Source organism: Lissotriton helveticus, chromosome 3_1 (assembly GCF_964261635.1).
Source record: "Lissotriton helveticus chromosome 3_1, aLisHel1.1, whole genome shotgun sequence".
Taxonomy (NCBI): Eukaryota; Metazoa; Chordata; class Amphibia; order Caudata; family Salamandridae; genus Lissotriton; species Lissotriton helveticus.
The window spans coordinates 785,383,328-785,960,043 of record NC_136061.1 but is presented as its reverse complement, the minus strand read 5'-3'; the positions used below and the strand labels follow the sequence as shown (position 1 = coordinate 785,960,043).

Sequence of the window (576,716 nt, the reverse complement as noted above, 5' to 3'; positions counted from 1 at the left end):
GAGGGTCGACCTGCTGTCTTAGTCGCCGATACGCCTGAATATGAGATTCTTATCGATCACTTTATGTTGCAGGAATAGAAAACACAACAGCCCTTGACCATTTATCTTTACTGCGTTCCTTCGTATTATACCTTTTACCCTTCATGTAATTGGTCTTCTTTATTTCACTTGCCTTTTAATGATTCTAAAACAGTGACTATTATTACAAACTTTACCAATGTATATACTACTACCATGTTTTCTTTTAAAAACCTTTATTGTGAAAATTTCATTATACAAATACGAGCCTATAACCACGTGGGCCGGCCACGGAGCAAACTGTAATCGTATGTGATGAGTAGACATTTACACTGTAGAGGAACGTAACGGGCGGGCCATTAGGTTGCAAGAACTAAGGTGTCTAACAGTTACGGAATCGGTGGACGTACATTTTATAATTAAAATACGACAGGGCCAGTTACAATAAAATTATCTAGATATACATTTGCGGGCAAGTACCATGGGTGACGTTAATTCGAACTTTCAACAGTACAGTAATCAATAACACATCAGAACTTAATATCAATAGGGATGTCGAAATATTCAATCAATTCTCGTCCCCGCCCGCCATGTGCTTCAAAACTGCATACGTATCTCGTGATTTCAAGGTTCTGCAACCAGTACACAACAAGGAGTTACGAGTCCCATTTATTCCGGCGCCATTTTGGGCGAGGACGGGCAGGTCCAGGATATAGTCAAAATGTCTCTACCAACCAACGACTATGATGATGTTCATATGCTGTATTTATTAGAGTAACACTCATCTGTCCACATGAAATTAATTTGCCACAATCTAAACATGTCATTTTAATCTTTCCAAAGTTCTTCTAAAAATTTGGGACCGTTTCCCTTGCCTCTGAAGCTCTCAGTGCCACTTCTTTGATGAATGTACTAGCAGGTCAGGGGTTCTCCTCCAAATCTCTCTTTTATGCAGCACTATAATTAATTGGTGCCACCTCTCCATATGACGATGCATGGTATAGTTACCACAACTATATTTTTTTTCGGTTCCTCTGGAGAGTTCATCGTGGCAGATGAAGCGTGTAACGTACCGGGCATTTACCTTTTTTTGCATGTACAGGAAAGGAAAAAAAAATCGAGCGTCCGAGTTCTAAGGTGTCCCAGGGCCATTTTAGTGGAGGACATGATACAGCGATAATGCCCTGGATAAGGACACTTCCTTCGGGCACCCCACGCCGTCTTTCGGCGCAGCATTGTAGGATGGCCACACCAGTGCGGCAACTTGCTAGACACCACCTCGGTGCCATCCGGATCTCGGCGCCCCACTGCAGATGAACTGCCTCCACATGGAGAAGCGGGAGAGGCTCGTTTGCGCCGCCTCCCCCCCCCCCTTCGGGCACCCCACGCCGACTTTCGGCGCAGCATTGTAGGATGGCCACACCAGTGCGGCAACTTGCTGGACACCACCTCGGTGCCAACCGAATCTCAGCGCCTTGTGTTGTCTTCCATTCCGAAAATATTGTTGGCAGCATTTTGAAAGGAAAGACAAACAGCCGTTTGTGGCCCTCACTACACCGTTCTCCTAGTGAGTCTCACATTGTTACATTTAGGAAGAATGTTGAAGAGTAGTATGTTGAAAATCTGAAGCCATTGTTATACAAACTCTCAACCAGCCTTGGATGGAAAAATCCTGAAGAATGTACAAACTGAAAACCAGTTTTTCTCTGTATAGCATCAGCAGCAACGCTTGAGTCAGCTTTGTGTGAAGCCGCCATTTTGATTCAATCAATAGCGTCCCCCTGCACACATTCAGGGACCTGGTCGTGTCTTCAGGTCAAACGGATTGTGGGACAAGATGCACAAAGGAAAAGGAAAAAAGTTCCGCCGGACCCCGGGAGGTGGCCGCCTATGTCATGGGCGATCTTAGGCCACACCAGGGCAATAGTGAAGCTGCAGCAGGTGCAAATAAGCTTCAGACAGTGTTACAAGCGCTGCTCAGAACTCTCAACTATGACACCACCTCGGTGCCATCCGGATCTTGGCGCCTTGTGCTGGTTCCGGCCTATTCACACATCGGTCCGCTACTGACGCCACCTCACAGGCCAACGGGGCACCCCACGCCGACTTTCGGCGCAGCATTTTAGGATGGCCACACCAGTGCGGCAAATTGCTGGACACCACCTCGGTGCCATCCAGATCTCGGCGCGTTGTGCTGCCTTTGGCCCCATTCGCACATCAGTCCGCTACTGACGCCATCTCACAGGCTAATGGGGCGCCCCACGCCGACTTTCAGCATTGTAGGATGACCACACCAGTACAGCAACTTGCTAGACATCACCTCGGTGCCATCCGGATCTCGGCGCCCCACTGCAGATGAAGTGCCTCTCAACTATGAAACCACCACTGTGACATCCGGATCTTGGCGCGTTGTGCTGCCTTCGGCCTATTCGCACATCGGTCCGCTACTGACGCCATCTCACAGGCTAATGGGGCGACCCACGCCGAGTTTCAGCATTGTAGGATGACCACACCAGTGCAGCAACTTGCTAGACATCACCTCGGTGCCATCCGGATCTCGGCGCCCCACTGCAGATGAAGTGCCTCTCAACTATGAAACCACCAGAAAACGCTTGAGTCAGCTTTGTGTGAAGCCGCCATTTTGATTCAATCAATAGCGTCCCCCTGCACACATTCAGGGACCTGGTCGTGTCTTCAGGTCAAACGAATTTGGGACAAGATGCAGAAAGGAAAAGGAAAAAAGTTCCGCCGGACCCCGGGAGGTGGCCGCCTATGTCATGGGCGATCTTAGGCCACACCAGGGCAATAGTGAAGCTGCAGCAGGTGCAAATAAGCTTCAGACAGTGTTACAAGCGCTGCTCAGAACTCTCAACTATGACACCACCTCGGTGCCATCCGGATCTTGGCGCCTTGTGCTGGTTCCGGCCTATTCACACATCGGTCCGCTACTGACGCCACCTCACAGGCCAACGGGGCACCCCACGCCGACTTTCGGCGCAGCATTGTAGGATGGCCACACCAGTGCGGCAAATTGCTGGACACCACCTCGGTGCCATCCAGATCTCAGCGCGTTGTGCTGCCTTCGGCCTATTCGCCACAAGTGCGCACGCAACTCAGCTGCATAGCGAGTGAAACACCAAGGGGCGCCCCACTGCAGCCGAGGAACCTCCATCTTGGGGGCGACGCACAGCATCACATTGCTTTCCAATGCAGTCAGATCCTCAAACAGCCCCCACTGACTGACGCGAACTCACAGGCCAACGGGGCGCCCCACGCCGACTTTCGGCGCAGCATTGTAGGATGGCCACACCAGTGCGGCAAGTTGCTGGACACCACCTCGGTGCCATCCGGATCTTGGCGCGTTGTGCTGCCTTTGGCCCCATTCGCACATCAGTCCGCTACTGACGCCATCTCACAGGCTAATGGGGCGCCCCACGCCGACTTTCAGCATTGTAGGATGACCACACCAGTACAGCAACTTGCTAGACATCACCTCGGTGCCATCCGGATCTCGGCGCCCCACTGCAGATGAAGTGCCTCTCAACTATGAAACCACCACTGTGACATCCGGATCTTGGCGCGTTGTGCTGCCTTCGGCCTATTCGCACATCGGTCCGCTACTGACGCCATCTCACAGGCTAATGGGGCGACCCACGCCGAGTTTCAGCATTGTAGGATGACCACACCAGTGCAGCAACTTGCTAGACATCACCTCGGTGCCATCCGAATCTTGGCATCTCAACGCCTAGTGGTATCTTCCATACAGAAAATATTGTTACGCTACCTTTGGCCCCATTCGCACATCAGTCCGCAACTTAGACATCACCTCGGTGCCATCCGGATCTTGGCATCTCAGCGCCTTGTGGTGTCAGTCAGAAAATATTGTTGCGCTGCCTTTGGCCCCATTCGCACATCAGTCCGCTACTGACACCATCTCACAGGCCAACAGGGCGCCCCACGCCGACTTTCAGCATTGTAGGATGGCCACACCAGTGCGGCAACTTACTAGACACCACCTCGGTGCCATCCGGATCTTGGCGCGTTGTGCTGCCTTCGGCCTATTCGCACATCGGTCCGCTACTGACGCAAACTCACAGGCCAACGGGGCGCCCCACGCCGACTTTCAACATTGTAGGATGGCCACACCAGTGCTGCAACTTGCTGGACACCACCTCGGTGCCATCCGGATCTTGGCGCGCTGTGTTGCCTTCGGCCTATTCGCACATCGGTCCGCTACTGACGCCGCCTCACGTGCCAACGTATTTTCTCCGCATTTTATACCCTATGCCGCATAACAGGTCATGTGACTTGTTTATAAAACTTTTCATTGGTTCATTTTACTTTTGGTTTCCTAATGATGGAAGGCTTGATCATATGACCTAAAAACAACACTTTTCATTGGATGAAAACTTTTTTTTTTTCCAAACGATGAAAGCCCCACCTTGTTTCTGGATGTTTCAGACTGAAGCTGGCGTCAGCATGAGAGCACCACCATCTCGTAGCTCCGTCGTAGTCATTCCGCGAGCAATCATGGCAGCCGCTCCCCACCAGAAGCCTGCAGGAGTCGGGGCCCCCAAAACTTTTGATGAATTCTCAAGGCGGAGGGGACGCTTTCGAGAATGGGGTCCAAGACCTAGCAGACAAGCATCCGATTTCCATGGTGTCCCAGGGCCATTTCAGTGGACCAGGCCCAAAAAGGAAAGAGCCTGCCGCCATTTTGAGAGTCCTGTGACAGCCGCCTATCGCTGCACCGCAAGAGTGGGCGCAACTCAGCTGAATTGCGGCTTTTGACACAGTGGACCAAAAACGGACGGAATGGCAACTGAAACGGTAAAGGGGCGCCCCACTACAACAGATGACACTCCACCTGGAGAGGCCCGTTCACGCCGCCTCCCCCGGGGCGCCCCACGCCGTTATTCGGAGCAGCATTGTAGGATACCAAAACCAGTGCGGCAACTTACTGGACATCACCTTGGTGCCATCGTTCTGCTGCCTTGGAACTATTCGCACAACAGTTTGCTACTGAAGACCCACCCCCCGCGACGCCCCACGCCGTTATTTGCTGGGTGGCAACTTACTAGACATCACTTTCGTGTCATCTAGATTTCAGCGCGTTCTGCTGCCTTGGAACTATTCGCACAACAGTTTGCTACTGATGACCCGCCCCACGCCGGAAATCTGGACGTTGTGCTGCGTTGGGACTATTCGCACAGCCGACCGCTACTTCGTTGTTTTTCCCTAAAAATGTTTATATGTTATTACTATTTTTGTTTTCTTGTATATATTTATAAATTATTAAAGTTTTATAATCTTACTACTTTGTCGGAGTGCTATATATTTTTAATGTGACACATAATTGTAAAAACTTTGATGTACAAAGAGTCATCCCTGGAATCTTCCGCTTCACGCTCGGTCCCCTCCCCAATCACAATACAGGATGGTTTTCAGATAATAGCAACGCTTCTGCTGTGACGGATCTCATCGAGTGTGGGCCTTGATCTACTATAACTCCTTTGAAGAGGGGTGAATCTTTACAGCTGTGGCCATAAACTACATCTGCAGGGCTAGCTGATACCCTAGGACCAGCCTGGACAATCGGACACAGAGGAAAAGGAGTGTCAGAGGGTGCAGTAGTGAATAGAGCGAAAGGGAGGTGTCGGGCGGGCACAGGGTGTGATTCTCAGGAAAGAGCAGCGCAGATGGGGGGAGGTTTATTACCCATGCATAAGACAGAGAGCGGGGGTGACCACTGCCTGGGGGAGATGCTTGCGAGGGTGGGGAGCCATGCTAAGGATCGACAGCGTGCACAGAGTGGGTCTGGTCAAGGCATCTAAAATGGCTGCCGTGCACGACAAAAGTGTGGCATTTGAAAAAAGACAAGATGGCGCAGACAATGTTTTTCAACACTTCCTGATTTCCTTCGAATCGAACGTTAACAGACGTTGGGGCATATTACCAAAGTTAAGCGATATTTATCCCTAACGATGCATTGCAAAGATTTTTTTACCGTCAGAAATTATCGCAGATAAACCTTGCTATTATCAAAGTTTATCGCAAATACGATAAAAACCGACCGCAATGCATTAATATCGCTGAAAACTCAGCGATATTCATGCATTACCGAGCTAATCCTCTTAGCCATGTTATCCACCTCCCATAGGATAACATGGCTAAGAACTGCTCAGGGCAGCTGTTACTTTTTGGAGATATTCGCGCTTATCTCGAATATTTCCAAAAGTTGATAATAGGAGATAGCGATGTTAGCGACTGTTTCCAGTCGCTAACATCTTGGCATGCCCACTTTGCATGTCATTAGTGATAAATATCACTCACATGCAAAGTGGGGCCCAAGATGGTCGCTATCTCCTACTAGCCGTCGCTAACTGGTGTTAGCAACAGCTAGGTAATACAGATATAATTTTATCTCCGCGAAGCGGAGCGCTGTTACAGATATATATCTTGTTTTTGAACGTTAATTTCTCAAAATGCACTGAAGCACATATATTGAGACCTAGCAAAGGCACATCGGGCTACCAGTCCCTAATATTTTACCAAGTTTCGTGCAAATCCATTCAGCCGTTCGATTATTATTATTATTTATTTTTTTTGCCCCGCGGGGCCCTTTTAAAACCTCCACATCAAACCTAGGGGATCAGCGAGGATCTACTATGCCCCCTTATGGTCATTTGCCCCTTCGCTTTGGCCTCCTCTTGTCTCTCGATCCTACCGAGAGACAAGATGGCGGCCGCTACGGACTGTTTGGAATGTTTACAGACACCGGAGAGCCAATCAGCTTCGCTTCGCAAAGCTCCGTAACGCGAAAAGTACGCGAAGCGGTGCGCTGTTACAGATATATATCTTTTTTTGAACGTTAATTTCTCAAAATCCACTGAAGCACATATATTGAGACCTAGCAAAGGCACATCGGGCTACCAGTCCCTACAATTTTGCCAAGTTTCGTGCAAATCCATTCAGCCGTAAGATTATTATTATAATTTTTTTTTTTTGCCCCGCGGGGCCCTTTTAAAACCTCCACATCAAACCTAGGGGGTCAGCGAGGATCTACCATACCCCCTTATGGTCATTTGCCCCTTCGCTTTGGCCTCCTCTTGTCTCTCGATCCTACCGAGAGACAAGATGGCGGCCACTACGGACTGTTTGCGGCCACTACGGACTGTTTGGAATGTTGACAGACGCCGGAGAACCAATCAGCTTCGCTTCACAAAGCTCCGTTGCGCGAAAAGTACGCGTCCTAGGCCGCTGCCCGGTCCGCGCTTACAGATATATATCTTTTTTTAAACGTTAATTTCTCAAAATCCACTGGAGCACATATATTGAGACCTACAAAAGGCACATCGGGCTACCAGTCCCTACAATTTTGCCAAGTTTCGTGCAAATCCATTCAGCCGTTCGGGCTAAAAGTGAGGCCAACCGCCCTATGGAAATTAACATGGGAAAAACGCGTTTTGGGACCCCCCTTTTTTCTCGGCCCCCCCTTGACGAACCCCCCCCAAATTTTCAAAGGCTGCTCAGAAACAAAATGTGCCATTTTCCTGAAAATTTCAGCCAATTCCGTCCACAAACGGCAAAGTTATTAGACATAGAATTTTCAAAAATCCCATAGAGAAAAAATCCTAACTATATATACCTACTGGCGACCGCCAGTAGGTAATATATATATATATATATATATATATATATATATATATATATATATATATATATTCACTGAAAAAACCATAGGTTATAGACCATATATAGTTAGGAATTAGCATTTACAAAACCTTATTTTACTCACACAAAACCATTGAAATTCCATATATAGTTAGTTGCACTAACTATATATCGCGCGCCCGCAATACACTGCTGATGACGTCACATATTACATCATTCATGACATGGTCAGTGACATCACTGATGACATCACTGATGACATCTCAAATGACATCACTGATGACATCACTGATGACATCTCAAATGACATCACTGATGACATCACTGATGACATCTCATTTGACATTACTGATCACATCACTGATGACATCATTCATGTGATAATACGATGAACCTCTTCAGACTCTAATATATCCTTAGATACACTCAGTGTAAACAGACACTCACAGACTGTCACTCATCCATGAAGTTACACACACACCTAGTCAGTCATGCAAAGAATCAATCACACCTCCATTTTCTCAACTATACAGTTATACACACCTTATTTATTCAAACACATACTAACACATATTTACTCTCTTATACAATCCCGGATACAAGTTCACAATGATCCATACAGCCACTCACACATTCACTGGCTCTTATGCACAGTTATTTATATATATCAACTCTCACATGTACTGTGTTTTACATATGTACTTACTTTGACATGTAGCACTGAGATATTCATTCACTCACCAATACACTCATGCACACAGTCAACCGCCCATACAGCTGTTTCCACATGCACTTTTGAACCCATACATCTAGTGAATCAACTGCTCACACATCTATGCACAGAGTCATACACCTCCCAGACACCCACACACACACTCAGTCTCCCATACAAATACATGGGCAACCAATCAATAACCCATATAGTTACTCATATAGCTACTGATCAACACATGCAGCAGTTTACAGAACAACAGATATAATGATGCACAAATTAAGACAGTTTAGTCACTAACCCATGCACTCAGTGAGACACATTTAATCACTCACTCATACAGTCAGTCATGCACCTACTAAATCCTTCATCCAGACACTTATAAATCCACTCATTCTTCAATATGTAAGACATATTTTAACTTTACAGAAACATACAGTCACTGGATGTTGTCATCAGTGATGTCATCAGTGATGTCATCAGTGATGTCATCAGTGATGTCATTTGAGATGTCATCAGTGATGTCATCAGTGACGTCACTGACCATGTCATGAATGATGTAATATGTGACATCATCAGCAGTGGATTGCGGGTGCGCGATATATAGTTAGTGCAACTAACTATATATGGAATTTCAATGGTTTTGTGTGAGTAAAATAAGGTTTTGTAAATGCTAATTCCTAACTATATATGGTCTATAACCTATGGTTTTTTCAGTGAATTTTCAAGGTTTTGTAAATGCTAATTCCTAACTATATATGGTCTATAACCTATGGTTTTTTCAGTGAATTTCAATGGTTTTTTAATAGCAAATATCAAAAGCTTTAAAATGTATTCTTCTTTAAATCGAAAAATATATTTTATATGTTTTTAATACAATTATTTTATGTATTTTTTTTTATTATTTTTTTTTTGTTTCGCTCCCGGTCCGCGAACCGGGTAGCTTCCCGTTAGCTCAATTTGCTGCCGCGACCCAGTCCGCGAACCGGTAAACGTTCCGTTTGCGCAACTGCTGCGTTAGAAAACAACATCGTGACGCGTCGCGTAATCGCGAAGTATCGCGTTGTCGCGTAATGCGTCATATGACGTGTCGCGTTAGCGCACCCGGAAGTGCTCCGGTACGCGAAGCGAGGCGCGAAGCGCAGCTTCCCGGAAGCGATCCGGGATGCGGTGCGGAGCGCGTAACGTAAGCTTAACAGGTCATGTGACTTGTTAATAACACTTTTCATTGGTTCATTTCACTTTTGGTTTCCTAATGATGTAAGGCTAGGTCATGTGACCTAAAAATAACACTTTTCATTGGTTCAGAACTATTTTTTTTCCCAAATGATGAAAACCCCTCCTTGTTTCCTCACTCTGACTTTCATCTTTGTGAGAGGAAGACCTTTTTTCATCACTTAGCAATGGCAAGTGTTGTAGCTTCAGCTGGTGCACCCCCACCACCACCACCACCTCCTAGGAAGAGAGGACCACCTCCTCAGGTAATCCTCAATCAAGAGGAGGAAGAAGAGGAAGAAGAGGAAGAGGAGCAAGAGAGGAGGCAGTTTTTGGAAGAAGAGCCTAGGACGTCCCGTGTCAAAGAGAGTTTCATTTGGCAATTTTTTTAATATCCCCGGGGCCAAAAAAAAGTGAATGCCCGGTATGTAACTTGCCTTATATGCAAGAAAGATCTGTCCAGAGGGACAAATAAAAAATACAGTTATGGCAATTATACGATGCATCGCTATATGGAGAGGTGGCATCCTATCAACTACAGTGCTGCGCAGCTACGTGACATGCAGGCCAACCCCCCTCCTGTGGCCCGAAGATCAAATGTAGAGGAAGTGACGGGACCGGAGGCGAGGGACATGGTCCCAAATATACAGATGAGGTTCGGGACAATCGAACAAGTGTGCGTGCGTTGCGGTCAGTTGATTTGCTACAGAGAAAGTAGCATCAATTTAATCAACTTAGCAATTGATAATCATGATTGTCCGAAACGCCCCAGAGAATAAATTCTTTTTTTTTTGTTGCTCCTGTTGAGCCCTTTACAATGAATCGTTTTTGTTTCCCCCCCAAAAAAACAAAAAAAATATAAAACCGTTCAAAAAATACAAAAAAAGTTAAAAAATGTTCAGAAAAATAATAAAAAAATATAAAACAACAAAAATAATTTTAAAAAAAAGTTCTTTTCAGAACTACCTCCCCTTTATAAAAAAATTGCTAGAATGTTTAGCTCTCTGGCAAACTCTATTTCTTTTGGTTCGCTTCCCGGTTCGCTCGCCGGTACGCGAACCGGAAGCGAAAAAAAAAAAAAAAAAATTTAAAAAAGAAAAGTAAGTATAAGGGAAGGAAACAGAGAGTAATGTTAAAAGAAAGACAGCTATAGGGAGTAACACAGAGATACTGTTTAATAGATCTATTTACCGAAGAAAAGATGGAAGAGGGTATAATTGTGAAAAACAAAATAGATAAGGAAGTGAAAGAAAAAAAGGAGAGTAGAAGAATAATAAACAAGAGTTTCTTAGAGAATGTGAGTGAATGTTCAAAATAAGATTAAAACATGTGGAATAACAGAGAGAAAAAACAGAAAGCAGAAAAGAAGAAGTAACAGAAAATGAATGATTGAAACAGCAAAGAAATGTAAATAACATAGGGGCATATTATCAACATAGGTGATAAAATTATCGCTGCTTTTATCGGCAGAAATCTGCCGCTAAAGCCGCTTTTGCAGCAGAAAACTGTCGCTAAAGCCGCTTTTGCGGCAGAAAACTGCAGCTAAAGCCGCTTTTGCGGCAGTTTTCTGCTGATAAAAGCAGCGATAATTTTATTGCCTGTGTTGATAATATGCCCCTTAGTGTGCTTGAACTACAGGGAGAAAGCATAATGAACTATTAGTGAAAGAGTGATCAGTCAGAGACAGTGAGAGTAATAGAGACGGAGTGAGTGAACAGGAGTAAGGAACTATGAGAACAGAGGGACTGAGAAAAGGAGTGGAAGGAGTAGAGTAAGTAAGTAATAGAGAAAGAAATGAGAGAAGTAGCAAAGGCAGGAAACTGAGGGTTAAAGAAATGAAGCAGTGGAACTAATAGAAGTTAAATGTGATAGAAATGTAATGAAAAGAGTACAAAACATTTACCTTATAATTGTCATTAACTTAGTCACTTGTTATTTTTATACTTTCAATCTGTGAAAGAAAGAACAAAAATTTGAAAAATATTAAAACATGTATTTAGAAATTAGAAAAGACAAGGGAAAAGATTGAAGGACAAACAGTTTTTCAACAACTTTGACACTTACAGAAGCCTCTGCTTCTCCATGCCCCCTACACAGTCCTAAATATATACATTTTAAAACGAACAGTATCTTGTTGCAGATGAAGTGAGGCCTATCTTGCAACATGGTGCATCTTTTGCATCACTGCTGCATCACATAAGTGATGCAACAGCGGCACAAAAGAGGCGCACGGCCATCATAAATCTGCCCCTAACATTTTAAATGATTGATTCAGGATGCCGATAAGGTGTGGCCTATCCAGGGGTTTGTTTGAGGTGAGGCCTACTCAGGGTTACCGATGAAATTTAGACTTGTCGAAGAGTACAGAGGAGATAATACATGTGCATGCCTACCAATGAAGTGAGTCATGTCCACTGCACTCTTTAACAAAGGCCAGACCTCCTCTGTCTCCCTGGACAGGCCTAAACCTGATCTGCACAATGTGATTCGTAATGTTAGGAAACACAGGTGATGTAATTGAAAAACATGCAATTTCTTTTGCTCATTTCACAATCACATCACTTGTGTTTCCTTTGCTTAGGTATCTCATTGTGCAGATGTAGTCCAGCATATGAAAGAGTACGCAGAAGTTCAGCACTGCATGCAACAACTTTGACACTTACTGAAGCCTCAGCTTCTCCATGCCCCCTACACAGTCCTAATTATATACATTTTAAACTGACGGTATCTTGTTGGAGATGAAGTGAGGCCTATCTTGCAACATGGTGCATCTTTTACACTGCTGCTGCGTCACAAAAGTGACGGAACAGCGGCGCAAAAGAGGCGCACGGCCATCATAAATCTGCCCTTAACATTTTAAATGATTGTTTCTAGATGCTGATAAGGTGTGGCCTATCCACAGATTTGTTTCAGGTGAGTCCTACTCAGGGTTGCAGATGAAATTTAGGCTTGTTGAAGAGTACAGAGGAGATAATACATGTGCAGGCCTACCAACGAAGTGAGTCATGTCCACTGCACTCTTGAACAAACGTCAGACCTCCTCTGTCTCCTGGAACAGGCCTAAACCTCATCTACACAATGTGATGCGTAATGTTAGGAAACACAGGTAATGTAATTGAAAAACGTGCAATTTTTTTTGCTCATTCCACAATCACATCACCTGTGTTTCCTTTGCTTAGGTATCTCATTGTGCAGATGTAGTCTAGCATATGAAAGACTACGCAGAAGGTGAGCACTGCTTGCAACAACTTTGACACTTACAGAAGCCTCAGATTCTCCATGCCTCCTACACAGTTCTAAATGTATATCATAAATACAAAAAGTACAGAATTAATTATACATGTTAAATGTTTTTTTTTTTGCTGTTCTCAGAATATATCAAATTTCACTAAAAACAGTGACTTGAAGGTATTCATCATATAACAGCGGGGAAAAAAAACACAATCAAAATGATTGTGTTTAAAAACCCATATAACATAACCAATCAAAAATCAGAACTCCTTAAAATTAACTTACTTTCCATGACGTCGAAGGATATCCTATGAACAGCTTACACTCTGTTGTGCTGTTATTATTTTCAGCCGGCCACTTTCTGAAAGAAAAGCTCCATCGTTTTGACAAATATGTTACATACAATAAATGACTTCTCGCTCTCTACCACACTTTTCCACAAGGCCAAATCGTGTAAGAGCCATTCATAACTCTTGGAATTCTTCTAAGCAAATCCCGTCATTTTCTTTTTCCGCAACTTTCAGAAAGAAAACGTTCAAGATCACTTTCACAATCCTGTACTAGTAATATCTCACCCTTCTTGCTCACTCATGTTCCACATTTCCTATGACACTGATACTGCTTACTATGAAGCAGACTTACACTACCTCTATGACTACTACAATTATTTAATTCTCTACATCACTTTTAATCACAAAGCAATTTAAAACAGTACATAAAATTATATCAATCCCTAGAATCATTATAGGCCAGTTACCTACCCTAAATTCTTTCTTCTGAAAACAGAAAGTAAGAATATTTTTAATAAGATGTGTAATAATAGGATGTTGTCAAAGGACCATCATGTCATATAATAGCTGCAGTTAGAATTTTTTTTCTAAAATCAACGAGTGTGTAGCCACAACATTTGAAATTAAAGTTGAAAACTTATTTTCATCATGTTTATATAGTTGGAATTTTTAAATAACATTATAACCAAAAGTTTGTTCAAAATATGTCGACAGCATTGCAGACTTACATTACCTCTACTCCATGTTTTGATTCGCTGCTTGAATTAGCTTATTAAAAGAAACAGTTTTTCTGAACTCATTCAAAGTGCCGTTATTTTTCCATGACGTCAAGTGTTATGGTAAGAACACCGTTTGCTTTGGGAAATACTCTGTTGTCCTTTAACTAATCCGTGCCCACCACTTTCTGTAAGAAAACCTTCTTTTTTTTCAGGAACTACTTAAAACTGAAAAATAACTTTTGACTCTGTACTACACTTATCCTCAAGGCCAAATAGTGTAGGAGCCATTAGAACCTCTTGAAATTCCTCAGAGCAAATCCCGAGATTCTTTCCCTAAAATTTTGGTTGTAAAAACACCAGGTAAGAATTTTTAAGGTCAAAAGGCAATTTTTTTTTTAAAGTTAAAACAGAATCATTGCAGAATGACCAGCCGTTTCTAGACTTCAAATAAGCTGTGTAATGTCCTGATGTTGTTGAAGGACCGTCATGATATATAATTGCAGCAGTTACAAAAGTCCTTCCTGATATTGACAACTGCGAAGCCACAAATTTTTTTATTAAAGTTGTCAATTTTGTTCCATCAGGCCTACATTGTTGGAACATTAAAATGACATACTGGCCATATGTTCGTATAAATAATGTGGACAACATTTCAGACTTACATTGGCTACACTCCATGTTGTGATCGGCTGCTTTTACTAGCTTATTAAAGGACACTGATTTACTGTCTGGCAAAGTTAAATATATACATTTTTCTGAGTCTACACTAGTAGTACTTGATACCCTACAGTTCTCGCAGTCATGCTGCCATTGATAAGAAAGGCCAAACAGGTGATCTACATCTACACCTTCATCTTGCAATACATCAAGCATATACATTAAAAACTCCTGACAATCTTGCTGAATATTTTGAGAGAATTGCGTTTGACCTGAACATTTGTCTAACAGATTTCGAATTTCAGACACACTTTCTATTTTTGTTCTATCAGTGCTACATTTCTCTAACACAGAATTCAACAAACTGCAAAATCTTTGATCCGAATTGACCACAATCTCTTCTTTTAAATTTTCTAGAGAAAACAAAACATTAACCACCACATTAGCATAGCAGTTGACACCAGAACTGTTTTCAAATTGAAAACCAACAACATCTTCAACAAAATCCTTTTTCTTTCTGCTTATAATTTCTGGTTCATCGACTTTTCGTCTTTTTGCTACAACCTCTCTACTATTGGTCACATTTCTTCGTTTCCGGCCTACCACACGTTTCTCAAACAAAGGATATTGAGGCAAATGTGGCGCATACTCTCTTCTTAACCTATTGTATTCCTTAACACAATCTAGATCCGCACAAATGTTTGTGACATCACACTCAATCAAGTACAATCCCGATAAAGTTCTGACTCGTGACAATGCCACATATGCCATACCCTCCTTGAACACAGAACTGCCAATATTCACCAATGCACTGTCTACACTTAAACCTTGCGATTTATGGATTGTCACCGCATATGCCAAGCAAACAGGAAACTGCTTACGGCGAACATATAAGTCTTTTACAAGCAAAAACCTAGCAGAGCAACGACCAATTAGCTGTACTTCCTCAATGCCATCAAATTTAATTTTTAAAAATTCAATTCCATCTCTATTTCTGTATTTCTCAAAATCAACAACATTACCCATTGATCCATTTACCAGACCTCTTTCAACATGTAAATTCCTTCTTAAAATTATACGGCAATTTAAGCATACATTCAGAGTCTTTTCAAAACCAGCAGTTTTAGATATAGTCTTCTCTAATGAATCCAATTTTGATTTCAAATTCTCAGACAAAATAATTGTTGCTCCCATATGCTCTACTCTGTCAATAGCTTCCAGTTTCACATTCTCTTGGTTTTCTAAATGCAACATTTTGTTGTTGAAGATGGCACATTCTGCAAGAGTTGGCATCAAACATATTCCAGATTTCTTCTCAGTAATTTTCTGAAAAATATTCTCAGGCACAACGTCTTCTTCTGGATACAAATTTGACAGTAATCGTGCATGTAAAGCTTCTTTACCATGCTCGGTCACTTTTCCGATTCTAACATCTTGTAGAATATTCTTATAATCTTCATCCTTCGCTTGACGCATATTTTCACGCAGTTCAGCATAATTGAAGTTTAACCATATATTGACGTTGCCAATGCTCCCTAGGCACTTCCTGGTATCTTCATGCGTGAGCATTTTGAACACAGGTTGTCCTTTCACTGGTGTCAGCTGCAGAAGATCACCGAAAACAATGATGTGTTTGCCACCAAATAACACATCATACTCTGTTTTGAGAACTTCTTGCATTCTCAAATGCACAAAGGCAAGCATGACATTGGAAACCATGCTTACTTCGTCAATGATAAGAAGTTTCATTTTCCTCAAGATTCTTGAAACTTCACAACAAGCATCTCCAGATAACTTGTGGTATTGTAATTTGTAATCATGCTCCACTGGCAGCATCAGTAGACGATGCAAAGTAATACCTTTAATGTTATGTGCTGCCAGTCCAGTTGGAGCGGTGACAACACAAGACAGCGATGACTCAGTCCTTTTCTGCAAATAACATGAAATTGCTTTAATGAGGAAACTTTTTCCAGTTCCCGCTTCTCCACTCACGTACAGTCGGACAGGCTTCAACGACGTACATGAGCACTCTTTCTTCTCATGACTTAATCCATGATCTATTTGGTTGGTAACTTCGTCATATATTTTCCTCTGCTCAACGTTGAGTTGTCTTTCCAAGTCTTCTAAGTTAACCGCATCCTCCTGAGCATGTGCCATGGCTCTTTCCACTTCAATCATGGCAGTGGCAGCTTCATTTTCGATAACTGGTCCTCCTAGTGGATCCTGACTCAATGAAACAGAACTCTGACTGTCCTGAGAACTGTATCTAGCAATCTCGGCTGCAATCGTTGCTTCCTGCTCGATTTCCGCATTCAACATTTCTAGATATTTGGGAAAACAGGACATTCTATGGTCTCCTTGGCGGCATTGAAAGAGTCTTCATAACAGAGGAAATCTCCAAGCAGTTCCTCTTCTGCACGCCAAGGCTTGAAAAGTTGCAAAAGTGCTAAATAGAAAAACTCTTTTCTTTCAGGAGATTCGCCACTCAATTTTCGATGGTTTACCAAGTGGCATTTTCTTTGCTTGACCAGACATCCCTCACTTCCAATTACAGCATACACTCCTTTATCAATATCTTCTTTGATGTTCCTCTTGAATATGTAATTTTGTAGAACCTCATACAGACAAACATTCTCGAGGTGACTGCTTCTATTTGGATAATATGTATCCAACATGTTGGTCTTCAAAATATCTGTACTGTTTGGCTCCTTTTCCGCCAAATACTCAATTTCCCGTACAGGTTTCAGAACTCGATTACGCGTTGCAGCAAGACCAAGACTCGCCCAAATGATACTCCTGGATTTGGCATAGAGACTTGCTGAAGACAACCGGTCAGAACATTCGTAAGCTCCGATTTCTCGATGCGACAACATCTTCAGACTGAAACTGTACAACTTCTTACTGAGGCTCTTTTCATGGGAAATGTCCTCCCACATATCCTTCAATTCTGTCTTTTCTTTTTTGGTGATGTAAGATGTCACATACCGAGCCACAGCCATACAGTTATCAGCCACAAACAGTATATCCATGTTAGCATTCCACATGGACAAAATCACTGGGTTGTAGTCATTGATGTACTTGGACTCTTCGTTCCTTTTCAAATTGTACGTATTTTTGGGTGATTTCTTCATCACATTATGTCGCAGTGAAGACATCAAACTGTTCACTCTTACTTTAGAAATCACCGGTCGTGGAAAGGCGAAACGACATTTTGTGTAGAACTTGTCCTTGTTTCTGAATTTACGACGACAGTACTTTCCACAACGATGGCTTTGGAAGCGTAAAACTTGTTCTCTTAGGCTTTTGTGTTCCTTTGCCTTTGGAACAGCACATGTAGAATACTGTTCTATGAAACTCATCACTAAGTCATCCGGATCTGTTCCAAAATTGGGTGCATCTTTGATCCACAGCAGCATATGTATATGAGGAGCACCTCTTGCTTGGTACTCCTTTCTCCAGAAGAAATCCAACACCTCTCCAAGAGGTGGATTTTTCTTGTTCATGATGAAAGACATCATAGCTTCAAATCTATGATTGAAGTACCTGCATACATTCACTGGATCCAAGGAGCACAGTTCTCCGGGTGTCTTGAATTCGATATTTTCAATGTTTTCATTGGTCTCTCGTAGAAATTCAAGTAAATCTTCCCAGCCATACTCGGCACAGCTGAGAGTGAGGAACCATGTGGGAGTTCCTAAGTTCCTCAGCATACATTTTAAATCACCATGACGACGGTACCAGTACTCATTAGTACCACGCTGACACGCCATGAGATTAATCAGGTGAGAATCCAAAATACTGTCTTGCACATTGACTTTATCCATAAAGTCACTTGCCGAGATATTTTGCATCTGTACACCACTTTTCAAGATGTGGTTCACTGCATATGACAGTCCAGACAGATCGCTTTCAAACAGTAGATGAAACAAATAGGGAATGCATTGACGAAACCTAGGATCTTCTGCATACAATCGTAAAGTCCGGTATTCAGAAGCAGGAATTTGATCAGGTCGCTCATCATATCTTCCTCCTTGACCTGTTGGAAATAGCTGTGGGAAACACCGAGCTTCCAAACTTTCCTCCCAAACACTAATGGGACTTCCTTTGGCTTGTTTCATTTGAAACAACTCAATAGCATTCCCCATGACTTCCTTGGAATGCAAAGGATGAACACTATAATGTTCATATATTTCTTCATTTTTAGAGGCTTCTACTTTCTCAATTTGACCAGCACACAAATCGCTATCCTCTTCTTCACTTACTTCCTCTTCTGCAACATATACATTCTTGTAGTACTTATTGTTTTTCTTCAAATACAATGTTGCCTTTTTGACTTTCCTAACATCCACTAAATCTTGCCAGATTTTCTTACTCTTTGTCGGAACCCCATTAACTAAGATAACCAGAGGTTCCTCTTCCACTTTCTCTACTCCAATTGTATTAATGTTTTTCTTCAAATCTAGAGGCAAATAAACAACTCTTCCCTTTAATCCTCTCTGTAAATCTGATGGAGGCAATTTCCCTGTCTTTGGCTCCATTCGTACAATAGCCTGAAAGGGATGGATACTTTGAATCAAAATAGATTCATAAGTATTTAAATCCTTCAATTCAGAAGGAATCTCAACCAATTCCAGATTATTATGAACCGCTCTAGCAGGCATCCGGTTTTGATTTAATTTGTTACAACAATAAGTACATACACGTTGATCCAATCCCAAATCAAAACAATTTTCTACCATCAAGTATGTTGCAAAATCCTTCCATTCACTATTATTTTCACTTTCACTTTTCGCATATAAATCCACTAACTTAGTCTGATTCTTATAATAAGTGCGTCGACAACACACACAAGTAAAATTAGGCCTCTCACTTGATTTCACCTGAAACGTGGCAATTTCTTTCTGAAAATTATCTGTACTGGAAACCTGTACACTATCTTCCACATTACCTTCTTCTTCTGGGTCAATTCCAACATTCTCCTCTTTACTTGCAAAGTAACAAAACTCAATTTCTTCACAAATATTCTTCACATCTACTTCAGAACCATGCAAAAGAGCAGTGCATAATTGTTTAAGCATAATTGCTGGACTCTTAGCATAATACAACATTCTAACTAATTTACTCACTTTATTATGATGCACTGCTAGCATCCTGAAATGATGAAAAACACTCTGGCATACTCTCCTGGAAAGACAAGCCAGTGAATGACCATGCAAACCAGTCACTTCTCTCACTCTGCAAGGATCTAATTCTTGCAACAACTTCATTTTCTGTTTTAAAGTTTTCTTATTAAATGTCCGTACAAAATCACAAAGCAAATTGATGGAATCCTGTCGCACACTGCAAATACTACTACACTTCCAGGTATACACTGGTCCCTTAGGACGTCTTCCTAAAACCTCATTACCTAACACCTCTTCTGCCTCTGTTGTCACAAGTTTTTCTTTTTCAACTGGACAACCATCTTTCACCTCATAAGCTCGACCACTGGTGTCAACTGCATGCACCAAATCATTATCCTGGAAATAACTCTCCTCATTAAAAAATGCCTCACAACTTGAACTATGCATCCATTCTCCTGAAAAAACTTCACAAAAATTACTACGATTAACTGTTCTCTTCCATCTACTATTTCTTTTGAAATCATAAATTGCCTTGTTTAGCTTCATAATTCTATTGATTATCAAAATAAATAACTTTCGCTTCATTTCAAATGCCTGATCAATAATTTTCTCAACTTTTTTTTCTCTTATAAAAAACCACTTTCTGTTGACCTTTCTTAATATTTTTTAACAAATTGCCAATTATCCTGTTGCGGAACATTCCTCTACGAATGTCCCTAAACTGATTTTTCCTTCTACTACCATGCACAGAGTTATCTCCTGCTCTACCAGTAACATTTTTGATTGGCCTTTCCTTTCCGTTTAAATTGGTTCTCTTTTTCTGGACTAAAACATTTTCTGTAGTACTACTTTTTTTTCTACAAATGTTTCTTAGGAATGATTTCGTTGTCTTACCCGGAGCTTTCTTGGTGACTTGACGAGTTTTTATTGTAGAGGACTGCTGCAAGCATTTAGTAATCTGCTGTCTTTGACGTTTTGTAGCCGTTCGGTTTCGTTCTTTAGATGGCATTATGTACTTTTGAAATGATCTGCAGTTGAATCTGTGGTAAAATATAATAAAAAATGTTATTAACCACTATTACCAAACAGTAAATCAATAACAGTCGTCAAAAAATGAACACACTACTTGTCAATTTTACATACAATAGTTTTTAGTGCATTGGCAAATTTAGTAGTCACAAATAGTAGCAAAGAAATGGAATGCTTCTACATTTGACCTCTGCTCTTTTATATGTGAATCTGAACTAATTTTATGAGCATATTTGACTATTTTATTAAAGACACTACACACAAGCTGTTTTTGAAGTTGTGTTTAATTTTAAATGAAACGGTTTACATGTTTACTTTTCATTTCCAGTAACTTTTAAAAATAAATGTTTATAGTTCCATAGGCTCAAGCAGGTCAGCTTCCCACCCTATGTCATACAATTCTGACAAATCGGCATCCTCATCATGTTCTTCATCATCCTCAGGATTTAAATCATCCAAGGGATCTACTTCCACTGATGTTTCAATCACAATTTCAATGATAATATCGAGATCAACAGATTGCTCATTATCACTCATGCTTGATGTTGTCATTATCTTTAAAGAAAGAGAACAACAATGAGATGTTGCAGAGTAAGAGACAAATCTCAGAGACTATAATTGTAAAATTGTTTAACAAGAGTAACATTTTGCAGATATTATTTAACCATGTCCAGCGATGCTGAGGAGGTGAGGCCTATGTCCAATTTTTCAGTGAACAGGACTCATCTCTTCTTAACCTTGGATAAGCCTCACCAACACTGTGTCCCCTGCTAATACTTAAATTTAAAGGAGCAGATTTATGTTAACTGGCGCATCCCCAGGGATGCACCAGTTAACGTGCGCCACTGCTCTGCCACCCATGATGTGCCGCATTTACAATGCAGAGCACCATTGAGCAAAAACAGCACAGATGCGTCACGCATCTGTTCCACAAAAACGGCGCATTGCACGAATCACGTCGTAAGCGCGACATGTCTACTGCAATGCACAGGGGCAAGCCACACATTGCATGGTGCATCACTCCTTATGCCTGTTTCAAACAGGCGTAAGGATTTGATTCAACAATGCCATAAATGTGACTCAGTGAAATCTTCTTAATTTTACTGTGTTAGTTTTACAGGGCTTTCATGCAAATGACTGGCCACCCTACAACAAAACGCTCACATGAAATCTGACGCAGGTTTCATGTGGCACAGGACTTTACAGCATGACACATCTGCTTAGATGCATCAAGTTGTAAATATGTCGCGACATAGCAAATCTTTTGCACCGCCGCTGCGTCACAAAAGTGACGCACAGCGGCGCAAAAGAGGCACACGGCTATCATAAATCTGTCCCTAACATTTTAAATGATTGATTCAGGATGACGATAAGGTGTGGCCTATCCAGAGGTTTGTTTGAGGTGAGGCCTACTCAGGGTTGCAGATGAAATTTAGGCTTGTTGAAGAGTACAGAGGAGATAATACATGTTCAGGCCTACCAATGAAGTGAGTCATGTCCACTTCACTCTTGAACAAAGGCCAGACCTCTTCTGTGTCCGTGGACACGCCTAAACCTCATCTGCACAATGTGATTCGTAAAGTTAGGAAACACAGGTGATGTAATTGAAAAATGTGGAATTTCTTTTCCTCATTTCACAATCACATCACCTGTGTTTCCTTTGCTTAGGTATCTCATTGTGCAGATGGAGTCTAGCATATCAAAGAGTACACAGAAGTTGAGCACTGTATACAACAATTTTGACATTTACAGAAGATTCAGCTTCTCCATGCCATCTACACAGTCCTAAATGTTTACAGTTTAAACTGACGGTATCTTGTTGGAGATGAAGTGAGGCCTGTCTTGCAACATGGTGCATCTTTTGCATCACTGCTGCATCGGTTTCATGTGGCACAGGACTTTACAGCATGACACATCTGCCTAGATGCATCAAGTTGTAAATATGTCGCAACATAGCAAATTTTTTGCACCGCCGCTGCGTCACAAAAGTGACGCACAGTGGCACAAAATAGGCACACGGCCATCATAAATCTGCCCCTAACATTTTAAATGATTGATTCAGGATGACGATAAGGTGTGGCCTATCCAGAGGTTTGTTTGAGGTGAGGCCTACTCAGGGTTGCAGATGAAATTTAGGCTTGTTGAAGAGTACAGAGGAGATAATACATGTGCAGGCCTACCAATGAAGTGAGTCATGTCCACTTCACTCTTGAACAAAGGCCAGACCTCTTCTGTGTCCGTGGACAGGCCTAAACCTCATCTGCACAATGTGATTCGTAAAGTTAGGAAACACAGGTGATTTAATTGAAAAATGTGGAATTTCTTTTCCTCATTTCACAATCACATCACCTGTGTTTCCTTTGCTTAGGTATCTCATAGTGCAGATGGAGTCTAGCATATCAAAGAGTACACAGAAGTTGAGCACTGTATACAACAATTTTGACATTTACAGAAGATTCAGCTTCTCCATGCCCCCTACACAGTCTTAAATGTTTACAGTTTAAACTGACGGTATCTTGTTGGAGATGAAGTGAGGCCTGTCTTGCAACATGGTGCATCTTTTGCATCACTGCTGCATCGGTTTCATGTGGCACAGGACTTTACAGCATGACACATCTGCCTAGATGCATCAAGTTGTAAATATGTCGCAACATAGCAAATCTTTTGCACCGCCGCTGCATCACAAAAGTGACGCACAGTGGCGCAAAAGAGGCACACAGCCATCATAAATCTGCCCCTAACATTTTAAATTATTGATTCAGGATGACGATAAGGTGTGGCCTATCCAGAGGTTTGTTTGAGGTGAGGCCTACTCAGGGTTGCAGATGAAATTTAGGCTTGTTGAAGAGTACAGAGGAGATAATACATGTGCAGGCCTACCAATGAAGTGAGTCATGTCCACTTCACTCTTGAACAAAGGCCAGACCTCTTCTGTGTCCGTGGACAGGCCTAAACCTCATCTGCACAATGTGATTCGTAAAGTTAGGAAACACAGGTGATGTAATTGAAAAATGTGGAATTTCTTTTCCTCATTTCAGAATCACATAACCTGTGTTTCCTCAGCTTAGTTATCTCATTGAGCAGATTTAGTCTAGCATATCCAAGAGTACGCAGAGGATGAGGACTGTATCCAACAGAGCAATGTACATTACTCACCTCCTTTGACACTTACAGAAGCCTCAGTTTAATATTTCTCAGTTCAATATTTATTTAAAGAAGCACACAAAATATGACCTTCTCATAAATGTGAAAAGCGTTTAAAAAAAAAAAAAAACGATTTTCTGGTCATAATTTGAAAACACAACACAGGTCCTATGTAGAAGCACATCCTATCAGTACTTAAATTAGCCAAGCACACATGGGGGCGTATTTACAAGGACCTTACACCACAGGGAAATAACTTAAATTAAAATGGGGAAAATAACATCAAAGGGACTCAAAGGCCTTTTAAATATGCCCCAAGCAGCCTATGAAACTCTAGCAGTACATATCAAGAAACTTAAATGACTTCAATAAACGTTTTTAAACACATCAAGTAAAGCAGTTATTCAACTACATTCATGGGGAAGTGACTTAAAATGCCCTAACACACATGAAAGCGTATTTGAAGGCCCTTAAACCATTTTTGCATCACTTTTAACATGGCTATGTAACTCAAAGAAACAAAATCTAAATTTGCCAAGCACACATGGGGGCGTATTTACAAGGACCTTGCACCACGGGGAAATGTCTTAAATTAAAATGGGAAAAATAAAATCAAAGGGACTCAAAGAGCTTGTAAATATGCCCCAAGCAACCTATGAAACTCTAGCAGTACATATCAAGAAACTTAAATGACTTCAAAAAACGTTTTTAAACACATCAAGTAAAGCAGTTATTCAACTACATTCATGGGGAAGTGACTTAAAATGCCCTAACACACATGAAAGCGTATTTTGAAGGCCCTTAAACCATTTTTCCATCACTTTTAACATGGCTATGTAACTCAAAGAAACAAAATCTAAATTTGCCAAGCACATATGGGGGCGTATTTACAAGGACCTTGCACCACGGGGAAATGACTTAAATTAAAATGGGGAAAATAACATCAAAGGGACTCAAAGGCCTTGTAAATATGCCCATAAGCAGCCTATGAAACTTTAGCAGTACATATCAAGAAACTTAAATGACTTCAATAAACGTTTTTAAACACATCAACTAAAGCAGTCATTCAACTACATTCAAGGGGAAGTGACTTAAAATGCCCTAACACACATGAAAGCGTATTTTGAAGGCCCTTGCACCATTTTTCCATCACTTTTAACATGGCTATGTAACTCAAAGAAACAAAATCTAAATTTGCCAAGCACACATGGGGGCGTATTTACAAGGACCTTGCACCACGGGGAAATGACTTAAATTAAAATGGGGAAAATAACATCAAAGGGACTCAAAGACCTTGTAAATATGCCCCAAGCAACCTATGAAACTCTAGCAACATTTTAAATACACAAATTTCTTCATAATTTTCTCCTTAAAGCATACTATTCTCTATCTAAATTAAATGAATTTTTTCTCACCTTAGCAAATACTTTTTGTTTCAAAACAGTCTCAGACACACACCAATTTGTCTTCAGCAGAGCAAAAGGTATGCACTCCAGAGGCTGCAACCAACAATGGCACAGAAATGCTGTAATTCATCACACATATCTCTCATGTCACCCAATCAAAACTCTTCCCTCACTTTTTTCAAATCAACACCCTTCCCCCCTCTGCCCTTTCTGCTTTTTTTCCATAGCAACCACCTCCTGAAAGACCTCTCATGTTTGCAAGTTCACACAACAATGTTTCAATTGAACTCTGAACTCTCAGTACACCTGCGTATCCAGTGCAATCTTTCATAAAATGATTTTTTATTGACCATTCAAATTACATCTTTCAAAGAACTCATCCATGCACCCTAACTTTCTGTTTTCAGCAATCAAAATCCACCAATCACTGCTACTGATTAATTACCACAGAAACTCCACAGTTTTTTTCATTACATACTCCTACTGTTTCAACTGCCATTTCATTACCACACTTCATCTGACTGCAGCAGAACCTCCTCTCACCATGTTTTCTGTCTGGATTGTTGGACATAGTTATATCCACTGGGCTCAAAGGTATGCTGATAACAGAAATTTACACAACCTCAATTTACAAAATGTGGAAATCAACTGGATTGGCCACAGAGGATTAAGATGTCACCAATTGATACCATTGGTGAAAACCTTTTTGCATTTGCCAAAACCTGACCTGTTAATTGTGCACTGTGGAGGAAATTACTTGGGCACTTTGACTGGGGTAGGTCTGGAAATGCTTTTAAAGGACACCTTTGAGCAATTGATGGCACTATTTCCTCAAACTGCCTTGGTATATTCAAATATATGCCAAAGACAGAAATGGAGGTGGTCAAACCCATTTTGTCCACAAATTGAGAAATCGAGGAAGCATGTAAATAAATCTGTTTCAGCTTACATGAGAGACCATGGAATGGGCTCCATCTACAACAATAACTTGCGTTACTACATGCAAGATATCTACAGAGCAGATGGAGTTCACTTCTCAGATGAGGGGAACAGAATTTTCATCCTCAATTTAAGACTGTGCATTGGTACCTACTTGTAGGTACCTACATCAGCCACAGGACCCAAAAGCTCTTTTCAGAGCTACCCTACATCTGATCACTCACAATTATTATTTTACTCTAACTTTTTTCACTAATTTTCACCAAAGTACGCTCCCCGGCACATATGGGCCTCCTCAGCCACCCTCAGAAAACCTAGGGGGTCAGGATACGTCTACCGTGCCCCCTTCTACCCATTCTCAACATTATTTGCCCTCCATCTTGTATCTCAAATCTACCGAAACACAAAATGGAGGACTCCCGTAACGCTGCCGGTTTGCGTACCGGGGCGCGCACCGGGAAGCGCTTGCTCAAAAAAGGTGGGAAAGTAATATACAGAAAAACCACTGGAGACACTTTCACCAAATATAGATTAGCTCATACTACATACCAATCCCTACCATTTTCACAAATTTGGTTGGAATTCCATTTACCCATTTAGCCTGTAGACCTCTCTAAATACCCTGAGGTAAATTACTTCACAAAACACATCTGAAGTGTTGGAATTGACAACCAATTAAAATGTTACTTTCATTTTCTACTTTTTTTACCTGACATTTGATTGGTTATGTACCTGAATATATATAAAGAAAGAGAGAGAAACACAGCCATTTTGACTACTACTTCCTGAACTACATTGCAAGATCATTTTCACTGACAACTTAAACTTGTTTTTAAAAGGTAAGATGTTATTTTATAAATTTGAAAACATTTTCAGATAGTTATATACTATCCCTCTGTAAGAGTTAGACATTGAGAAAGGCTTGTTTATTATATTTATGGATTGATTTAGGTTTCTGTGGTATAATTATGAATTTACTTAGGCTTTTTCACAGGCACTTTTTAATAGTACTACTTCACGCCTGAAAAGTACCTGTCTGAACTTAAACCCAACAGTGCCCTATCTCTACTGATATATTTATTTTTTATGCAAATTTCAGCACAAAAATGGAAGGAGAACAGAACGTTTCCTTTGAAATTGTTGAGGAAATCATTGAACCCATTGACTTGGAATTCATGGATGAATCACGAGACCATGAACTTCTACAATGTGTAGAATCTGTGGATTTCTTACTTCAATATGAGGACGGTCAAATGTGGGAAGTTATGTTCAGTCAAAAAGAAGACATATCGGACAGTCAAATGTTAGACGTTCTATTAAATTTTGAAAAAGAATCAGAAAAATAAATTTATATTTAATAATCAAAAATTGTTCGAGTCTTTAATCATTTTTATATCTAATTCATAAACTAGTACCAAATTGATTATAATGTAAAGTCAGACTTATAGTATACTGTGCAACTTTATATTATCTCCAATGTGTATTTAACATCTCTTTATCATCTCCTGCCTCCATATTGTTTCTGCTTTCCTGACACACTATGGTATGAATTCCATATTCCACAATAACTTCTGAAACAACATGCAAGATATCTACAAAGGATATAGTGTATATTAATTTTTTGACTCTGCATTGGTACCTACATATTGCTACTTAAATAAAGAAAACGAAAAAAAACAACAAAACGAACAATCAATAAACATACAATATTTAAAAAGTCTATCATTATTTTTTCCTTATATTACGCTCCCCGGACCGCTTCCCGGTGCGCGTACCGGGCGCTCCCCATGCAAAAAAACCAGAAAAAAAAATATTTTTTTTCTTTTCCCCCGTGGGGCCCTTTTAAAGCCTCCACATCAAACCTAGGGGGTCAGGGAGGATCTGCTATGCCCCCTTATGGTCATTTACCCCTTTGTTTTGGCCTCCTCTTGTCTCTCGATCCTACCAAGAGACAAGATGGCGGCCCCTCCGGACTGTTTAGAATGTTGACAGACACCAGAGAGCCAATCAGCTTCGCTTCGCGAAGTTCCGTTACGCATCAGGTATGCGAACCGGGGCGCTGCCCGGAGCGCGCTTACAGATATATATTTTTTTTTGAACGTTAATTTCTCAAAATCCACTGGAACACATATATTGAGACCTAGCAAAGGCACATCGGGCTACCAGTCCCTACAATTTTGCCAAGTTTCGTGGAAATCCATTCAGCCGTTCGAGCTAAAAGTGAGGCCAACGGCCCTATGGAAAATTGCATGGGAAAACGCGTTTTGGGACCCCCTTTTTTCTCGGCCCCCCCTTGACAAAACCCCCCCAAATTTTCAGGGGCTGCTCAGAAACAAAATGTTCCATTTTCCTGAAAATTTCAGCCAATTCTGTCCTCAAACGCCAAAGTTATTTGAAATAGAATTTTCAAAAATCCCATTTTACCCTTTTCATCTGTAAGGGAATTAAACCATTGATCTAGTGAATCGGTCGGACAAGAGGCATCTACATGATACAGAGTAACTGTGCTTTGCGGTAGCCTTCCCAGATATATTCCACAACTCCTTACCCCACACCTCTTTTAAATGTAGCATCCAGTTATGGACATGTCATGTGGGAAGCCAGGTGGCTAAACTATTGGCAGTAGAACATGAGTCAATGTAGATGTGGCATTTGCCTGGAAATTCTTGTTTCAAGGCTTGATACACAGCGTATAGTTCTGCAGACTGGCTACTTTTCCCCTCTCCGGTAGTACTAATCAATTTCCTGGTCACATGATTGTATGACACTGCTTTCCAATACTTCTTTGCCCCCATATACCTGGCTGAGCCACCAGTAAACCATACATGCCTCTTGTCATTTGAAGACAATGCTTCAAATGGCTAACCCCACTTCACAGGGGACTAGAGTATCTCGGGCACATACTGTAACAACTCTGTATCTTGCCACTTGCTCAGGCAATACTGCAGTGCCTTTGGGACCTATTTTGGTGCTGTCTTGTATGTACCACTTCCATTGATTATGCTGGCTTCTTGCGCATGCCCTATTCTATGAGTCTTGGGGGAACCCATCATCCATTGCTTTATAGGAATCAAATGTCTCAAAACCACACTGTGCAGCAGAGCCAATTGCTTAGTATCAACTAGGACCCAATAACATGCAAGCAACTGCTTTTCAAAGGGAGTATACGCTTCTCCAGGATCAGGTAACTTCTTTGCCCAAAATCCTAAAGACGCCCTCTTCTTTCCTTGTTTCTGCCACAAACTCTTATTTGCATACTGCCCCTGGGCTGTCACATTCAGCTCAACTATCCCCTCTCATACTGGCCACAACTCCAAAGCAAGCTGTATAACCTCCTTTGCTGATTCAAAGGCATTCTGTGGCAGCTCTTCCCATTAAAACTCACTTTTCTTTTGTGTAACTTTGCACAAAGGAGCCAAGATTTGACTCAAGTAAAGAGTATGCTGACTCCCCCCCAAATAAATCCAATGAACCTCTGAGCTTCCTTCATATTTCGGGGCACAGCAAATTGTTTAATCTTTTGAATCACTTGCAGCACCACCTCCCTGTGACCCTGATGCCATTGGATACTCAAACAATTGACATTTTGGGATGGTACCTGTATCTTTGTGGGATTTTCTCCCACCTTTACACTGCAAGTATTCCACAATCCTGTCCCGTTGGATCTGCACCCGTTCTTGTGTCTCTCCCTGAATCATCACGTCATCAATGTAATGACAAAGCTGCACACCAGGAATAACTGATACCCCATCAAAGAGCTCCACCACCAGCCGGTGACAGATGGTAGAAATAAGCAAATATCCCACAGGGAGCCTTAGAAATGTAATTGCTTACTCCCTCAGGAGAAAGCAAATTGCTCTTGGTTCTCAGGGGCTATTGGTACATAGAAGAAAGCATTAGCAATATCAATAGTCGCATACCAAGTCAAAGTGTGTTTCTGAATTTTCTCAATTACGGTAATCATATCTGGGACAGCGGCAGTCAAAGGCTAGTGTGCAACTATTATCACTTTTGTACACAGGTCAGGCGTGGTTATTCCAGGCGGTAGTGATTGTAATCTCCACCCCTGCCTCTATCAAGTCTTGTATAGTCTCACTAATCTCCTCATGCTCTCATGGAAGTGGGTACTGTTTTAAATAAATTACGTTAGTAGCTTGGGGCACCTTCACTGGAGTAATCTATAAATGACCTACTCTTACGGTTCCAATTGTGATGTATCTTTTTGATCCAAATTGTTTGCACCCGTCCTCCGAATACAGAGTAATTCCCTTCTATATGTCAAATCTAATAATATATTCAGAGTGGGGCACTATCAATACAGTGTACTCTCTTCTGGGTATTCTCCCTATCTTCATTTGGACCTTGGTTTGCACAGCTGCTGTTTCTTTTCTACCAAACCTCTAATGGTGAAGTACTATCCTTTTAAACTTTTTTCGGGTTTCCCTATATCAAAGTGGCCTCTGCTTTGGTGTCTACTAGGCTCAGGCCTTCTGAACATTACGATGTTTCCAACAAATATCTATGTCAACATATGGCCTATTATCTTTGCAAGCCCATCCTTGTACCAGAGCTTGGACTACTCCCTAAATCTGCTTTCAATCTGTCCGCCTTTGTCCAAGTCAAATCCGGATACAACCTGTCATACTCTCGGGAGAACTCCTCCTCATCACCTCCACTCAATGAGCCACTCACTGTCCAAGTCTTTCTCCCCCTTCACCTTCAAATGAGTAGTTCTCTCTCTTTCCTCTTCTTCCATCCCGGGCTGTTTTTGACTCACTTGCTCCTTGTCCTGTTTATTCACCTTTCTAAATCCCTTTTTTTTTTGTTCAGCCCTGGCTTCCTGTACATCTCCCACAGACTATTGATCTCTATCCCATCTATCTGTTCTTTCTTCAGTACATCCTTCAACAAGGCCATAAACAGATATCTCCTGGACACCATATTGTTGTCAGTCCAGGTCTCAGACCCGGAGGCTCTTTCAGTCTTTATCCCGTCCACTAACTCTTCCAATTCACAAACTGCCTCAATCACCTGCGCTAAAATATTACGGGTCTGGTTAATTAGCAGGGTCACCATTATGGGTTTGTATGCTGAGGGGGTGAAAAAATTATTTTATTTTGCACTGATGCTGTAGACAGTCCATCCATTAGCTCATGTGCATTACCCAGGAAAATAGAAGTTTTCATTACTTCTTTCTTAAGCGTTTGCATAGCATCTCTCAATGTAAACCAAGGTTTATCCTTCACTGGCCAGTCTGACTCTGTAGATTACTTGTGGCTGTACCCAGCAACTGCTAATTGTAACAGGCTGATTTGACTGTGTTCTCTATAATTCCTAAACTGTCCGTGTACAGTGAGGTCAGTGCTAAGTGTACAAAACCTGACTGCATCTCCGTGATCTAATATCACAGAGAGGCTCCCATATCAAACAATAGCACCAACCACATAAGCAAGGCCTTCCCTGGTCTCTGTCAGAATCTATCTAGAATGTCATGAATCTCCTGCTGAGCCAAATCCTCCATGGAGTCCAAAGCAACCCCCTCTGGGTAATTTGGACCACCCTGTAGGTTCCACCAAAATATAGGCTGTACATGAACAACCTTCCTATCCTTTGTCTCACCCTGGCTACTAGTTTAGCCACACTCTCCCCCAGAATCTGAAAATTCTGAAAAATCCCAGATGTTACCATTGGATTTTTCTCAATCCCAGTCAATTCCTGCCTTTAAAATGGCCAAGTGAACTTTTCTCATATTAACCTTCCCCCTCCTTTTCTTATATTTTTTAGTGTGCTACAGGTACGGTGGCTCTTTCAGCCTCATTCTCGTAAGTTTCCAACTTATTTTGGAATAGCATATTCTGACAAGTTAGCATCTTGGAAGTATTTTTGGCTTCCACAAGCTGCTTTTCTTTTTGATCATGTTCCTGCTGTAACCAAACACATTTTCATGCATTTTACGAAAAGCACATAAGATGATCCTGCCTCTCCGCCCTAAAGTGCTAAGCTCTTTCACTTTCTCAATAGGCACTTTTTGCAAAAATGCCACCACATGCATGGAGAAGTGTGGCTCAATGGTTAGAGTGGCAGACCCTGATGCAGAGGTCTAGTCCGGGACCAGGGTTCAATTCCCCGCCTTGGCGGGTCTTGGGCTCAAAAATTCCACGGACCTGATCATTCTCACCTTGGTGCCTATTCTAATCATGGGTCCCACTCTGCAACTCTGGGCAATAGCTTGCTTAATCTCCACAACGGCCCCCACAACGCTAAGGATGCCTGGCCTCCACCTTGGGGGTGCCCAGGAGTGGACACCTCACAGGGCAAGCCAGGATGGGTTCCACAGCGGTATTCGTACAAGCGCCTTGAGACCCTTGCGGGTGAGTAGTGCGCTATACAAGTATCAATTTACATTTTACATTTACATTCCAGTTTTCACGGAGCCCAGCACACCCAGACCACTCGAGCACAAGCATACCGGAAAGCCCTTTGCAGTCAGTCAGAAGTCTCGATCGGGAACATCAAAGAAACTCCGTTTCAAAGGCGAGCTTCTGTCTGAGAGCCAAGATTCCCTGTTTTTAATACCCTTTACTCAACCCAAGGAGAGATTTTCAGAAACCTCTCTCCCTTCTGTTGCGAAAACAAGGCTAGCTCTACTGGTCTGTGTCGAGGTCACTCACAGAAGCTGGCCAGGCCAGACTCCCGCGTTTGCCCTCAGGCAGAGCTGTACATTACGCACATTTCTCTGACAAAAACAATCTCAACCCTGTGGACAGTACCAAGTGCACATCCCACACAATATTTTCTAGTTCATTCTGCGCAGAGAAGAGCGAAAACAGGTAAGGAGCAAAACACATCCCCTCCCCACCATGTAACTGCACGAGCGCACAGAAAATTGAGTCAATTATACAAAATGGAGTTGATGGTCAACATACTGTTTCTCATAGCATCACAGGCCCAGTTTATTCTGCAACCAAGACTCATAACACAGGGAGTAGCTCCTGTTATCAAGCATTTAATAGCGTGCTCATGCTACTCCCTTATATCGAGGCCAACATACCATAGGGGATGCAGATGCACTAGGGTAGAGCCCAGCTTTATTTTGTGTTTACAACTGGCCCCAATCTGATCAACTGGCCAATGAATTAAAGCAAGCGACTCACAAAACCACATACAAAGCCATTAGCCATATGCTATTTCTCGCCTTCCTTCGCCGGTCTTCACTAGTCTACAACTACACAATCATCAGCAACTTAGCAGCTCAGCCTCACTTACTCAGTTACCCGAGCATTGGCAAGTACAGGGCTTCTCCATGTTTTAAAACCTAAAACCTAGTGCACTTATCATTTCTCTCCGACCCCTTCTCTTGACACTCTGTGTACTCTTGTCCAGCTCAGCACAGCGTGACCCAGCGAATAAAATATCCCGGGCAGGGGTTGTGCCCTAGCTGCAGACGGTGATGGCCATTTAGGCTTGGAGCTCTGCCACTAATTGCCTCTCCTAAGCCTGCCATAGCGGCACAGATGGCGATTTTGCTCTCCTAGACAATCCGGTGCCAGCGGAACCGGATTGCCTGATGCCCGTGGTGCGGAACGTTTGACATTGTTCTGCATTCTGTCCATCAATTGTTGTTTTTGCATTTGCCACCCCGAGTGGGACGGGTATGCTCAGACGTGAGTCCCGTGCTCTCCATGCCACTGGAATCAAGCTATCCTGGCTGATGAGGGCTGAGAGCCCGAAACCGGTCATAGGATGCTTGTTTCCATTCCAGGAAGGACCTGGCATGGCAGTTCGGGCTCGACTGTTCCCATGGGGCACAGGGTCAAGACTGATTTGCTTATGGCTGGGTGCAAACTGGAATGGCATTGTGAGCAAAAACACTATGGATTTAGGACCAGATCTCTGTACTGGGTGGAATGTATACCATTGTTCTGCATTCTGTCCATCAACTGTTGTTTTTGCATTTGTCACCCGAGTCGGACAGGTATGCTCAGACGTGAGTCCCGTGCTCTCCATGACACTGGAATCAAGCTATCCTGGCTGATGAGGGCTGAAAGCCCAAAACTGGTCCTAGGATGCTTGTTTCCATTCCAGGCATGACTTGGATTGGCAGTTCAGGCTGGACTGTTCCCATGGGGCACAGGGTCAAGACTGATTTGCATATGGCTGGGTTAAAACTGGAATGGCATGGTGAGCAAAAAAACGATGGATTTAGCCCCATATCTCTGTACTGGGATGAAAGTATGACATTGTCCTGCATTCTGTCCATCAACTGTTGTTTTTGCATTTGTCACCCCGAGTGGGACGGGTATGCTCAGACGTGAGTCCTGTGCTCCCCATGCCACTGGAATCAAGCTATCCTGGCTGATGAGTGCTGAAAGCCCAAACCCGGTCCTAGGATGCTTGTTTCAAGTCCAGGGAGGACCTGGCTTGGCAGTTCGGGCTCGACTGTTCCCATGGAGCACAGGGTCAAGACTGATTTGCATATGGCTGGGTTAAAACTGGAATGGCATGGTGAGCAAAAAAACGATGGATTTAGCCCCATATCTCTGTACTGGGATGAAAGTATGACATTGTCCTGCATTCTGTCCATCAACTGTTGTTTTTGCATTTGTCACCCCGAGTGGGACGGGTATGCTCAGACGTGAGTCCTGTGCTCCCCATGCCACTGGAATCAAGCTATCCTGGCTGATGAGTGCTGAAAGCCCAAACCCGGTCCTAGGATGCTTGTTTCCATTCCAGGGAGGAACTGGCTTGGCAGTTCGGGCTGGACTGTTCCCATGGGGCACAGGGTCAAGACTGATTTGCATATGGCTGGGTGCAAACTGGAATGGCATGGTGAGCAAAAAAACAATGGATTTAGGCCCAGATATCTATACTGGGGTGAATGTATGACATTGTTCTGCATTCTGTCCATCAACTGTTGTTTTTCCATTTGTCACCTCGAGTGGGACGGGTATGCTCAGACGTGAGTCCTGTGCTCTCCATGCCACTGGAATCAAGCTATCCTAGCTGATAAGGGTTGAAAGCCCCAAACTGGTCCTAGAATGCTTGTTTCCCTTCCAGGCAGGACTTGGCTTGGCAGTTCGGGCGGGACTGTTCCAATGGGGCACAGGGTCAAGACTGATTTGCATATGCCTGGGTTCAAACTGGAATGGCATGGTGAGCAAAAAAACGATTGATTTAGGCCCAGGTCTCTGTACTGGGGTGACATTGTTCTGCATTTTGTTCATCAACTGTTGTTTTTGCTTTTGTCACCCCGAGTTGGACGGATATGCTCAGACGTGAGTCCTGTGCTCTCCATACCACTGGAATCAAGCTATCCTGGCTGGTGAGGGCTGAAAGCCCAAACCCGGTCCTAGAATGCTTGTTTGCAGTACAGGGAGGTCCTGGCTTGGCAGTTCGGGCTCGACTGTTCCCATGGGGCACAGGGTCAAGCCTGATTTGCATAAGGCTGGGTTCAAACTGGAATGGCATGGTGAGTAAAAAAACGATGGATTTAGGCCCAGATCTCTGTACTGGGGTGAATGTATGACATTGTTCTGCATTCTGTCCATCAACTGTTGTTTTTGCTGCCTGCCCTACTGGGCGCGGTGAGGCCTGATGCCGCGTGGAATCCGGGACCTCGATTTGTGCACCAGCCGGAGCTGGTGCACCTGATTATGGACTGGCCGGACGCTGGGTGTGAAGCGGCGAGCAGCAGTGGTAGGGGTAAGAGGCTCCTTAAATTCCCAGCGGGATGCAGGCATTCCCCGGAAGCCCTGCAGCGTCAGGGGCCGCGGGTGGGCTTAGGGATTGGCCACCGACCACGAACTGCATTTCCTGCGCAAGCTCTGCCCACCTCAGCTGTGACCCCACACCCCTCCCTACCTGCATGCTGGCTGGATTACTGCTCCGTAGCAGCGTGCCCCCCCTTGTTCTTTCTGGTGCATATCTATGCCGGTACATACTGCGGCCCATATGGAGGGGTATGGGCCCATGTAGACTGTGGGGAGCCGCATCACAGTGCTGCTTTGCCTGCCGGGATCAGCGTGCTACTGGGGACCACCATGGATCGTGCAGGTGTTGTGATCCTGGGTGACAGCACAGTGTGGGTACAGTGCCTGACTGCTGCGGCTACTAGCTGTGGGCCGGTTGTGTTCCCTGGCCAGTCTGGCCATCGGGTTTTTGTAAACATCTTGGTTCGCTTGCCCATCTCCTTATTGCACTTTGGATCGGCCTGCGCCCATTGGGGTCCCACTTGGACCACTCGCCTTCGGCGTCTAGCTCTCTGCACAGCCTGCACCCCTATGTACACAGATTTGGTATAGTCACTGCTTGGCCTGCATTACCTATTGCCCAGCTTGTGTCATACAGTGCCCATGGATGTGGACTCCTAAGTATTTCACTGAGTCATCACACCAAACCAGCGGTAATCCCCTGTTCTAACACAGGTCGCCTCAGTCAATAGGAACGCTTCCGATTTCTTCCAGTTTATATGAAGTCCTGGCTTAGTGCCATACCTCGTGACTTCCCGGAGCAACAGTGTAAGGTTGTCATCAGGGTGCCATACGTAAAGAATAGTATCAACATAGAGCATAAGTAACAAGGGCCCAGTGTTGAATTGCACCCCCAGTGACTATGCTTTCCAACAACTGGCATACCAGTGGGTCAAGCGCGATTACAAAAAGAAGGCGGGACAGAGTGCAGCCTTTCGCGTACCCCTAGTAAGAGGGAATACTTTGTTCAATGTACTGTTCAATCGAATGTGTGCCGTGGGCAATGTATATAAGAGCTGAACCACTGCCAGAAACCGCTCCGACACCCCCAGTCTCCCTATGATAGCATAAAGGAAAGGCCACTCGAGCGAATCGAATGCCTTTTCAGCGTCGAGCAGCACAGCCACCGCAGGAATGGACAACGAGATCCTATTCAATGTGGCGAATAGCGTGAGCATGTTTAAGGCTATGGATTTGTGGGGAATGAAGCCCGATTATGCTGGGGAGATCGGCTGCTCCACTATCAACGCAAGCCTGGTTACCAACATTTTAGCTAAGATCTTATTATCAAAATTCAGGAGCGACAGGGGCCTATAGGAACTACATTCATATTGACAGGGATCGCATCTTTCAGTTGAACTATGGCCCGGTAATCGAGAGGTTAGAGCATAACAGTGACTGCTGGTTGCAGCTTCCCTTTTTGATGGCAGGACGGATAGCCATAATCAAAATGGTGGTATTAATACAATTCTTGTACCCTTTTTTTAAATATTCCCAGACATCTATACAATAGCTTTTTCACTAATCTACACACATTCCTGCATTGGCTGGGACACCTTAGTACTGCCATGTGAGAGGGGGGGTTTCGGTGTACCAAACTTACAGATTTACTATATGGTTGCACAAGCGAGTTATGCCCGACACTGGTACAGTGCAGGCGTTCGGATCCCGTATTATAGACCTGAGACTGACCTGGTGCTTCCGGCTCCACTTAATATACTGCTGCTGTGAGATTTCCCTAGGGATCCACATGACATCTAAACAGTGTCTACCACCAGCTGGGCGTGGCACAAGTTGATGCATGTGACTGGTGCACAGGTATTATATTCCTCAGCACTGCCGCTTGCAGGAAACAACTAGATTCCCATCCTGCAGGAGGCATTGGTGAACCGCACATTGGCCAAATTTCACTTGCTCACATTCGGTGCTTTGTTCTCCGGGGGGCACATTTTTACACAAACTGAAGATTCTCATTTCTGAACCGCTACCACAATGGATCACTTTGTGCTCTTGAGAGTGCAGAAAGCACTGTGTGCTTGCCTGGATAGCTACCCCCTGGAGCCTCCTGACTTTTCCATTCTGACAGGGGTTATCCAGGGCGGGTGATGGGAGCCACTTGGTGGCACGGATGTACAAGGAAGCAGAGGCAGGGCTACCATGCCATGATATGGGTGTGCGGGTGGTGTGGGAGCAGGATTTGGGCTATCCTCTGACAGACGTACAGTGAGGTCGGTGCTACGAACAAACACGCCAGGTGTCCCCGATTCACCTACTCAAATAGCTGCATTTCAAATCTCTGTGGAGGGTGTATGTGACCCTTAGTAAACTGCATCGTATGGACCCTCTCGTCCGGATGTGTGTCCAAGATGCTGCTCTCCATTTGCTGACTTTGCACATATGACATGGACTTGCACTAGAATAGAGGATTATTGGAGGTCGATATTCAGGGAACTATCTAAGATGGTGGGGGTAGAGATTGCGCCATCTCCCTTATTGACCCTGTTTGGGTACGTTCATGACCTTCCAAAATCCCAGTGCCGATTTGTTGCTATGGCGCTTTTGATTGCTAAGCATGAAGTGGCTCATAGGTGGGCCTGCAAACCGCCTCCCACACTCAATGCATGGCTTCATAGCATGACATACTGTAATACCATGAGCAGTTGCAACCACCGGCCTCTAGACCTGTAGATATCTGGCAACCTTTTCAAACTTACCTGTTAAATGTACAAGATAGTAACAGTGCCCCAACACAGGAACCTCTTGCACCCACCGTATTTGTAGACACCTAAAGACCAATCTGTATTAACTGTGCTGTATATGTCACTGTCATTGTATTGTATAGAAATCCATATGGTCGCACACTGCTCCTCCTACCAGCGGGGTCACCCCAGGGCATTATGGTTAATGCAGTATGTTCCAGCGTGTGCGCTTCCAAAGAAATGTCGAGTATATCCACCGTTGTGCTGGCCATCCCTGGACACGTGTTTCTAGGTTGTTACCTTTCATCAGCAGGGAATAGGCGTGTGTATGGGACTGCTGCGTAGGCTGCCATAAGTATACTCAGGTCTTGACACCTCTTGCGGCGTGCAGGTGCGTAACCATGAGCTCGTCAGCTCGACAGGCGGAGCCTTAATAAACAGAAATCCATATAGTCACACACTGCTCCTCCTACCAGCGGGGTCACCCCAGGGCATTATGATTAATGCAGTATGTTCCAGCGTGTGCGCTTCCAAAGAAATGTCGAGTATATCCACCGTCGTGCTGGCCATCCCTGGACACGTGTTTCTAGGTTGTTACCTTTCATCAGCAGGGAATAGGCGTGTGTATGGGGTTGCTGCGTAGGCTGCCATAAGTGTTCTCAGGTCTTGATACCTCTCGTGGCGCGCAGGTGCGTAACCATGAGCTCGTCAGCTCGACAGGCGGAGCCTTAATAAACAGAAATCCATATGGTCGCACACTGCTCCTCCTACCAGCGGGGTCACCACAGGGCATTATGGTTAATGCAGTATGTTCCAGCGTGTGCGCTTCCAAAGAAATGTCGAGTATATCCACCATTGTGCTGGCCATCCCTGGACACGTGTTTCTAGGTCGTTACCTTTCATCAGCAGGGAATAAGCGTGTGTATGGGGCTGCTGCGTAGGCTGCCATAAGTGTTCTCAGGTCTTGATACCTCTCGCGGCGCGCAGGTGAGTAACCATGAGCTCGTCAGCTCGACAGGCGGAGCCTTAATAAACAGAAATCCATATAATCGCACACTGCTCCTCCTACCAGTGAGGTCACCCCAGGGCATTATGGTTAATGCAGTATGTTCCAGCGTGTGCGCTTCCAAAGAAATGTCGTGTATATCCACCGTTGTGCTGGCCATCCCTGGACACATGTTTCTAGGTCGTTACCTTTCATCAGCAGGGAATAGGCGTGTGTATGGGGCTGCTGCGTAGGCTGCCATAAGTGTTCTCAGGTCTTGATACCTCTCGCGGCGCGCAGGTGCGTAACCATGAGCTTGTCAGCTCGACAGGCGGAGCCTTAATAAACAGAAATCCATATGGTCGCACACTGCTCCTCCTACCAGCAGGCTCACCCCAGGGCATTATGGTTAATGCAGTATGTTCCAGCGTGTGCGCTTCCAAAGAAATGTCGAGTATATCCACCGTTGTGCTGGCCATCCCTGGACACGTGTTTCTAGGTCGTTACCTTTCATCAGCAGGGAATAGGCGTGTGTATGTGGCTGCTTCGTAGGCTGCCATAAGTGTTCTCAGGTCTTGATACCTCTCGCGGGGCTCAGATGCATAACCATGAGCTTGTCAGCTCCACAGGCGGAACCTTAATAAACAGAAATCCATATGGTCGCACACTGCTCCTCCTACCAGCGGGTCACCCCAGGGCATTATGGTTAATGCAGTATGTTCCAGCGTGTGCGCTTCCAAAGAAATGTCGAGTATATCCACCGTTGTGCTGGCCATGCCTGGACACGTGTTTCTAGGTTGTTACCTTTCATCAGCAGGGAATAGGCTTGTGTATGGGGCTGCTGCGTAGGCTGCCATAAGTGTTCTCAGGTCTTGATACCTCTCACGGCGCGCAGGTGCTTAACCATGAGCTCGTCAGCTCGACAGGCGGAGCCTTAATAAACAGAAATCCATATGGTCGCACACTGCTCCTCCTACCAGCGGGCTCACCCCAGGGCATTATGCTTAATGCAGTATGTTCCAGCATGTGCGCTTCCAAAGAAATGTCGAGTATATCCACCGTGTTGCTGGCCATCCCTGGACACGTGTTTCTAGGTCGTTACCTTTCATCAGCAGGCAATAGGCGTGTGTATGGGGCTGCTGCGTAGGCTGCCATAAGTGTTCTCAGGTCTTGATACCTCTTGCGGCACGCAGGTGCGTAACCATGAGATCGTCAGCTCCACAGGCGGAGCCTTAATAAACAGAAATCCATATGGTCGCACACTGCTCCTCCTACCAGCGGGGTCACCCCAGGGCATTATGGTTAATGCAGTATGTTCCAGCGTGTGCGCTTCCAAAGAAATGTCGAGTATATCCACCGTTGTGCTGGCCATCCCTGGACACGTGTTTCTAGGTCGTTACCTTTCATCAGCAGGGAATAGGCGTGTGTATGGGTCTGCTGCGTAGGCTGCCATAAGTGTTCTCAGGTCTTGATACCTCTCGCGGCGCGCAGGTGCGTAACCATGAGCTCGTCAGCTCGACAGGCGGAGCCTTAATAAACAGAAATCCATATGGTCGCACACTACTCCTCCTACCAGCGGGGTCACCCCAGGGCATTATGATTAATGCAGTATGTTCCAGCGTTTGCGCTTCCAAAGAAATGTCGAGTATATCCACCGTTGTGCTGGCCATCCCTGGACCCGTGTTTCTAGGTCGTTACCTTTCATCAGCAGGGAATAGGCATGTGTATGGGGCTGCTGCGTAGGCTGCCATAAGTGTTCTCAGGTCTTGATACCTTTCACGGCGTGCAGGTGTGTAACCATGAGCTGGTCAGCTCGACAGGCGGAGCCTTAATAAACAGAAATCCATATGGTCGCACACTGCTCCTCCTACCAGCGGGGTCACCTCAGGGCATTATGGTTAATGCAGTATGTTCCAGCGTGTGCGCTTCCAAAGAAATGTCGAGTATATCCACCATTGTGCTGGCCATCCCTGGACACGTGTTTCTAGGTCGTTACCTTTCATCAGCAGGGAATAGGCGTGTGTATGGGGCTGCTGCGTAGGCTGCCATAAGTGTTCTCAGGTCTTGATACCTCTCGCGGCGCGCAGGTGCGTAACCATGAGCTCGTCAGCTCGACAGGCGGAGCCTTAATAAACAGAAATCCATATGGCCGCACACTGCTCCTCCTACCAGCGGGCTCACCCCAGGGCATTATTGTTAATGCAGTATGTTCCAGCGTGTGCACTTCCAAAGAAATGTCGAGTATATCCACCGTTGTGCTGGCATCCCTGGACATGTGTTTCTAGGTCGTTACCTTTCATCAGCAGGGAATAGGCGTGTGTATGGGGCTGCTGCGTAGGCTGCCATAAGTGTTCTCAGGTCTTGATACCTCTCGCGGCGCGCAGGTGCGTAACCATGAGCTCGTCAGCTCCACAGGCGGAACCTTAATAAACAATAATCCATATGGTCGCACACTGCTCCTCCTGCCAGCGGGTCACCCCAGGGCATTATGGTTAATGCAGTATGTTCCAGCGTGTGCGCTTCCAAAGAAATGTCGAGTATATTCACCATTGTGCTGGCCATGCCTGGACACGTGTTTCTAGGTCGTTACCTTTCATCAGCAGGGAATAGGCGTGTGTATGGGGCTGCTGCGTAGGCTGCCCTAAGTGTTCTCAGGTCTTGATTCCTCTCACCGCGCGGAGGTGCTTAACCATGAGCTCGTCAGCTCGACAGGCGGAGCCTTAATAAACAGAAATCCATATGGTCGCACACTGCTCCTCCTACCAGCGGGCTCACCCCAGGGCATTATGGTTAATGCAGTATGTTCCAGCATGTGCGCTTCCAAAGAAATGTCAAGTATATCCACCGTTTTGCTGGCCATCCCTAGACACGTGTTTCTAGGTCGTTACCTTTCATCAGCAGGCAATAGGCGTGTGTATGGGGCTGCTGCGTAGGCTGCCATAAGTGTTCTCAGGTCTTGATACCTCTCGCGGCACGCAAGTGCGTAACCATGAGATCGTCAGCTCCACAGGCGGAGCCTTAATAAACAGAAATCCATATGGTCGCACACTGCTCCTCCTACCAGCGGGGTCACCCCAGGGCATTATGGTTAATGCAGTATGTTCCAGCGTGTGCGCTTCCAAAGAAATGTCGAGTATATCCACCGTTTTGCTGGCCATCCCTGGACACGTGTTTCTAGGCCGTTACCTTTCATCAGCAGGGAATAGGCATGTGTATGGGTCTGCTGCGTAGGCTGCCATAAGTGTTCTCAGGTCTTGATACCTCTCGCGGCGCGCAGGTGCGTAACCATGAGCTCGACAGGCGGAGCCTTAATAAACAGAAATCCATATGGTCGCACACTACTCCTCCTACCAGCGGGGTCACCCCAGGGCATTATGGTTAATGCAGTATGTTCCAGCGTGTGCGCTTCCAAAGAAATGTCGAGTATATCCACCGTTGTGCTGGCCATCCCTGGACCCGTGTTTCTAGGTCGTTACCTTTCATCAGCAGGGAATAGGCATGTGTACGGGGCTGCTGTGTAGGCTGCCATAAGTGTTCTCAGGTCTTGATACCTTTCACGGCGTGCAGGTGCGTAAACATGAGCTCGTCAGCTCGACAGGCGGAGCCTTAATAAACAGAAATCCATATGGTTGCACACTGCTCCTCCTACCAGCGGGGTCACCCCAGGGCATTATGGTTAATGCAGTATGTTCCAGCGTGTGCGCTTCCAAAAAAATTTCGAGTGTATCCCCTGTTGTGCTGGCCATCCCTGGACACGTGTTTCTAGGTCGTTACCTTTCATCAGCAGGGAATAGGCGTGTGTATGGGGCTGCTGCGTAGGCTGCCATAAGTGTTCTCAGGTCTTGATACCTCTCGCGGCGCGCAGGTGCGTAACCATGAGCTCGTCAGCTCGACAAGCGGAGCCTTAATAAACAGAAATACATATGGTCGCACACTGCTCCTCCTACCAGCGGGATCACCCCAGGGCATTAAGGTTAATGCAGTATGCTCCAGCGTGTGCGCTTCCAAAGAAATGTCGAGTATATCCACCGTTGTGCTGGCCATCCCTGGACACGTGTTTCTAGGTCGTTACCTTTCATCAGCAGGGAATAGGCGTGTGTATGGGGCTGCTGCGTAGGCTGCCACAAGTGTTCTCAGGTCTTGATACCTCTCGCGGCGGTCGTTGTAATGTATACTTGATAACCCAGCTTGTAACAATGGGGTATGGAGATGCCCATGAAATTGTGTGGGGGCTGTTATGTCCACCTTGAACACCTTGGCGATATGCTGCTGTTCTGTGTTTTATTTTGTGTGCCATTATCCTGTATCCTATGCTGCTAATCTTTATACCACTATTTGTTTGGAAAATTCAATATTTTTTTTTTAAAAGATACCAAAATCCCCACCCCACAATAAAATAATAAAAAATAAGTAAAAAGTATCCGGGGCAGAATGCATGTTATGGAGGACTTTGGAGGAAAGGCTGCCAGTAGGGTGGGTAGAGCAACGCTTTTTCATGCAGGGTGTCTCCACGCTCCTACCGAGTGGAGAAGTGTGGCTCAATGGTTAGAGCAGCAGACCCTGATGCAGAGGTCTAGCCCGGGACCAGGGTTCAATTCCCCGCCTCTGCGGGTCTTGGGCTCAAAAATTCCACGGACCTGATAATTCTCGCCTCGGTGCCTATTCCAATCATGGAGTCCCACTCTGCAACTCTGGGCAAAAGCTTGCTTAATCTCCACAACGGCCCCCACAACGCTAAGGATGCCTGGCCTCCACCTTGGGGGTGCCCAGGAGTGGACACCTCACAGGGAAAGCCAGGATGGGCTCCACAGCGGTATTCGTACAAGCGCCTTGAGACCCTTGCGGGTGAGTAGTGCGCTATACAAATATCAATTTTTTTTACAATTTACCGTTGCAATAAAAACTCTTGGCCACAATACCGTTGCTCAAGACCAACACAGCATATAGCCTATCCAGCTCAATGGCTATTTAGCAACTAGTGCAGTAGCAATTTGGCACCTGTAATATGCGTAAGAAGCCTGATACTTTTGAAATTTCATACAACAGACCATCAAAAGCATCAGGGGTGAGATCCTCTGGCGAAAGAAAACAGGGGGAACTTCCCTCCCACACACTTGGTAGCAAGATATCATTTTTAAAATTATTTTCCAGAGGACTCACGCAAACCATGAAGAATCAGGCATCTGCTCCTGTAGGAATAAGAGGATTTTCTGAACTACAGGACAATCCGCATCAAATCCACTCTAATCAAGATTTTTGTAGTAACCAAAACCCCGTCCAAGAGGCAAATGCCTCCCAAGCTGTTGGTGGAAATTTTATTTCACAATCAGAGTAGGAAGCCCAATGTCTACCCATGCCTCAGGAAGGGGCCTTAAGTGTTCACACAGAAGCAATCACAAGTGGTGATTCGAAAATGGGAACACCCACAAAAAGAAGTCTGTACAGGCCATATCTTCAGTCACCAGGTTACAAATCTGGCGGCAGAGAGTCAGGTTATAAAACTTCCCTGGCCCCTTTCTCCAGAAATCAAAATAGGGCCAACCATGGCACTCAAGCCTCCACAGGGTACTTCATTGGCAAAGGAAGAATTTCTCAGGAAATTTCAAAATTAATGATCCCTTGCAGCACAAACTGCGATCAAGCCGAGATCGATTGGGACACTGATACTAGTGCCCCCAGTACATCTAGCGGTGAGCCAGTTCCAGTTATAAAATTAGAAGCACTCAAGTCTCCATCACTGGAGGGGCGTGGCTAGGCGCCGGCTACGATGGCCGCCTGACCCTAGGGTTCCGCGCTATCGAGCCTTCTCCCCCATTAAATCCAGCCTGAATCCGGGGAATCCAACATCCCATTAGCGCCGCTGAGACGCCCAACGAATGTCTGTGGCGGTCTGACTCCGGTCTCTCTGCTTCCCTGTGCGGCTGAGCGGCGCCTTTGGGGCCTGCGGGGCCTTGCCGGCCTGGTCTCTGGCCAAAGTCGTTCCTGTTGTACGGTTGGCCGACTATGTGGCCGAATCCCATGACCTGCAGATAGCACTCGAGGAATTACTGCTGGTGGCCTAGGAATGCACAGGGCCAGAGGCTTAATTAGGATTGCTGAGAAAGTGGCGCCCTCACCTTCGCCGCGGCTCCGCCTGGAGATTGCGTATTGGCACGGTGAGTGTCTTGGGGGAACGCTGCCAGACCGAGGGCCCGGACGGCCGACAAAGAGGGATTGGCGCACCACTGTGGGGGATCAGCCTAGCGGAGAGGTGAAAGAACGTGGCTTTGGCTGGGGTCCCAGATATCCCCGACGTAACGGAGTAGTGCCCCAGGACGGGATTGTGTACATCACGGCACGGTGTCCTTCGGAGCACGAAACCGCTGTCATGAGGCCTAAGCAGGGTACGGCCTCCCAAACCAACAAACTTGACAAATACACAGTGCAGAAGGGTACACTGCAGGCGGAGGGGTCGGCCGGAGACCTGTCGGGCTCGAAGGAGCCGTCGTTGGCATCTATCATGGCGGCCATCCAGTCGCTCGGGGCCACCCTAGAGACTAAAATAGACAAGGTGTCCATTGAGGTCAACCTCCTCCATGCGGACCTTAACAAAACATCGGAGAAGGCCAAAGCTAATGAGGCCGGAGTCACGGAGCTGCAGATGTCGACCAATGCACTGGAACAGCGTGTGAACGGGCTGGTGCACCAACATCGTCAAATGGCCCTGCGGCTGGAGGACCAGGAAGGAAGGGCCCGAAGGAGCAACATCCGCGTGGTAGGTGTGCCGGAAGTTCTGGAGGGGCCCAGTATGGAACTCTTTGTTGAGGATCTGATCCTCAATCACCTCAAGCCCAAACGCCTCTCCAACATCTTTACGATCCAGCGGGCACATCGGGCACCCATCCCAAATTCTAAACCAGGGGCACCACCAAGAACGATCATCGCAAAAGTCCTCAACTATAGGGACAGAGACGCTATACTACAGAAAGCCAGGCAGTCTGGGGACTTACAGTACGAGAATGCCACAGTCCGGTTTTTCCCGGACTTCACTCTTCAGGTCCAGCGAGAGTGGCGATCCTTTGTGGGAGTTAAAGCGGCGCTGAGGGAGAGAGGCCTCAAATACATGATGTTTTTTCCGGCCAAGCTCAAGGTTCTAGTGGGGGACAAGTCCCTTTTCTTCACTTCGCCATCGGATGTGCAGGACTGGATTGACCGTGAGACGCTGAGACCTCGTGACGGGGCCGGAGGTGGGAACTGGCGAGACACCCAGGCGGCGTCCCCGGGTCGGTGGCTGGGAGGTCAGACATGGACGGTCAGAGCTAGCGTTCCTGGAGATCAAGGTCTGCGAGCCCCAGATGGGGGACCCAGTGCGAAGCAGCGGATCACCGAGAATGAAAGTACTGCCATGTTGGACTGGCTTATAATATACTTTCTCACGGAAGAGGCAGCCGGTAAGAGGGGTTGAGGTCCACCTTGTGGGTCTTACCCCTGGGAGAACAATAGTGCCCCCGGCAGTGACAGGGAGGGGGCTCCATCTAGTAGGAACTGTGGTGGTTCCCCCCCCTCTCCTCCGAACTCGTGACTCACTACCCGGAGGATCCCGCTGAGTACTTGTGACAATGCTAGAAGGGGCGGGCTGCAGGCCAACACTGGTCCATTTCAATTGTGCTGAGGAGTAGGATTTCATGGTTTATAATGTTGCTTTGTGGGGGGGGGAGTTTGGGCGGCGGACGGGGCCGGGGCCAGTGCACGCTCCTGGCAGAAGGTCCACTGGGAAGGGAACACAGGGTAGTTTGAGTTTTTGCTTCTTCCTCTTCCAGGTTGTGTTCTGGGCGAAAGGCGCTCTGCTAATTGGGGATGTGGGCAGTTTGGAGCCTACGGAGCAGGGCAGCAGGGAGGGGGGTGGAGAGGGGGGGTGTTGGGGTTGTGGTTGGAGAGGGGTGGGGGATGGGCGGGGGCAGGGGGGGGAGTTTGGGTTGGTCACACCAGAAATGTAATGTTATAGTTGGATTATGTACCAGTACTCACAGGACTGCTTCTTCAGTAAGGACCGGTTATGGCTAGGAAGTGGGACAAAAGCCTCAAAATACTGAGCTGGAACGTCAACGGGCTGGGCGACAAGCTTAAGCAAATCATTGTGTTACAATTTGTTAAACGACACCTCCCGGACGTCGTGTTGCTGCAGGAGACTCATCTCCTGGGTAATGCATGCCAAGCATTAAACAGGTGGGTGTACTCCTTGGCTGTCCATTCAGGCTTCATCTCTGTGTCTAGGGGGGTGGGTATCCTTCTTCGTCGTAACTTCCCCTTTGTCTTTGACCACGCGGACACCGACCCTCAGGGACGCTTTGCTGCTCTGACGGGGAGGTGGGAGGGGCACAGGCCAAATCTGGTCTCGGCATATATCCCGCCGGGCCTCCAGACTCAGTTGTTTCAAGACCTGGGCAAGCTCCTTCTTTCCCTCCCTGAGGGTCAACTCATGTTTGGGGGAGACTTTAATGCAGTGGTGTCAGGGGAGCTAGACAAACACCCACCCAGGGACATAATATTGGGTCGGCGGTGGTTAGCACACTTTATCGAGGCTTTAGGCCTGACCGATCTTTGGCGTCTCCAACACCCGGCGGACAAACAATATACATTCTTCTCTGGCCCACACCGCTCGTTCTCATGCTTAGATTACATTCTGGCACCTCTGCATCACGGCACCACAGTCCGAGAAATTACACACCTTGCGAGGGGTATTTCGGAACACTCTCCGCTATTGGCCCACCTCACAATGGGTGATCGGCGGGAAGGATGTATTGTGTACATACACAGCGAAGAAATGAGGAAGACGCTAACCCTTGCCATTGACCGGTATTTCGAGAGTAACGATGGGTCGGTGGAAACCTCGATAGTGTTGTGGGAGGCGTTCAAGACTGTCCTTAGGGGGGAGGCCCTGGCTGCGATAGCGGGCCTGTGTAAAGAACAGGAGGCACAGATGGTGACTGTCGAAACTGATCTTATAAGTCTGGAATGGGTGGCACAGTCTGGCGAAGACCCAGGGGCGCACCACCAGATGCAGCTCAAAGCGGCAGAGTACAGGGCCCTGGCCACGGACGCTGCCAAGACTTTAGTGAGGGATAGAGAGGACAGACTATACGACCCGGGAGATAAGACGGGTAAGCTTATAGCCTGGCTAGATAAGAAACAGCAGGCACAGAGAGTAGTCGCAGAGCTTCAGGCGGACTCAGGAGCTGTTATCACGGAACCCCGCGAGATAGTTCAAGAATTCACAAAATACTATCAAAAGGTCTATAGTGGAGGGTCCATCCACCCAGAGGAGGACTCTGTGGCTCTGTTGGCTGGCATTCGGATGCCGACCTTGTCAGAGGCTGAGAGACACACTTTAGGGATGCCCTTCACAATAGAGGAATTGGGGCTGGCAATTAGAGATCTTACTTCGGGTAAGGCCATCGGGCCTCATGGCCTGCCGATTGAGCTGTACAAGCTCAAACCAGACAGCCTTTGCCCATACCTCAAGCGTATGTTTGAAGAAAATAAGAGGTGGGTGTGTTGCCGCGTGACCAGCGTATAGCCACAATTGTGGCCATCCAACAGGAAGGGAAACCGCGTAACTCCTGTGCCTCCTACAGGCCCATATCTCTGCTCAATGCTGAGCCTAAGATACTCGCCAAGGTCCTCGCTAATAGGCTCAAACCAGTTTTGCAGTCATTGGTCCACCCGGGCCAATCGGGCTTTATGCCGCACCGCAGTGCTGCGCTAAACCTCCGCCACCTAAATTGAGTAATGGAGAGATGCCATACAATCCAGGAAGATGTGGTTGTGGTGTCCCTGGACGCCACAATGGCGTTCAACACACTTATTATTATTATTATTATTATTATTAGATTTTGTAAAGCGCGTAGTCACCCGTAAGTATCCCAGCGCTAAGATCCCAACCGCTAGAGGGTAACAGGGGAGAGAAGGGAAAAGGACGCTCAGGGGAATAGGTGCGTTTTCAGCCGCTTCCTAAATCGGAGATAGTCTAGTTCCGTCCTGAGATCGCGGGGGAGGGAGTTCCAGAGGCGGGCTGTGTTGACCGAGAAGCGTCGTCCACCCATGCGCACCTTCTTCACTCTGGGGATGGTGATGAGGCATTCATGATCACTTCAGTGGCCCTTCATGATGGCAGTCCATTGGAAACTGGGTTTCGGCCCTAATTTTATTGGATGGGTGCGTCTCTTATATACGGAACCCTTGGCTCAGGTCACAGTGAACAACAAATCCTCTGAGGCTTTTGTGCTAGAAAGAGGGACGCGTCAGGAATGCCCCCTGTCGCCTCTGCTATTCGCCCTCTCGCAAGCCGCTCGCCGCCTGGATTCGACAGGATTTTTCTCTGAAAGGACTCCGCTGGGCAGAGGGGTGGGAGGACAGGATATCGCTCTATGCTGACGACATCCTCCTCTATCTCTCAAGACCTCGAAGATCCCTCGTGGTGGCCCTAGACATCTTCACCAATTTCGGGAAGAACTCAGGATACAGTATCAACTGGAGTAAATCTCTACTGTATGTTCTTCATGGCGACCCCCCTATAATCCCACGAGACCTCCCAATTCAGGTGGCCGCTGATGGTTTTAAGTACTTAGGTATCTTTATCTCTAAAGAAAAAACCCTTATGTACGAAAGGAACCTCCTGCCGCTGCTATAGTGGCTCAGGCATGACTCCACCACCTGACAGAAGCTCCCGTTGTCCCTGCTGGGCAGGGCGGCCCTTTTTAAAATGATGGCGCTGCCACGATTTTTATATGTCCTACAAAATTATCCTGATTTGGTACCACAGTCGTATTTCGCGTCAGTTGAGGCCGCGCAAAGAGAACTCCTGTGGGCCGGGACACCTAGAATATCCCTAAAGACACTGACATCGGGGTGGTTCGATGGAGGCATAGCGCTCCCTGACATCCGTAAGTATTATTGGGCCGCCCATCTCTCCGCCATCAGTCAGGGCAACTACTGCGATGGGACCGACCCGGGTTACAGAATGGATCGATGGCTCCTTCCGGGCGGTAACTTTGAGGTGGCGCTTTATTCAAAACCGGGCCGTTACCAGCTCACGGGCCCTATGAAACACTCGGTCCAAATATGGCACATTGTTCAGCGAAAACTGGGGTGGGCTAATGTACTCACACAGGTTACCCCGCTATGAGTCTCTGAGAAGTTAGGCGATTTAGGCCGCACCAAAGGATTCCGCAACTGGGACCTCATTGGCATTTCCCATGTTAAAGACCTCTGGGGCCCGCAGGGGATGGTGTCGTTTGCCTCACTCCAACAAACATATGCACTCGCATATACAGAATACTTCCGCTACCTGCAGGTCAGGCATTCCCTTCAGACAAATATTCCCCCGGGGACCCAGCCCCCTAGCTCCTCCCCTATGGAGGACAGATTATTGGACGGCCATCTCCCAGAGCGGGCAATCTCCCTCACATATAAAAAACTCCCCGGACCCGTCATTAGCTCTCAGAAGGAAGTGGGAGGCAGACGGTCTAGAAATAGATGAGGAAGAATGGACAAGCGCGCTAGCCTCCCCTAAGGAAGTGGCCATATCCGCCAGGCTTAGGCTTATCCAGCTCAAGGTACTGCTCCGGGTGTATATATCCGGCACCAGGTTGAAGCTGATGGGTCGTAGCGAGGATGGACTCTGCAGGAGGGGGTGTGGGGAGGTGAGAAACTTCATCCACATAATATGGGAGTGCCGGTTGCTACAGCCCTATTGGAACTGAGTGATCAGATGCTTGCAGGAGGTGTGGGGGGCAGAACTACGAGCTGAGGTGAAGAGGTGCCTCTTCAACATATGGAAACCCACAGACTTGCCAGCGAAAGGAAGGTTGTGGGTGACGCTGGGACAAGCGGTGGCAAAGCGTAACATTGCTAGGCTGTGGGGGGCAGCGGCGCCTCCCAAATTAGTTCCTGGAAACAAGACATGGACTGGTGTATGCTCCAGGAGAAAACAGTGTACACAGCGTGAGGGTGCCCCAGGAAATGGGTGGCGGTGTGGTCAAACTGGAATGACTACAGAGGCAACATCTGTGAACCTCCCCAAACCCTGCCAAATGACGAGATGCTTACTGTTGAACCCACTTTCTGGACTATGCTGTAAATACTTTAGATGTAAAGTGTGTTGCAAGCTCTGTGTTTCTATGGTACAGATCAATGACTGTGTACGACTATTGTGATGATCGTCACTTGTTTAAAGAATTTTAATTTTTTTTTAAAAAGTCTCCTTCACTAGATGGGCGAACGCTTGCTGGGGGCATTGCCATTTCACTACTGCCTGTGAGGACCCACGGACACCCTGTTCTCCCACACCTGCTCCGCTCTCCCCCGCCGCCGCTCCTGACACCGCGGCCGCTGAGAGGGGGGAGTGTACCATAGACTACACTTCCCAGTGTCCCCTGTTCACACACGGGGACGCCGTCTGCCTGCGTCAGACTCCCGCACCCGGAGGCGCATAACATTGAGCTGCTCCTCCCGCATCGCAGGACGCGTGCGGGCGTCGCCGGGCTGAGCCCGGGCAGAGGGCGGGCCGTCTGTGGCCGTCTAGGGCCGGATGAGGCTGGGCTGGGCCATACCCCCTGTGTGATATCTGACTGAACCACAGTAAGTTTCGTGACTTTGTTATTCATCCCACTTTGAACCAGCCGGCTTTTCCACCTAGATTTATAATGTTGAAACAGTTGGCTACCCTGGATAACTACCTTGTCAAAGTAGTGAATAAAATAAACAATGAGCGGAGGAAATCCCTGGGCTTGGGAGTACACCGATACCCCCGCCGCTCCTCTCACCCACTACGGTTGACTACGCATTGACTTCTGGTACTACCTGTGTCCCTGAGGCCGTGATCGCGGTAACATTAGTACCAACTATAGAGCCGCCGGAAGTACCCATTGAGACCCCAGAACAGTTTATTGAAGTTCTACCGGATGCTCCAATTGACACCCCCGAGCGGTCTATTAAGACTAAGAGAGAAGTTAGGGCCTGCAGGAAAGTGCAGCTTAAGTACGGGGGGTCTAACAACAGGAAAAAAACTGCTCCTATGCCTAAGAACACTGTCCTTAATATGGGGACCTTAACGGAGAACTGTGCTGCTAATCTGAACTCTGAGCAACTTGATCTTTTGGTCAGCATTATAGAGGCCAAGTTTGAAACTATTGTTAAACCTCTGGTGGACAAAATAGACTTAATTAGAGCTGAAGTCTCTAGGTTGGGTAATCTTTTGATTGCCCATACCAGTAATACTGTATGTCCCAGGTTTATTGAAAGAGGTGTTTCAGCCAGCAATGTTGGGTCAGGGCACCAAGATGGCATAGTGGCCATAAGTAAGGTAGCTGTACCTATCCCCCCGGTAGATCAGCATAAAAAGGTAGCGGTGGCCCCGTTGCCGACGATTCAGAAGAAACAGGTAACGGTAGTTCCGGTATTAGCTGACAAGAGCAGGAAGGTTACAACGGCACAGGCTAGTAAGAAGGAGGTACCAGTATATAAGGGTAGCTATATAAATCTTCGCCCTGATTGTGCACCCTATGTGGTGGTTCTTACCAACGTACCACCTTTAGTCCCTAGCCCGTCCACGCCACACCATGAAACTGATGATTCCTTAAAAAACAAAACTATTTCATGGTTGCACAGACAGAGTGGGTTTCCTCTTAATTATTCCGACCAAATACTAAGTTCTAGAAGAGTAAAATGCATTGGCAATTCAAGGAAAATCCATAAGGGCGATTGTGTCATAGTCAACTTTAGACACCCACAACTTGTTGTAACCGGCTTACTTAGAGCTGCTTCTTTAACCCCAGATGAAGACAAAGTGCATGTACACCCACTGGGATACTTTTATAATCACTTGAATAAAGCACCTCAGGTTACTAACAGAGGTAGACCCTTTTCCCCCATTTTCCATCCGACCTTTGAGGTTCCAATACATAATAGATTTCAAGCCCTAAGCTCTTTGGACCTGAATGATTGACAGCCAAAGGTTAGTGGGTGTAATTCGAACACACACGGGGATATGTAAAACAAGAAGTCGTGTTGGGATAATACTGATACTGAGCCAATAATGATTGAGGCCCCGATTGTTTTTACCAACATTTGGCCAAAGTTAGTGCCTGATATTGAGAGGGATGCAGCTAATTTGATAGATACTTGCACTAGGCAAACAGACATTGACAGGGTGGCAGCCACTCCGACAGACACCTGGACCAGGAATACTACTGCAGGTTCAGCCGAAGATGGGCCGGACCTGATTGTAGATCTGGTATATGGTAACCAGACCAGTATCTCCAAAAGTTGTGTTAGGGGGGGACAACCATGGTGAGCTGGAATATAGCAGGTTGGGCATCCAAGGAAAACAATCAAGGTTGGGTGGACCTGGTTAGGTCATATGATATCCTCTGTTTGCAGGAAACGTGGTGCACCAGTAAACTTACCATTGATGGCTTTGTTTGTTACAGCTTGGAAGCTTCAGAATCTAGACACGGTAGAGCAAAGGGTGGTTTGCTTTTTTTGTTGTCTGTGCACTTATCGCTTACAGTTGTTAAACATATAACGGTAGGAACACACTCACAAATCCTGTGGGTTAAAGAAAAAAGATGGTCACGAGCTGGTGTTATTAAATTTTTATAATAACACTTTTAATAATACCCGACATCTAGTTATTGAGGAGCTAGAAAAAGCACTCGTGAAGCTTGTAGCCGAAGCAAAATGTTCTTTTAACATCATCTGGTTAGGTTTTAATCTTTCCATTTGTCCCTTGTCACTCTCTAGGGCTTGTGGAGTGTTAGATAATAGTGTCAATAACATATCACATTTTCCGCATAATGCCTATGGTGACGCTATTAATAATTTCATATTAACAACAACAAGGGGCCCCAATTCAGACAGCAGGGGACCTCGGGGAGCATACTTTGTTTAAACAACAGTGGTCCCATGCATGCAAGAGATACGTACACCAATAAATATAGACAGAGTCGATCTATATTGGGAGCGACATGTCCAGCCGGACAGAGGTCTTTCAAGTTTACTCAATAAACACTTAATCCAAACACAGAGAATACCTTCCACAATTCGCCTAGTGTGGTACACAAGCCTGTGCCCAGCACTAACAGATCTGGTACAGAAGGTAGAGAGCAAAGGAGGGCTTTTTAAGGCAAACAAACATTTTCTGTTTTAAATTCAGTTGTACAGAAATGTCAAAAGCAGCACCAATACACTACATAGTAATCAAGTTTTGCATTAGGAGCTGGACAGGTCGACGGGGTTTCGGACGCCCCTATTTAATCGTGGGGACCATCATCAGGACATTCAGTTAATGCCTTAACATTTACTAGCCTCTAATTGCCTAGAAAAGGAAGGAAATATATACATTTAGATACTGAATATACAAATTTTTTTAATTTTTTAAACTAGTGACTTATAGTGAAAAGTGCACCCATTCGCTATATTTTCAGGTGGAGGTCATCATCTGTGATGAATTCAAGCGTGCAAAAACGTGACAGGTAGGACGGGGCTGTGCGGAGTTCGGGTTATGATGACAGTGCCACATGCGCATCCAGTCAGCTACGAAGTGCCGGCAGTGTGGGTTGGAGGCAGGGAAGTGCGGGCGGTTATCGGGACTGTAGCTAGTGGGAATTGAAAGGGTTGTGCCTATGGTGAGGGGAAGCATCAATTGCTTAGCGTCGCAGGGGTACTAGCTTACCAGGGAAATTCCACTGGAGCTCGGCCGAGGGTTCCTACACTGTTTTTAGTACAACTCCTAGAGATTTGCCTCACCCAGAATTTCTTCCTCTATGATTCACAATATTATCAGCAGGTGCGAGGCACGTCTATGGGCGCTATTTTTGCCCCAACCCTGGCGATCCTCTATATGGATTGGCTGGAGACCAACACAATCCTCTCCCCCAGCAACCCATTCCATCAAGGGCTACACACCTGGAAGCGATACATAGACGACATTTTTCTCATCTGGGGTGGCACACTAGATGACCTCCATGGACTCCTACACTGGCTCAATAATAATTGTAATGGCCTGACATTCACCCTGACTCATAACAAGCATAACATTTCCTTTCTAGATCTAAATATCCAACATCAAGATGGGGGACTGTATACGTCCCTTTTCCGCAAACCGACGGAATGAAATACTCTGCTCAGTTATAACAGCTGTCACCCCAGGGCCCTGAGCGACAGTCTGCCATACTCACAATTCCTCAGGCTCAGGAAAAATTGTTTCAAAAAAGAGGATTATTTCAGTGAGGCCAACATTCTATTTGACAAACTTAGAACTAGAGGCTATCCCAGGCGGCTAATCAAAAATTCCATGAAAAGGGCCTGGTACTGTCCTCGTGAAACCCTTCTGGAGCCCAAACCTAAACAAACCTCTGACAAGATGGTATGTGTGACGACCTTCTCACCCATTTCCAATCGTGTCAAACAGAGCATAAAAAGGAACTGGCATATATTGAACTCAGGTCCACTCATTTGGGATACTCCCCTCTTTGCATTTAAGAAAAACAAAAACCTTAAAGATCAGCTAGTGAGGGCCGCATTGCCTTCGGTAAATGCAAAAAACACCACGCTTCATGATTATTGGCAATTACCGCCTCTCCGAGGTCACTTCAAATGTGGGACATGTGTTGTATGTGACTTCTCAGTAGATGGCAAAGAGTTTGTTAAGGAGGTGTGAGAAATGAATTAAGAACTTTCACCAATTGTAACAGTTGTAATATCATCTATGCCATCTTTTGCCCCTGTAATTTAATTTATGTGGGCCAGACGAAGCAGAAAATCAAGCTGAGGATATCTCAACATCGAAGCCGGGTCCGATGTAAAACACCCAATGCCCCGCTGGTTGAACATTTTGTGGATAAAGGCCACACAGAAAACGACATCCGCTGGACTGTGATCACGCAGGTGATCATCCCACCTAGGGGTGGCGACTTGACACGTTTGCTTAACAGAGAAGAGCTCAAATGGATTTTAAAGACTGATAGTCTGAATTCCGGATTGAACCTGCAGGAGGAATGGACTGCTTTAATCTAATATCCGTTCAGCTAATTTGGCCCTGAGTCATTTATGTTCTCCTTTCTGTAATCCTTGTTAATCAAATGTTTCTTATGGTTTTAAATAACTGTCACTTGCACTCCACACTATGCACTATCATCATGGTTTACTGCAACACCTTCCCCCCTAAGATGGCCGCGCAGCATGTGTCCATCCTCTATGTTTATGCCCTGGAACGCCTTATGTTCCTCGTCCCCCTAAGATGGCCGCGCAGCATGTGTCCATCCTCTATGTCTATGCCCTGGAACGCCTCATGTTCCTCGTCCAATCAGCCCCCTTTTATTATTTCCTCAGTCCTCACTTCCTCGCCGAGCACGCCAGGGAGCACACTCTCATGCCGACTAACCCGGTAAGTGACTAGCTGACCGCATCCACCTCCCTCGATTCGGGTTTGTTTTGCAACGCCCTGACGCCCTTGTTTCCCGACAGGTCCCCTTGGCTCCATCGGATACGATATTGTAACGCTATTTTGTGCGCTTGATTCCGGTAAGAAGCTGTGTTCTTCAACTCGCGCTCACTATGCCACAGCTCATTATATAATTTCAGCATGCCTTAACTTTTCTTCCTTCCTTAGGGCGTTTCCATCAAAATTAAAATTAAAATTTTCCTCGGCCGAGCTCCCTGGTAAGCTAGTTCCCCTGCGACGCTAAGCAATTGATGCTTCCCCTCACCATAGGCACAACCCTTTCAATTCCCACTAGCTACAGTCCCGATAACCGCCCGCACTTCCCTGCCTCCAACCCACACTGCCGGCACTACGTAGCTGACTGGATGCGCATGTGGCACTGTCATCATAACCCGAACTCCGCACAACCCCGTCCTACCTGTCACGTTTTTGCACGCTTGAATTCATCAGAGATGACGACCTCCACCTGCAAATATAGCGAATGGGTGCACTTTTCACTATAAGTCACTAGTTAAAAATGTTTACAAATGTTGTATATTCAGTATCTAAATGTATATATTTCCTTCCTTTTCTAGGCAATTAGAGGCTAGTAAATGTTAAGGCATTAACTGAATGTCCTGATGATGGTCCCCACGATTAAATAGGGGGTCCGAAACGCCGTTGACCTGTCCAGCGCCTAATGCAAAACTTGATTACTATGTAGTGTATTGGTGCTGCTTTTGACATTTCTGTACAACTGAATTTAAAACAGAAAACGTTTGTTTGCCTTAAAAAGCCCTCCTTTGCTCTCTACCTTCTGTACCAGATCTGTTAGTGCTGGGCACAGGCTTGTGTACCACACTAGGCGAATTGTGGAAGGTATTCTCTGTGTTTGGATTAAGTGTTTATTGAGTAAACTTGAAAGACCTCTGTCCGGCTGGACATGTCGCTCCCAATATAGATCGACTCTGTCTATATTTATTGTTGTACGTATCTCTTGCATGCATTAATAATTTCATGGCAACATATGATTTAGAGCTACTGCAACCTGGCAAGGATGCAGATGGCCAAATTATTCCCACTTATACGGGAAGGAATTTTAAATCCCTCATTGATCATGTTATGGCGTCATCTTTTATTGCGCCAAATTTTTTGACCTCAGTAATCCAGGACCCTACACTTAGTGATCACAACAGTATCGTTATGGAAACCGAGTTATGGAAGTGTAGTAGACAGCAGGTGACCAGAAGTTTGTGTAACATTGAGCCGCATAGGCGAAATGGAACACGGTTAAGATGGAAAGGGGAAAAATCGGCAATTGTCATGAGCATGATCATATCCAAATCCTTGGTTGAAATTGAAGGCATTCTGAATAAGGTAGTACATCTATTGTTATCATGGACAATTTTATTAAAATTAATAAAACTATTGAGGATGTTTTTACTAATAGCAGGAATGTCAAGTCCTCTCTGGGAAAGGGTTGGTTTGATCATGAATGTACCGCTATCTTAACTCGACTGAAACAGGCCCTAGGAGTTAGACCAAGGGACAAAATTCTGGTTGTTCACCTGAGATCTGAATATAAATTGGCATTGTCTAGAAGAAAGAAGGAGTTACAACAAGAAGCATGGGATAACCTAACGCGGGCGGCAGAAATCTCAGATAACTGCCTGTTTTGGTCTACAGTAAATTCTCTTTTCTTAGGGATGATAAAGTACCACACCTTGTATCCAATGTTGGTAGCGAGGCCTGGATCTCCCATTTTTCGGCCAAATTTCAAGGAACAGGTTTTACTGATGTCGAACCAAGAATTTGGCCCATAGTCCCTCTAGACATTACCCTCTTAGAAGTTGAAAACAGCATCAAGTCTAGCAAGGGGGGAAAAGCGCAGGGTCCAGATGGAGTACCCATCGACGTCTATAAGACAGTCCCACGGTTGTGGGGACCCATACTTACACAGGCACTGAATGCAGCTGTAACAACCCAGATTCTACCTACATGGGTGATTCCATCATTGTCCCTATATATAAGAAAGGGGACAAGGCGGCAGCTAGTAATTATCACCCGATCAGTTTGCTTGACTCCTCAGTAAAAATTATGAATAGGGTGCTGTTGTTTAGGCTGGAAGAGTGGGCAGAAGAAAATGAGATCTTGGCAAACTCCCAATATGGTTTCAGAAAGGGGCGAGGAACACTTGATCAATGCCTGAACTTAGATCTAATTATCGGAAAGTATACCAGGGCCAAGGTAGGCACTTTATATCTTTGCTTTGCCGATCTAAGCAGTGCATTTGATCTTGTGGACCATTCCATCTTATGGCCAGTCCTGTTGGACCTCGGCGCACCAGAGGCTATCATTTTCTTCCTAGCAAGATTATATGATAGAATGCAAACTTGTGTATGTTTCGGGGTAAGAGGGGAGTGTACCCCAAATTTTGAAGTAAAACGCTGGATAAGACAGGGCTGTGTCCTAGCCCCTTTTTAGTTTACTCTATTTATTAACACGGTCGATATGGTCCTGCAAACAGTCAAAGCAGATGCTCCCCAGATTGGCGGAACAGGTGTCCCAGTTCTGCTTTATGCAGATGATGCTGTGCTCCTGTCCCGGACCCCGATAGGTCTGCAGCGACTGATGGACCAGTTTTCAGATTTTATCAGCAAACGGAGGCTAGTCATTAACAAGAGTAAAACTCACACTATGGTTTGTGCTGCTAGAGTTAAGAAAAATCATGCCTTTTTCATTGATGGGGTGAAAGTTCAGGACGTGGATAAATTCTGTTATCTAGGCGTCCTCTTTTCTCATGATGGTAGTTGGTCTCATGATTTAATGAATGTTAGGTCCAAAATGAAGAAAAGTGCCTATGGTATTTTTAAATGTGCCACTAAGATCGGCGACAGAAGAATCAGTGACATGATCCAAATATATAATGCGAGGAGTGTTTCCATCGCATTATACGGAGCGGGGTTGTGGGGCTATACTAACACTGACTCCTTGCAAAGGGAGGAAAACTGTTTTGTTAAAAAATTGCTTTGTGTTCCCACATCAGCCTCCACTGATTTGATCCATAGCGAAGTTGGGGTTGCCCACTTAAGTGACCTGATTTTGTTTAGGCCACTAATGGTATGGCGTGCCATCTGGATTAAGGAAGAGAGAGCCTTTAACCAGTCTGTCATTGGGGATTGCCTTAAACTGGATAATTTTTTGAAGAAACCATGGCTCAAATATATTGTGGACAGTTTTCAAACTATATATGGACTCAATATAGTGGCAGATCCAGGTTCTGCTGGAAACTATTCAAAGTTAGACATGAAACAAATTGTCGTGATGTATAGAGCCCAAAAACGTGTAGCATCAAGTGGACGCCTCACTTCAGTTATTCAGTATAATAAATATATGCAAAGTGAGGGCTTCCAATTGTACTTGAGCCAGGTAACCAAACCAGCTCATAGGTTTGTTCTGACTAGACTTAGACTTGGGTTGGCTCATGGGTTGGTGGCTTTCCCACAATTAAAAAAAAGCATCCAGTTGGACCATGTCCATGCGATGGTCACTCGAAACAGAGCACCCTGCAATTTATGCTAATTTGTACTCTTTTTATGAACTTGAGGATTGTTTATCTAAAACCAATTTTTAAAAAATATGCTATTTTTAATGTGGAGGATGCCAATTGAATTCTCCGGACCAATGTTTTTATATTGCCATGTTTTTATGTAAGTCAATGCAGCTTAGGAAAAGCATGATTTTTTTATTTTGTTATATCTGTATAATTGTGTAATAATTTTGCTTATGTGCTTTTATGGTCATTGTTCTTTTAATGCACCGAATAAAGCTTCATGAAATGAAATGACTGTGTACGACTATTGTGATGATTGTCACTTATTTTAAGTTGCAAATAAAAAGAATGTAAAAAAAATAAAAAAAAAGTCTCCATCACTAGTGAACACAAACAGAGTGCATCACATCGGGGACAAGAAGATTTTCAATGCAATTGACCGATTTGATTTTCCATCTAGAGATCAAACTCAGTTGGATTGAACAGGAAGCAAATAAGAGCGGCCGGTCACAGGTGGGCATCCAGTCACCAGTCCTCCCACCCTCAGGGGTGCGACAAGCTCTGAAAATTGCGCACCAATCAAGAAATTCCACTCACAAAAGTCCAGCCAGGACTCAAGCAGCTACAATCAAACGAATGCAGAGGAAACCATAGGGAACAACTATTTGAGTTGGTGGTCTATCATTGACAGCACTCTGACAAGTATGAGCAAGGCAGGCATAATGCATGCAGACAAATTAGACACACAAATACTGTAGAAGCCTATTGAAATAATACAAACTATTTCAGCACATATGATAAAAGAGAAAATGTATTATAAGTCAGCAATAAAAGGCCAATAATACGTGCAGCAAGGGAACAGACAGCTAGCCGCCGAATGTTTGACAACACGTCTCCCACAATCTTTTATTCATGCAAACCACAAGGAAAAGGCATCCTTATTCGTGCAAAGCATATTAAGTAAAAACACATGATTAAGACATTTTCTCAGAAATTGAGCAAAGTAGCGGCTCCTGCCCATTAGTAGCCATGGCAAGTTACACAATCACAGAACCCTTGGCAATAACAAAAGGCCAACACTGCGTGATACCTGTAGGTGGTGGGGCTGTTGCCACCCACGTGACATTTTGGGACCGTCTGGATTAATGCACAATGTACTGGAAATGGTTTCAGCTGTTGTGATGCATTTCCCAACGGAAACATGCGAGCCTTGCTCCTTACAGAAAAGGTCTGTGCCAATGTGTTTTGCTACACTAACCTTATGTGAACAATTGATGGTGTCTTCGAGCAAGCCTTCGAGCAAGCCATTGCTTTGCAAGGCAACCTAATTTCAGCAACTGCAGAATGTTTTATCTAAGTGTTTTCTGTGCAGATTTTAGAGGCCTTTAGAAGTCATTTAGTATCAAAAAGCAGGCAGCCCAAAAATGTTTGGCGAATAATTATACATTTGCTTCCACAATACTAACTCGACAATATCTGGCTAAATGTGTCACAAATATTGATACTCGATGAGATCATTTAAACTCCCTTTTAGTGAAAGCTCAGCAATTGGCCGATAACTCCTCCGATCCATGCCAGAAAATCTTGGCTCTGCTAGGGATAATGTCAAACTTACTGACAGAGTGCAAATCAAGCATCTACAACTTCAAGTTAAGATCCAACTCCAAAACATCAGAAACTATTGGTAGGGCATTACTCTGTCCAAGCATTGATTCCTCACTGGAACGGGCACTTGATGAAAAAACCCTTGGCCACCCACTCAAGGAGAGCGTAGTAAACTCCTGAGTTACCAAATTATCTAACTCAATCAGAGGTGACCCACCCTCAAATAAGCTTTAGAAGAATAATATAAAGATCACAAAATCTATCCCATATTTGAAAACATACCAATGGGGAACAAGCCAAGAATTACAACCCCTATGAAGGAGAAATTACAGGACCAAGGCAGTACCTCAATGTGGACTGCAACTTCCTGGCAAGGGCATACAAACTTCCCCTAGCAATGGGATGGAAAACTCTATAGAAAAGTTGGACAGGGGCAATGATGCAATTTGCCACGCACTAAGAGCCCCAAAAATGTTGACGACTGTTGCGGCATGGGCAGAGGAAACCACTGTTGGCCCAAGTGTTTCGGCCTAAGGAGTGGAGACTAATCGTAAAAACACGGAAATGGGCAATCGAATGATTGGAGAGGGGAAATCTACTCCACAAGATAACAGACGGAAACACACAGAATGAACTAGCTGTCTCAATGTATTCACTCTACCAAAACAGATTGCATGACTGAAATTCAGCTCAGTCTGTCTGCATAACAAATATCCTACAAATAATGGCTACTGAATTAATTCCAACAAACACAAAGCCATCAATCAATTTTAAAAACAGTGCTAGTCTTGGCTGGAAAGACAGACAGACCTTGCCCCAATCGCTTTCCCGTAAATGAACACCAGTACTTTACCCAGCATGTAAAAAATTCTGACCACACTCAGAATATTGTGGGCGCAGGAGCATCGTCCAGAAAAGCAATTTTGGACTTTCCTCAACCAAAGTGCTGTTTTGAGACGTGGAAGCAGCAAGACAAGTGGAGGGTCACTCCAAAACATTGGCAGAATGGGGAATCAGCACAAGTAAAGTGACACAACCAAAATACTCTTGGCTTTTGACCAAAATCAACAATCAGCATCACCAGTGGCACTCAGTCCTTTGCTGCTCCAAGGGCTCACAAATCCCACGATTTATAGTATAGCTGATTTTAATCACAATGGAGCATGTCGCTAACAAAGGAATGTGCTGGTTGGCCCCCAGCTCACACTGAAAGTCAAAAAACCATGATGCGAAGCAATGAAACTTTAATTTTATAAACATAATTTCCCCCGTTCACAACTCATCTGCAACTTTGTTCATGGAACATCCGAGGCCTAAACCATCTCTTGGCCAATAATGACGTGATGAAGAAAGTCTGTAAAAAATACCTAATCTATCTACAAGAAACTTGGCAGTTGGCTGCCACAACTTGGCACAACTACCTTTAATTTTAAACAGCAGCTGAACTCTCAATTAAAGTGGGACATTCTTCAGGAGGAGTCTCCACTGATACACAAATCCTTGGAGCTCGAGGCAAAAGTGCTTGCAATTGGTCTGAAGGCGTATATACTTGTGAAAGAAACAGCTACAAAGAAAGTGCATGGTAGGAAGGCACCTCTAATCATCATTTGAAGTATCTACATAAATCCTAACAACCCAAGAAGAAAATAGCCACAGGGAGACATTTTAAAAAACATTAAAATCTTAAGGCAACAAACAATGTAGACAGACATGTGGGTATTGGCAGGAAACTTGAACATGTTTTACTAGAAACAGCAGAGCCCTCCATATGGCAACAAGAAGATATCGCTTGGCATATTCCAGAAATAGTTTTGGGGCATACAAAGAAGGACAAGGCCGGAGAAACATTTGCCACCACTCTCAACTCACTGGGCCCCAGAACCCTAAATGGAAGAGGCGTCTTGGATCAACCTCCATCCTGCACGTTCACTAGGAGCTTGAGAGCCTCGTCAATTGATTACATCTGGATATTCACGCAGAGTTTTCCTCAAGCAAGTAATCTTCATGTTCAGCACAGTCTGACCAGCGACCATGCAAGTTTAATTTGCACTCTCTCTAGGGTAATTACCAGACTCCCACAAACCCGAAACAATTGGCAAAGAGGAGGGAGTCGGTGGACTTCGATGAATAAAATGGTCAACAATAGCAACAGCCATAAAAATGGAAGAACTGATGGAAACCCAAAATATAAGGGCCAGGAAGCATTCATCATCATCATCCGTAGATTGGACCTAGTTCTTGAAAAAGTTACTCAACAAGTTCGCAGACAAGAAGAGGTCTGCACGACGCAGGCAAACAAGTAACTACACCTCAGTGCTCAGAGATCTTAGGGGAAAACAAGAAACTCCTGAGAACAGCTCGTAATAACAGAGGCACCATCCCCTCCTCCCAAGAGTGGATGAGATTCGGAAAGTAAGGAAGATCTACAGAGCAAAAGTATGGAAGGTGACTGGCAAAAACACAGAAACCCTGTGAATTAAACTCTATGAGGCCTCAAACACACAAAACACAGCAAAATGTTGTAGAGTAGTCCAAAAAATATCAAACGAAAACAACTTGAAGGATACTCCCTCAATCTTTGCCTCCAAGTAGACAGAATACCTCTGCAGTCTAAACAACATCATGAAAGAAGGGTCTGGCTTTGATCCCTCACTGACTGACAAAGTTGGCCTTCTTCATGAAAATCATGAGCTCTGGGGCAAAACACTGGCCAGCAAAGATAAGATCATATGAATACTGGCTTCTTTTCAGTCAGCAGGGGACACCGGACCAACCGGTTTTCCAACCAGAATATTCAAATTAGCATCAGCACGATTGGCCTCTCTGCTAAGCCCTCTCTTCAAGAACTGCATCTTGCTGAACGAAGTGCGGAACGGTTGGAGAGGCTCTATATTAACGCCGCTTCATTAAAAAGTTGCAAGTGATCAACCAGCCAATTGTAAGCTTTTTGCCCTCCTTGACATTGAGGGTAAATGTTTCACAAAAATCTTGAACAACAAACTGGAGTAATGGTAAATCAAGAAGGCTTTAATCCCCATTACTTAATCAGGCTTTAGGCGCCAATCACGGCACTGAGGACAATCTGATCATTTTCTCCTCTCTAATCCAGGCTACCAACATCAAAGATGCCCCTCCTCTGTATGAAGCATCTATCGATTTTACCACTGCATTTGATAAAGTGGACAGATCAAGACTTTGGCAGAAGTTGTCCAACTGGGGTATTCCAGAAAACCTATTGAGAGCCATTAGGAGCCTGTACACCAGGACTGGGGTTAAAGTGAAAATATCGGCTCACAGAGTCACAACCAATAAGACGTGGACCAATACTAACGTAAAATAAGGATGTATCTTAGCCCCACTTTTGTTTAACCTTGATCTGATGGACATAAATGACAGCTCACTGCAGTTCGTGCCTTCCCTCCCAAATCTACGGGCACACACATTCATTGCCTCCAGTATGCAGATGACACATTATTATTTGATCACACTGCAGTAGTGCTTCAATGATCCTTGGAAGCACTCACATTGTATTGCAAGGAAAACAAATTAGCAGTCAGTTATTCAAAAACTAAAATAATGGTATGTGGAGTTAGAAACAACAATACTGCCAACAAATTCAAATTTTCCATGAATGATGTGGACTTGGAGCAAGTATTGAGCCTAAAGTACTTGGGCGTGTACTTCAATCAGTGTGGCTCCCACTTAACACAGCTCAACAGCCTCAAATAGAACGCCTTGTCCGTGACCATGAGCTAAAAAAACTGGCAAAAAAGGTACGTGGACCTGACCTTACTGGCATTTGTAAAGTAATTGACGCTAGGTTTATGTCGTCTCTAACTTATGGCTGGGTTGACAGTCCAAGATGGCAGACGCGAGGGTAGCCTGAATCCAAAGTACGACCTGTCCCCACATTTATCTGCCTAAATCCAGTTCTGCGCTGGGGTCCAAGCCTGAATCTAGACCTGTGGCTCACAGGAGGCGAGGTAGCTCTTCTTCCCCAATCCCAGCAGGGCAGTATCAACCTGCAAGAACAACCTGCAACCATGGGCGTCCGCAGAAATGTTTCCGGGGGTGGCGGGGTAAACTTGTTACTTCATCACCATCCTCCAACATGATTGAGCACAAGTATTAAATACATGTTTAAAAAATCTAATAAGACAAAGAGCTTAAATAAACAAAGAAACCCACAGGGGGAAGAGAAAAATCTTGTGAGGCGCCACAGGAGACGACCTGGCAACTACAATGAAACAGAGGAAAAACTAAAAATGGCCAGAAAAAGACAAAAACATTCTACATCAGGTTGATCTGGTTCTAGAGAGATCCACATCAGCAAACCTTTCAATGATGATACAGTGGGCAATTGTGTCAAATTCAAGAGCTAGTAGGATCAGCCTCGCCAAGCCACATCGTATCAAACATTATTAATGTAGCAACTCATGAAGTACCAAAGCCATGAATGATTCCATCTATCTACTTGGACAGAAACTCACAGAGGAGTGTCCAGAGCATCGGATTCTTCAAGATGGTCGGTAAGTTGTTCAGACATCATTTGCTTTGTATTTTTTTCCAAAGTGGGTAACAGCACCACGAGATCAGAGTTATAAACATTTGGAACATCCAAACCATCTTTTGAAGGCAGAGGGCTAACAACACCGGATTTCCAAACTTTAGGGACAAGTCCAGCTGTGAACAATGCATTGATAATATTGGCAATTTCCTAGACACTGGCAGTAGAAGTTCCTTGTAATATTCACACACAGCACAAGTCATTGGGAAAGCCAGGTGTTAACATGGATAGAAGAATGTCTACCTCCTCTTTAGAGTCAGTGGAAAAGTAAGAGAGGGAGATCTCAGTGCAGAAGTAACGGCCAGGTGCAGGAAAACTGAAACAAGGAAAGCAGGGAACTGATAAATGGGTAGGATTTAGGTGTATTCCGCAAGTCATTGAACATGGAAGTGGCAGGGCTACATGTCCTCCAATGCACACCTCTTTAGAACAGAGGCAGAGACCAAAAGGCAAACAATAAGGATGGACACAATGGAGTTCATAGGTTTGGTAAGATGGAGTTCTGAGAGACTTGAGAGTTACATTCAGCTAGGAGTAGGGGGGCAAGAAAATGGAGGACGAGCTTGAGCTGTATTTTACGTTATTCAGGGGCCTTGCCCATTCGAGGGAAGCGACCGTGTTTTGAGGTCACTTAATAAAAAGGTGATGTGGTGAGAGTAAAAAAATACTGTAGATGGAGCGGGGGAGCGGGAGGGGAGCTTATGAGGTAGCCTCAGCTCTTTATAGTGTTGCTAAAGCAAGGACACAGATGCCCAGGGCTAACAGATACATTTAGGAGAAAAGTAATCTGCTAAAGAGGCAAAACAGGAAGCAATCATTCATATCAAGTAAGACTTGCTGGGGATTGATGAGGGAAGACCAAAAGGTGGAGATGGATGAATACAGTTGCTTCTAGTTTTAATAAAAAGGGGGTGGGGTAGCCAGTAACGTGAACATTCTACTTCTTAATTTGTCTAGAGTGTCCGGGTCAGACATAATACCTGTAATCACTGAGATATGGCAGTGCTGGCCTGATACCGGTAAGTTTGAGAAAGGACTAAAAGATCAGTGTGAAGAAGGTGTCTGGGAGGTCTAAGAGGAGACCAATATGCTAATGCAAACTGGACAGGGCCTAGAACCCAAAGAACTAGGTAAAGTGGTGAGAGAGATAGCTGAGAGTCACATACAGGCTAGGTTATTGCATAGTAGATGGTAATGGTATGATGTATTAGTTGTTTGTTGACCGTTCTATTAATTTGAAAACTAAAGGGGTGGGGAATTATTTTTTGTTTTTTCTTGTCTCAATAATAAAACAAACTTTATTCAACTTTAAAGTTTGTCGGTGCTGATTTCATTTCTCCTTTTCATCCTTCAATGACAAGCCAATTCGTTTGATCCCAAAGAGGTACCTCTCCAGGTGCTAGCGCAAGAGAAGTGGCTACAAATATGCACACCCCATGTTGACACCATTGAATACACACATATACGTAGTCTCCACATCCATTCCTGCCTAAAGAGCTGCACTTCACACTGACAATGCCCCTATCAAGCTGCAGGTTACATTTTGTTCAAAATAGTGACACCTCACACAGATCCCACAGAAGCATAGCGCTTTGCAGACACTTCTTCAAAAGAACAGCTTCTCTCAAATACACCAAGGAAGAGTTCTTCCTTTCTGAGATGCTGCCCATTGGTGCTTCATATATAAGGTGACAAGATGCCTGCAAGTTACGGAGAGAGTGACTTTTCCAGACCTAGGCTTTGCTTTTACATTATTAGCTAGTGTGTTCGACCAATTGGTTGAACTAAAATTAACCTATACTACAGCTCCCAGAATGCACTGGTATGGCAAAACAAACTGAAAAAGTTGTGCCCTGGTGAGAGTCCTCTGGTCACCCTATACATATAACTGACACTGCCCCGAAAATATATTTGCAGACAGTGCCCAACCACCACAACGTCACCAAATCTCTGCAGTTCACGCAAACAAAGACCCACTTAAAGGGTGAGCCTCACACCAATACTTACTTCCTCCAAACAACATTAATATTGACCCTGCCAAAAAGGTAAAATAACAATGGAGTACTTAATACCAGCACAGTACTCCCAGAGATGTAGCCAACAGAAGTGGCTTAGCTGCAACTCCCCGAAGAGGCGCTCCTCAGAAATAACCCACAAAGCACACATAGAAAATAGCTAATATTATGAGTGAAGTGTGGGCTAGGTAAAATATAGATGTAGGGTTCTGCCCCAAAAGTTCAAGAAGGGCTGAGACACGCAGCCACTTGCAGTGAAATGGCGGCAAAACACACAATATTGCAACAGATTGTATAGCCGGACCTAACGATGGGGCCCGTTCAGAAACTATTAGACGGAGAGTATGACAGCTGAAGCAGGCCCCACTTGAATGAACAGGATTTTTAAAAATAACTGTTATATTTGTCTGCATGTGAGGTATGGTGTTTGATAAAAAAAAACTAGTTTAAAAAAGAGCGGTACTGCTCAAGCACTTTTAACTTCTGACAGGCAGCTGAAAGTTTGACCACCATATCTCAGCCCTTACTGGTCTTAGCCGACTCCATTCAAATATCAAAATTAAATTAAATTAAATTCCAAAGCTCAGCACATAGCCTCACACTCATCCAAGGGTTAGTGAAGCCACTCGTTGCTACTTGATTCTGGAAGTTTCCATGTTTGGACCATGCAAGCATGATCCGTGTTTTTCAGGCGCTGTGGAAACAATGTAACTTCCTGCCTTCAAATCTTTGCACTCGCACCACGCCCTTAACAATCTAAGCAGGGAAAAGCTAAAATAAGTCTTTGATTTAAAATAAAGATAAAGTTGAACTGAAAGTGAGGTGGAGCACTGGTGACTCAGAGGATACGATGAAGCTTGGGAGACAAGGGTGATGGAGCTCAGGGTGGTGTTCGTCCCATGTGGAGGGAGGTGGGTGGCTGCCTCCCTGCTCAGAACACATGGGCATCCGCTTTAGCAATATGCACCTCTTGAGTGATAATATCACATTATGTCTGAGCCCGCACCGGACGCACCTGCGATCCAGGGGGGCAAGCGCCGCTCTTTCCCCCCCTCTCCCCTGCAGACACCCATGCCTGCAACACGCAGCTGTTGAGCCCAAGATTTGCAGCAGGGGAGGGGCCCGCCCGATCCAGGACACGGGATCCCGGCACCTCTCGCACCACACTCACTCGAGCGGTACCTCCTTTCACAGTCCCAACGGCAACTCCTGCCATTGGAATCTTCCCTGCGGCAATGCGGGTGTTGGCAGCTGACTCGACGGACTGGCTCTTGCTTGGTCCGCTTCATCACGGTGGATGCCACCTTTCAACTTGGTGCGGTGTCTTCTGCCCTGGCGGGTGGGAGATGGAGCAGAGATCCAGCAGAGCACTGCAACTCCTGAATTTCAAGTGCCTACTACATTGGGTGCTCCCATCGGCCTGGTCCACAATACAGACTCAACTGAGGACTGGACCAGGGGCGTAACACAGGCCACCGCATCCCCCACAGTGCGGGGGGGGCTGAGCTGCAGGGGGCCCCCTCAGCACTGTACTCACTCTGGAGCCCTCGAAATTAAATTCGGAGCAGGGGCCCCACTGTGCACCTTTCAGGGGGGGTCCCTTCAACTTTCATTATGCCACTGGACTGGACCCCAAGGATTGCGGCATGGGCTGGGGCTTGTGCTCGCTGTCAGTGGTACATTGGAGTAGACTGAGGAATTTGCTGACAGCTGGGTGAGCTCTGTATCCCTGTTGCCGCCCCCCTTCTTCTTCTTCAGAGCAGATCTGGTGCTGTTTCTTGAGGGGCATGCCATGAGGGGACTGAGGGCCCAGGGGACCGCTCTATTTCTTCAGTGGGCATACGTGATTTCGACCCACACTGCCTGCCATTGCCGTGCTACTGTATCACATGAACCATGCCCTGCATTATGCTGAGGAGGTGCGTCAGTGCCCCTACTGGGCTGAACAGAGAGGAAGTCATATAAGTGGGAAATGTGTGCAAGACCATCGCAAGACCTCTGCAACTCCCTCGCCTCCTACTTCCACAACAAGATCGCGGACATACACAACAGCTTCAGCAGTCAACCATCGCACACAACGACCGCAGCAACGCCACCCACCACCACCCTCCGCGCCTGGACTCCGATCAGCACCGATGACACCGTCCGCATGATGAACTCCATCCACTCCGGATCTCCGACCGACCCCTGCCCTCACCACGTCTTCAACAAGGCCGACGCTGTCATCGCACCCCACCTGCGGGACATCATCAACACCTCCTTCGACACCGCCACCTTCCCGGAGAGCTGGAAGCACGCCGAACTCAGCGCTCTACTAAAGAAACCAACAGTGGACCCCACCGAACTCAAGAACTACCGCCCCATCTCGCTCCTCCCGTTTCCAGCCAAAGTCATCGAGAAGACCCTCAACAAACAGCTGGCCACCTTCCTCGAGACGAATGGATCCCTCGACCCCTCACAGTCTGGCTTCCGAGCCAACCACAGCACCGAGACCGCCCTGATCGCTGCCACCGATGACATCCGAGCCCTGATGGACAACGGAGAAACAGCGGCCCTCATCCTCCTAGACCTCTCCGCGGCATTCGACACTGTCTGCCACCGCACCCTAGTGCAGCGCCTCAGCAACGTCGGAATTCAGGAGAAGGCACTGGAATGGATCGTCTCCTTCCTCGACGGAAGAACACAGAGAGTCCGCCTACCACCGTACAAGTCAGAGGCCACCGAAGTCATCTGCGGCGTCCCTCAAGGATCCTCGCTGAGCCCCACCCTCTTCAACGTCTACATGAGCCCCCTCGCGCCCATCGCACGCCAACACAACCTGAACATCATCTCCTACGCCGATGACACCCAGCTGATCCTCTCACTGACCAACGACCCGCCGCTTCCAGAGCCAACCTTCACGAAGGGATGAAAGATGTAGCCGAATGGATGACGACCAGCCGCCTGAAACTGAACTCAGACAAGACGGAAGTCCTCATCCTGGGCTCCTCGCCCTCCGCCTGGGACGACTCCTGGTGGCCCCCCGCCCTGGGCACCGCACCCAAACCGACAGACCACGCACGCAACCTGGGCTTCATCCTGGACTCCTCCCTCTCCATGACCAGACAAGTCAACGCCGTCTCCTCGTCATGCTTCAACATCCTGCGCATGCTACGAAAGATCTTCCGGTGGATCCCCACCGAGACCAGGAAGACGGTCACCCAGGCCCTCGTCACCAGCCGACTGGACTACGGCAACGCCCTCTACGCCGGAACCACCGCCAAGCTCCAGAAGAGACTCCAGCGGATCCAGAACGCCTCAGCCAGACTCATCCTCGACATCCCCCGACGCAGCCACATCTCCGGACATCTGAGAGACCTGCACTGGCTCCCCGTCAACAAGAGAATCACCTTCCGTCTCCTCACCCACGCACACAAAGCCCTACACGACCAAGGCCCGAGCTACCTCAACAACCGCATCAACTTCTACGCTCCCAAACGCCACCTCCGATCAGCCAGTCACGCCCTCGCCGCCGTCCCCCGCATCCGAAGATCGACAACAGGAGGAAGGTCCTTCTCCCACCTGGCCGCCAAGACCTGGAACTCCCTCCCTCCCGACCTGCGCCTGACCCAAGACCACCTCTCCTTCAGGAAGAAGCTCAAGACCTGGCTGTTCGAGCAGTAGCAGCACCCCCCCCCCCCCAAGCGCCTTGAGACCCTCCGGGTAAGTAGTGCGCTATATAAATGCCCATGATTGATTGATTGATTGTGCTGGTGCTGGTGGGTGTGGGCTGAGGAGGGGGAGTGATACACCAGCAAGGCAAGCATCAAGGTTGGGAGCATTGGTATTGATTGCTCTGGCCTACGTCCTCCTAAGGTGCCTAGGATCTTGACACCATATCCACGAGGAGGGTTTCGAGTGTGGTTTATTTAACAAGTAGAAGGAACTTGCATTGCTAAGACATTGACTACCCTGAACCTGGTAGCCACACTGTTCATCATTGCTGCCCCTTCCCCACTGTTACCTTAATGCGTAGTGCATCCTATCCTCACATCTGCATAGATCCTGCTTGAGTGCCACACACACACTGAGAATCCACCTGTCCGGGGTGTGTTGCTAAATAATAACCCACATATGCTGGAACTCTTTCCCTGCTGGAGGAACTGCTTGGAGTTGCTGGCTACCTCCCCTCTCACGAAGAAATGCACAGGCAATGGGGGGTGGGGCGTTTCTGGCTTGAAGCTTGAAGGACCTCTGCCAAGGGTGATGGCAGAGACCGTTCCAGGGTGTTAGGTTACTGCTGACACTGTTGCTTTGCCAGACATATTGATCATTGACTTTCAGGTTTGAGTGGCACTGGGCTCCCCCACCGGTACACTGCTATGTTCTTACCCTCCCCATACTCTGCAAGTATACATCTCACCTACATGTGTCAACATGTCTAAAGCAAAAACAGATAGGGGAGGAAATGGTTTTGCCGTGCGCAACGCCACAAACTCTGACCCTCCAACGCACCATTCAACTGTAGAACGTCAATTGAAGGACCATACAGAGAAACTCCCTGAACTAATAGTAGCTGTCAATAGCCTTAAGTCCTCTCTGGAGCCTAAATTGGATTCACAGCCCACCGCCAGTTCCAACTTGAAATAGGGTGTAACTTGATGAGTAGGCACACACCGAACACCAATTGGGCAGTGTATGCACTATTTGGACCACAGGATGATGTATGCAAGCTGGTATTGATATTTAGAGAAAACCAACTATGCTGGTTTATCGCACTGAACCTCCATTTTTGTACTATTGATAACGTGAATACTATGAGTGTGAGGCATCAGTGGTGTCCCTGGGGCATTATATGATACACTAGAGTAAAGACAGATTATTATGCACTAAGTTTGTAAAGTACAAGGGAGAATACTATTCCTAGCTGTCCGTTTCTGGTTGTGTTCTCCTGTTTTTTCCTTTTTTTCCCCTACAGTAATTCCACTATTATCATCGAGGAAATTCCTCGATACGGAACTTCAAGCTTTAAACTTCCTCTCTTCTCAACTTGAGGTGAGGGCTGTATAGTACTGGGACATGTAGAGTCCTGAGGAAGGCCGGAGTGACCCTACACGAGGGGCACACACACACACGGCCGAAAAATGTCGACCACCTGGTAGTAAAGGAGGGGCGTTAGGAGCACATTACATCTCCCAATCACCACCATCCTTCACATTTTTAACCCTGGCCGGAGGGTCCAGGAATAAAGTCTTAGACAATGCAACACTTCCAAGCTAGTTTTAACTCACATCACACTGCACTTTCACTACCGTTGTTCCCCGCCACTGTGAAATAATTTGTTCTTCTCTGTGTTGTATTGTCTCCACCCCGTGCGTGGCTACGCTGGGGTGTATTGTAAGCAGCCTATGATGAAGCATGTCACACATTTGTGTGAGTGAGGGCAGTATTAGCACACACAGCACATGCTAGCACGAGATATGGACATTTTATTACTTCCTACCTCTTCTGGTGTACTAATTATTGACGGGAGTTCGGGGTAGGTGAATTCATGCCCTCACCCCTTCTTTTTGTGAGTACCAGTGTGTAGAGTGGCAGTTCAGTCGCACGGGATTACTGAGCTCGAGGTGCTGGTGGAGGAGGTAGTGCAGCATTACAGCCAGATTTTTGGGAGACAGTCCCTGCAAGTAGCAGAGTCTGTCAAAAGAAACACCTGGCTGGCGATCCAGAGCAAAGTAAATGCCCTGGGGGTCACACATCGTGAAATTGAAGATATCAAAAAAAGGTGGTATGATCTGAGGATCACCATCAAAAAGAAGATTACAACCCAGAGGAAAGAATCCTCAGCCACAGGTGGATGGAAGGGCCGTGCACCAAGCATCACTGAACTGGAGCAGCTGGTGGAATCCACCATGGAGCCGGAATGCATTCAAGGGATTGGGGATGCTGACAGCTCAGCCAGAGCTGCAAGAAAAAAGGTAAGATGCATGGACATGAATCCCCACCCATTCCCTGGCCCCTTCCCCAATGTGGGTGACTGAATCACAATCTAGAACACATGTCAGTACTCACCAGCAATGCATCATGGTAGTCATAGTCATAGGAACATACATCAAAGCAGCCAACACAGAATTCAGCATGCCATGCCACACTCCCCATACACAAGCAGTTGAGGCTTAGGAAATTGTGTGATAGGAATGTGTTTAATGAAGACACACAGGTGATCATAGTCCATGTCTGCCCACAGGAGAGTCATCGCGCAGTGCAGCGCAGGGAGGGGAGGCGAGTGTACCAGCAACGGCTGCGAGGGAGAAGCCTTCAGACACATCAGGACCCAGCACTGTCCCTGAGGACATTTCCACAGCGCAGGCACCCACAGCATTGGAGGAAGACACCACAGCACAGCCACTGTCACCCCTGCTGTTTGTGAAACAGACTCCGGAGGCACCTGCAGTTGCCACAACACCAACCTCTGGGTCCTCTGTGCATGTGCGGCCAAGGAGGCAGGATGTTCCACCACTCAGGATCCTAGAAAGCTCTGATGAAGAAGAGGTGGACGTTCACACACCTAGCACTCCACCACTGGCTGGCAACGCAGGGCAACAGGGGTCATCAGGATCTGTGCGTGCAAGTGTCCGTGGTCGTAGGGCACGTGAGCGAGACAAGGGGCAGGATATACAGGGGGTCTTTGCTGGTTTGGAAACCACTATGGTGAAGATCCAGCGCACGCAGGCCAAAGGGATCATGGCAGTGCACAGACAGGTGCGCATCCTGAACAGCAGGATGTCAAACATTGATCGGGGGATATGCTCCATGGCCCTAGGAATGGAGTCCATGGCAAAAGGAACGGAGTCCATGGCAGAGGGGGTGAGGGAAATGAGTGTGCGCATGGGTTCCCTCTGTGACATGCTGGAGAGTGACTAGACAGAAAGGCGTAGGAAAATGCACGTACTTAAGCAGCAGAATAAGGCCATCAATCGGCCTGCAACTGCAACCACCCTGCTATGCCGCCGGTCAGTGAACATGCAGAGTGACATTGTGCACTGCTACAGTGACTTGTCCAGGGGATGGGGAGAGTGACCACTGCTATGGAGGTACTGCTGACACAGCAGACAGCCACTGCTGGTAACACATGTGTCGGGGACACAGAGGAGTCCACAAGCAGGAGTGGATCCAGCACGCCTGTACAGGACTCTCATCGGAGCAGCAGGCTCCATGCAGAAGACCCTGGCACCACTGCGCAAGTTGACCCCTTGCCCTGTAGCTCCCACACCATATTGCGTAAGCGCAGGAATTAACAAATAATCCTGAACACAGGACAGGTCACAGTGATGTGAACTTTGGCCACCCAGTGTGAAATGTGGATGTTGTTTGATTCATGTGGTCTGGTATATGTGAAGAGCAGTAGTGCATATTAAACTGAGTGCTTCAGGAACTAAATATGCCTGTGTCTCCTCACTCTATTAGAAATATCTGGTTGTGATTTCTGCGCGTCTCAGTCTGCCATTTGTTGCTGGTGCTGCTCCTGCTGCATTGTGATCGGCTTGTTCTGTCCCATCATCTATGTCCTCATGATATGTGATTTCTACCTCTGTGCCCTCCTTGGTGGCAAGATTGTGCAGCATGGCGCAGGTCGCAATAATTTTGCAACAGATCATTGGCGCGTACTGCCGTGCACCTCCACTGTTATGGAGGTAGCGAAATCTGCTTTTAAGCAGTCCAAAAGTGCGTTCCACCACGCAACGTGTTGTTCTGTGTGCCACGTTGTAACGCCTTTCACTCCTGGCGGATGGATTCAGGTAGGGGGTGAGGACAAATGAACGCAGGGCATATGCACTGTCACCTGGGTGGAAAAAGAAATAATGATTAGTCACATACTCATGATTGATCCTTCTGCATTGACTATCAGGGTGTCTCACAGTTATTTACCTAGCAGGTATCCATCCCCAAAATCAACAGCAACAAGGTGTGTGTATATCCCACTATTCTGGAAGATGTAGGAGTCGTGGGTACTCCCTGGAAATTTGGCAACAATGTCGGTAATGATGTTGGCAGCGTTGCAGATCACCTGCACATTGATTGAATGCGTAGACTTCCGGTTTCTATAAATGTGTTCTGTTGCTGCAGGTGGGCACAGTGGGATGTGCGTGCCATCGATACAGCCTATGATGTGCGGGAAGTGTGAAAGTTGGTAGAAATTGGTTTTGGTCTTCGCTAGTTCAGCAGGTGTGTCAGGGAACTCAATGTAGTGTCCCATCCTCTGCATCATGGCGTCAAGGAATTTCCTGAAGAAACGTGACAGGCGGCTCTGGGACACCCCACCTGCCACAGCAATCACATTCTGGTAGCTCCCAGAAGCAAGAAGGTGTAGGCAGCACAGCACCTGCACATGGGGTGAGATGGCGTGTGCTCTTGGGGTTGGGTGTTCCAGATATGGGTAGAGGGCCCTGATTAAGTCCAGGATGGTTCTGGGGTGCAGCCTGTACCTTTGCAGGATCTCTGGTTCAGTCAGTTGGAAAAGGGTGATCCTCTGCCTATACACCTGCTCCTCCCTTAGCCAGACCCTCTCTCCTGCTGCCTGTATCCGTAGCCGCCTTGTCATTATGTAGAAAGCCGCCATTGTGGTTGCACTGTTGCATTTTGGGGCCTTCGTTAAATATCCTGCACCCGGTTTCCACCTGCTTTCATTCCGTGGTAAATACCGACTCTTAAATACCGATTTTCATGGGATTCGGTATTTTTTGGGTTTTCTACATCTCGATATGCCATTTTTACCATTTCTTATTTACCGATTTGGTAAATAAGAATTCGGTATATTCCGATTCGGAAAATACCCATTTCTTATTTACCGACTCGGTAAATAGGAATTCGGTATATTCCGATTCGTGAAATACCAAATCGGTATTTTGCCGACTGGTTTTTACCGATTCGGACACTTTTTTTCCACATACATCTCGAAACTCTTATTCCGGTCGGTAAGGGCCGAAGATACCGAATTTCGGCCGTTACCGACCGGTATTTGGCTACCTACATCGGGCCCCTGGTGTTATCAATAACTATGTCCATTCATTTAACCTGGTGGTACACACGTAGGCCCTCGGGCTGGAAGGCACCATTGTTCCTATGACCAGAGAACCACAGTTAATATGCTGAAGGACGTTCCCCCATATGAGTTTGGTATAGGTTTAAACAGTGTCTACGGGTGCTACACTGGGGCTCCAGTAAATCAACAACCTATGCGCCAGTTAACCTCCTCACACCTCCATCATGTGTGATGGTGGGACAAATGGCACCCTACAATCGGGTATAGTGGCTTGGAATGCAAGGTCTATGTAGTATAGGGCATAATCGATTAGTAGGAACAACGCTATCCAAGTGTTATACATGTTGCATTGAACATCAATGCGCTTAGCATGGATCTACCGTAACTCCTCTGTATTGTGGTTCCATATACGATTATTACTCAGCTTTCCTCCATTTTATTAAGCGAAATCATGCTGTCCTTATGACAAGCGGATTCGTGGATCGCTCCGGTTTCAGCACCACGCGCACGTCGCAAGGTCCTTTTACATTTCTCCGACAAGGTCTGGTTACCATGCCTACACGAGCACGTTAGTCACATGCCACGGGACGCAGGCAATCTTGGCCTGCCGTGTGTTCCCCTACTTGTCACCACGCATTCCTTGCTGGTTTCCATGCCTACACGAGCTGGTTCCCGTGCCTATATGAGCGCGTCAGTCACATGCCTCAGAACACAGGCAGTCATTGGCCTGCCTTGCGCCACCTTATACGTAACCTGAAGTTCCTCGCACCCCACGTGACGTGGACTATCTGAAGTCCGGATACAGGCAGATAGTATATTACATGCCTCGCCCGGGACCGCCACTACACTACACGACTGAGGAAGGCAAGCAACCTATGGAGGAGCACCACCCTTGGAGTAGTAATGAGTGGGGGTAGTGATGGGGGCAGAAACGAGCCTTAATACTTGAGACTCCATTTGCCACGCCAGACGGGCAGCGTTGGGGACTTTGTTGTATTATACATTTTTAGTGCTACGCCAGTCTGCCTACTTATACATTGCCGGTACTAGCAGACCTCCTCCGATCACAGGGTTTTATCGGGGCTAGTAACCTTTTGAATCAGCGCCTAGCCCTGAGTTGGGGCGAGTAAGGCGGGTTGCGCGACTCAACTGTACCTTTAATCATTCCTGATCGGCCAATATTTCGACCATTAAATAGACGTTGATTAGGCCTGTAATACTGGCCCAACACAAACTTTTGGCTTATTGAGGGCAACTATGGCCTATACACATAGGGGGCTTTACACCTTCATACCCTCTACTTATTGTGTTACTGTATCTAATCATGCCATTTGGTGATTAATAACATGGATTGTCTTTCTCCCTGTGATTTCTCTTCCCTTGATAGAGTGTGACTAGAGGGGGTCTCTCCTTGCCCACCACCAGTTCAAACTTGAAATAGGGTGTAACTCGGTGAGTAGGCACGCACTGGACACCTATTGGGCAGTGTATGGACAATTTGGGCCATAGCATGATGTATGCAAAACTAGTGTTGTTATTTAGAGAAAAACAACTATGCTGATTGAATGCACTAAACCTCCATTTTTGTACTATTGATAAAGTGAATACTATGAGTGTGAGGCACCAGTGATGTCCCTGGGGCATTGTATGATACACTAGAGTAAATTATGTGTAGATAGATTATTATACCCTTACAGCTAGATTCATCAACCAAATTTGCGATTGCAATAGTTGCAAAACAGCTATTGCGATCGCAATTGATGTACCCGCAATTCATGAATGAAAAAACAACCAAATTGTGAATTCGCAAAAAATATCTTGCGAGTTCGCAATTAAATTTGCAGAATCAACGTGGAACCCTCTTTGCGATTCTGTAATAGCGATGTTCCACTGATTCTGCGGATTAATTAGCGAACTCGCAAATTAATCGCAAATCCAATTCATCAAAAATCGCAATTTGCGAAAAAAAACAAAATCGCTATTAGCGGGGCGCACATTAAGGAGAAGTCAAACCAGGTGGTAACCATAAAGTTCAATTGGAAAAAAAAAAAAGTAATATTGGGTGGGGCAAAACAAACACACTTAAGGAGACACAGTAGGAGCATGAGGACATTCACAATGCCAGGACTATATATCATGGCAAGGCGGCTGAGGCTCCAGCGTGCAGCCCGGAACCAACGCAGGATTCAGGAGCGCATCTTACGGCTGCGGATAACACTCCTGGGCCAGACTGATGAGGAGATCTACTCCAAATACAGGCTGAATGGGGCTATGATTAAGAAGCTCATCGATGACCTTGATGCAGCACCCAACACGGAGGACCAATGACGTGCCCACCCATGTCAAGGTCCTGTGCTGCCTGCACCTCCTGGCCTCTGGAAGCTTCCAGGGGATAGTTGCATATGCAGGGGGGATCTCTCAGAGCACACTGTCCCGCTGCCTACAGAGTTTCCTGGACGCCATGCTGACCCGGGTACACCATTACGTAACCTTAAGTAACAACCAACAGGACTTAACTCAAACAAAGCTTCAATTCTACAACATTGCGCAATTCCCCCATGTAATTGGATGCATTGACTGTACCCACATCCACATCTGTCCACCCGCTGAGACAGAGTACATGTACCGGTACCGCAAGTCCTACCACTCGTTGAACATCCAGATGGTCTGCAATGCAAAGACAATCATCACTGACATAGAGGCCCAATACCCGGGGAGCACACATGATTCCTTCATCTTCCGGCACAGTGGCATACACACCCGCTTGGCCAGGGGTGACTATGGCGAAGGACACCTCCTAGGTAAGTACACATGCCCACATACAGTACGTCAAGACCATGTTCTTCTCTGTGTTGTATTGTCTCCCCCCACCCTATTGCTTCCCCCGTGCATGGCTATGCAGTCCTATGATGAAGCATGTCACACATTTGTGTGAGTGAGGGCAGTATTAGCACACACAGCACATGCCAGCATGAGATATGGACATTTGATTACTCCCTACCCCTTCTGGTGTACTAAGTATTGAAAGGGGATTCGGGGTAGGTGAGTCCGTACCCTCACCCCTTCTTTTTGTGTGTACTAGTTCCTCCATGAGGACCATAAAAAACTGAGAGATAGCGTAAAATATGCCAAAACAGACCAGGTGACAATTCATCTGTCTGTGACAGAACACCAGCAACAAATTGAAACAGTACAGAAAGAGGTGACTCATAAAAGGGCTAGGGCTGATGATACAGATGGATGCTCTGGTCTGAATAATATTATAGTGGTGGGCCTCCCTGAGGGCATAGAAGGTCCAAGTGTGGAGCGGTGTCTGAAAACATGGCTGGTGAGCAGCTGCTGGGAGGGAAGATCTCCAAGTTCTTTTCTATAGAAAGGGCACATAGCGTACCAAGAGCATCCCATGAACCTGGGAGTCCCCCGACCCGTAGTGGCAAGATTATTTAACTTCTGGGACAGAGACAATATCATACAGATTGCCAGAACTAAGTGCCCCTGGACTGTCGAAAAAACAGGACTGTCACAATTTTTCGGGACTATACAGTTGAGGTACGATGTCTACGTGAATCATTCCATACAGTGAAACAGCACCTACACACTTTTGATATCAAATGCACAGTTATTTCCAGCAAAATGTAAGGTCAACAGAGATAATAAGACCCTGTTTTTCAAGTCACCCAAGGAGAAGTGGGCCTGTCCAGAAACACAAGGTGACTACCAACTCTCCTCCCTAATGGCCCAAGACGGGCCTCGATGACCAAACAGAACAGGAAGCGTTCTACTTGGAACAGCTGTAACAGACCATCAAAGGTACAGGTGGCACTGGGCAGGGCAGAGGCGCTGGTGACGGCAAGTCAGGCATCCTTATCCAGCCCAGAAGGCAGAACATCTGATGAGGAGGAGAGGGCATTTCACAATGGTATGCAAGCGATCGATCTGCCGGAGGAACAGTATGGTGACCCCTTGGCCTTTCCAATGACTGCAGACTTATTGCAGAGTACCTGAGGGTGATGCATATATATCCTTCTAGTGATGTATCTTTTGTGTATGGGGCTCCATGCGGGGGGTTAAGAAGGTGATATGAATTTATGGGAGAGGAAAGGTCTTTGTTCTCCTGTATTACCAAAGGGGAGTCAAATGGCATTATTGAGCGTAGACTGTCTTGGAACCCCCCACCACCGAGTAGACTTTGTACTAGTTGCCTGATCATTGTTGGCGATGTCTGGCTGTAACCAATTGAGGGTATGGGCTGAGATTTGGTGTTTGTTGGGGATTATTCTCAATGTTTGTTCTTTGTTTATTGATTGGTATTTTTCTACAAGATCCACTCTTATGTAAGAAGTTGTCACATCCAGTTCGCCTGCTTACAAGAGACCCATTTTGTTGTGTAGTTTCTACCAATCCGTTGGACCTGTGCATTGTTTTGACAACATAAACTAAGGGCTTGATGTAAAGACTTATTCAAGACACACCCGCAGGATATGTTGGCCTATAAATCAGCTAGCTCACAGTGCCACCGTAAGCCCCCCAACCTTACCAGGGAGCGAATGGTTTCTGGAAACTACTGAACATGACAACCCTGCCCCCTCAGGAATCATGGAAACAGTACAGAATTTTTTCACTCAGTCACTCATGCTCACTTATTCTAAGAGAAATCTATAGAAAATACACAGTAGGACGTTTTCCATCATATTTATTGAATCAACATAATTCTTGCAAAAAATACGTGCGCTGCAATGATTAGTAGACAGAAGCAGATAAACGTGATTACAAGCACCAAAAGCGTAAATAGTAGATATAGTTCTACCATGGAGCGAAATAATGTATATATGCACTCATATAAAACAAGGCAGTACTCAAGCGTACTCCTACTATGCAAACCCTACTCTAGGTGTACCTAGAGTGTGAGTAGGTGTAAAGCCAAGAATCCCCCCAAGGGACGATCCAAACCCATTACTTGATGGAATAGAGTGAAGGACTCAGTCTTGGTCGTGAACTGGACACCCCTCACAAGATGTCAGACTGCTGCGTGGCGATTTCGCAGCATGCAAGGACCCTCAGTGTGTACTTTACTAATCTATCGGGATGCTCATATTTTATAATAGAAAGCATAATTGCAATGTGCGCATGGATTAGAGATGTTGTTAATATGTAGATAGCCCTGTCGCCAGTGGATGAAGATAGAGGTGACATTTGTATGTAGAGAAAAACGAGACCTTGCGCATGATGTTCAGGGCATTGTGATAATGTTGTGCAAAGCTAGATGTAAATACAAGTTTAGTTTGAGAGAAACTAATCCAACATTGTCGTGCATGCAAATATGTGCAAAAATTCACGGCTGGAAATGTTAACTGTGATGACAATATAAGAAATAAGCAGCTTCGCTAAATGGGCCTAACTCAGAAATATAACAATTCAACTGCCGGGGAACTCCAAAATTGCACAAACGCTGGTGAGGCCTTGTATTAGGGACACTTACTCTGCCTATGCTAGAGGAGTTGCATTATGGGTTGCTCCAAGAGTCACGTTTGTCCCAGAACATATCTTGATTGACCCAGAGGGACGAAATTTTCTTACAGAGGGTACACTACATGGGGAACCCCTCACCCTGGTTGTACTGTATGCTCCTAAAGTGGACCAGCCCTTTTTGACCACACTAACACCAGCTCTTCTTCGTACAGCACACACATACATTCTGGTTTGGAGACTTCAACTGTGTCCCATACCTGGATTTAGATAAATCCACCCCTCCTGTTCAGGGAGCGCAATCCCACAACACCACTAAACACCTGCATCAGTGGACTCAGAATGGGCAAATATTAGATATATAGCATACATTGTACACACATAAGCATGAATACTCCCATTACTCTGCATTGCATCCCTTCCATACCAGAATTGATCTGATCAATGGTAATGGGACACTAGTGAGTACATGCAGGGGGCAGAATATTTGGGAAGGACACTGTCTGATCACTGCCCCCTGTTAGTATCCTTTCTTTGGGGGAGACCTCGTTCATCCATACCTACCTGGTGTCTACTGCCCCGGGCATTACCAGACACAGTGCTCTGGAAGAGTGTAGGGGAACTACTTTAAGGAGAATGTGTGATCTGCGTCGGATGTGAGGGTTGAATTCAAGGTGGTGGTGTGGGGTCTGTGCATGACTACACAATATGTTATACGACACACCCCACAGAGGAAATTACTAGACCTAGAGGGTAGGCTGAAATTGGTAGAAATGGAGTGTGTAGTCAACCCGACCACATACCCGGTACTGGCGGGCATTAAGGCAGATTAGATTATAGGGATTTGTCTGGATGGCTAGTCACTTTTGACTTCAAAGAATACACCAAGTGACAACAAGACTTGGGAAACTAAACCAGTGTTTTATTAGCATGGCTGCTGAAATCAGAATGCCCATATACTCTTATTGGAGCTATTCATTCCATTGCCAGGCTCATAGTGAACTCTCAGATAGACATCAATAAAGAATTTTAAATTATTAGGAGAAGTTATATTGGGATCCACTAGATGTGACACCTGAGGTGATCCTCACTTATTTACAGCCTCTTAGGACTCTCATTCTTAATCCACTATTGATACAAGAGTTTGACACACCACTGACTCTTGAAGAGATCTTTTTAGTCATAAAAACACATTGCCAGGGGCAAAACACCAATGGGCTAACTATTGAATTTTATGCCTCCTCCTGTGCCATTTTGGTGCCGCGATTGTTGACTTCATATAAGCGAGCCATGCGAGCCATGGAGTGTGGTGGGCTGTCGAAGAGTATTCAGATGGCTTTAATCACAGTTCTTTCGAAACCGGGAAGAAACCCGCTAGAGGTAGTGTCCTATTACCCACTGTCTCTCCTGAATCTTGACTATACGGTGTTGGAGAGGGTGTAGACGAACAGGCTGACTCCAGTGGTGCACCCAGTGATCCATACAGATCAGAACAGATTTATTCTGGGTAGGAATACAGTTCTCAATATCTGCCTGTTGTTTAGTGACATGGATTGGGCCTGTACAATGGACACTCACTTCTGGGTGGCCTCCTTGGATATAGAGAAGGCGTTGGACAATCTGGAATCGATCTATCGACAAGGTGTCCTGCTGAAGATAAGGTTTGGCCCAGAATTCTGCTCATGGATCTGGGTTCTCTACAGTGTCCCCATGGCCAGGGTACGCACAGGTAATATTATCTCGACCGATTTTCCCATTGAACACAGCACTAGACAGGGTTTCCCCCTGTCTCCCATGTTGTTTGCCCTGGCCATGGACCCCTTAGCTTGTCTGTAGCAGGAACTGGCGACTGCTTGCGAATACCAGACTGCAGATCACTCCCAGATAGTCTCTATGTATGGCGATGATAGCCTGATTTATCAGAGAGCAGACCCACTGCTCTTACCTTTAGTCATGTCTGCTTTGGACGACTTTGGCCGGGTATCCAGACTCCAGATCAATTGGGGGAAGTCGTGCCGTTTCCCATTATTGCAGATGCCAGTGCATATGTGTGAATTGGATGTGCATTTACCCCTGCCATGGGCTTATGACACATTTAAATAACTAGGGATTCATGTTTACCATCTAGAACGAGATCTGATAGAGGATAACCTTGGAAAAGCACTCACCTCCATCTGCCACTCACTACCCTTTTGGAGACAGTTACCGCTGTCTCCTATGGGCAAAGTGTCCATAGAGAAGTTGTTAATACTCCTGCATCTTTTTCATTTTTTTGAGGATCTACCAGTGATACTAAAGAAAGCTTTTTTTCAGGAATTGCAACATCTACTTGCCTCCCTGATTTGGGGCCATAAGAGGCATAAGGTAAAGACTGAGTTGACCCCGGTATTGTAAGTATAGGATCTGGATGTCCCCAACTATGACTTTTATTACGCTGCTGCTCAACTCCAGTGGCCGCTGCGTTGGCTTCACATGGTGTCCTCTCCTGAAAAGGACACACTAGGGTTCGATCTTGAGAATGGCTCGGTACTTGATTGGTTCTTGACGTGTCCTTCATGCTGCATGTTTCCCAAATTGGGGAGAGGATGTAGCCTAAAGGCTAGGGCGGTTGATCCCAAATCTGGGGAACCGGGTTCGAGTCTCGGCAAAGAAGCTCAACATCCTGTGAAGCTGGGCAAATCACTTAATCTCCCCTTGCCTAACAAAAATGAATGTGTCCTTGTGTAAACAATTGGTGCTCATATAAAGGGCTCTGATACCCAATTCCTTTGGGTCAAGTTTGAGCTACATAAAACTCAGAAAAAAAGAAAGTTCCTAGTAAAGGTGGCAGTGCGACGCTGGAGGGAATATTTATCCATCATGGATATAGAGGGATACCATTTACACTTAGTTTACCTTTATGGGAACCGCCGCTTTGTAGACCCCTACAAGCTTTTCATGCAGTCGACAGCACCGGGGTACACAACGTGGGGAGATACGGTAGTAGAGGGCAGACTGAGCATGTATGAGGACCTGATGGAGGTGGTGTCTTGGGAGGGGCTGTTTCTGCTGTATTAGGCCCTCCGGGACACCCAAACTTGGAGGCCCGTACGCGGTGTTCAATGTTCTTTATTTCTGACAGGCAGCTCATTAACAAGTTACAACTGCACAGTGGGGTTACCCCAAAATTCTCCCCAACGCGTTTCGGGCATCATCTCGCCCTTTTTCCCAGGTAATGGCTACAGTGGAACGGCAGCCAGCTGGGGATTTTATTCAGTTTGCAGTCTCGCCCAGTGGGCGTGCACTCAGTGCATTATGGTATTCAGACTTCTTTATGCTGTGTACCTCGGTAGGAGCTGCTGCCGAATTTCTAAAAGTTCTTGAACTCACAATGGATACTGTGCCAGTTGGTAAGTGAAAAGGAGCTCAATCTTCACCTCGCAGAAAAAACACCGCTCCGTCCGCGTTGCATTTGTGGCACGCTGGATCCGCTGTTCTGCAGTGGGGGCTCTACGCGACCCAAGCAGGCCGCTACATAATCCATACGAAAGACACCCAAACTTGGAGGCCCGCACGCAGTGTTCAATGTTCTTTATTTCTGTTAGGCAGCTCATTAACAAGTTACAACTGCACAGTGGGGTTTCTGCCAAAATTCTCCCCTACGCGTCTAGGGCGTCATCTCGCCCTTTTTCCCAGGTAATGGCTACAGAAATAAAGAACATTGAACACTGCGTGTGGGCCTCCAAGTTTGGTTGTCTTCGTATGGAATATTTATTTATATATATATAGATATATATATATATAGATATATATATATATATCTATATATATATATATCCTCACAAAGCAGCGTTCCTCTCGCACTCTTAGAAATCCTCGGACACAATCATCACAAGCTAGGTGCAATCAAAGTGGGGGTTTATTGTAATCCATAAACCCGCCGTGACGCGTTTCGCCACCGTAGTGGCTTGTTCACACAGCGTTTTTACCATAACAGTAGCCATTACATACACAGAAATGCAAAAATGATAGAAGGACTGCAAGCTAGAGTACAATGCTCATTTTCTTGAGTGCCATCTTTGTGTGTTTGTTCTAGGCAGTTTATACAATACAAGAACTGTTTCATGGACTGCTATAGGAATGTGTAGTGTCTTGGAAGCTTCCTATTTATCTTGAATTGTTCATGTCATGTGCCTCCGTGTCAATGTGTAATTTGTTATCGCGCTCGTATCCGCTAAGTGTTCTCCATTAAGTATACATTAAGGGTTCAGGTCAATTTTAGACCGACAGGTACCCACTAAGTAAGGTCTATACACAGACAGAATTTGAAAAGGCACTATGCCTAACTACTGTGGAAAAATATACACACATCAGTGGGGAACCACAACATCCAGAAGGCATAGCGCGTAGTAGGAGGCACGTGATAAAATTATCATGGAAGGATGGACATTTCCATGGAGATAATATTAGATACATGCAATTTACCAATACCACCACACATGCAATATTCTCCGGGTGAGGACACACACATTACAAAAGATATATTAGTACTTAATGGAGAACACTTAGCGGATACGAGCGCGATAACAAATTACATATTGACACGGAGGCACATGACATGAACAATTCAAGATAAATAGGACGCTTCCAAGACACCTCACATTCCAGTCCATGAAACAGTCCTTGTATTGTATAAACTGCCTAGAACAAACACGCAAAGATGGCACTCAAGAAAACAAGCATTGTACTCTAGCTTGTAGTCCTTCTATCATGTTTGCATTTCTGTGTGTGTAATGGCTACTGTTATGGTGAAAATGCTGTGTGAACAAGCCACTACAGTGGTGAAACGCGTCACGGCGGGTTTCTGAATTACAATAAACCCCCACTTTGATTGCACCCAGCTTGTGATGATTGTGTCAGAGGATTTCTAAGAGTGCGAGAGGAACAACGCTTTGTGAGGATATTGTTTATCGGCTTCTCCACCGGACTCGCACCACCCCGAAGATCGGGAGCACTGTTTGGAGTTTCTCGTACTGGATTAAAATGATGTGAGCCTTTGATCAGCCCAAGGACTAAAATTACAGGAAGAACCTGCCGCAACAATAAAGAGGACCGCACGCTATCCCAGGATCGGGATACACCGTGCAGGTAAGAGGCAGTTACCCGCGTGTTTAACAATGGAGATGCACTGCAGGGCAAGACTGTTACTGACTGTCTAACTCTGATTGTAACATTGAGGGGCAGGGAGGCGGTGTGGAAGGAATTGGTCGAACCTAACCGGGATCTGATCTTTTATAAAGCACTGATTGCTAAATAGGAAAGACATTACCATTAATCCACACACGCCCCAATCTATCAACAAATAAGAAATATCCTAAGGTCACGGGAACTCTATATTGCATAGAGGGAATATAACACTGACGCGGAACACAAGATTGGGTGCAGGAGAATCCATTGGGTTCTCGGATGAATGATGGAAGAAGAAAGGCAACGGAGAGAGGCAGCCCTGACACTCTTTGCTAGGGGCCCCAGGAGTTGGAAAGACTATACAAATACAAACATCAGCAGAGAAAACCATCATGGAGACACTAAGGAGGTTTGAGAAACTTCAAAAAAAAGAAACCTCCAAATGTTGGGAGGCAACGTCATTGCAAGACTACATAGATAAATTAATGGTACCCCCGGGGATTAAGAATTTATATCTCTCCCTCATATGACTCACCGGATCCCCAAATGTAAGAAGACTGGTCCAATAATTCCGCCACAAGCTCAAAAAACATGCTAGAAATATTGGTTAAGTACGCCTGGTCAGACAGAGAAAAAAAATCAAAATTGAAATAGAGCAAATCAAATCTATTCTAAACACACATGAAGATCAGTAAACCATTATGAAATTTCTAGATGAAATGAAGAAAAGATTAAAAATCATGGAGGATGATAATAAAATGCGCAAACAACGCAAATTACATAGAGATTGTGGAGACTATGAGTCAGGGAGGATTCTGACTTATAGTAAGAAATACGATCATCTATATGAGACGGACAAAACAGAACAGGCGACACAAGACATAAACCAACTAGACAAGAGGAAGAAGTGACCAGTGTAAGTGACACTAACACAGAGGACTCAGATGGCAACAGAACCTCGGAAAGTTTATTGTCAGACACAGAAAGAGTCACCCATCCAAAAACGAATTTTTTAGACGAATACCGGCTCATGAAGGAGAGCCGGCAAACAACAAGATCTATGTCCAGAATGAACCAAATGGAAGACTCACCGAAACCGAGGGGAAGAGGAAGGGGAAGAGGAAGAAATACAAGAGGAAGAGGAAGAAATGAATTAGACAAAGAAGAAAGAAAAGAGAAAAATACGGAGTACATGGGAAGAAAAACACGCTCTAAGAAAAACCTCTAATGGATGATGAAATGGTAAATCAAACCATTGTTTTTTTTTTGTTTTTTTTTTATTATAAACTTTTATTGTCATTCAAACGCAGATACACAGCAGTGTGCCTACAACCATATATGGCCGGCAGCGATACACATACATTGACACATTGGAGCTTCTATCAGTTATGAACATATAGATGGAGGGGTAGTCATGGGTAGTCAACAGAGACACAGTAAAGTATTGGTCCAAGCATAACAGGCCTAAGCACTGGGGAATCTGCATCTGGGTGATTGTTAACGGCAAAACGGGATTGGAGGTGATAGAGCCAATAATCAGTTCGACACTTCGGTAGGTAAGGGGGTAAAGTACCCATCCAGCACTTAATCCATTAGGATTACATAATTGAGGAAAAAATGATAATCAAAGTTTACAGCCGATAGACTAAGGAGCTGGGCAAAGGGACGTTACAGTGGACAAGACTTATTAGGCATGAACCCACATATCTGTCACAACTACATGTGCATATAATTCTCGTATTACAGAAATCAGAAACAGCATAGACATATAGCAGTCCTCCCCGTCCATCCCAGGTCAAGACATTGTATGTGAGTTTAAACTGGTTCAGCCATTAGGGTGATATCTTCAGTGGTAATGTCCTCCTCCCCTTGTGTTGTAGTGGTGAGAAGGTAAGTCTGCAGAGGGCCCCAAATGTCAGCCGGCCTAGAGTTAAGAGGCTACAATTCCGAGAATATCCTGTACTGTTCCTGACAGTATAACATGTCATGCAACCAGTCTTTGAATTTAGGAGCCCGGCCCCGGCCCAATCTACATGCCAGGTGTCTCCTTGCCAGCAATATTGCCACATTAGTATATTTCCTAACCGTCCGTGTAACCTTCGCGGTGTATCCCAGTAGGAACAACTGTGGATCTAAGGCCAAAGCATCATCTATCATAAGGGAGATACCCTCACAAACCTGTGACCAGTACTCCTGCACTCGTGGACAGCTCCACGCTAAATGAAAGAAATCCGCCCCTTCCTGACCACATCTCTCGCATCTATCCGAGTCAATCAGGCCAAATCTAAACTTCCTAGCCGGCGCATAGAACAACCTATGGAGGAACTTATAATGTATAATTTTAAAGCGACAACTTGCCATCACTGCTCCCGACAGGTCACAACAGTACTCCCATTGCTCGTCCGTGACTTCCCTGCCAAGATCCGATGACCAATGCGCCCTGGCCGCACTCTCCACAACAGGTAGGTCCTCTCGCAGGCTTCTATATATATTAGACACTAAATGCGCACCATCAGCGCTATTCAGCACTACTGTAAGTGGGGCTACACTGGGAGGTTCACGAGGGTACTCTGGCAGTAAGGCTCTTAGGCCTTCCCGTAGCCGTAGATAATAAAACAATTCCAAAGGGTTATGTGAACCTTCCCCAAAGAAGTCCTCTCGAGACCGGAATATTCCGTCGCGGAAGAGATCACCCCACGTACGAATATTTAGCCGACGACACAGTCGCTGGAATCCCACCTCCTGAAGGAGCGCTATCCGCGGATGATAAGATAGTGGCATCCGAGCTGTATACAGTAATGGGGCTTGCAACCTTCTCCCTATTCTATGCCATGCATCCATCGTACAGGTCACTGTATTAGAATGCATATCCAGTTCCGATGTAGGGGCATGAACCACGCCAACCAGCGGTAGTGGATGAGCTATCCAGTCTTTCGCCGCTACCTGCGGCATGAAGGCAGTCGGTTTCATCCAATAATATAGGTAGTGTGCCTGAGCACTCAAGTAGTATACCTCGAAGTCGGGCACGTCAAATCCTCCCACCCTATATGGTTGTGTCATGACTGCCAAGCGGAGTCGTGCCTGCCTGCTCCCCCATACAAGACGTATAAGCTCAGAGCGCAAAGTTTTGAAGAAGAATGCGCCTGGGTGGTAAGGAATGTTGAGGAACAAGTATAGGAAACGCGGCAAAACCACAATTTTTATGAGGGAGATTCTCGCCGCCATCGACAAGGGCAGTTTAATCCATCTGGTCACTGAGTCCGCTAGCTTAGTAATAGCCACTCCGTAGTTCGATCGCAAGGTATCTCCCCTGTCTCTCGATATTTGTATTCCCAGGTAGCGCAGCTCAGAGGTGCACCACTCAAGAGGGTACTCCAGCGGGAATTCCGATACAGCTGGTGTCAAAGGGAAGAGTTGGGATTTACCCCAGTTAATAGAGACGCCAGAGAGGCCTCCAAAGGCAACAAACTCCCGCAATAATGCATTCAAGTTAGAACGGGGATCTTTGACGTACAGAGTGACATCGTCAGCATATAGCGAAATGGAAAGCTGGCACTGATGGTAATTGAAGGCACTGGCTTTATGAAGCTGCCGGATTCGACAGGCCAGCGGCTCTATCGCCACAGCAAACAGTAGAGGGGAGAGGGGACACCCCTGACGGGTGCCTCTTGTTATTGCAAAAGCGTCAGATAATCGGCCGTTCGCAAGTACTCTCGCCGTTGGAGCCGTGTATAACAACCGTACCCAATTTACAAATATCGGGGGAACCCCATCTTTGCAAGACCGTGAATAGGAACCCCCATTCCACAGAATCGAAGGCTTTCGATGCATCTAAAAAAACTGCGGCAAGAGGGATCTCAGGGTGAACCGTTTGGATCAGGGAGAAAACAGTACGAAGATTGTGTGAGGTCGATCTCGTAGGGACAAATCCGGACTGATCAGGCAAGATGAGTGTGGTCATGAGCAAGGATAGTCTCGTCGCAAGCACCTTGGCCAAAATTTTGGCATCACAGTTCAAGAGCGACAGTGGGCGATACGAGTCACAGTGTGCAGCATTTTTTCCCGGTTTAAGTAGAGATGTGATGATCACCTCACGCATGGATCTCGGAAGCACACCCACCTCTAAGGCATCTTCAAACACCTCCCGCAAAACTGGTGCCATGACATCTACATAACATTTATAAAATTCTGCGGGTAGACCATCATGACCCGGTGCCTTCCCGTTGCCCAAGGACATAATGGCATCCCGCACCTCGTCCAACTCAAGTGGCACGCCCAGAAATTGTCTGTGGGCGTCGCTTATCCAGCAGAGCGCGATATCCCCCAGATAATTATCCAGGTCAAAGCCCCCAGTCGCCCGTGAAGTGTAGAGTTCTTCATAGTGTGTTTGGAGCGTATCCAGGATCCCAACAGAATCCCTGTGTACCTCCCCATCCGTTGTGGTCAGTTCTAGGATAGTATTTGAGCCTCGTGCCACCCGCACTGCCATGGAAAGCGCTCTGCCCGGTCTCCCTCCCTCGTTGTAAGCGCGGGCCCGCCAGTACTTCCCCTTGAATAGTACCTCTCTTTGCGCTTCTGCCTCGTACTCCGACAACTTAGCCCTGAACTCGCGCTGTACTTCCCCAGCAGCCCCCTGTACCATGCAGTTCTCCAGTGCCTTTAGGTCTTCCTCTAACTTACTGAGAACACATTGGATATCCCTCAGCACTCCAGAGCTCTTTGCAATGCACCATCCCCTCACCGTAACCTTGAAAGCTTCCCAGACTGTCTCTACAGTATCCATGGTATCTTTGTTCCGGGGAAAGAACTCTTCTATGTCGGCCCTAAGTTCTTCACGGAAGACAGTATCTACCAGAATGCTAGGGTGCAAGCGCCAAGGCGGGCGTGGTTTATTAAATCCGGGCATGTCTAGAGTCGTTAGAACTGGGCAATGGTCAGAATGCGTCCTGGGCAAATGTTGAGAGTGCAAAATATGTGGTGCTAGATTCATGGATACAAAAATATAATCGATTCTGGCCCATGTTCCAGTGTATGAAGTGAAGTGCGTGCCATCTAGTATATCAGGATGCAATCGTCTCCAACTATCGATCAATTCCCCCTCTTCAACTATCCCCCGAAGGGAATCCTTCGCCCTAGTATGGTATGTTGAGCAACCGTCCGCTCTGTCCAACCTCGGGTGCAGGGCAACATTAAAGTCTCCACCCCATATCAGGTACCTGGAGCCCACATCCATTATACCTCCCCAAAGCAGCGTGAAAAAGTGAGGATCATCGACATTGGGGGCATAACAATTGGCAATGGTAATCGTTTCCCCACCCAGCCTCCCCCACACAATCACATATCTTCCCTCCTTATCAATGAGCTGACCCTGCAGTGTGAACGGAAGGGTCCGGTGTATAAGAATAGCAGTACCCCTGGCATATGATGAGTAGTTTGAGAAAGCCCTCACTCCTGCCCATCTCGCGCCGAATGGGGAATCAGCTGCCGGGGGGTTGTGAGTTTCTTGTAGCATAACCACCTGCACATTATGTCTATCCCAGTATGCCAACAGTTGCCTACGTTTCCGTGCATCCTTCAGTCCACGCACATTCCATGATATGAAAGTACATTGGTTAACAATTCCTGCACCCGTTGTGACCTGCTTTAGCCTGCTTTAGGATTGTACAATGCACCACCCATAGCTGCAGTGTATCACAATCATCAGTCCCTCTCGCATCCCTCCAGTATACCGCTGTGTCAGCCTGCTTGTGTATTTCACATTCAACCAAGTCACATAACTCCCACACTTTCCCCCATTCCCCACCCACCTCCCACAGAGGCATCCCCAACTCGCCAGTGTAGTCTTCCACCCTTCCCCTCCCCGAATCCCTCAACAACCGAGGGTGATAACATACCCTGCAACAACAGTAACCGTATGGGTAATACCCGCTAGGTAGCATTCCAGGTGGCAACACAGCACCCCCTCTTCTCCTCAAGTTCCCAACGGCAGAACACACATAGCCAGCGGGGAGAGAGGGGGGTACCTGGCGACGAGGATCGAGACCAGCTTGTTTCGGGCCAACACCCCCACCCACCTTAAAGATTAAGAGAAATAGAGGTCGATGATCATATCCATCGCCATAAAGCAGTCCACATCATAGTACTCACATACAGAAACCAGGTTGATATCTGAAGTGCAGGAATCATGAGTTCACTGTTCCTCATCCTCCATATGGTCGTTTCTGCGGTCAGGTGCAGCCATCCCATCTCTATTCTGGAGCGCCGTACGTTTAAAATGTTTGATAAAATCCTCAACTTGCTGCGGTTTCGTAAAGAACTTTTGGCGTCCCTGATAAGTGATCCGTAGTCTAGCCGGATAGAGTAATGCGTAATCCACTTGAAGAGTACGAAGTTTCGCTTTAACGTCCAGGAACTTGCGCCGTTCCTCCTGGACCATAGGCGTAAAATCAGGATAGATCGTGAAATTGTTACCATCATAGTTGAGGGAGTTGGAGGTCCGAGCCGCCCATAGCGCTGTGTCTCTATCCCTATAGTTCAGCAAGCGGGCTATGATAGGTCTCGGTTTCATGCCCGGCTTGGGTACTGGTCCCAGGGATCTATGCGCCCTCTCTACGATGAACTGGGGGGAGAATGCTTCCGAGCCTACTGCAGCCAACAGGAGTTTTTCCACATAGTCCTCCATTTTGCCCACATTGGTGGATTCCGGAATTCCCACTACGCGTATGTTATTACGTCGACTCCTCGCCTCCAAATCTTCGTTCTTTGCCGCTATTGTGCACAGTAGGTCATCCATCCGCGTAAGTCGTGTCGTATGTTGTCCTGAGGTATCTTCAACATCCGAGATCCGCTGTTCCACCTCCTTCAATCTCCCCTCATGAACATCCAGCTTGTGAACTACAGCGTCCATCCGGGACGACATTCTGTCCACCTTATCCGCGATAGTCGCGAATCCCTGGCGCATCTCACGAAGGATTTCCTGGACATCTGTGGAGGTGGTCGCCTGACTACCAGTAGGATTACTAGTCTCTATCTGCTGCTGTTGTTCCGGACTGGTGCGAGTTGTCTTCTTCGTAGCATCAAATGTGAGCTTCGGCTGACGCGCATCAGGTCGGCCCATCTTCACCACCGAGCACTCACTAGCAGCACAGAGCGCAGTGTATCGGGCAGGTAGTTCACCGCTTATGTGCAAGCCCGTCGGTCAGAATCAGCCCAGTGTCTCTATCGCCCTGACGAGCGCCAGCAGGGATCGGCACCCATTTGGGGTTCAAAGCGAGATGAAGGCAGGTGTCTGTCGTCTCCCCCGGTCACTGATCGCCCCCCCAACTCAGACCTGGGAGCCCTCCAGCGATTCCACCACACAGTCGTCTCACCGTGCGCTAATTGCGTTCAGGGCGATGAGGCTGCAGTTTCACCAATGCTAGTGCCCGGGAGTCAGGCGCGCAGTGCAGCCAGTAGCATGAAGCAGCCTCCTCACTCGGGTTGTTAATAAGTAGGTGTGGGGCGTTGGATGCAGACAATAAGGACCAACAGGTTGTAAAACCCTAGTCCATGCCTCCAAGGATGGCGAACCACTGCAGCCCCCAAGCGTTCGGTACAACCAGTGTCTCTAGTCTCTACCACGCCACTGTGCGTTCTCACCTCAGGGCACAACCAGCGCCAGTGGATGGTGGGGGAAAGGGGGGCACCCTGTGCAGCAGTAGAAAAAGCGTAGTATAACCTCAACAATGGCCGTAGCCACGGACTCCTCCCAGCGCTTCCCGCTCCACGCACCCCGCAGTCAAGGGGCAGACAGCGGATCAACTGCCGAGATGACGGGCCCCCCAGACGGTAGCAGGTTCCTCAGTAGCTCCCAAGAGCTAACAGCATTCGCGCTCAGTGTAGCGTGCTCAGCGATGCCCTCCACGCTTTGAGGGTAGGTTAATGTGGATCCCCTGGAGGTCGCGCAGGTATTAGGAGGGCCGTTCCCGAGATGGCTGCCACCTCCGATAGCCTTCAGCAGGACGATGACCGCGCTCGGCGGCAAACAGAGTATCTAGGGGAGCAAGTAAGCTGCAGTGAGTACCTGAGTGGACAGGAGGGCAGGGCTGCACCACTGCAAGCTTCGAGGCACCGCTATGGGGAGAGGATCATTGATAGCGTCTTCCGCTGCCGCCGCTCCGTGATTTTCGCGCCATTCAGGGCCCTGCAGACTTCACCAGATCCTCGGTCTCGCATTGTGCAGCAAGCCGCCCGGCTGCGTCGAGTCTTCCAGCAGTCTGGGTTGCTGGAAACGGAGGAGTCTCCACCAGCCTCGGGCTACGAGCAAACGGCCCAAAAATTATACCGGAGTAGCTGTGCAGCCCCCTTAACAGGTGGTAGCAGTGTCAGCCCGATCAGTCACCGATTAAAGGATCAAATAAAGGATCGATGTCGCCAGGCTGTGAGAGCCTCACGAAAAGGCGTCCATACACAAGTGCGCCACCTAGCGCCCCCAAATCAAACCATTGTTAATCTAAGCTCTAAGACTATCAGTAACAAAGACAAACAAACTTTATGCTTAGGATTGTCATTTTGCCTAACAGTACCAATGAACTATGTGGACAGCAGATTTGATGTTTTTAAATATTGTCGTAAGTTAAAACTTAAAAAATGGCATAAACTCAAGCCATCAGCAGTGGAGAACCAAACTATACAGAGAGAGCCACACAAGAACAGGGACTAGCTATAGGGGATATTGACACCATAACAATCCTCCATGAGTTACAAAATGATCCAGATGTAACTCTGAATAGTAGAGACACTTTATTGATTCTTGATGAATTAGAAATCAGGCACAACAAGGCAGCACGTAGCAATTTCAAACCCCCATCTACCTTTGTCCCCAAAATGCCCCATGACAATATAGACACTTTCCAAGATCTAGTAAGTAATGATTTGCTAAAATTCAGACAAAAAAATTGGCCAAAGAAAATGAAAAATTTCAGACATAACCTGACCAACACACAGAAAAAAGCTATGGAAGATCTAGCCAAAGATGAGAATATAATAGTCAGACCAGCGGACAAAGGTGGCAATATTGTCATACTACCTAAAGACATGTACATCAAGGAAGCCTTAAGACAATTACATGATGACAATACTTACAGTACTTCCAGCAGGAGTGAGTATAATACTAGTATCATCATGATTTGGGAGAAGCTACAAGAATGGAAAAATAAGGGACTCCTTGAATTGGAGGAATTTAGATTTCTTAAAAAAGACCATCCCATATTGCCTGTCATGTACCTTCTCCCAAAGATCCACAAAGACAGGAATAATCCCCTGGGAAGACCCATCATCCACCTCGTGGCCTAATCCTGAACTTCGTCCCCCTATATTTATTTTATCCTACATGTTCTGTTAATTTTTCGATCTGCCCCTCATATGCTTTTTATGGTTTTACTTTTGATGTTTCTAACAAGCGCCAGTTACAATATGTCTTATATGTTTTATTTTTTTTACCCCTTTAGTTCTCTTTCACTGCCAATCTTGTGGTGATTTTTGTGTCAACCTCGATACAACCTCATATTCCTTTGCCTTCCTAGCCCCTTTTTTACACTATGGCCCATGACCTCCTTTTGTGTATTTGTGCTATGATTATTTGATTCGCTGGACTGTTTTTAACAAGGCACCCAACTTGAGAATATGTGCAGTTTGATAACCCGGTACTTTTGTTCCTGAGCCTAGCGATCCTCACTGTGTGTAGCTTTGCGGGGATTGATTGATTGCTTTGCTGGGGATATTTCAAAATTGCTTTAATTTTGATCCCCCCATATGTAGTGATTATGTGATTTGTTTGTTTTGCTGCACTTTATTCTGCTCACTTCCTTCGTACTTTATTTAACTCATATTCTCTTGACTCCGGCCCCTTTCTTTCATATCATCTCACTTTCCCTTTCTTTGTTCTTTTCCTCTGCCGAATTCTGCCTTTACCCTTTACCAACACGGCATCCTTCCACTACTCCCTTCCCAAGTCTCTCCCCCACAGCCTCAATCCACTGCCTCTCTCTTTACTACGCACGTGATTATCTGACTCTCCTCTCCCCTACTTTTTCCTTTGCCCATTATGCCTCCTCTTAATATCCCTTCCCCCTCCCAGGATCTCTCTCTATCTAAACATGGTCCCAACTCCTGGTCCATTCCGTACCCCCCCCCAATCTTTTTAAACACGCTAGAAAAAAACTCAAACACAACCTCCTCATTCGAAATCCGAAAACACTTATTGTTGACAACTACTACAGCCCTACTGCCCCCATTAAAACAAATTACATCTTCTACTCCAAACGCCCCTCTAAATGGAAAAGAATCTTCACACAACATCTCCCAGTCACTGAAACCTCCAAAATACCCCATGGCTACAAACTTTCCACCACTCCCTCTCCAACCTTTTGTGGGGAAATCAACATCTCCATTTTCAAAACTGGTAACATCCTCATCCAAGCGTCCGTACCCCATCTTAACACCTTCGAACTCCATTTCAGATCCTTGGCCATCCAACTTTCCAATTTCACCAACAGCCCCCCATAACCTCCACCTCCTCTCTCCCCACCGACCCTGCCCCGCCAGCCCACCTCTCCCGCCCCGGACCTTTCAACATCCAATGACACTATGCATACGTTGTCACCTATCCCCTCTTTCCTCACTATGACCTCCCCTCTCCCCTTGATCCTCCCCACAACCCCTCACTCCCAATTCCCCTTGCTCCCAACCAGCCCACCCATTCCCCTCCCTATTACTCCACCCTCCTGGCCCTCTTTCACAATCTCCCCTTCCATTCCTCCTCCAACCCCCCTCACTCCTCCTCTCCCAACTCATCCTCACTCACGCAGAATCACAATACTCCTCACCTAGATTCCCCTTCCATTCCTCCTCCATCCCCCCTCATGCCTCCCCTCCCAATTCAGCCTCACACCCTCTGAATCACACCACCCCTCACCCTTCTTCTCCCAACTCATCCTCTCCCTCCCTGAACTATACTCTTCCCATTAGCTCCCCCCTCACTCCTACACCAATCCGCAACTGTACCTCCTTGCTATCCCCAAACTTCTGTCCACAGAGGTATCATCTCCCCTCTACCCCGACATGCCACTCCTTCTCCCTTTTAACTACAGCCCTCCCTGCTCTCCTGCCTGCCCCGGCTCATCCCCTCCTCAGAATAGGCCTCCTGCCTGCATCTGTTCACTGCCTCCTCAGAGCAGACCCCCCTCTGCAGCTAACTCCGAACCCCATTTGTCTTTCTCCCCCTCACACTCTATTTACTCCCTCACTCTTATCTCAAACTCCATTCGCAACATCGAACTTAACATCTCCCCCCTTACCAGAAATCTCTCTCGTCTTAGGAACGATTTCCTCAACCTCAAATCCAGTGATCCCCCTCCCCGAAGAAACACCGCTAGCCCCGGTCCAATAAACCCCACCTCCTCCAAACCATGGAAAACAACTCCCTTGCTTGGCCGGGCTCAAAGACCACTCGGCACCACTTGCACCCTCTCTCACCGGGAGATCTCCGACCTTCAATATTCCTACCCTCCATACTCAACAACCATGAACACGCCTCCCCCCTTCTCAAACATCCCCGTCATATTGGGGACTAGTCGTATTCCCCGTTCACCTGTCTCACCTAGACCCCCTCCTCTTCTCACCTCCATCCATGCCCTCCCATCTCCCAAACCCACTCCCAAACCCCTCACCTGCATGCTTGTTAACTGTCGCTCCGCTGCCCGACAAGCCGTTGAAATCTCTGAAACCATCCTTAGCGAATCCATCGACATTGCGTTCCTTACAGAATACTGGCTTAATGACCACTCTACAAGCATTCTTGACATACTCTCACCCCCGGGCTACTCCATCATTAGGAAAGATAGACCCATCCGAAAAGGCGGTGGTGTAGCTATCATCTTTAAAGACGAATTACAGCTCTCCCTTATCAATAACGCCGAATATGCCTCCTTTGAATACCTCGTAGCCGAACTCAAAATACAGGGTTCCCCCCCCCATCCACCTTCACAATATATATAATCCGCCTGGAAATCACTACCCATTCATTGATGAGCTATCTAACCTTCTTACCCAATCCTCAATTTCCAAATCTAAAAACATCTTCCTGGGAGACTTTAATCTCCATTGGAATGATACTAAAGATCCCTCAATCTCCCTCCTCTCTGACCTTCTCGAAATTAATGACCTCAAACAAATCTGTCAGTCGCCAACCCATTCCAAAGGAGCCACCCTTGACGCTATCATAACCAGCAAAGATCTAGCCCTCCTATCTAACATCATTCCCATTGACTGGTCCGACCATCACCTTATCTTGTTCACCATAACCACCTCTGCCTCCCCCCCTCCTTCCAAAACTGTTAAACCCATGAAACTGATCAGAAATCTCAGTCTTATCCCTCCCGACCTACTTGAATCCAAACTTCATGCCCAGCTTCTCGCTATCCCACCCTCCCTTAACACGAATGAACTAACCGAACAATATAACAAAGCTGTCACTGCTACCCTTGACCTTCTTGCCCCTCTCAAACTCAAAAAACAAAGAAATATCCCCTCTAAATCATGGTTTAACACAGAACTAAATAATGAAAGACGTAGACTCAGACTGACTGAAAGATTATGGAGACAGCACCCCTCTCCTTCTAACCTGACCCGCCTCAGACTTGCTAGATCGTCCTATAAAAAACACATCTTTAGACAAAAAACTTCCTTCTTCAGATCACAACTAGATCGAGCTCAGAATAGGCCAAGAGAACTATTCAACATTGTGCGCAACCAAACTGCTTCCGCCCCCCCTGTCCCTTTGGCCTCGACGACTAGATGTGAAGAAATAGCTCTCTTTTTTTCAGACAAAATTAAACTTATTGAGCAATCTTTCCTCTCTACTTTTATCCCTCCCACCAATCCAAACATCTCTCTTAATATCCCACCCTCCACCATAACTCCCCCTACACCCACTACTGCCCATCAAAACTCTGATCTCCCTCACCCCCCCCTTGCCCTCCAAATTCCTTGACTCCAATCATCCTAACTCTCTTACTAAAAATAATGCCACGTGGTTTAACTTCCAGCCAGTCACTGAAAGAGACGTCTTTAACATAATTTCCAAACTCAAGCCTTCCTCCCACACCAAAGACCCTCTCCCCTCCAAACTTGTCCAAAACCTCAAACACATCATCACCCCTTCCTGGACCTTTATTATCAACAGCTCCCTTGCCACCGGCTGTGTTCCCACTTCATTGCAACTAGGCCAAATCACCCCCATTATCAAAAACCCTTTGGCAGATCCAAACTACCTCAATAACCTTCGTCCCATCTCCAACCTTCCCCTTCTTTCTAAAGCCCTGGAAAAATGTGTCCTTCTCCAACTAGATAGACACATTGAACACTTTAACTTACTAGACCCTTTCCAATCTGGCTTTAGGAAAGGATGCAGTACTGAAACCGCCATACTAAACATTATTGACGACATCCACCGCTCTCTTGACAATGGTGAATCTAGCCTGCTGATCCTCCTTGATCTCTCGGCAGCGTTTGATACTGTTAACCACTCTGCTCTACTAAATGTTCTTAGAAATCGATTCGGCCTGAATGGTACGACACACAAATGGTTTGTCTCATACCTACAACACCGTTCTCAACAAATCAAAATCCAAAATTGCCTATCTAACCCTACCTCCATCTCCTTAGGAGTTCCGCAAGGATCCATCCTCTCTCCCACTCACTTTAACCTTTTCATGGAACCCCTCACACTCATTCTTAAACAAGCCGGGATCAACTACCATCTCTATGCTGACGACACCCAACTCTATTATAAGATCAAAACTCATGCTGACATCCTTCAACTCAACAACACTCTCATCAAGATCCAATCCTGGTTCCACAGTAACCACCTCAAACTCAACACTAAAAAAACTGAAATCATTCTTTTTTCCCCTAAAAATAACCAGCTCCCCATTCAGAAGTGGATCTCTGACCTTAACACCCTCAACTGCTCCTTATCTTTGTCCTCCTCAGTCAAATCACTAGGGATCTCCCTTGACAACCTCCTAACCCTCAAGGTACACATCAATAATTCTGCCAAAGGAGCCCTCTTCACTCTCCGCCACCTTAAGAAAATTAAGCCCTTCATCCCGACCGATGATTTCAAACTAGCAGTCCAATCCCTTGTTCTTTCTCGCATCGACTATGGCAATGCCATTCTCACCGGAATTCCCAAGATCCACCTTGCACCTCTTAAATCTGTGCTTAACCTTGCAGCTAGGCTTACCTCAGACTGCAAGCGATTTGACCACATATCCCCTGCCCTTAAAACCCTTAAATGGCTCCCCATTGAAGGTAGGTCCATTTACAAAACAGCCTGCATTACACACAAAATTCTCCATCAGAATACACCTACCTACCTCGCTAGCAAACTCACTAAAGCCGGTTGCTTCCGTTCCTTGAGAAGCAGTAACACCCTCCTTCTTATCCCCCCCCTTCTAAAAAAGAAAACCACCCAGTCTCGATCCTTTTCTGGCAACGCTCCATGCATTTGGAATGCCCTTCCAACTGACCTTCGCTGCAACCCTTCCAACCCTAGTTTAAAAAAAGAACTCAAATTACATCTCCTCAATAAATACTGGGGACCCTAATCCATAATTGTTCTCTTCCACTGGCTACATCTGTCTGACCCTTGATGCATTCGCCCTCCCTTGTTTTCAGCCTCACTCGCCCTTTCTCCTCATCACTTCCCCCTCCCTGTTTACCACATTCACTCCTCCTTGCTCCCCCCTTCCCCTGTCCACCCTCAGCCCGCATCCCCTTCAACCCCCCCCTTTTCTGCTCCTCCCGCTTCTCTTCCTTACCAACCTTACGGACCACTAACCTCCCTATCCTGACCCTATGCCTTTTGATATTTTTGATTTATCACATCTTACACTATTTGTTGTGCTTATTTCCCATATTTTATCTTTTTGAAATCTGTCAGGCGGAGACTTTTTGTTGTTTATGTACATTGATGCTATATATGTCCCCTGTCTTATTGACCTTTCTTGTCTCTAAAATGTAAAGCGCTCTGATACCCCCGGGTCCAGCCAGCGCTATATAAAACCTCTAAACTAAATAAATAAATAAATAATAAATTTCATCCCGGGGATGTGCTTTAGAGAATGTATCAAGATATGTGGATCATTTCCTTAGAGAGTTTGTGTTTACCTTACCTTCTTATGTGCACGATACAAAGGACTTTTAGGGTAAAATAGCTGACCTTAAATGGGAGAATGACTACATTCTTATCACGTTAGACGTGAATTCACTCTAGACAGTCATAGACCATTTGCAGGGATTTGAAGCATGCGCTATATTTCTCAAACGAAGGGACATCAGATATCGAGAACACACCGGCATGATCTTAGATATGATCAAATATTGTCTTGAGAATAACTTCTTCTTATTCAACAGAGATATGTACAAACAAAAGCTCAGAACCGCAATGGGTAATTCCTTTGCAACGAGTTTTGCGAATTTGTTTATGGGGGCATGGGAGGAGGACATCCGCATCAATGCACGCAATCAGACTGCCCTTACCAAGGTAAGGACTTGGCTAAGATATATAGACTAGTTTATATAAAAGGGGTGACCCTGTGTCCCTCAGAACCTGGGTAAGCGTGGTTGAAAACAAAATGGTTCTGTCGGGTAGCGAGAAATTGCTTTAAAGAATGGTTAACTCAGTTCAATCTATGTATGAAGTAAACCCTCTCAAGACAATCCAATCAAAATATAAAGTCTTTATATTAACAAATATTCATGGTCCACAAGAATTGCTTCATTCTGTGATAACACAAATTTCAATAAATGGTAAAATCATTACAAAAGACACATATAGTGCGCGTGACTGACGCTCACCACCGGCCAAGATAACTCCAGGAGCGTGTACAAATCGCCCCCTGTCTCCTTGGAGGACTAATTTAACATACTGGCCCCCTTTTCCCCTTGTTTTCACTGTATATATTGTGTATATGTGTCACTGAATTGAATGCACTGATCACCTTGTTCACTGACAGTCACGCGCACTATATGTGTCTTTTGTAATGATTTTACCATTTATTGAAATTTGTGTTATCACAGAATGAAGCAATTCTTGAGTACCATGAATATTTGTTAATATAAAGACTTTATCTTTTGATTGGATTGTCTTGAGAGGGTTTACTTCATACATAGATTGAACTGAGTTAACCATTCTTTAAAGCAATTTCTCGCTACCCGACAGAACCATTTTGTTTTCAACTAAGATATATAGACGACATCTTTATGATTGGGCAGGGAGATAAAAGTGAGGCTTTACTTATTATTAAAGATCTCAATCATAACAACAGAAATCTAACACTGACCAGTACCATAAGCACCGAAGAGGTTGAGTATTTGGACACCAGAGTGATCATCAAGAATCATGCCATTGAGACGGTCCTATACCGCAAAAGCACAGCGGGAAATACACTACTCCATGCTCTGAGCAGCCACCCGGATAATCTCAAATGGAGCATACCGTATGGGGAGCTGCTCAGGGCCAAGAGAAACTGTAGCACGATATCTGATTATCACAAGGAGGAGTGTGTCATGATTGAACGTTTTTGAGCTAGGGGCTATCCCAACTGGGTCCTCAAAAAAGCAGTAAAAAGGATAACAGAGGAGGACAGAACCAACATTTTGAGGACACCAGAACAGGAAGACATGAGTGAGGTAGTTACCAAAGAAGAAAACACTTCCTGTATGATCATGACGTACAATCGGAACTCCAAACAGATTCAAAAAGTTGCCAACCGACACTGGGGAATACTTAAGAATGACCCCATAATCGGTGGAAACTTACCTGAGAGAGCAAGCATTACCTACAAGAGAGGGAGAAATCTACGTGACTTACTAGTGCACAGTAACCTGTCCAATATCGTAGAAAGGAAAGGTATTGATATACAAGGGTTCTTCCCGTGCGGCCACTGCAAGGCCTGCGGGAACAGCAAAATGGTGAAAGAATATTGGTACACAAGTACTAACATGATGAGGCCTATAACACAGTTTCTAACATGCACCAGTAACTTTGTCATCTACGTAGTTGAGTGTCCATGTAAACCCAGGTATGTTGGTAGCACGACGCACAGGGCAAAGAAGCGCGTCCTTGAACACATGAGGGCGATTACTAACAAGGACAAGCAATATCCTATCGCCCGACACTTTGCCAGCCACCATTATTCAGACTGCTCAAAACTGATGTACTATGCAAAAGAACAGGTTTTGCCCTAGGCCAGAGGAGGCAATAGAGTCCTAAGGCTGAGACAGAAAGAGTCGAGACATATTGTGGGGATGTGTACACACTTCCCAACAGGGCACAACCTTGATGATTAAATGGCTATACATCTGCAAATGGAATGACTTGGCATTAAGCATACACACGATTAGTTGTTCTATCTCTGATTCAAAATACTGGATGTTATTGATATTTGTTTATATTGTTTATATTACTTACTTCATGCATCTATGTACCTCTTCTCTACAGGAGGAAAGGAAGGGGACATGTATCCTACCTGTGACAACAGGAACCCTACCCTTTTATTCAATTCATCATTCAACCTTGTTCCAAGAAGCAGATAAGATTTAAAAAATTTAAATTGCACCTTTTTGATCATTCCAGGAACACAGGGGATAATATACAGTGGGCACATAACAGTAGACAACACCGTTCATAGACGAACATTGAGGAAGGAATAACAAATATTTTTGACTGCTATGGAATCTGTCTAACATACCCACTAACCAGGAATGCATTTACACATTTTGGACTAAGATACGATTTGGAGCCGCATTAATCTGCCTCGAAATGCTCGCCGCCAGACACACCCACTGGGAGTCTATACATTAATTAGACCGACAGGTACCCACTAAGTAAGGTCTATACACGGACAGAATTTGAAAAGGCACTATGCTTAATTACTGTGGAAAAATGTACACACATCAGAGGGGAACAACCACATCCAGAAGGCGTAGTAGGAGGCACGTGATAACATTATCATGGAAGGATGGACATTTGCATGGAGATAATATTAGATACATGCAATTTACCGATATCACCACGCATGCAATATTCTCCGGGTGAGGACACACACATTACAAAAGATATATTAGTACTTAATGGAGAATACTTAGTGGATACGAGCGCGATAACAAATTACACATTGACACGGAGGCACAAGACATGAACAATTCAAGAAAAATACGAAGCTTCCAAGACACTACACATTCCTATAGCAGTCCATGAAGCAGTCCTTGTATTGTATAAATTGCCTAGAACAAACACGCAAAGATGGCACTCAAGAAAACGAGCATTGTACTCTAGCTTGTAGTCCTTCTATCATGTTTGCATTTCTGTGTATGTAATGGCTACTGTTATGGTAAAAACGATGTGTGAACAAGCCACTACGGTGGCGAAATGCATCACAGCGGGTTTATGGATTACAATAAACCCCCACTTTGATTGCACCCAGCTTGTGATGATTGTGTCAGAGGATTTCTAAGAGTGCGAGAGGAACGCCGCTTTGTGAGGATATTGTTTACCGGCTTCTCCACCGGACTCGCGCCACCCTGAAGATTGGGAGCACTGTTTGGAGTTTCTCCTACTGGATATATATATATTACCTACTGGCGGTCGCCAGTAGGTAGTTATAGTTAGGACCTAGTTTCCATAGGAAATCCACAACATTCTATTTGGAATAACTTTGGCGCTGGTGGACGAATCTTCGTGAATTTCTCCAAGAAAATGGCCTGCTCAGTTCCGCACCTTCCCTGAAAGTTTGGGGGTGATTCGTCAAGTGGGGGCTGAGAAAAAAGGGGGGCCCCAAAACGTGTTTTCCCCATGCAATTTTCCATAGGGACCTTTAGCCAGGGCTACAGCCCGAACGGCTGAACGGAATTACATGAAATTTGGCAGAGAGGTAGAGTTCTGTTCGCAGATTGTGTTTTTCGTTAAATGGTGTAAATCCGTTCAGTAGTTTCTGAGAAAATTGCAAGTAAAATCATAGCGATATCTAGAGACAGAGTTCAGCACGCGTACTGAAATCTGTTCAATTACGAGCGCGAGCTGCATGCTGATTGGCTGTGAACTGTCTGTCAACACTCGAAACCAGGAAGTGTTGGCGGCCATCTTGTGCCTCGCTAGAACCGAGTCACAAGAAAACAGTAAAACAAAGTTCAGAAATAAGGGAAGGGGGTAGGGTAGGGACATTCTGACCCTCTAGGCTTGCTCAGGGGGTTGTACATGGATGTTTAGGCTCTATTTTTTTATTTTTCATTTTTTAAAGAAAAATCGCGGCGTACAATTACGAGCAGGAGCTGCCTACTGATTGGCTGTCAATACTCCAAACCAGGAAGTGTTGGCAGCCATGTTGTTTGTCGGGAGAGCAGAGTCACAAAAAAACAGTAAAACAAAGTTGAGAAATAAGGAAACGGGGCAGGGTAGAAACATTCTGAGCCTATAGTCTTGGTAAGGGAGTGGTATATGGATCTTTAGGCTCAATTTTTATTTTTTTTTAAATAAAAAATGGCGGGGTACTGGTGCAGTACTTGTACGTGGTGGAAAAGGTAAAAAAAAAAAGCAGAAGTCAGTTTTATTCATTAGGTCCCGGGGGCAAATTACGGGGGCAATTTTTCTGCATAATGGGGCCTTGTAAGGTGCCCCGAGCACTGGGGAACGGCACTCCTCTGGTTTTATTTTGAAGTATGCGGGGGGGGGTCACGGCCCTACTCCCCGCAGACTCGGTGAGCGGCACCCCTCTGGTCTTTTTAAAAAATATATATATATTTTGAGCTCTCTCTCTCTCTCTCTCTCTCCCCGTACACGTCGCGGGGAACACCACATTTCTGGGGCAGTGATATGTAAAATGACCTTCTAGCTCCGGGTACCTGCATTGTCTGGAGTTTTTTATTAATGTTGGGAGGGTGGGATTGATAATACGTCCTTGTAAATTCCCATAGAAGCCTATGTTCTGGTGTTAACATGGGCTTCTATGGGAAATAACAAGGCTGTATTATGAAGCTCATTATCGCCGTATTATCTGCAGTTTCCTGCCAATAAAATGGCGATAATTTTAACACCGGTCCTTGATAATATGCACCTAAGTTTACTGGTCAAAAAAAAGAGCAATGGGCCATATTATCAACAAAAGGCGATACATAATTGTTGCTTTTTTTGGCAGGAAACTGCCGATAAAGCGGCGATAATGGGCTTGATAATATGCCCTTGTGAATAACCATAGCAGCCCAGGCTAACATCAGAACTTGGGCTGCTATGGGAATTTAAAAGGGCCTATGGTTTTTTATTAATGTTGGGAGGGTGGGCTTGATAATACGTCATCGTTAATTGCCATAGAAGCCTATGTTCTGGTGTTAACATGGGCTTCTATAGGAAATAACAAGGCCGTATTATCATGGTCATTATCGCCGTTTTATCGGCAGTTTCTTGCCAATAAAACGGCGATAATTGTAACACCGGTCCTTGATAATATGCACCTAAGTTTACTGGTCAAAAAAAGAGCAATGAGCCATATTATCAACAAAAGGCGATACATTATCATCGCTTTTATCGGCAGGAAACTGCCGATAAAGCGGCGATAATGGGCTTGATAATATGCCCTTGTGAATAACCATAGGAGCCCAGGTTAACACCAGAACCTGGGCTGCTATGGGAAGTTACAAGGGCCTATTATCAAGCACATTATCGCCGCTTTATCAGCAGTTTCCTGTCAATAAAAGCGGCGATAATGTATTGCCTTTTGTTGATAACCTGCTCCTTCATTTCTATGATAGTATGTAAAGCTTTCCTTTTTCTTGGTGTAGCAGTTGTACTCTTTTCGCATGCTGGGCGTCGTTTCGAAGTCAACGTTTTCTTTTTCTTCAAGTTCAACAAGCAAACCTTTCTTTATATCAGTTAGTAAATCTGTTGCTTTCTTTTCCCGGTTCGTGTGTGTCATCCGCTGCTGTACTTTTGTACAGTATTAATAGTCATATTTTTTATATATTTATTTGAAAGGTAGTGCCGAGGCGCCAAACGTTGATTACGTACTCCGTCCACCGCCATTTTAGTAGTTTCTCACAGTTGTTTTTATTATATCTGTTAGTTAGAACTCAGTAGTTTTCAATCCTAGTCTTGAATATCTTACTATAGTATTTCAACATTATTTTTATTGTGGGCCGTGATACCCCTCCCCCACAAAATAAAAGAAGTATGTAGTTTTTTTTAATTAACTTTTATTAAACAATAAATATAAATGAAACTCAATTATAACTATGTTAGAACTGGAAAAATAACTTAAACAATGTTATAAACAAATTGTGAAATGGATTTCACAAGGTATCCGATTGGTAATCTGCAAAAGAAAAAAGGAAATTAGAGTTTAGAATTATGTAGATGTGAGTAAATGAGCTGAAGCATTACGGGGCATATTATCAAGAACGGCAATAAAATTATCGGCGTTTCAGCGGCAGGAAACTGCAGCTAAAGCGGTGATAATGGGCTTGATAATATGCTGTTGTGAATTCCCATAGCAGTCCAGGTTCTGGTGTTAACCTGGGCTACTATGGGAATTCACAAGGGCATATTATCAAGCCCATTATCGCCGCTTTAGGGGCAGTTTCCTGCCGCTGAAACGGCGATAATTTTATCGCCGTTCTTGATACTATGCCCATACAAGTTTTGGTAACTCTACGGTTTTACGTGTGCAGTGTGACTCGTACATTCCAGTTCTGTTATAGTGCCTCGTTTAAGTGGTGTCTATATGGAAGTACCTACTGCGTTACTGACGCCCGTTATGGCGACTTATTTCTAATACATTCCTATGAAGGCTTTGTAGATCTAGGCCTCTGTGCTTACCGTTGTATAAACCTTGCAGGTAAACATTTCAGGCAGTTGGTGTCACAACTTATTCTGAACAATTCTTCTACACGTCTACACATCCAAGACAGCAGTGTCTAAGTTTAAGAGAGGAAGAGAAATTATGTCACAGAGAGTGAGAGAGAGAGAAAACAACATTAAAACTGTGTAGCAGAGCCTGGAGTTGAGATTTTTTCTTGAAAAGTCAGATGTAGATTTACTAGCTCCTTGCATCACTTTACCCATGTTAAAAGTGACTCAAAAGTGGCGTAATAAGGTTGTGGATCTGTTTGTCAGACTGTTGTAACGTATCTGTTGTCACTGCTCGGAGGTAATTATAGAAGTGGTGATAATTTTGTCGCCAAGGCTTGATAATATGGCCCTCTCTCGTTTCACAAATAAAGCTAACACTACAGTTTTACGAGTGCAGTGTACCTGGTACATTTTACTTGTTATAGTGCCTTGTTCAAGTGGTGTCTATATGGAAGTGCCTACTGCGTTACTAACGCCCGTTATGTCGAATTATTTCTAATGCATTCCTATGAAGGATTTGTAGATCTAGGCCTCTGTGCTTACCGTTGTATAAACTTTGCGACCAAACACATAAGGAAGTAGACTTCACAACTACACTTCAACAATTCTTCTACACGTCCAAGCAGACAGCAGTGTCTAAGTTTAAGAGAGAAAGAGAAATGATGTCACAGAGAGTGAGAGAGAGAAAGAGAGAGAAAACAACATTCAAACTGTGTTGCAGAGTCTGGAGTTGAGATTTTTTCTTGAAAAGTTAGACGTATATTTACTAGCTCCTTGCATCACTTTACCCATGTTAAAAGTGACTCAAAAGTGGCGCAATAAGGTTGTTTATCTGTTTGTCAGACTGTTGTAAGCTATCTGTTGTCACTGCTCGAAGGTAAATATATATTTTACAGAGAAGCTGCTGTACACTATGCACTCTGGGCCATAATATCAAGCCTGGGCGAAAAAATTATCGGCAGTAAAGTGTCGCTAAAGTGGCGATAATGGGTTTAATAATATGCTCTATGGAATTCCAATCGAATCTCATGTCAGATGTCCTTCACATCCAACATGAGCTTCGATTGGAATTCAATAGAGCATATTATCAAACCTATTATGGCCACTTTAGCGGCAGTTTGCTACCGATAAAGTGGCGATAATTTTGTCGCCAAGGCTTGATAATATGGCCCTCTCTCATTTCACAAATAAAGCTAACACTACAGTTTTACGAGTGCAGTGTACCTGGTACATTTTACTTGTTATAGTGCCGCGTTCAAGTGTTGTCTATATGGAAGTGCGTACTACATTACTAACGCCCGTTATGCCGAATTATTTCTAATGCATTCCTATGAAGGATTTGTAGATCTAGGCCTCTGTGCTTACCGTTGAATAAACCTTGGGGCCAAACACATAAGGAAGTAGACTTCACAACTTCACTTCAACAATTCTTCTACACGTCCAAGCAGACAGCAGTGTCTAAGTTTAAGAGAGAAAGATAAATGATGTCACAGAGAGTGAGAGAGAGAGAAAGAGAGAGAAAACAATATTAAAACTGTGTCGCAGAGTCTGGAGTTGAGATTTTTTCTTGAAAAGTTAGACGTATATTTACTAGCTCCTTGCATCACTTTACCAATGTTAAAAGTGACTAAAAAGTGGCGTAATAAGGTTTTGGATCTGTTTGTCAGACTGTTGTAAGCTATCTGTTGTCACTGCTCAGAGGTAATTATAGATTTTACAGAGAAGCTACTGTACACTACGCACTCTGGGCCATAATATCAAGCCTGGGCGACAAAATTATTGCCACTTTATCTGCAGAAAAGTGTCGCTAAAGTGGCGATAATGGGTTTGATAATATAAATTCCAATCAAAGCTCATGTTAGATGTCCTTCACATCTAACATGAGCTTCGATTGGAATTCAATAGAGCATATTATCAAACCTATTATGGCCACTTTAGCGGCAGTTTGCTGCTGATAAAGTGGCGATAATTTTTGTTGCCAAGGTTTGATAATATGGCCCTCTCTCCTTTCATAAATAAAAGTTACACTACAGTTTTACGAGTGCAGTGTACCTGGTACATTTTACTTGTTATAGTGCCGCATTCAAGTGGTGTCTATATGGAAGTGCCTACTGCGTTACTAACGCCCGTTATGCCGAATTATTTCTAATGCATTCCTATGAAGGATTTGTAGATCTAGGCCTCTGTGCTTACCGTCGTATAAACCTTGCGGCCAAACACTTCAGCCAGTTGGATTGACAACTTCATTCCAACAATTCTTCTACACGTCCAAGCAGACAGCAGTCTCTAAGTTTAAGAGAGAAAGAGAAATGATGTCACAGAGAGTGAGAGAGAGAGAAAACAACATTAAAACTGTGTCGCAGAGTTTGGAGTTGAGATTTTTTCTTGAAAAGTGAGATGTAGATTTACTAGCTCCTTGCATCACTTTACCCATGTTAAAAGTGACTCAAAAGTGGCGTAATAAGGTTGTGGATCTGTTTGTCAGACTATTGTAACCGATCTGTTGTGACTGCTTGGAGGTAATTATAGATTTTACAGAGAAGCTGCTGTACAGTACGCACTCTGGGCCATAATATTAAGCCTGGGCGACAAAATTATCGCCACTTTATCGGCAGGAAGGTGTCGCTAAAGTGGCGATAATGGGTTTGATAATATGCTCTATGGAATTCCAATTGAAGCTCATGTCTGATGTCCTTCACATCTAACACGAGCTTCGATTGGAATTCCATAGAGCATATTATCAAACCCATTATCGTCACTTTAGCGGCACTTCACTGCCGATAAAGTGGCGATAATTTTGTCGCCCAGGCTTGATAATATGGCCCTCGCTCGTTTCACAAATAAAGCTAACACTACAGTTTTACGAGTGCAGTGTACCTGGTATATTTCAGTTGTTATAGTGTCGCGTTCAAGTGGTGTCTATATGGAAGTGCCTACTGCGTTACTGACGCCCGTTATGGCAACTTATTTCTAATGCATTGCTATGAAGGCTTTGTAGATCTAGGCTGCTGTGCTTACCTTGTATAAAGAGTGCGGCCACCGGAGTTCACCATTCGACTTGAACTCTGCTTCTATACGTCAAAGTATATTCAATAAGTTGCAGAGAATTCTATTGCTGTTGCTCGATAGGCCGTGGTTGCTTCTGAACGATGTTTGGTGAAGGAAACAAAAGGACATTTTGATTAGTCATCGTAAACTGAGTTGCGTAACTACTATCAAAAGTGAATTTTAATGTGGGTTCTTAATATTCTGTAGTTAAGACTGTTGCAGCTCCAGCAAACAAAGGAAGATCAATAAGTTAATAGAGCCCTGGGATGGCCTCGTGACGCAGAAAAAAAAATACTGTCATGGACGCACAATTTATAATAATAGAGGCCTAAGCACGTGGCGTAGTACAGAAATACGACACAGAAATTTATGCACGCACAATAAGATTAGAGGTGTATAGGACCTCGTGACTTATAAAGAAATATTTCAATTATGTAAGTACAATTTAAAACCATTGAGGGGTAAGAAAGCCATATGAAGGATAAAAAAAATAACATTATGCATATACAATTTACAGTGGAGGCTGATATTGTGACGTCTTCTCTTACCTTTGCTTCTGTCGTCTTTTGTCGTGTCTTGAAAGGCTGCGGTTTCGCTGAGTCTGGGGTGTTTGACAGTCTGTCTGTCACCGCAGCAGAGGCAGGCAAAAGAGAGCACGCTCACGTCAGTGCCCGCATTATATGGGAACCGTGGGGGCTGACCAAACCAAGCCCAGGGCCGTCATTGGTAGCGTTTTCGTGGTCTGCAAGAATGATGGCCCGAGGGACATGCCATTGGGTAATGTATTGGTTTCCAGGCTAAATGATAGATAGCATGCTAGGTGGTGGCATGTGGGTAGTGTGGGCGGGAATGCACCGTGCATGTGCAAGTATGAGTGTGTGCACTAACAATTAACAACAGAGAGAGATGGGGGAGGTGTTATAATGTGCGCAGAGGCAGGCCCAGAATCGGATCTGCAATGAGTCAGCACTTCTAATCATTCTCCTTAGCGCGCCCTGAGCTCTGATTTGTCACTGAGAGGGTGATCGCCCCATAGTTTGTACTGCTTATCATACTCAGCGTGTACCCGCGCATACGGTACGAATATGCTTTGATGTTACGCATCGCATAAAAGCTTCGGTGTGACGTCATGTACGGTGTTCTGTACGCGAAAGGGGGAAATGTTTCTACTTGGTTTAAAACATGTATGTATTTAATGTACATACTAAGGGCAGACATTTGGGATAACTATGAATTTTTTTAATACTTGTAATAATCATGTACTTCTAAAAAGAATTACACAAATCGCGGTAGAACATCATGCGTACTCTTATTGAAAAAGCTGCGCAAGCGCATCATAAGCGTACGCAAAGCCATGTGACTTTAAAAGTAGAGATTTGATTGGTTCATAACATTTCCTATTGCGGCTGTTGAAAGTTCCGTCCTATTATAATTATTCGACTTTGACTTTCTAAGAAGAAGCATTTTTTCTGAGAATCTTCTCAAATAGAAGGAAGATCACAATAATAAGAGCAATGGAGTGATCTTCCAGCAGTTCTTCAGAGGGAGATTTCATTCCTGAAGAACGTCCAAGGAAGAGGAAAGAAGCTCTAATTTGGAAGTTTTTCACTTTTCCATAAGGTCAAAAAAAGGTTAATGCTCCAAAAGTAACCTGTAAAATTTGCCAAACAACTCTTTCAAGGGGTGATCACAAGAACCCACCTGCTGCTACACCAAGCACATCCATTGCGGCAGCAGCATTTTCAGCAAGCAGTCCACACCCACATATTGATTCTGACTTTGCTAAAGTTAAAATTCTATGCATTTATTGCGATAAACCTTTGTGTTATGGGGAACAGGCTATAGACTTGATGAAACGCAGGACTACCTTCACTGGTCAAAGAAAGAACTATATTTCTATGGTAGTGTGTAAACGTTTGTCAGAATGAATGTGTAGTTCATAAATGAATGAATGAATATGTTACTAGTGTATGGGGAATGTGAAAGTGCAGAACTATAAGGAACTGCTACAGCATAAATCTATAAGGTGTTTATCTATTGTATAATGTAGTATGTCCGAAGCACTTGAATGTATAATATGTACATAAATATGTTACAAGTCTATGCTTCAATTTGCGCTGCTGGAGAAAGTGCCTGGGTGAATTTGTATGTGTTAGGGGCGGATTTACAATCCCCTTGTGCCTCTTTTACACAGCCGTTGCGTCACTTTTGTGACACAGTGGTGGTGCAAAAGATGTGCAATGGTGTGTGCTATTAACAATGTGACGCATCTGTAAAGCGCTGTGAAAGAAGAGGCTTTCTTGTGTAGAAGGGGGTGCAGCAAGGCCTCGTAAAAGTGACTGAGTGAAATGTATAACATGTTATTCAGTGACTTTTGAGCTTATGCTGCGTCAAAACCTTGCACATGCTTGAAGCAGGTGTAAGGATTGATACAGCATTGTGAGCATAGGGCCCCAAGAGAATTGCTGGAGCTGTGTTATACTTGCAACCGACATCAAGCAATAATTCATCCAAAAACAATTAGCAATTTAGTTTTGTTATTATTATATAATAACAATATGAAATATAATCTAAAAAATAAAATAAATATAAATATTTTAATTAAAAATATAAGAAATTAGTATAAAAAGAAAGACATAATAATTAATACATTTATAAATTATCATTTACAAAACCGTTGAAATTCACTGAAAAAAACCATAGGTTTCACACACGTTATAGTTAGGAATTAGCATTTAAAAAACCTTGCGAATTCATTGAAAAAACCATAGGTTTCACACACGTTATAGTTAGGAATTAGCATTTAAAAAACCATGCAAAATCATTGAAAAAACCATAGGTTTCACACGTTATAGTTAGCTGAACATTTTTCTCATATAAAACCTTAGAAATTCCTCCGTTATAGTTAGCTCAGCTAACTATAACTTGCGTGCCCGCAATGCACTGCTGATGACATCACATATTACATCACTCATGATATGGTCAGTGACATCACTCATGGCATCACTGATGACATCTCAAATGACATCCCTGATGACATCACTGATGACATCATCCTTGTGGCAGACTTCCTCTGACTGTAATATAACCTTTGATACACACGATCAAAAATAGAAACTAAAATTTTCAAAAAAATGGAGATACCAATTCCAGTTAGAACAACCTATTGAGTAATCCCAAAATCTACATACACATCCACTCATTCACCAACAGTTCTATATAGTCACTCAGACATGTACTCACTCATCATATGTACTCATACACCTATATATCCTGTTATACACCGACACTCATCTATAGAGTTACTCACACACATACTCACACATGCAAATAAACTATCAAATATCCATTTATTGCATATACAGCTATACACCCACCACTACACTAACTTCTACAGAATCGTTGACATCTCTTAAACAATCACTTATAGAAACACATACTTATTTATACAGGAAGTCTTAGAATCTCTCGCTCTCAGATATACTCACTTATATGCATCAATACTCACATATACTAGTTTAAAACATATGTAGTTACTCATAAAGATACTATTGAGACAGTCATTCACTCACTAACACACCCATACACACACTCATCCACCCATACAGTCCTGCACACATACTGTCTTCAAAACACATACAAACAGTGAGTCAGTCATTCATACATCTGTGCGCTAAGTAATACTCCCCACCGAACCGTACAAACACTCATTTTGGTTCTCAAAAAACCAACTAATAACCCATATACACACTCATGTAGCTACTCACCAACCCATGCAGCCACTTATATACAAAGTGAGACACTGATACAGATATTTAAATATTTAAAGATTACTCTCTAGTACACCTATTCACTAAGATATACTTAATAAGTCCGTTATACAATCAATTTTACAAAAATAAACATCCATTTAGACACTTATTTACCCATTTATTCTTCCAACGACCTTTAGATATACATATATAAAAAATATATATTTTTCAGAAAGACACACATTCACTGGATGATGACATCAGTGATGTCATCAGGGATGTCATTTGTGATGTCATCAGGGATGTCATGAGTGATGTCACTGACCATGTCATGAGTGATGTAATATGTGACGTCATCAGCAGTGCATTGCGGGTGCGCAAGTTATAGTTAGCTGAGCTAACTACAACAGAGGAATTTCAAAGGTTTTGTATAAGAGAAATGTTCTGCTAACTATAACGTGTGAAACCTATGGTTTTTTCAATGAATTTGCATGGTTTTTTAAATGCTAATCCCTAACTATAACGTGTGTAAAACCTATGGTTTTTTCAATGAATTTGCAAGGTTTTTTACATGCTATTTCCTAACTATAACGTGTGTGAAACCTATGGTCAAGGTCACCCCCACAGGGTCCCTCAAAGAACTGATATGACGCTGCATCCGGAATAAGAAACTCCAATGGGAACCCTATGTGAAGAATTCAATCGAACTTTTGGGAACCCAGATCATCTTTGCTCAAAACCTGCGTCCAAAATTAACTCTAAAAAGCTAGCCAAAATTGCAAGAATAAAATTAGGAGATGAAGACAGGCAAGAGCTAGCATGAAAGGTCCCTGCAGAACTTTGTGTGACATTTCACCAAGCCCAGGAAAAAGCGTTATACATATCCAGCCCTATGAAACTGGCCTTCATAAAGAACTCATGAGGTGCTTGAAAGGCTTTCCCAAACATAATTCCTAAGGAAAGTGCTTAAGTTACTGAACCTGAGCCCCTGAGGAACGAAAATTAGATTAGGCTTCGCATGGGGAGATAGATTGTAGTTTCTCCACTGTGTTCAGCGTGGTGTAGCTAATTACCATCTTGAGACGCCTCTATGACATGAGACACACTTTTAGTTGTATTCAGTAAACCTCCTTTATAATCATTGCCCTTATGCTCTCCCTGTAAATAGGCTAAGCGTCGGTCCACAGGACCGACGCCATTTTGTTTAGTCAACCCACAGCACTGTTCGCAGAAACCTCCTTAGCTCTGCATTTTCGCATCGCCCCGTTCTCATGAGAAATAGCCAAACACATGTAGCAAGCAGCTGCTTCTGCTTATGGGCCCCGTCAAGGTTGTAGGAGGGGGCCGACCAGATAAGCACATTCTTGCAAGCGCTGTGCGGACTCTCACCGAAAATACCAAAAGTGAGTCGACCAGCGTGACCTTGCTATACTGAGCTTAGATAGATGCTTTGTGTGCCATATATGGGCATATCCTTTGCCACCTCCTGTACCAGCTTGTATTTTTCCATCTTAGTTAACGGTTGCAAATTGTGATGAGATATATGTGAAGACCTGACAATGTGCCAGCAGTCTCTCTGCGGTCCTCGGGGTGTGAGGTCGTTGGGAGCTCCTCTGGCAGAGTATTATTTGTTTAATAAACGCTTGAACTTTCTGCACTGCCAATCGACTGATTATTGATGAATGATATTTGATAATTGTGAGCATAGTAAGCTGGGGTTTGTAAATTTCGGTACTTCAGTTGGCGACTCCGCCGGGACTCCGCGTTGGGGTCATCCCTCCGTATCTGGAAAGTAACGGGACATTACGAGGGGTATTCTCGGTCGGGCGGGTGGACTGACCAAAGAAAAAGGGTTGCTCCGCTTTTCCGATCGGGAAGAGCCTTGGCTGCTAGTGGCCCCACGCCGGAGTCCTACGGGTGAAACCCAGAAGAATAGATCGATTGGCAGTGGAGAAATCTGCAACCGGACCTGAGTGCACCAGGTGAGTGTTTGTCTCGTTTCATGTTGGATATCCTTCTGCATTTGGATTGGAATTTGGTGGTCATAGACCACGGAGATCGCGTTATTTTGAGAGGTGGTCTGACGAGGCAGTAGTGAGACTGCACGGGCGGACACCTCTAATTTGTATTTGATAGAGATATGACTAACACGCCTAAGTGTGAATTGTGAAACGTTCACACCTGGCCGGATCGCCCTCTGAAATGCCGATGGTCATGCTTGGGTAGCACCCGGACAGATCTGGAGCGGTGCTTGAAAAAGCGGGCTAAGCCAGCATAGTTCGGGAGGTGAACCAAGAAGGCCATTGGATGGTCGGTAGGTCGGTCTGTGGTTGTGAAAAACCTGTGTGGCTATCTCTAGGCAGCCCCTATGGTGAGGCTGTTTGGATCTTTGGTTCTTTGACTTTGGAACATACCGGTTCTCCACAGACGAGAGTCGACGGGCTCCGTCTTTTGATTTGGGCTAGCATTGGTTCATATTGGTTTGTCTTGTCTGTAGTTCTATCTGTGTTCTGTGTTCATTTATTTGTAGTCCGGATGGTTATATGATTTTAGGTTTTGAATGAGTGACTGAAACGAATAACTGAATATGGCCATGTATGCGTGAAAGTATTGTAAAATAATAACTTGCCTTTTCCTTCCCACAGCTACAGTTAGAGCCGTAGTAAAACAATGCCGTGTTTCAGTAAGCTATGTTTTGGCTGTACCAGTCCAAATAATACTAGATTAGACGAGAGCCAGCCAGCCCCTCCGGAAGGTACTCCCAGCCATGATTTATACTGTAAGCACGGGATTGGCCCCTTGATATTCAATCCTTATGGCACAAGTACACCAAGGATAATGTAGAACTGCAGTGGCCCTTGACAGGGTCATTCGATGAGAAAAAGATTCATTATTTATAGGAACGTCTGTTCGCAAAACGCAGCAGACAGTCCATGTTCGATACCTTGAGGACATGGCAGAAAGAGGCCACCCGCAGAAGAGTAAGGGCCGAGAAATTAGTAAAAATGAAGCAAGGACAGACTGTTACGCAGAAAGCAATTGCGCATGACAAAAACCAGACCGAGCAGAACATCGAGTACCTAGATAGACAATTTCGGTTGGAGGTAGATAAGAGTTATGTTGTCCGTAAGGAAGCTGACGATGAGATAGAGGATCTGCTGGATGTTCGCCCCCCTCCGCCATATGCCCCACAGCGGATATATCCAGCGGTGCCTCTAACGGCGCCCACAGCCCCTGTGGCGTTGGCTCAAGAAGGAACCCCTCACCGGGCTCCCACCAATGTGCCGGGCCCCGTTGCTTCCTCTGCTCGGAACTTAGCCACCCTGCTCCCAGACACGCGCCACCCCTTGGGGGCGGCGGGTGTCTCCCCAACGCTATTACCCTTGTCGAGACCCGTAGGAACCTCCCAGTCAGCTAGCGCGACACCCGAGTGCCGGGGTCGGGTTCCGATTGGGGATCTAGACGGTTATTTACGAGAGGGTCTGTAGGCTATGGAGAAAAGGAAGCAATAGCTGACCAATCAGTTAGATGGATGTATAAAGACATATACACCTTGACGGACATATGGAGCACTATGAAAGATTTTGAACCGGTGATGCAACAGACTGCCCTACAACACATGTCCCGATTTCTCATTGAAATCTGGGAACAAAGTTTTGGAGAAATGGGATTAGCCCCACAAATTCTGTATGACATAAAGGATCGCGCCCATAGATTCGAATTAAGCCCGGAGGAAGTTTATAAGAATGTTGACACTCTGGTGGGTTATCGAGGTAGACTTTTTCTATGGTTCCCTGAGTTAGGTTCCCAACACCCCATGAGGGAGGTGTACCCCATTTATCATCCCGAAATTCCCGAACTGCGCAATGATCAGAATGTAATAACACGAGACCGAGTAGACGCCAGGTTTCAAGAACAGTGGGTGTACACCCCATGGAAACGAAGTGAAGTGTTGGCTTTAAAAGCGCAACTTCCTGATCGCCGTAAGAACCCCACTGCCTACTATAAAGAATTACCAGAGGCAGCATCTTCCGCTGTCATGACGTTAGCAGATATTGAGTTGTTTTTCGGATTATTGGTTCCCGTAGATATATGGCGGCAAGTCCATGATACTCCCCGCGCAGCCGAGTTGGGGGTACCTGGGATGAGCTTAAGGCATTGGATAAAGACCGCAAGCCGGGAGATAAGCCGAAGGCGGAAATAATTGCCTTACCAGCAAAAATTATAGCGTATATGCACACATTGATTCCTCCCCGAAAGGTGGATTGGGATAAACTGACTGCTTGTAAACAGAAGAAGGATGAAAGTGTCTCCGATTTCTTTACCAGATTCGAGGGAACTTTCATCGACTTTAGTGGTCAGGACCTCGCCAGCGAGGGTGGAATACGATTATTTGTGAATAGATTTGTAACTAATTTGATACCTGAGATTTCGACCAGACTGCAAGCGGCTGAAAGCACCTGGACCACGTCCTCCCCTTCTATCATATTAGGCATGGCCCAGTATTATGAGCACAGAGAGAATGAGAACAAGGATAAAGATGAAAAGAAGACTAAGGATCTTAAAACTCAAGTGTTGTTGCAGCAAGTTATGAGGGGTCGAGGGACAGGGAGAGGTGCCAGAGGGCCCGGGTCCAGCGGGCCGGTCTCCAGGGGAGGACGAGGGGGCCAGCCCTCCCGATGGGGACCCAATCAGTGCGCGTATTGTAGAGAGGAAGGCCATTGGAAAGATCAGTGTCCGTGGCTGCTAGCACAGAACGGCGCAGTCCGAGGAAGGGGTAGAGGACGCGGCGGCACGGATCGTAGTGATATGCACAGAGAGGAGGCAGTGCAGGGAGAACACGAGCAAAATCATTTCGATAAAGCACGAGGCACAGGTAGGCAGTACTACAATGAAGATTATGGTTTTGAGGATCAGGATAAATTCGGAGATGTATAGGACAGCCAAGGACAGAGTGGGAGCCAAGTGTCGATACCGGTCATTCAGCAGGGACCCCATGTGACAGGGGAATTGATGGGGACCACTGATAAGTTCTTGATTGACACAGGAGCAATAAATAGTTCGGTTGCTCGCTCGTTGGTCCCAGGGGCCGCTCTGTCCGGACATAATAATGTTTCAGTGGGATTTTCAGGAGTTCCCGTAATCAGCCCCATCTCTCAGCCCCTCCCTTTCATGATTGGCCCGTACACTATGGACTCTCCATTTCTTTTAACTTCCAGTTGCGGAGAGAATCTTTTGGGTTTGGATATGTTGAAAAGATTGCATGCTAAAATATATTGCTCTCCTGATGGTGTTTATTTGACTATTCAAAATCCCGATGTAAGTACAAAACAATGTTTTGCTAAAAATGACCCATTGCCACCTGAATTTGCGGACATATCGCCCAGTTTATGGGCGACAGGAGATGCGGATGTCGGGAAGCTAGACATTCCCCCTGTCCGCATTACATTGAAACCCGGTGCCAGATTGCCTCGCATACCACAATACAAGATCTCCCCAGCGGGAGAACAAGCTTTGCTTTCTACCATACAAGACTTGATTGATAAAGGGGTGGTCGAAGAAACTGCATCGAACATCTGTAATAGTCCTATCCTGCCTATTTTGAAAAAGGCTCCTGAGATGGGGACCTCTGAAAAAGCTGATGTCTATCGTTTTGTGATCGATTTACGGGAGGTTAATAAAATAGTGGTACCCCAATTCCCAGTGGTGTCGGACATCACTACAATCCTTACTATGATACCTCCCACTGCTAAATATTTCTCTGTCATCGATTTGAAGACTGCCTTCTTCAGTATTCCTATCCATCCTGATAGCAGGCAGGTCTTCGGATTCTCATTATCTGGTCGAAGCTTCAGATTCTGTCGCGCTCCTCAAGGTTATACCGAAAGCCCTAGCATCTACAGCCAAGCCCTTAAGGCAGTCCTGGACGACCTGTCTTTGCCAGATGGTAGCGTGCTCTTGCAGTACGTTGATGATTTACTAATTGCGTCTGACACTGAAGAGGGTTGTAAAGAGGCCACGGTTAGGCTGCTGCACCATCTGGCAGACAGAGGTAATAAGGTTTCCCTATCCAAGTTCGAATATTGTCGACAGGAAGTGACCTACCTCGGCCACTTACTATCGAAGGAGGGTAGACGTTTATCACCTGAACGAATTACTAGCATTTCTAACATGCCTGTGCCTTGTACTCAACGTGAAGTCCGTGCTTTTCTTGGTATCACCTCTTATTGTCGTCAATGGATCCCTAATTTTTCTCTTCTTGCTAAACCTCTGCTACATTTAACCACTAAAGATGTGCATGAACCCCTCCCTTGGACTGATGAATGTCAGTCTGCTTTTTCTTCCTTGAAATCCGCTTTGTGTTCTGCTCCTGTCCTTGGCACTCCTGACTACCATAAACCTTTTGTACTATATGTGCACAAGGTCGGCGGTTGCTCGCTTTCAGTGTTGACACAGGGTTTTGGTGGTAAGCAAAGACCGTGTGCTTATTTCTCGGCCACATTGGATAATGTGGCCAGAGCACTTCCCAGTAGCCTGAGGGCCACGGCGGCTGTGGCGGCGGCCATCAGGCAATCAGAAGGGCTTGTTCTAAATTCTAATTTGACCGTGATGGTGCCGCATGCTGTGGACGCATTATTAAACAAAACAAAGACACAGCATCTGACAAGCGCGCGGCTCACGGGTTATGAATTGACTCTGTTTGCCCCACATGTGACCATTAAGCGTTGTGACACATTAAATCCGGCTACGCTGTTACCTCTCCCTTCGGAGGAACAGGCGAATGATGTCCATGATTGTATCTTCAGGACAGAAGAGGAAACGAAGGGAAGAATCGATCTCATAGATGTTCCCTTATATGACCCCCAAGGGGAATTGAATGTGGACGGTTCTTGTTTTAAATTAGCAGATGGCACCACGACAGCTGCATATGCAATTACCACTCTAAAAACAGTAGTCGAAACATTCCGAATACCCCATCGATCAGCCCAAGCTGCTGAGTTGATGGCTTTACTACGGGCCTGTGAGCTAAGTGAGGGATTAGAGGTCAACATACTCACGGATAGCCTCAGAAAATTTGTACCGTGAGACTTCGTTGGATGTGTACTTGGATTACAAGTCTGCCTGTGAGGCTTTGAAGGACACAGGAAGAAGAACCCTCTGGCAGGAAGGTTGTTCTGATCCCACTTAGTTACTTTGGACTTTTAGCTAGGAATGTACCCTTTTGGTCGTCTTATAATTGAGGAGGAACTCCCTTTGGCTCCTAGATACTTGCCTTTTTATGAACCAATGTTTTCTAGTTGGACCATGCGTGTAAAGATAGATTTCGTAGTTTCAATTGCAGTCATTTTAGCCATCTTTATGGGGGTTTTTATATACTTGGAATATAAGCACCCAATACAATCAATGATGATGTCGACTGTTACTCCCCCTGAGCATTTTATGCATACCCTAGCACCCCACAAAGAACGACATCGCCAGACCTATGCGAAGAATGTATTTGTAGAAATGCTTCACCAAACGCACAGCGCTACTAATGCCACTGATTGCTGGGTTTGTGGGCTTCTGCCATCTGTTGTGCACAATCATGATCTGTTTCTGTCACTACCGCTCTCTTATTTAGGGAGTTGTGAAGCCTGGTTCAAAATGTTTTCCGCCATGTACAACCATTATATAGAAAATTTCAGGCTGAATACTTACACTGAAAAGGATTACAATATGATTTTAGCGTACATTAGGGCACATCAGGGGTTTGATCCCCAAGGCAATGAGGGACGGGGATCTTTAGACCCTCAGGCTTGTATGAACAGGTACATGGAGGTTCAAAATAGTACTTGGTTGCAGGATGAACTCTATGATTTTAATCAATTTAATTCCACGCAATATTTCCAGCTTTTTGTTGATCGAAATGTTACAAGCGAACGCATTGTACCCATTCCCATCTTAATTACTTCTTCTGAATTCTGTGTCCAGGGAATGGGGCATGTACAGGTTGGTGACAGTGTTTGCAATTATACCTATCAGATGAATATACTTAGCAGTCCACCATTATTGACACCCCCCAATGTGTATTTCGTATGTGGGGAAAATGCTTACACTTGGTTACCTCGTGGATGGGCTGGGCACTGCTATTTGTCCTTTCTGTACCCGCCTGTATATATAGCACCATCTGATTATCATAGAACCCACCAGTTGCACTCCACAAGAACAGTACCCAATAGGCCACGTAGACAGTTCATAGCAACCGAAGTTGATCAGACCGATACCTCCCTGGAACAGTTCACCGACTTCAGCAAAGGCTTAGTCCCATTCTGAGGACCAATCTTTAACAGCAGAGAAATAAGACGGTTGTCTAGAATAGTAGAAAATGTGATTAACATCACTACTGATATTATGGCCAATCTAACGGTTGAGCTTCAGGCGACTAGACTCGTGGCGCTTCAGAACCGTATGGTTTTGGACGTTATCTTGGCTGATCGGGGAGGAGCATGCCGGGTGATCGGTAGCTCTTGCTGCGTTTACATTCCAGACTCCGCCCCTACTGTCCACTTAGCCATCCAGAAGCTCCATCGCATAGCTGCAGAAATGCATGTAGAAAATGGATCCTGGTCACTATCCGGGTGGCTCTGGGGCCTTCTGAGTACATGGGGTTGGAAGGTATTACTGATTCTGGGTGGAGCGGCAGGCATCCTTTTTGTCTGCTGTCTCTGTCTGCAGTGCGGTCCCGCGTGCTGTTCATATTGTGCCTCTAGATTAACGGCAGCAGTCACCCCTTCAACCACCCCCACCAAAGCCCAGATGCTCCAGCAGGAGATCCGTGAACTTATGCGAATGGACGAGGATCTCTTTGACGATTGGTGCCTCTTGTTATTAGCTTCATCACGCTAAAAGTAGGGTTTGAGAAACGAAAATTAGATTAGGCTTCGCATGGGGAGATAGATTGTAGTTTCTCCACTGTGTCCAGCGTGGTGTAGCTAATTACCATCTTGAGACGCCTCTATGACATGAGACACCCTTTTAGTTGTATTCAGTAAACCTCCTTTATAATCATTGCCCTTTTGCTCTCCCTGTAAATAGGCTAAGCGTCGGTCCACAGGACCGACGCCATTTTGTTTAGTCAACCCACAGCACTGTTCGCAGAAACCTCCTTAGCTCTGCATTTTCGCATCTCCCCGTTCTCATGAGAAATAGCCAAACACATGTAGCAAGCAGCTGCTTCTGCTTATGGGCCCCGTCAAGGTTGTAGGAGGGGGCCGACCAGATAAGCACATTCTTGCAAGCGCTGTGAGGACTCTCACCGAAACTACCAGAAGGGAGTCGACCAGCGTGACCTTGCTATACTGAGCTTAGATAGATGCTTTGTGTGCCATATATGGGCATATCCTTTGCCACCTCCTGTACCAGCTTGTATTTTTCCATCTTAGGTAACGGTTGCAAATTGTGATGAGATATATGTGAAGACCTGACAATGTGACAGCAGTCTCTCTGCGGTCTTCGGGGTGTGAGGTCGTTGGGAGCTCCTCTGGCAGAGTATTATTTGTTTAATAAACGCTTGAACTTTCTGCACTGCCAATCGACTGATTATTGATGAATGATATTTGATAATTGTGAGTATAGTAAGCTGGGGTTTGTAAATTTGGGTACTTCACCCCGAGGGCAGTTAAAAATGGTAGTCTGCCTGCTTTACCTTAATCTTAAATACTGCTTCCCAATGCAATCCCACTATGCACTCCTACCCATGGCATCCAGCCCTGCTGCTACAGCCTGGCTAAGATCAGAGGGGATCCGGCAAAGCTGGCCCATTGCAATCATAAGAATATTTTGCAAACCAAATGGGAATCATCCTGGCTCTTGAAGCCAAATGTTTTAGACATGTTAACATCTGGTTTATGAACTGGCTGCTTCAGGACTTCTAGGATTAGAGTAAACCAAACCAATAGGCCAAGTGATATGGCAAAATTCACTTTATTAACTAGATTTGCTTCACAAGTTTAATGATCTTGCAGAGTGCTTGTTAGTTATCTGGCAATTATCATCAGACTTTTTTAATCTGATGTGATTGCATTCTGCACTTTACTCATTGGTCTGTGACTCCCTACGACTCTGATGGGAAATCCCCTCGTTCCTGTCACCTAATGAATCTATTAAGAGAACGTTACTGACTACTTTACATACCAGCTCCTTTAGCCTTGGAGACTGTACTGTGCTGTCTAATGACTAGCCCTAAGCCTTTTTGCCACACCCTGGCCAGGTCTAGCGGAGACTAGGTATGGCAGGCATCTTTTACCATCAATAAAGCACTTAGGGAACTTGAAAGGAATCCTCCCAGCTCTTGAAGCCCAATGAAATTGCTGGCATAGGTCACTAATCAGCTTTTGATTCAATTCCCTCAGGCTGGCCAGGATTAGTGTGAATTAGATTCGACTCTCCACCTCACAGTGAAACACACAACTCACAAACTGTGTTAATACTACAAGCCCAAAGAATCAAACAATGCATTTTATCCTTTCGGTTGCCATCACTGTTTTGCTTATGTCTTATGTGATTGCTCCTTCCACTTCATTTACCGGCGTGCAGCCTAGTGCTACATTGAAGTTAAGTTCAGTGAGGACACCGTCCAGCCCTACATTTCTGGATGTTGGGAATAACCTGTGGTAAAGCTTACAGAATTCAACATTTACAGAGCCTTGCGATCTCATTCTGAGTCACCACCCATGCGATTCCACAGCACAGCCTACCCTGATGTCAGATCTTGCTGCTAGTGACGTCAGCCCTTACCACAATGAGCCTACCAAAGGAAACCAAATACAAATGGCTCCACGGTGCTACCTACGAAACCTACCAAACCTCTAATGTAGCAATCTTGCCAAATTTTTACTACTTATTAAAAGTATATGGAGTCAGCAGAATAGACTGTCATTTTATTGGTAGTCTATTTTATATATTCGATGTTTAGAATGGAATTGAAAGATGTGAAGTATAAGGATTTCTACGATGTACTAAATTGATAAATGAACACACAAACTGATTAATTGAGACATTATTTGACTGCTTTGTCTTGACCTGCAGGCACAATGCCTGTTAGACCCAGCATCGTTGATGTAGTTTTCCCCCTAACTTTTTGCCTTCAACCCTCCTGTTTTGCTGACTTTTTTTGCTGGTTTTAGGATTCTGCATACTTTAACACTCCTAACCAGTGCTGAAGTGCTTCTGCTCTCTCCTTAAAATATGGTAGAATTAGCTTATACCCAATTGCCATGTGTGATTTCTTCCCTGCCAAGTGGCCCCGCCTCAGTCCTGGACTCTTGGAGGTGGGCCTGAAGGTTTTCTACCAGCCCGTCCGTGGTTCCAGAGAAGCTGATGCAACTCCTTTGAGCGCTGCACAATCCCGAGCAGAACAGACACATTACCTCTGCTGTGAGGATCAGACCTAGTGCAATAACTCTGTATCAACCTCGCAGCACTCATTGGAACCACTGATGTGCAATGCCTTTCCGACACAGGGCCTCGCATTGCAAATCTCTCATCAACACAGCCTTGATGACAACACATATTTTTGCATCGTACCCTTGCAGCTCCTCAGAACCAACGCATCACCTTGGCTGCGTGATGCATCCTCGACGCCGGACATTGCATTGCAAGCCCTCCTCAACGAGGAAGCAAGACCTCACATTGCAACCTTGAAGCTCCCCGAAACAGATGCATCGCCTCAGCTGCTTCACGCATCGTCGACACTGGACCTCACAACGCTGCGCACCCAGGATTTAAGGTACTCTTGTTCAGCGGGTCTAGCTAGGTACCTGTAGCCAGTCCACGTTCCATTGCAGTCGGCCTGAACTTGTGGCTTTGTCCCAGTGTAGAATGACCAGATATCCACAGTTGGTGCTTTATGCTTTTTGGTACTATTTTCACTGAAATCTATAAACCTGCATATCTACCATTCTACTTGTCGTATTGTTGTCCCTTTCGGTCTTATTTTATGTATTATAATTTACTCTATTTTTCTAAGTGAGTGTGGGATTTTTCTTGTGTTGTGTTTTTACTTTATTACTATTTGAAGTGCTGTTAAGTTACGCTGGGCGGCTGTGTGTCAAGCTACAAGAGCACTGAGCACAGGTTAATTTGGAGTTTGCTTTTGCCTCACCCTGACAAAGATTGCAGTTGCTACTTGAGTAAGGGTCCACCTTCCTCATCCAGTAACACAATTTCTCGCAGTGCCCTTAAGCTTATCAAATGACACAAGAACAATTCTAATGAGACACCCTTCTAGTGCGAGTCCTAGTTAACCCCTGGTCTGAGGGCTATGAGGATTTAGGGACTGAGAGCTCATCTGCATATCTAAAATAGGAGTCATAATGTCCAATAATCTCATTAGGTAATTAGAAGAATCCTCCACAAAATTTCAACTGCACAAAACACAATTCTGCCATTCACTACAGTTCTGCCATGGGCTGGCACAACACAATCCTGTCCTAAAAATTGCACTGGAATTTAAACCCCTGAATCCAAGGTCACCATGGAGTGCCTAGATGAAAAAGGCATCTCCTGCATTAACCGTTCTTTAGTAGTTTTGGACCCAATTTCATCATATGTCTCGAGGTCCAATAGCACCAAAACGTTGGCCCAGTGACAGATAAAGAGTGGCAAGAAGTCACTGCCAGATGCCTAGCCATGTCGACCAGGCTCCACTTAATTCAATTCAAATACTTTCATTGTGTATATTATGACCCAAATAAACTGTGGCACAATGGACATAAGCCAGACAATCATTGTCCAAGAAACTCTATCGAGGGCGCAGACTTCTTCAACATGATCTGGAGCTGCCCCTGCATTGCCCTTTACTGGTCCAAGACACATGAAACAGTGGGTAGGATTACAAGATATTTACTAACTCCAAACACAAACATGCAATACTGGATACTTAGAAAGTCAGGGTTGACCGATTGGGCCTCTGATACCTAATAGCCATCACCATCTGTCTACTGGTGGCCAAACGAGACAGGGCAAGGCATTGGATCACACCGATCCCTCCAACAATTACAGAATGGACAGAGGGAATGGACACATGTGCAGCAGCAGAGAAATCAGTTTATGGCTCCCGTGGCAGCCCATGAAAATACCATATGAAATTGGTACAAATGGTAGGACTGCATTGTTAGACCTGGCATCTTTGGCGTGATTTTCCCCTATCTTTTTGCCTCTACCTCCTGTATTTTTGATGCTGTGCTGGATTTTGTTTTTGCTGGTTTAGATACTTTGGACACTCTGCCACTGCTGATCAGTGCCAGAGTGTAAGTGCTCCCTATGTAAATTGTTATTCTGATTGGATATACATGTTTGACATATTTGTGTCACCATGAAGTCCCTAGTAAAGTGCACTGGGTGTGCCAGGGCTGGTGATGACAAATGCTACTAGTGGGCCTGCAGCACTGATTGTGCCACCCACAGGAGTAGCTCTAAAATAGTGTCTAAGGCCTGCCACTGCAGTGCCTGGGTGCAGTTTAGAAACTGCCATGTCCTCCTGGCCAGTGTCCCCACTGACTAGGCTTAACCCTTCCTTTTTTGTGCGCATCAGTCACCCCTATGGAAGGCCCAAGGTACCCCCCCTGGGCAGGGTGCAGTGTATGTAAAAGGTAGAGCATGTACTAGTGCAGCTGACATGCTATGATAGTGAATGGCAGCCATTTTCGTTTTCACTATTGTAAGGCTATCTTGCTCCATAAATTAACATGGGGGATGCTGGCTACAGTGGTTAACAGCATTTCGTCCCATAGGAACAAGATAGGACATAAGTATCTAGTATCCCTGAACTCAGAATTTAATAACACATCTTTTAGGAAAGGCCGTTTTTTAAATCCTGTGTTTGAGAACAGCACTTTAGAAAGTTGCTGTTCTCTTGTCTGACCTTTCTTTGTGCCTTGGCCTGTTTGTGGATTGACTGTCTGGTTTCAGAGTGACAGAGGCTGGGGATGCCCCAGGAGGCTGGCTGAGTCAGCCCTAGGCTGAATGACTGCATTTGCAACTGGAGTGGTGGGAGGAGTTAGCACCTGGGCCTGACTAGGTCTGTGCCCGCCTTCCACAATGCTGGCTCCACCTCCTGATGGGAGGCTGACGACCCTGCCCCTCACTCTGAAAGGAAAGAAGAAGCCAGCAAAACAAAGTACTCAGGAGACACCCAGAACTGGTTCAGACCGGGCTCAGGGCCCACATGCACAAAGAGAACAAAGACTTTTAGGGGTATAAATACAGGACCTCTGACAACAGAAAATTAGATCATCCTGGAATCAAGAAGGAACCTCTGCCAAGGAGAAAGCTGAAACTGAAGAAGGAAGACTGCCCTGCTGTTGCTCTGCTGGACTGACCTGCTGTTGCTTTGCTGCCAAGGAGAGGGGAAGGACTTTGCTAGTGTGCTGTGTCCCCTGTCTTGAAGAAATCTCCAAGGGCCTGAGAAGAGCTGGCTCCCTGTTCTGAAGTCCCAGGAACAAAAGGACTTCACCCCCAGTTTCCCTGAACTCTGCTGAGAGAGTTTTGTCTTTCCTAGAGTGCTTGATCCAGTTGTGGGGCCTCTGGAAGTTGTACCTGTGCTGGGAAACTTGAAACTAAGCTTGAGAGACTTTTGCCATTAAAAAGTGTTGCATCGCTCGCTTGCGGAGCGCATCCCCGACAGTGCGAGAAGATTCCCGCCGCAACGAAGGCCGAGATCGTCGCAGCGCCTGACGCCGCTGCCAGAGCCGTCGCATCCTTCATTTGCGGGACGCACCAGACCGGTGCGGGAAAGTCGAACATCGCTGCGAGTGTCGTCGCAGAGCCTGTCGTCGCTGGGCGAGATCGCCGCACCACGTTGCTGCGAGCATCGTCGCAGAACCATCGCATCGAGGAGCTGCGAGAGAGAGGATCACCGCTGGACCGCGCATCGTCGCCCTGGAGATCGTCGCAGCCCCTACGAGATCGTCGCATCGTGCCTTTGCAAGAACAAACTTCCTACGGAACCTACGCACGGAATCCATACAAGTGGCCTTCCTCCCCATACAGACCGGATTCGTCGCAACACGCCCGCTGCTGCAGCGGGGTTGTCGCATCGCCTCCCCAGAGTCTCAGGAGCAACGCATCGCTTGTTTTCCACCGCACCAGCTTCTGCTTTTGGAACTTTGTTGCAACTAAAAGTTACTGTGGGTAAACGTGACGCAACTGTGAACTTTTCACGCATCTGTAGAGAATTCTATCACAATCTAGAGAATTCTATCGCAAACCTTAAGAACTCTTTTGAAATCATATTCTTGAACTGTGTATGTTGGATTTTTGTCGTTTTGGTCTTGTGTAGTTTAGATTAAAATACCTTTATTTTTCTATACTGTTGTGGAGTCAATTTGTGGTGTTTTCACTGTGTTACTGTGAGTGTTGGTACAAATACTTTACGCATTGCCTCTGGTTAGCCTAGACTGCTCGTGCCAAGCTACCTAGAGGGTGAGCAGGGGTTATCTCAGAGGGTTTCCTCCTTACCCTGACTAGAAGCAAGGGTCCCTATTTGGACAGTGGTACCTACCTCTGACAACTAAAGACCCCCAGTTCTAACATTGGTGGTCAGCGGTGCGGATTGAACTTGTATTTGTACTAGACCCACAGTAATTGGTGTACATCACTAGTGAGTGCAGACCACTACGCCACCACATACTACTGGTTTTTTATTTTTGATTCGATTTTTGAATAACTCTTCTAAAACATCATGTCTTTGAATGGGAAAACACCTAGTAAGGAAGCAGAATTAGAGTTTCGCATTGAGGATCTGTTTTCTTACAAAGTTACACAGCTTCAGGAATTCTGCAACCAGTTTGAGTGCCCCATAAAGAGCAACTACAGGAAGGACGAGCTGCAAAGAATCTTGAAGGCCCATTGGGAGGCACAAGAGGGAAATGATGATGTGGATGCAGGGAATGCTTTTCAAGTCACAGATCTGCCAGTGGGCAGAGAAGGTGCAGGAGCTGGCAGCAACAATTTCAGCAGGGGCCTCACCCCAGAAGAGTTACAAGAAAATCAGAGAGTGAGAGAATATGACTTGGAAGTCATAAAAATGGAAATGAAGCAATTAGAAGTAGAAAAGGCGGCTGAGGAGAGCAAAAATGCCCGTGCCTTAGAAGAGAAGAAATTGCTTTTGGCTCATGAGTTGAGCATGAGAGAACTGGATCTTAAAGCCAAGGAGGTGGATGCCAGTTCAAATGGTGGCAGTGCACAGCCAGTGCAGGGGGGTAAAGTATATATTCCCAAAGACATGGTACAGAATTACCATAGGAGTGAGGATATTTATGCCTGGTTCACTTCCTATGAAATTGCATTGAAGATGAATGGTGTGCCTGATAAGCATTGGGGGGCGGGCCTGTGGAAACATTTTGAGGCTTCTGGGAGGAGTGATCCAGAGCCCTCAGAGATGGCAGGTGCCATGACCTACCCCAATATGAAGGAGGCCTTATGTCTCAGGTATGGCCTTACTCCAGAGCAGTATAGACTGCAGTTTAGAAACTCCAAGAAGAGAGAATCTGAGACTTTGATGGAATGTGTGAATCAGTACTCACGTGCACTGGAAGGTTGAATGAAGGGCAGTAAACTAACTGATTTTAAGGGGTTGTTGCATTTAATCAGTTGGGAGCACTTGAGTAGTCTTTGTGTTCCAGAGCTGCGCCAGCATCTTTTAGACAGCAAGCTGACAGACCCCATTGAGCTTGCTAAGGAGGCGGACGGCTGGACCAGTACCAGGGTCCACAGAGGAATTGTGGGTACCACAGCCAAAGGTGGGCAGGGTCCCCAGCAGAAGAGTGGGGGGGACAAGGGTAACCAAAAGGAGTTCTCACAAGAGCCCCAAAATAGTTCCCAGGGAAAGGAATCCCAACCCCCCAAACCTAGACAACCATGGCCCCCTAAGGGCAGGCGGGACAATAGAGACAGAAGAGATAACCAAGGTCCCCCTACCTGCTATCACTGCAATGAGGTGGGTCACATTGCTCCAAAATGTCCCAAGAAGAAGCTAGCACCCACTGGTGCTCCCGCCCCAGCGTTAGCTAGTGTAGCTTTGGGAGGGGATTTGGTTTCTAGTGACTGGGGGGAGCTAGCAGTTATGACCCTTGTCTCTCTAAGAGACTAAGAGATGGTCCAGGAAACCTTACTGCCCTCTAACACTAAGAAGTATGGGCAGAAGGTGACCATCAATGGGAGGGAGGTTGAGGCTCTGAGAGACACAGGAGCCAGCGTGACATCTGTGAGATGTCAGTGGGTGTCTGAAGAGCAAATCATCCCTGATGTACTCCACCCTGTAGTGGCAGCTGACAGCTCAGTGCGCCTCTGCAAGCTGGCGCGTGTTCCCTTTGAATGGGGGGGGGAGTCTCTGGTCTTTTGGAAGTAGTTGTCAGTGATGCCTTGCCTGTAGACTGTCTGTTAGGTAATGACCGGGAGAGTTCTCCATGGAAGGATGTAGAACACAGAACTCATTTGGAGATGTTGGGTTTGCCTCCGTGGATCTGTGTGACCACGCGTGCTATGGCAGCCAGTAAGGGTAACTCAGCAGAACTGGAGCCTGAAACAGTGGCCCAGAGACCTGCCAGGAGAGGAAGATGCAAGGGGCGCAGGAAACCCGCTCCAGCAGTTCCCACGGTCCAGGAAGGAACAGAAACTGAGGGTGATGCCCTGGAACCTACAGGGGAACAGGTGGCCGAACTGCGAGACCTACCTGAGCTGACCCATTGGCAGCAAGAAGGTGGTCCCTCCAAGGAGGAGTTTTGCCAGGCGCAGAAGGAATGCCCTTCCCTCGATGGTCTGCGGCAACAGGCTATAGATCAGGCAGCAGGTGGAGCAGCCAGAGATCACTTTATCTACTGGAAAGATGACCTACTATATAGCGAGTCTAAGTTTGCTGAGCCCGGTGCAGCCCATGTGCTGGTGGTACCCGAGCGCTTCAGAAACTTCCTAATGGGTCTGGCTCATGACGTGCCTCTTGCAGGACATCTGGGGCAAGACAAGACCCTGAACCGGCTTGTCACCCACTTCCACTGGCCCCAGATGAGGAAGCACGTTGGTTCCTTTTGCAGATCTTGCCAAACCTGTCAAGCCGGTGGCAAGACTGGAATGAAGTTGAAGGCACCCCTTCAACCCTTCCCAGTAGTGAGCATCCCTTTCGAGCGGGTGGGCATAGACATAGTAGGGCCCCTGGACCCCAAGACAGCCTTAGGCAACAGGTTCATCCTGGTCTTGGTGGACCATGCCACCCGGTACCCGGAAGCAGTCCCTCTCAGGACAATCATAGCACCCGTGGTGGGCCGTGCATTGATGGGGATCTTTTCCCGTGTGGGGTTCCCCAGAGAGGTGGTCTCCGACCGGGGAACGAACTTCATCTCTAAGTACATGAAGTCTCTGTGGGAGGAGTGTGGGGTAACGGGTAACTTATAAGTTCACCACTCCTTACCACCCTCAAGGAAATGGGTTGGTTGAAAGGTTCAACCGGACCCTGAAAGGTATGATTATGGGCCTAGCGGAGCCCATGAGACGGAAGTGGGACGTCTTGTTACCATGCCTGTTGTTTGCCTACAGGGAGGTGCCTCAGAAGTCCTTAGGGTTCAGTCCCTTTGAACTCCCGTATGGCCACCCTGTTAGAGGACCTCTCTCACTGGTGAAGGAGGGTTGGGAAAAGTCCTGTGGGAAGACCCCCCAGGATGTGTTCAGCTACGTGCTGGCCATCCACAACCAGACACAACGCTCCAGGAAGCTCGCTCAGGCGAATCTGGAAGCAAGCCAGGAAGAAATGAAAAGATGGTATGACCAGAATACCACACTGGTCGAATTTCAACCTGGGCAGAAAGTGTGGGTGATGGCGCCAGTGGAGCCTTGCGCGCTCCAAGACAAGTGGACTGGGCCATATGAGGTGGTGGAAAGGAAAAGTGAAGTAACTTACCTGGTTAACCTGAAGACTCCCAGGCAGCCCCTGAGACTTTTGCATGTGAACCGCCTCAAACCACACTTTGAGAGGTCTGAAGTGACTATGCTCATGGCTACAGATGCAGGAATGGAAGAGGATAGTGATCCTCTCCCTGACCTCCTGGCTGTTAAGGAGCAAGATGGGTCAGTGGATGGTGTAGTCCTCTCGCCCACCCTGACCCCAGAGCAGCAGAGGGACTGTCGCCAAGTGTTGGGTCAGTTCTCCTCCCTGTTCTCCCTGACTCCAGGTGTCACCAACTGGTGCGTCCATGATGTGGACACTGGAGACAGTCTGCCTGTGAAACACAAATTTTACAGAGTAGCTCACAAGGTCAGGGCCAGCATCAAGGAAGAGGTTTCCAAGATGTTGGCGCTAGGGGTGATTGAGCCCTCCAGCAGCCCCTGGGCTAGCCCAGTGGTCTTGGTGCCCAAGAAAGCTGCTACGCCGGGTGGCTCTCCAGAACTCAGGTTTTGCGTAGACTACCGTGGGCTCAATGCGGTCACGAAGACTGACGCACACCCCATCCCCAGAGCTGCTGAGCTCGTGGATCGGTTGGGAGCTGCCCAGGACCTCAGTACATTTGATTTGACTTCCGGGTACTGGCAGATTGCCTTAACTGAGGGGGCCAAAGAGAGGTCAGCATTTTCAACGCCAGAGGGGCACTTCCAGTTCTGAGTCATGCCCTTTGGGTTGAAGAATGCCCCTTCCACGTTCCAGAGACTGGTTAACCAGGTACTGTCCGGGCTGGAGGAATTCAGCGCCGCATACCTGGATGACATTGCTGTGTTCAGCTCCATGTGGGAGGAACACTTGCAACACCTCTGCGAAGGGTTGAAGGCTCTGAAAAGGGCAGGCCTCACTATCAAGGCCATCAAGTGCCAGATAGGGCAGGGATCTGTGGTGTATTTGGGACACCAGGTGGGGAGCGGCCAGGTGGCACCCCTACAGGCAAAGATTGATACCATTCTGGCTTGGGAGCCCCCCAAGACCCAGACAGAGGTGAGAGCCTTCTTAGGACTCACCGGGTATTACAGACGGTTTGTCAAGGGATATGGCACCATTGTCGCCCCCTTGACAGAACTCACTTCTAAGAAGTTGCCCAAAAGAGTGGACTGGACTGAAGCCTGCCAGGCTGCTTTTGAAACCTTGAAAACGGCCATGTGCACAGCACCGGTGCTCAAGGCACCGGACTTTTCCAGTGAGTTCATAGTACAGACAGACGCTTCAGAGCATGGTGTGGGAACAGTACTCTCACAAATCACTGAGGAGGGAGGAGACCAGCCGGTAGCCTTCATTAGCAGGAGACTACTCCCCAGGGAACAGAGGTGGCGTGCGATTGAGAGAGAAGCATTTGCTGTAGTCTGGGCTCTGAAGAAGTTGAGGCCCTACCTGTTTGGGACTCACTTCTGTGTTCAGACCGACCACAGGCCCCTCAGATGGTTAATGCAAATGAGGGGTGAGAACCCAAAACTGTTGAGGTGGTCCATCTCCCTACAGGGAATGGACTTCACGGTGGAACACCGCCCTGGCACAGACACGCCAATGCTGATGGTCAGTCCAGGTTTTTCCGCCTTAGTGAAGAGAACTCCCAAGAGGGTGGGTAGTTCTCCCCACTTTCAGCTGGAGGGGACACGTGTTAGACCTGGCATCTTTGGCGTGATTTTCCCCTATCTTTTTGCCTCTACCTCCTGTATTTTTGATGCTGTGCTGGATTTCGTTTCTGCTGGTTTAGATGCTTTGGACACTCTGCCACTGCTGATCAGTGCCAGAGTGTAAGTGCTCCCTATGTAAATTGCTATTCTGATTGGATATACATTTTTTGGCATATTTGTGTAACCATGAAGTCCCTAGTAAAGTGCACTGGGTGTGCCAGGGCTGGTGATGACAAATGCTACTAGTGGGCCTGCAGCACTGATTGTGCCACCCGCAGGAGTAGCTCTCAAATAGTGTCTAAGGCCTGCCACTGCAGTGCCTGGGTGCAGTTTAGAAACTGCCATGTCCTCCTGGTCAGTGTCCCCACTGACTAGGCCTAACCCTTCCCTTTTTGTGCGCATCAGTCACCCCTATGGAAGGCCCAAGGTACCCCCCTGGGCAGGGTGCAGTGTATGTAAAAGGTAGAGCATGTACTAGTGCAGGTGACATGCTCTGATAGTGAATGGCAGCCATTTTCGTTTTCACTATTGTAAGGCTATCTTGCTCCAGGGATTAACATGGAGGATGCTGGCTACAGTGGTTAACAGCATTTCTTCCCATAGGAACAAGATAGGACACAAGTATCTAGTATCCCTGAACTCAGAATTTAAAAACACATCTTTTAGGAAAGGCTGTTTTTAAATCCTGTGTTTGAGAACAGCGCTTTTAGAAAGTTGCTGTTCTCTTGTCTGACCTTTCTGTGTGCCTTGGCCTGTTTGTGGATTGACTGTCTGGTTTGAGAGTGACAGAGGCTGGGGATGCCCCGGGAGGCTGGCTGAGTCAGCCCTAGGCTGAATAACTGCATTTGCAACTGGAGTGGTGGGAGGAGTTAGCACCTGGGCCTGAATAGGGCTGTGCCTGCCTTCCACAATGCTGGCTCCACCTTCTGCTGGGCGGCTGACGACCCTGCCCCTCACTCTGAAAGGAAAGAAGAAGCCAGCAAAACAAAGTACTCAGGAGACACCCAGAACTGGTTCAGATCGGGCTCAGGGCCCACATGCACAAAGAGAACAAAGACTTTTAGGGGTATAAGTACAGGGCCCCTGACAACAGAAAATTAGATCATCCTGGAATCAAGATGGAACCTCTGCCAAGGAGAAAGCTGAAACTGAAGGAAGACTGTCCTGCTGTTGCTCTGCTGGACTGACCTGCTGTTGCTTTGCTGCCAAGGAGAGGGTAAGGACTTTGCTAGGGTGCTGTGTCCCCTGTCTTGAAGGAATCTCCAAGAGCCTGAGAAGAGCTGGCTCTCTGTTCTGAAGTCCCAAGAACAAAAGGACTTCACCCCCAGCTTCCCTGAACTCTGCTGAGAGAGTTCTGTCTTTCCTAGAGTGCTTGATCCAGTTGTGGGGCCTCTGGAAGTTGTACCTGTGCTGGGAAGCTTGAAACTAAGCTTGAGAGACTTTTGCCATTGAAAAGTGTTGCACCGCTCGCTTGCGGAGCGCATCCCCGACAGTGCGAGTAGATTCCCGCCGCTACGAAGGCCGAGATCGTCGCAGCGCCTGATGCCGCTGCCAGAGCCGTTGCATCCTTCGTTTGTGGGACGCACCAGATCGGTGCGGGAAAGTCGAACATCGCTGCGAGTGTTGTCGCAGAGCCTGTCGTCGGAGGGTGAGACCGCCGCACCGTTTGCTTGCGGACCGCATCACGTCGCTGCGAGCATCGTCGCAGAACCATCGCATCGAGGAGCTGCGAGAGAGAGGATCACCGCTGGACCGCGCATCGTCGCCCCAGAGATCGTCGCAGCCCCTACGAGATCGCCGCATCGTGCCTTTGCGAGAACAAACTTCCTACGGAACCTACGCACCGGAATCCATACAAGTGGCCTTCCTCCCCATACAGAACGGATTCGTCGCAACACGCCCACTGCTGCAGCGGGGTTGTCGCATTGCCTCCCCAGGGTCTCAGGAGCAACGCATCGCTTGTTTTCCAGCGCACCAGCTTCTGCTTTTGGAACTTTGTTGCAACTAAAAGGTACTGTGAGTAAACGTGACGCAACTGTGAACTTTTCACGCATCTGTAGAGATTTCTATCACAACCTAGAGAATTCTATCGCAAACCTTAAGAACTCTTTTGAAACCATATTCTTGAACTGTGTATTTTGGATTTTTGTCGTTTTGGTCTTGTGTAGTTTAGATTAAAATACCTTTTTTTTCTAAACTGTTGTGGAGTCAATTATTGGTGTTTTCACTGTGTTACTGTGAGTGTTGGTACAAATACTTTACACATTGCCTCTGGTTAGCCTAGACTGCTCGTGCCAAGCTACCTAGAGGGTGAGCAGGGGTTATCTCAGAGGGTTTCCTCCTTACCCTGACTAGAAGCAAGGGTCCCTATTTGGACAGCGGTACCTACCTCTGCCAACTAAAGACCCCTAGTTCTAACATGCATACACTAAAAACGTGCAGGTTTGGCTGTTGACTTACCTTACTTGCATGATGCTGTGTGTAATGTGGTGTGGTGTGCTTAACTATATGTGGAAGCTTTTTATACAACTGATTGTATTGTTATAAAAACAAATTAAAATAATTGTTTTTTAAGGAATGCCACCCAAGGTCTTAGTACCAACTTGACCAAGAAAAAGGTTTTGTGTGGCAGTTGAACTTAAAGTGCCTGCAGTTCACTCAGGCAACAAGCTGACATGTTGCATTCAGGAAGGCAGTCTTCAAAGTGAGGAGACGCAGTGGCTTGAAGGGTGTCCCATGAGAAACATCAAGATCAAGTAAAGGTTCCACTGTTGCTTCTCAAAGAGCTTGGGAGGGAACATGTGTGTCAAACCTTTAAAAGATCTCATCACAACAGTTGGTTTAAACAAGAACAGTTGGTCCGGTAAATGTAGAAAGGGTGAAAGAGACAGCAAATGATCTTTAATAGTGTCCAGTGCAAGGGTTTGTTGGGCCAAGGATAAAACAAAAGGACGTCTTAAAAATGTGCTTGTATGGGATTGGACGTAAGATTCCACACCAGGCCACAAATTTGTCCTAGTACCCAGCATAAATGGATTTGGTGGAATGGAACCAGGCAGCAAGGATGATATCCACGAGCTTAGGCGTGAGATCAAACACAGTAAGTTGCTACTGCTGAAACTCCACAAATGTAGGTGCTGTTTGCACAGGTTTGTTTGGAGGGCCCTAGCCTCTTGTGGTGATAGAAGATCCTCGCGAAGTGCTAGCCAAATGGTCATGTCCAGGATTTCTGGGTAGCACACTTTCCTGACCCACTCTGGGTCCACTAAGATGACTTGAGCCCTGTTGTTCTTGATCTTGTCAAGAATTTGAGGCAGTAGTGGGAAGGCATAAAGGAGTCCTGTATTCTATTCCAGCTGGAATGCAACTCCTAACAAATGTCCTTGTGGAAACTCAAACCGCAATACCTACAACACTGCGCTTTCTCAGCAGTGGTGAAAAGTTCTAGCCAGGGTTGTTACAGCTGCTGGAAGATGCCCTGCATGGCCTTGGGGTATAGATGCCCTTCATGATCTGCCAGATGCTGATTGCTCAACTCATCTACTTTGGGTTACAAGTATCCTGCTAGGTGATTTGGGATCCGAGAAATGCCTTGGTGCTCCAACCAACCCCAGAGGCATAGAGCCTCTTAGCATAGGACTCTGAATGCCACTATGCCCTCCATGTTGCAATACCTCACTACAGTGGTGTTTCCTTAAAAACCTGTGTTAGCCTCCCTTTGATGGATGGTAGGAAGATCATCAGAGCCAAACGAATGGCAATTAGCTCCAACTGTCTGAGGCAAGAGTCCCCTGATCTCCACCTCCCCCAGGTGAATTCCCCAGCCCAGCACGGATGCATCCATCTTTAACCTCTTTATGGAACCCCTTACCTGGATACTCAAACAAGAAAAAATCAACTACCACCTATATGCTGACGATACCCAATTGTACTACAAAATAAAATCCCATGTTGATATCCTGCACCTTAACACGGCCTTAACAAAGATCCAAATCTGGTTCCACAACAATCATCTGAAACTCAACCAGAACAAAACTGAGATCATCCTCTTCTCTCCCAAAAACAACCCTCTCCCCATCCAATCTTGGATCGCCGACCGTAATGCGCTAAACTGCTCTCTCTCCCTCGCCGATTCGGTTAAATCACTCGGCATCACCATCAACAATACACTCACACTAAATTCCCATGTCAAAAACTCAGCAAAAAGTGCACTTTTCACTCTCGACTTCTCAAAATAGTCAAACCTTTTATCCCAGCTGAAGACCTTAAATTAACTATACAGTCTCTTGTTCTATCCAAAATTGACTATGGTAATGCCCTTCTCTCTGGCACCCCCAAAATCCACCTGGCCCCCATCAAATCTATTCTCAACCTCGCCGCCAGGCTAACAACAAACTGTTGACGCTTCGACCACATGTCCCCTGCCCTCAAGTGGCTCCCCATTGAAGGCAGATCCTCCTAAAAAAATGCCTGTATTCCTCACAAAGCCCTTTACCAGAAGACCCCATCCTACCTATCAACTAAACTTAAAAAAACACTGAGAAGCACCAACACTCTTCTTCTCATACCCCCCCTACTCAAAAAAAGCTGCTTCGAAATCCTGCTCTTTCTCTGGTAAGGCCCCAAACATTTGGAATGCCCTACCCAAAGACCTTTGTTGCAACCCCTCCTACTCTAACCTCTTCCATGCTCATGACGAGCTGAGCTCGTCATGAGCCACGGCGCTCCGGTGATCATGACGAGCGCTCGTCATGAGCCGTGGAACGCTCACATGCGGGGATAATTCCCCTGCTGTGCTGAGCGTTCCACGGCAGTTAATGCACCTGTGATGAGCTAAGCTCGTCATGAGCACAGGCGCGCCGTGCCTCATACCCCCCTCCCCCTCAGCACAGCGGGAAAATAACCCCCGCAGCGAAGGGGCTAGATTCAAAAAAGACCTTAAAAGTCCTTTGCTCACTAAATTTTGGGGAAATTAAATCCCAGATCTCCTTTATGACTACCTCTCCTTCTCCCTTCTTAGACTTCTCCCCCTTCCCAAATTCACCCCCCTTCTTCATCTCTTGCCACATCACTCTACCCCCTCCCCCTCTCTTCTCCCTGCAATACCTACTTTGTCCTTTGAACTCTCCTTGACATACAGTTAAATTTACTATTTTCAGTAATCATCATGGTTCCGGCAACTTGCTTCCCTTTCTCTATCTCCGTCTATATGTACCTCTAATCACTATGTTCCATAAATTACCCCCTGTATTTATTATTGGTTTGAGCACCTGTATAACCCGTTTTGGTTCAACTGCCATGATTGTTTTTATTATGTACTTTCATTGCTGATGTAAAGCGCTCTGATGCCCTCGGGTGGAGCTAGCGCTATATAAAACCTTCAAATTAAAAATAAATAAAAAATACTGGTATTCTCAAACCTCCAAAGGTGGACAGCAACCACAGCCTTCCCTTTTCTAAATATCTGAGGGGTGCTGTTGATGCCAAAAGCCTGCACAGCAAACTGAAAATGCTCCTAGCCTACCTTGAACTACAGATAATCTCTGTGGGACATATATAAAAATACAATATCAAGGAAACCAACCAGATGTCTGGGTCCAGGGCAGGCTGGATCTGAGCCAGCGCAAGCATTTTGAAGTCTTCCACAGGAAGGCAATCAGACGCGGAAGGTCCAAAATAGGCCTGAGAAGTCCCATAGTCTTTCTTCAGAACAAGGAAATAGTGAGAGTAACAACCCTTTCCTCTTTCCGACTCCGGAACCCTTGCAACATCACCTTTGAGAAGCAGCGCTCATTCCTATTGCAGTAGAATTTGAGCCTTTGCTTTCCTGTGCTGAGCACCGGCACTTAATTGGTTTCCGGTGCTCGGCACCTGCACCTAATTGTCAAACCTACACTTAGGGCAGTCTGCCACAAGGTGGCACCCCTCATGTAATTTAGAGATGAGCAGCATAAGAGTTGTTTATGAGTCCTTAAGCTTTGGGGACCTGGAATAATCTGAACTGTTGCATTTACATGCGAAAGAAATGGTTAGAACTTGTTTTGGCAGCAATAACAAGAGCGATGGGTGGTGCAAGCTGTAGTGGCCTCCTGGTCAGAGCATTGGCACTTAATATTTACAAATTAAGCACTGGAATGAACCTGAGAAACCTGCCAGCTATGCAACTCATGTGGGGCAGAGGATCAACATGTAGGATGAGCCAAAATTCCTGACTCTGTAGTGCTTCTAAAAGCTGTTTTTAGTGTGATCGAACATGCATGCCAACATTTTGTAACTGGTAAGAGGGATTTTGGGGGAAAAAATCAGGGGGGGTGTCGACTTTTTCATTGACAAGGAGTTGATTTTAGTCGGGAAACACATAAACTAAAGCCAATGGATCTTAAAACGTCTTGAGTCAGGTCTGCTGGCATGTATGATCAAATAAGGTCTGGCAACAGCCGAAAATGTTCACATAAACAAACTGAAAGCTTGGCAACTATGACATAGTATTCAATTTGGGTTAATTGCTTCCAATCGGCTGCACGCCCCTATGTCTAGAGAGATTGTGGTCTCAGGGAGAGGGCTGCAAACCTTGGAGCTAGGGAACCAGGTTCAAGCCTAAGCGTCGGCTCAACATCCTGTGATTCTGGGCAAATCACTTAATCTCACCGTGCCTACCATAAAATGAATGTAAGGTAACTGGTACTGATGTAAAGCGCTCCAATACCTTCGATTTCGCGCTATATAGATCTGGAGAAAAAGGTTTTGAAGGGTTGATTATGCGAATGTTTGAGGCAGATTGCTGCTCTTCTGTCTCAAACATGACAAGTACAGATAATGGAATTAACGGAAATCATAAGGATGCTGTTCTGAAAAAAATAGAATGTTGAGGACAAAGATGACGTCTCGGAAAGCGCTTATTTCCTCAGTTCAAGATACAACAAAATACTGCAGATACTCGCTGCTTTCTTACTACACCAGCAGTTTTCGACTGGCGCATGCGCACTAAGAAACCTGTGCTGTCGCTTTCGTTTGACGTCTCCCGGGCCGCAGCACCGGTGTGTCGGTGGCTGCAGCGGCACAATGTGGTCCTCTGGGTCCCTGTGCTGGACAACTGCCGGTCTGGTAGGCTTCCTTTTGGCCACGCTCATGGTCCGGCAACTGCTGAAGCAGCGGCGGCCGAAGGGCTTCCCTCCGGGGCCCACCGGACTGCCGCTAATCGGCAACATCCTGGCCCTGGCCACCAACCCGCACATCTACATGAAGCAGCAAAGTAAGATCCATGGCCAGGTATTTGCTCCAGCATTTCGTACAGCGGCTGGTGGGTGGGCACAGAGGAAGAACACGTGGGTAACGTGTGAAACTCTGCTCAAAGGCAGAGAGTGACACCGGGCGTCACACATTTAGCTAAAAAAAATCAGAAGCGCTGACACATTACTGTAGCTTAATTGTATCACGTGTGCAGCAAAAAATGCTGCAAGGGGTAGTACGGGTGGAGGTGGGCATGCAACAAAAAATGCTGTAGCGGGCAGTAGGGGTGGAGGTGTGAGTGAATGCGTTTTCTAGTATCTGGATTTGTCGCATATTCCTTGTCTTGTGGTGCGGTACAGTATTTGGCCAGCACTAGGGTGAACAGCTTTTTAGACAAAAAAAAAAGACCGGTACACCACCGACGTAGAAACAGGACTACATGTTTGCATTCCCATTGTTTTTGAAGAACTACAATAAGAATTAGTCAAATATTCCACGATATAAATATATATATAATTACACACTCTGCTGCATCTCTTTTAAAGATCCGCCCCATGCTGTGTTCCAAGGGCAGGCTTGTGATCCCCGCCTTGAGTAATGAAGGAGACTCTTCCAAGTTTTTGTCCCGTCTGTGATTAGTGGATCGTTGTAAACGCAAGTCCGACCCTCGCTAAAAAACCGGGACATGTACTCTTAATTTTCCAAAATGTCTCAGGACGCCTGACAGTCCTTGCAAAACTGGGGCTATCTGGGACGTCTTGTCACCTTAGCAGCGCCCCAGCTCTAAAAAAAATTCCAACAGCATTGTGGAGATGATGTGTGTGCACCGAAACAGCGTCACAGCCGTGCGCACTTGTACAGGTCTGACAAGTTCATGATGTGTAAGAGCTTTCCAACATTACAGCCAGCTCAGGTTTGTTCTGGAACAAGTTTCAGCAGCCTGAAAGAACAAACTGGCGACTGAGGTGCAATAAAGTTGCTTAACATTTAGATAGTTTGTCACCACTTTTACACGTTATGTTGACATAGTATCGGGCATGACTAGCACAGCTGCATTGATTTATTAATAAAACTGGGATACTTTGTACCCATTTTAGTTTTGATAAATGCCAACTTGATGCCGGATGCAATAATCAATGTGATCTGACCCCCTCTTTTGTTTATCTTTATGTTTTAGTGGTTGGGGATGTTAGCAAGTACCGCCTATCGCAGAGAAGCATTAAACCGAATTTATTTCCTAATTTCTGTAGTTGGAGTTACTGACAGCACTAGCGCTTGCACAGATGCGGGTGGTTGACATTCATAAAGGGAGCCAACACTGTTCCCAGCAAGTAGCTATCTTGTGTGGAAAACTATTTAATTTTCCTAAAAGAAATCTGTCAAATGTTATTTATTGTGAAAACGATGATTCCTTCTGAGACTTGCAACTAAAATAATACATCGAAAGACCGATACCACGTTAAAAAACAAGTGCACACAAAGTGAAAGGAGAACAAAACGATTAGAGCTCGTATCATCGTACTGATTATCAGTGATGTGCATTTTAGTCGTTCCATTTGTATTCATAGAATTTTCTGAGCAGTAAGTTTCAATAACGCATGCATTTATCAACAACAAACTCGTCAGAGCAGCAACAATGTTGAAGTATTTTGCTTTGGCAAGAGTGAGTGCTAGTACCACACGTGGGTTTATTTAGTGGGTAAATCATCATCATCATCCATGCCTGCTACAGTGGTGTGTAGTAGGTTCAGAGACTCTAGTGGGCCAGACAGCTCCAAAGCGATGCGTTAACCTGATTAGGCCCTGCGGACAAGATGGTGTGTGACGCGTGACACCCTGATGGCCCAATTCAGAACATATTTGTTTTCTCAATTTCAAGACTTGCCTGGTGTCGCCACCAATATTCACTTGCAGCCTCCAATTGCTTTAAAACGCACCTGAAGAACTGTTTATTTTGGATTTGGAAGTGCCCACGAGTGTGGTAACCATGTAACCTTTAGACCATTGCACATCAGGTTGTTGTAGTTCAGTGTTGTAAAAAGATATATTTTACAGGTTTGTAGAGAGGTATTGCCCTCATTAATCCGTTGTAATCTCTTGTAATCCGTTCACTCAGTACACCTAAACGTTGTACTGTGTTTACTTTAGTTCTTTGTTATGCAGATTAGAAATAACAAACGACCACGTTTTGCAGTATATGCAACAATTCTGGGTATTAGCAGAATGCCCTTCACCCTCGTCCTCCACACACAAACAAGTGAGGCTCCTGGCGACCAGGCGCCTACCTTATTTATGCACCAGTATCTGAAATGTAAGAATCCTTTCTTCTCATATGCATTTTCTAAATATCTCAAATCTCCGATCTCTTTCTGAATGTGTGTATGTGGTCTTTCTATAGTGCTAACCTAGCCAAAAGGCAGCAGAGCCCTGTGAAGGGTCAAACACGACCATAACATCATCAAGTGATAGGAGAGGTAGCTGGTTTGTGGACGCGTAATGCATTTTTATGTAGTGTTCTTTAAAGAAGTACATTTTCAACTCTTTCCTAAATTGGAACAGCATTGGGGCGGCTGTGATGGATACAGGGATCTTTTTCCGTATCCTGGATGCATAGATGATAAAGCCTGCTGCCTGTTTTATTTCATTTTTACACTTCCTAACAGTCTGATGGTGTCCTGTCCTGCTTGCGGTTGTGCTGGGAACCACCAGGGATAGTAAGCGTTTCTGCATGATAAGTGGAGGTGCTAGTAGTGATGTCTTTGTAAATGATGCATCTGGTATTAAACATGGTGAGGGTCTGCAAGGGGAGCCAATGGAGTTCCATCAACCTGGGGTTGGTGTGATCATATTTCTTCAAGCACTGTATGAGACCTCCTGCATCGTGTGGGGATTCATTTAATTGGTGTTACTGTGGAGTCTTGGAGGCTATGTAGCATTTTATTGCCTGCTACCATGGAGATATGGGATTAAGAGGGCTTGCGTAGCAGCTCTGAAGTCACTTTCTGGGGGGAAAAAGTGTGTATTTCTAAAATAATATCATGGCACAAAAATAAATGTGTATTGTCTAGCTGTGCAAAGCAAAGCGGCCTACAACATGATGAAGGCTAAAATAAGGGCAAACCAAAGTAGGTCCTAAAAGGAACTTACTGAAAAACTGTTTACCTTTCTTTAAGAGAGAGAGAACTGGTATCATACCATCTTTGGTTGAGTCCATGGTGAATGGGATAAGTGGTTCTTAACCTCTGACTTCTGCGCCCCCCCCCACTTAATCATTACTGGAAGTGAAGAACCCCACCTTAAGCAATTTAGATAATTTGAACCTCAAAACAAAACACAAAAATATAGAAACAAGCAATTATCAAACAAATACACAAATTATGAAATACTCTATTTAATTCGGAAACAAATTTATGAAGAAAGAAAAAATGTAATCGGAAGGCTGGGGCTTTTGTAAATGTCAATTTCACATTCCTTCACTTCTACGAAATGTTTTTACATTTGGAATTGTACTTTTTGCTTAATTTATATACACTTTACTAATCTGTTAATATTATTTAATTTCCTAAGCAGTCGCAGACCCACTGAGTATGCGTTGCAGCCCCCATCGTGCACAGGCTAAGAACTGCTGTTGTATATGACAGGGGACAGTATGGAACCATTCAAGACTCCCCAGATGATGGGGACCTTTTGGGTCTTGGAGGTGCCCATGTGTAAAAAGTGGTGTCAGTTGGAAAGGTGGTTGTATAATCAATGAAAGAATGAAGGGAGCTTATGAGGGTGGGATGATTTGACTGTGTCAAAGGCAGCTGAGAGGTCCTGCCATATCAGGGTTTTTCTTCATCTGTAGTCAGGAGGGAATCATCTACGATGTGTAAGATAGCAGGTTCAGTGCTGCAGTATGATCTGAAGCCAGACTTGTAGTCATTCTGGAAATGGTTAGCATTAAAGTAATCTTGGAGCTGAACCTAGACTGCCTTTTTAATAATCTGGCAGATGAATGGTAGGTGAGTGATAAACCAACAGTTAGTGAAGTCACTAGGGTTCAATGTAGGTATCTGTAGGATTGGGTGGATTTGGCCAAGTTGAGAGCTTCTGGCAGAATGCTTTGAGTGAGGGAGGCATTGACAATGGTGAGTAGGAGTTGAAAGAGCGTCCCTGTGGAGAGCTTTGATGAAAGGCAAGGGTAGAATGACATCTTCTTAAGAAGTAACTTTGAGGGAGTGTAGTATGTCAGCGAGATATGTGCTAGATAGGGCTTTGATGGCTGACCATTGCAGGATGCTACGGGAAAGGGTGGGCATAAAATATGAAGCAGGCTTGGTGTTGTTAATGTGCTGGTGGATTGCTATTATTTTGTCTTTGAAAAAGAGGTCAATGGCTTTGCAGGTTTATTTTGAGTGAGGAATGGGTGGGCCTTGCAGGGGATTGATGCTGTGCTTGATTGTTTTAAAAAGTGTTCTGCTTCTTTTGTTAGCTTTATTGACAGTGTTGGTATAGTACTTTGTAAGGAAATGCCTCATTTTGCATGATCACCCCCACACTTTGGTCTGATGCTGCTGGTTTCGACTCTGAGAGTGCACTAAGACCTGCTAACCAAACCTAAGTGCCAGTGTTCAAACCCCTTACAAAATATACAGTGAATTGGCTACCCCAACTGACATAAGTTGACTTACTTATAAGTCCCTAGTACATGGTACCATGGGTACCCAGGGCCTGTAAGTGTAATGTCCACCCAGGGCTGCAGCACTGATTGTCCACCCTGCGTGGACAAAATACAGAATGGCTCCCAGCCTGCCACTACAGCCTGGAAGAGCAGTTTTAAAACTGTTAGTTAATTTCACATCCGCTAGGCGCTCCATTCTGGTGCTTTTAAACATCTGTGAGATCTTCGGTCAAGTGTCTGGTTACACCATCAACTGGTCCAAATCGATTCTATTTATTTTGCACAGTCCTCTGCCATTGCTCCTGGAGGATTGCCCGCTGCAGGTTGCAGAGGATACCTTTAAGTACCTAGGCATTCATGTAACACCCAAGCCTGAGGAGTTTTTTCGGTGGAATCTTGGGCCGCCGATGGAGCAATTCCAACGAGACACCGCGATCTGGCACAGCTTACCGCTGACACTGTTAGAAAAGGCAGCGCTGTTTAAAATGATGGCGCTCCCACGATTTTTGTATGTTTTGGAGAATACTCCGTTTGCTGTGCCACCGAACTACTTCAAAACAATAGCAGCGGAAGTCTCCACTCTATTATGGGGAAATAAGCCAGCGCGCATGGCACAGGATAAATTGGTGAGGAGCTGGTATGACCGGGGAATAGTCCTTCCAAATATACAGTTGTACTATTGGGCAGCTCAAATGAAAGTGGTGAATAGCTGGATATATGCCCCCCCAGACGGACCCGGTGTTCCGGGCGGATAGACAAGGATTGGGTGAGGAGGGGATCATGTCAGTGCTTTATAATACATGTAAATCCAAACTGTTGCTGGGGCCAACGGCGCACACAGTGAGCATATGGTATGCGGCACATACCAAGCTGGGGTGGAGTGAGGTTATTACACAAATGACACCACTTTGGGATTCGCAGCGGCTTGGGCAACTCAGAAAGAGTAAAGGATTTAGCAAATGGGATGCAATAGGAATTTTGGTGGTAGGTGATCTCTGGAAAAAGGGCGCAATGGTCTCCTTTGAACACTTACGGGCACAATACGAGCTGGCATCCTCAGAAAGTTTCAGATATATACAGATCAACCATGCACTACAGGCAGTTGTATCCCCAGGCACCAGCTTACCAGAAGCTACTCCTCTGGAAGATAGATTGTTGACAGAGTATATGCAGAAAACGGCCACATCCCTCACCTACCGTAAACTGGTTAATAATTTGCCTGATCCCATGGAATCGTTAGGCGAAAGTGGTCCATGGATTTGGGAGACTTTAAAGACTCAGATTGGCGGGGGCACTTTCTTCCCCTTGTGAGGTAGGGATACAGTCACGGTTAAGGTTGATACAACTAAAAATAATCCACCACACATATTATACTAGAATGACCCTCTACAAAATAGGGACGGCTTCACACCAATTTTGCCTACGAGATTGTGGGGAGGAGGGCACTTTCTATCATACTATATGGGAAAGCCCGAAGGTTATGGCTTATTGGGTCAAGGTAATGAGGACGGTCTCGCAAACAGTGGGGGTGTCACTTCTTCCAGAGCCAAGGCGATGCTTACTGAATATGTGGGAGCCGAATGATTTGACTCATCCTGCGCAAGATTGGGTAAAGTTGGGGCTGATGTTTTCTAAGCGAAATATCGCAAAGAGGTGGGGTTCAGGAGAATCACCTGCACTGCAAGAATGATGTAAAGATATGGATGTAGCTATGGTAGCGGAAAGGGCGCTGTATGCACATCGGGGGTGCCCTCAGAAGTGGGGTAAAGTTTGGGGTGACTGTAACAAATTTAGAGGATATATTTGTGAACCCCCTAAAGAGCCTCCAGGTGTGGAGAATGAACAGTTGTCGGATTGAAGGGAAAGGGAGGAGGAATGTAATTGTAGCACTGTTCCTGGGAACTGCTGCCTCGGGTATAAAAACGATATAAGTACTGTTACAGCTAAATGTGCCAATGATTACTGAACACACTGTACTGTATGTGATTTCATGATGCCTTAAGTTTATAGTAAAAACATAAAAAAAAAAATGTTAGTTCAACTATGCCATTTAAATGAATGGCAAAGCCCCATCTTCCCTGAACAATATATATGTCTCCCCTAAGGAAGAGGCATTGAACCTTTGGACAGGGGCTGTATATTATGTGGGCCATATATTTCAGGCCTCAAAAAATCATAAAAATGTTAATAGACCTGCAGGACGAGTGACTTAAATAATCTACTAGACCGTATTAGAATGCTCTTGACCCATAAGCTGGTTTCAAATTATGTAATCCTAGGCAAATATTTTACTTCACTGAGACGACATTTTCTTCTTTATCACACATGGGAGCACCTTCAAATATGTGAGTTTAGCATGTCTGCTCTAAAAAATATTTTTGTTTGATTTAATAGACTCAACTTTTGTTTCATATATAATACAAATCTAGCCAGCTATAGGATACCCATGCCTGCTGACTTGCCTCTTAGTTCATTAATCGCATTGTCATCAGGGCGGGAACAGGAATGTTTCTCAAATCATGCTTAAAAACTATCACTTTTAATAAATACATACCTGAAGCATGAAGAGGTAGCACACTTATTTCCAATCAACATATTTTCCATCGAAATGTCGATATTTTCCACTGACGTGGTTTTGCTGATAAAAATATATAGTTTATCATGTTTGGAAATTGAGTTTCTGGAAATATGTCATTTGCACATCACCAAGTAAAGTGTTCTGAATTGTTTGGCTCCCATTTAAATCTTTGTTTGCATCACACTTCTGAATTCTAAACAAAACGTTCTTTCGTCATTCCGGATATATTTTGAAATACTAGTACTATTTATTTACAAGCTGTTTAAATAATGTGTGTTGCAAAAAAAAACTGACATCTTCCAGCCTTTTGTTTCACAATGATTGTCAGATAGCTCACTTGACAAAAACCTCTAACTCTAATAAGAGAAAGAAAAGCAAACACCATTTTCCAGGATAAGAAACAATTAGTAAAAAGAGAAACTGACATTACCTCTGTCCTTAAACAGACAGCAAATGTGTCATGATAAAAACAAGATTTAAAAGCATCTTCATTGCTCATTCACTTTCTGAATGAACAGAACACCTCTTCTTTTCAGTTTAAATTCACTCAACAGAACAGATGAGTAGGTGCTAAAAATAGCTTGACTTTATGTATCATAGTATAACTACTGCCAACCACTGTGTGACTTAACTAGAGCATGTTTCACAGTAAAAAGATTTTAAAAAAATCAAAATAGCTTGACCTGATAAAATCTGACTCGCCTTTTTGAGTGGGCAAGTAGACTTTTCAAGGCCTGTACTTTAATGTGTCCTAAAAATGAAACTTCCAAATTGTCGTTTTACTCTGGAAAAACTACTAGTCCCATTGGCTAGTACAGAGTTACAGGTTGAAAGTTCAGTCCTGCTAACTTCTCAATGGGACTAATGAAATTGGTACTAATCTGTATCAATATAATTATGGCATTAAAACCCGACTTAATGCCCAAATCAAATTTAATACCTCTTTTAAGGAAAAGCCACTTTTAGAAAGTTGCCACTCTGTTGCCCAGTTTATCAGGTAGTCTTTTACAAACAGCCTTCTGCCCTCCTAGAAAGTCGAGTGAACGACTCTCAGATTAAAGAACCATAGAGGCCTGTCACAGAAGATGGTGTTACCTCCCCCGTGCAGGAAGTCAAACAAGGTATTTGCCCAAAAGGTGAACTTCTAAGGGGAAGCCACCTTTGGTGAGCAAATGCTGATCACACTCGAGTAGGGCTGCCCCCTTTGTTCAGGCATTTGGGCTGGTGGCAGGAACAGAGAGGGGAAACCAGTTGCCAAACAGTTTTTTCCATGGAGATGGAGCCCACAGGTAGCCACGCGTTTAGGATGGGCTACTAACCAAGCTCCTAATATCCAATGATGGGTTAATTCGTTCTGAGAGTGGGCAGAATAGTGCACTCTGGGATTGCTAGATGTCAGACATAGCTGGAAGTCGTCATAATGCAAGAGGGATCCTGGAAGCCAATTGACTAGCGACTGCATCATCTGCCCCAGCTAACTGTCTGGGCATAAATATGGTATCCTGAATCTCAGATCCTATCTGGACTGAAGAGAGGATCGAATAAAGACTACCCTGCTAGCCCCTGGACATGGCAAAACAGGCTGCACCAGCTGCTGGAGTGCACCCCTTGCTTATTGGGCTAGCAAAGTGAGGACTGTGCCTAGGGTTCTTGGTTTGAGGGAAAGTCATTTCTGACCCCCAGACTGAAGTAGTGACTCCACAGAGAAGTCGACAGACCATTGATTCCAGCACTAGGGACATAAAAGCTGGAGTTGCTAGTCCTAGCCAGGTAGTAGCCACTAGCAAGGAATCGCTGCTGACCGCCAACTTGCAGCTAAGAATAACTCCACTCCTAACTCAAAACTTGCACCAGTGTCTGTTGAGCCTGGAAAAGTCACCAGAGTGTTGATTGGTCACCAAAGACAGACACTATCCCTCACCAAAGGATATCTCTCGGCCTGCTGCGACCAGAGCTTGTTAACCCAGCTGCTGCTGGGTTTCTACTGGTTCAAAAAGGACTTTGGGTGACCCCGACCCCAGTGGCCAAAATCTCCCCACCGTACCCTTGGATTGAGGAATAACTCCAGGAAGTCCCCCTTCAACCGCACAGCATGCAGAGCCTCTTTCAGCATCCTGCATTCCCAGCATCAGGTCACCCTTTTGAAATCTATAGCAATCTTCATGTAAAGTGTAGAACTGTAGTTGAGACTGCTTTAGTGATCAGGTAACTGTCCAAATACTCGTCACTGGCCCCCAACCTTCTCCCTGTCCGAATTGGCCACCCCAGACCGGGCTGAAGTACCTGAGCACAACTCTTTTTAACTTTTCAAAAGTTTACAAAGGCTTGTTTGCACTTTAGACTAAAAAGCAGAGATGTACGTTTTATTTAAAATCTATATCTCCCAAACCCTCTGTTTGATTTTCCTCAACTTAGATCATATTTTTATGAATTTTTAGACACTATTTCATTCCCTTCTGGACCAGAGTCACTGACTCCATGTGTGTAGTAGTGGGTGACACAGTTCTGTTTGAGCCAAAGTGGCTGTTGTTAATGATTAAAGGATACTCAGACTGGTCCAGATACGTGGAGATCTGGCTAACATTGGCAGCGGGGGGTGCAAAACGGAACATTTCCAGGTGGTGGGGGTCACAGGCACCTCTGCAATGGGAGGAGTGGAGGCAGGATCTTGATTGGTGCCAAAGGGCCGAAGAAACTATATACAGGAATTGGGGATACGCTAAGAAATGGAAGAAAGTCTGGGGGCCTTGGTTGAAATAGAGGAGGGCAGAAGAGGAATCCTGATTGATTGAACTGTCAGAATTTGATCTTTGAGATACTATAAGACTCTGAGATACTATAAGTCACTGATCCAGAACTTTGACATTCAGTCTTTAATCATCTCCTTTTGTGCTCTTCACATCTTTGTAGCATGAAATAGTAGAGGTATTAGAATGTTTTAGGTACTTTAGACTTTTTTTTATTACTTTGGAATCTTTTGTCACGATTCTTTGTACACTTCCCACTTTCTGTGTAGACTCGGTAAAGAGGGGTTTGGTAAGCTGGTACATTAAGCTTTCCAAAAACCGTAGGCACACAAGCTCACCTTCTCCTCTGTCCTGCAAGCCCCATTCTCTTTTACCTCTCTGCACCCTTCTTGGCTCTCTTGAATGTGCAGCACCTAGCTTTATTATGCAGAATGTAATCTTTCTTTCCAGCTTTCCAGTTTATAGATTTCCTAGGTGTGCTGACCAAGGTGCTTCTTTTATCTAGTATGTTCTTATGTCCGGTGCACTACAGGTTTTTAGAGTAGGGTCTTTCTTCATTTAGACATTTGAATCTACTACATGCTCACTACTAGTGGCAAAATGTTAAAACTTTTATTTGCAAATGGTTTGCTATGCTCTTCCCCTTCTGATGTTACCCTTTACACTTCGTATTGATGTAGGTCCCAAGCATAATTTTTTTTTCTTCTTTGTAGTGTAAATTGTGGAAACTTTAAGCCATGTAAATTATCAGTTATTCCCACTGGGTAGACATGGTTTGTCCTCACGTACAGCACAGACCCTCTTTTCACTTTCTGGCTTGGGAAGGCCAGGTGTTTTGGTTTTCCAGGGTCACATGGATACCATTAACTTGACAGGTAAGTGTTTGAGTAGTGCTTGTGCTTTACCTTCAGAATGTTTTCATTCTTCAGTAACATATCCTTTCTTTGCACTTTCTGCCACCTCCTGTTTGTGAATTCTCGCCTGGACACTTATGGCCTGCAGATTTGTTATTGTCTCGGTAACTTCTAGGTTTGGCAAAGAACTTGAAGACAAACCGATTTGTGCCAAACAAGAAACTGAGAATGTACATGGAGTGGGGACACCACAATGCACTTTGTAGGGGCTTGCCAGTCAGACAGTTGTTTGACTTTTCATTGGTGGATGGAAGATTGTGATGGTTGCATTTTCATCTCCGATTGGCCTACTTGACTGATTCCCAGATTGGGAGAAAGCCTGCCAGAAATCAACAGTTGCCTAAATGCTGCCAAGACCAATTGGAATGCACAAGTGACCGGACAGGCAGATTTCATTACAAGACCGGAGGCTACATTATGCATTTATCCTTTAATAGCAACTCACACAGCCGCACTACATCACAAAGGATAAAGTTCTAGAGTCATAACAAAGGATGTATCTAGGAGATGATCTGCCTCTTTTAAAAGCGGCTCGCCAGCAGATAAGTCACTACTATTACTTGCTCCTTCATTTTAAGCTTAGACTTGTATTTTGTTAAATTCTATATCTCTATGTCGCTTTGATTTTATTGTATTGTACTGCCCTTATAAGCCAAGTGCTTTTGTGCTTATTTGAGACCTATATTCAGCGTTTTCTAGTAACCTTGCGATGGTTTTCCCCTAACTCCGTGTCTCAGCACCGATTTTAATGGTGGTGGGTGGCGCAGGCTCCCCCCCTCCCATCCCACCCTCCCTCCCAATGGACTTCCAATTTATGGTTGTCCACCCCCCTTTTCCCCTATAAAACGCGCGACCGCGCTCCCCTTTATACCGTCTTTCCGACTTCCCTCTAGCCTTTCGCCGCTTGAAACGCGCGTCGGATCTCCGTTTCACTCAGCGGAGGTGCGCCTACGATTTCGCTCCACTTCCTGTTTTTGGCTTAGAGGAAAGCACGCTCGCAACACCCGCGTTGCGTGCTTCCCCTTCCAAGCGACTTTCCTTTCCTCCGGCGGCTGAGCTCGAGCACGACTGAATTAGCTTGTCAGTTGCTCTGCTTCAGCCGCCGGAGACATACGACCACTGCGCTCACTTCCCGGATTTATTTAGGAATATTTCTAAACACGCTTTTTTCATAATAAGCGTCCCTTTGTTTTATCAATATTTTGCTGAGGACTTTATGAGCCTTAACCTTACCCATTACTTATCATATAAATTATACCCCCCTTTACCCTTTGGGGTTAGGATAATTACCTACATAATTACTCACCATAATTATACCCCTTTACCCTTTCAGCCTGGGATAATTACCTATATATATAAAAAAAAAAAAAGGGAGTAGCTTGAGACTTAACCTCAAAAAAAAAAAAAAAAAAAAGAGGAGAAAAAGGGGATTTGATTATTATCTTACCTGTTAATAATCTTTCATCACCACACCATGTCTGACATGGATTCTGATGACGCCACTGCTAGCTCACCTGCCCCCATTGACGATTCGCTTAAAAAATTTCTGCAACAAGAAATTAAGTCTTGCATGATGTCCTCCCTCAGAGAAGTCATGCTCTCTAAAAGACCGTGTGACCCCCAGGATCTCCCCCTACACGGTAAGAGACCCAAAAAGACCAAACATTGCGAAAGCACTACAGGCCCTAGCGCCTTTCAAAGCACAGGAGGTCCTAGCACCTCACTTTGGATGGGAGGCCACCGCGCCCCACTTGAACCTGATGTCCCTCGGGACACTCCCTTGACCGGTGCCCATGGCGGCACAAATATGTATGGTGCCCCTCGCGGCACACTTTGGAATAGTGCTAACCAAACAAATACAAATGTTGGTCTTGACTCCTCTCCCTCCTCCTTGGATGACAACTCCTCCAAAGACCCTTCAGACGAGTTCGTCTTTGACCTGGATGAGGTTCAACATGATCTTAACTCCCAATTCGATCCAGAACCTACCCCCAAAAAATGTTATTTTAAACCCTATTGGAGAGGAGATGTTTTCCCCCCTAAACATCTCTCACCCCAACAGCTCAAAATGGTTCCCGCAAGATCATGTTTCCAAATTTGTTACACGCTGGTTGAGAAACCTTCTGGATAGAAACACCAGAAACACAATGAGGTCCGAATCCCCCAGACCTACCATTGATGAAAGAGTCTGCCAAACTCCAAACCTAGACCCTAGCCTCATTAAATTCCTATTTAAATTAGGACGTGACCCTAGAAAAGGTTTGGAGAGGGCCCTCAAGGGCTGCCAAGACCGACTTTTAGACGTCTTAGGACCCTTGGTTAGAATCCTAGATATGGCTGAACAATCCCACCTCTCCTCTACCCCCTTGAACGTTGACCTCATTCGAGGTTGGAGCCAAAGGGCCATCGTTCTCCTTGGCAACGCCAATTCTAGTTTGAACATTGAGAGGAGGAGATCTATTCTGAAAAAAATCAACCCCAAATTAGGTGACATGGCGGAGAAGGAACCCTCCCAGAACCCCAAAGGCCTTCTTTTCGGAGAGGACATAATCAAAGAGATTGGCAAATACGTATCCACCTTTACTGCCCTTGATAGAGCCCAGAATAACCTGAGACGGGTATTCAACACCAACCTTTTTGGCCAGGCCGGTAGAAGGGGTCGCTCTTCCGGCCGAGGCAACCAACGACCCTACTCATCCTTCAGAGGAACAGGAAGGGGCTTCTACCCCCCTAGACAACCCTTCTTCCCCCAAAGAGGAAGAGGCCCGAGAAACCGTGGTTCAAGAGGTCGAGGCGCTCCCAACACCTCCAACTCTACAAGTAAGTACTACTCCTCCTTCTTCTATCCCTCCCATAGTAGGGGGCAGGCTAAAACAGTTTTATCATGTTTGGGATTCAATTACCCAAGACCCATGGGTTTTAGAAACCGTCATGGGTTTCAAGATAGACTTCTTACAGATTCCCTTCCAGTCACACTTACCCCACCCCTTTGTCCTCTCAGAAGATCAAGGAAAGATCGTGGAGGAAGAAATCGCTTCCATGCTCAAAAAAGACGCAATAGTGGAGGTTCCCTGGTCCGATGCAAAATTCATAAGCACACTGTTTCTCGTTCAGAAAAAGGACAAGGGTTGGAGACCCGTAATAAACCTTCGAGAAGTCAACAAATTCCTAGTTTATCGCCATTTCAAAATGGAGGGTATCCACCTCCTGAGGGATCTCCTTCTGGAAGGGGACTGGATGGCCAAGTTAGACCTGAAGGACGCTTACTTCACGATTCCCATGTACAAGGAACATCAACCCTTCCTTCAATTTGCTTGGAAGGAACATCTCTACCAGTTCCAAGCTCTTCCCTTCGGCCTCTCTTCTGCCCCTTGGTGCTTTACCAAGATCATGAAGTGTGTCGTTACAATTCTAAGAGAGAGAGGTATCCGCCTCATCATTTACTTGGACGATATTCTTATCATGTCCCAATCCCATTCAGACCTCCTAAGAGATCTAGAAACCTCCATGAACCTGATAGAGAGCCTAGGGTTCATCATCAACAGAGACAAATCCATGCTCTCTCCCTGCAGAACTATAGAATTCCTCGGCTTCACTCTAGACACCACGAAATGTCTTCTCCTTCTTCCGGCCAAGAAGATTGCCAAGATCCGGAAGGAGATCAGGTCTGTTCTGAAACAAGAGTCTTTAACTCTCCGCGAACTAGCCAGACTTCTTGGGCTCCTTTCTTCTTCCATCCAGGCTATTTTTCCCGGCCCTCTGAACTACCGCGCACTTCAGAGAATAAAAAGGAAAGCCCTCAATTCAGGTCTGTGGTATGGGGACCTTGTCTCTCTGGATCCGGATGCGAGAACAGAGCTTTTTTGGTGGCTGGAGAACTTAGACGCCTGGAACGGCAAAGCTATCTTCGGCTCATCCCCGGATTTTGTCCTAGAATCAGACGCCAGTCTTCATGGCTGGGGTGCTCGTTTGGGGGACCAGGACACCGGTGGGGTTTGGACCCTATCGGAATCCTCCCAACACATAAATTTTCTGGAATTGACGGCTGGCTTATACGCTCTTATGAGCTTCAAACACTCCATCCAAGGGAGGTCCGTTGTTCTGAAGATGGACAACGTTTCCGCTGTGGCCTATATCAATCGCCTTGGAGGGACGAGATCTGCGGATCTCTCCAACCTTGCCAGGAGATTTTGGATGTTCTGTCTGGAACACAAAATCTCCCTCAGGGCGGAATATCTCCCCGGGAAATCGAACATTTCAGCAGACTGGAATTCGAGATTCCTTATAGACTTCTCGGACTGGAAACTCGACGTGAGCGTCTTCAATTCCCTCTCCCACTTTTGGGGTCCCATAGACGTGGATCTATTCGCCAGCAGGCTTACCTTCCAACTTCCCAACTACTTCAGTTGGATGCCAGACCCGGGCGCTCTTGCTGTGAGCGCGTTTCTACAACCCTGGTCCCACTTCCTGGGTTATGCCTTTCCTCCTTTCGCCATGATTCAGAGAGTCCTTCAGAAGGTCAGATCGGATCAATGCCCCCTGATCCTAATAACTCCCTTTTGGCCGTCCCAAGCCTGGTTCCCGACAGCCCTGGAACTAGCATGCGACATTCCCTTTCTGATCCCAGCCTCTCCAGGCCTGGTCTCAAACGCAGACGGGGAAGATCACCGTCTTATTCTCGAGGGGAATTTGAACCTTCTTGCCTGGAAAGTGTCAGGCAATCCAACGAGCTGTCTGGACTTTCGTCGACAGCTCTCTCTCTTCTCGGAGAATCTTGGGCACCTGGGACACACCTTAGATACAACAGCATTTGGAAGAAATGGTTTCATTGGTGCCTGGAAAGGAGTCTGGATCCCGTGGAGACTCCTGTCGTGAATATCGTTAATTTGCTGGTCGAACAATTTGACAGAGGCCTTTCCTATCGCTCTATTAACTGCTTTAGATCCGCAATCTCTGCTGGTCACGCTCCTATCAACGGTAAATCGGTAGGTAAAAATCCTATCATTTGTAGGGTCCTCAAGAGTATAAGACTAAGGAGACCCCCTAGACCTAAATACCAGGCCCTTTGGGATGTCAAGTGCATTTTAGACCTTTTTTGTTCCTGGCCAGATAATTCTTCCCTTAATAGAAAGTTTCTCTCCTTTAAGCTTGCTACACTTTTGTGCTTAATTTCCTGTAGGAGGGTATCTGACATCAGAAGCTTAGACATTTCAAATAGATGTTATGATATGTTTGGTGTCAAGTTCGAATTACTTTTTTTTTTTTTTTTTGGGTTATAAACTTTTATTCAGTGACAGTACAGACACACAGCTCTATGCCTACAACCCTGAGGCCGGCAGCAACGTAAATGAACTTCAAGATCATCATGGTAGGACCGGCAGATCTACGGAGCGGGAGCCCCCCAGGGAACAGTGGACGTCCTGCCCTTTCTCCGCTGCTGAACACACATACCCTAGGTTCCATGGCCTACCCATCCTAACCTCGCCCCCCCCTGTTGGTGCCCACCCAGCCCCACTATGTGATTCTGTGTGTTGGTGTGGAGTGTCTGTCTATCCCCTGAAACCCAGTTTATAACCTCACTTACAACCACCCCTCTCGAACTTACCCCCTTCCCCCCCTTAACTACCCCCGTGCTTGCCTCTGCGTGATTCCCAAACCTATGCCTCCTCCCTACCCGTCCTCCCAATCCGTGACCTACCCTCCACCCACTCCAAATCTCAGCGCCCCCTGTGTACTGTGACGACCCGCCCTGTAAGTAACACACTGGAAATAGCGGTCGAAGGACATGCTATCACACACTTCCCACCACCCCTGGAGACTCACCCAGTGACGCACCCAGGCCTCCACTAAGCACTTAATCCAAAAGAATAGAGCCCCGAGCCTCAGTGTCCTCCTCCCCGATCTGGTTCTCCTCTTCCTCATGCCCCGAATCCGTGTCGGACTTTTTGGTAGCATACGTCAGGTACTGGTCCCAGAAATTTTTCGGTCTGCTGCGAGGGGGTAGAAGCTCGCTATAGAGCTGCGACTGAGTGCACCCATATAGCATATCTCTGGACCATCCATCTTTGGTCGGGAGAGGACCTCGCATCCAACATCGCGCCACCAACCGTCGGGCCATTATGAGTCCCAGGTCTGCAAGGCGACGCATCGCCGGTGGGAGAATTCTGGAGTGTCCCAGGAGCGCCAACGCCGGGTCAAACGGTAACTCGGTCTCCAGTATGTAGCCCAGCTCCTCAAAAATGTCCGCCCAGAATCTGTTGATGCCCGGGCATGTCCACGCAAGATGCATGAAATCCGCCATTGGAGAGTGGCAGCGATCGCACTCCGCTGATTGTCGGAGGCCATACCTATGTAGGCGTTCAGGGGTGTAATACACTCTTTGCAGGAATTTAAAGTGGATGAGTCTATGTCGAGCATTAATGGAAACCCTTCTAGTATTGCGGCAGCAGTACTCCCACATAGAATCGCTTATTTCTGCCTGCAGATCCCGTTGCCATGCCGATCGAGCTTTGGAGATAGTTTGTTGGCCGCATCGCTGGCCTATCCGATACAACCGGGATATAAGGTGGCTAGGGGATGGCGTTCTGATAACGTACGTCAGTTCCGGGGTTTCAGGAGGCTCCTGCATGGTCGCGCCCAACGAGTCCCGTAACGCCGCGCGGATCCTGTGGAAATGGAAGTGCTGCATTAGTGTGGCAGACGGCCTGGATTGCGCCAGCTGTGTCCAGGTGATCGCCGTACCCTCTTTGAATAGGTCTCCCAGCTTGAGTATGCCCAATTGTCGAAGCGCACACAGGACCCCCCTCTCCCGTAGCGGTGAGAGCCACACAGCCCAGTCTATAGGGACAAGTGGGGAATACAATAGGTCATGTCCGTGTCTCCGAGCCAAAGAATGCCACGCATGATTAGTCGCCGTTATGGAGTCCAATGTACCAACCCGACGCGAGGCCGGTTCAAACACCGTGGCCGGCGGGGGGAGAGGGGCGGCGAAAAGGGTTTCAAGTATCACGTGGGGGATGTTGCGATCCCCGTGAGTCCATGTATGCAAATGTGTTGCTTGCGCAACCCTGTAGTATCTCTCTAAGTCGGGCGCCCCTAATCCTCCTTGCTCATATGGGAGCGTTAGAATTTGCCACTGTATCCTCGGTTGCTTGCCCCCCCAGGCCAACCGTGTGAGAGCCTGGGTCAGCGTCTTGAAGAAAACCTTCGGTAAAGTCACCGGGATGGTATTGAACAAAAACAGGAACCGGGGCAGGACAATCATCTTCATCAGGGCAATGCGATCTGATAGGGAGAACGGCAACCTGCACCATCTGTCAACGTCATCGGACAGTCTGGAATAGGCCACCCCATAGTTCTCCCTCACCAGAACATCTGGGTCCGGGTGCAATTGTATGCCCAGATACCGAACCGGGTCATCCGACCACTGTAGCGGATAATCCATCTCAAACTTACTCGTTGCCGGGGTCAGCGGGAATGCGACGGATTTGCTCCAGTTTACTTTCAGTCCTGATAACGCTCCAAACTGCACTACTTCCCGCAGCACAGAGGAGAGATTGAGCTCTGGGTCTCTAACATAGAGGAGGGTATCGTCAGCATACGTGGATATGCAGATCTTGTACGTAGGGAAACTGATTCCCTCGAGACTATGGTATTCTCTCAGCGCGCACGCCAGAGGTTCAGCCACGAGCGCATACAGCAGCGGCGAGAGAGGGCAGCCCTGCCTGGTGCCCCTGCGTATTGCGAAGGCGTCCGACACTCTGTTGCCCAGGCGAATTCTAGCCGATGGTTCATAATATAACGCACCTATCATCTGCAGGAAGGGTTCTCCCAGGCCCAGCTTCCGTAGCACTCTGGACATGAAGGGCCATTCGACGGAGTCGAACGCCTTTTCCATGTCCAGAAATACAGCTAGCGCCTTACACTCCGGTTTAACATGCTGCATTGTCCCCAGCACCGTGCGTATGTTGTAGGTAAGGCTCCTGGTAGGAATGAAGCCAGCCTGCTCCGGAGCGACCAGTTCCGGGGTTAAGAGAGCCAGACGTGTCGCCAGGACTTTGGCGTACAGTTTGGCATCGACGTTTATTAACGAGAGTGGCCGGTATGAACTCCGTTCTGTCGGGGGCTTTCCCGGCTTAAGGAGAGTAATAATGAGTGCCTCTCGCATGGTCGGCGGCATACAGCCTTCCTGACATATGCCGTCGAACAGAGTCGACAGGTAGGGTACCAACTGGTCCCCGAAGGCCTTGTAGAAGCCAACCGTCAGCCCGTCGGCACCCGGAGCACTGCCCGCGCTCATGCTGTTCAGGGCATCGACTATCTCTTCCCTCTGAATAGGCATCATCAGGAACTCCCTCTGTGCGTTTGATAGCTGTGGCATTTTAATAAAGTCTAAATAATCATCTATTGCCCCTTCCATGCCGGTAGATTTTGCCTCATAAAGAGTGGAGTAGAATAGTCGAAACTCATCTAGAATTCGCTCTTCGTCGGTCAGGAGTTCTCCCGTACTCGACACCAATTCGCCAACTACAATCTGTCGTCTTTCGCTGCGAACCATGTTGGCCAGTAGGGATCCAGGTCTCCCACCTTCGCCATAAGTGCGTGCTGTAGCATATTTGCCCATGTGTTGGACCTCCCTATCAGCTTCCACATTGTATTCTGTTACTAGCTGTTTAATAGTATCTAGTGTGTCCCCGTCAGGGCCAGCCTGTAGCTTCTGCTCCAGCTCCGCCAGGCGCGTCTCCAGGTGTTGAAGCCGCTGCCTAATGGACTTAAGGACGCTGGAGTGTTTGGCCATAGCAACACCGCGCACATATACCTTGAATGTCTCCCACAGCGTTTGGAAGTCATCCACAGAGCCCAAGTTGATGTCAAAGAAGTTCTGGATCTCCTCTGCGAGTTCGCCCCTAAACACTTCGTCTAGTAAAGAATATGGGGGAAAGCGCCACGTGAATGGGGGGAGACGAGGCGTCGGCAGTTCGAGAAGCATGAGGAGAGGAGAATGATCTGAAAGTGTGCGGGGCAGAATCAGACAGTCCCTTACTCTGCTAGCCAGAGGCCGCGACGCTAGCCAGTAATCAATTCTTGTGTGTATTTCGTGGTATGAGGAATAGTGTGTGTAGCCCCCTCTGGTATGGTGCCTATTCCGCCAAACGTCAAGTAAATCCAGACGCGCCATTGCAGACTGTAGCACCTCTGCCGCTGCCGACGGACTCCTATGCGGCCCCGCAGACCTGTCCAACATCGGGTCAAGAACCAGATTGAAATCCCCACCCCAGAGCATCCCTGTACATTCATACAGCTCGCATTTCTGAGCCAATGTCGTGTAAAACTCCGGGGAGTCAAAGTTTGGGCCATACACATTCACCACCATGCAATCAAGACCTCTGCCCTTACATCTGCAGAGTACATACCTGCCCTCAGTGTCAGCTTCCAGGGGAGTCAGTGTTAGTTTGGAGCCAGGGTTAACCCAAATGAGAGTTCCCCTAGAGTGTGTTGTGAACCCAGAAGCTACACTGCAATCCACCAGGCCCTTGTGAAGAAGCATTTTGCTGGTCAAAGGCAAGTGTGTTTCCTGTAACAGTGCAAGATCTATGTGATGTCTGCGCAGGTAACTGAGGACTTTACGAAGCTTCCTGAAGTCATTTAATCCCCGTACATTCCAAGTCAAGACTCTTAAGTGTGTAGGTTCCGGCTCCCTCAGTGCCGTGAGCTCGGAAGTATCAGTCCCACCCGCCATGGCAGAAGATAATAAAGTTGCGGAATAGATTTGCGGTTACTGCGGCTACACAGTCAAGCAGGAGGAACGGAAGGGGAGCAACGGCTGCTTGCATATTGGGAGGTCCCCGCACAGATTGGCAAAGCACATTTTCAATCAGTAACAAAAAGAACAATACAAGTACAAAAACAAACCCCAACATTCCACCCTCCTCCCACAGCTGACCCTCCCCAACTCGGTCACTCAGGTCCCCGTCCCACCCGCCCCTCCCCAGCAACCAGTCCAGAAACCCCATAGCCAACGGCAAGTGGGCAAAAGGTAGCCAGCCACTACAGGCTTACCTAGGAAGTCTCAACTCTGTTGTCCTGAGTCCCCACCCCCCGTCGTACACCATCAAGTATGGATCACCCCATCAAACCGCAGATACAACTTCTACATTACCCCCAGCTATGCCGGGGACAATTCCCCCCCCCCACCCCACGCCCCCAACGCCGCAACCACCACCCATCCAATAATAATGGGCAGAAAGAGCAACAGTCACAGTGGGTGCAGTCTATACACAACAGTGAGCAATAATCGTACCCGCCACCCACGCCCTCTTATCAGTGTCATCTCGGCAGTGAATAGTCCCTCCGGATCCAGATCACTCCAAGCACACACAACCTCAAAAGGATCAGTTGGTAGAACACAGTACCACAGTGCGGCCATCGCCAGGTCACTCCTGATTGTCCCCACGTTGCTGACCGTCTTCTTCCTGATTATCCGCCTGCTCTTCCGGCTTGTCTCGAGCCCATTTCTTCAATGCCTTTTGCAACTCCGCAGGGTCAGTGAAGATGTGCGAATGGCCCTGCCTATTCACACGCAGCTTGGCTGGGTACAGCATGGCGTAATCTAGGCCCATATCCCTGAGTCGTTTCTTGTGCGGCGCAAAGTGTTTGCGCGCCTCCTGTACCCGGGCCGTGAAGTCAGGGAAGATGGAAATCACTGAGCCCTCGAAGTGTAGATCACCCTTGGAACGCGCCAACCGAAGTGCCGTGTCCCTGTCTCTGTAATTCAACAGCTTCGCAATAATTGGCCGCGGAGGGAGACCCGGGTTAGGACGTGGGCCTAGCGACCGATGAGCACGTTCGACCACAAACATGGACGAGAACACTCCTTCTCCGAGCAGGTTAGTTAGCAGGGTTTCCACAAACAGCTCCATTCTCCCGGTCTGAGTGGTCTCCGGCAGGCCAAGGATGCGAAGGTTGCAGCGACGTGACCGTGCCTCTAAATCCTCCGTCTTGTCTTGCAGAGTCTTGATCAACGTCTCCGCCCGGCGTCTCGCGGTATCCAAGTCCGTCTGGGCCTCCTCCACCTCCGTGATGCGCCTTTCCGCCATGTCGTGCCTCTCTGTGTGTTTGTCGAGGCGCTCCGCCATGCGGTCCATCCTATAGGACATGGCGTCCATCTTGGTCCCCAGCGCCGTGATGTTTGTTTGGATATTCAATTCCATGGAGCGAAGCATCGATTTTATCTCCGAATTGTCCTCCGGGCGTTCACCCGCGGGCAAGACCTCATCCTGATGCGCCGGCGGACTCAGCACCTGGACCCTCCGCTGCGAAAAGGGGAGCTTGCTCTGGGTCCTGTCTCCCTTCCCCATGTCGCGTTTGTTCCTGTTATGTCCCCGCCTTTGCGTGAAGGGGAAGCTGGCCACCAAGCAAAATTCCGCCGCCTGCAAGCCTCAAGAGCAGCCCTACTGGGAGTTTCAGGAGATCGTCCGGTGCCGGATATTGGCACCTAGACCAGCGTGGAATCGCTTGGTCGGCGAAGCAGCAGGTCCGCAACCACCAGATAGTCCAACCGCCGCTGGCAATGCTGTGGGGCCCGGGCCTCGCGGTGGATAAGCAACGGGAGAGCGGGGGAGGTGCGCAGGCCCCAGGAGATGGGCCGATCTCGGGCCGTGCAAGCCGTCCAAGGCACCCCGGGTGGGTAGGAGGGGGGGAGACAACAAGTTCCTTCACTCCCCCCTCCGCAGCCAAAGTCCTCGACGGCTGCTGTGTGTGCCCCTGGCGCCCCCGGACCGCGGAAGGCCGCGCGTGCGCCCCGTCCCCACCCGACTTCTCACCGTAGGTTTAAGCGAGGGCCGGGTCCGCAGTGTAGGTGATGATGGCCGCGCTCCCCGCAACCACGCCTCTGACACCGCTCTGATCCCGGTGGAGGGTCCCGACAACTGGCGGTGCTGCCGCCCAGTCTCTGCCGCACGTCACCGCACGCAACGCGGGCACGTTGCAACTTGAGGCCGCGGATTACGGGCCTTCCAGGAGTCTCAGCGGGGCAGCCTGCCCACTCCGCCGGAGCTGAATGGATCCGTTTCAAGTCGGGCAGCCAGGCCCCCAGGTGATCCGCGACACTGCGGGGGGGAAGGGGGGTCGCGGATCGTGGGTAGATGCAGGATAGTGAAGGATAGAGAGATGGTGTCGACGGAGCTCCGGGACTATGCGGCCATTTTCCGCGGCTGCTAGCTCCGCCTCCTCAAGTTCGAATTACTTAGAAGAACCAAAACGATGTCAGATTTTATCTTCTATCCTCGTTTTGACACCTTACCTAAACTTTGTGTGGTTGCTTGCATGAAAGAATATGACGCAAGGATGTCTCTCCTGCGCCCCAATGACGCAAATCAACTCTTAGTTTCCTTTGTGAAACCTTTCAAACCTGTTTCTTCCACCTCCATTGCTAGATGGGTTAAATCTACCATGAAGCTTGCTGGTATTGACCTCTCTAAGTTCCAAGCACATTCTGTCAGAGGAGCTATGGCCAGTAAGTCCTTCTGGTCAGGTGGTAAGTTGGATGATATTCTGAAAGCTGCTGACTGGTCAAATGCTAATACCTTTGCTCGTCATTACTGTAAGCCTATCGAGCATATGTCTGAGGTGGTCCTTCGGGGCTACGAACATGCATAATGTAGCCTCCGGTCTTGTAATGAAATTGCGATTCTCCTATTAACATGACCAGAGAATCTGGAGTTCATTAGAGACACGGAGGCTGACATTATCCCTCCCTCCTCCCTTTTACAACTTGAGGGGTGTCTTTGAACTTATTACATCTACATCTTTGATATATTGTATTTGTGCATGATTTTATGAATTGCTTCAATTGGTTTTAATCTTTGCTATGCCCATGTGATGAGTTTGCTCTTCAGGCTCTTGGTTCTTACTCATTTCTTTCTTTCAGGCAACTCCGTTTAACCGGCTGGCCTTTGACTTGCTAAAGTTTCTTCCTTGATGTTTCATCCCATGAAGTTGTTTCCCGTTACCCGGATCTCTCAGTTCCTTTTGAAGTTCTTCCTGCTGCGATTCTTTTAAAAGAGGCAGATCATCTCCTAGATACATCCTTTGTTATGACTCTAGAACTTTATCCTTTGTGATGTAGTGCGGCTGTGTGAGTTGCTATTAAAGGATAAATGCATAATGTCAGCCTCCGTGTCTTTAATGAAATCCAGATTCTCTGGTCATGTTAATAGGAGAATCGCAATTCACTGCAAACCTTTCCCTTCCAACAGAAACTACGCCTGGTGCACTGTTAGTATCACCTTTGAAGGCCCCAGGCGAAATGATGGAACAGTAGAAGGGAAGAAAAGGCACTCAGTGACTGGTGCAGGATGAAGGAGTGCATTCTCCATGGCTTATGTGGAAATCGGTGCAATCTGGAGTGGATGAGGAAACTTCAGTATATGGCATAAAATGTTGATCAGACAATTTTAGGAGAGGAGTTCATTTTCCGGAATGTACTGAGGTCAGGAATTGTTGAACTCCTTGGAGAATCCTTCTAAAATCTGAGTGCTGCTAAGGCACACCTGCAATGTAGACAATAAACACAGCACAATCACAATCCACCAACAACGAAAGACAAAAGGAACAAGGAAGATGTTGGGAAAACGAGGATCTGAGGAGGGATCAAGACAATTGTAGTGCACAAACTCAGAAGCTGGTGAACAAATTACAAAAAGAAGCCATAATAACGCAAAGGCAATGTTATTAGACACAAATGTCCAGTCCTTTTTTTCTTTTACTACTACCAAGTGTGATCAAGAACTACTGTGTAGCATAAGTTTTTTTAAAGGGCTAGGTTACCTAGCACCACTCCTTACTAAAACAATAGTCTTTTTCCTTAATGGCATTGAAGAAAAAGTCTTTCCTTGGATCCCAGTCTCTTCCTCTTTGTTCTCCCAGAGGTATGCATTTGTAAGCAGCTTGTGTTGGTCTGAGCCCTTTTTTAAAAAACCATTTTGTACATGCCTCTTGCTCATTCGTTCAGTTTTCTTATTCCTGACAAATGCATGGGTTCAAACAAACACCAAATTACCACCATAACGATTATGAACGTGAGTTCTCATTGATTAAGATGTTTAGCCGGGATACAGTAAGGGTCACACGTCATTTTCCAGGAAGTATAGAAGTCTCCAAATGACACATTATGAATGTTTAGAACTCAGCCTTTCCTTAATATCCAGACTGCAGTCTCAGTGGCCTTGACTATTTTGCATAGGTTTATGGTGCGTAAAGGTTTTTGAGGTGCAATAGAATTTTAACAATCTTTCTGATCCATGCCAGAGTCCGATCAGAAGGACACGTATGTAATGGGATCACATTTCTCTAGCAAACTGGGACACTTCAGGGCAGATTTGAACATTTCTCCTCCAACAGTGGGCTTGGAAGCCAATCACCTCAGTGCCTATTCTATTCTATTCTATTCTATTCTATTCTATTAATGGACTTGATGCGACTGCACAAAGAATTGCAAAAACCTAGTTCTTAGAAAGTGTAAGGCTGTTTGGCATGGAAGGTTGCCTAGATTTTGTTTATCAGTTGGGCATCAAAATCAGTTGGCACAAAAAGTATTTATTTCAATAACCTGAATAAAAAAAGCAAAATGAATATTGCTGCATTCTTCTCTCAATTTTATCTCAATACTTCATGCTTGGATATACTGTGTAAGTATCTCAGTCACCATGCAATTTCATACTGTATTCCAGTTAGGAATGTTGGAAGTTTCCAGAGATTTGGAGCTACCAGTATGAGTTTGTCTGCTGCCATGATTGGCATTCACTCTAGGGGTTTGGTGGGTGTTCTCCAATAATGGCTTGATAGTGTTGAAGCCTGAAGATGCAAACAAAAATAAACTACTATTTCCTCTAGCTGGATCCAACCTCTTTGGTCTTTGCCTAACTAATGTGATGGAAACAAATAGGACATTTTTATTACATTGCAATAAAGTGCAGTCATTTGCGTCTCGTCCATCCCTCCATGCATCTCGTCACAGATACTTCACAAACTTTTCATGGTAGAGTTTATTGTGGCTCCTTGGTCAGTGGCTTCAGCTCTCCGAAGGTTATCCTCTCTGACCTAATTAAGGCAGGACTGAAGACTGCTCGTAGGTAGAAGTCTTTCTTTTGTAGGATGGTATCAACCTTTCTGCAGACATGGTAAACACGGCGAACGGTAACTTCTATTTTAACTCACTCCCCCCTATCCCGCCCTCCTGACTCCTCCCATCACCGCGTCATAGCCTATATAGGCCCCGCCCACTTTTCCTCGCGTGAAGTCTGAAGCCCTGTGGCAGAGGGCAGAGGGCTTGCGCGCTGAGCGCTGAAACTTTACTTTTAACTTGCCTGCTCATTGCTGCTGACTGCGAGCAGCTCCACGCCTTGCCCGTCCCGCTGAGTACGAGCGGCGAACGGTAACTTCTATTTTAACTCACTCCCCCCTATCCCGCCCTCCTGACTCCTCCCATCACCGCGTCATAGCCTATATAGACGTCCCCCATGTGTCAGCGCAGCGGACGAGCGCAGCGGGCGCGACGCAGGCGCGCCGGAGTTGCGCCAGAGTTAAGCCCGTCTGCGCCCGTCCGCGGCCGGACGGGCCCAGGGGCTAGGGATGCTGTTACCGCTATTTCCTACTCTCCTTCTGTCCTCATGCACCTACAATCCGCCGCTTGTCCCCTACCGCTGGACACCTGGACACGGATTACTTCACTCGGAATCGCTGGCGACCTTCCCCCTTATCTGGGCCCAGTCACTCCTCCCACTGCTCCTACTACCCCCGAGTCACAGATCCGTTTACTTTATTTAAACACCCGCTCTTTCGTCAGACACCAAACTGACATTTTTCACTTACTTGTGACTGAGAGGCCTGACGTCCTTCTTCTTTCCGAGACCTGGCTTACGGACGACTCCCTCCTGGACATACTGGCAGCGTTACCTCCAGATTATTATCTGCTTAACACCAACCGCCAAGGGGGCCGCCCCGGGGGGGGGGTCGCAGCGGTAATACGTAAGAACATCAAGGTTATTGCCTCCACTTCTATGTCTCTTCCGGAAGTGGATAATCTGGTTCTCAGCCTTGGGACGGAGGTAGGCGCAGTTACCCTCATGGTACTCTATCGCCCTCCCCAGCCTATGCCCTCTTTTCCTGCATCCTTCATTGAACAGCTTGCCAGTCTAGCTACTTCTTCCCCGCGCATAGCTATTGTTGGGGATTTTAACTACTGGTTCCAGCATAAGGATGCTGGTCCCCATGCCACTGAATTGTTTGAAGGTCTCTCGAGCTTGAACTTCAGCCAATTAGTCACCTCTCCCACTCACAGTGGCGGTCACATACTGGACCACATCTGGGTCCATGGGGTGAAGCCCTCCCACCCGCTTACCACACCTTGTGTGTGGTCTGATCATTTCCTTATTGACACCACCATTTCGGTGGCTGGTCAGATCAGGATTCTCCCGCGGGAGGGTGGCATGGCTCGTAAGTGGAAGGCTGTTGATTCCTCCAAATTGTTATCTCATCTGTCTCACACACGCCCTCCAATTCTTAACAATATCGACATCAACGAGCTAGATGGCCAGGTTTCCAACTGGCTCGTGTCAGCTAGCGACACCTTTGCCCCTCTAATTAAGTTCCCTCGATCTCGACACAGCAATTCTCATAAATGGTTTACTCCCCATCTAAAAGCCATACAGCTGGAACTCCGCCAATCAGAACGTAAGTGGAGAAGAGATTACTGTCTGGCAAGCAGAGATACTTATGTGGCAGTCCGTAATAAGTACAAATCTGCCATCTCTGCAGCAAAAAAAGCCTATGCCTCAGAGAGAATCTTATTAGCCCCCTGCAAGTCGAAGGAGATCTTCAGAGTCTTGGATGAATTCACTTCCGATCCTAGAACGCTCCCGACCCAGGTCCCTACACAGGAATCCTGCAATGCACTCAGCACTTTTTTTATACAGAAGATTGTTTTGATTAAGGACACCATTCCGGTCACCTCATCGGGCGCTGATTCTGTTACCCCCCCCATAATGCTTTTTCCATCACTCAGCTTCCCCCCTTAGACCCTACATCCCTAGCCACTCTGGCCGCTCGCATTAAGTCTGGTTCTCCTGACGACCGCTGTCCGCCCTTGATACTACGGGACATCTGCCACTCCTTACCTGACTGTATCCTCCCCTTGCTTAACTCTTCTCTTCTTTCCGGGACGGTACCCAGCTCCTTCAAGGAGGCCGTTCTGGTGCCTCTGTTGAAGAAGCCTGGAGCCGATCCTGCCGTCCCGGCGAACTATCGTCCTATCTCTCTTCTACCTTTCTTTTCTAAAATCTTGGAAGCCCATGTCACTGCCTGTCTCTCTAGGTTTATCGAGAGTTCTAACTTTCTCGAAGTTAACCAGGCCGGTTTTCGACCTGGTCACTCTACGGAGACTGTGATCCTGGCTGTCCTGGACACCTTGAGAGACGGAGCTGACAAGGGTACCCCCCAGGCCTTGGTATTATTAGATCTGTCGGCCGCCTTCGACACGGTGGACCATAACATCCTTCTCCACCGTGTCGAACAGGCCGGCATCCAGGGCCTGGCGCTGGCATGGGTCAAATCCTTCCTCACTGGGAGATCTCAGACCCTCAGCCTTGGTACATTCAGAGCTCCCAGGGAGCACCTGCCCTGTGGGGTCCCCCAGGGCTCCTCCCTATCCCCTCTTCTCTTTAATCTCTATCTTCGCCCCCTTCTTTTTTCTCTGAGGCAGTGGGACGTCACCGTCTTTAATTACGCGGACGACCTGCAACTCATCTTTTCTTTAAACTCCCCCTCTGCTATTCCCAATTTCCAGGCAGTTATGTCCCATATCTTTCAGTGGATGTGCCAGAACCAGCTTAAATTGAACCCAGGAAAGACGGAGCTCCTCCTGCCTGGTAAGAGCGCCGTCCATTGGGGTCCACATTTCTGGCCGGCAGAGCTCGGCTCCCCTCCTATCCCGGTGGCCTCGGTGAAAAGCCTCGGGGTCACCATTGACGCTGGGCTTTCTCTCGGGCCGCAGGTGGGGACGGTGGTCTCCTCCTGCATGTTCCAACTGCGCAGGATTAGGAAGGTGGCTTACCTCCTCACCCCCGATGCTCTGCTGCAAGTTATCATGGCCCTCGTTCTCTCCCGCCTGGATTTTTCGAATTCCATCTATCATGGTTTACCTAAATGTTCCATCTATAGGCTGCAAATCATTCAAAACCAGGCGGTGAGACTGGCCCTCGGGATACCGAAATGGCAGTCTGCCAAACCCCTCCTCATCAAATTGCACTGGCTCCCTGTCAGCCTAAGGGCTGCCTTCAAGCTTGGCTGTCTTATTTTTAAGTCTCTCTCTGGCTCCTGCCCTGCTTTTTTGAAATCCCTCATTCGGTCCTATTGTCCTTCACGTAACCTCAGATCATCTCACTTACACCTCCTGGTTGTCCCCCCTATTAAACTCTGTAGATCCGGTGGTCGGAGATTCGCCTACCTTGGCCCCAAACTTTGGAACTCCCTTCCTCCCCCAGTTAGGCTCTCTAACACTCTCATCCAATTCCGTAAATCACTAAAAACCTGGCTCTTCCCACAATCTAGCTAATAGTCTCTCTGTTCTCTTCAGCACCCAACCAGCGCCATGAAACTCACGGTGACAGTGCGCTTTATAAGCACCCCCTTAACATAACATAACATAACATAACATGGAAGACAACAAAGACTAACCATTGGGTTTGCACCAATATTTTCAGTGCCAGGCATTGCTCTTTGCATCACATCTGCTTCAAAATGTACACAACAAAGATACTGGATCTTCCTGGGAGCTCCTTTTTATCTGGACATAGATCACATAGGACTAGTTGTCTTTCACAAAAAAAAAGGTCAAACGGTCATCACTTAATTTCTCTTCTGCATGAGTATCTAGCACCAGCTTTGAGTGGGTGATAGCACTTGGCTGTTCTGCAGCCACTACCACTGTAGAAGATTGTTTGTCCTGCTTTACTTGTTTAACATTATGGGTAATATGCTCCTGTATTGGAAAAGAAGAGCTTCTGGTGACTGACCTTTAACAAGGAGAAGTTCAATGATCTGAGCCTTTATGGGATATATAAAGGAGTAGACAAGGGCGTGTGCACTGCAAAACGTTTATGTATGCCTGAAGACTACTAGCAGTGCTTTAAGAGCACACTAAGCCACTGCACTTCCTCCCTCTCATATGCATTTCTAGAACTTGTCTGAAGCTTGAGGGGGGGAACCTGAGACAGGTGGTGAGCAGTAGAGGCCAGAAGAACCCGGCAACATCAAAGGAAATCTGCACCTGCTCCTACTCTAGGCAGAAACTATGATATTTAACACACTTTAACAGCAGAAGAAAGAGGGGCATATTGAGATTAGATCGTAATTGGAAACATGAGAGTGGTTGCCTATGTTACATGGGAGTGCCAAACAACTACTGAGATTACATTTGCTTGTACTAATGGAATTTTAAGACAAATTCATTGACAACAAAAATTCCTTAGCCTGAATTTCTGACTGGAAGTACTGTGTACGACCCTGAAAGACCACCTTCAATTTGGCTGGATTCATGAGAAATGCCTGAGCCCCTTTTGCCTGAAATTCAGATATTAGCTGTCGATGAAGCCAGTACTTCTCAACTGTCTCCTGGCAAAAGTCAGGGTGAACAAAAAACTCACAACCCTGCCCAGTTCTTTTGCGGTCAGGTCTAGCAAGGTCGTATAGGTATTCCTTGGCTAAGAAATTATTTAGAGAGATCATGATGGCGCGTGGGCGGTTGTCAGTTTGTCTTGCTACTCTCCTTTGGTTAAAAGGGAAGCGATGTGCCCTTTGAATTTGCGTCTTCCAGTCCCATTGTGGTAAGTCCGAGAAGGCCTCTTCTTTCCCCTCGGGTATGCCCAGTATTCGCAGGTTGATCCATCTTGCGTGATTCTCTAAATCAGTCGGTTTCATTAAGGTATCATCCCTTAGCATTTGCATTGACTCAGTCTTCTTCTTCTCTGTGTCTAGTTCAACCTCCAGTTGGAATATAATGGTTTCTGCTTCCCTGGGGTGAATGTATGACATTGTTCTGCATTCTGCATTCTGTCCATCAATTGTTGTTTTTGCATTTGTCACCCCGAGTGGGATGGGTATGCTCAGATGTGAGTCCCATGCTCTCCACACCACTGGAGTCAAGCTATCCAGGCTGATGACGGCTGATAGCCAGAAACCGGTCCTTGGATGCTTGATTCCGGTCCAGGAAAGACATGGCTTGGCAGTTCGGGCTGGACTGTTCCCATGAGGCACAGGGTCAAGGCTGATTTGCATATGGCCAAGTCTGACCTGGGGTGGTGTGGAGTGCAAAAAAACGATGGATTTAGGCCCAGATCTCTGTACTGGGGTGAATGTATGACATTGTTCTGCATTCTGTCCATCAATTGTTGTTTTTGCATTTGTCACCCCGAGTGGGATGGGTATGCTCAGACGTGAGTCCCATGCTCTCCACACCACTGGAGCAAGCTATCCAGGCTGATGACGGCTGATAGCCAGAAACCGGTCCTTGGATGCTTGATTCCGGTCCAGGAAAGACATGGCTTGGCAGTTCGGGCTGGACTGTTCCCATGAAGCACAGGGTCAAGGCTGATTTGCATATGGCCATGTCTGACCTGGGGTGTTGTGGAGTGCAAAAAAACGATGGATTTAGGCCCAGATCTCTGTACTGGGGTGAATGTATGACATTGTTCTGCATTCTGTCCATCAATTGTTGTTTTTGCATTTGTCACCCCGAGTGGGATGGGTATGCTCAGACGTGAGTCCCATGCTCTCCACACCACTGGAGTCAAGCTATCCAGGCTGATGACGGCTGATAGCCAGAAACCGGTCCTTGGATGCTTGATTCCGGTCCAGGAAAGACATGGCTTGGCAGTTCGGGCTGGACTGTTCCCATGAGGCATAGGGTCAAGGCTGATTTGCATATGGCCATGTCTGACTTGGGGTGGTGTGGAGTGCAAAAAAACAATGGATTTAGGCCCAGATCTCTGTACTGGGGTGAATGTATGACATTGTTCTGCATTCTGTCCATCAATTGTTGTTTTTGCATTTGTCTCCCCAATTCTGACAGCAGAGTCCACACAGGTCTTAGCGATTATTCGGATTGAGTTTTGCAGCTTCCTGCAGGCCCCTTGCGTCCATGCACTCTCTGCCCTGGTCTCCTCACGATGGGCCATGATTACTTGATAAATCGTAGCTAGTGTTCTTTCTTCCGTGCATTGCGTCAAGCTGCCAGTTTCCCCCTGAATCTCTCCCTTTCTCTCAGTGTCACAATTTACTCCTAAATTTGGCGAGAAGGAGTAGTCCCATATCATGCTTCCAGTGGCCACATCAGCCACCGGAAGCACCTGAGGCAAAGGGAAGATAGAAGCTTTTTTGATCGTACCAGGAATAGACGAGTAATTATCTGCCTCTTCTTCTAGTACTAGTATCGCTTCCTTCACCCGCCCAATCCTTGCCCTGACTTTCGTCTTCTGAGGAGTCAGAGTGATCAGAAAGTGAAGAAAACGTATCAGTAAGATCCTCCTCTCGACAGTTAGTATCGTTGGCAATATCATTAGCATTTCTCTGGATAAAGAGGTCTTTCTGCATGTCTAAATCCAAGTCCTCAATATCTCCTCCCATGCCATTAATTCTTTGGACTTCATCTCTCAAGATGCCCTGGGGTTGCAGTGTTACTACCAGGTTTGGCTCATCATTAGGATTAACCGTTTTTGCCATTGACACTATCTGGGCAGGGTCCGTCCTAGGTTTCAAAACTTTAGTGCTAAGGCCCCCTGGAGCCGGTTCTTCTACCCCAGGGGGTATGGTCGCCATCACTACTCCGCCTCCTTCAGTGCCATTGACCTGGTTCCGGGAATCTTTCAGCGCCTTCTCTCGTTGTGCCTCAGGGCCCACATCCTTGGATTTTCCTGAGGGCGATCTTCCCACATTGCCAGCCACAAGATTAGCAGTTTGCTCTATTGCCTGTCGATTTACTTTTAACTATCTGAGCCTTAAACAGCGCCGGTACTGTCTGCTTACCGCGCGTTATGTCTCCATTCTTTCAATTTTTCTGTTGATCGCCTGCGTTAATCTTCTCTGCTCCAAGGCTGGGGCTAGTAACCCTGGGGTCGCCTCCAGCTGTGTTGCTCATAGTAGCGGTAACTGGTTTTGCTCTGTCTTCAGAGCCCGATGCCGCTCCGCGTCCTCTCATCCCCTTGCTGCCTGTCTTCAGTGGCATCCTTACAGCCCCATCCTTCCCGCTGAAAGACACAAACCAGGCAGCCGCGGAACAGCTAAGAGCTCGAGATACCAGCCAGCAGGGAAGCAGAGTCCTCCACACCGCGCTCCGCGTTCCCCCGAGTCTCCACAGCATCAAAAATCGACCGGCTGGGTACCGGAGGCTACAAGCGGTATAAAGCTGTGTAAAGAAAGACACAAAAACGCTTTCCCCCTAAGGTCAGTGCAGTGCTCTAATCGCCATCAGAATAGGTGTCGACGGAGGGATTAGATGGTCAGCTCACTCGGCCGAGGCTTTACAAGGGTATATATAAAATATATATATAAAATCAGGAGCACAGATTAATTGACATTTAGCATAGTCAGCGTCAAAGGGAAGCAGGATATACGTTCTTTTTGGCTCCCCATAAAAAACTTGTACACCAAGACTAGGGTCACTTGTGAGCTTTTCCCTAGACTGATCCCTGATCATAATCCTTTAGTGATTCAACTCCCGATTTAAAATTCTGTACAGGCAACAACAATGTGGACTTTTGACAGGAAGTTATTACTTGATGTAGAATACTGCCTATATATTTCAAAATGGATTGTCAATTTTATTTAGAGGAATAGGGGGACCGCCTCTGAGCTGATAGTTTGGGACACATTTAAGGCAGCAGTGAGGGGCGAGACCCTGAGTTTTTGTCTGCATCTACAGAGGAAAACAAGAGAAAAGGTTAATGGTAGGATAGATCAGCTTAGAGAAGCTGAAGAAGAGCTTATACAGGTAACTGGGGACTTACAGAGGAGCGAGGGTTGCCAAAAAAAGATAGCAATAGCCATAGCGAAAATACATCAGCACTTTGGGAAAGATCTAGCCACACAATTCAAGCAATACAAGGCTGATATATATGAATTTGGAGAAAACACCAGCAGATTGCTAGCTAAACGTATTCAGCAAAGAGCAGTTTCGAATAGAATATGTTGTATTAAAAATTCAGGGGGACAGATTCAGGATCTTTCGGATAAAGTCCTGGAGGTCTTTCATGAATTCTATCAAGGACTTTATACCACAGAAAAAGAGGGTTTAGCAGACGCAGGTGAGGATTTTTTGTCTGACTATGATCCGGCTCAGATTACTCTTGAACAGAGCGAGTCGATTTCCGCCCCGATCTCAGCGAAAGAAATTGATGCGGCCATAATATCACTGGCTGCAGGTAAGGCTGCGGGCCCGGAGCATTACCCCTAGAATTTTACCGCACTTTTAGACAAGTCCTTCTTTGGGGTACTAGAGCTGTTGTTTTTAAAGGCTCAGAGTGGCTAAACTCCTGATTCCTGGCATTATACCACTATTGTATTTTTTTTTAAAAAGGACTAGCCGGAACTCAGCCCCTCTTCATATCGTCCCATTTCCTTAATCTGTGCAGACAGTAAGATATATTCTAAAATAATAGCATTATGGCTGGGAAGAGTTATTACTCCTCTTGTCTCTATACAGCAACACAGCTTTATCCCTGGGCGTGATACATCGGACCACGTCAGGCTGGCAATAGCGCTGTTCGACTGGGCTCAGGCCTTAAGGATGCCCCTGGGGATGATCCTGTTGGATGCAGAGAAAGCATTCAACAGGGTCTCCTGGGGGTTTCTTTGGCAGATGCTAAGGATCAAAGGATTCCCACAGGAATTTGTTACAACTGTACAGGCTTTATATGTTTCACCTAAGGCCTGTGTTCGGATTTCTGGGCAGGAATCTAATGTATTATCCATCAGTAGAGGAACTCGCCAGTGGTGCCCCTGCTTACCACTATTGTTTGCCCTGTATATTGATCCGTTGCTCAGCAAGTTGGATGCTGATCAACGGATCGGAGCTGTCACGGTGAATGGAACCTCGTATAAAACACTAGCATGCGCTGACGATGCAGCCATATTTACGAGAAACATAAGATCTGCCTTGCCTGCGGTTTATGATATAGCAAAACAATTTGGTGTTACATCAGGTTATAAATTAAATGCAGATAAAACTCAGGTTATACATTCTGATGTTACTAGACCGCAGGAGATCCCAATACTAACAGTGGCAAGTTATTTGGGTATAAAGATCATGAACGTGGTTGAGCGAATCCCTGAGCTGAACATGTTACCTATAATAAAAAGCTCCGGTCAAGCATTGTCAAGATTAGATCATCTTCATCTTTTACTGCATGGGCGCTGTAAAGTTATAAAGATGTCTATCTTCCCAAAATTCTATACCTGTTCCGGACAATTCCTCTCGAATTCCCCGTTTCTTGTTTGGCGAAAGCTGAAGGAATCTGTATTAGATTCCTATGGAGTTATCATGAAGCTAGAAGGGCAGCAAAATGGCTAATCCTTCCAAAATCAAGGGGGCGATGGGGACTTCCGTCTCTCCGGTTGTACCATTGGGCAGCTTTGTTACAAAGCCCGGAAATAAGGTGGTAGTCCCTGAACCAATCAAACCTACAATATATGAGCTTTTATTAGGTGAGGAAGCACAAAACTGTTTGTTCCGAATTATTGAACCATGCTATTACAAGAAAACAAAATTCAAGATAATTCAATCAGTATTCTCAATATGGAGGAAAATGAGGCGACAGGTTGAGATTTTGAATTTAAATGCATATACCACTGTGCTTTCTTATGGCCTACTGCCGCTTTTTTTCAGGATCCAATAGCTAGGGGTTGGGGTGCCCTGGGAGTTTGGGTTTTGGGAGATTTTCTGAGGGTAAAATTATTTTCCGAACTGCAGGGAAAATACGGACTTCCCACAAGAATTTTTTTTTTAAAGTTCTTACAAATCAGAAGCTTCCTGACGAAAACTATACCACAGGAGAGGGGGAACTATGGTAAGGTTCCGTTGTTGGAAATTTTAGTATCTAAATTCAGACTTGGGAAAATCTATCAAACTTTACTTTCTACGCTTCCTGACAATTTAGCCACTCGGACTCTTAGATGGGAGAGTAAATTGTGGCAGAGTAGTATGGACATGGAAGGCTCTATTGAATTAGCGAATCAAATTTTAATAACCGGCAGCTTGAGAGCACAACATTATATGTCTATCTTTGACCTAAATTAGACCCCGGGCAAAATTGCTAAATGGTCAGGGCCGCGGGGTAAGTCATGCAGCAGATGTGGGTTCTTGGCAGCCGACACAATACACATATTCTTTAGCTGCCCTAAGTTGGTCGAATATCTACGAGATATTGAGGCTTTCCTGACCCAAGAACTGGGCAAGTCTTTGTCAATTACAGCTGGGTTAGTGATCCTGGGGATGGATCAAACCCAAAATACTATAGAACTGACCAGGTCAGATACTGGTTTAATATTCATAGCAATGGCCATTTTAGGAGCCAATATTACATCTCAATGGATCAGTCCCGATCCTCCAACGTTTATCAACTGGAGAGCAAGATTACCGGCCATATATAGTACGGACCTAGCAGTTTCAGACTTAAAGGTCGTAGGAAACGGGAATGGGGTATGAAGGCGCCACTGACCAAATGGATTGAATAATAATTGTTTTCTCTTTTCTTCATTTCTTTTGTTTGTATATTGACTCTGTATAGTTTCCCATTGGCACATGTATCTGCTGTATGTTATGTCATAACTATTGTCATCATGTATGAAAAATTACTAATAAAATAAAAAAATTAAAAAAAGGGAGTGCCAAACAACAACTCCAGAGACTGTGCACTCTCCATTTTTATCCCACCGGAGCTATGGCAGTGGGAAGGGCTGGTCACTCGTAGAGGCGTGAGGTATGACCAGAAAAGGTAGAATATGATCCTTTTACTTTTGGTTGCTTTTAATCCACACAAAGTCTCATGTACCGTACCCCTCCCCCAGGCTGACAAAACTGTACCTCTTGTAATATGAATGGTAACTCTGATGATTGGCTCTGTATAGCAGATTCTCCAATTAGAGGTCACCCTCTCATAATTGCACCTGTACGGTTACACCGATTATTATTATTATTAATATTATTATTATTATTATTATTATTATTATTATTATTATTATTCATACAGCAGGATTCTGAATTATATGAATGCCTTCCTGCTGCTGTGTGTCTCTTTTCCCATGATATCAACTTTAAAACTTTGGTCACAGTACCTATGCTTCTTCTCCCCTTTAATGCATAGGTATAGGACAGTGGTTCATGTGTGCCGCGGCACCCTGGTGCGCCGTCAAAACCAGCCAGGGGCACCGCACAGGAAGCACACAGTTTGTGAATTTGGGAACCACTGGACCGTGAAAGACGTTCATCTCCTCCGCGGACCGTGGTCGTGCGGTCCTCTTTTTATTTCTATGACCGCAAGCGTGTTGAACAAGCTCACGGTCATTTTAAACTGAAGTTTTTTGTAGTGTAGTTCCTATATTCCCAATAGGCTCTGCGCATTGGAATAATATCTTCAATAGTATAGACGTAGGACAGAGGTTAACTAGGTCTTCTACTGACGATATTAGATTTAAGTTTTGTGTGCCAGCTAGCTCAGAGTTCACTAGAAACTTTCTCGAATAGGCGAGGAGGAGTTTAACCTCCCTGGATAGACAAGAAGGGATTTAGTTTCTGACAACCATAGAACATGACAACTTTGCTCTCCCTGATCAAGATTATATCTCTAGAGTTGTGTGAAAACAAAAGACAGCTATTTTACTCAGTCAATACGTGCATACTTAGTTTCACCAGATTGTAGAGAAAAGAAGAGACAGGCGTTTTCAATAAAAGGTGTTATTTATTGATGAGTCTCTTTTCTCATACAAAAGAAATGAATTGCTACAATTGTAATACTGATGGTTAAGTAAAATGCATACAGTAAGAGCAGGATTATAAAATAATACTGTAAAAGCATTGATATGGTTTCTTAGCCATATGTTACTTTAAAATGGATAAAAGATATACATACATATATACATTGACTAATCGTACTCAACTGGTGCTTCTAACTACGCCTACCCCGGTGTACCTGACCTAAGCCTAATACATGGGAGGGAGCAAGTAAGTAGCAGTTTAAGTTAAGTTTGTTTCGCCAAGAGTCTGACTCAAGATTTCTCTGTAAGGGGTTAGTCAGTTCAGTATCTGGGATTTAGAAGGCAGGAGGGCTGGTATCTCTTTCTCAGGACTCGGTATCCCAGTCACCCGCGAAGGTGGGCTGGAAACGCTGGAGGCTGGATTTCTCGGCAAGAGAAAAGACAGCGTCTTTCATCAGCGCGTCAAAAAGGGAGGGGCAGCGTCCGTGGGCTCTCGCATCAGCTGGGCTCTCCGGCAAGTAGTCGCTGCTCCAAGCTCATCACCACCGTGTCTTTACTTAGGGCAGTGTCGGTATATTTATACCTGAGAGGTGCCGGGTTTGACGTAAGGATGGACATAAGACGTCAATTAAGAACTGGTCGTTCTTACATTCTTTGCAGGAGTTCTCGAACGAAATCAAAACAATAGCAGCGGGGATTTCCCAGGTTTGCTGGAGGCTTGGTTTGTTTAGAGAACTCAGTGTGCTTTCTAGGGGGCTGGAGGAATAGTGCTTGCTTAATGTGACAGCATGCGCTATGACTGATTTATGAAACGGGTTTCTGTGCCGTTGTATGGATATTAGTGATTTATAACCGGACAAGGGTCAGAAATTGGAGTATCGATACAGGTCCCTATATAAACACACTACACCCACTCCACGAATTCATGTCCATATTTACTAACCTAATCAATAGTAAACATAGCTAATAGTGCATGTGTATACCGAACCACCCCAAAATACATTTTTTGCATTTAAAAAATAGGCATATTCGAAATACACGAAAATGAGTATAGGTACTGTATGCATTCAAGCAGTGTAATCATTCAAAAAAAAAAGGATGCACAATTTATATCAGCATGAATGATTTGCGAAAATAACACATGAAATGGCTCTTAATACAGAAGAAAAAGTGCGAGACCACTTCATCACATATAAATACATTTACTCGTAAATGTGCTAGAGGCTGAGGTAAATTATTGTCTCTAGAGTTCTTAAAAATAGAAGCTCTGTTCTCTAGGAATAGTTTTACTTTAAGCAGAAGATAAGTGCCAAAAGGTAAATATTTTGGGTTTTGGAAAAAAAAGGAATTTTTTTTTTCAGTTTCTTTGTTTCTAAAACTGAAGGCCAAATTCAGAGTTCAGGGAACGCTGTGTGCATGTTTGTTTAAAGTCACTCTCTCTGTTCTGGTGAAAACATCATTTCAGACAGATTTACAAAAAAAACAGTTTACCACTTCAGGTGAAAGTTCGACCAAGTTGGAAAATGTCGCTACCATGCAGTCGTGCGCATGTTCGCTTTCAGTGATGTTTTGATCGGCATTGCTTACAGAAGGCCGTACCTGGTTGATGCTGCTCTCATCTTGTACTTCACTACCCTTCAATCGTAGTGGTGAAGTCTCCACGAATGCCGTCATCAGGATAGGTAGCCGCTGGGGACAGCACAATGCATGAGCCTTTACTGGACCCAACAAAGTATCTGCATCCAATGGTACTTCTGATTGTAGTGTAAGACATGTGTCCAACACGCATTCCTCGCCGCACAGCATGCATCTTAATACAGGTAAGACACAATTCTGCCATATGGGTCTGAACGAAAGAAACCAGGTCATATTCAGATCTCGTAGCCGGGCTAATCCAAGGACTTTAGTTATGCGGTCCCGGTAGCATATAGCTAGGATCGTTTCTTCCATTGTTGCTGGAGTCTTGTCTGTGACATGGCTTGCCATAATGAAGCAGGAGTAGCAAAAATAAGATGCCTGCTACGAGTCCCAACAGGAGTGGAAGTCCGCCAAAGACAGAATGGACGAATTTGGGAAATATTCCCAGGACTGCTTTGAATGGAGTTAACAGTCCAGAAAAAACGGACTTAAATACACTCGCGATACCATTTGTATCTGAAATATTTAAGATTTCGCTTAGCATTTCTGCGAAGTGTAGGGGGCAATTTGTTGATAACAATGCATGTATCTCTCCCGTTGTCCTTGCAACTTGGAGATCATACGTTTCTTTTGATTACGTCAAGTGAACTGGCGTCTGTAGGAGCACAGTCTTCATTCTGCTTAAAGTATCAATTCGAATAGAAGAGATTTTCAAACTGGGCCAAATTTTTCCCTCCCTGTCTGGAGCGTCATTCGGGAACAATACTCACTCACAGCAAGTGACCATGGAGCTCACGCTTACTAGATAAGGTTTTCTTGGCAGTAAGCCACAACATCTGTGATCTACAATTAGAATGTAACTCCCGTTAGAAAGTCTTCTAAAGAATGGTTCTATTTTCGTTGCAGGTGTGCCGAGCTGGTGACATGAAAGGTTATTTGAAGTCCCTTCACAGGCCCCATGTAAACTTATACCCTGACACAGAAGTATACCACTTAGTGATTTTTCACAATTGTTACCACTAAGAAATACACTCTGTCCTTTTTCACTATAACATGTGTGTGTATAAGGTAGGTTCCATGTTGACTTAATGTATCCTTTACCCAATCTTTCATACTGGCCTGCCTGTATATATTTCTGGCAGTATCGAAATTGGAAAGTCGTTATCGGAATAGTTATGATTCCATGTATTATCCATTCAATGACAGGTCGTTCTGACATTGTCAATGGTAATCTCTCAAGTTTTTCAATGCTCAGAATTGTATACCCTGCACCCTTTTGTGCCAAGCTGATTTGTGTATCAGTAAGGTTAAAGATACCGAATAATGACGTTGTGTTGATTAAACGCCAAGGCACGTAGCCTGAACGCAGATTTTGTAGCGTCCAGCCAAGCTGTACAATAGAACGCAATTGAGACTGACCGTGTTGTAACATCAGTAAGTCTTGCTCTATTATATCGATTGCAGATGATACAATACTGTCCAGTGAATATATTCTGGAAGACAGAGTCATTAACCCATTGTCCACAACAGAAAGTGTTTTTTCCAAATTAACACGGTCAATTTCCCTTATTTTCTCTGCTGTTTAAATTTGAGTTACTTTCCAAGCTTCGTTGTAAGCTGCATATATAGAGGCCGCTATGAAACGTTTTTGACGCTATTTGCGTGGTCCCATAATGAAATCACGCAAGTCAGCACCTTCTTTAAGTAAAGTCAAGTGTTGCTTAATTTCTGCCAGTGTGGATGTTCGTAGCCATTCGAGGCAGAGTTTTCCCACACTGTATGTAGTTACAATCCCTGGATGTTGTCGCTGGGAGTATCTAGGGTCTGGCCTTGTTAATGTGAACCCCTGTATTTTGTTCAGGAATCTATCTTGACAGTTATTTGTGTCTGTGGGCCAGATCAACCATTTTTTCCAATCAGGATGTGTTCTGTTTTGGTTAAAAATATGGGATACGTCTATCTCAACATCTGTAGTGCTATTACTGTCAGGTGTTGGCTTTGGAATAGACGGTTTGTTTAAGTCTTTAATTTTGGCTAGGCCAAAACAGGTTGTTTCTTGAATTGTGTCATTCAAGAATATAATTTGTTCTGGGATCATGCAGGCTCTAAACAATGATTCTATACCTTTGACCTGCCATTCTCTTGTACCCCAGATTGTTTTTGTTTCAATGTTATTGTTCCAGAAATCAAAACCGAATGTATCTATTTTGTCAAAAAATGTCTCTGAATAGATTAATTTTGTATTTGTGAGCATGGTTTTCATTCCTGTCTTATTTAACAGTTTGAAATAAAATGTTTCTGCATTACTTGTGTTAAACCCTGAGAAATATGGAAATTTTTCATAAAATGTTTTCGAACTGCCTTTTGGTGGAGTTGCACAATGTTCCCATTGGTTATAATTAAAAACATTTCTAGGTTGAGCAGATTTATGCAGATAATGGTTACCATAGTGGTTGTAACAGTACATCTGGTCATAATTAGATGAACCCTGTAAATAATCATGTTCTGTAAATTTAGCTGACATCACTAGATCTGACATCATATCATTAATACTTTCAAAGTCCCAATCATCAGCGAATGTGCTTGATTTTACAAAGTCACTTAATGAAATCTTGAATTGATGAGGATACTTCAGGAGCTCAACAGGGCCATAGATTTCGTAATCAGTTTTGTCCCATGCTACCCCACCGGGTATAGGATTGGCTGTGAAGTTTACTGAAGAAAGTTCTCTTTTCTCGATGTGTGAAGACTTGTGTGGTTTCAGGACCAAGTTGATTTTCTGACTTGCTGTGTCCATTGTGACATATTTTCCCTCAATGAAATGTCCCAAGTATAGTACCAGGATGAGCCAAAGTATGAGGACAAATACACCTATGCCACCCAAAATTCAATCCATGGAGAAATCAGATAGGTTTCTTGTAGTTGATGAAAGAGTTCTTTTGCTTTGTCTTTAAAAGTCTTTGATGTTGTCGGCTGTTCCTCAGGCTCGCTCGGATCCTCAGAAAAATCATCGAAGTTGATGAAGTAGCCTGATGCTGTTCTGTCAATTGTTTCAATTGCTTCTGGATTCCTTTTTGTTTTTGGAATTCTCTTTGCTTCATTAGCATAGTCTGTGGTTACATCATTGTAGACTGGTGTTTCTTGATGTAAGATTTGGATTTGGGTTTCAAGAGGTTTAAGTTCCATGGCTTTGTTGCATAGTCCTTGTTGATTTACTGTAGGTTTATCAAAAGTGATTAGTCTTTCAGTTTGAACCTCTGTGTTTGTAGCAAACTTTGGTGTTCTGCTATTTCTTGGAAGTCCACTTGGCCTACTACTTATTATCGGCCACATGATTGTGGTTTAACCAGGTCGATGGATACAACTCGGTTCTCCTTTTTACCAGCAAGTTCAAGTTCAAGTTCAAGTTCGGGCATTTGTATAGCGCACTACTCACCCAGAGGGTCTCAAGGCGCTAGGGGAAGGGGTATATTATTTGTCGAATAGCCAGGTTTTCAGTTCTTTTCTGAAGGAGATGTGGTTCTGAGTAAGGCGGAGGTGGGTGGGGAGTGAGTTCCAGGTCTTGGCAGCCAGGAAGGAGAAGGATCTGCCACCCATGGTGGATTTCCGGATGCGCGGGACTGCGGCGAGGGCTTGATTGGACGATCTTAATTGGCGGGTGGGTTTGTAGAAGGACAGTCGAGTGTTGAGGCATTCGGGTCCTAGATTGTAGAGGGCTTTGTGTGCGTGGGTGAGAAGGCGGAAAGTAATTCTATTGTTTACAGTAAGCCAGTGGAGGTCTTTAAGATGTCCGGTGATGTGATCTTGGCGCGGGATGTCTAATATGAGTCTCGCTGACGCGTTTTGGATGCGCTGGAGTTTTTTCTGTAATTTTGTTGTGATTCCGGCGTAGAGTGTGTTACCATAATCCAGTCGACTCGTGACCAGTGCGTGGGTGACAGTTTTTCTTGTCTCGAGGGGGATCCAGCGGAAGATCTTTTTGAGAATGCGAAGTACGTTGAAGCAGGAGGACGAGACGGCGTTGACTTGTCTGGACATCGAGAGAGAGGAGTCTAGGATGAAGCCAAGGTTACGTGCATGGTCTGTGGGTGTGGGTGCTGTGCTCAGAGCGGAAGGCCACCAAGAGTCGTCCCAAGCTGAGGGGGAAGATCCTAGGATGAGCACCTCCGTTTTGTCTGAGTTGAGTTTTAGACGGCTTTGTTTCATCCATTCGGCAACTTCTTTCATGCCTTCGTGAAGATTAGTTTTGGCGGTGTTGGGGTCTTTGGTAAGGGAGAGGATTAGCTGGGTGTCGTCGGCGTAAGAGATGATGTTGAGGTTGTGTTGACGCGCGATGGAGGCGAGAGGACTCATGTAGATGTTGAAGAGGGTGGGACTGAGTGATGATCCTTGAGGTACGCCGCAGATGACTTCGGTGGCCTCTGAGTAGAATGGGGGAAGTCGGACTCTCTGAGTTCTCCCGGCGAGGAACGAGATGATCCAGTCCAAGGCTTTTCCTTGTATGCCGATGTTGCTGAGGCGTTGTATAAGGGTGCTGTGGCAGACTGTGTCGAAAGCGGCGGAGAGGTCGAGTAGAATGAGGGCCACTGTTTCTCCGTTGTCCAGGAGTGTTCGGATGTCGTCTGTCGCAGCAATGAGGGCGGTTTCGGTGCTGTGTTTGGCTCGAAATCCAGATTGAGATGGATCAAGGGAGTTGTTGGATTCAAGGAAGGCGGCGAGCTGGCTGTTGACAGCTTTCTCAATGACTTTGGCAGGGAAGGGGAGGAGGGATATGGGTCGGTAGTTTTTCAGTTCTGAGGGGTCTGCTGTGGGTTTCTTCAGGAGGGCATTGAGTTCGGCGTGTTTCCAGCTTTCTGGAAAGGTGGCAGAGTTGAACGAGCAGTTGATGACATCGCGGAGTTGGGGTGCGATGATGGAGTCAGCTTTGTTGAAGATGTGGTGGGGACTGGGGTCAGAAGGCGAGCCAGAGTGGATTGAGTTCATGAGGCGAATGGTGTCTTCAGTGGAGATTGGGTTCCAGGCGCTGAGGTTGTTAGTTGGAGGAGTAGGATCTGACGGGGGAGGGGCGGGTTGATCGCTGGGAGAATTCTCGAAGCTGTTGTGGATGTCGGCAATTTTGTTGTAGAAGAAGGAGGATAGTGCATCACAGAGGTCTTGGGAGGGAGTGATGTCGTTGGATGCTGCGGTGGGGTTGGTGAATTCTTTGACGATATTGAAGAGTTCCTTGCTGTTGTGAGTGTTGTTGTCGAGACGATCCTTGAATGCTGATTTCTTGGCGGATCGAATCATTTGGTGATGTTTGCGGGTGGTTGTCTTGAGGGAGGTCATGTTGTCTGAGGTTGGGTTTTTTCTCCAATTCTTCTTCATGGTGCGGCATAGTTTCTTGGATTTTTTAAGTTCATCATTGAACCAGGGAGCCTTTTTGCTGGTTGATTTCATCTGGTGCTTTTTCAGGGGTGCTAATTCGTCTGCACTGTGGGTAATCCATTGCCTGAGGTTGGTGGCCGCTTGGTCTGGGTCCATTGAGAGGGTGGGAGGGTTTTGTTTGAGTGATGTGAGGAGTTGGTCGGTGGTGATTTTGTTCCAGTTTCTCCAAGGAAGAGGTTGTGGGCGGTTGTGAGTCAGGGTGGTTTTGTAGCTGAAGTAAACACAGCTGTGATCCGTCCAATGGAGAGCTGTAATGTGATCGAAGGAGATGTGCTTGCTGGAGGTGAAGATAGGGTCGAGCGTGTGTCCGGCTGAGTGAGTGGGGGTGTCAACAAGCTGTTTGAGTCCGAGATTGGCCAGGTTGTCCAGGAGGGTGGTGGTGTTGCTGTCGTGTTTGTTTTCAAGGTGGTAGTTGAGGTCTCCTAGCAGAATGTAGTTCTCGGAGGCGAGGGCGTGTGGGCTGACAAAGTCCGTGATGTCATCGCTGAATTGAGTGCGGGTGCCTGGAGGCCTGTAAATGAGGGTGCCTCTAAGTGTGGTCCTGGGGTCGGTGTGGATCTGAAAGTGGAGATGTTCGGCGGTTGCAAGATTGTCGTCGGAGCTGGTTGTGATTTTGATGGTGTTCCTATGTATGATGGCGAGGCCTCCTCCTGATTGATTGGTGCGGTCTTTTCGGATAATCTTGTAAGCATCCGGTATGGCTATGGCGATGTCGGGAGCGGATGATGTGTTCATCCATGTTTCAGTGAGGAAGGCGATGTCAGGCGACGCAGTGTCGATTAGGTCCCAGAGTTCTGTTGCGTGTCTGTGGACCGAGCGGGTGTTGAGCAGGATGCACTTTAGGCGGTTTGAGTCGGAGTTGTGTTTGGAGGATGTGGATTTGGTGAGGGTTCTGAAGCAGTTGAACTTGCAGGAGAGGCAGGCGAAAGGGCCGTGAGTGCGTCCTGGAATAGCATCGCAGCATTGTGGTGATCGTCCGGGGTTGAGGGCGAGGAGCGTTGCGGCATCATATTTGATTATCGTGGGCTGAGTGCAGCGGGGACCAGGGGGACTGGCGCTGGGCGCGGACCAGGCGCGGACGGGCGCAGACGGGCTTACCTTTGGCGCACCTTCGGCGCGATCGCTGCGCGTGACCGCTGCGCGCGAATGCATCTGTCAAATGTGGACAGTGGAAGGGGAGGGGTGAGGGAGGGTCAGCTGGGAGGCGGGGGGCGGGGTGTACAGACGGGCCAGGAGGCAGAACAACAAACAGCAAAATGGCCGCAAGATAAACAGGATGATTCCAGGCACAGGACGAATAAAGTTACAGCAATGGGCACTGGGAGCAGTGAAGCGCTATGATTATAAAGCGCGCTGAGGAATATGTTCTTCAAAATACAAAGCGAGGCTTACGATATGCTACAGGCACTTTGCATGCAATTATGACAATAGAACAGCTGATCTCAATGAAGCGCTGCGATAGAAATAATGCACAGAGGAAATGGGCTTCAAAGCGTCACAAGGAAATGCTACAACCAAGCAATGCGCGCTGCTATCAAAACGAAGCACAGATACTTAAGTGGCCAGGGAACGTGGTGGAGCGACCGCTTCTGAGTGAATCAGGACGGTCACAGCGCTTCACCAGGCAGGACACTCCAGAGCTACTCGTGGGAGGGAGGGTCAGCTGGGAGGCGGGGGGCGGGGTGTACAGACGGGCCAGGAGGCAGAACAACAAACAGCAAAATGGCCGCAAGATAAACAGGATGATTCCAGGCGCAGGACGAATAAAGTTACAGCAATGGGCACTGGGAGCAGTGAAGCGCTATGATTATAAAGCGCGCTGAGGAATATGTTCTTCAAAATACAAAGCGAGGCTTACGATATGCTACAGGCACTTCGCATGCAATTATGACAATAGAACAGCTGATCTCAATGAAGCGCTGCGATAGAAATAATGCACAGAGGAAATGGGCTTCAAAGCGTCACAAGGAAATGCTACAACCAAGCAATGCGCGCTGCTATCAAAACGAAGCACAGATACTTAAGTGTCCAGGGAGCGTGGTGGAGCGACCGCTTCTGAGTGAATCAGGACGGTCACAGCGCTTCACCAGGCAGGGACAGTAGTACAACTGATCTTGTTCCGTTGATAGCTAAGACAGGTACTGCTTTTCTGTAAGAAGGCCCAAATTCCTTCTTTACCGCGATCTTCTCTCTGACCAGATCCCCGATTTTTGGAATCCAGACAGGCCTTGCTGGGACAGGTGGTTTTTCTTCAGTGGCCGTTGGCTTTTGTTTCAACTTTATGTTGCTCAGGTCTTTTCTCGTTTCATTTAAGTCCTGTAACATAGCCAAACGATCTTTGATATCAAAGCATTTTTCTTTAACCACTGAAGTTTGACTATCGAGGTCCTGGATCAACATTCTAGTCCCAAACAATAGTTCGTACGGACTGAGACCTCTCAGAGAATTTCTTGGCAGATTATTAAGACTACATTGGACACTTATTAAATGTTTGACCCACCCAGCTCCCGAACCTAATACCTTTGCTGTTATAGATTGCTTTATGTCACGTTTTTTTCTTTCCACAATTCCGTTTCCCTCAGGATGAAAGGGACAAGAGTACCTCAATGCAATGCCCATGCTGGTCATGGCCTTCTTATAAGCCCGAGAGCTAAAAGCAGGACCCTGGTCAGAATGTAGCATGCCAATTGGGTATGTGCCGATAAAGACTCGCAAATATTTTTATAACAGTTCAGACGTCAGCCGAGAGCTGGGGTCTACATTTTAAGTGATGATAGTCTCTATATGTTAATTTGACGCATTAATCATACTGGGTTTTATATATTTAATGTTTAATCCCATCTTGAGCGAAATGCCATGGCAAAACACCGTCTCGGTCGCCACTGCGATCTCTGTTTCAGTTTGGACAGTTTTTTGCAAATATGTGATGTTGCAGGCTCATTCCTGGCCACCAGTATGTGGATTGCAATTCTTCCAGAGAATCCTTTAGCTTAAGGTGTCTAAGACACTCACCCATATGTGCGTCTGCTATTAACAATATTCTCCTGTTCGTGTTTGGAATTACTCTATCCCCCACTCCAGGGATTTGAGCAAAAGGAACGGAGTTTGCATCGATTATGTATGTATAATTGAGTGGATAGGTGATGGGTAGTGCTGAGCAGTCGCCTTTTGATGACGTTTTCACCGCCAGCATTGTTTTCCCGTCAATGTATTTTTCGAACGCTTTTTTGTAGCTACGGAAGCCGATTTAGTTGCTTCCGCTGTGGCTGTCTCAGCCAATAAATTCCCTGAAACGTGAACGCCATCACGTTGATGACTCAGTGTATGTATCACGTGAGTCTTTTGTAGTCCTTTTTGTAAACAAACTACTTGTTCCCAAAGCGATTTTTGCTTTATTGTGGCACCTGTGTCATCTTTGTAACCGTTTTCAACCCATTTCTGCAAGTTGTTATTGTATGATTTGACGCAGTAATATGAATCGCACACTATTAGTGTCGGGAATTCGCGATCAGCATTATCTAGCGCCATTTTTAACCCTATTATTTCAGTTTGTTGTTCTGAATTATTTCCTACTGAATGTGTTTTAGTTACCAGAGGTCTCAATTTACCTCCGCGCCACACGTATTTAATAATTTCGCATGTGGCGTTATAGGCTTGTTTTCCCCAAACCGAGGGTTGTGCATGTCCGTCTGTATATATTACACAGGCGTACTGTCGTATGGGCAGAATGTCGATTGGCAGAGGATATTCTCTTTCATATTCTAGATTTTTAAATTTTTTTATTTCCGGATCAAAGTAGTATTTCACTCTGTCTGTAGCAAGAGAATTTTCCCATTGTATCCATTTTGGATTTAATGCCATAGTAGGTAAATTACATGGGCTTGTTAATGCCTCAAAGGCTGATTCTGCTGTTCTGACTGTAATCCGTCTGCCGTCAGCTTGGTCTCTTTCTCTTGCTACAGCCGTTTGAACCGCATGAACAATGTTTTCCTTAACCCCTTCGATGCTCATGACGGAACGGTTCCGTCATGAGCGACGGTTGAGCTGTGCTCATGACGGAACCGTTCTGTCACGACCACACCCGTTTCTTAGAACGCTCAGCACAGCGCGAAAATTCGCGCCGCGCTGAAGCGGTTAATGCTGAATGTTTTTTCAGCTTCTGTGTACAAATGTGATTTGTAAGCTATTGGTACCGTTTCTCCCTCATTAGAGGTTAGGTATGTGAATCTGCATCTTCCTGGGATGACCCGAATCACAAGGTTGCGTGTGTTATCGCGTGTTTGCAATTTTGTTTTTGCTAACATGTCTGTTTGTAATGATCTCAAAATTTCTGTGTTTTTTTGAGTCCAATTGATTGTTTTAAAATCTGGTTTTATTAGGTCGTAGAGAGGTTTAACTCTCTCTGCATAATTTATAATGGACGTTCTACTGAAATTCAGGAAACCTAGAATTGATTGTAAGTTTTTCAGCGTTCTTGGTGCTTGGATTACAGCGCATTTCTCTAAGAAATTGTCTGCCAGGCTTTTGCCTTCACTTGATAATTCATATCCTAAAAACAGGACAGTCAGATGGGCAATTCTTGACTTCTTGAAGTTGAATTTGTAACCCTCTGCTGCGAACCCAAGTATTATGGTGTTCACTCTTTTCAAGTGAGTATCCAAGTCATCATCTGTTAGATAGATGTCATCGACATAAGATAATGCCTCATCATCATACATATGTAGTAACTCTGTTACTCTCGCTGAGAATAATCCTGGGCTGTTCTTGAATCCCTGTGGCAAACGACAGAAATTTTTCTGCGAGCCCTTTATTGAGAAAGCGGTCAAATATCTGCTTTCAGGTGCTATATTTTGACAAAAGAATCCATTAGAGATGTCTAATGTTGTTCTGTATTTTTTGCACACTATGCTATTCATTAGTGCTGCACTGTGTGAGTTTTGTACTGCAAAAGTTTTGCAACATGAGTTAAGGTGTCTGTAGTCCAAAACTAGACGATATGAATCATCTGGCTTAAAGACAGGAAACAAAGAATTGTTCGTTTGTGAGGTGCATGTTTCAATCACCCCCTGGATTTTCAAGTTGATCTAAGATCTCCCTGACCTGTTTTTTAGATTCTTGCTTAATTGGGTACTGCCTCTGTGCAGTTGGTTTTGATTTTAACTGGATTTTGTGAGGAAAAGAGTCCTCATCCCATCCCACATGGTTTTTATATAATGCAGGAGCTTGGGCTACTGCCCACTTTCTTGCAAGTGTATATTTTTTATGAATTGGAATGTGATTTGAGAAGGCAGGCATAATCATTTCTTCGCCATGAGGGCACTCCCTGACAAACTCCGGTGGCCAGTCTTTTTCAGCTAAAAGGATGTCATAGCCTTTGGAGGGGTTATCCCAAAATAGACCCCTTATTTTCCTAGTCTTATCTCCCTCTATACGTAATGTTATTTCGTATATTTTATGAGGTTTGCTAACTCTGGTGTCTGCAGTTTCCACCTGAATGTATTCATTCGTGTCCACTGTCTCCAGATGATTCATCAGGATCTTGCGAGCTATGCTCACTTCTGCTGCGCTGTCTAGCATTGTCTGAGCCCACTCTCCGTTTTTCAGCTGTGTCCTCAGGATCCTCGGCATGTTTGATTACTTTAATACTGGCTACCTTCTTCTTTGGAAATTGTAACTTTTTATTTTGATGAGCAGGCTCCTTGTCTTTGGACTTGAAGTGCTCTTCCCTTTGTTCTGACCGTCCTCTTCTTTCCGATTTCTGCGAGGAAGTCTGAAAACATCGAGAGGGACGTGTATCAATATCTTGATATCTATCAGGTTTCTTCAAATTATCCCTATTTCTAAGGTTGTACTTTTTCTCAGAGGGCTCCCTCTGGGGAGACTTGTGTCCTTGGTCCGGAGATCTCTCTCTCCGCCGAGGAGACCTTCCTCTGGACTGGAATCTTTTTTCTTTGGGAGTGGATTGTTTATTTCCATCCCAGCTCTTTTTTGGAGCGGTTAGATTATTTTTAATAAATACCTTTTCAGGATTTTCAGTTAGTTGGGGTTTCACTGGTTTCCCACCCAAACTATCTCTTCCTAGTTCTTCATAGGATTTTTCTATGATTCTGGCAAGTTCAAATGGTTGTTCTGCTATATCTGTTTCTTTCAACTTTTGGCGGATCGCCACAGATGCTGCTTCTCCTTTTATGTTGGATAACAATAAAGCTGAGACCTGCTTGAAGTCTTTCAGTAATTTCATACCCAGAGTTAAAGCAGGCTCTGGGCCGTATTCATTTTGAATCTGTTTTAGCACATCTGGTATTACCGCCATGGATGGAACACCATGTGTTTTTGTGTAAATGGAAGCAAAGACTCTGCCCCAAGTGTCACAGTCCTCCACATGTGGTGCGATCCCCATTGGAAGACAGATAGTCAGAATTCTGTGTTTCTCAGTAGGGGTAGTATCCGGAAATACCGCCTCTATTTGAGTGATTTTTTGTGCTAACCAGAATGGAATTTGTTCCCGTTTAATGGGTACTTTGCCTAGACAGGACTGTATGTTCTGTGGTGTGATTTTATTTGTGTTCCCCTGATGAGGGGTCAGCTGTGGAATTTTAATAGCTGGTTGGAATGTTGAAGTCAGCATTACATATTGGACTAATTGTCTATGTATTTTAATCAGTTGTTTTAGCTGTACTAAAAGTTCTGGTATTTACATTTTTTCAATGTCTGGATGTGGTGTGTAGCTGGCTAGAACCGGCCACGTTGCTCCTGGTCTACCTAGTGGACCGAGCCTGGTGATGTGATCATTATGTTTTAGAGCGCCTTTAAACCAGAGCAGGTGCTCTTGGTATTTTAATGGGATTTCCACCTCCTCGAAAGGAGTGTACTCATCCGGTGGTTCCTCTATTTTGTAATAGTGGAACTCTTTTGTGACAGCCTTTGCTGCTGGAAAGCTTATCCATGAATAGAATACCTCTGTCTGCCGATATTCGTGTGCCTCAATTACGAATATGACTGTACCACCTCTTGGTGTTAGTCAATTTTCTATAAGTTTTAGTGTTATAGTTTTTCTTATGCTGACCGGGATTAGTATTGCATCCGGGTCTTGCTGTAGGAGACTTGTGTCATCCGCTAGGAGTTGAGCTGCTAATCTAGCTGTCTCCCTATCTCCTTCACCGTCTGACATTTTACTGACAGGAAGGTTTTTTGTTGCAGATCAAGTTTTCAAGGAAACAAAGATTAGGTGCACAATATTTTGGAACACTGTATCCTTCAACGTTGAATAAACCAAAAACCATACATAGGAGTCTCCTCCTACTAAGTTTGGCGGATTTTTTAACCTTTGACCCACTCCAGACGTCTTTGGAGTATTTATGGGAGAAAGGGTCTGTGTGAAAAAGTACGACTGAGTTACTCTAATGCCTTGCGTTAGTTTTATCGCCTTACCAAACGTTGGGCGCCATGCAGTGTAGTTCCTATATTCCCAATAGGCTCTGCGCATTGGAATAATATCTTCAATAGTATAGACGTAGGACAGAGGTTAACTAGGTCTTCTACTGACGATATTAGACTTAAGTTTTGTGTGCCAGCTAGCTCAGAGTTCACTAGAAACTTTCTCGAATAGGCGAGGAGGAGTTTAACCTCCCTGGATAGACAAGAAGGGATTTAGTTTCTGACAACCATAGAACATGACAACTTTGCTCTCCCTGATCAAGAGTATATCTCTAGAGTTGTGTGAAAACAAAAGACAGCTATTTTACTCAGTCAATACGTGCATACTTAGTTTCACCAGATTGTAGAGAAAAGAAGAGACAGGCGTTTTCAATAAAAGGTGTTATTTATTGATCAGTCTCTTTTCTCATACAAGAGAAATGAATTGCTACAATTGTAATACTGATGGTTAAGTAAAATGCATACAGTAAGAGCAGGATTATAAAATAATACTGTAAAAGCATTGATATGGTTTCTTAGCCATATGTTACTTTAAAATGGATAAAAGATATACATACATATATACATTGACTAATCGTACTCAACTGGTGCTTCTAACTACGCCTACCCCGGTGTACCTGACCTAAGTCTAGTACATGGGAGGGAGCAAGTAAGTAGCAGTTTAAGTTAAGTTTGTTTCGCCAAGAGTCTGACTCAAGAATTCTCTGTAAGGGGTTAGTCAGTTCAGTACCTGGGATTTAGAAGGCAGGAGGGCTGGTATCTCTTTCTCAGGACTCGGTATCCCAGTCACCCGCGAAGGTGGGCTGGAAACGCTGGAGGCTGGATTTCTCGGCAAGAGAAAAGACAGCGTCTTTCCTCAGCGCGTCAAAAAGGGAGGGGCAGCGTCCGTGGGCTCTCGCATCAGCTGGGCTCTCCGGCAAGTAGTCGCTGCTCCAAGCTCATCACCACTGTGTCTTTACTTAGGGCAGCGTCGGTATATTTATACCTGAGAGGTGCCGGGTTTGACGTAAGGATGGACATAAGACGTCAATTAAGAACTGGTCGTTCTTACATTCTTTGCAGGAGTTCTCGAACGAAATCAAAACAATAGCAGCGGGGATTTCCCAGGTTTGCTGGAGGCTTGGTTTGTTTAGAGAACTCGGTGTGCTTTCTAGGGGGCTGGAGGAATAGTGCTTGCTTAATGTGACAGCATGCGCTATGACTGATTTATGAAACGGGTTTCTGTGCCGTTGTATGGATATTAGTGATTTATAACCGGACATGGGTCAGAAATTGGAGTATCGATACAGGTCCCTATATAAACACACTACATTTTCAGGTGTCAGAGGCCCCCGGGCTCGATGCAGAACAGGATGAGTATTCTGAGGCACAGACAAAAGTACAGAAAATAATAGTCACAAGGAGAAGCTGGAGCTGCAAGCAAATTTCTCTTTCTTTCACCAACAGAGAGGACTTGCTTTCAAAGACTTTGATTGTTTTTTAGAAAGTGTGTAGTTTTTAGACATGTGCAGAAATGCTCGCATCATGTCTGCTGATTATGTAGGCTGATATATTTTTATTTTTTTCAGTTATGGATACTGCCATAACATCATGGACTCTCGCTGTATTAGCTGAAATGTTGTTATTGCTTATGATTATAGGAGTATATAATCAATATGTGAATCCAGATGATGCATTTATCACCATGTTTTTTTAGACTTGTTGATACTTTAATGTTTGCAAGTGCTGTAAGATCGCCAATCAGATACTATAAAAACTTAGGTATCTGACCTAGGGTTCACTCTAGGACTAAGCCAGAGGTCACAAGGCTTTGCAACGGCAACCAGGCTTAGTCGGAGAAGACGCTGGGAACAGTGCACCCTTCAGCTAAGCACTGCTTTTCATTCCCGGGCAAAGCCGTGATAAAGAATTACTGAGTTGCTATTTCCTAATGGAAACAGATGTGCTGGGCGATCTATCCTAATAAACTCTGACAATAGACATGCTGTTTACCTTTGCAGCTAAAACTTAGCATAGTGCCTAGAAATAGCTTTAGACTTTTAGGATGTTTGGAACGCACTAAAATGTTAGAATTTAGTGTTTTTGCTGACTATTACATGCAATTGTGAATGCATTCTGTATTGTTACAGTTCATATTTTATGCACTCAACTAGGATTTTAAAATAAACATTATAAAGTACTTCTCGTGTTTTTATAGCTATTTTGAGTGTGTTATTCATTGACCGAAGTGGGTTTGGGGTTCCACGGCTTCCTGCCAACAAAAGTAATGAAGTCATAGGCACAATTTAAATAAACTCCAAACCACTTTAATGTCTAAATTACACTGATTTGTAGTTCACACTCTGCTACAAGTGGCAGTTAAGTGCTCCCTGGTACTTTACGCCTTCTGGGTGCAGAGGTATCGGTCTGGGCTACTGGTTGCCCCCACTCTGTCTCATTTTGAGAGTATTCTTTCTGACATTATTGCAGGTTTCTTCAGCTTGTCTCCAGTCTTGGTCAAGCTACTCCAATCCCCTTTAATTTGCTCATGGAAAGAGAGAGGTGCTGTTCTTTGTAACCCTTTAAGGACTGTTCAGTGGACCTAAATCAAAACATTGCAGTCACAATTGTGCACTTTCTGGGACTACGCACTCCTGGGACCGGGCATACATCCCACACCCTAAAAAAGATTATAACATAGTGGGGAGCCGCGGCTGAGGGCTAATACGTCAAGGGAGCCGTGGGTTGAAAAAGTTTGGGATCCACTAGTATAGGAGATCCTTACATGCATCTCCATTAATGTGCACGGTCTTATGAATATCTAGCACCCTCTATCAACCCAGCACTCATTTGTAAATCCACCTTTGCTTACAAAACACACAGAGTGCTGGTGATGTCACCCACACAGGGACCATGCCTTACACATGATATGTGTGTCTAAAAGGACTGGACAGCTCAGATTAATTTTAGTTTCACTGGCTGTTACCACATGTCCCGACAGAAGTCCCAGAGGCATTTGATGTTTGCAGAAGTGCTTTCCAGAAAGACAAAGAAAGACCACGGACTTGCGATACTTTGATGTAGTGGAAGTCACACTGGATTCAATTCTTCTGGAATTTACCTCAATTAAACTTCCAATGACAGCTGTACTGACAAGTATCCTTGCACAAATACAGAAAAAAAATGCAGGAATGCATCCAGATAATTCTTCCTTTTCTTCCTGAATGACGTTTTGTCATGACTGAGAATCAGCTGGTCCTAATAACCAGATTGCGAAACTGGTTACAAGAGCTCTGGTCCCTCCTTAGGAAAACAATAGACGTGGGGGACAGGAGTTAACACAACAACATCAGGATCTCCAGTGTCCCAGAAAGTGGTGAACAGAATGATAAGCTTCCTTTCTAGGCCATTTCTCTCAGCTCTACTTGGTATAACTTTCTCACTGCCTTTGGAGTTCCACCAGTCCCACAGAGTGCACTACAGACGTGCATCCAAAGCGGGATCCCCAAGACTCAGTCTAGCCTGTCTCTTATGCCAAAAGTTGGCTAAACAAATAACTATGTCAGCGAAACAAAAGAAAGGACCTTTCATCTAAAAAGACCACAGAATCTTCATCTCTTTGGATATCTCCCAACAGACGAACATAAAGAGAAAGAAGTTTCTGGTCCTTCAACTGCAGGTCAAAAATTGGACATTTGCTATTGACTGTTGTAGCAAGAATCATGGTAATCACATTAGGTGTGGGAGAATAGAGAATTCTGCAAACCGGAACTTTGATACGATAGCCAAGGACACAGCCAAGCTCTGTGCTGTGCAACTGCTTCTAAGATCCTGCTGTCTCGTAAACTGTTGGTCAGAGGAAGTTGGTACTAATAAACTAGCTGCAGAAAGAATCCGGCTGGAATCTGTTATAAGACTTTGAGCAGCCAAAAGCCACCTGTCGAATTGAACAATGACTAAAGACAGAGATGGAGTCCAATACTGCTAATCTCCCAAAGCATGAGGTCTCATCGGGGCTTTCCAGGTCTCCTGAAGCCCATTGGAGATTGTAGTACACAAGTGAGCCGCCTTGTCCCCCTTTTTGATCCTGTTCTAGGACTTTGTGTGGAACTGCTTTCCATTGTTGCTATTTTGTGTTCTCTGGCGAGGACAGCCATAAATATGTAAACTTCACTGTACCTGAATGATAATATGGAGATACACTGGAACTGTTAGTCTGCCTTGATTAGCAATAATGTAGCTAGAAAACAATGCTTCTTTTTTGGTGTCTTTATTTATAATCCTAAGGTTGGCAATCACACATGCCTTACTCCTCTTGTTCTTACTGCTGATGGGTCTTCTTATTTTTTAAGGTGGGAGTTAGGGTGGTGGTGATTGACGTTTAGCCTGTCTGTCTAAATTTAGATTTCAAGATTTATGTTTTTGGCTGTGTTCATAGAGACACTTGTTTTGTTGTCAGAACTAGACTTATCTTTTGCTTACTGCATATTGTTGATAATTTATTATCTGCCTTCTTGCCCTTATATCTAGCCATCTGTAACCTCACAGCTTATTTGTAGACCTATATTTCAACATCCTTGCCAGGTGCTTATACTCGCATTACACTGTGAGTTATACAACAATGCTCACCCTTCAGATTAAACATGGCTGTAATGTAAAGGGGACTTGCAGAAAATCTACCCCTTTAGGTCTGCTTACCCTCCTGAACTCTTGTAAATCCCAAAGATGTCCCATGCTGTTTATGGCATGCCACATGGCATCACAAGAGAGAACACCCAGACAGTTCATTCCACTCCTCGGACCCTCAACACACTTTCTATGAATATCAGTGAACACACCACTACATAAAACGAAAATAAATTATAATGTTGTTTGTGAACTAAATCACCTCACTTCATACTGCATATTTCCCCATATGAACCACTAACTGAAAAGTGACTGGGTGGGCACAGTACTCCCAGGGGCATAACACAGGCCCCTGCAGCTCCCGCAGTGCTGGGGGGGCCCGCACCCTCCAGAGGGCCCCGTCAGCACCGCACTTCTACTGGGGAGCTCTAGATTGAGTCCGGAGGGGGCCCCTTCACTTACCCTGCAGGGGGGCCCCCTCAAGGTTCGTTACGCCACTGAATACTCCATGTATGTAAAGAGCCAATGCCTGGGACAGAAACATCAAACTCTGCCATGTAAATAGCAAGATGACACAGCAATTTAAAAAAATACTTGTCTTGGTGCTGAAAACATAGAAGACCAATGCAGGTTGGTATATCTTTGCCACAATATCTATTCAAGGAATTGTGATGATAGTGGGTTCTGCTTATGGCCAATGGGAGCGAAATCTAATTATTCTACAAACTATCCAGAACTGTTTTAGGATTTGGTAAGTACAAGTCAGTGATAGGAGAGGACTTAAATGTGACCATTGATCCAATTTTAGACAGGTCGGGCAGACCTACAATACCTATTCTACAGACTGTGGCCTGTCAACTGACTTATTAACAGACCACGCACTTGTTGACATCTGCACCCCAGAGATACAGACTAGAATTTAGTATTGTATGCACACGGTACTTGCACCCACATTGACTTTTCCCTCGCTTTAACCTCTTTTTTACTGAATATTGCATCAAGTACTATTCTTGTGGGAGTATATCAGACCATGTGCCAATACTTTTACACTTACAGTAGCTCTGTTGGCACCATTCTCATGTCATTGGCATAAGATTGTTTATTAATAAAAATCAACCTGAAAAAAGAGGAAGTCACAGTCTCACTTTGCGGACTTTTTTTGGATAATGAGGTTCTGTGACTTCTGACCAAATACTGTAGAAGCCATCAAGGTAAGCAAAAGAGGCCTCATGGCGAGGGAATCGGCCTTCTTGAAAACGAAGAGCTAGAAAGAGCAAGAGACTCTAGAGACATTTTTTATGGACCTAGCTATGTGTTAGAATGGGTCACATAATACCCAATTCTTGCATAAGCTGACTACAGATAAATATGAGTGCTACACTGTTTTTATATCTAAAACTGAATACTCCTTGTATCAGCTGCAATTGAAGCAAACATGGGTGAAAAAGCTGGTAGACTACTGGCAATCCATCTCCGATAGAGAAAAGCGATGTCTACTGTTCTAGCCATACATCATGAACATGTAGACCAACTATCTCATCTGACAGTTATTCTTAATGAATTTTCAAAGTTCGTTACTAGCGTATATGACTCTACCCTTACACCCACCCCTCACCTGGAGGACAGATTCTTGGCCAATATCTTGCTACCTTGGTTAGACATGGACGAGGGTGCATCCTTGGACTGTGGTATCTTGAACGGCTAAATAGTGAAAGCTACTGATGACATCCTTTGGAAAGACCCTAGGGGATGATGAGTTCCTAAAGGTGTATTACAAGATTAAGAAGAATATAATCTCACAAATATTATGCAGGATGTTCAGTGACACAGAACATCTGGATCATCTATGCCCTGAATTTCATTGAGCAATTATATTGCTGATCTCAAAACCTGACAAGGACCCCTGCTCTGTACTAGGTACCGACCAATCATTGTTAAATATGGATGTGAAAATCCTTGCAAAAGTAGTTGCCAACAGGTTTAGCCCATTAATCCCAGCCACCATACAGCCCGTGTAGATCGACTTTTGTACCCAGTATGTTCTCAGGGCATAATACGAGGACATTACTGCACCTTCTTTTGTTGGTTCAGGATGACCAAGGTGAAAAGATGGTTCTCTCTCTGGATGCTGAGAATGCTTTTGTCCTGGTAGAATGTGTTTTCAAAACACCAGAAATAGCTGTAGTGTGCACTGAATGTATAAGCAAAGTATGGTAGCTATAGTCAGACCCCTTAGCTCAAATAGCCTTTAATTTGCAGTTAGCAAATGTAGTTTTTAGGGATGCCCGTTGCCACCTCTTCTGCTTACATTGAACCTGTAGTCATTAGCAGTCAAGATATGCCGAACTTCTATGAAGGAAATTACAATACTGACCATGTCCCAAAAGATCCTGCTTTATGAAGATGGCAATTTATTGACCCTACCAGAACTGACAACTTCATTACCCGGTACTCATGTCTCCAGTTGAAGAATTTTTGTTCTCCAGTTACTGAGTGAATAGCATCAAAACTGAAGAGCTGTCAGTGTCTAAATCAATGTAAAAATCCATACTAAGTGGCTAATATATATTCTAAGGTAATTAGATCAACTGAGGTCTTATGGACATGGTACGTGACAACATACAACCCCTGTTACAGAAGATGTCGACTGATTTCTGGTTGTAGGTTAATCAATCAATAGGGAGGAGGGAAAGGGGTCCATTTAAATCCCCATTATAATAGTCAGATTGATCAAAAAGGAAGAATGGACACTTGTAACTTCATAACCATTGGTTATAGTTGAAGCACCCTCATAAACGCTACGATATTCAATGCGGTGTATATCTGTTATCCGCCCATTATCAGCGTTATGGCATAGTCATCGGGTGTTCAATTTTGTGCTATATGCCAGCCTCAACCTGTGGCAACCTCTGGTCTGGGTAGCAGTGTCTAGAAATTGGAGGACTCTCCCAGAGAGAAGGTGCAGAAAAAGTGGAAAAAATAGTTTTTCTTTTCATAAAAAACAATGCCTCTCTGAACAAGATTTTTAATATAAAAGGAGAGGTAGTGTTGGTTAAAATAAGTATCGATATGATAGTCAATCAAGTTACTGGATCACCTCATATCTATTGCAAAACGGTCGACATGTTTCTGCTCTTTGGGCCCAGCCGGGTCTATAGAGCATTTGTCAGGACATACAAAACATATAAGTACTCACACCATTTGTGTAGTTTTCAAAAGTGTCAGAATTCTTAACACTCGACTGAAAGAAAATGAATTCCTAAATATAGAAAAACAAATAAACAAACATCCAAATTATGCATTTCACCATTATACCATACAGCACTGTCAAAGTACTCTGATTTCAGAGGGATGAATAAACAAATAACAATTTTAATTTTTGTTCACAGGACACAGATGAATAGGGAGTTAAGAGGGCTTATTAGGTCGAAGATTTAAGTTTTACCAGAATGGTGTTCTGTTTGGGAGGCATGGGAAAGCGACAAAAAACATGAAGTTAAGGAGAGTATCACTCTAAAGCTCTATGTCAGAGGAGCCTTAACATTCATCTTTTTGTATGCTACTTCGCAACAGAGATTAAACTAAACGTGGAAACATAGGTTTTACTCTGTTTACATAAATCACTTTGATATGTTTTGCATGAAATTTTATATATGGTGTGGTGTGTCAAAACATCGGTTAGTATTTCTTCTGTTAGAAAATACGGAGAAGGCAACCACTCTCATGTGCGCTCGACTACATCATATTGTTAAGCCCAAACGAGATGCTGTTTATAAGTAACGGCCCAAGGGGCAAATAAAGGGAGATGTTATTACCTCGTTTTTGACGATATTAATCGTCCTCGGGGTGCCTGGGTACCGTTTATGCCCGAGCTGGATGAAAACGAGAATTCAATTAGAAATTACGAGTTCGGAAAATAAGTGTTGAAGGGCATTCGTAAAGTTTGTAAAACGCTGGAAATGGGCGCCATTCTTACCCGCGTGTTTAGGAATACTCTCCTTCCTATGCTGACTCTCCCCCCGGAAGTACGAAGGACACTCCCCCTTCCTGTTGGTTAAATACAGTGTAATAGAAGTAGGACTAGGGCGGTTCGAATTTCGTGAACCGATGGTTCGAGGCTGTTATCTTTCCATTGATGTTATGTTAAAAAAGGGGGAATATAAATCCTCGTTTAGTAGAAATATGAATTTTCTTAATACCCTGATATGTTATTTCATATTTAACAGGACAAAGATCAATATGTGAATTTTGCAGATGGTATTTTGGAACAGAAGTTGTGGATCGCATAGTTTAGGGATAAGAGACCCAAATTACATGTGAATGTTTTTTTATGGGACTATATTGTCGTAATGTTCAGTGTAGTCCCAGACATATGTAAAAAGTATGAAATTATCTCAAAAAAGGGGCCACACTTACCATGGTTTTGTCCAGTAGAGATACATGATGTCTTCCAAAATGTAAATCATTTAAAATTATCTCTATGTTGTCTGGTTAAATACGACAAAAAGGAGATAATTCTCTACATTATGTGAATTGATGCCATGGTATGTTGTCATTTAAGCCTGTAAGGTGTGTCTGGAGGCGATTTACCCATCTTTGTTCCTTCTCAAACAAGATTTTTTCGGCATTTCTGGTTTTATCTGTCAGCATTTCGAGCACTGTCCATCTGAGTTCTTCACAATCATGGCCTGCTTCAATAAAATGAGAGCAAAGTTTGGTGGTATTTTTCTTCATTCTTATATTGCTCTTGTGCTCTCCAATTCTCAATTTTATTTTTCTGCAGGTCATGCCCACATATTTCAGTTGGCAAGGGCAATTCACTAGATAAACCACGTGGGTGGAATTACAATTTGTGTGTTGTCGTTGTGTCCAAAGGAAAGTTTCACTGAGTTGTAGGGTCTTAGTTGTATTTGTGAGTTTGCACACCACACAAGTTCCACACGGATAGTGTCCTGTTACGGGCATCATGTTCATGTCTCTAATTTGTGGGATGACTTTACTCCTTTTTGGACGGGTATGTACCAGCACATCTTTTAGGTTCTTGGTTCGTTTATTCGCGAACCTTGGTTTTGGCCACTTGTGTTTTCCAGATGAGATGATACTCCGATTTCTTCTAATCAGCTTTTGTACTTCATATGTTGCTGGGCAATAAGTTGTCATGCACGTGACCAGATCTTTGATTGGTTCCTTATGGATGGTTTGTAGGAAGCACTCTCTGGGTTGGTGTTTGGCCCGTTTTCGGCATTTGGAGATAGTGGAGGCTGTATAATCTCTAGCCTTTAGTTTCTGACTAAGTTCATGTGCTTGTTCAGAGTAGTCACTGTTCTTACTGCAGTTGCGCTTCAGTCTAAGAAATTGACTGTAGGGGAGATTGTCCCGCAGGGGTTTTGGCCGATAACTCTTATAAGACAAGAGGCTGTTCTTAGCAGTTGGTTTCGTGTAAGTTTTTGACTCCAGTGTGCCATTTTCACTAAAGATGGTCAGGTCCAAGAAGTCTATTTTCTTGTTGTTTGAAGTGAAAGTGAATTTTAACCAAGATCTCGGCCATTAAGCCACTCAATAAAAAGGTTCAGATCTTTCTCATAGTGATTTCTGGTTGTGTCTGCAAGATGACTGTAGCAGGTTTATTTATGTGTTTCAATGCTAAAAACACCACTTTGTTGGAAATTGACTCTATTGTAAAACAATTCATGTAGGACTCCGAAAAGCCAGCACTCAAATCCAACAAGCTACACTCAGCAGCTGTGAGTGGAGGGCCTGAGATCACCACAGATGAGGGCATACTACTTAGTGCACCAATTGGCATACATTGCCTCCCTGTCAGAACTATTCCTTAAAGGTGCTGATAGAGAAACGTATACTGTCCTTGACTCACGATCTAGACCTGGTGTATCGTAAAACAACAAAAATGGCATAGAAATGTAAGCAATTCATGCATGGCCCAGCCCTTACTTGGCACAGTGTCCATAAACTCCTGAAGACTGTTGAACCCACAGCGGATGCATTCACCTTTATGGAGCAAGGAAGGAATTAGGTTAGATGGCCAGGAACTACAAGACAGAGAATGGTCAGAGGCTGGGAACCATTCTATAGACTACCTACCGGACAGCAGGCATTGGAAATCAATGAAAGGCTTTTGCAAAGAATTTGGGCTATGCACTCTCCGAATATGGGAATACAATGAACTGTCATACTTCCCCCCTTCACTTAGTCCTTGCCCACACCGCCTATACAAACATAGTTCAGAATTGGGATCAGTTCAAGGCAATGATGTATGGTTTATAGGCAATAGGCTTATACGGGTGGATTCAGGTATTTTGTTACATGGAATCTCGCAGATTACTGTATTGTGCAAGGGGAACCCACTTGAGCAAACCATGGTGATACACAACTTGCACTTTAATAATCCTTTTTAGGCTGTATTAATAGGGATTGTATAGTGATGTGACAACTGTATTGTGTAAATATCTGCAATTGCATTATGGTATACCTGATGTGTGTCTTGTGGGAAGGCTTTATGAACCAACATAGTAGTGATGGTGACAAGCTGGTGATAAAGGTTTAAGGTCCGATTATTCAGAATAAAAAGTTACAAATTACACTCTAAGTACACGGAATAGTGAATCTCAGGAAGGATGATTGAATAGGTCCGTGGCGCTCACACTGTGATCCCACACAGTATCCAGCCAAACGTAAATATGATTGTGGTGCGGCAAGTGGTAGGGAGATTCACCCAACTCCGTAATTTATGCGATCAAAGACCACTGTATATTACACTTTCTAGTCCCCGGCACACATTCTATTCAATCTATTATTACATAGAATTATATCCAAAATTCGATGTGTATTATAATGATCCTTTTTTTCTGTTCAAAATATTTTATTTAATTTTAAATGCAGGTGAAACAGAAAGACAATACAAAAACTATTACAAAATAGCGAAAATACCATAATATATTATAAAAAAAAGTTAACAAACAGTACATTATAAGAATGCAAAAGGTAATGAGAAATCGTAATGAAAAGAAAAAGAAAAAGGGAAGGGAAAATACAAATGATTAGGATAAGAAAAAAGTGAAAGGAGCTACTGTAGTAAAGAGATAACAACCATTAAGGGCTTTATGAATGCCAGCACTAGAAGACAAAGAGGTATACCTTACTTCAAATCTAAATATATATCAACAGGTAACCAAAATGATCGAAAAGAAAGCGAATTATGAACAAGCCCCTTCAACGATAGTTGAGCACCTGTTCTTGTAAAAAGAACCCAGGACCACCATGCATGAACAGATAAAGAAGAACAGTCTTTCCAACAATAAGTAATGGATTTCAGAGCTGCTGAAATAAGAAAATTAAAAAGTTTACATTCTAAAACATTTAAATCATGTGATAAGATATGCGATTTACAAATCAACATTTTATAAGAAATATCTTCTTGAATATTAAAAATCTTAGATATAACAGCCCAAACATCAGACCAATATTTGAAAATAGAGGGGCAATCAAATAACATATGTTGCAGCGTACCCGACTCAATTGTACAATGCCAACAGTCAGGAGAAGGGATAAGGTTAGCATGAAATAAACGAAAAGGGGTCCACAGTCTATTAAGTAAAATATAAGAGTTAGTTTGAAAGAGAGAAACAGGGAGCCATCCAGATATACCATTACACCAAATTTCTCTCCAAGTGTCACTGGATAAAGAAAGTGATAGTTCATTATTCGAGAAGGATGACAGCTTATCAACATTAGTACCAAGAGTATCTGATAACTTTTTATATAAAAGAGAAACACCATGGGAAGAAAAGGAAATTGTTTGAATGTATCGAGCCAAATCAACATCAACATTAGAGGGAATAGCAACAGGAAAAGAATCTAAAATTAAGATGGGATCGAGGTAAACCAAATCGAGTTTGTAACTGTTCAAACAAAATAAAATTATTATTAGAATACACATCTTTAAGATAGAAAATACCTGCATTAATCCATGAGGACCAAAAAGTGACATTCCTATTCAATTTAATAACCTTGCTATAACAAAGGGAGATATCTCCAGTATTCTTCATGGGGGAAAGAAAAATCAGGTCCAAATCATTAAACATCATTTTAGTAGATTTAATAATGACTGATTTATGGAAAAATGCAGTGGTGTTAGACACAGTTAACAGAGACGAAAATGGGTGAGGATTTACTAACGATTTCTCAATAGATAACCAAGTAGGTGGAGTACTTAAAAACGAGGTGGAAAACCAAAGGGAACTTTGCTTCAAAATAAAAGCTTTATGATAAAGCAAGAAATCTGGAATGACAAAACCGGCATTTCATTTGGGAAATTTGAGCAATTTATAACTAATACGAGGTGATTTGTTATTCCATAAGAACTTAGACAAAACTTTATCAACATCTTTATAAAATTTTAGAGGGAATTGGAAGCATTGCAAGTGTATAACATTTTTTAGGTGCTAAAGTCATTTTTATAGAATCTAACCTACCCCACCAAGTAAGATGTAATGATGACCATTTGGAAATTTTGTCCCTAATATACGATAACAGAAATTCACAGTTCAACGTAATAGTTGACTTTATAGAGGTAGAAAATAAAATCCCAAGGTATTTCAATTTATTTTTTTGCCAAAGTAAACCAGTCAAGGGAAGCATATCAGGGGTACAATAAACATTCCAAGGAAAAAAATTAAGTTTTAGTTATATTTAAAGTATAACCAGAAATTGTAGAGTATTGTGTTATTATATGCAATAAAGGTGGGAAAGAGGACATAGGGTCATTTAAAAATAAAAGCACATCATCAGCATATGCAAGGGTTTTAACAAGAACACCTTTAATATTGATACCCTTAATCTCCTCACACTTCCGAATTGAAGAGAGAAAGGGTTCAATGCCAAATAGAAATAAAAGAGGCGAAAGTGGACATCCCTGTCTTGTACCTCTAAAAAAAGAAAATTGATGAGAAATATGTCCATTTATGAATATTCGAGCAGTCGGTGCTGAATATAAGGCAGAAACCATACGAATAAAGGAATCTCCAAAATTGAAAAAAGATAATGTATGAAATAGAAATTGCCAATGGATCTTATCAAAGGCTTTCTCAGCATCTAAGGCTAATATACCTGATGGGGATGATAGAGTAGGACTTTGTTCAATAACGTGAAGGAGAGTTCTGGTGTTATTAGCAGAAACTCTATTTTTCATAAAACCAGATTGATCGGGAGATATAACAGAGTCTGAAATAGGAGCTAATCTAGATGCGAGTATTTTAGCAATAACTTACAGTCTTGATTAATCAAAGAAATAGGGCGGTAATTAGAAACAAGAGTGGGATCTTTATCAGGTTTTGGGAGTACAAATATGAGCGCTTCAGTGAATGAACCAGAGGTTGTACCATTGGATCCAAAAAAAGTAAACAGTTGATATAAAAAGGGTAACAATATCATTTGAAATTCTTTATAAAATTCAGCTGGCAACCCATCTGGACCAGGAGACTTACGTTTCTTAAGGGACTTTATGGCAAGTAAAATTTCCTCTTTAGTGATAGGTGAATCAAGACTAAGCCTATCAGATTGGGATATCTTGGGTAAGTCACAGGAAGATAAAAAGGAGTCAATTAAAGACTCCTCATGAAAGTCAGGTTTGTTATATAATGTAGAATAAAACTTCAAAAATTCCTTAACTGTATCATTTTGAGAAAAAGCGATTTTACCATGAGAGCTATGAATAGAGTTGATTTGAGTTTTGTCTTTTTTAATGCGTAAATAATTAGCTAATAGTCGGCCAGAGCGATTAGTATTAAACTTAAATCTGGCTTTGGCATTAGAAATTTGAATGCCTGCTCTCTTACTAAGAATGGAATTAAATTCATAACACAATTTTTGAAGTGTAAACCTATATTTGGGATCATTAGAAGTTATAAAGAGTCTTTCAGTTGTCGCAATTTGTTTTTGAAAATCTAAAATGGAAGCATTGAAAGTTTTATTTTCATGTGCCATAATTGAAATTGTAGTCCCCCTAATATAAGCTTTAAAAGCATCCCATCTTGTAATTAAAGATGTAGCACTTTCATGATTAAATGAAAAGTACTCAGTTATGGCGGATACAAGTTTTGGTTTATCGTTCTCGTTCAAGACAATATCAGTATTCATACGCCACCTAGATTGTTTAGTGTATGTGGACTGCAAATTTAAAAATAAAGAAACCAAAGCATGGTCAGATATATCGATATTACCAATCTGGGGATCTGAAACAGAATTAATTAAGTGTCTAGAAATTAATAAACAATCAATTCGGGAATGGGAATTAGGAGGATTGGAGAAAAAAGTGAAACTTTTTTCAGTGGGAAAGTGTAATCTCCATATATCAACTAATTTAGTGGATTGAAGAAAGGCTTTGAACGCAAAATATACCTTAGAAGGGTGGAATTTGGCTTGAGAAATTCTATCCAATAAGGGTTCATAAATGACATTAAAATCCCCACCAACAACTAAAGGAACATTTCCAACCTTCAAGACCTCCGTAGTAAGAGTGGTCCAGAATGTAGGATCGTCAGCAGTAGGGCCATAAACATTCAATAAAAATAAGAATTTATCATGAACTTTAACTTTGGTTATTATATATCTACCCTCAGCATCAGAGTGTTTGCTTAAAATCTGGCAATGTAATCTTTTTGCAAACAAGATTGCTACTCCATTTTTCTTGCCAGACGCAGGGGAAGAGACAATGCTATCTACCCATTTCTTTTTCATATAGTTTAAAATGTGATCATCAATATGAGTCTCCTGAATAAAACAAATATCAGCATTAAGTCTTCCTAAATAATCTAATATCTTGGTACGTTTAACTGGATGTCGTAATCCTTTAACATTTAACGATACTACATTCAACTTATGAGTATTAGCCATAGTAGAAAGTGGTAGAAAAAGAGAACCAGAAGACAAGAATAAGAGAAGGAAAAGCAAAGAAAAAATCGGCCACAGAAGAAAAAGAAGAAAAGCGTGACTCCAAAACGCATATCAAAGAAAAGAAGGAGAAAAAGAAACATGGAAAAAAGACAAACAAGAGACATAAATATGAATTGTGAAAACGCACACACGGTTACAAGAATGGCCAGAACCGCTGGAGCCCTACAGAAGAAAATCTTTGCATCCTGTCAAAAGAGAAAGGCAGAATTGACATAACTCAGGTATTGGAGTCATTAGTATCCATTGAATGATGAGACTGTTGATCAAGAAAATGGCGCAGGTCATCAGGACGTTGAAAAGATTTGGAAAAATTATCCTTCCAAACACGCATCGTCGATGGATCAAAAAGTCCGTATTTGAAACCAAGGCGTCGAAGATGAGGACGGAAAGCAGAAAATTCTTTGCGTATTGCGACAGTTTCCTTGGCAAAATCTTGGTGAATAAAAATCTTATTCCCATTAACCATCAACGAAGGAATTTCTCGAGCTGCCTTTTTAATTAGGACCAAATGATGATGACGCAGAACCTTGAAGATCATCTGACGTGGTTTGGTGTGGTGAGGATTTCGATGTGAAGGGATTCTATGAGCCTTATCCATTTCAAATTTTACAGGAAATTTGAGTTGCAAAAGACCAGGGAGCAAATTTTCCAAGTATAATCTGCAATTATCCCCTTCAACATCTTCAGGTAGATTAAAAATGCAAAGATTGTATTGTCTATTGCGATTTTCCAACTCAAGCAACTGAGAGCACAAAGGAGAAGTTTTTGTCACCAGAGGAGCGAAAGAGTCAAGTCTAGCTTTATTATCCTGGATTTTAACTGAATTATCGGAACTTTTCATGGATAAACTAGCCATCTCCTTGCGAACATTTTCTGACGCAATGGAATCAGTATTCAATCGTAATGCTTGAATTTCTTCCAATATTAATGATAATGAAGGCTCTGAAGATTCCACAACCTTAGATTTTATAGGAGGAGGGGAAATTTGCTGCCTCCTTTTGTTATTAAGTACAGCTTTATTCTCCATGTTGTCAAAAAAAGAAGGCGAAAACAGGAGAAATACAAGAAATGAGCCCAAAAACTGTAAAAATGTGAAAATGCAGCAAAAATCACTGGTGCAGCAGCTAAACTAAGCTGTGGGCGTGGCTAGGCCCAAGCCAGGCCCTTTCCTAGAACTGCACTCCGCCCCTCTGACAGAAAGCCCTTCAGTACCTCAGGAGCTGGGCTGGGACCAGGAACCACACAGCCAAAAGAAGAACCTCCGGTGCCCCAAAATCAACGACAATCGCCACACAGTGCAAGTAGGCGTTTAGCAGGCTCTCCGCTTATTTTGGGGATGATTTATGGCAGGAATTGGCGTTAAAGTATCAAAACACGGGCGTAAAAACGCTAGTGTAGAGCTGTGGCGGCCATCTTGATCGCGCGCTCGCGCGTCTCCATAATGATCCTTTTTATTCAGCCTGCCAGCCTCTTCGTCCTTTTTTAGCCGACATGTGTTTTGCCATTTTGGGGGGTACCCCACGACTTCCTCTGGGCTACATATAACAGTGTAAGTCCTACGAATGCGCCTCAGTGCCGGTTGTAATTCTGTCCTGGATAAAAAACATTAGTCAAATGTTCCGAGTGGGTTACCAATTTGAATGGTCAAGCGTCTTAATCCTATGTGTTATATATCCTTATCAGAATGCAGCTTCTATTGTTGTCTCTTGAATCCAGAGATGACCTCTTTCTCATGTGTAAGTACAGATGTCTGGAATCCCAGTCTTCTCCACAGTAAGAGCGAGTACCCTTGAGACTTGGCGTTCTGTTTGACGACAAAACATTTGCTAAAATAGGAAGAAGAGGCTGGCAGGCCTAATTAAAAGATCATTATAATGCAGATTGTGTTTTTGAATATAATTCTATGTAATGCTACATTGAATAGAGTGCGTGCTGGGGCCTAGAAAGTACACTGAATAGTGACAGGAATGAGTTGGAGTCAGTGTAATGAAGATTACTGATAAGTAATCTCTAAACATCACCTTGTTCTTCACTACTAAATCCTATCCAAATATGTCCTCAAAGATGTAAGGTATTCGCAGAAAACCAGAAAACTAAAAGGCTATTTCTGTGTTAATATTGGTGAACGTGATGTCAATGTATGCCATGATATATGCAAGCATAATATCAATACCAGTAAATACAATGTCATTGTACACCATAAACTATGCAAGCATAGCAATGTCAATACTAGTAAAAACAATGTCAATGTACACTATGACAAATGTACGCATATTAATGAGAATGTTGGTAAATATGATATCAATGACCGCTGTGGTATATGTACATGTATTAACAAACTCGTATAATTTCTGTCGAATTCACCCAAGATGACCTGCCTATCGACACTGAGTCAGAGTTACGTGGTAAGGCAGGCCCTGCGACCCAAACCCAAGCCTACCTATTCATAGGTCACATGTGGGGTTACACTTACCCCATGAAAAAATGCACTAACAGGGAAAACACTGATCGATCCCACAGATGGACAGTTACACCACAAACAGGTCAGCGGAGACTTGTCCCAATAAAACATGATTGGCCACAGGCACACGTTCCCAAAATACCACAAAGTCAGATCCCACATGTAGTTGGGAACATTCTCCAATCAGAACACAACTTGCACACCACACGCAGTGACCATGCGCTCTCATTGCCGGACATCTGGACGCATATACACTGGCCCACACGAGGTCAAGAGCCACCTCGTTTTATTGTACCTCATGAACTGTATATATTTTCAGCCAAAATTTCTGTCCATTGATACGGTCTTCAACACAACTCTGTTGATGCTCTCCTGGCCGCTGGGTGTAATTAAACCAACTTGTTCCTGTTTTGCCAAACGCCTTTTGTCTTTGCATTTTTTCAAGGTAAATTTATATCCGAGCAACATCAGCAAAGGCTTCAAACCCCCCCATTCCCGCCCAAGGAAGCAGATCAACCTGTGTTCCAACTGGAATTTGACTGTATTAAGTCAAAAAGGAGAATGGTCCTAGAGTAATAATCATTCCATCTAGTAATTTGCTACTTAGTTTCAGAGAACTACCTTCTCAACCATAGTCACCTCTTAGGTTTGATAACTTGGACAATAGTCAGTGAGGGGTTTTGCATCAGACTCCGTATATTCGCTTCTGGACAGGCCAGCCACTCGAGCCCTGTAACTTAACTATGCCTACCAGGTTTGGCTCACAGTTCTGTCAGGTCAAGGAGCAGGCTCGACATTCCGGCCCTGCTATATAATACGAAAGTCCGTTAGGATTGCATCCCAGCACCCCGCAAGTGGCTGCTTACGAATGCCTATCACATCTTCCCAATGCAGCGCTATACTCTCGGCCTGTGCCCAACAGAGCAGCGATTGGAACCAGGACCTCTCTGCAGGGGGGTCAGGTGACTTCCAGCATTTCTTGATCAGCCTTTTGGCCACTATGAGACCCAGATCTATGTAGCGGGACGATACTTTATGTTTCTTAGACCTATGATAGAGTCCCAATACACATATCTCCCAGGTCCAATTCAGCTCACGGTCCGTGCACTGCGTCAGGGTCGCAGTGACCACACCCCAGTACCGCTGCAGTACCGGCCAGGACCAGACCATATGGAGCAAATTAACACCCACTTCACCACATCCCGGACTGTCAGCATCAGTACCTTTAAAGTATTTATTAATTTTGGCTGGTGTTAGGTGGGCTCTGTGTACTATGGAGTACTGCATGAGCCGAAATCTTGCAATACGGGAGCTTCGGGTGGGACCCTCAAGGATGGCCAACCACTCACGCTCAGTGCAAGGACGCTGTAGGTCTTCCTCCCAGTGAGCGCGCAATGAGTTCAGTTGTGGCACCCTATGCGCTCTCAGTGTCACTGCGAACCATTTGACAAGATGTCGGCCTGCGCGCAGCTCATGTAAGTATTTTACAACTATGTGCATAGGCGGCTCCTGTGCTATGTTGCCCCATGTGCTTTGCAGCGTGCGAGTCACTGCTACATGCAGGAAAAACTGTCGCTGCGGCAAACCCGAGTTCTCTGCTAGCGCCTTGAAAGGCAATAGCTGACCTTCATTGAATAAGTCTCCAATTGTCAAAACTCCAGTCTCCTTCCACTGCACCAGCTCTATTCCCGTAACACCACGATGCCTCCTGGGTGTGCCCGCTATCGGAAGGGACGGCGCATATGAGATCACTCTGCGTGTAAGTTGCAAGCAACGGCGATAGCAATAATGGGCCACATCAAGCCTCAGCTGGGCTGGCGGTCTGCCCCTCCTAATGGGGTGAAATAGCTCAACCACCTGTGAATGGGTGAGAACCAATGTTCCCTTTAATTTTTTTCCTACGTGTGCGGCACTGTAAGGTCTGTGTGCGCTGCAGCCAAGGCTACGTGCGCCAGTAACTCGACCGTGCATGTGGTTGCAGCAACACATATCAGTGTAGATTGTGTGAGTATTCATGTTAATCGCAGAGCCAGTCATGTGCTGCAATTACCATGAATACTTTCTCAGAGGCACACAATATGCCTCGCACAGGGCTGTCCTTAATGCTGGTGGCGTCCTGTGTGACAAAATTTGTTGGCGCACCCCAATAACCACCCCTGCCAGTGATTCCCTCACAATTACCCTTTGACAGGGCCCCTCAAGGTCTCCATTACCACTCTCTCTGAGATGTATTTAATTTGTTTTATAACGTCTCTCATACTAGTGTAGGGATTACTTTATGTTGCACACATATTAGACAGAGACAATCAATCAATCTTTTTTTTTTTGCAAACAGATTTTATTGAGTTTTCTAACAATCACTATCACATTTATCAATACAACTTTAGATTCAGTCGTCCCACAGTGGTATAACATTTATCAATGGCATCTAATAGCTTGGCTCCATCGGTTTACTACCAGGGCATCCACGGCTGACTTAACAACTCGATAATTACTCATTTGCTTAGCTGTAACTTCACAGTTCCTGTGTATCTATTCAAACTATCCCCAACTGTTCCCCCCACCCGTCCCTCCCACCCAGGCATGTCACATTAGGCCCTTCATTATGCAGCCAGTACAATGCCAGAACACCACTTTTGTCCATGATCTCAGGTATAGTCTCAATGATCAACCTTACCATCAGAGGGGACATGTTAAACATGCATTCGCTGCTTTTGCTAATGTTGCACTGTTGCAGCGAACACTTCCCAGCTGCTCAGCCATCCACTGCCTCGCTCTTCAGTTATCAGGACATGGGGGGGAGGGGGAAGCACGCTCCCAACCATCATTCATGTTGCGGCTGGGCCATCCCGCATGCCATCTCCCCAGCAAGACCTCCCAATGGCGAATCTCTGCCTCCACACCCTCCTTATCGGCTGCAGGGAGATGAAACAACAGCTGCTGTCTAATGTATCTGCACTACGGTGCACACCCAGGAGTCTCCCGTCTCAACTGGGTGCCGCCTCTGACATAGGCCTCTCCGCTACCCTGCCACGAGTGCAGTGCCCGTCTTCGCCTCGCTGTGACGGGTGTGAGGGGTCTACCAGGTCTTCCGCCAACACCTTTCAAAGTGCGGCGTCTCCACTTCCGGCCCACTCCGCTGAGTATCGTGGAAGATACTCTTGGCTTCGGTTGATCAGTGTCCAGTCAGAACGTCGTGGGCTAGCTGTTCCTCCCTTCGTCAGCCGCCATCTTATATTGCTCTGGGCCGCTCACTATCAGTTCATAGCCAGCTGGTTTTTCTCTGCCACACACGCAGCCCGCTTAGCTGCAATAATGAGAGCAACGCACTCCCAGGACAGTCCGCCGTTCAGTAGGCACAAAATATATGTGCCCGTAGCTCAGGATAATCATTTACCGGGGGTATGCCGGTCAGAGCTCCAAAGCCTGCCTCCTCTCACATCGGCAAGAAAGTTTACATATGACAGAGGACTGCAAGGTATAGGAGTGACATGTCATTCATACTGATAGGCAGTATAGTTTAAGAGTGCTTTGTCTGGAGAAGCACAAATTCAGAATTTAAAATGTAGCACCATGGTTAGGATTTCTCTTTAATAAGAAGCACTTTGTGCCCAAATGAACCCTATTTGCAACATTAGGATAATGAATGGCTGGAGAAAAGAATCATAACGCTCTAATCTATACCTTGCAGTATGCATGAAGTTCTTTGATGACAGTTAATAGTTAACTGTTCTATATTAGGAATTTAACTTCTAAATGGCAAGTAACAAAATTACCTCTCTGACATAAGTAGTAACCCGCTAACTAATCTTCATTCTATGCCCTTTGTGATCTGCATGGTACACGTTCTTTGCAGCAGGCATATTAACCCTCTGTGCTACCTTAAAACTTCCACTAGAGAAAATTCCCATCCCTCTAATACAAGAAGTAACATTACACCTACAACAAGCCAGTACTGTTGGCTTTGTCAATGGTTCTTATTTGCATATGATAAATAAGCACCAACTACGCCTTCGTTATATATAACATTGCAAATGCTTCAGTTCTAACATGATGACATTGAAAGAACTATAACGAGTCTCTTTGTAGTTACATTAAAGGCAGTGAAGGGTGGTTCTGCCTCAGAGTTAGTGAAGGAGGAAATGGGTGAGGGGGCTACGGTATATGTTTGCCTCCGTCCACACCGAGAGGTGCTTTGAAGCAGCTCCCAGGCACACTTACCACTATACAAAGGAAACAAAAGAAATTAACACATTTGTGGCTCGGCACCACAAAGCTTCCTGTGATAACTGCCTCAAACTCAACCTTGGTAGCTCCCAAGACATGCACCTCACGTAGGGCCCGAAAATTGCCCCTGTTGACACATCAGGCGTAGAAGCCATTGCCAAACTGAGGTTCTTTAATTTTGACTCCATCTTACATTTGTCGTCATTTTTGTGTTGCCTTTACACAGGCTGCTCTATTCATGAAGTGTCTCTGCCCTTTGAAATGCAACGTGTTGAAAACCCCCCTCTGTCCTTGTTTTGAAATCAATCTCAGACACCAGCTGGCCTAACTGCATACAGACATGTCCTGCCATTACTGATTGACCTATAGGTGCTGAAATTAATTTACTTGTGGGTTGGGCAGAAACACGACGTAAGGGGGACGTTCTGGTTATATGATGCTTTTTTTTAATGTTCTCCTATTGGCTAATATTTTGCAGATCTTGTATGTTCATGTTAGGTATTTTGCATGCTTGCAGAAGCTAGGACTGCCCATTTCTTTTATGCTGAGTTTGTAACCCTAAGCATATAAAAGGCCTCTGTGTTTTGTACTCTTTAGACTGCCTCATTCAGTTGCTAAAGGCTTCTGTGTGATGTAGTCTCACTTAATTAAGTTTAATAAAGATGTCTTTTCACATTTCAGCTTCTGTGCCAAGTTCTTTGTATTAGTGAGACCCCTGAGAATGAAGATTACAGTTCTTCAAATGGCGCTGCCAACGTGGGCTTCATCAGAGAAGTGACTTTCTGAAGGAGTGATCTTGTCAGGAGACTGAAATCTACTGAGGAGGACAGGATGGGACTCTACTACTCTGTGCACAAGGATTTTGGAGATTCTTTGTCTTTGCAGCCCAGTATATTTCTGATCTTCCTGATTTTGATCCTCCACATGATGTCACTCCTGACTGAGAACCTTTTTGGCGTGAGTATTCTAAAAAAGGACCGTTAGGTCATTTAGAACTTGGCAGTTAGAATTTGGACAACCCTTTGATTGGTAAGAGTAAGGTAGTTTAGTAACGCTTACTGTAGCTTTGGAACTTTGGAATTTGTGTTGGCCAACTTTTGATTTCTATGGATTTGATATACAAATTGCAATTTGTGTAGACAGGTAATGAGGAGATTTTTCTCTTTTTGGTTTTGTGAACGGTGCACGTCCGAAAAGTACATTAAGCACTACTTTGATTATAATATTGTATATTCTACAATATTTTTGGCATGCCTGTTTCAAAGCTCACATAGAGGAATGTGTTGCTTTATTTGGAAGGTACCATAGTGTGATGTGAAATTAATTAGCCGGCTCTCCTAGAAGGAATACCTAAATAGGTTTAGGTATACAAACATATTTCTTCCTTGGTGATTCTGTATCCCCAGGGAATTAAAATATGGACATAATACATACAAGGATCCTTTGTTCTGTGCAATTTTATGGATGAAGATATGCAGATCGATTTTTGGTGTTCTGCCAGCCAAAGCTAGTGAATTGAGTGTGTTTTGGCTTCTTGGATATGTAGCAGTCTGTTTTTGCAGTCTCTTGGAACACATTTGAGAAGTGTTTCTTGTAAATATGACTTCCAACTAGTGTTTACAAATGGTTTGGTTTAAGTACAGTCTGTGGGCAGTCCTAAGTATTGGTTTATGGGTTAAATGTGTGTTTAAATGTCTATGTGGTTTTCCCATTAGTGCAATTTCTGTAAGTGAATAGCGATGGCGCTATTTATGAAATGCATGGCTAAAGCGCGCCGTATTGTGTGTCCCGAGTGTTTGACCCCTTTCTGTTTATGTCTGAAATGAGCTCAAATGTATGTTTGTGTTTCTTTTTGATGTTTTCAGTCTATTAAGCAAAATGTCTAAATGCTTAAAAACTAAAATGTAAATTCACATTCACTAGGAATAAAAAAGCCCCAAAAACGAAATTGGGTGTTTTGCGAAAAATAAATAAACTTACAGCATTTTCCTTAGATATATTGTATTAGATATTAACAGGCAAACACATCATCTGAATACATTGGACCTTGCTGTATTGCACACGCATTTTGAAACTTGAAATGTCTTAGTTTTAGTTTTAAATAGACAGCCACCGTGCTTATCTTATAAACATTGAGAGACAAGCTAAATAGACAGGAATATTTACTCAAGCCAGGACTTTGCCCTAAGTTGCACGGGTGAAACTTTGCATTTCAGAATGTTGTTTTAAAAAGGTTCCAAAACTAAGGTTCATTATTTTGTATTATAGGAAGACATTTCAATTAAGGGTTTTCCACTCTTTAAGCATTTCTGTAAGCATATTCTTGGCTCTGTTGCTAAATAATAATTAACCCATGTAATGAAGAAACATTTAAAAAGAAAGAAACAGTAACAGATGCTGAAACAAGATAAGGCAAGTGCAAGGAAACTAAAAAGTTAACGATGTCTTGAACATTGATTGGCAATCTCAGATAAAGATCAATCAGGGAAATTGGTTTTGCGAGGTCAGTTTCGGGCGAAGAGGTCAGTTTCTTACAGTTTATTTCAGAGTAAATCTGGTTAATGTGTACCACCTTGTTCGCCAGGCTATCTTTGCAGGCCTACGTGGCACAGAGCAGAAAAAAAGAAAATGAAGTCAGATTCGAGGAATTACAGAACCTTAATATGTGGAATTATCAAAAATGATTGGGTTTATTACAAATAATTATTAATTAAGCAAAATAATTATTAAAAATAAGTGCTACAAAATTCGTTTTTCACTATTCATGAAGCTTAATACTTTTACTGTGACCTCCTAGCATTATAATTTAATTTAAGTTATGTTATACTGCATAATGAGGACGTTAGCATATAGAATTTCACTTGGCGCAGGCGTGAAAAACTCATTTTTCTCAGGATTTGCATGAGATATGTCTAATGTCCAATCTCTGCAATTTGTAAAGAACATTCTGAGGATGATTAATAAGTAATGCAATTGTAGGATCTTTATTTTTAAGTGCCCCAAATATCAAAGTCGAATTTGGGTAAAGTTGGGCATTTTTGCCATTTACAATAGCTTTAAAGTGCTTTAGGCTTCAGTAAATGCATACATTTAGGTATAATACAAATTTACAGGTTGTTCCCATTTGGGTTTGCTTTTAAATGGCTCAGTGAGCCAATGTGCCTGGTGCAGAGGTTTGAGTTTAATATCAGGGTGGAAGGTTTTATCTTTGGCTGGACCTAACTGAGACCTTCATCCATTTAAGGTTGATGAAATGAGTACCATTGCAAACAAACATTTTTTCTAAAAACTGGTATGTGTGTTATTATGTTCTGCGAATTATTCACAGTAACTGTTTTAATAATCTAAGTATAGAAATAAATTGTAGCCCCTAACTGGAGTAATATATATATATCATGTGTTTTTTAAATAGGGTTGGTTATTGCAGGTTAGAAAGAGTTGGGAAGGTTTTTTGTCTTTTTCAGCCTTAGAGTGAGGAAGAGATAGAGGGCTGAGGAGCCCGCAAGGCAGATTTTGACCTTAAGGTCAGTGAGGTAGAATAGGAGTAAGTGTAAACAGATGGAGAAATCATTGCTTGGAAAAGCAGGGCCTCAAAAGGTGTTGGCGCACGGGGCACGCAGAGTGTCTGTGAAAGAGTTTTTGGGACGTCACAATTAAGGTGGTTTAGCATGTTTTCAAAAGATGGTTGGTTATAGTTGATATTTTGTGTGTTATGTGCAGTGTCAGCAGTATGTTGAAAAAGATTTGTTTTTTATTTTTTTATTATGACTTCTTTTGAAAAGAAATGTTTGTGCGTTTTACATATTTTTGCATTTTATCCTTTTATGAATTGTTCCTGCTGGTTCTGTGTGTCAGAAGCGACACAGTAAGTTGTGTTTGACAGCCAAATCTCCACTAACTGGTGATCGGCTGTCAAAAGCAGGGTGAGGATTTTAAGCCTGACAAATTAAGCGGGCCTGAATATTGGGTTTTGGGCTGTAGGTTCACAGTGCATAAAGTGCATGCAATGGATTTTGTATGTTACCGCTTATTTACATATGCTATTGTACTTTGTATATGCTTTTTGTGCTTGATATACAGCGCATATATCTGATGGCTTGCCATATGTGTGTGTTTTTTATATTTTATGCATGTTTTTGTTTTATGTTGCTGCTTTAGATACTATTACAAGTTCACCTGTGTTGTGAGGGTTCTACATGACTATGTATATCGCTGCACAACAGTTGGGTGAATTTGCGCTGATACTAAATTTCACAGATATGATTTTTCGTGCTGTCAACAAGACAGACAACACTTCACCAGTGTATGTCAAATTTGGCTATATAGTATTGAAGTAAAATAAAAGAGATATACAGGATTAATGTGTGTCACCTGCTGTTAGTCACGCTACTGTCCTCTTCCCTTAAGGAACAGACAGCCCTAAATTTATGTATCCTGATTGGACGTAAGGATAAATTATAGATTTGTGACTCTTGTACATGGTGACCTATTTTCTATATTACATTAGTCAGTTTTGTTCTGTTTCCTAAGTAGTGTATGGCTTTGTACCATAAAGGAAACCTTGTTTCCTTTTTCCCTGAAGAAGGAACTGGAACATTAGCTGAGATTACCGTATATGGTTTAGCGGCCAGTGGTAGAGTTAAAATTTGTGAACTATTTTAGATTTTTGTTCACCCAAGTAATTCCTTATTCTTCCTATAGATTTTTCTTTTGTTACTTCTCCCCTGACCGATGTCGCATCATACCTAGTTATTGGGGATTTTAGCTGTGTCCTAGTTCCATTTCTCTTTTCCATATTTCTTTCACCAGCTAGCCCTTTTATTATTTTTGTATTGTTCAGGTTCACACTTCCAGATTTCAGTAATGTACCAGAGACACCCATATTATGTATAATTCCCTTTTGTATGATCAGACTGGTTTTCAAGAATTTTCTTTAGGCCTACTCTGATGTTTTCCAGTCTGACTGTCAGGGTAGTGATGGACTGGTTAACTGACTCAATACTATAATAAGATAAGTTTTCCACCTCAATAGGAGACACCTTACGTTTTTTTTAATATTACAAATTCAATGCCTATTCTAATTTGGTTTTTAGTTCCTTTTTTCTGCTGCTTTAATTTTTGGTGGATTAGATGTGTTCCAAATAATGGAAATACCAGGACTCTCTAGTTCTTGTCTTTTGTTTCCACATTTTGAACATTAGCTTTTGTATTGCACAGTCCACCTGATGCACAATTATTAAAGGGAGGTATCTACATGTCCCTGATAATATGTATTATGCGATTTCTCTTTTGAGGTGTTGTAGATAAGGAATTTAGGAACACCTAGACGTAATCATTGAGAGAAAAAAATGTGTTTGCCCCATTAGACTATGCCACCATGTGTGAGGACATCCATTCAGATAGAATTCCCATGTCGCTATCTACCCTTAGATGGTAGAGGATATGCTCTCACATGGAAACCCAATTAAAGAGGCTAGAGGCACTGTTTTGCCTACTGCCTTTGTCTTTGTATTGCCTATGAGAATTACAGTGTATTTTAGATCACAATAGTCCCATGGCGTATGGCCATTCCTTTGAAGATTGCAGGCTACTTGCTTGCAGTCCCCTTGTTATACAATGAACTGTTTTTGTACTTGATTGAAGGAAACTAACAACTGTGTCACATTTCCTACGTCACTAGGTTCTGCGGGATTAAGTCATAATAACCTGCGGAACTCACCCACAATCCCATCAGTGACAGCTAACAGATGAAAAGTCCCAGCACCCAGACTGCGATCGCCAGCGTGCCATCAGTGGTATCTCCAAAGTATTGTGCTTCCTTCATCAGAAGGCGTTGAACACCAGAAAAGAAGGAGGAGCTGCTTTTGCCACAGAACCAGAGTTTCAGTGCAAAAGAGCGAAAGAATTGAGGCTTCAGTTTTCCACCTGTCATGTGCTGGTAACCTCTGACAGTGTGCAGTCCCTTGAGCCCCTTGGCCTGAGATTTTGGCCACACACCCCCTTTTCTTTGCTCCAACGGAAGTGCAGTGCACCGGAGGATCCAGGATTGGCAAAAGGCACTACATTGTGGTACCTATGATTAAATGAAAGAGCAGCCTGAGCATCCTCTGACACCGAATAGAGAGTGTTGGAGCCTGAAAGTGTTGCTGAGTGTGACAGTCTGTTGCTCTTTCCCGATTAATAGTACTTGGGTCTGCATGAGATGATCTGTGCCCATGACTAATGAAAGAAAGCGGCGGCAGGCTGCGGACTAAAACCCACAAGTAAGCAAGCTTATGAAAATGACATCGTTCATTCATAAAGAAAACACACGAAATGTTTACCAAGGGTCCCCTACACGTCTCATTTAATACAGACCCCGCTGCAGCATCCCAGAAATACGGGAACCAAAAAGGAAGCGAAGGATAAGGATAAACAGACTCCCACCTTTAATATAAACAACGAGGCCCCAAAAAAACGTAAGTCAAATGTCGTTTTCTATCATCGTGACAACTGGTGTTATAAATGTAAATCAGGGATATAACAAGTTCCTCTTACCCCTACAGAATTACTGAATGCCCTGCAGTTCACCATGATAGACTCAACCTACAGTCTATAAAGGTAACACCATTACAAATGGTTTTAATGTACAAAACTGACGCACATGTAAGGTCCCATTGTAAATAAGATTTCCCCTCAATTTTGTAGGTACCCAACTAACAAAAGCCCTGAAGAAAAGCCTGGCGAGCAATCCACAGGCTTGGAAACGCGTCGCCTTGTTCAATACCTGATTCGTTCTCGAACTTTTTATGCGCCAAGGGCCACTAGTTGAATACTGTGAACTAAAACTGAAAGGTGCATGGAAATGACATGCCCTGGCGAAACCAGAGCCCAAATACATTAAAGTTAGATTGTAACGGCCTGGTGGTTAAAATTGTTAGTAGGGTTCAACTATAGCTGGTTGTCTACTTAATGTAAATATATGTGAATATGTATAGTAATGTATAGTTTTGTTGTTTAAATTGTTTGTGTAAATGTTGATTGTTAAATTTGTATACAAAACACCAACCTCTGGTGTTTGACAAAAAAAAGCCTCGGACTAATACATTGGCTTATCACAGTGAAGCAACTAACAAAATGTGGTTATGAATAAATAAATCACAACGCCCACGAAATTTACTCAAAAGTTGGGTGGAATCTGCCTTAAATAAAATGTAGCAGCAGAAATAAATAGCGACTGGGTTTCTTTCTCTTTTTTGATACATGACTAATGAAGAGCACAATATCTGTAGTGCCTGCAGCACAGGAAATATTGGTGCACAGCATTGAGACATTGAGCCTTTTAAGTGAGCTGTGAGTGTTTGCCAGGAGGGCACTCCAACAGATACTGAGAAACATCATTTTCATGAAAGGCCTGAATGAAGAGGCCCATGCGGAAGAAAACTACAGAAGCAGATTTGATGGACAATAGAAGCCTGCCAGAGAGGCTTCGACGGACTCTGGGTATTTCCCGTGCGATTGCATAGAATGGGTGTTTGGAGACTGATTCTTATTGTTTTACTGGCATTGTCAATAGTCGCTGAAATAACTAGGAGCCCTGAAAATGTTTGCAAAATAATTTTAGGATTTTCCTGTGTAATGGCAAAAGGAGGGTCTGAGGTTCTTTAATTTTGGCTCCATCTTACATTTGTCGTCATTTTTGTGTTGCCTTTTACACAGGCTGCTCTATTCATGAAGTGTCTCTGCCCTTTGGACTGCAACGTGTTGAAAACCCCCCCTCTGTCCTTGCCTTGAAATCAATCTCAGACACCAGCTGGCCTAACTGCATACAGACATGTCCTGCCATTACTGTTTGACTTATAGGTGCTGTGATTAATTTACTTGTGGGTTGGGCAGAAACACGACGTAAGGGGGACGTTCTGGTTATATGATGCTTTTTTTTTAATGTTCTCCTATTGGCTAATATTTTGCAGATCTTGTATGTCCATATTAGGTATTTTGCATGCTTGCAGAAGCTAGGACTGCCCCTTTCTTTTATGCTGAGTTTGTAACCCTAAGCATATAAAAGGCCTCTGTGTTTTGTACTCTTTAGACTTCCTCATTCAGTTGCTAAAGGCTTCTGTGTGATGTAGTCTCACTTAATTAAGTTTAATAAAGATGTCTTTTCATATTTCAGCTTCTGTGCCAAGTTCTTTGTATTAGTGAGACCCCTGAGAATGAAGATTACAGTTCTTCAAAACCATGAAGGCTCTCACCACTCGAGCCCGTGAGTCTCTGTTCCAGTCCAGAGGACGTTTAACCTAAAAACACAGGACAGTGTTTGTGGGCTGTTAAAATCTGTTTTTGGGTAGCATGCCAGCCAGTTTTTCTTTCACTGGTCTTAAGAAGTTTTCTTGTCAGAATATTTTACAGAAAGCCAAATGCAGCACAAGTCGGGATTGTAGACTTCTGTGCATTTTTTTAGTTGAAAGGGCGTGGCTGCGGACAGATTGTCTGCCTTTGTTAAAGTAATCCTGTTAATTGCAGCGCATGATGGGCGCTGTGATTAACATGAATACTTTCACAAAGGCTTACAATCTGCCCAGCAGCCGTGCCCTTTCAACTAAAGAAATGCAGCAAGTGCAGGAGGCACTTGCTGCTGGACTAACCTCCTGATGTGCGCGCGCCAAATGCCACACTGCGCGCTCAGGGAGAGACTTGTGCGTGCGCGCCCATGCGCTCAGGTTACTGGGAACAATGGTGAGAGCTGGTGCCTGAGTCACCAGGGCCTCCAGTTGACATGCACCCAACCATCGCACCACCCACTTGAGTTGAGCAGCAAGATAGTATTACTCCAAATGTGGCAATGAAAGACCCCTGCAAGTTGTTGAGTGATACATTTTAGTCATGGCCACTCTACTGCGTGATGCGCCCCAGATAAACTTCCTCAGGTCCGCCTCTAGGGTTTTGAACAGCGCCGGTTTGAGATAGGTCGACAAGTTCACAAAATAGTACAAGAGGCGTGGGAGCACCACCATTTTTATCAGTGCGATTCGGCCTATAACCGTTAATGGCAAGGTGCTCCAAAAAGCCATCTGCCACCCACTGACCTAGATACCGAAAGGTCGACGGTTGCCAATACACTGGTCTACCATCGATGATCTGTCCTGGGTTCGGGATGATGGCCACAAAGGAGTACAGAAATGACTTATCCCAGTTCACCTGAAGACCTGAGACAGCCGCAAACTCCAGCAGTGTTTGCTCCATGACCACGCATGGCAGTCTGACGTTCTTGAGATATATTAGTAGGACGTCTACATATAGCAACATCCCATGTAGGCCATCACCTAATGGGATTGTTCATGCTTCAAATCCATATGCATGTGAAGGATTACTTTTCGCATTTCTGTGCACTTAAAATATCTGAGAGCTTAAATCCACAGTGCATATACACAAACAGGATAAGCTCTTAATTACAGTATATTTCAGACGGCCAAGGATAATGGACTTGGATGTGCGGTACATTTGAACACTATCCTATTTTGTGGAGGAAGGAAATACCATGAAATTTTCATAGTGGTCATGTTTTCGTGAGCCTTCTATCCATGTGACTGTTGGATTCTTACTGATTTCAGATGATTTATAGGCTTCTTATGTGATCTCACCAAAACACATTTTCTGTAGTGTAATTTGTCATTATTAATTGCACCAACAATTATGACCTTGTCTATAGGTGTATCGAATGCAACAGCCTTCTTGCAAATTTGGAGACATTTTGAATACCCCCCTACACCACCCACCCCAACCCCGTGGTCAAGACGATTTTTGCCCTTTGCTGTTTTTCTTTTTTAATCTTATTTCAGACCAATTGGTGTTCCAACACTCAAAGGTCAAGGTGTAACATCTGGTTTATTATCATTCATCATCTTAACCATAAAGAATCAAGCATGTTCATTTAAAAAAATTTAGATGCAGAACATTATTGTTAAGTCTATGATGGACCCATCAGCCTGTAACTTTAAATTGGCACGTAATTGGAATCTCTGCCTGATTTGTGTGTAGAGAATTACACCAGACAGCAGTTTTTGTTTTCTAGCACCCTGACAAAACTCTTGAAAGAATTTCATAAACTATCATGATTAACATTGCCGATAGCTTTGATAACGCACCCATGTATACTTGGTTAGAATTAAAACAAACTATTCTAAACATATTTTCAGGTGATACATGATGATATCACAGTTAAGAAAGTATTCCATGCAGTGTAGAGTTCTGCTATCCGCAAACATAAGTAGAAAGACCTGTTGTTTTGGAGAGTATGAGCACCGAGATGGCATGTACACCTTAAGGAAACCAGAGGAAAGGGTTAAAGTGCCTCATTCTCCTGAAAGAGTGCGATCTCAGAGTTCATGCTACCTCTGAGGTTCCTAACCCTGCCTAAAGTATTTGAATGTTCTTTAAGTTTCACTGGCCACAAACCACATGGATGAGTGACGGACCATTTTCCACATGCCAGAATTTCTGTTGAGTTGTAGATGATTGCATGTCATTCAATTCTTGGGGAGAGGAGTTAGCTTAACGGCTATGGCGGTCGTCCTCAATCTGGGGAACTGGGTTTGAGTCTCGGCAATAATGCTGAATATCCTGTTATTCTGGGCAATTCGCTTAATCTCCCCGTTGCCCAACAAACAAGCATTTGCATAGCCAATGGATCTCGCTTGTGGGACCTCATAAGTATTTAGTTTTACAGCACAATGTCCTTGGTGCAGCAACATCAGCTGTTGTATGGCTAAACCTTGTACCTTATAAGTGTTTAGCCATGCAACAGTTGATGTTGTTGCACCAAGGATATTGTGCTGCATAAGTAAATACTTATAAGGTCCCAAAAGTGAGACCTATTGGCTCTGCCAATGCTTGTTTTTTGTTTTTGTCCAAAAACAGGCAAAGTCTGCGGTGTGAGGGGGTGGGAAGAAATCCGGCAAAACATAGTATTTCTGGTATCCGCACAACATGCTGGGAATAGTATATAAAAAGTTAGCCTTCCCCACTGGAGAAGTAGAGTCTCTTCATAAATAAACTGTGATCAGTCCAGAGTTCGGTGAATAACTTAGTAGGGGAAACTAAAGGAGGCTTAGGTCCCCCACGGTATCATAGCTTTATTATTAACAAAAGTCTATTGATTCCAACGTTGATCCCATAATGGTGGTTGAAATAAAAAATCTCTGCGATCGTGTTGCCGTAATCTTGTGCAAAAGAAAAAGATTGAAAAGAGGCGTGTTTAGGAGAATGCAAACAGGGCACAGATCGTGACAGACTGGCACCAGGGAGGAAGCCGCAGTTTGAACACTTCAGCCAAACACTCAACATCGGGCAGAACCGTGGCAGCCAGATGCAGGCATACACATACACACAAGGGGGCGCTTTCCACAGCGTAAACCAAACATTAAACCTCGACAGTAGGGCCCCTCCCAGCACGATCTGGTTAAGCGCGAGTGATTGCAGGTGCCAGATGCTGCTTGCATGAATTATTTGATTAAATACAGCCACTTGTTCTCATCACCCCTGCGCATGAGGAGATGTGGGAGAGCTGGGTAAAGCTTTGGGGCCTGACTGTCCCAGAAAGTCAAGCTTTGACACCACTGCTGCACGGGCACTCTCTGACAGTGTGCATTCACTAGTGTCCTGCAGTACATGTCACAGTTTAAAACAACCCAGCCACCGTTAGTGGCTAACCCATACCAGGACAGAGGGCAAAATAAACATTGCACGAATACTGATTAACTGTGTCCAACGAGTGAGAAAGAACACTAACAAACATGGCTCGTAGGATTACTTTAGGCTACCATATACTGCATAGTACCAAGAGCGCCATACCCTGTGACTTAATCTATAAAATATTGCATGCTGGTACTTGTAGTTCACATCAACGGATTGTAGAAGTCCTTGGCGACACTGGTAAAGCTAAATTACACATAAGCCACAGAAAGCCATATTACCCAAACTTTAAAGAGGGCATGTGAAGATTATAGTCTACAACACACTGGCGTGGTATCGTTGTGATTCATGAAGTTTGTTTATATCCATTTTCATGACGCGATGAATTGCTCATGTACTGATCACAGGCTGAGTCTCCCGGCATGAGCCGAACCAGTGATCAGTAGGTTACACGTAGATCTCTGCAAGCAGGCGCTTATCCCACTGGACTAAAGTTAAAAGAAACACATGCAAGCATTGGCCGCGCGGCAAAGCGAAAGTGATCGCAGGGACGCGCTCTGTGGTGGGGGAGGGGCAAAGGGAATGAGGGTACAAGGGCGCTAGGAAGACGTGTGATACAAGGCAGGGCAGAATAGATGACACAGTTACAAAAGGTGAAACTTATCCCCTAAGATTGCATATGTAAACTGCTTGAGAGTCTGATGATAGGTATGCCACAAAGGTTTCTACGAGTGTGCGTGTGAGGAAATGAGTGCCGCGGTAGCGAAGAGCCAGAGGTACAAGCAAGTTCCAATGGTGTTAAGTGACTTTGTGTGAAGTAGGCAACTGCATTGCACACTTGTAGTTTTGGTTTTAATATTATAAGAACCGGAACAAAGTTAAAATAAATATGTGCAAGCATGGGCCGCGAGGACGCGAGTTGTGCGTGCACCAAGTTCCAATGGTGTTAAGTGACTTTGTGTGAAGTAGGCAATTGCATTGCACACTTGTAGTTTCACTTTTAATATGATAAGAACCAGAACAAAGTTAAAAGAAATACGAGCAAGCATTGGCCGCGAGGACTCGAGTGGTGCGCGCGCCCGCATAGCGAGCATTAGAGAGGCGGAGCGAGGCACGCGCACATAGCGAGCATTGGAGAGGCGGAGTGAGGCGCAAGCTGGTGGCCTGCAAAAGCCTTTGGTAGCACTTTAAAAACCCGCTTACTAAATGTCTCACGGTGCATCGCATGCGCTGCCTCAGGCGAGACCTAAAAATGAATGTATCCTCATGTAACGCAACTGGTGCTATGTAATCGCTCTGATATCCAATTCGGGTCAAGTTTGCGCTATATAAAACTCCGTACAAAAATAAATAATAATTCTTGACTGCTAGCTGCCAAGGGACAAGAACACAGATTTTATATATATTTAGAGCTTCAGGGTGATCAGAGTGTTCCGAGCGGATGTATGACATTACAACGCATGCTTTTACCACGCATGCTTTTACATCGCAGTTTTTACAACGCATACCATTACAACGCATAGCGCTTTGGGGTGCTGGATAGTGAATAGTTTAATTTACTATTCCAACTCCAGTCCCCGTGGATAGTAGGGAAGGTGTTGGATAGTAAATTAAATCTATTACCTATCCTAGAGCGCCCCCCAGCGCAATGCGTTGTAATGGTTTGCGTTGTAAAAGTTGCGATGTAAAAGCACTCGAGGTAAAAGTTGCGTTGTAAAGGATGTTTCCCGTTCCGAGCTTAGTTGTAGCTGGAGAGATTAAAAGGTGTAATGATACACAGGAGAGCACTCTGACAAGCTTTAACTAGTAGGGGTGCAACAGCTGAGCCTTGAAGGATGCCCACTTTTACTTACGTTGAATATTGATGATTGTAAATTTAGGATTATGATCACTTTCAGTCTCAGTGCAAGGAAGGTAGATAGCCATTTCAAGGCAGTTCTTGGGATTCTATGTTCTTTTTATCTGCACAGTAGGGTAGGGAGGTGGATTGTCTCACATGCTGCTAAGAGGTCAAGAAGCAGATCCCCTTTCCTTTTTCTCATCATTCTAATTGGAGGTTGTCCTTTGTGGTGATCTGTGATGGTCCAGTACTGTGACCCTGTAGAACATGGTTTGGCATTCAGTAAGTTGCTGTTGACTTCAAAGTGTTTAGATAGTTGTTTGAAAGCTGATCTTTCGATCATTTTGTGCACAAAGTGTTTCGTCATAGTTGGTCAAAAGTCTAGAAGCACGGTCCTTGTGACTGGAGAGCCTTTTAAGCCGACTTATTTAAGCAGGATCTATTTTAGCCTATTGGAGCAGATGGATCAGTTAAAAACATTTGGGTTCAATGATGACCAATATAATAGGATTATAAATACAAGAAAAGGTAATAAACTAACGGTCATCACTAGTAAAAGTGAAAAATGGGGCACTTTATTGAACTTAAAAAAGAAACTTATTAAAACAGAGGACCACACAGATTTCCTAATAGAATATGTAAAATCAGGAGTAATACTGATTGGATTACAAATTCGGAATGAACCAGGGGTATTTATCGATCATAATTTTTTTTTCGAAACTTGGTCACAGATCTCCAAACGCTGTAGCCGCGACTGGATGCTGCTAATAATTGAAACCACGCAAGAAATAATTGTCCTGGAGAAAGAGGCGATAGAGAAATTGGAGGCTAAATTAAAAGGACAAACCGCTTTGGATGATGCAAAAGCCAAACTAGATGAGATCAATAGGGATGTAGGTGGCTACAGAGATTATTTAATTAATAAAAAGACCAACACATTTAAAAAGGATATCAATAGATTTAGTAAGGAACTGACCTATCCCTTTCTTAAGGACAATTATTATGAGCAGAAAGATGACCAATCCTGGGATAGGAACACCTTTAAGAGACCGAGATATAGTTGAGGGGGAAGAAAGGGAGTCACTTTTTCTGACACATCGGGGTCCAGTAGCGAGGAAGAACAGGGACCAAGAAATGAGCAAATGGTAGGGGGCCCATCGATGATTATGGGTTTATTTTAGAGCAGAAAAATAGGAGAGGGCGCTTCAATGGAAACCAGATGAGGCCCCAACCATACTTGCAGCCAACCTCCTCAAGAATACATAAGGACCAGGAGCCAGAAATACTGGCGTTAGATAAAATACCCATTATTAATTTATCCATTAGGACACTTAATGTTCAAGAAAGACAGGTTTTAAGTAGAGGTTTTAGCTTTGTGCCTATTACTAATATCAATAAGTTTCAGTTGGAAAAAGACTGGAGGATGTTCTTTAGAAAGATTAGATTCAAAAGATTCTTTGAAAATTGACCATCTAGGGAGTCAGATAACAGAACAGGGTTTAAACCCAAATCAACCTTCACTCCTTCAATAGCCCAGGTGGAGAGTAACATTGGATTTATGACTTAATCAAACATGAACATCCCCAACATCAAAATCTGAATAAAAATGAAAGGATAGCTATCAGAACCCTTAAGGCAGATACCTCGATCACCATCAAACCCGCCGATAAGGGCGGGGGGTGGTCATCTTTGATACCTCCGAATATGAAAATAGAGTTTTTAAATTATTTAGTGTGCCGGCACACTATGAAAAAGTGGGCCAGTCGGAACTTGTGACTCATAAAAAATCTTGCTGATTTTTTATTGGAGGCAAAAGAGCAAAATTGGATCTGCGAAAAGGGATTTAGATTCTTGAATAATCATAACCCCAAGATTTCAGCATTATATGGGCTCCCCAAAATTCACCGATTGTAGGCTGATTAGGCTCACTGCTTGAGTCGTTGGGCAAGTATGTTAATTTATTTTTTAAACCGCTGGTAAGTAATCTTAAATCCTATGTTAGGGATTTGTCACATAATATAGGAATGGTTGAGAACAAACAATTTGTGAGAGAGACTCAGTGTCTGGTCACCCTGGACATTGAGTCTCTCTACACAAATATACCACAGCGGGCAACGGTTTAAGTTATAGAAAGAATCCTTGATAATATCACACTAGAAGGAGTAAGTAAGGAGTTTATAGTGTAGTGCACGGAATTAGTCTTGTTTAACAACATCTTTTTGTTTAAAGACCAACTGTATTGCCAGCAGAAGGGGACCAGCATGGGGGCTACTTGAGCTCCCAGTCTGGCCTGCCTATATATGGGTAATTTTGAGGAACGCACCATATACAACGAACTGCCACCATTCTATGAAAACGTGGTAGAGTGGCATTGTTTCATAGACAATGTATTCTTTATTTGGGATGGTCCTATGGAATTGTCTGAATTTCTTGTCTGGTTAAATCTAGGCGACGAGAACTTAAAATTCATTGTCCACTACAGCAAAGAAAAGGTTGACTATCTGTATATTACCATAAAGACAGAGGGTGGCAGTTTGGCGGTGGAGCTATTCACCAAGCCCATGGCAAAAAACACCTTGCTCCACTATTCGAGCTACCACCCGAAATCCCAAAAGGATAATATCCCGTTTAGCCAATTCCTTCGGTTAAGGAGGAATTGTACTGATTTAAATGATTTCTATATACACTCTGAAGTACTCAAAACAAAACTGAAGGATAGAGGATATCCGAGAAAACTCATATCCCATTCTTTTAAGAGAGCGAGATTTTTTGACCGTGAGGCAATGCTCAATAAATCCAAAAAAGAAAAGGAAATGTCAAGAGTTGTGTTTGTGAGCCAATTTAGTAGTTTTAGCAACAAGATCAAAAATGTGGTGAACAAACATTGGAAAATCGTGAATGATCGAGAAGAGGTTAAATTAGATAAACCTTTGTTTAGCTTATAAGAAGAATAGGAATCAATGCAGTCAGTTAGTCCACACCTACAGGGTGGAGCAGACAATGAGGCAGAAAACGCACGATAATACCACTGCTAAGGGCAATTTATGGTGTGGTAACTGCCAGATGTGTGATCAGTGTTGGGTGGCCAAGGAATTAACACATAATGGAAAAACAACAATAGCCCACACTTCTATGGCTAATGAGGACAAAAAAAAAACAAAACAAAAAAACAATAGCCCACACTTTAAACAATTGGTGTAGCACAAATGTAATCTATTTGCTGCGCTGCCCCTGTGGTTTGGCATATATAGGTGAAACTAGCCGTGAACTCAGGGTCAGCTATCAAAATGAAGAAGCCTAATGCTCCACTGGTTTCCCACTTTTTGGAGAGTGGACATGAAGAGAACGATTTGGTTTGATTCATCTTAGAAAAGTTATGTATCAACAAAGGAAGTGGTAATATAGATGGGACACGTAAAGCGAGAGAGCAGTGGTACATATCTATTTTTAACACGATTAGACAAGGGTTTAATACTAGAGAGGAATGGGCTAGATTGTTGAATTAATCCTGTTGAAATGCCTTTGGCACAATTCTAAAGCATATGAGGACATAATAATCAGTGAATGAGAGGGCTGTCACTGACCTAGGATAGGTTATTTTTAGCACAGCTCCCTTGAAGTATCGGAGTGGCTAATATAATCTGTTATAGGACGTAGCAGAGCGCCTAAGGCAGGGTAATTTGATGTATTCGCTATATGAAGTCATAGACAGAATTACAGAGTTAAGGTACTATGCTTCATTTTTTTAATCATATGTGTGCCCAACCTGCTCTAGTATAGTGGTTTGGGAAGGACAATTATGGACATCCCATCCATAGACATCCAATTCACCGTATAAGATCAGTATGTTTATCTATACGTGTGGGTTTGCTCTGGTACATTTAATATTTAACATTGAGAAATCCTTTGAGACTCCTTTTTCCAGTAATGAACATGTTTGAATAGTGAGAAAAAAGTTGTTAAAACGCAACTTGACCATCCCTTAAAATATTCTACATAAAGGATAGCATATTTAAGCAATTTGACGTCTTATACAGAAAAAAACTGGGAAGCAACCTTAGGATTTGCACAATATACATCGGGGAATCAGTGAGATTCACCGTCCCAAAATGGTGGCTGCAATTGCTCGACCGAATGGGGTCTATGTGGCAGTCCTATTTCGCGTTCGCAACGCGGCAAGGTTGGGTACTTAAACAGTGAGAAGAATCCGCTGTATGACTGCCACGGACATACAGAAGGACGAGGAGATTGTTAAATCCCGGTAAGCGTTTTGGAGTTAGGTCTGGATAAGGGAAAGTAGCGGCGATTAGTAAGCCCCGCACATGTTAAATTAGGTATGTGATGTAGAGAATGAACCGAGCATTTTTGGGAGGTAGCCTGTTTTTAGTACTTGAACCCGTATTTAGGAGACACGTAGAAAGGTGTGGGTAGAATATATATTTGTATGTTCTTGCATCCATTGGTGGTGTAGAACAAACGTGTCTGTTTGCCTTCCCGGTTCTGCAGGGCGTCTGGGTGTCTCGTATGAGGAGGTAGAATTAAAAAAGGAAAAGCAAAAAGAACCAGCAACAAAGGCACGGCTGAATACATCCACAATATAAGGTAACCTACTAACGATTGATGTGGGTGATATACAATGGATTAGGCAGAGAGCTGGGAGAAAATAATTTTAAATGAGTATCACGAACCAGCAGAATAATAGATGCCCATTTTTTCTCTTCAATAGAAATTAGCCAAAAAGAAAAGTTTATCTATTTGCCTTGTTTGGAGGTCGCTTACCACGATGCAGTGATCTCTTGTAAAAGTATCTATCTAGGAAGGTCCTTATATCCATTTTTGGGTTGAGCATCAAGTTTGAAGGATAATTATGAGACCCAGTATGAGATGCTCTGTGTTTGTATTTATTAATAATAGGAGCTATCCTGAGTGAAGCCCCTCTCAAGATTCTAGCCGGGAGATTTCTTCTCCGTACATACTCCATTCGCCCAGATCACGGTGGGTGGTTATTTCCATGAGTGCATTCACCCGAGTATAAATGATATCACAAGTGCACTTGCCAGAGCAATAATGATATTTTAATGGATGTAGATGAGTCTGGTTGATACTAGAGATGCTCAGGTAGAAAGAGAGTGTCTGTGGAGGATGGTCCCCACATTCTTTTAAATACATCAAGTGTGTTCATATTGAATAGTCGTAATTGTGACTATCAGAAGGACTAAACAAAGGGGTCCATAAGGATGATGTTCCTTTGAATGAACAAAAAGGGAACAAATATGGAGTATCCCTTGGAGGGGTGATCCCCGGAATGGGAGTGATGTGAGTCAGGAGTAGTGTGAGGTGTATAAAGCTCACCTGGAGTTATGTTCCCCCAGAATGGAAGTGTTGTGCGTCAGGAGGAGTGTGAGTTGTATAAAGCCAACATTCTATATGTATATGTTTATTTATTTTTTTAAATAGTTTTGAAGATGTTATACATTTATTTTTGATGTGGATGACAATACATATTAATATATATACATACATACATATATATATACATACTAGCAGCCCGTCCCGACGTTGTCGGGTATGAATTGCTGCCGGCCAGTAGTATATTGTTTTGTACGATTTCGTTTTGATAGGATTTCTTATCTGTGACAGGCCTGTGAAACGCTTCGATTCACAGTGCACTGCTGATGCACTTAAGAGTGCGCGTTCAGTAGTGTGTGAACTCGAGTTACCCTACTTTATTTTTCCTTGCAATATAATATAGCGCGAACTCGACAACATGGCATGAGCACAATTTACATTACAGAAGAACACATTCATTTGTGGTAGGCACGGGGAGACAAAGCGATTTGCCTGGAATCACAGGATGTTGAGCTGATGCCGAGATTCAAACGTAGCTCCCCAGCTCTAAAGTTCGCAATTCTAGAACTTGTGGCGGGAGGTGTGTCTAAAAGCGTATGTCGGTGCTGGCCATCAATGAGAGAGACCTGTGCATTTTTCAAATCGGTGGTGAAAAAATATGAGTATGTTGCTGGAGATGTGGGCCGCCATGCCACCAATGTACTTACCGGGGGAGGGTTAACACCCATTATTCCGCAACTTTCTTTCCGCATACCATCACTCCGCATACTTTCATTACGAAAGTACCATGACTCCGCAATGCCATTATAACGTATGGCATTACATTTTATATGCTTTACCACGCATACATTTACAACAAAAATCGTTGTAAATGCATGAATGGTAAAAGCATGGTTTTTTTTAATGTTTGGATAAGGTAAGTATGGTTATAGGGGTATATGTTTTGGGGTACTGAGGTATATGTTTTGGGGTGTTTGGGTATTTTAAGGGTTCAGATATAGTTTTGGGTTATGGGGTACAGGGGTAGTTTTAGGGTTTAGGGATATGTATGGGTTTTGGGGTACAAGGGTATTTTTAGGGTTCAGGGCTAGGTCTGGGTTTTGGGGTACAGGGGTATTTTTAGGGTTCAGGGCTAGGTTTGGGTTTTGGGGTGCAGGGGTATTTTAGGGTTCAGGGGTAGGTTTGGGTTTTGGGGTACAGGGGTATTTTTAGGGTTCAGGGGTAGGTTTGGGTTTTGGGGTACAGGGGTATTTTAAAGGTTCAGGGCTAGGTTTGGGTTTTGGGGTACAGGGGTATTTTAGGGTTCAGGGGTAGGTTTGGGTTTTGAGGTACAGGGGTCTTTTTAGGGTTCAGGGCTAGGTTTGGGTTTTGGGGTACAGGGGTATTTTTAGGGTTCTGGGGTAGGTTTGGGTTTTGAGGTACAGGGGTATTTATAGGGTTCAGGGCTAGGTTTGGATTTTGGGGTACAGGGGTATTTTTAGGGTTTAGGGATAGGTTTGGGTTTTGGGGTAGAGGGTATATTTATAGGGTTAAGATGGGTTCGTGTTTAAGGGTGTTGGGGTATTTTAAGGAGTAAGGGTGGGTTATGATTATGGGGTGCAGGGGTATTTAAGGTGAGCAGGGTGGACACCCGGAGCTGGAATGTACAGAACCTGGGGAAAAAAAATGAAATATTGGGCACAACGCTCGCTTTTTTCCCCGTAATCCCGTGCCCCGCACAAGCCCATGCCCTCAGCACACGCCCACAGCACACGATAAGAGACATGGCATTAAGGGCGGAACGTACCACGCGCCCCAGCATTTGTCACGCCCCCAGCACACGCCCACAGCACAACGCAGACACGCCCACAAGGGACTACTTTGCTGGCACGGTTCTTTTACCTTTTAAATGTATATGGTGGGCGTCTGCATAGCCTATGTCCTTCTGCTGCAACTGCCCTTTCCAACGCTGTATTGGGTGTTGTGATTGGTGCTGTGGTTCCTGAGATTACCCGCCTCAAAGGTTTGGGCTCTCTCTTTATTATATTAGTATAGATATATACATATATTCCCTTTTTTATACAGATTCAAAGTGCTCGGAGTTTTATATTGTCTGTGTAAAGCCTGAAGAAGGTGGTTGGATCTGTGGATACCACTGCAACGCGTTGCTTCTTGGTCGTTTTTTATAAAAAAATATTTTTTATGTTTAATCATGGTATTAAAACGTATTGCTCTATAGGATATTATCCTCAATCTTGATCGATTGCTGATTTTCATAACCAACGTGCACTTTGTTCTTTTTAGTGGTTCATACTATCTTATGAGTATCTGGAATGTATTGTGTTAACATTGTTTTTATATGTTAGAGCAGATTGCTCTATTTTATCCATTGATGAATAGTTTTTATGATGAATTTCTGAAAAATTAATGAATAACCATTGAAATATTTGAGAGATTGGCTCCTGACGTTTGAGTGAGTTGTAAGGATTTGGTGTGCTATCATTGTTTCCCAAAGGGATCAATTTGTTTAGACAAAAGTCTATCAGACCAGACATATCTTGTACTCCATTCATGTAGGATGTCTAGAAATCCTGCAAAAAGAAGCCAAATAGAAAGAAAAGAGTTACGGTTGGGTGTAGTTGGCATGGCTGCTTTTATTTATAGGAAAACGTCATTCAAGATTGCTGATTGCAACAGGTAAGCCAAAATAGGCACAGATTTTCATAAGTTCCATAAATTCTTCCTCTCTCAATGGACTGAAGGCGCAGATAGGTGCATCAAGGTTGGGCCTGATGGCGCTGTTTGAATGTGCCTGTGCAGGTTTACTCTATGCTTTTGTGCTGTGGTAGATGTGTAGGGCAATGGCTTTAGTAGCAGAGTGGTTTATTAGATGCTGCAGACAAGTTGAGTGAGTGATATCTGCATGGGTGGTCTTGGTATCCCGGAATGCTGCAATTTTGTGGTGCTCCCTGGAATAGCAGGATACTCTTGATTTAGCTTTAGTTTGGTTTCTGTAGCAGGCTCCTGCAGGTTGCACATGGCTCGGTAGCCATGGTGTACTCACTTGCTTGAACAACAGGTGGGTCTTCTCTTGCTTCTCCCAAGATTGGCACATGTTCTTTTCATTTGTATGGTTGGTTCACCTCATGTACAGTGTTGGAGATAGCAATAAAGGGATATTTTGTCTAAGACTTAATTGTCAAGTTCTCCTGTTTTCATCTGATTTATAATTCACAAAAAATATGGAATTTCTTTTTTCTTTTTTACTATTACTGCTTTCTTCAGGTTATATTGTTCTCATCTCGCCATTCATCAGTCACTACCACGAAGTAGCTTTTCTCCATAGCTCTCAGCAAGCCTTCTTTTGATGGTCTGATGATCATACTAACTATTTTCAATATAATATGGTAGGTGTTTCGCTCTGACCCACCAAAGAGCAAAAATTAAAAGATTTGCTGGAGCCTTCTTGTAGCATTTAATTGGGATTTTGAAGCTCAGTAAATTTGAGTTTCTGAGGTTCCACCCTTGTTCCTGTTTTCATGGTTATTCCCCATTACACACAGCTGACATAACTGGTATGTTGATTATGGAACAGCATTTCTAATGTAAACTGAGCATCGTTATTCATGTATCCACGTTGAGTTTGCTCTAGACATACTGGTACCCAAACGTTATCACTTATTTTGTACTTTGGCCAAATCACAGATGTTCCTTTTAAACTTAGAAACTTGTTCACTGTATGTTAATATTATGATTCGAGTAAATACTTGCTCTTCCTCCTCATCCAACACATTTCCATCCAACACTACTAATTTGCCCCTCACAATGGTTCTAGTTTTGATTGTGCATCTCCACGGATCTCAGGACAAATACTGATGTTATAAAAGCCAAAGTTAGTGAACTTAAAAAGTATGCCAATGTCAACACAATGAGACCAGTGCTGAACATTGAACACTCTGGAGTATATGTCAATCCTGATGCAGAAAGCACCCTGCAAGCTCTCCTTAAGGTATTCGAAGGTGGCAACACAACAGATGCCCTGGATACCGCGTGAGGCAACCTATTGTTTAAGGCAATGGACCCTGTCACACTTAAAACACATGAAAGATATGTCTTTTTAGCACGTCCTATAAGAAAAGGAATTTCCCAAGCCAGTTCAACATAGATTGTTGAGAATGGAATTGGCATCAAGACAGCATAGCCAAATATTTTAGTATGAGCATCCACTCATCTGCTTTTCTGTGCCAATATAAATTGCTTAATAGTAAATATTAATGTATACATTTGCCATTCACAACCATAATAATGTACTCTCTTTGGGGTGAGAGGATACAATTCTCCGTCTTCTTACACTTTTAATCTGAAAGTATTTCAGAAATTATGGATAGACAATTTGGACATGAATTGCATGGCTCCCGTATGGTCATTGTGAAACTGATACAATTGTGTTAGCTGTATTAAAAGCTCACATCCAACTCTAGAACAAACTGGGTTGTTGCAGCACATGAACTAGAACATGCTTCAACACAGTTCATCGGAGAGAAACCTAGCTTTCCAAATCTTAAACTATACACAACTTCATGTGACTCAGGATTTCATGGAGGGCTGAAGGAGTGTCATGGATTATTTATCAGAACTGCATTTTGAATATGGAAGCAATTGTATATTTGGTGTCTTGATGGCGTCTTTTATTATTTAGCAATATCTGTAAAGGACCTAGTAAACAACTGGTTTTGTGCATTATAAATTAAACAACCTACCACTGATAAGGCTGTTTTCTCTTCTTGATGTGGAGGATAACTCCTTATTTATTACACTGAACATCATCATGATAGGGGAAGAACATGGTAAGCATCCATTTAGGAAAGCATATCTTCTATTCGGACATATTAAAATAAATAGCAAAATCGATTTATTAAACAGAAAGTTGTCGACTAATTCCTAGAGAAGCTGAAGTGAAATTTCTGTCTTTCGTTTTTTCAGAAATTCTGCCAATTTTGAACCAACGGGTGTTCTCTTAAAGCAACGAATACCCGTATTTTCTGGCGTATAAGACGACTTTTTAACGCTTGAAAATCTTTTCAAAAGTTGGGGGTCGTCTTTTACGCCGGTGTCATTTAATAAGCAAGCGAATATAGCCCAAACCCTATATTTTAAAAGGAAAACTAGGGGGTCGTCTTATACGCCAGAAAATACGGTATGTGAGGTTTAAGTAGGGTTCAGGAAGTATTTGCTGCAAATTGCGTTTATATTTGCTGTAATATGTGATGGGCGTTTTAATAATCTTACTGGTGAAATGTTTTTTGATGTGTTAATTATTTGCTTTATAAACAGGTCGCTATTCGGTTACACTAGAAATCTACTGCAGAGATCGAATTTAGGTTTTGTGACTAAGGTTATTACAAATTGTCTTGATATTGAGAGGAGCAAACATTTCATTTAAAATGCTTGTCATTAATAATGAGTTAGAAGTTAAACAAGAGACTGAGGCACGGATCACTCCTAACAGAGTCAGTAGTCGTTGAAGCAAGCAAACGATGTAATACGTAAAATTTCTTTTAAATATGCCATATGTCACAATCTCGCGTTAGGTTTTGTGCCTATATTAATTGGACTCTAGTATTAATTAGGACGTGTATTACCAGCTAACTCAATAGGATGTAATTAAAGTTTTCAATTCACAGATGAAAAGATACTGTGTTTGGGGTTAAGGTTCATACATTAACAATTGTTAATTGAGGGCCACATGCATGAAAGGTAGGAATTGTGTTTCCTAAATTGCGATTTTTAAGAATTCGCAATTTAGGAATCGCAATTCCTTATGCATGTAGGAATCACAAAAAAATTAGTGATCCCTAAACATTCCTTATTTGTGACTGGCAAATTGCGAATCGCAAATAAGGAATTGCTTCCCATTCATTTCAATGGGAATTGCATGTGCAATTTGCGAGTACCAAATACGTACTTGCAAATTGTGCATGCAATTTCAAGGGTGCCAAAAGGACACCCTGAATCACCCCTGAAATTGCAATTTAAAAACATGTGGCACACACACATGCAGATAATCAATTGTAGAGGGAGAAGGAAAGCGTGATCCATTCAGCTTCCTTGTTTATCAGAATCAAATAATCAAAATGAGGATGGATCACTTGTCCTGCTTTAACCTGGGTATGCAGGTAGCGTACTGATATGTCCCAATTAAAAAACCCTCATGCACGTGTCAGATCTAAGGTGGGAGCGGTATAATCTTGATTCTCCGCTTCTTAGGCATGTGTGTGCATAATCATCAGGTTAGTGGTTATGCATCCTCCAGCCGGAGGGTTACCCCTGGTTACCGCAGTAGTGATCAGTGAAGGGTTGGGTATGTCAAGATGATTAAAATAGGCTCGTACAACCAGATAAGTGTATTTTAATAAGTCTGGGTTCGAGTCTTGTTTTAAAAAATAGAGGCGTGTGTACTGAGATGAATAAAGTATCTCACACACTCACACAAGGGCATGTATGTGTGCAACATAGAACTTTGAAAAATGCACTTTTCTGCATTTTTCAAAGTTCTTGCACATTACCTTCAACTTTGAGTTGATGGTAATTTGCGTTTCTTAAATGCGAAATCACAATTATTTTTATTGCATTGCATTTAGGGAAACACAATTTGCGATTCCCTAAATGCAATCGCAATTTAAGTAATCGCACAATTAGCGATTACTTAAATAGCGATGTTAGCATTTGGGATGATGCATCCCAAATGCAAAAATTGGGGTCACAAAGGGGCAGATTCTGCCCCTTTGCGACCACAATTTCTAATGATGCATGTGCCCCTGAATGTGTTACATCCTCTGTGATAATTCAAATTACTCACTCAACATTTCAATTATTTTTAAACTAAATTTGTTACACGTATGTCATGCTATTTTGGTAACTATCTTATGATCTTTTTTTCCTTTCCATGTTGTTTTTCTTATAGATTTTTAGTCTTGATCTTGGAGGCATTTCAACAGTTGTTTTAAATGGCTATGATGCCGTGAAGGAGTGCCTCGTTCGCCAAAGTGATGTCTTTGCAGACAGGCCTTCCCTTCCTTTGTTCAAAAAGCTGACGAAAATGGGAGGTATGTGATTCAGTGAAGTGTACTTTTACTTTAAAGTTATCAGTAGAGTTGGCAAATAATTGTTCACCTATTTATATATTATTTGTTTATATGTATGCATATTTATTTGAGCCCAGAAAAACTTGTAACAGATGAATGCTTCTGTTCCAAAGTTGCCATATTATATTTACGAAACGTGTTAGACTAAATAGTATATATTAAACATGCATATTTAACATGTAAGTAGTTTTTAAAACCTGTTGGGTGAATAACGGAGTTAGGCACAGGGGCATAGCTTAGTCAGTAAGACCGGAGGTGAGACATTCAGATTTTCCAACAATCACGCAGGCATATGACGTTAATCACTATATGAGAAGCAACGCATGAGGGGGGTTTGAGATCCAGTAGAAAGGGAAAGAAGTTCTTAAAGCATGATATTTTGTAAAAAAAAAATTATGTTTTTAAGACCTTCAAAAAAAGCGTGAGTATATTTTTGTCTGAGTGACTATTTAAAAATCCCAGGTGAAATCTGGCAGACACCTTACCATCTCCAACTGAAAACACCTGTACCCAACTATTTATTAAATAATACATTTATTGGGGGATAACAAAGTTACGTTTTTGGACGAAAAGTAATGCACACATTAAACAGATCCTATTCAAAATGATATTCAACAGCCCCCAGTAATGTTTCCTGGAAACAAAGCAATACCTTTCCATAACACTTTGTTGTAAAAGAAAACTCAACGCTCAGGGTAGCACATAGAACCCTAAAATGTGCGTGAAAAATAGCTGGTAAACATTCAAAACTAAACAAAGCATTTGCCTGTTCAGTTTACCAGAGCTTGCCCCTTGATCTGTTGAAACATGTAATGTTAAAATCCATCCCTTTTCTGATCATTTTAATACAGATTCGGTCTGTGCAAGTAAATGGAAGCAGGAACATGTGCTTAAAATGGAAATTTGCAGTTTACTCATAATGAGCAGGTGACAAGAACTTCCCCTTAGAGGAAGATAACAGTTACGACTAAACAGGAGTTGACTCTACTACTTTCTGAAATCCTCGCTTCATTGTGCCAACTTCAGTACACGGCTATGCTCTACTAGCATGATTCAATAGAAATGTGCAACGTACAACATGGAGTATCTGAGCTATAATTCGTCATCATATAAATCTTTATTTGTTTATTAATGCAACCATAATAGAGCATAAAATCATAAAAACACATACTTATAAAACAATAAATACAAGTACGCATTCATTCATGTACCAGCTTAAAAAGTTAAAAGGGCATGATAATGGCAACAGTACAATTCATGAAATAGTTTCATGTGCCACATCAGGGTTAATCAGGTCTAGATCATCTTGATCTCAAAGCAGCAAGTAGAAAGCATAACACAGCAATGAGAACATGCTTGTTCGGCAGTTGCTGCAGATACATAAGCATCGGATGAGTTTGTAAGAAGTTTAAAACTTTCGATAACCGGAGGATAAATCGCTTCCTAAGCAAGCAATTTACACAACAGCACAAAATGTAGGGTATCCTATGGAGACATATTGTCGCAGCCACAGGGCCCAAAAGTGCCTGAACGAGACCAACCACAAGAGGTTAAATCTGAATCATGTCACCACATATCTATCCCTCTCATTGGATAGAAGTGTAAGATATGGCTCCATACCCTCAATGTTTTTAATAACACATGCCCCCGTATCCTGGGTTTTGCAAGCTCTATGTGTCAGCGTTGTAATAAGGCACATTCAAAAAAAAAATCCCTTACCCTTTTAAGCTCCAGGGGGCACAGGAAGTGACAATTGTGGAATATTTCCACCATACACATGCTGTTAAAATCAGCCTTCACATAGGCAATCCAAGGGATTTTATGCATGTGATCAAGGGATAGACAGTCCGACAAAATCGATCTGTTTAACTGAGATCCCTCCCCGGTCCATATCTAGATCCAGCACAGCAAGGCCCTTAGAGTAATAATGTCACAAATGTAGCTAACGCCAAGCTCCTCATGAACAGAGAAGGCCGGGGTACTTTGTGGAACTGGCAGAATAAGTCTTAAAAACATATTTTCTGGAAGTTGAATCTTATTAGCCATTTTGTAACCCTTTACCTCACTGCCATATAACACCTTGGAGACACTCTTGGCCTGAAAAGGCTTGGCTGGAGTATCCAGTGACCACAAGCCCAACTTCTGGGCAAAGGTAACTACTGCCCGTGATCTTGATAAATCTTGTCCTCAGCTAGGGGATTCTAACTCATGTAGCGTCAAATAGCACCCCCAGGTAAGAGAAAGCTGGGACCTTAGCCAGGGTATGACTCCCACCTTGAATGTTTTGAACTGATGGACTGAGGATCAACTAGCAACACGTAAGATTTTGTGAAGTTGAACGCCAGGTCCAAACTGTCCATAAAGGAGACAGACTTAACCAACAAGGACTACAGGCCCACAACTGTGCAAGCATTGAACATGGCATTGTCGGCATACAACAAAACCAGCAGCAATCTCGTTCCCTCCCTGGGGCAGGCAGCCTGCACCGAAGAGAGGGCTTGTTTTAGTCAATTGACATAAAGGGTAAACAAAAAAGGTCCAAATATACAACCCTGACACACTGCCCTTGTGGTGCCCAAGTGTTTAGTGAGCTCCACCCCCTGTGAATACCTCACGCAGCAGAGGTGCTAGTATGTACATTCGATAAGAGGAGTACAATTTCCGGGTCACGCCCATCAAAAGGAGCAGATCCTATAACTTCTAACGGTTGACCCTATTGAATGCAGGCATGAGGTTCTTGAACGCCAGGTGAAGAGAACCAGGCTGGGCAATAGTATACTTATTTATAATTAAGTAAAGATGTAAGCATTGGTTGGTGGTCAATTTGCCCAGTTTGAAACCATATTGCACCTTTGAAAATATGTCTTTCGCATCTGCCCACAACAATATCCTATCTAGCCAAATCCTCCGAAGATCTTTCACCACTGCATCAATGAGTGAAATTGGGCAGTAGCACTGTGGGTTGCCTTGTTTCCCTTCTTAAAGATCAGGACAATCATAGCAGAGGACTATGAATGCGGGGCTCCCTCCCTCACTGCAGCATTTGGAGCCAGAGTCACAACTGCCTCGAGACCTCATTGTTATCCCTAAATAAATCAGGAGGTGTACCATCAGGACCTAGAACATTGTTACGCGATAAAGCCTGAATGCCCTGGAAAACTTCCTCAAGGCTAAAGAGCACATTAGCTCTCCCCAACACTATGCCAACCTGATCCTCCGCTCTTTCAGCAAACCCAAAGTTGTACCCACCCTTAAAATGATCCACCCACGGCTGCCCTAATATATGGTTACATAAATTGGGCCCTGAGAACTCAGCAAAACAAGGTTTGTTTATCACCCACCAAAAGAGGGCGCTATCTCTTGTTTTACTAGCTTGAGCTAGGTCCTCCCATGCAGACTTACGTGGATTATGCTTGCGATTGTTAAGGACCCTCTTGTATTCTTTCTGGCAATGCGCCACCATACTCCCTGTCTCTGGGAGACTGTTTACGAGAAGTCTCCAGAAGACTCTTGGAGCAATCTTGATCAAATCATTTAGGGATATCTGATCTGTATTTTAACGCTGGGACTGATAACATTGACAACTCCTTCTCTGCGATACATAGAAAATGCACTCAAGATTGCCCCTCCCGAGGCACTCGTATCCAAACAGGTAGATATCTCCTGCCGACACTCTTTAATTCCTTTGGATCTACATGTGACCACCTCAGCCGTCTGCCCTGATCCAAAAGGGTGAGTCCTCCTTGTATCTCTGCCAATGGCGTAACTCCTACCCCTTACTCTACCAATGACTAGTGACAAGGGGTTGTGGTCGCTGAAAGGACTATGAATTATGTTAAAATTTGAGATGAACAAAAAAAGGGGGCTGAGACAAAAATAAAATCTATTATGGATCCACAGCCCCTCCCTTTAAATGTGGGGAAATATGAGGTTTAGTCGAATTTACCAACTTCTCTAGGGCAAAAACCAAGTTATAAGCATATAAAAAGTGTTTAACTCGCTGCCTTCTGGTGTATTTGCCATATGGAGCCCATCTGCAATCATACATCTCGGTTTGGCATTATTTGAATCTAGGGTCTGATGCACAGATGGCAGTTAAAATCTCCTGCTAGCACTAGCTTCTTCCAACCCACACCGCACCCCTCCAAAGAGTTAATAGTAAAGCATAGATTGGGGAGGTTGGATGTCCCACAAGATCTTGATTTTGGATAGTAAAAGTTAATCAAGACAATATGTGTGGAACCAGAGGCATCCTGCTTATGGGCTGGAAACAAGTGAGAATCACACTTAAGGTCATTAATGTAACCACAAAGGTATAATGTCACTAAGATAATTACGCCCCCCTTAGCCATTCCCGATGCTGACTCCACCGCAGGGGAAAAATAGATTTTATGACCTTCAAGAAAGAAAAGATTACTAACTTCCCAGGATACCTGCAGATAAATCACATGAAATATCTTAACAAACTGCACCCACTTACTGTCATTAAACTTTGCAGATAAACCCGCAATATTCCAGGATAGCAGCCTCTGATCCTCCCAGTTACCGAATGGAATATTCAAGTGGGAATTATAAACACGGGCAATGAGAGGGATGTCTCTGGGAAATCGAATCAATCACAAGACTCGAGATTTCTCAGGGCCGCAAATCTGTTACCCAATAACAGGGTTGTGGGAGCAGGCAGGACCAGGGTAGGGCGACCATAATGAGCCGATCTACCCCGTACCTGGATCCATGAGTGCTCACACAATCTCAGGTTTATAAAATAAACACAGTGGAAGCACCAGATTGTCAGTCAATTTGGGTAATTTTTGTGAGCCGAATATGGTCAGAACATGTACAGCTATGGTTGGTGTGTTAAAATGAACTACCGCACAGCCCCCTGCCCCTGGTTTGTTAAAATTAACCACTACACAGTCCCCTGCCTTAGCATCTGGGCCCAACCAGCCTACCCTCCTAACCATGATAATTGAATCATAAATTGTAATACCTAGGTTAGATTGAGACTTAAACAAGTGCATCACCTTGTTCTTTAATTCCCCAAAGGTTTCTGGTGTAGCATTATTATCTGAGGGGACATTCCCTAAAATTACAACACATAGGGTCGCTTTAGGCGGCAATTTAATCACCATCCCAGGAGGGAAGACAAGCATTTGCAATGCAATAGGTCTCGCATTACTGAAAGTTTGAGCTATTGGCATTGCTAACAATAATGCAACTATTATTAGCAACACCAATAGCTCAAACTTTTAGTAATGCGAGACCTATTACATTGCAAATGCTTCTGTGATTCCTGTGATTCTGGGCAAATCACTTAATCTCCACATGCCTACCAAAAATGAATGTGTCCTTTTGTAATGTAACTGTTCCTCATGTAAAGAACCCCAGTACTTTCAGGTCGAGTTCGCGCTATATACAACTGCAAAAAGAAATACTTTTATATACACACTCCCTGGAGCTACATTTGGACATGCCGTTGCAGAGATGCCAATGTTTCTTCGAAGTCGTCGTGAACATAAACACTGCAGAAGGTAAAAGATAGCATTCCTCAGAACATATACAAAGCAGCTCAGACATACCATTTCGTACATTATCACGGAGCTCACAAAAGTACCAACCACAATAGAAAACGTTTAAATTCATACTGAAAAGAAATGCTCCTATTTAATTACTAAGTCACATACTTGTAGCATGTAGCTGCCGTCCTTTACACATACAGCTCGACATGGCTGCTGCCATCTCATGATGCTCCAGCTGGAATTGATTTAGGGGGACAGGATGGGGAGATTAAATGAAGTTGAATTCCCCCCCCACCTTTGAACGGAGCTCCGCTGATCGTTTGGCAAAGGAAAAAAATGCAGAGTCCGAGATGATGGTTAAAAAGGAGCCACCAGAGCAGTGCTCTTATTAAATAAGTTATTTAATTAGATGTGGCTGCCGCCCTGCCTGGAAACTCTTGCAGCTATTTAAATGTAGAGTCCAGGGTGAAAAGTGCTGTGGGGGCTGGCAGCTCAGGGGGTGGTATGGCGCACTATAAAGTGAGTTTAATGCGTTTCAGTATTTGCACGCGTTTTTTTTTTCTTCGTGCGTCATTTTCTCACTTGTAATTAAATTAATTGCTGTTTAAAGGGTAGCGTGTTACCAGTCACGTCTGCCGTGCGATTGATAGTGACCTGCAGTGAAGAACCCTGTTCCTCTTAATCCGCTCGTTTTTTCTTAATCACAATTCTCTCCAGTTGCTTTTATGGGAGTTCAGTGGGCAAGATGAAGCATTAGTTGATAAACTCCTATACAAGGGACACGTCCGCAAGGTCACTTGGCTAGCTAATTACGGAGCAAGTACAGCTACATCCACAATGGCCGTCATGCCTGTTTAGCTATTTTGTAGTATGGGGTCTGGTTTGTCAATTTACCCCTCCGCCTTCTCTTCAGAGTGGCAGGTGTGAGTAAGGCAGTGGTTTACGCATGCATGAACACAGGCAAAGCGGTAGCTGAAGCGAAGAGTGGCAAAAAACACTGTACATACCAGCGCGGTGGCGGAAGCGGTAGTAGCCGAGGTGACGGCTGGCAGCTCCGGGGTGGTATCGCGCACTATGAAAGTGCTTCTGCTGCGTTTCAGTATTTGCACTAATTTTTTTTTCTCCTTCGTGCGTCATTCTCTCACTTGTAATTAAATTAATTGCAGTTTAAAGGGTAGCGTGTAGAACTAGCAGACAGGAGATGTGCACGCGTATGGTGCGAGCAGGAGTTGTGATACCACCGCGAGCCCTACACATGCACATCTCCTGTCCTCTGAGTTGTCTTGTAAGTAATGCAGCTGACGTTAGCTTGCCACGCCCAGACAGGAGATGTGCATGCGTATGGTGCGAGCAGGAGTTGTTATAATGCCGCGAGCCAGCCGTACGCATGCACATCACCTGTCTTCCACACGCGTGCACACCTCCTGTTCCCATTCGGCCAAGAAACCAACAACAATAGATCTCGCCAAGGTGAGCAGCGCATGCGCTGCATTGCTAGACAAGACCTAATAATGAATGAATTGCTTCAGGGGGGTGTGGACCCGTGGGGGGGGAGGGTGGAACTTGGGTTTGCATGTTGGAGCAGTGAGGGCCGTCTAGGTGGCTGTAGGGGTAGAGGAACCAACTTCTTTGGGTTTGCTGCAGCACATTGAGACCGTGCTGAGCCAATGGTAATAGGCCCAACTCCAGGTGAAGGCCTCAGATCCTTATGTAGAGCAACTGAGGTTATGAGCTGAACCCCTAACTGCAGGACACTAGCTTTGATTGGTTCTAACCTTGAGGTGATTGAATCTAACTTTGTGTCCCAGTGCTGTTAAGGTCCCAAGGGTAAACATCCTGCGCTTGAACAGGTTGACCGACAGATTGGGAACAATATGGAGATAGCCCTGTCTGTACCCCCACAGTGACTAAGGCAGCTTCCTGTTGTGGGGCAACCGCCCACCTTCCACGCTTAAACCTAGGGCTAGTGGTGGGGCTTAAGTCAGTGTTCGTCCCGTGGGCACCACCCTCCGTAATGACACCCCCAGGTGTTAATGAAGAAACCTCCTGAGGCACAGCCTAAACGGCCCACGTGAGCGTAATGCTGGAAGGACACAAGGATCAATGGGTGTGGTGGGGACTTCAGCAAGACTACATACACAAAGCGCAGTAGAGGGAGCGTCCTCCCTAGTGAAGGATAGCCTTCTCTAGCTAGCTCAATCTCTTTGGACACCACACACACTGCCCGAGAGAGAAACACCTCCATAGGGAGCCGAGGAGCTCACTGGTGCGACTTAGGGATAGAAGTGGCCACTTTCCTTCTCCTCATCTTTAGGAAACCGAGCAAAAATGCAAGGTATCATAATAAACAGAAGGGCGGCGCTTTGCTGTGATGTAACTGTCGTCCCAGCAGGGAAAGGATATGGCTGTTCAATGATTAGAGTCTGGTAAAAATGTCTGTTAAACAGCTTATGGTCCTTGATTAGGGAAACACCATTCCTCCTGGATATTGTACGCGCTGCCAGTCAAAAAGAGGACTGCCACAAGGACAGAAGAGAAGCTGTCCACCTGCCCCCAAGGAAGGGATCAATTCGAGTGAGAATGGCAAAAGAAAGAAAGGGCCACAGACACAAGCAGACACAGGCACATCACCATAAGGGAAGGATATCCAGGTACCTAAAAGGCACCACCAAGTTGCATAAGTTCGGAATTCCGAATAATACTGCTCCGTCAAAACAAGGGGGTGGCCCTGCCCCATCTTTTCCTGGCGCTGATGGGCATAAGATGAGCACGCCCTTTTCCAGGGCGCCGCGGAAGTACAGTCTGCGCTATGTATCGCCACACAGGGAGAACAGCTGTAGGTATGCAAGTGTCCTCCTCCTGGCCACTGGTGCTTTTGGGACACGTAGTCCCCAAACCGGCTCCTTAAAACTAATTCATTGAAAATGTGTGTAAGTTTGCAACAGTGCTAACGCTTTAGTTCACAGTAGGACACCATCATGAAAGATTCATAAAATGTAACAGTGCACACACACATTTACATTTTCAATTCAAAGCATTAAGGCGCATATGCAATTTAAATTCACTTTATCAACTATATTTTAAATCCTCACTACAGCTACATATAACGTTTTGAAAAAAAAAACCGATATTTCTCTTAAAAGACATGTAAATGTGCAGTAACTCTAAGGCTTTAGTGGTCTTTAAACTAGTGCAAAAACGAAATTACAAATGAATAATAAAATGCTATTATGCACATTAAGGCATACATGTCATATCATAAAGGCACATTTGCAAGCAAATGCACTTTCTTTGGCCCGTTTTATTTCTTCAGCAATTCAATGGTGAATAACCACATTATTTCAGTTTCAATTTCTTTATTACAACTATCTTCACCATCCTCAACTGTACTCAGTGGATAAGCATTGGCAATGCCTTTATTATGCAGCTACGCTGGACGAAGCCCATAATCAATTTGATCAACACCAATAACATCGCAAGGATCAGAATAACTGCGATCATGATTTCAAAGATCTTTATTCCCCAGGCCACAAATAATCCTGACAACCAGGACCAGATGCCACTCAAGTTACAATTAAAGCAGTTTTGAATTTCATGAAGTTTCTTCTCACTATTCTTTATGTGATAACCAAGTGAGGCATTAGAGGGGTGCGGACAACACTACTAATAGACAGACCCGCCATTTGGCTGTGATGAGGTAATCGACCAAGGGAAATGGCATAATCTGCTTCTTCCACTATTTGAGTATTGTGTTTAATCTCTCGAATGACCTGCCCTACACCATGGTTAGGAAATAAAATAGAGAAGACTGTTTGTTTCAGGGATCTCGCAGCGGCCTATCTTCTTTGCTGAGAGTGAATTGCATAATGTTTGATAGCAGGGACAATATATACAGAGTAGCCGAATCCCAGCACACGCTTGAGGCAGCCAGGAGTAAGCTTTCAATCCACAGATGAAATGAATGCTTCCTTCTTGATGGCTTTGTTTGTGTAACACCAGACTAGTTTTAGGCCTGTATTAATAAGGATATATTTTGAAAGGTTAATTCTCAGCAACACTCCCACATTCACTTGGGTCTACAAAAAGGCTCCTGCTGCCTGCTTTGCAGTGCTAAGAGACCAACTCCCATTCTGACAAGCCCAGTTGAGTCTCATTTGGTCTGTAACAGGCAAGGAGATTGTTGTACTTTTTAAGCCCTTGGTAGGAACCCGGAAAGAGGCAGGTACATCCAGGCAGTCTGTACCCTTGATAAAACAGATGTTCGTTTTGTTTCTGGCAAGGGACACTCCCTGCAAAGACACCCTACCCGCACATCATCAGGCAAATGAGAGCAGATTCAGCAGGAAGAAAAGTTAATTGTGTGGCAATAGTTATTAATCAAATGTACATAAAATGTGTTCACATACAAAGAGCAGCAGCCCTGAACAAGGACAGGTTCAATACAGTTAGGCCCGAGTTAAGGCCTCATTCCACAGCAAAGATTCATCCCACCCAGAGCCAGAGACTTAAGCGCAATGGCAAAGATGGCAGGCCAGATCCACAGAGAGGTCCAGTAAGTAAATATAGCCACTTCGGGCAGAGTTGCTAACCATGAGGAGATACGAGTGCAGCATTGCATGGCTATGGAGTAGCAGACAAAGGTGGGCACTGGAGTTCTGGCGCACTAGAAAGTGGCAAGTTAGCAACAGGATCTTCTCCAGCAGAGGGCCTCAGCCTGGGTTTTGATGCAGGTATGGAAGCAGGCGCAGCATACTTGCTGTAGGGAGAATGGATCCACATTGCCAGACCACAACACTTAATCGCTGTGTTGGTGATAAAGAGGATTTGGAAGGGGCCACACATGCGAGGTTGCAGAGAGGACTTCCTCTGATAGACACGTATGGATACCCACTTGCTGGCCTGGAGGAGGCTTGATGGGCACTCTGCTAAAGTAGCTTGGGCAGGACAATAGAAATAGTGGGTTGTGCTGCACACAACATGCCATCTCTTCCACAACTCTTTATACAACTGTGCAACGTTTAGAAATAGAAATTGCGTGCAACCGCTCACCTTTTGCTGTCTCTGCACACTCCTTCGAGATTCCTTGCTCATTTCCGCTTGATCCTTTCTGGTTTCTCTCCTTCAGAGATCGTTCCTTGAACAGAGACATATCTTTATCAATGTCAATGTCAGAGGTTCTTGTATAGCGCAGCTTTTCACCGTGAGGTCTCAAGGCGCTTGCAGCATAAGAGACCAGAAAAGAGATGACAGAAGAGAAAAGGGGCTTACACAACACAGGGGGTCCTACTTGGGAAAAGCCAGGTTTTCAGTGCTTTACGGAATTTCTGGTGCTCCACGATGGAAAGGAGGTAAGAGGGCAGTTTATTCCAAAGTGTCGGGGCAAGGTAGGAAAAAGAGCGTTGGCCGTACCTGGAGGAGCGCACGCGGGGTTGGGTCAGCAAAAGCGTACTACTAGACCTTAAGGGCCTTTTTGTAACATACCAATTACGTTTTTTTTGGAGGTAGCGAGGCCCTTTGTTGTGCAGTGCATTATGGGCCAGGCTCAAGATCATAAATTGCCTTCTTTGCAGAATGGGAAGCCAGTGCAACTTTTCCAGACACGGCGAAGAAGCAGTTCTAGGCGGCATGTCCAGCACTAGTCTGGCCGCAGCTTTGCCAGTAGGTCCCCATTCAAGCCGTGGTACAGGGCGTTACCATAATCAAGATGACTAATGATAAGGCCCTGCACCAAAGGTTTTCTGGCCTTAATGGGGAGCCACCTGAAGATCTTTCTGAGGCGGCGCATTATTCCGTTGCAGGTACCCGTCACCCTGGCTACATGATTTTTCATAGACAGAGTGCTGTCAATAATGATTCCCAGGTTGCGGACCGCCGACTTGGGGGTCGGGCATACACCCAATTCAGCGGGCCACCACTCCCGGGTCCAGCACCTCTCTGCCTTGCCAAACAGGATAATTTCTGTCTTGCCCGCGTTTAGTTGGAGCTTATTTCCTCGCATCCAGCTGCTGATCTCAACACTAGTTTTTAAAACGAGTGCAGGTGTCAGTGGGATCTACACCGCACGTGATCAGCAGCTCGGTGTCATCAGCGTATGATACAGTTTCAAAGCCAAATGGTTTGATAATTTTAGCCATGGGAGTCAGGTATAGGTTGAAGAGCAACGGACTCAAAATCGACCCTTGAGGTACATCCACAGTCACAGGGCGACTGCAGGAGACCAGGGAGTCGACTCGAACGGTGGTAAGGCGGCCAGTAAGATAGTCCTCAATCCACCCCAGGGGCCCCCCTCTGACACCTATCTCCCACAGCCGATGTTTCTAAATGCCGTGGGAAATGGTGTCAAAAGTCGCGGAGAGGTCCAGGAGGATGAGGACAGCCGAGTCGCCCCTATCCACCGCGAGTCTGATATTATCCACTATCTCTACCACAGCCATCTCAGTACTGTGGGCGGCCCGAAAGCCAGACTGAGAGGGGTCAAGAGCACCACACGCTTCTATATAGGTCTCCAGCCGGTTGTTAACAGGAAGTTCCAACACTTTCCCAAAGAAAGGTAACAGCGATATCGGCCGATAGTGGGATGGTAGAGTCGGATCGTCCGAAGGTTTCTTCAGAATCAGCTTTACTTGAGCGTGCTTCCATTTGGAAGGGACATGCGCTTGCTCAAGCGAGGCATTAAATATGGCCGTAAGGGGTTCTGCTAGCAGGGGCATGATTTTCGTACAACGGCGGAGAGGGAACGGGTCCATAGGCGATCCTGATTTTATTTTACTAAGGCCTTTCAGGGTCTCCTCAACAGTGATGGGGGCAAATTCAGTCAGATGAAAGGCTTGGCTACAGACCCCCCCCCGGGAGACGGCGTCACCAGACTGCTGCGTAGCGGGGTTGATCCGGGTCTGAGATAGGGAAAGCAGTGTATATTATTTTAATTTTATTCTCAAAAAATGTAGCCATTGACTCAACCCATTCTTGAGATGGATTAAACAAAGACTGCTCAGCGCGAGGGGACGTAAATTCCTTCAATATCTTATATAGCTCCTTACTGGAACTCGCCGAGATGTTTATACGCTGCGTCAAGTAAGTCTTCTTTGCCATTTTTATATTTTTCATATAACAAAGATGGAGCATCTTATACTTTCAGAGAAGGTACGGGAAACAGTTCAATTTGGTCAACTTACATATCAGCATCAGCAGTGTATGACAGAGCAGCCTTTCCAGAAGCTGAATCATTGAGAGCATTCCCTTTGAAAACGTCATCATGATGATATTGGTGGGCAGTGTACTTGACTACTGCGATCTGTAGGGCTAACATCAAAACGTTTAGCAAATTCTACACATATTGACCATTCTTGATCAGGTTCCAACAGACTTCAGGAATAGCTTTTGCATCCAAAGGATCCCAAAATAATTTTTCACTCCAACAGCATACTTTGAGTCTGTGTACACGATTACAATCTTTTTCCCTGCCAAGCCGAGTTCATTAAACCACTGCAGATTTAATATTAAGCAATGAGCAGATTTTAACAATTTAATCTATAGTACAAACATCATATCCTTTAACCAAGATGCCTTCATCATTTTGGAAACATGAGCCATCAATAAAATACATCCCCAACAGATTATTTGATGAGGTGGAACTGAGTAAAAAGGAGTGTTTATTGTAAATGGTTCCAAAGGATATAGAGACAGGGTTTGAGATGTGGTGGGGAACACCTTGGTTAGAAGTACTGACTGAGTCTGTGGACAAACTCAAGAGAGGTAATGAAGGAACTCGGAGGTTTTCCAAATAGTGTTGCTAGCACCGGTGTCAATAAGACAAGTGGTGCATTTATCATGCAATCTACTTAGGAACCTTTTTTATTTACTGAGATTAGGGTATTTTGGCCCTTTTGGTCTGTCCTAGAACTCGGGACAAGCATTATGCATAACTTAGTGGAACCCAGGATGGTCTACAGGACCTGGTACATTTAACACAGCATTTAGACAATCTCTTTTCAATGCTCCAATTGACCACAAGCAAAACTGAATCCCCCAGTTCCCAGGGCCTCTCCTTGGCCCCTTCTGTTCTTCCTTCACCTCATGACTTTCTGCTGGCTCCCAGATTTTTTTTCCTTTTTTCAGGTAGTCCCCATTGCCCTCCCCTTATGTTCTTCTGCATGTTTCGCAACTTCCAAGATACAAATTCACCTTCTTTTGTTCCTTGAACGCTACACAATGGTTTGCAACTGTTGATTCTGCTTTTAGTTTGCCATCCAGTACATGTAGTCATTAACTCTTCACATTTGACAACAATCCCTACACAAAAACAGAACTTATAGCTTCCTGAGTTATTGCCATCAGATGGGCAGTGCCCGAATATCTCTCAAAAACATCCTTAAGCCTCTCTAGAGAATCTGCTGATGCCTCGTCCTTATTCTGTTTACAATTCGAGATCCTAGTCCAATCAATTTTCACTGGGCACACACATCCGCTACCACATTTATCTACGCATCTATGGCTGCATTCAAAGCCCCATTTTTTCTGGGGTCATGTCTCGGCCACATCGACTTTTCTACAAATCAATTGTTTATTTCACTTGGTACCACCAACCACAACATTTGATTCACATTCTCCCAATTTGGTTTATACGCTCCGTTCAAACATGCCGGTGAAAGTCGTCACAGAACTGGGTGGGATTTTATCAAATGTTAGAGAACTGTTTCTTAATACTCCTTAGGTCAGATGAGTTCCAAGGGACGTGGACAGCAATGCTACTCCAACTGTGGGGTAGTCCCTCAATGGAAGGCGGGTGTCCGGAGCAGGTGCAGAGGGGTCTTCATCATCACCATTCTTTAAATGAGGGTATGGGATCAAAGGGTTTATCTAGTGATTGTGGAGCTGCAGTCTTGGGGGTCTCTATTGCCAGGGGAGACTGAATGCACTCACTTGGTAGACCGAACCTCAGTAGTAGAGTCTATATCTTGAATGGTTACTAACACTGATCTACCCGGTTCTTTAGCTTCCTTATGCGTTACCTCCATGTGGTGTATCTGCAGATGGTCCTACATGCTCTACTCCATTTCCAGGTGTATCATTGCTGTACCACAGGCCTTATCAACTGACATGAGAAACATGTTAAATTATCCTTACTTTGACCTTCACTGTTTCTCACTTTGTGTTGTGGTTCAGTCATCTAGAGGAATAGGTAGGAAGGAGGTAGAGCAGAAGGAACACACAACTTAACACTGTTCTTAATGTGACTTATTTGGTATTCCAATTAGTCCTCTGTGTTTTTCATCTCACGGACTAGGATTCATTGTTAATTTACTTTAGCTACTCTCCAAGGAGATAGGGAGAGGGAAGGTATTGTGCACCCACACCTCCCCTTGTGTTTGGCTGGCCTTCGGTTGTGCACCTTTAGTGAAATTCCTATATTCCCAATAGGCTCTGCGCATTGGAATAACATAAACGATAGTTTAGACGTAGGACTGAGGTCGACTAGGTCTCTATTGAATATGTTAGACTTAATTATGGAATGCCAGCTAGGTCAGAGGTCACTAGAAACTTTCTCGAGTGAACAGGAAGGTGTTAACTTTCCTGAATAGACAAGAAGGGATTAGTTTCTGACAACCGCATAAACATGACAACTTTGCTCCCTCCAGAATAAGGAGTATATCTCCAGAGTCGCGGAAACAATAGATAGCTATCTCACTCAGTCAATCGTGCATGCTTAGTTTCACCAGGAATGCAGAGAAATAGAGAGACTGGCGTTTTCAATAAAAGTGGTTATTTATTGAGCAGTCTTCTTTCTCATCCAAGAGAAGTGAATTGCCACAATTGCAATACTTGTCATAAAGTAAAGTGCGTACAGTAAAAAGAGTATTATAAAATAATACTGTAAAAGCATTTATATGGTTTCTAAGCCATAAGATACTTAAAACGGATAAAATACATACAATGATAAAAGTTGACTAAACGTACTCAACTGGTGTTTCTAGAATACGCCTACCCCGGTGTACCTAACCTAAGCCTAGTACGTGGTAAGGAGTAAATGAGTTGTACTTTTAGTTAAGATAGTTTTTGCCAAGAATCTGAATCAAGAATTCTCTAAGGTTCTAATCAGCTCCGTACCTTGGTTATAGAATGAAGGAGGTCTTGTATCTCTCTCTCAGGACTCGATCTCCCCGCAACCCGCGAGGGTTACAGGGAAACACTGGAGCTGGATTTCTCGGCAGGAGAAAAGACAGCGTCTCTCTCAGTGCGTCAATGGGAGGGTCGGCATCCTTCGGCACTCGTTTCAGCAGGGCGTCGGGTAAGTAGATAGCCGATCTGCTCCAAACCACCGTGTGTTTTGCTAAGGCAGATGCTGGTATATTTATACCTGGAAGGTGCCGAGTTTGATGTAAGGTTGGACATAAGACGCCACTAAGAAAACGCAGTTCTTTCAGGACTCCAGGAGTTCTTGGACAAATCAAAACAGAAGCAGGGGGAATTCCCGGGCTGCTGGAGGCTTGGTTTGTTTTAAGAATGCATTGTACTTTCTAGGAGTCTATGGGAGTAGCCTTGCCATATTTGGACTGCATTGGCTATGACTAAATATGGATATGATTCTTATGCCTTTATAAGGATATGATTTGTTATAACCATATAAGGGCATAAATCGGGAATATTTAAATAGGGTCCTAGATACGTTCACAACACCCACTCCACGTATAATGTCCATCATGACTAAATACTAAGAAATATTAAACATATAACGATGCATGTGTTTTCCAGCCCACCCCAAAATACATAAAAATGCATTCGAAATGGTATGTACACGAAAAATGAGTATTATACTCTACGTTTTCAAGCAGTGGTATCATTCAGATAATGCATATATAGTACGTTGAAATATTGGCTGAATGAATTGCGAAATTTACATTTATGAAATGGCTCTTAATACAGAAGAGAAGGTCGAGACCATTTCATCACATATTTATACAAGACTGTACATGTGCTAGTGGCTAAGTCCAAATATTGTCTCTAGAGATTCTAAAAATAGAAATTCTGTTCTCTAAGAATAGTTCTACTTTAAGCAGAGTATTATGTGCCAAAAAAAGTAAATATTTTGGGAAACGGAAAAAAATAATTTTGCTTTCAGGGAAGAAAAACAGTTCCAATGATTTCAGAAGTTCTGTTTATCAAAACTGAAGGCCGAATTCAGAGTTCAGGGAACGCTGTGTGCTTATGTTTTCTTTTTAAAGTTATTCTCGTTGTTAGGGGAGAACATTAATTCAGATAGGCTGGCAAAGAATTAGTCTACAACAGTAGGTGAAAGTTGGACCAAGTCCGAAAAAGTAGAAATAGTGCAAATGTGAGATTCATTGCCATCATCGATATCTAGATCAGCAATGGTCACAGAAGGTTGTACCTGTGTGCTGCTTTCATCTCATACCTCACTGCCACCTAATCGTAATGGTGAGGTCTCAACGAATGCCGTCATCAGAATAGGTAGCCGCTGGGAATAGTTGCATGAGCCATTACCGAACCAAGCAAAGTATCGATATCCATAGGTACTGCTGATGGGGGTGTGAGACAGATGTCCAACACGCATTCTTCTCCGCAAAGCAGGCATCGTAGAACAGGTAAGATGCAATCTTGCCAGATTGGTCTGAATGAAAGAAACCAGGTAGTATTCAGATCTCTTAGCCGAGCCAAGCCGAGGACTTTAGTAATCCGCTCTCGGTATCTCATTGCTAGGATCGTGTCTTCCATTGTTGCCTGAGTTTTGTCTGTGACTTGACTTGCCATATCGGAGCAGAAGGAACAAAAATAAAATTCCTGCCACGAGTCTCAAAATGAGAGGCAGGCCGCCGAACACAGAGTGCACAAAATTCGGGAAGATGCTCAGGACTGCTTCAAAGGGTGCTAATAGTCCCAAAAAAATTGTTTTAAATACATGTGCGATGCCACTGGTATCTGACAAATTTAAGATTTAACCTAACATTTCTACGAAATGCACGGGGCAATTTGTCGATAATAGTGTATGTATCTCTGCCGCTGTCCTTGCAACTTGCAGATCATACGTTTCTCTAGACGAGGTTAAAGGCACAGTTGTCTGTAAAATAATAGACTTCATTCTGCTTAAAGTATCAATTCGAATAGAAGAGATATTCAGAGAAGGCCATATTGCTGCCTCCTTGTCTGGTTTGCTGTTTGGATACAATACTTGCATACAGCAAATGACCCTGGAAGTAACGCTCACGAGATAGGCCATTCCTGGCACCATGCCACAACAGCTGTGGTCACTTATTATAACGTAGCTGCCATTGGAAAGCTGTCTGAAAAAAGGCTCTATCTGTGTAGCAGGGGTGCCGTGCAGGTGACATGAAAGGTTATTTGATGAACCTTCGCAGGCTCCATGCAAGTTAATACCTTGACACAGAAGTGTACCGCTTAGTGAATTTTTACAGTTGTTACCACTAAGAAATACCTCTTTTTTCCCTTCACTATAACATCTATGTGTATAAGGTAAATTCCAGGTTGACTTGATGTATCCTTTACCCAACCTTTCATACAGGCCTGCTGGTATATGCTTTTGGCAATATTGAAACTGAAAAGTCGTTATCGGAATTGTAATTGTACCATGTATTATCCATTCAATGACAGGTCGTTCTGACATTGTCAATGGTAATTTTTCTAGTTTTTCAATGCTCAGCACTGTATAGTCTGCTCCTTTTTTTTGCCAAAGAGAATTGCTTATCTGTAAGGTTAAAGATAGAAAATAATGACGTTGTGTTGATTAGACGCCATGGCACGTAGCCTGAACGCAGATTTTGTAACATCCAGCCTAACTGTACAATAGAACGTAATTGGGACTGTCCATGTTGTAACATTAGCATATCCTGTACTATTATATCAATAGCAGATGATACATTGCTGTCTAGTGAATAAATTCTGGAGGACAGAGTCGTTAACCCATTGTCCACTACAGACAGTGATTTTTCCAAATGAATACGATCAATTTCTCGTATTTTTTCAGCAGTTTCAATTTGCGTTACTTTCCAAGCTTCGTTGTAAGCAGCGTATATACCGGCGTATATGAAACGTTTTTGACGCTGTTTGCGAGGTCCTATTATGAAGTCTCGCAAGTCAGCACGTTCTTTAAGTAAAGTCAGGTGTTGCTTAATTTCAGGTAGTGTGGATTTCTGTAGCCACTCGAGGCATAGTTTTCCTACACTGTATGTTGTTATTATCCCTGGATGTTGTCTCTGGGAATATCTTGGGTCTGGCCTGTTCTGTTTGAACCCCTGTGTTTTGTTCAGGAATCTATCTTGACAGCTATTAGTGTCTGTGGGCCAGATCAACCATTTTTTCCAATCAGGATTTGTTCTGTTTTGGTGTAAAATATGGGATATGTCTACCTCCACATCTGTATCAGGTATGGGCTTTGGAATAGACTAGGCCAAGACAGGTTGTTTTTCCAAATTTCAAAACAAAATGTAGACATTTTTTCATAAACTTTTTCAGAATAAATCAGTTTAGTATTTGTCAATATGTTTTTCATTCCTGTCTGATTCATAATTTTAAAATAAAACTTTTCTGGATCTGAGTTATTAAACCCTGAGAAGTATGGACATTTCTCATAAAATGTTTTCGAACTGCCTTTTGGCGGTGTTGGACAATGTTCCCATTGATTATAAGTAAAAACATTTCTAGGTTTAGCAGATTTATGTAAATAGTGATGCCCATAATGATTAAAGCAATATATTTCTTCATGATTTGATTAACCTTGTAAATAATCATGTTCTGTGAATTTTGCTGACATTTCTAAATCTGACATCATATTATTAATATTTTCAAAGTCCCAATCCTCAGAGAAAGTACTAGGTGATACAAAGTCCCTTAAGGAAACCTTGAACTGATGTAGATATTTCAAGAGTTCAACCGGGCCATATATTTCGTAATCAGTTGTGTCCCAAGCTACACCACCAGGTATAGGATTGGCTGTATTGTTCACTGATGACAGTTCTCTTTTTTCGATGTGAGAAGATCTGTGAGGTTTTAGAACCAAGTTGATGTTCTGACTTGCTGTGTCCATTGTACTGTATTTTCCATCAATAAATCTTCCCAAGCTTAAAACTAAAATGAGCCACAGAAGGAGGAAAAGTACACCTAACACAATCCATAATTCAATCCATGGTGAATTCAGATATGTTTCTTCAAGTTGATGAAAGAGTTCTGTAATTTTGTCTTTGAAAGTTTTGTTTACTGGCTTGTCCTCATGTTCACTTGGATCATCAGAAAAGTCATCGAAATTGATGAAGTAGCCAGATGCAGTTCTGTCAATAGTTGGAATAGCTTCCGGATTTTCATTAATATTTGTATTTGTATGGTCAGAGGCTACATCATTGTAGACAGGTGTTTCTTGACGAACTGTTGCAATTTGGGTCTCAAGAGGCACAAGTTCCATGGCTTTGTTGCATAGTCCTTTTTTATCTACTGCAGGTTTATAAAATGTGATTAGTCACTCAGTTTGAACCTCTTGAATTGTAGCTAGGTTTGGTCTTATGCTACTTCTTGGGAGTCCACCGGGCCTACTACTTATTATTGGCCACATGATTGTGGTTTTACCAGGTCGATTGACACAACTCTGTTCTCCTTTTTACCAGCAAGAGGGGGTAGTACTACTGATCTTGTTCCGCTGATAGCAAAGACAGGTACTGCTTTTCTGTAAGAAGGCCCAAATTCCTTCTTCACCGCGATCTTTTCTCTGACCAGATCCCCAATCTTTGGAATCCAGACACTTCTTGCTGGGACAGGTGGTTTTTCTTCAGTGGCCGTTGGCTTTTGCTTTGTGTTACTTAGATTTCTTCTTGTTTCATTTAAGTCCTGTAAAACAGCCAAACGATCTTTGATATCAAAGGTTTTTTGTTTCACCACTGAAATCTGGCAATAGAGGTCTTCGATTATCATTCTTGTACCAAACAAAAGTTCATACGGAGTGATTCCACCCAGAGAATTTCTTGGCAGATTATTAAGACTACGTTGGACAATTATTAGATGTTTGACCCACCCATCAGCCGAACCTAATACCCTCGCGTTATAGATTGCTTTATGTCACGTTTTTTTCTCTCCACTACCGCATTTCCCTCGGGATGGAATGGACTAGAGTACCGCAATGCAATGCCCAAGCTGGACATGGCCTCCTTGTAAGCTCGAGAGCTAAACGCAGGACCCTGGTCAGAATGTAGCATGCCAATTGCGTATGTGCCGATAAAGACTCGCAAATCTTTCATAACAGTTCTGGCGTCAACCGAGCGCTGGGGCCACATCCAAATGAATCTCGTCTTAATATTTATGGGGTCGCATTCTTCCGTGTGGACGTCTGCGTGTAGATAGCCTAATGCTGTCTAATAGAGGTGTCTGGGCTGGTATCTGGTCCGGTTCACAACTGCGATCTGTGTTGCAGTCCTGGCAGTTCATTGCAAAATTATAAATTTGCACGCTCATCCCCGGCCACCAGTATTGTGATTGCAATTCTATTAGAGATTTCAAGATCTTTTGGTGCCTCAGACCCATTCCCATGTGTGCTTCTTGAATCAAGTAAGCCCTCCGGTTCGTGTTTGGAATTACTCTGTCCCCCACTCCAGGGATTCGAGCAAAAGGAACGGAGTTCGCATCAATTATGTATGTATTATTGAGTGGATAATTTAGAGGTGATGACGCATAGTCGCCTTTTAATGAGGCTTTTACTGCCATCATGGTTTCTACATCTATTTGTTTTTTAGAACGCTTTTTCGTAGCTTTGGAAGCCGGTTGAACAGCTACCGCTGTGGCTCTGTTAGCCAATGAATTCCCTGCAACGTGAACGCCATCACGTCGAAGACTCTGAGTATGTATCACATGAGTCTTTTGTAGTTCTTTCTGTAAAAGAACTACTTGTTCCCAAAGCATTTTATGTTTGATTGTGCCACCTTTTGCATCTTTGAAACCGTTTTGAACCCAGTTCTGCAAGTATTCATTGTAAGACTGGACGCAATAATATGAATCGCACACTATTAGTGTGGGGAATTCGCGATCGGTATTTTCAAGCGCCATCTTAAATGCTCGTAGTTCAGCTCGCTTAGCTGTACAGTCTTTGAGTGATTCAGTTTTAGTGACCATTGGTCTGAATTTACCTATGCGCCAGCGACCTTTAACAATCGCGCATGCTGCATTGTAAGCTTTTTTATCCACAACGTAGTGTTGTGCAAATCTATCTGTGTAGATTACACAGGTGTATTGTTCTAGAGGCAGAATTTCGATCGGCAGAGGATATTCATTTTCGTATTCTAGATCTTCTAGCTTCTTCATTTTGGGATCAAATGCGTGTTTCACGTCTGTTGCAGCAAGAGAATTTTCCCATTGTTTCCATTTTGGATCTAAAGCCTTAGCATTTAGAATGCCTGGTCTTGTTACTGCTTCTAAGGCAGGTATCGGTGTAACTATTATTATTCTTTTACCTTGTGCTAGCGCTCTTTCTTTTGCTACAGCAGTTTAAACCGCAGTCAGAATTTTTTCAGTAGAACTGAATTTCATTTCAGCTTGTGTGTACAAGTGTTATTTATAAGCTATTGGTACCGTTTCTCTCTCATTAGAGGTCAGGTATGTGAATCCACATCTTCCTGGGATGACTCGGATTACTAGGTTGCGTTTGTTTGCGCATGTTTGCAGTTTTGTTTTAGTTAACATGTCTGTTTGTAATGATCGTAAACTTTGTGTGTTTCTGAGTCCAATTAATTGGTTTGAAATCAGGTTTTATTAATTCGTAGAGAGGTTTAACCCTCTCTGCATAATTTAGAATGTAAGTTCTTCCGAAATTCAGGAAACCTAGAATTGATTGTAAGTTCTTCAGCGTTTTTGGAGCTTGGAGTACTGCACACTTCTCTAAGAAGTTGTCTGCTAGGCTTTTGCCTTCACTTGATAATTCATATCCTAAAAATAGGACAGTGAGGTGGGCAATTCGTGACTTTTTAAAGTTGAATTTGTACCCTTCAGATGCGAACCCAAGTATGATGGTGTTCACTCTTTTCAAGTGTGTCTCTAGGCCATCGTCTGTAAGATAGATGTCATCGACATAAGATAATGCCTCATCATCATACATTTGTAGTAACTCTATTACCCTGGCTGAAAATAATCCTGGGCTATTCTTGAATCCCTGTGGGAGACGACAAAATTGCTTTTGGCCCCCATACTGGAGAAAGCGGTCAAATACCTGCTTTCTGGTGCAATGTTTTGACAGAAGAAACCATTTGAAATATCTAACGTTTTTTATATTTTTTGCGCACAATGTTATTCATTAGTGCTGCACTGTGTGAGTTTTGTACTGCAAATGTTTTGCAACAAGAGTTTAGGTGTCTATAATCCAAAACTAGATATGAATTGTCTGGTTTGGAGACAGGAAACAAAGGATTGTTCATTTGTGAGGTGCATTTTTCAATCACCCCCTGATATTCAAGTTGATCTAAGATCTCCCTGACTTGTTTTTAGCTTCTTGCTTAGCAGGATACTGTCTCTGTGCAGTAGGTTGATTTTTTTAACTGAATTTTATGGTGGGGAGAATCCTCATCCTATCCTACAGGATTTTTATATAATGCAGGGGCTTGGGCCACTGCCCATTTTCTAGCATATGTGTATTTTTTATGAATTGGAATGTGATTTCAGAAGGCAGGCATAATCATTTCTTCGCCATGTGGGCATTCCCTGACAAACTCTGGTGGCCAGTCTTTCTCTGCTAGCAGGATATCATAGCCTTTAGATAGGTTCTCCCAAAAGAGACCTCTTATTTTTCTAGTTTTGTCCCCCTCTATACGTAATGTTATTTCATATAATTTATGGGGTACACTAACTCTGGTGTCTGCAGTTTCCACTTGAATGTATTCATTCGTGTCCACTGTCTCCAGAATATTCATCAGGATCTTGCGAGCTATGGTCACTTCTGCTGCGCTGTCTAGCATTGTCTGGGCCCATTCTCCGTTTTTGAGTTGTGTCCTCAGAATCCTCGGCATGTTTTATTTTAATACTAGCTACCTTCTTTTTGGGAAATTGTATTTTTTTTACTTTGATGAGCAGGTTCCTTGTCTTTGGACTTGACGCGCTCTTCTTTATGTTCTGACCGTCCTCTTCTTTCCGATTTCTGTGAGGAATTCTGAAAAGATCGATAGGGACGTGTATCAATATCTTGATATCTGTCAGGTTTTCTTAAATTCTCCCTATTTCCAAGGTTGTATCTTTTTTCAGAGGGCTCCCTTTGTGGAGACTTGCCCCCTCGTTCTGGAGATCTATCTCTTCGTTGAGGAGACCTTCCTCTGGACTGAAACTGTTTTTCTCTGGGAGAGGTTTGTTTATTACCCTCCCACCTCTTTTTTGGAGTATTGAGATTATTCTTGATAAAGGTTTTTTCAGGATTTTCAGTTAGTTGTGGTTTTAGTGGTTTCCCACCCAAACTATCTCTACCTAGTTCTTCATAGGATTTTTCAATTATTCTGGCAAGTTCAAAACGTTGTTCTGCTATATCTGTTTCTTTAAATTTTTGGCAGATCTTTGTACCGTCAATTGTCAATTGAACTAATTGTCTATATTCTTTTGTTAATTCTTGTAGCTGAACAAAAAGTTCTCCGCTTGACATTTTTTCAATGTCGGGATGTGGTGTGTAGCCGGCTAGAACTGGCCAGGTGGCTCCTGGACTACCTAGTGGATCGAGCCTGGTGAAGTGATTTTGATGTTTTAGGGCGCCATTAAACCAGAGCTGGTGCTCTTGGTACGTTAGTGGAATTTCAATGTCCTCAAAAGGAACGTATTCCGTTGGAGATTCATCTATTTTGTAGTAGTGAAACTCGTGTGTCACAGCATGTGCTGCTGGAAAATATATCCAGGAATAGAATACCTCTGTCTGCCGATTAGTTATGGGCCTCTACCTCAAATATGACTGTACCACCTCTTGGTGATACTTCATTATTTATAAGTTTGTAAGTTACACTCTTCCTTACATTGACTGGTATTATTATAGCCTCCGGGTCATCTTGTCGGAGACTTGTGTCTTCCGCTAAAATTTGAGCTGCTAATGCTTTTCTGTCTTTATCCTCTTCACATTCCGACATTTAACTGACTGAAAGGTTTTCTGCAGAGCAAGTTTCAAGGAAACAAAGATTAGGTGCACAATATTTTGGAACACTGTATCCTTCAACGTTGACTAAACCAAAAACTAATGCATAGGAATCTCTCCCTACTAAGTTTTGGCGGATATTAGCCTTTTACCCACTCCAGACGTCTATTGGAGTTTTTACGGGAAAAGGGGTCTGTGTGAAAAGCCCGACTGAGTTACTTTAGTATCGAGCGTTAAATTATCGCCTTACCAAATGTTGGGCGCCATGTAGTGTAGTTCCTATATTCCCAATAGGCTCTGCGTATTGGAATAACATAAACGATAGTTTAGACGTAGGACTGAGGTCGACTAGGTCTCTATTGAATATGTTAGAGTTAATTATGGAATGCCAGCTAGCTCAGAGGTCACTAGAAACTTTCTCGAGTGAACAGGAAGGTGTTAACTTTCCTGAATAGACAAGAAGGGATTTGTTTCTGACAACCGCATGAACATGACAACTTTGCTCCCTCCAGAATAAGGAGTATATCTCCAGAGTCACAGAAACAATAGATAGCTATTTCACTTAGTCAATCGTGCATGCTTAGTTTCACCAGGAATGCAGAGAAATAGAGAGTTGGGCGTTTTCAATAAAAGTGGTTATTTATTGAGCAGTCTTCTTTCTCATGCAAGAGAAGTGAATTGCCACAATTGCAATACTTGTCATAAAGTAAAGTGCGTACAGTAGAAAGAGTATTATAAAATAATACTGTAAAAGCATTTATATGGTTTCTAAGCCATAAGATACTTAAAACAGATAAAATACATACAATGATAAAAGTTGACTAAACGTACTCAACTGGTGTTTCTAGAATACGCCTACCCCGGTGTACCTAACCTAAGCCTAGTCCGTGGTAAGGAGTAAATGAGTTGTACTTTTAGTTAAGATAGTTTTTGCCAAGAATCTGAATCAAGAATTCTCTACGGTTCTAATCAGCTCCGTACCTTGGTTATAGAATGAAGGAGGTCTTGTATCTCTCTCTCAGGTCTCGATCTCCCAGCAACCCGCGAGGGTGACAGGGAAACACTGGAGCTGGATTTCTCGGCAGGAGAAAAGACAGTGTCTCTCTCAGTGCGTCAATGGGAGGGTCGGCTTCCTTCGGCACTCGTTTCAGCAGGGCGTCGGGTAAGTTAATAGCCGATCTGCTCCAAACCACAGTGTGTTTTGCTAAGGCAGATCCTGGTATATTTATACCTGGAAGGTACCGAGTTTGACGTAAGGTTGGACATAAGACGTCACTAAGAACTCACAGTTCTTTCAGGACTCCAGGAGTTCTTGGACAAATCAAAACAGAAGCAGGGGTAATTCCCTGGCTGCTGGAGGCTTGGTTTGTTTTAAGAACGCGTTGTACTTTCTAGGAGTCTATGGGAGTAGCCTTGCCGTATTTGGACTGCATTGGCTGTGACTAAATAAGGATATGATTCTTATGCCTTTATAAGGATATGATTTGTTATAACCTCATAAGGGCATAAATCGGGAATATTTAAATAGGGTCCTAGATACGTTCACAACACACCCACAAGGCCTGGCGAAGGCACCAGGGAGGCTAGATAAGGGGGCCTCTTTCTCTCACACGCCTCTTTCTCTCACACATTCATCCTTCAAGAGTCTGTGCTCCAGGTCCTGGTACTCCCTCCTTTCTTCCACAGTTCCACACTATTTCTAGAGTCGAGCCACTTTAAACAATAATTTGCATTCAAAGATTTTTTGTCTTTCCACTACCTACTCGCCCAAAACAGTGTCTTAGTGTCTGGACTATCTACCAAGTCAACCAACCTATTATCCCGTCGTCTACTATGCAGATGGCACCTCTGTTCACTTTTGAACCAAATGCAAGATGATACATGGAATGCAAGCAAAATATGGCAAGTACAGCTAAAATTTGCCGAAAGTTGGATCAACGTGCTTAAGTTGTATTGGGCTCGGCTTTGCTCAATCCCAACCCCCCTAGGAAAATCTCTCCCTTACCTCTGGCACCAAGGTTCATCATATGGAGTCTGATCCAGCGATCTCCTGTTTGCCTAGTCAAGGCAATTCGGGGGTACACAGTGCACCAGGTTCTGTAAAAGAAAATGCAACACCCTGGATAGTGCAAAGAACATTTTACATGCGTTTAATGCAAAATAGCCAGCAAACCATTCAATAATTAAGCAAGGCACTTGCAATTTCAGTGGATCATAGCTTCACACTTGATCAGTTGGGGTATGTAATGCTAAAATCTACACATTTTCAGTTATATTTTGTAACTATTTCTCAGTACAGGTGAATGGAAGAAGGCCTTTCTTGGACCTTCTCCTGCAGGTGACCTCTACCACCAACGCATTGTCCACTGGGTTGAGCGCACATCTCTACAAGATACTTAGACCTCTCACTACCATGGTCAATACATCAACTACTTAAAGCAGATGGCCATATGCCAGTCCTTCAAAGCCTTCTACAAACTTGGCTATAGCAAGGTGGGCCTCATATAAAAACGGACAACATGACAGCCTTGCATTACAGGGGAATACCTATACCTTCTTACTCCAGCTGTCTACACTAGCTCAAGAGATCTGGCACTTTGTAGGCTGCACCAAGATCCATCTTCTAGCGAACACATACTGGAGATGGACACTGTCTTTGCACACCTGTTAAGCCGAACCCATCAACAAATCCATGAGTGGGAACTTCACATGCACTTTCTCCACAGTTGCTTACAGCGGGGGTGGATCACAGCCATTGATCTCTTTTCAACCCAAAAAAGCAAATGCGCAATGCACTCTGGAGGGATTGATCTGGGATATTTGCTTATGCTCTTCTGCCTCTCCCACCCATCTCCTAAGGTGTGAGGAATATGAGGCAGGTGTCCATGACCATCATCCTGGTAATCTCAACCTTGGACTACCAGGGCAAACAGTAAGGAATAATGTCCTTCAGTCCCCAGAGGAAGGTACTAATCAGGCTGAACCTTCTAACACAATAACATGGCCAAATGAGGCACGCAGATCCCAAGAAGTTCAATTGGGTGATCTGGAACCTAAGGTCTTAAGTGTGACTACCTAAACCTCCCTGAGGTGTGGGTAGTCAGGGAAGAGGTAGGCTCTGCAGCATCTGAACAAACTTTTCTAGGTGGCAGCCGGACACCATCGAGTGAGCCGAGCTCCCCACTCCCGGCAGTTCCTTCGTGCCGGGTGTTGTGAATACCCAGCAGCTTCTAAAATAATGACCTTCAGATGTTACCTCACATATCAGGTGCTCTGACTACACAGTTTCTACAACACATCCCCATATTAAGGCAACCTTACATTTTACCAGGCCCCAAAAGGACAAGGATTACAGAGTAGTCTCTAAAAACATAGTCCTTTAGTTGAAAATCCTGAGCGCATTCAAATGTAAACAGTCCTCCCAGGAGCTGTATTTACCGATAAGTTTCTTAAAAACAGGTCTCCACAGTCTCTGGGACATTGTAATAATGAGGAGCAGCCGTTCTGAGAGCTGGGATCCATCCATCCAACATCCTCCTCCTCTCCATCCTCCTCTCCATCCATCACCTCATCTCTCATCCGTCCAACCAAAATTCGCCATACATTCATCACCTATCTCTCCTTCTCACATCCATCCAACGCCCACCTGTCCATCCATCCTCACCTTTGTCCATCTCTCATCCATCCAACATCAACCTCCTTATCCATCTATCCCTTCTGTCCTACTCTCATCCATTCAACAACCTCCTCCTCTCCATCCATTCATCCATCCATGCATCACCTCATCTCTCCTCTCATCCATCCAATGACAAACTCCCTTCCTACCTTCCATCAATCCCCTCTTTTTTCTCATTCATCCATCCATCCATACACTTCTATCGGCTCAGAACCATCCACCCATCCGATCGATTTATCTGTCTATCCATCCTCTTCAGTCTGCTCAGTACATCCACCCAACCGATCCATCCATCCTGTGTCCTTCTCTCATCTATTCAACATTCACTTCCTTTCCATCCATCCCCTCGTCTCTCCATCCAACTTCCGTTTGTCCATCTATCCATCATCGACCTCCTCTCATCCAAAATGACATTGTTCAAGCGTGCTTGTGTTTTAATGCGTGTGCCTTAAGGGTTTGTGAGTTACGGAGCTGTTGAAATCACAGCGACGATTCCCAGTGGAAAAAAACTTACACACTCAATGATAATTTGTAATATAGTAGGGATTACAAGACCATTGTTTTGTGGGCTGCGACCACGCAAACATTCCACATCACTGCCAAATAAGCGGCCATTATGGAATGTCCTAACCCCCTTCAGACCAAATTCAAGTGGTATGAACCTACACGGACCCTCCGTTCCTCATCCACCAATCTCCTTAGTATACCCAGGATCAGGAAAGCCACTCATGGTGGCAGAGCCTTTAGCATAGCGGCAGCCCACCTCTGGAATAGCCTTCCTCTGTCAATTAGGAAAACCAACGAACTGATGCTCTTCCGCAAAAGGATAAAGACCTGGCTATTTCCTAATGTCACACCTCCATAAAGCTTCTCCCCTCATTTCTGCCCTTACTGCTCAGCCCCTCAGATGCATTTTTCAGCGCCAGGATGCCCGTAGGGTTACAGCGCGCTTTAGAAATGATATAAATAAATAAAATAAATGTAAACACTGCGACCCTGGAGTGGCCCATACCCTGTTTGGACTAGTAAAGATCGTTCTTGAGTGTGTCTGCAACAGGAAAAAAAATCAAAATATAGGTTCACATGGTGATTAAGCATGGACCAAGAATTATTTTCATGGACAGTTTTTTAAATACATAAACCTTTCATTTTAGATCAAAGATTCCACAGGTAGGCTTCTAACGAGGATATTGTGTTCTTGTACAGTACGCTGTGAACTGAATCACCTTCAGAAACTCCTAAAGCTGTAACAAACAAACATTAGAACAGGCAGGAAGAAGTTGCCAGCATTGCGAGCACAAAAAAACACTAGAAGACATTTTTGTAATAAGGTCGTTCAGTTGTACTTAATGTCTGCTTGGTTAAATAAAAGGTAACAAAAATGCTTAAAACACTTTTTTATTATAACTTTTCAACATGCTGCACAACAGCCACAATGCTCTACGGCATATTTTAAAGACATTAGCAAAGCCAATAGCCACTTATAAGCTCCCAAAGGCGAGGCCTGTTGGCTATGCCAATCCTTGTTAAATGCTAGAATACACCAATGAACAGTGCAAAGGTGACAAGATGCCATTTGCAAAGTGTCAGGCATTGCCCCATGTGTGCAACTATTTTAAAGGATTGTTATCCATTCGAGCGAGATGCAACATTTTATTTTGTTAAAATCTGCAGATTATGCGAGGTAAGTGTGGGAAATACATACCTTTGCAGGAAAAGCAGCGGCTAAGTATTTATGGCCTTGCCAGATTCCAATATGTTTTGAGCTGCTAATAGTATTTCTTATTTATCTTTCTATATTCTGAATCTTAAACCACACCTCTTTTCTTCACCTAAGAGTTTGAATTTCTCCTTGAATTACGCATTGCATAATTTGCATGTGTGCAACCACAGGTATGTACAATTGCATATACATCATTTAATGCATTTTTTGTCTTAAACTACAGTAATAATCCAAACATCATAGATTGATATCTCTCCATTGGCTAAAATTCAACACCTCACCAACTCCAAACCAGTACCATTTTAACTTCTTACAAAACACTTACATGGCTCGATGCTTCGGGAAGACTGCAGCAAGAACATGCATTAAGACACATGATTCGGGGCCTTCTCTCGGGGTATCAATAACATGAACAAGAATATAAATGTTTCATAGAGCTAGCTAAACACAAACGTTATGTCTGAACTGAATAGATTTAAACCAGTGTAACTTGGTAGGGAGGTACAACTCTGTCTTCTACGTCTCTGTATTAGAGGAATACAGGAATACTCCCACTCAGCCTTCATCAACGCCAGATGAATCCTTGAATAACTCTTGTCCACTTGAAATCCAGATATTCTTCAAAGCAAAAACCTTTTCTGTTGTGTAATATTCTTGCAATTACCACTGTAAGGCTTTTCAACCATGACATCTCTGTTATCCCTGATTCCTAGTTGCTGTCTAGTTGTTTCATATCCATCCCTGGAAATATCTCTCTTTTTATGGCCATTTGTTTGTTTGTACATGAGAATCTACATCTGTCATCAAATCCAATTCCAACAGCGGCGGTCTCCCCATTGGAGTGGAGGAGCGTGCCACTACCAGCACCCCCGCCACCACCAGCAAACAATACGATAATAAAACAGGTTTTAAACCAGTCTCTGGCTGGCCATACCCTCATGCGCAGTGAAGCTCTCTCCAGCCCCAGCAACGCAGCTGGCACAGACTCTCAGTCTTCCTGGGAGCGCAAGTGCCTGCGCTCAGGCCAATCCTGATGCTGCTTTCATGCAGCGTCAGGACTGGCTACACTGCAATCTGGGAGTCTGTGTCACCCGAACTCCCCCGACCTCCCTCCTCTGGCCCGGCCTACCTCCAGGGGAAGGGTCGCTAATGAATTCCAAACGTGGCATATCCCACAATATACACTTTTGGATCATTTTTTTGATTGTCATAGATATGTCCTTCCAGCTCTGAGCTACTCAAGTTTTAAACCTAGATTCCATGAAAGTAGTTATTGTCAAAAAAACCTATATAGAAAATCTTTTTCGAGACTGAGACTTAATCAGACTCAGATTTACTTACACAATGTCTGTTTGAGGTAGACCCAGTTTCACTTCGCATTCTTCTTTTTACCTCAGAATGCTGTTTAGTAAAAAGTAGTGTTTCTTTTGCTAGTATTACTGATAAAAATACCAGATGAAATATTAAACTTATTGCATAGTTTGATAATTGCTCCTAACCAACTGGGAACCCTAATAATTTGAATCTGGGTTTGTAAATCCCCAGCACCTTCCAAATTTGTGTAACATTCTCACGAATGGACAGATATGTTGTCAGTGAAGGCCTCTTCCATGTCACCCCCATTTTGCCTCCACCGGGTTGGGAAAAAGAATGTCCGGTAACCAGAATTGTGGATGGCAGTGACATGCTAAAATAGTCTGGCACCACAACCCATTCTGTGTCTCACTTTTTTCCCTGATGTGATAAAAAGGTAATGGGGTAGGGTGGTAGTCATCTTGGCTTCGGGCCACACTTAGGGACACCAGACAGTATTTTTGCACCTGGGGAGGCACAATTTACCGTCTTACTGCCTGCTTATGTGTCAAAACTACACCCAAAGAAATCTCAATTTCCTTTCACATGCCATGCAATTTGGGCTCTGGGTCAGTCGGCAACCAGGTACCCATACGAAATATGGCTATTTTTGACACATAGAGACCAGATTATATCCAGGGCTGCGTGGCTTGTTTGAATTCCTGAATGCCCTGAATATGTCAAAGTATGGGGTCAAAAAGATTCCTTTTTCCATATTTGTGCGACCGAAAACATGAGCTCTTCCAACCAGTGGCCAAAGCCATTCCACCCTGCATTCCTATATTCTACTAATTGAAACTCTGCCTCATGTGTGGGTATCTTTGCCCATTTAAAAGAGTAATAGGCTCAATTTTTCATTAATTAGTCTTGATGGCTGGTCTGTACACAATAAAAATCCACTATAAGCTGCAGCCCAGTTGGTGGATGTGGTTATCAGTTGTTTTTGGACAACAGCAAACACTCTATATCATTGTGACCAGAAGAGTCTGATGGATGTTACATTATAATACTATTGTCAGCTAGGAGTCAGCCAGTGAGGCAAAACATTTCAGGTGAAAACTTCTCCTATTTCTTCCTGTTTATTTTTAAAGATTAATTCATTTATGAAAACCATGAGCCATCTACACAAGAGACCCTCTGTTGAATTCAGAGTTTGTCTACTTTTCAGAAATGTGTGGCTTTCCGGTTTACACCCATTGGTGTCCACCTACTTCCATCACAGAAATTGTAAAAAGAAAATTACAAATCTGTCTGTTTCTGAAAGCTGAGAGGGGTGATCGTCGAACATCAAACCTTTTAATGGTGCCCTTCTTAGAGAAAAAAAATATTTTCTTGCACATTACATTTTCCAACGTGTTTCCAAAACAGCATTACTACATTTTGACTATATTTTGGTTCTCTCCAGCGGAATATAGAAACCCTTTGTACTTCTAGAATCCCCAGCATGTGGAAACAAAAGTAAGCAAATTTCTCTGGGACACCTTTTGTAGATAAAAGTAATGAAAGCTTAAGCACGAGTTGTCCAAAACATTCAACAAAGGACACTGAGGGGCAGGAGTTTCCGGACGGAAGAGGTTAAAACTTGGTGGGGAAAGTAGAGGCGATATAAGGTTAACAAGAGTACACAACTTGAAAAGTGTTACGTTTACATGTTAATTTAGTACCTTAATTAGGCAGCATGGCTTGCAATTTAAAATGGCCTGATAAAAGTAACATAGACATAGGTGTCAGTCTGAATGGAAGAAATGCAAGACATGGCTTCTGCTTCAGATTTTAAATTAGTTAAAGAGCCATTGAAGATAAGAAAAGCGTTTTTGGAAGGCAGAAGAAAATCTTTGTTTTACTGCACATTGATAGAGTACCAGCATTCTGCATACAATTTAACATGTTTGATACATCCCCCATTTCTTTAGAAGTTGTTTCCAAATCAGTCTGGATTTGTTATCTAATGTATACAGTTGCCGCCTTTTGCTTTGGATGCTCGACTAGAAAACATTCTTCCAAGTTTTGCCCATTCAAATTACTTTTGCTGCTTGTCTCCTGATTTTTAGGTCGAGCCTGGGCAGCACGCATGCGCGGTATGCAAGACCTGCTGTAATCACTATATTGAGTGTAAACCCACCTGCTACTTACCATTTGTTGGCTCCTCATTGGTTAGTGCTCCCAAATACATCACTTCTGTTTTTTGCTCGGGATCACTGGCCAACCACAGTTTCCTTACGCTGTATGGGTTTATGTGTTCCTGTGGGCACAAGTTCAAGAAAGGGCAAGTGTGGAAGCGTGCAAACATAACGTAAGTGAATCATGAACATCCTTCTGCCGACCTGTTTATAATGGGTTGCGCTCCACTCGCTCACTTTAAACCAAGAAAGCATCTTCTAAATCAACATAACAATGCATACGTGTAGATATGACACCCCCAACACGCACTCGCCAGCCCGGTCCTTTGTCTTTTAACATACAACAGTGCGTTTGCTCAGGCGGAAGGCTTTAGATCGCTCTATGATATATTACATGCCTTAAGGGGAGTTCGAGCTGTGGTAAGGACACTATCACATGGTGCGCATGCTCTAGGTACTTAATTTTATTATGGAGTTTCACTTTTTGGGGCAGGGGGAGTTCAACTAAAGGGCTGGGATTTACCATAAATACAATCTGGTGTTGCTTAAGAATCAAGATCACAAAATTACTGAACATCCTGTCCACTTTGGTTTGCTTTCCCAAATGTGTACGGCACCTGATACTATTGGAGTGTTTTCTACTAGTACAACATGTTTAGTTTCTGTGGGAAGAGGTAATGAGTTTCCTTTTTATCTTAAATCCCCATTGATTTATTCTTATATAATTTGTGTTTTATATTAATCTTATTTCAACATTGTTCATAGCAATGTGCGGACATAACAGATGTTTTAACCAATTAATAAAACTATGGATGAATTAAATGTGTAAGCACTACAAGTTATGCATACATATTCTTCACAAAATGCTTAACTCATTAATCTTATTCGATCACATCAGAACATTACCTAAGGAGAGAGCCAATCACTCCCCTAATGATAAATATATCTATCTCTCCAAAATATACTATATGCCATAAGGAGGCAGGTATTCTTTCTGAGTGGAACAAAAATGTATCCTGCTCGGTAATAGCATTTGTCCTGGTGGAGCAGGTTTTCTTTTCTGGGAGTGAAACTGATTAGTTAAGGCTTCACTTTCCAGGTACGTATAGGAGGGGGAACACCAAATCTAAGAAATGATAGCAGTCACTACAAGTTAGACTTCCATAAATTTTATGGAATTGATTTCTGGGAGATGCCCTGCATGGGTTATTGTTCTGTTAGAAAAATTAGGGTTTCACGTGTTTCTATAGCATTCACTTCATAATTCTAAATATTTTATGTTGCTTTGAACCCTTTTCTAATACATATTTTAAGTTGTAGGTGCTGTGCACGCTTCCAGGACCGCCGTGCACTTAACTTTTATGTGCACAGGCGCCACGCTTTCTGTTTCAGCTTGGCACCCGCTTTTATGTTTACAACTCCAATAGCTCTAATTCTTGCAAATGCGAGACCTATCACATTGCAAATGCTGTTTTTTTTTTTTATACTACAGTTGGAAGGAAATGCCTAAACTCATTACACGCAAACATTATCTATTAAACACAGAGTCTTGCTGTGCTGTCCACTCACGAGGTTATGGCAGTATGTTTTCGTGAAGGAAATGTTTTTTACACAGTAGACTATAGCAATATTTTGGGATTTAAACAAATATAATACATGAACATTCTAAATCCCATGGTCTAATCTGCTCTTTGCCTACACCATGACATCAGCACTTGATCTTTCCAATGATATGTTGTTCAGCACATGATACCGCCATCATTGCAGACTTGAGATGGAATCACATCATTTTATTGTATCATTTTAAGATTAACTTTCCTTAAAAACCTCAATGGCTCCATATTTGAGTTATTTATCTCATTCAGGACATGGTGTTCCTAAATATGCAATCTTTTCATTATACCCCCTAAGAATACATCACCGTTCCTTACCACATGAGCTCTGGGGTAGCCATGTTGACTTTTTACAGGGTTCCCTTATCTAGCAGTTCAGGTTTAGTTCTCATCCTCTATGCATGATCCCATTCTCACATTCCCCCCTTCACATATACTGGGTTGCCCAAAGTTAAGTTGAGCACCAGGTTGCACATTTCCTATAAATTACCCCACCCACATCTTGAAGCTGCTGTTCAAGTTGCAGTTAAGCAGTATGAAAACGTTGGAGGTGTCTGCAATGTCATTAGATATTCTGCATTGCTGGATGGTGACCTTAATCCTCAGATGTGAACATGCAGTTGGTGACTCGTGGGCAGAGGTCAGGGTTCTTACCATGGGGGGCAATGGGCAGAAGGTGCCAGGCCGATATTAAGCATAACGTGGAATAATTTGGAATAACAGTTAGGAACAAAGAAACCAAATTGCAACAAGCTTCAAACTCTCAAAGGTCAGTTGTACTAAAGAAACCTCTATGAATATATGAACTTGCCTTTTTGGTGATGGCATCTCTGGAAACAGAACCGCTGATATTGTTTATTGAACTTAGGCATTAGTTCAACAAGTCAGTGTTTGTTTGACCCCAGTGGAACAGTGATCTGGCTTAAGCTACTTAGTGCTGTTTCAAATCCATAGGTGGCTGTACACGTGTTGCCATCCATAATAGATTAATCCTTAATAGGTCAGGATTCAAATCAAATGATGTTGCAGACTATTTTTACTGTTTTTAAAAATTTCACTTTTTTTTCAGGATTACTGAACGCAAAATATGGGCGATGCTGGCTAGAACATCGAAAGTTGGCTGTGAACAGTTTTCGCTGCTTTGGATATGGACAAAAGATCTTTGAGAACAAAATTTCAGAAGAAGCAATGTTTTTTCTTGATGCCGTTGATACATATAAAGGGAAGCCATTTGATCCTAAGCACCTGATAACCAATGCAGTGTCCAACATTTCTAACCTGATAATATTCGGTGAACGCTTTCGATATGATGACACAGATTTTCTTCATATGATAGACATATTTAGTGAAAACATTGAACTTGCCACCAGTGCCTGGGTATTTCTGTATAACTCATTTCCATTGATCGGCATACTTCCTTTTGGAAAGCACCAGCAGCTCTTCAAAAACGCTGCAGAAGTGTATGACTTTCTTTTGGGAATAATAGAGCACTTCTCTGAAAACAGAAAACCCAAGTCCCCTCGACACTTTATAGATGCGTATCTTGATGAAATGGATCAGAACGCACATGATCAGGAAGCAACGTATACAACAGAAAACCTTATTTTCTCCGTTGGAGAGCTCATTATTGCTGGAACAGAAACAACAACAAATGTTCTCAGGTGGGCTGTATTATTCATGGCACTTTATCCTAACATTCAAGGTGAGCACAATGCGTTTTTAAGTTTCATTCAGCATAACCACACAAGGGATCTTCCTTTTGAATGGTATTTTAGGTTTTGTACCAGTCACACACATGTACCTTTGTTTGCTGTCTGATCAACGAAAGGAATTGAATTGTTTTGTCAAGACTGGCTTAGATGGAAGATTCTCAATCTCAGGCTTGAGCACATTCTCCATTTCTATTAACACAATAAATGCCTGCGGTTTGTCACCTCGAGTGGGACGGGTATGACCAGATGTGGGTCCTGTGCTCTCCATGCCACTGGAGTCAAGCTATCCTGGCTGATGAGGGCTGAAAGCCCGAAACATGTCATAGGATGCTTGTTTCCTGTCCAGGGAGGACCTGGCCTTGCATTTTGGGCTGGACTGGTCCCATTGGGTGCTGGGTCAAGACTGAATGGCATAGTGAGCAAAAAAACGATGGATTTAGGCCCAGATCTCTGTACTGGGGTGAATGTATGACATTGTTCTGCATTCTGTCCATCAATTGTTCTTTTTGCATTTGTCACTCCCGAAACCGGTCCTAGGATGCTTGTTTGCAGTGGAGGGAGGACCTGGCCTCGCAGTTCAGGCTGGACTGTTCCCATTGGGCGCAGGGTCAAGACTGATTTGCATAAGGCTGGGTCCTAACTGGAATGGCATGGTGAGCAAAAAACAATGGTTTTAGGCCCAGATCTCTGTACTGGGGTGAATGTATGCCATTGTTCTGCATTCTGCCCATCAATTGTTCTTTTTTGCATTTGAGGTTACGCATAGCACATCTAGGAAGCTAATTGGTTGGCTTCTCCTAAGCTGATCCATTTTGAACAATTTTCTGAGTAAAGCATGTGGTTATTCAGTGCCCTCTGTACCTTTGGTTGCCTTGTATCATAAATGTGCGGGTCCATTCTCGTGTTTCTGAGAGCTGGTGGTGGTGATGATTGGATTCCATGATTCCTTCTTACACATGCATTGTTTTATTTCCTGCATACTATGCACATGCATGTGTAAATTTGAAGATGTTGCAGGTAGTAGCTCTGTAACACCCTTACTTGTCCAATTGCATTACACATCTGACCTAGAGATTGCAATAGTCCATAATTCCTATTCCATATTCTAAAAGTGGTTGAAGACCACTTCATGTTAATAGCCTACTAGTAAGGTGGCAGACTGTGCTATTGTCCTAGGATGATCTAGAAACAATGGCCTAAATTTTAGCATAGTAAACCAGCACGCCGGGCACTCACTGTTGCTTAATTGTAATAAAGGTTATGCTTATTGCAGCAGACACCCCCAGGTTAATGTTGCACACGTTTATGCTCCTTCCTGTTAAGTGATAACAGATTTAGTTTTTCTATGCTCATTTTACAACCCCAGTGTAGCAAGTAGAAATTGCTAAGAAGTAAAAATTATAAACACTCGGCAGGCCCTTTTATTTGGATGTCCTACCTCTGACATTCTGAACTTCCGAAGTTCACAATTGTGCAGGCTAAGTAAGGATGATCCTCCGTATGCAATTCATTTTCACGGTCCTTGTGATATGAAGGCAATTTGACCCCCTGGCTTTCTGAGGAAAACATTTAGATCAGTTGTAACCCTTGTCCTCTCTTAAATATAACAATGTACCCTCGCCCCTTATTAAACTTTTTGGTCCCTCTATCAAATCAGAAACCATTTATGGTCTAAGATACAGAACAAACAGGAGAGAATTGAGAAAAATAGGACAACTGTGGTGAGTAAGAATATTGCTTAGTACAATGAATATTATTATAAGAAATATGAATAGAAACAATTTATCTCTCACAAAATACTCCTGTTCACCATTACAAAGCATAGATTGCATGCAGCAGCCTAAATAATGCTGCACCCTGCACTAAATTGAGTCAGGAATGTGTCCATATGAATGTATATTAATATGTAGAAATACAGACCCAGATCTAGGAGAGCAAGAGCCCACTGCTTCCTGCGTGCAGCCACGGTTGAAAACACAAGGGTCTTGCAAGAAGCATCTTTGCGGATGTCATTCCGATTACTGTTTCACATGCATAAATGTTTGTGCTTCCCCACATTGTTCTTCATGGTTGCCATGTTTAAGTTTGGTCTCAGTGGCACCACACAGCCCTGCCTGGAGGCTAAACAAGAAGACATTGTCCGTCATGTTGCTATGGACGGAGATAGATGGTTGCCTTGCAGGGGAAGAAGCCACTTTCCTCTCCGTGTCAAAAGAAAGTGCCTCAGCCTCTGTTGGCAGCATGGTGATAAAAAAAACAAGAAGCATTGGCAAAGCCAATAGGTCTCACCTAAGTGAGAGCTATTATCCTTGCCAAAGACTGTTAGCCATGTAGACATTAATGTGGCTGCTGTGCAGCATGGATTAACGTTAGGAAGAAAAGTATTGGCAATGGCAATCCATCTCACTTTGTATATAAAGGGAAATGGGATAGATTGGCATTTCCAAAGTTTGTTATTAACCACTTGCCAATGCTGAAGCAACATTAATAGCATACAACAAACGATAATACACGCAGGCACCCAACGTGGCTGCACGTTATGGGACAGGCCTCTGAGCAACAATATTCATAGTGCAACAAGTCACATTATTGTGGTGATGTCTAGGTGTCCTTCATAGAGGGGCATTTCATGATAGCAGCCATAGTGTTAATCACTGAGATTAAAATAAGATTGCGAATTTGGTTAACACATGACTTGTCCAGTTTGTATTGCTTTTATAAATCCATTGAGTATTCAAGTTTCAAAGACTCGAATCGGCATCTGATGACCCCGCCAAAGGAAATGACAATTGGTCAGGAAAATTCCATGATGAAATTCTCATGAAATAGGCCCTCTTAAAACAAGTATTGTTAAAGATTAAGTGTGGCATATGTCTGAGGCTGTATTGGCCACGTAGAGCTACTGTGGGAGAGTAAAACATTAAAAAAAGAACATGAAGCGCAGCACCCTTTTCATGAACCTGCATTTTCCAACCAAATAGCCTGTGTAAACAGACTTTCTTTTATTGCACTGCACCCATCTCACAGATGGCTGGCGCTCTTCATGTTACATTTTTTTAATGTTTAATTTTCGCACAGCAGCTGTATGTGGCCGAGACAGCCTCACACATACGCCACACTTTGTTAAAGATGAAGTGCATTGCATGTGTGAGGTTGTGTTGGCCTGCACGAAACGCCAATAATAAAGAAAAAGTAGTGCAGTGAAAGCAAGTACGTGACCCAAACTGAAAGGATCCATGTAGAGGGGAGGATCGCTAGGGCTGGGACAAAAAGCCCACAAGGCGGGACACATGTACCCGGTGCACCAACCAAAACAATGGAATTCATAAAGGCACGCCAAGCAACCAATCAAAAAATGGTAGGCGTGTTTCATGCACAGAGGAATTACTAAATGACTCGCAGAGGAGCGCATGCGCGCTGCCTCTAGGCTCGACCAAAAAAGGAATCCCATTGCCTTAAGCTGCATGCAGTTCCCCCCTCATTTCGCTTACTAGGACATACAGAGCAGCAACATATACCTGACCTGCCACCCTAGGGTTGAGTTTCCTTGAGCTGCTCCTGTAGAAGCTCTAACTCCCTGCCACAACTCTCCTCTTCCACAGGGATAGGGTATTTTTTTTCTTCTGGGGTCACTGATTATCTGACAAGGGAGAGTGCTCAGAAGCGCGATCTCTGTAGACCTACTTAGTTTGCTCACGGGTCATTTCAGTGTTTTTATGGAATCTGTATTTGTAGGGAACTAGCATTCATTCAGAATCCTACCATTTCACAGATTGTTTTTACATTGAAAATGGCCTCATCTGACTGGCTTGTGTTTAATAAGTGGCTTCTCCAGATGCACTTACCCTTCCACCTAGACCGTCTTGGCGGTTGTTTCCTCCTGCTGCATGCCTGGTGGTATTCCCGGTCCCCATCCTTGCTTTTTCTTCACCTGTACTCTGGTGCTTTCCACTGTGACTGCATCTATCAGAGTTTAGTGGGGTGGGGTGGCTGGAAGAATGGAGGCAGCACAAGAAGAACAACCTTGGAAAGGATGGCGGATGTAGCAGGCAGTTATACTCCACTACCCTCAAAACAATATGTTGAACATATGGCCCCCTCGTATGGCACTGCCAAACCACTGCAGTGTGCAGGGGCCCTCATGGTTTGAGATACGCCTCATGAGTGGGACACTTTATTGAGCAGGATAATTGTGGTCTTAGTCGACAGACTGCAGGCACCCAGGAGATTGTGGGTCGACAACGTTGTGACTGAGAGCCATTGGACAGCTGGTTTCTCTCCAAGGATAAACAGGTTTAGAATCTGAGATTTGTAAGACCACTGAGCTGATTAAGTGAGAGATAGAAAATGATAACTTATCAGTGTGGTATAAAAACTAGTTTCTGAGCCACATCAGAGCAGAGCAGCGGAGAAAACCTGGCTCTGTGACCCCTGCTAAAAACAAAGGATCCCTCCACTACATCCTCTGCAAGTGTGACTTTACTGACGCACTCCAAGTTGGCATCTTTCAATTTGTATTTATGGCATGCTCAATTACATACTAACCTTGTTTTGCATTGTTCAACACTCGGTCTTCTCCGACTCCGAAAATGGTGTATGTGTCAGCAGGAACTTGATGCACTGGTGTGAGGCAGTGGTTGCTTAGAAAGTAGTTACCTTTCTGCCTTCTTACCAAGGAGTTCTTTTCCCCGCTGCAGATATTATTTACATATTGAATTTATCACCTCTTTTTAGGTTTGGTCTCCATGGCATCTTGTGGCATTGAAATAGTGGTACAAACCATATTATACACTCTCTTATTCATGTGGCCTTCCTTGTAACCAAGTGTAAGCATGCACATGTGGGCAGATGCCCATGACTGAAACGCAAAGGTGATGGGAGAAGTGCTCAGTCCCTATGGCATTTTGTTTTTTGCCTACTATGCCAATCCCCTCAAGTAGCAGCTAAACACAAATCAAAATTGGTCTTGCTCCAAGAGGAACAGTCCAGCTCCAAGAGGAACAGTCCAGCCCCAACATCCAGGCCAGGTCCTCCCAGAACGTGAATGCAAGCATCCCAACGACCAATACCGGCCTTGTCAGGGAGGTGCAGTTTATCCAGACAGAACACCAGGAGAACTGCAAGGATGGAGCAGCAAGTCCATCCTGCCTTTAATCTTGGCTGTACTCATAAACAAACAGAGAATTTCAATTGTATGTGTACATGCTGTAAAATAAATCTGCTCTCACAGGAATCTTGAAGTCTGAAATTGTATATTAACAAAAGAAAAATCACCCGTGAATCACAGAATTTGGCAGCAAGGGGATCCCCAGGTACCCGTAGAGCGTAGTTTCTAAAATGCACACGTACAGAACACAAATTTATGTTTTCATAAACGGGCTCCAAAGGAGATAATGTGACCAAACCAAAACAGAAGACAAAGCAGGCGCTGAAACTGTACTGCGGGATAGTGCACACTCAGCCTTCGATAGATATAAAAATGTAAACTTTCAAAGCCGAGCATGGTATTTGAGAAGTACTTGCTTTCAGTGCTAGACATGAGAGTGAGCCTTTACATGTCAGAGAAGGGAACAACTTGGTAGCTGTGATTTTGTAAGTTATTAAGAATATAGCTGACACTAATACAGTTTGTAAAGGCAAACATTTAAATTCCACAATGCTTACAAACAGTATTACCAAAACCCATGCTAGATAATCTTTGCCAGTACTTGGGCTTTGTAAAGAGAGATAGGCAAGATTAAATCTTTCGCATTTGTCAATGCTTGCTTTTCCTTTGGTTTCTTCGGAATATGCAAAAGTAATATCAACACACTGAATGTGATCATGACAACTTCAATTCCTTGGCCTTCACCAATCAGACTGTTTGCTTTCACTAGGAGTTTTAGTTTGATTTGCTTATATTGCGCTAACTTGACTGTCACATCTGATGGAAATAATATGCAGAAGGGAAACCGAGATTAGTAAACCCGGTGTTCATATAACTTGAAAGACAGTGGTCATTAACTAAGGCTTTGTGGACAGGGCATATTAACTTGCACAGTCGCCTTTGTATGTAACTGTGTTTCCAAATGTAAGTGATTTAACTAGGAACATGTCCTGAATACAATGCATGTGGCTGCTGCTCAGTGTTCACTGGGGTGCGGGCGTGCTCAAATAATATTTTAAAAAACAAACTAAATGGGCGCACGCGTGCAAATGTAAACTTACAATATATATTTTTTTTAACTTACCTGACAACAGGACCTCCTGCTCTGGGCCTCGTCCCACCGCAACCCTGCCACCAGAAAACTCCCTTGAGCAATCAGGGCTCTGCTCTCACCAGCATGAGAGCCGCGCCCTAATTGGAGGGAGTGGCCTGTCTCAGTGCTCTACAGCGCTAGGAAGCCTACAGTTGCTCTAACCCAGTTGTCTTATCTTAAGACAAGCTGTGTTACAGTTTTCAAAGTGCTCATTTCTGGCTGGCCGCTGCAACACGGATGCCCAAAAAGACATGCGCACTTTGAAAAGTGCACAATCTACCCACCCTCCTCCCAGTCCCTGATGCTGTCATTCAGCAGTAGCCTCACCCCGTCCAGACGCTCGTTCAGGATGGGAGGATGTCAGGATGAAAAATAAAATAGTTATGGTGAATTACCATTTAATTTTTCAGCTCAGGGGCATTTAAGTGGGGCAACTCTCCATGCTCCAACGGAGGAGCCGCCCCTGAATTAGGGCCATCTTACACCAGATGGCCAAGGGCTGCAACATGCTTTTGTGTCTGCTTTTTTTCCCCATTGGGCACTTTATGCCCTAACTGTAATATGGAGTTTCCTGTTGCAAACCTATGAGAGTGTTCCCACATTTGCATAGGGACATTACACTTGCGTCCATGCTGCATTACAGATGCAGTGGCACAGCCAGTGCATTCAATACCCCTTAGGATTATCCTTTGGCAATGTGGGACATGTGTTAGTTGAGGGGTGCTGGACCCCAAACATTATCTCCCTCTCCGTTCTCGTACTGCGCTCACCTGCGATTGGTAGCCTTGACCTCTATTAAAATAAGGCCTGTGCTCTGGTAGTGAAATAGTGGCTGTGTCTTCCACTGATGTACTGCCCCAGCACAGGCCCAAAAAGCCAACGTTTTCATCTGCTTTGGGGAGACTATATTATTTCTTTATTTGCACTCACTGTCAGGGTAAAAGTGCACTTTGGCGCAGTGCACATGATAGGTAATACAGTCTATGCTTGTCACATGCACGCCATCATAGAGATAACAAGCATTGGCATAGCCAATAGGTCTCGCTTTTGGGACCTTATAAGTATTTAGTTATGCAGCACAGTATCCTTGGTGCAACATTACCAACTGTTGCATGGCTAAACACTTATAATGCCCAAAGGTAAGACCTATTGGCTATGCCAATGCGTGTTCCACTTGAATTGATTAACTAAACCATGGAAACTGTATACTGTATGGAACAAGCATTATATTGCACCAAGAATTTACATCCTGAACACAGATGAGCCTTTAAGTTGTTTCACTGGGGCTTTCTTTGTTAGAAGGCAATGAAGATGGGCCATGACTTGTTAAAGATTTTTGTTTTTGCATAGTGTGGCTTTTGCACTTTTTCAGTGTCAAACTAAGGTAAACTAGCAATTCACTATAGACAGCCTCGCCCATCGAATATCAACAAAATCCTTTCACAACACAGTGAGGTTGATCCAGTCACTTAACATATAGAACCACAACCCCTCACACTACAAATAACACATCTTCACAAGCCAAAGCAAACTCCAGTAGATGGAAACCTCAGAACCACTTGGAAGGTCACCCTGGACTGCAGGACCAGTGGCCGTTGTGCAATAAATAAAAGGAAACAACCTACTCTGTGCTAAAGCGCAACACGATCTTGTATCTCAGTTCTTAAAACCCCAGGACTCCCTTTTGTCCTTGCAGGCAGCAGGTTAAAGGTTTACACAACTTTCAGCCTCCGGAGACAACAGACTGACCAGTTGTCATATTGTCATTTGCAAACAAAACAAAAAAAAACATAGAAGTCTGGCAAAAGGCAAGGACAGGACCTTGGATGTTGCTCAGACCGAGGTTCAGCAGATGGCTCTTCTACTGTGAGAAACTGCTGCCATAAACCAATTTCTTACACCTTTGACATTTATTAGCAATATTATTGTATTCCCTTTAAATGGGGGTCTCGTTTGGTCGCTTGGTACAGGCAGACTGTTTGTAAATAGGAATCATCAGAGCAGTAGCACATATGAGGCCAAAGATGCCACATAAGGTGGAGAAAAGATGTGTAGAAAGGCAAATGAAAAAAAAGAAAATGAGAAACAGCTTTTCTAGGCAAGTAAAATCTTTCACTAACTATGCTTACATTTTACAAGGTATTTCTGTGTCTCAGCTGGCAATCTAGTGAGAATCATAGGTTAAAGCGACCCGTTGTGTGATACTGCTGATTATAGAGCTATGCTAAGTTTGCTAATGGTATAACTCTTCTCGATATGTAAAGTAACGGAATTATCCATCTTCTCTGTACTAGATTGTGAGCATGCAAGAAATCAAAACAAGTTTACCTTGTTACAATAAGCCTCATTTACAAATGATTACGTTGGAAAATGTACATTTTGCTCCAATAGGGCTACAAGCATATTTGGAGCAAAATTACTACTTTGTGGATTTCATTAAAATGTGCTCACACCATTTGAATCTTGGACTTGGTGCTTACCAGTAGGACTTACCTAGCACATTCTCATTTCAGGCCATTCTAATTAGGGCAACAGCAGGGACGGGTTCACTTACTAAAGAGCTACTCTATCTAAACAATTACATTTTATTTTGTATTTGAGTTCATGCCGAGGCAATAGGATTATTCTGAGCTACACAATAGATGCTTATTATTATAGGAAGTTTAAGCACAATTTTTCAATACCCCAAAACATGCTTCTCGAGCCGTTCCAAGCACCTTGGAAAACCAGGAGTTAGAATGATGTACTCAAAATGTATAACCTGGACAGATAAAATATTACTTATAAGTATTGCTGCTACATACCTGCGAGGACAGTTGTAGAAGACTTGCAGACTCTATAGGGGACGCAAATAATGGGTCTTGCCGGACACTGACCACTGTGTAGCCACTCTGCAGACCCTCTCAGTCCGATTCTTTGCCCTTGCTACATGGTAGAGACCAGACGTTTGCATTCTTTTTCCACAGATTCATGGGGACGACTATGTTCCCCAATATGGGGAAGAAAACTGCTATGAAGAGTTTCAGGATACCACCGGTTGGACACTACACTTAATACTGGCCTTGTGACCCCACCCTGCCCTGGGTCATGGCATTCACTGTGGTTATGCACGGAACGAGTTTTGGATTTACGCCTACCAAGCTACCACCATGGAAGTAAAAACACATGTACCGATGGAAGTCTTGTAACCTGGCCAGGCTCCCACAGTGCAACTATTACCCTTTACTGAGGCACTAAAAGACGCTATTTTAGGCTCTTGGTGTAAGCCTTTTTAAGAGGCACCTGTTAACAAACAGGTAGTTCGTCACCTTTGTCCTGCATCTGATAACCCTGCATTTCTTACACAGCGCCTGAGTCTGGTGGTACTGGTATCCACCAGCAAAGTCAGTTCCAGTGTTTTACCTACCTCTCTCCATGATTGTGAAAACAAATAAACGCATTTTATAAACTGATTGTTCCTTCACGAGCCTTGCTCTGAGATCAGTAAATGCCAGCTACCTCTTGGGCTGCTACTCTGTGCCCTTTGGGACATGTTGGCACAAAGTTTACCTGCTGTTCCGGATGACTGTCAGGTGTCCCTTACACGAGCTATTCAGGATGGCTGCAATGGAGCAAAATTTGCAATCAGATCTGGACTGGACACAACCGAGTGCTTTGGATGTGCTATGGCTACCAGCGTGGCTCTCCAGAGCCATGCGTGGATGAGGTCCACGGGCATCTAAGAGGATGTCCAGTCATCATTAGTGGAAATGCTGTTTTACAGCACTCACCTTTTCGGTTCTAAAGCGAGTTCTATCTTAGAACTTTTCAAGGACAGCAGTGTATTCTTTAGACCTTTCTGCTCCCACAAGGCAATTCAATCTGCAAATTCACTCTCTCTATGGATACAATAGTTCCTTCCCATTTTGGCAGTACAAGATACTACTCCCTCCAGCCAAGCAGGCCTTTCAACCCCTTTCGTGTGAGAGGCAGCCGTTCTTGTGACATTGAGAACATCAAGGACATTGTGCAGCTTAGTCTCCTGCCTCTTCAGCACCTGTAGTGCACACCATCCTGCAGAGGTGGCATGTCATCATGACAGACAAGTGGTTCCTCCAGATTGTCCATTCCATTGGGACTATGCCCTTCTCATCCTTTCGACCCTGGGGCACCTTTCACAGCCTTCAAGGTGGCTGGCTGAAGGCTATCTGTCTGTCATACGACAGGAAGTGCAGGTTCTTTTGGCCAAAAGGGCCATAGAGATGGTTCCAGCCTCGAGAGTAGGAACTGGATGTTAATTACGCTACTTCCTTGTGCCAAAGGAAGGAGCCCTTCATCCTATTTTAGATCTTTGCCTTCACAGCGCTTTCCTGCAGAAGGACAAATTCAATCCGCTCATGCTATCCCAGGTTCTGTCTGCCCTAGAGCCTGGAGGCTGTATGGTAGCGTTGGATTTGCAGGACACTTATTTTCTCATGCCTGTTCTACAGACCCACAGGCACTACCTGAGGCTCAGGGTAGGCCAGGAACATTTTCAGTTCACAGTGCTCCCCTTTTGCCTCACCAGTGGCCCTCAAGTTTCACAAAAGAGATGATTGTGGTCACAGCACACCTTTGGGGGTCGGGGTACCAGTCTTCCCCTACCTCGATTACTGGCTGCTGAAGGCGGGCTCGCCCCAGGTAGTCATCAACCACCTGCAGACTGCAGCAAATCTTATAACATCATCAGGGTTCACTGTTAACTTGCTAGAGTTCTATCTGACTTCTTCTCAGATGCTTCTGTTCATGTGAGCAATTGTGGATACAGTATGGTTTCATGCGTGTGCCCTGGAGCGTAGTGTCCAGAACTTTCAGGTTATGTTTTGACTTCTGTCCTGGATCTCAGTGCGGATGACTCCGAGACTCTTGGGTTTGTTGGCCTTCTGCTACCTGCTAGCTAAACAAACCTTGTAGCACATGTGGGCTTTGCAGTGGGACCTCAAACCCCAGTGGGAGCATCATCTCTGAAATCTGTTGGACCGTATCTATATCTTCGAAGAGATTGCGAAAGATCTGCAGTGGTGGGTGCTGAACCACGACTAGGTCAGTGGCAGGCCCCCTTTCCTTACCTCATCCAGAGCGGACTGTAGTCATGAATGCATAACTGGCGGGTTGGGTAAGCCATATTAGAGAGGTGGAGATCAGAGGTCTCTGGTGGAGACTCAACTTCACATCGATTTGTTGAAGTTGAGGGCAGTCGCCTAACAGAGTGGCGAAAGCCATGTCCTGGGAAGAGGCACTCGAGCTGGCCGCCTCTTACGCAACCCCCACCACCCACCTCCCTCAGTCCACTATACAGGTAATCACCGGTTTCAGAAATGATCATCCCGCCCCCAAACACCCCAGACCTCCAATCTACCTCATCACCATCCCTACTGAACCAATAAAAAAAGACTCTCCCCGGACCAACTGCATGCTCATAAACTGCAGATCTGCCACTAAACATTCTACAGAGCTAGCAGTATCCATCCTCAACCATAACATAGACGTAGCATTCATCACAGAGACCTGGCTAAACGACTCTTCCCCACCTATCCTAGATATGCTTGTTCCCCCGGGATTCTCCATCATCAATAAAGATAGAAAGGACCAAAAAGGCGGAGGTGTGGCAATTATCCACAACAACAACCTATCAGTGGTCGAAACCGATACCTTTAACTACAACTCTTTTGAATGCCTACCACCAACAACAATCTACTGCAATGCCACCTACTATATCATCCCCCTGGTAACAACGCCATGTTCACTGAACAACTATAAGACCTGATCGCCCATTGCTCTCTCAGAGAATCCAACAGCCTCATTCTAGGTGATCTTAACCTCCACTGGAACAATAAGAACAGTGCCACAATAAAACCCCTAAACGAACTTCTACAATCCAACAACCTTACCCAACACTGCTCAAAAGAGACCCACAACAAAGGGGCAATCCTGGACGCCATCATCGCCCAACATGATGCAATCTCTATAGACCATATCCTTCCGGTAGATTGGTCCGACCATCACCTAATCCTATTCCTCCTCACGCAACAGATCCTGTCCCATCCACCCATCGCAGCCCCCCCTACATGGTCCAGGAACCTATCACAAATCAACAAGATTGAACTAGAAGAAAGAATAGCCTCCTCCCTGCCAATCTCCGCGGAAGGCCTCTCAGCTACTGAACTCACCTCACACTACAACACTACCACGTCCGCCATCCTAGACCAATTGGCACCCCTAAAACAAAAAAAAACTAGGAACATCCCGTCGAGAACCTGGTTTAACAAGGACATCAACGAGGAAAGAAGACATCTCAGAGCCACAGAACATCATTGGAGAAAGAACCCCTCCTCCAGCCGTTGCAAGGAACTCAGATCAGTAAGAAGAAGGTACAAGAAACGTATCAATAGCAAAAAAACAAACTTCTTCTGCAACGCACTGGACAAGGCAAAAAACATACCAAGAGAACTCTTTGACATCATCAAAAAATAAACATCCAAGCCATCTACTATCCATGCCCACTCCTCCAAAACCTTATGTGATAACTTCGCCACCTTCTTCAATGGAAAAATCGCCAAGATCGAACTATCTCTCGACATCAACCCTCATCCTCATGGCAATAACGACCTAACCGCAACAGAAACCACCTCTAGAGATCCTTCCTCAATCACTTGGTCCTCCTTCGACCACATCCACGAAGCCGAGATCCTCAATCTAATCTCATCCTCCAAACCCTCATCGCACAACCTTGATCCCATCCCCTCCCAAATGGCCAAAGACCTGAAACTCACCCTTGCTCCACTCTGGTGTGAAATCATCAACAGCTCCTTAAAAACTGGTATCATCTCAGACTGCCTCAAAGTCGGCCAGGTTACACCACTTCTGAAGAAACCAGGCCTAGACTCTAACGACCTGAACAACTTTAGACCAGTCTCCAACCTGCCCTTCCTAGCCAAAATCCTAGAAAAATGTGTACTACGCCAACTAAACCATCAGATAGACGAGGGGGCGTGGCCAAGGCGGCGAACATGGCGGACGCGATATAGAGAGCTCCGTCCCGCCGGCGCAATATCCTCACCTATATCCTGCATCGCCCTAGCCCACAACTGCACTGGTGAGGAGTCTGACTGCTAGAGGCGAAGAGGGAGCTCCGGTGGCGATTTGGGTGATTTTGCAGCGTGTGCTCCGAAGTTCGGTGTCCTGCGACCGGGAGGCCTGTGCCGCCCGAGAGAGCCGGGACCTCAAGTGGGCCCGCGCCTGGCCGGAAGTGAGCCGACGCGAGGTGCGGCGGAGTGGGGTGTGTCGGATCCCACTCTTGGCGGCGGAAACCCTGAGGCCGCATGGAGACTTGCTGACGGCCACTGCGAGGGGATCCCCGCGCCGTCCTGGGGCCTGACTGTCATCGGAGGCCGGGTAAGCCGCCGTCTCAGGCGGGCGACGCTGCGGGGGGAGGGGTAGTACCCTCGGCTGGGACGGCTCTCACTCGGCGGCCTAATCGGACCGCGGGAGCCTGGTGACCCGGGTGCAGTGGGGAGCTCAATCCTTTTGCCCCCCCCGGCCACCACCGACCATCCCCCCTCTCCCCCCCCGGCAGAGACCCGGGAGCCGGGGCGCGGCCTGAGGGACCTGAAGGTGGGGGTGGCCAGCGGGCCCGGTCTGGGCCGTTGGCCTCTGCACACGCGGGGACGAATTTCTAGAGACGGATGGCTGGCCGACGAATGGTGAAATTGGCCGGGAGCTGGCGCTTCTGCCCCCTTGCTGTGCATCAGCGACGCTGGAAGCAATAATTTGCGTGCTAGTGCCTGTACCTGGTGATGGTGGGCGCTGCTGTGGTGCTGTGACTGTGTCCTCCTGAACGGCTTGGTCGTACCTCTGTGGCGCCTGAAGGGACGGGGGGGCTGCTGCCGGAGGCCCACACCCGGTGTGAAGAAAGCCTTAATCCGCTGCCCCTGCGGCCAGCTTGGACTGTATAACTGTGCTAGTGGCTCACCATGACGAGGGGCGGCAATAGTGGCAGCACTGCGAAACAAGGCCCGATTGATAAATTCACGGGGCCGAGTGGCGGAGCCGGTGCCGCAGGAGGTTCACAGGGACCAGGCCCGGACAACGCGGCCCTCATGGCTGCCATAACACAATCCAGGGATATGCTTGATGCGAAAATTGGGGCCGTAGGGGCTGATGTCACCTTACTCCGGCAGGATCTGCGCAATGCCGTGGCCCGCATTACTGAAACTGAGACCAGAATCACGGAGGTTGAAGATGATGTGGTGATCCTTAAAAAGAAAGTGGCTACCATGGAGGGAATTCAGAAGGGCCTCGCGCTCAGGGTTGAAGACGCGGACGGTCGGGCCCGGAGAAATAACCTAAGATTTGTGGGATTTCCGGAGGACAGTAAGGAAGGCGACATGACGGCGTTCCTGACCCGTTGGTTGGAGGGGTGGTTCCCCCCGGAGTCCCTGTCGCGCTGCTTTGTGGTTGAGAGGGCGCACCGAGCACTTCTCCCGAAGCCGCCTGTAGGTGCTCGCCCTCGGCCAGTGATCGCCAAGCTGCTCAATTACCATGACGGGACGTTATTCTGCGACAGGCTCGCGCGAAAGAACCCCTGATGTACGACAATCACAAGATCCTCATATTTCCCGACTATACTAAGCTAGTGCAGCAACAAAGACAATCCTTCACTGCGGCAAAGGCACGTCTACGAGAACTTAAAATTCAATATGCCTTGCTGTACCCGGCCCGCCTCCGGGTGGTCTTCCAGTCCCGGACCCAGTTCTTTAATTCGCCGGAGGAGGTCTTTGCTTGGACAGATGAAAGGCATCAGGGTGCATACTCCTCCGGGTCGTGATTCTGACTCATCTTCTACGGGCGGACCTTCGAGAACTCCCCGGAGGTCACGTAGCAGGAGCAACTGGCGATCGCGCTCTCAGAAGAGCCAACCTTCCCGCACTGGAGCGACGGGGGCAGCTGAGGAGGCGGACAATCCACCGTCGGCGTCTTGAGGCCCCGCGCCACTCCACAAATTCTTGACATGGGGCTCGGGAGTTTTCCTAATGGAGCATGGTTGTATCGGAGGCGAAGTTTCTACGTGTGACTCACCGCTTAATTGATTGCTCCATGATGCATATGCACAGGGAGGACGTGGGTTAGGAGATGCCTGAAGGAGGGCGGACGTACCCACGGGGTTATTGGGTTAGTTGGGTGAGGGATAAGTAGAGCTTGAGTGGGTTGTTGGTGGGGATCCATTGGCATAGTGGGTCCCTGGCCTCCCGTTGGGGGCTGGCGATACCCTATTCCGTGACAGGTACTTCAATGTTTGTGAGGTATGGGGTTGGGGGGTGGACCGGTAGTTGCGGGTTTGAACTGGGGCGTTGGAGGGGTGAAGATGCTGTTGGGGTGGCATGGGGGGTGGAGGGGCTGAAGGGGGAGATGGGGATGTTGGGGTAGCTTGTTCTGACACAGTGTCCATTCGAGTCCAATAGAGTCCTATGTGTGTGTGTGGTCCATGACATCCAGGGCCTTGCTCTACTTGCCCCCCCGATGGCGGGTGAAACCCATGAAACGGAGCCCCCGCTGGCGTCCTTGCGTGTAGTGAGCTGGAATGTGCGGGGGATGCTTGATAAAATCAAGAGGGGTGCAGTCTTGCGGATGGGAAAGAGGGAAAAGGCAGACGTACTACTCCTGCAGGAGACACACCTTCTGGGGACCAAAACTCTAAGCTTGCAGCGCTATGGTTATCAGCAGGTATATCATGCTGGTTTTGTGCGGGGGTCACAGGGGGTTGCGATCCTTGTCCACCGCAGACTGTCCTATTCACATGAAGCGCAATGGGTTGATAGCAATGGCAGGTATGTTTTCATCAAGGGAAAGGTGGGAAATGAACCTATGGTCTTTGGGAGTGTGTATGCCCCGCCTCCGCTGCAGGAAGCTCTCGTTGAAAAATTGTTTGATGTGTGGGCTGAAATTCCGAATGTGATGGCGATGGTGGGTGGTGACTGGAATGACGTGATGAATGGGAGTATGGATCGCTACAGGCCGGGAGGGGGCCAACTGGCGGATACCCTAACTAGATTGAAAAGCATGGTGCAGGGGATGGGCTGGATAGATGCCTGGAGGTACCATCATGTGCATAGCCGCGAATACACGTATGTTTCTGCAGTCCATGGGTCGTTCTCTAGACTTGACTACTTGTTCATCCCCCACGACTGGATAGGGCGCATGGCCTCCACATCCATTCTCCCTCGCGGTCTAACAGATCACTCCCCGATTACGATGGACCTGCACCTAGATAGGAGACGGCAGCCTTTTAGGTGGTGTCTCTCCACATGGCATTTACAACAAGATAGCTATCAATCGCATATGAGGGAGGCAATAGCTCAATACTGGGACAACGACAGGCCAGAAACGGATGCTATGACCCTCTGGGAAGCCTTAAAACCCGTGCTCCGGGGCGTGGATATTGCCTGGTGTGCCGCAGCCCGGGTGACCCGCAGGGAGGCTATAGTTGATGCGGCAAACAGGGTCCGGGACCTGGAGGTGTAGTGTGGGGCTGGAGGTGCTGCTGATGTTGTAGGACGGTTGCTCCTTATGCAACAATCCTACACCTCTTTGCTGATGGACGAGGCTCGCCAACTCTGGTTGGGTACACAAAGTAGGATCTATCAGTGGGGGGACAAATCTAGTGCCATGCTATATCGGCTCTGCCAAAATACATTCCAGACGTCATCCCTACCGGGACTCTGTGATGAGGCGGGAGACGCGGTGACGGCCCCGGCTGCTATAGCGGCCAGCTTTGCGCGCTACTATGCGACCCAGTATACCCCTCGGGAATCTCTTCCAGCGGAGGATGTAGACAAATTTCTGGCGGACCTCCCGCCACGGGCACTTTCCGATGAGGGACGTGCCACACTTCACCTTCCGCTGTCGGCCGAGGAGCTGGGCGCGGCGCTAGGGGAACTGAACACTGGCAAGGCTCCTGGGCCCAACGGCTTCCCCTGTGAGTTCATGAAGACATTTCATCTCCAACTGGGAGTCTACTATAGGTGGGTGCTGGAGGCGGCCAGGGACTGTGGTCGCCTTCCGGCAGACTGGCGACACGCAGAAATTGTGGTTTTCTGTAAACCTGGGAGGTCTCCTGCACAACCTGAATCTTACAGGCCGATCTCGCTCCTGAATGTTGAGGCGAAGCTGCTGGCGAAGGCCCTGGCCAATCGTCTGCTCCCATACATAACGGATCTGGTCCATCCTGACCAGGCCGGGTTCATGCCCCATAGGGCGACACGACACAATATCAGGCGTGCACAGGTGGTGGTGGAGGCGGCTAGGGCGGCCGGGATTCCGGCGGCGCTTCTCCTGGCGGACATCGACAGGGCGTTTGACTCTTTGAGTTGGGTCTACCTACGTGCCCTCTTGTCTCGCCTGAACCTTGGGCCCCGATTTCTTTCCTATATAAAGCTGTTGTACACCGATCTGACAGCATCGGTGAGAGTGGCGGGGGCGGTGTCCAGCCCCTTCCCTATAGGCCGGGGCACCCGTCAGGGCTGTCCCCTTTCGCCCTACTTATTCGCCCTGGCGATGGAACCACTTGCAGCATGGGTGCGAATGGACGCTCAACTGCGAGGTGTGGAATGGAGGGCGGGACGATCCCACAGAATAGCGCTCTACGCCGACGACGTCCTTTTCTTTCTTACAGACTTAAACAGATCGGGGCCAAAGGTCCTAGAAATCATGCGTATATTTGGTGAAGTGTCTGGCCTCTACCTAAACCTACGGAAGTCAACGCTGTGGACGCTGGGCGATCGCAGGGGCCTGGGGCCTGGGGCCTTGGGCGGATGCATTGCAGGAGGCTGCTGGAGGCATTAAATACCTGGGGATATTCCTGACGGATGTCCCGGGGGTCTCTGGGCATGCAACGCACTGCCTGTTTGGGACCGCGTGCGTTCTGACATGACGACATGGTCCAGAATGCCCCTGAACGTCTATGGCCGTTCGGCCATATTCAAAATGGTGGCTCTCCCGCGTCTACTATACCAGCTGCAAAATCATCCATACCCTATTCCGCCACAGTGGTTTCGTCGAGTGAACTCGGCGCTGGGCCAGTTCCTTTGGGCGGGTGGGGTGGCAAGAGTGGCGCTTCGTACATGCTTCCTCTCCACTTATTGTGGGGGATTGGCCACTCAGATGTTCTGTCCTATTATCAGGTGTCTCATTTATTGATACTGAATGAATGGTGGTATGGAGATCGGAGCGATCCGGCCTATGCCCTTGAGAGGTATTTAATGGACCCGGACACGCTACACACCATTTTATATTCAGCGGCGGTGCGGAAGAGGCTTCCGGTGGTCACTCAGGTAGTCTTTCGGGTGTGGCGCGGAGCACTGCGCCGCATGGGATGGTGGAACAGGTTGACGAGGGAGACTCCCCTATGACAAAATGGGCGGTTTCCGGCGCTGGCATCCCTGCGGGGCTTTAGCGGCTGGGACGCTATAGAAATATCGGCCCTGGGCCATGTAATGAAAGGCACGACTCTTAAAACGTTCCAAGCCCTGTGAGAAGAATACGATATGCCCCGAACGCAGTTCTTCCGCTATCTGCAGCTCCGACACGCTCTATCTCCCTCCTTGGCCGGTCTGGACTCCTTGCCCGAATTTAGCCCGTTGGAGGCCAAGGTCTTCATGGGTGAGATGGACACTAAGAAAATCTCAAGTATATATCAGACACTGGTCACACACTGCTCCTCATCCTTAGATAACCTACGCTCTGCATGGGAAGGGGACATAGGAGACCTGGAAGATGAGGACTGGAGAGAGGCCTTGGAGGCCCCGAGAGGGGCAGCAGTTGCGGTTCGCCTGCGTTTTATCCAATTTAAATACTTACATAGAGCCTACTATACTAGGGATCGACTGTGGAGAGCGGGTCTGATAGCCTCCCCTGATTGCCTGCGGTGTGGCCATGAGGTGGGCACCTTTGTGCACACAGTGTGGGCGTGTGATAGGCTGCTGAGATTTTGGACTGGTGTCTGGGATTGCCTGTCTGAAGTGTCGGGTTGGGACCTCCCCCGCTCAACGAAATTGGGCCTCTTGCATGTTATGGAACAGGTGGGAGGTAACATCTACAAACGCCACCTACTACTTCTGGGCCTCACAGTAGCCAAACGTGATATCGCCCGAGCCTGGAAGGACCCAAGGGCTCCCTTGCTAGGGGTGTGGAAGAGGGGATTAGACTTCTGTATGGGGCTGGAGCGCCCGGTGTTTGTTGCCAGGGGATGCCCCCAAAAGCACTTTAAAATTTGGAAGAGATGGGCGGACTATAGAGGGCTGTGGCTGGAGCCGCCAGCACATCGGGATATTGATGCAGGACACTTGCTTGTGGACCCGGGGTGAAATGGTACACACACGGACTTTGTTACTGGATTGTACTGGATACTGGACCACGTTGACACTGTGAGTGGCTGGGGGTGGGATCCGGGCGGGAGAATAATGGGACGGGAGGTGGGGGGAAGGGAGTTCGGGGATGGGTGTTCCTATTGAATGTTGCTTGTACTGATTGATGATGACGATTATTTCTTTGTACACTGCACCTCTGGTAATCAGAGAGCAGTGCCCTCTCTGTACTGCTTCAGATACAAAATAAAACAATAAAATTTGTTCTGAAAAAAAAAAACAATCCGATCGACAACATCAACCTTCTAGACCACAACCAATCAGGCTTCAGAAAAGGCTATAGCATGAAACCGCAATCCTGAACATAGTGGATGACATCCGTAACTCCCTTGATTCAGATCATTGTTGCCTACTCATCCTCCTCGAACTGTCAGCGGCCTTTGACACGGTAGACCACAGGCTGCTCATCAAGGCCCTCAGAGAACGAGTAGGTGCGGACGATGTGGTCCTACAATGGTTCTTCTCCTTCTTTCAGAACAGCTTCCAAAGTGTCAAAATGGAATCCTTCACATCCAACCCTCTCCCCGTGACCAAAGGGGTCCACCAAGGATCTGTTCTTTCTCCTCAACTGTTCAACATATATATGGTACCCCTCACCACCATACTGAAAAAAGCCAACATCCCTTTCCATCTCTATGCAGATGACACAGATCTACATAGAAACCTCCTCCTTTAACGACATTCTTAGACTCAACAACACTCCCAAAGAAGTCCAAGACTGGCTAGCGATGAACCACCTTAAACTCAATCAAGGAAAAACCGAGATCCTCCTCATCTCTAACAAGGAGGACAACCCACAAATCATTGAATGGGTGAAAGCTATCGATGCTCTCAAAGGAAATCTCACTCTGACTAACTCGGTAAAATCACTTGGAATCACCCTTGATCACAAACTATCAATGACGAACCACATCAAGAACTCCGCTAAGAGCGCCTTCCTCAATCTGAAGCTCCTCAACAAAATTAAACCACACATTCCGCATAGAGATCTCAAACAAGCCAACCAAGCACTAGTGCTATCCAGAAAGGACTATGGGATCGCAACCCTATCCGGCACAGCCCTATCCCACCTAGCGCCACTCAAAACGACCCTCAATGCAGCTGCCAGAATGGTCTCCGGTGCAAAGAAATTCGACCACATATCTCCCGCACTCAGAGATTTAAAAAGGCTCCCAGTGGAAATGCGCGCTAGCTTCAGAACGGCCTGCCTTACACACAAAGCCTTGCACACTGGGAAACCGGAATACTTAGCCTCCAAGCTCAGGAAAGCCGGTCAATCCAGAAGTCTCAGAAGTTCAAACTCCCTCCTACTCCTCCCCCTGAAAACCCAGAAACAAAAAACTGCAGCCCGCTCTTTTGCTGGTAACGCTCCTAAAATTTGGAACTCCATCCCTGTGGACATCAGAACTACCCCTTCCTTTCCGAATTCAAGAGCCGTCTAAAAATCCTCTACCTCAACCGTGCATTCCCGAACTCTACCTCAACAGCACACCCTGCAACTCTGAATACCTCAAAGGTGCTACCTCAAAGTCGCCCCGCCGGCGCCAGACAATTTTGTTAATCTTTGAACATGTATGAATCTATCTTTGCTTTATTGTTCTATACCTGTCTTCTCCAAATCCACTGTAAAGCGCTCCGATACCCTCGGGTCTGGCCAGCCCTATAGAAAACTTCTAAAATAAAATAAATAAAATAAGCTTGCATTGAAATCCGTCCTACTCGTCGTAAAAGGAAGGCTGGTGCAGGTATCGTGGACAAAAGCACCACAATTTGGTCCTGCAACAAGCAGGGCAGGTTGGGGTCCTGGGCCCTTTATCAGGATGCCCTGTGTCTCTAGAAGTGGCTGGACCTCCAAGTTTCTCTGGTTGTGAAGCACTTGACAGGATCTTTAAACATCAGAGTGGATAAACTCAGCTGCAGGCACCTAGTGGATCACGAATGAGAGCTGCACCCATTACTGGTACATGGCTTCTTACAGCAACGGGGAGACCCGGCTTGATCTTTTCGCCAATTTAAAATGAAAAATGTCAGCAGTTTTGCATGCTGAAGTTTTCTAAGCAACTTTCTGTCTGTGACTCTTTCCATTTAGAGTGGAGCTCTAGACTCCTGTGTGCCTTGCTACCTCTGCTTCTCCTGGCCTGAGTTCTAAAAATTATCAGTAACAATGTTACCCAAGTCATCATAGTGGCACCGGATTAGATCAAGTGAGTGTGGTACCTGGAAATCCAAAACATGAGTATCTGTCCCCTAATAAAGCTGCCGCCACAGGAGTATCTTCTGTTATAGCAGCAGGGCAGGATTTTGCATCTAGGGCTGCACAATGTGCATCTCCACGCTTTGAAATTGAACAGCTACAATTGTCCTTCTTCAACCTGAAGTTGTTATTGTCATCTTGCTGGCAAGGAGACCCTCCACAAAATTAGTTTACACCAGTCGGTGGGTCAAATTTGTGGATTGGTGCGGCACCCAACAAATTGACCCATTACAGGCAAAGTTGTCTGAAGATGTATTGTTAGTTCTATCCCTAACCCAGCATAAACGTGCTTTGTACACTGTAAGGGTATCACCTCTTTTGTGGTTGCTGCATAAGCCTTCTTTATTAAATCACCAGTAGTGATAACATTTTTTAAAGGATTTTAACATTTGTTTCCTCCAAAACCCTTTGTGATGCCTCAGTAATACTTGAACTTAGTCCTCACTTTTTTGTGTGTCTTTTTTTAATTTTATTAAAACAACATTGATCTGCATATACAATTTAAAAATCATGGTGTCAATCATTCATAGTTAATCAATATATGTTGTCCACTTTAGCACATTTGTGACTTCCGCTATATTACATGTCCTCGTCTGATTCACATTCTGATTCCGGAGGCGTACAGATGTTTCCCCTATAGACGTTCCATTTACCCCACACCCTTCCCCATTTCTTCGGGCATCTCCTGTTGATAAATGTAGCCTTCTCCGCTACCATGACAATATCCATATCTCTACACCAGTTCGTTAAAGTCGGTATACTCCCTACTCCCCATTTTTGTGATATATTTCGCTTGGCTATCATCATACCTTTCGTTGCCCATCGGCGTTTAACGTGATTGAGGTCTGTTGGTCCCCAGACATTGAGGAGGCAGCATTTAGGCTCAGGCGGGACATGTTTCTCGGTGACTTTTGTGATGGTTCCCATCACCGCCTCCCAGTGCGGTGTGAGCTGTGTGCAGTCCCACAAGGTGTGATAAAAGGTACCTATTGCGCCGCAGAGGCACAGGCAGCATGGGTCAGGAGTTCTCCCCATCATGTGTAGTGTTACTTGTGTATAGTAGGTCATGTGTAGTATTTTAAACTGCACTAACCACAGTCTAGAGGAGATTGCCACCTCTAGTCCTCACTTTCTTGCTGTGCACCTCTTTTTAGCCACGTGGTACAAAAGGGGGTTGTGATGGACGGAGCATCTGAACCAATCAAACACTCACACCCAGTCAACAGGTCTGGGTTTAATCCATCACCGTTCTTTAGCCCACTCTGCCACCCCAGTTCAGACATGGCCATATGCAAATCAGTCTGACCCTGTGCCTCATGGGAACAGTCCAGCCCAAACTGCCAAGCCATGCCTTCCCTGGACCGGAAACAAGCTTCCGAGGACTGGTTTCTGGCATTTCAGCCGTCTTCAGCCTGGCTTGCTTGAATCCAGTGGCCAAGTGAGCAAGGAACTCACGTCTGAGCATACCCTGCCAACTTATGGCGAACAAAGTGGTACAAAAGGGGGTGGTGATGGACAGAGTATCTGAACCAATCAAACACACACCCAGTCAACAGATCTGGGTTTAATCCATCACCGTTCTTTAGCCCACTGTGCCACCCCAGTTCAGACATGGCCATATGCAAATCAGTCTGACCCTGTGCCTCATGGGAACAGTCCAGCCCAAACTGCCAAGCCATGCCTTCCCTGGACCAGAAACAAGCTTCCGAGGACCGGTTTCTGGCATTTCACCCGTCTTCAGCCCGGCTTGCTTGAATCCAGTGGCAAAGTGAGCAAGGGACTCACGTCTGAGCATACCCTGCCAACTTATGGTGAACAAAGTGGTACAAAAGGGGGTGGTGATGGACGGAGCATCTGAACCAATCAAACACTCACACCCAGTCAACAGATCTGGGTTTACTCTGCCACCGTTCTTTAGCCCACTCTACCACCCCAGTTCAGACATGGCCATGTGCAAATCAGTCTGACCCTGTGCCTCATGGGAACAGTCCAGCCCGAACTGCCAAGCCATGCCTTTCCTCGACCGGAAACAAGTTATCCCTTGGGACTTCTAACCTCAAAATATTTCTGTCAACGCCATAAAATCTGCCAGACATGAGCATTAAGTTCAGGCTCTTTTTGTGGACCCGAGCTTCATACCTACAGAAAGTGGTTAGTCCTTTTCATGTCGGCCAGGCTGGCACTCTTCTGCCTTTCTTTGCGCCACCTCATCTCTTTAAGGAGGTAGAAAGACTTCACCATTTGGATCCTAAAAAAGCAGTAAGCTTCTATATTGAGCGCACCATGGAACATTGAGTGGATGATCGGCTGTTTGTAGAGCTTCTGAAGCAAACAAGGGCAAAGCAGTGGAAAAACATACCATCTCTTGATGGATTGTTTCCTGCACAAAGATCTGCCACACAGTGGTGAGGAAGCAGGCCCCAAAAGGCTTGAGGGCTCATTCCACCAAGGCAACAGCTGCTAAGAATCCATTAGCCCTAGGAGTGCCTATCCTGGGCATGTCAGGTGGCTACATGGGTGTTGATACACATGTTCACGAAGCACTAAAGTTTACACAGTCCAGTCCATTAAGAGGGCCATTTTGCCCGCTCGGTTCTGCAGGGTGTTTTTGTCTGAGCCAGTTCACAGACCCACCACCCTGGGGGTACAGCTGTTGTTTATGTTTACAAGGTGAAAAATCTGTGGTTAGAAGTATCCATCAGAAGAACCAGTTACTTACCTATAGTAACAATCTTTCTAGTGGAAGCTCTATCGAACTGTAGATTCCTCACCAACTCCCTTACCTCCATGTGAACTGGATTATGTTTCTTTCTAAAATGGTGTAGAACCAGAGATCTGCATACTGGTAATGGCAATCTGCTGATGGGTTCTGAGTCTGAGCATGCGTACAGCCTAGAATGCAGCTGGCAGCGCTTATGGGTGGCAGTTATATGTGGCTCTGGGCATAAATTCAGAGGGGAACGATTTTGACATTGAGCCATAAGATGCTACCTGTCAGTGTGCGGGATATCTGCTTTAAAAGTTTCCAGATCTAGTCTGATGCCTGGGAATATACACAAGGTGAGAAATCTGTGGTTAGATAGATTATCTACCAGAAACCTTATTGCCGATGGTAAGTAGCTTGTTTTTTTGCACTTGTCAGTCTGCTATTTTGAGAAGAATGCAAAAAGAAATAATGACAATATTGCTGAAGTTTCTGAAATTCATGTTGTGACCTCTATTATGACATTCTTTTTTTGTTCCTTTATACTAGTCCATGGTTTCCATATGTTTAACACTAACAATGTTTTTACTCTAATAGGACAAGTTCAGAAAGAAATTGACTTTGTTGTGGGACCAAATGGAACACCATCGTTAGAAGAAAAGCCAAGAATGCCATATACTGAAGCAGTTTTACACGAGATTCTGCGATTTTGCAACATAGTTCCTTTAGGAATTTTTCATGCAACTTCCAAGGACACTGTTGTGCGAGGTTATTCAATTCCAGAAGGCACAACTGTCATAACAAATCTGTACTCTGTCCATTTTGATGAAAAATATTGGACTAACCCAGCAGTATTTTATCCTGAGCGATTCCTGGATGCGAGCGGCCAGTTTGTGAAGAAAGAAGCATTTGTCCCCTTTTCATTAGGTAGGTTTCCTAATTGGTTTCATATCTTTGTCGATTTTTTATGCAATTCGGTTTCTTAACATGATAAAACATATACAACCGGCCAATAACTCTTCTGCCATATGTTTTAAGACAAGAGAAAAGGTTCAGTGTAGACTGATCAACCCATCCACTGACCTGAAAGACTCACTTTTGAAAGTATTGTGCTCATCACATGCAGTAGTTCATGAATAGGTTAAAATTGGCTGGAGGTAAGAGTGAGGAAGAGGTTTTCTTCTACTTCGCTTATCAACTTAGTTGGCCAGCCTAGATCTTAAAAGAAATCTCAGGATCACACAAAGCTAAATACTAAAATGTCAGTCAGTAAGTAATTACTTTATTCGGTTTCAAATGATAAAAAAACTATAAAAGTACATACATGAAATATTAATACATTTGTCAAAGTAGGGAACAATAAATAATTACATTTAAAATACAATTTGGTTAAAATACGCAACAAGGGAATTAAAAAGGAAAGAAAACACCAAGTTTCAATTATAGGTCCTTTCTGTGGCCAATACAACATTTTAAAAAGCTAACAATGTTTAGTGCAAAGAAATCAAACTCGAGGAGTTGGAGAACCAGGAGGGCAGGGCGACACTGACGTAGTCCTAGACTTTTTAAAATTGGAACAAGATATCTCTTTCTAGGTTCTAGATGGATTTTACAGAATAGAGTCAAATGTGGGGTAGACTGGGGAGAGGTACCATCACAAGGGCATTGACAAGGCGACTGTGACCAGTCATTAACTTTAGGGAATGTGACTAGCCGAAAAAAAGTATTTAGCCTGAACCGAGTCAGGAGAAATCTGTCGTAACTGCTTAGGTTCCAAGCTAGATAGGGCTGAATCAGCATAGAAGTTTGAATCAATAGCGTGTGCTGAGCCGAGGATTTGCTGGCTTCGACAGGCAGATGGAGCTCCGCTAAGTGGGCTAGACATTGATTTTTCAACGCTTTTCTGGAAATTAAGTCCAGTGCTAGCGGATTAAGATAGAGTTTCTCCAACCCCATATCTTTAATTTTTATTGTAAACAAGCTGACAGGAGAAAAATACAATACAAATATATCCAGGACATGATAACATTAGACAAATAATTGAATTATACAGCAAATAATAAAATAAAATAAGGAAGGCACAGACAGTATCATCAGGACAGCAAAAAAAAACAACAACAAAAAAAAAGTTCATAAACATCCAAATTTGTTGAGCACGAAAGTAAAAAATATATAGATTTATAAATTTCATAACGTGTCAGAGAAAATAAAATTTTGACAAAATCATATCAAGTTGAGAAGCAAATTCCCCAGTTTCTTTCAAATTTTATCAATGAACGGCCTCCCCTTAGGTTTGCGAGGGCAAATTCCATGGAGTATATTTCCATTACTAAAGCCCACCAATCCCAAACAGTAGGTGGATCTATAGCAATTCAGGCTCTTGCAACAGTTAATTTAGCACAAGAGATAAGTATGGTTGCCAAGGAAGATTGTGGGATTGAGGTAGACTGATGGTCTAACAGAATAAAGGGGGCAGTGAAAATAGGCAACAAAATATTCTTAATTCTACAAATATCTTGGACCTCATCCCAAAAGGTTTTAAGCTTAGGGCAGGAAAATAGCATATGAACTAGATTAACGGCTACCCCAGAGCATTTAGGGCATTTTGTATGATCTGTAAACTCGGGGTTGGGGGACCACCTAGAGATTCTTTCAGGAGTATAGTAGAGCATACAAGTTGTTCTGAACTGCTGTAGCCTGAGACTGGAAGATCTTACTAGCTTGTTGATATTAGAGAGGGAGTTCGTTATTTGCTTCAGAGTAACATTGAAGCCAAGTTGGGCCCCCCATTTCTCCGTTAATTTGGGCAAGTCATTTGTTTTATATTTTGATAATAGTTTATAAGCCCCACTGATAACTGATTTAGTTTTTTTAGAATATAGACATGTCCAAATATCGCAGTCTGCGATGCTTCGGATCTTTTTTTTATTAATTAAAAAGTCATGGATCTGTAGATATTTGTATCTGGAATTTTCCGGTAAATCATATTTAAGTTTAAGCAGATTAAAATCAACAAATCCCTGTGGGCCGTATAAATCGGCCAAAGTATTTACTCCCTTCTCTGCCCATATGTTATTAATATTATCAGAGAATACTCTTGGAAGACCTGGATTGCCCCATAGAGGTAATTTCGGGTGAAAAAATGAAGTCCTGCAATATATCAATACGTTCTTCCATATCTTTGTTATATCCCTGGCCGTCTGAAACCTTACCCTCTTGAAATAATTGGGGTCATTTGCTCTAAACAAAAACATGTTTGACTCTTGCTTCAGCATGAGATGATGAGAAAATATGGTTCCTTCCTTATGAAGTAAAGAACGTAGTGGTAAAAAAAATGAGGACCAAAAATACAACTTAAAGTCTGGGAAGTTAAGCCCACCCTCACTCGTAATATTTTTCAAATGTTTCAACGATCTTCTTGCTTTTTTATAGCCCCAAATAAAGCTATTTAAAACACCATCCAGTTGTTGAAAAAACCGATTGTTCAATGCCAGTGGAATAGATCGAAATAAATATAAGAACTTAGGTAATACCTTCATCTTAATAAGATTAATTCTGCCAATAATATTCAGAGGTAGCCTACGCCACTTCTTTAAAAGTATAACAGTGGATTTGATTAACTCATTATAGTTGATATGGTTTATTTCTTGTATTTTAGCCGTAATTTTGACACCGAGATAAGTGGCTACCTTACAGATCTCTGGAATGGCCGTGGAAGGGGAATAATTGGCAACAACTTGCGTCTTCTGTATATTAAGCCTGTAACCAGATACTTTCCCAAATTTAATAGCCTCTAGTTTAATTCCTTTTAGGGCCTCATTTATATCATGTGTATAAATGGCAATGTCATCCGCATATGCGGTCAGTTTAAGCTCTTGAGAACCAGAACTAAAGGGCACAATTAAATTTTGGGAATTAAGAGCCATTAGGAAGGGTTCCAAAGAAAGAGCAAATAAAAGGGGTGAGAGAGGGCAGCCCTGACGGGTTCCGTGCATAATTTGGAAATCTGAAGAAGTTAGACCGTTATAGCTGGTGCAGGCAATGGGATTGTCGTATAGAGCCTGTATGCCCCTTAACATTTTTCCACTAAACCCCATTTGGAGCAACGTGCTCCAGAGATAGTTCCACCCCACTCGATCAAATGCTTTTTCTGCATCTAACAAGATCATACCTAGTGGGGGGGATTCTATCTCTGCGACATCGAAGGCCGTAATAGCCGTATTTACATGTGAGGTAGTGTCTCTCCCGGAGATAAAACCATGCTGCTGAGTATTGACAAGTTGAGGCATAATAGGTACCAGTCTAATTGCAAGAATTTTAGCAAATATTTTTGCATCTGTGTTTATCAGTGAAATTGGCCTGTATGACCCTCTCTCTTCCTTTGGTTTGTCCTTCTTTAGAAAAAAAATTATTTTCGCCCTATTCCATGATTTAGGTGCTTTTCCATTCGTCCCTACTGACTGCATGACTTCTAATAATAACAGATCTAGTTCGGGTAAACAGGCCTTATATAGCTCCAGCGGGATAGTATCTTCCCCTGCCGCTTTACCCACGGGCAAGTGATTGATAGCCTGATGTAGTTCTATCATGGTTAAATCATCGGACAGAGAGCTCAGGTCTAAGCTATCAGCTGTATGCAGTGCATATTCCTCAATATAGGCCCGTATAAGTTCAGGATCTGGCTGATTCTCTGGGGTGTATAGGGTTTTATAAAAATCAGCAAACAGCTCTAAAACTTCCTGTGGTTTATTATATATGTTGTTGTCTGACCCCCTAATGTTAGAAATTAGAGAGCCTGCTCTGGACTCAGACACCTTATAGGCCAAGATGCGGCCGATTTTATCACCCCCCTCATATTGCGCTATTTTGTATTTGTGAATATTTGCACTGTGTTTCTGATAAAAACTTTTCTTTGCGTCATTTTTTAAAGTACTAAGTTTAAGATTAATATCCGTGACAGTGGGTAGATTATGTCGAAGTGCCAAGGCCAATTGCTCTTCTTGATTAATTATTTGTGATATTACCAAAGCTCGGCATTGTTTAAGTTCAGCATTCTGTCTATACACATAAGCCTGTGTAAAGCCCCTTATGCTCGCCTTGCAAGCATCCCATACTACAAGACAGGAAGCCGAGTTCTTGTTGATGCTAATAAACTCAGCTAGATGGACTTTCAGCTGCGAAATATAAGATACATCTGAAATAAGATATCTGGGAAAGGAGAACATTCTGGAGGGAGCCGTGCTGTGTGATGTAGAAAATGATATAATTATAGCATTATGGTCGGAGGAGATACGAGGGCATAGGGTCATAGAGCAAGTCTCTAATACATTGTCGCTGACTAGAGCCATATCTAATCTGGAGCATAATTTGTGAGGTGCCGAATAATAGGTATACCCAGATCGACTTGGGTAAAGCTGTCGCCAGGCATCTTTAATATTATGTATACGACAAATATCTAATATAGCTGCCCTAGTCTTATGCATCCGTTGGTGGCTGTTAGGTCTGGTTGTATCCAGATTATAATCCATGATGCAATTAAAATCGCCCATAATTATAATTTCTCCCGCCCAATCCAAAAGTTTTATGTTCAGTTGATCAAAGAGCATTGGTTCATCTGTGTTTGATCCATACACCACACATAATACAAATGTATTGTTTTCATACTTAAGCTGCACTATTGCCCATCTGCCGTCTTTATCATAAGCGGTCTGCATCACTTCTGCTCTTACACGCCTGTCCTTGAGTATTGCAACCCCTCTTATAGATGTCCCAGCAGACGAACAGACCATAATTTCGTATCCTAATTGATTAAGTAATTTCCTGTCTTTCCAAATAAGATGTGTTTCTGATAGCAAACAAAAATGCGGTTTATATAATTTTAATTCTTCGGAGACCAGAGATCTCTTGCCTTTGCTATTCAAACCCGCTATATTCCAGGCTAAGCATTTTATTTCATGCATTTAAAAAGTGGTGAGAGCATCAGTCCCGGTTCCCAGTTAGTAGTCAAATGTTGATAAGTATATATAAAAAAAAACAACAGAAAAGGGGACACGAACATCGTAGATTCTCGATCTCTCAAACAATTAATATCACATCTAGTGTACTTCACATTCAGTACCATAATGTTCATGCCCTGTCTATCTTCAATCAAATCCCTGTCAGCCTGTAAACTTGTTTTAGCTATTTTCCTCCCACCCACCACCCGCCCACCAAGACCTGCAGAGAAGGTCCCCCCCCCCTAGTACCTACCCCGGCCGGGGAAGTACCACCCTTCAGCTTCAGCTGCCGTTGGAGAGGCAGCTCGAGTAGAGGATCGCCCTACCGGGCCCCGACCCCTCCCCCCCTTCCTTGTCAAAACCCAGAATAAACTTACCAAAAAACAGCACAAAAAAATTAAATAACCTAGTCAGTGGCAGATTGGGATTAGCCCTCCAGACAGCTGCACTTTAACATCCCGGCCACCTCAACAATTTATCAATCCCCTAAAAAAAAAAGAGGAAGAAAAACCCTCAGAAAGAGACGGGAAAAGGAAGAGAAAAAAATCCCTGCCTAACTCTTATAACAATCTGTCTCTAATTTTTATCTGAATTGATATTGGCTAAGAAAGCTTCAGCCTCCTTAGTATCATTGAAAAAATAGGTTCGCCCATTTTTGATGACTTTAAGGCGCGCAGGTTCTTGCAGAAATATCTGGGCACCACAGGCTTTAAAGGGATCTATCAGTTTACGGAGATGCCACCGTCTGTCCATAGTGTCCTTGCTTAAGTCTGAGCGGGTGAAGAGCGACATCTCCCCGACCAAGATTGGAGAATTAGGACGTGCTCTCTGCCAGACTGCCTGGCGCAAAAGGAAATTCCCAAAATATATTAAAAATGGACGGGGGAACTGTGCATCTTTGTTTCTCTGAAATAATGGCAGCCGGTGGGCCCGTTGGATCTGAGAGTCCCAATCCCAATCGGCCAGGTCAGGGAGAGCATTCTTAAGTATACCAACGACATAGGCCCTCGGGTCTGACCCTTCCGATTTTTCCGGGATCCCAAATAGTCTCAGGTTAGAGCGTCTTTGTCTGTTCTCCAGATCTTCGACTTTCCTTTGAAGCCCAGAAATCTGATCTTCATGCTTTTCGGATGCCGCAGCCACCTTAGTGGTGGTCTCTTCCACCTCCACCAACCACTGTTGTAGCTCAGTTGTTTCTTGCGAGATCCCACCAATTTTGGCCGTAAGTTCAGAGAGAGAGGACTGCATCTTATTGTTATCTTCCCTCAATTGAAGGTAGTGTTCTTGCGCTTCGGCCCGTTGATTACTTAATATTTTTAGTATTTCATCCAAAGGTGACTGGTTGGCTACAACAGGCCCCAGGACAGATCTTGACTGCGCTTCTGAATATGTGCCCTCGGGAGCCGTTTTAGATGACAGTGCAGTAATAAATTCGATGGGTGGGATCTGATGCTTGCTGGCAGAGGCCGATGTATCTGCATGAGCCGGGTCCCCTGCTGATAATAGCGGTGGCATAGATGATCTGGGAGTAATAGGACCCGCTAGTCCCCCTAGTCCCTCTGCAATTAACTCCACTGGTTGTTCCATCGACTGTGGACTGGCAGTACTGGACGTGATACTCGTAGGGGTTGTTTTATCTGGGGAAGATCCTATGGACATAGAATCCGGGGGACTCGCCCCGGATAGTCTTAGCGCCATGGTTTTGACTAAGCCCTTTGCTTCTATCCATTTTCTCAATGGACTCTTAACCTGTAGAGGTTTTCTTGCGTTTTGCCTGTTATTGCTTTTACGTTTAACTGAGGTTCCGACAGCCTTGCTCCCCCTTTTGGTTCTTTGCTTATTTTTAGCCTTGCAGATCCCCCCCCCCCCCCATCGGAGGGTTAGATCTGCTATCATTGAGATCCTCGTCGGATTCAACCTCATAGTCTTCGTAGGAGTCCAGATCGATGTCCGAATCGATATCCACCATTCCGTTTGTTTGCCCCGTATGCTCTTCAGTCTCTGGTTGTTTTTCAGGGGGAATAACCTCCTTGCTTTTAATCGAAATGGCCTCATCTGCCTCATTAAAAGGTCGGGGGGTAGTTCTTATATCTTTGTCGTTGTCCTGTGTTGTAAGTGAGTTAGAATCCCCCACATTCCCCTTGCATGGAGCACAACCTGAACTATCTAACATTAAGACTGAGGCCAATAGCCCGGTTGTGGCCGTTTGTACTTCCACCTCCACTTGTGCTGCTGTACTGCCGAGATCTTTAGAAGTAGAGATGGACCCTTCCTGAATAGAGCCTGAAGGTAACATAACCGGGGTAGTTTTATGGATGTCATTCGTTGAAGTAATTGTTAAAGGGCACAATCCAACTTCGTTTTCTTCTTCTATCGGAGCCCCTGTTTTAGCCGTCTGTTTAGCCCCGGCCTTAACTGATTTAGTAAATAGATTTTTAGCCTCTTTGCCCAATGTCGAGGGTTTCAGTACCTGTTTGCCTTTAGCCTGCGTCTGGTCTCCAGCTTGGTTCTGCTTTCTGGAGGTCAATGCTGGCTGTGCCGGTACCTCCGTAGCTCTTGCACTGTCGCTACCTCTCCAACCCCATATCATGGAGGAACCCCTTAACATATCGCAGCCAGCCAATCCTGTTCACATTATCCAATTGAAGACAATCCCTCACAATACTCTGGGTGAAAACCAGCTTATCAGAAGTCCATAAGTGGTGCCATAGGAGTATGGGTTCGACCTTAATGATGTCAGTAATATAGGGCAAGCCCAACTCTAGATTGCAACTGAATGTTGAAGTGCCCTGGGGTACCGCAAGCAGAAACTTCAGAAATCTGTTTTCCACTATTTTTAGGGAATATGCCTGGACATAGCCCCACACCCCAGCCCCGTAAATAGCGGTACTGATACATTTGGCCTGGTAAATGCGGATCAGCTCCTCTGGGGCTCTTCTTCCCAATCTCTGTGTAAATTTTACCAGGGCCATTGTCGATTTTAAGAACTGCAATTTTCTTGCCTCAATAGTTTTTTTCCATGTGCCCTTTTCATCTATTAGTACTCGAAGGTATGGGTAGGTGGGGGTATACTCTACGCTAGAGTTGGTAATATAAATTGCTCTCTCTTTTCTTCGTTTGTGGCCACAGTTCATAATAAAGGTTTTTTTTATATTTGTTTTTAGCTCTAGATTTGACATAAATGAAATATACCTGGACAGTCTGCGCTGAAGTTCAACGGGGGTGCGGGCAATAATCACCGCGTCATCCGCGTAAAGGAGAGCGGGAATCAGACGATGGTGAATTATGGGTAGGTCCTTGGCCCCCTTCAACATCGCCTCTTCTAGACCATTTGTATACAAAGTAAAGAGGAAGGGGGCCAGAACACAACCCTGTCTGACTCACCACTCGACCCTAAATGGTGCTGTCAGCCCACCCCCGTGCCAAATCGCACTCGAGCTGTGGCGTTCGAATACATTTCTCGTAGAAATTTAACTAGCTGTTGGTCAACTCCCATTGCTGTTAAGATAGTCCATAACTTCGAATGACCCACGCAGTGGAACGCTGCGGTAAGATCTACATAGGCCAAATGGAGGCTCCCTCTTTTTGCGTCCACATATTTACCCTTGAGTAAGGACAAGTTTAGAACCTGCTCAGTGGTACCCAAACCTTCCCTGAATCCGTACTGGATATCGGATAAGATCTTATTATCTTTGGACCATAGCTGTAGTCTTTCTAAGATAATGCGCCCCACTGTTTTTCCAAAGGAATCCAGTAAGGAAATAAGGCGGTAGCAAGTTGGATTAAGACGGTCACCCTTTTTAAATACTGGGATCAAGATGGATTTTGACTATGAATCTAATAGACCGATTTTGCAGGTTGCGTCCAATACCCTGAGTAAAATTGGGGCCCAAAGATCTATGTTAAATTTATAGAGGTCAACCGGGACCCCGTCGGGGCCTGGAGCCTTTCCCCCTTTGCTAGCTCTTAAAGCATTCTCGACTTCATTTATGGTGAAATCTAGAACAATCGGAAAGGAAAAGGGGCTAGTTCTATCGAAATTCGTCCCTGAATGGCGCTGTTCTATCATTTAGTTATCTGGGATCCCAAATATTTTAGAAAAATGGGCGATCCAAGATAATTCGTCTATTGTAAACTCTATTTTGTTTGAATCACTAGGACCTGACAAAAAAGGAGAATTTATCACTTTCCAAAAAACTGCACTGTCATTTAGTCGGCAGCTTTTATGTAATTCTGCCCAAAGTTCCTCCTTTAATTCTAGTTTTCTTGCTCATATTGCTTTATTATAGATTTTCCTAAGTTGAGCAATCTCTTTCCTGTCTCTGGATGGTTCGTTAAGGGCTTTTTTCAGATTTGAGTAGGCTTTAGTACAGATGGAGTTAAATCAGCCAACCTGGTTATTTTTTGCTCCCTTGGTTTTAATACTTAGAGCTTTTTTAATGGAGTTAGACACTATCATAAAGTTGTCAATAATCTCCTGTGGGGACGAAAGATCTGCCAAACAGGTGTTTATTTCTGAGATGGAATTCTTAACTATTTTTTCTGTGATCATTTCCGGGTCGACCATGGCCCACTTCAGGGCATAGCCGTTCAACCTAGCCATAAGTATATTTTCCTCCCCATAAAGAATTCTCTGTTTTTTCCTTCCTCCTATCGACGGGAGGGAGAGAGTGACTGATATGGGGAAGTGATCACTAAATACGCAATCATGGGTGTCAAAGTTTGAGATATAGGAAGAGGCACTACTTGTTAAAAGGATAAAATCTATACAACTAGAGGCGCCTTTACCATTAAAAGTTGTCAGTGGAACTATGGGCGATACCAATTCGTTGGCCAAGGTTAGTTGGAGGCTCAAAATCGTTTCATTTAGACAAGCACCGCTTTGGGAATGGGTGAATTGGGTAATGCTGATATCATTCTCGTCTACGAGGCCACATATGATACTATCTTTATGTGAACAGAGTGTCAGATTAAAGTCGCCTCCCCAAATGATAATGGGATTTTTCCTTGGTGTTTAGCATTAAAATGTAAAAGAAAAATACGGATTTCCTTTAGGGTATCAATCAACTGAAACTGAGGTAAGTTGTTATAAAAATTAACTAATAAAAGGAGGTCCAATGTATTTATATCAATCAGAATTATCTCATAATCGGTCTCAATTTTTAAGGCAGTTATTTCCCGGACTTGAATTGAGTTGGTAATATACACCACTAGGCCTCCTTTTGCACGTCCTGATGGAGATGGTGTTGCGGGAGAGAAATAGGTTTTATAGCCATTTAGGTGAATGGGTAAAATAGCCCATGTTTCTTGTAGGCATATAATGCCATAATTCATGGTGAAAATGAGCCACTCACCTAGGTTTGCCCTTGAAAGAAGGCCAGCGATGTTCCAAAAAAAAATTTTGAGCGGAACCCCACTCTTGACACGTTCATCTGATGAGGGGGGTACTGAGTGACCTCTAATTTTGTTTACCATGTATACATCAGGATGAATGTCCGCGATAGTAATGGAGCTATCATTTAAAAGTTGGGCCTGGAAAGGAGGTTCGGTGGGAAGTTTAATTATCGGGGAAATATGCTCCCATTCTAATGAGACCAGAATAGGCTCAGGGAACTTAGACGAAAGGTTTACCATCCTATCTTCTTCCAAGGAAGGTATAGAGGGGAAAATAGGGGGATTAACCCCACTGTTTACCTCGTTGAGACCTAAAATGGGCCCATGACTGTGAGTTAGTTGTCAGTCTATTTCCTCAAGAAGGGATAGCTGCTCAAACCTATTTGAAGTTTTAACTGAACCGTTCCCTTCTCTCCTGAAGCTGCTGTAGGTTTATGAAAAAAAAAAAACAGGGGAAGGGCCGTTATACTTGGATAAAGAGAGGGGAGAAGCTCTTTGTTGTTTAAAAGAGAACAAACCATTCGTGGGGACCTGAAATTAACAACAATACAATCACCCTGAATTGATTTGTGTGAGGAACCAAGCCAGCGCACCCTGCGCACCATAAGTATTTTGTTTATATGATCGGGGTTGAAGCGCTTGTATTTAGTCAGCCAATCTGCCACTTTATTTCGAAGAGATGGCCAGGATTCAATCTGTCCTTGTTTTAACGCAGGGACCCCCGTAAGGATTAGAACATATGGACATGAAGCTGGTGGTTGATCCAGATTTACTGGTTTCAATCGAATTGTGGGGTTAGTTTGATGTTCCCTGTTTAGTAACCCTAGTCTACTGTTGTACTCCGGCCTAAAGGTAGACGTTGAGTTGGGAAGCACTGGATTGTGTCTTTTTGGAAATTCTATGTGAGGTTCCCTTAATGGGCCTGGGATAATACTATGGAAATTCTGCCTGAGACCTTCTTTTTGCGTGATAGCACCATCCCTGTCGTGCTCTATATAATTGAGATTTTCTGGAGGTGTTCTAAATGACTCTAGATCCTCTTTTAATAGATCTAACTTCCGCTCTATGCTACCGAATCTTTCATTTATAAAAGAAGTTACTAAAGTCATCATAGCCTTGGTATGTGCTTCTAAGAGGTCTCTAATGAGCTCTTCAACAGCTGTATTAGGGTCGTTGGGACGTTGTTGGGAACCTTTTATATTCGGGGTTAGTGATTCTGAGTGAGGGACATGGTCACTATCAGTTACCTCTATTTGACTTTCTACCGAGTGCGTTCCTATGGGGTTAGAGCATTGAGACCCCTTTTTTCTCCCACCTTTACCCCCCTTTGTTCCTGTTAGCTTTGATCTTATTGTAGACTCTTTCTTTGGTTTAGATTGATTCCGGGTTTGTGGGCCTGCCCCTACTAATATGGGATGTTCGGACTCTCTGTGATGACTCGTGGATGGATGAATTTGAGGAGGCGGGTTAGGGGTAGTGTTTATTTGTCGGATAATGACCCTCGGAGTTAATGATCTATTAGTTTCTTCCTCCATGGATAACGGGAACAATGTGGGTTCAAGGGAGAGTCTTCGCTCCGTTAATTCGATTAGAGCAATTCAGCTCTAACCAAGAAAGCATCTAGAGTGCCCACTGTGCCCTTTTGTTTCTCCATCGTTCCTTTGGAGTGATGGCTGGAATCACACGATATGTATCCCTGTAGTTACTCTGTACTGGAATTACCTTAACCTGGGTGGATCCTGTACTACAAAGGACCAAAACCTCTAGCGAGGAACTCAAAAACCAATGGGCTTTCTGGCACAGACGGGTCCGCCCTTGGCCCGGGCTTCGCCCGGCGCGTGCCCACACGCATCCCGCGAAGCGGGAGCCGCGAGCCGCTATCTATCGTGGGAAGGCGGAGCAATAGGAGACACAGGTGAGGGTGATTCAGGGGCTCCTTGGAGTAGTAGTCCGGCACCCTCCAAACACACAGGTGGTCCAGCAAGAGTCCGCGGCTGCACTCAGCACTTGCACTCCCTTTGCTTACTTAACAATTTTCTAGCGTTTGGCACTGGGCTTGAGTGTTACCTCGTGTGCTGGGGCCTTCAGCCCACGCCGCCTCCGCCCTCCGTCATCAGCGCTGTCTCGAGTAGGAGACCGCACTCTCGGCAGCCCGTCCGCGGTATGACCACAAACTCGGCCCTCAGTTTCGGCGGGCGATTTTCGGGCCGATTTCTACTAAATTCAGGTGGCTTCCAGGAATCGGGAACCGCGGCTGCTCTCGGAGGTAGTGGCCGCAGCTGCAGCGGGTAGCAGGAACGTGGACGCGAACAGGCTCCGCCCCCTCCAGGTGTCACAAAGCAGGCAGCCAATACTAAAATGTATCTGATGAATGAACTGATTAAATCTGATGCTTATAGTTGGTGTGTGTCTGTCTTTAGGCAATCAAAAAAAGTCCATTGGAGACAGAAGTCTTGGTGTGAACTGGCCCAATTAGGTGGCTACAGAGAGGTAAACTGGTTTCAGTAAGGGTATCTATGCCCTGACTTGAACAGTAATGTAATTTTAAAAGAAAATGTGTAAAAGTATTATTTTGGACAAACCCACCCACCAACAGTACAGTCCAAGAAAAAAAGAACATTGATTTTAAGTAAAAATAAAAGTTGCAAATTTTGCTCAAATTAAGACAAAAAGAATGCTTGGTGTAGAGCCGGGGGAGGAGGGGAGAAAATTGTTGGAATTGGAAGTTACTGATAAAAACAGTTGCCTCAATCAATGGAAAATCGAAATAATTAGGAAGTCTCCATAAATCGTCCACTTGTACCATCACAGTTAACAGGGTTAATCTGCAAATGAGTGCATGAGATTGGGGGTGCAACCCTCGGGAAATTCTAATTTAGAAAAAGATTAAGAAACAAATAAAATTAAACGGACCACATATATTCCTAATTCAAACAATATTAATTTACATGCTGCCCGAGCACTGGGTGAATGTTCATTTAGCTTGAAAAGGTTACGAGCGGGACAAAATGGGCAGTTAAGCCAACCAACGTCAGAACAAGAATGGTCTGAAATTAATGGTTTTGCATTGTGTTTTTTTTTTTTTTTACTTTGCAATGCTTTGGTGACACAGGGATAATCTGTATTCTGTAAGGGTTCCAACAGTTCGGAAAAGCCTTGTGGTAGGCCTTGATGAACACCTTTTCCATATCTTGGCCATTTAATAGCGAGGCACGGCTACGCTACCAGCAGGCAATGTTGCTCAATTGTTGGATGAATGCTGCAGGTTCAGCCTGTCTTTCGTAGCCTGTGCGTGTGAAGCTTATTCCCCTCAAATGAGGGTAAAAAGCTCACAAACTATTTTTTCCTGACTAAATGAATATTCACAAATGATGATTCTCAATGAAATTTGTGATCATGCTAGTTGGAATATGAAAGGATTTCTGCCAAATTTAAATTTTCTCTCTGAATCACATGTTTAAACAGCCATAGTTTCTTCTATCAACAGTTAGTGAAGCAAGCTCGTAAACAAAAAACAAAATGCAAATTTATTAGTCTAGGATGCACAAATTTTCATTTTGTTGATATGTCTATTTCTTACAATAAGCACTAAGGGTTGTCTAGTCTGAAATCATGGGCACAAGAAAATACGGCCTTCTATAAGAGCCGTAACTAAGCTTTTTTACCCGAGAAAGGTCGTCGCAGATTTTCACGCACATGGAGCCAAGATGCAAGAGTTGGCTTCACATCTGAGTTGTGCGCTTCTAGTGGGCAATGTTAGTATGAGCAAGAAGACCCTGCTGAAGCCGGTAATTCTTCAATAATGCCTAATTTGAGTAAAAACTGTTTTTTGCTTTCACATGGCCCAGTTATCTCACTTGTCTCGGTTAAAAATTACCTTAATTCCAAATAAAGCCACACATTCCTGTAAGGACACCTTAAACTGGATAACAGCTCTCTGTTATAGCGTCTGTTCAGCTCTTAAAACGTATGTTCCATAGCAGGTCTAGGTGCTCTCAGCTGAACAAGTATTCTTACACAACTGGTAGGTGAAAGAAAGTACATCTTTCATATGTGGGGCCCCCATTTTTCTGTTCAGTGACTCAGCATATTTAGAACTTTGGGCACTGGAAGATGGCTGAACGCAATCCAAGACGTACTCTACTTCTGTACCAAACATCTAGTCGGATTTCTAACCCTCTAGGGAAAGGACAGTTCTGAAAGAGAATTCTATCCACAGATTCCTCACCTTTTTAATAGTCTGCAGGCCTCAGACTAGATCTGGAAACTTTTCAGTAGTTCCTCTGAGTGATGGTAAGTGGCGCCTTACTGACACTATTCCGCTCCAGAAATGAGATGACAAGCCTATATAGGCACTTCTCCCACACGTTGACATCAATACCTTTCTTTCTGTACCACCAAGGGCAGAAGCAGGGCTACTTCTCGTCTGTTAGAGACCGTGCCTCAACCAAAATATTTTTTGCGGTGCTCAAGGGACATGTCATCTCCCAAAACAACAGGTTTTAAGCCCTGTAAGGACTGTCACAAACAATTGTATGTGACAGATCCTCACCAAGTTTGCCTGTTGTGCCTGGGGATGGATCGCAACTCCAAAGTCTGGGTTGACTGTGTGTCAATGAACCTGAAGGCCATATGAGAAAGTGAGGCGAAACTCTACATTGCCAAGCATCGAAAGACTCAACGACAAGACCAATTAAAGTTGAAAGTTTGGTCTTGGGCGAGATCCAGAAGTCACTGGCATTGTTCCAGAGGTCGAGCTTCCTCGTGATCCAAGTCTTCGGGTAAGTCGAAGAAAAAAACAAAAGGAAACAAAGCAGGTTTGGCCCCTTTTCACCACTTCTATTCTCTTCCGCGGGCACAGGGATGGCACCTACATCACAATCTTGCTCCCAAAGTAGTTCAGTTTTTGAACCCATGTCGCTACTTGTTGCAGCACACTCCGAGTGTCTGGCACTGACCGCCACCACAAAGCAGATTAAATAGTTCAGCTCAGCCATGCTCTGACTACCTTTAGGGTGATCCTCTAGCGTGTCTGTGGGCTCCATGGAGCTGAGAGGTTTCCCACCACTCTTAGTGTAAGCTGCTGAACCCTTTGAGCCCATGACCGGGCTGTCCCTGGCTCCATTCTCGTCTCCACCTCTGGTATCAGGGTCAACGTTTGTTCTCTGTGCATCCACACAGTTGCTGACTCAGGAAGAGAAGCCTATTTGTCCTCTCTGAGGTTGAGTTGGTGCTGCTTCAACCTCGACTAAAGTCACTCATAGCCACCATTGATGCGTCATTTCCTCTGTTTGATCTGCCTCCACAACAGCCACAGCACACATTGCATTCTCCCTGTTCAGCATGGATTCAGATAACCATTATGATGCGGGTAAAGAGATTGGTCAACCTTATCGCGAGGAACACTGGTAGTGGCTTTCATACCTCCCTTGAGTCCAGACTTCTCTTAACCCCTGGCACTACCATAAGGAAAGTGCTTCCTAAGCCATTATTACACTTAGGGCAGCCAAAGTCCTTGACCTCCAGCTCCCCACCTTGGAGGTCAAGACCAATGTACTTGCAAAGGCAGACATCTACAGATCACTTCTTACCATTTAACGAGGCCCTTACTGACACCTTGTTGAGGACATAGGCCAAACCTTGCTCAATCCCCAGGTAAACCTCCAAATTGTAGAACACCACGCCCTTGCTACCCTGCATTTTTATCTCCGCACCTCATACATGAAAGCTTGGTGGTGCAGACGTCTGCAAGTACCACCAATCCCAACAGCTTTCCAAACTACTCCCTTTGATATGGAGCCGAAATGTGTGTGGACATTTGGAAAGAGTCGTTTCATCCACCAACTTGGCGCTTTGGTCTGTGAATGCCAGTTGGCTGCTGGGGTGCTATTTTCACCCACTTTGGGACTCAGTGGCTTAAGTACTCCCAGGTTTCCCTAATGATCTCACAGAAGGCGTTTCATAGGTCATTCAAGATGATCGTGCCCCGGCCAAGTTCACAATTTGCTACGGCTTGGACACCACCAGTTCCATTGGCCGGGCCATTGCCACCAGTGTCACCTTTCGCTGCCATACTTGACTACAGTCCACTGGTTTTTCAGGCGATGTTCAGTCCTCCCTCATGGACAGACCATTGGACAGGACTTGTCTGTTTGAGGACAAGGCAGAGTCCACTCTAGACTCCAGAGCAGTTAATGGAGGGCAGGGCCACAGCACACTTCCTGGGCATATCTTCCCCACCTTCCCAGCCGCATCTTCCCTACGTTTACTTTCATGGCTTCGGCAAAGGTACTTCATACCGTCAGCAATCAAACCCCAGCATGGTGCAGCAGTTTTGCTGCTGTGATTCCCACCGCTCTGTGTTCAAGGTCAGTGGCCCAGTCCACTACCCCGGCTCCAGCTACCCCACAGCTCCACCTGCCCAACCCCTTTAGTGTGCCCTTAGTGGAGCACAGCCATCCGGTAGGAGGCAGAAACGGACGATTCTTGCAGGGTTGACATCAGACTGGTTTGGTAAATTGTTTGTTAGGGCTATGTAACTATGTTCTACTTTTCCTTACCACACTGTTGCACCTTCCACCATTCCCCCAGTGACTGACTTAGGACCTCCTTTTTATTTTGTGGCAGAAAGTGCAAGCCCTTTTTGCCAGAGGGGCTATTTAGAAAGTGCTTGCACCAAACGTAAGACGTGGTAGCTATTTCCCTTATTTTCTGTTGCCTAAGGAGATCAGAGGTCTTGGTCCTATTTTAGATCTGTGCCCTCTCAACGCCTGCCTCTGTAAAGAAAAATTCAAAATGCTCACACTGGCCCAGGACTTGTATGCCCTGAACCCTGGATTGTCGCGTTGGACCTGCAGTACGCCTCTTTCCCTGTACCTGGCCTGCAGGCCCATTGGAGCTACCTGCAGTTCATTGTGGGACAGCAGCATTTTCAGTTTGTTGTGCTCCCTTTTGGCCTTCTAGCGTCCCTCAGTTGTTCAACAAAGTGATGGCTGTAAAAATGTAAATTGTAAATGTAAATTGATACTTGTATAGCGCACTACTCACCCGCAAGGGTCTCAAGGCGCTTGTACGAATACCGCTGTGGAACCTATCCTGGCTTTCCCTGTGAGGTGTCCACTCCTGGGCACCCCCAAGGTGGAGGCCAGGCATCCTTAGCGTTGTGGGGGCCGTTGTGGAGATTAAGCAAGCTATTGCCCAGAGTTGCAGAGTGGGACTCCATGATTGGAATAGGCACCGAGGCGAGAATTATCAGGTCCGTGGAATTTTGAGCCCAAGACCCGCCGAGGCGGGGAATTGAACCCTGGTCCCGGGCTAGACCTCTGCATCAGGGTCTGCCGCTCTAACCATTGAGCCACACTTCTCCACTTGGTAGCAGCTCAACTTCATATGTCAGGGATGCCAGTCTTCTCCTACCTTGGTGACTGGCTGTTGAAGGCAGGCTTTCCCCAGGCATTTGTCAACCAACTCCAGACTATGCCGAATCTCCTGTCATTTTTGGGGATCACAACTAACATGCTAAGTTCACTCCTGACTCAGTTCAGTTCATAAACTTTTATTCGATTATAAAATTGCATAATCATAAAAAGTACAGTTTTATAAAAATTCAGAAATTAATACATTGAAACACATATAATAATTTAAGAAACGATTTCAAGTCGGGTTTTTGTTACTAGTTTTAAAAAGATCGCTGTCATTTTAGCTTCATGCGGATATTTCGGTGACTGGAGATAAGCGAGAGCTGGGTATGTACATCTGAGTCCGCTTAGACGGAGAAGGGGAAGGATCCATTTTTTCCTGGCTGCTATGTAGTACTTGCAGAACAGAACAACATGGACCGTTGATTGATTGGAAACCCCGTCACAAGGACAGCGTGTCAGGCTCCTGGACCAGTTGTTCGGTTCTGGGAATGAGACCATTCGGAAAAAAAGGTCGAACCGTAGTCTTGTCAGTAGGAACTTTTCGTGGTTCGAGAGAAAGAATGACAGGTAGGGCTGCAATGATCTCCCTGACTGTAAGGAGCAGATTTTTTCGTTTTGTGTTTTGACAATCTCGGTCTGGTGGCGAAGTTCTCTTAGGTGGTCCATACATAGTTTTTTCAGTTGTTTCTTCGAGATGTCCTCTATTGATGGAGGTTCGAGAAAGTATTGCTCCCGGTCAATGTCTTGGAGGAATTTGTGAATATAATTGAGCCAGGGTATTTTCCTCCAATGGGCTAGGCCAAGGCATTCGGTGATGATGGATCGCGTGATGTGGCTTTCAGAATTGCACCATATACGGTGCCAGAGTATAAGGGGCTGGCATCGTATGGTGTCTGTCACATAGTCCATTCCTAACTCCCGATGAGACACAAAGATTGGGGAACTTTGGGGGAGGGCTAAAACGTATTTAATAAAAGCGTTCTCCGTTACCTGGAGCTGATCGATGCTTCCGTAGCCCCAGATGCCTGCTCCATAGGTGGCCACGCTATGGCATTTTGCGTAGTATATTGTTAACAATTCCGATGGAGCTGGTTTGCCAAGTTTTCTGGAGAAGGCACTTAGTGCTGATACTGATCGGCGGAAGTTGAGATTTCTAGTTTCGATAGCCTTACGCCAGGTCATTGCATCGTCCACAAGTATACCCAAATATGGGTATACCGATGTTTTTTCCAGTCGATTATTATTGATATACATGGATTTTGAGAGTCCGTGTTTTGGACCAATGGTCATTGTGAATGTTTTTTTGATGTTGACTTTGAGTCCCAATGAATCCATAAAAGCCACGTATTTATTCAACTGCCGCTGGAGTTGGTTAGCTGTCCGGGCCAGGATGACCGAGTCGTCGGCATAAAGGAGGATGGGTATTGGGCGGCGTGCTATCTGTGGAAGGTCCTGACTCCCTTCCAACAATGCTTGTTCGATCCCGTTGGTATATAGATTGAACAGGAAGGGAGCCAGTACGCACCCTTGCCTTACTCCCCGGGTTATTTTGAAGGGGCGTGATAGTTCTCCTGCAATGCCGTAACGAACTCGGCCTTCCGCGTTGGTGTAGAGTTCCCTGAGAAAAGCTAATACGGATGGATCCACTCCGAGGTTTGCCATGATCTCCCACAACTTGGCATGCTGGACGCAGTCGAAGGCCGCGGTAAGGTCTACGTAAACCAGATAGATTTTGCCTCCTTTCGCGCTAGTATATTTTCCGGCCAAGAGGGTCAGGTTTAGCGCCTGTTCCACCGTCCCGAGCCCCTTCTGGAAGCCATATTGCAGGTCTGTGATGATACTGTTTTCCTGGGCCCAAGATTGTAATCGGTCCAGGAGTAATCGACCTGCAATCTTGCCTGTGGAATCCAGAAGGGAGATCGGCCGGTAGCACGCGGGGTCGTTACGATCCCCTTTCTTAAATATTGGTAGGAGGGTGGAAGTAGACCATGATGGAAAAAGTCCAATTTCGGTGACTGCTGTCATTACCCGGGTAATTATTAGTGACCAGTAGTCACTGTTGTATAAGAACATGTCCATAGGTACCCCATCAGGGCCCGGAGCCTTGCCAGTTTTAGACGCAGTGATGGCCTTTCTGACCTCGTTAACAGTGAAACGTAGGTTGATTGGGCGGAATTTGTTCTCTACTTGTGGTTGGTCTTCTGTTTGAGAGAGGGCGGTTTGTGACCCGAAAATTTTTATGAAATGGTGGACCCAGTCACTTTCGGTTATTGCCACGTCTAGATGATGAGGATCTGCGGTATTGTCTAGAAGAGGCGATCTGATGGTCTGCCAGAATGTGGTGCTGTCTTTTCTTAATGCACTCTCGTGAAGTTGAGACCAAAGGTCTTGCTTTATCTGGCGCCTTCGCGTTTTCCGGGCGGTATTATACTCTTTCCTCAGGGTTGAGATTTTTTGGGCGTCTCTGGGGTTCTGTTGGAGGGCTTCTTTGAGTGACGCAAGGGCCTTTCTGCAGTCAGAATCAAACCATCTCTTTGTTGGAGGATTGGCTTTATTTGCAGTGTGTTTAAATAGCTCATCCCTTATTGCTCCTTGGATTTTATGGAAGGAGCTGACAATTAGTTCTGGGGAGGCCTCTGCAGACAGACAGTCCCTTATCCATGATTGCGTTTTTTCAAGAAGCCTTTGTGAGGTGACTTCGGGGTCTATCTTTGACCATTTTATGGCATACCCGTTCTTCTTTTTTAATGCTAGTGATTGCTGATCGAGAGGGCTGATTTTTGTTTCGGAGAGGCCCGTTTTTTCCATAACAAGATCCACACTCAGGGGATAGTTGACTCCTTCTCAGATACTCCCCTTCATCTGAGCCATTCCGGACACCGTTCGGTTTCATCCATTCCCCCAGGAAAAAGAGTCCAGGATATTCAGCCTATAATTCCGATCTTTAAGCCTCAAGTCTGAATTTCAGTGAGGTCTACTCTGAGGCTGCTGGAACTGATGACCTCCTGCATCCTGTTGGTCGAGCACACCAGGTGGCAGTGGGATATGAAGTCTCAGTGGGTCCAACATCAAGGGTACCTCTCTAACAATGTTCAGATTCTGAAGAAGACTGCGCAAGATCTTCTCTCGTAGGTAATGGACTGTGATTATGTCAGTGGCAGACGCCTCTCCCTTCCCCACCAAGAGCACACAGTGGTGGCCGATGCATTGCTTTTCGGATTGGGTGGTCATATGGGAGAGATGAAGATCAGATACCTCTGGTCTCCGGTGGTGTCCCGACTCCATATCAACCTTCTGGAGCGGAGGGCCATCTGCTTGATGCTGAAAGCCTTTTTTCCATCCATCAAGGGCAGGCTGGTACAGGTGTCCATAAACAACACAACAACCATGTGGCACTGCAACAAATGGCAGGGGGTGGGGGTCACAGACCTGTGCCAGAAGGCCCTGGAAATGGCTGGACCATCAAGGGATCATCCTGGTTGTGAACCTCCTAGCAGGATCATTGAATGGCAGTGCGGACAAGCTTCATTATAAAGCTCAGCCATTGTGCCCGTAGTGGATCATGAGTGCCAGTTACACCTGGAGTTGACACAAGGTGTCATCGAGAACAAAAAGAACCTTTGCTTTATCCATTCGCCGCCGTCGACTACAAGCAATGTGAACACTTCTGCACGTTGGAATTTCCAAGATGTTTTTGTTCAAGACCTGTTCCGCTGCAACTGAAATTCCAGACTCCTCTATGCTTTCCCACTGTTACCACTTCTGCCCTGAGTTCTCAAGAAGATCAGGAATGACCAGGCCCAAGTCATCCTAGTGGCCCCAGGCTGGGCACAAAGAGTATGGCCTTCAGCATCTGTCCTCTGATCAGGCTGAACCTCTGGGAGGACCGGATGTCACAATAACAGGGCAGGGTTCTGCACTCGGACCTTCGCAATCTCGATCTTTACTTGGAAATTGAACAGCGACAGCTGGCCACCTTTGACCTCCCTCCAGAGGGGGTTGACATCATCTTCACAGCCAGGCGTCCCTTGGCAAAAACGGTATCTACCCGTCAATGAGAACAAGTTTGTGGCATGGTGTGGTGCTTGGCAGATAGACCCCTCGAGCAAAGTTATGACATTTTGTTGAGATTCCTCACTGACCTTCCCACCCTCTCTGTTATGTGGTTGTACTCTATACATTGAGGAGATCCCAAGTCTAGGAATCTGCAAACTGGTCACACCATTTTGCTTTTGGGGCTTTGCGTCTGGAGGTGTCTATAGTCTCGAAAGCAACTAACATCAACATGCAGGAATGGTGGCTATATAGCTTGCACATGTCATTTCCGGTGCGGTTCGACATCAGTGAAGAGCTGCGTGGCCTCATCTGGGGTAGCAGGAGTTTCACCATTACTACGGTCAAACTCTGTAATTCTCTGCTGATCTCACTAAAAAAAGAAAACAATCTACTGAAATTTAGAAAGGGCCTAAAAACCTGGCTTTTCAAAATGTGAATCCTAATCTATTCCATCGAGATCTGTATGTTTGAGGGCAGCACCTACACACCTCAGGGTATTAGTCATGCTTTAAACATTTATCATCATCATCCTCATCATCATCTAATGTTATGCAGAGGTACTGGTGAAGATTCTGGCCCCAGTCTGACTTCTGGGGAATATTCAAAAGATGAGGAATCTGCAGCTAGTTAATCTCTACTAGGAAGAGCGTTACCGCAGGTAAGTAAATTTATCTTACAGTGCACCCATGCCGAAATCCAGTTGGACTGAGACCCGCACGCTACCGACTGAGCAGCACTATGCAGGTAGTGTTTCCTGGTTATGGCCAGTCCCACTAGATGAGTTCAGGGACACAGCGGCACTCCAAAGCCTCTTTTTCCTTAGTCTCATGCGTAAAATATGAACGCAACTACACAGAATTCAAAAATTAATGAAGCAACGCATGGCATGGCCAGCGAAAACAATATGAACATTCCTCACATGGTTAACAAGTTCCTAGCATCCTAACTAACAACAACTACTTTTAAGCTCTATGCTAAATTTTTGCATAAGCAAAGTATAGCAAGCCTATAGAGTTTCTTAAGATGGATCACATTGCATACCTTCTCACGGTATAAAATAGCTATTTAGCTATTCCCTATCACAGCTTTTGGCCAGGAATGATAAGAAGTGCCAGGCTGAAGGCCACTTTTCTATACCTCTGCTGGTTGTCACTGCAAACCAGTGGGACTTTTGGCTTGATAGTCCTAGTGCAAAGCCTCTCTAATTTATGGACAAATGCCTGTATTTATATAGTATCAGATCACAAATGTTATCTTCTATTTAGAAAAAATCAACAAGACTAAACAAACTTGGCAACAAATGTGTCTACTTGATCCACATGTAGATTATATGCTTCTATAAGTAACCATAATAAAACCATGTCAGCTTATACTGTATGCGTCTATGATGTAATGGCAGCGTTTATAACTAAAACAATAAAATATGCAACCTCCATTAGAGGCAGACGTGATACTAGCATTTCTGCACGTCTAAACCTTCACACTTTCTACTAGAAGATATACAAGTATCTGCAATCAGGCACATAATAAAAATATGCCTAAATGGGACTTGTGAAAGTATTCACTACATCACCAGATTGTTAATTGAGATAACTGCATTTTGAAGACATTTATAATATCATGAAAACATAATACATTCATATCACTTATATAGGAAGTAATATATAAGCTATTGTATAAAATGGAAACAAATATTATTATATGTCATTGATAACCCAAAAAGACAAAGCATCTCATCTGTAGTTAATGATGCTGGTTACAAAAGAAGATAAAAATAGAAAAAGGGGTACAAACTGTCCTTTGGTACACTCTTTGTTATTTTGTTTTGGATAAACAAAATAACACTGCAAGTCTGATTTGAAATGTGTACATTTCTTACCAGTCAACAATGGGGTCTTATCATCTCCATGATGTCATGGGGTCTTTGTCATAGAAGGTGCAGCACTTGAAATTTACACTGCAAATATGATTTGAAATTTGTACACTTCTTACCAGTCAACGATGGGGTCTTATCGTCTCCATGATGACATGGGGTCTTTGTCATAGAAGGTGCGGCACGTGAAATAGCATACGAATGTTCATTAAGGCAAATTATTGCCTTCAGTTTAGCAATTGCTGGTGAAGGAGATAGGCATATACACTGGAATAGATCCTGTAAGTCTTTATAATCCAGCATGATGATGTGTCTGGTGCATTGATTCTTTTTAGAAGAGCTGGTTCAGACATTAAAGTTGTTGGCTTGAACATTATAAAAGCAGATTGTCCAGCATATTGAGCATACTTCACAACTGGCAACTGCAGTGTTCTATAATAGGCTTGGAGCAGCTTCAGTGGTCAAACACATTGTTTTAGGTTGATTGACACCACTGGGGCAGCTCCGGTGAAAACCTCCGGAATGGATTTTTGCCACCAATTTATGCACTAAAAGACTGGTCTCACTTGCGAAACATCCAGTTTATGGAAAAACAGAGTCCAATACCCAATTTAGCTAGTCATATCAAGGATAAAACACCAAGATTTCACAGCACTGGTTTTCGGTAAGATACTTGAACTTCATATTGTAGGTTGGACTAGTTTTATTTCTTAACCAGAACGAAGATAAGAATGCCACTCCCTATGATAGAAAGACTGTTGTAAATTTGCAGACTGGATAACAATGATGTTAAAAAATGATGGAATTAGTCCAAAAACAGTCTTGAAACCAAATGAGATTCAATGTTTGGGAAGAACTTCACTATGCCAGATGTGTTGTATGAATTGCAGATGGTGGTGCAAAATGAGTCCGATGCTGGGTTTGAAGGAGTTTTTTTTTTTTTCACAACAAAGAAGGAGTTTTTTAATCTGACGCAGAACAAGCTGTCTGTAATTCAAAGGTTTTTGCTGCGTAGCTTTAGGGGATATCTTCCTGCATCAATATTGCAACAATTTTGTACGACTTATTTTGATTTATTTTGGGCCAAGGGACATTTTCAAACACTATTTGGGGAAGAGAATACAAGGCTACTGTTAGGTCTGGCATCCTTGGCTTGGTTTCCCTTGACTTTTTGCCTCTACCTCCTACATTTTTGACACTGTGATGGATTTTGTTTTGCTGGTTTAGATGCTTTGGGCACTTTGCCACTGCTGATCAGTGCCAAAGTGCAAGTGCTCCCTGGTTAAATTATTACTGTGATTGGTTATCAAAGATTGGCTTATTTGTTTTACCAGTAGGTCCCTAGCAAAGTGTACTGAGTGTGCCAGGGTGGGTTATTCAAATGCTTCTAGTGGGCCTGCAGCACTGATTGTGCCACCCACATGAGTAGCCCTAAAATGGTGTCTCAGGCCTGACAACGCAGGGCCTATGTGCAGTCCTGGCCAGTGTACGCATTGACCAGGCCTGACCCTTCCCTTTTCTTACACATTGGACACCCCTATGGTAGGCCCAAGGTACCCCACTGGGCAGGGTGCTTTGTATGTGAAAGGTAGGACATGCACTAGTGTGGGTAACATGTCCTGATAGTGAAATACTGCCAAATTTGTTTTTCACTATTGAAAGGCTATCTTGCCCATAGGCTGTGTATCATATTTACCTGCATATCTTCCCATAGCGGCAAGATAGACATATGGAGTCTGGTATCCGTGAACTCAGAATTTGATCAAGCATCTTTTAAGAAAGATGGGTTTAAAATTCTGAGTTGGAAAATAGCACTTTTTAGAAAGTGGCTATTTTCCTGTTCAACCTTTCTGTGTGCCTCTGCCTGTTTGCGTATTGACTGTCTGGTTTGTGAGTGACAGGGGCTGGGGGTGGCTACAGGAGGCTGGGTGAGTCAGAACTAGGCTGAATAGACCTATCTGCACTTAGAGTGGTGGGAGGAGTTGCACCTGGGTCTGAATAGGGCAGTGCCTGCCTTCCACAATGCTGGTTCCACCTCCTGCGGTGTGTCTGATGGCCCTGGTCTCCCTCACAAAGAAAGAAGATATGCCCTGGCAGAGGGCACCTAGAACTGGTTTGGACTGGATCCTGGACCCCTCACAAATGTAAGAATAAAGACTTTTGGGGTATAAGTAGCTGTGCTGAAACCCCAGTAAAAAGAGACAACTTCTGCAATCAAGAGGACTCTCTACAAAAGAAGATCAGCTGAAGAGACTGAGGAAAAGGACTGCCTTGCTGTGTGATCTAGGGTTGACTTGCAGTTTGCTGTGACTGCTATGGAAGAGATATGAGGAAATTTGCTGTGTGCTGTGTTCCCCTCCTGCTTTCAGAAAGGACTTTGCTGTGTGCTGTGTCCTACCACATCTCCAAGGGCCTGAGCGGGGCTGGCCTCCTGTTTTAACTCAGGAACAAAAAAGTTAACCTAAGGACTTCCCTTAAACTCACCCTACATCGTGCTCCGCTGTCCCTGCTGACTCTGGGCTGACCTGTGTGACCCCAGAACACTGCTGAGGTCCTTCGTGCTGTCTGCCTGATGTGTAGGGTAATTATTGTGCCCAGTGTGACTATCGGAGGACCAGCACTTTGTCTTCACCGCCGCCGGACCCGGAGCTCTGAAGCAGCCCCCACCCTGTGGCGTTGCTGATTTGTGAGGGCTACGTTCACCGCCACCGGCCGGGAGGCACGAGACCGCTATTTCAGGAGTCACCGCCACCGGCCCGGGAGTTTCATGAGCGCCGCTTTCCCTCGTTGCTGATGATGGAGATACGCCATGCTGGGATTGGCCGCAGCGCTGGGCGTCCCCTAGCAACGAGGGGCTTGACTGAGCAGAGCTGCGCAGGGACTGGAGGAGACGTGGGGCGTCTCCTAGCAGCAAGGCTTCCACGCTCCTCTGACTTCGACGGGACGGCCTCGGAAGCCGGGAGAGCCGCGCATGGAGGAGGCTGTATCTTCAAGCGGTCGCATGGACTGCCGAGCCCTCTTTCCTCCGCTGTAACAAAGGTAACTCCCGCCTGTGATTTGGTTCTCGAGCTGACAGTATCAACGCGCACGCGGGCATTTGTGACACGGGGGTGAGTTGGTGATTTCCTCACTGTTTACCCCTGAGTCAACCAGCGACGCACATCTCACGCTAAAGAAGGCGGCATTACTGTTTTGTTGAGCAGAGCACCAGTTTTATTATTTCTGAAGGGAATTGGGCTGATTGCAAAGAGTGTTACGGAAGTGAATTGTGCTGATAGCCAAGAGCATTACCGAAGGGTATTGTGTGAGCACAACGAGCATTCCTGAAGTGAACTTTCGATAACGGAAACCTACCAGTTTGTTTTTGCTAGAAACATAACAAGGAACCATTTTCAAAGACAGAGAAACTTGATTTATATGCATGTGCATTTTTCTACCGTTTTGATCTGACCTAAAGCTAAATAAAGATATTGATATTTTTATATTAACTGGTGTAGTGTCCATTTGTGGTGATTCACTGTATTACTGTGAGAGTCGGTGCAAATACTTTACACATTGCCTTGGGGATAAGCCTGTCTGCTCTTGCCAACCTAGCAAGGGGGTGGGTCGGGGTTCTCAACAGTGTGTACCCCCTTACCCTGACTAGAAGTAAGGGTCCCTATTTGGACAAAGGTACTTACCTCTGCCAACTAGAGACCCCAGATCTAACATTGGTGGTCAGCGGTGAGGATTTGAACTTGTGTTTGCACTTGACCCACAGTGATTGGTGAACATCACTAGTTTAGCGCAGATCACTACGCAACAACATTCTGAACTTTTATTTTTTTTGGTTCTTTTTTTGCGTAATGTCTAGGAAGCTTCATGCCTCAGAAGGGGAGTGCAACAAATGAGAAGGCAGAATTGGAATTTCATATTGAGGATCTGTATTCTTACATAAAGGATGAGCTCAAACAATTTTGCAAAGATTTTGGTTACGCCATGAGAAGCAGCTCCAGGAAGGAGGAGCTGCAGGAAGCCTTGAAGGCCTGGTGGGAGGCTAAAGAGGCGGGAGAGGCAGATGCTGAGAATGGAGAGGAGAATCTTAGGAGGGATGGGTTTAGGTCACATGATCTGCCTGTGGACGGACCAGCCTCAAAGGCTGGCAGCAACCATTCCAGTAGAGGACTCTCTCCAGAGGAGTTACAGGCGAACCGAAGAATCAGAGAACATGAGCTACAAGTTTTGAAACTCAAGAGCCAGATGGAGAAGGAGTGCTTAGAGAGTGAAAAAAGAGCTGAGGAGAACAAGCACTCTCTTGAGGAAAGAAAATTGCTTTTGGCTCATGAACTGAGCATGAGGGAGCTGGACCTGAAGGCCAAACAACTGGAGTCAAGCCCAGATGGTGGCAGCGAACGGCCAGTGCAAGGGGGTAAAGTATACATACCCAAAGATATATTGCAGAATTTCAAGAAGGGAGAGGATATTTACACATGGTTTGAATAATATGAGGTTGCTTTTAGAATGCATGAGGTGCCTGATAAGAACTGGGGGCGGGCCTGTGGAAATGTTTTGAGTCAGCAGGGACAGCGGTGTTAACACCATTAGAAAAGGAGGGTGCCCTGAATTATGCCAAAATGAAGGAGGCCTTATGCCTCAAGTATGGGCTCACCCCTGAACAGTACAGAGTGGCGTTCAGGAATTCAAAAAAGAATGATTAAAAAAAGAATGATTCTGACACTTAGGTTGAATGTGTGAGAAGTTACACCCGTGCACTGCAAGGTTGGATGAAGGACAGCAAAGTTACTGATTATGAGGGGTTGTGCCATCGAATTATTTGGGAGCACTTGAGCAGTCTATGTGTTCCAGAGCTGCGCCAGCATCTTTTAGACAGCAAGTTGACTGACCCAAGTGAGCTTGCCAAGAAGGCAGACCGCTGGACTAGCTCCAGGGTCCACAGGGGGATTGTGGGTGCCACAGCCAAAGGTGGGCAGGGTCCCCACCAGAAGAGTGGGGGGGACAAAGGTAATCGAAAGTAGTTCTCTAAAGGGCCCAAAACAAGACCGAGGTAAAGAAGTCCCAACCTCCCCCCAAGCTAAAACGTCGTAGCCCCCTAAGGGCAGGCACCACGTTCAGGGTCCCCCAGGTGTTACAATGGTAATGAGAAGGGTCACATTGCCTCTAGATGCACCAATAAGTCCCCAGCACCCACTGGTGCTCAGACACCTGGTTTAGTGAGTGTAGCTTTGGGGGAGGAATTAGTTTCCAGTGAGGGGGAGAAGCAAGCAGTCCTGACCCTTGTCTCTTTAGGAGACAGAGAGATGGTCCAGGAATCCTACTTACCTGAGAACACTAAAAAATACAGGCAGTGGGTGACCATTAATGGGAGGAGGGTGGAGGCTCTGAGAGACACAGGAGCTAGCGTGACATCTGTGAGGTGTCAGTGGGTGTCTGAGGAGCAGGTCATTCCCAATGCACTTCACCCTGTAGTTGTGATGCGCCTCTGCAAAGTGGTGCAAGTTCCCTTTGAGTGGGGGGGGTCTCAGGTTCCTTAAAGGTCGTTGTTAGACCATCCATGCCTGTAGACTGTCTGCTAGGAAATGACCTGGAGAGTTCCCCATGGAGGGAGGTGGAACGCCAGGCTCATTTGGAGATGTTGGGTCGGCCTGAGTGGGTTTGTGTGACCACTCGGTCATTGGCAGCCAGTAGGGGTAACCAAGTGAACCTGGAGCCTGAAACAGTGGCCCAGGTACCTCCCAGGATGAGGAGGGGCAGGGGGCATGAGAAACCAGCCCCCACAATTCCTACGGTCCAGGAGTAGGCAGAACCTGAGAGGGATGCCCTGGAACCTACAGGGCAACAGGTAGCCAACTGGGAGACCTGCCTGAGCTGACCCATTGGCAGCAAGAAGGAGGTCCCTCCAGGGAGGAGTTCTGCAAGGCGCAGAGAGAATGCCCTTCTCTGATTGGTATGCGGGAACAGGCCGCAGACCAGGCAGCAGGTGGCGAGTCCAAGAATCATCTCATTTACTGGCAGGATGCATTACTCTATAGTGAGCTTAAGGTCACTGATCCCGGTGCAGTCCGTGTGCTGGTGGTACCCGAACGCTTCAGGGCGTTCCTACTGGGTCTGGCTCATGACGTGCCTCTCGCAGGTCATCTGGGTCATGACAGGACCTACCAAAGGCTTGTCACCCACTATTACTGGCCCCAGATGAAGTCGCACGTCGGTATCCATTGCAGAACTTGCCAGGCAAGTGGCAAGAGTGGAGGAAGTGTAAGGCTCCCCTCCAAACCTTTCCCGTGGTGTGCACCCCTTTTGAGTGGGTGGGCATCGACATTGTGGGGCCCCTGGAACCCAAGACAGCCTTAGGCAACAAGTTTATCTTGGTGGATCATGCCACCAGGTACCTGGAAGCTGTCCCTCTCCGAACAATCACAGCCCCTGTGGTGGGCCGAACATTGATGGGGATCTTTTCCCATGTAGGGCTCCCCAGAGAGGTGGTGTCCGACCGGGGTACCAACTTCATCTCGAAGTACATGACATCTTTGTGGGAGGAGTGTGGGGTAACTTACAAGTTTACCACTCCATACCTTCCTCAAGGGAATGGATTGGTTGAGCGATTCAACCGAACCCTGAAAGACATGATAATGGGCCTGGCAGAGCCCATGAGATGGACGTGGGGCGTCTTCTTACCATGCCTGTTGTGTGCCTCAGAAGTCCTTAGGGTTCAGTCCCTTTGAACTCCTCTATGGCCATCCTGTTAGAGGACCTCTCAGTCTGGTGAAGGAGGGTTGGGAGAAATCCCCCGGTAAGAACCCACAGGATGTGTTTAGCTATGTGCTGGCCATCCGCAACCAGACTCAGCGCTTCAGGAAACTCGCTCAGGCGAACCTGGAAGCTAGCCAGGAATAAATGAAAAGATGGTATGACCAGAATGCCACTCTGGTCGAATTTCAACCTCGGCAGAAGGTGTGGGTGATGGCGCCAGTGGAGCCTTGCGCGCTCCAAGACAAGTGGACTGGGCCATATGAGATGGTGGAGCGCAAGAGGGATTTAACTCATCTGGTTGACTTGCAGTCTCCCAGGAACGCTTTGAGGGTCCTACATGTAAACCGCCTCAAGCCACACTTTGAGAGGTCCGATGTGACAATGCTACTTGCTACAGATGATGGGATGGATGAGGAAAGTGACCCTCTTCCTGACCTCCTGTCAGCCAAAGAGCAGGATGGGTCAGTGGATGGGGTGATCCTCTCTCCCACACTGACCCCAGAACAGCAGAGGGACTGTCACCATGTGTTGGGTCAGTTCGCCTCCCTGACACCAGAAGTCACAGATTGGTGCACCCATGATGTGGACACTGGGGACAGTCTACCTGTGAAGCAGAAGTTTTACAGGGTAGTTGGCAAAGTCAAGGCCAGCATCAAGGAAGACGTTTCCAAGATGTTGGCGCTAGGGGTAATTGATCCCTCCAGCAGTCCATGGGCTAGCCCAGTGGTCTTAGTACCAAAAGCTGCTGCGCTAGGTGCCACCCCAGAACTTTGGTTTTGTGTGGACTACCGTGGGCTCAATGCGATCACCAAAACTGACGCACACCCCATATACAGAGCTGATGAGCTTGTGGATCGGTTGGGCGCTGCCCAGTACTTCAGTACGTTTGACTTAACTTCTGCGCACTGACAAATTGCCTTAACTGAAGGAGCCAAGGAGAGGGGCATTTCCAGTTCCAAGCAGCCCAGGAAGGTGATCTGAACCAATGCCTGCCTGACCGCGTTTGATTCCCTAAAAGCTCCCATGTGCACGGCACCCGTGCTCAAGGCACCTGATTTCTCCAAAGAGTTTCGGGTGCAGACAGATGCTTCAGAGCATGGAGTGGGAGCAGTACTCTCACAACTGAACGACAAGGGCTTGGACCAACCTGTAGCCTTCATTAGTAGGAGGCTACTTCCCAGGGAACAGAGGTGGAGTGCGATTGAAAGGGAAGCTTTAGCTGTGATCTGAGCACTGAAGAAGCTAAGGCCCTACATGTTTGGGACTCACTTCCAGGTTCAGACAGCCCACAGGCCCCTCAGATGGGTAATGCAGATGAGCGGTGAAAACCCAAAACTGTTGAAGACTGCTCCATCTCCCTACAGGAAATGTACTTTACGATGGAACACCGCCCTGGTACAGAACACGCCAATGCTGATGGTCTGTCCAGGTTTACCGCCTTAGCGATGAGAACTGCCAAGAGGGTGGGTAGTTCTCCTCACTTTTCAACTGGAGGGGACACGTGTTAGACCTGGCATCCTTGGCGTGGTTTCCCCAGACTTTTTGCCTCTACCTCCTACATTTTTGACACTGTGACGGATTTTGTTTTGCTGGTTTAGATGATTTGGGCATTTTGCCACTGCTGATCAGTGCCAAAGTAAAAGGGCTCCCTGGTTAAATTATTACTGTGATTGGTTATCCATGATTGGCATATTTGTTTTATCAGTAGGTCCCTAGTAAAGTGCACTGAGTGTGCCAGGGCAGGTTATTCATATGCTACTAGTGGGCCTGCAGCACTGATTGAGCCACCCACATGAGTAGCCCTAAAATGGTGTCTCAGGCCTGCCACCGCAGTGCCTGTGCACAGTCTGTAAACTGCCATGTTGTCCTTGCCAGTGTACACACTGACCAGGCATGACCCTTCCCTTTTCTTACACATTGAATACCCCTATGGGAGGCCCAAGGTACCCCCCTGTGCAGGGTGCAGTGTATGTGAAAGGTAGGGCATGCACTAGTGTGGGTAACATGTCCTGATAGTAAAATACTGCCACATTTATTTTTCACTATTGAAAGGCTATCTTGCCCATAGGCTGTGTATCATATTTACCTGCATATCTTCCCATAACGGCAAGATGGACATATGGAGTCTGTTATCCCTGAACTCAGAATTTGATCAAGCATCTTTTAGGAAAGATGGGTTTAAAATTCTGTGTTGGAAACCTCTCTGTGTGCCTCTGCCTGTTTGTGTATCGACTGTCTGGTTTGTAAGTGACAGGGGCTGAGGGTGGCTGCAGGAGGCTGTGTGTGTCAGCACTAGACTAAATAGACCTATCTGCACTTAGAGTGGTGGGAGGAGTTGCACCTGGGCTTGAATATGGCTGTGCCTGCCTTCCACAATGCTAGCTCCACCTCCTGTGGTGTGTCTAATGGCCCTGGTCTCCCTTCACAAAGAAAGAAGACATGCCCTGGCAGAGGGCACCTAGAACTGGTTTGGACTGGATACTGGACCCCTCACACATGTAAGAACGAAGACTTTTGGGGTATAAGTAGCTGTGCTGAAACCCCAGTAAAATTAGACTACTTCTGCAATCAAGAGGACTTTCCGCCAAAGAAGACCCGCTGAAGAGACTGAGGAAAAGGACTGCCCTTTCTGTGTGATCTGGTGCTGACTTGCAGTTTGCTGTGACTGCTATGGAAGAGATCTGAGGAACCTTGCTGTGTGCTGTGTGCCCCTCCTGCTTTCAGAAAGGACTTTGCTGTGTGCTGTGTCCTACCATGTCTCCAAGGGCCTGAGCTGGCCTCCTGTTTTAACTCAGGAACATAAAAGTTAACCTAAGGACTTCCCTCAAACTCGCCCTACATCATGTTCTGCTGTCCCTGCTGACTCTGGGCTGACCTGTGTGACCCCAGAATGCTGCTGAGGTCCTTCGTGCCACCTGCCTGACGTGCACAGTAAATATTGTGCCCAGTGTGAGTATAGGAGGACCAGCACTTTGTCCTCGCCAGCCCCCGTCTTGCCTGGGGTGTCATGACGAGGTTGCTGTCGCCGCCGCCGGACCGAGAGCTCTGAAGCGGCCCCCGCCCTCTGGCGCTGCTGCTTTGTGAAGGCTACGTTCACCGCCACCACCCAGGAGGCACGAGATCGCTGTTTCAGGAGTCACTGGCACAGGAGTTTCATAAGCGCTGCTTCCCCTCATTGCTGACGACAGAGGTCCGCCGTGCTGGGATTGGCCGCAGCGCTGGGCGTCCCCTAGCAACCGAGGGGCTCGACTGAGCAGAGTTGCACAGGGACTGGAGGGGGCGCGGGGTGTCTCCTAGCAACAAGGCTTCCACACTCTGACGTCAACGGACTGCCCTTGGAAGCCGGGAGAGCCGTGCACGGATGAGGCTGCATCTTCAACAGGCCATGCGGACTGCCGAGCCCTCTTCCCTCCGCCGTAACAAAGGTAACTCCCGCCTGTGATTTGGTTCTCAAGTTGACAGTATCAACGCGCACTCGCGCATTTGTGACACGGGGTTGAGTTGGTGATTTCCTCACTGTTTACCCCTGAGTCAACCAGCTGCGCACATCTCGCTCTACAGAAGGTGGCATTACTGTTTTGTTGAGAAGAGCACCAGTTTCATTATTTTTTAAGGGAATTGGGCTGATAGCAAAGAGTGTTACGGAAGTGAATTGTGCTGATAGCCAAGAGCATTACCGAAGGGTATTGTGTGAGCACAAGAAGCATTCCTGAAGTGAACTTTCGATAACAGAAACCTACCAGTTTGTTTGTGCTGAAACATAAGAAGGAACTATTTTCAAAGACAGAGAAACTTGATTTATATGTGTGTGCATTTTTCTACTGTTTTGATCTGACCTAAAGCTATATAAAGATATTGATATTTTTATAATAACAGGTGTAGTGTCCATTTGTGGTGATTCACTCTATTACTGTGAGTGTAGGTGCAAATACTTTACACATTGCCTTGGGGATAAGCCTGTCTGCTCATGCCAAGCTACCAAGGGGATGAGCAGGGGTTATCAACAGTGTTTACCCCCTTACCCTCACTAGACGTAAGGGTCCCTATGTGGGCAAAGGTACTTAACTCTGCCAACTAGAGACCCCCAGATCTAACAGTTACACCACAGCATTTTATGATTTCTGATACGGTGAACAAATGCAGTTGTCCTTGGCCGTCCTACAACAGGCTTCATTTGTGATTATCAAATAGGAACAGTTATTCTGGAGTGTGTGGTAAGATGGAATGTATGAAAGAGGTGCAGCTACTAATTTACAGCTTAAACCTAGCTTCAAAGGATCACAAGTTTGTATGCAAAGTGATGGAATCACAGAGGAGTAAGTGGCCTAGAGGATTGGAACATCCAGATGTAATTATGAATACAGGAACTTTTTCAACTTTAGCTGGGTAATGTCCCAGGAGGAAATCATTGAAATCCGAATTTTTCGTTATTTGTGGACATGTGCTTCTTCCCAGCCGCAGTGCTGAAATGTGCTAACCATTGTTGACTCAGGTTACCCACACTGTATGTGGTAACAGTTACAGGTATATATTTATTATGCCTGGCGTCTGGGCGATTAAGTAAATGACCTGGAGTCTTTTTAAAGAAACTGATGCATGCAAATATCAGTTGGCCATAGGGCTATCCTTTCAGGGTGTAAAATGGTCAGTACTATTTTGGACCACATCATTTAATTTGACATCTGTAATGTTTTCTTTCCCTTGACAGTTTGGAAACTATGTTGAATTGACATTTAGAATGGAGGGTATTTTTCAATTTCTAGTAGTTCCAAGTCCCAGACATATGGTTTGCTGGATGGTTTTATTCAGAAAAATTATTTCTATGGGAATTATGCAGGCTATAAATAAAGCTACATTACCCTGAATTTGCCAAACGTTTGTTCCCAAAATACTTTTCTCATCAGGATTTTCTTTCCAATACTCTTAGCTTTGCACAGCAAGATCTCCAACAAATCTATGGGAATATATTAGTTTGTGATTAGTATTCAGCATGATGACCTTATAAGTGTTTATCCATGCAACAGTTTATGTTGTTGCACCAAGGATATTGTGCTGCATAACTAAATACTTATAAGGTCCCAAAAGCGAGACCTATTGCCTATGCCAATGCTCGTTTTCTTTACGCTTAAGAACATAACCTGCTGCTTCTGTCACAAATGCTGCTGTTGAAAGAATGCTCTCTGCATATGAATGTAAGTACCTAACACAGGATTGTAAATTCTGTGGCACAATGAAAATGAATAAAATTGGTTAAAAAAATAACACAGGGATATATGGTTCATAAAAAATGGCAGGAAAATAATGAAGTAAACAGATATGGTGGAAGTGATAATGGATTAGACACTACACAAAAACTATAACCGAAGAAGACCCAGTGACTGTACAAAACAGAAACACAAGACAATAGTTCATCTTTGTTTAAAAACAATAACAAATCAGGAACCTAAGAATCTCTGCTGTTGCCAAAAGTCGCAGCTTACTTTTGAGGCTTTTGCTTCCTGGAACACTTCGACTACTTTTTCTTGTGTGTGTGTTGTGCTTGCTTTGCACCTAGTCATTATGCAGAGTTGACGTGAGAGGAGAGGCTGAGGAACTTATCTCTTGCATTTTTCCATGGAATCAAGACTACCCTGGCATGAAGGGGCACGTTTTCCTCTTCGGATTCTGCGTGGGACTCCACATTAGCTTTGCCTCATGCTGGCATTATCAGTTGCCTGGCTCCCTTCCCCTGCAGCTACTCGACGCCCTCCGCTTGTTTTTTCCTGCAGGTTATACACAGCGCCCTGGAAAGGCGTGGTTGGCACAGGGTTAGAAGCAGATACTGCTGTGCCTATTTAATGTTTAAGGCCAGTTCAGTCTAAGGGAATCCTGCACCTGCTGTTGCTGGGTTAGTGTAAATAGACTCTGGAAGGGCCCGCTGGTAGCAGTTGATCACCATGGAACTCCTTCCTTTCTTGTCACTTTACGGGATGTGCTGCAAAATTGTATGGGCCCCAAAAAGCAGAGCATCGAGAGGTTGGAATAATACAGGCTTCTTTACACACTGTAAACACTGCCTGGGATGAATCTAATACCACATAGTCTTAGAGTTGTGCCCTTCCTGTTTCGTCTTACCCTTGACCTTAATTTATTTTTTAATTTATTTGTATATTTATTTACTGATTATAGCGTTCTTATCCAAATCATTTGACCAACTACTTATACATGAAAGGAGAGATGCATAAAGCGGTGGTGAAATAGGAATAGTTCTTAACGTTTTTTTAAAAACTTGATCGTACAAAAAGTGGAAGCTTTTTCCATAAATTGGAGCCAATAGTGCAAGAGAACAGAAATGACACATGCATGGAGGATATGGCGCAGTTAGAAGACAAAGTGGCCGAAAACATAAAGGCATGCGGCGAGACGGCAACAAGGAGATGAGTAAGCAGCATGGAAGGGGTAGAGATGCACACAGCGAGAAAGCAAAACGAAAACTGGGAGAAGGTTTGGGGGGTGAGCACACGGCAAGACAAAACAACCTGAAGACTGGAGTCGATGGCAAAGAAGCACACACAGAGCAATACGGAGAAGGGAGTAAGGAAGCACACAGTGAGACAGAGCAAAGTGGAGATGGATGGGAGAAGCACATGAAGAGGCAGAGCTATATGGAGACGTGGGGAGGCCAATAAGCACATGAAGAAGATAGTTGGGGAATACAGGCACTCTCTTAGAGTGCTTCTCTAAAGAGGACAAGCATTGGCTGCGCGGAATGCATAGATGGGGGCTGCAGCGGGAGAGAGATGGGGAGGTAGTTGTGTGCGCGCGTGCTGCGCACGAAAGCACTTAATGAGCCATGATGGCTCGTAACTGTAAAACAAGGCTTAATGAGATAAGAAAGGCAGATAGCTGTTGCGCGCGTGCACGCGAGCGTGTACGCAAGCTTCAGGCCAGGAAAAGCTTGTGGGTAGCACTTTGAAAACCCCCTTAATAAAAGTCGAGCAAGCAGCGCATGCGCTGCTCTAGGCTCGACCTAAAAAGGACCAGAGTGGAAGTTGAGCAACTTTGGGGTTTGTAGGTACTTCAGCTAACTCAAAGCCAGAATCATTTTCACGAAGTGTCACCAAGTCATCAAAGGAAGCAATCCAATTCTGCACTTTGAACTTACCCTTACTTCTATAGTTCACACTCTATAGAGGAGGCCAGTCTCCCCCCAATAGCACTTCTATAAGGAGAAGGGATATTTCTAAGGGACCTCACTTGAGACGACTAAATAAACTATAGAATAGAAATCTCTATTTTAGAGAAAAAAATTGAAGAGACTTCATATGAAACATCAGAGAGATATAATGGACAGAAACTGGATAGACCTACAAGAGGCTGTTCTGGAAAAAAACAGCAAGACTTTTTGGGGCTTAATTGAAAGAGTGAGCTGAAGCAAATAAAAAAACAAATTTGACACCAGTTTCGCAGAAAGATTGGGTAAATTACCTTTCTGATGTATGCAGACCAAACCCGATCAATTACTGCAATCTAAAATCTTCAAGTTTCAAGTCTCGTAATGAATCTGTTCAGAAAACTATGGCTCCATCTGAAAAACAAATTGACCAATTTCTAAGGAAGGCGAGAGCAACTGCAGCAATGGGTCCTGACATGAACCCCATAACAGTCTTACAGAGCAATTCAGAAAGATGGAGCAAATTTCTGACCTCTCTCTTCACTTATTGCTATAAAACTGGCCATATCCCAAGCTCTTGGACAGCAAGCATCATAGTTCCAGTCCTGAAAAAAAAGGTTTCCGCCTGTCTCCAAGTAATTATCGTCAACTTTTTCTTCTGGATGCAACAGGGAAAGATCTTTGCATACCATCTAAAAGACTGCCCCTTGTCCAGGAGTGCCATTCCCATGGTCCAAGCAGATGTTTGCCCAGACCACTCAGTGACTGATAATATCACAATTCTGCAAACTATAATTGACAAATATGTGATTAGTAAGTCTCAGGTAGTATATAGCATATTGGTTGACCTTTCCACAGCATTCAATGGGGTAGATAGACCTACCTTATGAAAGAGGCTAGTAGCCCTCCACTCATCTACATGATGTAAAGTACAGATGGGTGAGGATAAGGGACTGACCCATGGGATATCCACTTTGAACGGACTTAAGCAGGTATATTTATTTGCCCCATTACGGTTTTCTTTTTTGCTTAGGGACCTACTAGACAGTTTCTAAGAAGTAAATAACTACCACCCAAAAATAGCATCCAAAAACATTCATATTTTAATGTACACAGACAACATACTTATTTTCGACCTTACTCCTATTGGTCTTCTGTGTAATATGGGTGCTCTCTTTAGGTATACAGAAACAAACTTTCTAAAAGTAAACCTCTCCAAAACAAAAGTGGTCACATTTAGGGGAAGAAGACGATCCTCTCATTTTGTCTGGAAGCTTGGAGGGGGACCACTAGAAGTTGCAAAGACGTACACCTATCTAGGTAGAGTCTTTTCTCAGACATTAGAATTTAAGCCCATTTCCAGCATTTGGAACGTAAGGCCGTAGCCCACCTAAGTTCAATAAAGAGATCCTATTCATCCTCAGGGAACAGACACTTTTATCCACTCTATGCAACTTATCGCGTTAAGATTCCCCCTGTTTTTAATCTGTGCATTAGAATATATTCCTATAAAAAAGTGGTCTTTTGTAAACCTTAAGGAAGGGAAGTTTCTACGTAAGATTACCACCATGAGCCAAGCCCCGCCTGTTCAAATGCTACGCCTTGAACTATCAGTAGTTAGCTCATATACTAGAGCCTTAGGAAACATAATTAGATGGACATATAACTTACTACATGCTTCCGATGGCTCCCTAAGAGCTCTTCTATACCAGGGATCGTTTAAGGGTAGTACAAGTCAGTTTACTTTTAAAGAAAATCTTGAAATAGCTTTTCAGTGCTCCATCAATCTCTTACAGTCTTGGTCACCTGCACTATTAACGTTTTTTCAGAAAAACTCAACCCCAAGATTAAGTTTTAATTTGATAAGGACCACTGCTCTCAGCTATCTCTTTACAGGTTTTATGCAGCCAAAATAGAGTATAAAATCAGTCAAAAATATCTAATATTTTCACTAAACCGTAGAGTCAGACGATGCAAACTTATGCTTTGGTTAGAGAATCTCCCATTAAATGCCTTTAAAAACACTGGGGGGTAACAACTGATAAACTAGGTTCCTCTGACCTTTGTAATGGAGTTGTCCAAGACTTAGCACATGTTTTATTTATCTGCCCAAGTAAACTTTTGATTGAGGCTCCACATTGTTTTATAAAACCGATATGCTTCAGATATAATGTGTCAAGAATTTATGATCTGACTGACCTGATACGAACACCACCTAATTAATTTATTTGTTATAATCTGTTTAGATATTTTAACACTTTTTACAATTGTTTTAACGATATCTTTTAATAATTATATTTATTGTATACATTTATATTGTTGATCTCAGAAGATGTCAAAAACAATGTAAAACATTTCTTTTGCATTGTAGGAAGTATTTTTGCTCACAAATGCATCATTTTGATTGATGTTAACTCAGTTGGCGGTTCATAGTAAACCATAATAGTAGTTGAAACTGTTGGGATTGTTGAAATTGCAGCATCAGGTGCCTCTGTGGAAGCTAGCACATGGTGCAAAGCTCGAGCCACAGAAAGCTCCACAGGTCTCAGATTGGGACTCTGCATACAACGTGACTGTTCTCTTCTAGGGGTAGTTACTTGAGAGTAGGGAGAGGCTGTACGGTTTTACTCTGAAGGCACTTTAGTGTCATGGGGCAGGGATCTGCTGAAAAGAATTAGCCACATAATGCTTTTGAATGTAATCAATTGACATTTTCTGCTTTTAGTTGAATCAGGCAGTTTAGACAGGATTACTGTTTGTGTGCCTTCCTAAAGTTCTTCTGTAAGATGGCCCAAACCCTTGTTTATCAGGACTCTTGTCTTGAAACAGCTCACCCACCTTGGGGAGTCACCTGTCAGCAGATTTATAAATGTTATTTCTGCTGGTGGCAGAGTCAAAATGCATCGAATTAGATAGCTTTTCTCTGACCACTTTGTCTTGGTCATATGTTTTCTCTTTCACCACCTTTGCAGGACTATCAAGATCACACACATACATAGATATTACAAAGAGCATCTCATATGGAGTGTGGCCCCCCAGTACTCTTCTAGGCACACCATGTAATGAGCTTTGAACTCCATATAGATTATATAGCCAACTTAGTCCTGTACTTAATGCCTTACCAATCAAGGCTTGTTTAGACATACCTTTAGCGAACTCTTTTAACCTGTTACTTGTCGCATGGCACAGGTGTGAGTAACGCAGACATACTCCCAGAGAAGGTATAGAATCCCTGAACACGTGTGCAGCAAACACAGGACCATTGTCTGAATGAAAGGTATAGACTGCATCCGTTGGTGCTAAACACTGCAAGTCTTTTATCGCGCATCATCATTTCTTTGTGGCCAAACCCAGAGGAACATGGAGCATAAATTAACAGGAACTAATTTATTCTTATATGGATTTGCAGGATTGATTGGCCCGATATAATTGAAGGAAAATTATTCCGAACAGGAGATTAACAATAATAAGGGAAGTCTGTGCTGTTCGTGATACATAGGGTTTTATTTACAAGCAGTACTCAAAGGGGGGACAAAGGGCTTTTGGATAGGTCCAGCATAAAGGCCCAAGGACAGTATTTAAACAAAAGGATTATGCTGTTCCTCTGAAATGAGACAGAATACAGGGAATATAGACCAACCTGACCTCACTGGTTCAAAGTTGGGAATCTACATATTGACCTACCGCTTACCCCTTAGCGCCATATATTCCTTCTCTTTACTTAGGGTAGGAGACACCTTGATTAAAGTTGTTGTCGCAGGTACTCCCAACCCTATTTTACATTCACTCTTAACACAATTACACATCTACACACACCAGGCCCCTCACCCCCCAAACGGCCATTGGAAAAAGATCTTTTGCCAAAGTGCCCCTACTATAGGGAGCCCGTAGGGTATTGCACTGCCGACCCGATGAGGAGCAGCCCAATGATGAAGCATGACACCCGACAGGGTGTGTGAGGGCATTATAATCCAATACAATGGTTTCCCAACTTTGCACCAGTGTGGTCAGGTTGGTCTATATTCCCTGTGTTCTTGCTCTCATTTCGGAGGAACAGCATAATCCTTTTGTTTAAATTTTATTTACAAGTCCCTTGCGCTAACAGTGTGTCACTTTTTATGATGCTCCGGTGGCGCAGAGTGCAGACCCATATCTACGAGGCTGTTTTCACAGCCTCGTAGATACAGTGTAAGGCAACACAGTGCAAGTCTCTGTGTTGCTTTGCACTGCTTCAGGGGGCTATTCCATGGGTGTTGCGGTGGGTATTCCCATGTTGACGCATCGCCAGATTTACAAATATCTGTACACCTCAGAATACAGCAAAACTTTACACCTTTAAACAAGTGGAAATCAAGACAACGAGCGTAGTTGGGGACGTCATGCAGCTCTAAGGGGATCTTCGTGACTTACAGTCCTTCCGCAAATTTGCTGAATACAAACTGGACGACTATGAAGGGCAGCTTTGGCGGAACAATATACGCATACTGGGAGTGCAGGAGAAGGCAGAGGGACAGGCACCGGACCTCTTTGTAGAGGACCTTATCCTTAACCATCTGCAACCCAAAGGCCTCAGCAAATTTTTCATCATTGAAAGGGCACACAGGGTTCCAGGGGGACATCCGAAGCCGGGGGCCCCACCACGCCCAATGTTAGCGAGAGTTTTGAATTTCAGGGACAGAGATGTGAACCTCCAGACTGCGAGGACAGCGCCCCCTCTCCGCTATGACAACACCGTGATCACCTTTTTCCCGGACTTCACACAAATGGTACAGAGACAGAAACGGTCCTTCTTGATGGTGAAGAAGAAGCTTAGAGAGAGAAGATGTAAATATGCAATGCTCTTCCCCGCACGCCTTCGTATTGAGGCAGAGGGACAAGCCTGGTTCTTCGAACAACCGGAGGCGGCCTCCGACTGCCTTGAGAACCGGGCAGACCACACTCTGGCAACCGTAACAGTGGCGACAAACCAGCCTCCCTGCTAAATGGATTGAAGGGGCTCATGATGATGTTGAGACCTCTGCGGACCTAGAAGAATCCCCAGAAGTCTTGAATCAGGTATCTGGGACCCATGGTTGTTGCCACCTACCAGGGGTCCTCTCCCAGTTATTTCTACCTCGAACTGTTAATCATGACTCTTCTTGGGAACTCTATTGCAACACTTCGGGAGGGGGGCCAGGTGAACGAGACAATGCGCCCCACCTATATCTACTTTTAGTTAATCAACAGGCACTCTGCAAGTTTTGAATGGGCAGTTCTACGCCCAGAGTGCAGAGAAGCGGGGAGGAGGGTTGGGGGTTTATGTTTGATAATTGTTGTGGTTTTAACATTGACAATACATATTGACTTTATCGTAGAAGATACAAAGACTTATGTCGGATTCAATGAGTGCACAGTGGTAAAACATTGAGTTGGAATGTAAATGAGCTTGGGGACAAGATCAAATGAAGTCTGGTTCTTCAGTATATTAAATGGCAGGCTCCCAATATGGTCATGCTTCAAGAAATGCACCTGGTGGGGAACTCATGTAAGGCAATGCACAGTTGGGGTTATAAAATGGTAGCACATGCTGGATTCACGACTAGCTCACGGGGTGTGGGTATTATGTTAAAAAACTCATTACCCCTCACCATAAACTCCACATGGACTGATGACCGGGGCAGGTATATTGGAATCACGGGTACATGGGAGGGGCGTACTATAACACTCATGCCAGTCTGCATACCACCTGGACTGCAAGCGACAACATTTAAGGACTAGGGTGCTATATTACTCACACTACCAGACGGTTTGCTGGTGCTTGGGGGCGACCTCAACTCAATAGCCTCTGGCATGTTTGACCGTCACCACCCATGTTAGATAGGGCAGTCTTCCCGCTGGCTGCCAGACTTTCTGGAGGCCCTGGGGCTAGCTGATGGGTGGAGAACATATAATCAAGACAAAATACAACATACTTTCCATTCCGGAGCACACCACAGCCTTTCCCGCATAGATTACATTCTAGCCCCTGCACCGCAAATTACACATATTCGTGAAATTAGACACCTAGCCAGGGGCATTTCTGATCACTCCCCAATGTGGGTACAAATAGTCCTTAAGTCAAAGGGAAATCCCTGGGGGACACTCGTTATACATTCATACCAGTTTGGTCACACACAACTTTAGTCTCATTAGCCAAGTGGCCGTGTTCTAGAAAGTATAGCAATTTCCACAATCAAATTGAGTCGTTTACAATCTATTTTAATAAAAACCTTGTACATAAAAAATATATAGGTGCTACAGTGCCATATTTAGAACATTTCTTTTATGGAAACAATCAATAAAAACACAACAAATCACAGTAATTGCATCACAATATACAACTCCACGTTTAAAATTTAAAATCAAGATTGAACAATAATATAAAGCAAGACACATAAAGGCATTACGATATTTCGACAACTCATGCATGCAAATAATAAAAAATAAACCTAATAATCTAAACCCCCTTAGTTTTAGTGTGGTCACTTGATCTATTTGCCACTATTTTTCACTGGATCCAAAAAGGCTTACAAAACTAATACATCAAATCAAACAACAGTAACAATATTTCATGTACATCCGTTGTTTACTAAGCCCTGGATGGATTCTCCGTATTTACAAAAAATGCGTCGACGCGTTTCGGTGCAGAGCAACTGATAAGTTAGCACCTTCTTCAGGACTTCTTTGGTCGGGGTTTCTCACTTGAATATACAGTGACTCGCACCCTCTCTGCAAGTGTATGGAGAGAAAGACAGGCTGTCACTAACTTGTAGTGTATATCATCAACTTTTCATAAATCAGGGTTTGTTACAATGTCTCACACTGGAGATGATATCTCCCCCATCTATTATCTAGGTCATATAGTTTTTAAGATACATCTGTGTTGGCCACTAGGTAAACACACCTTGTATATCAAGGTACATCTGTGTTGACAACTGGATAAACATGTCTCGTGCACACAACATCATAAATTTCAGTCATTCTAAATTTCCGCTTGGTTTCAGCCAGGGCCCCTATGGTCTTCAGTTGAACCTCCGAACACAATATGATGTGGAAATTAATTAGGGGTAGGGTACGAGGCTCATGCGTGACACTTTCACTCAATTCTCTACAACTGCGAACCACTCTTACCCCATCTGTGTTGAGGGCGGTGAGAATAAAACCATCCAAGAAGCTCTAATTGACTTCCTCCCTGTCACATCTCAGGGGTCCCATATGGTATCTCTGGGGACATATATAGTTATTAGACAGTATGGTCTCTTATACTTTGTTTCTACACAAGATTATAGTCTACTGAAGTATTTACCTCTATTCTCTGGTCAGGAGTCCTTGTATTAGGTTAACTTTTCCTGTTACTTCACTCTATTGGAAGATTAGGTTCAGTATCTGTATGGATAAAATACCACATTTTATTTTTTATGGCAGAAAGCCCTATTCTAGGAAGGGAACTCTGCCTAATTGTTTAGCGGATTCTCATTACAGTATCTTACCTTTAATGCCTTTAATGCACTTAAATGTGAGGATAGCATGTAAAACTTCTAAGGTAAAACAACGCCGGGCATATCAGGGCAGGCTCTGCCCAAGGGATATAAGGGGTCATCTTATAAAAACAGGAATAATACGCTGAATGTGTTAGACGCACTAACCCTGAGAAAGATAGAAATAAAGGAACGGGGCAACTTTGTTGTTATATAAAAAAAACAGACAACATGACATTAGGATGGCGGGTCCAAGCTACTAATAACATAGGAACCTATATTTATTTTGCCCTAACAGAACACATCCAGTTTTCATGAGGATCGCGTAAACGCTATGCCCGTTCAAGGAGGGTTTTAAAAGCTTTTAAGGTAAGATACTGTAATGAGAATCCGCTAAACAATTAGGCAGAGTTCCCTTCCTAGAATAGGGCTTTCTGCCATAAAAAATAAAATGTGGTATTTTATCCATACAGATACTGAACCTAATCTTCCAATAGAGTGAAGTAACAGGAAAAGTTAACCTAATACAAGGACTCCTGACCAGAGAATAGAGGTAAATACTTCAGTAGACTATAATCTTGTGTAGAAACAAAGTATAAGAGACCATACTGTCTAATAACTATATATGTCCCCAGAGATACCATATGGGACCCCTGAGATGTGACAGGGAGGAAGTCAATTAGAGCTTCTTGGATGGTTTTATTCTCACCGCCCTCAACACAGATGGGGTAAGAGTGGTTCGCAGTTGTAGAGAATTGAGTGAAAGTGTCACGCATGAGCCTCGTACCCTACCCCTAATTAATTTCCACATCATATTGTGTTCGGAGGTTCAACTGAAGACCATAGGGGCCCTGGCTGAAACCAAGCGGAAATTTAGAATGACTGAAATTTATGATGTTGTGTGCACGAGACATGTTTATCCAGTTGTCAACACAGATGTACCTTGATATACAAGGTGTGTTTACCTAGTGGCCAACACAGATGTATCTTAAAAACTATATGACCTAGATAATAGATGGGGGAGATATCATCTCCAGTGTGAGACATTGTAACAAACCCTGATTTATGAAAAGTTGATGATATACACTACAAGTTAGTGACAGCCTGTCTTTCTCTCCATACACTTGCAGAGAGGGTGCGAGTCACTGTATATTCAAGTGAGAAACCCCGACCAAAGAAGTCCTGAAGAAGGTGCTAACTTATCAGTTGCTCTGCACCGAAACGCGTCGACGCATTTTTTGTAAATACGGAGAATCCATCCAGGGCTTAGTAAACAACGGATGTACATGAAATATTGTTACTGTTGTTTGATTTGATGTATTAGTTTTGTAAGCCTTTTTGGATCCAGTGAAAAATAGTGGCAAATAGATCAAGTGACCACACTAAAACTAAGGGGGTTTAGATTATTAGGTTTATTTTTTATTATTTGCATGCATGAGTTGTCGAAATATCGTAATGCCTTTATGTGTCTTGCTTTATATTATTGTTCAATCTTGATTTTAAATTTTAAACGTGGAGTTGTATATTGTGATGCAATTACTGTGATTTGTTGTGTTTTTATTGATTGTTTCCATAAAAGAAATGTTCTAAATATGGCACTGTAGCACCTATATATTTTTTATGTACAAGGTTTTTATTAAAATAGATTGTAAACGACTCAATTTGATTGTGGAAATTGCTATACTTTCTAGAACACGGCCACTTGGCTAATGAGACTAAAGTTGTGTGTGACCAAACTGGTATGAATGTATAACGAGTGTCCCCCAGGGATTTCCCTTTGACTTACGGTCTTCTGTACCCTGTTCCCTGGCGGTAGTGGGGTACCCTCTCTCGAGATACGTACAAATAGTCCTTAACCAAGCAATGGTAGAGAGGCTCGCCCCCATCAGCCCATGGGACCTCCGGGATCCGATAATTTGTAAAGGCCTCATCAAAGCCATAGATAACTACTTCCGGGAAAACGAGCGGACAGTAGACTCTTCCCAGACGTTATGGGAAGCCTTTAAGTCAGTAATCTGGGGTCAAGCCCTATCTCTAATATCTAGAATGAAGAAGGATAGACTGAAAGATATCTCGGACGCTGAGGCGGAGTTTTACCGGCTGGAAAGTGACTTGGAAATTGATATCACACCTGAGACACTCCACTCGCTCCATCTCCAACAAGATGAATATAAGGCACTAGTGACTGACAGAGATAAAACGCTGGGGAGGGAAAAACTGGGCAGAATATATGACCTGGGTGACAAGGTGGGGAAACTCACAGCTTGGCTTGATCAAAAAGAGTGGGCGAGTCGACTGGTTCCTGAGCTTAGGGATACAGGTAAAGCTCCCATAACAGACCCACAGGCTATCATAAACCGGTTAGCCAACCCTTTTAGTACTGTGTACACAGCCTTGGTGCCATACACAGAAGAAGATTCTCATGGGCTCTTGAGAGATATAACACTCCCTCACTCTCTGTTGAGGATCATAACTTTTTGGAAAGTGCCCTGACTTCGGACGAAATAGCACTAGCAATTCAATTATTAAACTCCGGAAAGACCCTTGGCCCAAATAGCATTCCCATCGAACTCTACAAACTCAGGCCCAACAAATTAGCTCCATATTTGAAAGCCATACATGAGGAGAGCCAGGAGCGGGGGGTATTGCTAATGGATCAAAGGGCCTCCTTACCATTCATAAAGAGGGTAAACCTAAAACTGACTGTGCTTCGTACAGACTGATCGCGCTCCTAAACTCAGAGCCCACAATTCTGGTCAAGCTCCTGGCTAATGATCTAGTAAAATAATTGAAGGCCTAGTACACCCAGATCAGTAAGGCTTCATGCCGCACCGAAGCACAGCACTGAACCTGCGCAGAGTAAATGGCGTTTTGAGCAGAGCGGCCACGATTCAAGAACATGCTATAATTGTCTCATTGGATGCCACTATTAATAATAATAATAATAATAATAATAATAAAAGCCTTTTATATAGCGCCTGGTTACACTAGGGAAACAGTGTGTCCTCGCGCTTTTTGAATAAGGACTGTATTGCACTCAATACCATTGAATGGTCCTATCTCTTGCCAGGGCTTTTGTTCTGGGATTCACACAATGGATACGCCTCTTGTACCATGAGCCCATGGCACAGGTTGTGGTCAACAGTAAAAAATCGGACACATTTACGCTCAGTTTTGGAACCCGTCAAGGATGCCCGCTTTCACCTCTCCTATTAGCTCTAGCTTTGGAACCCCTGGCGGCATGGATCTGGAGGGATCCAGTGATATGAGAACTGCGTTGGTCTCCAGATTGGGTGGATTGCATTTCACTCTAAGCTGACAACATACTATTGTACCTGGCCTCCCCGGGAGGTCCCTGGTGGCAGTCCTTGACATCCTAGCTATATTCGTCAGATACCTAGGGTTCTGCGTCAACTGGACAAAATCCCTTTTGTATGTCCTTAAGGGAGGCCCACCATCCCCACAGCGGAACTGCCCCATACAAATTAGTACAGTGGGCTTCAAATATTTGGGAATATTTATCTCCCTAGATCAAACACTCTGCTAAAATCGTAATCTTCTCCCCCGCTGCAGAGGCTCAAACGAGACATAGCTAGCTGAAAAGCACTTCCACTATCACTATTGGGAAAAGCGTCTCTTTTTAAAATGATGTTGTTACCCTGTTTTTTAAATGCGTTGCAGAACTCGTTGGATCCTGTCCCGAGTTCGTATTTTAGAGAAATTGAGAGTCTCCAGAGGAACTTATTGTGGGATGGGAAGCCACGCATCGCTCTGCACAATCTTACTCTAAACTGGTATGAGGGGGGCATTAGCCTACCAGACATCAAGAAATAATATTGGGCAGCACATCTTGCGGCCATTAACCAAGGTACATATGGCCGACCTGATGACCCCGGATATAACTTGGACAGGTGGCTCCACTCTGGGGGACCTACTATAGGGCACTCTACTCAAAGCCTGACCAACACCCTCTGACAGGCCCTACTAAATACTCAGATGGCGTCTGGCATGCTGCAACTGGATCATTTGAATGGGGTAAAAAAAACTCACGTTAGCAACCCCACTATGGGCCTCCCAACAGCTGGGAGATCTATGAAGATCAAAGCGATTTGATGGATGGGAACTCATTAGGATCTCACAAATTAAAGACATATGGGGGAGGGGCAGGGTGAAGACTTTCACTACCAACAGCAACACGAGTTAGCTGATTCAGAGCATTTTCGATACACACAAGTCCGTCATGTACTTCAATCACTTCCTCCAAAAGGTTCCTCCCCTCCTGAGTCCTCGTCGTTGGAAAATAGAGTACTGGATGGCCACTTACCCGAGAACACCATATCCTTAATATATAAGAAATTGATAAACAATATGGCAGATCCCCTCCAAACACTGCAGGAAAAATGGGTACGAGATGGTGTCGAATTGGACGATGAAGAATAGCAGGAAGCAATGTCCTCCCCCAGAGTGGTGTCAATCCCAGCACGGCTTAGGCTAATACAGCTCAAAATCCTCCACAGAGTTTACATTACAGGACCCCGACTGGTACAGATGGGAGGGTCCGGGGGAGGAGAATGTAGGAGATGGTGTGGCCATAATATGGCACTGCGAACACATTTAATCCTACTGGCGAAAAGTACATGAAGTAATTAGTGAGGCCCTCCACCCAGAGGCACGTCGGTGCTTCCTGAATATCTGGGAACCTGCCGACCTGAAGGATCATCAAACACAGTGGGCTACACTTGGCTTAATGCTGGCAAAGAGGAACATTGCACAACTTTGGGGAGCGGCACAATCACCTACAATGGCAAACTGGAAGAAAGACCTTGATTGGTGCTTGTATAGAGAAAAGACAGTCTACACAGCCCGGGGTTGCCACAAGAAATGGTCCCGAATATGGAGTCCGTGGAACTCCTATCGAGGGGATATATGCATTCCACCACGTAGCATTGATCAGGATGATGCACCTACCTACCCCGTAACTCTCCCCAAAAATGTAATGTCGTACTCCGTAACTGCCGATTGTACAGCCATGCTGAATCTTCTGTACTGTATATTTTATGTCGATGAATGTTAATAAAAAGAATTTAAAAAAAAATTGTACACCTTCCCAGGGCAGCCGTACCAAGGAGAAATATGTTTCTCCTTGGTAAAGAGTGTTTTTTCCTCTTTTTATGTGTGCTGCATTTTGCAGCAGATATAGAAAGAGGAAAATGCCTCCATGGATTGCTCCGGTCCTTTCCTGGAAGAAAACAATCCTGTCACCAACACTATATTTTTTGGGAAAAAGAGAGAGGGACCGAAGTGAATCACAGGGGTTGGGTACCGCCAGACAATTGTCAAGAAAAAGCTCCCCTGTGATCGTAATAGAACCATTCAATCTTACAATCACATAAAGTGGACTACCAGATATATGTAACTATTACCAACAATAGGTACTATGAAACAAAAAAAACAAATCAGTGCAAAGGAAAGTATGTGAAAACAATGACATTACAGTTTATTAGAAAATGTTCCAACAATAATATAAAAATGCATTAAAAATTCACTGTGCAATTAAAAACAAAATAAAAACATTATATTAGAACAGCAAATATAGACATGTGGGAAAAAACACACAAAGCAAGAAAAATTAATTTCAAATCAGGGTAGTAGAACTGATGGACAAAATGAAATATGTGCAAAAAGTGCTTTAGGCAAGAGCAAATTCTAGCTGGATAATCAAAAGCAATTATTTGCGAATGTCACATATCCGTGGTAATTCCCAACATTAAAGCGTCGACGCATTTCGGTGGGTCCAATGCAGTTAACTGCCCACCTTCATCAGGACAAACACAATATCTTCCCACTTATATTCGCAATATCTATTAGGAAATACATAAAAGAAAAAACATGCATATTACAATTTGAGCTGACTTGGTTAGCTGGCTCACCAATAGGGTTACCACCCAGACACATTACTGAAAAACAGGGAATGAAACTCACTCATACCACCACTCACCCGGCTTTTGAGAAATATAAGTATAAGCTCAATAGGTGGCCTTTAATAGTTTAAAAAGTGCCATGGTGCTGATCAATGCTTTAATCTCGGCTAGGCACCAACAAAACACCACTGGTAGTAATACCCATGGTATTGTGTACTAACGTTTTCACAAGCACTTCAAAAGTGTAACGCATTAAGAACAGGAAAGGTAAAATTACCTCATACGTTTGTATATGTTCTTATGGCTATTATTATTTTAAATGAAAATTTGTCCACCAATGGTGACACTCCGTAGCTCGTGGCAACAACTGAAAGAAGGAAAGGAAAAAGAAATAAGCACGATCCTTTCCCTATACACTAAGTGGAGAACCACCTAAAGCTCCATATATATTACCTTAAAAAGCAAGGCAAGTACTGTAATCTCTTCTAATAATTTGCAAGCACAGTTCCTCACTGGTGGCGCCCAATCTGGCCACAGAGATATGGTAACCAATCTAAAAGAAAGGAACAAATTCATTTTAAAGACGTCCCAAGGGCGTTTCACTGCCTAAATTCTAAAATATGCCAAGAGCTATACTGCTATCCTACCTGAAGAAAGCCAGAAAACGGAGCCCAAGGATTTAGTACTCTCGTTTATAGAGCCAGTCAGAATTAACTTCTATATCCACAGGTAACCTTAATCTGGCATGAGAGATCTTAATTGGATAGAGGCGCCCCATGGTAGCTAAATAAACCAATGGTTCCAGAACCCAACACCAGTGTCAAACCTGGAAGCAGCCAACTGCGGAGCCCCCGATAAGGAATCTCTCGTATAGAGCTGCACGATTTTCAAATGAATATAAAAACGGACCATAGTATATCACTAAGGGGGAGAAATAAAGAAAATGAGAAGAAATAGCCACACGAGCACTAACCAATGCACACATACTAGTGTGGGCTGCAAAGTAAACAGCTGCCCCAGGAGAGCTCTAATCCCAGCTACCGCTTCTTACCTGAAATAGTGAATAGCGAAAGTATATAAACGGGAGTCTGACGCGGGGCAATATTCCTCAAAAGACGTCTCTCCCATAATGAGTCGGATACCTCATTTTATACTCGACGCGTCCCGCGCTGTTAGATGGAAATACATATCAGCTGAGGTAAACGCGTCACATGATACTACCTTGAAAAGACAGACGCCATCTTGGTCTCCCTAAGTGCAAGTTAGACGAACAATGTAATCGTTCGAAAATCAGGCAAAATTCATAGCCTGTATATCTATAATTGTATGCAACTAAATGTAAATCAACCCAATAGGAAAAAGAGATAATATATATAATATAAACCTCTTCGAACTGGACTGTTAAAATGAATGCTAAAATATGTGCGCCATCTTGCGATTGGCAGACAGAGACGGCTGTGTCTATTACTTGTAAATCGTTACGGTCCCTCATATTACATTGGGCCTATGTCAAAACAAACATTAACATTTCAAATCGGAATGAAAGAGTCTAGATAAAATAAAATAAATAATGCTCTGTGTGTACAGATCAAATATCCTTAATTAGGGACGAACAAACTATGTCCTTTGTAAGTAATCTTTATGTATTAGATGTTGCATAGAGTTCTAAAAGACCTCATCTGTCCACAAATGGCAAGCCTCATGTTTTTGTTCTAATAACTTTATTACTAGCCACAACCAAAAAGTATCAACAGTATAATTCAGAGTCCTAATTCCTGTGAGGGGGCAACCCAAGCATTATAGTTCATCTCTGGAATTCAAACCCCTCCGCATGGTATCAAGAAAGGAAATGAACCATTGTTCCCGAGCTTTACGTTTTGCATCTAAACTACCGCCACGCCTACTTATGGTCACTTTTTCAAGTATAAACTAGCGGAGGTCATTCTCTTTATGTTGTTTATCAACAAAATGAGAGAAAAGGGGGGCATTTTCCTTCCTTGTTTTAATTGCCGATCTATGTTCTTGGATCCTAACCCTCAGCTCTCGGCTGGTTTCCCCAACATAGCCGAGGCCACATGGACAAAGCAGTAAGTAAACCAAAATTTTACTCCTACAGTTATTTAGTGTCTTTGACCTAAGGGTTTTGTTGTTGTGTTCCAATTCTTTTACCTGAAGACATAAGGAGCATACACTGCAGGAGCCACATTTAGTGTTACCTACAGCTCTCAGATTGCCCAGGGTTCTTTGACTTTCATATTGGTCTTCACGATAAGTATGGACAAACTCATTTCTGAGATTTCTGTTTCGCTTAAAAGCAAACAACGGCTTTTCAAGTTTGATCTCTTCTGCAAAATTCAGAATATGCCAGTTCTTGTTGACACTGTTTTTAATTCTGTTGCTTAAGTTAGAAAATTGACTGACAAAAACTAATTTTTTTATTTATTCATCTCTCTATCCTTATCCTTTTTCTCAAACATTGCCTCCCTATTGTAAAATCTGTCTCTTTTAAACGAATGGGTGATGAGCTTCTTAGGATATCCTCTGTCCTTAAATTTTTTTTTCAGCATTTCTGAATGCTTATAAAAGTCATCAAGGCAAGAACAATTCCTCCGAAGACGGAGGAACTGACTAAATGGGATATTCTCAATTTGAGACTTAGGGTGGAAGCTAGTATAATGTAAAAGTGTGTTTTTGTCCATTGGTTTGGTATATAGCTCCACTTCTAAGGTACCTTCCACACATTTAATTGTAATATCTAAAAAATCAACCTTGCTTCTACTGATCTGTGATTTAAACTTTAAATTGGGATCCCCCAAATTCAAACAGATCAGAAAATCATTAAGAATTTCAGGTTCACCATCCCAGATGAAGAAAATATCATCGATATAGCGGTGCCAGCCCGCTATATTCTCCCAAAAAAGGGCAAGCTCATTAAAAATGTGTTTCTTTTCGAATTCACCAACATACAGGCAGGCCAGACTTGGGGCACAAGTCGCCCCCATGCTGGTGCCCTTCTTCTGTTTATATAGTTGGTCACCGAAAAGGAAGATATTTTTCTTGAAAATCATTTCAACACAATCAACAATGAAATCCTCATTAATTCCATCTGAACTGACCTCCGCTAAAAGACCACGTATCATTTCCGTCGTATCATCTTGGGGAATGTTTGTGTAGAGAGACTCAATGTCCAGGGTAACTAGACACTGAATCTCCACAGAAACGCTTACCCTCCAAGAGCGAAATGATATGTGCAGAATCCCGAACATAAGATTTTAGACCTATAAACAATGGTTGTAAAAAGTAGTCCACATAGTTACTTATTTCGCTCTTGGAGGGTAAGCGTTTCTGTGGAGAGACTCAGTGTCTAGTTACCCTGGACATTGAGACTCTCTACACAAACATTTCCCAAGATGAGACGACGGAAATGATACGTGGTCTTTTAGCGTAGGTCAGTTTAGATGGATTAATAAGGATTTCATTGTTGATTGTGTTGAAATAAATTTGAAGAACAATATCTTCCTTTTTGGTGACCAACTATATAAACAGAAGAAGGGCACCAGCATGGGGGCGACTTGTGCCCCAAGTCTGGCCTGCCTGTATGTTGGTGAATTCGAAAAGAAACACATTTTTAATGAGCTTGCCCCTTTTTCAGAGAATATAGCGGGCTGGCACCGCTATATCGATGATATTTTCTTCATCTGGGATGGTGAACCTGAACTTCTTAATGATTTTCTGATCTGGTTGAATTTGGGGGATCCCAATTTAAAGTTTACATCACAGATCAGTATAAGCAAAGTTGATTTTTTAGATATTACAATTAAATGTGTGGAAGGAACCTTGAAGTGGAGCTATATACCAAACCAATGGCCAAAAACACACTTTTACATTATACTAGCTTCCACCCTAAGTCTCAAATTGAGAATATCCCATTTAGACAGTTCCTCCGTCTTTGGAGGAATTGTTCTTGCCTTGATGACTTTTATAAGCATTCAGAAATGCTGCAAAAGAAATTTAAGGACAGAGGATATCCTAAGAAGCTCATCACCCATACGTTTAAAAGAGACAGATTTTACAATAGGGAGGCAATGTTTGAGAAAAAGGATAAGGATAGAGAGATGAATAAATCAAAAAAGTTAGTTTTTGTCAGTCAATTTTCTAACTTAAGCAACAGAACTAAAAACAGTGTCAACAAGAACTGGAATATTCCGAATTTTGAAGAAGAGATCAAACTTGAAAAGCCGATGTTTGCTTTTAAGCGAAACAGAAATCTCAGAAATGAGTTTGGCCATACTTATCGTGAAGACCAATATGAAAGTCAAAGAACCCTGGGCAATCTGAGAGTTGTAGGTAACACTAAATGTGGCTCCTGCAGTGTATGCTCCTTATGTCTTCAGGTAAAAGAATTGGAACACAACAACAAAACCCTTAGGTTAAAGACACTAAATAACTGTAGGATTAAAAATTTGGTTTACTTAATGCTTTGTCCATGTGGCCTCGGCTATGTTGGGGAAACCAGCCGAGAGCTGAGGGTTAGGATCCAAGAACATAGATCGCCAATTAAAACAAGGAAGGAAAATGCCCCCCTTGTCTCTCATTTTGTCGATAAACAACATAAAGAGAATGACCTCCGCTGGTTTATACTTGAAAAAGTGACCATGAGTAGGCGTGGTGGTAGTTTAGACACCAAACGTAAAGCTCATGAACAATGGTTCATTTCCTTTCTTGATACCATGCGGAGGGGTTTGAATTCCAAAGATGAGCTATAATCCTTGGGTCGCCCCCTCACAGGAATTAGGACTCTGAATTATACAGTTGATACTTTTTGGTTGTGGCTAGTAATAAAGTTATTAGAACAAACACATGAGGCTTGCCATTTGTGGACAGATGAGGTCTTTTAGAACTCTATGCAACATCTAATACATAAAGATTAATTACGAAGGGCATAGTTTGTTCATCCCTAATTAAGGACATTTGATCTGTACACACAGAGCATTATTTATTTTATTTTATCTAGGCTCTTTCGTTCCGATTTGAAATGTTAATGTTTGTTTTGACATAGGCCCAATGTAATATGAGGGACCTTAACGATTTCCAAGTAATAGACACAGCCGCCTCTCTCTGCCAATCGCAAGATGGAGCACATATTTTTGCATTCATTTTAACGGTCCAGTTCGAAGAGGTTTATATTATATATATTATCTCTTTTTCCTATTGGGTTTATTTACACTTAGTTGCATACAATTATAGATATATAGGCTTTGAATTTTGCCCGATTTTCGAACGATTACATAGTTCGTCTAACTTGCACTTAGGGAGACGAAGATGGCGCCCGTCTTTTCAAGGTAGTATCATGTGACGCGTTTACCTCAGCTGATATGTATTTCCATCTAACAGCGCGGGACGCGTCGAGTATAAAATGAGGTATCCGACTCATTATGGGAGAGACGTCTTTGGAGGAATATCGCCCCACGTCAGACTCCCGTTTTTATCCTTTCGCTATTCACTATTTCAGGTAAGAAGCGGTAGCTGGGATTAGAGCTCCCGGGCGGCGGAGCCCACACTAGTATGTGTGCATTGGTTAGTGCTCGTGTGGCTATTTCTTCTCATTTTCTTTGTTTCTCCCTCTTAGTGATATACTACGGTCCATTTTTATATTCATTTGAAAATTGTGCAGCTCTATACGAGAGATTTCTTATTGGGGGCTCCGTCGTTGGCTGCTTCCAGGTATGACACTGGTGTTGGGTTCTGGACCATTGGTTTATTTAGCTACCGTGGGGTGCCTCTATCCAATTAAGATCTCTCTTTTTCCTTTCATGCCAGATTAAGGTTACCTGTGGATATATAAGTTAATTCTGATAGGCTCTTTAAACGAGAGTACTAAACCCTGGGGCTCCGTTTTTTGGCTTTCTTCAGGTAGGATAACAGTATAGCTCTTGGCATATTTTAGAATTTAAAAAACTTTATTTTTGTGCAGAGAGTAAATGAAATAGGCGTGTCAAGCCCCATACAACATAACAATGTTACATTTATGCCACACTTCCACAGCCATCGTGCCCACATCCCTGGGGCCGGGCGGCAACATCGGAAACATCACGAAATGTAAGGTAACGCTAAGGCTGACACTCTCCACATGTATCTCACCAATCCTGCTTTTCGTTTTCTACCCGCATCTCCCCCCCCCCACCCACCCTTACGAATCAACCAACTGGTAGCTGGTCCCATTAGAAGGAAAAACAGTCAAGTCCTGTGGCTCTCAATCCAAGAGTCCTCACTTCATTCGTGTCAAGTACGTATAGGTAAACAGTTGCTATTCCCTCCATCCACTTCGTTGTGCAAAACCCAATATGTGTAGTACCTCCACGCTCCCTGCATCCCTGCCACACCTTAGGCACACATCGTTTTCAGGTGTTCCCCTCTACCCCTCTCCGCCTTCCCCTCCCTCCCTGTGTCTCCTCTCATCGCCCACTTCCAAGCCATGGTATTGTCTCCACTTACTCCATACCTTTCGGAATTTCTTGGGGCAGCCCCTCGCCTTGTATGTCACCCGTTCTGCTGCCATATAGAGGTCCAGCCCTCTCCTCCACTCCTCTATGTCTGGCCTCTCCGCCACCCCCCAGTATTTCGCAATGTCCCTTTTGGCCACCACTAGTGCCAGCACCAGGAAAGTGATATGCGGGCGTGGCAGGTCGACCTCCGTTACCATCCCCAATAGTGCTAATTTCGGGTCCAGCGTTAATTCCACCTCCAGCACCTCCCCCAGCTCAGCGAAAATGTGTGACCAATACACTTGTATGTCTGCGCATGACCAGATGGTGTGGAAAAAGTCTCCCTGCGCTGCTCTACACCTAAGGCATGTGGCGTCCGTTATCCTGCCCATCCTGAGGAGGCGCCTTCTATCGAAATATGTCCGATGTAAGACGTTCAATTGGATCAGCCTCAATCTCGATTTAATAGCCACCTCACGTGGGTGCATCAGTATGAGCTCCCAGTCTAGGTCCTCCATTTCTCCTACATCCGCCTCCCACATCCCTCTAAGTTTCACCAGTGTCCCCAACATATTATTCGTGAGTGTTTTGTACGTGAGGGACACTGCCTGGTGTACCATCTGTTCCTGCAGGAGTCTCCCTTCTAGTGGTGAATATTCTGGCATGTCTTGTAGTGATACCTTCTGAGCGTTCCAGGCATGCGCTAGCTGTATGTGTTTGTATCGTTGTGTGTGGTGTAGGCCATATTCCGCCCGCAGCATCGCGAATGTCTTCAACTCACCATTCCTAGTCACATCCCCAATAGTGGATATCCCTATGTCGTCCCACCTGGAGAAGCCTCTCAGTTTTCGAAATTCTGTGAGCCAATTGCAGTGCCATAGTGGCGTCTCTCGTGTCAACCTCCCCTCCCACCCCGTGGCTTTCGTGGCCCTTGTCCACGCTCGGATTGTAATCACCGTCGCAGGCAAGAGCGTTCTCCCTGCCTTCCCGCCATATAGATAGTGGAGTATATTGTGTGCAGACAATTTGTGCCTTTCCAATGCGTATGTGGGGTGGTCCGCTGGTGTATGCAGCCAATCATTTACGGGAGTTAGGTGTTCTGCCCAGTAGTATGCCTCCAGATTCGGTAACGAGATCCCTCCATTATACTGGTGTCGTTGGAGCGTCTGAAGTGCGATGCGTGGTTGTTTGCCCAGCCATATGAAGGAGCGCAAGTCAGCGTGAATTCGGGGAATGGTGTTGGCCGGGAGCGGGTAGTATTCATTCTGAAGTGCGTAGAGGAATTTGGGTAAAGTGATCATTTTATACATTGCCGCTCTTCCCAGGAGGGTGAGCGGCAACTGCCTCCACCTCGTCATGTCCTCCACCGCCTCCACCATTATTCTGCCCACATTCTTCTGGAAGGAGACCTTCTCGTCTACTGAGATATAGACCCCTAGGTATTGGAATCCCTCCATAGTGGTGAGTAGGCGGGCAGGCAGTGCTACCTCCTGTATCATCCCCTGTGGTGTGTACAGGACAGACTTATGCCAATTGATGGTGTGGCCCGCCCTCGCCCCAAAGCCCTCCAACTCTCTGAACAACGCCCCTACCGTTACCTCTGGTTTCGTAATGTATAGTAATACATCGTCTGCATAAAGTGAGATTTTCTCCTGGGACCCCCCTATCTCATCCCACGCAAAGCCATGGATCTCCGGATTTTGTCGAATTCTGGCTGCCAATATTTCTATGGTGAGTGTGAAGAGCAGCGGCGACAGCGGGCATCCTTGTCTGGTGCCTCTCTCTACTCAGAATTCCCGCGATAGGCATTTATTCACTCGCACCCGCGCCTTCGGTGCCGCGTAGAGCAGCCTTATCCAATTACGAAAGTTCGGACCAAAGCCAAACCGGCCCAATGTCGCCATAAGGAATGGCCAGTGCACTGCGTCAAACGCCTTTTCAGCGTCCAATGAAATGAACCAGTGCGGCTCCGTCCTATCCTTCACCTCTTGAAGCCAGTTGTGTGTCCATCGAAGGTTGAGTTTTGTCGCTCTATCCGGCAAAAACCCGGACTGATCTGCGTGGATAAGGTCAGGAAGGACTGTACGTAGGCGTGCCGCCAGAATCATGGCCAGCACTTTCACCTCCATATTCAGCAGCGAGATGGGACGGTACGAGGCACAGTCCTCTACTGGCTTGCCCTGTTTGTGTATTGGTACTATGGTTGCTAATTCTAAATCTCGAGGGAGGCTCCCTGTGTCGTAGGCTTCGACGTACAAGGCCAGGAGGTGACGCGTTAGTAAGTCAGCTGTTTTTTTAAAGAATTCTGCCGGGAACCCGTTGGGTCCCGGGGTTTTCCCCGTTTTTAAGCTATTAATGGCTGTGGTTATCTCCTCCCGAGTAATTGTCTCCTCGAGTGGGGCACTGAGGTCCACCTCCAGAGATGGAACTTCCACGTTTTCCATGTATTGTGTGGCCTCGTCCACTGTGCCGAGGTCCCTTGCTTTATAAAAGTTTTCGTAATGTAGTGCGAACGCATCGGCAATGCCCCTGTCAGTTGTTGCCATCTCCCCCTCGTCCCTCCTGACTTGGGCCACCCACCGTGCCGCTCTCTCCTTCCTTCCTAACCATGCCAGCAGCTTGCCCGATTTATCGCCTACATCATAGAGGCGGTGTAACGTTGCTAGCGATTGCGTTTTTGCCTCATTCGAAACCAGCTCTCTGTACTCCCTTTGTTTGTCGCACAACTGCCTCAGCGTGGCTACCTCCTTGTTCATGAGATAGTCACCTTCCAAGGTCAGGATTTCAGTTTCTAACGACACCGCCTCCCTGTGCTGCCTGGTTCGTTCGTCCCTCAATCTCCCTTTGAGTCTGTCTCTCAACACCGCTTTCATGGCCTCCCAGAATGTAATTTTGGAGTCTACCGAGCCCTCATTTTCGGCTACGTATACTTTTATGTCCGCCCTCAGACCCCGTTGTATATCTGGAGTGTGAATGTCCCAAGCCGCCAGACGCCATTCCGTCTCTCGTCTTTCGGTGGAAGTCCCCACTTTTGCATAAAGAGGGGAATGATCTGAAATCCCCCTTGCTTTATAAGAGTATTCATCCCCCTCCGACAGGTATTGCCGCGCCATGAAAATGTAATCCAGCCTGGAGAAGGCTTTATGTGCCCTCGAATAAAAGTGTCGGGTGTCGCCAGCGCCATGTGTCAGTGAGCCCCATCTCGGCCATATACGCCGCCAGCGCTGTCTGTGCCCCCCCTCTGCCTGTGGGTCCCGAACGATCTAATTCTCCCGACATGACATCATTGAAGTCCCCCCCCCCACAATTTGCATCGTATCCGCCGTGTCCAGCAGTACGGACGCCACCTCTCTGAGTGTGCGTGATTGGAGCTTCGGAGGGGCATAAACTGAAATCACTGTCATGTGTAGTCTATTCCATGTTCCCTGTATCCCCACGTATGTACCTTGTGGATCACTCCATGTGCGTATTATGTTAAAGGGGTGCGTTTTGTCCATCAGTATTGCAACTCCCCTCGCACCTGAAGTATAGCCCGCATGTGCCAAGACTTTGTATCTCCCCCTCGCTATGAATGTGCAAGTCCCTGCCTTCATGTGTGTTTCGTGTAGGAGAACCATGTCCGGGGCGAGCCGCTTGATGTACGAATTCACCAGTCCTCTCTTTATTTTGGACCCCAGACCGTTAACATTCCATGCCAAGATGGAGAATCCCCTGTGCAATCTTCCTGGTGACGTTAGTGTACCTGCCATGTTGTGCCACTCCTCTGCAGATTGGTAGGAGACCCCCGCCACTGTGTGTAGCCTATGTGAGCCTCAGGTTTCTGACCGTCTTCCTTCGTGTGTACCCTTCCCCAACTACCCCCCCAACTTCCCCAACTCGTTGTAACTCCATTCTCCCATTCCCCCCCCTCCCCACCTCCCTCCCCCTCCAGACTCGACCCCATCGAGGTGCAAGCTGTTGGTAGAAGTCGGTCTGTCACCCCCCCACTCCCACCCTCTATCCAACTATGTCTCACAAAACTCTGCCTAAATCAACCCGTGGTGTATCCCCCCTGCCGGGCGCTCAACCCAGCCGAGGTATGCACCACTCCCTGAGCTTGTTTCCAGGTGGCGGAACAACTATTTCACTAACAGATGATCTGTTCCTGAAAAACAGAAAAGGGTGTTAAAGCAAAACAGAAACAACAACTGAAAGGGTTGTGGCCACTTGCGTGTCATGTCCGTGTCCCGACCGACCATCCTGCCGTCCATCTCTACCACGTTTAGGAGTGTGAATCTTGCGTGGTCGGTACCGTGCTGCAGTGCGTATCAGTTCGTTCCTGCTCCAACTGCCGTATCTTTGCTTCTAGTGGATGCAATGAGCGGTGATCACTGTCCGAGTGCTCCTCTGTCCCGTCTGAAGTCCTGAGGCGTTCCCCTTCCCCATCCGAGCAGGCATGGTCCAGGAGCCTCCTCGGCGACTTGTGCGTCCAGCTCGATGTCCCTGGTGATTCAGATCTACCTCTCCTGGTTCCTGCTGACGGGCGCGGCTGATATGGGGTCCCTGTGTACCTCGAGTGCAATCTTCTGGATCTCCTCCTCTGCCGTTGTGGGGAGCCCCACCGTGCCTTCTCTTGTGCTGCTTTCGCCAGTTCCTCTCTCCCAACTGTTTCCCGACTATTGAGAATCGGTCTTTCCTCCAACCACTGCCATGCGTCGTCTGGGTGTGCGAAGAAGTGTGCTTTATCTTTGTAAAGTACCTTGAGCTTTGCCGGGAAGAGCAACATGTATGTAATGTTCATTGATCTCAATTTGATTTTCACCGATTCGAAGGAGCGCCTTTGCCTCTGAACTTCTTGACTATAATCCGGGAAGATCATTATGTTCGTGTTTTCCACTCTGATGTTACCCATCTTCCTTGCCTCACGCAATATTAAGTCTCTGTCTGCAAAGTTGAGGAAGCGGGCGATCACCGGTCTGGGCCTGGCTCCCTCCGGAGGTTTTGCAAGGAGCGCCCTGTGTGCCCTTTCGATCACAAAGCAGGAGGAGAAGCGGGCCTCCGTGAAAGTGTCCGTGATCCATGTATGCAGGAATGACGCCATATTGTTCCCCTCGATTCCTTCTCTGAAACCCATGAAGCGGAGGTTATTGCGCCTGGCCCTATTTTCTGCGTCGTCCACCTTCCACAGTAGTTGTCTGTGCGACGCCTGAAGCTCCGCCATATCTTTCTTGAGCGTCGTGATCGAGTCTTCGGCCTCCCCAATGCGCGTTTCAGTCTCTGTCACTCTGGCGGAAAGGTTCTTGAAATCCTGTCGCAGGAGCGTGACCTCGGAGCCCACCTCCCCAATTTTAACCTCCAAGGCTGCTCGCGAGTCCTGAATGTCTGATCTAGACGCCTGAATCGCCGCTAATAGCCTGTCCGTGTCGGTGGCTCCCTCCGCCGTAGCACCCGCGTTGTCTTTGGATGATTTCGGCGCTGTAAAGGTGTCCAGCGTGCCTTGCTTGGGCGGCTTGGGCTGGAGGTGGTCCTTCTTCACCATCGTCGCTATGTTCGTGGTGCGGCCGCGGTGGCTTGTGTAGGTTGATCTCTCGTGGTTACCCCCGCGTAGTCCGCCTCACCGTGTGTCACGGGCGCCGGAATCCGTCCGCCTTTGGTCCGCTACTTTCTCACGGATTGCCACCACCGTGCCCGGCCCTGGAGGACCACTCCGGGTGGTATACTAGCCGGGTATCCCGTTCCCTTCCGCTCCGTATTGCTATGCCCCACCCGGGTGCTTGCCGCCACCTGGTCTTACGCTCCAGTCAATTCGCTGCCCTGGCTGGATTGGGGTCCTTCACTCAAAGGCGGCGATGTGCCTCTCCCCCCCTTGCCTGTGGGCCGGCGTAGCAGTGCCTCTCCCGCACCGTCGTTGTAACTCCCCCAGGCCGGTCAGTTGGCCGGCGGCAAAACTCGCCGTTTTTGGGTTTGCCCGGGTGCAGTGTTCCTCTGCTCCTCTCGTATCCAGACCGCCTCTCAGGTGCGGGGGGGGGGCGGTGGGGGACCTGCCAACGTCTCCTGCAGCCGAGTCCCCGAGTGTCGCTCCAACACCACCGCCAGATCTCGGTCCCACAGCCCCACCGCTCCTCCGGCGTTACGCGCTCTTCAGGCGTTGTAAGACTCCCACGTTGTGGCCACCATCTTGGTAAAGGTCGCGGCGCACCGAGCCGCCTCACCAGCCTGCTCGCTGTCCTGGCTGCTCCCCGTACCTCCTCCGGGCCGTCGCTGCAAAGTTTGCTGGCAGGGAACCACTTACTCTTGCACCCGGTACCGGCCGCCGTCCCTCCGGTGCACGTCTTCAGCCGCCCGGTGTCAGTCTCGCTCCCCTGGCTGGATCGCCGCACCCGGTGACTTTCCGGACCTGGTCCCCGTACGGCCCACCACCGTGGGTCAGGGTTACCGCCGGTGTTCCTTTCTCTTCCCGCGGGTCCGTAACCCTCCGGACCGCCGGCCGGCACAGGAGTGATCGCGGGCCTCCCGGCGCGGCTGGGTCCACTGATCCGCTGTGCCGCTCTCTTCCCCGCCTGTCGGAATCGCCCGGTCAGGTGCGAGTCTGTCTCACCGACCGTTTACTGCGCCGCCATCTTGTCCGATGACCTCTCTTCCACCCGATGAGTCTCACAGAATTCGGCGCAGCTCGCTCAAAAGGGCACTGAGCAGCGCGCCGGACCACTCAATCCCCTCCAGACCACCTCCTACAGCCGGTGTGTAAGTGTCCGGTCGTGATGGTGCCAATTTTAGTCGGATCTTAAGACGTCGGCCGGGAGCTCCCGGGAGACACGTCTAGTCTAGCATGCCGCTGGCCACGCCCCCTCCCATATTTTAGAATTTAGGCAGTGAAACGCCCTTGGGACGTCTTTAAAATGAATTTGTTCCTTTCTTTTAGATTGGTTACCATATCTCTGTGGCCAGATTGGGCGCCACCAGTGAGGAACTGTGCTTGGAAATGATTAGAAGAGATTACAGTACTTGCCTTGCTTTTTAAGGGAATATATGTGAAGCTTTAGATGGTTCTCCACTTAGTGTATAGGGTAAGGATCAATCAATCAATCAATCAATCATAACATTTTATTAGCGCACTACTCACCCGGAAGGGTCTCAAGGCGCTTGGGGGAAAGGGTCCGCTATTGCTCGAACAGCCAGGTCTTGAGTTGTCTCCTGAAGGCGAGATGGTCCTGGGTCAGCCGAAGGTGGATGGGGAGGGAGTTCCATGTCTTGGCCGCCAGGTAGGAGAAGGATCTTCCTCCGGCGGTGGCTCTTCGGATGCGTGGTACGGCGGCGAGGGCGAGGCTTGTAGAACATAGCTGGCGGGTGGGCGTGTAGAAGGTCAGGCAGTCGTTGAGGTACTTGGGGCCTAGGTCGTGGAGAGACTTGTGTGCGTGGGTGAGGAGCCTGAACGTGATCCTCTTGCTGACGGGGAGCCAGTGCAGGTCCCTCAGGTGGCCGGAGATGTGGCTGCGTCGGGGGATGTCCAGGATGAGTCGGGCGGAGGCGTACTGGATGCGTTGGAGTCTTTTCTGTAGCTTGGCTGTGGTTCCGGCATAGAGGGTGTTTCCGTAGTCCAGTCGGCTGGTGACGAGTGCCTGGGTGACAGTCTTCCTGGTTTCGGTCGGGATCCATCGGAGATCTTGCGGAGCATGCGTAGGGTGTTGAAGCATGATGAGGAGACGGCGTTGACTTGTCTGGTCATCGAGAGGGAGGAGTCCAGGATGAAGCCTAGGTTGCGTGCGTGGTCAGTTGGCTTGGGGGTGGTGCCCAGGGCGGGGGGCCACCAGGAGTCGTCCCAGGCGGAGGGCGATGGTCCCAGGATGAGGACTTCCATCTTGTCTGAGTTCAGTTTCAGGCGGCTGTTCTTCATCCATTCGGCGACGTCTTTCATCCCTTCGTGTAGGCTAGTTCTGGCGGTGGCGGGGTCTCTGGTGAGGGAGAGGATCAGTTGGGTGTCGTCGGCGTAGGAGATGATGTTGAGGTTGTGTTGGTGTGCGATGGCTGCAAGAGGTCTCATGTAGACGTTGAAGAGGGTGGGGCTGAGTGATGATCCTTGCGGTACGCCGCAGATGACTTCGGTGGCCTCGGATTGAAACGGGGGGAGGCGGACTCTCTGAGTTCTTCCGGCGAGGAACGAGATGATCCACTCCAGTGCCTTCTCTTGGATACCGATGTTGCTGAGGCGTTGAACTAGGGTGCGGTGGCAGACAGTGTCGAACGCTGCAGAGAGGTCCAGGAGGATGAGGGCCGCTGTTTCCCCGTTGTCGAGCAGGGTTCTGATGTCGTCGGTGGCTGCGATGAGGGCGGTCTCGGTGCTGTGGTTGGCTCGGAAACCAGACTGCGAGGGGTTGAGGGATCCGTTCGTCTCGAGGAAGGCAGCAAGCTGTCTGTTGACGGTCTTCTCGATGACTTTGGCTGGAAAAGGCAGGAGCGAGATGGGGCGGAAGTTCTTGAAGTCGGTGGGGTCCGCTGTTGGTTTCTTCAGTAGGGCGCTGAGCTCGGCATGGTTCCAGCTCTCCGGGAAGGTGGTGGTGTTGAAGGAGGTGTTGATGATGTTCCGGAGTTGGGGTGCGATGGTGGAGTCGGCCTTGTTGAAGACGTGGTGGGGGCAGGGGTCGGTTGATGATCCGGAGTGGATGGTGTTCATCGTGCGGGCTGTGTCTTCGGTGGTCCAGGTGTGGAGGGTGGCGGTGGGGGGCGTTGGTTCGACGGTTGTGTGCGTGGATGGTGCGCCGAAGCTGTTGTGGATGTCGGCGATCTTGCGGTGGAAGAACAAGGCGAGAGAGTCGCAGAGATCTTGTGAAGGAGTGATGTCTTTGTTGCCAGTGCTGGGGTTGGAGAACTCCTTGATGATGCTGAAGAGTTCCTTTCTGTTGTGGGCGTTGTTGTCCAGTCGTTCCTTCAGTGATTTCTTCTTGGTGGTGCGGATAAGTTGGTGGTGCTTGCGGGTGGCTTGTTTGAGGGCGGTCATGTTGTCTGTGGTCTGGTCGAAGGTGCAGTAGTTCTTCTTGGAGTCCTTGAGTTCATCGGTGAACCAGGAGGATTTCTTGCTTCTGGGTCTGCTGGGAGGGTTCTTCAGTGGCGCGAGGCGGTCAGCCACTACGTGAAGTTGCGGGCTGCTTCGTTGTGCTGGCGGGAGGGTTCTGGCTGAGGGACGTGGTGAGCTGCTCGGCGGTGATCTTGCTCCAGCTCCTGTGAGGAACCTGTTGCGGGTGGTGGAGGGTCGTGGTTCTTCTGAAGCTGAAGTGGACGCAGCTGTGATCGGTCCAGTGAAGTCCGGTGGAGTGGCTGAATGTGATGTGCTTGCTGGATGAGAAGACGGGATCAAGCGTGTGGCTGGCGTAGTGGGTGGGGGTGTTGACCAGTTGCTTGAGTCCGAGGTTGGCGAGGTTGTCCAGCAGGGCGGCGGTGTTGTGTCCTTGTTGTTCTCCAGGTGGAAGTTTAGGTCCCCTAGGAGGATGTAGTCAGCGGAGGGGAGGGCGTGCGGGCTGATGAAGTCCGTGATGTCGTCTTTGGGTCGATGTGTATCTGGAAGTGGAGGTGCTCGGCGGCGGAGAAGGTGTCGTTGGAGTCGGTCGTGATGCGGATGGTGCTCTTGTGTACGATGGCGATGCCTCCTCCGGTCTGGTTGACGCGGTCCCTCCGGGTGATCTTGTATCCGTCTGGGATGGCGATGGCGATGTCTGGTGCAGAGGAGGCGTTCATCCAGGTTTCTGTGAGGAAGGCGACGTCTGGTGAAGTTGTGTCGAGCAGGTTCCAAAGTTCGATGGCGTGTCTGTGGATGGAGCTGGTGTTGAGCAGGATGCACTTGAGGTGGCTGTTGTTGGTACTCGGCTTGGTGGGTGCGGTGCAGGTCCGGAGGCAGGTGAACTTGCAGGCTTGACAGATGAAGGGTCCGTGGGTGCGTCTCGGGGTGGCTCGGTGGCAGGCTCTGTTTCGGTCGGGTTTGAGTGCGATGAGGGTGGCGGCGTCGTAGGTCCGTCGTGTGGGCTGGCATCGTCAGGGGCCAGGGGTCCTGGCGCTGGGCGCGGTCCAGGCACGTATCATGCTTATTTCTTTTTCCTTTCCTTCTTTTCAGTTGTTGCCACAAGCTACGGAGTGTCACCATTGGTGGACAAATTTTCATTTAAAATAATAATAGCCATAAGAACATATACAAACGTATGAGGTAATTTTAACTTTCCTGTTCTTAATGCGTTACACTTTTGAAGTGCTTGTGAAAACTTTAGTGCACAATACCCTGGGTATTACTACCAGTGGTGTTTTGTTGGTGCCTAGCCGAGATTAAAGCATTGATCAGCACCATGGCACTTCTTAAACTATTAAAGGCCACCTATTGATCTTATACTTATATTTCTCAAAAGCCGGGTGAGTGGTGGTATGAGTGAGTTTCATACCCTGTTTTTCAGTAATGTGTCTGGGTGGTAACCCTATTGCTGAGCCAGCTAACCAAGTCAGTTCAAATTGTAATATGCATGTTTTTTCTTTTTTCTTTTATGTATTTCCTAATAGATATTGCGATTAAAAGTGGGAAGATATTGTGTTTGTCCTGATGAAGGTGGGCAGTTATCTGCATTGGACCCACCGAAATGCGTCAACGCTTTAATGTTGGGAATTACCACGGATATGTGACATTCGCAAATAATTGCTTTTGATTATCCAGCTAGAATTTGCTCTTGCCTAAAGCACTTTTTGCACATATTTCATTTTGTCTATAAGACCTAGTACCGTGGTACTTCCTGATTTGAAATTAATTTTGCTTACTCTGTGTGTTTTTCCCACATGTCTATATTTGCTGTTCTAATATAATGTTTTTATTTTGTTTTTAATTGCACAATGAATTTTTAATGCATTTTTATATTATTGTTGGAACATTTGCACTGATTTGGTTTTCTTGGTTCATAGTACCTATTTTTGGTAATCAGTTACATATATCTGGTAGTCCACTTTGTGTGATTTTGAGATTGAATGGTTCTATTACGTTCCCAGGGGAGCTTTTTCTTGACCAACACTATAGAGCAAGGGTACCTGCGTTTGCACTAGACACCATATTGTGCACCGGCTGAAAGGGCAGGAATGCACCATATCTCATAAATACATTTGCATTCCTGTCCATTTCTTTTGGTGTAGGGCAGTGCAGCAAAAACACTTGTGGCGCTACCCTGTGCCAAATCATTATAAATGAGGCCCATAGTTTTTAGTTTGTTTAGGTCAATATGGCCACCAGTATATTTGCTAGAGAGGGGCTACAGTTTTACTTCTGGATTCAGAGGATATTGAGTCTGTATTTAGGGCTCACACTGTAAAGGAATGATATGAAGAATAGAATCTTAGGTATGCCCAGACGTGGGTCCCTTGCTCACTTTGCCACTAGATTCAAGTTAGCCTGGCTGATGAGTGCTGTTAGCCCGAAACTGGTCCCAGGATGCTTGTTTCCGGTCTAGGGAAGATATGGCTTGGCAGTTCGGGCTGGACTGTTCCCATGAGGCAGAGGGTCAATACTGATTTGCTTATAGCTGTGTCTGAACTGGGGTGGCGAAGTGAGCTAAAGAACGATGATGGATTCAACCCAGATCTGTGACTGGGGGTGAGTGTCTGAAAAGTTTCAGCACTCCGTCCTTCATCTCCTTGTGTTTGCTTTGTTTGCCCTAAATTGGCAGGGTATGCCTAGACGTGGGTCCCTTGCTCACTTTGCCATTGGATTAAAGCTAGCCTGGCTGATGAGGGATGTTAACCCGAACCAGTCCCAGGATAAATCGCCTACACCAGCAAGGAATCCAGAGGGACAGTGTACTTGTGCCTCTACTACTGGCAATGAGGTAATGAGGAAATGGACACACCAGTGTGGGCCCAGAAGCACCTGAGCCCCTACTACGGGGTGTATGGAAATTAGCTGGTTCTCTATGCTGCAATACACAATTGGAAGCCTCCGACAAGGTCTCACACCGTCCTCGAGCCAAACCCAGGGCCACCAAGTAGGTGCAGACACGAAGAGGTGGTCACCCATGTTGCTCAATTTGGCTGGGGAACCCTCACAGAGTCCTCCACCTAACACCCATTGAAAGGCGACTGCCCACAAACGCCGTGGCGTAGCTAGGAGGGTGCGGGGGGGGGGGCGGTCCGCCCCAGGCGGCACCATTTTTGAGGCGGCCACACGGCACTGGAGGCCCGTTGTTGCGGCTGCGGCGGCCTTTATAATTTATTTGGGAACGATTCGAACAAACACAGTGTCCCAAATAAATTATTAAGGCGTCGCGGCCGCAACGGGCCTCCAGTGCCGCGGCCGCCGCCCAGACAGTAAAAGTGCAAAGCCGCGCTCCAGCCTGCACTCCTTCTGACGTGACCTGCTTCGGTAACTGCAGGCTGCATGCACAGTGCACACAAATGCGGGACTTACTTTTGGCAATTTAATTGAAAGTCCCGCGTTTGCACTGTGCCTGCCTGCTGCAGTTACCGAAAGCGGGTCAGGAGTGCAGGCTGCAGCGCGGCCTAAGTCCCGCTGCGTTAGTGACGTCCTCGTCCTCCGAGTCGCTCCGACCGTTGTTGCCCCCCCCCGTCCCAGCCTCGCTCAGAGTCCTCCAGGGCCGTCAATCAGTTGTAGGGTGCGCGGCGCACACGAGCGCTACCAAATAACTGCCCTGTAATGGATATTTTTGGCCAGCCCTCGCCTCGCGATCAGAATGTAGCAGTGATGCGCCTACGCGCTCACCGCTACGCTCTCGTCGTGTCGAGGAGTCAATTCTGGCCTGGGGCGCCGGCGGGCAGTGCTTTATACATACTTGCAGGCACAGTCAGGCAGCTTTCAGACTCAGACTAATTGAAAGAGGTGAAGGAGAATTTAGAAACCTACCTACATTGTGTTAGGTTTAGATTTGCACCATGAAATATTGATGCTTAGTTTTAGTTTATTTATTTACAAAGAGCTGCCAGCCTGAGCAGTGGCTCCTGACAGGGGGAACTGCATTCCCTGCTGAATACCCTTGAACTGCAGACCCACATTGTGATAGCTAAATCCGCCTGCTGGCATGGAATTATGGGCATTTGTGCCCCTTTTGGTCACGCTGAATCAGAGACGCTGCTGCCCCTGACGTTGCACAGATGTTTGCAGTGAATATTTACTGGTCACACACATGGCTAGCTATCCGTGATAAATATTGCTCCTGTGGACTGGGCCTAGTTTTCAGAACTGCTTGTACAGTCTGCGGTCATTAATCCATTCTACTTTTTCTATTTAAAAACTACTGCTGTAAAATACTCCAATTAACCTCACACCCTACCTACTTTTTTGGGGGGCGGAAAAGAGAGTGGTCTGGCTCCCCCATACTGCGCAACTAAGCCGCCTTTGGTGTCTTGCACCTGCTCCCCCAGCCTGCCCGTCGATATTTCTACAGAATGTTGACTGTGAGTTTACATTTGGGAGGGAAGGGAGACGCACACCGGAGCCCATCAGCAAAATCAACACCATGTTTATTAGGCCATGCACTTTAATCTGTGTTTATCCAGTGCATTCTAAATATGATTCAAACAGAGCGCTGCCTCGTAAAATAATAGTACACTTTTGTTTTAAACAAAATCGGGAGTCTTCCGCTAAAATTGAGTCTAGCCCGTCTTTCCAGTGTTAATGGCCCAGCAGGCACCTGTTGGATTTAGAGCCGTCCTTTCGAATGTACATTCACTGAGTAAAAACCAAAAAAAAGCAGAAATATTCCGTGGTAAAATGTCTGCATTTAAAGTGTCCTAATATTCAACCACGTAGTCCTGAAATATTTTTGGAGTAGGAATTCTGGTTTTATTGGAAAAACAAAGAGTTTAGCGGCTAACCATATTGTGCTCACTGTTGCACCTGGGCGTGGAGTGCAGTCTGCCTTAGTATGGTTTTGCAGTGCCTATTGCACATACCGATTGGAAAAGAGCAAAACTCCTGCACGTGCAGTTATTTCTGCAGCAGCTGCATGCCACCCTGCACCAGTCTTCATGTGAGTCCAGGAAGGACCCAAAAGATTGTTAAACTGTGTATTTTGGGCTCTGGAGAAGAATAATGCTGGCCTAACACCACACTTTTAAACTCAGATTATCTCCATGATCTGTGCAGAGATTCCTTTAAATCAGAACGCTGAAGGCAGTAGCCCAGGCCTGCAGTGCGTCAGGCAGACTCCATGCATTGCGTCCTTGACTTTCCTTTGTTGTTATCAGGTGTTTTATACATATGTGTGGTTTTCAAGCCAGCCTTATGCTCGACCAGTCAGGACCACATTATAGTACAAATAAGACAATGAATGAGGATTACAAGCTGTAGGAACCACATGTGATGTCACTCATACTGGTAGACATTTTAAGAGTAGTCGGACTGTAGAAGCACAGACTCAGGATTTAAAACGTACCAAAGTGATTGGGTTAACTTTGCTATTAAGAATATATTTCTACCCCAAATAACTTTGTAGCAACATTAGGATAATGAAAGACTGGGCAAAAAAAAAAAAATCTTACCTATACCATGCAGTTTGCATGCAGCTTTTTGATAACAGTCCAAAGGCGACTGTGTTATATTAGGATTGTAACTTATGAACTGCAAATGACAAAAGGATTTCTGTGACCAAAGCAGTAGCCCATTGAACTATTCACATAAAATACAGTTCTGTGATCTGTATGCTGCACGTTCTTTGAGGCACGCACGCTAACCCTCTGAGTTACTTTATGATGAGTCAAAACTGCCTCTAGACAAAACCCTGATCTCTCTCAGCAGAAATATTAATCACCAGACTTATCTTGACATTTTTATTGTAGCCTGAAAACTACTGAGCATACATGGAACTCTCCAGCAGGTGCTTTTAAACCATAAGTTACTGCTATTATTTCCAAAACAGCGCCCCTTGTGGTCACAGAGCCTGGCGCACTGCCTAGGAGGTAGAAGGTGGAGAGATGCACAAGGAGGAGCCATAAAAATATATTTGCCTTTGTTACAATATGGGCCGTAAAATAAAACGTACCGGGCCTTTTTTTTAAACTTGACTTAGCATTAAAGATGTGCTGACTTTTCACAATTTAAATGAAAATCGTGCAGTGCTTTAATTAAATACCCCCTCTCCCACTTGTGATAAAGTTACGGGGAAAGCTCCTGAGCTTGGGTGTCACCTGAGGGACTTCTCGTTGCTAATTTTAGCCCCTCTTTACATCCTTCTTTGCTGCTTCAGTAAGACACTAGAACACAGAAGGGCAGACTTTAATACATATAAAACGATTAACTTTTGGTCCCCATGGTCATTTAATAAGAGAGGGCCAGAGGGAATGCCAACCAGCACTCTATTGCAAAGATAATGTCCAGGATTACCCGTTCCTTTTACCAAAATCGGGACTTTTTTCGGGGAAATCCGGTACATTTTGTTATCCTATAATGGTCTTTCATCCATTTTGTCTTTCGCGCTTTTTGTTTGCTTCTTTATTTTTTCTTTTGTCATTCTTTCCATCTCCCACTTTGTCTTTCCAGTTTCTTTCTTCCATTCGTTTTTACGTTCTTTTTCCTTTGGTTGTTTGGTTCTTTGTCTTCTCTCATACTGTCTCTTCTTTTCCTTTCTTTCCCTCTTCCTCTCTTTCTTTCTTTAACAGTTTTTTCTTTCTGTTCTTGAATGTGTCCATCTTCTTTGTTTCTTCCTCCTTCTCACTTTCTTTCTTTCATTCTTCCCTTTCTGTTTACTTTTCATTCTATTTTTCTTTCTCACCCTGTCTTTCTTTCTTCTTTTTGATCTTTTTTCTAAGTTATTTACCATCTTTGTTCACTTTTCTTTCTACATCTCATCATCTTTTGTCTTTATTTTCTCCCAGTCTTTTTTCATTGCTGTATTTCTGTAGCTATACATCTTTTTGGTCTTTCGTTTATTTCCTTCAGGTGTCTCTTTTCCTTCATTCTTCATCTCACACTATTTCTTTTTTAGTTCTCCATTTTAGATAACTTTAGATGTATAGTAAAAGTTCATGTCGTCACTCACCAAAAATATTCACCAAGAAATGCACATAGACTTATAGAAATGTACTTTTGACAATCCCTTTCTGCCATTAGCTACTGTAGTTTAGCTGGCTTCAGGCACTGGCTTGAGTGGTGTCCATCAGTAATTGTATCAGTCCACCGGATATCAAAGATGTGGACTGCTTTAAGAAGTAGTTAACGTACATTATGCTGTTATTTTATTTTGTAATTTTTTTTACGTGCCGATACTGCACACTATTTGCTTGTTTTCTTCAGCCGTTTTTTTGTTATTTTAGTTATTATTAAAGGAAGTAGATGTACATAGATGAGTCTTGAGCAAACTAGGTAGGCTGCATTATGCTAAACTTACATGAGATGCTTTAGGTGTGTCTATTTGAATATATTGACAAAATAATAGCACACATTATGACTAAACTATACATTAGAGAAGAACATTGTGCAATCTTCATGACTTATATGGGGGTACTGCCAAAGAGATTCAACTTTTGATGAGCATGGACAAGTCATTGATGATATACAGTAGGAAGCGTTCTACTGTACAGTGTCGTTTTGAGTAGTTCCAACGTCAGTTGGTAAAGAGCAGACTCAAAGTGCATAGCTGCCAAGCTTTCAGATTGCTAGGTGTGATATTTTCATAATTTTATTGTAATCATGAGTACGCCGCCGCAGACATTTGCACCAGTTTTTTTCCTTTTAGAGTGTCTCATTGCTCAAATGGGCATAATTACACACACATTGTTTTTATTAGGTATATCATGAGTGCATTTTAGCCCATTATGAGATTTAACAAACTGGACTTTGCTTTGGGGTGATGCTAAAAAAGTGGCGCAATCCCAATGCAAAATCTGGGCCTCAACTAATTTTACATTTTTTTTAAAACCCTGCCACAAAGAAATTGGCAACAAGGAGAAGCATGTTAGTAGATCTTTTATGCTTAATTGGTTACAAAGTCTGCATTTCCTAATATTTTTATAGGGTAAAGGCGTCTGCTTCAGAGGTGGCCAGTAACTATTAGGGAATAATAATTGGTGAGATAACCCTGGAGGTTAAAGTATTTCTTGGAGAAATTTCTGTTTTTGTAGTCTCAGATCATACTCAAAGTAGTATAGAAGGTTAATGCGCCTGCAAAGCACATCATGTAATATGCAGATGACAGATTTTGTTTTAATGTAGCTAGGTAAGGTTACTGTTTTGAACACAGATCATTTTGTTACTTGCAGTTTATAAATAGTAAGCCTTTTAATAAAGCACAGTGAGCTATGTAGGATATGTGACTGCTACTACTTTCAACCCTCACTGACTCATGCAACATATCTTATACACTGATTTACATGCTTGCATGATTTATTTTCAATCTGTATGTTATGTAAATCGCTCTGACACTCTGCATTGGGATGTGTAGCGTTATAAAAGAAAGTAAAATAGTGCTATTTAAATTGTGTGTAAATACTGGGACAGACCAACACATCTGAGATGCTTTCAGTTCATGCACTTACATAAAGGGGCCTAACAAAGTCAAAAGCATGCCTCTCTTAAGTACCTGTGAAGAGATAACCAGCTTTGTGTTTTTGTCTCCAGTGTATTTACATTTAAGTGTGAGGTTCCAGGCCACTCGATCAAAAGGAGGCCTAATGGCCCCTTAACTGAACCGCGCTCTGACAGCTGGGACATGATGTGATGCCCCCCTCTGTATGGTACTCAACGGTCAGGATGTGTCAGATAACAAGACAGTGAGGGTTACAAGGTGTAGGAGTCGCATGCCCTTCTTAGCTCACTGTGTTTTACTGCAATTGAAATGGAGCAAACTACAAGCTAACATTTTAAAATTGGATTTATTTATCCGTTATTCTTTTTATTATGAATATCTTTCTTTTTCTTATTCTTTCAAGCTTAATTAAGATGACGTGAATAAAAGAAAGTGGTGCAGCCTTTAGAAAAAAGAAAAAGGCTAGAGAGGAAAAATTAAAAAAAGTATGAAGGTTCACTACTGAAATACCTCAGTCGCGAAACAGAAGCTACTAGTACTACTACTGTGCCTGAAGCAGAAACTACTAGTACTACAACTGTGACTGAAGCAGTTTCCGATTCTGAATTCAATCCATCATCAAAGTCAAGTGATCCTTCAACTTCAACAAGTCATTGGGGTCTAATGGACAACAAATTCCAGCTGTTGACCTAAAAGATGTTGGTCTTTGGCCAAGTAAGATTAAAGAGGATACACGTATCTTGTTGGTAGAACAAGGGGCGTCTGTGGTTCAGCATCTAGATTCTGATTTTGGTGAAGTGGTTCGTGAGGGTGCTTTAATCAAAGGACGAACCAGAAAACTTACATGCGAGTGGTTTTTTCAAACTCTGCCAAATAATGAAAAAATGTCGAGGTCATGGTTGGTGTACTCTCCTTCCAAGAAAGCTCTTTGCTGCTTTTGTTGTAGACTATTTGCTGACAGAAGTCATTCGAATTTTGATTCTGCCGATGGATTCAACACGTGGTGGAAACTAATCCTAAAATTTTCGATCATGAATCTATTGTTGCCCAAGTTCGATGTTTCACACAATGGAAGGAGTTGGAAATTAGAATCCGATGTGGAGCAACAGTTGATAAAAAGGCACAAGAACAAGTTGAAAACAAAGTAAAGAAGTGGAGATAGATACTTTCAAGATTGTTGGATATCATTGGATTCCTAGCTAAACAAAATTTGGCTTTGCGGGGTCACCGAGAAGGAATTCATTGCAAGACTGATGATGAACCTGAATCAACAGGAAATAGAGGACATTTTCTAGAATTAGTTCATTTGTTGGCAAAATACGATCCAGTGCTTCGTGAGCATACTGTAAGAATTAAGCTGGGAAAAAAGTATGCTAAATCCTATATGTCGCCTACTATTCAGAATGAGTTTATTGAAATTTTGGGAGAAAAAGTAAGAAGCAAAGTTATCGAGCAAGTGAAAGAAGCAAAGTATTTTTCTATGTTGTTCGACAGCACCCCTGATATTTCTCATAAGGATCGGACGAGCCAAGTTTTACGCTACGTTATGATCAATGGAAATAAAGTGATGGTTGTGGAATCATTTGTCGATTTCATTGAAACAAAAGGTAAAACCACTGAGAATATTTGAACTATGATTTTGCAGAATTTAGAAAGCAACGGAATTGATATTCAAAATTGTAGAGGACAGGCATATGATAATGCTGCTGTGATGGCTGGTCAACATACTGGCGTTCAAAGACGCATCAGAGAAATTAATGGAAAAGCAGAATTTGTCGCATGTACAAATCACTCGCTGAATTTGGCTGGTTTACATGCAGCTTCTGCTGCTGTGAATTCTGTTACCTTTTTTGGAACTGTGGAGCGTTTGTTCACGTTTTTTTCTTCCTCGACCCATCGCTGGGATATTCTGACTTCAGTCACTAGTCAGAGTGTCAAGCGTGTAATAGAAACTCAGTGGAGTGCACGTGGAGATGCTGTGAGTGGTGTAAAAAAGAATTACTCAAAAATCTTAAGTGCTGTAGAACGTTTAACTGGTGAAGAAGAAAATAGAGTTACCAGGTCAGATGCTGGTGTGCTGCTTGTTGCTTTACAATCTTTTTCCTTCCTGTGCTTTCTTGGCCTGTGGGAATCTGTCCTTTTAGAAATTAACGACACTCAGGTCTCCCTCCAAACCAAAGGATTGAATATACAACAATGTGACATAAAGCTCAGTGCTTTAAAAGCATTTCTAACTGAAAATAGGTGTGAATTACTTAACAAATCAGTAGCTTACACCAAAGAAATTTGTGATGATCTTGGGATAGTCATGGATCGTCGGTGTAGAAAGAAGAAACAAATGGCAGGTGAAGAATCACGAGGTGCTGAATTGTCATACAAAACTGAGTTGAGGAGAGAAATGTTTTCTTCACTGGACCGAGTGATCCAAGATATCACCACAAGATTTCAACAACTTCATATTCTTGCTGAAAAATATGCTTTCCTTACTCCATCGAATCTTTTGGATGTTAAATACGAATGTCAACTAAATCATTAACAAGATGACATTAATGAGGAAGAGTTCCTGGTTGAGAGAAAAAGACTTCAGAGTTTTATTTCTGTTGCTGCTACGCAACACGAAACAGAGATGTGGAAGGACAGTCCCCTTGAACTTTTGCAGTTCATTCTACAATACAGTCTTGAGAACTCTGTTCCAAATATTGTAATACTACTGCGAATTTTCCTCACAATTGCTGTAAGTGTTGCTGGTTGTGAAAGGAGTTTTTCTAAATTGAAATTGATTAAGAATTACCTAAGATCTACAATGAGTGCCTTACTTTTAACACATCTTGCCATACTGTCTATAGAACAGCAACTGAGTGATGAAGTAGACTTTGATGATGTCATCAATGATTTTGCTAATAGAAAAGCAAGAAAAATAACATTTTAGAATGTTGGATTTAAGTTTTACTTGAAAAATCAACAGTGTTTTCATTTACTTTCCTATACATCATTTTGAATTTTTGTTGTAATTTTGGTGTGTATTAAGAGGGGCTGCAAACCAAAACAATATTTTTTATATTAATACAAGACCTAACAATAAAGTCATATTAACCTTCGTGTTGTTTGTTCTGAGACTGCTCTGAAGGAGAGATGCACTATTACAAGCTGGTTTTGTGTCCCAAGAGGACACGTCTTTTCATTCCCAGGGAGTTGGTTGCTGCTGCTTAGAAGTAATGACAGGGCGCGACCCCTGGTTGTTGCCTTTGAGCCACCAGAGTGGGCTGTGTATCTAGTCAGTCGTGGCAAGGTGGAGCCGACTGACCCATTTGTGCTGTGTTTAGTTCTAAGGGCACACAGTGAGTCATTCCCTGTGAATAATTAATTTGCAGTTTTTTTTGAAAGGTAAAGAACCACAGGCTTCGACACTGTTAATGTGGTTTTGGGTCCCCAGAGCACATCACGTTTGTGCAGGTCCCCACTGCTTTAATGAGGGGACTATGATGTATGGTCATTTAATGTCAGCTGTAGATGATGGATCCCTGAACAGTGTCATGTATGTGCATGTTTGCATTGTGCTGAGGGGCAATTGTTCACACAGCTCTCTGATGGATGTCACATGTGGTTTTTCTGAGTCCCCAGATAGATCATGCAGTCTGTATGTTCTCTTTTGTACTGCCAGTCACCGGTGTATTCAACTGTGTAGCCTTTGACCGTGTCATGTATGTGCATTTAACTTGCATGATCGAGGTAACTATTAGCAGCAATACTACGTGTCTCTCGGACATCTTTCAAGTGCTCACCGTATTTTTCCCCCCGCACCCCATCCTCCAAGGGGTGGCAATCTGAGGGATAGCCCCGGGCGCCACAAGCTCTAACTACGCCCCTGCACGAACGTGTGGCGCTGCTACCGCAACCAGGCACTGTCAGACTGATCCCTCCGAGCACAGTGTTTCTGTGCTCTCATTATTTCAGCCGGTTATCCGGCCGCCTGCCCCTGAGACATTTTAAGGCGTAGGCAAAGTGGGCTCTGGCTCAGGGCCCTAGCCTTTCAGGGGGCTGGGGCCCCCAGAGAGAGTCTTGCCCTGTTGACCATGAATATTTCTTTAACAGATTGTTTTCACTTCCTTTAATTTATTTTTAATGTGGGTAATGTTTGAGAGTTACAGACATTTTTCAGACAAATGTTCTGTTATTGTTTCATGCAACAGCCATAAAAAAAGTTTCTTTTATATCAAAACAGGACCTCACATATGATAAATGTGAGTGGGGTAACAGAGATTACTTTTCAGTAATATTATTGATCTGCTATATTACAATATTAAAAACACACATCACTATTCCTGAATATTAGATGTAAACGCATTTAGAATTTGGACCAGTGTGTCTGTGCACTGGCAGTGAACTGGCCAAAAAATCAAAGCTATTCCGAGCAAGGGTCCCCAAAATGTGTGGGCCAGGGCTCCCAAAATCCTTAAGATGTCCATGGCCTGCCCGCTGTTGGCACAGACAGCAAAGAAGAATCAAGTGGGAAGCCCCTTTCGGGCTCTCCCATAATGGTGTCAGTAAGGCAGCTGCTCGTGTCCGTGCGGTGCATCTGCTGGCCAATGCAGCTTCTTCGGCCTACCAATCAGTCGCCACTGAGCCCAGAACCTGGAACTGGGTGTCGAGGTGGGAAGGCGGACTGGGGCCCTCACAGGAATCTGGCTGTGGTGCCGCAAATGAGGAAGACTGTCCCGGCCTTTGGTGCATTCTTCCGTGGTACAGAAAAGGGGGGTGGTGATGAACAGAGTGCCTGTATTAAGCAGACCACTCTTACCCAGTCCAAAGATCAGGGCTTGATCCATCACCGTTTTTTAGCTCACTGCACCATCCCAGCTCAGAACTTGGCTATATGCAAATTAGTCTGTTCCTGTCCCAGTGCATGATGGGAACAGGGCAAACCAAACTACCAAGCCAATTCTTAAACTGGGAAGGAAACAAGCTTCCGGGGACCGGTTTCTGCCATTTCAGGCGTCGTCGGCCCGGCTTGCTTGAATCCTGATGGTGCAATGAGCAAGGGACTCACATCTGAGTATACCCTTCCACGCTTATGGTGGACAAAATGATTCAGAAAAGGGGGGTGGTGATGAACAGAGTGCCTGAATTAAGCAGACCACTCTTACCCAGTCCAAAGATCAGGGCTTGATCTATCACCGTTTTTTAGCTCACTGCACCATCCCAGCTCAGAACTTGGCTATATGCAAATTAGTCTGTTCCTGTCCCAGTGCATGATGGGAACAGGGCAAACCAAACTACCAAGCCAATTCTTATACTGGGAAGGAAACAAGCTTCCGGGGACCGGTTTCTGCCATTTCAGGCGTCGTCGGCCCGGCTTGCTTGAATCCTGATGGTGCAATGAGCAAGGGACTCACATCTGAGTATACCCTTCCACGCTTATGGTGGACAAAATGATTCAGAAAAGGGGGGTGGTGATGAACAGAGGGCCTGAATTAAGCAGACCACTCTTACCCAGTCCAAAGATCAGGGCTTGATCCATCACCGTTTTTTAGCTCACTGCACCATCCCAGCTCAGAACTTGGCTATATGCAAATGAGTCTGTTCCTGTCCCAGTGCATGATGGGAACAGGGCAAACCAAACTACCAAGCCAATTCTTATACTGGGAAGGAAACAAGCTTCCGGGGACCGGTTTCTGCCATTTCAGGCGTCGTCGGCCCGGCTTGCTTGAATCCTGATGGTGCAATGAGCAAGGGACTCACATCTGAGTATACCCTTCCACGCTTTTCTGAATCATTTTGTCCACCATAAGCGTGGAAGGGTATACTCAGACATGAGTCCCTTGCTCACTGCTCCATCAGGATTCAAGCAAGCCGGGCCGACGACGCCTGGAATGGCAGAAACCGGTCCCCGGAAGCTTGTCTCCTTTCTGGTGAAGAATTGGCTTGGTAGTTTGGTCTGCCCTGTTCCCATGATGCACTGGGCCAGGGACAGACTAATTTGCATATAGCCAGGTTCTGAGCTGGGATGGGGCAGTGAGCTAAATAACGGTGATGGATCAAGCCCTGATCTTTGGACTGGGTAAGAGTGGTCTGCTTAATTCAGACACTCTGTTCATCACCACCCCCTTTTCTGAATCATTTTGTCCACCATAAGCGTGGAAGGGTATACTCAGACATGAGTCCCTTGCTCACTGCTCCATCAGGATTCAAGCAAGCCGGGCCGACGACGCCTGGAATGGCAGAAACCGGTCCCCGGAAGCTTGTCTCCTTTCTGGTGAAGAATTGGCTTGGTAGTTTGGTCTGCCCTGTTCCCATGATGCACTGGGCCAGGGACAGACTAATTTGCATATAGCCAGGTTCTGAGCTGGGATGGGCCAGTGAGCTAAATAACGGTGATGGATCAAGCCCTGATCTTTGGACTGGGTAAGAGTGGTCTGCTTAATTCAGACACTCTGTTCATCACCACCCCCTTTTCTGTATCATTTTGTCCACCATAAGCGTGGAAGGGTATACTCAGACATGAGTCCCTTGCTCACTGCTCCATCAGGATTCAAGCAAGCCGGGCCGACGACGCCTGGAATGGCAGAAACCGGTCCCCGGAAGCTTGTCTCCTTTCTGGTGAAGAATTGGCTTGGTAGTTTGGTCTGCCCTGTTCCCATGATGCACTGGGCCAGGGACAGACTAATTTGCATATAGCCAGGTTCTGAGCTGGGATGGGGCAGTGAGCTAAATAACGGTGATGGATCAAGCCCTGATCTTTGGACTGGGTAAGAGTGGTCTGCTTAATTCAGACACTCTGTTCATCACCACCCCCTTTTCTGAATCATTTTGTCCACCATAAGCGTGGAAGGGTATACTCAGACATGAGTCCCTTGCTCACTGCTCCATCAGGATTCAAGCAAGCCGGGCCGACGACGCCTGGAATGGCAGAAACCGGTCCCCGGAAGCTTGTCTCCTTTCTGGTGAAGAATTGGCTTGGTAGTTTGGTCTGCCCTGTTCCCATGATGCACTGGGCCAGGGACAGACTAATTTGCATATAGCCAGGTTCTGAGCTGGCATGGGGCAGTGAGCTAAATAACGGTGATGGATCAAGCCCTGATCTTTGGACTGGGTAAGAGTGGTCTGCTTAATTCAGACACTCTGTTCATCACCACCCCCTTTTCTGAATCATTTTGTCCACCATAAGCGTGGAAGGGTATACTCAGACATGAGTCCCTTGCTCACTGCTCCATCAGGATTCAAGCAAGCCGGGCCGACGACGCCTGGAATGGCAGAAACCGGTCCCCAGAAGCTTGTCTCCTTTCTGGTGAAGAATTGGCTTGGTAGTTTGGTCTGCCCTGTTCCCATGATGCACTGGGCCAGGGACAGACTAATTTGCATATAGCCAGGTTCTGAGCTGGCATGGGGCAGTGAGCTAAATAACGGTGATGGATCAAGCCCTGATCTTTGGACTGGGTAAGAGTGGTCTGCTTAATTCAGACACTCTGTTCATCACCACCCCCTTTTCTGATTCTTCCGTGGTACGGCAGCTTCCCTGTGGTCGGGCCCCACTTGGGGCGGCATTTGCGACATGCTTAGCAGCCCGTCAATCCCTGGCAGGGAGCGGGTGCCACAGGACGGCACCTCTCCTAACGTGGATGTTCTCTGTGTACACGGAACTGCTCTTAAAGGGGTCGCACATTGTGGTTTCCCAGTTCCATTAGTATTTTTATCTAAAGTATACTTCTAAAAGGAGGTTTAGTTTGCGAAACTCATTAGAATTGTAATGCTTAAGCAGTAGGTACTCAGCTGTTTGCAAAATATTTCTGAGGACAAGCTGGCTTCTGTGTGAATTTCAAGTGAGGCTGTCTTGTATTCTGCAAGGTTGGAGTAATAAACCTCCCACGGGGGAATGCATAAAAGAAGCTTCTTCATCTAGACCCATTTAACCACGGAGATTGGTTAGTGGGATAGGTGTGGGGATAATTCAGCTGTAACATTCTTGTTGAAGACACTCTTAAAGTTGAAGACTCATTTTCAGATTATTTTCAAGCATCTCTTGTTTGAAGCTATGTTTTATGGCAGAAAATGGGACCTGTTATTAAAGTAAAGACTTTATCACTCTTTGAAAAGAATGGGGCAGCTTCGAGACAAACGATATCTAACATTACTGCAGCTGGTCCAATTGACATTGAGGTCAAGGGATGTGAAGCTAACTGCTCCCCATTATGTCTGTTTTTTCCCATCCATGTTGGAGGTGGGGGTGGGGGGGTGGTGGCTTGATTAGAGGTCACACCACATTTTCTGTACCACTGCTTAGAGAATTTTCCCTTGGTTATTGGGCTTGCATTCTCAACAATGCCATGAAGCTTGCGCCACTTCCCTTACAATATTGCCAAATCAAGAGCTTTTTTCTTATTAAATAATATTCATGTTAAGCTTTTTATGCAGGCCAAAACAGACTCTTTACTACTTTGAATTATTAGGCTACAAATGAAGTTCAAGAGTATGCCTTCAAACCAAAGCAAAAATGTCCATCAATTTCTGGTACGTGGCGCATTATACATCAGATAGGCAATAATTGTAAGGAATTTATTTTAGTGTTTGCAATCCGCAGCAAAGAGCACCATACATATAGAAATATCTCTCAGCCTAGATGGGCAATAAATAGGAAAGGTAACTGTGCAGCAGAGGAAGAATAGTGTGGTCACCATTGCACTTGGTGAGGGCCCCCTCGCCTCAGGAACGAGGCCTCTACCTCTTCACCCCCAAACTCTCACTCTTTCCCTTCACGGTCTCTGGAAACCTCACTTTTACAACACAGTATCACCGCTTAGATTAAAACAAGCAAAAAGATGGCCTTCTTCTGGGCAGTTTTTGACTATGTAATGCAGGTGCGATAATAATAAAAAGTTGTGAGGTTGGCAGTAGTGGAGGGGAGTGCTCCACTTGTGCATGCACACTGTCCCATACACATGGGCACCTCTTGGGTGGTTAAAAAGCTGTCCTTTAATTAGCAGCCACCACAAATGCTGCTGGGGTGGGAGGGTGGCGTCAGGCTTTTTTGTTAACAAGAGCTTATTCCCGAGCTAATCCTTCAAGGAGGAGTTGCTGGTTCTGAGGAGGGCATCTATGTAAGAGGACTGGCATTAGGACTGAAGTTCGGATGAAATAAAAGACAAGGGGCCAGATGTAGGTAATTCCCATTTACCGATTCTAAAATACAGAATTTTACTGATTCGGTATTTCAGAATCGGTAATGGGATGTAGATAAAGATTCGGTACATTTTACCGAATCGGTAATATTCGGTATTACCGATTCGGTAAATACCGAATCGGTAATTGAAGGACCATTTACAAGGGTGGCAGGGTGTCACATTGACACCCTGTTGCACCCCTAAATAATGCATGGGTGCACAGGTGGCACACATACATGCCCTCAGGGCATGTATGTCTGCCACATATCACTTTAAAGAAAGCAAATAATTGCTTTTTTTTAAAGGTATTCGGTATTTACCACCAACTTGTAGTTGGTAGTAAATAACGAATCCTTAAATGACAAATGCACTCACTTAAGTGCTCCCTACGTTAAAGATTCGGTAATTTACCGAATCAGTATTTTAAGAATTCGGTAATTTACCGATTCCTTAAATTACCGATTCGGTAAATTACAGAATCCTTAAATATGGCCCCTACATCTCAGATGCCTAACACTGGTCGGTAACGGCCAAAATTTGGTCATTTCGGCCGTTACCGACCGGTATTGGGCTACCTACATCTGGCCCAAGCTCTTGAATCCTCTCTGGGATCCTTTCAGTATATATTATCAAAGAGAGGTACAATATGCAGTTTTTTCACATCTATTTATTCCAGTAGGGAAATTTAGTTCCATGACAACCCTCTACCGCTCCCTGCAACCTCTATTTGGATCCATCATCCTCCACTCTCTCTCACCAGTATTTCATACCACTTCCAAGTCAACATCTATGTGTCTCCTCCTCCCAAGGATGTTGAAGATTTTGTCCTAAGGGTCTGCAAGGCCGGATGTGTCTTCATCACTAACAGCTTAATCATCTCAGCGTAGAGCACCCCTTATATCGAAGACCAACTCTTCAAGCCCAGCCTCTACATGGCTGAATTCTGTCTCAATTTTAAATAACCCTGCAATTGAGTTGTCCGCTAATTCGCCCATCTTTCTTTTCAATAAAAACCACAGCTTGTAAACACACATTAATGCTATGGCAAAGGGAATCCGCTCAAACTTAAACTCCTATATGGTATTCAACCGTTTATGCCAGAACCTGTTTTAAGACACCAATCCTGTCCTTTCTACTGTCTCAACTTGACTACAGCAACTTTCTACTCACAGTAGTCTTCAAATTACATCATTTCACCTTATGACAACACTTTCTTCCACCGCTAAATTGGCCACGGGAACAAGAACATTCAACCACATCTCTGTTTCTTAAGTCGCTACCTATAAAAGCAAGGAGCATTGACAGACTTTCCTGCATCACACACAAGGCTGTTTTGCAGAGGACCCCTGACTACCTTTCACAAACTCTTACCATATCGGGAGAGCTGTGCACCCTGGAGCACTAGGATAATCTTCTGGAGACACCAAGATTCAAGAAGGGAAACATACGCAAACTGTCCTTATGGAGAAGTTCATCTAATTTATGGAACTCCATACCACCAGCCTTTAGAACAATCCTGTCCTATGACTTTTTTCAAGAAACAGTTGAAAAAAACTACCTCCAAATGTGGATCATCACTATCTCACCATTTTTATTTCCAGAGAAGGGTACTGTGACTAATAACGTTTGAACACCACCGTTCTGGGTTATCCTATATCTTGCGTTTTAGTGTACGGAAACTCTTAACTTGTTTGTTATAATGACATTTTATGGGCCGCATTATACTTTATCTTCTGATCTTATATGCTATTTATCTATCTATATCTGTGTGTGTATATATATATATATATATATATATATATATATATATATATATATACATATATATATATATACACACACACATACATACATATATGTATTGTTTGATGTTGAATATTGTAAAAAACTGTACTTTGGTAATACGCTCTGTCACCTTCTGTGTCTTCTCGCTATATAACACAGTTTTAAATACACATATTTCAGAAATATGATTCTCATGTTTGTTGCCCCTGCATACGTTGGTGTGTTGCGTGGCTGGAGAGCCATTTGTTTGTAGATGAAAAGAGACATCTCGTGTAAACCTTTGTACATCATGACCTGTTAAAATGGGCTATCAGCATAAAAAGGCTGTGTGGCGAATGCTAACGCTATTATGACAATTAATGATGGGTATTGCTGAAAAACATCTCTGTTGAAACAAAAGTAAGCATTTGTTTTGGTTGTTCGCTATATTTTTTTGTTTGAAAACAAAGCAATGCTTAATTGGCAAACAAAATGTATGCCATATTTTCTTTGCATGTTATCATTGAAAAGCCTATAATACATTTGTAGTACCCCATGTATAATTGATTCCTGTGCGCAATGCAATTCAGAAAAAGGTTACATTATTCGATTACCCAGAAACAGTACTTGGAAAGAATTACTAGGACACCTGTTTTATTATTGCATCAGGTTTCCCTGTAGCATCCCCGAGCTCTTGCTTTCCATAGTAGACAGATATGCAGGCTGCAATGTAGAAATGTTGATTTAATCGCAGCAGAATCACTGAATTTGGTTAATTTTATTTCAGAACATAAGGAGTGATCTGACTTTGTTTTTTTTTATATTATATATCCAGGGAGAAGACACTGTCTTGGGGAACAACTTGCTCGAATGGAAATGTTTCTCTTTTTCACATCTTTATTGCACCGGTTTCATCTGCATTTTCCACATGGATTGGTTCCAAATCTAAAACCAAAACTGGGTATGACTTTGCAGCCACATCCATACCCAATATGTGCACAGCGACGCTAAAGTAGTATGCATATTACAAGTAATTACGTCGTGATATTTTTATGTCTCGCTAAGACCGTGAAAGTTTACGAAGGTTAAATATAAAACCAGTGCTGTCATTTTTTGTTACCCGAAATTCCCCGTGAATACATAAGAACTTTCAGAAGCAATTGGGGTAGGTGGACCACCTGGCATGGAGGCAGATTTTAGTCAGTTTCTGTCAAAATTCGGACAAGAATTCGGAGCAAAAGTTACGTTTTAAAGACAAATCTGAGGTCACACAATATTATTAAAGTAATTAAATAGATGGCAGACAGCAGTACAATTCAAAATAGGTTTATTATATATGTGTATCTGGGATATTAAAAAGTGAAAAAACTAGCAGACATGACCACTAAGTAAACCTTGACCCCCCAATATTGGGGATAGTGGTCAGGTCACGGGATTCTACCCCCTTACCATGAATGTACGCAGCAGTGGTTTATTGCTAAACTGGGATTCATAGGCCATAGTACTGCTAGTTTTAGTTTTCATTTTTGAAAGTGCACTTTTTTCTGAACTGGCAGACTAAGGAGGTTCTTTCTTCTCCAGTGTAAACAAACATAAATCTGCGCACGAATGTTTCATATTAACCTGAATTTACAGTTCCTACAATCACCATGCTGCTCTGGCAACCCCTCTCCGCACCCACATGCTCTCTGTAGCAGCAGTCTTTCTCAGCTTTCCCTCTGGGTTTCCCCCTCCCCACTTAGACTCTATATCCCTCTGAGTAACATGCTTTCTCCCAATACCTTTGGGTTCCAGTTCCTCTCTTTCCCACCTGCTCTCCTTTTGGAGATAGTGTCTCTGTTCTCACAGATTTCTCATGTGGTAGGAGGATCTTGATTTAATTGAAGAATTCGCTTGTAATATCAATCCACTTCATGAAAACATCGGGGTCAACACCCTTACTAATGCAAAAATGTGCATGCATAGTGATGTAAAGGTTCACAAAGGATACTCCAGTCAGCTTCTGTGTTCGTTAACAGAAGGAGGCAAGGTAGAAGACAGAGGGATAGACCGATCAAGCATGAGGCATTGAGGAAGCGAGGTCCATGCTATTTTCATTCATCAAATAATTCAGTAAGGTGCATACACATATTAGCTACAGCTAATACAAAAACAATCAAAAGAAGATTGCAAAAAAGCACCTTGGCGTTAGATTTCAAGTGCAAAGTGCTCAAGGACATGAAGGCATCAACATAATTGTGCCAGTCTAGTGCAATATTAATTGCAAATCTAGGGGTGGGAGAGATAACCCAGAGGACAGTAGAATACACAAGACAAAGTACTTATATTTCTGTGGTAATTGTCTCCATATTTATTGGTCAGTCTGGAAAACCTACTAAGTTTTTTTGAAGTAGCCCGATCTTCACAGCTCTAAATGTGTGTGACTCTATTTGAAAACAAACACTGGCAATTGCAAAAAGTAGGCCTTACGCAAGTGCCTCTCGTGTAATTATTGGGTTTAGGCACTCAATAAGCCATTATGCATGCACTCTATCCTTCATGCAAGCCTGTCTGCGCCCATCCGTGCCTAGACCGCGCCCAGCGCCAGAACCCCTGGCCCCCGAAAACACCACGACGCCCGTCTGCACTACGACACCAACACCCTCCACGCACTCAACCCCGGTCGAGAACACACCTGCTACCGGGCAACCCCGAAGCGCACCCAAGTACCCTTCACCTGCCAGAACTTCTCCAGCATCCGTCCAGCCACACCGTCCACCAAGGAACCCAACTACCGCAGATGCATCCTCCTCAACACCTGCTCCGCCCGCAAACACGCCGTCGAGCTCTGGGACCTCCTCGACTCTACCTCCCCTGACGTCGCCTTCCTGACAGAGACCTGGCTGAACCCTGCTTCCACACCCGACATCGCCATCGCCATCCCAGAAGGATACAAGATCACGCGCAGGGACCGCACCAATGGAACAGGAGGAGGAATCGCCATTGTCCACAGGAACACCCTCAAAGTATCAACCAATGCCAACGACACCCTCAGCACTGCCGAACACATGCACTTCCAGATCCACACCGATCCCAACACCACCCTCAGAGGAATCCTCATCTACAGACCCCCCGGACCCTGACCACAGTTCAGCGACTCCATCACAGCCTTCATCTGCATGCACGCCCTTGCCTCCATGGACTACATCCTCCTAGGAGACCTGAACTTTCATCTTGAGAACAACAACAACACCAACTCCACCACCCTGCTCGACAACCTCGGACTCAGACAGCTCTTGACAACACCCACCCACATCGTCGGCCTCACGCTCGACCCCATCTTCACCGCAAGCCTCCACGTCTCATTCAACCGCACCACCGAACCCCACTGGACCATCCACTACTGCATCCACTTCACCTTCAGGAAGTCCACCATGCACCACCGCACCCAACTACTGCCTCGACGATGTTGGAGCAAAGTCACCGACGACCAGCTCACCACCGCCCTTGCCTTGAACCCACCCGCCGACACCACCAAACCCGACACCGCCGCCCGCAACCTCAGACAATGGATCAACGAATGTGCCAACACCCTCACCCCGCTCAAGACACCGTCCAACAGCCACACCAGCAAGAAAGCCACCTGGTTCACCAGAGACCTCCAGGCCTCCAAAAGAATATGCCTAAAATTGGAGAAGAACTGGCTCCGCGAACGATCACCAGACAGCTGCACCGCCCACAAGAACACCACCCGGAACTATCACCAACTTATTAGAGCCGCCACGAGGGCCTTATTCAAGGACCCCCTTGACAACAACGCACACAATAGCAAGGAGCTCTTCAACATCGTGAAGGAACTCGCCAACCCCAGCTCCAACGACATCCCGCCGTCACAAGACCTATGTGACTCTCTGGCTACCTTCTTCCACCGCAAGATCACCGACATCCACGACAGCTTCAAAACCACGACTTCCCCGACGAACAACGCCCCCCACCACCATCACACGCACCAACCATCTACTCTCCTGGACAAGCGTCAACGACAAGGACACCATCGATATCATGAAGACCATCTACTCCGCCTCACCGCTAGACCCATGCCCCCACCATATCTTCAACAAAGCAGAGCATCCATCGCACCCCATCTCAGCAAGGCCATCAACATCTCCGAGACAGCTACCTTCCCGGAAAGCTGGAAACACGCCGAGATCAACGCCTTACTCAAGAAACCAAAGGCAGACCCCAAGGACCTCAAGAACTTCTGGCCCATCTCCCTGCTTCCATTTCCGGCCAAGGTCACCAAGAAAATAGTCAACAGACAGCTGACCCGCTACCTCTAAGACAACAACATCCTGGACTCATCCCAGTCCGGTTTCCGCAGCAATCACAGCACCGAAACCGCCCTCATCGCCGCCACGGATGACATCAGGACCCTGCTAGACAATGGAGAAACAGCAGCCCTCATCCTCCTATCAGCCGCCTTCGACACAGTCTGCCACCGCACCCTACGCACACGCCTACACAACGCCGGAATCCAAGGGAAGGCCCTGGACTGGACCACATCCTTCCTCACTGGCAGAACTCAGAGCGTCCGCCTCCCCCCCTTCCACTCCAATGCCACCGAGATCATCTGCGGCATTCCCCAGGGCTTGTCCCTCAGCCCAACGCTGTTCAACATCTACATGGCACCCCTCGCCCTCGTCTCCCGTCGACATGACCTCAACATCATCTCCTACGCCGACGACACCCAGCTGATCATCTCCCTCACCAAAGACTCTCACACGGCCAAAACCAACCTCCACGAAGGAATGAAGGCCGTCGCCTTCATTCTGGATGAGTATCAGTCGACTGAAGCTGAACTCAGACAAGATGGAGGTCCTCATCCTTGGGTCCACCCTCTAGGCCTGGGACGACTCCTGGTGGCCGACCGCACTGGGAACCGCGCCGACTCCCACAGACCACGCACGCAACCTGGGGGTCGTCCTCGACTCCACCCTCACCATGACTAAGCAGGTCAACGCCATCTCCTCCTCCTGCTTCAACACCCTCCGTATGCTGCGCAGGATCTTCAAATGGATCCCCACTGAAACAAGAAGAACCGTCACCCAGGCCCTCGTCACCAGCAGGCTGGACTACGGTAACGCCCTCTACGCAGGAGCATCGGCCAAACTCATAAGACGGCCACATCACCCCCCACCTGAGAGACCTACACTGGCTCCCCGTCAACAAGAGAATAACCTTCAAGCTCCTCATCCACGCACACCAAGCCCTCCACGACACCGGCCCAGCGTACCTCAAAAGACGACTCAGCTTCTACACCCCGACCGGCAAGCTCCGCTCTGCCGCCCTCGCCGCTGTCCTCCGCATCCTCAAGAACAACAGCCGAAGGCAGATCCTTCTCCCACTTCGCCGCCAAGACCTGGAACACCCTACCCACCAACCTATGGCAGACCCAAGACCTACTGGCCTTCAGAAGACTACTCAAGACCTGGCTCTTTTATCAGTAGCAGCGCCCCTCCCTACCCCCCCAGCGCCTTGAGACCCTCACAGGTATGTAGTGCGCTTTACAAGTGTCCTGATTGATTGATTTTTTGACTCGTACATCAATTCAAACATCCACTGACTCCTTTTTACAGCCACCCTGTGCACAACCACAATAAAACAGACACAAACTTTAGACAACATGCAAGATCAATTAAAAGAATACAAGTAGGAAAAGGAAACCATGCTACTGTCTAAACAGTGGGAATATGCTTGCAAGAGCTAAACGTAGCAGTGGGTGTTTGTCTTGCAATAATATTGTACATAACATATTGTTTATTTAAATTTCCACCAAGGCCACCAGGTTAATAAACAACAATGTGGCCATATTGGGAAATGGTAAAACAATTATATACTATGGACAACAGCATTTCATAATGGTTGCCTGATTTAGAGGAAGTTTTTATGCAGGATAATGCGCACTTCAGATTAAATGAGTGGCAAGCAAGGGACTGTTAACACTGCATGGGGAGCTGGAGTATCATCTAATGCTCTTCAGGAAAATTAAGATATGAAGAGAACCAAAGAAACTAAAGAAACCTATAAAAGGAAAACAAAATAAAAACTAAAGGCCTAGCCAACCAGCCTTGGCACTGAAGCACACTCATATTCATGTGGATATCACATGTGATCATGTAATGCTGTCATTCACAGGGCGAGAGAGCTAACGAATTATGTGAACTGAGCGATTACCTCATGCAGCACGCTTTCATGAATGGAAGCAGAGTGCAAATGGCACTCACACAGACCAGTTGTAGAAGAGGGCTGACTCTAAAGCCCTCTGTGTGTCTATAAGATTTATATTTATGTACATCTATGCACTATTTAATGTTTTTTCTTATAACAAGATCCTGGTAGACAAGTATGCTGGCAGGCTTTCCGAAATGATTCAAGCAAGATTTTTACCTCTACACCTATGGTTTGTCAAAGGGTAAAACCAAAACCAAAATACTTCACTACAGAGTTAATCTGGGAGATTTCACATACCACAATAAATGACTGCGTTCTTTAATGCAGTGCAAACTCAAGCCACTTTTGAAGGCCTATTGGTTTTATCATAAAGTTTCATAATGAACAGCTCAGACCTATTACATCTGAAACACCTTTTCCTGATAAACCAATCCGGCTTAGAGCTGTTATTGTTGGCTTGTCACCAAAACCATCTCAGGCCTACTTTATTGGATGTAGACTTTCTCACAATGCAACCATCAGTTATCAATCAATCAATCAATCAGGGAATTTTAAGCATGCTACTCACCTGTGAGGGTCTCAAGGCGCTGGGTGTGGGGCGGGGGGGGGGGAGGCAGCTCCGTTAGTTGAAGAGCCAGGTCTTGAAGGTCTTTCTGAAGATGTGCAGGGTTGGGGTGCGTCTGATGTCGATCGGGAGCTCGTTCCAGGTCTTGGCCATGCTGTAGGAGAAGGTTCTCCCACCTATTCTTGCTCAGCAGATGCGCAGGGCGTGGTCGGTGGATTCAAGTTTCTTCTTGGGTACGTGGGTATTTATAAGTGATAAACATATAAATATGTACAACATTACAGTTGTAATGTAATAAAATCCAAATGCTGCCCGTTGAGTTAGATACGGACAATGGACATTTTTCCTAAATAACAGACAGTCTGTGTAAATTACTGGCAGGCGGTCACGCTAAATTGGGTACGGTCATACATACACCAGATATCTCCAGACGTTTTATTATGTGGTCTTTTTGTCCTATAGAAACTCTAGTTTTAATACTTTTTGTGACCCCACTGCCTTTATTGTCCGCATACAGTTATGGCACACATGATTTCATCGCAGTCCTCTGCAGTCTCAATAACCTCTCAACACGTGGGTTGGGTACAACATCAAGTGAATATGCAGCTGAGCTTTAAAACAGGCAGAAAGGTATCTACTAATGAAACAATTGGGCCATGATCAAATTAATAGATCTGGTTATCTTGTGTACAGTTACAATGATTGCTTTTAATTGCAGAATGCCTCTGGCAGACATTCACATAGAGGGTGTGCATAGGTATTTATAGATGGATCGATATGTGTGTGTAGTGTTGTCATTTAATAGACTTATAAAAACAATATTACAAACTAATGAAGTTGAACGAATGGATGAATAAGCACATTTAGAAGGCACACTCTAGCAGGTTCGTTCATGCTGGCCAGCTATAATAAGTAGGTTTTTAAGGTTCTCTTATGCTGGACAAAACGGGCAAACCCCTGAGCTGCAGTTGAAGAAATTTCCACAAAACTAGTCCTATAATTGAGAATGTACTCTCTCCTCTAGATTTGTACTGGCGTCTAAGAACAAATAACAGTCTTAGTATTTTTCCATCAACTACCTAAGCATCAGCCAATGACATATATGATTGCCAAGAAAATGAAACATTGAAGTGAGATTAAAAGAATGTTTAATGCTCGAAAAATGTGGTGGTTTTTAAATAAATAGTTTACAAAACATTATGATTTATTAGTTTAATATAACAGGCTCAGCCGGGTTAAATACCTACTGCTGATATTTGCTGTGCCTTGCAGGGCACACGTTTGAATTCTGATAGGGCCAGCTTCATATGTCCACCTTCCAACATTGATAAATAGGCAATATTAACATGGTGAAAAGTATGTTATTTTCAGTGTTTAAAAATGCTATAAAATACAGATAATTATAAAATCTGTTATTAGAACAACTGCACAATATGCAGATAATGCTAAGGGTATGCACCCATTTGTAAAACGTGTCTAAAAGAATTGCATTGTTTAAATGTATCATTGTTATAATAAGAATTGATTTAAAAAGTATTTGAAAAAGGAAACCACAAGAATCAGTCTTCAGTGCATTTTCCTAATAAAAGCAGTGAATCATTTTAGTTACAGATTAACATTTGCACAGTATTTTACACTGTGATTAGTAACATAGCACTACCAATTGATGAAAAAAATAGACATTATTTGTACACAAGCAGCACATCAACATACAGGCTTGTGTTGATGCATCTTTCAGACCACACTTTAACAGTTTAACCTACCTTATAAATAATAAGAAATATTTTGGCTCCTAGTTTATTGAAGACTTTTTGTCCAAAGATATCATACTACCCATTTAGGTAATTCAATATCATCCTTCTGTCCGTAGTTGAATTAAGAATAAATACTTTTCAAAGTCGATTTTGCTACCATGTGATTAATTCTGAACGACTTCTACTCACAGAAGGCATGGATTCTTCTTTAAAGTCCTTTTAGGATGACCAAAATGGAGTGAATGCAAATAGTATGGCTGCCTGCCTAGTTTCTAAAGTGAGTTACTATGTGCTCTGAAAGCACTTTATAACATAAAAAGTGTATTTATAGAGCACACAATTGCCCCAGAGGATGTCCCTTAGCACTGTTTACAGGTAGCTGATGTTTATGTTATACAATGCAATGATGCTCATTGAATTGACCTCAGAAGAATGTACGATTGAGTGCAGCCATTAGATTTGAATGAGTGATTATGAGATCAAACACAGATCACTGTAGTTGATGAATTAGTTCACTTAGCTACCAGAATCTCCTTTTCAGATACACATATTGAGTATCTCTCAGGATCCATCATTCGTATCCTTTACACAAGGGTTTCCCAAATGTGATTTTGATGTTCTCTGATTTACTATATTTCCGCACATCCCACTTTTGTAGAAACTGATCTTCGAATTGAACTTGGTTTTTAACTTCACTCTGATTTTTAAATCGGTACCTTAACCACGGGGCATCTTCGAACCCCCAATAATGGTTTCAAGAACAGTTCCCATTTCTCCCCCAACAGAGTGGCCTTCTGGTATATCCAGACATTCTGAGATCGCACGTTCCTGGGGTCCAAAGTCAGTGACCAGGGGCAGTTCTTAACAAAAGGTGAGTTTGGATCAGAAGAATGTCCAGTGTTTGTCAGGTTAGTTGGGTAAACTGTACTCAAATCTGAAGTTAGTTCTTCTCATCCATGTACACGCTCGTTTACCCAGACCATTCAGAATAGACACATTCTGTTTTTAAAAAATAATAGGTTTTGTTGGGGATTTAAAGACACTTAATTTTCAGGATTTGGATGCTCAGCATGGCACTGATGTTGAGGCTATATCTCTCTTCAAGCTACAATATGATTTTCTCACCTTGAGTTCCAAGTATTCTGTAATATTTCTGTATTCACAGCAAACAAAGTATCCAACCCTCCTCTGAATCTATTCATTTGAAGACTGCATGTCTGCTTCTAGTATCATCTTGTGATTATCTGTTCCATAACACACATTTCTTTTCTTAGCCTCAAGGTAATAATAATACAACTAGAATGTTGTGTTTTGTAAAGAGGGTATTGTATTAAAATGACTCATGTTGCTCAAAGGTAACTAGTCATTTTGAGTGGGGGTGGGGTGGTATTTGGAAATAACAATCACATTACAATTTTGATTGTTACAGCAGTGCTCTATTAGTAGAACAAGAGGAGGTACCTATATTACGGTATGAATTCAGGCTACATTTGTCGCTCAATCAATACAATTCTCGACTTCTGCAGTAAGCATTTATAAGATGAATGTGTTCCGTATACACTAGTATTAACTCCTCTCTTTTCGAAAGGAACAGTACTTTAGTGGCCAAATGTACTTCTGTGATCTCAATGTCCTGAAGTGATCGGCCTGGTACCTTTGTACGGATCCTCACATAAGCAATAAGGAAAAAAAGCATGGGCGGGGCTGGGGAAAGCATACAAATAACTACAAGTGAAGAAACCACTACAGGCATGCAGCTGCCAGGACCTCATAAGAACAACAAAGAGTTTGTAGAGAGGGCCAGGAAATTATTGGACAAGCATGGTGTTGTAGCTGGAAGAAAGATTGGGGTTGGGTAGGCAGAGACAGTAGAGGGAGAGAGCAAGGAAAGCAATGTGCTTCCGTGCAGTGCTAACAGTGAAATAAAATAAAAAATTGGCAAATCTAGTAGGTCCGGTGCAGGCTGCCAGTCTTTTGGCTTTGTCATTGCTTGTTTTGTCATGATTTTTGCAAAATATTACTGTTGGAGATTTTGCAGGGCCCTCTTAAATAAAAAAAAAAAAAGTGTTTTTGGTCTCAAAATGCACATGTTGTCATTTATCCTTTGGCACTGAAAGAAGCAACTTTGTGTGTGAATGTGCTCTATGTGAAAGGACTATTGATGAAGTGTGCTGACCCCTTGCCACATGCTTTATACTGCAGTGGGTGGAAGAAGAATGGTAATGACCCAAGGACAGACGTTTGTACGAGAACCCCAATAAGCAAGAATATTATACACTTAATTATAGGAAAATAAAAAGGTCTTGGCTAACACCGGACCTGAAAATAATTGTGGACATCCGCAATGAAAGAATATTACTTATGCAGTTAGAAACAATGTAAATAATAAATGCTCTCAGGCCAGGACAAACATAGTAATAAGGGGAAGAACTACTGAATAGGTGGAAAAAAACTAAAATATACAAGAAAGCATTCCAATCTTGAGCAAGGAGCTGCCTCAAAGCTCATCCTATGTATTGTGTTGTACACAACAGGCCTTCAACAATAGGCCGCTAAAGTTGTATGCAGGTGAGACCTAATAAATCGACTTCATAGATATTAAGATCTGCTATGCAGGTTGTCTCAGGTTACAGGTTATATTGGATTCTTAGTTCTACAATTCTAGTGTCGCTCTTGGTAACATGGACCATAAACATAGTTTAGTGCTTACTCTGATATTTCAGAAAAGATTATTAGTATATTTCGAAGTATTTCTTCTGGAATGATAAGTGTCTCAAATCGTTTGTAACTTTTTATGAAGGAAAAAAATGTTTCTTAATCTCCATTTCTCCCATTCCCAACTCTGACAGATTCTCTCACCATGTGCAGAGAATATGATGGGGACGTGCACTCACCTAAACAGGCACACTATTTTCGCCTCTGCAGGATATTCTCAGTTTTGCAACCTGAAAAGAACCTTTTATTTAGCAGGGTTAGTCCCTCTGCATCCTTCTCCCCCTCCAGGTGGTGTTATTGCCTTCTTTCCTCCCAAAACGGAGGCGATAGAGGTGCCTACATCAACACACTTTCTGGACTTCCAATAGCGTCTCACCAGGCTATGTGATTCCCCACTATATGCAGAACCTCAGAGATTTGCAGATGAAATATGGGGTGCAGGATTCTCAAGGAGAAAATATACACCTATGCTGCTAAGGTACCTATTATGTAATGAGGCACACCACGGATAAACGCTCTACATTCATGGTCATTTATGCTGTACACAATATAATTACACGCACTTTATATAATGCTGCTCAGGGTGCTTTTGCCACCCATGATTGACCTTGAAGATGTTGAGATGTGGTGGTATGTGACATATTACTATTGTCTCTGTTTTCAAGGTTAAAGCCATGTAACAGGGTATACTTTTGTCATATTAGTCTGTGTATAGCCAACTAGCACTGAGCATCTACAAGTGAGCCTCTACTCTGTGATCACCAAAGAGATTTTGTTTTTCTGTTTTTATTGCTCCACTTCTTAAACGTTATTTTAATCTGTACTACAAAGTCTGTGAGACTCCATTTGTTGATGTATGACCAGAAACTGTTGAATTTTATAGCTAAAAAGTTGATTTTACACATTGTAAACTTTCCATGTTGACTAGTATGTAAAACAAAGATTTGCAAAAATTGTTTAAGAATGATTTTTGTTGCTATGTTTCACACATGAACATAGGCCTCTTAAAACTAGGTGCATCATAGAACATCCATGCTCACCTGTCTGTATGCCATTTTTGAACTTTAATGGCAAGCCTACACTATGGCACTTTTATGGTAACATGTATTTGGCACTCTAGCCTCTATAGAAAACGCTTGCTCACTTTCTTATCATATCAATGCCAAATGACCCATGAAAGGGTCATGGTTTTATATTTAGGTAATATGTAAGTTTACCATGCTTTTTCATATTTGCTGTTATATGGTAACTATTAACGCTTGCTCATGTTTACTCTTTTTTACATTCCAATTTTGTAAAGTGTGTTGTTAAAATGGTGCTAATGACTGCGAACATTGTTAAATATGCTCCTATTTTTTCATAGTACACTTGTACTTAAGAGCAATTTTAGAAATTGTTACTTGATGATGAATTTGACTATGTAATGCATTCTGGAATTTCAAAATATGAGAAAAGAGCTCATTTCTTTGGATGAATTTTTACATTTATTTACAAAGGTGATTTCACCCTCAAACCTGAGAAATTATAACCCACATATAAGTCGTTGAAATCATTGACTATACATCCTTCATTAAGGTGCCTAGCTGTTCTAGTGTGTTAATAACTGGATGCTTCTATGTTCATATGTTGATTTATTATTCATTGGGTTTGTTGTTACTTTTGTTCGCAGACAATAAAAATTGATGTGTTGATAATCTTTGCAAATTCTTTGTGGTTATTTTCCTTTTTTATTCAGACTGTATCGCTTACAAAAACAATGTTTGACCAAGGAGTATCGTATTTGCAATTTACATTTTAAAGCATATTTTTCTGCCTTTTATCAGAAGAAAACAGTTCCAAGCAGGCTTGCTTTATCACTTCATCAATGTCTTTAATTTTTCACTCGCTGATCATATCAACTTGTGAAGCAGAACATATTCTTATTCATTCATAAGGATTGTCAAAAGTAACAAATTTCCCACAGCTACATCCTACGCGTTTTGTCCCTACTGGGACATCATCAGGGCTTTTAAATAAATCGTCTTTGCTCTCAGTCTATCAATGTCTGGTAGTTTCATCCAAATATTCTTTGCATATCCTATTATTGTTCACGATCAGTATCGCATCACCCCAATGCTATATTCAAGAAGTGAGTGTGTTCAATATATCATCACGTCACGGTAAACAGGAGAACCCCAGTCCGGCGTCCCAATTTTGTTTTCATTTAGGTTTATCCAGGTGAAATAAGTCTTGATTTCCAATTCCGCCTGATTGTCCCATATGCTTCACCGTATTAATTTTCAGTTACCCACTGTTTCCAAATCACGTCCTGTCTGCGTGATCCAAGGAACACCTTATATATTCTCACTTCAAATCCACCTCCTAGTCCTATGTGCTTCACAGTGTCATTTTCATTTCCACCGTATTCTCTATGTAATGTTAATAACTATTTTTAAAGCACACGTACACCCATAGGTTTCTTGGCGCTATTTCAGGGAGACAGAAGTACAATTCCTAAAAGTAGGACTGCTTGAAGAGCCATGCTTTCAGAAGCTTTCTGAAGCCCAAAAGATTGACACAATTCCTAAGTGACAGAGGGAGAGAATTCCAGAAAGTGGCCGCTAGATAGCAGAAGCAGCTGCCTCCTTGCCTTTTTTTGTTAAACGAAGGGGTGGTGGCTAGGCTGAGATGGGCAGACCATAAGTTGCGCTGGGGCTTATAGTTGACTATCATATTTCTTATGAATTTAGGACCATTGCCATGTAGGGCTTTAAAAGCAGTGCATCCTGTCTCAAAGGCAATCCTTTGGGCCATCGGCAACCAGTGTAGTTTCTCCATGCCAGGCCTTGCTGACTGCCATTTAGGTTGTTTCCAAATCAGTCTAGTCGCCTGATTTAGGACCACCTGGAGTCGTTTTAAGAGTCCCACTGGAAGACCAAGATACAGGGCATTCGAAAAGTCCAGTCAAGAGAGTACGAGGGCTATTACCACTTGCACAAGTGCCGAGTGGATCAGTAGATGTGCAATTTTCCTAATTTTTCTTAGTTGGAAGAAGATAGAGGATACCACAGCTCCGGCTCTCTCACTGTTACATAGGTCGTTTACTATGTTAAAAATGTCCTTTAAGTGATAGGTCAGCACTGAGAATCACCCCCAAGCTTTTGACCGAGTTGGACGCCATAGGAGGAGAGCCCATATCGCTAGGCCAGAAGTGACGCCCCCAGCTAAGCTCACTCTTCCCAGGCAATACTAGTTCTGTCTTGCCCGGGTTGAGTTTGAGGTGGTTTAAGTCCATCCAGCGCTGTATATGTAACATTGTTGCCTGAAACTCGACAACAGAGTCCGAGGAATTCAAGGGGATTTTCAACTGCAGGTCGTCAGCATAATTGAAGATGGTAATTTTACGGTCCTTTAGAGAGTGTAACAAGGGTCGGAGGTAAAGATTGAATAAAAGTGGTGAGAGTGATGAACCCTGCGGGACCCTACAGAAGGAAGATATCCTTGGGGCTGTAAATGTTCCATGTCTCACTGATTGCGTCCGATTGGTAATAAAGGACGCTATCCATCTGAGAGCGGGACCCCTGAGGCCGGCCTGCTCGACACGGTTCAACAGTATGTTATAGTCGACCATGTCGAACGCGGCCGACAAGTCAAGGAGTACCAAAGCCTGATGGATGCCCTTGTCTGCATTAATTCTTAGGGTATCCTGGACCGCGAGAATCACAGACTCCGTAGAGTGTGACGGACGGAAGCCGGCTTGGTTCGGTTCTAGATAATCTGAAAGTTCAAGAAAGTTTGAGAGACATCTAGACACTTGTGCCTCAAGTAATTTAGACAGGAAAGGGAGGAGGGAGATAGGCCTGTAGTTGGCCAGATCTGAGGGGTCTGCCCCGAGTTTTTTTAATAAGTGGGACGATCGTGGCGTTTTTGAAGTTTCAAGGGACCTTGCCTTGTGAAAGAGAATTGTTCAGGAATGGAAGAATGGTCGTTGGTAGGGCCAGGCAGATCTCTTTCAAGATATGTGGTGGACAGATATCATTTGGTGGCCCGATTTTAACCCGGGCAAGAAGCTCAATAGAGTTTTTGAGTCAATAGGGGGGAGGACATCAAGGATTTGAGGATAATTATAGATGTCATCTATAGGTTCCACACTATGTGGACTATGGATGCTCCTCTTTATAGTGGAGACTTTGTCTATGAAGAACTCATTAAGTGAATTACAGAGTTCCTGAGTGGGGACCTGGATGGGGGTGGCTCTCTCACTGTTACATAGGTCGTTTACTATGTTAAAAATGTCCTTTGATTTATTTTGAGAATTCAGTATTTTAGTTGAGAAGTAGTCAGCTTTACTTTTGAGAATAATTTTTAGATAGTTTCTACGGGCTGTGACAAACTCCTCCTTATCTTGCGAGGTATATTTAGCTCTCCATTCCTTTGCTTCTGACGTAAATCAAGTTTTAATTTCTTTAGGTCAGAGGTGAACCCTTTGTGAGCATCCCCACCATGTGTGCTAGTGAATTTCACTAGGGGTGCATGAATGTCTGTGGCTGCTAGTAACCAGTCCGTAATTTTTCCTTCCATGATATCTACATCCTTGCAGGTTGTAGGTAACGTAGACATCAAGGTGTCTGTAAAGGCGAGAGAGTTTACGGCTTTCCATTTTCTGGTAACACCTCCTGGCAGGGGTAGAGGTTTAATATAGCCCTTAATGGTAGTAGTAAACCGGATTAAATGATGGTCCGACCTTATACAAGGTGTAATAACAGGGGGCGAGAGTAAGCAGTTAGAAGACCATATTTGGTCAAGGCTGTGACCCTTTTCATGAGTAGCAGAGTGAATGTGCTGTGCCAGATTTAGATTTAGGAGTAGTTCCTGGAGTTCGGCTGCTTGGGGTCCACCTGCGTCGTTATCAAACCAATAGTTTAGATCTCCGACCAGGAGGGTTTTAGAGAAGTTCACAACAAGGGGGGCCAATTTTTCTCCTAGAGAGATTGGAAAAGTGGCCATCACTTGAGGGGGACGGTAAACCAGTACCATTGCCAGGGCCCCACTGTCGGTATCAAGTTTGATAACTAAGTTCTCAGTCTCCGTCAGGACAAGAGGGGGGAAGTGCCACAAACTTATGCTTTTTATGGAAGATGGCTGCTACCCCGCCGCCCGTTTTACCGAAGCGTGATTAGTAGCTAAGATGTAATAATCTGAAGGGAGTGCTGCAAGGATATCAGGCAAGTTTCCGTGATCAACAATATATCAAGTTTTTCAGTGACAAGAAGTAAAAAAATATCAAGTTGGTGCTTTACCAAAGAGCGGGTATTCAGATATATACAGCGGAGATCCATTAAGGGTTTTGTGGTAGGATAGGGTGTAGTGGATGGGACGGCACTAGGTTCCGTAGATCGATGGGGTGATGAAGTCCGAGAGATGCCATTATTAGAGATGCGGCGAAAAGTATTGGGGGGTCAAGGAAGGGCATTGAGGGATAGAAGGTCTCAGTAAAGTTAACTCGCTAGCAGAATAAATCAAATTTTGACCATAATCCATGGCCCCTCGCCCCGACCGGCTGCGGACGGGAGCAGATGGGCTTGCCTTTGGCACGCCTTCGGCGCGCCATCGGCGCGTCCGCTGCGCGTAGGTGTCATAGTGCCTTTTATAGGCCTGTGTATTGTTGAGCACTAGAGCGCCACCCTGCCACTATGGCCGCTCTGAAGTGCTCAACAGGAAATGGATCTAAAATGCCTCCCTCCACACAAACAGCATGAGATTGCTGCGGTGGGCCGGGGAGAGCGTCAGGCAAGCAAAGGTAAAACAGTACGTTTTTAGAGAGAGCGATTTAAAAATGAGCACATAGGTATCCTCAATTCAGCAGAGCTAGTGCGGGTAAATGTGCTGCTGTCCTCCTCTATGCACGTCCCGTCTCTGCGATCTTACTAATCTTATCCCTTCTCAAAGATCCTTCCTTCCGTAGTGACAGCTGGTACGATAATTCCCGCCATCATGTATCGCTTACAAGCATTTTGTTTGGGGGCTTGTGAAGAAAGTGACCTCATTCAGGCCACCAGGGTCACTGCTGACCACCTCTCAGCATTCCATGCTAAATGAAGAGTCGGAGATACAGTGCAGAACATACACCAATAATCATTTAATATACACGCTCAGAGCTGGGCCCCCTCTGCACAGTCCAGAGAGAGTGCTACAGAGGGAACAAAGGAACAGTAAGCATAAAGGTACATTATATGCATTGCATGGTCAACCCATAACACGCCCACAGTGGAATTTACGAAACAGATGTGGATGAACAGCTTAAAGACAAAAAAGGGTTTCTACTCTGACCAACTCAGAACACTTTCAAGACCGTTCCACCCTGGACTGTGATCAAACTGCCAGACAGTGGGAGAGGGCCTTTGCTGAGAGAAAGCTCTGCTCTGGCATGGACCATTCTTTGTTACAGAAACAAAACTTAACAAGGGGCATTTTTTCAGAATTGAACAGGATTGCTTTTGAACATTACATTAGAAATGGCAGAGTCAAAGAAAATGGCATAGCAAATGCCAACTTATACATGACGTTATAGAGCATCAGTGAGCATAATCTAACAAACCCTCCTTTTAGCATGACCTAAAGACATTTTCTATTTAGAAAGTAGATATGACAAGCACATATTCAGGGGTTAACTATGACATCAGCATTGTTGAATACAACATCATAAGTAAACATAATCAAGGTGGAGCTGTGGGAACTATTTACAGGAGATATCTAATAGTAAGACAGCATGGAGTGAGGTGGCAGAAGCATAAATGTTCTGTTTGAGTGTTAAAACAGTGGCACAATAAGAACAACAAAACAGGAAACATTGAGAGTACAAGAGAGTACTAATACAGCTACGAAATAAACTATGTCCTTTAGGATCCAACCCCAATTACCTAGGAAAGACCAACTCCAATTTCCACATTCCATGCCTTTGATATTATCAATGCTAACTCTAATGAGCTTTGTTATGTTCTTTTCCAAATTCTCTATACCCATAACACACTGGTTGCCAATTATTGCGCAAACACCACCGCTCTTGGCCAACATAATATCCACTGCATATCTAGCCTGTTCCGAGTACACCCGCATAATTTCTAACTGAGTAGTAATATCTACCAAGGCCGCCACTGTAGAGTTGGATATAATCTGCAATTTACATTCAAAATACTCTAGCTTTCTCACCCCTAGCCCTAGCAGTACCACCCAAGGTAAATATGGAGGACAGGATGTATCCAAATGTTATACTGTTGCTATAGCTATTCAAGTCAAGTCAAAACCACTTTAATCGATTAATTGAAATCATAAAAGGTACACAGTCAAATCACATCACACAGTTCATAAATACAATCGAAATATTACAAATATTAAAATTGCAGAATATTGAACTCCATAAAATACAATGTAAAAAAGATGGGGATATATCATACAATCATATTTAAGCGACTTAATTTTTTCAACCTACCAGCTGCTACAAAATAACTTGCAATGTTAAAAATATTCCAGGGGTTGTCCAGTAATTGTAAATACAGTAAAGCAGGATTAGCCTGTAGAAACCCCTTCCCCTTTAATAGTGGTATTATAAATTTAACTCTGATTTCACAGTAGTAGTCGCAAAAAAGTGTAAAGCGCATTGTGTCCTGTGTTAAACTACTGTCATAGTTACAGGGTACACTATCCTCAGGGTTACTCCATCCTTCAAAGGATCCCAGAAAAAAATGAATCCGGTTCAAACGAAATTTAGTTAGCAACCAGCGATGATATGGCCTTGTAACTAACTTTAAGTAGGGCTCAATAGATGGCGAAGTAACCAGTAAAAAATGAGCCCTAACAAGAGTTTTTTTTTAATTCCTCTCCCTCCTATAGCTATTCACTTCCAACTCTGTTACCCCTTCACAAAATAATTGTATCAGTGTTCTTTTTACCCATCTCTTTTTAGGTTGGACATTTTTACAGGGCAACACCTAAAGGCAGTACCATTCCGAGAGCCACATCATCAGTACCATTTTAGACATTTGAATAAGTCCCATTGCACAGAAAGAAAAACCCCGGCTGAGCATATATCAGCCCCTCAGAATTCACTGCAGCATATCTGGAATTAATTCCTGATTTATTTACTAGGGAAACTGTGTTTTTGAACAGAATCGTCCCTGAACAATTAATGTACAAGGAAGCATCTGTAAAGTTCACTATTGGGCAACAAGCAGCATAATAACCAGCTTACCGGGTTCTGTCAGTTCTTCATAATGCCAACTCACAACAGTTATAATCTGTTCTGTCACATTAAAAATGATCACAAAAAGTGTTATAGCAGCCAGGGTAACCCTCACCCTATGGCTTTCCGTGATACAGACATGGTCCGGGGTAACCAGATCCGAACATTCCCTTTACCTCCACAAACTGTGGTGGCTGAGTTCATGTGTAGTTAACAAGTGACAATGGGTATGCAGCCCAAAGACTGGTGACAGATCTGATCAGATAGGATAGAAGGCATCCCCATGCCAAAGAATCTTTTATGAGTATTCACAAACACATTATTCATGCAGGCCCCCCTGTTGCATCTCATGGGAAGGTGTTCAGTTATGTGGAGGGCGGGTACACTATGTATATCTTCCAGGAACCATGATACCCCACATACTATTACTACCACTATTACCAGAGCAATGCCACATGCAATCTTACTTTGCATAGACAAAATCACACTGCGTTGTCTAGGGGCGATTTGCTGATCCTCCTAATTAATTGCCTACCAAAAGGATGCATAATGGAACAAATAAAGAAGTGTAAAAAATGATAAGGAATATAAGTGTTTCCTGTGTCCGTCAGAGCCTCCCTGGCACTTGCTCCTATTGTCCATCAGTTGGCGCTCTTGAGCACTGGCGGTGTAGCTTGCTCCATTCTAAGCTCTTTCCTAAACTATCCCATGTCGATAAAGGTGGTATACTTTCCAAAGTATGCTTTCTTGACTAATGTCCAAACAACAAGTGCAAAACAGCTGCAACTCTTTCATTTATTTCATTCCCTCGTTGGTACTGCTACTCAGTACTTTCCTACCTTGTGCGGTCCATCCCTAGTCTTTCTTTCCCTTGGACTCGATGGTCCTCAGCCGAGGGCGTAAGTCGTACCTGGCAGCTCCAGGCACTGTATAATCACTGAACCGAGCAACCTTTACTGCCGTCTGCATAACCAGAAGGACTTGCTCAGGACCTTTCCATCTAGGCTCCAAATTTTTCTTCCTCTGAAAGTTATGAATGAGAATTAAATCTTCAGGCTGGATACTGTGGCCGGGCCGCTCTGGCTTAGGAGGTAAGGAGTCTTGCACCTGTTGGTGAATAGAATGCAAACTTTCAGTCAGTTGCCCAAGGTAATCAAGCAATACAGGTTATTCAATATTAGAGAGCTTTTTAGGCCAAGGGACCGCCCAGACTTTTGCTGGTCGGCCAAAAACGACCTCACAAGGGGACAAGCCTGTTCTAGAAAGTGCTGTCAATCTAGTGGATAATCTAGTGGATAAAAGGGCCAAAGGAAGAGCACCTTGCCATTGCAACCCTGTCGTCTCCTGAATCTCTGCCAATTTCAATTTCAGTGTCCCATTATACTTCTCAACCAAACCCACTGACTGCGGGTGAATGGCAGCTTGGAATTTCTGTTTAATATGCAAGCCTTCACATATTAACTTAATCACTTTCCCATTAAAATGAGAGCCATTCTCACTCCAAATCTCTCTGGGCATTCCAAAACGTTGGAAAAACTCTTTAATAAGTACTGTTGTGATAGCCGTATTGTCCTTAGTAGGGTAAGCCGCCACCCATTTACTGAATGTACATATGACCACTAAAACATACTTGAGATTGTTACAACTTTCTAGCTCGATGAAATCCATTTGAAGGACCGCAAAAGAGAATGTAGGTGATGTAAAATTACCAGATGGTGTGGGGGTACCTTTCCCAGGATTGTGCATCAAACAAATCATGCAATGTTTCACTAAGTGTGCAGCTGTTTTGGAAATATTATCATTACTTCAAACTGGGGCCAATAATTTACAAATACCCTTTGCACTGATATGTGTTTTCAAACATAGTGTTCTTGGTAACCCATCTATCTGGGCCTGCAACAAACATTCTCTTCATCTTACTCTGAGCCGTCTCTTTGGCTGTCGGAACAGCGAACGCATTCCCTTTACCTACATCATCTGTCACATTCTTGCGGGCACTACACTTCACAATAGCCATTCTCTTAGGAAGTGCTAGTGAAGACAGTAATCGTAGTATCAGATGTCCATGTTGTATCGTAGTACCATGTGAGGTAAGAAACCCTCTCTGCCCACAGTGGTGCGAAATTGTGTGCGACCCCAAATGCATACTGACTATCTGTGTAAATATTGACAACTAATCCTTCGCTCAATTCACAAGCTCGTATAAGGGCAACAAGTTCTGCTACCTGGACAGATTGATAGGGGACTCGTGATGTCTCTTTGACTGTGTGCAATGCAGTGATAGCATAAGCTTCAGTGGTGATGCCATCTGTTAGTTTAAAACAAGACCAATCAACATATACTTCTCCTTGGGGATCAGATAAGGGAACATAAGTCAGGTCTACCCGTCCTTTCGACGCTTCCTCTGTTAATAAAATACAATCTTGTTTGTCAATTGAATCATTCTCAGAAGGGAGGAGTAGTAACGTGGCTGGATTTAAAGTGGTACACCTTTTAATAGTAATATGTTTGGCAAACAATGTTTGTTGTTAATGCAATCAGAGGTTTAATTAGTAAGGAATAATTAGGGATCCAGTATCGACAGTAGAAAGTGATGCCTATAAAAGCACACACGTCCTTTTGTGTCTGTGGACAGGGCATTTTATTAATGGTGCTAATGCATTCTGGCGTTAACCTCCTACCCTCCTTCGACAGAAGGTGTCCTAAATAGGCAACCTCCTGTTGACAGTACTGAAATTTCGAAAGAGAAACTTTGCGAACATGGTGTGCCAAGTGCAACAATAATTTCACTGTACTATCGTTGCAAACTTGTTCAATATCAGAAGCAATTAACAAATCATCGACATACTGTACAAGTGCATTGCCTGGAGGAAGTGAGAGTGAATCCAACTGACCTTTCAATGCTTGACTGCAAATGCTAGGACTTACAGTATAGCCTTGAGGAGCCCTACAGAATCAGAAACTTTTATCAGCCAATGAGAATCTGAATAAATACTTGCTGCCTGGGTGTATGGGAATGCTAAAGAATGCATTTTTATATCAATGATGGAGAAAAACTTAGCGGTAGGCGGAACCATTGTTAAAAGTGTGAATTGCAGGACCACTAATTCATTGACCTCACTTAAATCAATCACAAAACGATATACATCACCAACAATGTTGCGAGAGTCATGGGGTGCCCTTTTGAGGATCAGAAAAATAGGACTATTGCATATGTTTCCAGTGGTCTCCTCGACAACCCCCTTTCATATGAGGTCCAGAATAATAATAAGGCGAGCTTGTTCTCCTGCCTTTGGTATCTTATACTGGGGAATGCGTGGTAGGATGGCATTGTCCTTCACTTTTTTTAAAAACTGGGGGTATGTGCAATAAGCCTACATCCATAATGTGGGTGGTACTAGATCAAATTCAGGTGGAAGGGGAGCATCTTTGGATAGGCATTGTCTAGTACGGACGTCTGGACCCATGGTAATATAAACACCATCTGGCGAACAATGTATGGTAGCATGCAACTTCTTTAGTAAGTTCAAGGCCATTACATTTTCATCACAGTTAGATGTTAAGAGAAATGGGGAATCCACAGTAAAAGGACCAACAGTAAGAGCAAGAGGGCCCGATATGGGGCTTACGACCAGTACTCCTGAAAAACCCACCAAGACATTATTCTGGCCAGCAAGGGCCGCCCCAGGGACCAGGTGTCGGGGAAAAAGACCTCTTTGTGGCACGTGTATCAACCAAGAATTCCTTAGTAGGTTCTTGCAAATCCGCTTTGACATAAGGTCCACACTGGTCTACAGGTATGTGAACTGGTCCCTTCGCCCTGTCCCTGGTTATCCTAGCTGAAAGACATCCCTGTCACGACATCCATGTCATAATAGTTGTTATAGTACTGTCCTTCCCTAGTGTCATCAAAATAATTGTTGGAACGGCTTGCAGAAGTAGTAGTGTGTAGCCGCCTATTGGTCCCACATTCCCTGTTTCCAGAAACCCTTCCTCTAGTGGACGAAACATTTTGCAAAAGTACAGGGCACTGGCTATGTCAGTGACCTTCTTCTTTACAGTATGCGCACTGGTTCTGCCCCAAAGGTATCATGGGTGGCTGTCTAGTGCGTGGAAGTTTTCGTTGGAGTCCCCGTCCTCTAGTTTTACATCGATATGCCTTTTGCAATAATACCTTTGTCTTCAGATCCTTATTTCTTTTATCAGTCTTGTCCTTCTCTTCATTATCCCCATGCTGGTGATGTTGGGTCATATTTAGAATCACGGAAGGGGAAGACATAGACCAGGAGCTTTCAGATGCTTGAAGTCTAGACATTGTTTTGGGAAGAAGATTAGTGACAAACCTATCAACAAATATACTGACTCCTCCCTCTGTAGGCATATCCTGCCCACTGTAATCCAAACACTTCTCTTCAAACCAGGTAAAAAAATCAGAAACACTTTTGTCTTTCTTCTGCAGGCAGTCAGTCTGTCCCAACTAACTTTCTTGGGTGGAATGAGTGCTTGCATGTATGTTATTATGCGAACGGGTAAGGCAAGCAACTCAGCACCTGGTTTGTCTCCTGGCTTTCTATCGCTGTGCCAACACTTAATCGCATCCCACGTTCCGCCCAATTCAGCAATATGGTCTTGAGTATGGACCTGTCACCAAATATCAACCGGGACGAATAGGCCAAAAAACATTTCAATATCCGCAAGAGTCCTCACACTAGAAGAGGTAGCTTCTGTCAAGGTGGATTACATGGACTGCTCATTATTTTTTTTAGAATGCCTTGCTCAACTAATCGCTCTATTTCTGCTGCAACACCTGCTTTTATTTTTGGACTCATTTTGCTCTGTCGAGTATTTGGGTAAACTGCACCTTCCTTCACTGTCACTTTTATCGGGTCGACATTTGCCATTAATCCTACTTCTTTTCCGGTAAAATCCCACACATCAGGATTTACAGTATTTTGAAGCTCTTCTGGTAAATCTTTTAGAGTCATCTTTTTAATTTCAGTTTCTTGCTTGGCTAACATGATTTTATACATTTGATCTTCATCTGGAGTTTGAATTTCAACTCCACTTGGGGTGCAGTAAATGATGCAATTCATTTTGCACAGTAAATCTCTCCCTAACAAGTTTACGGGACTGGAGTCACTTACCACGAACTCATGCATTTCTTTAAAATTGCCAATACACACTTTCATTGGTTCTGTGACAGGGGTCCTAATTTGTTTATTAGAAATGCCCACTACTTGTATCACTTCTCCCGAGAGGGGTAGGTTTGGGATGTCTTCTGTTCTCACAGTAGAACGAGTAGCACCAGTGTCCAACTAGAAGGTGATGTCATTTCCCTCAACCTTGCCGTCCACATAAGGACCTGACTAATCTACCGGTAAGGGTGCGCCAAGTACGCATTCCTCTTCCCCCCCTCTCAGGCACCGTCAGAAACTATCTTCTTCAAAAAATGTGTCTTGCAAGAGAAACTGTGGTGTTACTGTGTTTTTCTTTCCACTTCCCTCCCAATTCCTGGTATCCACACTGCATTTGGCTTGACTCACAAAATCTGGCATGGGGCAGAGGGTAACTGATTTTGTATTACCTGCTGTGGTTGCCTTTGTGATACTTCATTCTGCGTCTGTGGATTCAAGTTTTGAGTTTGAACATTATTATTCTGTATTAATTTACACTCGTTTTTCCAATGCCCCAATTTTCCGAACCCGTGACAGGGAAACTTTTTCTTTGCATCTTATTTGCTCATTCTCCCTCTAGGCTTGCCCCACTACCTTCACTTTGTCCTTCCCCTCTTCCATGATTATTAGCCTGCTGACTCAGCTGGAGTTCTTGTTGTTCTGCTAATTTTACTTGTGCCAACATTACTTTTTCTTCTAATTTCTTTCGCCTATTATCAATTCGTCCCCACAGTATTTGGCATACTTGAATATTTCATCGATAGGCTTTGCCTTCCAACATAATTTATGCTCCTTAATCATTTGGGATATTTCTGGTTTTAGTCCGGTCACAAAACAATAGATAAAATGTGTCATGTCCTTATTATCAATATTTTCCAACCCACTATACTGTTTGAATACTTGCAAAAGACACTCGTAATATGCATGTACAGATTCATCTTTGTCTTGGGTTGTTCTGTCTATTTTGGTCCAATCTGTATCTTTCGGAGGTACCTTTCCTTTTAGGTAGGTTACAACCTGATTATATTTTGTCATCACATCATCCTGTCTCTGGGTCTCTAGGGTATTCATCATTAGGCCAATCTACTGTAATTTTACATTCTGTCAACAAATCTGCAGGAACAACTATGTCAAATAATCCATCTAAATCTTTTAACAGCACTTTTGAAACTTTCACAAACCTCTTGACTTGCCTATACCATTTTACAGGCTTTTCTCTGAGTTTTGGGAAATCATTTGTAAATGATAAAATATCCTAACGGGACCATGGCACATGTACATAACCTCCTCCTGGAACTTCTCTCATTGGACACAACCTTTCAACCTTGTCAGTTTCTTTTATTAACTATTCAGATGTAGATCGATTTGCCTGAGCTTCCTCCTTATTCTTTGTCCATCTAGCTTTCCATCTGTCTAAGTCTCCCCTTGTTTGTAACAAGGATAATAATTCTTTTATTTGCAATTTTCGTCGTGACACTTTCATGTTTTCTAAATCATTGTCAGAAAATTCAGCTCTATATAGTTTCTGCAATACTTTAGATTTACCTATGTCAATTCCCATGGCAGAGCCCAGATTAATTCATTTCTCATGAAATATGTTGGTATTTCGTGTGATACTTCTGCATATGAATAACTCTTCTTCACTGAAAGTATTTAGTCTATCCAATCCTACACTTCCAGCTATCATTTCTTCCAGTTCTACTCTTAATTTAAAAATATCTAATACCTTTGGCTGCAATTTTGGCTTTTCTATGTCTCAGGACCATCTCTCTATTTCTTCTGGAGTCACTATAGTGGCATTTTTAGTGCCAGTGGACGTTTCAATCTGTACCTCTCTTGAGCATCCAGGAGTAATTTTCCTGATCGAGTCACTGGTTCTCTTATAGGCAAATCCATCAGGGAAATCACTGACTCGCACTCACTTGCTTGGTCATCAACTATTATGTTTTCTTTCCTGGGTTGTGCTACAGGTGTGGTCAGAACAGGAGTTTTAGGACTAGTTTGCTTATCTCCATACAAGGGAACAACAGGACCTATAGTTACTGGTCTTCAGGACTCGTATTCAATTTTCTGTATTAATTCATTACGCTGTTTATTTATTGCTTCCCTTTCTTTTTCTTCTAAAACTTTTTCTATACTAGTCTCATGTACAATCTGTGGAATCAAAGGTGGTTTTAAGAACGGAGCACTAGGGTTAACTCTAATTGTTTCTTCCTGATAAGGTGGCGAATTCTTCATTAATAAATCCTAAAGATAATCATCTTCTGAATCTCCACTACTCATTAAGTTCTTTGTTTTCTCTGTACTCATACTTCCTGTCGGTTCTTCTGAGGTCAACACAGGATATAATCCTTCCACTAACGTAGACTGTCTCCATTGTTTCATCTGCTTATCTCTTGTTTCTTTAGGATATCTAGGATAAAATCGACTAAAATTTCTATCACACCGTGTTCTGTCTCGTTATGTTATGTTATGTTAAAAAGTATTTGTAAAGCGCAACGTTCACCGGGTAGGTTTCTTGGCGCTGGTGCTACCTTGGCGCTCGTTCAAAAGCCTCATTCTCCCACTCTTCTGAGGCTTCATATTGCGTTAATCTTAGTCTGGGATCTAATTCAGTCATGCGAGTTCACAGCTTGTGCAAAATTCTACCATTAAAGGTACCATACTCTGGAAAAGCCAATAGGCTGTTGTCCTTTGTATATTCTATCCAGTCTTCTAACCACACACAAGTGTGGTAGCCCCTTTCTATCATCATGTATGATGCGGGCATTTTTGGTGGTGGAATAATAATACCTTCTCTCGTTTTAATGGGTTTATCTTTTTTGAAAGAATTCTTAATTTTCTCTGCAAGAATGATCTTTTTCTGTTTCCTCCGTACATGATATGGGGTCTTCCTGTAATTTGTTGCTCTCTAGCAAACCCTTCCATCAGGGTGATTTCCTATAATTGTTGGGTCTAGATGCCACATATAATTATCGCTTTTCTGATTTTCACTGAAATCTTATTTCAATCAATTGTTTACTTCACTTAAATGCCTCTCCAATACCAGCGCGTATCTTATTTTCAACAACCAATCAACATTTAATTTCTAAATCACTTCAACCAATGGTTGCACGGCTTTTCTGTGAGATGAGTTTCTCACGCTCTCTGCACTCACCCCTCCCTATAATATTACCTCAGCTACACACCCGCTGCCTCAACCAATCCCAGCGCGGCTCTTTGTGACGTCAGTGCAGCACCCGCAACTGACTCCCTCCTTTGCCAGGTAATACAACCACTTAATTTTTTTTCAATTTAAATGCACATTTCATTAATTAACTATATAGAAACATTCGCTACTGTGTCTGATTGACTAAAATTCAAAGGAAAGTCAGTTTATTTCGCTGCAAGTAAAACCCTTCCGCTTACTCTTCACACACTACGAGTAAAACCTCTTCCGCTTACTCTTCATTCAAGCATCAAAGAACCTGCTACTCCTTCAGACCTACCCTTTCTAGGTGATATAAGGCAAAAGTTTCACCAGCGAACCTCTTTGCTATCACTTACTCTCACTTTTACACCAGAAAATAATCCCTAACCAGTACTTTAAGTTTTACCCCACTTATTTCATCAGACAAGTAACCTCACTGCAGTGTGGCTTCCATTTACCACCCGCTATTCAATATCCCTGGGGATTTCCGACAACAGAAAACAGTACAAATGGGTTTTGGGTTAATACATAAAATCAATACCAAATCAATATAATCAATACACAGTAACTACCTATCTTAACTAAACCTTAGCCACTCCTCTGCTACCAAAAAAATAATGATGGAGCGCGCGGGATTACCAGCTCAGTTTACCATACTCACTTGGGCCCATAAACATTCACACCTTGAACTGGTAATCCTGCTTTAGCTTCCTGCCTATCAGAATTTTAATTCACTTTTAGGACTTATACCTGTACACCATATCATACCAAATCCTTGTCACCTGTACTCTAAGTCCTAAGGATCGCAAAGGATGTTAGAATAATAGGTAGTAATATAACATTTACCTTTATGAAATAACCACTGACTCGGGAGAAAAGTTTAAAATTCTTTATCTATGTAATATTTTGTGAATCAACAGCCACACAGTGAGACTAAAGATCAACAGCCACACAGTGAGACTAAAGATTTTTCAAGTAAAAAATAATTATTAAAGCAAGAGTTCTGAAAGAGTTAAGATGATATGGGTATTGTCAGCGAACATACAGAAGGTGAATCAATAGGAACGCTTCAAGGAAGTCACAGCTACAGGTATTCGTTGTAGTCTTAGAACCCGAGGCAGCAGGCTCTACCAGCCATTAAAGGCCCGCTCGGCGAGGGCCTTTAACAAGGGAGCATGCTTATAATGGCCAGTAAGGCCCGCTATGGAGTGTTCTAAGGCTATTAGAACATTCCGCCCCTAAAGGGCATAATGTTCTAATTTGTAAAACAAAGGCCTCACAGAGCCTGGGGGGGTTGAAATCACATTGGGATCGGTGAGGCCTTTGTTCACAGCATGAGCTGCGAACAAACATTGAAAAGCTGATGCTCTGAGCTTCTACCAGCCATTAGACAACCGGAGCACTGCATCGTCTTCAATGGAGCTTCCACAATTCCAATGTTCTAATAAAGAAATGGACCCTGAGAGATGCCGAGTCAGGCTTCCAGAATCCTCTCGTTCATGTAGCAGAATGGTATGGTTGATTGTGTCAAGGGGTCCATTAGTACCAAGACATACACACTGCATATCATACAGGAATGTTAAGAAGGCCAGCATAGTTTAAGTTTATAAACTATCTTGATGTTAATTTTTTCCTTCATAATTGATGTTTTAATTTTAGAACTTTGTATTGTATAATTGTTATAACGTTTTACAAATAGACCTTTGATGGTTATTAGATACTTCTTAAACTGGACAATGTACATTTTTATCATTACAATGCTCTTTTATTTTTCTTCCCTGTTTGCCCCTTCACCTTCTCTATATTCTTTGTAATGATTTTAATGCATTACTAGTAATGTACTCTGTTTTACTCTAATATTATAAAGCTCTTTTAAACTAAAAAAAGGACAGACTTCTCTTCTATTGGGAGAAAGGCTAGCTTGAATATCTTCTCAAGGATAATGTGTAACCAGAAATTGTTTTATTTCAACATTGGCAATTCCTATGTGGAGTTTTGAGACGAATGGTAGCAATGAAAGGGGAAGACAGCATAATAAGCAGAGCAATGGCTTATTTGATGGTCTGACCAAAATTGCTTTTAATTGGTTTGAGACTGACTTATTAACTCCAAAAGTAATGGAAGGGTATCTTAATGTTGGTATTGGTTATCCATATAAGAATTCCGTTCAGATTTGATTTTTGTAAATGTGGAATGCATAAGATTCTTTAAATTTTTGTTAAGAGGCAGATAGATGAAAGCAATGACTGCTTTCAAAGTATTTTACAGCCTTTCAGAAACGTTGATCTTTCTTGAAAATTAACTTACCTTTAGAGTGGAAATAAGCAGAACGTTTCTCTAAATGTCTTGTAATGGTATTGGAGAGAATGAGGCATCTCCTGCAATGTAATATGTTGTGATTATTAACAAAAGTATTTTAATTATAATAAGATTCTATTATTCAAAGTAGGAAGGATGAGTTGTAAGCTAAACTTGCTAATCTCTGTCCAGGGAAGCATAGTTCGTGAAAAACGATGGACTGGAATGTGGTTAGTGGCTGACATTAATTCATTCATTTATTATTTTGTTGTTTATTGCAGTAGATGTCCTAATTAAGATGGGTATGCCCATACGTGGGTCCTGTGCTCAGTGTGCGATAGGTCTCAATCTGTACTGCATTGTCCATACCTAAGTAAGCCAAAATTGGTCTGGGATTGCTGGTGGTCCCATCTGGAGCAGGCTTGGCTGTTTGAGTTATGCTGTTCCTGTGGCAGCAAGGCCAAAACTGATTTACATATGGTTGGTGTCCGTCCAAAGTGGCATAGTGGGTGGAAACTGATGGACTGAAATCCCACCCTGATTAAGCAACATTGCTACCATCAGTATGTTCTAGTAAATGCCCAAAGTGTGACAAGTATGTCCAGACATGGGTCCTGTGCTCACTGTGTCCCTGTTGCAGGACTATGCATAGTCCTGTGGCACAGTGAGCTATTATAGCCTAATTAGGCTAAAACAAGTCTAGAGTTATGTGTTCCTATTTCAGGAGCACTTGGCGTGGCAGTTCAGGTTGCAGTGTTCGTGTTGGTGCAGGACCTGAACTGATTTGCATATGTCTGATCTTTATCCAGAGCGGCATTGTGGCTGAGAAACGAATAAATAGAATGCAAAATCAAGCAATTGCCAGTGTCTGAGATTAATTCAGAGCTAAACCAAAGGCATTCTTATAAGATAAACATTTAGCGGCTTGGTCCAATGAAGTCTGTCGCAAAAATCTGTTAAACTGAACATGAGGAGATTTTCACATCGGCCTGACGTGAAAAATCACAGAACATTTTAAACTCTGGTGTGTCTAAGTACAATTGGTCCACAGAGTTGAGCACACAGTTTCTTTAGAAGGAAAAATTGTAGGCTGAGATAACTGCAAAGCTGATTAGATTGCAGTGTCTGTTAAGTCTAAATAGTCCAGGCCTAGAAGGCAGAGTAATCTGGGCAAACAATTGTGAGGAGTAACAGTTTTCAAAAAAAGCTCTTCTAAATCTGGGAATGCGTCAAAAAGTCATGGGAGTTGCGTGGGAACATCAATGCAGTGCTCATGGAATGCCTACATTGGGCCGAGTAAAGCAACCCACCGATTTGCGCTGCGTTGATTGCTCCAAGTTTTTGGAGCAACGCAAAGTGGCTTTGCATGGCTTTAAAAATCTGTCTTAAGGTTTCCGTCGCTCTTGCACCGCGTTGTTTGGTTATGAGTAACACAAACCGGGTCATAAATATGGCCGTGGGTGTTAAAAAGAGGCGTGCTTAGGGGAGGGTGTGCCAGCTAAAGAAAAGCAATTGAGAAAAACTCAGATAATATCCACATGCAAGGATGTAAGTCACCACGTACGAATGAAGTCCCCTACTGTCTGTGCACCATATTTTCCTTTATTGAGGAGGTGCACCCCTGTTTTTTGCATTTTGGCTGAGTTGGCAGGCCCCCCAATCCCAAGAGACACACAAGGGACACCCATTGTGTACTCTAAATTTGTGGAGGCCTTAAACTGTTGTTCCCAAATGTATTCTCAGCATGGTAGACCTCCTGTACAACTTTATACTTGTCCTTTATTATGCCAGATGTTTATATTTTTGGGGGACACTAGCTGACTCCTTCCTAAGTAAATTAAGTCCGGTGACGTGGGGCAAATGGGCCTCCTTCATGTTTTTTAAGTGCTAAGTCTTGCATATTGTGCCTTCCTGGTGTCAGGTTGGTACCAGTTCCCATTATACATTTGGGATTCAAGTCTAGGTACACTCCTCTCAGAAACATGTCTGAGTAAGGAAATGCCCCCATCCTAGTTTGTCAGGATTTTTAACTGATTGGCAGTGGGCTGCTCCTAAATTCTGAAGGACTGATTGGCAATAGGCTGCACCTGAATTTTGCAGGACTGTTAATATAAGGTAGAGCCATATTAGATGATATTGAAGATCTACATTAATAAGAACCATATTTGCACCCCGAATGAATGATTCTTCATCGTAAATCCAATCACACCATCCGTAATTATACATTTTACAAGGTCCAAAATAATCTAATTTATCAGGTGCATTACTGCAGCCAATGTATCTGTAACTTGGGGGTAAATGCCAAATAACACATGGAATGAGGAACTGCATAACAGATATACAAAGTGGCCTATCTGTAAGTCTTCAGAAGAAGGTGGCAGAGTGCTTTTAGTGCATCACAGACAGACTACTGCTGTAACAAGCCTGTTTTATGGAGAACTAACCCCATGCAGCATCTGCAGCAGCCATCTTGAAGTTCACAATCCACTACCACCTGTCAAATTGAAGAGCCATCTGATGTGTTAACCAGCAAGAATCACTATGAAAATATCATGAGCGTTATTTTCAGTGAGCTTGAACTTTAAATCATTCCTGTGGAAGTGGTCAAGGAAAAGTCTAAACCCACGGGCCATGTCCAACAAAAGGTAAGTTCTAAGGTAAGGAGGAACCTTGGGCAGGAGATCACCAACAAGGTAAATGCTGTGTCTTCCCATCCTCATATTATCAAAAGTTGCAACATGTCCTAGAGCTGCTCTCCAAACACTACCATGAGTTCTTGCAACCAGGCGTTGACCAGCACCAAATTTGGAGCACTAAGCCAGAGGAAGAGATGAACTCCATCATCATCATCCTTACAAGTACTGACGGCAGTGAAGGCGAAGGCCTAGAAGAGCTAGGTGATTGCCAGAAATGAGTATTGCACCTGTGTACTGAGTGCATAGTAGATAATTAAGTTACATATGGCGCGAGAGATGTACATTTGAGATTGCCAATTGATACTTGATTTTTCTAGTTCCATGTGCACAGGTACCACATGGTAAAGAAAAGGGTGTCCTACACGTTTTGCATTTACAGTTATGCCCCGTGATTGGTGTTCAACCTGTAAAATTGTCATTCATAACGATACAAGCAGTAAAAACAAAATGTTAGATGTTGAGCTCAGTGTTACAAGATAGTAGCAAGAACCGTATATACAGTAGCCTCATAGTCACTCGTCACTGAACCTCTCTTTTGTTGGGTGCCTAGAGTAAACTGTAATAAATAAAATGACACCAAAAAGAGAAAAATCCAGTACCAAAAAGAGAACAATCCAATAAGTAGAACTGTAGATATGATTTTTTACATTTTTAAGTAAAACAGGCACCAAAAAGCACAACATGGCATCGCGGTTATATGTACACACTAACAATATCTAAGGGTTCAGGACCTGCTGGGGATTAGGATACACTCCAGCAGAGGCCAACAGCTGGGTTCAGACAGGTCCAATTGTACATATCAGCTGGGCCGTTGTAGGGAAGGCCTCTGGAAGCTTGTTTTGTCCATGTAGCTCAAACAGGAGGTCAACCAACTGACCCTCGCCTTAACCTCTGGGGTCCTGGGTTCAAGGCAAGCCAGTTCAGGCTTCAGACAGATATTCTTAAATATATGTGGTACACATATTAATTACTCACCTTGATAGTCCAACGGCAAAGGACACATGTCTGTGCATTTTGGCCTTTACTGCATAGGCATATCCAGGGGAACTCTTAAAGACGTTGGCCACTTAACTATGTCGCTTGGTTACAGTATTGTTTAGATTACCTAACTCCACCTCATAACAGCAAATTAGACTTTGGTTTAGCCTGGTTAAATACACCCTGGGAATGAAGCTTGATTTGTCCTGATTTGGCATCAATGCAGAAGTTCAAAGAGACCAACATTAAAACCTCAGTTTTTGTTGGAGTTGCTTGGCATACGGGCTTCATCCATAGTCCCATGGTGTACAATCATACTTACATATTAACATCATCGGATATGCAGGAGATATGGCAAATTGGATTTAAACATGGTGTATTTAAAAAGATATTCACAAAACAACTAACTAGAAATAAGTAGTTTGCTCAAAGAAAACATGCTGAGCTAGGGCTCACTACCTATTCCTGCAATAATATACAGAGTTATCTTTTAGACCTGTTTCTTGTCTTTTGTTTTTAGGATTAAGGTTAAGGCTTTTCTCATTGAAGGAACAATCAAAGTGTTCATAAACCCAAGCCTCACAGGTTGCTGTAGGTTCTACAATAACATCAAAGAATTTCCTATGCATGTGATTTATTATTTCTCCAAGCTTTAAAATAAATGAAGAAGGTATATAAAAGCCCCCTTTACTAGACTGGGCATGTAAAATTGTGCTTTTGCAATAGTGCGTTGCTTAGGTGGGCAAAACCCTCAACTACAAGGGATTTTGTGTGAAGCACTGGGTAGCGATATTAAATATTGCTATCTCCAGTTAGCGACCAGCTAGAAAAATGATTAAACAACTATTTTTAATATTTATTAAAAGTTCAATTCAGTCATAAAGTCAGAATTTTAAAACGCATTAGCAAAAAGTAACTTTTAAAAAAGTTACCTTTTCCCTGCCTGATGTTCCTGAAGGCTAATTTGCATTAGCTCTCCAGCAGTAACCCAGTGAGTGACTAGCTCTGATGAGTTGTGAAAACTATTCCCGGAGCAGAGATAAAGGCTTGGGTGTGGGAGGTGTTTTTGTTCCTATTTAAGGCAGAACAGTTGGTGTAGACCCAGGAACTTAAATTAGTTCAAAGGGTCCCCCCTGTCACAAGCAAATGTTATGTGAAAAGGAAGCAGCCTTTGTCCTCGCAGTTAGCAAGGCACCAAACCCAGTGGGGGAAAGCTACCACCAGAAATGGTTAAGAGTGATCACAAAGAAGAGGACTGCTCATTACCCTAGCCACATCTCTGGGTGGGCACACAGGCTCTGCGCAAGGGGAGAAGGGCTTCCTAATCTTGGATTTTAAGAGTGAGGTGCACTGTTGTATTGTTTACAGTAGGGCAAACAGGAACTGCTGCAAAAGTAAAAAGGGTTACCTCCACCTTTTGTTCCAATGATTATAGCGGGAGCAGGGGGTCATTCCCACCCGGGAGATGACCATTACAATGTGGTCTTTACACCGCACTACCATTACGACGCAGGCATCACAATGCGAGTCGTTATAACGACTTGCGCTGGATGGTGCTGTATACTAAGAAATAGTATGATTTACTATTCCAACACCTTCCCTAATGTTACAGGGGCTGGAGTTGGAATAGTAAATTATACTATTCCTAAGTCCAGCACCTACAGTGCAAGTCATTGTAACGACTTGCGTTGTAATAACTGCGTTGTAATGGTAGGGCAGTGTAAACACCGCGTCGTAATGACATACATCCTTCCCACCCACTAGCTAGTGCTAGACATAAATGTTGCACCCCAGGCACCCACTTCAGAATATTTTCTGAACCTGTCAAAGAACTGCTGTCTGTGACCTGAGAGAAGCCCTGAAGTACTGGACCTTCTCTACATTGCACTGAGGACAAAAAAAGTCAACTCCAAGGGTCAGTTTGCGGTCCTCTTGTGTGGCTACAGAAAACACAGCAAGCTGCAAGTGCCAGGATGACCAGTAATAACTGGACCTTACTTGGACCTCTACTGGAGTAAGTCTTGACCCTTGGTTGTGCCTTGCTGGATATCTACCACCACCCCTGAAAACCTGGAACTTCGAACATTTTGGAACTTCAAGACCTCCAATGACCAAGACAAACCACCCCAGCCTATCTTCCCAAAATGGAACCTCTCTGGGCTACAAAATCAGGTCTCTCCTACTCCATGTTTCTCTGCAGGAGCAAATCTGATTGAGCAAGACCTTGGTGAGAAGGTATTTTACCTCATGAAAGGCAGATAGAGCCTCTACCTTGCCTCTCTGGAGGAGTCCTTGCTCAAAAAAAGAGACTAAGTCCAAAGATAGAAACCTTGACTGGGTGAAGGTGTCAAAAGTGTCCAGCCAGTAAGAGGACTTACTTGGGCACTAATTTCAAATTCTCATGCTCAGAGCTCCTCTTGCAAAACCAGAGCCTAATCAACTTTCTGAAGACTTCTTTGGATAAAGCCTGGTGCCATGCTGAAAGATTTTTACTTTTGTTGTTAAGACTAAGTCCCAAGGTAAAACGTTTTACCAAGTTAAACCTGGTTGGTGTATCAAAGGCATGTTCCATTGTGGTCAGCCTGAAATCGCACCTGGGTCCCAGTCTACCGCGTCCTTTGACTACAATTGGTGATTTGCACTTTTTGGTGCTATTTTGCCTTAAATATTTAAAAACAATTAGATCTATGGATCTCCATATTGATTTTTGTTGTTTTGGTGTCATTTGATTTATTAAAATGTACTCCAATTTGAATTTGGTTTGGAATTTTTATTCCTTGCTGTTTTGACTGTATTACTGTTGTGTTACTGAATAATACTTTTCATTTTGCCCTAAGTTAAGCTTGTATGGTCTGAGTCGTAGCTACCAGGATTTTAAGCTCAAGTTTATTTAGAGACTTTGAGAGTTGATCCTGATGAGTTGTGAATGTTCTTTGTGGTGGGTAGTCACCCACCCCAAATAACTATCCAATGATCATGTTCATCAGGTGGAGATTACACAAATACATTTTATTTATGCTTGCACACAAAGAGATTAAAATATTTGCCCAGAATCTCATGTTGTTGAGTCTAGTACAGCGGCCATGATTTGAACGGTGTGGGACAAAGTTTCTGAATCGCCGAGATAAACCTTTGACCAAGGCCGAATGATGACATAATTGGCCAAAGTGCTCCCCAAGGAACACAGTCAGCATCAACATCCCTATATGCTGATTTAATTGACCAGAGACATTGAATGCAGCGATAGCTATATTAATGTGAGCTGCTGCGTCTCTGCCAGGGACAAAACCTTGCTGTTGTTCCGAGACTAACTGATAGATAATAAGAGCCAGCCGAGAAACTAGAATTTTAAGAGAACATTTTAGCATCTGCATTGATCAGTGATATAGGGCGGTACGAGCCCATGTCCTCTACCGATTTCCCCTTTTTAGGAAATACTATAATATTGGTGATATTCCAAGAGGAAGGGACATCTTCCCCTTGAATAATATTAAATAATGTAGTAAAAACAAGTGCCAAATTACCTTTAAAACGTTTATAGAATTCCAACGGGATAGTGTCCTCGCCACTGTGCTGAAAAGGACCAGAATACTTAGTGGATCAACAATTTTCATATGAGGACCTGGAAAAAAATAATTGTTAGTATTCAATAAGTTACGGTAACCTCCCAGGTAATTTCTCCCACACAATTAGTTGATCATGGATCAGATTAATTTTGCCACAGCATATAATGAAACAGAATCAGCAGAATGTTCTATATTGAATTGTATTTTCATCTAGCTTCAAATAATTAGCATAAATCTAATTTTAAATTCAGTCAGATTTATTAAGTATTAGAAAGTAAATATATAGGAAAATCAGTTGTTTCTCATACCAACACAATTAATAAAAGTTCAGTAATTTCTGAATAACCAGTTCCAGTTCATGGACATAATTATCTACCCCTGTCCTCACTGCAGCGCCAATGGTACAGCGGCTTAATGGAACCCTTTCAGCTGGAAAGGTTCCACTGCGCAAGCATACAGGCCAGTAGCAAACACAGGATTTCATCACAGTTTGCATTGTTTCTGGAAGTCCAAATCATCAGTCTCTGTACCGCAGGATGGGTAGAGGGGAGATGGACAAGATAGGAACGGCCTGTGTTCCATTGTTAACATCCCTTTAACATCACCAAATTTGTTGGACCACTCTGTCCCATTGGTCAGTTTGCAATAGGATGAGATGATGTAGTAGGTAAAAGTATAAAAATCTGTAAGAATTAAGTAATCCATTACTTTGCATTTTCCTTAAGTCCACTGTTCTTTAGTCATATGATTGGCTGTGACACTTAGGAAGTATGAGAGTCAATGTTCTTATCCCTTGACAGTCCTTTCTCAGAGATTGTTTCAAGTCTAGTCAAGTAAGCTACAAACGTGAAAGGATTCATTTGAGTGTTAGAACACAAGTAGAAACTTTAATAAAAGCCACATACGCAGGTATCTAAATGAGGCTGTTCTATTCTATGCAACTACCGACAGTCACCGATGTTCACAGCAGCGCATCTAAAGCCATAATGCCTCACAACAATCCAAAGAAGTAAAGACATTCTAACATTCCACAGCTCAGCTCAAGCTGGTCAATTACAACACATCCCCTTTACAAAATCAATGAGGATTTAGAAATAACAAGAAATAGAATACAATGGCACAAGGCATGAAAAATACAAAGAAACTATATATGGGTACAGAACATTGTTATTATGTATTAGCTAAACAAAACAGAAATTAAAGATAAAAGGAGAAAAATGAAACGTGTTAAAAAAAATTTAAGAACGCAACTAGTACAAAATATAATCATTACATTTCACAGGAGGCCGCCTATGCCTGTCTGAACAACCAGTGTTATCATTCTCCTCTAAACAAACAAGATTAGGGTTTTCAGCAGTGCAGTGAGATGTCTCCATGAATTCGACAAGCCTAGACATACTCCATGTACTGCCAATGTCTAGGACCACAACATTTTTCCTAATGGCAATGATGGTAAATAGGCCAAGAAAATTAGAAGTAACTTTGTGAGTACGTTTAACTTTTTTTACCAAAACACCGTCACCAAGATTCCATTTTTTTTACTCTGACAGACATTTTATCATCATACCGCAGTAATCTGCCAACTTGATTTTCTTAAATCATCAGACACAACACTCTCTCTCCTAACGGGAAATACACTGGATTAAGCTTAGAGTTGGCCACCCTACCTCGTAAGGCTTCAAAAGGAGATTTTTGAGAAATGGCATTGGGAACAGTGCGGTGTGCCCACCAGGTTTCTCTCAACACACTGCTGAAAGAAATCCTTGAATCTAATGCCCGCTGAGCAAAACTCTTGACAACCCTACTCATCCTTTCTATGACTCCATTGGCTTGTGGGGAATATAGGGCTGTCTCCTGATTAACTATTCCCAGATCTTCAAGAAATGCATTCATCTCATGGGCGGTGAACTGCACCCCATTGTCCGTAACTAAGTATTTAGGAATTCCCTCCGATACAAACACATCCTTCAAGAATTCAATCACAGACCTAGAGTTAACAGCACACATGCATTTAGAAATAACCCATTTAGAGGTATAATCGACAAGGACAACATATCTCATGAGAAGGCATCAAATCAAATGGACCAATTATGTATAATCCTAACTTGGTTCAAACAACATCAGGGACCTCAACAGGAGAGAGAGGAGTATGCCTTGTGGTATGAGACTTGGCATACATGGAACACAAATGGCAATCTTTAACTACCTTCTCTATCTCTCAGTCCATTCCAGGCCACCAATATCTTTCTCTAACACGTGCCTTGGTAAGACTCCTACCTAAATTGCCCTCATGAGCTAGATTCACTACTTTCTCTTTCAGTGTATCAGGTGGGACCACTCCGTCGCCCCTCATGAGGTATCCTTGACAAAAGGTAAGATCATCTTCCACATCCCAAAAAGGCTTCAAATCAGAATCAAGATGTTTTTACTCAGGCCAACACTTATTGATGACAACCCTAAGGGAGGAAAACACTCTGTCATTACTAGTACAAGTTGGCCAATCCTCTCGTGATAGCGAAGATCCAGACAGCCAATTTACACACTCAAACTCCTCAACATCTTGTTCGCTGCTTAAAGGCAGACGTGATAAACAATCAGCTGACTTATTACTTTGGCCTGAAATGTATTGCACACAGAAATTAAACTCTTGTAGACCATTGCTTCACCTTTTCAGTCTCGGGGTCATGTGGCCACTGTGATGACACGAGAAAACTTGGACAAGGGGGCGATTATCTAACTTAACAGTGAACGGAATTCCCCAAAGGTAAAATTTGAAGGGTTGTACTGCCCAGGATACACGTAATGCCTCCCTTTCAATACAAAAGTAATTGACCTCAGCCTCTCTGAGAGCCCTAGAGGCAAAAGTCACAATGTTCTCCTTCCCCATCAACTACTTGGGAAAGCACAGCCCCAAGACCTTTCCAACTGGCATCAGTGGTCAAAATCATTCTCAACTTGGTGTTGAAATGTCCCAAAGTTGACATCTGACCAAGCTCCGATTTAACCAAATCAAAGCTGCTTCACACTCAGGAGACCAGTTAAAATACACTCCTTTCTTTAATAGAGATCTAATAGGTTCAACAACGCTAGCGAAATTCTTAACAAACTTAGACTAGAACTCGGCCATTCCTAAAAAGGACCTGACTTGTTCTTTGTCTTCAGGCGTTGGAGCCTCAACAATACTCTTTGCAAGTTCTATCTTTGGCTGTATACCATCTCCAGAAATAACGTGCCCAAGATAAGTAACAGACCTTAGTCCAAAGCGACATTTCTCTTTCTTAACTCTGAGTCCTCTTCCTTTCAATCTCTCTAAAACCTCAATACAAGTCCTCAATACAACTCCATGTTCGCGCTCATCCTTACCATAAATCAAAATGTCGTCTTGAAAAAACAAGACATTTGGTAGGTCCCCCAAAACCATTTTCATAATCCTCTGGAAGCATTCCGCCGCCAAGGCTAACCCGAAGGGCATCTTCAGAAAATGGTAAGCTCCCAGAGGAGTTACAAATTAAGATAAATGCCTAGAATCCTTATGGAGCATGCTCTGATGGTATGCGAAAGAAAGATCCAAGACACTAAAAATGTTGGCACCCTTCAACAGACTGATATACTCAGAGGTATTTGGTAAAGGCTGGCGGTCCACCCAAAACCACTCATTTAGCCTGCTTAAGTCCACACACATCCTCACAGCAGTTCCACCATCTTTTAGAGCCAAAACTACCGGTGCCAACCACTCCAAGACCTCAATCTCTTCAATCACCCCCAATTTCAGTAGTCTATCAAGCTCACACTTCAACGGTCCAATCATCAGATTTGGTATTTTACGCAACTTGTGCACACAAGGTTTAGCAGCATCCTTCAAGATGATCCAATGCTCAAAACCCCTGAGGCAACCACGAGTGTCAGTGAACACCTCCGGAAATTCTGCCGAAACACTAGTACTATTCATATTGTCAATCAGCATGATTTGTTCTTGCAGATTATTGGCACTTGGGTTCAAAATTATACCTAAATCACGCTGGTGTCTCCATCCAAGTAGATTGTCTCCCCTCTTGGCCACATATACTTTTCCCACAGTTTCCCTCCCCTTGAATAAAATTTTTGCAACTACATACCCAACAATGTCTATGGGGGAAACACCATAACGGACCGGGGAAATGTCTGGAGATAGTAGTTCTACATTCTCAAGGCCAACTTTTTCATCCCATATCTTGTTACTACTTAGGGTAAAGGGGGAACCTGAGTCAGCCAAGACACCAAACTCCTACCCATCTACAGATTTGTCACACAACGGCATGCTTATATTTTTAGAATCAACATCCCCATTGCATTCAGAAATACTAGAGACAATTACAGTACAAACTGTTTCAGGTACACTTTGCGTTACACGATTCCTCTTGGAGGACTTGCAAACTCGAACATAGTGTCCCTTAATCTCACAGTTGTTGCACACAGAGTCTCTGGCAAAGCAATTGGGATAAGCAGAGGAATGGGAATAACTACCACACCTATAACATCGTCCCCTCTGATTATCACTGGGATTTCTGTCATGAGTAGGATAACGCTGATGTTGGAGATGATCACGTTCAGTGCATGGTTGATTATCTATATGGGTCGCAGTCAGAGATTGAGGATTTTTAGAAACACTCTTGTTTTTAGGATCATGTGACACTCTAGCAACGTTGTCAATGAATTCCTCATTATTGGCACAATCAGACAGGGCGTGTACACCATCTTGGCCCTTCTTTGTGCCCTCACTCTCGCTACTATCGTCAAGATTCTTTCTTATCTCCTTTAGATGAAGTATTCTCAACACCTTCAACAATTGCAATGGCCTCAGTTAACGTGGGATTCTTGGAAATAAGCTTTTCTTGTACCCTAGAGCAGTTGGTACATCCTACAAGTTGATCTCTTAAAAGGGAATCTGAAAGTTCACCAAACTCACAGGTGCATGCTAGGGGTTTGGGACAAGCAACATAGCTCACTACGGGCCATATGTAGGTAGCTTAATACCGGTCGGTAACAGCCGAAAATCGGAAAATTTCCCGTTACCGACCGGTATTTAGCTTTTTCTAATGTAGGTGGCTGGATTTAAGGATTCGATAATTTACCGATTCGGTAATTTAAGGAATCGGTAAATTACCGAATCCTTAAAATACCGAATAGGTAAATTACTGAATCCTTCAATCCTATGTAGGGAGCACTCAAGTGAGTGCATTTTTGATTTAAGGATTCATTATTTACCACCAACTACAAGTTGGTGGTAAATATCGAATACCTTTAAAAAAACAATTTTGTGCTTTTTTAAAAGTGCCATGTGGAAGGGCATCTTAGGGCATGTATGTGCACCACATGTGCACACATGCACGATTCAGGGGTGCAACAGGGTGTCAATGTGACACCCTGCCACCCTTGAATATGCTCCCCCTATTACCGATTCGATATTTACTGAATCTGTAATAGTGAATGGCTTCCCATTCATTCCTATGGGCCTCCAGCCAAAAGGAATGAATGGGAAGGTATTCCTTATTACCAATTCGGTAAATACCGAATCGGTAATAGCGAATATTGCCGAATCGGTAAAAATTACTGATTGTTTACCTACATACTATTTACTGATTCTTAAATACCGAATCGGTAGAATTCGGTATTTAGGAATCGGTAAATAGTATTTACCTACATCTGGCCCTACACGTTCAGTGGAACCCTGAGTTCTTGTGAAAAAACTGTGTCGCTGCAAAACCACATCGATGCAAGGCCCAAAGCAGCATATTCGCATGATCATTGACATTTCGCACAGTCGGCAGTCGGCAGGCTCACTATCGCCTATTGTTATAAGGTCAATGCTATCATATATATTTCTACTTTCTACACCTAAGTTATGTAACAAGACAGCTTGTTTTCTGAAAGCTGAAAATTGTTCTCCAATCGCCACTATGTACGAGTCAAATAAGTTCCTCCATCTTTTCCATGGGAGAATTGGGTCTCCTTTTTCAGATAAAAATGCGGGGAGTTGGGACATGCTGGTAGATGTGGCCAGGGCTTCTCACTTGAAGATGCAAGTGTTCAAAAAAAGTTTATAACGTAATCCTTGAAACAAACTTTTCTAGTGTATATATGTTCTATTTTGAAGAAAATAAAGTCATCATGAGAACAGCTAATCTCTTAATCCTATTTTGAAAAGACAGTCTCTAAAATATTTATGAGTAATATTTGAAATACCAACAACCCAAAAAAAACTTCCTCACCGCAAATAAATTCTATTTTGAATGGACAATTACGTCGTGAGAATCATCAATTTCTATCATCGTTAACGTTGTGCTGTGTTGAGAAATTCTTTGATTTAAACCATCAATTTCTATCGTCGTTAGAGTTGCGCTGTGTTGAGGAAACCTTCAATTTCACAGTCCGTTTGTTAAAAATGGCCGCTACGTTGCACGTTACATGATTTGATGTACACGTCTTGCGCCGGTATCAGCGTAACGTGATCAGATTCATCAGAAAACGTCAGAGCTACTTGGAACACGAAGACGTCTTGCTTGGAACGCGGGGAAGCCGGAAGCAAACTTGCGATGGTGAATTCAAAAGTAAGCTAACAACTGTCACACTTACTTTGGGTAGTAGCTGCAGATAAAAACAAACATTTTTCCAAAAATATGTATGCTGGATGTTAGATCAGATGAGTTGGTAGTCAAGTTGTCGTAAGCTTGTGACCAGGTGGTTGTGGTCAGCTTGTAGTCAGCTGGATTAGACGAAATACCGGTAATTTCAATCAGCAAGGTGTGGGTATGCAGGGGAATCGATGGTTGCCTATTCTTGTTCCTAATCAAGAGCTCCTCATTGCCAGTAATAAAAGCCACATACGCTGGTATCTAAATGAGACTGTTTTATTCTATGCAACCACCGACAGTCACCGATGTTCACAGCAGCGCATCTAATGCCAGAATGCCTCACAACAATCCAATGAAGTAAAGACATTCTAACATTCCACAGCTCAGCTCGAGCTGGTCAATTACAACAGGTTCCCATGTGCTTCAGAATATTAAGTTCATAATAGGAGAGAAAGAAAGTTTTGAGGCCTTCATGAAACACAGCTTGTGCACGATAAATGTGTGCTACAATATGAATCTCACATTATTCAAAACAGTACATTAGTTCTTCAATTAGGCAGATTAATATTATCTCAATGTGAATTGCAATTAATCCATGTAAGAATAAGGTACCCACAACATTTTTTAACACCACTATTATTTTGCATATAATTGTTGTAAGTTTTTTTGCACGTTATAGGTTAATACATCATTCAGGATTTGAAAGCACATTTGAAATAAACTTTTACAAAGCACAAATTATAACACCACTTTGTGCAACATCTATTTTTTTCTCATCAATGTCATTGCTCACATTACTCAAACTAGTGTTATTACCATTCTTTTTTTTCTCATTAAAGAAATAAAGTGAGTGGTCGTTGAGCAGTACCATGGCACCCTCCATGACCCAGTAGAGGGGATATGCAACCCTGCAGATCTCTTTCCACCTCCAGGGTTTTTAGAGACGCCAACCGAATGACATTTGGGAATGTCAAGGATGGTATTGAGCCCATAGTTTATACACAAACCATTTCCCAGTAACTCACTTGCTTCATAATCATTGGACTTTTATACGTGCTAGAAAGTTGCAAAACCCAAATTATTAGCCCAATTATCCCAAATCCCCCAAAACCTAGCTCTTTTCTTTGCTTCGCAAGCCATATCCAACTTATGGATTCTTTTAACAGAGGACACCCCATCTAACAACTTTGGAGAATTAGGTGATATCCAATTTAGGCAGATTTCTCTTCTTGCCAGCAGAATTAAAACAAACACTAATGAAGCTTGGAGATTTGACACTTTGATAGTACTACTGTCATCAGGTAAAATTCAAAAAATATTTAATACAAGGCTCTCCTGAATTTCTTGGCCCATTACTTCTGAGATAATCTTACCAACTTGCCTCCAGAAGCCCTGGATCTGAGGACACTGCACAAACATATGCACATCATCTGCGCTTCTCACATTACATTTCACACAGACCTTCTCTCCGCATCCCAGCTTGGAAAGCCTCTTCGGGGTCCAATAGGCTCTGTGGAGTGTGAACAGATGATTTCTCCTCATTGATGAAGCTTTGACAACCTTCCACAAAATGCATATAGATACTTGCCAGAAGGATGAAATATCGCTGGAAGGCAGTTCTCTTCTCCAGGGCTCCTCCATAGGCAGTGGTGGCAAATCTCCTTTAATCAAAGTCCAGTACCAATACGCCACTTCTTTGCTTTGGCAAATCGGGCCTAGGAACCTGCTCTCCAGTTCTTCATTACTAACTTAATTTTTATCCTGATTTGTAACCCAGCAGGAGAGTTGATAGAATTTAAATCTCAATAGCCAGTGGGCATAGCCAGGAGCCAGTGAAGATGGCTGCTTAGCTCGTAAGCTCCGCCGGAGCCCAGCTAAAACCCCTATCTATCCGGCCATAATCCGGCAGGTTATACACTCCTGAACCTGTTGCGGATTGGGGATTACTAGCGGATCGGCGGCTTTGCTCCTGGGGGTCAGGCTTGCTTGTGGCGCCATAGGAAAGCAGAGCGTTGCGGGGGCTCGGCGGCCGCCGGGTGAAGGTGAGCCGCGTTGCCGGACCTGACGTCCACGGGAGGCCCTGGCTTTGCGGCCCTCTTGGTGGCCGGAAAACTAGCGCCGCAATTATCATCCGGGCTCCTGCTGGCCAGGAGAGCTTAGCGGAGGAGCCGACACCATCGGGCGGCCCCCGGAGAAGGGACGCATTCAAATTGAGGGCAGCGGTGCGGCACGGGATAGGATCGGAGGTGCCCGCCACAGAACCGGCCCACCAGCGGTCTCAACGCAAAAGTGACAGAGGCGGCAGGGCACACCACCGGCGATACCGGGTGGCCCATAGGAAGGGCCGCATTTGTGCTGAGGGCGGCAGTGACGGTGCGGGTAACTGCCAGAGGCACCCGCCGATGAACCGGCATACTGTTTGTCTGGGGAATGTGCAGCGCGGGCCTCGGCTGCCAGGAGCCCCCCCCCACTCGAAGGGTGACAGAGGCTGCAGAACGCAGCAGAACGGGCCAACGACCTCATCCGCCAGCCAGAAGGGGACCCGAGTGCCACACTGAACATCAGTAAAAAACCCTACATGAGTGGAGGCGGTGGATACAGGAGTGCTGGAGCCAAGAGTCAGAACTTCACCCTATCCTCCATGTGAGTACCCCGTGGTGTGTGTTATCTACTGCAAATTTATACTGGGGGCCAAGCCACGGCCGTAAGAGAGGGCGCTGCCGCCACGTGAGTTTGCCGCAGGAGGAGGAGCAAACTTGAGGGTGGGGCCCGGGGCCCCTACGAGCGCCCTGAGTTATTTGCGCAAGCAAGTGGTGCACGGTGCAGGGGGTGGGGGACAGCCACATTATGCGGTCTGAGGTACGCGCCACGCATGGTAATAGGCGGTGAGCCCTGCGACCTGCCTAGGAATTGATTGTTGCGGCCACCAGTGGGGGTGAGTGTCGATGGGAGCAGGCCCTCGTCCCAACTGAAATCATTTGGATAACGAATCGGTGGGCTGAGAACGACACTTGGGAATCGCGGATCAGACGATCGTGTCGCCACCATGAGACCAAAAAACAACGCAACCACCCAAATTAATAAACTGGACAAATATGCAATCCCGATGGGGTCCCAGCAGATGGGTGGTGCGTCTGGGGACCAGGCTGCAGCTAAAGAACCGTCCTTAGCTTCGATCAATACGGCGATATAAACACTGGGTACCAACATGAAATCGAAAATGGACAAAATATCTATAGAAGTCAACCTCCTGCGCACTGACCTCAATAAAACATCAGAGAAGACCAAGGCGAACAGGACCGACATAAGGGAACTCCAGGCCTCATCTAAAAAACTTGAGCAAAGAGTGAACGAACTAGTCCACCAACACCGCCAGGTGGCCATGAAGCTGGAGGACCATGAAGGAAGAGCACGCAGGAACAACATTCGCGTAGTGGGCGTTCCGGAGGATTTGGAGGGGCCTAGCGTGGAACTATTTCTGGAAGACTTAATCCTCAACCACCTGAAACCCAAGCGCCTTTCAAACATCTTCACTATGTGCTCATCGTGCGCCAATCCCTAAGCCTAAGCCTGGAGCACCACCCAGGACAATAATAGCCAAAATCCTGAACTATAGGGACACCGACTCTATCCTTCAGGCAGCCAGGCAGACGGGTGACCTGCAATATGAAAACACTACAATCCGATTCTTTCCAGACTTCACGCTCCAGGTGCAACGAGAAAGGCGCTCATTTACTGGAGTGAAGGCGGCGTTGTGGGACAATGGGATCAAGTATATGATGTTCTTCCCCGCCAAACTCACGGTTATTCCAGGGGGCAAGGCTATGTTTTTTACAGCACTATCAGAGGTTCAATGCTGGCTCGACAGAGAGTCGTCGCGGACTTCCGATTGAGCTCTACAAGCTCAAGCCTGACAGCATAGGCCCATACCTGAAACGTATGTTCGAGGAAAGTAGAGAGCAAGGCATACTGCCGAAGGACCAGCGATTCGCCACGATTGTGGCTATTCCCAAGGAGGGGAACCCTAGAGAGCTGACTGCATCTTACTGGCCAATATCACTGTTAAATGCTGAGCCAAAGATCCTCGCCAAGGCACTGGCCAATAGGCTTCCACCGGTCCTGAACACTGGTGCACCCAGATCAGTCGGGCTTCAAGTCCCACCGCAACACGGCCCTTAATTTGCGCCGTCTACATGGGGTCTTGGGTCGCTGCCACACGCTGCGTGAAGGGACGGTCGTCGTGTCGTGGACGCGACGATGGCGTTCGACACCTTAGAGTGGCCTTACATGCTGGCTGTGCTCCAAAAGTTGGGATTTGGTCCGAATTTCATTGGCTGGGTGCGCCTCCTCTACACTGAGCCTTTGGCCCAGGTGGTGGTCAACAACAAGATCTCAGAGGTGTTCACAGTAGGAAGAGGAAACCAACAGGGATGCCCCCTTTCACCCTTATTGTTTGCTCTTTCCCTGGAGCCGCTTGCTGCCTGGATAAGACAGACTCCCTCCTTGAAAGGGATCCGATGGGCGGAAGGATGGGAGGACAGGATTCCGCTTTACGCGGACGATATCCTCCTTTACCTCACAAACCCCTGTGAGTCTATCGCAGTGGCATTATATATCTTCACTGGGTTTGGAGAGTATTCGGGCTACAGCATCAACTGGGACAAATCACACCTGTATGTTCTGCATGGGGGTACCCCGATGCTCCCGAGCGACTGCCCAATTCAGATAGCCACAGACGGATTCAGGTACCTTGGAGTCTATGTCTCCATGGATCGGGCCACCCGATATGAGAGAAATCTCCTGCCGCCTCTGCAAAGGCTCAAGCGAGACCCAGCCACTTGGAAAACGCTCCCGCTGTCTCTATTGGGAAGGGCAGCGCTATTTAAAATGATGGCGCTGCCTCGGTTTCTATATGCCCTCTAGAACTATGCAGACCTAGTGCCGCAAAAATACTTTGCTGCCATCGAAGCCACCCAGAGAGATCTTCTCTGGTCCGGAATGCCCCGTATATCCCTACAAAAACTCACGCGGGGTGGTTTAACGGAGGGATAGCGCTTCCGGACATCAGGAAATACTATTGGGCGGCACATCTCTCGGCCATTAACCAAGGTACCTATTGTGCGGGGAATGACCCAGGGTATGGAATGGACAGATGGCTCCTGCTGGGTGGGAACTTTGAGGCTGCGATTTACTCACGGCCGGGTAGGTATCGCCTCACAGGACCTACAAAACACTCAGTATAGCTGTGGCACATAGTTCAAAAGAAACTGGGTTGGGCTGACAAAATCACTTTAGCAACACCACTGGGGGCCTCAGAAAGACTTGTCGAACTAAAGGATTCCGTGAATGGGACCTGATTGGAATATTGCGGGTAAAAGACCTGTGGGGCCCGACAGGGGTAATCCCAATCGTTACGCTCCAGCACACCCACGATCTAGCTCAAACAGAACACTTCCGATACATGCAGGTCAGACACTCACTTCAGACCAATATTCCCCCAGGGACCCAACTCCCAGAGGCCTCCCCTTTTGAAAATAGGCTGCTGGATGGCCACCTACCAGAACGGGCTATCTCCCTCACTTACAAAAACTCATTAACCACACTCCAGACCCGTTGCTCGCTATTAAGGGGAAAGGGGAGGCAGATGGACTCGAAATAGATGAGGAAGAATGGAGAGAGGCACTTGCATCCCCTAAGGAAGTAGCGATCTCGGCGAAAATTATATTGATCTAATTGAAAATCCTGCATCGGGTCTACATCTCTGGCACACGACTGGTCCTGATGGGGCGCAGCGAAGGCGGACTCTGTCGCAGGGGATGTGGGGAGGTGGGCACCTTCTTTCACATATTGTGGGAATGTCAGGTGTTGCAGGCCTATTGGCTATGGGTACTTAACTGTATGCAAGAGGTATGGGGGGTAGAGCTGCGTCCAGAGGTCAAGCGTTGCCGTCTCAATATCTGGGAACCTACAGATTTAACATCAAAAGGGAAACTATGGGTAACCTAGGGACTCGCCATAGCAAAGAGAAACATAGCGAGATTGTGGGGAGCAGCCACACCACCAACACTTAGTTCCTGGAAGAAAGATATGGATTGGTGTATGGTCCAAGAGAAGACAGTATATATGGCAAGGTGTTGCCTGCGAAAATGAGGCCGCGGTATGGTCCTACTGGAATGACTACCGTGGTAACATATGTGAGCCCCCTCGAATCACCCCCATTGCCGAGCTAAATGAATTATGAGTTCCGAACGCAATAGGCAAAACCCAGAGAGCCACTGTATTAGAAACAGATGTGTGTGACCTGTGATTTTCCGGTAAATGCACTGCAAGAATTGTATTACCTGTATGTGCTGACCACCTTATGTTGTTCTTTTTGCAATAAAAAGATTTATAAAAAAAAAATCTCGATAGCCTTTGATTTGTTTGAGAGTTAAGCTCATCCCAAAACAAGAGTTTGTTATCTCGCAATAATTGGCCCATTTCTGAAATCCATTTTCCCCATAAAGGGGCAGATAATCTGTCATTTAGGCATGATGGAGTACCTTGAGAGTTCCATATGGGAGCACTAGAGCAGTAATATGGAATTTTAAGCAGCTTCCTCATCTGGAACCATAGATCACCGTATCATCCTCCATTCAATTTTTTTAACGTATTTAGGGTGACCGAATTTAAAAAGAATTCCATCGCCCCCCTGCGGTACACTATTGGGCATGGCTAAGAGGCAAGGCATAAAATAGGTGGAATCAAGAAGCAGAGGTCTCATGTTCTTAAAAAGAAAAGCCCAGCTATAGAACCCAAAATAGGGACTGGCTATTCCCGCAGCTGCTTTCTCGCATCTCAATATCTTCCATGCGTTCCTTACCCCTTTGTCAGCCCAGAGGAAACTATTAATATCTGGCTGCAACTTTTTTAAAGCGGCTGAACTAAATAGTAAAGGGCTTGCATCAAAAATGAATGTCATTTTGGGGAGAACCGACATTTTGACAAGATTTGAACGACCAAGAATTGACAATGAGAGATTGCACCAGGATTTCAATAAGGCTCTAATCTCCTTCCTTTTAGCCTCTAAATTAACGTGGGCCAAATCATTGATATTCTGTGTGATTTAAATACCTAGGTATCTTATTTGATGGTGTACTAGAGGCGAGCTAGATTACTAATTCCATGTCAAAATATCGTTTTTTTTGTGAATTGATTTGATAACCCAATATCTTCCCGAAATCTGTCAAGAGTTGTTCCAATTTTGGCAGGATCGCTGGTGATTCTTTTGTAAAAATCATCAGATCATCGGCATACAGGGCTAATTTTTTCGACCAACCCCTATATTCAAATGGGACAAAGAAATTACTGGACCGAATGATTTGGGCCAGTGGTTCTATGTACAGATAAAAGAGGAGAGGGGAGAGAGGACAACCTTGCCTAGTGCCTCGCTCTAAAGTAACTGAGGGGCATATTAGCAAGGGCACTATCTCTGCTTTAGCGGGACTTTTTCCCGCTAAAGCGGCAATAATTTTATCGCCCTATTAGCAAGCTGTCGCTAACAGCAGTAAACGACAGCCTTTAGGTGTTAGCGACCGGTTTGGGGCCCACTTTGCATGTCAGCGATATTTATCGCTAATGACATGCAAAGTGGGCATACCCAACCTGTTAGCGACTGAAAGCAGTCGCTAACACAGCTATCGCCTATTAGCAAGGCAGGCAATGCGATTAAAAAATTCGGGCTACGCGCGATTATCGCAAGAACCTAACGCCTGCTCAGACCATGACTTAACCTGTTTATCCAATGGGAGGTGGATATTCAGGTTAAGTCCCCATTAGCGTTAATGCCTGAATATCGTTGGATTTCCAGCGATATTCACGCATTGAGCCGCTATCGCCAGATATTTGATCACATTAGAGATAAATGTTGCTATTAGCATGTTATCGCTGCAAAAACACCTGGCGATAGCTAGCAATAAAAAAAAATGTGCTAAGCGCATTTCGCGATAAATATCGCTATTTGTTGCTAATATGCCCCTGAGTTAGTTAGGCTTCCATAGACAATAATCCTAGCTGTGGGAGTTTTATATATATTCTTAATAGTTCTTAGGATATTTTCTCCTAAGCCAAATGCTTCAACTAGATGATATAAGCAGAACCAGTTCACCCGGTCGAAAGCTTTGGCCGCGTCAAATGCAAAGATGGCAAGTGGCAGGCTATTGGCTAAAGCAATGTCGATAGCTCCTATCAGCTTGTGGGTTAAGTCTTGCAGTTGGCACCCTCTAATAAATCCCTTTTGATCCGGGTGAATTAATTTTCCCATTATACTGATCAGTCTCCCTGCTATAATTTGCACAAAGATTTTATAATCGAAATTAAGCAGGGAGATGGGTTTATACAACTCACATTTTTTTAAATCTTTGTTGGGTTTTAAGATGAAGGAAACCACAGCCTCCTTCCATGAACTAGAGATTAGAGAGTTAGTTGAGAAAATGCTATCAAATAGTTTCTCTAAGAACGGGGCAAGCGTCTCAATAAGGGCAATATAAAAGTCATTAGGGATAGCATCTGGGCATGCAGCATTGCCTCTCTTTAAGTTCTTTATTACAGTTCTAATTTAGGATAGTGAGAGCTTCCTATTAAGTTGTTGAGCCTAATTTTTAATTTGGGCGTAAGTGACTTCTAGGTCTTCAGTATACAGATCTTTGAAAAATAGTTCAAACTAATTTTCTATCTTGGCCCTATCTGATAATATCTCCCCTGTTTCTAGATTGCATATCTCTTTGATCAGATTTCTAGATAGATCAGCTCGAGATTTCCAGGCCAGTAGCTTCCCACTGCCTTCTCCATATTCATAGTTGGCAAGTCTGCTAACTTCCCATCTTCTTCTAGTAATATTATCAAGATAGTCAGCCATATCTTGTCGCTTGGATAGTAGCTCGGGACTTTCCTCCCTCTGTTCTACGCTCCTTCGACTAGTTGTTTGGTTGAGCGAAACTCTAAGAATTTCTGCTTCCAGTAACTTAATTTTTTATTTTTTTTCCTTATTGATTTTAGCTGAGATGCCAAAGATTCTACCTCTAATATAAGCCTTATAGGCATCCCATATTACCTCCAAAGGGGCAGACCGATCATTTACTTCAAAAAAGAGCAGAGTGTCCATTTTTAATTGTTCAATCACTGACTCATCTTTAAGGATGACTTTATTAAACGTCCATCTTTTGGTTTCTGAATACCTAGAACATTTTAGATTTATCTGGACCGCTGAGTGATCTGATAGATGTTCTGGAATGTTGGAAACTAGACTGACCAGTTCTATCAACCAGGAATTTATCAGGAAATAGTCTATTCTAGAATGATATTTATGTTTTTTATTATGAAACGTAAAGTTTTGGAGGCCAGTTATAGTCTTATTTTTTACTCTCCAGATATCTACAAGATTTAGATCACCCATAATAATTTTAATCAGTGCCCCATTTTCGTAGGTATCACTCTCCCCCCCCCGTGGACCTATCAAGAGCGGGGTTCAGAAGGACATTAAAGTCACCACCCATGATAATAGGGAAATTGGTATCTAGTAAGTGGTTATAGATCGTTCTAAGAGATGACTCATCATCTATATTTGGACCATAGTATCCCATCAAATTCACCCACTCATTTTGTATTTTTATATCCGTTATAATCCACCGCCCCTTATTGTCTAACTTAGAAGAACCTAAGATAGCTTTGGCAGATTTTTTAGTAATAATGGCTACGCCTTTAGTACAAAAGGGTTGTATGGTATGAAGTGAGCCATCTATCCATCTTTGCTTAGCACCTGCCAGCCCCCACTCCTCAGGTATAAGGTGAGTCTCTTGTAAAATCATGATGCCAAAGTCTAACTGCCTTAAATATTGCAATATCCTTTAACCCGTTTCTTGCTTCAAACGTTCTGCGCCAGTGCTGAATGTTCGAAGAAACGGGTGCGGCCGCATCGGCCAACGGACGTGTGCAGCACTGGCAAGGTAGTGCTCGCGTCGACCGTTGGCCGACGGCAACACTAAAGGAGTTAATGCCTACTTGGGACCCTTAAGCCAATGACATTCCAAGTACAAATTCTAGTTTCAGTCATTTATCTCAGGCCAGCGTGCCCTAACTCTGGGCCAAGGAAAAGCACTCTGGTTGCCGGCTATTCCTATCCGATTAACAACTTCCTTGAAAAAAACGGTGTAAATGAGGACTTTTTCTTTTTTTTCCATACTTTGCTCCCCACCCAGTGAAAACTTAAAATTACATTCTTCTTGTGTATCCCCACTCCCATCTTGCCCGGGAACCCTCCTATACCACATGGGGTTTGATGTGGAATAACCCCTGTGAACCCATCTCCCACCTACCCGGCAACCTATACTTATCATGCATTTTTTTGCGAAAAATTATCCCTGAGCTTTAATTTGCTCAACAAAGGTCCCTATCTCCTTAGGGTCCCTGAAATTAAACATTTTGTTTTTCTACATCACCCTTAGTAAAGCGGGAAACCTCAACTGTACCGTAGCACCCAGTGATCTTAGAATTGGAATGAATTTACCCAATTCCCATTGTCTGTCCTGTGTAATTCTTGAGAGATCCAACCTTATCCTGAAAGACCAGTCCCCCTTCATGAAGGTTCCAGGTTTTAAGGCCTGATAGTACCTGCTCCTTTAAAGCATATGTTTTAAAATTAGCCAGGATTCGCCGAGGATTTTCCCTATTTTGGTTCTTGGAGAAAGGATCTCTCTGGATTCTCTGAATGTCTATTTCTAATTCCTTAACATTTATCGCGGGGATAAAGTCCCTTAACAGATTTATGATGTAGGTCTTAATGGCCTCCCCCTCTGAACCCTCCGGAATGTTCATGATTTTAATGTTATTCGTCTGGCATTATTTTCCAGTGTCTCCAACTTGTCAAGCATATCTTTTTCTCCCTTTTTTAATGCCTGAAACTCGGTACAGTTCAGCTCCACTTGTTTATTCAATGCTTCTATTGAGGCCTCCATTACACAAATTTTTTCGGTGATCGCCAACATTTTAGCTTCTAGGGATTCACATGAGTCTTGGATCTTAGCCTGGTTTGTCTCTGAAATGGCGAACTTACTCCGAGTTTCTGAAGAGAGGGCACCTAACATCTGTGCCAAATTTGGCTGATCAGGAGCAGATGACATTGCTGATATTACCAGAGGGGTTGACGTGGAGTTCGAGGTATCGCAACCAGAGGCAGACCCCAGGCCGTTCTCACCCAGTACCTCAAACATATTATCTGTTGGGATATTGGCAAATTCAGCCCCCTCGGGCATCGGGGTGATGTCCCTTGTATCCATGTTGGCCTCAGGTGCCTTTAGTACCCAAGTTGGTGGAGTCTTTCCACTTTCCTTGCTTATGTCAGGCCAGGACTCCTCCAATGGTAGGGGAAGGATTAGCTGTGTTTTTTCCTGTACTTTAAAAAATGATCTTAAAGAAGGCATACCTTTAAGTGTAGAGGTTTCCTTTAGCTGTTGCGAAGACAGAGGTGTGATATTTTGCTGCTTTCCTTTTAAATTCTTGCCTGTTTTTTTAATTGTTTTTTTTTAGTGATGAGCTTCCCAACTGTAGGGACATCTTCCAGGTGCTCCACCTGGTTGTAAATTTTAGTGCGTAAAGTATATCTGTTAAGGTGCCCTAACGTTACTGACCTTCCCTCTGTGACCGCTTGAGAGCACTGGCTCTCCGATGTTTCATGTGGGTCAGAGAAATAGGGCGGGTTTACTTCTTCAGACAGAACCCCCTTATTTATACTGTATGCGCTATTTACAAGGGGAGATGTCGGAGCTGGTGGCCTGGGCTCTAGTTTTCTTCCTTTCTTAGGAGGAAGGTCTGAAGGGGAACTCAGCTTACAGCCCCCTTTATTTGATTTTTTAGCTCGTCTGGGGGTCATCAGTTGACTCGGGTTGAAACACCCTTGTAATCCTGTAAGTCTACACTGGGAATTTATAGAAATCAGGGATGTTTGAGGGAGAAATCTATGCCCTTGTAAATATTGACAATTGCGCTGTAAGTATAAGAAGTTCTCCCGTTGAAAATCTGTAAAAGATCCGCCCGGGGAAACACTCCTACTCCTGAAACCCAACTCTGATTTAGCCAACAAATGACCACCACTACTACGAGTAGATTTCTGACAGGGAAAGGAGATCCTACCTGACGTTCCTCGTAGGGAGATCCTCGCAGTTGCACGCCTGTCAGAGAAGATTCCGGCCGCCGCCTGGAGTAACCCTTCCCCACCATGAGCAGCCCCGTGAACAACAGTGGTTCCCTCTCAGCTTTGCCGGGTCCCAATCCAGGTTCGCGTTTGAGCCCACCCAGACACTGAAAATCCGGACTAAGCGGCCCCCCACTTCTCCAAGCCGTGGGAGGCAGCGGCGTGCGGCAGTGGCGTGCGGCAGCGTAAGGCAGCGAGATTAGGGCGGGCAGAGAAGACGAGTAATAGGGGACGGAATCACGGAGGATGCCGTGCTTGGGAATCGGAAAGGTGAAAGCGGGCCGATCAAGCAGCCGCCTTCCGTAAACAATTTAGTGAGCTTTTCCGCAAACTTTCACTGCTCCCAAATGCTCAGGATTCTTAGAGAAGTGCCGGGAGTTGGAGAGAAGCTTGCAGCGTAACCTAGCCCGCCGCCATGTTCCCTCGCAAATGCCGATCTGCCCAACCGTTCTTCTAAGAAATGAGAAATGTTCTGTGTTATCGTTTATTTACCATATTCATTTATGCATGAAAACATATGTCAATATAATTGTTAAGCTTCACATTAGCTTTTTGTGTTAAGTGTTACCAGAAAAATACGCCTAACTTTCTGCATGCTTTTACGATGCAGTATCTAAATTGAGTTTTGTTTGTGTGTTTTTTTAATCTTGATAACCTGACACACATTTGTTATTATCGTAAAATAATGTCACAAATCATTTTCAGGATAAAGTTGTAGAGATGAAAGATAATGTCTGTACTCTAAGACAAATCAGTTTTCACAGGAATCTGGTCTTCACTTGTTACATCAGAGTTCTTAAATCCATGCATCAAGAGCGGGGTGGCCAGCAGGACCAAGATGGTGACGCAATCTTGCGAGGTTCTGCACCTATTTCCCATCATCCGCTTCCAATTCTGGTTGCCAGCTGACATCAGATCATGGTGAACCCCGGGTCGACCCCCTAGTTCCCAGCCTTAGTGCCGGGTGATCTCCGTGGCAGCACAAGATCAGACGAGTGAGTATTATGGGGGTGCAGCCTGCGACCTACACCCTATTCCTGGCGGTTGGTGCTGCAGCTGTAGGAGCCCCTGGTGGCACTGCCTTTGTAGTGCCCTCCACTTGTCCCTTACCTGCCAGCACGGGTGTTGTTGCGGGCCTGCCAGCACCTCTACCCAAATAATTACAAAAAGGGGGTGGTGATGGACAGAGTATCTGAGTTAATCAGAACACTCCTACCCAGTCAACAGATCAGGGCTTGATCCATCACCGTTTTTTAGCTCACTGCACCATCCCAGTTCAGAACCTGGCTATATGCAAATTAGTCTGTCCCTGGCCCAGTGCATCATGGTAACAGGGCAGACCAAACTACCAAGCCAATTCTTCACTGGAAAGGAAACAAGCTTCCGGGGACCGGTTTCTGGCATTACAGCCGTCTTCGGCCCGGCTTGCTTGAATCCTGATGGTGCAATGAGCAAGGGACTCATGTCTGAGCATACCCTTCCACACTCATGGTGGCCAAAATAATTACAAAAAGGGGGTGGTGATGGACAGAGTATCTGAGTTAATCAGAACACTCCTACCCAGTCAACAGATCAGGGCTTGATCCATCACCGTTTTTTAGCTCACTGCACCATCCCAGTTCAGAACCTGGCTATATGCAAATTAGTCTGTCCCTGGCCCAGTGCATCATGGGAACAGGGCAGACCAAACTACCAAGCCAATTCTTCACTGGAAAGGAAACAAGCTTCCGGGGACCGGTTTCTGGCATTACAGCCGTCTTCGGCCCGGCTTGCTTGAATCCTGATGGTGCAATGAGCAAGGGACTCATGTCTGAGCATACCCTTCCACACTCATGGTGGCCAAAATAATTACAAAAAGGGGGTGGTGATGGACAGAGTATCTGAGTTAATCAGAACACTCCTACCCAGTCAACAGATCAGGGCTTGATCCATCACCGTTTTTTAGCTCACTGCACCATCCCAGTTCAGAACCTGGCTATATGCAAATTAGTCTGTCCCTGGCCCAGTGCATCATGGGAACAGGGCAGACCAAACTACCAAGCCAATTCTTCACTGGAAAGGAAACAAGCTTCCGGGGACCGGTTTCTGGCATTACAGCCGTCTTCGGCCCGGCTTGCTTGAATCCTGATGGTGCAATGAGCAAGGGACTCATGTCTGAGCATACCCTTCCACACTCATGGTGGCCAAAATAATTACAAAAAGGGGGTGGTGATGGACAGAGTATCTGAGTTAATCAGAACACTCCTACCCAGTCAACAGATCAGGGCTTGATCCATCACCGTTTTTTAGCTCACTGCACCATCCCAGTTCAGAACCTGGCTATATGCAAATTAGTCTGTCCCTGGCCCAGTGCATCATGGGAACAGGGCAGACCAGACTACAAAAGCCATCAGGATTCAAGCAAGCCGGGCCGAAGACTAATTTGCATATAGCCAGGTTCTGAACTGGGATGGTGCAGTGAGTCCCTTGCTCATTGCACCATCAGGATTCAAGCAAGCCGGGCCGAAGACGGCTGTAATGCCAGAAACCGGTCCCCGGAAGCTTGTTTCCTTTCCAGTGAAGAATTGGCTTGGTAGTTTGGTCTGCCCTGTTCCCATGATGCACTGGGCCAGGGACAGACTAATTTGCATATAGCCAGGTTCTGAACTGGGATGGTGCAGGGAGCTAAAAAACGGTGATGGATCAAGCCCTGATCTGTTGACTGGGTAGGAGTGTTCTGATTAACTCAGATACTCTGTCCATCACCACCCCCTTTTTGTAACCACTGTGGAGCATGGCGGCTCTGACATGCAGCGCAAACCGCTCCAACCCAGGTGAGGAGTTGGTGGGGCTTATGTGGTGTGGCTGCATTGTTGGTAGTGATGCAGCGCTACTCTGGAAATATTTTCTAAACCTTATCACCTTTTCCTTGAAGTTTCAAATCATACATTTTGCTCATCAGTAGGGCCCATAACACTGCAAGTCACTCATATTCACTCTTTTTCTCTACTTCATGGATCGGTGAAATTCAAAGGAGAGCTGCTGGATCAAAGCGGAGAGTCTAAATTAAGCTTTTATCAAAGAGACAATTTATTCAGACACACCACCATTGATTGTCAATGGACCTGCTAGTAAAAATTAGGCTAAGGATGAACAAGACCAGTTTAATTCTTCATTTATCTAATTTTTATTTAAAGAAAAAACTTCTAGCATGACCTTCATTAATTCACTCGTAATTCATTTAATGTGAATAGATGTAAGGGAAAGAAAGAAATGTAGCTTATTCATTTATTCAGTTTTAATTCAAAATTGAGAAATAAACACGTTATTTTTTAGATTATAGGACATGAATATTAGCATAAGACATAATAGTTCCCAAAGTTCACCTCCCTATTCTCTCTAGCTATTAACCTCACCTAACACTCCGTATTCATTCAAGCAAAGTTAAAGTTCAGGAAAATGTCAAAGTTCTTACACCTCAGGAAAATTCAGCGTTCCGGCAGCATGTCAGAATACACAGATGGAAAATCGAATTAAGAGAGTTTTTTCTTAAGTCCGGACATTCTCTTTTATACCCTTTTTCACTAACTAATCTATCTAAATTCTGAAACATTTGGGGTCTTCAACAGTTCTGATTGGTCAGTCCAAGGGGTGGATGAGCATAACCTCATCATCTTATTGTTTTATTTCCGCATGATAATCTCAATGAAAATGTTCTTTGTTCACAACATATATGCTTCATTTTTGTCCTTTAAATTGCAATATTGGTCTGCGTTCTCACGCTTTCTCATCATGGACTCCATTTTGTTGGCACTCAGCTGGACTTTCAGGGCACACTGTCCTTGAACCATTCCGCTCGGGCACAAGCAGCTCATACTCGACTCGCAGATTTTTCATACATACTGAATCTCAATCTGGGAGTTATGGAAACATCCATTTTGTTCTAGGCCTCATGGGCCAGAACGGGCACTATTATAGAAACAAACACAATTAAACGTTAATTGTTGAATTTTAACCCTTCTGTTTACCTTCCCCCTTGCTAAGTTATCCCTGTTAGGTTGTTACCTTGCAAATAAAGCAACACATATGCGTGTTTTTCTCACCTGTCTTCATGTTTTTGCCACAAATAGACAAACAGAAAGCATATTCATGCCACTTTTGGTTAGTTTAAAGCTTCTGCCTTAGTTTTGAAGGAGACAACATCACTTAGTTAGTCGATCATAGTTTGCAACACTTAGCAACTTAGTTTTCCGATGTGTAATTGTGTGTGCACTCTATTCTACGTTGGTTAGTTTTCAAAACCACACGATTAATTCATGTTATTGTTAGAGGCAAGCAGTGCCAGCTCATGTAGGGCGTTCTACCGGGTGGTGATGTGGGACCAGGGAGGGACAGAGTGGGGGGTAGAAAATATGGAAACGGACGATTACAGATAAGTAACGTAAAAAATAAATAAAACGAATTTCGTTGCGCGTGCTGCAACGCCAAATGCGATGCAGGGCGCGCAACAAAATTTGTTTTATTTATTCTTTACGTTACTTACCTGTAATCGTCCGTTTCCTGTATTTTACACCCCCCTCACCCTGCCCCTACCCCGCCCTACGTCACCACCCAGTGGAACTCCCTACACGAGCCGGCACTGTGAGCAAGTGACTTCACGAGGGGTATACAAAATGTTGTTTTTCCACCTCACTCCATCAGTAGACAGGGGCAGCGGGGTAGGGGCCTGGGGCTGGTTTGGGCCTAGACTAGCCACGTAGCCTGATGCCTGCCCTACAGTGTGCTGAACCGCAGAGAAGGCCTAGGCAGGTACATTCTGAGCAGATGCTGTGGAGCTCGGGGTCGTGCCGGGCCCAGGCCTTGAGGCATTGTGCTGCTGACACCTGTGCTTTGTCTGTGCTGGGAACATTGAGCGAAGTAATAAAGATCTCCATTGCCCCCTCGGCAAACTGGATTGCTTGTGATGAGTGTGGCATTGCTGATGGAGCTGTAAGGCTTGAGGGGGCGGCACAGGCCTGGAGGTTGGTTCGGGCCTAGGCCAACGCTATTGCAGGGCCTGTTTGGTGGCGAAGGATGAGTTCTGAGGCCAAGCCACTGTGGAGGCTCAAAGTGCAGGGTCGGGATGTAATCCTACTGACAGATTAGGGCCCCTAGCGCTGGGGTGTCTGCTGCAGGGTCCGGGGGTCTTGTCGGACCATGTCCCTGTAGTGCTCGCTGTACTGCCCGTGCGTTCCATACTCATGGCGAGGGTGGGGCAGTGCATACATGACTTTAGCGCAGGGCATCTCAGAGCTGGCACCCTGTGGGTGAAGGGAGCACTGATAATTGCCCATGCTGACACACAAACACAGTGATGTGCAGCTGTAATGAGGTGATGGACTGCAGTGGAGTCTGGGGGTCATAATGGGCCTAGGCCTCACTACCAGACTTGAATCAGAGCGTACCCCAAACTAAAGATGATTGTGGAAAGCTACCTATTTCTATATTGTGCCTGCCATTGATATGTTGTGTCTGTGGCTGCTCCTGGGGCATGTGGTGGGAGATGTACGGTGGGTTGATGCCCTGTCCTGATATGACTTCTGTGGGCCTAGTGAGGCTGAGAGGGACATGCCAGATTATCTGATCTAGGTGGCGTCACGGCTTCCCCTGCACATATTTATTTATTTATTTAAATGTATATAACGGCGCACAGCTACCCCAAAGGGTTACCCGGCGCCAACAGAGAACAACAAAGGGAGAGAAGACCTATTGGCTGAAATGTTTTAAGAGATCTGCGGAAAGAGAGGAGATCAGGTTGTAGGCGGAGGCAGTGGAAGAGCATTCCATATAATGGGTCCAAGAGGAGAAAAGGATTGCCCTCCCATACGAGAAAGTCTAACTCGCGGAACTCAGAATTTCTCTTGAGTAGAGGATCTGAGGGTACGTGAGAGGACGTAGGGGCAGGCCAGGGGTTGTACATAGTCTGGGGCCTTAACATGCTTAATACAGAACATGTAAGCCACAACAGTAAGGCATAGTTTCTACTGTAGTGGACACTGCAGCTTGACCATCCAGCTGCCCCATAGTTTGGGCTGCTAGCCACTGCAGAGATGGTTGTGACACATAGACCCCCACCTGGATCTCATTCCAGACCTATGGTTTTCAAGGTGCTGCCCTTCTGTGAAAGAGATGCCATTCTGCACGAGGCAAGGAACCTCCCGGAGGTGGTAGTAGCGAACTCACATCATGTTTTTTTCAGATTACACAGTGGCAGTCCAAAAAAGGTGCAATAGATTCACTGCTGTAAAACGCAGGGTCCGTGAATTAACCTTGAAATATGTGTTGTTTTATTCTGAGTAATCACAAATGGAGTTAAACATTTCTTTAGCTGCCCAGAGGACACATGGAGATAGTTGGAGACATACAACCTCCCACGCTGATCGCCAATCTAGTTTAGACACCGATGCTGCTACCATGGGCACACAACGCGGTCTATGCCACTGGCCCCGGTGACTGGGGCTGCACCGGACCTAGAGCAAAAGATTGCTGAAAGATGCCAGGTGTCCGAACATGCGGCTGCGATGGCAGAGATGATGCAGAACCATAGCCCTGACATGGAGTCGCTTCACTCCTTCAGTGGTGATAGTTCAACTGCAACATGGCCTTCCAAATTGGACTCTGTGCCTCCCCCACATGTGACACCACAAACATCAGACAACCTTATCTGCCGCACTGTGGTCGTATTTGAGGCTAGATCTCTCAAATTGTATGTGATACCCTTTGACCCTAAGAAACTGCAGCCTGACTAGAGGAATTCCTGTTAAATAAGCTCCCCGTTTGCATGTGCAATCCCCCCTGGAGTAGGCCCCGCCAGAATGTGGGATGAAGCCCACGTGGCAACAGATATAATCTATATAGCTTAAGGGGAATCAGCAGGTTGCTCCTATTTTTTTCTCCCCCCCTTGCATTTCGTGTTAGTTGGTGCACATATTTCCTTTCAGCCCCTGTTTTGGTGGACACCCAGTTGGTGTTCTGCTCCTGTGGTATCTGAGGTTTTGTCCTTTTTTAATTTGTTCGGTATAGTCAGGTTATGCACAAAGCATGGCTCCACGTTGATGTTGCCGCAATACAGTTCCTGTCACGCGCTCTCTTGTACACAGATGTGTTGCTCCCTGATGCCCCTGCAAACCTCATCTCTCCAAATCACTAGAATTTTAACATATTGACCTGGAATGTAAGAGGCATGCATACACCTGCATACCACTATTCTATCTACTCTGATCTGAAGCGAAATCAGATGCAAATAGCGCTGCTGCAAGAATCCCATCTGACACGCTCGCAGACGTCTAAACTTCAGCATCGCTGGCGTGGACAAATATTCGCCACTGATTTCTCCTCAGACACTTGTGGGGCACTTGTGTGGGTAATGCCAGTAGTCCTGTTCATTGCACAAGACGGACAGTGAGGGTAGATAAGCTTTGTATTGGGCATGCTAGGTGGTAGATGAATATTAATTGATAGCCTTTATGCCCCTAACACAGATCAGACAACATATCTCAGCACTATCTCAGGGATCCTTTCACAGTAGAGTGGGACACTGCGGTTACTGGATGGGGACTTCAATAGTGTGCTCGACGTTGACTTAGACCATTCGTTTTCCCCTCTGCCCGAACTGCTACCTTGTCAAATGCTAGAGTCCTCGCAAGTTGGTTAGACAATTGGGGCCTCCTGGTTATCTGGCGCAATCAATCAATCATGTCATTTGTAAAGTGCACTACTCACCCGTGAGGGTCTCAAGGTGCTGGGGTGGGGAATGCTGCTACTGCTCGAAAAGCCAGGTCTTGAGGAGTTTTCTGAAGGTCAGCAGGTCCAGGGTCTGCCATAGGTGGATAGGGAGGGTGTTCCAGGTCTTGGCGGCGAGATGGGAGAATGATTATCTGCCGGAGGACACTCTTCAGAAGCGCGGGGACTGTGGCTAGGTTGGCGGAGCCGAGCTGGCGGGTGGGGGTATAGAAGCTGAGTCGTCTGTTGAGGTACGTTGGTCCAGTGTTGTAGAGTGCCTTTTGTGTGTGGGTGAGGAGCTTGAAGGTTATCCTCTTGTTGACCGGGAGCCAGGGCAAGCCTCTCAGGTGGGGTGTGATGTGGCTGCGGTGAGGGATGTCGAGGATCAGGCATGCAGAGGCGTTATGGATGCGTTGGAGCCGTCTCATGAGTTTGGCCGAGGCTCCTGCGTAGAGGGCGATTCCGTAGTCCAACCTGCTGCTGACGAGGGCCTGGGTGACCGTTCTTCTCGTTTCAGTGGGGGTCCACTTGTAGATCCTGTGGAGCATGCAGAGGGTGTTGAAGCAGGAAGAGGGGACGGCGTTGACCTGTTTAGTCATGGAGAGGTTGGAGTCTAGGATGACCCCAAGGTTGCGTGCATGGTCTGTGGGTGTTGGAGCGGTTCCCAGTGCGGTCGGCCACCAGGAGGCGTCCAGGCCGAAGGGGAAGATCCTAGGATGAGGACCTCCGTCTTGTCTAAGTTCAGCTTAAGTCGGCTGTTCCTCATCCATTCAGCGACGGCCTTCATTCCTTCGTGAAGGTTGGTTTTGGCAATATGGGGGCAGGGGCGGCTCTAGGCTCATGGCAGCCCTGGGCAGTGAGCGTAGGTAGGGGGCCCCGGAAGAGGGGGTCCCAGCGGGCGGAGCCCCCCAGAGCTCAGGAAAGTGTTTTAATAAAACGTCCAGAAAAGGCGTTAGATGACCAGTACCTGCGGCTGCTCCTACCCTTCCGAATTCGTCTCAGAATGTTCAAATTTAGGAGGAGGAGGGTATTGTGACACACGACGTGGCCAGCAGTGGGTAGGGAAAAAAATAAGCCAACCAGGAGAAACGCAGGCGCGGAGGCCAATGAAGAGGGGGGGTCAGGGTGTTTGGAGGTGGAACAGAGCCAGAGGCCGCCAAATCCCTGCCAGGGGCCACCACGCAAATATGTATCCATCCTCAGAGGATTATAATATTAAGGATATATATTGGCGTGGCGGCGCCTGGGGTTTGGCGGCCCCGTGCAGGTGCACAGATTGCACATGCCTAAGGCCACCTCTGGTGAGGGTCCTTGGTGAGGGAGAGGATCAGCTGGGTGACATCGGCGTAGGAGATGATGTTAAGGTCATGCCGACGGGCGACGTGGGCGAGCGGTGCCGTATAGATGTTAAACAGAGTTGGGGTGAGGGATGAGCCCTGGGGTACGCCGCAGATGATCTTGGTGGCTTCGGAGCAGAAGGGGGAAGGCGGATGCTCTGTGTTCTGCCGGAGAGGAAGGAGATGGGCCAGTCCAAGGCCTTCTCTTGGATCCCAGCGTTGTGGAGGCGTGTTCGTATTGTGTGGTGACAGACTGTGTCAAATGCGACTGGCAGGTTCAGGAGGATGAGGGCCACCATTTCACCGTTGTCCAGCAGGGCTTGATGTCATCGGTGGCAGTGATGAGGGCAGTCTCGGTGCTGTGGTTGCTGCGGAACCCAGACTGGGATGGGTCCAGGATGTTGTTCTCCTCGAGGTAGCGGGTCAGTTGTTCGTTGACGGTCTTCTCGATCGCCTTTGCCGTGAACGGGAGCAGGGAGATGGGCCGGACGTTTTTGAGGTCCTTGGGGTCCGCCTTGCACAATACTTTAGCTAAAGTATACTTAGGCTTTCCTGTTTTCAGTTTCTATTTTTGGTTAATTCTGGTGGGGGTATTTCAGTGTTTTCAATACCTTAAAAAACAGTCTTTACCAGGGGGTACAAATTTTGCACCATTAAAAACAATAGAAACAGTGTTTTTCCAGTGTTTATTGAACGTTTTGCTTTTATTATTGCTTGCTTTCCTAACTGATAGTGTCTGTGTATAAACAGTGTGCATACATGGTGTATGAGGTTCAAATACATTTTTTTAAATCAAACTTATTGTAGTGCACTATACAATATAGTGAGTCTTTGGTCATGCACACTCGCTCTTTCCTTCTCAGGTAAATACTTATCTGTGAAAAGACCCTCTCAACCTTGGCACTTGAAACAGGCAACGCCAAAACAGTCAGTAAACAATTTGCTAACTCTGGCCACTGGCCAAGCTTTCCCTGCCAATACTGTGCTCCTGAAGGTTGTGATTCTCTGGGACGGGTTCTGCAAAATATGCGTTACACTGGGTGCATATGCCCTCATTTATTGAAGCGGTCAAAAATTAACCAGCTCTTTATATAGTCCATAGAAAATTCCCATTTACGGAAAGGATCTAGAACTTGTACAGAGTACCTCAGTGAGGGTTCATTGACTTCAAATGCCATGGTTGGTCAAGGGACATTTTTATTCATCATTGCCAGCCATTTCTCATGCAATGTAAAATGAAATTCACTGAATTTCTCCTCAACATTTCTTTGCTTACCAAGTGGCAAGAATTCTAACATGGAACATGTTGCAGTGCCAACCTCACTAAAAGTGTTGCCTAGCCAACTCACAAGGAAATGTTTTACATCTACACTAATTAAAGTGAACATTGGTAGACAAGGGTGTCTTCAGACTCTAGTTTTTTTTATTATGTTCAATACAGCAATCATGTTTTCCTGTAAAAATATAAATATGCAACCAAAGATCCTCATATTTCTTGACTTTTGGCATCATCACTAAGCACACATTCGGTAAACGGTCGCCACATGGATAATATAGCATTCACAGCCTCTAGGGCTGAGAATCACTGGCTAAATGACACAGTTGGGATTACTCTTTCATTGATGCTACAAAAAGCACAAAATGAGAAATATGTACGTTTTAGTTCCACCTCTTAATGAAACAATGCACCATAATGGGCTACAAAGTCCATAGCATTTTTTATAAACTCTGAAGATTATAAAGATGCTTTCAGCATACCATCTTGCAAATGGAAAGGATCTCTTACAGCGAAGCACTTCAGCTCAGGTATTGATGTTGACAGGTCATCACACAACTTTTTCATATACATAGCTGAATTTCTGCATATACAAACAAAATCCTCCAATCTTTGTTGAACTTGGTAAGAAGTTTAAGCAGCAGCATTCCAAGTGACACTGCGTTCCAGGTTTTCCAAACATGTGGTGTCATGTTTTCCCAACTATCCCAGATGCTCGGTGACAGCACTCCTTTCACATATACCTGTCACAACACCTTGCATTGAATGTTTAAAGCCTAGGGTGTTTGGCAATTCACCTACTATCAATAATGACTCGATAGAAAAGGGGGCTGATGTATCAAAGGGTTTCACCCATTCTTTGTCTGTGGGTAAATGGGATGGTACATATTGGGAGATTCTTATGAATCCAGCCATTTTACCTATCAGTGAAAGAATCAAATGTATTTCCGGATTCTCTATAGTTTATAAAATAATTAAATAAGACCTAAAACATACTTCTAACCCCTGCATCATTAGACCATAGACCACAAAACTGAAAAAAACAAAAGGAAGAAGAAACATTATTTTAGTGACATCCCTAAACAGCAAAACTCAAGCAGAATAATGTTAGCCCAGTCTTTCTTGCTTCTGCCTTATGTACCAAAGTTACATTGTATTGACCTCTTCAGGGAGAAATAAAAATGACTCACTTTTTCTTTTCTTTGAATGGTATTTAGTTTGTGGTTGCAAAGGTGTTTTTTTCAGCGTTTATATGTTCACACTGGTGAGGGCTATTTTCCTTTTGGTGGGGTTTTATCACTTATTATAGGTGTAAACTTAAAACCGGACAGCCTAAGTATACTCCAGAGCAGAAGACGGAATTGGATGAGCACATCCCGCTCTTTGAGATACGCGAGGCAATGCGGGCATTGGCAAAGGGCAGATCCCCGGGCCCAGACAGCTTGCCCGCAGATTTTTATAAAGTTTATGCTCCGTTGCTGGTGCCCTGCCTGCACCCTGTGTATGCTGAAGTACTGGAAACATCCTGTCTTCCGGTTTCCTGCTGAGACGCAACTGATTTCGCTCCCTAAATCCGGGACTGGCCCAGAAGTCCTAAGTTGGTATAGGCAGCTGGCCCTTTTTAACACAGATTGCAAGATTCTGGCGAAAGTGCTTGCGGATAGGCTTTCCTTGCTAATACCCTCATTAATACATATGGACCAAAACAGATTTATTCCAACCTGCACCACGTCTCTTAACTTGAGATGATTGTTTCATATACAGAAACACGCCCCACAGGCTTGGCCTTGCTGTGGGTGCTGGGTGTTGAACCTAGAGCGAGCGTTGAACATGTTGGAAGGGCCCAATTTACTAGTGGTGTTTCCTCCCTTTGGCTTTGGTGCCCAGTTACTAAAATATATTAGGCTGTTGTATACACTGCCACTGGCTCAGGTGAAGATGTATCCCTGATATCAGAGCTCGTACACATAGGATGCAGCACCAGGCAGGGGTGCCCCTTCTCACCACTGCTTTTTAGGTCTCGCCTACACAGCGCTCATCCGCTGCATAGGAGGGACCTCTTGGAATCGATCCACTTTTGTCCCCCAAAAACCTGCACGCGTTGCATTGCTTTCAATGGCAACGCATGCACGTTTGGCGATTCACTTGCAGCAGCAAGCTTTAGCGCCATGTGTTAGCAATTATCGCTCCTGGCGCTGCTCGTTCCCGCAAGGGCAGTGTAAACTTGTAGTCCTTCTTCCAACCATTGGGTCTATAAGAAGGCCCTAGTGGCGTTATTGTGGCGAGCCAAAACATTTGAGCCCGCCATCTTGAAAGAGGCAAAAAACTTTAATAATTAGAACAGCTGTTTGTTTTTGTTTCTGCCAACGTTTTTCTTGAGCGTTATTGTTTTTAAGAAATCATAATTTCAATAAATTCTAATTGTTTTTTCAAAACTGCTTTTGTATATGTATAGGCTTCTTTTTCTCTTTCCTAATTAATTTTTTCATTTTATGTATGTGATTTTTTATGGTTTCACCTGAACCAAATGAGAGATGCAGATTGCATCACCGAATGAAGGGATCCCTTTTCGGCAGAAAATGCATCCACCAGATTTGATTCCCAACCTCGCGCGCCACGATGCCTTATTCAAGTCAGGTTTCAGTGTCACGATAGGTTCAAGGGAGGTAAGTTCACCACGCAGACAAAGACAACATAGCGAAGAACCAAGCAAGTCACAGGGTTCTGTGGATGGCGACTAAATATGACGTATACACTCAGTCCAGTTAGATTACAGAAAGTTTACCAGCACCTACCTTTTAAAAATGAGTGGCTGAGACTGAGGATAGTGAATTGTACACAGTTTGTGATGCACATCTGACCGGATGGCTCGTTTGTGTAAGCGCAAGCTGCATACATCTCTTGCGCCCTGTTGGTAACATGTTTGAACTGTGATGGCATGGCCAGTTCTGCCCATCATCATTACGGAAGACATAAAGTGGGTGCTTTAAAGAGGGTAGGGGACATCAGGCCTTCTAGGCACGGAGCTGTCATAGAATAGATCAATGCATGTGTTATTCCTCTCATCAACACATACTTTAACTTGGAGAGATCTACAAGTCAATGTGTGAACAGGAGGCAGCACAGCTCAGAAGCACAGCGACACAATTACAGCTCCATGTTTCCTAGCTTTGTTTCCTGCAGCTCATGTATTCTGATTTAATGAGTGCATTGTACACAGCACAGCTCACTAACACTAAGATGCAGTCAGTGCTCATTGTTTCCGGTGTGAAGTTCATGCATAAACTTGGAGAAATTCTGACTTAATGTACGCGATTAGGAAGGCGGAATCGAATTAAAAAAAGAGGTACACAAAAGTCCTGTTTGAATGAACACCTGACATACCGGACACAGCTGTGCACCAGTTTATTTTTGTACTTACTCTGTCTTTAGCGCACACGTTTAAGTCTCACCTTTTGTGATTAAGTGCATTGCATGGGTTTCATAGAGCACCCCTAAGTAACTTTGAGCTGTGGATGCCTCGCCAATTTTTCGAGCTATCTGCAGTTCTACAATAACTGAGAAATTCTGAGTAAAATGTTTGCGCTATTGACATAACAATTGCAGAAAAACAGATGAATAGGAGCGCCCTGAGTGAGCACACACCCTCATGATACTGCCGCCCTCTTTAAAGTGACGAGAAAATGCAAAGACTATGGTAGCAACTTTGAAGAGCTTATGCAAGGCAAAGCGCCATATGAATATATATATATGACAGCACAAAATAACATACCATAACGTAACATAAAATTATAAAAAACAGAGCTTAAACATTCAACTCGGGTGCTTAAATCGCATAAAATATTGCCTAGCGAGTGAGCCCTTTTGTAGGGTGTTTCAAAATGTACCTAGAAATTGCACATGGCCTATTGGTGTCTATTACGTGCACAGGCCGTCATGTGGTTTCAATTATCCTGCCCAGACATGGGCACGATAGTTGAAGCCACATGTCTCGCTGTGGCGAGTGCGCGCACCACTCCCGGGCTTCTTCTTTTTTGGATCCATTTCACGGGGAAGCAAGTAAATGAAAGAACCACTGACGTCTTGTTAAACTTCGTGGGTTCCAGGCAAAAGCTTGTTAATGTTTAGGATGCATGTTGAAGTTCACTATAGGGAGTCAACTGATTTGTGTTTACCAAGAACACAAAATAATGTCAAATGCAAAGTAATAAAACGCCCATTTGTTCCAGTGCTTTACCGCAGAGTTTCCATTCTTTAACTTCTAGCGTTTTGCTTGAGTCTTAGACGCACTTCGGTTCGAAGACCCCCAATGTTTATAGTTAAGGGGGTTCCTGCTGTCTCCATACTGAACTTAAGATGCAGTGTGTGCTTTCCGCGGGCCGAGGCCCCCAGCCCGGAGACCTGTCAGTCACAAGTTACCCCATCCGTCTCCCTCAGAGGAAGATGAACAGCCAGTGTCTTATTTTCATTTCCTCAGGCGCCCTTCTGTCATGCGGGGTTTGCATTCCCTACAGCTGCCCCGACAGATCAATCAAACGTGGTGTCATGTTTAAAAAATAGGTGCGCTGTTCAGAGAGCAGCACAGCACACTGGGCGACTGTTCCACAGAGCCCAGGTCTCAAGAGAACGCAGTTCCTTTTTTTTCTGGAGTTCAGTGAAAGCCATCTTCACCAACATTATTTTTTGTACGTAAAAACTTGCCAAAATCGTCTTTTACACAATCACTCCTAGACACAGTGCCTTCTGGCTTATGGTATGTTATGTTATAATGCCTTGTTTGGCGTGTTTTAGATTTGAATTTGATATGAGTACTGATCTCTTGGTATCAATTTGAATTTGATATGAGTACTGATCTCTTGGTATCTTTCGATGTAGAGGCATTATATACATCAATTCCTCAGGACGAAACTCTAGAGGTGATCCAGCTCCTACTACAGTCGAGAGACCTAGACAGTATCACTCCTGTGAGCTTTATCATGGCCTGTGCCACCTTGGCCATGAAAAATAATTTTTTTCAATTTGAGGACTCGATGTACCCTCAGGTGTCTGGCACCAGTATGGGGAGCGTTTACGCTCCCAGCTTGGCTAATCTTTATGTTCATTCATTCGAACAAGAGCACATACTGGTGACCACAAATCCCTTTATTGGTTGTATAAGAACATGGAGAAGGTACATCGATGATGTCCTAGTGGTATGGCGGGGTACTGAGGAGAGATGTCATGAATTTTTATCCTGGCTAAATACCAGGAATGACTTCCTCCGTTTCACAATTGAGGTAGGCAGGGATCGACTAGCATTCTTAGACCTGCTAATCTCTGCAACTCCAGAAGGTCTACAGTCTGAGCTGTACAGAAAACCTCTAGCAAAAAATTCCCTCCTTTGCTATGATAGCCATCACCCCAAATCTTTATGGGATAATTTGCCCTACGGGCAGTTTTTGAGGGTTCAAAGAAATTGTTCGAGTGCAGAGGCCTTTAAAACACATTCTTTGGCTCTTAAAGAACAATTAGTTCTAAGAAAATACCCTCCTAGATTGGTACAACGTTCTCTCAAACGTGCCCGCAACAATAATCGGTCGGCACTTTTAGAACCCACAGTGCAGAAACCTCATCACCCTTGTGGGATGTGCCAATCCTGTCCTCAAACAAGGAAGTCTACTGAAATTGACATTGGTACTGCGCGACCATGGGTTCAGTCCAAATTCACAAACTGTAATAGTGAGAACCTCGTGTATCTGATTACATGCCCCTGTGGACTAAAATACGTGGGGATGACCACCCGGAAAATCAGAGTAAGGATCTCTGAGCATAAGAGCACGATCAGATGCAGGAGGCAAGCAACCAAACTCACTAATCATTTTTTAGAAGCACGACATCCTTCGACTGCATTTCAGTGGACTGTGATTGAGAAACCCCACATACCGTCACATGTCACTGACACATCTAAATATCTCCTGATGAAAAAGCAAAAATGGGTGTTTAGACTGGGCACGAACCGAGTGGGTCTGAACGACGATATACCCTGGTCGACCCTATGAGTAAATAAGTAAACGTGATTGGCCATATGAATGTGTCCTCAATATGTATGTGTAATGGGCCAGAACCTAACACATTACACTTAAGTACCATCATGGGCAGTGCTATTCTGTTCTTTCCACATACATTACACCTTAGTACCATTATGGGCATTGTCATTCTTGTATAGATGAACCATTCCACGAACACTGAGTATGGTGGTAGAGTTTTGCTTATATGTATACACCTTATTTTTCATAGCAAGAATTGCCACAGCAAGGATTTTCATAGCAGGACTTTTCCTAGCAGTCTTTTCGAGCAGTATTTCTTCCAGCCGTGTGCCTTTGTTAATTAATTTCTAATTAATGGTGAACCCTGAATACTCTAATATGGTCTTGAATGACGATACATCAACGTTCTTGTTTTTGTTTTCGTTGATTACATCCCGTTTTGCTAGTTGTGTTCGCAATTTGTGCAACTAATAAAGTTCCTAGTTCTGACTGACTCTCTGTGTGTGTGGAGAGAAAACAAGTAAAAAAAGATAAAAAAAGAAAAAAAGAATGAAAGACGCAGCACAGTTTACAAACTATGCGCTCTGATTGGCCTAAATCTGCCTTGCTGCAACCTATCGGTGACCATGAGACATCACGGCGTCACGTGAGCTGCACTGGCCACTCACGCGGCGCTTGATATTTGGCAGTGTCCCCACCCGTCGGTACCTCCCCGATCGGCTAAGACTCCGGTTTTGAAGTACCGACGGAGAGGTGAGAGGGAGTCTACTTTGCGGGCACATTTATTGGTTTCGAGTGCTGAGTGTTTTGTATCTTGTTTGGTTGTAAGAACTTATATATGTGAACGAACACGCTATTACAAGTGAAATATTGAACGGCTGAATTTACCCTTTAATGCCGGTAATACACGCTTCCTTGCTGTACCCAGATTAACAACAGGCCGACGTATATTAATTTTCTCTAATGATAACCTTTTTGACAACATATGCAACACGAGTAGGTGTCATTTTGTGAAGCCACATTCATTTGGTTTGCATCGGAGATTTCGTGTGATTTCTTTGAAACATGGTCTGATGTTGCCTGGTGGCATGTGGTGAGAGATGCTTCGGTCTGAAGGGCTGTGGCGAGATGTACAAGTGAATGATGGATTTGACAATAATAACCTGTTGGTATATTTTTTGTCTCTCCATCATAGAGCGGTGCTTCCCCTTTCCCTGAGCCGTGGCCAGGTGGGGTGAGGTCTGTACCTCTTACTAACATAGTAAGACGGGCTGTTTTCATTTTTTCATTGTGAGTCATAGATAAAGGCCCGATGATAACATGAGAGCACTTAATATGTAGTGATTTAAGAAGACAGTCGGGATTCTAGTTATTATTCATAAATATGATTATAGTGTAATGCGCTGGTTTATTTCATCATACATCCTGGTTCAAGCTTTATATTTCTTTGTTTCCTTCTCTCTATAGAACATGAAAAGAGGGAGATGAACACCTAGTGGAATCAGGTGATCTCTGTATCTCATTTTGATTTGAGCACTTAATTGTTTTTTCACATCACATTTGCAGTAGCCATAAGTTGTTTGGTCCTGAAGAAAGCAATGACGAATCAGTCATTATATTGCTGAAACATGTCGACCACCTTTAAACATTTAGACAGTCTATAATCTGTGACTGTCATTGACTACTTTTTAACATCAGGAGGTCGGGTAACACCAGAAAAAAGTTATAAGTAACCTCTCCATCCTGTTTTAGCATCACTTTTCATAGCATCACTCTTTTGTTATTTCACCTTTTTTGAGCACTGCAAACATCAGTCCCCCCTTGTTGTTGATACTAAAATCCTCAAAATATGAGTGGCAAGACCATAGTTGGACCTGACTGACCGGCAGAGGTGCTCCTTTACACCGTGACAGTTGTATGGCCGTTTTGGGCATGGTCTTGATGGAATCCCAAATGATGAAGGGCGGTTCCGTGTGGTGACTGATGGGCATCCTTCTACGACCATTGCAGGGATGACCCGTGAGAGATACATAGGGTTGAGGTTGTTCTAGGTTTTGGTTTTGAGATTACCGAGCATTGTTTGTGTTTTAGACCCTCCAATATATATGTTGTTGTAAGTCTATAGGGAACATATTGGAGCTTTGGTCTTTAAAATTTCCCCGGGTCCTCTTCACTTGTTTGTTGTTTATGTCACCAGTAAACATGTCAATTAAGATATTAAAATAACCTGCTAATTTCAAATAAGCGCCGAGGCTGGGCAAGCACAAGGGTGAAACAAAATTTGGCATAGCCAATAGGTCTTACCTTTGGGACCTTGTAAGTGTTTAGCCATGCAACAGTTGATGTTGTTGCACCAAGGATATTGTGCTGGATAACTAAACACTTATAAGGTCCCAAGGGCGAGACCTATTGGCTATGCCAATGCTTGTTTCTCTTGCAGTTGAACCCCTGGCAGCTCACTTGCACTCTTGTGGAGCTGAATGGGGCATACCCTGGGGGACATTATGCATTCTGTTTCCTTATATGCAGATGATTTGAACATATACTTTCTGATCTATTGCAACTTGTTCATCCATGCGTTCGGCCCTCATTACCACAACCTGTGCTAGTCCAAGTTGCATATTACTGCTACAGGCGGTGTCTATATATCACATGCTGCACCATCCTCTACGCCCCAGCGCTGGCGATACTTGGTACACCACGAGATAGCAGATTCACCATTCATAGAATTGGAGGCTCCTGGCGTTCAGCCAATGGGTGACCACTCTTACCCTATGACACCCTTGTGGAGCAGAATAGACTCCCTCCAAGATAGTTGCCTCACTCAAAAGGGCGTTGAGTCACAGCTGGGTTGACATAGTGTGCAAATTGCCTACACATTTATCTATACTATACATAAATATCCTAGGGCGAGGCAAGCACTTAATTCGCTGGCTGGCGGAATGATTGCGCACTCATACAGCGCTATCCCTAGTGCAACTGAGTGACATGTGGGAGACTGACTTGTGCCGTCGCGATACTGATAAGGAATGGGATGTAGTCCTGGCAAGCTCCATTGGAATCCCCCATAACTCCATATTCCGCTTGAATCAACTGGATGTCTTACATAGGGCTTATCTTACCCCGAAGAAATTGAATCAATATTTTGGGCACATTGATGTTGCCTATCCCGCTGTCAGTTGGTAAATGCTGACTTACTACATATGTGGTGGGCTTGTCACTGACTCTCGCACTACACGCAAGCCGTAAAGGACGATTGATACATTGTACAGAAAGGGATCGCACGTTCACGTGGGATGTATACATCTTAGGGAAGTATTGCCCGGGTACGAAATACAAGGTCACGTCACGTTTCATTGATCTGGGACTGAACTTGGCCAAACGCCTTACCCGCAGTTGGAAATCCCCAGCATGCTATGGCCTTTTTAAACTCATTTACAAATTGGGTGCAGGCGGAGAGCACATAGCAAGGACAATCTCGGTCTCAGGAAACACCCTATTGCTGCACCATGGGATGCTTTGATGGCAGATCTACATACAGACAAACTCTCTGACCCGCGCATCCATGAGTCCAATACGAATGAAGATGATGCGGCGGTGGTGGAGGAATGTGCAGCGACCCTTGACGGCAGAGATAACTCCTTGGAACACCTTTGCTAGTCACTCCGAGTCATCTGCAGTTATTTAGCTCAACAGTAGGAAGTCATCGTTCGGGGACCCTATCCACACTCACATACACATGTAAACTACATGCAGCAATAGAGAGACGTCAATGGCTACTTGGAAAATGATGACATTTTTCTTGGTAGCCATATGTAAAGTGCACGTTGGAGAATGTTAACTTTAAAGGAAAACTGTTTGGCTCTATAATCAAAACATGCTGCATAATGAAGCATCTGCCGGTGTTCACCAACAGAAATTACGGTATACATACCAGCACTGTATTGTCACATTGTATGCCAAGGTGAAGAAAACAGTGTAATGCACATGTAGATGATTTGTATCGTTAACAACACATTACACTGTCACTGCTAAAGTTGTATGTATCATATATGTGCTCAATACTATCTGAGAACAATAAAACAGATTTAATCAAAAACAATCCATGCATCAAACTGATTGATCACTTTTTCATCATTTGTGATATCATGGAGGACGAACAACAGACCTTTTAAAACAATGTAGACAAGTATCAGTGATAAGAATACAAGATGATTTAAAGTTAGAAGGGAGATACGTTTCCAACACATTTTGGGGAAAACCAGTGAATGGTGCATTTTAATGCATCTTGGGCCAGTAACATAGCTTAAAACAATATAATTTAATCACAGTTTAATGTGTGACTTGTTGTCTTTCTCAAAGAATTACTTACAAAAAAGGCATAGAGCACTTGGGGCAATAGCAGTAATCAGAGAATGGCTGTATTTTAGAAAAAGGCACAAAAGAGAATGATTTAAAAATGCAGTTGGAAATAGGGAGGTTTATAACACGTTGTTGCCTGTGACAAACTAAGGGTTCAATAAATAAGTCGGTGGGTGGCCTATTGTCAGCCAAGGGGATGAGTAGATTGCTCTGTCCCCCTGGTGGATAGACCGCCTGTTAAATTTAGAAATGACCACCAAGCTGGCTTTCTTTTATAAAGTACTGGCAGGAACTGTTGTCACAGTGTTTCACGTCAATTCCTTTTGCTGCTTGGTGCAGGGATCCGGCTACATGATTCAGCCGTGCACCAAACAGTTTACATTTTTATTAAAAAAAATAAAAAAACTCAGGAAACAGGATTTTGTTTTTCAATATAGTAAAGAAAATACTTCCCTCACCATGTGAGTTATATCCCATGGCGAGGTGAGTGTTCTTCCTTTTTTAATGTCCCTCACTCCAAAGATTTTCCTGGTAGTGATGAACATTAAAAAAAGGCTATATGTCCGTCCTTCGTAATTGGGTCTGCGGACATATAGCCATTTCTTCTACGGGACTTACTCCCTCTGGAGGTTTGGTAATGGTGGTGATGGAGCAGTCACCGCCATAGTCAAACCCCTGGTCCATCTGCATCTAAATCAGGTGGGCGGACAATTATCTTGGTGGTAAGCATACTCTGTCACAATGGTGATGGAGTATGCTTACAATCTATATATAAATCAGGCTCTTAGTCGCATGCCAGGTAACAACATGGGTAAGTATTCCCTATCATGTGATTAACCCTGATCTAGCCCTATCAACCGTTCAAAGGCACTGTTTCATCATTAACCATCAGGGTAGGTTGCCACCTTGCCAGTATTTTTCCGACCCAGCATGTATTTTCATGCCTCGTCTGGATAAACAAACCGAGAATGGAAAACAGCCTGCACTTTTTTCTATTTCATGACATAGTTAAAATAGCACAAACATGAACAAATCACTTCAAAAGACATTATAGTACACATAATTTGCAAGCACCACCTTAGAGTCCTTTAAAAATCTCCTTAAGGGAAGAAATTGCAGTCATTTTTCTGAGAAAGAGGCAACCCTTTCAATTGGTAGTTTACAGATTAATGTAAACACAAGTAGATGATGGATGGAGAGCTGAAACTTTTCAGACACTCGTACCTAGTCACAGATCTGGGTTGAATCCAGCATCGTTCTTTAGCTCTATTCCCATCTCAGTTCAGACCCAGCTATATGCAAATCAGTCTTGGCCCTGTTCCTCATGGAACAGTCCAGCCTGAACTCCCAAGCCAGGTCTTCCCTGGACCGGAAACAAGCAGCCTGGGACCAGTTACAGGCTAAAAAACAATGGATTTCAATCAGATTAGGAATAAACTCCTTTGCCGCGTAGCCCTCGCAAAACTATATCAACCAATGGACTGCAGTAGATTGACAATACCCAATTTTGAACAATATTACTTAGCTGCGCAAATGCAATGGGTGATGCGCTGGCTCGCTGCACTGCATCCGTCAGATACAGCTTCGACAATCCCAGCCTGGAGCCACAGTGATCTCTTACACCTCTTTCATGCATGCGCTCAACCCGCACTGCCACCTTGTATGCTATTTCAAGTTGCCTACAGTTTGTTACAAGCAATGTTTATATCTTACATGCTGCACGATTCCTTATACCCCCACGCTAGCCGTACCTGGTACACAGCTTAGTAGCAGAGTCACCACTAGAGTTGAACTCTTTGACTGGGGGGGTGTCTGGTATTCAAACTGTGGTAGATTTTTACAGTGACGCCACATTTCTATCCTATGATACTGTAATTGAGGAAGTTGGACTCCCTCTGGGACAGTTCTTACTACATACTACACTCATAAGAGCCGAGTCAATGCAGGGGGACATGGCGAATGAACCACTAACACACCTAACAATACAATACCTACATATCCTAGGACAAGGCAAGCACTTAAACCGCTGTCTAGCAGATCCGCTACACACCCACACAGCACTTCCCCTTATGCAACTGCGCAACACGTGGGAAACCGACATATGCCGCTCCTATACTGATGGGGAATGGAGTGCAGAATTGGAGAGTCCTATTAGGATTCCCCATAACTCTAGATTCTGCTTGATTCAATTGTACATGATACATAGGGCTTACCTCACTCCTGAGAAAATCAATTGCTATTTCAGACGCGTGGACGCTGTATGCCCGCACTGTCAACTCTTAAACGCCGACATATTAAATATGTTATGGGCTTATCCTCGACTCTCAAACTTTTGGCATGCAGTCACACATCTGTTGCTTCATTGCACGAAAATAACTCTTACGTTTACATGGGAGGTATGAATCCTAAGGAGATAGTACCCCAGGGATAAGAAATATAAAGTAACATCGATTTCGGGCTCATATTGGCCAAACACCTCCTCACCCATAGATGGAAATCCCCTGATCCCCCTCACGCTCGAGCTTGGCTGCATTGTTTATAAACTGGGCGCCGGCAGAGAGCACAGCCTTACTTAGGGAGGACAATTTGGGCCTCAGGAAACACCCTATCGCTGCACACTGTAACACCTTAATTGGCAGATCTGCATACATGCCCTCTATCCAAAGCAATAGTGACCACAACGTAATTGTAGGAGTCGCAGAATCAGTCGGAGATGGTGTAGCGCACCTTGATGGCGGTGGTAGCTCATTAGCGGACACTTCTTAGCTACACTAAGGGGCATATTATCAAATGAACAGCGTTAACAATATTGCTGCTTTAGCGACAGAAAACTTCCGCTAAAGTGGCGATAATGGGCTTGATAACACGCCCTTGAGGATTCCCATAAAAACCCATGTTCTCGTGTGAACATGGGCTTCTATGGGAATTCTCTACAGCGTATTATCAAGCCCTTTATCGCCACTTTAGCGGCAGTTTTCTGCCTCTAAAGCAGCGATAATGTTAACGCCTTGCTTGATAATATGCCCCTCAGTCTCACACAGATCGACAACCCTAAAGTGGGAGCCACCATTATTGGATCCTATTTTTCACTGTTTGTAGATGTGAACCACACACGGTAGGAGTAGTACGTGACTGACTGCTTACACAACACTAAAAGCTCTATTGATAGCCAAATGCGTAGTGTATGTTTTAATGTTACTTTGTATAATATGAAAAAAGCTATTAAATTCTGTACCTAACCATGATCCGTACTGATAAATGTGATGCTGTCCACCAACTACAACTCCTGCATGTATCCCACACTGTATTGATACACCCTGTGGTATTGTAATGTAAGGAATGCAATGCATATATCTGTACTTCCTGGTGATAGTAATACTTCACCTTATTACTTTTGTAGCTCTGCATATTGTGCATGATTGAATATAACTGGTAAGAAAAACAATAATACATATTTAAACAAAAAAAAAATGACTTTAAAAGAAGCTTGCTGTGGCACTTCAATACCACACTTGTTTCATGTCTTTGAAGCACACTTGCACTGGCCCGAGTACCACACCTCTTCTGTGTCTCTGAAGAAAGGTTGCACTGGCCCTAAAGTACCATACTTGTTCCATGTTTTTCAGGGATGATTGTGATGCTGTTTTCCAGTGCTGTATGTTGTATACATGTGAGCCAAAGACCCACTGAGCCAGCTCCCTGTGCTGTATGTAATTCTGTGTGTTTTAGGTCTGACCAAAAGACTGTTTTAGCTTCCTCATCAGCTTCACTATTTCTCAAAAATAATACGTAATCTTGCTTACAGATAGCCTGCTTTAAGTATACCCACTTTAGTTATTTAACACAAGGAGATGATAGACTGAGTGCTGGAATTTTTCATAGATCTTGGTTGAATCCATCATCATTCTTCAGCTCACTTCACCACCCCAGTTTAGACCCTGTTCCTCCTGGAAATCATCATTTTATTGTGTTTGCTTTGTTCGCCCTAAGTTGGCAGGGTATGCCCAGACGTGGGTCCCTTGCTCACTTTGCCACTGAGTTCAACCTATTCATTTATTTATTTATTTTGATTTATTTAAAGCGATTTTATATAGCGCGAACATTACCCGAAGGTGTCAGAGCGCTTTACATAAGAACCAGTTGCGATACATAAGGACTTAGGATTCCCTGAGTTACATAAAGGATACAAACAGAAAAAATTGCAAATGTACAAGTTGTAAAGTCACACAAGGAGGAGATACAAACAGAAAAAATTGCAAATGTACAAGTTGTAAAGTCACTCAAGGAAGAGATACAAATAGATAAACTCTAAGAATCACATAGGAATGGAAGTGAGTACAAGGGTCTACTACATATACTAGATGCTAGAGTTATCTCTTTATACATATATATACAAATAGATTTGCTCAGGATTACATTTTACCAGTGATACGGCTTGGACAAGTATATATCACATATTAACAGACTGTAAAGAGAAATAAAAAGAAAAAGGGGTAGAGAGAGGTAGGTGGGGGAGAAGAGTCGGAGGCTGAGATTGGTGAGATGAGAGAGGGGAAGAAAGAGATAAGGCAGTCCAGCAAAAGAGAAATGACTGAAGGTCGGCAGGATGGAATCCGGTGGACCAAAGGAAAGCACAAGACTCAACAAGATGGCGGACCCGGGTCGTGGGCATAGATGGAAACCATCTCAAAATGGCAAGATGCACCCAGGTCAGGACCCAAAAACCATGAGAGCAGAGATCCATTAAGTGGGGTCGGAGGGGGGACACAGTCACAGCACCAAGGGAGGGCAGTAGAATGTCTGCTGTTTCACAAGATGGCGGACCAAGGACAAGAGCGACAACAGGAGACGGTCTCAAAATGGCGGGGCACACACATGTTCCAGTCCAAAAGTTACGAGTACCAAGTCCAAAGCAAACCAGTGAGCCAAACCAACAGAGGAAGAACAAGAAGGGGAAAGGAGCCAGACAGTGAAAAAAGATTAATTAATGAGAAACGTTGCGGGGAGCACCGTTGTGAGTGTCCCGTTCCAGGCACCAAGATCACGGGTGAAGCCATAGGCTCCTGCAGTCCAGCCCAACCAGAGCGCCTCACACGGCCCAGCAGGCCCTCCCAGATCAGGGGCCCACACTGAGGGCCAACGCCGTCTCCCCACATCATTCGACTCGCCCCAGGTAGCCACCGGTCCTTGAAACAGCTCCGGTCGGGCGCCCCACCAGCAGAATCACACTCCTCACCTCCGTCTAAGAGCCGAGCTCTTCTCAGCCGGGCAATTGCTGATGTTGGTCCTAAAGCGGGCGCCCAGTCCCTCGCAGCGCAAATCCGGGTCACGGGACTCAGCCCAGGGGTTCCCGCTGCACAGCCACCGGCCCGACTCCTCACAGCTCGAGGCTCACTTGATGTCGCGTCCCGGACTGATTCTCAGCTTCGATAATGCGAGGATCAGCCCCATCAGTTAGTGGTCGCCATCTTGGATCCGCATGCATATCACCGAGCTGGGAAGAGTTATGCCAAAAAGCTTCAACACACGGCGTCTGCTGAGGTTTTGCCCCAGATCTGTAGACTCCCCGGACGTTCTGCCACTCGGAATTATGCACAAACCTTCCTGCTCCAGGCTCAGGACCAGCAGTGTCCGAGGACAATGCGGACGGAGCTCCAGAGCTCCAGAGTTCACTCCCGCACCCTGAAACCAGTTCCAGGATGGTTGTTTCAGGTTTGGGGAAGACCTGACTGGTTAGTTTGGGCTGGACTGTTCCTATGAGGAACAGGGTCAAGACTGATTTGCATATGGCTTAGTCTGAACGTGGGTGGCGTAGTGAGCAGAAGTACGATGATGGAGTAAACCCAGATCTGTGACTGGGGGTGTTAGTGTCTGAAAGGTTTCAGCGCCCTCTACATCATCTTATTGTGTTTGCTTTGTACGCCCTAAGTTGGCAGTGTATGCCCAGACATGGGTCAATTGTTCACTTTGCCACTGGATTCAAGCGACCCTGGCTGATGAGGGGTGTTACCCAGAAATTGGACCCAGGATGCTTGTTTCCAGTCCAGGGAAGACCTGGATGGGCTGTTTGGGCTGGACTGTTCCCATGAGTAACAGGGTCAAGACTGATTTGCATATGGCTGTGTCTGAACTGGGGTGGCTTAGTGAGCAAAAGAACAATGATAGATTAAACCCAGATCTAAGATTTGGGGTGAGTGTCTAAAAAGTTTCAGCGCTCCGTCTATCATCTTATTGTGTTTGCTTAGTTTATAGATTAAAGTCTATACACTGGGAAATCTGCTCCTTACTGACCTCTAGAGTACCCCATTCTTGTGAGTAACTAAGGAAAGCCACGAATTTGTTGAAGCAACAAAGAGCCTTACTCTCAGCTCTCATACGAGTGAGATACCAAGCATAGAGAACAGGCTGCAGGCACATGTACACAAACACACTCTTTGGCTTCAGAATGGGCCTTGGGACGGCCAGTGGTCTCTATTTGGTGAGTCTAGCCCACCTGACAAGCCCCCTGCACCACCCCAAAGAAGTGGGCCTGTATCCTCCTACCCCCGGTCCTGGCAATACAAATGATTTTTCTCCAAATCCACAGTGGCTCGTTGTCAGAATTCCAATGCTGCTGGTACATCACATAACTGGCCCCAAGGTTGAAAGCACTAGTGTCTCTGGGGTGGAGGGGCATAGATTGGGTCCTGTGCACCAAGTCCATTCATCCAGAAGTTCGAAAAGCATGATGAAAAAGACAAAGATGGATAGAGAGAAGGTAGGACACAATTCTGAAGAAAGGATGAAGAGACAGAAAGAAGGACATTTTAGATTTCTGAATTTGGAGTAATCGCCAATGACTGCTCAGTTCTTGGGACATGGTTCAAAGAGGTTGGATTAATACATGAATAAAGCCATGCACTACTCATGCATGGGGCCACAGTGAAGGCTGATGTTTTGTTCATGGAACACCAATGTGTGAGGGGCTGTGGAAACCAGTTGAAGCCAGATGTATGAAAGAATTTCCCCATTCTGTGTCCATGGAAAAATGCTTTAGTACATGTGTCCAGAGGTTACTAAAATTATGATATAATGAAGCAGGGCTCTTGGAATTTACAGTACATATGTTAGAACTGGGGGTCTGTAGTTGGCTGAGGTAGGTACTTTATTCCAAATAGGGACCCTTGCTTCTAGTCAGGGAAAGGAGGGACACACTCTTAGATAACCCCTGCTCACCCCCTGGTAGCTTTGCACGAGCAGCCAGGCTTATCTCCAAGGCAATGTGCCAAGTATTTGCAATCACACTCCCAGTAACACAGTGATAATACCACAAAAGGACACCACACTGGTTTTATAAAAATAGCGGGATCTTTATCAAAAGGAATATGATGAGACCAAATGATAGAAATTCAACATATGCGTATTCGTAATATTTCACTTTGCTGGTTATTAGGCCAGCAATCACTTGTAGGTTTTTGTGGTATTAATGATCAGTTCACGATGATCTAATGCAGTACTAACGCAATACTATGCAGCTTGTAATGCAGTTCGTAATGTAGTAAAAAGACAGTCCTTATGCACGTACTAATGAAGTTCGTAATGCAGGAATAATGCAGGTTGCAATGCAAGAATAATACGGTTCATAATGCAAGAATACGGCAGTTCATAATGCAAGTATAAGGCAGTTCGTAATGCAAGTATCAGGCAGTTTGTGATGCAAGAATAATGCGGTTCGTAATACAAGAATCAGGCAGTTCGTAATGCAAGAAATAATGCTATAAGCCAATCTGCGCGGTCAACTCGGGCACCACTAGGCCCCAACAGCAGAAACAACGGTCGTAAGCTTAAAGGTGCAGCCCCGGTACTGCTGGGCAGGTACGGGCCGCTGGGGGACTCAGCGCATCTAACGCAGTTCAGAGGGAGAGAGATTGGAGCACTCCTGTACTCCTCCTGCACACCTAGCCAGGCCACAAATGCTTGTGGCTCCCGACTGGAGTCCAAGCCTTACCTGAGGGGTGTGCTGCCTTGCTCTCTCTCTCTCTCCCCGCTTCCCTGCTGTGCAGCCCCGATGACGTTCCAGCTCCGTTGTTAGTTGACGCTGTAGCCTGACAGGTTACGGCGCTGCCTTCTCCTTCGTGGACGATCTTGGGCAGATTCCTCTTGGCGAACAACGATCACAATCCTTTTCAACTTGCACCTTCCTTGGCTTTAAGAAATCGTTAAGCACGTTGCGGCTAGGGCCGGCGGTGGTGATCCTTACTCACAGCCTTAGTTACGATTACGGCTCGGGCCACAAACAGCAATGCAGCAGCATGGACGATGTTTCATGCTGCGGGGGCAATGCGGTCGCGAGGCACCTCGTAAACAGCACCACGGACCACAGCAGTCTCAGGTGTGCAAAAAGCAACCTCACCAAGCATCGCTGAGACACGGTTCGAAACTTTGATGTTCCTGAGTTTCCACAACAGGGGACCAGCTCTCCTCGGGCCCTTGGAGACACGTTACTCCAGTACACAGCACACAGCAAAGTCTTCTCAAGCAGGGGGACAGCACACAGCAAAGTCCCTTGTCCTCTCCTTAGTCAAATCAGCAAACAGCAGGCCAGCCCCAGAACACACAGCAAGGGCAGTCCTTCTCTTCAGTCTCTTCAGCTATTCTTCTTAGGCAGAGGTTCCTCTTGATCAGGAAGTAGTGCCAATCCTTTTTCAGTCCGGATTTCAGTTTTGAGTTCAGGTGGTTCAGCTCTTACATTTATACCCCTAAATGCCGTTGAAGTCCTTGTGTTCAGGGGGCTCTGAGCCCGGTCTAAACCAGACCTGGCTGTCTTTCTGCCAGTGACACCTTCTTTCTTTGATAGTGAGGGTCTGGGGCCCAGATGCTCTGCAGGAGGTGGACCCATCCTTTGGTGGCAGCAACACAGCCCTCTTCACATCCAGGGGGCTACTCCTCCTCCACGTCAAATGCAGGCTGGCCTGTTGCTGTCTCACCTACTCCTCCCTGGTTTTAGGACACTTCCCAGACCCTGTCACATCCAAACCCAGACAGACAATACACAACCAGGCAGAGGCACACAGTATGGTTTAAGACAGGAAATCAGCCACTTCTAAAAGCATGGTTTCTAAACACACAATTTAAAAACCATCTTCACAAAAAGATGTGTTATTAAATTTTGAGTTCAGGCACACTAAACTCCATCTCTCCATCTTATGCCTATGGGGAAGATAAGCTGGAAAAATGTGACACAGCATTCCCCATTCTATCCTATGGGCAAGGTGGCCTTGTACACTGAAAAATTAGTTTGACAGTATTTCACTGTCAGGACACGGTACACCCCTCAGTACATGTCCTACCTTTCACACACACTGCACCCTGCCCAGGGGGTAACTTGGGCTTACAATAGGGGTGTCTGATGTGCATGAAAAGGGAAGGGTAAGGCCTGGTAAGTGGGTGCACTTGTCAGGACAACAAGGCAGTTAATAAACTGCGTGCAGGCACTGCAGTGGCAGGCATGAGATCTCTTTTTAGGGCTACTTGTGTGGAGGTCACAATTAGTGCTGCAGGCCCTCTAGTAGCAATTGCATTACCAGCCCTGGCACACATAGTGCACTTTACTAGGGACTTTACTAGTAAGATAAACATACCAATTATGGCCAACCAATTACCATAACACTTTATACAAGGAGCACTTGCACTTTGACACTGATCAGCAATGGCAAAGTGCCCAAAGCATCTAATTTGGCAACATAATGTCAGAAAAAGGTTTAGGAGGAAGGCAAAAAGTTTAAGGAACTTTAGCCAAAAAGGGCCAAGTCCAACACCATGCAATTAATTACAACATCCATAAATGCAATTTGAGGAAATTGAAGGTGAAGGAAACTGTGATTTGCCAAGAATCACTTGAATTTTGTAACTTGCGGAAGGCCAGATTGAGCAGATGATCTTTTCTAGCCTGCTATATGCAGAATCCTGTGATTCTACGGCTGCGGTCTTTTTCACATAATTATGAACCTGCAGCATTTGCCAAATAATCCATCACATAAATTGCAGATTTTACTAAAATAAATGTTTGTAGTTCAACCGGAAAATGCGGTGAAGCTTGTTGCTGTGCAGCAGAAGGCACTTCTCAAATGTTGACTGCTCACCTTTCAGTTGCATATTTCTGTATTTGTGTGTTAACCTAGTACTAATGAGGTGACACCTTTGTCCAGACAGCGTTAAAACTTGTAAAAATGTCAAACTAATGTACTGATACTATCACAAAATGTGCTGCATTATGCTGCATAATTAGCATTTTGTTGCTGCATAATTTAGTAAGCTCTCCCACATAATTAGGTCCGCCCTCCCCGCACAATTGCAATGGCCCTAGCTATATGTTATCCCTCGTCCAAACAAGCTTTCACTTGGGCTTCAGTTACATCTCAGATCGACATACTTGTGCACGCCTGCCATCTCCTGGAGGGTCATAGAACACGCCGTTCAGACAAAAAGCCTCGCTCCTCTCACTGCCGAGTAATCAGCAAGTACACTCCCCTATAGATTTTCGTTTTTCACGAGAATGACACAAAAAACGAATGCAGTGCTTTTAAAGAAAATATAGACGTTTAGGTATTCACTATCCCAGAACACTGTTTGCTACTGAGAAAGGTCTGTTCTCGGCCATTGAAATAGCGGACCTGTACTGAGAAGTGCAGGCATTGGATATCATGCAGAGAAGGTGGCATACATTATCAATCAGAATCTGAGGACTCTTCGACCACATTTGACTTGGACGTATAGGTAATAACAGGCTTAGAAACTTTAGGGGCGACATTTTGCAAGTTCCGTCGGCGAGAAAAACGCTGCTCCACTACTTCAGTGAAGAAGCTGATAATATACAGCAGCTCTGATAGCATTATAGAGCTACAAGTGACACTTAGGACGCACGCGCATATCAAAGATGAATACGATATATGGTAAGGATGCAGAAAAAAAAAACTAGATCAGGTAAAAATAATATTTCACTAGTCGCAGCCATGATTTAAGATGTGCATGCATGGAAGTTTCCGGCAGCAAATTTCACCACGAGCAATTAACTTGCTACTTATGCCGTTGCACAGAGATGCACTGATGTGGGTAAATGAATCCTCACAAATGGACTTATTTATGAGCCCTTGCGTCACTTTTGCGCGGCCGGTGTGCCAATTTTTTATGATGCACCAGCGGCTTAAAAAATGCGCCATGTTGCGTCATATTTACAAAGTGACGCATCTAGGTAGATGCATCACTTTGTAAACCCCTGCGCCAGATTATAGCTGCGTCAGGTATAATGTATGCAGTGTGGGCGTTCCGACGCAAGTAAGCCTCGTAGAAGTGATGCAGATTTCACTGCGCCACTTCTAGGATGCACATGCGTCAATATCTTACGCCGACCTCACAGCAGGCATAAGACTGACGCAGGCACATTTGAAAGGGGACTTGCCCATGTGAAACGACCCATTGCTGGAGTTATGTCACTTTTGTGACACACTCCAGCAATGCGTCATTTTTGCACCTACAGATGCGTCAAAAATACGTATCTGTAACTCCCTACGACATGATGCGTCATACTATAAATATGACGCATCCAGCATGTCGCAAGGAGGGAGCAATGAAAAGTGAAGCATCGCTGTTTTCACGTAGGGATGCGTCACTTTTCATAAATGAATGTAAATGTAAATGTAAATGTATTTCGATTTATATAGCGCACGAATCACCCAGGGGTCTCAAGGCGCTTGCTTAGGGAACCCGTCCTGGTATTCCCCTGTGAGATACCCCGGCAGGGTATTCACAAGGTGAAAGCCAGGCATCCCACCGCGAGGGGCCGTAGTGGAGATTAAGCAAGCTATTGCCCAGAGTCGCAGAGTGTGACCCCGTGAGTCAAGTAGGCACCGGAGCGAGAATTGTCGAGTCCGTGGAATTTTTGAGCCCGAGACCCGTCCAGGCGGGGAAACGAACCCTGGTCCACGGCTGATCTCAGCTTCCGGGTCTGCCGCCTCTAACCACTGAGCCACGCGCAAAGAGTTCTGGCAGGTTAGATCCTGTGCGGGACTTAGGTGGACAACAATATGCAAAAGCTGTGCCCAGGCACTGCATCTATGAGGGCCAGATAACCTACTCCCTGAAAGTACGGCGATGCAAGCACATCTACATTCCATGCTCCCAGAAGCCTAAAACAGAGGCCGCATGCAGCTACCTCTAGGCACATGCTCAAACATGCCACGAGCTGAGGATTCCAACACAGCCTGAACACTCATGCACAGGTGCAGGAAGAAGCCAGCAACCACAGACTCACACCACAGAGACATAGGTAGAAAGAAAATACCAACACTAAACGAAGCTCCTGCCTAGACAGCTGGATGCACACCGTCAGACTGGGCATACCCAGTGCCGAAACGGTATCACATGGGCTGTAAATGGACAGCGGCAGATATCGTCAACCAGACCCATGGCAATGCCCCCACGCCGTAACATAACCGCCGGCATAAGGTCAGACAGACAGACTGTGGCCTAGAACCCACTATCTACCATGGTCACAGAGGGTGGCACCACACCTCGACAGCAGAGGTGTGGATGCAGTGGAGACAGCTGGCATCTAGGGATGTGCACATATGGTATTATTATTATTATTATTATTGCATTTTGTAAAGTACAACAGCTACCTCTAACGGAGGTGTCCCGGCGTGGTGGAGGTGGGAGGCAGAGAGCACTGAAGTAACATCACAACATACCCCAAACCAGTCTTGATAATGACATCAGCACCTAACCTCTTCGAAACCTAAATCCAAGACTAATGATGACAAGGCAGTGACACATGGATCCATGCAAACCATGACACCAGACAGTCATTCTAAATGGATGTCTTTATGTTAAAAAACAGATGACACCTGGCTGAAACACTTCTCTTAGATCATCACCTTCCATTTTTTCGCCTATGACCAATCTCTGGACTGTAGCCTTTGAGCCTTTAGAATGCAGTCACTGCACATCATTATCAAGAGCAGCAGTATTTGTTTGAAGCTTAATGTCTGATTAAAATCATCACAATTAAAACAAATTAATAATATGGTAAATCAATATTAGTCACGTGCAAATCATTCTCAGATATCTGCGTAAAAGGATGGCAAAGTTCTTCACTTATGGCTTGTGGAGTGCAATTCCCTTAAAAGTAAATTACCACTTGAAATGGGACAAATACAAATCATTCACGGCCTATACAGGAGAAAGAATTGCTAAAATACTTAACATTATTACTCCATTAATCAATCATTGTTAACAATATTCATGAGCTGTTCATTGTACAACCTTAGCAAGTGGTCACTAAAGTGCTTAATATTGATTTTTCATCTTTTATCAACTGGGCGAGGATGTGGTCTAACGGCTAGAGCATCCGACCTAGGAGCTAGAGAACCGGGTTTCGAATGTCGGCAGGGACACTAAACATCCTGTGATTCTGGAAAAATCACTTAATCTCCCCGTGCCGAAAAATAATGAATGTGTCTCTGTCTGTAATGCAACTGGTGCTCATGTAAAGAACTCTGATACCTTTGGGTCTAGTTTGCTCTACATAAAACTCCCCCCCCCCCAAAAAAAGCAGTAAATACCCACTTCCACATAACAACCTTCTAGTGGATCACTGACATCATATCGATTACACAAATATAGAACTACCAAAATATCGAGGAAAAATATAGAATGTAAAAATATCAAATTCCTACCTCCAAACAGGTAAGTACGAAAATATTGAATCAAAAATATCGTTGTAAAAAATATAGCTAGTCAAAATATCTATTTTTTTTATGTCTTAAAAGTAATTGAAAATTAAAGAAATAATAAATATAATTGACTTAAACATACTTAAAAAACTTAAATAACCATAACATTAATAAATAATTAATGTAAGTTAAAAAAATAAACATACAATTAGATTTTTTAATACATATATATATATGTACATAATATTAATAAAAAATATACAATATTTTTACCGTAGGATAGCGGGAGGGTAAAATTTACTATTACCACTCCATTGAGTACAGCAGTAGGGAAAGCGTTGAATAGCGGGAGGGTAAAAATTACTATTCCCACTCCAGAGAATGAAAGAGTAGGGAAAGCGTTGGATAGCATAGGGGTAAAAATTACTATTCCCACTCCAGTGAGTGCAACAGTAGGGAAAGCATTGGATAGCGTAGGGATACAAATTACTATTCCCACTCCAGTGAGTGCAGTAGGGAAAGCGTTGGATAGCGGGAGGGTAAAAATTACTATTCCCACTCCAGAGAGTACAACAGTAGGGAAAGCGTTGGATAGCGTAGGGGTAAACATTACTATTCCCACTCCAGTGAGTGCAACAGTAGGGAAAGCGTTGGATAGCGGGAGGGTAAAAATTACTATTCCCACTCCAGAGAGTGCAACAGTAGGGAAAACGTTGGATAGCGTAGGGATAAAAATGACTATTCCCACTCCAGTGAGTGCAACAGTAGGGAAAGCATTGGATAACGTAGGGGTAAAAATTACTATTCCCAATCCAGTGAGTGCAACAGTAGGGAAAGCGTTGGATAGCGGGAGGGTAAAATTAATATTCCCACTCCAGTGAGTGCAACAGTAGGGAAAGCATTGGATAGCATAGGGGTAAAAATTACTATTCCCACTCCAGTGATTGCAACAGTAGGGAAAGCGTTGGATAGCATAGGGGTAAAAATTACTATTACCACTCCAGTAAGTGCAACAGTAGGGAAAGCGTTGGATAGCGTAGGGGTAAAAATTGCTTTTCCCACTCCAGTGAGTGCAACAGTAGAGAAAGTGTTGGATACCGGGAGGGTACAAATTACTATTCCCATTCCAGAGAGTGCAACAGTAGGGAAAATGTTGGATAGCGTAGGGGTAAAAATTACTATTCCCACTCCAGTGAGTTTAACAGTAGGGAAAGTAATGATTTAATATATTATTAAAAATAAAATAAATACCAATAAAACATTAATTAAAATGAATTACGAATGTAATATTATGTAATAATTAGTTAATTAGAAATACACATAAATATTAGTTATTAAAAATCAATTACCTATTCATAATTAATCAACAACTAATTAAATTTCAATAACAAAAACGAATTATTAATAAAAAATTAATAGTAAATTAATTATCAATACACAAAAATTATTTTTAATATGTAATTCATTACAATTACATTACTTCGCAGCCTATTCCCCTATAAACCCACAACCTGCTATGGAAAATAAATTAATAACATTTACATAATTAACAATTAATCAATTAATACAAATTAATTACCAATTAATAAACATTAATTACCAATTAAAAATGTATTAACAATAAATTAAAAATCAATAGCAATACATGATTACAAAATATTTACTTAATTACAATTAAATTACTTCCCACCCTATTCCCCTATAAACCCACAACCCACTACGGAAAGTAAATTAATACAATTAACATAATTCTCAGTTCATCAATTATTAAAAATGAATTACCAATTAATAAAAATGAATTACCAATTAAAAATTATTTAACAATAATTCAAAATGAATACCAATAAATACATAAAAATATTTAATTAATTACAATTAAATTACTTCCCACTCTATTCCACTATAAACCCACAACCGGCTACAGAACTAAAAAGCAAAATTCAATTTAAAATAATTAATAATTGCTAAAAATTAATATTTAATTTAATATAATTAAATTACTTCCCACCCTATTCCCCTATAAACCTACAACCCGCTACAGAATTAAATTACGCTAAAATTAAATAACATAAAATTCATTAGTTAAAAAAATTAAACATACATTACAAAAATAATATACACTTTTCACACATACACTAACATACAAAACACTTTAAAAAATTCGATATTATTAAAAATTCGATATATTTAAATGCCTATATTATATACTTCGATATTTTGACTTCGATATTTTGACAATCGATATTAGGTACCTTCAATTCGATATTTTTAACCACTATATTGTGTCCATTCGATATTTTGTCCATTCTATATTTTTAATTCGATATTATGTCCATTCTATATTTTTACTTTGATATTTACCCTTTTAGTAATTGATAACTTTTGGGAAATTATAATAATGGCCCTGGGCATGCTCACCTATTTGACTGGTGGCCAATCAAGTCGATAAGTATATAGGGCCTCATTTATGAGGTTTTGCCGTAGGTAAGCGCAGCAGGCCTTCTTGCTGCGCTTCCCTACAGCAAAAGAAAAGGGCAGGAACACCCTGTATCTATAAAATATGGTGCATTCTGTCCTTTTCCCACGCGCCGGCACACAATGGGCTGCCTGCGCCAACGCAGGCACCTTTGCACAATTGTGCAAGGATGCCTGCATTGCGGGGATGATTATTTTTGTACAGGAAGGGAAACCTTTCTGTACAAAATAATCACAAGAGGCTTTTCCTCCTTCTATGTGTGCTGCAGAATGGAGCACACATAGAAAAAGCAAAAACGAGCCTCCCCTGGGCAGGCGTAATCTTTTGGCACTACCTCAGATTTACGATTTCTCGTAAATCTGGGTCAGTGTCAAAAGGCCATGGATGTTGCTGGGAATGCCCCCAGTAACACCCATTGCACGCCCCTTTAACACAAAACACTGCATTAAAGAGACTGATATTTATCAGGTAGCATTAAGCTAAAAAAAAGTGGCTTAGAGCTGCCTGATAAATATCACGCAGGCTTCTGCGCCACGGAACGTCACAAAAAGTGACGTTCTGATGGCACAAGGGGCCTCATAAATGAGGCCCATAGTAAATAAGATTTTCGTAGGGAGCTACTAATAACTGCTAATTAACCACTAAGTACAAACAAACAGAAATGCACTAATTAGCAGGCACATTTATTTAGGGCATACTGCCACAACAGAGACCATTGTTTTTAAAAACTCCTGTGGGAATCCTTTGTGACAGCAACTAATTGTACCACAGGCCATAGTGTAAGCTTTGTAGAGTACTTGTACAAGCTCCCATACAATTTATCCTGTCACCTCTAGCATGGGAGGGCAACCTACAGGGTTTAGAGTTGAGTCCTTCCCTGTATATACTCTCAAGCTGCACACATAGCTAGTTGAGCTATCACACAGCATGTACAGTTTGATGCCATAGCAAGCTTCTTTGCTTGGAACGTACTGCCTGAACAGCAGGAAATCTTTGTACAGGATCAAGGACTCATCAATGGCTATATTCTTTCAAGGAATATAAACCTCTTTAAACCTGCCAGACAAATGTTCCACGACAGGCCAATTTCTGAACCACCTGTCATGGTCTGGATGGTCAAGGGGCAATGCAGCAGAAGTGTCATTGAAATGCAACAACTACGGGAGTGGTCCCTCCGGCATGGAAACATGCGTTGATTCTGCCACTAATCAAAAAGCCTACTTTAGATCCCCTGGCGCATGCTAATTATAGGCCGATCTCCCTTCTCCCTGCATTAGCGAAGGTTGTTGAAAAACATGTGCAGCTCTCGATTACCAACTTCATCGAGAGCAACAACATCCTCCATGATACACAATCTGGTTTTCGTGCTAATTATAGCACGGAGACAGCCCTTCTGGAGGTCACCGAAGCTATCAGGGAAACTCTCGATCAAGGAGGAAAGGCTATATTAGTCATGCTGGATCTGTCGGCGGACTTTGACACCGTCCCACATGACGGTCTCCTTTTAAGATTCTGGGAGATCGGGTTTCGTGGGACGGTGTTGGATTGGTTTAAATCCTTTCTTTCGGACCGTCGACAGGTGATCTGGGCACCACCGTTCTCCGCTGAAATGCCGCCGCTAGAAGCGGGGGTTCCTCAAGGGTCCATTCTGAGCCCCACCCTTTTTAATATCTATATGGCCCCTCTGGCGGCGGTAGCGGAGGCTTTTGGTGCCCAGATCATATCCTACGCTGATGACACCCAGCTCCTGTTTACTTGCAGGAAGGGTGAGGCTTTTAATGGTGCCAGAATCAAAGACTGTCTCAGTTCGGTCTTTGCTTGGTTTCAACGGCATAGCCTAAAATGCAACTCGGACAAGTCTGAGTTGCTTTTTTTTGGGTGTGCTCCTGATCCGTGCTGGAAATCGTGGTGGCCCCAGGACATGTTTCCTCCTGAGAAAGTGTCAACGCAAGTCAAGAATCTTGGTGTGATATGCGATGACGATCTCTCTTTTAGATTCCAGATTATTGGGTTATCGGGGAAATGCTTTGGCATCTTGAAGATGCTTAGAAAATTTCTCCCGATGTTATCCCTACAATACAAAAAAATAGTTGTTCAGGCGTTGATCGGATCGCGACTCGACTACGCAAACGCCTTGTATCTGGGACTGCCGAAATACTTGTTGGCCAGACTACAAATAGTGCAGAACTCGGCGGCAAGAGCCATCTTCGGCCTTCCACGCAGAGCTAGAGCATCTGATTTGCTCAAAAAGTTGCACTGGCTGCCCATCTCGAAAAGAATCGTCTTTAAGATTCTTACTTTGGCGTTTAAGGCCCTTCATTCTGTGGGCCCTAATTATATCAGGAAGTGAATGGCTTTCTATGTGCCCAGGAGGACACTGCGGTCGGCCACATCGGCCACGATCGCTGTCCCGCCTATTAGACGCGCCCGGATGGGAGGACGGTCCTTTCGCTATCTGGCGGCCCACCACTGGAATGAGCTCCCTGTCTCCCTTCGGAAATCCAATAGCCTCCTCTCCTTTAGAAAGGAGTTGAAGACTTGGCTCTTTTCTGCTTGACTTCTCGGACCACTGTGAGCTGCTGTCTGGCGTTTTTCGGTTTCAGGTCTCTTTGCCAAAGCGCCGGGACACCCTATGGGGTAGCCGTGCGCTATAGAAGAGATCGCACATAACATAACATAACATGCACTGCAATAGCAAGGAACAATCTCTGCTCAGGTATGGTGCAAAGTTGGGGGTTCCCAAACCGTGTGAGTCGACCTGTAGTACAGTAAGGTTGGTTTGTGCATTACCCCCATTTTGAACGTAAGGCCCAAAAATATCTTCAACCCCCTAATGAAGTGGGAGTCCACTTGTGTGCCCTAGAATGAGGCCTAAGAGTGCCTCCATGCTCCCTCAGAAATTGTTCGACACACAAATGTGTTTGCTGCACAATTCATCAAGGAAGTCAGCATCCAAAAAGAGATGGACTTAGTCAATGGGCGAAATATTTTCCGTATCGACCTCACATCCAGCGTCGCCAGTGAAAGGCGGAATTTGGGGCTGAATTAAGTCGGAAGGCTGCCAAGAAAGCACTCCATCTGTGCTTGCGGCCACATGTGCTTGCTCTCTGGGTTGGAAGTTTAGGGGTGATTCGGCAAGCGGGGTCCGAGAAAAAAGGGGGGTCCCAAAACGTGTTTTCTCCATGTAAATTCCCATGGGAACATTTAGACACAGCTACAGCCCGAACTGCTGGACGGAATTACACCAAACTTGGCAAAAAGGGAGCCCTTGGTTCAGAAAGAACTCTTTTTAATAAATGGTGTAAATCCGTTCAGTAGTTCCTTAGAAATTTGAAAACATTTCGATATCTGGGCGGAGCCTAACCACACATGTCATCGTGAGATCTAATTGGCTGTCAGCACCTTATCCTGGAATTGCTGGCAGTCATCTTGGGACCAATATACATGATAGTACCCCATTGAAATGCATTGTAGTGAATCGAAGATTTTGAGGGTTACCAAAAGGAGAACTATAAAGGGTGATAACAGACTTTAGTTACATTAGAATTCATTTGTTGATGGTACGATACTAATTTCAGGAATTGTGGTGTGTTCTAAGGTGATTTTACACAGTGAAAAACCTTCTGCTGGGATATAATGAATCATGTTTGAGAAAAAACTATTTTCACATGCTTGTCCATAGACTTTTGGAAGGTGCTCCAGAAGCTAAAATGAGAGCATAATTTCTGTAAATTCACATTATCTTTCTAAGTCATGTGAGAATGAAGTCTGACATTCTCAGTAAAACATGTACATTGAACAAGGGCAGAGACTGTCAGTTGATTCCTTTGTGTTCTACTGCAGTTTCCCAGAGTGTTCTAAAGAACAACTAGAGTGCTAACAGCCTTACTTATGACAAAAGTATGGCACACATGAAGCCATCTTGATTGGAATAAACTGATAACTCTTAAAACATTTAATTTAAAAAGGAAAAAAATGAGGGGTCTCATTTTGTCATAGAAAGTATGCTTAGTGCTGTAGAAAGAAAAATTAGGACGTGTTCAGTGAGATCTCAAACATCTTCCTGTTATATTTCAACAGGAGCAGCCTGTCAGTTGATGCCTTTGTGTTCTACTGCAGCTTCCCAGAGTGTACTAAAGAACAACTAGAGCTAACAGTTTTACTGATGACAAAATGATGGCACACCTGAAGCCATCTTGATTGGAATAAACTGGTAACACTTAAAACATTTAATTTAAAAAGGAACAAAATGGGGGGGGGTCGTTTTGCCATAGAAATGATGGTTAGTGCTGCAGAAAGAAAATGTAGGGCATGTTTTAAGTGAGATCTCAAATCCTCTTCTATTTCATTAGAAAATTCTGACATGCAGACTGAAATAATCACTTTCAATACCAGCAGTAGACTTCCAGTTAACTCTCTGGTGAGCAGTAGCTTTACTACAGTGATCTAATAAACAACTAGAGTGCTAACTTTCTGAATTTATGGCACATGTGTGACACATCTGAATGCCTTCTTGATGGAATCAAAGTAAAAACCTGAAAGCATTTCCTACTGAGGAGACTGCGGTAAATGAGGAAATTAGGAAGCTTCATTACAAATAAGTCTCCCAAGATGGCTACCAGAGAAAAAAGAGCCCAAATGTAGCACAAATATCACCCAGACGTAGCCCACATATAGCCCAATGACAGAAGTGTGCAAAACACTTTTTATTTTTAGTTTTTCTGCAGTTTTATATAGTGCAGACTGGTCAGGTATTGGAGTGTTACATCTTACTTGGACCCCTTATTGCGTATTGTGCACGAAGTACATGAGATTGATCTTGCGATACATTGAACTTTACGATTCTGTTAACCTGAAGTTGCTCTGACCCGGGCTTTGTAACACCTGTTTTTACCTACTGGTTTTAATTAATTCTCACTGTATTGTATTAGGATTTATTGTTTTTATGTACACTTTTATGATCTATGTTTCTTAATCAGTTTGAATAAAGTTTAATGAATTCTATGGCAGGACGGAGATGAGGATTATGCGTATCTTTCCTCACTTTATTTGCATAGCAGTTCAAAGAAAAATTAACACAACGATCATTAAACAAAAGACTACACAACCCATGAACCATTAGGGGGGTAGTCTCCAAGGCAACTATAGTCCAATCATATCACAGTCCATCGTATATAACATCGTGACATCCCTTCCGCTTCCTCTTTCTTCACTGCTGGTCAGTTAAGTGCATTCCCTACATTCCTGGCTTAATCTGACATTGTTGCTGTTTGTATAGCGGTTTCTTGTGCACATTATTAGCATTATTGCCTTGGTATTGTTTCATATTCCCTGCGCAGCAGGATCTTGCTCGAGCGCGTTCTCCCCCTCGCAGTTTCTCCCGCTGTGCTCTCTGCACACGGAGAGATCCTGTCAGGCATGTCTGGTCCGAGCGAGGCAGCTTCATCGAACGATCCCGGTGGTCTTTACGCGCATTTGGGAATCCAGTCACTCCTTTAGTGTCTGCTTGATTCCCGACCAACCCTCACATAATTTTTACACCGCTACTGTGATTTCCTCACACAGCCACGTAATTGGTATTGAGCCTCAGTCTATTGTTAAACCGCTTCGGGGAAAGCCCAGCCATTGGAGTACCGGCGAGGGGGCTGCCATAAGGATTTTAAGAGCATATGTACTGTGCTCACACCCTCTGCTATCATGTCTTCTCCAGAAGCCCATGTTTACTCCTCCTACCAGGAAGTGGAGGAGGAATGGCCCCCCAACTTTGTCCCTCCAGCAGTGGACCAAGCCCTCTCTCTGGTTATTTCTAGGGCGCTGGCTCCTCTTAGGGATCAGGTTCATAAGCTGGCGAAAAGCATCCCTGGGGTGTTCAGTGACCCAGATCTGGTGGTGGGGGGTCCCAGTAGCTCCCAGATGGGGAATAAAAGGGACGTTAAGCATAACGTGGGACACTTGGAAGGATTTGATAAACTTACAGAGACCTTCCTCAAGAGTGCGCAAATGCAAACATGCACCCTGCCGGGAGGAGGAGAAGCTCGGAGAAAATTGCGACGCTGTCACCACTATTGTAGACCCTGACGGCAGGTTTCCCTTAGAGGGAGAGGGTGTATCGGAGGAAGATTTCTCCTCCGATGAGGATAATGACTTGGGGCGTCCCTGGCATCCAGAGTCCCACTCCTCTCAGTCCCTGGTTGGGGACAGGGTCCACTTGGACATGTTCGAACCTACCAAAATTTACCATCCTAGGTCAGCGGAGTGGACCCCTGATGCCAAAGTGGCAGAGTATGTGGTTGGGAAAATCCATCAACCCCTTGAAAGGGAGGTCAGGAATAGGATGAGGGGGGAATGCCCCAAGCCCTCACTGAAGGGAATGTGGCTCACACGCCCGAAATTGATGAAACTATGTACCTTTTTCTTCAAGTATATGAGATAGCATTCAAAAGAGTCAGGATCCCCTTTGTCCACGGATATTGTGGCTGGTTGGGCGCACTACCCTAAGCCCTAAAACACTACCCCCTCCACTACCCAAACACCACTGCAATACCCTAAAACACTACCCCCAGCACGACACCCTACATTACCCAAACATAACTGCAATACCCTAATCCCTAAAACGCTAGCATCAGCACGACTCCCTACACTACCCAAACATCACTGCACTACCCTAAACCCTAAATCTACCCCAGCACAACCCCCTACACTACACAAACACCACTGCACTACCCTAAACCCTAAACCACTACCCTCAGCATGACCCCCTTCACTACACAAACATCACTGCACTGCCTTAAACCCTAAAACACTACCCCCAGCACAACCCCCTACGCTACACAAACACCACTGCACTACCCTAAACCTTAAATCTACCCCCAGCATGACACCCTATACTACACAAACACCACTGCACTACCCTAAACCCTAAAACACTACCCCCAGCACGACCCCTTCACTACCTAAACACAACTGCACTACCCTAAACCCAAAAACACTACCCCAGAATGACCCCTGCACTACCCAAACACCACTGCACGACCCAAAAACCTAAAACACGACCCCCTACACTACACAAACACAACTGCACTACCCTAAACCCTAAAACACTAGAACCCAGAAAGACCCCCTACAGTACACAAGCACCATGGCACTACCCTAAACCCTAAAACACTACCCCCTACACTACACAAACACCACTGCACTACCCTAAACCCTAAAACACTACCCCCAGCATAACCCCCTACACTACACAAACACCACTGCACTACCGTAAACCCAAAACACTACCCCAGCAATAACGCCTACACTACCCAAACACCACTGCACTACCCTAAACCCTAAAACACTACCCCCAGCATGACTCCCTACACTACAGAAACACCATTGGACTACCCTAAACCCTAAAGCACTACCCCCAACACGACTCCCTAAACTACCCAAACACCACTGCACTACACTAAACCCTAAATCTACCCCCAGCATGACCTCCCACACTACACAAACACCACTGTATCACCCTAAACCCTAAATACTACCCCAGCACGATCCCCTACACTACCCAAACACCACTGCACTACCCGAAACCCTAAAACACTAACCCCAGCATGACCCCCTGCACTACTCAAACACCACTGCACTAACCTGTACCCTAAAACAGAACTGCACTAGCCTAAACCCTAAAACACTACCCACAGCATGACCCCCTACACTACACAAACACTTAGGTGAATATCCCCTGCACCAGCATTCCACGGAAATTCTTTCCTAGCTCTCCCACGTCAACGAGTAAGTCATAATAGCACGGCTCCACTCACGACACCGTATGATGTCATTGGAGCCATAAGAGGACCTCGTCGGCGTGCTGACGTCAGTTCTACCCGTTTTTTCCATGCCACTAAGGTAAACAGGCGGACCGAGACATTTTCTCATGTATACATAGTATAACAAATATATATATATTCACTGAAAAAAACATAGGTTTCAGGCACGTTATAGTTAGGTATTAGCATTTAAAAAACCTTAGAAATTCACTGAAAAAAACCATAGGTTTTAGGGGCGTTACAGTTAGTTGCACATTTCACTCATACAGAACCATAGAAATTCCCCCATTATATCTATAACTCACGGGTCCGCAATGCACTGCTGATGATGTCACATATTACATCACTCATGACATGGTCAGTGACATCACTCATGACATCACTGATGACATCTCAAATGACATCACTGATGACATCATCCAGTGAAAGTGTGTTTTTCTGAACATAAATATGTTTTATATCTGTATTTAAACCAAGGTCGATGGAAGAATAAATGAGTATATAAGTGTCTAAATGGATGATTTGTTTTGTAAAATTGATTGTATAACTGACTGATTAAGTGTATCTCAGTGAATACATGGGTTAGTGAGTAATGTTTAAATATGTCAATATCTGTATCAGTCTCTCACTTTGTGTATAAGTGGCTGCATGGGTTGGGGAGTAGCTACATGAGTGTCTATATGGGTTATTAGTTGGTTTTTTGAGTATCAGTATGAGTGTCAACGTTTTTGTATGGTTCGGTGGGGGTATTACTTAGTGCATTGATGCATGAATGAGTGACTCACTGTTTGTATGTGTTGAAGATAGCATGTGTGCAAGACTGTATAGGTAGATGAGTGTGTGTATGGGTGTGTTAGTGAGTGAATGACTGTCTCAATAGTGTCTTTATGAGTAACTACATATGTTTTAAACTAATATATGAGTATTGGTGTATATAAGTGAGTATATGTGAGAGTGAGACATTGGAAGAGTTCCTGTACAAATAAGTAGGTGTTTCTATAAGTGATTGTTTAAGAGAGTAAGTATGTGTAAGTTTCTGTAGAAGTAAGTGTGGTAGTGTGTGTATAACTGTTTATGCAAGTAAATGGATGTTTGATACTTTGTTTTCTTGTGTGACTATGTGTGTGAGTAACTCTATGGATGAGTGGCGGTGTGTAACAGGATGTATAGGTGTATGAGTACATATGATGAGTGAGTATATGCATGAGTGACTGTATAGGGACTGTTGGTGAATGAGTAGATGTGTGTGTAGATCTTGGAATTACTGAATAGGTGTGTTGTAACTGGTATTGGTATGTCCATTGTTTTGAAAATGTTAGTTTGTATTTTTGAGTGTGTGTATCAAAGGGTATATTAGGGTGAGAGGAGGTCTGCCATTCTATCACAATGATGATGTCATCAGTGATGTCATCAGTGATGTCATTTGAGATGTCATGAGTGATGTCATGAGTGATGTCACTGACCATGTCATGAGTGATGTAATATGTGACGTCATCAGCAGTGCATTGCTGACGCATGAGTTATAGTTAGCTGAACTAACTATAACGGGGGAATTTCTATGGTTTTGGACGAGTGAATTGTCCAACTAACTATAACGCCCCTGAAACCTATGGATTTTTCAGTGAATATAAATATAGATACAATTTTTTGCAGGGAGTCACACGCCCCCTCACCAGCAGACACTCATACAGGTACTCAACACAACCTAGTCACTCACCCATACAGCCACTCAAGTACCCACTCAACAACCCATACAGCCATTTAGACACCAAATGACAGATTGATACAGACATCCGCACATCCTAGTCACTCACTCATGCATTGGCTGAGACACCTAATTACTCACCTATACTGTCAGTCACGCACCCACTGATCCATCCATACAGGCCCTTATCCACCCACTGATCCACTAAAACACCTGGGGTGGGTGTGTGTGTGTGCATGTGTGTGTGGTGTGTGTGTGGTGTGTGTGTGTGAGTGTGTGTGTGTGTGTGTGTGTAAGAAGCACTCCAACAGCCAACACAGGGCTCCGAGATAAGCCCTATATTGCCGTTATGGAAGACGCCAGCCTGCCCCCTTTCACAGCCGCAACCCACTGCTGACGCGTTTCAAAGTATTCTTCTTTCTCAAAGGCTTGTGGGAAGGGAAGAATAAGCAGAGTCCGGTAACACACTCTCTTTATTGCACATACTGGCGAATCCCCTAATGGGCAGCTCTATATGAGATTGCACGAGTGTTACTGGGAATTGTAGTGCCGGAAAAGTGCGTGCAAAGACCAGCCTTTTCATGGCGGCTTTGCATGCACGAAAAGGCCTGCAATACCAATCATCCTAATTTGGTGGACAGTGCCTGCTAGGCACTCCCACCATTTAGGGCTATGGGATCAGTCCGCCAGGCAATCTGTAAGATTGCTTTTGGCAGACCCGTGGCGGATGCAAAGACCGTCCGCCACGGGTCTGAGCACAATTCCCACTGCCATTGTAATGTGGCGGGGGAAAATTGCGGTACGTTTGCGGAAGGACCGCCATCTCAAGGCTGGTGATAATGGGCCTTCCCCAATCGTAATCAGCCCCTAAGTGGCAGTAATGGTGTGTGAGTGGGTATGTGACTGGCTGTAAGGGTGAAAGATTGGTTATCTGAATACCTGTATGGGTGCCTGACTGTGTGGGTGGATGAGGGTGGATGTGACTGCCTGTATGAAAGAGTGAGTGGGTGTGTCAGTGGCTCTATGGGTTAGTGAGTGTGTGGGTGGGTGAGTTAATTTGTCAGTGTTATATGGGTGAGTAACTGAGTATGTGAAAGACAGCATAGGTGAGTGGTGGTTTATTTGGGTGAGTGAGTGATTGTGAGAGGGGCTGTATGGGTGAGTGTGTACTTGTGTTAGTGACTGTATAGGTAAGTGACGGGTAGTATCTGTACGAGTAAGTGGGTATGTGTGTAGGTGTGTGTGTAGCTCTATGGGTCACTGACTCAGTGTGTGAATGACTGTATGGGTATGTGAGTGGATATGTCAGTGAATGGGTAGTGCCTGGGTGATAATTTTGCTGCACAATGGTACTTTTACACATTCAACACACAAACATAACTCATGTTAACCTATATAAAGACGTGTAATATATATTAAGATTATCTGCTTATTAGTATGTGACATGCAACAGTTGCACCACTGTTGGTGCTTCAAACTGGTGAATGCTGATTGACTGGGCGGATGAGGTGCACATAGTGTTAACAGTCAGCTTTCTGATTGACACTTTAATTGGGGAAATGTTTGCCCAACACATACTACATAGGACCACATAACAAGAGTGGGGTATGCAATGTGCACACCTGTTTTAAGTACATTGGGTGATGTGAGGAAGGGGATGCTTTGTATGTGAGAATGTTGTTAGAGTGTATGGAGGATATTAATATATCACAGCAACCCAATGAATAATGCTGTAGTGGCAAGACCATTTCTTCTGACAACACTGGTAGCCAGTCAACAACTTGGGGCATGATCCTTTGTAGATGACATGTTTCTCCATTGAGAGTTGCTACACCCATTGTTCTTTGACCAAAATGCAGAATATAAAAAGTTAGCCAGCAGAGTGGCAACTGGTGGGATGGCACAGTGAGCCGAATGCTTGTTGCTTACACAACGCAGTGCTTTGGAGGTCATGAATTTGAATTATAATAAGACAGACTCATCATTCCAAAAGCAGAAAATTAAGTGCTATCAGTTAGGTAAGAATAACACCTGATATTTACAGGCAGATGTGGGTGCTGCCCTGAATAAAACAAAGTAATAACACTTTTGTTATTGAAATTACATCCTACATGTCAGGATGTCAGCATCTCTTCCCTTTATGAATGTCCTTGGCTGGTTCCAAAGCAGATCTCTCTGACACATCACTACGGTCCTGCATACACTGCATACACTGCTGATAATGTCATATTGCAAATGGGATATTTGCCTGTGTTTTGGTCCCAAACATTCACATCAACAGGTAACTCAGAGACATAAGGTGTACCAGGGAAAGTAGCATTGGGGTTGACGCCCTGAATTGTGGCAAGGTCTGAAGCAGTAGTTACACCAGCAGGAATACCATCACCTTTTTACACCAATAGACTTCATGACCATCTACCTGTACCGGACCCATGTGATGTGTTACATCAACGCGACAAAGCTTTGGTCTATACAGAAGATCTATATGAAAAAATCAAATTGATTATGGTGGCATGGGGATGTCACAACAGAAAAAAAAGATGTTGACTATACCTGATGTTGACAATATGAGCATCTCATCAGTGACCCCAGACCGTAACTACTACTGTGAAACATTTAATACACACTATTGGGGGGTTGTAATCAGGAATATCAGCAGCATGTAGGTTCCTAAAAAGGGACTGGGTACAGATTAGAAAAGCAGCGGCTGTCACATTGGGCATACTGCAGAACGGTTCACTGACAAAATATCAATTACCAAAATATCTAAATACAAAAATATCTATGTCAAAAATATTGACTTCCTATACTTATACACATTGCACCTGGTATGGAATGATGGGGCTACTGCGTAATCCTGTGACCCGTGATGCTACGCGAGGAGGAGGAGGCAAGGAGGATGTGAGGCGGACGCGAAATGCGGAAGAAGAAGAGCAGAATCTGGGAATTCAGGGCCTCGGTACCCGTGGCATGTGGCAGGAGGAGACGCCGCTTTAGAATTAAACCAACATACCGCCGGAAACGTGAAAAACGCCAAACTGTTGTTTGTAGCATCTGGCCCCCCCTCCCACGGCATTACTTGGCCCTTGGTCCCAGGCTCTTGGTGAAGTGAGGGACAAGGTTGTAGGAAGGCGTGGAGGGTGGGGGGTAAAGACGTCTTTCCACAAAGCGCTGCAAGTAAAACAAAATAATAGGGAACTGTGCATGCTCCCTTATGGGGCATAATTATACTTAAGGAAAATAATCTCTAAGTTAATCTCGCTATAGTGATAAAGCGGGTCCCTTTTCTACCCTGTATTGCTGCTGTTGGTCTGATTCACCTGGTCCACCTACCTGATCCAATCCGAGGGTACTGCAACGCTGCCTCTGCTCCAACGCTGCCCCGCAGACCACCTAGGGGAGACACGGGCACTAGGGACTACTACTCCCAGCGTCCCCCCTGCAGCAACCAGTACTGGATTTTTGTCAGGGGCTGAGAAGGAGATTTACGCTCGCTGGCAGGAGGTGTGGAAAAGGGGACTGGGGTGCCCGCTACTGGCTTGCACGAGACTGGTCGGGTTGGGCCGAGACACTTTTGATCTCTTGTTTATTGCTATCTTCTTGGTGCTTGGGAATTGTATTTATTCACTGACTTGGGGCGATGTCTTCGGTGGGGCAGGGGCCCTCCTGTAAGTGAAAAATAGGGGCGACAGGGGGGTTGTGGGCATCCCAATGCCTTCCTGTGTAGGGCAGAATCGGTTTTGAGGCATGAGATTCAGATAACTGAGCGTAGGTTCTCCTTAGAAACCATACCTCAAATTCCAAAACCAAGGGTAAGCTCCCAGGCAACATGCTCAGGCCCCCCACTTTCACTTCCCCTACTGCCCTAAGCCAGCTAAGTAGTGTTTCTGAGATATTAGTAGAATCCCCATCCCCTCCAGCTAACAACCCAAGCCCAGCAATGGTTACAACATGAGGCAAAAAAGCTCTGCAGGCTGGATATGGAGAACTCCCTTTGAAAAAAAGAAAAGGTCGGGCCCACCTAAGGCTATTTCACAGTCTACAGCAGGATTGAAACGGAAAGCAATCCAGAGGGAGCAGGAGGGATACATTCCTTTTAATGAACCCGATCAATCTGGCACAGTAGCTAGTAGTTCCTTAAACATGCTTGAGGAGTCTCTTTATAAACGATTGATGCAGGGCATGGTCGATCTCCTCGCACCCTTGACACTCAAATTGAGCCACATTGAAGAAAGACTGGGCAAATTGGAACAGGTTTCCTTTCTACCTTCCCTCACCCAAGCCACAGCACAGCTAGCAGGTGGGTGCGAGGCTTTGGATAAGAGAGGTGGTGATCAGCCAGTAAGAGGGGATGTCCCGGATGAACGAACTACTTCTGCTCAAGCTTTGGATCCTAGTCATCTATTCCCAGTTTTACATGGGGGGCCCTCTATAATGGGGCCGCAATCTGCCTCATTGGTTCCACGATCACTTCCTTCCATTCCATATGGTCCCCTCGATGCTCCAAAAGAGCTCTCCTTCCTACACCACCCTCCGGAAGCCACCCCTTATACCATAGTCCTGGACAATGTTCCTCAGTTGGTGCCATCGGTAACTGATGATTGGCTGGCTCTAAGAAATAAGGCCTTACACCTATTGAGTTCAAGGACGGGGCTTACCGACCAATTGTTTAAAGAATTTTAAATGGTCCGTCAAGTCCCCTGGGTTGGGAAGGCGCATAAGATGCTTCGGGATGACTGTGTGGTTTTAAGCTTTGGCTCCCCTGGTCTGGTCCAGCAAATTTTGGAGAGGACGGGGGCTGCTTCTGCGTGAGAAGGTATTTCTGTACTTCCCCCTGGGGTATTTTTACCGTCCTTCTCTTGTTCCTAGTTCTGATGGTAGGAAGAGGCCCTTGCAGCTGTTTGGTCAAAGCCATCACCCTCTCCCCCTTTTCAATTGATTTAACGCACTTGCCTCTTTTGAAGACATTGACTGACTGTCAAGCTCCGATACTAGTGCCCCCAAAGGGCTTTGTCCTCTTGGGGTTACGAAGGGCCCGGGATTTAACGTCTCCACTTGTAATTCACCGGATCTTCCTATTAGATCCAGAGATATCTCTCTAGTGAAGGATGAAGGTAAAGACTGTTCTTTTCTTGATAAACATTGCAGGGAAGTGCGGCTAAAACAGGTCAGTCAGTATCCCCCGGGCCATGCACTTTTTCAGCACGCTTTGGGTTGTGGTACTCAGGTGGAGAAGGTACTTAAATCCCCCTCTCCCCCAGGGTGTTTAAGGTCAGACAATCCCCTGCCCGTAATGACAGTTGGTTCCTGGAATATTGCAGGTTTACAAACTAAAATTGTATTGGAGGAATGGGCTGGGTTTGTTGAACAATTTGATCTTTTGGCATTCCAGGAGACCTGGTCTGTGGACCAGGTCCACCATCCCGGGTTCTTAAATTTCTTGAAGCCAGCGATAGGGGTGCGAGAGGTAGACCTTCTGGTGGACTTATATACTGGGTGAGACAGCAAAGGGGGTTAACAGTCGAGGAGATCACTACTGACAGCCTTGACATCATGGCCCTACGGCTTTGGGTAAATCATGCCCCGGCAATCCTGGTTTTTAATTTGTATGCTAGAGGACTTCCAGGAGGGAAGCGATCTAAGACTGTTGCTCTCCTGGATAGCCTCATAGAGCACCAGAGGAAAGGGTGCAATTTGATAATTATGGGTGATTTTAATTACACCTTCGAACAGTTGGACTCAGAGGATTGTAATCTTTGTGTAGATGAGGATAAGCAGTGGGAAATCCTGTGTTTAGATCTGAAAATGGACAGAAGCTGCCCTTCAACTTAAAGGACTGTGCCTGGAAAGGGGAGTGCGTGCCGTTAATGGGAGGACTGATTCGGACAGGTTGGGTCCTCCTACTTATAACTATGGTGGCAGGAGCAGTCGCATAGACTATATTTTCTTAAATGTTGAATGCTGGAACTCCTTAATCGATATGAGGGATCAGGCACGGGCGGAAAGCGACCATGACCCACTGATCCTCCTAATTAAGGCTTTGACACCTTATAACTACCGAATAGAGCAAGTTGGCGAGCCCTTGTGAGAAATGTCCTTATCTAATGACTTCAGGAGAGTTAGATGGCCAAGGCTTGCTGACAATGAAGGGGATCTTGTTGTAATGAAGGACCTGGTTGCACAATCTATCATCCTTTTTCAAAGCTTTCCCACACAGGCGGACATTGATTTAATTTCTCCGCAGGTCCACTGTGACCTGTTTTGTAACTTAAAAACTTCTTTGTTAAATGATGTAAAAAAAAGGTGGAGGATAGGGCCGTAAAGGCCTCTTGGTATAATAAATACTGCAGAGAGGCTTACCGTAAGCTGTCCAGGGACATCAGATCCAAAGATATGGGTGAGGTGAAGGCCGCTAGAGTCAATTACAAGGCAACCCAGTTTAAGGCCAAAAAAGTATGGGATGAGGATCATTGGAACTATCTTCTCCTAGCGAGCAAAGAGAAGAACTTGACCTACTTCTGGCAGCTGGTGAAACGGGGGAGCGACGGGACGCAATCAATCATGTCCCGCCAGATCAGTGGACGGAGTATTTTATGGCCCAGTTTTCCATCACTAATACTAACTTAGATGGATTTAAAATAACTAGCCCAATTCCAGCTCTGGTATTCACCAACTCTGAGGTTGAGACTGTTCTTTCTCTTGTTCTTAGAGGCAGGGCCCCGGGACCGGACTGTGTGCCTGCTGATTTATTCATCCACGATAAGGACAACTGGGTGCTCTACATTACTTTCTTGGCTAACTCCATTGCTAGTGGTGCGTGTATCCCTGCCACTTGGTCGGGAGCAGTAATAATTCCGGTATATAAAAAGGGGGACCGAGCGCAGCCAGGTAATTACAGGCCCATTAGCTTGTTAGACTGTATACAAAACATTGTTGCCAGATTAGCCCTACGCCGGATTCAATCGTGGGTAGAGGATGCTAAGATTCTATCACCCCTGCAGGCAGGGTTTCAGCCCTGCACAAGTACAATCGCCCAGGTCCTGAGGTTTGTGATGATATATTGGAGGGTTGACCTCGGAGGTGGTGGCACGCTTTACGCGGCATTTATTGATTTAAAATCAGCTTTTGACCTTGTCCCACGTAGCAAAATGTGGAGAGCCTTCCTAGAAGTGGGAATGCCCCTGGAGCTCTTATCAATGTTAGGTAAGCTCCATGATTCCAACTATGCCCAGGTTAGATGGGGCTCACACGGAGAGGTCTCTGATAAATTTCCGGTGGAAAAAGGGGAGGCGCCAAGGATGCATCCTTACGCCTACCTTGTTTTCCTTATTTATTGACAGGGTAGTTCAATATTATTCCACATGCCCCACCGATGGTCCTATGCTTGGGGGAATGAAATTCCCCCTTCTCATGTTCGCGGACGACACTCTAATATTATCCAAGACCTAATTTGGGTTATAGGTGGCCTTGTCACGTTTTGAGGAGTTTTGCCGAGATCATGAGCTGGAGGTTAACCTGGACAAGACAAAATTTATGGTTCTCCATAAATCAAAAGCTGTCAGGGGAAAGGTCCACATGAATGATGTTGCCCTAGATCAGACAGATGTGTTCACTTATTTGAGTATAACTCTAAATAGAAAATTGCATTGCAATCCGCAAATCGACGTGCTTGCTCTGAAGCACGCTCAGCTTGCTGGGGCCCTACTCAAAGAACACAGGCTGTCATATACTAAACCCATTGCCCCAAACCCATTGCCCCTGCACTTACAATATATAACACCAAGATGGTCAGCGCTGTTTTATACGGCACAGAACTATAGGGGCATGAGGATTTAACCTGTCTGGCTACAGCCCAAAACAAATTTATGAGGGCTCAGGTTTGCCGCAATCTTCCCCTCTGGTCCCCCCATTCCTGGATTTGGGCTGTCACCATATTGGGGACCTAGCCAGGTTCAGTCCTTTAGCCCTCTAGAGAAGGCTGTGGGCCACCCCCGAGCTTGAGCTTTATGCTAGAGCCCTCTTGGATTTTAGGGGGGTTGGGATTATATCAAAGATCAAATGGCTTCAGTATATCAGAGACACCCTCACTGATATGGGGCTGGTTAGCTTGTGGGATCATCCTGACTCGACTCATTTTCACTCTAAAAAGGAGTTTAAGGCCGCTTACATGGGTTTTGTGATGGAGACACGCTTTTCTAGTACAACAGGTCCTTCCTGACTTCCTATCCGTCAAGCATGTACCAGTGTTTGAGCCCTACTGGGATCTTTTTCTAAAACCACTGGATAGGAAGCTCTACCATCAGTTTAGGGTTGTTCCTTGCCCACAAGAGCCTTCACAAGCAGATGGCTTAGGCCCACAACTGACTTATGCCAGTTGTGTCAGGCCTACCCTGAAACTACTTCCCATATGCTATTTGCTTGTTGGGCCTACAGTGTCCCGAAGAGGAAATGGCTTAAACCTATATGTCTTGTCCTCGGCACAAGGGTTGCCAGTGAAGCCCTGAGGATCCCAAAGACAAGCCCCCAGGAGGCCATTGTTATCACCACTTCTAGATTTCTTTGGAGGGCATGGAGGGTTCAGGCCAATAAACGTAGGGCCTACAGATATGTCTTTCCATACTGAATTCAGACGTGGGGTAGTGTGAATTGCTTTTTACCCTTTTTCAAATGTATAAAGTCATGGATGCTGAGTGTTTTAACCTTATCTATCTTTTGTGTACTAATCTTGGATTTCAACAGTCAGTCTTGGTTTGTGGTTTAATACTTGTTTTAGGGTACCTTGTGCACGTTTAAACTATTTATTCTAATGTGTTTTAATGGATTCATTCTAATGTTGGATTGTCTTTTATGATTCTATAATCGAAATAAAGATTCTATGAATTGAATTGACTTATAATTAAAATTACAAAAATATTGAAAAAACATATATTGTTGTCACTAATATAGCTGTCTAAAACTTCAATTTTTAAATATAGATACATTTAAATAGTAAACATTAATAAAATAAAATAATAATACTAATATATTTAACAGTAAAATGTATTCAATTTTTTTTTAAAAAGGCTAACAGTTATTATTATTGTCAAAAATCAAATGTTAAACAAAATATATATTAATATATATATATATATATATATATATATATATATATATTTGTTTACATACATCTAATTTAATAATATCATTAAATTGATATTTTTAATTTATAATATAATTTAAAACTGTTTAAAATGTAATTTTAGAAAGGAAAAAAAAAAATATATATATATATATATAGATATATATCCAATAAGGTAATACAAAATCCATTTTAAATACAATTAAATAATGAAACACAATAAAAATAAAAATGTACTAAAAATAAATACAATATTAAAAATGTTAATAATTATAAATATTATCCTGGAGCGACTCCGTACCCTTAACTACGCAGCTCACTCAGTGCGCACACACCATCTCAGTGATAAACCAGGCAAACTACTCGCATGGCTACTCAAACGAGAGGATCGGGCGCAACCGGTGTCAGCGATCAACACTGATGAGGGTGGGATGGTCTATACGCAGAAGAAAATACACAAAGCTTTCACACGACACTACGAACAGCTCTATAACTCCCGTCTACGAGTCCCTAGCGAAACTATAGTAGGATACCTCTCTAACTTACAACTACCACAACTGACTGCCCCACAACTCGGAGCCCCGCTCACAGCTGAGGAGCTTCGCACAGCCATTTTTAACTTGTCTAATGGCAAATCCCCCGGTCCGGACAGGTTACCCGCCGAGTATTATAAAGCCTGCGCTGAAGTCCTCATTCCTGCACTACTGAAGGTGTATGCGGCAGCCGTGGAGGACACCTCTCTCCCACTCATGCAGAATGAGGCTAACCTTATCTCCATCCTCAAGCCTGGCAAAGATGCAACACAGATGGGCTCTTACCGCCCGTTGGCGCGCTTAAATACGGATTACAAGGTGCTTGCCTCCACCTTAGCCCAAAGACTGGCCCCCCTGGTCCCAGAATTGGTGCACCAAGACCAAAACGGTTTTGTCCCCACACGCAGCACCTCACATAATATCCGCAGACTGTTTCGAGTGCAACAATATGCTACTCGCCAATAGCCGCGGTCGGGGTGCCTAGTACTGGACCTCGAAAAGGCCTTTGACTCAGTGGAATGGCCTTACCTAGCAGCAGTCATGGAAAAGTACGACTTGGGCGATGGATACACAGATATGGTTAAACTGCTGTATCAAAGGCCGACTGTCCGCATCCGTACGGGCAGATTCCTCTCGGATGCCATAAGGGTGCGGAGAGGCACCAGGCAGGGTAGCCCCCTGTCCCCATTGCTGTTTTCCATGGCTATGGAACCTCTGGCTACGATATTGAGAATGCGGGGGGAGGAGTGGGGAATCTCGATGGCGGATGGTATACATGCAGTCTCGCTTTATGCAGACGACCTGCTCCTATACGACAAGGATCTGACCAACATCCCGAATTCTCTGGCCACGATCTTCCAGACCTTTGAGGCCATGTCGGGCTTAAGAGTCAATTGGACTAAGTCGGGCGCATATTCCTTTAGTCCGGAGACACCGGAATGCGACATCAGCCTAGGGGGAGCAAGACTCAATTGGTACCCCACGACGTTCCGGTATCTGGGAATCCACATCTATAGGAACCCAACAGATATACTGGAGGGGAACCTGATACGAGCGATCTCCTCAATACACGCGCAGGTGGCTTTCTGGAAGACCCTTCCCCTGAATGTGCCTAGCCGAGTGGCGCTAACGAAAATGATAGACCTACCAAGACTATTGTATTACTACGCTAATATCCCGAATTACGTCCCTACCAGGGTGTTCCAAAACTTGGAAACCCTGCTGCGCGACCTGATCTGGAATACGGGCAGACCCCGAGTGGCGTTGACGAAGCTGTATATGACAACTGAGACAGGAGGCCTAGCGGTTCCCAATCTGGAATTGTACTATCTGGCGGCACAACTGCAATGGGCATCGGGATTGCTAAGTGGCAGAAATCTGGAAGATACAGCTACAGACACCACTTGCTGGACCCACACACAAATCATCACATTGTTCCACCCACTGGCGAAGGTCCCACGCGCCACACAGCTACACACAGTGGTAGCACACAAGTGCTTCCTGCGCTGCCTGAAATTGACCCGAGGGGTGAAACCGTATGCCCCAATACTCCCCTTACTGGGTACTCCCAGAGGAGATGGAGTAACTACGGAGGTTATGCTGGAGAGATTGACGCAGGCGGGGGTGGAGACGTTGGGGGACCTCTATGCTGACGGTGCCTTGCTCCCCTTTGCTAGACTTGCAGAGGACACAGGCTTACCAGCTGGTCAATTCCTGACCCACGCCTCCCTGGTGCGGACGCTAGCGAACGCCTGGGGTGATATCTCTGAGGAGCTGCCAATGCATCAATTTATCCAATATCTGCATGTCATGGGTAACGGCACTCACGTGGTACATTGGCTGACACAAGCTCTCTTGGAACATATGCAACACTCTACCCGACAACTCAAAGACAAATGGGAAGTAGACAGAGGACGGGCCTGGACGGATAAGGAATGGGCAATGATACTACTAGGCCCAGCCAATGTCCCACGCAACTCCCGCTTTAAAATTATACAGTTCTACATCTTACACAGAGCGTACCTGACACCTGACAGGATTAACAGATACTTCTCAGTCACCAACACTGCATGCCAGCGATGTTCCTTGATTGGAGCAGACCTGTTACATATGCTTTGGCTATGCCCCAACATCCAGTCATACTGGAACACAATCACATCACTGCTGACACAATGCACAGACGAAGAGATACTGCACACATGGGAGGCTTGCATATTGGGACTTTACAAAAGGACCAAATTGAACAGGGTACCGGCACAGTTTTGGGATCTGGGACTTGTCACAGCTAAACGCCTACTCACTAAATGCTGGAAACACAGCGAACCGCCACATACTCGGCACTGGTATGCCTCTCTCACTAACTGGGCGGTAGCGGAGGGCACGGTGTTGCGCCGAGAGGAGACAATGGGACTGAGAAAATTCCCAATTGCACACCTCTGGGATGCTGCGTTGAAGTCCCTCCAACAGGCTAGCCTAGCGCAAGGGATTACCTGAAGTTAAACGCACTTCCGGAATGGACCGGAGATATGGGAATAGACAGAAGCCCCGTATGCCCAACACCTCCCTTCCAACTCATGCCTAGCTTCGCAAAGTGGCATGCATAGCTAACTGACGACAGAGATGGTGAGGAAACTGGCGCATTATAATAATCAGCCCAGCGCACATAGGCGAAGCTGTTTCTCGGGAACACGGAGCCGAATGCACCGCCTCTCCCCCTCCCTTTCTCTCTCCCCCCCTCCCCCACTGGGCGGATGCGTCGTCCCGCAAATTGGGCGTGGCCGGCGTTTCTGTCGCTAACCGCTGGTTCCTCCTGTACCCGCATGCCGACACTCTCCACGCACGAACTCAACTGACACTGGCGAACGCACCTCTTTTTACCTGTTAATTGCCCTTTTCTCTTTGTGGACCCCTCACTAGTTTGCACTTACCTCTTCCCCGCCTCCTATAGGGCAATTTTTGCGTCCTTTCCCCACCCTTTTTCCCCAGAATCATCTCATCCTATTGCTAACATGATGGTTCATATTTGAAACAAGGGTGCTTTCACTGTTGAAACAATCTCCTTTTCGCGCATTTGAGATATTGGTAATTGCACTTCTACTGGCACTCAGTACCCTTTCACCTGCTACAGAGAGATATGACACAAACAACATAGGCAGCTAGATGTGCCTGAGAGACGCACTACATGGAGAAACAAGACCGGACACACTTTCCAGCTCCCTGTTGTACCCCTCGACATGCCATCTCAGATCACAGCAGTCACCACATACACACAAAGATGGGAGACAGGCCGTGTGCGGCTTCATCAGACTATCTGCTGCCCCTATACGACACACATTTAATCTCCTGAAATGTATGGACAACTCATTACTGGATGTAACAAACACAATCACGGTGTATATGGGCTGTAACAAATGTTTAATTTCTCAATGACATTCCTCAACTGTTTTTTAATGTACTATGTACTGAATACAATTGCCATTGACTAAGAAATGCTAATAAAATATTCAAACAAAAAAATAATTATAAATATTATGATTTTAAATGACCAAAAACACATTAATAGGAATGTAAACAATATAAAGTAAACTAAAACATTTTAAATTAATACATATACTATTCCCACTACAATTTATACAACAGTAGACAAAGTGTCATACTCAGGAAGTGTAAAATTTAGAAGTCCCACTCCAGTCAGTGCAACAGTAGGCAAAGTATGGAATGCGGAGGGATAAAATTTACTATTCCCACTCCAGTCAGTGCAACAGTAGGGAAAGTGTTGGATTGCGGAGGGGTAAAATGTACTATTTCCACTCCAGTCAGTGCAACATTAAAAACAGATAAAATATCTGGAACAAAATGTAATTACTAAAAAATATATATAACAGAAAATTATTTACACAATTTACATAATAAAAAATTATTATTTACTTAAAATGAATTTACTTCCCACCCCATACCCCTACTAAACCCACAACCCACATCTAAAATAAAAATATATAATTCCACAATTAACATAATTATCAATTAAACACATATTAGTTATTAAAACTTAAATATAAATTAATTAAAATTAACTTCCCGCCCTTTACCCTTGTAAGCCCCACAACCCCCATCTTAAATTAAACACAAAACAATTTTTAACAATTAAAATAACTAATTTGTAAATAAATAAATAGTATTTAACAAGTAATTAATAATTATTTAAAATTCATCTACTCCCCACCCTTTACCCCTATTACCACACAACCCACACCTAAAAAATTTAGTTAAACAATTAAAATAATTATCAATGAATTCATTAATATTAATTAACAACTAAATATTAATAAAATAAAATAAATTGCTTCCTACCCTTTACCCATGTAAACCCCACAACCCACGCAAAACATTTACATAAATTAAATCAATAGCACAATTGACATATTAAGTATCAATTAAATAAATTATATTAAATAAAAAATATCCATTCATTAATTATAATTAAATTACTTCCCACCCTATACCCCTAGAACCCCACAACCCTCTACGGAATTAAAAAACACAGAGGGCCCCATTAGGATGGCAGGCGGAAAACCACCCCGACCGCCATGGATGCGGCAAACAACCGCCCGCCGGGACCGCTGTCAAACCGGCATCCAAATTAGGAACAACCGCCAAAAAAGACCGACCGCGGCAGTAGCAGGCCAACAAAAACCGCTTGACGCGGGCGATGACTACCAAAAAACAACAGCGGCGGTCAGAAACGCAGCGGAAAAGCTACAACCCGCCGCAAGCAAAGCGGAGACACCGCACGGGAAATTAGTATATCCCCAATGGTCACGCGGTACGGTCCTCTGTTACCGACCGCCACAATCGCACATTGCAGTGAATGGGAGAGCCAGCGGAAGAGCTGCAGCATGGCCACTGCAGCGGTCGATCCTCCAAAAACATGGCGGACGATGCAAAAACACCGCAGCGATGCCAAACATTGCACAAATCAAAGTAGCCATGCCCCCCAAATACACGAAACACATGCCAATTAAATAAATAAATGCCAAACAAAAACATACAATTTCCAGGACAACTCCTACAACACACCTTACAGCAAAACCTCATTTGGACACACCCACACAGCTGAGTATAAAACCAGCCCCTTCACTGACCACAATCCTTTGCAACCCCCCTGAAGAGAAGGGCATACACCAGACCTTACAGGAGAGGCAAGACAACACAGCACACCCACCACCACCACCATCACACAGCACAAACAATCCCCCAGCACATAACACACCTCACACAAAAACACCACTCCCACCACCACACCCCAGCACCCACAAACCCTTCAAACACCACACACCATGGCATCACAGAAATTTCCCAAATTCACCGAGAGTGAGTTGACAGTCATGGTCAATGAGATAGTCAGAGTGGAACCACAACTGGTCCAACAGACACCATTAGCCACAAGGACACAAATGTGGGAAAGGATAGTACAAAGGGTCAATGCAGTAGGGACCACCCCACGATCCAAGAAGGAGATCATGAAGCGGTGGCATGATCTCAAGAGGGTGGTCAAAGAGAGGAGGAGCACGAACTGGGAGATGGCTAACCGGACTGGCAGTGGCCCTCCCATCAGACAGAAAACATTCACACCATGGGAGGAGAAGGTGCTTGCCATACTGCACCCTGAGAGTCTTTCAGGAGTATCCGGGGGAGTGGAGGCTGATAAGTACAAACAAATGTTAAACAACACATTGATATATACCTTCGTGAACAACCCAATCCCCGTTGCATTGTTCACCCTCACCTAACAGGTAGGTAGCCATCTTGCCTGGGAGGCCTGTGTGGGCTGAGGGAGGCCTGTACCAAAACTCCCACCATGCCCCCTGTCCCACACCCCAGCAGGATGGATCTCTCCTCCTCCCCACCCAGAAGCATGTGTCAGTCATTGCATTGTTCACCCTCACCTAACAGGTATGTAGACATCTTGCCTGGGAGGCCTATTTTGGGGGGAGGGAGGCCTGCACTACTACTCCCACCATGCCCCCTGTCCCACACCCCAGCAGGATGGATCCCTCCTCCACCCCACCCAGAAGCATGTGTCAGCCATTGCATTGTTCACCCTCACCTAACAGGTAGGTAGCCATCTTGCTTGTGAGGCCTGTTTGGGGGGAGGGAGGCCTGCACTACTACTCCCACCATGCCCCCTGTCCCACACCTGAGCAGCATGGAGCACTTCCTCCCACCCAGGTGCCCCTGGAAGCCATTGCATTTTCCATCAAACAAACTAACAGGTAGGTAGACATCTACACTAGGCTGGTAATTGATGTACCACAGCATCATGTAATGAGGCATAGTATTGCACCTAATAAAAATAGTGAAGATCAATCAATTGTGTAGTGTACAGACAGTGGATGACACGCAGCTAACAGAAAACTTGCACAGTGCACAATATTGACATTCCCCATCTAATCCACAGGTGACGAAGCACTCACTGCTGAGGACAACAACACCGACCAGCAGAGCCAGTCTCCACCCCCGTACAAGGACTCTTGGATGTAGACGCCCAGGATTCTCTGGACGATGAGCTCCAGGCCGGCCCATCTGGTGTGCCAGGGAGCGACAGATCCCAGGCCCCCATCCTACCCACCACCACATCTGCTACAACATCAATTACACAGCAGACCCCTGAAGTTATGGCCTGTGCCTCCACCGACGCCACCACCAACACCACCACCAGTGCCACCTGCAGCACCCTCCCTGTCCCAGGGGATGACCTGCTGATGAGGTCCATCGACATCTGCCTTGGACAAATGGTGGACCTCATGGGCCAGCAAGTGGCGTTACTGAGGGACAGGCCTGCGTCTCAAACAACACCTCCGCCCCCTATGTTGTGCTGCAGGATGACAGTGTGTTGTGTAGGAATCTAGGACCCTAGTGTAATTTTCTCGATTCATACCCATATATAGGTATAAATTACCCGTCCTTATATAGGCATAGAAATCATTACCATATTTAGACAGAGCCTATGCAGCCCAAATACGGCATGGCTACTTCCACTAAGTTCTGAGAATCAACAACGATTTCTTAGAGCAACCCGCCTTCAGTAGCTAGGGACTTCCCCTTGCCTGAATACTAATTTATCTAGGAAATCATGGAGTTTTCAAAGAACTGAGTCTTTGATGACGTTATTATGTCCAATCATACATCAAACTCGGCACCTTCAAGGTATAAATATGCCTACATTTGCCCAGACAAACACATAGTGGTTTGGAGAAGTTTGACTATCTACTTGCCCGACGCGCCCTGCAGCAGCAAGTGCCGAAGGAAGCCGACCCTCCAGCTGACACACTGAGAGACGCTGTTTTTTCTCTTGCCGAGAAATTCAGCTCCAGTGTTTCCAGGCTACCCTTGCGGGTTGCTTGGAAAACGAGTCCTGAGAGAGAGATATAAGACCTCCTTCATTCTAAAACCAAGGTACGGAGCTGATTAGACCCTTAGAGAATTCTTGGAATAAATTCTTGGCAAAGAATCCTAAACTTAAGCTACACCTCTCTTACTTCTTCCCTTGTACTAGACTTAGGTTAGGTACACCGGGGTAGGCGTATTTTAGAAGCACCAGTTGAGTACTTTTAGTCATTATTTATCGCTGTATGTATTTTATGTATTTTATGGCTTAGAAACCATATCATGCTTTTACAGTATTATTTTATAATACTCTTCGTGCTGTACGCATTGTACTTTATAACCATTATTACGATTGTAGCAGTACATTTCTTATGCTTGAGAAAGAAGACTGTTCAATAAATACTTTTTATTGAAAACGCCCGTCTCTCTATTTCTCAGCACCTTTGGCGAAACGAAGCATGCACGATTGACTGAGTAAAATAGCTATCTATTGTTTCCGCGACTCTAGAGATTGATTTCTTATTCTTGGGAAACAAAGTTGTCATGTTCATGCGGTTGTCAGAAACTAATCCCTTCTTGTGAATTCAAGAAAGTTTGTAGTGACCTCTGAGCTAGCTGGCAATCACAATTAAGTTTAATATATTAGGTGGAGACCTAGTCGACCTCAGTCTTACGTCTAAACTACAGGATATATTATTCCAATGCGCAGAGCCTATTGGGAATATAGGAACTACACTACATGGCGCCCAACATTTGTTAAGGCGATAATTTAATGCTAGATACTAGAGTAACTCAGTCGTGCTTTTCACACAGACCCCTTTTTCCCGTAAAAACTCTAAAAGATGTCGGGAGTGGGTTAAAGGATAATATCCGCCAAAACTGAGTAGGACGAAAATCCTATGTATTCGTTTTTTGGTTTGTTCAACATTGAAGGATACAGTGTTCCAAAATATTGTGCACCTAATCTTTGTTTCCTTGAAACTTGCTCTGCAACACTTCCAGTCAACAAAAATGACGGATAGTGATGAAGAATTAGAAGGAGTTGCAGCAGCAGCTCAAGCAGTTTTAGATGACACAACTCTCCAACAAAATGACCTGGGTGCTATAACCATCCCGGTAAATGTAAGAAAAACAATAACTTACAAACTCAAAAATAATGGAGTATCATCGAGAGGTGGTAAAATAATATTTGTTATAAAGGCACATGAATATCGGCAGACAGAGGTATTTTATTCATGGATTCAGTTCCCTGCAGCGAATGCAGGAACACACGAGTTCCACTACTACAAAGTAGAGGAACATCCAGCGGAATAAGTTCCTTACAAGGACGTTGAAATTCCATTAACTTACCAAGAGCATCAGCTCTGGTTTAAAGGCGCCCTAAAACATCAAAATCACATAACAAGGCTCGGTCCACTAGGTAGACCAGGAGCGACATGGCCGGTACTAGCCAGCTATACACCACATCCTAACATAGACAATATGACAGGTCCAGAACTGTTAGTACAGCTAAAACAATTAATTAAAATACATAGACAATTGGTTCAATATGTCATGCGGACCTTAACAGTCCAACCTACTGTGAGCATTCCACAGCACACCCCTCACCAGGGGAACACAAACAAAATCACACCACAGACTATACAATCAGTCATTGGTAAATTACCAGCAAGAAGGGAACAAATTCCGTTCTGGTTAGCTCAGAAAATTACTCAAATTGAGGCAGTATTACCTGATAGTACACCTCATGAGAAACACAGAATTCTAACAATCTGTTTACCAATGGGGATTGCACTACACATAGAGGACTGTGACACTTGGGGTACAGTCTTTGCTTCAATCTACACAAAAACACATGGTGTCCCGTCTATGGCGGTAATACCAGACATTCTAAGACAGATTCAAAATGAATACGGTCCAGAACCGGCCTTAAACCTGGTTATGAAATTACTGAAGGATTTCAAACAGGTCTCGGCTATACTATTAGCCAACATTAAAGGTGAAGCAGCATCGGTGGTGATCCGCCAAAAACTAAAAGAAACAGATATTACTGAGCAACCGCATGAGCTTGCCAGAATTATTGAAAAATCCTAAGAAGAACTAGGTAGAGATAGTTTGGGTGGGAAACCATTAAAACCACAACTAACAGAAAATCCTGGAAAAGTTTTTATTAATAATAATCTCACTACTCCTAAAAAGAAGTGGGAAAACGCTAAACAAACACTTCCTAAAGACAAGCATTCCCAGTCCAGAGGCGGATCTCCCCAACGGGGAGGTAGGTCTCCCCAACAGGAGCCCTCTGAAAAGAGGTACAACCTCAGAAATAGGGATAACTTAAGAAAACCTGATAGATATCAAGATACTGATACACGTTCCTCTTGTACCTTTCAGACTTCCTCGCAGAAATCAGAAAGAAGAGGACGATCAGAAAAAGAAGAAGAACGCATGAAGTCCAAAGACGTTCCAAAAAATAAGAAAACTCACCAAGAAGAAGGTAGCAAGTGTAAAGATCAGACATGCCGAGGATCTTGAGGACACAACTCAAGAACGGAGAGTGGGCCCAGGCAATGCTAGACAGTGCAGCAGAAGTAACCATAGCTCGCAAGATCCTGAAGGATCATCTGGAGACAGTGGACTTGAATGAATGCATTCAAGTTGAAACTGCCGACACCAGGGTTAGTGTACACCACAAGTTATATGAAGTAACACTCCGGATGGAGGGGGACATAACTAGGAAAATAAAAGCTCTCTTTTGGGATAAGCTTTCCAAGGGTTATGACATTATTCTAGCTGAACAAGACTGGCCCCTGAATTTGTCAGGGAGTACCCACATGGTGAAGAGATAATTATGCCAGCCTTCTCAAATCACATTCCAATTCATACAAAATACACATATGCCAGGAAATGGCAGTTGCTCAGGCTCCAGCATTATATAAAAATCACGTAGGATGGGATGAGGATTCTCCTCACCATAAAATCCAGTTGAAAAATAAACCAACAATGCAAAGGCAATATCCTGTAAAAGAGGAAGCTAAAAAACAGGTCAGGGAGATTTTAAATCAACTTGAATACCAAGGGGTGATTGAAACATGCACCTCATCAATGAACAATCCTTTGTTTCCTGTCTCCAAACCAGACAATACATATCGTCTAGTTTTGGACTACAGACACTTAAACTCTTGTTGCAAAACCTTTGCAGTACAAAACGCGCACTGTGCAGCACTGATGAATAACATTGTGCGTAAAAAATATAAAACCACATTAGTTATTTCAAATGGGTTTTTCTGTCAAAACATTGCACTTGAAAGCAGGCACTTGACCGCTTTCTCAATCATGTTGACACAGCGACAATTTTGCCGTCCCCCATGGATTCAAGATTAGTCCAGGGTTATTTTCAGCCAGAGTAACAGAGTTACTACAAAAGTATGATGATGAGGCATTATCTTATGTCGATGACATCTATCTTACAGACGATGATTTGGACGTGCTCTTGAAAAGAGTGAACACCATAATACTTGGGTTCGCTTCTGAAGGGTATAAATTCAATTTTAAGAAATCACGAATTGCCCACCTCAACGTCCTATTCTTAGGATACGAGTTATCAAATGAAGGCAAGAGCCTGGCAGCAAACTTCCTAGAGAAATGTGCGCTGCTCCAACCTCCGAAAATGCTAGAAAATTTACAATCAATTCTAGGTTTTCTTAATTTCGGAAGAACTTATGTTCTAAATTACGCAGTAAGGGTTAAACCTCTCTACGAACTAATCAAACCTGATTTCAAACCAACAAATTTGACTCAAAACCATACAGAAATTTTGCGTTCAGTGCAAACAGACATGTTAGCAAAAACAAAGTTAGAAACGCGATAATGCGCGTAATCTCACGATCCGAATCATCCCAGGGAGTGGCAGATTCACATACCTGACCTTTAATGAAGGTGAAAAGGTACCAATAGCATACAAATCACACTTGTACACACAAGCGGAAATACAATTCACTTCTACAGAAAAAGTTCTAACAGCTGTTCAAACTGCAGTAGAAAAAGAGAGAGCTCTCGCGCAGGGTAAAACGCATAATGATTGTTACACCTGTACCTGCCTTAGAGGCAGTGACGAAAGCAAGCATTCCCAATGCTAAAACTATACATCAGAGATGGATACAATGGGTTAATTCTCTTGCTGCAACAGACGTTAAATACGTTTTTGACCCCACAAGAATTCCTACAATACGAACACGAATGTCCTCTGCCGACCTAAATTCTGCCTCTAGGACATTTCGGATGTATAATCTAAACAGATGGATCAGCACAGCCCGCAATTGGGTGTAAACAAGCCTGCAGTGCTGCGTGCGCGACTGATAAAGGTCGCTGGCGCAAAGGTAAATTTAGACCTATGGTAAATAAAACTCAATCACTCGGAGGCTGTACAGCTCAGCGAGCTGAACTACAGGCTTTCAAGATGGCGCTAGAAAATACCAATCGCGAATTCCCCACACTCATAGTGTGCGATTCGTATTACTGCATCCAGTCTTACAATGAATATCTGCAGAACTGGGTTCAAAACGGTTTCAAAGACGCAAAAGGTGGCACAATCAAGCATAAAATGCTTTGGAAAAAGTAGTTTTTTTGCAAAAAGAACTACAAAAGACTCACGTGATTCATACACTGAGTCATCAGCGTGATGGCGTTCACGTTGCAGGGAATTCATTGGCTGATGAAGCCACAAAGGCAGCTGTGCAAACGGCTTCCGTAGCTGCAATTTATCGGTCAAAAACAAAAATAGACAGCGAAATATTGCAAGCTGTCACTGCTTCAGTTAAAGACAGTGGTAAGACACTTCCGAAAGGCTTTCCAGTAAAGAACTCATATATAACTGATGCGAATAATGTTCCTTTTGCTCGAATCCCTGGAGTAGGGGATAGGGCAATTCCAAACATGGAACATAGGTTAGGACTGATCTTAGCAGCACACGAAGGACTGGCATCTGCACACGCAGGAATTTCCGCCACAGTATCATTATTAAAACAAAGATATTGGTGGCCGCGCATGAGGAAACAAACTAGAAACTATGTTGTAGAATGTGAAGTCTGCCAAAAAATAAAAGTTTCAACAGTGAAACGACCTGCACAAATGCCCCTCCTGATTTCAGATAAACCACTAGTGTGTGTTTATCTGGACCACTGTGGTCCCTTACAAAGAGATGGTAACTAGAAATATATCATGGTCACAGTGGATTCCTGCACAAGATTTATTTGGATGTGGCCCCAGCGCTCGGCTGACGCCAGAACTTTTATAAAGGATCTGCGAGTCTTTATCGGCACATACGCAATCGGCATGCTACACTCTGACCAGGGGCCTGCGTTTAGCTCTCAAGCTTACAAAGAGGCCATGGCTAGCTTGGGCGTTGCATTACGGTATTCTAGTCCCTTACATCCTGAGGGTAATGCGGTAGTGGAAAGAAAAAAACGTGACATAAAGCAATCCATAACAGCTAAGGTTTTAGGTTCGGGTGATGGGTGGGTCAAACATCTAATAAGTGTCCAACGTAGTCTTAATAATCTGCCAAGAAATTCTCTGGGTGGAATCACTCCACATGAATTACTGTTTGGTACTAGAATGATAATCAAAGACCTCGATTGTCAAACTTCAGTGGTGGAACGAAAACCCTTTGATGTCAAAGATCGTTTGGCTGTTTTACAGGACTTAAATGAAACAAGAGGAAGTCTGAGTAACACAATACAGAAGCAAACGACCACTGAAGAAAAACCACCTGTCCCAGCAAGACCTGTCTGGATTCCAAAGGTTGGGGATCTAGTCAGGGAAAAGATTGCGGTAAAGAAGGAATTTGGGCCTTTTTACAGAAAAGCAGTATCTGTCTTAGCTATCCACGGCACAAGATCAGTATTACTACCGCCCTTTGCTGGTAAAAGGGAGAACAGAGTTGTGTCCATTGACCTGGTCAAACCACATAAGTAGTAGGCCCAGTGGACTCCCAAGAAGTAGCAGACGACCAAATCTTGCTACAATCCAAGAGGTTCAAACAGAAAGACTTATCACCTTTGGTAAACCTGCAGTAAGAAAAGAAGGACTATGCAACAAAGCCATTGAACTTGTGCCTCTGGATACCCAAATAACAGTTCGTCAAGAAACACCTGTCTACAATGATATAGCTTCTGACTATACCAACATGGCAAAAGAAGAAACAGCTCCAGCGATTTCAAGTAATCCGGATGCAATTCCAAGAATTGACAGAACTGCCTCTGGCTATTTTATCAACTTTGATACATTTTCTGAGGATCCCAGTGAACCTGAAAATACGCCAGCAAATAAAACGTTCAAAGAAAAATAACAGAACTCTTTCATCAACTTGAAAAAACATATCTGGTTTCACCATGGGTTGAATTTTGGATTATGTTAGGTGTACTTTTCCTCCTGCTCTGGCTCATACTGGTGCTACGTTTGGGAAGGATGATAGATGGAAAATATAGTAGAATGGACACAGCAAGTAAGAAAATCAACTTGGTCCTGAAACCTCACAAATCATCTTATCATGAAAGAAGAGACCTTTCATCAGTAAACATCACAGCCGTTCCCATACCTGGTGGTATAGCATGGGACAGAACTGATTATGACATTTATGGGCCGGTGGAACTGCTGAAGATTCCACACCAGTTTAAGGTTTCTTTAACTGACTTTGTTACACCCAGCACATTTTCTGATGATTGGGACTTTGAAACTGTTAACAACATGATGACAGATTTAGAAATGTCAGCTAAATTTACAGAACATGAATACCTAGAAGGTTCATCAGATTATGAACAAATGTATTGTTTTAATCATTATGGTCACCATTATTTGCATAAATCTGCAAACCCTAGAAATGTTTTACTTATAATCAATGGGAACACTGTCCAACGCCACCAAGGGGTAGCTCAAAAACATTTTATGAAAAATTTCCGTACTTCTTAGGGTTTAATGTTACAAATCCAGAAACTTTTTATTTTAAAAACATAAATAAGACAGGAATGAAAACAATGTTGACCAATACTAAACAAATGTATTCTGCAAACTTTTATGCTCAGCTGTCTACATCAGGGTTTGACATTTGGAAAGACAACATTGAGACAAAAACTGTCTGGGGCACAAAAGATTGGCAGGTGCAAGGTTTAGAAGCCTTATTTAGAGCCTGCATCATCCCAGAACAAAAAATGATTTTAAATGACACTGTTCAACAAACGTCTTGTGGTGGTCTGGCTAAGATAAAAGATTTAAAAAAAACATCTATACCTAAGCCCACATCTACAGAAGAGGAAGTAGACGTACCCTACATTTTTAAACAAAACAGAACTAATCCTGATTGGAAAAAATGGTTAATATGGCCCACATACACAAATAACTGTCAAGATAGATTCCTGAACAAAACACAGGGGTTCACAGTGAATAGGCCAGGTCTAAGATATTCCCAGAGACAACATCCAGGGATAGTAACTACTTACAGTGTAGGAAAGCTATGCCTTGAGTGGCTACAGAAATCAAACAACACTTATCTTTACTTAAAGAAGGCAATGATTCGCGAGATTTCTTAATGGGGCCTCGCAAACCACGTCAAAATTGTTTCATATACGCCGGTATATACGCTGCTTACAATGAAGCATGGAAAATCACGCAAATGGAAACTGCAGAAAGAATACGAGAAATTGATCGTATTCATTTAGAGAAAAGCCTCTCTGTAGTGGACAATGGGTTAACGACTCTGTCCTCCAGAATTTATTCTTTGGACAGCATCGTATCATCTGCAATTGACATAATAGAGCAAGACTTGCTAATGTTACAACATGGCCAATCTCAATTACGTTCTATAATGCTGCTAGGCTGGACAGATAAACAAATCTCTTTGGCACAAAGAGGAGCAGACTATATGGTGCTGAGCATTGAGAAATTGAGAAACTGGAAAGATTACCATTGACAGTTTCTGAGAAGCCTGTCATTGAATGGATAATACATGGCACCATCACAATACCAGTGACGATTTTCCAATTTCAGCATTGTCTAAAGCATATACCAGCGGGCCTGTATGAAAGGTTGGGTAAAGAATACATTAAGTCGACCTGGAATTTACCCTACACACACAAATGTTGGAATAGGGGAAAGGAGGTATTCCTTAGTGGTAAAAATTGTAAGAACTCAGTAAGTGGTACACTTTTGTGCCAAGGTATTAATTTATACGGAGCCTGCGAAGGTTCTGCAAATAACCTCTCTTGCCTCCTGCACGGTTCACCCTCCACAGTGATAGAACCAATTTTCAGGCAGCTATCCAATGGCAGCTACGTTATGCTCAATGACAACAGCTGTTGTGGCATGTTGCCAGGAAGAGCGTATCTAGTTAGTGTGTCATCCAGGGTCACTTGTTGTATGCAAGTATTGTATCTAAAATGTAAGAAAGAAAGGGAGACGGCGTTATGGCCTTCACTGAATATCTATTCTATACGAATTGATACTTTAAGCAGAATGAAAGTCATTTTTTTTTTAAAAATATGCCACTGACCTCGTCTAGAGAAACGTATGATCTGCAAGTTGCAAGGACTTCTGCAGAGATACATGCATTATTATCAACAAACTGCCCAGTACATTTCGCAGAAATGTTAAGTCAAATCTTAAATATGTCTGATACCAGTGGCATCGCACATGTATTTAAGACGCTTTTTTCGGGACTGTTAGCACCATTTGAAGCAGTCCTCTGCATTTTTCTCAATTTCGTGCACTCTTTGTTCGGCGGCCTGACTCTCATCTTGGACTCATAGCAGGAATTCTATTTTTATTCCTTCTGCTTCGATATGGCAAGTCCAGTAACCAGCGATACCCATACTACCATGGAAGAAGCCCTCCTTGCCATGAGGTATTGTGAGAGAATTACACAGATTCTTGGCTTGGCTCATTTAAGGCATCTGAACACAACTTGGTTCCTTTCGTTCAGACCAATCTGGCAAGCTTGCATCTTACCTGTTCTGCGAAGCCTGCTTTGCGGAGAAGAATGCGTGTTAGACGTTTGTCTTACACTCCCATCAGTCCTGCCATCGGATGTTGACGCTTGGTAGGTCCGGTAACGACTCATGCATCGTGTTGCCCCCAACGGCTGCCCATTCTGATGATGGCATTCATTTAGTCTCACCGGCAAGTCTAACTGAGGGTGAGATACGTGACACTACAGGCACACAGGTACCACCTACTGGGGACATTGCTAATGCATCAAACGCTGACGGCGATGATCCTTATCTATGCACATTTGACCTGCTAACTGAAGTGGTTCCTCTTTCACCTACTATGGTAGATGGTTTCTTTGCCAGCCTAGACGATCTGATGTTTTCTCCTGACACCGAGAATAACTTTTGACTAATTCACACAGCGTTCCCTGAACTCTGAAATTCGGCCTTCGTTTTTTCAAAACAAACCATCTAACAAATTTGAACTTTTTCCAAAATTGAACTTGTTGGCACAGAGTAATCTGCTTAAAGTAGAACTATTCTTAGAGAACAAGATTTCTTTTGAAAACTTCCTAATGACAATATTTGGCCTTGTCCTAAAAAATGAAACAGTTTAAATATTATGCTATGGGATAGTTGCAACTTTTTTTCTGTACCTTAAAGAGACATTTCATGAATGTAATTTCGTCTTTCATAAATGTTAGAATGTATGCTCTCATACAATGCTTCATATCGGTTGAGACCTATTTTTTCATACAGTTTATACTCATTTCATGTGAACAAACCTTTCAAATACAATTTGTATTTTGGGTGGGATTGTAAACACTTACCTTAGATATGTTCAGTACTTATACATTTAGTTTTATTGAACTTAATATCGTGGAGTGGGTGTTGTGTAGGAATCTAGGACCCAAGTGTAATTTTCCCGATTCATGCCCATATAAAGGTATAAATTACCCAATCCTTATATAGGCATAGAAATCATTGCCATATTTAGACTGAGCCTATGCAGCCCAAATACGGCATGGCTACTTCCACTAAGTTCCGAGAATCAACAACGATTTCTTAGAGAAACCCGCCTTCAGCAGCTAGGAACTTCCCCTTGCCTGAATACTAATTTATCTAGGACTTCATGGAGTTTTCAAAGAACTGAGTCTGTGATGATGGTATGATGTCCAATCATGCGTCAAACTCGGCACCTTCAAGGTATAAATATGCCTTCATTTGCCCAGACAAACCCCCCGTGGTTTGGAGCAGTTCGACTATCTACTTGCCCGACGCACCATGCAGCAGCAAGTGCCAAAGGAAGCCGACCCTCCAGCTGAGGCACTGATAGACGCTGTCTTTTCTATTGCCGAGAAATCCAGCTCCAGTGTTTCCAGGCTACCCTTGCGGGTTGCTGGGAAATTGAGTCCTGAGAGAGAGGTACAAGACCTCCTTCATTCTAAAACCAAGGTGCGGAGCTGATTAGACCCTTAGAGAATTCTTGGAATAGATTCTTGGCAAAGAATACTAAACTTAAGCTACACCTCACTTACTTCTTCCCTTGTACTAGACTTAGTTTAGGTACACCGGGATAGGCGTATTTTAGAAGCACCCGTTGAGTACTTTTAGTCATTATTTATCACTGTATGTATTTTATGTATTTTAGGTATTTTATTGCTAAGAAACCAGATCATGCTTTTACAGTATTATTTTATAATACTCTTCGTGCTGTACGCATTGTACTTTATAACCAGTATTACGATTGTAGCAGTACATTTCTTATGCTTGAGAAAGAAGACTGTTCAATAAATAGTTTTTATTGAAAACGCCCGTCTCTCTATTTCTCAGTTCCTCTGGTGAAACGAAGCATGCACAATTGACTGAGTAAAATACCTATCTATTATTTCCGCGACTCTAGAGATTGATTTCTTATTCTTGGGAAACAAAGTTGTCATGTTTATGCAGTTGTCAGAAACGAACCCCTTCTAGTGAAGTCGAGAAAGTTTCTAGTGACCTCTGAGCTAGTTGGCACTCACAATTAAGTTTAATATATTCGGTAGAGACCTAGTCGACCTTAGTCCTACGTCTAAACTACAGGATATATTATTCCAATGCGCAGAGCCTATTGGGAATATACGAACTACACTACAAGTGCACCATCCTCACCTGTGGCCACAGAGAGGGGTGAGTCATCAGACGCAGCAGAGGCCAAGTGAGCAAGGGGGCATCCAAGGAAGAGCCTGGAAGTCTCTGGTGGCAAAGCACCAGCCAAACGCCAGTCACGGTGCCAGTCCTGATGGCAACCCTCTTCCCACTGCTTTGACTGTTTGGACTGTTTCCCCACACTGCCTTTTGAATGGCACCTGTCTGTTGGACTGGGTCACCACATCCGTGTGGTGTCTACTCTTACATCTCATTTACCATGACTGCCAACTCACTGCTCCATCACCACCTTCATGTAAATCTGCCCGCACCCCTCACATGTCAACTGTAAATAAAATACCTTACACACTTCAATTGGTGTCGATTTGTCTTTTGTACAATATTTCCACTGTTCAAAATCTCCATAATGTATGCCAAAAGATGTACAGTACGTAGGTCTGGAAAATTTTGAGGCACCTAGGGAGACACAACAGACACAACACAACAATAGTCACTGGCATGAGTGTGGCATCACAGACATTTCACTACACCAACCATCTACACAAGTCGCCAGGCAGACAACACAATGTTCAACCCGTGTCAACAAACAGAGTTGCGTATACGTTCTAGGTATAATGTCACTGTCACATTTCCACACACAGGTGACTCCACATGTGCCTGTCTGTACCACCCGCACATAGCCCTTCATGACAACAGCAATCACACCAGACAATGTACTAGTTGTAGCTCGTCACACACCTTCAAGTGAAGTAGCGGGTGATGAGCTGTTGACGCATGTCAACTCCTTCCTCCTCTCCACTGTCCTCATCACTGGACTCAGGTCCTTGAGCAGGCAGTGGTCTTGGGTCCTCACCATCGTCCAGGAGCAGGGGAATTCCCTTGTGAATGGCCAAGTTGTTGAGCATACAGCATGCCACAACGATCTTGCAGACCTTCCCAGGTGAGTATGACAGTGCACCTCCAGTCCTGTCAAGGCAGCGGAATCTTGACTTGAGCAGGTCAAAAGTCCATTCAATGACCATGGGCCTCATTGTACCTGATGTCAGCGGGGTCCTGGGATTCCGTAGTGGGCTTAGCAGCCATGGCCAGCTGGGATATGCAGAGTCACCTAGGAATGACAAACACACATTACAATGTTGCACAGCCAGAGGTCACACACACAGCATGCCATATCACTAGGCATACTCACCCACAATCCAAGCACGCTCTGGAAGCAGTTTTGCCATCATCCAGGGCATAATGCTGTTCCTCAGGATGTACGAGTCATGGGCTGAGCCGGGGAATCTTGCACACACGTGCGATGTGGTCATGTCTGCAAGGTACACCACCTGCACATTGATCGAGTGATAATGTTTACGGTTCCTAAAAATGTGCTCACTCTTCTGTGGTGGCACTAGACCAACATGGGTGCAATTGATGGCACCCACAACATGTAGGATGTGACCAAGAGGATAGAAGTCACCCTTCACACCGTCCAATTCTGCGCCCCTGGGGAAATGTATGTATCTATCCTTATATATCATCATGGCTGCAAGAACATCCCTCAGCACCAGGCTGAGCATGGGTTGCGACATCCCGGCAGCGCTGGCCACAGTCTCCTGGAATGACCTAGTTGCAAAAAAATGGAGGGCTGCCATCACTTTGTACGTTGGTGCGAATGCTGTTTGGTAGTTGCGATGAGGCTGCAGGTGGGGCTCCAACAGATCACAAAGGGTCTTCATTGTCGGTCTGTCGAGGCGGAATTTGTGAATGATCGCAACATCCTCCATGTCTTCCAGCAGTGTCAGGTGACGTATGAGATTAGGCCTCCTCCTAATTGAAATGTAAATGGACACATGTCAAGGACAACCATCATGAGATGGCCACAGCACATCCCGTTAAGGATGTCACGGAAAAACAAAGACTGCCATCAGAAATGCGTGACACACCCGGTTCAATGGGTGGACATTTGATACACACAGAGGGCACACCTCTCCATTTACCATACACAAGTGGCGCAAACAACACATAGGTAAATGTGAATGCACACAGACTGAACCCCACATTTCACATGTGCACACCTTGTAGCGTAACATCCACCAATGTGTGTAAAAAGAACATGACTGTCTCATACCCATCTGTTGTACCTGTCACACCTCAATGCATCATGTAAGCTTGGCACACATCAACAACACAATGACCACAGTGGGCAGCAAACTGTCGGTTGTGTGCATGAGCAGATATAAAAGCACAAGTAAGTAACAACACCATGCAGTGAGACAAGCCTTGCCAAGGTCAGCACTGACCCACAACACATTGATTTATTACACATTGTGGAATCCACCTTAACACTGTCAAGCATCATCAACCATCAAATGCATAAGTGACATGGCAGGGAACACAGACCAATGTATGTCAGACATACCCAACCATGGCACGTGCGTACACCTGTGGATCATATCGAATAATGGCATTGTGTCCACAATGATGTGCCCTTAACCATGTTGCTGCTGTGTATTGATGCAGTGTTCACGATGGACATTGCCATTGCATGTGTCCCAAATCGCGGTAGCTACCGCCTGGCCCCGGCGGTATGACACCAGCACCAGCCCCTTCACAAGTGCAGTAGCCCTTGGCATGGAGACATGGGTAGATGGCGGTGGGCATGCTCTGCCACTCAAATCGTGGTAGCTACCGCCTGGCCCCGGCGGTGTGACATCAGCCCCAGCCCCTTCACAAGTGCGGTAGCCATTGGCATGGAGACATGGGTAGATGGCGGTGGGCATGCTCCGCCACCCAAATCGCGGTAGCTACCGCCTGGCCCCGGTGGTGTGACACCAGCACCAGCCCCTTCACAAGTGCGGTAGCCATTGGCATGGAGACATGGGTAGATGGCGGTGGGCATGCTCTGCTACCCAAATCGCGGTAGATACCGCCTGGCCCCAGTGGTGTGACACCAGCACCAGCCCCTTCACAAGTGCGGTAGCCATTGGCATGGAGACATGTGTTGATGGCGGTGGGCATGCTCCGCCACCCAAATCGCAGTAGCTACCGCCTGGCCCTGGTGGTGTGACACCAGCACCAGCCCCTTCACAAGTGTGGTAGCAATTGGCATGGAGACATGGGTAGATGGCAGTGGGCATGCTCCACCACCCAAACCGCAGTAGCTACTGCCTGGCCCCAGCGGTGTGACACCAGCACCAGCCCCTTCACAAGTGCAGTAGCCATTGGCATGGAGACATGGGTAGATGGCGGTGGGCATGCTCCGCCACCCAAATCGCGGTAGCTACCACCTGGCCCCAGCGGTGTGACACCAGCACCAGCCCCTTCGCAAGTGCGGTAGCCATTTGCATGGAGACATGGGTAGATGGCGGTCGGCATTCTCCGCCACCCAAATCGCAGTAGCTACCGCCTGGCCCCGGCTGTGTGACACCAGCACCAGCCCCTACACAAGTGCGGTAGCCATTGGCATGGAGACATGGGTAGATGGAGGTGGGCATGCTCCACCACCCAAATCGCGGTAGCTACCGCCTGGCCCCGGCGCCAGCCCCTTCACAAGTGCGGTAGCCATTGGCATTGAGAAATGGGTAGATGGTGGTGGGCATGCTCTGCCACCCAAATCGCTGCAGCTAACGCCTAGCCAAGGCGGTGTGACACCAGCACCAGCCCCTTCACAAGTGCGGTAGCCATTGGCAGGGAGACATGGGTAGATGGCGGTGGGCATGCTCTGCCACCCAAATCGCGGTAGCTACCGCATGGCCACGGAGGTGTGACACCACCATGGGGCATTGCCTACAACCAATGGGAGCAATGATTGCGGTGGCATGATGCATTTTTGAAAATCGCGGAAGGCGTGCTCCACCACCCCGGAGGCAGTCATTGGATACTTTTGAAAGATGCACCATCGCGGTAGCGTACCCCAGGCCCCTGCTGTGCATCACCGCCATGGAGCATTGCCTACAGCCAATGGGAGCGATGATTGCGATGGCGTGATACAGTTTTGAAAATCGTGGAAGGCATGCTCCGTCACCACGGAGGTGGTCATTGTATGCTTTTGAAAGATGCACCATCGCAGTAGCGCACCCCGGGCCCCTGCGGTGCATCACCGCCATGGAGCATTGCCTACAGCTAATGGGAGCGATGATTGTGGTGGTATGATGCGGTTTTGAAAATCGCGGAAGGCATGCTCCGCCACCGTGGAGGCGGTCATTCGATGCTTTTGAAAGAGGCAGACCTGGACAACCAATTGTTGCAACCTGGCTCCTAAGAAACGACCCCAGGGGGCTATAAATCAGTGGGAGTGAGCCTCACATTTCCACTGCTCACAGAGACTGCTGCCTGGGACCCTCTCCTGCTGCAGCCTCAAGTGACTGCTGCCTGGGACCCTCTCCTGCTGCTGCCCCAAGAGACTGCTGCCTGGGACCCTCTCCTGCTGCTGTCTCAAGAGACTGCTGCCTGGGACCCTCTCCTGCTGTTGCCTCAAGAGACTGCTGCCTGGGAGCCTCTCCTGCTGCTGCCTGAGACCCCTCACCACTCACTTCCACCACAGGTGTTTCATGTCAACAAGGATGGCAAGGACAGAAAAGATCTGTGCCAGTCCATTCACAAGCGAGGAGCTGGAGGTTCTTGTGGACGAGGTGCTGGCACAGTACCCAAGGCTGTATGGTGGCCCCAATGTAGTGGTAAGTCATCGTAGAGGGAGATGTAGGGCAGGGGGGGTTGCAGACATGTAGTTGTGCTGCTGCAGTAAATGGCTGAGGGTGTGGGGCTGTGTCATACACTGACAAACAGGCTGTCTCCAGGGTGAGGGAGTGTGTGTGTCCCAATGTCACGGTTTTACCTGCCTGCAGTTGTATGTCTGAGTGGAGTGTGTTACATTGTCAGCCATACAGAGGCACATGATGTTGGACATGCAGGTGCCAGGACAGTACTTGCTTGGTTGATTGTCTCTGTGAGCCCCTGTTGTCCGACTCAGTGTGAACCTAGAGACTATGCCCAGTGCACGCCCACCAAGACGAGATCACATCACTGCACTTACTGGGGCCTTCCTCTTGTTCATTCACACCGAAATGAAGATATGCACCATCTCAGGCCTGTATAATTGCACACGAACACACTTGTGTACATGGCTATTTTGTTGGTGAGTCCATGTTCCCCCGAGGACACACACATTACAAACACATATGTTTACAGGACTTGCTCATTGAATGCTGCCCAGCCATGAACACAGTGATTCTACACACAGACACAGGTAGATATGTGATGTATGTAGTGGCCAGACGTGCATGGGACAGGAGATGTGTTCATGCCACTGAGGGGGTTCAGTGCAGTCATCCTGCATGTGTGTGAGATTATTAGGGACCCTGTACGCACTCATGAATGCATGCCATCTCATCTGTTTGACCCATGCAGGGTGCCCTTGTGAGGTGTCCCCCAGTTTGGGATGGATGGAGATTACAATTGGTCATGAGTCTGTGTCTTGCTACTGTACTGATAGATATTGGTACATGACACTGTGTCACTGATCATTTCCCCTTCTTTTCTCACATAACTGCAGCTCAAGGTACACCAGCGTAAGGCCGTGTGGAGGGCCATTGCAGCAAAGGTGCGAGCCCTGGGGGTATCCAACCGACGACGCACCCACTGCCACAAGAGGTGGGACGACATAAGCAGGCTGGCAAAGAACGTGGCAGAGATGACATTGGGGCTGCTACCACGCACAGGGCGTTTAGCAAGGCGCAACATGACACCACTGATGGGCCGCATATTGTCAGTGACTCATCCTGAGCTGGATGCACATCTGAAGGATTATCATCAGCAAGGCAGAGGTGAGTATTTGGGGAGGGTGACTTTGACTGGGAGCGGATGCATGTGTACAGGGCCTGTGGCAGCGGTGGGCCATGTGATGTTCGTGGGGTGGTGCTGTGCTGTGTCATGTGAGTAGAGGGGTAAGAGATGCCTTCAAGGGAATTGATTTATGAAATATTTTTCAATAGTTAAAAAGATTCTGAAAAGGACAAATCAATGGTCCTATAATGAAATTAATCAATAATTATGTGATTTTAGTCAAAAATGAAAAAACAATTATTTGTACATAGAACACATATAACAAAGAACAAAAAACACAAAGGTGTATATGAAAATTTAGAATTTATCCAAAAAAGAAGAATTGTGCGGCATACATATTTTAGAATACAAATATATAAACAGGCCTACAGGGGAAACAATAATGTATCAATCTTATACTCTGTAGGTCCTGATCAAACCTATCCTATTTGCAACTATTGTCAATTAAGTAGGATGTCCTTTTCAGAAACTTTTTAACTATTGAAAAATATTTCATAAATCAATTCCCTTAAAGGCATCTCTTACCTCTCTATACATTTACCCAAGCCCTCAAGGGTATACTGGGTCCCTCACTGTTGAATACTTGTGTCATGTGAATGGCTGCTGGAATGGGTGCCAGTGTCATGCATTGTTCCAAAGTGGCCTCACAAAGGTGATCCTCCCTGCTGTGCTTTCCCTAAGCCAGATGTGTTAGGATCTACATGGTCATTCAGCATTGGGATAGTGTGGTGAATCTTTTAGGGGGTGAACAGCATTGTCCACTATCTTAGTGTGACTTCATGTTTGCCTACTTTGCATGCACCATGATCGGTGAGGCCCTCACATCTGACAACAAGGTGCCCCAGAGTACCACATGGTGCTTGGTATGGCCTACTTGCCATTGTGCACTGTCATGTCCTAATGGGGGGGTATGCAGTCCCCTCCTGTACTATCAGGGTCTGTCAGTGGTCATAAGTGTTGTCCCCACATCATGTCCCTAGGTGTAGGCACGGCAAGTTGTGTGTCTGTTACACTTGATGCACCTGCAGTGTGTTGGGCTGTGTTGCCTCAACATGGCTCTGTAATGGCAGAGAGTCAGGTTTTCAGGCACTGTTGTGGTCTATGTAGTGTGTTGCTGCAATGTGATTGCAGGGTGTGGTGGTCACCATGTTGATTTGGGCATCTCCTGTACTGCATTGATTGGATTGCTTTGTCCTGCTGATGACACTAACACAACCCTGCATCTCTCTCATGCAGAATCGCCAGTGGACACGGAGGAACAGGAGCCAGAAACCAGTTGTGGCGAGAGGGACTCTACAGCTGCACCGGAGGCCAGTGACACAAAGCCCACCAGCGCATCTGAGGGGGACCGTAGTATGCAGGAGGAATCCGTGCCTGAGACACAGAGTACCACATAATCTGATGCCAGCGGTGGTGCATCCATGTTGGCAGGCACAGGGAATGGAGACTCTGCATCATCGTCTACCACACAGCTGCCAGTGGCCACCCTCCCATCCACTTCCTCTGGTGCTGCCCGTGTCAGTAAGAGGGGACGTGTTACATTCACAACTGGCACCGCTGAGCCTGCACTTGTCCCCCCTGCTGCCCTCAGTGCTGAGTCTGTAGAGCTCCTGCGCCAGCTTTGGGTGGGCCAGACAGCCCTGCTCAATGCCTTCAGTGACCATGATAAAAAATTAGGCCAGGTGGTTTCCTACATGGAGGGTATACACTCTGACGTGGGTGGGCTACACCGTACAGTCCAGGCTTTGTCATCCACAGTGACGTCTGCCCTTCAACAAGCACATACTCCCATTCCTGCTCAGGTGCCTTTGTCCACCCCCCAGTCAGTGGCCACATCAGATGATAGTGACCACGGTTTCCAGTCACAATACAGCACAAGAAGCAGCCAGCAGAAGCAACCCAAGCGGTCCCGCCCACAGACACCATCCCCACAGAAGAGCAGAGCCAGTCCAGAATGCAAAGACAAGAGCCCGTCAGGGAAGAGCAAGGCCGAAAAAGCAATGAGGCAGACCTCAGGCTCCCATGCCTCAGAGGCATCACCAGCGAAGGACTCTACTGTCCCTAAAACTTCACGCAGAGCTAGGCGTGCAGTGTCTATGCCCACTGAGGAGGTGTTGTTTGGCAAGGATACACCTAGGAATGGCACAGGGCCACATTCCCCCACCACATCAACTCCAATTCCAAGCCTAGAGAAGCAGGTGGAGGAGGGCACTGTAGGGGCTACCCCAGGCAAACAGGCAAAGGAGGGCACTGTAGGGGCTACCCCTGGCAAACAGGCAAAGGAGGGCATGGTAGTCGCCACCCCTGTCAAAGAAGCAAAGGAGGGCATTGTAGGGGGGACACCTGGCAAACAGGAGAAGGTGGTCCAGAGGCATAGCCAGACAAAGCGTTCCGCAGGATCCAGCACGTCACCAGAGGAAGTGCCAGTGTCTGCACCTGATGCAGGACAGTTGGTGTGTGTGCCTGTTGTGTCATCACCAGTTTCCATTCACCCCAGAACAGGGAAGCCATTTCGAATTCCCAAAAAGTGGAAGGGCATCCCTCAAACCTCTCCCCCATACACTGTGTCACAGGTCTGCATGACTCCACCTCCACGTGCCACTACACCACCTGGTCCAAACAGCCCTCCAGCTTGCCAAGCCACTGATAGCCCTACATCACCTGGGCCTCTGTCTCCCCAGTCAAGTGGGCCTGCTGTCCCCCACACACAGCCAACTCCCAGTCCACCTGACAGCCAAATGTGAGTGGCAGTCCCCCTCATACACCTGCCTCTCATACAGGTGTGCTAGTCCTGACCATTGTTTACCACCTGGGTGTGTTGCTGGCCATGGAAGGGTACAGTCATACACACTCACTGTGCAGCTTCTCATGTCCTGACTCTGCACTTCTCCCTGACCACTGGCCTTGTTGTTCACTGCTGCTCTCCCCTTGCCTGTGCAGCTTCTCATATCCTGACTCTGCACTTTGCCATGCCCTCTGGCCTTGTCGTTCACTGCTGTTCTCCCCTGGCCTGTGCAGCTTCACATGTCCTGACTCTGCACTTTGCCATGCCCACTGGCCTTGTCGTTCACTGCTGCTCTCCCTTTGCCTGTGCAGCTTCTCATGTTCTGACTCTGCACTTTGCCATGCCCACTGGCCTTGTCGTTCACTGCTGCTCTCCCCTGGCCTGTGCAGCCTCTCATGTACTTGATGTGCACCCTGAACTGGACACTGGCCCTGTTGATCTGCTGTGTTGGGCTCTCCCCTGTGCCATGGACACTGGCCCTGTTGCTCTGCTGTGTTGGTCTCGCCCCTGTGCCATGAACACTGGCCCTGTTGCTCTGCTGTGTTGGACTCTCCCCTGTACAGCCTCTCATGTACTTGATGTGCACCTTGAACTGGACACTGGCCCCGTTGCTCTGCTGTGTTGGGCTCCCCCCTGTGCAGCCCCTCATGTACCTGCTGTGCACCCTGAACTGGACACTGGCCCTGTTGCTCTGCTGTGTTGGTCTCGCCCCTGTGCCATGGAAACTGGCCCTTTTGCTCTGATGTGTTGGGCTCTCCCCCGTGCAGCCTCTCATGTACTTGCTCTGCCACATTCCCTGGACACTGGCCCTGTTGCTCTGCTGTATTGTACTCTCCCCTGTGCCATGGAAACTGGCCCTTTTGCTCTGATGTGTTGGGCTCTCCCGTGTGCAGCCTCTCGTGTACTTGCTGTGCCACATGCGCTGGACACTGGCCCTGTTGCTCTGCTGTGTTGTACTCTCCCCTGTGCCATGGACACTGGCCCTGTTGCTCTGCTGTTTTGAGCTCTCCCCTGTGCAGCCTCTCATGTACTTGATGTGCACCCTGAACTGGACACTGGCCCTGTTGCTCTACTGTGGTGAGCTCTTCCCTGTGCAGCCTCTCATGTACTTGATGTGCACCCTGAACTGGACACTGGCCCTGTTGCTCTGCTGTGTTGGGCTCTCCCCTGTGCCATGGACACTGGCTCTGTTGCTCTGCTGTGTTGGACTCTCCGCTGTGCATCCTCTTGTGTACTTGCTGTGCCACATGCCCTGGACACTGGCCCTGTTGCTCTGCTGTGTTGGACTCTCCCCTGTGCCATGGGCACTGGCCCTGTTCCTCTGCTGTGTTGGGCTCTCCCCTGTGCAGCCTCTCATGTACTTGATGTGCACCCTGAATTGGACACTGGCCCTGTTGCTCTGCTGTGTTGGGCTATCCCCTGTGCCATGGACACTGGCCTTCCTGTTTGTAGTTAGCCTGTGCAGATTATCTTGCATATGATCAGCATTTTGTGCCTTGCTCTTGTCTACTGTTGTTCTACTGTCACATCTGTGCAATATGTGAATAAAGACTGTTACTATTGTGGGGTTTTTTGTCAGTGGCCTTGCTGATTAAAGTTCTTTTGGTGTGTGCATTTGGTTGCCTGTGCACCATGCTCTATGTGTCACTTCAACATTGCCAAGCTCTTTGCCCGCATCACATTTTTAGACAGGGGTGACAGTGTCTTCAGTACATTCAGACACTGATACTGGTGTTATCTGTGATGGCTCTTTTGCCTGTCATGCAGTTCTCTTTTTAGTGGTTTGCTATTGTTGGCTACATTGTTGCCATGTCAGGTTGAGAGACACTGCCAGCACCGGGTGTGATGCTGTACACAGGTGTGCATGCATGCTGGGCAATGTCATGATGTATGTGTGTTATTCCTTTATGTGTGCCCAGCTGTGTATGTGTATGGTCATCTTGTGTTGGCCCTTAGGCCTGGTCCCATGGCCTACATGACATGTGTTCTCTTGGGTAGTCAAGAGGTGTGCAGTGTGAAGGGTGTGACTTTGTAGTGGGTGGGGATGTGTGTATGCGCCCCTGAATTGTGATAGACACACGTGTCACCCAGGGGCTGTGTGCCTGTTGTTTGGATTGTCCTGCCCTGTGGATATGGTTGTATACACATGCATGAGTTGTCTGTTGTGCACTGTGCAGTGTGTTGGTGTGTCCGTGCTGTTCTGTCTGACTCCTCCTTGTTGTTTTGCTCACTTATGAGTGTGTAAAGTGTGTGACTTGCACATCAGTGTTGTGTTTGTTTGATCATCAATGTGTCTTGGGTGTGTTTGTGTAGACTGTGTAGCCCTGCTGCTCCACACTGCCATTGTGTTTTTGTTTCTCATGCATTGCAGGCACATGGTGCATTTTATCCTCCTGCATGGCATGGGGTGTGTGGTGTAATGCCATCCCTTATGTGTGCTACTTATGCCTACGCATTGTGGGTCTGCACTCACTCATTTTGTGTATGATACACCCCTTACATGTCTACTACAGACATGCAGGTCAGTTCACTTTGATGTCAGCTGTCCCCTTGGTTTACATGCGTGTGTGCCTCCACATCACTTCATTTGTGAGACTGTGCTTTGTTGTGCAGTTCTTGGGCCAAGAGTGATGTTACACTCTGGACATTGCCCCAATGGTTTATGTGTGATTTTCTTGTACTATTAGTCAGTGAGGAACAAAGATCCTATGTTTCGGAAAGAGGGTAAAAAATACAAAGATCCTATATTTCGGAAAGAGGGTAAAAAATTTTAATTGGTTTTTAGGTCAGGACAAACTAGATGTAGTAGGTAAATATAAATATTTAGGCCTCTGGTTTGACAGCACATTAAAGTGGAATATCCACGTGGAGGCACAAACTTCGAAGGCGTTTTCATCAGTCTGTGGATTGAAAAAATGTAATAAAGATTATGGTGACATGTCACACAGACCGATTTTAAAGGCATTTGAAGCTATGATCCCCCCACAAGTCCTTTATGGTGCAGAAGTGCTCTATCTGAGTGGCAAAAGGGGGTGGGATGGGGAAGAAGGAAAGATACTTAAAATGTTGCTGTCTTTACCTAACGGTTCCATGATTCAAGCAATTAGATTGGAGGTAGGACTAACGGCATGGGATGTAAAGACACAAATGTCCTTGCTAAGATTCTGGAACCGTCAGGCGTCTGGTGGGAAACAGCAAGCAGCTTACACTGGGCGCGGGATGTGAAGAAAACCCTCCAGTCAGTAGCTGCGCTCTTAAAATTGAGCCTTGAACAACCTTCGCTGGACTTAGTCTTTACTAAGAAAATGCTTAGAGACTTAGGGCTCCAATACTCTAGAACACAAGACCTGGATTACCTGAAGCTAAAAAAATCGGTTAACTGGGTAAGGAACGAATGGGAAAAGGAGACCCGGTTTCCATATTTGGATTTGTTGCCCAATAAATGGCTAAGATACGAAATCATGAAGGTTCGGGTGGGCTTAAATCCATGGAAGATTGATGGTAAAATAAAAGCGGCCCTGATCCAACCAGATGGTATTTGTAAATGTGGCCTAGGAGTAAGAAATTATATTTTACATATATTGCTTGACTGTATATGGATTTTAGCTGTTCGAAATGTGGTTTTACGTCCAATATTTTTAAAGTACAAGGTTAATACACGTGCGGATGCTGTTGATCTCCTTACAGAAATGTCTTTCTTGGATATTACAATTGCGTTAGGGAAGTTTCTGAGAGCAACAAGAGAATCTGTAATGGAGGCAATTAAGGAGGGTGGGAGAGTTTAAGAGTTTAAGATTATAATGATTTTTAAAAAATACGGAATATCCCAATATTTTGTTTCTATGGTTTTAAATTTGTATAGAGTGTCTAAAATGAATTGTGGTTTAATTATCTTATCACTATGTGGATCCATTGTTCTATGTATGGTTTATAGACTATTGTCTAAATAAACTTTGTTTATCAATCAATCAAAATCAGTGAGGATTGCTCATGTGCACTTCAGCTGTGTGTGCTGCCCAGTGCTCTGTTCAGGATGGTTGTGCTCTTGTTTCCCTTAGTGGTGCATCTGTTGTTGTTGTGTTGGATGTATGTGTGTTGGCTGTGGTATAGCTTCACTTCCTGGGTGTGCTGTTGTATGTGTGCTGTGCTGATTGGTGTTGTGTGTGTTGAGGTTGTGTCAGTCATGTCTGTGTGTGACTGTTGTGCTTGTTGTACACACACTACTTGTTATGCATGCAGTGCTGTGTGTATGTGGCCTTGGCACTGCCTGATGTGCATCCCCTGATGTCCTGTGGTGTTTGTTCATTTTTGATTTCATGTGCATCTTGATGTGTCAGTGTGTGTGGCACTGGTGTTGTGTGTTCGTTGTCAGCCACTCCTGCAGTGGCTGTCTCCCTGGTTCTTTGTTGTGTGGTGCAGGGGGTGGATTGTGCTTACTTGTTGGTGTGCTTGTTGCTTGTTGCTGTGCATGGGGGTGCACAGGATGGGCACCTGACCTGTGACTTGATGGGGTGAGTTGATGTGTGATGTGGTCTTTGTGCCCTGCCCATGCCTTGGAGTGGCATAGCCTTCTGCATTATGCGCATGTGTTGACCGCTGCAATGACGTGACCGGGACCGGGAGGTTGCTGCAAGTTCGCGGTCGATGTGTGTCCCGGCTGCAGTGGGGTGACTTGGTGGCAGGTGGTCATGTGTGGGTGCCCTTGTGGATGTTTTGTGACCCCCCAGCAGGGTGTCTGTAGTGGAATTGGACCCTGTGTCAGCTTGTGTGTTGTTTTTGTGTAGTTGCGTACCTGCGGTGGCGTCCGCGGTGGCCCATTTGATGATAGTGGTGTAGCAGGTACAGCACCAGAAACACATGTAGAGCTTGGTCCATGGCAGTCTTGACCGGGTGGTGTGGACCGGGTCTCTGCTATCGCGCTCCGCTATCGAGTTTCTGCCGTCTCTGGTTGGATGGTGTCTCCGCTGCGGTGTCTGCCAGTGAGTGTGTGGATTCTTCGGAGGTCCGTGATGGAACAACAGGTTCACCGCATGTTTTGACCGCCAGTACCGGTCAAAACCTCTAATGAATTTCTCCCTGGGCCATTTGCAGCAAAACGCCATCTAATTCTTGGAGAGGGAATCCCCCTCCCACACATATAGCACCTTAGAGTGTGCTTCACATTTTTTCAATCAACACACTCACTTAAGTATAAGATTGCACCTTCACTTATTTAATGGTCCTGAGGAAAGCCAGTTTTAACTTTAACTTAACGGCCAGGCTGAAACATGTAGACCACACCTGGATGCAGGAGGCCCTAATATATACTCCTATCACATCCATCAGCCTTTTTAAATGCTAACAGAGACCCAGGTATTAAAGATTAAATAACCCTCGGGTACTGGGACCACTGTATAGCTTTTTAACTATCACTATTCTCGTCCCCACACTGCACACTCAGCTACATACCTGCTCGGCTGTATCCAGGTGTAGAAGCACACCCGGGACACATTCAGTGTCACTGGGTGGGCCCTATTATGAAGCATGCCACCAACTAAGTTGGTGGGTGAGGGCTTCATGAAGAAACCTAATGGTTTACACTTCGTCATACAGCTCTGAGTCCTGTTAATACTTCACAATAGGCTAGTTCTTTTTGATTAACATATAAACCCTGGGGATACGGACTAGCTACCTAGTCCTCTCTCTCTCTTCTGATTAACGGCATTGATAGAACCATCCCACAACACATTCACATTTTCCCTTCAGGACAATTTCAAAACTTATTAGGTGACCTTTGTTGCTTACATCTGTACTGTTGCTTATTTTACATTGTATGGTAGAAACTGAATGTTTGTGGACAGTTTGACCTTTGGGATGATGCCAGACTGATTCCATGTACCCCCCAGGATATGGTGCACTATTGGCCAGCTAGCTCACAATGCCACCATACGCCTGCCTAACCCTAGGCGGTAGCAAATGGTTCTAGCAACTACTGAACTTGACGACCCAGATCCCCCAGGAATCAGGGTAACCGATCTACAACCCTTTGTTCTGTCACTTGTGCTCCCCTTCTCTCAGAGAAAATATACAAGGAATACAGAGTGGGACGTTTTCAATATTTATTGAGCCAACATGATTCATGGATAAAATATATGTGCTGCAATGATCAATAGACAGAAGCAAATTGGAGTTATTAGTAGTATTAGGACAGTGAACAGTATGAAAAGTTCCATTGTGCTGAGACAATGTATATATGCAAGCATATAAAACAATAGAGAAATCTAGGTACTCTTACTATGCATCCTCTAACCTAAGTGTCTAAGGCGCGTGCATTCTGCCAAGACTCCCTGTACTGGATGGTCCGACCCCCGTTACCTGAAGGGAAAGAATGTACATCTCCATCGTGTTCACGAGTTGGATACCCCTCGTAGAGATATCAGCAGGCTGCTGGACCGAAGCATCAACATGTAGGGACCTCACCAATGACAGCAAAGCACTCCTCTGCTAACACAGAGAAACAGATGTTTATTTCTAACAAAAGGCATCCTTGCCTTGGGCCAAGATCTTGATCAGGCTGCCATTGTTTGTGTGTTATAGATACCTATGTCGCCATATGTATAAAAACACGAAGTACATTTCCACAATGTATATATAAATCTTGTACATGATATCAAGGTCGCATGATAGTGTTTTTGCGAAGTTGATTCTGTAAGCAAGTATAGTTTCCAAATGAATCCAGACTGTCACATATGCAAAGGTGTGTCAGAGGTCATTGTGTGAGAGTGAAGGCATCTTTAGGAAGAAGCCTGTGCACATGTAAAGATGGCAGTGTTTCCCTATAGGCCTAACTGGGACACATGACCATACTGCTCTAGCTCTTTTAATTAATCGTAAACACAGCAATGCCTGTCCTCCAATTCTATGTCCTTTTGCTTTCTTTTTATGTCCTTGCTCTCAACTAATCTCTCTTCTCCTTTCTGTTCTGACCCTTCCTTAGCTTTCATTAGCTTGAATCCTTTCACCATCAGGAGCAAACAAATCACACAAACTGTGATAATCAATATAGGCCTAAATATATTGCCTAAAAGTTGTCTAACAATTTCAATAAGCAATTTGAATACAGCAGAAAATAAAATCCTATTCTAATTGCTTCCGAGGTAACTGTCTCTTTCAGCTTTTTCAAGTCTGTAGATAGACTTGTTGATCTCCCTGCTCGTATCTCGCACATACTTGCAACATTTTTGGACACATAGCCTTTTACAAACACCACCTTCTTTTGTGAGCAAAATATCTAAAGCAAGACTATTCTGCAAAGCCATTGCTCTAATAGCAACAAATTCTGTATCAATGGCTAAAAGCCCCCCTGCAGGGTTGATTGCAAGTCTATCAACTAATGTAGACAACTTTTTACTCTTCGAATCATTTAAAACTATTCTTACAGAGGAGATTATAGGTCCAAAATATCACCTGCTATTTGTGAAGCACTATGCTTAGCTCTCTTGGGTAACCAAATTCCCTTAACACCTAATTTATCCATATGTTACACCTTGGGAAACGCTAAGGCTATATAATAGCTCCTGACCCAATCTGAAGGAAGCTTGAACTATGCATTATTTCCACACACATAATAAACTCCAGGAATGACACCCTGCACATATCTGAACTATGGGCCCCATTAGTATGTTGGGCGGATCGCCACCGCCCGCATGGCGGTGGCGATCCTCCTGACATACTCCCCTCGCCCGCATGTAAATTACCCCCTGCCACATTACCATGGTGGTGGACCCCGGCGGACGAAAAGACCGTCTGCCGGTTTTCCGCCCGGTCGATGAGTCGACCGGGCAGAAAAGCAGTTAATATGGTGGCGGTGTCTGGTAGACACCGACATTCATTTTTGCATACGTGCGGGGACATGCCTTTGCCGCCACAGAAAGGCATGCGGTCCACAGCATTGGGGGCCCGTAGCGGGCCCCCAGGGATTGTGGAGGTGCATATGGAGCGTTTGACAGTACAACGTGGCAGGCACTGTGCGGTGTCTGTCATGTTGTACTGTCAAATGAACAACTTACATTTCTGGCATTGCGGCGGGCAGTGCTTTGAGCACCGCCCGCCGCAATGTCAGAAATGCGGAATGTGCCAGCCAGTGTGGGGGGCGCATCCTAATGGGATGTGCGGGACCGCCGCACCCTTAGCGGGCTGTCCCATTTCCCAGGGGTATGTCGGGCGGACAAAGTCCACCCGCCATACTAATGAGCCCCTGTGTCTCCTAAAACTCAAATTTGTGCGGATATTCACTTCAAACATTCATCTGAGAATTTAAAACATTTTTCTTTCACCTCATGAAACATAATTTTGCTTGCTGTTCCCAATCCAAACTCAATTTTGGTTGTAATCCAGCTAATTTATACCACTTCTTTTCCATTCCCACACACCTCTAGAGTCAATCTTTCTATTCTTCACATTCATTGCAAGTTCTTCCCTTCTGTCTTCCAAATCATCACTGAAATATTTTGCATCTTTTCTCAGTTTCACAGGTCAAATTCTGTTTGTGTCCTTGAGCAGTGTGAAACTTAACTTGTGACCTAAAGAAGGGCTACATACTATCCATATATTTAGCATGAGAGTAGGGATTCAGTCAGTCAGTCAACCATCTTTATTTGGTTTATAAAACACAGCAACCATAACACAGCATGCATTAAAACATAATTACATACATTATCTACTGAATATGGGAGCTAATCTCGAGGCACAAATAAAGAATAGACTGAGACACAAAATTACAGAGATTCCTCGGTTGGGATTTCTAACACCACTATGCTGAAAAGAGACTTACATTTCCTTTAATAATAGCAAGAACAGACTCTTTGGACTTTTGGGTAGTTCTTGACATTTTCAATCAATCAATCTCCTTTTGTGGGATTTTCACAAAATTAAATACTTGTTTATACTTGCCCATTACAACAGTAGAGGAAGCATTTGTTTGAGCATCCCTTGGTGGTTCTGTGTTTGGCGACTTCATAGACACTCTATACTCAGTACCTAAACCAGTAGGGGCATCAGTGTCAAAGAAAGTATTCAATATCTCCCAAACACCTTTGAATCCTTCGCAAACCTATTGAGCTGAGTATACCATTGATTAGCGTTTTCTGCTAATTTTGGGAATTTATTTATAAATGCGAAAATATCCCCATGGCCCCAAGGTAAATGCACATATGTACCACCATGCACTTCCTTCAAAATGTAAGTACTACTGTCTGAGTCACTCTTGCTAGTTTTACTTGCAGGCCCTCCCGTATTACTGTATTTTTTCTTCTTTCTCACTTTATGAGCCCAACACTCCTGGATCCTTTCAGTATCAATCCATTTCTAGATGCTCCCAAACAATTTCTTCCAAAGTCATTTTAAACCAGCTGTTTGCAAATTGTTAAGTGTTCCCTCTGCCATGAACATTCTAAAGTTCTTCTGTACGGTTTGACTCTTAGATAAATTAACCCCATATTCAACAGCTATCCCTTCCAAAGCATCTTGAGCCACACAGGCACATCCAGCAGCCTCCCTACGCAATAACAGGATTTCTTCTGTGTTGTACCCATTTATAAATTCTAACTTCTGGGTTCCCTTCAAGATCTATTCAAACTCTTTGTTTCCACAAAATGCAACACCCATGCCTGGGTCTCCTCATCATCTGGGATGTCTGACTCAGACCTTACATCAACCTCCACACCAGGTACACTCACAATAGTAGTTGTTACAGTTCGGAGTCTCACTCTTGGATCTACAGCAGCATTAGGGATTGGGTTAACAGGGATATTTACGAATGGAGGAGCAGCTGGAGTGCCAGCAATAGTACTTGGGGGCTACAAACTGTGGAGCTGGTGCAACACAGGGCAGACCTATGATAATGAGCAACCCTCCCTCTGGGACACCTTGTTCAGCTGGTGCACTCACACCTAGGTCACACAATAGGTGGGGGTCCTCCTGCTGTCTAACTCCCTAAAACTGGTTGATTTCCTACCCGAGGCTGAACAACATTATACAGAGTAGGTCGAGAAGCCAGCAAATGATCCAAGAAGTCATCACCAGAGTTGCTGTCACCAGTGTCATCTACCCTGTTCTTCCACTGGGTAGCTCAGGGTACCTTCTAACTCCCTCAATCACATCTTTCATCCACGGCTGCTGTTCTGCATCCCTCTTAACTTCACCAAACCAAGAGCTGTCTTTTTTGCTTCAGTCTGATATTTCTCTTCTGCTTTGCATGTGTGCCATGCTCTCATACATTCAAATCTTCATTTTGGGATGGTCTAGGTTGGGGCTTCATCTCATACAATACACCCCTCAAATTCTTAATGATTTTCAGACGAAAAGTACCACGTTGGGAAAACTGCAACGCCTCTTCGTTCGCAGTGATCTTATTCCACTGTTTGAGGCAAACTCATATGTGGAAAGCGATATTAGTTGTTATGTAACATGCGGACGTTCCCTTGGGAGGGGTGTCCTTGCCGTCATGGGCAGGTATTCTGACATCATTGCTAAGCAAAGCTCTGTTTCTTGAAAAATGTCTTCTTTGCTTAATATGTGGCGCAACACAAAATCAATAAACTTCAATTGAAATAACCGGTTGCTCTCAGTGTGAGAAAGTCATCCTTTTTTCCCTGATCACACCCATTTTTTGACTGACACTGAGGGTAACTGACTCCGATTGTGCCCTGGGCTCTGCTAACCAAACCCCTGGCCAGGTATTATGTAGAAGGTTTTATAGCAATTAGGTGTAATTACAATTGGTATGACAACCTACCTGTAGCCCACTAGTATATGGTAGGGCATGTAGGTTTAGATGCCCAGTAGATTTAATGCCTTTAAGTATGCACTGCTGTGTTGCCTGCTGTCATTTTAAAGGCGGTCCAGATTTGCAGGCTGCTTTTAAAGGCAAATCATATGCACATTTTACTTTGGAATTAAAGGTACTTCCCAAGTCCTAAACTACCTTATTTTTACATGTAAGCCACCTCCAAGGTCTCTCCTAAGTGCCCCAGGGGCAGGGTGACTTGTAACTATAAGCAGGGACATTTTTAAAGATGTTTTATATGCCCATGTGGAGAAAAAAGTGCCAATTTCGTTTTTCTCTATCGTAGCACATTGATTCTGTAGGCTAACATGGGAATACTTTAATGAACTATAACTATTAATAGGAGTGAGCTAAAAAATATTCTTCAAAGTATTATAATGATATAATAAATCCAACAACTTGCCTAGGTTTGATGTATTATAAATATCACAGGAATGAAGTTATTGAAGTTGCTTTTCAGATGTGATCAAATCAAGCCTTCCAGCAGCCTCTCCTGACTGGCCAGCCTTTGACAGGCTAAGTCAAACTGCTCTGATGAGGTGGTAAGTAGCCTGCATAGAAACAAAGAACATCTAGTGGTAAGAGATCTGCAGATGCAACACCAAATGCAGGTTAAGGATGGAGTAGACAAACTGGTCTTCAAAGAGATAATGACAGTTAGGACAAAACAGGCTCACTCCCACATCCTGCACCCCCAGTCAGACAGGAGCCCCAGTAATTGAATTAGCAGAGGAACTGGAAGAGGGGTGTTAGGAAAACCTGACCATGCCAGTGGGATGGTTTAGCCAAATCTAAACCTCCAGGAAAGAGTTTCTCCATTTTGGATTTTAAAGGAATAGTTACTTTCTGGGACAAGATTATGCCACACTTTGGAGCAAGATGTCATACCTGAAGGTGGCAACCTGCACTCCATTGGTCAGGGGTGCCACCAATCTTGTCACCAAAGAACACTGGATAAATATGGGAGAGCTGCCCAGCAACTCATATCCCTGCCTGAAATGACAAGAAGAAGCATTTCCCTGCTGAAACCCTGACCTGCACCAAGAGGATTGCACTCTGAATGACTTCACCAGCTGCACACTTTGGGAACTACAATCATAAGGACATTGTCTTGCTTTGAAAAGGAAAGTAGTGGACTCCCTGAAAGCAACAGGTTAAAAGAGTTCCACCTGCATCCTCTCCGGCAGGAAGATACCAGCTTACCACCTTCAGTTGGACTTTAAAGGATTTGGCCAGGTGCTTTGTGGGTGACGTAGTCCCATCAACCCAAGGAGCAACTCAGAGCTTCTGGAGTGGTGTTGTGGACATGATGGAACCCTGAAAGGACTTTCTGGAAGAAGATCCAAAAGTTTGAAGAATCGTTGTAAAAAAACTCCATAAGGTGACTGACCCATCGACGAGAGTCAAGTCAGGGACGTCGAACTGCGACTCGGCCTGAGAATCTGGTTTGCCCCGCTGAAGCTCTGGAGCTTTCCGTCATCAACGAGGCTTCCAGGAGTAGACCAAGGCATTGCGCTGAGCCAAGTTGTCATCATCGAACCCAAAGCCTAGCTGGCCAGAAGCCTCTCTCGATGTCAAGAGAAAGGGCTCCATAAAAGTAACCAAGTCAGAAGGTAAAAATTTGACCGGACCCTACCACAAAGTGTATCCGACCCACGCTCATCACTGTCAGCCTGAAACTTTGACTTTGGCCCCATCAAGCTCGACCAGATTCCCAAAGAGGCACTTTTGGATTTTAGGAATTAGAAAAAGCCTTTTCTTTTAAAAATTAATATCTTCGGGTCCCTACATTGGAGTTTTGTTGTTTTGGCGTCATTTTAATCATGCAAATATTTCATATTTTTATAAATTGTTTTGGGATTTTTAGTGAGTGTTGTGTCTTATTTATTTAATGTATTGTTTTTTTAATGCATTACACACCTGTCTCCTAAGTTAAGCCTGCCTGCTCGCAGCCAGCTACCAGGGGTTGAGCAAGGAAACAAGTTATTGAGACCTTGACTAGACTTTATATTGTGATTGTGGCCTTCTTACTAGTAGCAGGTACCTACTTACCCCTTCCAACAAACCACATTCCAATATTTGGTGCGCAGTGGTGGGATACAATACTATGCAGTAATTAAGTGAAGATCTTTAAAAATCCAGTAAATTGTAGATTTGTATTTAGACTAAACCATTTTTTATTTTTCTAAATTGTTCTACCTCTCTTTGCAAAAGTTTTTTTTGTGTGACCCAACACTAGGGATAACCTGGAGCTTGATCTGGTTAACCTGACTAACCTCATAGTAGCTGAACATGGGGTAGAGTGTAGGGCTAGGGTGATGCTAATCACATTAGGAAGGCAGAGATGGTTTGGTCCCTTATGGCCTGGGCAGAGTTAGCTCTAGGGAATGAAAGGGAGGGGAAAGAGGACCCCTCCAACAACCTCCAGGAGGAGGATGATGCCAACTCATCCATAACTTATAGTATCAGGTTCAGGCTTCCAGCAGCGGAGGGAGGGGAGGCTCTCCCACACAGGAACCAGGGCTGTCCTTTGTAGAGAGACAGCTTGAGGCTCAATTCACTTCGATAGCTATAGAGAAGGAGAAGCTGAACCAATCTAAAAAGAAGTAGGCAAGGGAGGAAAATAAAATAAATGTTGGTAGTGAAAATGAGGAAGATGATGAAATGTCCAGGGGTGGTGGGTTTTATCTAGTGCTTCCCAAGGGGACAGTTCCCAAGCATGCAGTAGGGGACGACATTGACAAATGGCTGACTGCATTTGAAAGGGCCCTTAACATAACAAGCGTCCACTCCAAATAATGGGGTTCACTCCTGTGGAAGTTGATCCCAGTAGCTGGGAGGAATGGGCTACTGACCCTAGAGTATAATGTAGTTCCTATATTCCCAATAGGCTCTGCGCATTGGAATAATATATCCTATAAATTTGACGTAGGACTTAAGTCAATAGGTCTCTATCGCATATACTAAACTTAATTGTGAGTGTGCCAGCTAACTCAGAAGTCACTAGAAACTTTCTCGAATACATGAGAAGGGATTAGTTTCTGACAACCGCATAAACCTGACAACTTTGTTTCCCAAGAATAAGAATATATCTCTCAGAGTCGTGGAAACAATAGATAACTAGTTCACTCACTCAATCATGCATGCTTCGTTTCTACAGAGTTGCGGAGAAATAGAGAGACAGACATTTTCAATAAAAGGTTTATTGAACAGTCTTCTTTCTCATGCAAGAGAGGTGAACTGTTACAATCGTTAGACAGAATGCAAAGTATAATGTGTACAGCGAGAATAGTATTATGAAGTAATACTGTAATAGCATGGTTTAGTGCTATGACATATAAAAATACATACATAAATAACACAGACTAAAATACTCAACTGGTGCTTCCAAAATACGAGTACCCCAATGTACCTAACCTAGGTCTAGTACCATGGAAGAAGTAAGAATGGTCTTTAGCACAGGTTTAGTTTTGCCAAGAATCTACCAAAGGTTTATCTAGGTTCTTATCAGCTCCATACATTGTTAGAATGAAGGAGGTCTGGTATCTCTTTCTCGGGACTCGATTTTCCAAGGGGAGTCAGAAACACTGGAGCTGGATTCTCTCAGCAGAGGAGGACAGCTTCCTGATAAGTGCGTCAGCTGGAAAGTCGGCTTCCTTCGGCACTTGCTGTAGCGAGCTGCGTCGGGCAAGTAGGTCGTCGAACTGCTCCAAACCACCGTGCTTTGCCATTGCAAGTAAAGGTACATTTATACCTTGAACCTATTTAGGAATGCCATGTTTGACGGGCATATAAACGTCATGAATGAACCCCTGGGGAATAGTTGTTCATTGTAAGTTACTGAGTTCTTGGAGAAATCAATATTCAAGCAAGGGGAAGTCCCTAACGGTTTAAGCTGGTTTTCCAAGAAATGGTTGTGACGTTTGGTGAACGGATGGAAGTAAGAAAAACCAAAGGTGGTGATGGACGGAGCGTTGACAATACAAACACTCACCCCCAGTCAACTGATCTGGGTTTAATCCATCACCGTTCTTTAGCTCACTCCGCCACCCCAGTTCAGACATGGCCATATGCAAATCAGTCTGACCCTGTGCCTCATGGGAACAGTCCAATATATATCACAGGGGAAACCCATTAAACCATACAGGCATATGGGAAAATGAAACAAACTAAATATAATGATGCCTACGGTATTAATATAAAGACTAATTTTAGGAAGACCGATACTCCAAATTATCTGTCTTCTGTCTTTCACTTACTTATACAATAAATCTCTAATTTCACTTTATTTCTATTCATCTGGTAGCTATCTAAACAAATTTTCAAAAATAACACAAACAAGAAAAGTTGGTTAATATAACTTTTTTAGTAAACCAATTCTTTTTTCACAGAAACTTTTTAATTATTCATCTTTTTTCTTTTTGAACACATTTATATACATTTGCCTTTATTTTTATCCACATTTATATACATTTGTCATATATCTATACACAAAATTAAAATGTGTAGACAAACATAACCATAATCAAAAAACAAAAAACCGAAACTGTGTCCAAAAACTTTTTTCTAGTGGTTCGAAAAAAGCCCAATATTTTTTAAGCAAGGAAATTCATGGTATCGTATTATAGACTAACAAACAAAAGGGTATGGAGGGTCAAGGGGAATATTTACCGACCTGTCTGCTCACTCCCCAATAATCAGACTAAACACACAAAGGAGCAGCACAGGTCTAGGAGTGGTGTGTGACCACAACAGTAACTCAGGGACAGAGGGCAGCATATGTGAACCCATGTTGCTGGAGGTTATGGGAAACATTGAGCTAGTACAAAACCCATCAGACCACCCATGTGGTGGAGTTTACGTCACGTGGGAATTGCAGATCAATCCATATCCAAAAGCGGCCATATAGTGCCGGTATGGGAATGGATGTCGGAAAACTAGCAGCATGTTTGCCATGTAGTGGACTAGACAATGTGCAGTGCTCAAAAAAGAAGTGATAAATAAAATTGACTACCCAGACTCTGAGTGAACCTTTTAAACAGAAGTCGGTGTGTCAAGAGATAAAAACTACGCCTGGTGAGACAACTACCATATGGCACTGCGAGCAGTACGGTCAACATGTTTCTGCCTTAAAGGGGAATTTTTGCCCCAGGCATTCTTCAGGACCTAATATAAATCAGCTACTGCAGACATAACTGTAATAATTGTGTACAGAGATGGGATTACTGGTAGAAAGATACATATCTATCAGGACCCTCAGACAGAGATGGGAATACTGGTAGAAGGATACATATCTATCAGGACCCTCAGCATTTAGATGTCCACTTGTGGGAAAGAAGGATATCTTCTTCCTATCAATAAACAAAGAGTTATTGTATAGCAACATTAAATTAAACATACACACACCTCAGCCTCCAGAGAGACTGTATAGACAACACACACCTAAGAGCGGGGCCTCATACTCCCGAGCGGTCGCCGGGTGAGGTGAGGTCGTCACCCACACAATGCTGGGTGAGTATCACTTTGAGGAAATGCCTCGCAGTGATCAAGCTATTATGCTTCCTTAATATACAGAATGAAAAGTATTCCTGTAGGTGTGTGTGTTTAATTTAATGTTGCTATACAATAACTCTTTGTTTATTGATAGGAAGAAGATATCCTTCTTTCCCACAAGTGGACATCTAAATGCTGAGGGTCCTGATAGATATGTATCCTTCTACCAGTATTCCCATCTCTGTCTGAGGGTCCTGATAGATATGTATCTTTCTACCAGTAATCCCATCTCTGTACACAATTATTACAGTTATGTCTGCAGTAGCTGATTTATATTAGGTCCTGAAGAATGCCTGGGGCAAAAATTCCCCTTTAAGGCAGAAACATGTTGACCGTACTGCTCGCAGCGCCATATGGTAGTTGTCTCACCAGGCGTAGTTTTTATCTCTTGACACACCGACTTCTGTTTAAAAGGTTCACTCAGAGTCTGGGTAGTCAATTTTATTTATCACTTCTTTTTTGAGCACTGCACATTGTCTAGTCCACTACATGGCAAACATGCTGCTAGTTTTCCGACATCCATTCCCATACCGGCACTATATGGCCGCTTTTGGATATGGATTGATCTGCAATTCCCACGTGACGTAAACTCCACCACATGGGTGGTCTGATGGGTTTTGTACTAGCTCAATGTTTCCCATAACCTCCAGCAACATGGGTTCACATATGCTGCCCTCTGTCCCTGAGTTACTGTTGTGGTCACACACCACTCCTAGACCTGTTCTGCTCCTTTGTGTGTTTAATCGTATTATAGAACCTTAATTCCTTCGTCTCAATTACCCCACATAATAGCGGAGCCTCTGAAGCTGAAAGTGACTTATGCTTCTTTCTTTAAGGCTCTCATCAAGTATTTCAAATACTAATTCCACGTTATAGGGTGTCAGATGTAAAGACAGTCAACGCGTTTCGGCCTATCACCACTTCAGGCCTCTTCAGGACTTTGGGCAAAAATAACACATTTACCTGCATAAGATTGCAGTCAGCCTCGTTATGATTAAATTGCACAAACGTATGCACAAATCCACAGAATAGCGCTACCAATACCGAGGACACAATCCTCTGTCCAGTATTTTGTTTATGGTGTGGCTCACAAACGTCCTGACGACAGTCCAGAACATGCACAACGCTCGAGTTCTCAATTCGGTAAACCTTGGTACCCGCTCTGATCAAATTCAGCGTGGAAAGCAACCTATGAGTTGACTAAATCGTTCCAGCTCGCTTCTAAAGCACGGGAACAGTCCAGCCCGAACTGCCAAGCCATGTCTTCCCTGGACCGGAATCAAGCTTCCCAGGACCGGTTTCTGGCATAACAGCCATCTTCAGCCGGGCTTGCTTGACTCCAGTGGCATAGTGAGCAAGGGACTCACGTCTGAGCATACCCTGCCAACTTAGGGACGTTTAAACATATCTAAACATGATGTGTTAAAACCCACCCAAAACACATAAAAATGCATTGGTACTGGTTGCACACGAAAAAAGCATTTTTGCTGTACGCATTTAAAAACAGTGTTTTATCCTAAGCATATAGGTGACATTTTTTAAAACACAGAGTGCACGAAGTTTGGAAATATTCCTAGGGCTGCTTCAAAAGGTGCTAACAGTCCCGAAAATACTGTTTTAAATACATGTACAATACCACTCATATCAGACATCTTTAAGATACGACTTAACATTTCTGAGAAATGTATAGGGCAGTTTGTAGTTAAGAGGGCATGCATCTCTGCAGAAGTCCGGGTGACTTGCAGATCATAGGTCGCTTTGGCCGAGGTCAAAGGCACAGTTTTCTGTAAAAGAATGGCTTTCATTCTGCTTAAAGTATCAATTCGTATAGAAGAGATGTTCAGTGAAGGCCATAACGGCGACTCCCGGTCTATCTTGGTTTTTGGAAACAATACTTGCATACAGCAAGTGAGCCTGGCTGACACAGTTACGAGATAGGGTAGACCTGGCAACATGCCACAGCAGCTGTGATCATTCAACATAATGTAACTTCCATTTCAAAGTTGTCCAAAAAGTGGATCAATCACTGCAGCCGGTAAACCTTGCAGGTGGCAGGATAAGTTGGTAGAGGAACCATCGCAGGCCCCGTGTAAATTAAAACCCTGACAAAGGAGAGAACCGCTTAGTGCGTTTTCACAATTTTTTACCACTAATAAACACTTCTTTCTCCCCACTCCAACATCTGTGTGTGTATGGTAAATCCCAGGATGTCTTGATGTATTCTTTACCCAACCTTTCATATGTGCCTGCTGGTATACGTTTTAGGCAATACTGAAAATTGAAAACTGTAACAGGCATAGGGATTGTTCCGTGTATTATCCATTTGGTGGCTGGCTTTTCAGCTACTGTAAATGGCAATCTTTCCAGTTTTTCAATGCTCAGCACTGTATAGTCCTCTCCCCTCTGTGCCAGTTTGATCTGTTCATCAGTGAGATTGAATTCTGAAAACAGTGATGTGGTATTGATTAAACGCACATAGTCTGATCTTAGGTTTTGTAACGTCCAGCCTAATAGCATGATAGTACGTAATTGCGACTGACCATGTTGCAACATGACCAAGTCCTGTTCCATGATGTCTATGGCAGAGGATACTATGCTGTCCAAAGAATATATCCTGGACACATAAGAGTCAACCAATTGTCAACTGTAGAGAGAGTTTTCTCTAAATTAATACGATCAATTTCTCGTATACGTTCTGCAGTCTCTGATTGCATAATCTTCCATGCTTCATTATAAGCAGCATAGATACCAGCATATATAAAATGTAGGAAGGTGGAATCTGACTATATGGTTACCCCAACTTTTTTCCTGGTGTTTTGCTGGTTTTCGACTTAATTGACCTGGGACCCTGCTATTCAGGGCCCCAGACTATCTGCTTTCTCTATAAAATGGACTCCATGTACTTTAGGTACATACCAGATTGGTTACTGGGTCACCCTTGTGAACCCCTGTATAGTGTACCATAGGTACCTAGGGCATAGGTGCACCCTAGGCCTACCATGGGCTGCAGCATGTATTGTGCCACCCCTGGTTTGCCTTCCAAACTGACACCACAGGTCTGTTCACACAGCCTGGGTAAGGTGGTGTAATCACCCCTTACTTAGATATAGTATACTTTATATGTAGACACATATACACCTATAAGCCACTCCAATGGTAGGCCTTGACAATCCTGGAGGCAGAGTGCTTGGTTTTATGTGAGAGGGTGCTCTGGCATGAGCTGAGCCCCTCTGCAGCTTTCGGAACCATCTCCTTATAGCTGTTCTATGATATAGCCATACCATAAACTCTTAAGTGCATTATAATCCTCGCAGTTAATGCTAACTTTGGTTTGGCTTTATCAAAACACGTTGTGTAAGGTGTCAAACACTTTGGAATACTACTCCCCCCTCCCCAATTCTGGCAGCGGGGGTAGCATTCCACCCTTCTAGAGGGAGAAGACATGTAAGTTAGTGCTTTACCCGGTTAAAGTTAAACAGAGCCTCAGCATCACAAAATGGATGCTGCTGCCACAGACACGAGTCTGACCTCCTGTTGCTGGGGGAAACTCCAGCAAGGGCGGCCTGGACAATAGGTTTCCTGTCCAGGGAGGTGCCAGCACCTCCCCAGACAGGTATTTTGTGTATTGGGGCAGGGAGGGCTGCATTCAGTGAATGCATCTAGACACTGCCTGGGGCACACAAGGTGCTCCATGCACAGCCCGGTTCAAACCAGTTGCTGGGGCACTCCCGCCCCAGCTCAGGCGCGAAAATGGACAAAGGGAAAGGGATGTAACCACCCACTTCTCAGGTCCACCCATAGGAGGGACCTAGTCAGGTAATCCAGCACCCATCCTTAGTATACGTATAGGAGCTGTGTCCCTGGGACTTTAGATTGTCCTGGACGAATCTTTGAAAGACATATCGTGGACCTTCGACATTCCATTCTGACTGGAAGACGGAAGACATCTCCCTTGTGGTCAAGGAGTGACCACCCTGTGCAAACAGGCACCAACAGCAACTTTGCCGGACTGCAGTTTCAAGGCTCCCGTTGGACCCAGAAGACTCTGTGACTCAAAAACTGGACTTCCAGACTTCTCTGACCCCGACCCACATCCACAACAAAGCTTAGACCTGTGGCGGACACGAGAGACATGGGACTGGACATCTTGGACATCCTGTATTTTGCTACCAGCATTCCTTTTCTGAAGCCTCAGTAAGTTGTACAAGAAGCCCCAGCCCCGAGCACCATTTGTACCAAATCCCAGGCCCCCACACTCCGCGAGTGTCCCGTAGGCCCGCCTTTGCATTTGAGCTTGATTTGTCTTCATGGTTTCTTGCCCGTTGGCTAGTGAGCCCCCTGAAGACGCCATCTTGAATTTACTTTGTTTTCCTGGTTGCTCCAGGCTTGCTCCAGGCTTGCTCCAGCTGCCCTGAAAAGGAGATGTGCCACAGACCCTGCTGGTCTGCAACAGAGCCAATCTTGACATCCTGCGTGGGTTGCGGTTGCCAAGGCTTGTTGGGTCCAATCTGGATACCGACACCGCAGTCATCTAGATCCATTGTGGGACAGCTGGAATCCAGCACCTGATCATCGTCAATGCCTCCTGGACCTCGTGGCTGAAAAGACAAACTCACCTTCTTCACCTTAAATCACCCGACATCGCCTGGTTCCTTTCTGGTTCCTTCCTGGTCACTGGCTAGTGACCCAGACTCTGTCCCTCTGCTTTCAGGTTCTTCACATCTCAGATCCACCCTGGGATCCACCCAGACACTTTTCCTCTGGTCGCCTGCAGCACTTCTTTGCAGCTCTCCATAGAAAACAACGACGAAACCCGACACGAAAAGACACCTACGCACCCGGCTTCCCTGGGTAAGGTAACATGAGTACTCCGGTGCTCCCGTGGGTCTTGATTCTCAAAGTGTCCTAGTTTAAAAGGGTTCCATCCTAGTCCATCCGGAAGTGTCCTTAAATTGTATATTTGTAACTTCTTCGTTTCCCATAGAAAGTCAATGGTAACCCGCGTCTGTGTTTAGACACTGCACGCATCTCCCGTGGGCCTCCTACTTCCTAACCTTTAGTTGTTTAGTGTAGCCCCAGTGATTCCACAGGCCCCAGGCCTGCTTTCTAACTCTCACGTGGTACTTATATCACTTTCTTAGTATATGGTTTGTGAGGCCCCTAGGGCATAACATATACTGTGCAACTTATTGTATATTAACTGTGTGACTTGTATTGTATTTTTACCTCTGACCTCATAAAGAATGCAGAGGGGTTGTGTTTAGATTAATTACATATATATTTGATATATACCTTGTGTGGTGTCCTTTCATTTGGTATTTAAGGGATCATATATGGTAAAACAACTTGCTTAACTCGCCTACTAAAGACTTAGCCTGAAGACTGCTGGTTCATGCTACCACTAGGATAGCTTTCTATAAGGTTGACTTTACAATCACTATCAATAAGGGTCGATTAGACTGGTGCGAGGTGCCCACTAGAATTAGTGGACATCATATGCCAGGCTAACTTCTCACATAAAACGTTTATGATGTGGTTTAGTAGGTCCTTGTAAGAAGTCCCTTAGATCAGCACCATCTTTAAGTAAAGATAAGTGTTGTTTTACATCCTTTAGTGTAGATCTATGTAGCCACTCCAGGCACAGTTTCCCTACACTGTATGTTGTTACTATTCCTGGATGCTGTCTCTGAACATATCTTGGATCTGGAATAGTGAATGTGAACCCTTGTGTCTTATTCAGGAATATATCTTGACAGTTGTTTGTGGGCCAGATTAACCATTTGTTCCAATCAGGATCTGTTCTGTTGTGAAGCAAAATATTATGTAAGTCAACCTACCCCTCTGAAGTGTTATCACTATGTTGTGTAGGTGCAGGTGTGGACAGTTTGTTTACCTCTTTGATCTTGGCTAACCCAAGACAAGATGTCTGTAGGACAGTGTCATTCAAAAAACATAATTTGCTCTGGGATGATGCAGGCTCTAAATAAGGCTTCTAATCCCTGCACTTGCCAGTCTATTGTGCCCCAGACAGTTTTTGTCTCAATGTTGTCTTTCCAAAAGTCAAAACCAAGAGAAGACAGCTGAGCATAAAAGGCCACAAAATACATTTGTTTGGTATTTGTCAACATACTTTTCATTCCTGTCTTATTAACATTTTTTAAAGTAAAATGATTCTGGATTGGAAACATTAAAACCTGAAAAGTATGGAAATGTTCCCAAAAATGCTTTAGAGCTACCCTTTGGTGGCGTAGGACAATGTTCCCATTGGTTATACATCAGTACATTTCTAGGGTTTGCAGATTTGTGAAAGAAATGATGACCATAGTGATTATAACAGTACATTTGTTCATAATCAGATGTACCTTCTAAGTATTCATGATTTGTAAATACAGCAGACATTTCTAAGTCTGATATAATTTTATTAACAGTCTCAAAGTCCCAATCATCAGAAAAGGTACTAGATGAAACAAAGTCATGCAAGGAAATCTTGAACTGGTGTGGAATCTTCAACAGCTCCACAGGGCCACAAATGTCATAATCAGTTCTATCCGAAGCTATATCCCTGGTATAGGAATGGCTGTTATGTTCACTGATGACAATTCTCTATGTTCACGATGAGATGATTTGTGTGGCTTGAGTAGTAAGTTGATTTTCTTACTTGCTTTGTCTTTTTTAACATATCTTCCATTTATCAACATTCCCAAAGTTATCACCAGAGTCAACAAAAGTAGAAGAAAAAGCACACCCAACACAATCCAAAATTCAATCCATGGTGAAACCAGATAAGTCTTTTCCAAGTGATGATGAAAAAGGTCTGTTGCTAGTTCTCTAAAAGTTCTTTTTACTGGTGTAGTATCAGGTTCGCTTGGATCCTCCGAAAACGTATCAAAGTTAATGAGATAGCCAGAGGCAGTTCGGTCAATTGTAGGGATTGCATCAGGATTCATTTAAATCGCTGGAACCACTTGTTCACTTGTTACATATGTGTATTCAGATGATACTGCATTGTAGACAGGCGTTTCTTGATGAACTGTTATTTGGGTCTCAAGAGGTACAAGTTCCATAGCTTTGTTTCATAGTCCTTCTTTTCGTACCGCAGATTCTTCAAAGGTGATGAGTCTCTCAGTTTGAAGCTCTTGGATAGTAGCCAGATTAGGGCGTCTGCTACATTGGCGGAGTCCATTTGGCCTACTGCTTATGATCGTCCACATGTGGTTTGGCCAGGTCGATGGACAGGAACCTGTTCTCCTTTTTACCAGCAAGGGGCTGCAGTAATACTGTTCTTGATCCGTGGATTGCTGGGACAGGTACTGGTTGTCTGTAAGAAGGCCCAAATTCCTTCTTGACCGCAATCTTTTCTCTGACTAGATCCCCAATCTTTGAAATTCAGACAGACCTTGCTGGGACGGTCGGTTTTTCTTCAGTGGTGCTTGGCTACAGGAACACGTTATTTTGTTTTGTTCTTATTTCATTTAAGTCCTGTAAAACGGTCTTTGATATCAAAGGGTTTTTGCTCTACCACTGAAGTCTGACAATCAAGATCTGATATTAACATTCTGGTAACAAAAAGGACCTCATATGGAGTGATACCCCCTAGAGAACTTCTTGGCAGATTATTAAGACTATGTTGGACACTTATTAGATGTTTGACCCACCCGTCACCCGAGCCTAATACCCTAGCTGTTAAAGACTGCTTTATGTCCCGGTTTTTTCTCTCCACTACCAAATTTCCCTCAGGATGGAATGGACTAGAGTACCGCAATGCAACGCCCAATTTGGCCATGGCCTCCTTGTAAGCTCTTGAGCTAAACGCAGGACCCTGGTCAGAATGTAGCGTGCTGACTGCGTATGTGCCGATAACAACTCGCAAATCTTTTATAACAGTTAGAGCGTCAGTCGAGCCCTGAGGCCACATCCAAATGAATCTTGTCCTAATATTTGTGGGACCGCATTTGTCCATAAGGACGTCTGCGTGTAGAAAGTCTAATGCTGTCTAACAATGGTGTCTGTTTATGGGCTGGCTACACTGTAGTCAGGTATCTAGCGGCGTTCTCTGCTGCGATCTCTGTTGCAGTCATGGCAGTCAATTGCATATGTGTGAATATGAGCATTCATCCCTGGCCACCAGTACATCTCTTTTAATTCTAGTATAGATGTAGAGATCCTCTGATGTATCAGACGCTCTCCCAAATATGCTTCGTGTATCAAAGCTACTCTACTTTTCCTGTTGGTAATTACTCTATCCCCCACTCCAGGGATTCGAGCAAAAGGAACGGAGTTTGCATCAATTATATATGAGTATTTGAGTGGAACGGTTTGAGGTAACGCTGCACCGCTGCCTTTGCTTGTGGCATTGACAGCAAGCATTCTTTCGCCGTCTATTTTCGTTTTTGAACTAGTTATTGCAGCTACGGAAGCCGTTTGCACAGCTGCCTAAGCAGCTTCATCAGCCAATGAATTCCCTTCAACGAGAACACCATCACTTTGATGACTCAGCGTATGTATCACTTGAGTGTTTTATAGTCCTTGTCGTAACTGAACTACTTGTTCCCAAAGCAGTTTATGCTTGATTGTGTCACCTTTTGCATCTTTGTAACCGTTTTGAATCCAGTTTTGCAAGTATTCGTTGTAAGATTGAACACAATATTACAAATCGTACACTACGAGTGTGGGGAATTCATGTTCCGTATTCTCAAGCGCCATCTTGAATGCTTGTAGTTCCGCTCGCTGAGCTGTACAATCTCCTAGAGATTGTGTTTTACTGAGCATTGGTCGGAATGTGCCATCGCGCCAACGACCTTTAACAATCGGGCACGCCGCACTATAGGCTTGTTTACCCCTGTAGCGGGTTGAGCTGATCCGTCAGTATAAATTATACATTCGTACTGCTCTAGAGGCAGAATTTCAGTATGCAGAGGACATTCTTGTTCATATTGTAGAAATGCTTGTCTTCAAATATGGGTCAAACACTTATTCAGCGTCTGTTGTAGCAAGAGAATTAACCCATTGTATCCATCTCGGATGTAAAGCTTTTGTATTTGGAATGCTCGCTTTTGTCACTGCTTCTAAGGCAGGTACAGGTGTAACAACCATAATGCGTTTACCCTGTGCGAGGGCTCTCTCTTTTGCTACTGCAGTTTGAACCGCTGTCAGAATTTTTTCTGTTGAAGTGAATTTCCTTTCAGCTTGTGTGTACAAGTGTGATTTGTAAGCTATTGGTACTTTTTCACCTTCGTTGAAAGTTAAGTACGTGAATCCGCATTGTCCTGGAATGATTCGGATCACTAAGTTGCGTACGTTTACACGTGTTTGCAAATGTTTTCTTGCTATCATGTCTGTCTGCAATGAACGCAAAATTTCTGTGTGTTTTTGTGTCCAATTAACTGTTTTGAAATCAGGTTTGATTAACTTGTAGAGAGGTTTAACCCTTTCTGCGTAGTTTAGAATGTATGTTCTTCCGAAGTTCAGGATACCTAGAATTGACTGTAAGTTTTTCAGCGTTTTTGGAGGTTGGAGCAACGCACATTTCTCTGGAAAGTTTCCTGCCAGGCTTTTGCCTTCACTTGATAATTCGTAACCTCAGAACAGAAAGTTTAAATGGGCAAATCTTGATTTTTTTTAAATTGAATTTGTACCCTTCAGAGGCGAATCCCAATATAATTGTATTCACCCTATTAAAGTGCCTATCCAAGTCATCATCTGTTAGATAGATGTCATCTACATATGATAAAGCTTCATCATCATATGTTTGTAGTAACTCTGTTACACTAGCTGAAAATAACCCAGGACTATTGTTGAATCCCTGAAGGAGACAACAGAATTGATGCTGTGTCCCCATAATTGAGAAAGCGCTCAAATACCTACGTTCTGGTGCAATGTTTTTACAGACGAAACCGTTAGAAATATCTAATGTGGTTTTATATTTTTTACGCACAATGTTATTCATTAATGCTGCACTGTGTGCATTTTGAACTGCAAATGTTTTGCAACAAGAGTTTAGATGTCTGTAATCCAAAACTAGACGATATGCATTGTCTGGTTTGGAGACGGGAAACAAAGGATTGTTCATTGACGAGGTGCATGTTTCAATGACCTCCTGGTATTTAGTTGATCTAATATCTCCCTGACCTGTTTTTTAGCTTCTTGCTTAACTGGATACTGCCTTTGTGCAGTTGGTTGATTTTTTAACTGGATTTTATGGTGAGGAGAATCATCATCCCATCCTACACGATTTTTATATAATGCAGGAGCCTGGGCCACTGCCCATTTCCTGGCATAAGTATATTTTAAATGTATTGGAATGTGGTTGGAGAAGGCTGGCATAAGGATGTCTTCGCCATGTGGGCACTCCCTGACCCATTGTGGTGGCCAGTCTTGTTCAGCGAAAAGAATTTCATAACCCTTTGAAAGTCCCTCCCAAAAGAGTTCTCTCACTTTTCTTGGTATGTCCCCCTCCATCCTGAGTGTAATTTTATATAACCTATGTGGACAACTAACCTTGGTATCCGCAGTTTCAAAGTGAATGAATTCATTCAAGTCCACTGTCTCCAGATGATCCTTCAAGTTCTTGTGAGCTATGGTGACTTCTGCTGCGCTGTCCAACATTGTCTGAGCCCATTCCCCGTTCTTGAGTTGTGTCCTCAAGATCCTCTGCATGTCTGATTTTTAGACCTGCTACTTTCTTTTTGGTGAATTGAGGTTTCTTGTTTTTCTGAACGTGTTGTTCGTCTTTGGACTTCACGCGTTCTTCCTTGTGTTCTGACCGTCTTCTTCTTTCAGATTTCTGTGACGAAGTCTGAAAGGTACAAGAGGAACATGTATCAGTATGTTGATATCTATCAGGTTTTATCAAATTATCCCTATTCCTGAGGTTATATCTCCTTTCAGAGGGCTCCTTTTGAGGAGACCTACCTCTGGATTGAGAACGCTTCTCTTTAGAAGTTTGTTTGCTATTCTCCCATTTCTTCTTAATAGGAGTAGGAATGTTTTTATGAAAGACCCTTTCAGGACCTTCAGACAGGTGGGGTTTAACTGGTTTCCCACCCAGACTGTCTCTGCCTAATTCTTCATAGGATTTTTCAATTATTCTGGCGGTTCTTGTGGTTGCTCAGTTACATCAAATTCCCTTTTGGGGGATCGCCACGGATGCTGCTTTACCTTTAATATTAGCTAATCTTATTGTTGAGACCTGCTGGAAATCTTTCGGTAATTTCATACCTAAATTTAAAGCAGGCTCTGCCCCATCTTCATTTTATATCTGTTTCAGGACGTCTGGTATAACCGCCATAGACGGAACACCATGTGTTTTAGTGTAAATTGCAGCAAAGACTGTACCCCAAGTATCGCAGTCCTCCAGATGTGGTGCGATCCCCATTGGTAAACAGATTGTTAAAATTCTGTGTTTCTCATGAGGGGTAGTATTAGGAAATACTGCCTCAATTTGAGTAATTTTTTGAGCTATCCAGAATGGAATTTGTTCCCATTTTGCGGGCACTTTACCAATGACTGAGTGTAAAGTCTGTGGTGTAATTTTATTTGTATTCCCCTGGTGGGAGGGGATACTGTGGAATCATTATTGCTGATTGGACTGTAAGAGTCCGCATGGCATATTGAACCAATTGTCTATAGATTTTGATTAGCTCTTTGAGTTGATCTCGTAGTTCCACATCTGTCATTTCATTAATTTCAGGATGTATAGCTGGCTAAAACCGGCCATGTTGCTTCTGGTCAACCTGGTGGACCGAGCCTGGTAATGTGAATTATATGTTTTAGGGTGCCTTTAAACCAGAGCGCATGCTCTTGATAAGTTAGTGGAATTTCAATATCCACGGAAGGAATGTATTCCTCTGGTGGTTCGACTTCTTTGTAGAAGTGAAACACTTTTGTTACTGGATTTGCTTCAGGGAAGACTATCCATGAATAGAATACCTCTGTCTGGTTATATTCATGTGCCTCTATCATAAAAACTACCCTACCACCTCTTGCTGATAGACTATTTCTAATAAGTTTTATAGTGATGGCTTTCCATAAATTTTCTGAAATGCTTATAGTATCCTCGTAGGTTTCTTGGAAACCTGAAATTTTAAGAGCTTGTACGGCAGCGTTGCCTGTAGCTCCATTTGTCCCGGGATTGTTATCCTCGTTTAGGGACATTTTTGTTGACTGAAAGTTTGCAGAGCAAGCTTCAAGGAAACAAAGATAAGGTGCACAATATTTTGGAACACTGTATCCTTCACATTGAACAAACGAAAAAGTTAAAACATAGGATTTTCATCCTACTCAGTTTTTAGCGGATATTATCCCTGTACCCACTCCAGACGTCTATTGGAGTATTACGGAAAAAGGGGTCTCTGAGAAAAGCACAACTGAGTTACTTTAGTATCTGGCCTTAAATTAGTGCCTTACCAAACATTGGGTGCCATGTAGTGTAGTTCCTATATTCCCATTAGGCTCTGCGCATTGGAATAATATATCCCATTGATTTGACGTAGGACTTAAGTAAATAGGTCTCTATCGAATATACTAAACTTAATTGTGAGTGTGCCAGCTAACTCTGAGGTCACTAGAAACGTTCTCGAATACACAAGCAGGGATTAGTTTCGGACAACCGCATGAACATTGTAGTGTAGTTCCTATATTCCCAATAGGCTCTGCGCATTGGAATAATATATCCTATAGATTTGACGTAGGACTGAGGTCGACTAGGTCTCTATAGAATATATTAGACTTAATTGTGAGTGCCCGCTAGCTCAGAGGTCACTAGAAACTTTCTCGGATAAATAAAAAGGGATTCGTTTCTGACAACCGCATAAACATGACAACTTTGTTTCCCCAAGAATAAACGTATCTTCAGAGTCGTGGAAACAATAGATAGATATTTTACTCAGTCAATCGTGCATGCTTTGTTTCAACAGAGGTGCAGAGAAATAGAGAGACAGGCGTTTTCAATAAAAGGATTTATTGAACAGTCTTCTTTCTCATGCAAGTAAAGTGAACTGCTACAATCGTAATACTGGTTGCAAAGTATAATGTGTACAGTAAGAAGAGTATTATAAAATAATACCGTAAAAGCATTGTATGGTTTCTAAACCATAGATAGATACATACATAAATAACAAATGCTAAAAGTACTCAACTGGTGATTCTAAAATATGCCTACCCCATGTAACTAACCTAAGTCTAGTACGAGGGAAGAAGTAAGTGTGGTGTAGCATAGGTTTGGTTTTTCTTTGCCAAGAATCTATCCAAGATTTCTCTTAGGGTCTAATCAGCTCCGTACCTTGGTTTTAGAATGAGGGAGGTCTGGTATCTCTGTCTCGGGACTCGATTTTCCAACACCCCACGAGGGGAGCTTGGAAACACTGGAGCTGGATTCTCAGCAAGAGAAAGGACAGCTTCTCGGTCAGTGCATCAGCTGGAGGGTCGGCTTCCTTCGGCACTTGCTGTAGCGAGCTGCGTCGGGCAAGTAGATAGTCGAGCTGCTCCGAACCACTGTGTGTTTGCTAGGGCAAGTGTAGGCATAATTATACCTTGAAGGTGCCTAGTTTGTCATAAAGTCGGGCATAATAACGTCATCAAAGAATCCCAATGAAATGGTAGTTCTTTGAAAACTCCATGTGTTCTTGGACAAATCAATATTCAAGCAAGGGGATGTCCCCGACTGCTGAAGCCGAGTTTTCCAAGAAATCGTTGTGGCTTATTAGAACGAGTGGAAGTAGCCATGCCTGTATTTGGACTGCATGGGTTATGTCTAAATATGGTTATGAATTCTATGCCTATATAAGGGCAATGAGAATTGTACATATATAAAACGCTATACAACACCCACTCCACGTTATTATGTTCAATTCTACTACATTCTAGGCATTTAAAACATAATTAAAGCATGATGTGTAAAAATCCCTCCCAAAATACATAAAATGCATTCGAAATGGTTGTACACAAGAGATGAGCATTGTATGTCGTTGGCAATGCTATCTGAATGAATTATGAAAGTACATTTAAGAAATGGTTCTTAAATACAGAAAAAGCTCGAGACCATTCCATGACAGAATATGTAAACTGTTTAGGTTGTGGACAAGGTCAAATATTGTCTCTTGGAAGTGTTTAAAATAATTCTTGTTCTCTAAGAATAGTTCTACTTTAAGCAGATTACTTTGTGCCATAAAAAAGTTCAATTTTGGAAAGAGTCAAATCACAGGAAAATAGAGATCTAAAGTAGGAAGTTTTGTTTTGAAATGTAAAGGTCAAATACAGAGTCCCATAGAACGCTGTGTGCTAACTTCAAAAGTCATTCTCGTTGTTTGGAGAAAACAACAAATCTTCTCAGCTGGTAAAGAATTTGTCCACCACAGTAGGTGAAAGTTGGACCACTTTGTTAAGTAAACCGATTGCACAAAAATGTGAAGCATCGCCGTCAGCGGCGTTAGCCGCATTAGCAATGTTTGATGGAGATGGTGATGGTACCTGTGTGCCAGTTGATCCACGTATCTCACCATCAGCAGTTTGCGTCTGTGAGACCTCAACGAATGCCGTCATCAGGATTGGTAGCCGCTGGGGACAACATAATGAATGGGCCATTACTGAACCAAGTAAATTATCAACATCCGTTGGCAGTGCTGATGGAATTGTTAGACAGATGTCCAAAACGCATTCTTCTCCACATAGCAGGCATCGTAGAACAGGTAAGATGCAATCTTGCCAGATTGGTCGGAATGATAGAAACCATGTGGTATTCAAATTTCTTAAACGAGCCAAGCCCAGAATCTGTATCATGCGCTCACGACACTTCATTGCCAGGAGAGTGTTCTCTATGGTAATCTGGGTGACGATGGTGACCGGACTTGCCATAACGGAGCAGAAGGAAGAAGAATAGTATTTGTTGGACTTGGCCCTTCTGGCAGGTTCACCCCTGAACTTTTTGCCTTGAATTATAGTGATTTCTGGTCTTTGCGCACTTTGACACTGGCGCAGTGTAAAGTGCGTGCGCTCCCTGAGTGCGTGTGTGAGATAGGCCTGCCCTCCCGTAGGAATGCATGGGGAATGTATGTGTCCCTGGTAGTTCCTGATGTGTGGGGTGTACAGGCTCGAGTCTAGTATGTGCGGACTCGTGTGATTGAATGCTGCGAGATGATGTATGCGGCGTGTATGTGTCTAGTAAGGAAGCGCCACTTCTAGACGTGTGCCTGTCTGTGCAGTGAGTATGCTGGCGCGTGATTGGCTGAAGCTGGCTGAGGAGCCTTGCTCCAGGAGTCTGTGTGGGTCTGCCCCGGTGGTGAATGGAGAGATTAGCATGCTGATGTGAGGGAGGGGCTGCACCGGTGTCCTGAATAGGGCAGGGCTTTTCCCACACAATGCTGGCTCCGGCCCCTGTCAGTCAGAGACCACCACTCCTAAGTCAGGGCAAGGGAGTTACACGCCAAGATAACCCCTGCTCACCCACCCTCTAGGTAACGTGGCGCGAGCAGCAAGGCTAAACTTGGAGGCGATGTGAGTTAAGTATTTGCGCACGCACCCCAGCAACAACACCCAAGGCCCACCACAGAGGAAACTCCACACAAGGTTATATAAAAATAGCCTTTGTATTACACCAAAACACATTAGATAAAAACACACACTTTACAATGTGCCAACAGGCACGGGCAGAATTTACAGGGGATATGTACAAGACAGGGTCACCTGGACCACTGTCAGGGATCAGCACTTTTAGAACTTAGAATACAATACTTGTAGACCTAGAACTTAGAACATAGGGCCTATCGGACAGTACCTTCCGTCCTGGTTGCGCGGAATAATGCGAGTGATCTCCTTAGTAGGCTTGAGCAGGCGGCCGGCTAGCTACAAGCGTCTGTCTGGGGTGACCAATGTGTGCGGCTCAGAGGAGGAGGGGGAGGCAGGATGCGGGCGGCCCAGCGAAGGGGAGAGCGGCGCGGCTCGAGGCTTGGACGGGCGGCTGGGCACGAGCTGCCGAGTGGAGTGAGCGAGGCACACTTCAGCGAGGCCCTAGTGGCCCAGGGAGATCAGACAAGTCCCAGCAATTTGTCAGGGAAGGCACAATAGAGTCCACTGGTCCTGGGACTCTGGTCAGGGGGCGAGCTCAGTATCAAGCCCTTGGAGATAGTTAAACACCAAATAATCATGTAGCACACAACCAGTAACTACTGGTAACCGGAAAGTACCACCTAAGCAATCCTAACCACCTTAGGAACAGGTCACGCAGGGAACCAGGACCTCACTAGCACCACCTGTACTAGCAACTAGACAACTACTCCTGAGGCGGAAGCAGGGAGCCACGATCCTTAAACTTTTAACTTGCTTAATTTGCACTATTTGTTGATTTTAATAACATTGTGTGCTCACCTTGCTGAGTGACTATTCCACTGTTGTTTCTGGGTCTGGGGGTCACATCACGCAGCAGTTCCAGCGCTGTCGCGGGGAGGGCCGCCATCACCCACGAGATGCTAGGCCACGCCCCCAACACCTAGCCACGCCCCCTTTTCGGCATTATAAAACGCCGTGCTGAAGCACGAGCCGGCGTCTTAGACAACTACTCCTGAGGCGGAAGCCGGGAGCCACGATCCTTAAACTTTTAACTTGCTTAATTTGCACTATTTGTTGATTTTAATAACATTGTGTGCTCACCTTGCTGAGTGACTATTCCACTGTTGTTTCTGGGTCTGGGGGTCACATCGTGCAGCAGTTCCAGCGCTGTCGCGGGGAGGGCCGCCATCACCCACGAGACGCTAGGCCACGCCCCCAACACCTAGCCACGCTCCTCCTTTTCCCCCCATAAGTATGCTCACTAATCGGAAGCGCAGCGGGCGCGCCGGCAGTGCGCCAAAGGCGCGCCTAAGGCAAGCCCATCTGCGCCCATCCGCGACCCGCCCGCGACGAGCGCGGGGCACTCTGCTCAAATCTTCGCGAGCTCGGGTGCATCCCCCCACTATACTCCCGGGAGACTCTGCTCAACCTGGGTGAATATGCGCATGAGGGTCACCTCCCATTCGCAGATACTGCTCTCCCATTGAAAGACTTTGTGAAAGAGGGTTCTGCTATCGTGTGGACTTCTGAATGTCAGATCATTGCCTAAGCACGCCGAAGAAATCCAACTACTGGTGGACACCCATCAGTTAGACGCCCTGTTCCTCACTGAGACTTGGACCCACCTTGACTGCGAAATCGAACTTGGCGGGGCTTGCCCGCAGGATTACAAAATTCTACACCTGCCCAGACAGAAATGCCGAGGTGGTGGGGTGGGAGTTATCTACAGAGCCTCCTGGCATATCAACATTCTAGATTTGGACTCGGTTGTTGGGACTGAGCTCCTTGGCCTCTCTATTGACAGCCACACAGGGGCTATTTTCACGGTGATTATCTGTTATCGACCTCCTGGGGCCTTTAGCTCCTTGCATCAACAATCCCTACTCAACACCCTCCCTAACATGGCGACTTCCCACAACAAGCTGATTATTCTAGGCGATTTTAACCTTTGGCCGAATGGCACCTTAGATACTGGACTGCACAATCTTTCGCTCTCTTGTGAAAGTGTGGGGCTCCAGCAATTAGTCAGGGAATCCACTCACAGAGCAGGGCACCGACTTGACCTTATCTTTTCGGTCCCACAGCTAGTAATCCTGAATGAAATCTTGCCCATGGGTTGGACTGACCATTCCCTTCTTAAATTCCATATTAACAACAAGGGGGTCAGAACGCCGACACTTGGCACCACCTCCGAATTCTTGTATAGAGACTGGCAAGCCCTTGAAAGGCTGAGAACCACAGATGCTGTGTTCCAGGTGGATGACAGTTTCTCCCCAGACTGTCCAGTCGACGACAATTATGAGGCGTTATGCCTCAGGATAACCACGAGAGTGGATTCTCTCGCTCCACTAAAAAAACACAAGCATAAGGGCAGAGTGTCGTCTCCATGGTATAATGATTCTTTAACGGCTCTAAAACTTGCCTGTAAACAGGCGGAAAGGAAATGGAGGCAAGATTACTCCGATGCCAACAAGCTACTGTGGAAAACTAAACTCTCCGAATATAAATCCTTGATCCAGAAATCTAAATCTGATTATTTTTGCTCCACAATATGTACAGCCACTAACAGCTCCAAAAGCATTTTTCAGATTTTGAACAGCCTTACCCACCCTGACTGCTCAAAAAAATCGACTCCTCCCACACAGGCCCTGTGCGACAACCTTGCGCTGTTTTTTACCAAAAAAATAGCAGCCATCATTCGTAACCTGAGCACCTCCCCCACATCGGTCGGTCCCCCTTGCTCTGGGGAAGGAACTACAGACATCGGAGTTGAGAATCCAGGGTGGCAGCTTGCGGATTGTCTGCTGGAGTTCCCCCCTATTACTGAGGCAGACTTCGACAGACTGGCTCGCGGTATTTCATCTGGATCTCCTCTGGACCCTATCCCCCACAAAATCTGGAAGGCCTCCGGAGAGGAACTCTTTCCCACTCTCCGCAGGATCTGCAACCAATCTCTGGGTAGCGGCTCAGTCCCTGCTTCTTGGAAGCAGGCTCTTGTCTCGCCACTGCTAAAAAAAACCCTCCCTAAATCCTGAGTGTCTACAGAATTACAGACCTATCTCCCTGCTACCATTCCCTGCAAAAATTGCTGAGCGTTGGGTGAGCTCATGTCTCTCCAAACATTTGGAGCGGTACCATTTCTTGGACGAAATACAATTTGGTTTCCGCCCAGCCCATGGTACCGAAACAGCCCTACTCACCGCCATGGAGGACCTTCGAATGCGTGCAGACAGGGGCCAGGCAGTAGCTTTGATTCAGCTGTACCTGTCTGCCGCATTCGATACGGTTAATCATGGGATTTTGTTGGAGAGACTGAGGGAGGCCGGGGTCGGTGGCACTGCTCTGTTCTGGTTTCGCTCCTTCCTGCGGGAAAGGAAGCAGGCTGTGTCCCTTCATCCGTTTCAATCTGCTTTCTCCCCAGTGTCTCACGGGGTGCCTCAAGGCTCATCCGTTAGCCCGATTTTATTTAGCGTATATCTCAAACCACTGATCACGTTAATAAAGTCTCATAGGCTAGAGGCGATCAATTATGCTGACAACACTCAACTCATCCTCTCTTGGGAGGGTGAGGAATCGATCCCTTTGGAATCCTTTCATGACTGTTTATGAGACACAGCTTACTGGCTACACAACAACTCACTTCAGTTTAACACCTCCAAAACCGAGGTTCTGTTCTGTGCCGGTAGTCGGATCCCTCGCCCTTTCCCGGTGGATTTTTGGCCCCCTGAATCCTCGGAAAAACCCCAACCGGTCACCACTGTCCGCAATCTGGGTGTTATGATGGACAATAAACTCAGCATGGAAGCCCAGGTTGCGAAAACAGTATCCCCCTGCTCGGCCCTCAATCGCTCCCTATGCAAGATCCTGCCACTACTTCCCTTACAGGCCCGGGCTTTTATAGTCAGGTGTACTATTCTTAGCCGCCTTGACTATTGCAATGCGTTGCTACTCGAGTCTCCAGCCATGCTGTTAGACAGACTCCAAAGAGTACAATCCGCCGCTGCTAAATTAGCCCTTGGTTGGCCTAGGAGATCATCTGTCACAGAGCGGCGATGGCCGAACTACACTGGCTCCCGTTGAAACAGCGAGTGGCCTTCAAATCCCTCTGTCTGGTTTTTAAAGCCCTGCAGGGACTCGGGCCCAGCTCTCTACCAGCCATGTTCGACTGGTACACCCCAACCAGAGCCCTTCGCTCTACAACGGCATGCCTTGTAAAAGTACCGAGATTCAAAAAAGTTAGGACCGGAGGTAGATCTTTCAGAGTTGCGGCTGCTAAACTTTGGAACAGCTTGCCCCTAGACATCCGTCAAACGAAAGAACTCCTCCCTTTCAGGAAACGGGTCAAAACCTGGCTGTTTCCTATATGTTAACTTCCTGGCCACTTTTCTGCCGCACCCGTGCTTTTCCCCCCTCTGGAGATATCTCAGCCCCAGGATGCCTGTAAGGTTACAGCCGCGCTATACAAATGTTTTAAATAAATAAATAAATAAATAAGAACAACCACTTAAGTATCACAATACAAGTAGGGGCATAGGCACATTACACATGATTAGGCTTTCCTGTTTTCAGTTTCTATTTTTGGTAAATTCTGGTGGGGTCTTTTCAATGTTTTCAAGTGATTTCATTACCTTAAAAAACAGTTGTTATCAGTGGTTACACATTTTCATGCCGCTAAAAACAACAGAAAAAGTGTTTTTCCGGTGTTTATGGAACGTTTTGCTTTTATTACTGCTTGCTTACTGGACTGATAAAACATGGTCTCATACATTGTAAAATAAACATTCCTGAATTGCTCTTCAACAATGCTTTGCTTACCAAGTGGCAAGCACTCTAACACGTAATTGGAACAAAGTAGACGTGCCCTCCCTCTGCTCCTCCATTTTTTAGCCTCCTGTCCTGTCCTCGAGGAACTCACTCTGCCATCTCAAGCTAACACCATCAACAAATGGTTGTCTAGTGCCTGTGACCAAGTAGCCCCTCTTAGGCGCGTCAGAATCAGACGCGCCCACGACGCCAATAGGTGGTTTAGCACTGACCACAAAGAGAAAAAATCGCAGTGCGCCGTGCAGAACGCGCCTGGAGACGCGCTTACTGTCCGACGCTAAAATCTCAATACACTTCTAACCTTAACGAATATAAAAAAGCCATCCTTAATGCCAAGACCAGCTACTTCTCTGGCAAAATTCTCTCGGCCGAAAACCAACCCAGGGAAATCTTTGCCACAGCCCACGAGCTGGCCTCCTCAGATAGAGTTACCCTCAAACTCATCCCCTCCCAATCCCTCTGTTATTCTCTCAATTACTTTTTTATTGAGAAAATTGCGGTTATTAAGACAAACATATCCCCGCCTTCCTTTGCTTTTTCTGACCCCCATCCACTGGCCAACGTCTCTCAATTAGACCAGATAGTCCCCTTGAAGAGGGAAACTGTCCTCTCTCTGCTCTCTCAAGTGAAGTCAGGATCCCCCTCTGACATCTGTCCGGCTCACATTTTGAGAGAGATTTTCTTGGCGTGTCCCCTACCTCCCCTCATGTTCCTTAATGACTCCCTCAAGCAGGGTGTTGTCCCTGCTCCTCATAAATCTGCCATTATCATCCCCATCCTTAAGAAGCCTGGTGCTGACCCATCCTCCCTTACCAACTACCGTCCCATCTCCCTCCTCCCATTTCTGGGTAAAGTCCTTGAGCGCCATGTTACCAAAGTCCTCAGCTCTTTTATTGAGGACAGTGGTCGCCTAGCGCCGTGCCAGGCGGGCTTCCGCCCGCGACCCTCTACTGAAAAAGTTGTCATCTCGGTTATGGGCACGCTCAGAGAGGGGATGGATGTCAACCAGCCCCAGGCCCTCGTCCTCCTTGACTTGTCCGCCGCCTTCGACATGGTGGATTATACCATTCTTCTCACCCGTGTCGAGGCGGCGGGCATCAGGGGGCCCGCCTTGGCCTGGATCACCTCCTTCCTGAGGGATCGCACACAGGCCGTTCATCTGGCCGATTTCTCTGCTCCCTCACGCAAGGTGCAGTGCGGCGTCCCCCAGGGCTATTCCCTCTCCCCTCTCCTGTTCAATTTATATATTTTTGCCCTCATCTTTGCTTTACAGCAGATATTCAACTATGCCGATGACCTCCAGCTTATTTTCAATCTTTCTGACTCCTCACTCTCCATTCACAATTTCCAAGCTGTTATGGTCTTTATCAGGGATTGGATGAATTGTAACCACCTCAAACTCAACCCTGATTAAAACCGAGCTGGTTCTTACTGGTGGCAGCTCCAACCCCTGGACTCCCTTCTTTTGGCCCCCTTCCCTCGGCCCTCCCCCATCACCGTCCCCCTCAGTTAAAACACTAGGGATAACACTTAACCAACACCTTACTCTACACTCCCAGATTAGCACGGTTGTTTCCTCCTGTTTCTTTACCCTATGCACTATTCGAAAGATCTCACGATTTTTTTCCTTTGCAGCTTTGAAACGTATTCTTATGGCCATGGTCCTCTCCCGCCTGGACTATGGCAACATTCTGTACAATGGTGTTCCTGCCTACGCCCTTCGGCGTCTCCAATTAGTCCAGAATCAAGCTGCCCGCCTTATTTATGGTCTTCCCAAGTCACATCATGTCACCCCACTACTTAGAGCCCTTCACTGGCTTCCCATCAGAGAACGCGCCCTTTTTAAGATGGGATGCATGATCTTCCAATCCCGTGCTGGGACAGCGCCAGCTTTTATCAATTCTAAAATCATAGCTCACATCCCCAGTAGAGAACTGCGCTCCTCCTCCCAATCTCTCCTTTTATTACCCCGGTTTAGGAAGATCAAATCGGGAGGCACTAAGTTCTCCGTCCTCGCTCCGACCTTTTGGAACTCCCTTCCTCTTATCATCAGGTCAAGCGTGGTAACCTGAGTTCTGAAGGGCGCTCAAAATTCTTCTTTTTTCACAGGCCTTTTCGTCCTAGCACCTACTTTTCTGCCCCCCCTGGGTTGCATCCCCTAGCGCCAAGAAACCGCCTGGTAATCGTGCGCTCAATAAATACTTTTAAATTCAAATTCAATTCAACATGAAACATGTTGCAGTGCCAAAGTCACTAAAGGTGTTGCCCAGCCTACTCTCAAGGAGATGTTTCACATCTACACCAATTATGCTGACCACTTGGGAGACAAGGGTTTTTTCAGGCTCTAGTTTTTGTATTATGTTCACTACAGCAGTTATGTTTTCCTCTAAAAATCTAATAATGTTGTAGAGTGTACTTTTTTCACATCACTATCAATAAGCGACCAAAGTTCCTCACATTTCTTGCCTTAGGCATCAGCACTTAGCAAAAATTCTGTAAGCGGTTGCCACATAAATAATATAGCATTCATATCCCCTTGGACTGAGAACCATCAGCAAAAGGACACAGCTGGGATGACTCTTTCTTTGATGCCATACAAAGCACAAAATGATAAATATTTGCATTTTAGTTCCTGTGCATAAGAAAACAGTGCACCAGAATGGACTATAAAGTCAATAACATCCCTCATTAACTCTGAAGATTGTAAAGATGCTATCAGCATACTATCTAACAAGTGGCAAGGATCTCCTACAGGGAATCACTTCAGCTCGGTATCAATTTTGACAGGGCATCACACAACTTTTTTATATACGTAGCTGAATCACTGCAAATACAAACAATATCACTCCAATCTTTGTTGATCTTGGAAAGAACTTTTTTTGCAGAGCATTCCAAGTGACACTGCGTTCCATGTTTTCCAAAAGTATGGTGTCATGTTTTCACCACTTTCCCAGATGCTTGGTGATAGTACTCTTTACACATATACTTGTCACTATACCTTGCATTAATTGTTTCAAGCCTGAGGTGTTGTCAATTCACCTACTATCAATACTGACCTACTAGAAACTGGGGGCTGATGTATTAAGGGTTTTTACCCATTCTCTGTGGGTAAATGTGATGCCATAAATTAGGAAAGATTCTTATGAAACCAGCCATTTTACCTATCAGTGAAAGAATCAAACGCTGTCAAAATATCGAATGTGATTTTGACATTTCTTGATTCTTTACAGTTTATAAAATAATCAAACGAGACCTATAACATGCATCTAAACCCTGCATCTTTAGACCAAAGACCATGAAACTAAAAAAAGCAAAAGGAAGAAGAAACAATATTTTAGTGGCATCCCTACACAACAAAACTCAAGCAGAATAATGTTAGCCCAGTCTTTCTTACTGCTAGCTGGTATAACAAGGTTACATTGTATTGGCCCTTTAGGAAGAAAAAAAATGATGCACTCTCTTTTTCCTTTCTTTGAATGGCATTTAGTTTGTTGTTGTGCAGGTGTTTTTTCAGTGTTTATATGTTTTCACTGGTGAGGGCTATTTCTCTTTCAGTGGGGTTTTATCAGTTATTATAGGTTTAAACCTAAAACCCCACAGCCTACACATGATGCATCACAACACATTCAGAGGTGCAGGGAAGGAAAACACATGATGCAGAACTTACATTCAGCGGTGTAAGGAACAAGGCACATGATCTACAACACATTCAGAGGTGCAGCACATGAGAACACATGATGCATAGACAACACATTCAGAGGTGTAAGGAACAAGTCACATGATGCATCTACAACACATTCAGAGGTGCAGCAAAGAACACTTCGCAGAAATCATATTAGCATGAACTTACATCAAAAGTCCACGGTCCAGGTTGCGCCACTGCGCAAAGACCTAAACGTGGCAGCTGCCCACAAAGTGCTGGGCAGCTGTTGTAGAGAATGGGGCCAACGTGGGAGCCTCTCTGGGCTCAAGAACAGGAATACACTCAAGAGCATCTCTAGGCTCGTAGGACCAATGTGGGCTGTGAGGAGCCTCGGGGCTCTGCAATCACGAATGCCCCTCGAGCCTCTCGGGGCTCGCAAACCAATATGGGCGGGAGCCTCGGGGCTCTGTAAACAAGGCACTGGCCCTCGAGCCTCTCTGGGCTCGTGAGAATAAAATGGCACCTAAGCCTCTCCAGGCTTGAGAACAACTGTGGGCTTGGAGCCTCGCTGGGCTCGGAAACAACGATATGCCGCCTGAGCCTCTCGGGCTCTAACTAAAGAAATGCCCCTCTCGTTGGAGTCCCTCGCGGGGGACTCAGGAACAGAGACCGATGCTCCAAGAGCCTCAACCGGCTCTACACACTGGAGGGGCGCGGCGGGCACCGGCAATGTGCCCCGACGCCCTCCTCCCCGATTCAGCACTTCGGGCCCCACTCACCGGCTTCTCAGAAGCTGGGGCGGCTCTCCTCTGGGCAGCGCGGCTCTCCTCTGGGCAGCGCGGGGCTCTCTACGAGACCGGAGCCCCGCCTGTGCCTGTAGCCGCTCCTCTCTCACGCCGTGGTCCCAAGGGCGGGACTTCCGGTCCTTCTCCGGGGGCCGCGCTAGGATTGGCCGGCCGGCCCAGCACTTCCGGGTCGCCACGGGCAGCGCGGCGGCCCGTTTCAGGCGCTCAGAGGCTGGGGGAGAATTAACCGAGGGGTAGGCTCCCTCGTTAAAAATAAGAATAAAAGTAAATATGTGGCGTGGGCAGCCGTGGGAGGAGAAATAAAGCGCTCAGAGCGCTAGGGGCAAAAAAGAGCGCTCCCAAGCGCTAAAGGCAAGATACAGCGCTCCCCAGCGCTAGGGAAACGAACCAGCGCTTCCAGGCGCTTTGAGGAGGAATCCAGGGCCCCCAGGCGCTAGAGGAGCCAGCAGCCCAGCAAAGTCCTTCAGGAGTCCAGGGGCTGGGCAGGGCCCAGGGGGGGCAAGCCTTCTCCCGGGCCCAAGCAGCAGCACGCCCTGGCAGGATTCAAGTTGGCAAACAAGAACATTTTCATGGGGTCACAGCCCCTCTTTTATACACCTTTTCCCTTTGTCTTCAGGTGCAGGGTGGGCGGAGAACCAGTCGCAGCTGGTTTTGGAGCAGTGTGTTTACCTCAGCCACCCTTTCCATTCACCAGGCAGGCTAGGGTCATCAGTCGCACCACAGGGGGCGGAGCCAGCATTGTGTAGGAAAAGCCCAGCCCTATTCAGGACACCGGTGCAGCCCCTCCCTCACAGCAGCATGCTAATCTCTCCATTCACTACCGGGGCAGACCCACACAGACTCCTGGAGCCAGGCTCCCCAGCCAGCTTCAGCCAATCATGCGCCAGCATACTCACTGCACAGACAGGCACACGTCTAGAAGTGCCACTTCCATACTAGACACATACACACCGCATACATCATCTCGCAGCATTCAATCACACGAGTCCGCACATACCAGACTGGAGCCTGTACACCCCACGCATCAGGAACTACCAGGGACACATACATTCCCCATGCATTCCTATGGGAGGGCAGACCTATCTCACACACGCACTCAGGGAGCGCACGCACTTTACACTGCGCCAGTGTCAAAGTGCGCAAAGACCAGAAATCACTATAATTCAAGGCAAAAAGTTCAGGAGTGAAACTGCCAGAAGGGTCAAGTCCAACAGTATTCCTGCTATGAGTCCCAAAATGAAAGGCAGGCCAACGAACACAGAGTGCACGAAGTTTGGAAAAATGCAGAGAACTGCTTTAAAAGGTGCTAACAGTCCCAAAAAAACTGTCTTAAATACATGTACAATACCACTGGTATCAGACATGTTTAAGATACGACCTAACATTTCTACAAAATGTACAGGGCAGTTTGTGAATCAAAGGGCATGTATCTCTGCAGAAGACCTTGCAACTTGTAGTTCATACGTCTCTTTGGACGAGGTCAGTGGCACAGTTTTTTGTAAAAGAATGGCTTTCATTCTGCTTAAAGTATCAGTTCGAATAGAAGAGATATTCAGTGAAGGCCATAACGGCGACTCCCCATCTGTCTTAGTTTTAGGAAACAATACTTGCATACAACAAGTGACCCTGACTGACACAGTTACGAGATAGGCTATTCCTGACAACATGCCACAGCAGTAGTGATCATTCAACATTATATAGCTTCTGTTAGAAAGCTGCCTAAAAATTGGATCTATCACTGCAGCTGTAGAACCATGCAGGTGGCAGGATAAGTTGGTCGAAGAACCATCACAGGCTCCGTGTAAATTAATACCCTGACATAAAAGTGTACCGCTTAGTGCGCTTTTGCAGTTTGTACCACTAAGAAATACTTCTGTACCCCCACTTCAACATCTGTGTGTATATGGTAATTCCCAGTTTGACTTAATGTATTCTTTCCACAACCTTCATACACGCCAGCTGGTATATGTTTCAAACAATATTGAAAGTGGAAAATTGTTACAGGCAGAGTGATTG

The 576,716-nt window shown here is 44.7% G+C and overlaps 2 protein-coding genes across 3 annotated transcripts; one reads left to right on the top strand and one right to left on the bottom strand.

Moving 5' to 3' along the window:
• Positions 1 to 144,800: 144,800 nt before the first annotated feature.
• On the top strand, positions 144,801 to 397,210 carry CYP2R1 (cytochrome P450 family 2 subfamily R member 1). 2 transcript variants are annotated; one of them, XM_078681022.1, is made up of 5 exons: positions 144,801 to 145,047; positions 245,520 to 245,661; positions 281,879 to 282,511; positions 307,755 to 308,084; positions 394,925 to 397,166. In XM_078681022.1, the coding sequence occupies exons 2-5, from the start codon at positions 245,655 to 245,657 to the stop codon at positions 395,098 to 395,100; spliced, it is 1,146 nt and encodes a 381-aa protein (XP_078537148.1). In that variant the 5' UTR covers positions 144,801 to 145,047; positions 245,520 to 245,654; the 3' UTR covers positions 395,101 to 397,166. The 2 variants fall into 2 exon arrangements, with proteins under 2 accessions (XP_078537148.1, XP_078537147.1); XM_078681021.1 differs by having other exon boundaries at positions 144,805 to 145,064; positions 394,925 to 397,210.
• Positions 397,211 to 411,468: 14,258 nt separating this feature from the next.
• Positions 411,469 to 440,486, bottom strand: LOC144824745 (uncharacterized). The gene is made up of 3 exons (XM_078683758.1): positions 439,526 to 440,486; positions 431,412 to 431,509; positions 411,469 to 414,658 (listed from the first exon to the last, which is right to left on the bottom strand). The coding sequence occupies exons 1-3, from the start codon at positions 439,638 to 439,640 to the stop codon at positions 414,407 to 414,409; spliced, it is 465 nt and encodes a 154-aa protein (XP_078539884.1). The 5' UTR covers positions 439,641 to 440,486; the 3' UTR covers positions 411,469 to 414,406.
• Between the last annotated feature and the right edge of the window lie 136,230 nt (positions 440,487 to 576,716).

Bases quoted from the DNA above. Each gene is read 5' to 3' on its own strand.
- CYP2R1 (XM_078681021.1), top strand. From the start codon at position 144,858: ATGTGGTCCTCTGGGTCCCTGTGCTGGACAACTGCCGGTCTGGTAGGC. The intron at 145,065-245,519 runs GTATTTGCTCCA...TTTTTCTTATAG, and splicing joins AAAGTAAGATCCATGGCCAG to ATTTTTAGTCTTGATCTTGG. The intron at 282,512-307,754 runs GTGAGCACAATG...TTACTCTAATAG, and splicing joins ACTTTATCCTAACATTCAAG to GACAAGTTCAGAAAGAAATT.
- LOC144824745 (XM_078683758.1), bottom strand. From the start codon at position 439,640: ATGCATTTTGTGGAAGGTTGTCAAAGCTTCATCAATGAGGAGAAATCA. The intron at 431,510-439,525 runs GTCTGTGTGAAA...ATTTTTTTCCAG, and splicing joins AGCTGGGATGCGGAGAGAAG to GTCCTCATATGAAAATTGTT. The intron at 414,659-431,411 runs GTAATTTGGCAC...ATTCACCAACAG, and splicing joins ATTCTATAAACGTTTTAAAG to GTGCAAGACTCCTTACCTCC.